The following is a 576716-nucleotide window of genomic DNA, read 5'->3' as shown; positions in this document are numbered from 1 at the left end:
TTATAGCTGTCTTTGGTTCACTTTGCATTCATATTTCAAACAAACAGCACCAGAGTTTGAATGGAAGAGGACTGATTTCAAGGGGTCTCAGGCCACTTGCTGCATACTAGGGTTTGTTTGACAGCATTCTCCCTTGTACTGATAAGCAATCTCACCAGTGTTAATTTTAACTGAACTAAATCTGCCAAGTGTAAATATGTCCTTAAAGTCAACGTGAATCTGAAAACATATACAAATCTTCCCTCCATACTGTGCTGTATTTCTAAGGAGGGTCTCTGAGCTGGCTGAGAGATCTTTCTCAATGAAATGTGGAGGCGGTGGAAGCAGGAAGTGAAAGATGATGTTATTTTCAAAGCCAACAAAAGTGACTGCACTTCTATTAACTCCTTTTCACAGTAGCCATAAAAATGAAATTTCAGACAGTTTTGGAGGGTCTCCATTCAGCCTTGAATTTGAATATTTCTCTATTAAATTAAAAATGTTTAAAATATTTTACTTAAATTTGAATTATATTTGATTCAACTATTTTATTTAATTATATTACTGAAAAAACTGATTTCCATTCTGCCAGTGGAATGGCCACTAGGAGGCCTGCAGAATGGGGTTAAAGATTACTTGAAAATGCACATTTCATTAGATTTCATTAAATTTTGTTATTTTCTCACAGTTTTCTCATTCTCCTTATTAATTAATCATATTTAATATGATAATGAGACATAAACTTATGAGTTAAAAAAGTTTTATTTGGCTTTGAGGGTACTTTTATGGCATCACTCCTAAGAACCCTTTCTGGCACTTATTTTTAAGAGTGTAAGACTTAAGCAGGTTAAGCAGGTATAAACATCATGGCAATCTATTGCATTCCTTTATGCTGTGTGAAAAATTAATGATTAATGGATCAATAGAAATGCTCCAAATTCGCTTGGAAAAAACCTATTTAAAAGAACTTACATTAAATTAAAGGTTTTTTGGCTTCTCGTATAATGTTTCCATTTTGGAGATCGATATGCCAGTAGAATGCATTTCAGGAACCATGAATGCATTTCAGTGGTGCAGTGTATTTTGCAAAAACCCCAAGAATGTGTGAATTGCAGTACCGGAGTCAAGGCTGTGATGGGGCATCATCTGATCTTCAATTCCTGGATGTCTTGTCCAGCCTGACATAAACTCCTGTTTAGAGGAGCCGACCACAATGGTGCCCAGATCAGGGCGGTCACTGTGGAGCAGGTGTAAAAGGGAATTACTGTACTGTTGGTCAGGCACCACCAAACCATCAGCAGACACAGCAGAGGGATACACCATGGGAGGCAGCACCAAGCTGGCACCCTGCCGGGGACCACCAGGCCATATGGTGGACTTCTCTGCAGGAGAAATCGGTGGCAGACGAGGGTTCGTTTGTTGCAGTTCGTGTCTGCCAAGCTGAATCCGTCGTGAGGCAAAAGAAGATTCGATGTGTGGGGTTGAAGACACATCCCAGCTGCTGGAGCTTGGCTGCTCTGTGACACATTGGAGTGAAAATTTATGACAATCTGCATTCAGTCAGCCGATTTAGATTCATTGCAAAAAGCAATCCTAATGTAGACATCATCTGTAACAATTTATTTTGATGGTCCACTGCAGATGTTTTGTAGATGCTCCGTCTGTCTTTAATGAACATTTAACTAAGCATTTATTAGAGGCAAGTGAACATGTTGAGACAAGTTGAGTGTGAAAAACTCTATGAAATGTAACCTTAACCCTAACCTTAAACTTACCTTCAAAACAGAACCGAAACCTACTCCTAATCATAATGTAACCATAATGTTGTTGATAATCAACTGAGTATCTGAAAGTTTGTTAATAATTTAAGGATCTATAAATCATCTATAAAGGACCATTGAAATAAAATGTAATCAGATTTTTGGTTCATACTGCAATTACAATTACACATTTCTACCAGTGAGGTCTCAAAGATATCATCACCTCTTAACTCTTTGAAAATGCTAGTTACCATTTATATTGCCAGTAGATACACTACTGTTCAAAAATTTGTAATCAGTGTTTTCAGCAAAAATAAACCAATTTGGTTTTGGATAAATGACTTAAAAAAATAGATTCTTAAGGATTCTTTAGAAAAAGCAATGATTATATATAGAACTGTGACAATTCAAATAATGGTTGAACCATAAATGATTCTTTGCATGGTTAAATGGTTCCTTTCCTTGTTTATGGTTCTTTACACTATAAAATAAATACATTGTTTGTTATATTATATTAGTAGAAAGTTGTAAACAATCTTAGTTGCAACCAGAATGTTGAACTGAACAGTAGATGATTCTATAGTATAACACTGAGATTGCAGTGTTGATAAATTTAGTATGCAGATTAATATCTCAGATTTAAGTGGTGCTCAAACATTAAAGTAGATAACTTGACAAATATGATTATAAATATATGATAACAGTATAGAACTCAGGAACTATATTAATTCAAAGTATGTGAAATATTAAATAAGACATCTAAAAATAACATTTCTTGACTAGTTTAAAAGATTTAATTCTACATTGCATACGTTTTGATTGTATATAACATAAATTAGTAATATAATGAGTGATTTTGAATGGTAATATATCCAGAATGACTTGACAGAAAATCTTGTTACATTAACTTACATAACAAAATTTTAAAATGTTTTATTTCTTCCAAAACATTTTCATTTTTGGAGATACAAGGTTTTGTTCTTACAGCCACAATATTAGTAATTCAAATGAATTCATTGCATTTCTCAGTGGACATAACCATGATGTTCTTCTTGTTTTGTTCTTATAATTAGAGATAAAGCATCTGAGTTACCGGTTTTGGCAGATCTGCGGGTTCTCTTGTTCTTACTGTTGTCTCCCTTTGGTTTGGTGAGTTTTCTCAGTGCTCGAGAGAAATGTTCATCCACCTTGCTGTTGATGTCTCCCTGAAAGTAGGTGTAGAGCAGAGTTTCTGATTGCTGCTTGGTCTTCAGCTCCACCATACTCTCTGCTTCCTGCTCCATTTTTCAACCAGACCTGTGCAAAAAGCCAGTAAATAATCAGTCATCCATCTTCCCCACAAAGGAGACAACTTTAGCTCTGTGCTAGCTGAACATTTTTTTTCCATTTACAACTATTTCAAATAGCTGATTCCTTTCAGTGCTAATCCGAACATCAGCTATCCTCTAAATCCTCATGCTTTAAGTTGAGGTTGTGTTTGCAAGAAAATGTAAGTCTGCTTTCACTGCATTACTCTTTCAACATCTTAAATAACCAGGGCCCACCAGCAGCAACTTCTAAGAATAACTCAGCCAGTACGCATTGAAATCCCTGTGGTTACTGAATAATAAGCTTTAGTATGTAATAAGCCTGGGAGTTTAAGGTCCTGCAAAGAAACATTGTGTGATGGTTCTACCTCTTATCCAAAAACAAAGGTTTTTTTCATATGAGCTTGGAGATGCAGTAGTGCACGAAAGCTCTGGTCCTTAAGAGCTACCTTCCTGCAGAATCTAGCTCTAACCACAGGCTGTAACACCTGCTCCAGCTAATTAACTTCTTCCGAAGTCCTTGATTGCCTAGATCAGATTCAGTAGTGTTCAGTAAGTGGGAGGCAGCAGGTTACATCTAAACTGAAGATATCCTGGAGGAGGGTTGGTGACCACTGCAATATAATATTAGAATGAACGCCTATAAACATAAATACAGTAAAATTTACAAAAACCTCTTGTTTATAAAAAATGTATGAATAACTTGGTTCTGGACGTCTCCCGATACCCCCCAGCTGATGCATAGCACACCTGATTTAATAGAAGAAGGACTGATTAGCTTGCGTAAGTATTGCATGGTAACTGTAAATATTGCACTTTCTTTAGAAGTTTATACATGCCCAAGCTAAAACTCTCCCACATATTGTTTTTTTATTTGTATTTATTCTAATGTTAGTGTTACTTAACACTCACTTTATGTAGTACACTCACTATACATACTGTCATGTTCTCATTTTGTCATTTAAACAGTGCTGTACATTAAAAAAACAAAAATGAAAGTTGAAAAAAGGTAAAAAAAAAAAAAAATTAGATGTTAACAACACTAGTGAATCAAAGTGAACAAAAATTCACAAATAAAAGCAAAAGCCCAGTCATTTTATATTTTGTTGAATTATATTTTCTAAATGAAAATAAGTTACAAATTTTAATGCACAGTTGTTTTATATATGAAGAATTTAACATAAAACTCAAAAACCTTGCTGTGCAAATGTCATGGCACATTTTACATGGTAACTCAGCAAATAACTAGAAATTGTGCAGAAAAAATGTCATATTTAAGTTTGTTCTGTGTGTTTTCTTTCGTTTGAAAATTAAGACAATGTGTAATTTGGCTGTGAGTATTCAAGCTTGATGCAACATGCAGTGATAGAAGAGAAGCTGGGTGGTCTTTAGGTCTGTGATGATTCATCCTTTGTAAATAACAGAATATAAACAGCAATCTGAACAACAGAACCCTGTAAGACCCAGTATTATGAAATCATATTTCACTTTCTTACAGAGTCAAAATATCACCTGTAGAGCATAATATACGAAGAAGTGGACATCCCAAATTCATTGTATAGCTGGAATTTGTTAAAGATGAATTTAAAACATAAAAGAAAATAATTGAACATAAATGGACGTTTTTATCTTTTTAACAGACAAAAAACTCACTGTTGAAGTAGCAGGGCATGCAAGGCACTGTATAATAGAATATATGCTGCAGCGTTTGCACTTACCTGAAACAGACCAATTAAAAACGCAAGGTTGCTCAAAGTCTTCAGCTGAAAGTTGAAAGCTCAGGCAGGCTGACACATCTTCGGATATAAATCTCAGTGAAAAGTGGCCAAGTTTTCCCTGATGGCTGTGGATCTGGAGTGCGTGGTGGTTAGGACGGTTGTCTTCAGTCTGACACGGCGGGCGTGTTCTATCTGAACCAGTATGATCAGAATGTGCCTCAACTAGTCCGGCCACACTTCTGCCACTTTGATAGTCTCAGTCTCAAACGAACTCCTTTTTGTTGAGAAATCATCGACATGTTCTGCGTGTTTGCAAACTTGACTGCAACTGTCCTGGGGGGGGGGTGTTTCACAGAGCAGGATCAGTTTATCCAAACAACATAAGCCAAAAGTCAAGCCTGTCCAGTAGATAATTCCTATTGGACAGTCCCCATTTTTGGGCTGAAGTTATCTGGCTAACTAATAAATCCTGCTTTGTGAAACACCCCATGGTCATGTACGATTATTTACTATTCTTGTCATTGTTTCTAATTAGCTTGCATTAAAAAAAACTGATTGTTTAATTAAGAATGAGTTAATTATTTAATTATTGTGGATTATTTTAATATATATCAATATATACATCAACTAATAATTATCCACATTCATTAAGTTTTTTATGTACTTTGTGTTCTTATAAACAAATACATGTGTATGTAGTATATACAGTGACCTTCACAAATATTGGCACCCCTAGTAAACATAAACAAAAGAGGCTGTAAAAGGCATTCTTTACTGCTTATTCTTTTAATCATTCATTTACAATATTAACAAAAAATACATTTTTTGAAGTACGATGATTTAAAAAAACTAAATATTATCAGGACATAAATATCTGTGTGTGCCACAATTATTGGCACCCATTTATTTAATACTTTGAGAGGACTCTTCTCTTTAGCTTATACTACAGGTTTTCTATGGGGTTTAGGTCAGGGGACTGGGGTGGCCATGGCAAAATCTTAATTTTGTGGTCAGTGAACCATTTTTGTTTTAATTTTAAAACTTGCTTTGGATCGTTGTCCTGCTGGAAGATCCAAACTATGGCCCAGTTTAAGCTTCCTGGCTGAGACAATCAGGTATTGACTTTATTTCTGCGAGTATGTGATGAACTCTGTGGTGCTGTGTATATGAATACATTGTCCAGGGCCTCCAGAAAAACAGTGCCACCATGTCATAAATCTACCACCATTCTTCCCAGTGGTACTTTTCTGCATGACTATCTTTGCAAAACTCACTTCTAGTGTTTGTTGCCAAAATTTTGGTCTCACCTGACCATAGAAAACAGTCCCTCTGAAAGTTCCAGTAACGCCTGGCAAACTGCAGGAGCTTATTTGTTGGTCTTTGACGGCAGGGGCCTCCTTCTGGCAACCCCCCCATACAACTTGTGGTTATATTGTTTGACTGCAGTTTGGCAGACTTTGTAACCTCAAGACCTAACTAATGTCTGCAATTCCCCATCTGTGATCCTTGGAGATTCCTTGTCCACTCATACCATCCTCCTCACTGTGCGTGGGGTCAGTATGGACATCCATCCTCTTCCCAGCAGATTCTTAACATCTCCAGATGCTTTAAGCTTTTAATTAATGCCCTAATAATGCAAATGAGCATTTTTAACTGTTTAGCTATTTTCTTGTTTCCATTTCCTGATGTGTGCAGCTCAGCAACCTTTTGTCACACAACATTGCTGTTTTCTCTTGTCTTTTTCATAACGATTGATGAGGGAATCTGGCGTGTGTTTCATGTCATGTATATTCCCCAATGGATCAGGGAGTCATGGCTGACCATTCAAGTGTAAAATAAACTATGAATGCAAATGTACTCCAGTTAGAAGATTAAAGATTATAGATTGTAGATTCAAGAATTTCTAAGTGTGCCAATAATTGTAGCACAAATAGATTTCAGAAAAAGATTTATTTCCTAACAAGATTTAGGAGCAGTCCATCCATCCATCCATCCATTTTCTAAGCCTGGGAGCAGTATATTATTTAAATAGGGTTAGGGTTAGGAAAATGTAGGAATAGGTAGGAAAGTAGGAAAATGCCACAATATTCAAAAGTACTGAGGTTTTTTCATCTATATTGGTCTACCTTCACATAACAGCCCTTTCCCAGCTTTTATACATCACTGTCTGGTACATTACCCTAACAGGAGTGGCAACTGATAAATACACAAGTTTGATAACTTTAGTATTTTTACTTTCAAGCAACTAATCACCCCAAAATATATGATCAATGACTGATCCTTAAACTTTGTTTAGTTAGTTCTCTGTTTTGTACAGATGATAATTTAGCTAGCTGGCTACCAAGTTGACTAACTTCAGTGAACATTAATATTAGCCATACTGTTGGGATCATATTCAAAATGGAAATATATTTTTCAAAAATAAATTAGATTTCTCTGTCTCAACATTTGATTTGTTGTCCTTGTACTATTTTCAATGAAATATAGGGTTTAAATGATTTGCACATCATTGCATTTTGTTTTTATTTACACTTTGCACAGCGTCCCAACTTTTTTGGAATCCAAAGGCTCATTTAAGGAGACTTCATAGCCAAGCTTCTAAGCCCTGTAAAAAACTTATTCCCAAGCTTGGACACATGGGTAAAACACAAATTTTGATTGGTTATGCCACACTCATCATCTGGGCTGACTGGGATGCAGAAAGTACCTTATAAGGTTAGTACACCATTTTCAAGAAGAAACAGACTCTACAGTGCTTGATTTAAAAAAATAAAATCACTCCAGCAACAATAAGCAGCACTAAATGGTGAATATATGCATAAAACTCCAATTCAACAAAAATGTCAAATAATACCATGTAATTCTAAGCTCATATTAGATTGTTTAGATCTTTAATGTATCATAGTAATAATAATCACAATTAGTTATGCAGCTGAGCAGTCACATTCACCGTATGAACTAGTGTGTGCGCAGTGTAGTGATTTTTTTCTGGCATTGCTGCTTAATGTGAGACACAAGATATTTTCAAATGCCATTTTGGTTTAGATCAAATTTCTAAAAGATTGTGATTGTTTAAATGGCAGCTGATGCCAGCCCACCATAAATACTGTATTTACTGTTTATGTACTGAAAAATTCTTTATGGCATACATACATCTGTGTTATGTTTTACCGTGACCACTGGAAAGACGTTAACAGCACTGACACACTGACAGTCTTTACTGTACTTATTCTTCATTACCTGGAAGGCACTTAACAAAATGCTAAATGTAAATGACAGCCTGCCCAAATGCTGCATGATGCAGAGTACTGCCTGTAAGTACCAGTTTAGACTAACAAAATAATTTAAAGAGGAAAAGACAAAAGTACATAATGAATCATCCCTTTCTGGAATAATCATAGTTTCCTTTTTGAGCTCATTCCAGTTGTTTTAGGTGAGCAGAGATATTGAGACCAGTTTAAGCAACAGTTCATTCAAAAATCAAATGTACATAATTTCCTCTTCCCTGGATGTAGACAATTAGCCATATTTTGTGTCTGTGTAACTAGTAAGTAACAAAGGCTTATGGTAACCAATTAGCATCACATAAACTGCATGCTTAAATCATCACTCACTTCCTTCAAGCCACATTGTCAATTCATCTCAAATAGACTTGTTTGTGTGGTTTCTAACACTGTGTCAGATAATGTTATCTATGAAGATGTATCAGATGTACAGGAGTATGTCACATAGCTGAAAACAGTGGTAGTGGCCATCTGGAGACTTGAATTCTGTTTGTGCGTTGCTTTTTTGTGTACATTTGATTTTTAACTGGACTATTGCTGCGAGGTAATTCTTATTCATGCAGTGCCCCAAAGTCTTAAAAACTGTTCTCTAGGCCAGTCACCCAGCACCATTGTCTCTTTCCTTTGCTTTGTCTCCTCCATTCCCAGAGGAGTCTGAGATCTTCCGTTCGCTTGTGGTTTCTGACGGCGTGTGAACCAGTTTTCCACTCTTAGCTCTTCCCCCCACTGTTACTGAGCCACTCCAGGCTAGGATTAAAGGTCAGATAGCAATTTTCATTAATTCAACCTGATATGCTTTTAAAGGGTCTGTGCATCATGATCCTGCTTAAGTAATGTGACACATAACTTTTGTATAATTAATATCTCACTGTGCTCTTGACCTCACCTGAGTAGTCAGTGAGTTTGAATTTTCCACAGCAGAGGTGAATCCTCCATTGCTTACGGACGTTGTCTTTCATGAGACAGTGGAACAGGAAGATAAAAAACCCTGAAACAGGAAAACTCTGTAAATCACATACATAACACGCAGAATAATGACTTATATATTTATATATTTCTAGGTGTAAAGGTAGTAATATTCATAGTCATTCCAAGAATCTTTCAAATACACTGAAAAGCTGCAATACTGTACATTTGTATGCAAAAATTTGGTAGCCCCCTGGGCAAATGACATGTTTTATTGTACTAGTATAGGGCTAAGAAGCACAGCTTTTATGGACTCCTGTCAATCTGAATCCTTTGTGCACATGTGTGACCATGAAGAAAGTTTAAGACAAATAAAATAAACTACTACATGCTGCTTAAAAAGCCAGGAAAATAGAACAGTAAAATATATGTTTTTTAGTGTTTCTCCAGAGGGTGTTAATTAAATGCAGGGTTTGAAAGGCACCTGCTTTAAGCAGGCTGAACAGTTATTAGTTTGCAGGATAGCATGCTAATAAACATGTTATGTTTTACTTGCCAGCTCACATTAACAGTATTTTCTCCATAAAATTTCACCTATCTACTCCTTTTTGATTATGTGACCAAGTGGCCTTCATAGTACAGTGCTACAGAGAGTGCAGTCAACGTTCTCTAGCGTTCTAGCTTTTGGAACCCAGTTAATATTTATAAAAGTGTCCAGACACTCTTTTTAACTCATAGATTCAGTATATTTTGCACATTTTGCTGACACAGGTGTTACAGTATTTTTAAGAGAAAAAAGTCATGGTGCTCAATAGGCAGTGTGCAAAACTTGTGTCTTTATTAGTTTCTGAGGTGCAGAAACAAATAAATATATATTATATACTAAATATTAAAGTTTGAAAGATCTGAAGTGCTTCAGGATGTATAAATTTGCTTCAGTGCACACAATGTATATTGATTTCAGCGTTTGGTAGTTAAATACACCCTGGATGTTATGCATTTTATGCAAATTTTAGCCCCAGACAATAAAATATAAGCCTAGTATTTTGCACATTATCTTTTGAAATAATAACATTATTATATGAAAAAAAGCAAATCTGGGATGGGAACATTTTCTCAAATTTTGTTATCCTGAATTTACCCTCAAATTATTTATCATGCACTTTGGAGTGATAAAAGACCATCAAACGCTTTTGGGTTTTGAGTTAGATCATCATTTTTAGGCCTGATCTAAACTGCCAGCATTAGTATTTCAATATATTATGATCTCAACATAGTTACTGTGGCTGAATGGAATCAGCAGCAAATCCCAGCATCAACATCTCAATGTCTAGGGGAAAGCATTCCAAGAAGGTTGCAGTTAAAAGGGGACACACTTCCAATACCCTTCATTTCAGAAGTAACAGGACAAACTGGTGTCTGGATACTTCTGGGCACGTAGTGTATCTCTGACTCAGGATTCTTTGCCTCTGATCTATCTGCAGCAAAGTTGTCTTACCCTGCAGACTGTTGAGGGCAGAGAAGAGGTAGAGGAGGGGCACTTGGGCAGGACCCCAGGCAAAAAAGGCCAGTATCCAGGTGAGGCCCAGCAGGAAAGTGAGGCTGGCCACCACACGCAGGTCATGTAGCATCCCTCTGTTCATGCCCGCCGCTTTACTGAGATGCAAACCACGGATTTGGGCCAACACCAAGCCGAACACACAGATGTTAGAGAGCAAGATCAGAACCACAAACGCCACCACTGTCACAAAAAATGCTGTGTCATTCTGAACCCAGCAACTGCAGAAAACACAAGAAGAGGGGACAGCAATGGTTTAGTGATTCTGTCTGATGCAAGCATTCACTAGGAAGATTGAACTACCTAAAACAGACACTTACAAAGGTGAAGTACTGTTGACTGTCATTACGGACGCAGCACTGCCATAGCAGTCTTTATCTGCAGCAAGAACTATGCTAACAATCATCAGAGGTAAACCTGAAAAAGACATTTCAGACATTAATACCACAAAGCAGTCACCATTTTCAATCACTTTTAACATCAGCTGTACTTTCAGAAATACCCTGCATCCTATTTTGTGTTTTTCAACATTACATGCATTATAGATGAACTGATAATTAGCTGATAAGTTGAATCAGGAATGTTAGAGCAGGGAAAACACCTAACTTCACACTCAGGCCTACATAAGTTTTTTTTTTTCATAAGTTATCAAATCATTCCAAGTAGCTCCCTTATAACAAGCTTGAAGAAGATTAACTGATGGACAAGCCAGGAGTTTAAGGACAAGTTCTGTGAAACAACTTGTGCTCTGTCTTAGATTACAAGTACTGAACTCTAATTAACAACTACAAAATTTGTCCCTCATTTCATTCAGTTACTTTGCAAAAGTAGTTCACCCTTCAGGTATTTCATTTCTGGTCAACATGGCAAGCAAGTTATTTATTTTCTGTATCGGGTTAAACATATATTTAACAGAAAATTACACTAAAGCTTCAACAACCAGCTATTATATCTTTTTCTTTCAGTGTTCAGTGTGTTTAGTTTGCCTTTATTACAGCTTCAATTTTCAAGAGACTTGCTTTCAGTTTTTCCAAGAATTTTTTCCTACATCTTCCAAAGTTCAGAGCTGGTTGCATGCTCCGCTTTTCCAGACTCATTCATTGATGCTGAGATTTGGGCTCTGGGTTGTTCTGAGAACAGCCCCCCCCACACACACACACATTTTCCAAGCTACTTCTGGGGTGCTGGAACCTATCCCAGCCACCACCGGGCGGATCTGAGAACACCAGCAGCTCCTTTTGTCATTTTCTTAATAATAGCTCTAATAATAGCTACACAATCTTTTAAGACTCATAGTGTTGAGTTGTATTCACACAGTGGAAGGATGGACAGAAACATCAGTGTTTTTTTATATCTGAGGCAAGAGTGGAGCTAAATTGAAAGAGCTAAAACCTCAAAGATGAAAGTGCTGTTTATCTGATGGTGGCAGTTTTGGTGGTCTACCAGGTTTTGTACAGTGGTTTCGAGTCTCATTTTCTCTGTATCTTTAATATTTTTTTTAAACCCTGGTTTGGAAAAATTTTTCACTTATTTTTCCTTTGACTTTCTCCATCCCACTGAAGGTGGATTATGTGGATTATGGATTTAATGGCTGTTTTGACTGAAGCTCAGTTAAATAAAGAATAGTCTTAGATTTTTGCCCAGTACCCTTGTTAACTACATATTACATGTCTCACCCCATCCAAGTAGGCAGAATTTAAGGATGTAAGAGGGCACGTAGACATTAAAGACTTTGACAAAGGCCAGGTACATATTTATCGCCTCTAGTCCCATCCAGGTGAATGAGGCCAGTAAGAAGTAGTGGAGAATGGCAGCCACAGCAATGCAGAGGCCATCGTTGTTGAATTCAGCAAGCCATGAGTTTAACAGGAAGCACATATTCAAACCCAACAAAGCCCCAGAGAGGTTCATGAGGATTTTAGATGGGTAATCACCACGCAGCTTTCTATAAAAGGAGAGGACAAAGCAGAAGAGATTGCATGGAATTACGGAGTCTGAACTACGACTGAACCATATGGACAAAACACTAGTACTGCAATTATACTGCAACATATTGAGATTGGGGTATGCCTTGCAATATATTTAAAACACAATAGTGAATCATTAATGTTATATACTCATCTGGAGCTGTGGTTGGTCAAAATGACCACAGCACATAGCATTAAACACTGTGATTGTGTAATGTGGTTTGAGGTCTTTTTTACATACTGCAGCCATCTAGAATATTCCTAACATACTGATAATGATTAACCAATGACATATTGAAAGCCCAATTTGTACATTATCTACTATCTTATACTGCATGGTGATAATTCATGACTGTGAACTCACCCAAAGGCGATGTAAGTCAGCAAAGTGATGCCTAGAAACACAGATGATATGCCACAGCCCAGGTATGTAATGATCGTCAGAATCATGTCATCTTTGGGGTTTATTGGCGTTTTGGAGACATCCTGAAAGATAAGATTGAGGGCTTACGTATTATGTAAGACATTCCAGAAGGCATGATAGGATATTGAACATATTGCTGCCACAACAAAACATTGTATCTCTAATTTGGTCAGTACAAGCTACTTAGTTTCGGGAGAAAGTAGGGCTCTTATCAACATTAAAATGCCTGGTAGACCATCGAACTGTCACTATCAGATAAACAGTACTTGAAGCTTCCATCTTTGAGATATAGAAAATCAAATTTCACTCTTGCTTCAGATATAAAAAAAATCCACCTCCATGGTGAGAAGACAAGTCAGTGGTCTGAAAATGATTTGAAAAGATGTGTAGCTGTTAAGCCATCACTGAGAAAAAGAAATGCAAAAATGGACAAAATTTTCAAATCAAACAAAGAAGCTGCTGGTGTTCTCAGAACAATGGGCTGTCCACCCCAGCGTCCAGAACTCAACATCACTGACTGTGTTTGAGATTATGTGGATCGTAGTTAACACAAAATGCAACAAACTTTAAAGATTGAACTTGAGAAGTGTGGAAAAACACCCCCGCAGTTTTCTGAAAATAATGGAAGCTGTAATAAAGGCAATGGTTGGATACACTAAATACTGAAAATGTTATTTTGGTTTTAATTTTCAGTTAAATAAATGGGTTTTTTTTTTTCAGTTTCTTTCCTGCTGATGGAAAATGAATAACTTGTACTTAGTGGCTGTTTTGAATGAAAATTAAATAAATGAACTGTGGACTTTTGCACGGTACTCTACATTAATGTAATCTCATTTAAATCTAAGTAATGTTGGACAATTCCAAAATTATTGGTCCATTCTTCTAAGAACTATTCACACAATATCAGGAGTTATTATCTTTAATTTGACGCTTTATTACATGTTACAATATGACAATATATTACAGTATTCATACTGTTTACCAGGAGCACTCCAAAATGCGTGAGATGAAAGCAGATGCAGGATGTATGAGTGAAATTGGTATGTTTAACCTGGCATCCGTTATCATCCCATCCACCTTTTCCATCTGTCACAAAGACAAATGCACAAACATTGACACTTACTGAAATGTACTACACACAGATGTCAACCTTGTACAGGACATTATAAAATTAAGCTTACTGTTCTTCTCCAAGTCCCAGTACACACACTGGACCGTGCTGTAGTCCTGAAAGACAGACAATTCAGTAAAGCACTGTTCTTTTACACCTGTGATGACTAGTTAACTGATCTAACTGAAATAACTAACTGATCTATTTGATGCTTTACTGCAAGACAGTATTCAGCTGACAGAAAGCAGAGGCAGTGATGGGGAAAATGCACTGACTTGTTGCTGCCCATACAGTCATTGCTGCCATTCAAAGGGGAATTCCAGAGATTTTTACAGAATGCATGCAGTATGAATTGGTGCATCATACAGAAACATGCTTTTCAATGGTAGTGAAAAGGACTAGGAGTCATGCTGCCAACAACACATTTATAACCATTTTATTTACTATCCAAAGCCACCAGTGAATCTACACTTGTCTTATGATTTGTTACATATAATGTTCATAACGGTACAATAGAGGTAAATCCAGAAAAAGTATTCTTAGTAACCTATTTTCCTTCATGGACCTCTCTGCCACTGATGGATTTGGAAAAATATGGTTTGAAGTAATCTATACTCATAAAACATTATAAAACAATGTCTCATGCATTGAGCAGTGTATTGATTTTGAGCACCATTTTGTGTAATCACTTTAGGAGGCGTTAAACACTTTGGACGTCTGGTTCCTATCACCACCACTGTGAACTTTAAGTGTCTATAGAAGGGACCATTTCACATCAAACCACTCTAAGTTACTTAGTTTACATCTTAATGATTTAATTATATATATATATATATATATATATATATATATATATATATTTTTTTTATTTTTTTTTTTTTTTTTTTTTATTCAGTGGAATTGTCCTTTAAATGAAACCTTATTGAAAGGATCACTACAACCTGCTGGCAATATTAATTATTACACTTTCCCCTGTTTCATGGATGTTCACTTGCTTTGTTTGTTGGGATGCAAATGATAAGACCCAACTGGTTCCTTACCTCTTTGGGCTGAAGATGAAGGAGAGTGACAACGACTGGATCCTTTAAGTCATTTACAGTAGCATTGGTTACACTGGCAGACAGAACATAGGAATTCAGTGCCAGGCTGCTACTAGGGTCCTATAATCAAAATCAGAATCACTTTATTTTGCCAAGTATGTTAAATATATTTCTCTTGGTGAGTGCAGACATGTATGACATGCAATACACTGAACAGACCACACAAGCACACAGACTGCTAACAAGTATTTAACTAAGGGAATAGTACAATATAAAACCATAAATAAGTAAATAATAGTATATATAGAATAAAGAGTAATAAAGAATCATGGAGAGGAGCTATGAATGTGAATATGTGCATATGCAGGTAAGAATGTCTATATGTATGCAGATCTGTGTAGAAATATGCCATACATACTAGAGAATATTACAAAAATATATGAACATTGTAAAAACATAGCATCTGTACATAGTGCAGATAAGCATTATGTTTCAGAGGAGTTACTGTAATATGGTAAGGGAGGTTTGGTGGTTTTGGTTAAATGAAACATTCAAGGCTAATTTACTATAATACAAATAATACACTTAAAAGTATAACAGATATACATTAATACATTTTAAGACCATACTTTGTGTATGAGAGAACAAGCAGATTGAACTTTCACACAACACATGAGCATTCTGGAGGTGGCAGTTACCTCAAAGAGACTTTCTGTGCCATAAAAATGAAACTGAATGCGACTCATGTTTTGATTGTTTTGGGGGAAGAAGCTGTCCAGAGTGTGGGGTAAGGATATAGATGCCACTGAACCCCTGGGAGACGACTCTGCAAAAGCCTGGTTGAGAAATATCTGCAACAGACAGAACATTATGCTTGAGTCCAACACTGGGAGAACGTCCTACTTTGACTACTCATACATTGTATACTGAAATATTATAAACTGGTAGATTAGAGGTATCTATGGCTGTGATGAATATCTTTGGAGAGCAACAAGAATTTTTTTTAATGATAACTAATATACAGTGACTGTCTGTAATGATCTAAAGTAAGTTTTCTACCTTAGATTTGATCATCACTTTCAAATACGAAACACACACACACACAAACACACACACACACACACACACATGTTCTAAGCCACTTCTTCCTCAGGGTCGCGGGGGCAAATACGAAACATTCTGGACTTAATTTATTCCAACTTTATTCTCACCCTTAATGTTAAGTACTGTGTTTTATAGCTTTCTCAGTCATTAAGGAATCAACTCTGTTCATCTTTCTATACACATCTAGTCTTGTAGATTACTAGAATGTAGTAATCTTGTAGATTACTAGAATCTTATGAGAATTATTGTATACATGCATCTGCATCAAATTTGATTTTGGGTTAATCGTATGATGCACATTTGTCATGGTGAAGTTTATTATATCCCTATTAAATAAATTAACAAATACACAATGACTGATATCACATTATCCAGTGTCTACTTTAGGCATTAATGGCTCCCTAGCAATGTCAGGTGGTGCAACATACCAGCTATATATGCAGACTAAGTAAACCATTGAAATGGGTAATTTGGCCATAAAAAATTCAAAATGAAATAGTATAATTTTACATCTGAACATTTTAAAAGATGAGCATGCTGCAAAACCCACTGAAAAACTTTTTTCTTTAAATTCTGATTTCTTCAAATGCATGTAGCACAACAAAAAACAAGACTTTTATTCTGATTTATTTTTAAGAGGAGTGGGCAGTGTATTGCTTCATAGAGAAGACCCCTAAGTGATCTTAATGGTCAGTAGCCCTTTTACACATATTGAAATAATGTGTGTGTGTGTGTGTGTATGTGCGTGTTTGTGTGTGTGTGTGTGTGTGTGTGTGTGTGTGTGTGTGTGTGTGTGTGTGTGTGTGTGTGTGTGTGTGTGTGTGCGCGTATGTGAGACCAGGAACATTTGGGTAGAGGCACCACTGGTAGGTCTGAAAGCCGTTGGAAGTTAAGGTGGTTGTAGAATGTTGTTAAGTATTGATCATGTTTTTTTGTATTCGTGAGATTTGTTTTTGAGAGATGCTGAGACTTTTTCCATTGCTATGTGTTCCATTAGAAGGTTTTTCTATTGATCGATGGTGATCTTTTTTCTTGTTTTCCAGTTTGATAGTCTTTTTAGCGATGGTTAGCGCCACCAAAAGAGTTCTGTTTTCTTCCTTGTTTAGATGGACTGATGATGTGTAAAAAATATAAACTCTATCCTTCACAAAAATATATAGGTGTCCAAGTACAAAAACACTTTTTCAATAGTAGTAAATAGGTTTTAATGAAGTGATGATTCTGTTTTAAAATAAAAATGATAATAAAGCAATTAAGCAAACATCAGTACATTGAATCATTATATCTCAGAAAACTGTAACTAAAAGTAAATAATGTTAAAATTTAAAATGATTTTAGTGTTGCTTTAAATTAACAGTTTAAATGATTTTATAATGTCTCCAGGATAACACTCCACACTTTTCTACCGTTTCAATAGTGTTCTTGATCATTTGCAGTGTTTGGTCAGTGGTGACTTGAGGATGTCTCACCTCAGGAGATAGGCCTGTCTGGAAGGAGGACACTCCAAACGTAAGTCCCTGGAACTCCTCAGTCTCCACGTTGATTAGCTGCAGTGCAAGCGAAGGAACAGTGGTGTTGTGACAAAATCCAGAGAAATCTATCCTGTTTCCCACCCTTTCTGTGATAGAAAGGATTCTGAACCATACAAAAGAAGGGATCAGACAGAGAGAAGAGTTCAGATGCAATGTGATGGCACCACATATTTTTGATACTTTATAATGTATATGTGTCAACTCCAGTAAATCCTTTTCAGGGAGCATTGTAGGCTCTAAAGCTTTTAAATCTTTTAAATTCCCCATAGATACTGTCAATACTGCCATTCAGTTATACTGCTTCCTTACAAAGAATTACACAGAACAGCTTCTGTTATACTCACTTGTTTGTGGTTTGGGCAAGAAAGGATGTGGAATCTAAGACATTTGAAACCACACTAATGATGCTGTCAGCCAGCTGAGAGGTCATGATGCCAACTTCAGTGACCTCAGACAGTTTCTTCAACACAGTGTTCAGCTGGGACAAATTCAAATCTGTCTCGTTACGCAGCAGGTTCTCAATCATGCCCAAAACATCTGCTGAATTGTCTAGAGGAGAAATAGTACAGAGGCATGTTCAGAGTCCTTACATTGGAAAAAGTGAATATAAAAAAGTAGGCAAAGAAGTAAAGAGATGTACGTAACGGCTAAGAGGATAATCCAGTCTGTCGGCACTATTCAACAAAATCAAAGGCTTCTAGCTATGGCTTACAAAAAAAAGATTTCAAATGATAAACAATGTCTTATAGCAATGTTGTGTTAGGTAGCTATGCTAACTTTTCATGTTAGAGTTTTACATAGTTAGTTTGACTTTAAACAAGACTGTAAAATGTTAACATTATGGTTAAAATATTCTATGTATAGATAAATATTAACACTCCCACACATGCCATCATTTGCACTGTTAAGGATAAAGTCTTTGTCTAAAAGATGCTGGGGTTTCCTCAGCATTGAGATGATTAGCTTCAGTGTTAGTTTTAGCATTAGCCCATAGAAGGGGCAGCTTTTTTTTTTTTTTTTTAGCTCAAACCTCTTATTAGATATGAAAACCTATTTCTGACCACAGGACAACTGTTGGCAGATGTTCCTTGGGGAAGGGCCATTCTCAACACTGCAGCAATATTGATATGATATTGATATGGCAGTGTTGATATGGTGCTAGTATGAGTGTAGCAGACATCAGTGTCACTTCTAGATTGGGAGTGGCCCACCACCCAAAACATATCCTGCCAAGAGCAGCTCTGTGGGCAGAAAGCAACACTGATGTAGAGGTGGCGCATGGCTAACTCAGGTTGTGTGTAGTATAACATTTCGTAAGCAATCATTTGAAAATGTTACCACATACGCAATATGATATGAAGCACTTACTTGGCATAACTGTGATCCCTTCCAAATCATCAATATCAATCATGACCTTCTCACATCTTGATATATCTGGGGGATCCCAAATCACTCCATCAGTGCTACCATCCAGCTTACTGAGGAAAACAAGGAAATTAATTCATTTTAACATATAAAAAAACTTTGTCATTAAAACAAGGCTGTATGTAGACACTGAGCATGTTTTTCCTAAAAACAGTTGACAGCTACTTTCCTTCTCAGTAGGTACAGTAGTCCAAGAGCAAAAATAATGAAAGCTGTGGTTAACAGCCAGCATCCTGCAATTTAAAAATGCTGACGCTCCATAAAATAAATTACCTTTATCTTACAGATATTAAATTTGTATTGTCATCTTTATCTGCCTGAGTATTAATAATCAAGTTATTTGAGATAATTCATGCGTTATATTTACAGATAATGGTTCAAGTGGGGGATATTGCTTGCTAAAATCATATAAAAAGGCTTATTAATCAGTCCAGCCAGCTGAAGACTGAGCGTATAGAGTGTGTGCTGTGTGACGCAAAGACAAATGGAAAAAGGGAGTGTTACCCGAGGGGCTTGTCGTTCTCTGGCTTAGCATCTTTTTGGAAACAAAATATATCTACACCATAGAATGTCAATTAAAGTAGTAAAGAAATGACTGGTATTATGTGATATTAGCTATAACTTTATGATAACTTGACAGTCAGTACAATAAAAGTGTAAATGAATTGTATTTTTGAGTTAGGAGCACTGGGCATTGTGTTCACTCATCTGAATAAAAACTAAAGTAAAACCCTGCTGTTAGCTTCAGTGATAGATGTGATGGTATAAATAGCTTACCAGAGTCTTGTGGCACTGTCATGACCCTTCTCACACTTCATTTCATATGTGTCCTGGGCTGGTATGGAGGGCCATGTGTACAGGCCATAAACCGTTTGAGTGGTATCCTCTGGACAAAACCCAGGCTCTGTACAAATAAACAGCAATCTTAAAATCTATATGTTAGCATGGACAGCTGGCTTTTACAACGTCAAATAATTTACTGCTATCTATTTATACTGCAGTCACTAGAAGAGATATATCTTACTATTGCAATATATCAGACCATTTTTTTTACTGAAATACGGTAAAATAGTTTGTTCCTGTATCGTATGTCATATGCAAAATATAAAAGCTTTGTCCCCGGCACGGTACCAGCTCTCAACAAACCACACCACTGAAACAGAGAAAGTAGAATGCTTGTGAAGGGATACAGGATACACAATACAGTCAAGTACAAATACTATACAGAGAACACACTTCTATACGTTTTAAGACACAAGTAGCATTTCTTTATTTAAAATTTGGCCTATACAAAGTTTGTGTTTTTATTTTCCAATATGTTAAACTCCGTAAACTCTATTTATATGCACACACAAGCATACGCACACACACACACACATACACACAAACACACACACACACACACACACACACACACACACACACACACACATCCACCGGCCTCCTTATATCTACTTCTCCTTATATCTACTATACTCCTCCCTATATCTACTCTCTTTGTCCATTTTATGAGTTCCACTAACCATCTAGGTGCACTTTGTAGTTCTACAATTAATACTACATACTGTAGTTCTCTGCATGCTTTTACCCTGTTCTACAATGATCAGGACCCCCCACAAGACCACCACAGAACAGCTGTTATTTGGGTGGTGGATCATTCTTAATACTGCAGTGACACTGACTTGATGGTGATGTGTCAGTGTGTGTTGTGCAAGTGGATCAGACACATCAGTGCTACTGGAGCAACACCACCACATCACTGTTACTGCAGTGCTAAGAATGATCCGTCATCCCAATAATATCTGGTCATCAGTGATCCTGTCACTCGGGTGGAGTGTGACTTTAACCAGTGCACAACAACAAATAGGCTACACTCTGGGTTGGTGGATCTCATAAAGAGGCCATAGTAAGTAAAAGGTAGATGTTTGTAATAATGTGGACAGTGTGTAAATTCTAGCATACATGGGTAATATTTACAGTACATAAGTCATACCTATGTGTAAGATGCTGATTTGATTGGCTGAGACATTAATTGCGATGGAACTGTTGGAAAATCCTTTTGTTAAGAGGTCAAAAATGAGCGTCCTCGTTTCATTAACATTCACTGGAGCAAAGGCCTGGACGTGGAAGGTGCAGCCATATCTGCAACACATGGAAACATCTCTTAGCTTACATTTCACTGATAAGTAAATTGAATTATCTGGACAATAGAGTAGTTCAGGTGTAACACTCCAAAAATAAAGTACCTGGAGTCTAGTGCTGATTTGCTTCTGCCATTTTGACTGGGTTGACATCCCCAAAGAAACACAAACAGAAGAGGTCATACACTATTCGACACTCATAGCAACTGAATGACTTCAAATCTCTTCAATATATGTAGTTCTTTTACATTTAAAACACTAGAATTCATATTCACATTGAATTTGGGGTCAACAAAAATCTCTTTCAACCAAAATAATCTTTATTTAATCTTTATTATAATATTCTTAATCCTTTCACACCTAACACTTTAAATGGCCAGGACCTGCAAACTTTTATTATACAATTTGCACTTTCAGAAAAAAGGAACAAAACTATGACTGGGCAATGCCCCTCTTGTCACTGTGGTGGTACCCTTAAACTTTAGTTAGAAAACATAATTGCATCATAATTCATTGAATCTCTAGGCTTTTTATTGTGTTGTTCTGATTTAAAATATTGGTTATGAAAAGGTGCAAAAGCATAGTTTTCACCTGGGAAAAAAAACATATTTATGGACCACATTTGGACCTTAAATCCAACTTCGTACCTTTGAAGGTATATTTACATTGTTTGTTTTCTTTGTACTCCATGTAGTTACTGAATAATATCCCTTAGGATGTTACAAGCTATAGACTGTAATAGATTGACCTGGTTACAATTTACAGGCCACTTACTTAGGATTTGTTGTAAGCTTAAAATTTAGAACTGTCATCCGGTGGCCTCCGCCTAATGTTTGCTGAAGCTACAGAGCAAGAGAAAGAATGACAGTGAGAAGAGGCGTCCATCTATAACGATTTTTATGTGTATGTGTGAGTGTATTCATTCACCCAGTGTTGAAGAGTCTGTGCTGCGCTCTCCACAGAGCCATTCATAGTAAGGTTCATATAAACTCTGTAAAAAGTGTCTGAAAAATCTGAGAGGGAAAAATTATTATTATGAGTTAAGCAACCATCTTCTAATCCTTTTCCAAAGAATGACACTTTTACATCTATTAATGCAACAATGAGAAAAGTAGTTAAAGGTTGCACTAACCTGTATAGTTTGGATCGTTTTCAGGAATGATTGCTGCAACAGAAAGAAAGAATTTATTTTCCATTTTACCATATTTTACCATGTTTCCATAGTTTAAACCTTCTTTCTTTCTTTCTCTTTTTCTTCCTTCCTTCCTTTTGTTCTTTCTTTCTATCTGCCTTTCTTTCTGTCTTTCTTTCTTTGTTGCTTGCATATAGTGTCCGATGAAAAACAATTATCTCCAAAATAGTAACTTTACAGAAGAAGGCTAAAACATTCTTTATTTTCAGTGTAAGTTAATGGAAAATGTTTTGATTCTAAGCAATTTTGGAGCATAACTGTTGGTCCAATCACACAATGTAAAGGACAGCTGCAGAGCTCAAATGATGCAGAAAAGTAAAAATCACAAAAGAATAGAGATCCGTGGTTTTCATTGGACAGCAATGATACGTGTTAAGTGTGGTCAAGATCCATGTCTGACCACCTACAAATGTGGTTTGAGTGGGTTGATCGTAAACCAAACAGACCGTGTTCTGACTGTGTTTATACATGGCTTTTCATATGGTCAAGTACAATCCAAATGCAATCCGATCACCAAAAACATCGCTGCTGTCTCCAAAATGGTAACTTTACAGGAGAAAGAAAAAAACCTACTTTACTTTCAATGTAAGTCAATGGAACCAGAATTTTTCACAAGTAATTTTTCCTTCATGAAATTTACACACAATATTAAAGCCTAATGTGCATTTTCAAATTATGTCAAAAACAGAAAATCGACAAAAATGGAGATACAAGGTTTTGTTCTGACAACAGCGATATGTTGATTCAAAGTGTAAACAAGCCTTAAGATGTGCTCTACCAGGTCTTACGTGATTATTAGTGCCATTTTCTCTATAACTCCTGTTTTGCAAGTGGATTATCTTCTGTCAATCTCCTAAGAAATATATCCTGAAAAAGCAATAACTTTTGCTTCACTGCAAAGTAAATAAATGAAGGGTGCTCTTTGGCTTTTACACAATACTGTATATAATAAGACATCAGCTTCATCAGATGGTCCTATAACTACTGAATTTGAGGTGCTCTGAGCACATTAATAGTTCAGGTTTCTCACACATTCTTTCTGTTCGTGTTCACACATACCAACTGGAAGGATGTTGAGAGAAGCTGGATCTGTCTGTAGGACAGTGTGGTCACTGTGGTTGTAGGTGTGTATTAACAATGTCCACAGTTCATCCTGAGTCTCATCTATTGTGGCATGAGGGCTCACTGTCACATACACCACGCAGCTGAACCTTTTAACACATCAGTAACACATTCCATTTATGTAAGAAATGAGTATCAATTCAATTCTATTTGCATATTATGGATGTGTATCAACTGAGACATTTACCATTCTTCTTTGGATGACGCATTTCTGGCCTCCTACAAAAAAGCATAACATCTTGAGTTGGTTGTGGCCAAAATTGCTGTATACCTGTATATCTGATTACATATCTATTTAATAATGTGCGCACACCTTCATTTCAGCATTTTCATGATCACACAGAGCACAGTTTGTTTGGTACTTCTGGCTGATTTGAAACATAAATAAACAGAAAGCATGTCAGAGTCTGTTATATCATGTGTGGTTGTTGAACAACTAAATCATGCAGGTATATATGAAAAGTAGAGTCTTTGCACGAAACAGTGTGCATCAATAAGACAAATCAAACCACTCAATTTAATTCAAATATTTCAACATGCATTACCTGAAATGATGCACAAAACATTTAATACATAGGGCTATAATTACCTTAGACTTGACAGGAACAATGAATTCACAAGCGTATTCTGAGGCAAAATGGTCTCCAGCTAAAACATGAGGAAAGGAAAAGGCCATTGTTCACAACACCCCTAATATTGGATATGGTGTTATGAGAAAGTAAATATTGATCCAATATCTCTTACCCATTTCAGCACAATCGCCTTGGACTCATTCCCATTTAAGTCACCACTGGCCTTTTGAGTGATCGATAGCTTCATGTTTATTCGATACTTTGACCATTCTGAAAGAAGATGGAGAACATTTACTGAGAGGCAATAAGCAATTCCGAATGTTTTAGCATAAAGCAATAGTGGAAAACAAAAGTGTTAAAAGTATGTTGAATAGCTAAGAGGTTTAGCAGCTTATTTGAAGTGTCAGTTTTATCTGTACTTTTGTCTAATTATATAAAGAACAATATAGCATACACTCTCAGAAATCACATAAACAGGTCTATCTGAGATTACATAATAAATTGACACCAGGTTTAGTTATGTAGTTTACATGATGCATAATTGGTTACCATAAGCTTTCATTATTTGCTAGTTATATTGCCAGCGTAGCTTCAGTGTAAAATGAAAGAAGCAAACTTCACACACCAGACATGTCCTGTCTGATTGAATATATGTGGTAGTAGAAAATTGTGTAAATTAAGAAAGAAAAATAAAACAGAAGATGGTAGGTTTTTTCATTTTGTCACTTTCCCGAGACATGAGAATAAATGTGAGTTTCGGAAAGCTAGCATTTCTGTACCCATCTGTATTAACTGGCCAGCTAAAGGCAACAGATGTTTAAATGGCTGTGTGTGAAAATGTTTATTCTTTTTTACTGTGTTGTTATTGTAATTTATGTAGCTTGACTCATTTTCTCCTCTCCTGATGCCACCTAATTTTAGATCTCAGATTCATTTAGGATACACTTCTCGAAGAACTTGTGCTTCTATGACAGGGTGTGAGTGAAATATTAATATTTAAATATAATATTGCAGTGGATGGTTCTTTATTAAATAGACATATTTGCAAATGAGACATGTGAATGTGAAGAACCTTTTTAAAGTTTAATAGCCCCATTTAACTCCATTGCCTTTGTGGAATAAAAGAGTTGATGTAGTTTGTAAATATTATCACACTTTCAAAATGTACTTATCAAATCTTGCACGTATATCCGCTTATTCAGTTTACAGAGTTTGCAGCCCGGACTGCTTTTTGATTTAGGCACAATAAGCCGGTCAGAATGCATATTTCAGGCACATTAACAAAAACAGACAGTTTAATTCTGAGAGAAAATGAGAGCTTACAAAATGGTCATGTGAACAGAATTGTGACTGTTTTGGTACATAAAACCACTCAAATCACAGAGGAACAAAGGGGGAAACAATGAAAACACAAAACAGTTGGAAGATATGGGCCATTTAAAGAACCTCCATATAATGTAACGTTTCTATCAATTAAAAGGCCATTCCTAGAACTCTATGTTTAAGCCAAAAAACACTTTAGGAACCTTATTTCTTTAATGGTGTACAGTATATACACACCTAAAAAAGGTGGATCTTCACGAGTTCTATTTGAATGCAAATATGGTTCTTTGCATGGTTAAATAGTTTTCTATGATGGAAAACCTGTTGTGTGTGGTTCTTCACAGAACAGTTTAAAATAGTTCTATATAGTATCTAAAAGTGTTCCATTACTGTGACAAGTCATAGAACCTTTTTTGTTATTAGAACCCTTCTTGTTGAGAATATAGAGGTTTGACTTACCACACTTTAGCCTATTGTCTGTTATAGGTGAGCAGCCTTGGTACTCCCAGTCATTCTTGCTCCAGGTCACAACATTTCCACTCACACACTTCCATTCTGCGAGCTGCTGGGGGTTTAGCTCTTGTTGCCACATACGGAACATTGTTATTTCCCCCATGAAGTTGGTCCCTGTTTCGAAGTTCATAATGCCACCAACAAAGCTGTGGGACACCCCCAGGGTGAGTGTACCATTTGGAGCCAGAGTACTGGGTGCTAAGTCGTTAAGCTTAGAACTTAGGCCAACTGAGCCATTGACAATCAACTGGAAGCGTCTGGTGTGGTTCGACCATGTCAAGCAAACGGTATGCCAGTTTTGAAGAGGCAAGTCATACGCAACTGTCCATTCATTTCCAAAAAGCCAAGCCTTCAAATTGCCACCCTTTCCAGCCAAGCCTAGCTCGATACCAAGCTCTCCAGGTTTCTTGTATATGAAGGCAGTCCAGGCTGAGGTGGTAATCTGTCTCCAGAGGTCAACACACACACTCAGTTCCTCTAAAGGTGGCACTGTGCAGGTCTTGCTCAGCCGCCAGTAACATGAACGGCCTAGAAAGGCCACTTTCTGTCCCCAGAGACTAGGATTGGTGGAAGCTGAGGGTTATGATGTACAAGAATTAAAACATTAGCTCATGAAAACAAGATTTGATCATTAGGATTTTGCTTTTGATCTTGCTTTATCATCTTTAAATGACTGCAGGCTACACAGTATTCAAGCATTTTAAAGTTCAAAGAACAGTATTTAATATATTAAAATATTACATATAATATATTACTGGATCTGTATTGTGTACTTCTGTGACCTTACCTGAACACAAGAGACAGCTCCCAAATATCCATATGTACACAATGACTGATAGGCATGCGCTAATTTTGCCCATAATTGTAGTCTTTTACTTTAATACAACTGGCTGGATATTACTTACTACACTGTAAAAGAACAGATATGTATTTACATGCAGCATGCCATAAACACATCATTTATTGTCTTTTACTATTCATATTACACATCACATTTTATTCAGATTTTAAATGTATAGTTAGATAATTAACAAAAAATACTTATATTTTGTAAACATGACAATTGAATTACTCTTAACTTAGGGTTAGAGCCAATTTGTAGGTTTGTCCATTATTTGCTGTTTAAATCAAAAAAGGTGAACAATTGATATCACTGTTGTCAGATCAAAGCCTTGTATCTTCAAAATGGTAACTTTACAGGAGAAGGAAAAAACATACTTTACCTTTATTATAAGCCAGACCTATTTCCAAGACATTTTGGGCCATTTCTTTTGATCCAATCTTCATGAAATGTACATACAATGTAAAGGGCAACAGGTATTTTCAAAAAGTAAAAAATATAAAAATGGAGACATGAGGTTTTGTTCATACAACAACAATATAATTCTTTTCAACAGGAGATAATACACAGCGATATGGCATTAAGAACACAAAGAAAACATTACTCCACAAGCTATTATCACTCAGTGATATCGTTGCTGTCCAAAGAAAAACATGTATTTCCATTTTTGTGTATTTTGATTCTTCTCCATCATTTGAGCACAGCAGTTGCCCTGTACATTGTGTGAAAATAATTATGATTGGACCAATGAAAATGCTCCAAAGTGACTTGGAATAAAATATCTTTACATTAATATACTTTAAAAGTAAAGGATGTTTCTTTTCTCATTTTAGAGATAAAAGTTTTTTGCCAGACATTAACTATATAATGATAGAATTATTGCAATTACAAATACACAGTAATGTTACTTACTGAGTTACAACATCTTTGTATATTACACATCGACGGAAGCAATATCAACAGAAGAAATCAAATCACATCCATCCAGCACAATCTAGAAATCCATGTTGGCTGAATCCATAAGTCTGGGTCCGTGCTGTGATCTCTGGTATGAGGGCAGTGCATAGGGCAGAGTAAGTGCTGGACCTTTAATTACTGCAGCCAAAAGCCACTCCCACACTCTCCTACACAGTTATTCATTAAACATAGAGAAAAAAATAAGCTTAATAGCCAGTATCAGTGAAGTGATTTATCCTACCTTAACAGAAATCTGCATAGCCTGTAGATACAATGGATGTGTTTGTTGAAGATGGTTCATGTTCTGTAATAGAGTCATTATGATTGTAGTGCAAAATGAAAATGTTTACAGTGTGGACTCGAAATCAGCTACAGCTTGTTAGGCATACTGTGAGATTCCATTTGCATAACTCATGCATGTGAGACAAGACGCACCTTGTCTGAACAAAGGTTATGATAAGCAACAAAAAACCTGTGGTTGTAAAACTGTATACCACACATACAGCACTGCAAAGTCTTAAACAGCCACCATAATGGTTTAAAATGATTTATGTCAGCAGTAAATGTGTTGCAGTCTGTAAAGAAACATTAAGTAACAATATATTTATTTAATATAAACATATAGAGTAAACATAGATATAATAAAGCATAATCATTTCTTGTTTTCTAAAAAGATAATGATATCTTGATCACGAAAAAGCTCTAAGAACATACATTTGGTTCCTGACTGTTCACTGCACTTCAGTCATTGCCCGGATTATTTGAATTTCAGTAACATCACAGCTGATTTATAATAACTATATATAACTAGAAATACGGAGCTGAGTGGTTAAGCTAACACACTGCCACACATCAAATCACAATGTTCTGTTTATTTGTATTGTAGTGTGTTCTAGAATTGTTTTGGTCTGTTAGTTTTAGGTTGTGTGTTCTGCAGCATTAACTGCATTTGATTTATTTTGCTACTTGCCCCAGCAGTGTGTGCAGGAGTGGTGGAGAGAAAGACAGATATGTGAGCTAGGAGAGAATGAGTTGTTAGAGAGAGAAAAGCTTCCCTTGTGCATGGTGTGGCTGTGCACGGTCAACAACAACTGGAAAATAAAGCACCTCCACTTGTGCGAAAGCAGTGCCTTTTTTAATAACGCTGAGAACTACAATATACCAATGTTAGTTTGTTTTGTTTTTTCAAGCAAATGCATGCTTACTGGCCAACGAAACAGCTTTATATACATTTTTGCACAGTGTATATGTTCTGTAGTACGGTGGTCCAGGTTAGAGACTGTATGCATTATAAACTAGAAAGATAACTTACAAAAAAGTAAGAATTCTTCACAGTGGTGGTGATAGGAACCAAACATTTGAAGAGTTTAATGCCTGTAAAGCTCCCTAAAAGAAAATGATATGAACTGGTTATGTATACATTGCCTGATGGATTAAATGTTGTTTTGTGATAGTTTTCAGAAAAGGTTTTGGCCTGAAACCTTCCATTCATGGCGGTCAAAGGTACATGCATAGTGTTGTAGGGCCAATTAGTTCCAAATAAAGCCTTTTTTAAGACTTACCAAAAGTTTAGGTAACACTTTATTTGAAGAGGTCCTTTGTAGATGATTAATAAACTCCTAAAAGATTATCAGTAACACATTAGCACCGTATCAGTGATGTAGCAGTAGTGAAGCATCTGAATACACTGAAGTAAATAAAGTGTAGAAGTACTGTTTATATATCACTTACATTAAGTAGATGTATTGTTAATTTGTTACTACCATTACATAAAACCTAACCTTACCCAACCTCACCCAAAACCTAACCTTAATCCTGGGCCTAATCCTAACCCTAACCTTAACCTCAACCCTGAATCCAATGCTAACCTTCGTATGCATTTGACATGTTACTGAGAGTCTTTTGAGTGTTTGTTTCATCTAAAAGAACCACTCAAAATAGTGTGACGCTAATTTTCCTTTATCAACTTCACATATTAAATCATTTTTACTCACCATTATATACTTACCACTATAACTCTTAACATTACATACACACACACACACACATACACACACACGTATATATATATATATATATATATATATATATATATATATATATATATATATATATATATATATGGTCATTTTGGATAGCAAATATAATAAATAATATAATATAATATATAATAAATATAATGCCTATGTTTGTGCTGCATGGCTCCTGGTACTTATTACCAACACCGTAAAGAAATGCATGTTGGTAATTTTTTTGTAGAATGCATCATTTCACATCAAACCAGTCTGAAAAACTTTTTTAAATTATTTTGAAAAATTATTTTAAAAACATTACACATTTGGACAAATTAAGAGTCTAATGTCAGCAAGAGAGCAATGAACTAAGAACCAAAAAAACTAATCACTGCTTTATCTGAGCTTTGCAGTAAACTTAATATAATAATTAGATAGCTTATCACATGCTAATAAAATCCTATTAGAAAAGCAACGGCTAAAAAAGTGTGAGATCCTGCTGCCAGTTCTGAAGAGAGTGGGTGTTGTTATCAGTTAGATAGCAGTTTATAGCCTCCATAGAATAAGCATTGCAGAATTTATGTGTATGGCTGTACAGCAGGAAGTTTTCTTAGATGTTCTGCAAACAGTGAGGGGACCGTTTGTGTTAAAGTGCCCAGATCAGAGCGAGTGAGCTGGGGATTTCTCAAACAAATCTAATTAGATTTTCCTGTAGCATTGAGCCTAGCCCAGCCTGTGTGTTTGTGCATGATAGTGCAGAAATAATAGGCCCCAGCTTGAGAAAACTCTCAGATTGCCACAGCATGAATTCACGGAGGAATTGGACTGTACAATGTCTTGTAAGCAGCATCTTATAGAATGTAAAAAGTGTAAAACTTTGCCTACATTGAAAGATTTGATTAATTTTCACATATGGAGCTGATTTTTCTTTCAGCCATCCATTTAACCTTCCAACTGATGTGCATATACTATTATTATTGATTGAGGCTGCCTCTATAAGGCTCTGTATCAAGTATCTATCAAATGTAAAGTGATGAAAAGAATAATTAAAATCTTCAAAATACAGAGACAAAGTGAGCTTCCTACAGTTCTACCACTAGAGGGCAGCATGTAGTTTCAGCAGAAGGAGTGTGCCAAGAGGGCCTATAACAGGTAAGCACAGTTGTACATCATTGGCCACTTTATTAGAAATCTCTACCTTGAAGATCCATTTTGTAAGAGACTGTAAAGACAATGGTCCACCACCCAAGTAATATCTGGTCAACAGTAGTCCTGTGTACAGAAATGACATGTTTTGTTGATTTTTTAATTGAAAAGAATAAATACGTACACATTCTCTGTATTGAACACACTTTTGCACATTTTAAGGCAAAATTACTGTTTGTTTGCTAAATTAAACATACTGGGTAAAAAAAGAAAAGAAAACAATGTGTCCTGTGCAAAAGTTAGGGAACATTTTATATGTAAATCATTTCCCTAATAGATTAAACTCAGCAAATAAATAGAAATTTGTCGTGTGACCAGGCACCCCTTCTAGCATTTGTATATGACTGTAGAGGATGGCTGAGAAATTCTGTAGCTACCGTCTGTATTGTAAACCTATATCATGGGCATTTTAGGTAATATGACTGGCATAAAGTGGCCAGTGGGTAGAAAATGGTGAGTATGGTCTTACACGAGCAATTCATTTGTGCTCTGGTTTATGAATCACCCCGCAACATGTATTCAGCGTTGTTAGAAGAGTTGCGGTATGTCTTACGTATTGTTTATGTACCAGTGATACAATGAAACACAGTTTCCTTTATTTACCCCCATAATATAAACCTATTCTGGAGTGGCAACAGGCACAGCCCCTTCTTTTCTGGTGATTCTAATCAGAGGCATGGCACTGATTAATCTGGCTCATCAGCTCAGCATTAGCTCCAGCCCATCTGAAGTGGACGCTGACAGAGTGGCTCTTCAGGTCAGGCCTGCCAGGGCAAATCTGAGCCACATAAGAAGGCACTTCAGACACAGAAAACAGACATGGGGCTTATGTTATGTTTAATACACTGGTTAATTCATTAGAAGACCATTTCTTTTCCATTTTTTCCCAGGAAAAGTGTTTGGCTTATTTTTTGCTACCACAAAAATCCCAAACGATGTGTCTTTCAATAGTTCATTAGACATTCCATTCTAAGGCAGACAATTTGAGTGGATGCCCCACTCTACATTGTTCTGCTGTGGAAGGCGTGTTTCTTTTCTGTATTCCTCTGCGGTTTTGGAATATCCAGTAACTTACTCTCTGACTTTGAGAAGAATTTTGACGATAATGGCAGCAATGATCAGTGAGATCTTTGACAGTCCTACTACAGTAATATTTCTTTTCCTTAGTCACATACATTTAATTGTATACATTTCTTACAACAGCTGTGTTGATGTAAAGAGACTGCTGCCCTACTTGCCAGGTGTCCAGTTGTAATTACAGGTGAAGTTACTCTGCAGCAGGGTGTACAGAGAGCCAGGTTAGAGGAAGAGGACCTCTGTTATCTGATACTGAAGACTTTGTGTCGTGATCTCATTCACTGGATCGTTTAGCTTTATAACAGACAGTCTTATTCTATTTCCATTGATATCACTAAAAATGCACTCATCTGCAAAAGGTAGAGGAAGCAGAAGTGACTGGAAAGGCCATTCTAGATGCCCACAGACCTCAGATATCTGAGAAGGACGGTCTTTATTTTGTAACACTCTGTTGTTCCTTTAGCACACAGGTCAGAGGCTGAATGGAATCTGCACTTTGGCCAGAGGCTGGCTTGCTGTATACATACCAGAGAAAGGCTGGAGCAGAGTTTTGCACTGAGTTAGATGAAATAGATAATGCCTTTGTGTACCTTGCAGAGGAATTGTATTACAATACATTGGATTATGTGTCATTCACAGACTAAAATGGACTTTCTATTTCAATAAAGCCCAAGGTGTTTCTAGCTCTCTTATTTATATGGTGACTACCAGAAAATGCAACCAACTTCTGAGACTGAACTTTGGAGGCTTGGAAAAATATCTCTAAGTTTCTTTGAAAAACTCAAAGTGATTCTGAATACAGCAGAAGCTGTAAAAAGCCCAGTCTTATTGCACACTAAGGCTTATTATTCAACAATTACAGGGGCTTCAGTGCAAACTTGTTTAGCTATTATAAGGTAATAGAAGTGTCTAATAACACCCAGTCCTGCGTGCAGGCCCTGGCCATGTAAAGGGTTAATGTAGTTGTTGAGGCTTCTTCTGTGTAACTAATATGTTATTCTGTAACATGTGTTTTCTGCTTTTTTCCTGAGACAGGTAAATATACTGGACGCATCTATCTATATTTCCCTGTGTGTAATGCATCTGCTACCACTTGCTTGCTTTACCCATCTTGTGTCTTACCCTATGACATTCCATCACTTCCATTGTCACCCACTTTAATGTTAAGCAACACAGATGCCCCTACATTATTCAGAGTCTGTAACTGAGACCAAGCACAGTTCCCACTGAAAAATGAATGAAGGGCCCTGCGGGCTTAAGATTTAGGAGATGGTGGGACAGAGGAAGTGGTGTTGAATGACTGTAAAGAAGTACTTAGTTTGCCAAGGGGATAGGCTGTTTTCTTTAAAGGAGTGGTTGACCACTGAAGCACTACAGTTCCCTCAAATTCGAGCCCCTTCAGCAGGCTCTTTAGGGTAAGTTTTAGGGGAATGTTGTCTAGCTTTACAGCTTTTTAATCAAATTGACAAATATTTCAAGCTCGCCTTTTCTCCAGTAGCGCATGTTGTGTATGGAAAATATTTTGCGAATGTATTTTTTGGGTTTAATCCAGAGGAGACTATGAAGTGTGCAAATTTTCTGTCAGACGCTAGATGGCGCTCCGGTGCTCTGTGCAGCTCTGTGCGCGTGCCCGCGTCCCCGGCTTGTGCGCGCCGCTGCTTTAATGAACGTGTCCGAGAAAAGAGAAGGAAAAAACTTCGGTTAAAAAATGGCGGAGGGGGCAACGACTCTGAAAGGCTTGCGCGCACAAATGGGTAGGAATTAATCTCTTTATAAAAGTTTTTGCGGATTTCGTCGCGTCCACTTGTGAAGCCAGGCTTTCCGCGACGATATGGGGTTGTTTTGAAGCAGTTTGTTTGATGGAGACTAGAATCTGGCACTTTCATTCAGACTAACCCGGCTAGCTGCTGCTGCTGTTTAGCGGGCTTTGCTGCTGCTGATAAATATCGAGCTGCTGGCTTCTAAGAGTTAAGCAAATGAGTTGAACCACAGCGGCAACAAGTTTAAATCTGTTTTTCGTAGCCGGCTCGCTAAGTTAACGACTACATTTGTTGATCTGAAGTGAATTGGTGCTTGTTTCCGTCTTTTGCAGTTACCGTTAATAATGACTGGGAAGCGGGCTAAGATGACTCGGGCTGATTAAACCCAGTGACAGATCTAACCTAGCTAGCTTTAGCTTGGCGCCTCTCAGGGGCGAGGATGCTGCTGTCCTCGGTCAACTGGTGAATAGCTGTTAAGCTAGCCAAATAAACTGTTTCACCTGCATTTTATTGCAGTCGGTGCAGACATGTGTCAGTTTTCTGTACCGAGCGACACTACTTATACACAATATATGCTTTAGCAGTATTTTAACTCATTAGCTCATGATGACCAGTGTAAATAAGTTAGTTGACGCTCGCTAGCTTAGCTTAGCCAGCAGTGCATCACATATCGGAGAGCTTGATGTTGAGCAAGGAAGCTAAATTAACGTTACCAAAGTTATCTGAGATAAGTGATCCTGACCTTAATCTCGTTCCTGCGGTTCAATCTTGCATTCACGTGCAAAATATTCACTTCATCTGGTAAATGAATCGCTGACAGTTATTTAGCTAATTGATTGGCTCAGCTGTCAGTGCCTTCTCACCGGTCTGCTCGTTTCTAGAGGCAAGATTACGTTATTTTGTGTTTCTATAAGCCAACAAGACTGTCTTTATACTTATGCACATGGTGTCAACACGGCCAGAAACTGCCAGAAAACAACAGTACTCCTGCATTTCTGCTTTGAAGCCAAACCTTATTTCAGCTGAAAGAATAGTTACTGTAGTGTCTGTCTAAAGATTGCTACGTGTGGTCACTTGCAATAGCTGATTTCTTAATGTTCCTGAAGTAGGTCTAGTTCTCTTTTTTTTCTTTAATTCTGCAGTCCATCCTGTTCACATTCTACACTGATATACTATCAGTGAAGACTGTTTTTTTTTTTGTTTGTTTGATTGTTTTGTTTTGTTTGCAGTGTTTCCACTGATATAGCTGGGACACATTCGTATCTGCTCAGAGCGTGTGCCTTTTTTGGCTTTTATGATTCCTTTGGTAAATACCACCCGTGCTTATTATATGAATTGCCTTTCAATAAAGTGTGAAAGCCATGATCGTTAGGAAGCTTACCTAGCTCTACACTGTAACACAGCACAAAGGTTAATGTTGAGCTGCTTCGCCCACAGTATGTATAATAATGGGTGGCGCAGTTTGGGCTGAAAACTGTAGATTATATAATGGACATCCACAAGAATGTGTGAGAAGGCTATTCTGTAATTACAGGGTGGACTCGGTATGATACTGCTTTAGAGGTTTAGTTCTTGCCACGCTCATTTTGAAGTATGTAAAGAATCTCTAATGTTTCTCTGTCTAATCAGAGGCATTGTTTTTTGTTTTGGTGAAATACTTTGCTTGATGCAGTAGCAGTTCTGTCTGTTAGTTTATGACTTTGTCTGATTGGTTTAGTCAGTCCTGTTTTGAAATTGATCACAGCCCCTGCACTGTTTGAGGTGTTGGAAGGAAGTGAACTAGATGGGCTGGTCTGATCAAGTGTGTTTCCCACTCATAGAGACAGTATCACAGTATCAGCGATTTGAGAAGCAAATGAACCTTGGATTTAAATTAGTCAGGACCTCTCCTCCCACATCTCAAATCCAGGATGTAGTTCTACAATACAAACTATGATACAGTCATTGTGCACAGCAGCTGTTTTGTATGTCCAGTAGTTTGTAGACACGTGCATCCAATATATTTTCCAAAGTCAAGGGTTTTAACAGCCTCTATTGCACTAACGGCCTCTTCTCTTCTGGGAAAGCTTTACACTATGCTGGAACATTGCTTTAGGGATTGGACTGTGTTCAGCCACGAGAGCATTAGTGAGGTCAGGTACTGATGCTGTATGTTTAGGTCTGGATCAGTCCAAGTCATCAGAGAGTAAAGCTCCACTGCTCCACAGCTTAGTACTGAGGAGCTTCATACCACGCTAGCTGATGCTTTTGGGATGGTATTGGGAATGATGACCTTAGGCTCATGTCTGACAGCTCCAGGGCATCCCCTTCTATTGGAAATGCTCTTCTGTAGAGATTATGCAAGCTGTTTACATGCAATTGAATGCCTGTGTCAGCATTGGGTGCACCTTCAAGAGGGTGTTTTCATTAAATGAGGAGTGGCTGGATGTGCATTATAGAGATCCAGCAGCAAGTGCTAGCAAACTGCATTAGGTTTTGACGTATCTAGAAGTCCAGCATTTTAAGAGTAACAAGTTTGGCCTGCTGTCCACTATGCATTGTTCTGATTTTAGGAATAATTCATTCTTACACAGCCCAGATGTTCCCAGAAACACCAGGCAAGATCATCTGTATGTGTATGGGAGAGGGAGGGAGAGGAGGAGGCGGAGGGGAGGGGGTGTCACAGCTGTGCCCTGTGTGAAGGCCTGCATTATTGGCATCTGCAAAAGAGTACTTCCTGTTGTCCCAGCAACAGTCTGCTACTGCAACACAGAGAGTGAGAGAGAGCGAGAGAGAGAGACTGACTGACTAGAGTAATAGGAGCCCACTGACCCACTAATAGTGACTCCCCCTGCCTGGTGTTTCACCCAGTACATGCAGGGATACAAAGTTGTAGTGTTGTCTTTGTATGACTGTTCCTTGTTGTTGTGGGGTTTTTTTCTCCTCAGTTGGAGTGAATTCGGTTTTGTTTATTGCTCCATCTTGTCCGTCTGACAGGTTGAATGCTGTCACTGTTTTTAAAATGGAGTAAATGATGCAATTCTGAAATGTGCATTTTAGAATTGCATAATTTATATATATTTATACCCCCCCCCCCATATGGCAAAGAATATCATGGCACAGCATGTAATTAAACATGCAGTTGGTCAGTGTTCATGATCAAAACTAGGCATCCACTTGCATCCTGTCGGAGCAAAATGGGTGCAAAGAAGGGAGGGGCTTATGCTGTCCCTGCACCTAAACTCAAATAATGGACCTTTTTTAAGTCACTTAGAAATCTTAAGCTTCACATTTTTTTCTATCAAAAATCATATTAAAATCATCTTGAAAATGTGTGTTATAGCCCCTAATTATAAGATATGAGTGTATGAATGTATAGTGTACCATTTCTCAAAAGAGGAAATGTCAAATTTTTTTAATTTTATTAAATTTGTCATGCCTCCTTCAAATAATGACTAGAAATAAAATGTATGGGTTGTTCTGAAAAGGTCCCTTATATTGCTTCAGTTTAATGATCACTTATGATGAGCATTGTGATTAATTTAATAACAAAAGTAGATCTAGCTTAGAGTTGGCCATTTTGACTTATGTTGGTATTCAGGTATTCATAACGGTTATTTAATGAATATTTGGTGAACATTATGGATGGAAAAAAGCACAGGAAAATACCAAAATTAACAAAGTACTATTATTAGCTTGTAAAAGTCAGTAGCACAAACATTTAGCAGAGATTTGCAGTAAAAGGATACATTTGAACACTTGTTTTATTATTTGAAATGGCCATGGGCATTCAGTAGGTTTTTCATGGTAGAGTAATGGAGGCTGCCTCTTCAGATGAGCTATTAAGCTAACTTTAGAGCTACCTAGTAAAACAATGGATGGTGAAGAGGACTCCTCATCTTCTACGTGAGGTCCTTTCAATTTAGTGGATGATGTGCGAAGGATGCGCATTCTGACAGATTTTGATATTCGAGTATCCATATGAGAATCAGTGGATGTCGTGTTAACCGCAAGGAAGGAAAAAAGAGGGGAAAGGCCTGGACTTCGGCCTAAATTAGCGTAGGGTTATAGGCTTAAATGATAGCACCAGCTGTGAAAATTTTTATTTCAATAATAGCTGAGGGAAACCCATAAATTTTCATCTTGACTGAGTTAAAGAAGCTTCTTCACAGAGTCTGTAACGATTGACTACATGTATTGCACTACTGCGCATGCGTGGAGGAGTTGTAGCCCTCTGTGCAAGATGGTGATCTGCTGTAGCACAGTCTGTTGTATCTATACTCTGAGCTATCTGGACAGTGATGGTGAGGTGAGATGCAATGGTGACTTGTCATTAAACACCTCTTCTACCCCACATGGAGTGTGTTCCTGTCTGCGTGCCTCCAAAGAAACCAGGAATCGCTGCTAGCTTTTCCATCATGCACTCCTTTTTTTACCATTACAAGGCTAATGAGCTAAAAAGCTAACTGGTACAACGTTGGATGCTCATGAGGACCTCTTCAACGCAAGGTATTTTTTCCTCAGTGGACCATGTGCCGACATGTTACTCTGACAGAGGAATATCTTTTCATTAAATACACTAAAGAAGTGCTTAGCAAAAAAAGCTGCACCATAGCAGCTTTCATGCTATTTCTACCTTCTCTCATCCTAATAACATATCCTTGCCGATATATTTTCTCCATCCTCCTGTGTCCCCACTCACATCCCTGGTCCTAACGTCGGTTTGTCAAAAACACGCTCATGTTCAGTATGTAAATGTAATGTTTTACTTACACATGCAAGCAAAACTGTCACACTTTACAATTCTGTTAAGACAAAAACATTAGTTTTTTAAAATTGTTAGCCTGTGTATTTTCTCCATCTTCCCATACACACGTGTAACAAATACCCAATTAATGATTTCTCTATTCAGCTACTGATGCCTCAGACAGTTCTTGAGTACATGTGCACATACACTATGAAACCATTTACACCCAGTCACTTCATGCGACTAGTATCTGTATTGTATCCTGATAAGATTTTAGCCACATGCATTCACACTCTGCAACATGCGTTAGCCAGACTTAAATCCGATTGCTGAGTGGGAGAGAATATGCAAATCCAGGTGTTGCGCAGCCAGTTACTGATAGTTTAAATTGTCTGCAGTTTATATTGCATAGTAGTGGTTGTCCATATTGCTTCAAAGCATTTGGTTTCATCTGGTCCCTGTGATTATCTTCTTCCCAGGCCCAAATCGCATACACTACATGTGGAGGAATTTCAGTTGCACTGAGAGGTGTTTTGCTTGTTGACAGGTGCATTTACAATGCAATAACATGTGGCTCAAGTGCATCTCAGACCACTTCCTAAAGTGGTTTGAGCAATTAAATTTGTATCTGTGTTAAATGTATATTGGGTGCGTATGCGCTTATGTTTTTATGCACTTGGCCTTATCCAGATATAATCATGATGCTGAAGACTGGGGTCTATATGGCCCCATAGTGAAACTGTATTTTTCTTTAGCACAAGTACTGTGCATCGGAAGCTTTACAAAATGGATTTTCATGGCTGAGTATGTGCAGAAAATGCTAAGATCACTATGTTCAATGACAAACGTCAGCTGGGCTGGTGCTGGACTCTGGAGCAATGGAAGTGTGTTGTCTGAAGTGATGAAGCGTGCTTTATTATCTGGTAATCTAATGGACAAATCTTGGTTTGGTGGAGGCCAGGTGATGTCTACCTACTGGCGTGCATAGTGTCAGCAGTAAAGTTTGGTGGAGGAGGAATAATGGTCTGGGGCTATTTTTCAGAGGTTGGGTTAGTCCCCTCAGTTCCAGTGAAGAGTAATGTTAAATGTTTACAACTTTGCAGCAACAGTTTGAAGAACGCCCTTTCCCATTTCAGCATTGCCCCCCGTGTAGGATCCAAAAAGACTTGGTTTGATGAGTTTGCTCAGACTCCTGAGCTTGACCCCATTGAACACTTTTGGGATGAATTGGAAAGTTTATTGCAAGTCAGGTTTATTCATCCATCATCAGTGCCTGAGCAATGAAATGCTCTTTTGTCTAAATGGGCATAAATTCCCAGACATAGTCCATGATCTGGTGGAAAGTTTTCCCCAGAACAGTAGAGGCTGTTACGGCCACAAGGGGAGGGGCAACTATATATTAATGCCCATGGATTTGGAATTAGATGTCCAACAAGCTAATAGGTGTGATGGTCAAATGTCATACTTTTGGCCATGTAGTCTACCTCATATAGCTGTGTGATCAGAAAGAATCTGTCAGTCTTGATAGCATAATTAATTTACTTTTTTTTTTTTTTTTTTTTTTCTTCATTGGCGTTCCTGTGTGGAGAATTAAGTACCTAATGTTGGTGTTTGAAGTGTCTGTTTTCTCCATTGCGGTTGCAGGTGCTTCGTTTCCTCTTTATGTATCCAAAAGCCTGGCCTGAGCTGTGTTTCAAAAATAAAGACGTATATTACCTCTGTAAATAACATTTAGTTTGACTATAAATTAATTTTTTTTATTAAGTGACTCTTTTGGAAGCTAATTGAATGGTCAGTAAGCCATGTACAGTGGTCAGTTTTATGTTGCGATTGCTCAGAATCTGGCCTTGTATTTGCTTTAGTAAAAAAGTCTGGATAGCTTTGTTGTTAGCGTCCATTGTTGAGCTCCTGCGTATTTGCATGTTGCGTGTTGGATGGCCCATGGTTTGAGACGCACAAGATGACTCAGCGACCTTTTGCATATTCAGTAGATCCGGCTGCATTGTGTCAGTGCTTTTAAATAGCTTCTTTCTCCTCACCTAAATACACATAGGTGCTGGTCACTGTTTTGGCTGTAAAAAGTTGTCTAAACAAATGAGATCTTACACATCCTTTAAGGCAGTGTCTATTTTAAAGCTGCCTTGCCTACCCTGCTTACTGTGCTGTGTTTCTGCAGTAGAGGCTGTTTTCACTTCACTATGCTTTACCTGCTAGTTTTATAAGTGTTATTTTAGGCTTTGTTGTGGTCTCTGCTGCAGGTGCTCAAAATATTTTGTTGGCTCACATGGCTGCAAAGTTAGTATTAGTCAAAATCAAAGAAATAAAATGCTAATTCAAGCTGTGGGTCATCGGATTCTCATTTATTCATGCCTAGTAGACACGCCACACTTAATTGGAAATACAGACATTGTGGTTTAGCACACCAGTATTATACTTTTATGAGAACATTGAAAGTGTCTGAACTCTATCCTCCATCAGAGGCCTGTGTAGATCCTGCATTTTAGCAAGAATTTCTAATCTATTTAGTTCAAAGAAGGAAGCATGCTGCTGCTGGCTACAGGCTACCACAAACTGGTAGTGCCAGAAAGGGATCTCTGGAAAAACCACCAGATAGTATAGCACGCAGCTAAATCATCAAGCTCATTTTACTCCCTACTTGTACAGACTTAATGAAATAAACTTTTCAGCATCATTAATTTAATATATCAGGCTTGGTAACAGCTGGCCAACTCTTCAGAAACTTAATGTTTGCAAAATAAAAGTATAGGATGTGGTAGTATGTAATGCAGCTAGGCTAATAACATCAGCTGAGGTGAAAAGGACAAATCTTGAAGCTTAGTGACGACACTGGGTTTGCTAGCCAACATTTCTAGACTTTTTAAAATTAAATTCTTTTATTTTATTTTATCTTTTTTTTATTTCATTTTTTTGGGGGATGAGTGGCATTATTTTAATACTTTTGGAGTAATGCATTTGAATGAGTCAATTTAAAGCTCTCACGTCTTTTTCTGATAGCCTTTCATAATCTTATAATCTTTTGGGGGGGAAAACTGTCATCCAAGGAGGGACAAATAACTGTCACTTTTATTTCTTTTTCTTTTTTTTGTCATCTTCAGCTCTAGTCTAGACTTATCAGTTGATCACTCCACTGGCGTCCTATGAAAGTAGGACACTAAGCTCTGGTTCTTATATTTTAGGCTTCATAGGACTCACTCAGCTCTTCAGTACCTCTGCACCTTGGTCCAGAACTTCACACCTGCACACCAGCTTTGATCTTTGATATCAGTATATTAAAATACTGATATCAGTAAGTAAAAAGCACTGATTAACTGCATGTTTCATTGCAAAGAGAATCATTAGTAATTCCTGTGAACTGGATTTAGTGAATTACAGTATGTGGAATTTGTAATAAAACATTAAAATCGAATTTAAAAATAAAATATCTTGGTGGCAGTTATTTTAAAGTGTGACACTAGCAGTTTGTCTGTGTGTCGAAATATTGTGATGCTTATTGTTTATCATGAAAATGTCTAAGGATTGTGGTATACTATTTTTTTCTATATTACTCACCCTTACTTTCCCATCCGGACTATAGTCACTTGGTTCTTTTTGCCATGGTCTGAAGACTGACCTCTTCAGTACCTAGATGAACACCTGAGAATCATTGACTCTTCATTTCTGAATCAGTGTGTCATTTCTCTTCAATCCATAGCACTTTGTTTTTGTTTTATTACATTATAAAATCCATGCTTAATTTATTCTTCTTAGTGTCTTTTCCTGTTAAACTAGATATAGATATGATCTTGCTCTTGTCTCTTAGGTTGTAGATACTACAATATCTTTAGATAATTTGTATCGCTTTTGCTTCTATGATTTGCATGTTTTGTTCTAGTGGCTGCATTTATTTATTTTTTTTAGTGAGCTGGCATGTAAGGGATTTGAGGACTTTAATTTATATGAGCCAATCTAGTCATCAGTGTATAATTGGAACTCTGTAGAATCAATTTTTTTTTTTTTGGCTAAAACACATTTAACTAAACTAGGATCAGCTTAATCTTCAGCACACAGGAATCACAGAAAAATAGAAATACATTGTGCAAAATGTACTGAAAACAAGTAATGACACCTTTTAGAAAATATGCTCGTAGCACATCTACCTTCAGTATGTGAGTGATTAACAAAGTGCCCAATTGTTAGCTCAGTTGCTGGCTGTAAGCGTGGATGAAGGAGGCTGTGGACAAGTAATAATCAGATTCAGGGGTAGGTAATCTTATTTACACAATGACATACTTAACTTTTGAGATTGTAGAAAAAGGTGAGGAAAAATGGTGATGATAAACAGGTAATTGGAAATGGGTAATTGTCAGCAGAAGGATTTATAATACAGAAGTCTGCTATTGTTTGAAGAACGTTTATGCAGTGACAGACATGTCTCCTAAGGGTTGTTTTTTTTTTGTTTGTTTGTTTTTGTTTTTTAAACTGTATAATCAATGATACTGCATGCCAGGATAGATTTTGGTTAACCCAAGAATTGTCCCATGACATCCTCAAATGGCTGGGGTGGCTACAGGTTTTTATTGCAAACAAACAGGTGTAAACCTGATTCCACTTGTTTAATCAATTGCTCAGTCGTAAAAAAAATTGTGTGCTTCTGTTCCGGTAGAATGAAAATGTGCAGCCACATCAGCCATTTGTGAAGAAGACTGGATATCCTGGGTTTGACCTTCTTGAACCTTCTATAATGGTCATGCCATAACTGACAACCTGTTGATCTATAATTGTTGTCCAAATTTTACTGAAGACATTGAAGGAATTTACTTTCTGAACTACCTGATTGTAAAGTTTAGTATCTGATAGATAAGTTGCTGTTTTGACCAGCAAATGTGTGTTTAGTATTGTGTGTTGAACAGCACATTTTGGGGAAGATATCTATTTTCAGTTTTTCTGACTGGTATTGTGACTGATTTAAATTGCCAACATGTCTTTTAAGTGAAATCATAGGTTGTTTTTTGGCCAAGAAGACCAGCATAGCCACTTTTTCTGGCTTGAGGCATAAACATTGAACTTGGTGCACCTTGCCTGCCAGGTTCATTGGTCTTGTACACAGCACATGGGTGTTTGGTTGCCTCTGATTGGTCTGAGTCAACCTTTGGTGGTTCACCAGCTCCGTATTCTGTTTCATTTCCCCCATTTAAATATTGTTAAGACAGTATTGTTGATGAAGTAGACAAAGTAAAGTTGCATTTTTTTTTTTTTTTTTTTTTTTTGACTGTTCAGATTGCAAAAAACAATGGATCTTTCAGATCTATGCACATTCTAGTTAACGAAACCTCTGCGATTCAGTAGCTGCTAGAAATGGTTCATTGTGAACCTATTAATTTATGGTGCATTCCAAAGAGGCTTGTGGTTTCAGGGTTAATAAAGCAAATTATAAATATTAAATGTAGTTTTTAGCAAGTAACTTTTTGCGAAGGCCAAACTTGTGAGTTTGGTCTTTGCAGTATAATGCATGAACTGTGTAGGTAGCCTTGTTGTGAGGCTTCATCATCTGTTCCACCTGCCCTGAGTTCAGTGTTTTGAATCAGATAGGGCTTTTATTTTTTTTCCTCTCTCCACTGATGAAGCTGTTGAGACATGTTTTACAATCTAAGCACCGCCATCTTAGGATGTTACTTTGCCCCTCCTCTCATCAAACCCGTTAGAGGATGAATGGCTGGCACTCATTTTAAGCGCTCAGACATAACATCCTTCACAAATAGCCTTTACTGCTGCTCATCCCAAGTTTTGCTTTACACAGCAGGGTAAGAAGTCAGTTTCCCTTTTCTTCCATAGTTTGATCTGTGTCTGGTTTGTCAGTGTATGTTTGAGGATGAGCTTCTCAAAGACATTGTAGAATTAAGATGCCTAAACCTGGTCTACTACCATGCACAAGATTCATGGGGAGACTCGCTAGTTTAGTCTGTTTTTGAATTAGTCTTACGTCCATCCATTGGGCTGTCCAGCATGTCATATTGGTAATGGACACGTTATGTTTAGTTGAAGGTTGCTGACCTAAACCTGTCAGCATTCCTGATTTACATGTGTGCTCCCTTTCTGCAGTAATCACTTAACAAAATACTTTCTCATGGTTTTGGTCTTTCCTCACTTACTTTAATGTGTGTCTAGAGTTTTAAAACTCTCTGTGGAAATGCTTCTGTTCCTGGTAGTTTCCACAGCCGATAACCTCCCCTTTGTTTTATTGTTGTCAGTTTTCCGGTGCAGCCTTCCCTTCCACAGTTTTTTCGGCTGTCAGTTTTTTCTGCTGTGCTTGAGCTTTACAGTTTCTCATCTTGCCACTCAGCACAAAAAGTGAGAAACATGCCACACGCCAGCCCCTGACCTCTCCACACTCAGCAACGTCTGCTCTTGACAGTGTTCCCTGGGGATTTGTAAACTTGTAGGGGCCACAAGATAATGCAGATAACAAGATAACTGCAGTTAGAGACCAAATAAGCAGCTACCCTGTTAATTTTTATAGAAACCCTAAATATTTCCAGAAGAATTAGGCATGTAACTCATTCACTGTTCATGTTAGTTATCAAGTTGGGGAACAGTCTCCAAGGACTTAAATACAGGTCTGAATACACCTCTCGCCTGCTCTATATGCAGAAGCAAAAAGCTAGCATGCCATCTGAAGCCATGGTTTTTGAAATGTTCACAAACAGTGCCAAAGTACAAAATATACCTAAAAACAACATTGGATTTTGTTGCCATATACTGTAATAATTATATAAATGTTGTGTTTTATAATGCTGTATCAAACCTGTAGTGGAGTTGTACCCCTTTTTTATACTTAGCATGAACTGTGATTTATAAATCGCTTATCTAAGGTCACACGTGGGAATCGTGAAATGATTTTAGTAGGCCATTTTTACTGTTATTTTGCTGCTATTTTAATCCTTTTAATACCTGTGTGCTGGGAAGCATGAGATTAAAGAGAAGCTGTAGCATTTTCAGTCACTCTTTCAAATTTTTATCAAAAATAAAAGTATTTGAAATGTTAGATCTCTGTAGGCACTGTAATTTTATTCTATGAAAATTTTCAGCTGAAAATTATCAAAAATGGCACTTCCAGTTGCCTGATAAAATTTTGAACACGCACAGGCCTGATAGTTTTCCGGCGCCACGCCGGACGACGCCGACATGTCAGTCAAGCGAACCGAAACTAAATACCGGACGTCTCTGATATTCCGCCCGAACATTTGTTTTAAGTCTCAAAAATAATATACGTTAATTCAATTAATTATTTTCAAAAGCTGAGCAGCATCAGAGGCTCCTGGCCTCGTGATCTGACCATAGGATCTGACGCTTCTCTTGATCTGACATGCGCAGGTTTCACTGTAACCAACACCAAGGCCGAGCCTACTAGCCATTAAGCCAGTCAGACACAGTGCCGGGCGGGACTTGCTTTGACCAAACAAATTGATAGATTCAGTAGGAAATCCCAGGAAATACACGTGCGAATTTTTTTCCACTGTCAATGCGAAACGTATAAACTCAGCCATGGAACACAACTATATTAAGCCTGGGGAATATATATTAATATATTATATTAATATATATTAATATAATATAATATAGAAGCAATAAGGTATGTGACTAGTTAAAAACAGGTATGGATTCCTGAACAGGCCTGCTAGTCCCAAGAGTTCTGGTAATCTGCACAAGCTTCTGAAATATAGGCTTATATTGGGTTTGTTTATCTCATGTCTGAATGTTGTTCATGTATTTCAACAAAATTCAACACAATCTATCATTGAAGGGACTAATTCAAAAGCAAAAACTCTTTGACAGTAATGAAGATCAGGGTTATACATAGACATATATCTGCACCCAGGGGCCAACAAGTTATGTGTCAAGTGTGTCGCATGCATAGCACCCCCACCCTGCTCACCTCCTGAGCAGAGAAAAAAAGTTCAGGCTCAGGAACTTTTCCCACTATCACCCCTGCACGCAGCAGAGTTTTTCAGTACATACAGTGCTGTGTGTTTGTCAAAGTTGAGGTAATTGAAAGCATTCAAGAATCAAATAAAGAGAAATCTACACTCATGGATCAGTCTTCAGGGACTGACTTCCCATATTTAGCAAACAATACAACTGGCAGCTATTAAAACAGCCAACTAATTTTGTTCAATCAAGTCTTTTTAAACACCATCATTGGTGTGTGATTGGTTGGCTTTGTTTCCAGCACAAGAAAGTCGGGTTGACTTGTGGTAAACATGTTTGTTAATTCTGTAGAAATTGTAACTCCTTACCAAAATAACGACTGGCTTGCAGGAGGTGCCATGACCATGTCTGTGTAGTTCAGGCATAGCATAACTACTTGAGAAATTATTATAGTGGATTATGCAAGTTAAATGGATGACGGTGTATATTTTGAGAGTAGTAGGATTAAAAATAGCTGACTTGTCAATGTAGCGCTTTGGTTCGATTAATTTATTTAGATTTTACTAGTGTTTAGCAAGAACGATTGCTATACCTACAGAAATTGTAGGCCAATCCTGCAGATTTACCATAATGCAGAGTTTAGTTCCAAATCTAGCGTACCTGATTCCGTTTAAGTCTTTCAGGAGGATGTGAATACTAAAACCAGGTAGTTTGAAAATAAACTCCCCAGAACTGGATTTGGGCATCACTGCAATAAATATATGTTAACCTGTTGAGGCGCATTCCAAGGAGGATCGTGGTTTGTTCAAGTGAGCAAAGTTTATTAAAAATTGCAGTGTTTACAGTAGCATTTTTGTTAGCACAGTTCAGCTACTACATTTCATTAAGTGAATAATTCTACATGTGAAATATGGCTAAATAACTGACTTTCAGAGAAGTATCCAGTCCTTTGGATCTAATTTACCTCTGTAGTGTGAGTGCAGGTCTTCTCATCCAATGGTCAATAAAATGAGGCCTCATGTCATGCTGGATTTATTGCTGTGATGCTTGAAATGGGAGGCTGTTTATGGTCCCTGGAAGTATTCACCATCTCATTTGTCATGAGTATTACACAACTCTGTCTATCAAGTTGAAGTATTTTCAAGGTTCAGGTTTATTTGTCATTTGCAGAACATATCAGGACAATCACTCTATAGAAAGTAAATAAGTAAAATAAAGAAATTGAAATATATTAAATATGGAGAAAATAAAGATAAAATGTACACAAAATATAGAGAAATATTTACAACATATTGAGATCATATACATTTTAAAGTGAATGTTTTTGTTCTTTAAAATGATTGTGTTAGTGTTATTGTCCTTAGCAGAGATGATATGACATGATGATATTATTATAATAATAATAATAATGCTGGCCAAGTGACTGATTGAAATGATAGTTGGGGAAGGACCCTCAGCTTCACAGTTTGTTCAGAAGCCTGACAGCCTGTGGATAGAAACTGTTCATTAACCGGGTTGTTCTAGCCTGTATGCTGTGAAATCTCCTGCATGATGGCAGGATAGTGAACAGGCCGTGTGCTGGGTGGCTTCTGTCTGACCACATCTTTTTGATCTTCCTGAGGCAGCGAGGCTGGTAGAAGTCCTGTAAGGCTATGAGTTTGTTGCCTATGATGGCTTCTGCCGTCCTCACCACTCCTTTGAGGGTCTTGTGGTCAAAGGCAGTGCAGCTACTGTACCAGACAATGATGCAGCTTGTGAGGATGCTCTCTATGGTGCATTTGTAGAAGTTGGTGAGGATCTGAGGAGGCAGACCAAACTTCCTGAGCCTACGCAGGAAGAAGAGATGCTGACGGGCAGATCTCACAATAGTGTTGGTGTGGAAGGACCAGGTGAGGCCTTCAGTGAGGTGTACGCCGAGAAACTGACTCTCTCCACTTCGGCTCCATTGATGAATAGAGGAGGGTGACCACGCCTCTGCCACATCCTGTAGTCTATGATCATCTCTAGTCACACTAGAGATCGCAGTTATTAATTACCCCCCCCCCCCCCCCATATCCTTGGCCTACCTTTTCTCTGACAAACACATTTGTGTAGATGGAAAAGAGCTGTTAACAGGACATGCAGACTTGTCGATTGTCTTCTCCATTTGCTTGTTTCCTCCACTGCTCTCAAGCCTGCAGCTAGGCATTTCTGCAGCATCTCCTGAGAGGCGCTGGATGTTCCAGCTTTGATACAAGGATGCTATTGCAAGCCATTCAGTTTCTGTTCTCATGTTTAGAGTACTGTATACACCTAGCCTTTTTCACCTAATGCTGCACAAGCCTTAAAGCTGAACAAAATAGGCTGCTTGACCACGCATAGACAAGAATAATAATGACTTTGTACTAGGAGGTAATTCCATATGATTCCAATAAAGCATTCTTTTCATTCTCATACATGAATGCAGTTTACTCCAGGCATGTGAAGCTTGTTTCTCCCAATTTATTTTTATTTTCTCTTGGTTCTACTCATTGCTTAAATTTATGCCTTTTGTCTTTTTCGCATTTTCAGCTGCAGCCGCCCAGGCGCAGGCTGAGGAACGGCGCGGCCTGGCCGGGAACAGCCCAGCATCGGCAACTACAGCTGCTTCTGCGAAGAGCCATTCTAAACCAGGTATTTTCTTCTATGTATAATGTCAGAAAACCATGCGTTGCAGTCATTTTGCCCATGGTAAATGGGTAGAGCAATTTGTCGAAAATATTTCATTGCAGTTTTTTCTAGCCATTGTTGCAATTGCAGTTATTTCCTCTTAGTGAAGCTCCAAGCCTAATTTTGGCCAAGAAAACCAGTGCATCAGTTTTTTTCAGGAGTGATGCTTGAATGCTGAAAGCAGTGTGCCAGACTGCTTGTTCACAAGCTGTGTGTTATTATGTTAAATTTCTACACTCAAATCGTAAGACAACTTTAACATAGCATAGGATGTAATTAAAATTGTAGCTGTATTTTTTGATTAAATATTCACTATTTTAAAATGGGATAGATTAAAAAAAAAAAAATCTATCGTTCAGCCCTTTAAGTCACTAACATAGTCTTGAGTGGCTTATTGCTTTTATGAAACAATGATAAAATATGCCAATGGTGAATAAATAACTTGTTGTTAATAATAATTGAAATAAACAGTCTTCCAGCCGGCTTTTTATAGATGATTTGCAACTTGGTTTTTGCATTTACACAGGATTCATTTAATGAGTGTACATAACAAGAATGGGTTCAAGCTTGGCTCAGCCAATCAGATTTTAGAACTGCTCATTTTATAATTATATGTTCATCTAGTGGTGTGCCTATGGCTCAGTGTGTTTTTGTATTTTGACTTTTGTCTCTGTAGTGACCATATATGTGATACAGTGATGTATAATGTGGTTGAGACCATTCTGCCCACCTTTCTACAGTCATAACACTGGTTGGAACATTAGCATTAGTGTCGCTGTTGTCACATAAAGACATTGACAGTAATGGCATTACTGCACTTTGCTGATGGACCACACACCCAGTGCGATGACTCAGTGCAAATGCTGCATGAGGTTACCTGAGCTCATAATTGAATCTGAAATATCAGCCATATGTGAAACCATGTGAGGGGATTGTGTGTGTAGTGTGGGTCTGATATCCATTGCTGTCAGTGGCAGAGCTCTGCTAAGGGGAAGGCTGAGGATTATATTTAACTGAATGCTGAAGAAATCTGGGATTTTAATTACGTTTTGCATTTTCTTTAGTCATTGATGGAGCAGCGCTTAGGATAGATGACAAACTTCGAGTAGCCAAAGAGAGGAGAGAAGAGCAAGATAAGCAGCAAGGTGAGTTTACTAGAGTAAACATATTAAGCCCCATTTGTACATCAGTCAGTGCACTAAATATGCTGAGTTGCCTGTGGTCACTGATGTTGGATCAGGTGTGTTTCAAGCAGCAGAAACACAAAAGGCAGAAATTTGCAGGGCAGGGAGTACTGTAGTACGATGGTTGGGAACCACAGATGTAGACTGTAATGCTCAGAAACACAGATTTAAACAACCATGCTCTGTGGTTCTTAAAGCGGTGCGCGAGTCTCAGATCCTGGAGCGGGAGCGCAAGGCCAAGTTGCAGGTAGAAAGGCAGATGGAGGAGAGACAGAGAAAACTGGAGGAGCAGCGCAGGAAAGAGGAGCAAAGGAGAGCCGCTGTTGAAGAGAAGAGGAAACAGAAGCAAGAGGAAGAGAAGGTAGTTAGTTCTTTCTCAGTGTCTGTCTTTCTCTGTTTTTCTATCTGTCTCTCACTTTCTCTTGCTGTGTACCCTTCCATGCTATTTTCCAGTTTTATTGCTGTTTAATCAACTCTTCCTGCAGACAAATAATAATAAATAATAAGTAGTGCACTCACTACTAATGAAATTATTTTGGAGCTCTTAAGGGGACAGAGACAGGGATTTTTTACAGAGAGCACTGTACATCAAGCTGAAGCTAAAGATATCTTATTTAAATGCCACAGCACTTAGGCCTATGTGATCCTATACATAAAGAAAACTTTGAACCTATATTTCAGTCTTCAACTTCTTTTAAAATCCTCTGTGGATTGTTCGGACATTGTAATGCTGAATTGTTTGTTTGGTGTAGTTTAGATATGTGACAATATGGTGTTCTGTAATTTGTATTTACTGTTATATGCTGGCCTTGAAGTTTTGGTGGTTGTTGCAGATAAAATCATAAACATTATATGCCTACACAATGTAATAATTTGGGGTGTGTGTGTGTAGGAGCACTATGAGGCAGTGATGCGGCGCACTATGGAGCGCAGTCAGAGACTGGAGCAGAGACAGAAGAGGTGGTCTTGGGGAGGCCTCACTGACTCAGACCAGAAAAATGGTATGTGCAGTATAGCCATGTTTCTTGTGGTTTCTCAAAATGCTTTCATTTTACACTTCCTCCTTCTAATGCTGTCTTTTCACAGATAGCAGTTGTAATCGTATACAGTAGTTGGTTTTAATTAATTTCCAGGTAAAACATTAAGGCCAAGTTATTTATTGTTTAGGCTCATCAGCCCGTAAAACCTTACTTCACATCTCAGATGTCCAGTTTCAGTGTAACAGCTTTTTTGACAGCTGCACATACTTTCACACGCATAGTGCATGAAAGGTTTGATTTTTGATAGATCTGGTATTACTCTTGGCATTTCATGAAATATTTTTTCCTGGCACTGAAAAATGTATATTATATAATACATTATAACTTAAATAAATATAAAACTTATACTTAATGCTTTGACTGGAAATTGAATAAATGGATGTGTGATCTGACTTTTGCACAATACTGTAAAATACATAATGAACCAGCATCATTTTTAATCCCCAGGCTTGAGATATGATGTCTCCTGTAAAGAGCTTTGAATAACCTCAAATCACTTTGGGTTATTTTGTCCATGACGCATATGTTGTCATCCCCCCCCTTTTAATATTGTGATGTGATGTGTTGTTAAGGTCTGAATAGTAAAAAACAGTGATATTTTTTTTTTTTTTTTTTTTTTGTGTGTGTTTGTGTAAGGAGTGGGCAGTATACTGATATACCATTCTCTCATGATGTGAGTTTTGCTGTACTATGGATACAGCAATAAGCCCTGACACAGTCAACCATAAACAGCACTGCCCCTGAGACAAACTAAACATGTACATGAACAGCTTAAACTTTTATAAACTCAACAAAATGGTCTTTTAGACAAAACTGCACCCCGCTCCTACATTACTCAGTATAGACTTATGTGGGCGCAAGCACAAAGCATGTGTTTTCAGGTGCATGCCACGTACATGAAGCATATAAACATTGGTCATTCACACAGCATTTGTGCTGCTGAGCAGAACAAGAAGTTGTACAGATGTACTTTTACAAAACTAATAAACATCTGTCACTTTGCTCAAATAAAAATGTAATTCTTAAAAGTGCACTAGACATTTGTTCACCCCGGGCAGCATTCTGATTGGGCAGTTGTTTCAAGCTTTATGGACCAGGAAACTGTTAAGCACAACAAAGAGTAACGAATTAGTTGGTAAAACCCATCAGGCTATGTGGTAGGCTTAATGTGATGAACATAAGTCCAGAAGAGTGAGCTGTCTTTGCTAGATAAAGTGAACACTGAAACGGTATTTTAGACACCAAATACAAGGTTGAAAATGGAGTTGAGAATAAAAGAAAAGGTCAAATGAAAATGACTAAAAGCCTCTTTCATAATGGCAACAGTGGTAGTGGTAGTACTAGTAATAACAATAATTATTTTTCAGTGTTTTGTTAGTCATTTGTTACTGTTTTTTGGATATTGTGATACATTGTTATTGTCTGAATTATGGAAAATATTCTCTAGAGAGAGAGAGAGAGAGAGTGTATGTGTTTTTTATATATATATATATATATATATATATATATATATATATATATAAAATGAGCCTTATCGTGTTGGTTTAGTTTGACTTCCGTAATGTTGCTGTAGATGAGACACCTCCCTGATGCTTTTCCATCTCTCTTGCTCCCTGCGGAAAGTGTCCATATCCCATAGCAACCTGTCTGTTCCTGCCCCTCCCACAGGCGAAAGTGACAGCGGCCCTGCCTCTTCTCCAATCACTGTAGTAATCTCTCCTGCCTCACCAGTCTCCAAGCCACCCAGGAGCCAGGTGCCACAAGGTGGTCAATATTTGCTTGCTTGCCCATAGTGGCACAGCTTGGTACAAACTGGCACTGTCTCCTCTCCCCCTTTGCTCTTGCACTCACTACTATCTGGCTGGATCTGTGTGCCTTGTGTTCACAAGAGGAAATTCACAGACGGTGTCCCTTTATCTCTCACTCATTCCTTTATTCTCCTGTTACACTCACTGAAGGTAAAGTTTTTTCCATGAAGAGGGGTCACTTGGTCTGTCCCTAGAAGGAAAAAGAAGAAGCACATTTTGCCTGTTTGCATGCTCATGTTGAAAGATGACCATGCCCTTAAATAGTCTTTATTGTTTTTCATCTTTTTTCAGATCTAACAAACTAACTCTTTGCTGAATTGGCTTGGCTTTGGTTTGGCATTTAACATTCTAGTTTCAAGAGCGATGCATCTTTCTGGAGCTCTAATGCTGTGTTTACATCATGACATAAGATGGTCGACAGCAGCCCAGACATGGTCATGTTTTTAATGGAGCAATGACAGAATATTCAGCTGATGGCAACAGCAGCATAATGAAGCGGGCCATGGGATTTCATCAAGAGTTTAGTTTTCCCATGTTTTGTCATTGGCTGCAGCAGTGAAATTTTATTTATTTTTTTTTTTTCTCTCCCATGCCCCATAGGAGCTATAGACATCTAATGTCTCATTGTTGAATTCCAGGCACACCAGTATTATACAACAATTTAAGCGTACAGAATTCTTTTTTTTTTTTTTTCCTTCAACATTTTAAATAAACCAGCAACACCCGTAAACCCTCCTCTGATAAACTTCCATTTTCATCTGTGATGGTGGCAGCGTTTCCATGGCTGCATGCCTTCAATGGGGCAGTCGTGGGCTGGAGGTTAAGGATCCAGCCCTGTGACTGTAAGGTTGCCGGTTCGATCCCCTTGGCTGACAGTCCATGACTGAAGTGCCCTTGAGCAAGGCACCTCACCCCCAATTGCTCCCTGTGCGCTGTGGATAGGGCTGCCCACTGCTCCCGGCAAGTGTGCTCACTGCCCCCTAGTGTGTGTGTTCACTAGTGTGCCTGTATGTGGGTATTTCACTGCACGGATGGGTTAAATGCAGAGGTCTAATTTCACAGTGTGCAAACGGTTGTAAAATTCAATTCAATGGTCGTGTATCGCTATGAGACAATGGAACATTTTTCTGACCGCCAACATGTAAACGCAGCATAAGACCAAAAGTAACACTGACAGTAATGCATTGAATTTTTATTGCTCTTAAAGTTGCTCTGAAGTGTAACGTTCTACAGCTGCAAGGGATGCTTGTGTTTTAAACAAATATCTTCCAGCTCTTCTTTTGTCATGCATTTTGGCTTGCTCTTCAGCTGAAGTCAATTTGTTGTGTTTGGAAATTATATTCTATCTCAGTCAAATCTACTGTGTGCCTCTGGTGTCCTAACCTTTCTTAGATTTTTTATGTTTACAACTATAACTTGGCTCCCTATCCCATCCCACCCGTAAGATCCTGTGTAATGTGTAATCCTCTAACTCCATTACCCCGGTCTGTGTGTATGTCGACATTCCCTGTAGACAAGCGTTCCACTTCCACCACAAACCTGAAGCAGCAGGCCGATTCGGCCATCAGCAAGCGCCTCTCTTCCTCCTCTGCCACCCTCCTGAACTCTCCAGACAAAAGTAAGTGTCCCTCTCTTCATGTTCGTCACTCGCCCTGCCCATATCTCACACACCCTACCCCCACACCCTGTTATTGTTTGTTCACCTCCTCTCTCTCCTTCATCCAGGATGTGTGATGTTCTCTGTATTATTCACTGACAACCAGAAATGCCTGGTAAAGCAACCTTTGCAATTGCCAATCCTGCATATACCTGAATCAGATTGTATTACCTGACTCTTTTAAATGTGATCTGTCTGGAACCTAATCACAGAGGAAAGCCACGTATGGCTCTCTTACAGTGTTATTCTAAACTTAATGATTTTAATCAGGATTTGAGTGGGGTATCAACTGTTTTTTATCCCACCACAGCAGAATGGGTGTGCCAGTGATTTGTGTGCTAGTGCTGTTTTTCTCCACAGCTTAATTTCCTCTAAAGTGATCATTCAACAGTGGCTCAGCTGATTTCACCCACTGTTTGTGTTGGGTTCATCATTTTGTTTCCTTCCTCTCAGAACACTAAAATAATTCTAAAGCAAGCTCTGTATTGAACTTTGGTTTTCAAAAAGCACCACCTAAATCATAATACTTCAGAGAACAAAATTTTTCCCTTTCTTTGGTACTAAAATAAATATGTAATTTATACTCTATGTACTTGTGACTGCCTTCCATTATTAAACTAGTTCTTATTTTAATGGAAAAGCTTGCAAATTTGATTCACTGAAAATGTGTCTTCAACAGATGGTAGTTATAATGCTGGAAAGGTGAAAAAATTCTGTATAAAATTAATTTGTTATACCAGCAGAGGTAAAATACTTTGATCTTTTGGTTGAACAAAGACATTTAAATGCAGTATTTCCTATTTTAAGGTCTCTGTTTCAGGTTGTGAGCTCTCTTTTGTCTCATAGGTGCTAAGCGGAGGAGTTCTTCTTTGAACCGGTTGCCTAGCAATGCCTCTCAGGCCTCTAAGGAAGTGCATAAGCAGACTCAGGTGGAACAGACAGGTGCTGAGCCCCCCTCCCTCACTGGTCCCTATGACAACCTTGCTGCTTCTTTGGCACTCTTATTTACTCAAACTGCTTTAGATTCAAAGTGTTGAAGATGTGCAGTTGTATTCAAGTCGGAACAGGAGCCAGAACACATTACATTTTTCAAATTTTGGTCGAGATTGAACTTGAGATTGAGCTGAAATTAACCTTTTAGAGGTTTAACTGAAAAAAGGCTGGTGTTGATACTCATGTGAACGGCCAGTTGCCGACATTTAGAGCTTTTTTTTTTTTTTTATTGAACTCATCTTGCTAATGTTTATCTGTGTTCTTTGGTAAGCAAATATGCCTAGTGTAAAGCAGATTGTAATTGAATATTTCTAGAAAGGTATCTGTCATTGTTAACAGGGCTCACCACAGGCTAGGCATTAGACGACTCACCACAGCATTAAGCCACATCTCATCAGCAACTGGTTTAATTCCCACATTGAATTTCATAATTCCTATTGATCTCTTTCAACCCTGTGCATGGTAATAAGAAGCTTGAGGAGCTGACGTCCCTAAATTTATCATTCCTGAAACATGCTGTATACTTGTTAACTGATTTTTGCATTCTGGCATAAATTACATTCATATACTTGGAGGACACGAGACAGTGTTCCTTGGTAGGCTGTAACTATGCCCTGTCCGTGTGTCCTTAGGCCCCACCCTGACGAAACGGAGCTCTTCCCTCTCCCGAGTAGGGTGTAGGGTCCCACCTAATGCCAAACCAGAGAAAACCTCACCCAGTGATCCAGGTGGTTTGTCCTGTGGTGGACTTTTTGTATGTGCACGTGTGCCACTCCGTAATAACAATTATGCATCCGCTGCATTAACTTGCCTGCTCTGCTCTGCTCGTGTTTGTTACATTTGAAATGCGATGTCACTGTCACTAACCCCCAAAGCAAACAACACAGCATCTGTGGTTGATGCACTACATGACATGGCTCCATTGGCTCCAGTTGGTTCCATTGCTTTCAGCTTGCAGTGTGCCAAAGAAGGGCATTCCTTTTTTTTTTTTTTTTTCTTCTTTTTTTTTTTTTTTTTTTTTTTTTTAATAAAGTTGATGTTCTTAATACTGATCACATTTCTCTCCTGCATCTGAGCCTTTTCCAGCTAGCAAGTAACAAGCTCTCTCCTCTTATGCTCCTTTTTCTTGAAAGGCCATATGGATCTGTTGCTGTCTTTCCATTTTTCTGTCCAGCCCAGAACCTTACTGTACTGGTCACACAGTGGATACTTACTGCTGATGCCGTAACTCATTTCTTCTTCCTTCTCAAAATATCTCTCCCCGTGTCATTGATGGAGGAATGGAGCTTTTGTCTGCTAATACAATGTTCTGTTTGTTTATGTGAACGCCACGTTGTTTTCTCTTCTCAATGATGTTATCTGCAGTTTGTGCCTGTGTGTGTGAAAGAGTAGGAGAGAGAGATCTTGTGCACCACTGCTTTTCCCTTTAAAGAAGAAGCGACTCCTGTGTGCCTTCAGGGAGAGAAACTCCCAGCTTCTGTAAACCCAGTGAACAAGATATTCTTAGTAATAATCCATTTGCTGTTCTGTGCTTTTGACCAAGTCTGGTTCATGTGATGGATTGGTAGTGTTCCCCACTGAGCATGTTCTCATTGAAAATGGACATCTTCTTATCCTCTTCGGTCACCCTGCAGAGAAAAGCTCCTTATTTAAGAGGGCTATCCTAGAAGTCACATTATTAGAGCCCCACTAATTACCTTCAACCCTGTTCAGTTTCATACCAGCTGATCAGAACTCTGCTACTAAACCACCAAAGCCAGCAAACCACAGTATGCCTGTTATACCAAGCAGCTAGTGGCCCTCTGTTTTCATGTACCAAAGGAAATGGGGAGAAAAACAGACCATTCAAAACAATTGTACTCAGCTTTCACCTTTATTTTTCTGTTTTTTCCTTCCTGGGTAACTGTAGCTCTAAACAGCCCCAAGGGATATGACTCCTTGATCTCATGACTGCAAGAGCTCTTTGTCTCTACTGTAAGATCAATATTCTCTTTTTCATTACAAACAGCTCTGCCACAGATTATCAAGCTGTGTTCTCATCAGCTCACTAACAGCACTTATCCGAGTTGTGCAGTAGAGACCAGACTTAAGTTAAATGTATATGGATATAGTACTACTATCAACAAGAAGGGCTGGGTTATCTTGAGCATGCAAACGGCCTACCGAAAGATCAGTGCTAAGCATTTGACCCATGCCTGGCTCTCAAAGAGCTCTTGCACAGTTGCCATTTGGTTTCTGCCACGAGCGCTTGCCTTCATGTGTATCTTTATTGCCCCTTTCATCCCTCTAGCCAGCTGAAGCTCACTTTGGCTCCATTAGCACCATCCGGTGCTTTAGGACTTCAGCACAATCACTCTTTGTTTCTCATGTTGATTCTTCCTTACTGTTTTGAAATCTATTGGTTGCCCTGTGTCATTCCCTTCCCCTCCACCCCTCCCCTCCATGACCACTCAACTTTTGTGTTTGTCCTTCAAACCCTCTGTCTTTTTTCTTTTTTTTTTCTTTTTGTATGCTCTGTTTTTTGGGCGTTGGCATGCTGTGTGTGCGTGTATAGCACGTCGCTCCTTGACCAGTCCCGTGGACAGCGGTGTCCTCAGCCGTCTCCTCACCCCCACCCAGGCCTCTCTAGCTAGGAGCAAGAGCGCAGCAGCCCTCTCAGCCGAAGGAGCAGATGTCCCAGGTAACATAGAGAAACAGCCCTTGAGACAGAGATAGAAGGGCCTAGTCGAGGCTTTACTGGACCCATCCGCTTGTGTGAAGATCAGTGGGTGTAGTTGGATGTCCTGTGGTGTTCTCTGGGCCATAAAGCAAATTGATGAAATATGCATGGATACTCCATTTTAGATTCCTGTTTATCCCTTAGTGAAAACTTTGTCAAAGTAATATAGCACTAAATCAGCAGTTGGGCAAAAATCAGATGCGTGTGTGTGTGTGTGTGTATGTATGTATGTATGTATATATATATATATATATATATATATATATATATATATATATATATATAAACAATACATTCTGTTCATTTTAATGCACCAGTGAATTTTAATGCACCAGTGATGTCCAAGCTCAACTGTATCTTGGCTTGTCAGCTGCATTTGGATAAGGGTAAAATTGTGTGAATTAGAATATTGTAGAGTATTTGTTTTCATCAGTGCAGTTTTCAAACTAAGTTACAATGTAATGATAATTGGTTTCTTAGAATAATTTGCCTACTTCTATTATCCACTGTCCACTGTGTGGAGTCTCCTGCAACGTGTGTGGTTGTGTGCGTTTTAGTCACACAGCACACACTGAGGGATCTACAGTAAGCTGATTTAGCTGAGCTGTGCGTGTGAGGGACTGTGTGCAGGGAGGGTTAGCTTTGGATAGTGTTGTTACCACTTGCTGCTGTAGTTACGCTAATCCCAACAGGGCTGCTACCTCATTGCCGCCGCACCTCAGGCCGTCACCCCCACCCCCCCCCCCCCCCCCCCCCCCCCCCCAAAAGAAAAACTTCAACATCAGTTGTCAATCACAATTTGTCTTATTTCAGTTTTTTTTACATAGTAATTAAAATTATTTATTTGGAGTGTCTAGTTCTGTTCCTGGAAGGCCAGTGTCCAGCATAGAGTGGTTAATTCCCTGCTCTGACAAACCTACTGAAGTGGACAGCACTAATTACAGGTGTGAACAAGCTATATGGTGTCTCAGAGGCTCGTTGTGATCCAATCTCTCAAACAACCTCCAGATGTGCTTAGAGATGTCTGTGACCACATAACGTTTGCAGTGTAAACACTAGACTATCCCAAAGCTTCCTGACTGCCTTAATCAACAGCGTCATCATAGCGGAAACAAAACCTGCTGGAAAGCTTATGTTTTCATCATGTTTGTTTACAAGTTGCATCAGCAGTCTATGCATTCTCAACAGAGGTAACAGCCTGTACATGCAGCAAAAGCAAAGCGGCTGTATGTCGTCCTGACCGCTTATGATTGGATTACTCTAGATGCATGTTGATAGGGCCTAAGTTCAATGAGATGTGTTGAAGCAGAGAAATCGCCAAACTCTGCTGGACTGAGGCCCATCTTGTTGGAGTCAATCGGTTAATTGCTATAGTGAACGTGAATGAGAGAAAATATGGCTACTATGGCTAACCCACCCTTGGTATTCATAATCATTATTATGTAAGTAGGATTTGAGGGCATTGTCACAGCTGCCTGAAATAGGGAGATGACATGAATCAGCAACATCTTATGGATCAGTTACGTTTGGGTGCTTATCTCTTGTTCATAACAGTCAGAGTTAATTACCAGCAGTGAGGATTAGTTGAGGAATCCCTCCCATCACAGCTTTCCCACATGGATGTGTGCACTGCTCTCTTTACCTCAGCTTACCTCAGCCCTCTCTCTGCCTCTGTGTTGACAAATGTGTTTCCCGCTCTTCACCAAATCAAGCTGTGTGTGCTGGTACTAGTTCAAGCAAATAATCCCTCTGATTTTGATTCCCTGTTCATGCTGAAATGAGGCTTTACCCATTTCACTGAGGCCTGTGGCCAGGAGCAGCAGCAAAAACAGAGGCAGGAGAATTCTGTCTGATGTGATGTCCCCTCAAAAACTACATGCACAGACAGGCTAATCACTAACATCACACACAAGCATTTTATTATAAAGTGTTTGTCCAAAATATGGTGTTCAGGTGTGTATGTGCGTGTGTGTGTGTGTGTGTGTGTGTGTGTGTGTGTGTGTGTGTGTGTGTGTGTGTGTGTGTGCGCTTGACTGCTTGGGGACTGGTGCGACAAGATCAGGATTTAGCTTTGGTGATGTTGCTGTTTGGTGCACTAGGTGTCCAGTGAATGTTTTGTCCAGCAGCTGCTAATTACCTGATTGTGTTGGGATGAGAGTGCATCTTTCTATCTCTTTTTCTCTCTCACTTATCTTCCCCCACCCTTTCCTTTTGCAAATTTGCAAAAAATGCACGTGAAAATACCTAGATGACAAAAGTTTGAAAAAATGCCTAAATATCAAAAGAGAAGGTTTTTATGCTTGAGTGAATTTTTAAAAGCTGTTTTTCAGTTAAGGTGAAATATAAAAAACGTTGATATTTCGAATAAGTGTTTACACTTTACCCATTACCTCTGAACTGCCAAGGCTAGAACCATGTGCAGTTCACGGAAGTCAAAACTGCTATGCTGTAATGTGTTTTTGAAAATTTGCTTAAATTTGCAAAAAGGTTTGAATGGAAATCCTGCATATCTCTCTCTGTCTCTCTCTCTGTCTCTCTCTCTGTCTCTCTCTCTCTGTCTCTCTCTCTCTCTCTGTCTCTCTGTCTCTCTCTCTCTCTCTCTCTCTCTCTCTCTCTCTCTCTCTCTCTCTGTCTCTCTTTATTTATTTATTTATTTATTTATATATATATATATATATATATATATATATATATATATATATATATATATATATAGGGTTTTTTTTTTTCTTCTTCTTCACATCCAGCCTCAGCCTCCCAAGCTCATCATTGCTCGCTCCTGAATCAGCAAACCCTCATCCAGTCAGAAATCTAACATCTTGTGACATGTTTTGTGCTCTTATCATCCCCATCCTTTCTTTCCTTCTTGCCTCTTTTCTACCATACTCTCTGCCTTGCTCACTCCACTGACCCCACTGCTCGTGGCCTCCTCTCCGTGCTCTGCCCGCCCTGTGCTCCGCTGACCATATCCTTTACCAGAGTCTCACCTGTGTCCTCGCTCAGTGTCGGCCAGCCCGCTGCAGCCCATACCCCGCGGACCCTTGCGCAGCCGCAGCACCGACCGCCAGAAAGGCCCCCCGAACTCCGCTTCAGCCGATGCCATCTCAAGCATGACTCAGGTGAGTGAGCAGCAATATGACATCAATGTTTGCTTGTATTGAGTCCTGTTCAAACTGGATTAGTTTTACTTGGGGAAGTGTTGTAATGTTTGTAGATTTTTGCAAGTCTGACAGTAATAAAGCCAGGGTTTCTGCTAAGTGAATAACGAAACCAACTGATAAACAAAATTAAGCATGAATTGTTTATCATCACACCTTTTGCTGACATGAATATCTGGGCTCTCTCTATAGTCAAATCCTTTACAAAATCTCTCTTGGTAAAATTTATCCAGTTTGAACAATGCTTTAGATTTAACCATGGTTGAACCATGGTTGAACCATGGTGGTTGAGCTGAAGGGTAATCTTTTGATTTGTGTTTCCAGTAAGACATTCACACAAACCAAACTCCATGTTTTTGGGTGTTTATGCTCACATGCAAAAATAGCTTTTTCATTGAAAGCATATTAGCCCAGAGAATTTTTTAAATACTCCTCTGACAAAAATAGACAGTAGGTAGGTGTGTCATTATAATACTCCCTGTTTGTGACACAGCCTTTTTTGCAACTCAAATAGTAAGCCTGGTTGTCATGTACCTTCCAGCTCAGTTACTAGGATTGGAGACCTAATGACAGCATGGGCCCCAGGCATTCCATTTACTCTGATGTCTTAAGGCCATACACTTTTATTAATTCTTAGGTCCAGATAAATGAGGATCATATGGGATTGTCTAAGTGTGCTGAACATTGAAGAAGCCGTATGAGGTTATTTCATAAGCCGGATGAGGTTAAAGGAACTTACAGATTAAAGGCAAGAGAGCTATCATTCCCATTCTACCTGGAATTAAATACATTAAAATAATACTCTGATAGCAGAAGTTTATGTGCACACATCCGCTTTGATTTGCTTTGCAAAGCAGCCAGGTCATTCAGCTCTGATGCTAATCGTGGTGCTGGGTGCTGTCCTTTCTGGCTGGCTTTATCTGATAGCAGCTGGAGCATGTTGTGACAGGCAGAGGAAACATTAAGAAGTCTCTCTTTGCTCTCTGATATGTTTGACCTTTATGAATTAACACACACAAGTACTGCCTACCTCAACAGAACAATACGAAGTCCCATTAAACTACAAACTGTTTCAAGAGTATGTTCTTGATTTTCTCAAAATTAAATGTCAGACTTCTAGAATAAAAATTAAATTACATAGGGATGAAAAAGCACATGCACCAAATTAAGCAACTGCATGGATGCAGATGTCATAATGATAGGCTGGGACCACGCTGGTCTGAACGGACAAAGTAGGTCATTGTGCAGATAATAGCCAGACAAGCATCAATGGACAAAGCAGAAACCGCTAGCTGAATGCACAACTGGACAGGTCACACTACTGCTGATGCCATGAATCCCGAACAGAGCAAGATTAATTGTTTGTCAGATTTCCTCTCTGAGTAGTTTCCCACCGTTTATCAGATAATTAACTTTGATTTATTTAAAAGTAGGGTTGAATGATATGGCAAAAGTAGGATATCATGATACAGTCATGACACGTCACAGACACAATGCACTAATAGTGCCACATTTAAGAACGGCAATGAATAAAGTGATTTTAGTGGTTTCTTAGACTGTATTAATTAAATTAAACAGGACTGATTCTGTAATCTATTTAATGAAACATTGTCAGTTTGTGTTCTTTAAGTGACAATATGCTCATAAATGTATTCACATGTATCATAACATTTATTATGGTAGTGATAAAATATTATATTGCTCATCTCTGTTTCAGACCAATATAGTAAAAGGGAAGCACTGTATATATGTGCACTTCCCAGTCAGTTCCCAAATGACAAAGAAAATCTTCTACTCTCTTGAGGCTCTTCTGACCTCATTTGTCCAGCCATCTCATGAGAATCATCAGTCAACTCACTGCCCACTTTCTAAAGTGCTAATGCACAGTTACAGTGAGATGGCCTGTGAGGAACTGGAAGTGAAATTGTGATCACTGTAGCCTTACGAAATGGCTACTTCACTGATTCAGTCTGACACACAGCTAATAGTCCTTGCCTACTTTTAGTAAATGCTGATGCGATATATGCATGTATTTAGGAAGGCCTACAGTAAAGACGTGATGGAGAGTGATCACTTATGCTTGATTTAAAGAATATCCATTTTCATCTTCAGTTATTTTCACTTTGGTATATGTTGAGGGAAAATTATTTAGAATTAAAGTTGTACTTGAGGCAGTTATTTTAACTAACCAAATGCCAATAGCTAGGGAGAAACATTCCTGTTAGAACGTATTAGCGGCTGTAATCTATGTACCTTTGCCCCATTGCCATTTGAGCAACCCTGGCAGTACGTGAGCTATACAATATAAATAGATTGATCTTGGTCAGCCACCTTCAGCTTCTCCGCATTAAACCTCAGCTGAACACTGACAGGAAAAACTGTTTGGTACTACAACAAATTAAGCAGCAGTTGTTTGTTAAATCAACTTGTGTACTGAAAAGTAACACCAGCAGCTTTGGTTTTTCTTTCAAATGCTTAGTGTTTTAACTTACATTGAAGCATTTTGAGAAGCAATGTGTGGCAGTGATGTATTACATGAATATTCTTTATTCCCAAGCTCTTCTAAACAGTCTGTTCTGGTTCTGTCTTATCTCCTTTGTCTCTTTTTATGTGTGTAACTTTGTCTGCATGTGTAAGCAGAAAGCTGAGAAGGACAAGCATTTCGCTTCACCAGGAGGGAAACGTCCTTCTTCACCTTCAACCATCCCCAGTCGCAATCGCTCCCCATCCCCAGGCCTGTCTGCCACCAGCACCGCCAAGAGAACACCCTCCCCTGGAGCAGCAAAGTAAGAGCGAGCCTAGTAACACATTATGTTTATGTTTGTTTATATATATATATGCACTTATCACTTATGTGATCACTAATCCAAACTTTCATTCTAGTGCAGTTATTCAGTGGGGAAAAATCCCACATTAAGATGAAATTCTTTTACATTAAATTATCTGTGCAACAATTATTGGCACCACTGATGTTAATACTTTGTATAACCCCCTTTTGCCAACAAGACAGCACTTAATCTTCTCCCATAACATTTCACAAGTTGGGAGAATACAGAGAGAGGGATCTTCGACCATTCCTCTTTGCACATTCTCTCTAATTCGTCCAGAGTCCTCTCCTGTGCGCTCTCCTCTTCAGCTCACTCCACAGGTTTTTAATTGGGGAAGAGAAACAGGCCCACAGCATCACCGATCCTCCCCCATACTTCACAGTGCGCATGAGGTGCTTTACCATATACTCATCTTTTGTGTTACGCCAGACCCACTTAGAGTATTTGTTGCCAAAAAGCTCTATCTTGGTCTAGTCTGACCAAAGCACATGGTCCCAGTTGAAGTCCCAGTACCACATAGCGAACTCCAGACATTTACCTTTATGCTTGTAAGTGAGAAAAGGCTTTTTCCTTGCAGCCTCCCAGACAGCTTGTTGGCATGTAGATAGCGCCTGATGGTTGTTATGGAGAATTTGACCCCAAGATGCTACTCTTTGATGCAATTCTCTAACAGTGAGCTTTAGAGAACTTTTTACTTACCATCCTCCTCACTGTGTGTGGTGGCAAGATAAACTTGTGTCCTCGCCCAGGCTTGTTTGCCACTGTTCCAGTTGTTTTAAACTTCTTGATGATTCCTCTGTCTATAGATATGGGCAGGTGTAGGCAAGTGGCTATTTTCTTCTAGCCATTGCCTGACTAATGAAGGTCGACACACATCTGCCTTACTTGAATGGTGTGTTCTCTTGTCTTTCCCATGTTGAAGAGTGGATAAGAGAAATAGGCCTCTGTGTCACATCGTATTTATACCCCAGGGAAACAGGAAATGATAAATTACTAATTAAAGGTTCCTAGATACTCTGATCAACTTTATAAACTACAGTAGAAATGACAAAAATGCTTCAATTACATTTATTTTCTAGGAATTGTTAGGGGTGCCAATAATTGTGGAACCGGTGATTTTATGAAACACACACACACACACACACTGCTGTAGCTTTTCTTTCATGTCATGCTTATGCCTTTTCTCTGTACCCTTGTGTGTATCTCATCCAGGTCAAGTCCTCGCAATCGGCCTCCTTCCCCCAGCGGGATGAAACAACGTCCTCCGTCACCTCAGCCCGCAGCTGCCTCTAAACCTCCACCCATACAGAAGCCTGCACTCACACCCACCGGCCCTCCTGTTCTCCGCAAGAGGGAGTCCAAACCAAAAGACATGTCCCCTATGATGCCTCTTACACCCCAACCTCAAGAGACCAGCACTGCCAGCCCTCCCCCCAGCACCAAGCCCAAAGACGGTGAGAACTGAAAGCTCACAGGACATGCATTCTGTGTAATCACTAAATATATTTTACAGTGCTTGTAATTCCAAGCTCTGTAGGCTTTTGTTTTCCCTATTTCAAGACATTCAGCTAATTCAGTTAATTGTGTAGCTGAGTAAGGTGAGTTCCTACAACTAGTATTGAGAATCACTAAAGTTTCGCTAGGGATGAAAGCTTTTGGCAAAATATGTAATTGTGAGTTTTTGTTTTTTTTTTTTTTTGACTGCGATTAGGATTTAAATTACTGTTGTTTATAATTAAGGTATAAATTGAAGTATGGGCATTTTTTTGAGAAAACCAGTGTAATTTTTTTTTTTTTCCCCCCCTGGCATGAGTCTTGAATTGTTAACACTGCGCCAGCCTGCTAGTAATTTGTCATTTTGGTGTCTCATCAGTTCACAAGCTTCATGTTATTAGGTAAATCTCCCTGCTTAAATCTTGCATCGTCTCAATGTTGTTGATACTGACTATAACAAAAATTACAGCCCTTGCCATTTGAAAACTACACTCTTTTAAATTGCGCTTTTGATACAAAAATGATGATTAATCTTTTAGCCCTACTTGTTGTTTGATGTTTATGGTTCTTTAGTGTGCCCTGCAGTTTTTGGGTTGCTGAACTATCAATTTTAAATGTTGTCAGTGACAACTGATCATGTTCACTTTGGGTGGTGAAGCCAGTTTGTTTGTTTTTCAGTTTAAGAAGCAGAGAACATGTTGCAGCTGTTTCTGTATGTGTCCATCCACTCAGCCTGTCCTTTAGTGCCTTTTGTCACTGTTGTGCTGAGCATTTTCAAGCGTTGAGGGAGAAAAGTAGAGAAGCCATATATCATAAACCAACACAAAGACATCTTCAGCACAGCCTTGGTGTATTGTACCAGCAAGGTCAAGCACGGCCAGGAGCAGTGAGTTCAGTTCCACTTCCTGTATAGTCAGAGCAGACATTGGACATCCTACGCCCTCTGCTGGAGCTTTTGTGCTGCCTACTTAGAATCAGCTTCAGCTCAGGCTGTGACTTGTTGTGAAATTGTGGACAGTTGCTCATAAAACTTATCTAATGTCCCCCAAGTTAAGGCCCCATGTTTTCGAGATGATGGAATGGAGGTCTACACATTGCATTCTCTGTTTGCTTCTTAAATAACTTACTCAGTGTATTGGTGCTTTTTTAGATCCCAGTTTGAAAGCTGTGGCAGGCCAAAACTCAGCTGCTGAGGCTGCTAAAATCTTGGCAGAGAACCGGCGTCTGGCCCGCGAACAGAAAGAGAGAGAGGAACAGCTCCGGGTACAGCGAGAGGAAGAGGAGAGGTGAGCATGAAGAGCCACATAAACATTCTTTTAGGCTAGTTCTTAGTTAGTTTCTCCTCAATAAAAGCTCCCCCCTTAATGTCCAACAGTAATCTTCATTAATATAAGGTGAGATCGACTGACCTCCTTAAACTTTATAAATGCAAAAGGGGGGAGAAATTTAATGGACTGCCCCTTCTTTAGTTATTTATTAGGAAATGTGTAAACATGTCTTTTAGTTCAGGATTTTTACAGTGTGAGCTGCAGTTTTGAAGACACTTGTCTTACAGGCTGAAAAAGGAGGAGCAGGAGCGTCTAGCTGAGGAGGAGAGAGTGAGGCGTTTGGAGGAAGAGAAGCTTCTGGCAGAGGAGAAAAAGAGGGAAGAGGAGGAGCAGGCTCTTAAAGCAGAGGAGGAAAGGCAGAGACTGGAGCTGGAGGAGCAGCAGAAACAAGCTGAGCTACAGAAAGAGGTGAGTCAGAATGCATACATGTGGCACTGAGATTGGAAACTTTGATGGACCTAATGATTGGTTGATTAAGTGACTGATTGCCTGCCCAATTACAGCGTGAGAAGGCAGAAGCAAAGGCGCAAGAGGAGGCTGAGAAACAGCGTCAAGAGAGAGAGCGCATCATGCAACAGAACCAGCAGGAGCGCATGGAGAGGAAGAAGGTACATTTGGGAAAGCAGTCTCTGTTCCCAACTGACGTACCATCACACAAGTGCACAAATACCATCAGTCAGCATGCAAAGCACATAGATAAACAGTTGTTGACCAAGTTGTAGACTCTGTAGGCTGTTCAATATGAATGAAATAAAAGTATTGCAATTATTTTACTACTTGTTGTATTTATAAGAAAATGCAGTAGTAAATCAGTGAAGGAGCATTATTAAAGATTGCCCTGAATTATTGTGTCAGTTTTTTTACAGGATTGCAGGAATACCTTGATTAATCTAAATATCGATGGGGAAACTCAGATTCAGATTCCTTTATTGATCTCAGGGGGAAATACATCAATTCATTTCATTCTTATATGCTAATCTGAATGCAGCAGTAGGCTCAAAAATTTTGATCATGACCAACTTTAAATTGATATTTCTTTAATATTGATAGTTTCCTGTTTCTGTATTTTTAATAGCAGTTTTTTTAATGATAACTGAGCATTTAAAATAAGTCAAACTGTAATATCTATCTCTCTCTCTTTCTCTCTCTCTCTCTCTCTCTCTCTCTCTCTCTCTCTCTCTCTCTTTATCCATACCTTTTTGATTTCAGAGAATTGAAGAAATTATGAAGAGAACCAGAAAAACTGACCAAATAAATTTCAAGGCAAGGCTGCCAAGAGTGGTTTGGTTTGTACAGTATCCAAGGGTTGTAGCTATCATGGACTTTGCAATGAGTTGACATTCATTTTCTCTCCTCCTCTTTCCTCTAGAACCATGATGAGAAAAGCATGCCTGATGAGAATGATGAAGAGGTTCCTGACCAGATAGACTGTGAAAATAAGGGTCAGTCTTGATGGTTTATCTGAACCTTAGGATACATTTAATGCATTTTGTGTATTAATCTAATTCACTGAACTTGTCATGCATCTGACTGGACCTCACTTGTCAAATTTCAGGGGAACAGTTTGTCCAGTTGGAGCAAAGTTTTGAGGTAGAAGACCAAATAGATATCCAGGAGCAAGGTTTGTCCTCACAGGAAAGCCCTGTGGAGCAGGAAGACCCGCTTGACAGTGTGAATGGACAGAATGAAGCAGACAACAAGGAGAATAATAATGGCCCAAGTGCAGCCGAGCCCCCTGCTATTAGGTACAAAACAGACTTGTCCCATTTCTTCTACACTACCCATTTTTCTTTAACACCTTTCTCCTGCATAGCTTATGATATTCTTGAATTTAAAATTGTTCTAGCTAGCACACATTTACCACTTATCATTAATAAGACTTGGTGATTTGATTGTCTCCTTTAGTAATTCCTGTCCAAAGACACGACTAGTGGAGGGCTCAGAGTTTGTGAATGAGGACTCTAAGTTGGGACTGAATGGGAAAGCTGGGCCATGGAGCTTTGAGGAGTTTATAGATCTGGGGGTTCATCCTAAAGGCAGACCGCTCAAGGTACCTGAGGGCTGTAACCAGGGCCTAATAGACTGTGATGGGGGACCTGAGGGTCCCAGAGTGGCCTTTGAAGACAAGTCCCTCCATCCACCTCAGCCCGTTGAAGCCCTGTCTGGTGAGGAGTTAGGAGTACCTTAAAGCAGTAGTCTGACAACAGTCTTATTTATACAGTTTTTCCTCTTAGCCTAAAGGCAGTCAGTCAGCCAAAACAAGTTTGCTTTTTAGTTTTGTGCTGGAGTTCCAGAGCTAATGAACCTAAGAAGTAAACTGGTTTGGTCCAGAGTATGTGAGTGGAGTGGAGCAGTAAACATTTCTGTTCCTTGTTCAATGCTTCAGGTTTTGTAATCACACTGCTCGAACTCCACTTCAGTATTGGAGTGATTTCAAAGTAATGGAGAGCGTTCGCTCTGCGCTCCGCTCACGATCATTCTACTCCTACTCTGTACCACTCACATACTCTGGAATGGACAGATGGATGAAAGCATGGCACATAGCTAAAACTATTAAGTAGCTGGCCTCTTGAAGACTAGTATGTACTATTGTCTGTTTTTAATAGGTAAAAGTATAATACTGTCAGAAATTACATAAGCATGAACAAGTCTCTTGCAGATTACTTAACAGCTTGATGTGTTTTGAGGCAAATGATTTAGGTGTGCAGCTTTTCTTATGCTAATTGGTCATGTATTAGCTTCCATTTGGGTAGCATCAACACAAAACTGTAGAAGCAAGCTTTAGACACAGATATGCCTTTATGTTTACTTTTAGCTACCAATTATGTTGTGTAACGGAAAGGATAATGTTTACTGTGTACTGGTTTAGAATTGACTCTGTTCTGCTGATCTTGTTACCCTGCTCTTTCAAACTCTCTCTCCTTTCTGTTTTGCTCTTTCCCTGCAGAGATGTGAGTTGACATCTTTGCCCAGGGCCAGTTGTTAATTGCATTCCATGATGCATGTCCAGTTGAGCTCCGAAGTCTCTTGTACTCAGCCTCATCTCAGCAGCAAGAGAAGCTCAGAGTTGCAGAAAAAGGCCTCAGCCTCCGCACATCCAAGAAAAAGGTGGAACAAAGAAAGAAAGAAAACAGAAAATATGGAACGCTTCAGGGAAAGTGTGTTCTGTCATTGTGCTTATTACTCATATTTTCTGCCTCCCTTCGTGTTGTTTCTGTCTTGTCAGTTTTTTTTTTTTGTTTTGTTTTGTTTTTTTGGTTTTTTTTACAATGTTTTGTTTGGCTCTTTGTCATTAATGTTATTTTTTAATGTAGGGCGATTCTATTGTAATTTATTCTTCATTCATTTTATTACTTTTCACCTCTTTCACCAATAACTTGGGTTATTTTCTGTTTGATTTTGTTAAATTCACAGATTTGCCATTAATGAATTCACTGAAAAAAAGGTCAGTGAATTTATGGATATGAACAAGTTTGCTTTAAAATATAGCAAAATTGTGAATAAGGTCAGTTGATATCATGCAGTAATGAATAATTAATGTGAAGTAAAGTAAGTAAAAGGGATAGATTTAAAATCTACACGTGAATTGTGAGTTGTGCTCAAGAATGTTACCGGAATTGGAATTAATGCTTTAGCTGATAGCAAAAGGCTCTACCTTTTTACAGCTTACAATACAGAAATGTATCCAGCCTCTGCACATAGAACCCTGCCTGTGTTTCCAGCTTCTGTGAAATCTAATGTGATGACCAGGCCAACTGGCTGTTTCTAATTGTCCTTTCTCTTGCTGTGAAGCATTCCTTGTATAAAGTTTGTAGATAGCAAATCTTGGTCAAGATATTTCAGAAAGAATTCTTGTATGACAGGTGAGGGGCTTCTTAAAGCCACAGCTGAATTTCAAACTCAGCTGAAAGATTTGCCAATTCCTTTGGGCTTTAAAGGATGAAGGAGCTCAAGGCAAATAATCTTGTGAGCACTTGTGACTAGTTGAAGTTTCAGTGTTGTGAGTTTCAGGTTTATAATCGTTGCCCTATGTTGTTGACATTTTCTTTTACATGTACATAAGCGTAAAACATGGTTAGTTACTCATATAAAACCTAATTTAAGTGCATCCTGAAACTACAGTACAACTTTGGATGTCAGCATGAATCTATACTACAGCAAATAATTACATGAAAGAATTACTGTAACATCGTTTTAACAATTGTACATTCAGTTGAGTTTTTTTTCCACTAAAAGTTTTAGGCAAAGGAGATTCCATTATCCAAGCTTGAAATAATGGAAGCGTTCTTGAAGGCCCCAAGTTCCCACAAGGTCAGTTTCATTAGGTCCTAATGTGTTTGGAAGAGTACTGTTTAATTTTGGTCTTTGCTGTTCTTCTCCTCTATCCATCCATACGTTGGTCCAGAGCTCACCAGCTACTTAAGTCTTCTTGCAAAATTGTTTTGAATTACTCTGCAACTGTGCTACTAGATTTATATATTTAAAAACAATTCTACATATGTAAGTATTATGTACATAATCAGTATTAGGCTGTTATGCTATGTTGGGTTGGGGAATAGAGGGAAAAGGAAGTGTTTGGATTGTCTTCATCTGCTATATGGATTCGCCTCAGAACACTCAGAAGTTTCCCCACAAGACAACACACTCTACTTGACACAGCAGCCTCTGATCCTTCCCTTTGAGCGACACTTTAACGGAATTTTTTTAACGGAATGAATACAAAACGTATGTTGCTAGAGGGCATATGCAAGTTGTGTTTGGTTAAAGATGCTTTGTTGCTGCTGTAAGGTTGATATGAACAGGATAGGCCTCTTGTAATTAGATAAAATGAAGCATATAGGCCTTGTTTGCAGATACTGGTGGTGACTTTAATTGGGATGTGCATGGAGAGTTTGCTCAGGGCTAGCTTTGTAGATAGGAAATTTGCAGTTTTGAACAGTTCTGTCTGTTTTATAGCACCATTGGCTGTAATCTAGACATTTCAAGCAAAACCCTCGTCTATCCAGTACAGATGGTTAAACATCAAGTTCTTGGTTGTGTATGTATTGAGTTTTTAATCTTATAATAGACCGTTCAGAAAGAAGGCCACTAAGCACAGGCCAATTAGTATCTTTTCTTAGATAACATCTCCATTAGTAAGGGACCACATACTCCAAAGCTTAAAGCATGAAAATCCATCCTATTTGTTTCAAATTGTTGTTTGTTAAGGACAGGAGACACTAGCACTGTAAAGCTTCAGGTTGTGACCGAGAAGTTTAGCGGTACAGCTGACACGCAGGCTAGAAAAAGACTAACCTATACTATGAGAGGAGTGCTTGCACTTAGTGTGTAAAAGAGGTTGTAAATCCTTCATTCTCTTTTTTTTGGGCTTTTCAGCAAACCGTTCTTAACAGCTCATTGCTTGCTTTAAAAAAATAAATAAAAAAATGTAGACTCCCCAAAGTGCTTTGAGTCACACTGTGGCTGCTACAGACCCGCTCAATCAGCTGTTTGTCAGAGTGGTTGGTTGTGTGCACAGACAGGGTCACGTGCTGTTGCTGCTTCCCTTTACACCCTTTGCGTTTTGGGCTTCAGAACTGTTCTCTAGCTTGTAGTACTCACAGTGCTGGTAGAATAGAACGGTGCCTTAGATTCAGAGTAGGCTATATATTTATTTTCATATATTAATAACTAAACATTTTACACATGCTTACTTTGGCCATGACAATCATTTTACTTGACCAAGGCCCTGAACAGGATCTAATGATGATGTTTTTTTTGTTGTTTTTTTTTTTTGTTTGTTGGTTTTTATTTTTATTTCTGGGTTGTTGTTTTTTTTGTTTGTTTTTGTTTTCTTTCTCTTTTTTTTTTTTTTGACATCTTGAATTAGCCCTGACTACAAATTATATTTGTACATGCATCCAAAGTGTACTGGAAAAAAGATACGTACTGTTAAAATAAAGGTTGTTTTTTTTTTTTGCAAGAGAAAAGAAATAAATGCCGTTTGGCGCAGTCGTGATAACCTAGTGTAATGCAGTTGTGTGATTCACGTAAAACATGTAGTCAAAGGTTTGAAACTTATAAGTTTTTACTTCACTCAGAACTCCATAGACAAAGTATATATTGACATGCCAAGGCTCCCATGTTAAATGTAGGCCACACAATGCCATAATGTCAAAGATAATGTTCAGGTGTGTTAATGATGTGAAACAAGCAAAGTACATTTTCACAAAGCAACATGAAATGGTTAAAAAAAAAAATCAGGACAAGAAATTTTCCAGTAAGGCCTGTCTTGGTATGATTTCACACAGTTCAAACTTGAGCTTGTCCTAAATCAAAAAAATGATGATATTATTATTATTATTATTATTATTATTATTATTATTATTGCTGGCCAACAAAGCACCCATCTGCTGCTGTTAAGTTGCTGATAACTGACTATAAAAGTGTAGTTGTTATTCATTCCACACCACTCACTATTTTTCTGCTTACAAAAATACAATTTCAGCCTGTGATTTGAGCTCATAACTAAAAGCAAAGAAATTAACCCTTTCTTAACACTTCCTTTTTTAGCTCACTGATGAATTTGTGTATTTGGCATGTCTACTTAACCATTCTGTAAATCAATGAATCAGAAATACTGATAAACAGCTAACAATGGTACAAAGCTAGTAGTCACCATGATCTAATTTGCATTGTGTTAATGCTGTGGCTATTTGCTCAATTCATTATAAGCACAGTTAGAACTTGGGTTGAAAACATTCTAAAGTGAAATCAATGGGGGACCCCATTTTTCTAGCCCTCACAACTTTTTGGCACAGTCAGTGCAGTAGATGTGCTCTCCATTAATGACGAAGCGCTTGTGGGCCAGGGACAGAGAGCACTTCTTGCAGTTAAAGCAGTATTCATGCCAGGTTTTGTCCTCATAGTTCACCACATTGGTCCCTCTGCCAAACCCTGGAAGATCAGAAGAACAATGAGCTCCTCAGTAAAGTGAAGCATTAGTATGAATTATCTTAAACAGCTAATGTAAAATACAGGTAACATGCCGAAATTCACATATTGACCTGTGATGGGATTTTGACAGCCGGAGCATTTCTTGGCCACAGATGTCTTGTAGCAGTCCACGCAGTAGAACTCATCCTCATGAGCAGTGAAGCGAGCACCAGCCAAGGGCTTCTTGCAGGTGTGGCACACAAAGCATTCAGAGTGCCAAGGCTTGTCCTGATAGTTGATCCCACCAGAGGTGATGGGCTAGAAAGGATTCCGATAATACAAACATTGGAAGAGAAAATGAAATTAACTCATTGTTATTTGGAGAAAAGGGCAGAACTTCAGCTGACCTTCAATATATATCCTAGTTTATGAACTGGGAAAACTGCTCTAGATTACTAGGCAAAAGTTAGAGACCATTTATTTAATTTCCGGGTCAGAACAGCTATCATGTGTAATTCATTTCTCAGGAGGTATTTCTAAACAGGTTAAATATTAGATAATCCACTTGCAGAAGGAAAGAGAAAGTCAATGGAAAATAAGATTTAAATGAGAGAGGATTTGCAAAACGTTGAGTTCAAACAGTTATAAAAAGTTATAGAGAAAATGTAAGTCATAACAGCCATGCAAGTCCTGGCAGAACATTAAAACTGTCATCGTCATATAAACAGTACTTAAAGCTTTCGTCTTCTAGAGAAAATTAACCCCACATTTCCTTCAGGTCTGCAAAAATTCCTACAGTGTTTTTGTCCTTCTGCTGTGAGAAGACAACTCTGCTAAAAAGTCTAAAAGGATGAGTAGCTTTCAAGAAGAGGAAAGAGATGAAAAAAGAAGGAAGAATTCAGTAAAGTATGTACTCATTTTAGATCAAAATAGCTGTATCTGCCTACTTTCAAGCATAAGCCAAATATATAGTTGTCAAAGGCAAGGGGTAAACCGTAAAATGGATCATATTTAGTTGTTGAGGCTTCTGTGTAATTTTTGTTAAATGTTTTCTGCTTTTGTCATTTTGACTAGAAATTAAATAAATGAAGGGTTCAGACTTTGCACATTACTGTGGTATATATCTATATGGTCGTTTTTGATTTATGACAGTCAGAAAAATCTGTCAGTGTGGAATATCCATTATAACATTCAGGTTTCGATTTCTGTCCTATGTGTGTGTGTGTGTGTGTGTGTGTGTGTGTGTGTTTGCCACAGCAGTCACCTCCTTGCAGCGGGCACAGTTCTTGGCAAACTTCTTCTCATGGCATGAGGAGCAGTAGAAATCATCACCCTTGGTCAGGAAGCTCTGAGAGCTGATTGGCTGTTTGCATTCAAAGCAGGTGAAGCACTGCTCATGCCAAGACTTATGCTTATACTCCACACTTTTTTCCCCTGAAGAAAGAAGAGAATCCAGGAGCTGTCATTAAAATAACGATTCCTCCAAAATGTCTAGTGTTGCTAAACAAATCAAGCAGGCACTCATTTTTATTAATAAGCAAACTGCTCCCCACCCGCTTTCAGTTATTCAAGCAACATATTTGTGTTTACTATGTTGTTAAGGGCTAATAAGCTGCATCTGAAACTGCATGCACCTTATTTTAAGTAGAACGGCAAAACAGTACTCCAGTCTCAAATCACGGGATCCATGCAATGGTAAAGTAGAAACGCTTGGATGAGGTCAAAAGGGGAAGTGTGTGAACACTGAACACCATTCACTTCTCCGGGAGTATGGAGGGCTGTGACCTCTGAGGTAGTAAATTTGTAAAGATTGTGGAGAATTCTTCAGTTTAGAATGTTATAATTGAGTACAATAATATTCAGTAGAGTATGCACTAATTTTAGATCAAAATAGCTCTAGCTACCTTCTTTCAAATATAAAAAAACCAAATATATAGTTACCAAAATAATATAATGAAACAATCATGGTTAGAAAGATTTGATAGTTGTCAGAAATGTACAATTCCATAATTGTTCTACTTCATTTGTATCATAAACTTATCACAATGTATACATTCTCAATGTACCCAAGTGTTCACAGTAGGGGCAACTTAACTGTTGTGTCTTTCAGAAAACTTTATACATTCACTTGAATACCAGTTTCAAATTTTGTGTAGAATTAGTGATGCATTATGAATCATATTGGGCAGATATTTGCTTAAAAATGGACAGATGTTTAGATTTGACTGATATTTTTAACTGGTTTGATGATGTATTTAAAGTTGTCCAGATGTTTAGGTGACTGGTCTGCTATACTGGGCTACTGTGCTAAATGTCTCCATTTCATTTATTTCACACCCCTTAGAGGTATTTTTATATTCATATTTAATGCGAATCCAGGTGGATCAAGTCCCAATTTCTACGTTCTGTAAATGTATCTGCGTTATCAGGATCTACCTGGAAAATGTCAGATATCTGCTTCAGCCCACAATTCCATCTGTGCATCCCTACTGAGGAGTGTGTTGTACTTGGTACACTACACAGTGTTATTTAGACCCTGATTGGGATCCCACACCTGGAACAATGACTTTGTAGCAGCCCTGGCAACGGTGAGAGTCCTCACGGGCACCGCACTTCCCACACATGATCTTGCCATCATCTCTAGCCGCAAAGGGTTCATTGGCCAGTGGTTTGTAGCACTTAGCACAGCGAAAGCAGTCCTCATGCCAGTGGCGGTTCTTATGGTTCAGCTCCTGAAAAGAGAGAGGACAGCTTATTCCAATAGTATTGGCTGAATTTACCGTATCATGCAGCTTTAGCTATTACATTAAACTTTGGCTCAAAGGAAAGGTATGGCAAAAATCTGTCTAATGAATATTAGAAATTGAATCACACAACTTTATACTGTGATGTTTGAATGCACCCTGAAATATTAAAACAGTAATTCAATTTTGGCTCAAAGGTAAAGTTTTTAAAGGGGTCTTTAATAAAGGGAATAGTTCTAAATAGAAGCATTTCATGCTTAAATGGTTCTTTGCATGGTGAAATGGTTTTTCACATTGATGGAGAATGTGTTGTGTGTGTGTGGTTCTATATAGCACCAAAAAGGGTTCTGCTAATGCTCCGATGGCAAGCTTACAACAATAGAGGCTTTTTGGTGCAATTTAGAACCATATACAACACATTAGACTAATGCACAAAGAACAATTTCACCATGCAGAAAACTAAGCATGAAATGACTCAATCAATTATTTAAAACTCATGGTTCAAAGTACCATTCCATAAAGCCATAAAGATCTGTTCCGTTTACTAAAGAACCCTTGAAGAACCATCTTTTTTAAGAGTGTTTTTCCTTCAGTGTAATTGAACCTATTAAGGACTTAGAACCTTTAATCATGATCCCCCAATAAAAATAGAACAAATGATGACTACAAAATACCATTCTAATCATTGGGTGTGTGGGTGTTTGTGTGTGTGTGTAAAGCACGAAAGAAAATCATAATGAAATGTAAAAGAACTGAAGTTAGTGCAAGGTAGGAAGGGGAATAATGTCCACCTTGGCATCAGCACCGATTGGTTTACGGCATTCCGCGCAGGTGTTGGCACACAGCTTTTCGAAGCAGCGCACACACACAGGCTTATCATCCTTCTTGACGTACTTCTTGCCCTGCAGGTTGTCTCTGCAGTAGAAGCAGTCAGTGCGGTCTGACATGGTGGAGCTGAGGTAGCTACGTGGACCTGGAGCAGAACCAAACACATCAACATGTTTTAGAAAGTTAAATGCTTAACTGTGTCATTCTGCATTAAATTCTGCAATGCACTCAATCTCTCACTCCATTCTTACTGCGTCCTTTGTTTTAACTTGTCTTTTTATGTTTTAATTCTGCTTAATGTACTTTGTTCTTTTAATTGTGCTTTTAAGATTTTTAGCTTCTATTGCTTTTCTCTCTTAAGCACTTTGCCTTTAAATAACGTTGTTAATGTAGTATATTGTGTGAAGATGACTCTACTTTTCCCCAGTTCCAGTTCAGTTCTTTACAGTTATCGCCAAATGTTTTTTCAGTTAATTTAATTAACAGCAGTGGTATCAGCATCTGTACAGCTGTGCACTTCTCACAAGCCTCAGCATTTTATTTTAGTCCAAAGAGAGAAAAATAGTGCCTAATAATCTGAGAGATGCCAAATGTGCTATGAAGTACACACGCTTAATAGAGAAATCAGTATTTGAGACTTTTGAGAGTTTTCTTTGTGGACAAATTTGCCTCACGACACCCTGAATGTACCTTTCTATCTTGATTGTATTTCTAAAAAATATGTTTTAGGCAAAAACCTTCTCAAAACTAACACGAAACAAAATATTCAAAACTTGAGGGAGCTTTTAGAGGCGTTAAGCGCTTCAGACATGTGGTTCTTATCAACATCTCTGAATAATTCTGATTATTTTGCATCAAACCACTCAACTTTAATTATGCAGATTTTTTTAATCTGCAATATTTTCTTTGTTTTGTAGATACTTTCTTTCTACTTGATTTTTTATTTGAATAAGAAATGTATTGCTTGATCTTTATGATGATTTTAGCCACCTCTGTATATATATCTTAACCATTTGCTATGTTGCCAGCATAAGACTCACCACAAGAGGGCAATCTAGTTTCCAGATAAAAGATATTCTGAATTATGTCTGGTTTTGGGACAAGAGCGCATTAAACGAATTGCATCTTGAGGGAAAATCTCTCACATCATAATATTTAATGAATCACGCTGTGGAAACATCCTGTTGCTCTCATTATATTCTTAACAGCTTAACAGTACAGCACTAAATGTTTCCCAATGTGGGCCCGTTATGCAGCTGCATTTATCCCATGTAAGAAAATACAATGGCTGTGCTGCTGTATATCTGTGATGGTGACTCAGAGGTTAACTTAATGCCATGCCCTTGAGGCTGAAAGACAAAACTGGGATGATGGATGCTTTTGCCCAGTCACAGTCCCTCCGTGGCAGATGTAATCACACACAACCTAGCAACCGCATGCCAAACAACTAAGGAAAGTGTGTGAGGGGCCTAGCACCCAATCTCCCAGAATCACAGCCTCCAACCCAACATTCACACCCACACCTGTTAGTGCCAGAGCCCAGTGCTGCATTCTCTGGCCATTGACAGCAGACTTTTGTATTTTTAGAAGGACAGATTCATTCTGCCCAGTTGACTTCTTGCTCTGTCGACAGCTCACCATCGGCTGCTTTGTAAACAGAGTCTTCCCCCATAATTCCACTCATTAACATTCCGTTGATGATATTGAAACAGACTTGTGCTTTTATGACATCTTAATTTCAGTCTTTTCAATTATCATCTTAATGTCTTGGATGGTTCCTCCAGAGCCTTGAAAGTAGAGCAAATAAGGCCAGCTTCCGCACCCATGAAGCTCATTTACTGGTCACAGGGGTGAATGGAAAGCTGATTCTTGCCAAAGTGTTGAAGCTGTTCAACCTTTTCATTAGAATCTCAGATACTGACCCAGTTTCTACTGTTTTGCAAAAATATCCAAAGTAACCAAGAAGAATGGTGTAAGCTCCAGCAGTCATTCAGTCATTTCTACCTCTTGAGAAATACTTGATATCATTTTACATGATCTCTATTATGTATCTGAGGTATATTAATGCCTGTATTTCACTCCCAATAGTGATGTCTAAGTGAGATACCTGCACTGACTGAGCTTCACATATAGAAAAAAAGAAGACTTATGGTTTTGTAATTTCACCATAATGTTCCTAAGGCTGTTATTGAGAGTGTCAGGCATGCCAACTATAAATGTCATCCCCTAGTTTATATCCCATATCTGAAGTAGACTGGTTTCCTTTCACCTAACAGAAGGCAGCATTTGCATTGAGGAATCTGAATTTGACCATCTCTGTGACCTGGTTAGTATGAGGACACTAAGCTGTCTATAGTAGAGCTGCCCACTGTATAATCCTTTGGTGTGCTCTGCCAGACTCGTTTTTGTCCCAGTGGGGTCAACATAGGAGTCAGGTGAGTCACCACAAAACATTAATCAGTGATTTATTATAAAACAGACAGATCTGGTCTAAAGTCTGATTGTAAAATACTCAGTATGCACATAGATATGAGCCTGTGCATCAATTAAATTCTGTTTAAATGTGGCAAGTATATGCGGACTAAATTTTAGACATTTTTCTTGGCCTACCACTAATGAACTACATTGTTTGATGAGGAACTATTTATTGCAAACATTATTAACCATAAAATCTATTTTTATGGCTTTTTAAAGCAGTGAGCTATGGAAGGCATATGGTACAATTTTTGTGGTCAAGTGGCTCATTGCTTTTAATTTGGTGTGCATCTTGTACTTAACCCCTAATATCAGTTCAAAATTCCTTGGACACATTTTTTTCCTTAACAAGAATGTTAACACTACATAAATGCAGTAAAGCTTGTTCAACATTTGTTTACATCTCAAAACTTTGTTTACATTATTATTAGGTTCTTAAAAGGTTCTTAGATTTGGATGGTTCTAGGGAAACTTTACTTAGTACAGAAGCTTGTGGAGTTTCTTTAAAGAACCACCCATTTACAGATTCTTTAGGAAACGTATTGTTCCAAAGAGCATTTTGATTCTATTTGGCACCTTTATTTTTAAGAGTATAGCTCTTCATCAGCTACATAAAAAAACACCAGACAAAGCAGGGCAGCCTTTTTCCCAAATATGCCCCTACAGCACGACCATAACATGAAAGCTCACCATTAAATGGACTGTGCCCAACATGGTAACCAATTCCACAGTTTTGTGCTGTTCAGTATGAACCGCAGAGTGGGCCAAAAAGAGCAAAACATAAGAAAAATCCTTGGTTTTCCAAAAAAATAAACCATCTCTACTGTCTTTACCTGAGTGCCTGTAGAAAGTCATGTTTGGTTTCTAGGAGAGACGATCCTGAATCAGGAAGAAGGATGCAGGGAGCAAAAGAAAGTATCCACAGAGTTACACAGAGGGTACTTTACCCTTCTGAAAATACATTATATATACACATTCAAAACCACACCCTCCCCTAATTAGCCCCGATATCCCACTCCCTGCCCCTGTAACCCCCAATACCACCCACACTCCAAACGGCCTAGCCTGCACTAGCCTTTTCCATAGCCAAACCACCAACTGCTCAAACCATGTTAGGGTATGCTCTGAAAGAGAGGGGAGTGGAGGGGTATAGAGGGTTAGAGACTGAATTCCTTGGTTGTGACATCAGAGTAAAGAATAGAGGAATTCCAGCAGGTCTGAATTGGGATCCAGATACAGGAAAGCATCTTCTTGACATTTGCAGGTTTGACATTTGTGGGCCAGGCTGAAATGGATGAGAGGGATGAGTGATGCGGTAATTATTGAGGATGAGTCAGAGGCCATTGTCAAAACTACTTAACTTGTGCAAACACTACTACTATTGCTGCTGGGCTGTTTAAAAAATCTTAGGCTCTACAGTTAATAGCATGAATAAACTTAATGCATTGGTGTTTATAATTTATCAAAACTTCTCTTCTAATGTTTGTGATGCTCACATGAATGAGGTATAATTTGGCTATTTATGCTTTTTTGTGTTGGCTGCAGAATCAAAGCATTGCCAGTCCATGTTTCATCCTTTCTTGAATAGAGCTGCACTCACCTTTAGCTTGTGCCATCTGTTTAAGTGAACTGATTTACAACTTTGAATCGCCTCCATCTCGCATTGTTTTAAAGCCCAACCAGAAGTTGCTGAAACAGGATCCATAGCTACAGAGCAGTTCTGAAGTTACTAACAGGGAACATGACAGAAGAACATATTGTACATTTTGGTAGCCTTTTTTGGTAGCCCTTGTTTCAGTGATCAGAATCTTAAGAGCTTTAATGCAGCTCAGAGCTGTACAAGCACAAAGACATGTAGTTTGTGTGGCCACATTTTAAATCTGCAAATGTGGGTTGCCAAAAATGCCTCAGCCAACATTCTTGCTCAAGAATAAGCTTGTGATTAACAGAACAAAAATGAAGACACCTCATTTTTCCATGTCAAACACTCCTCGCAGGCTTTGTTGGTTCTTTGTGGGAATGATTACCTTGAAAGGAGTAAAGCCAGAGACAGGCTGCATCAACAGTATACACAGCTCAATGGACTGCAACTCAACTGAACATTTATTATTTACTTACTGTGAACACTTATGAAAAAAGAACACAGGCATCCATACATTGGTTATGTCCAACTGGATGCATTTAAACAAATCATGAAATGAATTCTCCAGAAACTACATTACAATTGGGAGCGTGACTAGGGTGGGAAAACTACTCAAGCTCTAAACCACACTACAAAACCACTAATTGATGCAAATAGGCATAATCTGTGTTGCATTTTTTCCTACACTAATGAGTTTTCCGTGTGCTCCATTAATTCTGTTGCACTCAAGATCAGACATGGATAACAAAAGACTTTAAGTACATTATAATCCTCATACAGGGCTGTTTATGTTCGAGTCTATCACTGGATTCATCTATGGTGAGTTATTAACTATTGAGCACCACAATAGTGGATTTACATTTATTCTCACTATCTGAGATCAAATCTTGTCCACTGTTATGAGCTCCATAGTAAACCTTCAGATATTATAGCCTGACAGTGTATTATTAGCCTGCTTCTGTGATTGCGATCATATTGTGATTTTGTGTGGAAGTTTGCACAGATTTTTGATGAAGGTGAAAACAGTCATTCAGAGTGGTTTGATGTGAAATGTGCCATTCTACAGAAACCAGATATTAACCAAAGCATATAATGCCTCTAAAAGCTACCTTACAGAAGGTTATTACAAAAAATGGCTACAAATGCCTTTAGTGATGCCTGGGATGTTTTGAGATAAGCTTTTGGCCTGAAATATATCATCGCTGTCAGAACAAAATCTCTTATCTCCAAAATGGCAATTTACAGGGGAAGAAAAAAACATCCAGAACATTCAAAGTAAGTGTAGGGAAAGAGATTTTACTCCAGGCAACTTTAGACCATTTCTAATGGTCCATTTCTCAGTTGGAACCATGCCTTTAACACATGGTAGCTGTATGAGGGGATACTGTGTGATTGAGGGAGGGGAGAGAACTCAAAGCTTATGCTGGAGTTTTGGGCAGCTTAAGCTTGGAGCTAGAAGGCCAGACCCCCCCTTTGGATGGAGGTAGCACTGAGAGATAGAACTGAGGAACAGGGAAGAGATGCGGTGGTGGGAATTGTGTAAACTTTGTAACAGGAATTGGATGGTAAAGATGAAAAATGTACTATATACTTTATTACCATAATCAGTGTTACATAGAAAAACTCAGAAGACATGTGTAGGTTAACTAGCCATTTTGGCTAGTAATTAAAATGTTTATGTTTGCATTGAGGACATTGTGACCCGTTTGCTGTCACTACCACTATAAAGAAATCTGAGCCTGTAAACACCTCTACAATGCCGCTTTTCACATCAAACCACTCTGAATTCATTTCATTTCTACATTGAATCATGCAGACATTTTGAAAAATCTGTGGAATTATCTATTAATAGTGACAGTAACATTTGCAGGCTAAGTATATGTTTGGAAACAGTTTCCACATCCATGTCCATTTGTGCACTGAATGTTGACATTGGTTTGAGTGAGGCATTTGGTGGTCTAATATTGAACCTATCTATCTGTGACTGTGGTAGACAATAGAAGTGGAATGCGCTTTCCAGCCATCCCACCTGTCCTCTGCTGAGACCCTGCCTTTTGAAAGCCTGAAATAGCCCTAATCACTCCCGCTGGAACCGTCCACAAACATCACCCCACTCATGTGTTATCTACCCCTCCTCTACACGGAGAGAGCTGCTGCTCAGGAACTGCCACAACCATCTGCAGCCTGTTCACCAGAGCCACTGACCTTGAAGGTCAGCATACAGTACTTTGTCAGCTACGATTTGTCATTCATAAGGGCAGTAAATACATGTTTTTGCTTGTATATATGAAATACAAAAGTAGAATAAAAGTGACTATTAGCACATAAAAAATTGACAAGACTTTCATATTTTCAACAAAGGTTATAGATATCTTTTGAGATACCACAGGTTTGATTCCTCCTCTGAGGTCCACTTATGAATTTTGTCTTAGACCATTTTTCCACAAATAGTTTCCAACTTCTGATTTAGAATGAAACTGGCTGTTTTTTGTTACTGTTCCTCTAAGACTAATATATGTAATAACCCCTGTTTGGATTGGCTGCCATGTATCGTGCTTCATTTGAAAAGCAATCCAGGCTAAAGCTTCAATGTGAAAGGGTGGGGCTAAACAGATGCAGGCTGAATAGGCAGATATATGTAAATAATTTGGTTTTTCATGCCATCACAAAAGATTCACAATAGGTTGTTTTTACAAATCCTAGGTTTATTAAACCATACTATTAATAAATATACTATACTAAGTTAGTATAAGTTATTCTTAAATTATAAGACTGGAAGCCTGGATTGCTTTATAAATAAAGTAGGTGAGCTAAGAAATTTTGCATAGTACTATATGTGACAGGTAGGAGCATGAAGGGTCCAGTTTAGCCAATTGTGAAAGATCTTAAGGAACAAGTCAATCCAAGATGCATGTAGTGTACAAGGAATAGTGTTACACAAGAACAGACTCTATATCAAGACTCTAAATCAAACTGGAGCTCCACAAAGGCCTACTTTTGAAACAAGCCTCCCTCCAACATTTCAAAAATATTTCTCTCGGAAATCAAACTGCGAGAAGCCTAATTTATTCTCAATCTGTCAATCTAAATAAGGATGTTGTTTCCCAGTGTCTAACATGCATAGCATAGCACTCCAAACTCAGAGCTCAGAACTCATAGATTATAAAAATTGTAAGGAAATCCGTGCCAAAACTCAACGTATTAGCCACACGTACACTATAAAGCCTGTCAATAGTCCAAAATCTCTGTGCCCATGACTTGCAGTGACAGATGGAAAGGAGGTGAAAATGAAGTGGACTTCAGCACTGAATACATCTTTTTTGAATGTCTGAAGATCAGTGGTTTTAGTGTTTGTGATAGCTTCAGTTGGTGTGGTGCTTAAAGAAAATCTTCAAATAGCTGATTGATGGAGAGCTTGGATGAAGGCCTACTGGACAGGCTTTGAGCTCCTCTCTGCTTTGACAACCTGATCAAAGTAATCAGAGATTTAGTTTGGTCTGCCATATGGGGCTGATACAAAACCGGGGCCCATCTGCAAAGGCCTGTGCTGGTAGTGATCTCCTCTCTGAAGAATGTGAGGTAAAAAGGAGCACATACTGACAGAAAGCCTGGGGCAGGCTGGGTTAGCCACGCCATGAAAGCTGTAGCTCTTGCTGAAAGATTGTCAGCCTAGATTAGCAATTTCTTTTATGACCACATAGTCATCTGATAAAAGAATCTAAATAAGCAGAAGTATACAAATGCACATTATCACTGTCATAAGACCTTCATTTTGTTTTTTACTTTTACATTATTATAATGTCAGCTGCACTTTATAAGGCATGAGTATTACATGATGAAAAAAACAATAGAAATACTCTAAAATTACTTGGAATAAAATTACAGTAACATGAAGTTATTAAAAAAACAAGGCAGCCAAAACAGCCATTAAGCATGTTGTTCATGTTACATCATCAGTATTTAGTGTGTCTACCCTTTATCTTTATTACAGCTTCCTATTACATGCTTTCTGTTTTTCAAAAAAAATCTTTATTTTTTCACATCTCCCAAGTTCAGTCTTAGAAGTTGGTTGCAGTTTCTGCCTATCTTGATCCAAGTATTCCCAAACACACCAAGTGATGCTGAGGTCTGGTTTCTGGGGTGGCCAGTGCATTGGTCTTAGCTCCTTTGTTTGAAGTGCAAATAGACTCAGTTTCCTCTTATCATTGAGGGACAGAAACAGCCATAGATTCTTCAGATCTGAAGCAAGATTGGGGCTTGATTTGCTCCTGTCTTTTAAAGATAAAAGCTTTACACACATTAATGATTTTTAAATTAATGTTCTTTTCATTGTGAATGAGAACCACAATTATAGGCATTTCACTTTGAATTTCTCTGACTCTCCTATAGATTCAGCCATACCAGCAACTCTGTGTGCTTTTCCACTTAGTTGAGTCCTCACCAAATCACACCGGCACACGCACTGGAAAATGTGTCCATTGAATGAAGCTGGCTGAAGATCAGAACAGTGCATGATTTCTGACAAGTTGTGTCAGCAAGCGGTCTCACAGACTGTAAAATGATGGACAGGGTCAAAGACGTTTACTTTTTGGTTCATCCTTCATTCCACTGTGCTGAGCTTAATCTGCATGTTACAGAATATAAGAGGAGCTGTTCAATGTTATCACAAATGGACACTTGCATGGCTCTTGTCTAGACAGTTGGAGATAAATGGTACTAATGGAGGAAAGGCTGGAGGCAGGGACTTTGTCCCCAGTGGACAGAATGTTACAACAGAGTCTCTACAACACCACATTGCCTAATTAGGACCTCCAATGCTGAGGGTGGATGCTTGTGTTACAGTCTCAGATGCTCCCTCTAGTGGGACACAGCGGAGCACGATGGTTGACTGAGAAAATCCAGCTGCTTCAGGACCTTTCAGTGACTAATTGTACAAAATGTGATCCAAAAAACTCTCTATCACTTCAGCCAGGAGCACAAACAGTCCTCTTGTTCAAGCCTTATATGGCTGCACCTCTTAACCAGATACAAATATTTCTGCAAGGGTGATTTTGTTCGGATATCTGTTCCACAAGCACAAAGGCCACTAATGTATTAGCTAAAGGTTAATGCAGTGGTAACAAGGAAATGAGTCAGCAAAAACTGAGAGACAAGGTTCTAAGCAAAACAGAGGCAAGCCCACTCCACAGGGAGCAAAAAGAGAAAAGCATTGGTAGGTCTGCCGAGTGGCATGATGCCATTGTATCAGCACAACATTCAGGAGTATAGGGAAGGGAAAAACAAGCTCATGATTTTGGCAGACTTTCCTGAGTTAAAGGAAAGCAATTGCGTAGGATCTATTAAGCACTGAATGATGTGGTCAGTTGCCTTGCACACCTGAGTTACTAATGCACTACAGTATGAACATTCAGTGCACACTGTCTTCAGTTATAAATTTAATACGTATTAGGCCATATACATAAAGCAGATATTGAGGGCCCTTAGGTGTCTCAAGTCGGAAGGAGTTAAATTTAACCCTTTACATTTGAAACAAGGCTCTTTTGGATGTTCCAAAATGCATTAACAATTAAGTATACCACCCCTCAAAACACTGGACTCATATTAACAGTCTTTGCTATGTTATTCATTAATAACTATGTATTAGAAGTGTAAACTCACACGTAGTTCCACACTAAATTCGCCCCGTAAAATTTGATCAGTGCTTTGCCTATGTGAGGCATTGTCGACATTAGTTATATTAAAACTTGATTGATAACAGTCGAACCCTCCTATATAACAATGATATATCCATGTCATATCTGGCATGAGTTGTCATGACAGATTTGGTCAGTAAAATAACAGTGTCATGTTACCACAATTTGATGTTTAGGGGCTATATTGCACTAGGCAAAGGTAGGCAGGCAAGGGCCCCATGAAAATATTAATTGCATACACTGTACATGTTGATGTTCTTTTCTTAAAAAAAAATATATATATATATGTATATATATATATATATATATGTGTGTGTGTGTGTGTGTGTGTGTGTATATATATATATATATGTGTGTGTGTGTGTGTGTATATATATATATGTGTGTGTGTGTGTGTGTATATATATATATATATATATATACATATATTAAAAATAGCTGTTATTTGCTATTGTAATGATTTTCAGCCACTTCAATACAGCTCTGTCCCCCAGTCACAGTTGTAATGGACTGTTGTGATGACACATATGTATGAAGACATATTATTCAGTGATAATCTAGATTATGGAGAGGATTTTCTGGGTATTGAGAGGGGAAAATCAAATAAAATCATCCAGGTGCAGCAGTAAAACAGCCATGGTTAAAGCAGCAGAAAGAGGCCATGGTTAAACTTTTAAAAAGCTAATGATGTGGCTCTCGCAATAATTTTGTATTTCCTCTTAATGAATCTGCATTCCCTGGCAAAAATGTAAAAAATTTGCAAGAGAACACAAAATGTTTGCGAGGTAGTGCAAAAATATTTCAGGGGAACCAAATGTTGCTGCATTTTTTTTCACAGTGGCATTTTAGAGGCTTTGTAGAAGCATAAAAAGTAGGAGAAAACAAAAGGTTTTGCGCTGCACTCACCAAGCTATTTTATTTTCACTCAGAAGAGTGCTGCACAGGCTCAGCAGACTGTGTTATAAATAGCTCCAGTGCTGGGGTAATTATTTAGAAAAGTAATCCATTACAAGCTGCTATTGGCTTCCCTTAAACACTAATGGGATTACATCACTCATTACTTCTGGAAAAAGTCATCTTAGCACTCTCTGCTTTACTTCTTCATTACTATATCTGCCAATATAATGGAACAATTTAATTTAATAAAATGACTAAAAACAAGTATAGAATCTCAGTTTGCAATATTAGATATTGACTAGATTTTAAGACTATTTCAATTATTTTATTCACACATTGATAATTGCTTCACTCAGGAGCCCAGAGCCTTTAGTTTACATGTGTATCCAGGGGCCTCATTCCTGTCTTTTGCTTATAGGATCCCAGAATCACTAAATTAATAATTAATTGTTGCTTATGTGGCACGTTACTTTTGTAAAGTGTCTAGTTAGTCCAGTTAGCCATCATGACATCAAACATTATGACATCTGTCATTACAAATAACAGCAATGGCTTTTGCTGCTATATTATGAGAACTCATGACAGCACATGACATCTGCAGTGTCATGTTTCTGACATGCTTATCTCAGCATTGTCCGGTTGGCTTCCTGTAGCACAGTTCAGGCAAAATATTACCACAACTTATCTGTTGATGTTCTACACATCAGTCAGTTTAGAATCCTTTTCCAAAGGTTCGAAATGATCTGACATCTTTAGACAACTTATTTGAAATCTTATGAATTTGCCTTGGTCTTATCACATTGGAACCATGTGAAATATATGTACTTGCACCTAAGTTAGTTATATATTGACCATTCTACTAAACTAGTACAAACTGCAGGCCCACATACATACATAAATTATTTGTTTATTTGTTTATTTATTTACAAGGATTCTGTTATAATTTGATGCTCTATATGGCATTAATTGAGAGTGAAATAACTATATACAAAATCATCATTTATAGGGTACTTTCTGTTGTCAGCGTCTGTCCCAAACACTAACCCCAAACTTGCAACTTGTGAAACTAATACATTTTTTAAAATAATGCTTTTAATAAGGAAAAAGCGAGAACGTTAAGTCTGAGGAAAGCAGCGGTATAAAACTTACCGAAAAGTAATGCTGTGTAAACGTCGCTGCTGTTGCTGACGTCCCACCCAGCGCGCGCTGAGAGTTTGTGTCTCGAGCGTCGCCACAGCGCTTAAAAAGCCTGAGAGGATGAAAAAAACACAGAGCGGGATGTGATCCAGCTCCACTCCGCTCACATCAACAACCTCCTTAGCCAGGAATTTACTACCTCTGCTTATACAAGGTACGGAAAGGAACAGTTAAGTGAATAACTTCGACATTTTGCCTTAACCGAGGTTTAATTAGAGATTATGCTAGGAAACAAGACTGAGGAGCTGTGTCAGTATGTTTATAGTCCGTTAGCTGTCAGTTAGCTAAGATGTTAATAGTGTCAGTTTATGGTCTATATATAGCATACACTGTCCTTCAGCTTTCTGAACCCTTAGTTTTGTGCTTTTTTGCTAGTTTCACCAAGTGACACAGTTACATTAAGTGGACAGGGTGAGGTTCATTGCAGTTCTTTGGAATGAGGAGCTCAATGCCAGAGATTCAATGATGAGTCTCCACAGCTGCTGAAGTAGATTTCAGACCAGAAAAAGTCAGAGCATACCAAGCGAAGTCCTAGTAGTTCTACAGTCATTTCCACTGTAGAACATTTCTGGCAGGCCTTTTTTTTTACCCGAATACCCTAATCAGCTGAACATGTTAGAACAATGATTTGTGTGTGCATGAATGTTAATGGCCTCATTCTCATCTAGGCTGTCATCTAACTGGTGGTGATCCAGAGAATGGGTACTGGTATCCTGTCAAGGACATGACAGGAGTAGCATGCAAAGTGCATGGCAAGTGGGGCCAGTCTCTTTTGCTGACAGAAGAAAGAAAGACGATATGAAGTCAACCCTGCTACAACCATCCTGTATGAAGTAAGCCAAAGTAAATAAGTACTGTTGTTTAGGTAGAAAGTGGTTCTGCATGCAATTTGTGTTCTAATATCAGGCCATTTTTTCAGAGCGTGTTTTCCCCATCTTTAACAATACAGAACATCTTTCAAATTTTCCCCTGTCTGTTGAAGCGAGAAAACAGACAAAGTGGAGAGAATGCTTGTGAAACAGATGCAGTATGACAAAAGAAAAATGTATGACCTAGCAAGTTTTTAATGGTGTCTGGTTTTCCAGCAACAGATAAATGTGAGGCTAAAGCAGCACTTCATGCCTGAGAGTCAGAGAGAGACTAAGAGAGCCCTTGGAGATAAGAATCTCACTTAAGTAAACAAGCACTAAGTCACAAAGTAAATAACCACGGATGGATGTTGGATTCGTAACTCATCAGGCCTTTAAAAAATGCACCAACACTTCTCCCACAGTGTACGCCTCAGATCAAGATGTTCTATTTGGTGACCACTACATAGATTCACAGAGAGCTGCACGGCAATTAAACGTACTTGCACTCTACAAAACTACAAATGAACATGACATGAGTGACATCAACCCCATTTTTGGCATTTTAACTTTTTCTGTACCATTTGAGCGAAGCATTTGCCTTTTACATTGTCTGAACATTTCATGGTAAAAGGTCCAATAGAAATGATTCAGAATTTCTTGGAATGCAATCTTATGTTTACTAAAATCATCTTTTTGGAGTTACAAATTTTCTGAGGACAGGAACACAACTAAAATAGTAATTTAACCACTACAAACATATTTCACTTTATTTCATTTTACTCAACAAGTGACTGTGATACTATATTTAATAGTCTGCTTAGACCTTTTTTCATCAACTATCTGGATATCTGTATGAATGGCTGCTAAAATGTGTACACCTCTAACACCTGATAATACAGAAAACACACATATTCACAAACTTTTATGGAGCAAATGGCATTTTCGTTTCCATCTGCATTCATATTGTGACACTTTGAATGAATTCCCCTAGTTGAACTAACTTGAGATTTACTTGATTTTTCCAACAGTTTGGAGCATCTGGAATGAGATTATATACATAATCACAATGTAAATCTGAACTGTCGTTAAGTGGCGTAATGTAAACATTAGCAAGTTTTATCTTTCAGGGGTATTATGGGGTCAAGGACCTCTGCACAACTGATTATTATTTGTTGACACTCTGTTGTGTGGGACAATGGAAGAACAATGATATTCAACACTTTCACTTCAGTCTTTCAACTGAAATGTACTGCCTGGCAAATGTTTGGGGACATCTTTTGAATTTTGTCAGTTATTTTTTATTAGATGCTTTGAGAATGATTTGCTTTCATTTTTTTCACTTCACAATTACGTTTTACCTACGTAATAAAGTTAGTCATATTCAAAAGTTTGAAAGCCTCTGGACAAATCAGTTTATTTTCTAAATAAACATAAGTTTAAATTTCTCTACAGTAAACATACTTAAATATGCCCTTGTTCTGCAAATCTTCATGGCAGTTTTTGTTTTCTTAATTTAACATTTTAAAAAATGTGCCACATTTGAACCTGCCACGTTTTATGAGCCAGCAAAACATCATTTGACCAGGAGTTTGCATACTACAGTATTTCATAACTCTTAGACCATGTCTAAAGCTCCTCCACCTTCGTAGCTAACATCCTATAAATTTCCATTTCTATCTTCTTTTTCTTGTGATGAAGATTTCACACCCCACTATCACCTCCCTGTTCCTCAGTCCTCTCCAAGGTCCTACCTCCTAACTTAAACCAGAAGCCAACCAGACCTCTCCCTGACTACAACCATTTGGTCTGGTCTGAACGTGCATACTATACACGTGCAAACTATACTGAAAATTACATATTGAAAATATTTTGCCCCAAAGAAGCCTTGAGCACAAGGTTCGGGTGGTGACATTACCAGGGTAAAAAAAATGTCGGGTGTCATCATCCCCATGCTAGAACTGCAAAAAATATTTCCATGTTCATGTCATTTTTTTTTTTTAAAACCTGATTAGTGCTTATCATGGTATTGCAAACATACTTTTTGTATCAGAAACCTGAAAAGCTTGGAGTCCCCACACCTTTGGTAGGCAGCACAAATTAAATGAACTGACAAAATAAACCAACAAAAAGCCTTCAGAATGCCTTCAATATTACTAATCCAGAAAGTGCTATCCCAATGAAAACGAATTCTTGTGGAGCATTCAGACCATATAAGGACCCCGTTACCTGATCCCTCACTGCTGACTGCTTCTGTTCAGCGCACTCCAGGGTCTGGTCAGCTCCTCTGTGGAGAACACTGTTCCCCAGCTGTGAGGTGAACTCCCTCCACAGACATAAAAGAGTCTGCCCATGAATAAAAAAAATGGTGCATACTTTAAAAACAACGCTCCCACACAACTGCCTTAGTAACACTGGAAAACAAGACTTGTGATAGTCTCTCATTACTGTGGCTGATGATGCTCTCGAAGCTTCATTGATTTTGTCCTAAAAATATTAGAAGGGAGGTGGTTTGGTGAGCGATGTTGCCAAGACATTAATAGCACAATTTTTGGTTCGTGTTGAATGAAGCTGGGCCTGATTCTGCTTCAGTTTAGCTAAAATAGGAGTAGGAGCCTGCTGATGAAATCATGTCTGAACTAGGGCCAGGTAGCTTCTCTGCTTTGTATACCAACCTCGAATGAAAATGAGTTCAGGCAAATCCCAATAAACAAGGAAGCACGTTTAATCGAAAGCACAGACTTCTGTTTATTGACAATTGCACACACATGAACAGATGAGAATATTTACACGGATGTAAACAGTCAGTACCTGCAATATGTAAGAACAGAGGCTGCACATCGTGTGTCTAGGACTCAGCTACATATCAGTTAAAAACAACACATATACGGCATCCGAGGGTCCGTCTGCCTCTTTCTGCTACTTTGGACATGCCAAGGGTACCATGGTATTAAGCTGTCATCAAATTTGTCGGTGGTCATGAACACTGAAGCCAACTGCAAGTTATCCTGTACAAACAGCAAAAGAGTATTAGAGCTGGATGAAGATTAACCGACTGTCTGTAAGTCTGTCCATTATAACATCTAAGCCATCACTCTGGTTCAAACAGGGGGAGCAAAAAAAAAAATGCATTTTTGTTAGTCAATGTAGTCTCGTTCATACACAGGAATCACCATAACATTTCAGTACCTGGTAATATCGTTAGTACAGTTTTTGTACCAAATAAAAATAAAAAAAGAAAAATGAACAAATCAGGAAAAAAGCCATACAAAAAAGATTAGCCCTGAATGTTTTGCATTCTAAGACTTTCATAAATGCAAGGCTCATCAGAAAAGCATAAGCAACCGTTTGCACGCAATATGTTGAAAGATCATATGGGCTTTGCTGCTGCTGGTGTCAGAGCAGCATGTATTAAGAGGTACATGGCAACTGAAATCCTTCTTTTAAAGAACAAATAACTGGAGATGGACCTCAGTCTACCATAAAAACAGGTCTACTCATTCCTTCGTCTGAAAAAAATCCACCATTAATTAAATAAACAATAGTAGATATCTCAAGTTACAACAAATTAACAAGGCAAAAACAAGCAAAAAACAAAAGTGCAAAACTGCAGTCATACTCAGCTCCTTCACCTCACAACCATCCGAATATGAACACCCTGTTCCTTTTATCAACAGGCATGCCTACACGAAATCCCACAATGCCCTCAGTCTAAATGTCCTGCACGGCAGGAGATAACTCCTGTGTGTGGAAGGTCTCGGCTGCTTTCTCTCACTCTTTCTCTCACTCTTTCTCTCACTCTTTCTCTCACTCTTTCTCTCACTCTTTCTCTCTCTCTTTCTCTCCCCCCGCCATCCCCCCACCCCCTCCTCCTGTTCCTTCAACTGCTGAGAACAGCCGGCCTCCGTCCACAGCAACACTGTAATTAGGGCTGTGTCTCATCTGCATGTGCTGCCCCACTCAGCAGCCCCACTACACCCTCAGTTCACACACATTCTGCCTAACCCTGGAACCCCAACAGCAGAGGGCAAATGTTAGAAGACATAAAAATAACAGCAAAAAAAGGTATCCTATATGGGTTTGTTTGCTCCTCTGTGAAGGTTTCAGGGTTTTATACTTTAATAGACAGTGCATTCAATTTACTTACAGCTCACTATATAGATAGTGTAAATATATATATATATCCATATATAGTGTATATATACATATATAGTGTAATATATATATATATATATATATATATATATATATATATATATATATATATATATAGTGTAATATATATATAGTGTAATTACGTACTGCAACAAATTTTCTTCTCTTTTTTTTTTTTTTTTTTAGTCATCAAGATTGTTGTTCATCTTGTCACTGCACCACACCCTGATACCCCTGCTAACAGGAAATGGCCTTTTTCCCCCTAGACATTTTTTTTCATTTTTCCAACCTAAAGTACAAACAGCAAAATACCTAAAAACTGCTCACTCAGCCTTTTTTTAGACCACATCTAAAATCAGACAATTAACTCATACATTTAGACTTACATAACACTTGTGGTGCAGTGACATTCCACATCATCTGACAACAGTTTCTCAATTCGTTATAAAATTCATAGAAACTCCACAAAAAACATATGGGAGAACACACTGCGATGCATCTCCACACAGCACGCATCATGCAAAAGAACATAAAAAAGGTCTAAGAGATCAAGCAAACTGCGTTTTTTCCTTCATTCTGTCCTTTGCATGTCTGCACCATGTGCCTCCAAACCACAGAAAAAAGCACAGGCAAGTTATTAAAAAAAAAAAAAAAAAAAGACTTTTTGTTCTTGTTTGGTCTGAACTATTGATAGAGACAATGGATTATGTTAGGCATTCATATTTAAACATGACTGAGTCATTTCAGTGGTATATGACTGCATGTTGAAATTAATAAGAATATATTGAGGCTGACAGTTTTCTGTTTTTGAATAATGTTAACCAATTAGGGCAAATGGCCTCAGCTTTTGCCCCATGACCATCAATAAAAGAACACTGCTGACAACATGAATATATATAACAAGGTGTAAAACTCCCAGAGAGTCACAGTCAAAGGTCAATATGTGAGATCCAGGCCCTTTAATTACGCAGACTGACAGGCATTCTTCTGTAGCCAATTACAAATTACAGAAAGTACATAATAACGTCCCTCTTGTAGCCAATCACAAGCCCTCAGTTCAGACACGCAGGTAAGCTCAGTACCAAAACACAAGGACTCCCCCTAGTGGACGGCAGACAGTGTTTTACTCTGAGAGAAAATGAAAAACTACATTCAACAGGCACTTGATTGTAACTGCACAGCAAACACAGAGCCATCCAGTTAGCATGCCTCTGTTTCAACTCTCATAAAGAGAAGGCAGTATGAAAGTGTAAAAATCCCAAGAACTTTACCACTGGACCAAATCCTCCTCAAAACAGCTCTCACCACCCAAAGAAAGCACAAAGCTAACACACACGGCAGGTTGTGCCTATTTTACACCTTGCTATAAAGACAACAAAGAACTGCCGCAAACTGCTTTGCTTCTCAAAGTAACCTTTCAGACAGTGAGAAAGCAGAGCAGGCCGACAATGCCACAATGCCGCAAGATGCTGCAGGTTCTGCTCAACAGCCAAGCTGTGAAAAAGAGTTGCAGAACAGTTCACAAAGAGGATGGATGGCAAGAACTGACAAATTACACAGACAACTTTAGAGGAACAAAAAAAAGTGACAAATGAGGTAGAGACATCAAACCAGTCACATCAGAGAGAGGAGAAGGGTGAAGATAAAGAGAGAAAGAGGCAGAGAGGGATCATTCCAGATAGAGGTGGTAGAGGTTAAGGAGAAAGGGACAGATTGGTAGGAATGCCTCAGACTCAGCCGTGTCACACGTGATTTTGTTTTTTGCCATGCAGTTCAAAGCTCCCGGTGGTGGCGGGGGTCCCGAGGCAGGGGTGGCTCTGAGTCATCCATGGGCAGGACCAGGCGTGTGCCCCGAATCACCAGCTCATGGTCACCGAAGGTCAGCTCTCTGTCCAGAGCCTCATCTGAGTTGATTCCACCCACGGGTTGGCCACTGGTGCGTGTGCCTGTGGCGTCTGTACTCACGGTGATGTCACCGTATGTCAGGCTGATGTTGCCATCGTTCAGGATGAGGTCAGAGTCATCATCTTTCAGTTGTCCCTCATTCTGTGTTGAGAGACAAAAATATTTTTTTTCCATTACAGGAGTAGTTCTGGAAAATCAAAATTTCACAATTTTTCCCATTACCCTAAATGTAGTCTATAATCCTAGACAAGTTTGCTTCTTTAGTTTTACAGAGAACAAAAACACATTATATCACTAAAACGAGAGTAGCAACCATCTTAAAGCCTGAATTTTGTCCATACTTCTGGTTCATCTGTGTCCATGTAAGCCAGATAAACAAGTCTGTTAAAAATTACTTAATGATTTTATGCGGTTTGAGACAATGCAGATGCTGGATGCCTTAGACATGAGTTGCACTTCCATTACTACTTAGATAAATTAGCCTATGTATGAACAGAAAGGAAGATATACAATTTTGATATTTTGCTGAGCTATTCTGCTAATAAGGAGGCTATTTTAGTGTACTGTGTCGTGGTGCTGGGTAGGAAGCTGACCTCATAGGCCTGTGGGCTGGTTAGGCATCGGGCCAGGGGGCCACAACAGGCTGGCAGTGTGGCTGTGAGTGGAGGCCCACTGTGAGTCAAAATGGGCTTCAGGTAACTGTAGGACAGCAGGTCAAGGCTTCTGCAACAGCATGAACTTCAAACTGCCAATGTAAAAAAGTACCCTCTGCTCTGTGTGCCGTACAACAGCAAAATCATAATTGAATTCCTCTGAAATAGCCCTTTCCACTGAAAAAGCCATTAAACTGACAATGTAAAGGATACTTGTGGTCAAAGTTGTACCAGAGTCTAAATAACCAGGCGCTTTCCTGTTTGGTGCTCCTCCTCTCTATTCCATCTGGGCCAATCTGCAGAAACACACCCTTAAATAGCATTAGAGTTTATATAAATAATATAATACATTCAATATTTTTTGTCTTCATGCATAATTGAAAATGCACTTACTGAATTGTCCTGGTCTGAGTCTACTCCAACCCTGTTATAACAAAAGAACACCAAAATAATATATATCGAGACATAAAACACCACGAGAGGTTGAGAGATAGATAAATGTAGGATTAGGCCCATCATAATTATTACATAATTATTACGTAATCACCTGATCACAATTATTTGATGTGATCAGAATTTATCTGCCTGCAATTATTTTCTACAGTGGTTAGCTTTTACAGTCATATGTTTTTGTTGCGACAAACATGTATTGGAGGTCTGTGCGGGACTGTTTTGTCAGTGAGGCAGCGCGAGCGCTACAGCTTGAACAAGCTGGCCAGACAGATAAATGGTCACGTCAGTCACTCCCCTCAATAAAAATACAATGTATGAACGTGCATGGTACATCCTTGTCTTGGACAGCATTCCAATCCGTCTGCAGCCCGCAATGTTTAACTAGTATTTTGTCATGAATTACATAAAATATCTTTTTTTAAAGTTTTAATAAAGTCTTCTGTTTAATATTCACAGATTTTGGCTTAATTCAGCGTATGTAGCTGTGTGACGCACCTGGTGCGTGGAACAAATCTGCCCTGGGTCTATTCTCTAAACACCTGGGTGTCTGGGAGTCATCCTGCTGTTCACGTTATTGGCTGTTCAGAAATGACATTTTTTCATTTGAACTGTTTTACTGTTATACTGTTTAGATATAAGATTTAGTGATCATTCTACTTTATTTAGGCTATTCATTGATTTGCATGATTTCTCTTATGTGTGCTTTCGCCTAGTCTGATAACCCGCCTGCTGCCCTGAGCAATAATACTGAAAATTAGTCCTGCAGCACAAGCTATTGTGGCGGGTTTCACGGGTCCCGTGGGAATCCATGGTAGTGCATACCTCTAGCTTTTATAATTAGAAAGCAGGATGCACCTTTACTGAGACACGTTGTCTTATGAAAACAGCAAATGTTCTGACTTCTAACTATGCACCTCTAGAGGGCAGCAGTGAGTAATGTTTGTTTACTTGAGCTAGAGCTGTGCACAGAACACAAGCTCTTCTCCCTCTCCTCTCAGCCTTTAAAAACAGCAAAGAGGGTACAGAGAGAGAAGAGAGTGACAAGCAGCAGCGACAGACTAATGAACTGAAAAGTTTGGTTTTGTGGAAAAGGACTGAAAAGTCTAGTTTTGAAGCCACTAAAAATGACTAGCTTTGGCTTGGGGAGATTTTGTTTGGATTTGGTGTAGAAATTAAGTTAAAATGGATGTTGCCGATGTTTCTCCTCTTGCCATCGCGGGTCTTAGCAGGCACTGCCTTCCCACCCTATCTCACAGCCGTCGTCGGTGCCGGTGGGTTGGGTGACTGTCACAACCCCTATATTCACCTCCCTTTATGATCTTTCTATATGTTTTTTTAAAAGCTGCAGCTGTTACAAAAGCGGTTTTGCATTTGAAAAGACTAGTATCACATTAGCCCTGCAACAGTGGAGCACAGCAGCCACAAAAACAACCTGAATCAACAAGTCCTTGAGCTACAGTCTACAGTTTCACAAAGCAGGATTTCTTAATAAGCTAGGCAATTAAGGATAAAGGTCAGAACTGTCCAGTAGGAGAAGAATCTTGAAGCACATTCCTTTTTCCTATACAATCTTTACCTTAAGCCTCTCCAGCTCATGGAGAAGTTCTGCTTCATTTTGTCTAAATAAAATGAGAGTGTCTCAGACTGACCGGATGTGCTGGCAGGACAGCATCTGAGTGGTGCCTCCTCCACAGATCCACACAGTGAAGAAGACCACCAGTAGTGTGGTGGAGAACATCATCTGTCGTGCATATGTGGCTGTGTCTCTGATTGAGAGGGCAAAGGTCATGGCTCCTCGCAGACCTGAGAAAACAAAAAGACTTGTATGAATTTATGTACTGGAAAAATGAATAATTCATTTTTACATAACCATTTTCCAACCTTTCTCTTTCCAACCTATCCCTTGCTTTTTTGTTACTGTGCCTGTAAGATTGATACACACATCTGTTCTGGTTGGCTTCCCTGTGTTGAGCCACATTTAACCAAAATAAATGAATAAATAAACAGATTGAAATACCTCTTTTAACTTTAGCATGAACATATGGACCTAAACCACTGTAAGTCTAATTACTCAATTAATCATTAAAATAATTGGTAGGTTACTCAATTACTAGTATAATCAATAGTAACAGTCACAGAGTTATAATGGCAAGGTCTACAACAGCATTGTTTAACACTATGTAGAAACAGAATTTCTGATCATATGGAACAGTAGAAAAACAGAAAAATGCTCTTTTCATTTTTTCCTTGCATACCAGTTTTAAATGTGCTAATTCAAAGATTTCCCTTCCACAGAGTTATGTTTTGTTTCAAGGCTAGAAACGCTCCATCAACAAACCTGCAAACATCATCATGTGCTGAAAGTTGGAGCTTATCTTGTTTCTGCGGCCCAAGTTGAGCAGGAAGGAGAGCGGGTAGATATTTGCCGCACGGCCCAGGAACACAGACAGCTAAGAGAGGAAGCTGTCAAGGAACCACTCAAAATATGTGAGTAACTCAACACTGCCAACCTCTACAGGCCCATCCAAAAGCATGACTCTTTGTGATTCCTACCTCCATGGGGAAAATGTTTTCTTTTTTTTTTTAAGAGTATTCTGGCTTAGTTACCCCAGAGGTACACATGGAACTGTCACTGCTGACCATTTACTTAGCAGAAATTGCCAGGTACTGCTTCACTGGAACAAGCAAAAACATATCCAACCTGCCCCAGCGCAGTCACTTGAACTCAATCTCAGACTAAAACTCCTCTATTCCCCTTCATCTAATCAAACAGACATGTTAACTCAAATGTTCACAAAAACAATCCTGGAACCCATAAAAGCTCAAATATATGAGGTATGTTAAATATGTATATTTTGGAGACAATACTAAAAATATTTACTGTTATTTATATTTTGCTAACAAAACCATCTTATTCAGCCAACTAACTGCGTTAACTGGTTAGTAAGTACATATGCTGATGCTTCCAAGAATGTCACTGATGATGTGTCATGCTACTACTGCTAATAATAATTTTTTTTCCCTGTACTTTTGAGACAGACCCTCACTCAGCACAGTGAGAGCATGCAAACTGAACCATAACATTTCATAAATTAAAAAATATATAATAAACATGCAGTTCTGTAAAAGTTATGATTATAGCACACCATCATCATTACTTGGCAAGAAAGTGTAATCATTCTAGTAATAAAGAACGCAATTGTGAATGTCACACAATGCTGTTGTGTCTGTAGCAACTTAGCTTGGCCACATTGTACAAGAGCTGAGACATGTAAAGTGTTTTTCCTGAGACCTGAAAGCTGTTTTGTCAGTCTAAAACCAACTTTTTATACAGGCATGATATCTACAGCAATGAGTTCAACATTCAACCAGCACAGCTCAACATCTGTGTTTCTAAAACAATCTCATCTGAATTCGGAAAAATAAATGTACAACCCCAATTCCAATGAAGTTGGGATGATTTGCAAATCCTTTTCAACCTATATTTAATTGCATATATTCTATAAATTCAACCTATATTTAATCGGATAAACTTTCAAAAACTACTGTTTTTTGCAAATATTCACTCATTCTGAATTTGATGCCTGCAACACATTCCAAAGAAGTTGGGACAGGGGCAAGTTTACCACTGTGTTACATCACCTTTCCTTTTAACAACACTCAATAAGCGTTTGGGAACTGAGGACACTAATAGTTGAAGCTTTGTAGGTGGAATTATTTCCCATTCTTGCTTGTTGTACAACTTAAGTTGCTCAACAGTCTGGGGTCTCCGTTGTCATATTTTGCGCTTCATAATGTGCCACACATTTTCAATGGGAGACAGGTCTGGACTGCAGGCAGGCCAGTCTATTACCCACAATCTTTTACTACGAAGCCACGCTGTTGTAACACATGCAGAATGCGGCTTGGCATTGTCTTGCTGAAGTAAGCAGGGACATCCCTGAAAAAGACGTTGTTTGGATGGCAGCATATGTTGCTCCAAAACCTGTATGTACCTTTCAGCATTAATGATGCTTTCACAGATGTGCAAGTTACCCATGCCATGGGCACTAACACACCCCCATACCATCAGAGATGCTGGCTTTTGAACTTTGCGCTGATAACAATCCGGAAAGTCCTTTTACTCTTTGGCCCGGAGGACACGACGTCCATGATTTCCAAAAACAATTTGAAATGTGGACTCGTCAGACCACAGGACACTTTTCCACTTTTCATCCATTTGAACATTAAATATCTTGTCTTTGTAGTGTATTCAATTGAATATAGGTTGAAAAGGATTTGCAAATCATTGTATTCTGTTTTTATTTATGTTTTACACAATGTCCCAACTTCATTGGAATTGGGATTGTAGTATATCACATCATTCTACACATTTAAAAGTTCAAACCAACAATGAATGAGTTTTTACCATCGATGGTAACAGTCACCGAACACAGGCCTAATTTTTAGCATCATACTTCCTTTACACTGCGCATGTTCAAGAAGTTCAGGATACAAATGCTCCCACTATAAAGATGGGGTTGAAGACATGGTTCTGGAAGGTGAACAAGGTGAGGCCCATGTAGGAAAAGATGAAGTTCTCCGCCAAGAAGTTCAGTAGCTCAAATAACTGGGGGAAAAAAGAACACAGTAAAGCATTTTAAAATCTTCACATCCAATCATGAAGAACCAAGGAAAATCTGACAAGTCAGCAAAGCTTAGGTATTAGTTCTTATAGGCCCCGTTTTCCCAGATAGATTAAGCCTAAAACTAGACTAAACAGGATTTTTAATGATGAAGTACCACTTTCAATGCAATCAAGCAAAAAACACTGTACAAAATACAGAAATTCTCTAGTGACAGAAGAAGGTCTTACTTGCTTGGTCCTGTCCTGTGATTCAGGGGAAAGGTTGTTATATGTGTAATGGGCCTGAGTGATCCCACAGAAAAGAACTGCTACCACACCTATGAATACAATGCACATTCAAAAGCCTGCCCCAGAAATCATGATATGGTCAGAGATCCACAGCACTTTTTTGGGGCTGAATGCTACCTGTGAAGCCACAGGCCTCTGCCAACAAGAACGTGCTCCAGGACATGAGGAAGAACAATGCTGTCTCTAGCAACTGGAAGTCCCGCAGCTTGGTAAATTTGGTGACGTGAGGACAAGTTAAGGAGACTTGTAGCTGGCATAGTTGAAACCATTAGACATTACATTATTATGTGAGAAAATTCTACTTAAAGCCATTAATCTGGGCAGTAAATGTTTATTTGCTCGGATAGCTACTAACATTAAAATAAATACCAAAAAACATTAATACAATAAATTATAATTTAATACAATACAGTAAACTTGATGTTATGTGTCTCAGTATGTTCACCTCTCCTCAAGAGGGCCCAAAACCTGGCAAAGGCTGCATGAAGGAGAACAGGAACCAAACCTGTTGTTTTAAGGTTGTTTTCTCCAACCTGTTTGCAAGTCATCAACTCTTTTTAAAACAAATCCAAAAACATTGTTATTGTATTGATGTTTGAACTAAATGACCTAGGTGACCTAATACATTTGCACAGTACTGTAGATAAACCTTTAAAGTCTTTACAGACTTTTTCAAAATTCATACTCAGTGAAGGATATCAAAGCTGTCATTATGCCAGTTGCCACTCCTAGAGCAAAGGAGCCACTGAAGACGCCCAAAAAGATGCCAAAGGACTTCAGCACTGCCATGGCTTCAAATGTATGACTGTTGTCTCCCTCAGGCTGATAGGCAACAATGGACCTGTTAACAATGTATAGATAAAGACACAAATACACACACAAACCTTTTTCTCTCACAATGTGCTTGGAAGCAATTCAATCAAATATTACTACCCTCAAAAGCCTGATTCGGATTGGATTATTTTAGCAGGGATCATGTATTTACTAAACTTTTTTAATCCAGATGGCATTGCTTTTCTAATGGGCTTTTCTCCTTTCTCCTCCTGGTAATGCTCTCCCAGTGTAGATACAGATAAAGCTTTTACCACCCAGACTGAGAAAATGGTTCAGACCGTTTTAAATTATACACTGTTTTGTGATTTGGGATGTGCTAAGTGAATATGTGCGCAAGAATATTAAATACAACAAGTAGCATCAGTCAAAAACCTTTTGTTTTTCAACATGAGGACACATCTTCCTGGACAAATCACTGCAGCGTGTGCATCTACACAGGACAAACATTATCAGACCACTGCAGAGATTGGTGAAAAACGATAGGTAATTCAGCCTATAATTTTCTCTACAGGAGGTGGGAGAAAAAACACCAATATGGCCAATCCGGACAGAAACAATATCACATAGAAGCACTTGTAAAAGAGGAAATTACCTCAGGACCCCATGTAAATTTAATCCCATCCAAAGTGGGCTCAAAACTATAGGGTGCTAAAAGAAGCAGGAATACTCAAGTAAATTATAAACTTGGTAGGTAGATAGAATCAAACACAAATAACTCTAATATTGTGTTGTCTCAGTGGAAAGCACAAATATCAGGGAATATAAAAGAAAGCACAGCACACCACGCCCTGGTGGCCTAAAACAACAAACCCAACCAGATTCTCCATTATCGTAAACCAGGGCATCTGTTTTTCATGATGCAAAAACTGCACAACAGCTTAACTCCAATCAGGCAAATCAGTGTTTGCTGATGTCTACTGCACGCTGCAAAATATGAAAAGCTGCCATATAAGTGCTGGACTAGGACCTAGCAGAAGCACAGTCACTGCAACCATAAGGATTCTATAGGTGTAACAAGACTGTCTCCTTTTTTTACTGTTTTGGTTATTCATTATTTATTACTAAGAACAAAGTGCTTTAAAATAATGAATTGATTCATCTATTATATATGCAGCAGATTTGATTAATGTTCCTATTTTCTACATTGCCATTGTTTCCCCTGTTTTACAATTACAATGTTCTTATATAAGCAGTACAAATGCAGGTGAGAATACAGTAGATAGAGGGTTCCTGAAGTAAGGAGTCATTCTACAGAAGGGGTCAAACGTTAACCAAACACACACCCAGCACCCAGCAAATGCCCACAGTTTGGCCCCATTATTACACCAATAATATAAGCCACATCCATAATGAAAGTAAGACTTCAATGAAATACAAACTGGCAAACGCTTCTGTAATGAACTTGTCTCTATGCAACAGTGTACAGAAGGAGATGAGTAGGCATGTTTGCAACAGATGTAGCAATGGTTATACTTTTCCTTTTGGATGAAGTGCCTCTTTAACCAGGCACTTTTTTCTATATATATTTAATTCAGGAGTATACAATTCTGAGGGACATTTACAGAGTGTCATTTTGAGGGATCATTTTACAGAGGAAGGTGAAGGTAGTGTTAGGAATTTTGCACAAGGACTCTTATTGGTATAGTGTAGGGTGTTTACCTAGGTGGGTATTGAACCCGAGTCTACAGTATGGAAGGCAGTGATGTTACCCACTACCCTATACCAACCACAGTTGTCCAGGGGTCCAGGACAGTATAGTGATTTCCCTACTCAAAAACCTACTAAAGCTAGCATTTAACAGATGAGATGAATCAGGTGGGTCTGAGCAGGGAAATCAGCAAATTGTGCTGGCCTCCTAAACACAATTTAACACTCTTTATTCAGATCTTTCATTCTGACCACTTTATTACATTAGACTTTTTTTTTGTTTGTTTAGCGTTTGCTCATGCTAGGTATGAAATCTGAAACATGAAATACGATCCTAACTCTGAGGCCTAACTGGGTCATTTGCTCTGCATACTCTGGCTTACACCAGCCAATGCAGACACACTAAATCTCTGATCTTCAGAGCCAAAGCTACTTGTGTAGCACACCCATTGAGGGGTGATCTTTGCGTCTGGTTCCCGCCCTTTATGTACTGAGCCACGCTTCCATGGCTATGAGGGCCCAACCCACTGTGCCTTCCATGATAAAGGAGAATTCTGGAGACGATGATATGGTCCAGCAGGAGAAGAACCAAGCGTTAGGCACATTCCACATGACAGTAAAGCTTTGATTAGTAAAAAGTCACAATATAATCCATGAAACATGCAATGCTAATCTGCTAAAACCAGTGTATGACTAGTAATTGCAGATAGTTATGATAAAAATACAAAAATTTGCTTAATGTAAAAACAAACTTCTCTAGGAATATAAAATGCTTAATACTGGAAACCTCCCTCTAAGAGAGACAGCAAACCTTACAAAGAAAGTCAAAGCCATTGTGAATCAGTTGTTCCAATTTTGCACTTTTAGGGAATTTTCACATCTGAAAGTCTGGACCAAGGTTCATGTTTTTGTTGCATTGTATCTACATGATCCAGTTGGTTTTGATGAATGCACAAATTAATTTTGTTACCACTATAGTACCTTTATACACTGCTGCTGCAGTTTCTTTATCTTCAGGTGGCATTGCTCTGCTATCCTGTCATATCCTCTTGCACTCTCATCTTCTTAGAAAATAAGGTATAAGTTCTGGCAGTGTTTTTTCAAGTTGACATGACTTTTTTGTCAAAGAAAATTATAGTTAAATATTTATTCTCCTCTTCCTTTGTGCTACCATAGCTTACTTTTCCTTCTCTTCTGATTCTTCTTGTTATTCTATTGTTTAACGGGTGATGAAAGCCTGCCTTTACTTCCTGTAATTGGTCTGAAAGCCCGCACCATCTAAAAAAAAGTGTTTTCACAATGCAACAGAACTCAACTATGGCTCAGTTTGATCCGGATTGAGACCACCTCTTTTGGTTGAACAAAATTTTGTCTTTTCACATTTGCTAGTTTGGTTCAGACCAAACTGAAAAGTCCCAAGGTTCATTCCAAATACAGCAGGCGTGAAAGCACTCTTAGTCACGGTATTTAGAAGATTCTTTATGTCCGAATATGAATATGAACTATTATTGGAAAAAGGACTTACGAGGACAGCACCACAGCAACAGCATCATTCAGAACACTCTCTCCAAACAGTAGAGCATAGAGGTCAAAATCCACCTGCAACTCATTGAAGATGGCCAGGACTGTCACTAGAAAACAAGTTTCATAACGCAAGCCTTAATTTTCACATTTATGCCCACTCCTAATTACAACATTTTTCAAGTATAGCCATATCTAAGACATGAGATCAACAAAAAAAGGTTACATTTCACTCTTTATGACTTCTCTATTTCATCAAACCCATGGTCAATATTAAATTTTAGAGCCACCTATAAAGTTCAAACTATCTGATTACTTTAAACACACCTGGGTCAGTGGCTGACACAATGGCACCAAAGAACAGGCAGTCAGTGAAAAAGAAGTCCCCACCCAACTGGCCAATCTGCTTCATCAGCATTACACAGCCATACATCAGTAACCTGCAAAGGCAAAATCAAAATTTTTAACATGGATTGCTGTGCTGAAGCACCCAAAAGACCCACTCCAGAAGTATACTAACCCAATGATGAAGCAGGACACCACTGTTCCGACAAAAGCAAAAGCCAGAATGGAGCCCATGTTCCTGAAGAAATGTCTCTGAAATAAAATGAAAAAGAAAGCTAATGACATTCATTAACAGACTGTTAACTCATGTCAACTTTAAAGAGAAATGTTCAAATTCCTGGCCAGTCTTGTTTTTAAAATCTTGGATTTACTATTCATCCACCAAAGAATGTGATGCACTCACTTTTCAAGTACTCTTAAAATCTAATAATGTGGCTACTTGATGTAATCTAAGCTGTCCCATGATGTACAAAAGCAGAGTTCATACCCGCTTTAGGCTGTACCCAGCATGAAATATGATCGGAGGCAGAAGAATATTGAAGAACACTTCAGGGTCAAAGGTTACCTGAAACAGCATGACATGTTACACACTGATAAACCTGAACTAAAATTAGTTCAGTATAAACACTTCAACTTCGCCATGTGATGCATTACCTCAGCTTTGTCATATGACAACATCTGCATTCAGAGTTTGTGGTTTTATGTATTTGTAGTGAAATCAAACCTAACAACATTAAAGTCTACAAGAACTGTTCACTAAGCATCAGAAGGACGCATAGAAAAAAAAATACATAAACAGAGAACCACCTTCACATAATACAAAGGAAAAGCGCATAAAATATTGTGAGGAAAATAGATAAAATCTCAATTTGAGCACACATAAGCAATCAATTTACCTTACGAAGCATCTCGTTGTCCTGAACGTCACTAACTTCATTGGCACTGATCTCACCCTTCAGCGTGTACTCATAGAACTTGCCACTGACATTTACCAGCAGTGTGGCCGGACTAGAATTGACATGGCAACTCAGTGTGACATTGTTAATGTCTCTGGGAACATGGATCCCATAGCGTAGCACAACCCCAACAAGCAATCCTAGTGGCAGAGGAAAAATAAATAAATCAGTCAATGGTGAAACACTCCACTTGGGTTTTTTTTCCCCATAAGTAGACCAGATGAGAGCAGACACTGTTCATCAGGCAATAACACAGCAATTATAAACTTACACTGACCAAATTGGCCCAAGCCATGTCTTAAAGCCTAAACCTATGTTATTTATGTATTCTGTAATGCAGCATTGCAACCCTCAGTGTCACTGGTTTAACAGAATGCACAATTTATCATTTTAATTTTTCATCCATCATTTTCTCACTATGAAGAAGCATTACACAGTCAGTATCTACCGCACTCAAGAAATCCTAGCCAGTGATTTAAAAAGACTATTTTGTAAAGTTGTTTTTTCTTTGTTAAAGGAATAAATGTGATTCAGCCCACTAGTAAAAACAAAACCAAACAGCCCAACTACAGTAACCACAGCAAAACATGTAGGCTCTTTCACAATGTACCTCTACCTCCAAAATACATTATTAGAACGGGGTTTTCTGTCTTTACACCTGGACATCTCATTTTACACCACTGCAGACTGCTGTAAGAGGTGAGTGGGCATAAAACATGTAGCAATGGTTAAAATTTTCATTTTTGTGTCAGTTCATAAAAAGGGTATGATCTTAATGATAAACGTAAAAAAGGCACAATTTATATGTCCACAACAATTTCTGTTCTGTATTCTAACATGAGAATTCACAATGAAACTGATCAAGGCTGGAATTCCCCAAAGTATTATAGTATAAAGATGTTAGAGTGAGCATCACACTGAACACTCTCTCTACCATTTAAGATCTTTACACTAGGATGCCTTTGGAAAACTGGACTCAGGCTAGTTATTGTTTATGTTGCTCTTCATAAGCCTCCCTATGCAGAGTCTGTAATATAACCTATAACGGAGAAGGAAGGCAAGATTTAGGAGAACTGACTAACTTGTGCTATTGCTGTTATGGAGACGCCTCTTGCAAGAATTAGTCAGTATAGCTACTGATTGTCTTATATGGCCCAGGACAGGCTTTTACAGTCCAGCGTGATATTACAGCTTCTACGGTCTTACTGTGAAAGGACAGAAAATTATTAACTAAACTTGCACTGGTAAACACGCTCAAGCTGAGGTCATGTTCTTATTCACCAGCTTCTCGCTGGAATTTTCCCGTTCTACCTTAAGTGGTTCAGCATGTAACTACTGCACCATTTAAGGTGGAACGGGAAAAATCGAAAGAGAAGCTGGACGATAGAAAGCCGACTTCAGCCTCGCCTAACTAGTCAGTTAAATTAACTTACAAAACACAGAGCGCTAAGTTAGTAACGCTGACAGAGTAGATAGCACAAGCAATCAAACAAGCAGATTAACTTAGCGTTAACCCCCTCACAAGACACAGCTAGCCAGCCAGCTAGCTAACGCTAGCTAACTACATTTTGCGGGCCTGATGACGACCCCGCTTCCTTAACACTGTCACGATTTGAGATCTGCACATATAAACCGTACTGTTGTGTTGCATTTACCGTAGGTTTAGCTTAGCTAGCGCGTCAGCTCGCCCAAAATGAATGTAAACATCCCACAAGCAACCCAATGGCATCAGTGACATGATGCATGATGATGCTGCTGCTGCTCGTTCTCACCATAGATCATAGCCAGGCCCGTTTCATGTAAAAACCTGAAGCGACGATGTTTGAACAGCCATATGGTTAAGATGGTGAGTGTGAGGAGCAAAATGAAGATGAGTAAGTCGGCGCTGTCCTGTCGGTGGCTTTCTTCAGCCTTCTTCTCTGTCACGATGTTCTCCATCGCACTGTCTTCAGCTCCGCAAACGCAGAAGCAAACGGACAGGCTGGCTAAAAGACACAAAGACAACTTTCTCCGAGCTCCCTCTGCGGTGCTGAACTTCCACTTAGAGCCCATGTTGGCATTTCTTATAGGTCTAAACGTCAGAGGTTTGAAGCCTGTTCAGAAAATCATCACAACATCCCGAAGGTGAATTTCAGCTTCTGGAGAGAAAAGGCTGTTAGGATTGTTCCTGATTCAGAGCGGCCCCGCCCACTTCGCTCTGCGTCACCGCGCTGGAAAATCCTTTCATGTTCGTTCACGTTACTGCAGCGCAAGTAATGCGCAAAGGGCCTAATTCGTACATTTGTTATATTTTTACTTTCCCCCTAAGGCCCACTGTGGCTTTATATACCAAAAATAATATTTTCTGACCATTTTCGTCTATTATTCCTAAACAGGCTGCTTTTGTTGCCGTGCCTCTTAGTCATCTGACTGAGAACGAGCTCTGCTCTGATTGGTGGCTTTACTGAGCTCATCCAAAACTAGTCTGGGCTGAAATACACAATAAAACTTTAACATGGACGGGAATAACCTGCTTTAGATTGCATATGTACATGTATGTAAATCACAAAACCACTGAATTAAGAAATATAATCTGATGGATTGGTAAACGTTTATGTTTTATGGCGATGGTATTTGCCCAACCAGAGAACTCAGACTACATAATCTCAGCTGTGCTGAGATGCACAAGGCCTATTTGGACAACTGTACACCCCATGATTTTTTTAGTCTGGGTGGAATAACCTCAGCAGGAATGGGCCAACCTGCCTTATGCTGAGCCAATATATGTAAATCACATAACAAAACAACTAATGTTTGTAGCTTAAGGAGCAGAGGAGTGTGTTCAGTGGCATACTGTTGTCACAGAGCTGCACAACGGACAGACTCAGAAGATCATTCATTCCGAGAGCCATCAGACTCTTCAATTCCTCCCATCGGGGACGGGATGCTGCTGCTGACTGAGTTTAACCCAGTCGCACTACATGGACATTATTCAACTACTCAACCGCTTAATTATTTATTCACAATTACACTTCCCCAACCTCTCTTACACTCAAGCACATTTACTCAGGGTGTGGTATTCATATATTCATATATTCACTTTACAGAACTATATTTTTTACATGTACATATTAATAATTCTATGGCACATCATTCACTTTTATAACTTTTATAACCAATGTCGTTTGCACCTTGCACTTTGATCTGTGAATTTATTTATTGGCTGTTAGAAAAATCTACTGCACTGCTCCATCTACAGATAGTTCTTTACCTTGTACAGAAAGTTTCTATACCCTTATATATTTTCTATTGTTCTGTGTTTGATAGATGTTGAATATGTTTCCTACTGTATTGTGTTGTTGCTGCTGGATGCCTAAATTTCCTTCGGGATCAATAAAGTATCTATCTATCTATCTATCTATCTATCTATCTATCTATCTATCTATCTATCTATCTATCTATCTATCTATCTATCTAATTTCCATAAATGGACTGTATGGAGTATGGAGTGCTAAGTGAATTGTGCAATTACTCTTTAACACTTTAACAACAGCAACATCATCTACACATATTTGTTTGGGATATTATATGAAATACTATACCTATGTGCAGTGTTTTAGGATTTTAATATTTATCAATGTGTCAAGAGATTTTGAAGATTGCACATCACTACAGTTAATAGGAAAAATCGAATAATTTGGGATTTGTTTTCGTTTGGTATTTATGACTGAATCTTCTGTTGCGGGGGGTGCTGGAGCCTATCCCAGTGGTCATCGGGCAGAAAGCAGGATAAACCCTGGACAGGTCGCCACTCCATCGCAGGGCAGACAGACAGACACATTCACTCACACACTCACACCTAGGGGCAATTTACCATGTCCAGCTGTCCTGACTGCATGTCTTTGGACTGTGGCGGCCAATGTGCTGCCCCTTTATGACTGAATCAAAAGTAAAATTAAACTTTCATTGTCACTATTAGGCTGGATTCTTTACATTCACTGGGAAGAACATGTGCTAATCCTTGATGAGCTCTTGCTGTACATTTTATTATATTTTTTACAATATGGGCTCCAAAACCTGCCTGCTGGTGACATCCCATATAAATAAAAATGTGTGAGGCCATGACTTAGTAAGGCATGGGAACTAGATCATGCCTTATTACGCTGTGGTCAAGGCTTAATTATCTCATTCTTATGCCTTGTTATGCCTTGCTAAGTCGTGGCAATATATATTAGGATCTCATTCCCATGCCTGCTAAATTCTGGCCACAACTTAATTATCTTATTCCCATGTCTTACTATAGAATATATTTATACAGGATGTCAGCAGCAGGGCTCTGTACAAAACTAATCCTAAATCAGCATTCTTATTTCCACAGCATTAACAAATGTCAGATGTAAGACCAGCCCTCTCTGAGACACTTTCTGAGGACATGTTTAGCATGACATATCAGTAGTCTTAATTTATGAAAATGCTCAGCTTTACTGGCTTCATTTTCACTGTTAAATTGCAATCATTGTTGGTTCCCATTAAAGAAAGAAAAGTTTGAATGACAGCAGCACTGCATATTTGGTTACCAGTGACTACCTGAGCTAGGTAGTCATGCAACACCTGTAACAACATTACTTAATCAGGATAGCGTAAAAAGTTATCTTGCTGGAATTAGTTATCTCTCATCTTTATTTAATTATTTGACTTTAGAAAGACAAGAGTAAAAGTAAAGGAGAGTAATCGTATGTTTTTGATATAGAAATCCTTTGGATTAAGTTATTAATGTTTGTTTATAGTAACCCTCTCAACCCTGGTGACTACAACAGGTACGACCAGTACAAGCACTGCTATTAGCAAATGGCTTGACTGGGAAATATACAAAATTGATGTGCTTTGTTAATTCTGAAGTAGATTATGATGTTTGCATGGACGTGCCTTTCCTCTGATCTTTGACGAGATAATACCTCTGGAAACTGAGACTGACATTTCAGTAACCATGAGTCATTTGAGCTCGACTTCATGTTATATTGCTCCATGTAAACTGTCATGTCCAGGGGCAGATATAGGAACTCTGGGGCAAAGCAAAACACAGAAATGGGACCCTGTGGATACACATTTTAAAGTAATTGTGGGTCTGGACACCAGAGTGATGCAAATATTGCTCTATGATAGTGGATGAAAAGAAGGAAAATATTTGCTCACTGTATTTGTAGATAGACACTTCATTGTTAAACCGTCAAACCCTAGCAGAAGATGAAGAAATCTAAGCTTCCCGCTACTTATAACTGGACCTCATTCCCATTAAAAAAAATTTAAAAATCTAATGACAGCAACAGCAGTTTATGGTTAGACTACATAACCCCAGCTGCACTGAAAGACATAAGACATGATCTATCAGATTTATTTGACAACAGAACATGGATTTTCTCTAGAGGAAGTGGTAAGGGGAAATGAGTAATGTCATTTATTCAGGTCAGACAGTATTTATTAATTCCACACTGACTGTTGCTGAACTACAGCAGAGCTGCCTGTGAGAGAGTCTGGCACTCACACAGAAATTACAGAGAAAAGACGGTTTTAAATCAATCTTTCTTGTACTTCTTGCTCATATCTTATACTTCAGACAATAAATTGAGGCCACAGACTAAAGAGAGGTAAGTGTAGTCACAAAGGGCCACACCACACATGATGACATGTTTCTCCTCTCAACTCATTATAAAGCTGAGTGATAATGAATGGCATGTCAGAATATGTTGAACGCTAAACTTTTTATAATATATCTGGTGTATTTTTGCAGTAAAGAGTAATTCAATTGATTAAAAATATCTACATGATTCAAATGTAGTCAGCAAAGTTATTCAGAATGCTTTGATGTCAAATGACGCATTTTAATTCAACTTAGCTTTTTGTTTTCTTTACAGTGGTGGTGTCAAAACAACCAGTGAACTTACACATCTTCTAGTTTTTATATGTAATTTTGATAAAATTATAAAATAGTGAGAAATCTTCAATAAGTTTTCTTTGGGGACTTTCCACAAATATGGCTTTTAAAAATACACTTCAGGTTAAAATCTTATCTGAAAAGTATTATAAAACAATGCTGTAGGTAGCAGACTAAATATTTTGTTATTTTATGTAGTAATTTTTGTTGAGGATGTTTTTAGAGACGTTAAACACTTCAGAAGTCTGGTTCCTATCACCACCATCGTGAACAGTTCTGACCGTGTGTTTTTATTTTTTAGAATAGAACATTTCACATTAAACCAATCTGAATGTAGTTGATGTTGTTTATCTCTTAATCATTTAATCATGCAGAAATTTGCAAAGAATTTGAAGAAAAAAAATCTGTGTAATTCCCTTTTAATCATGAAGTAACAACAGAAAATACACTTTGTCAATTTCATTATTTCATTATTTTAAAATCTTATTTTATTTTTTAATGCTGTAATACTGTATTTTAAAAGGCATGAAATATGATAGCAAATGAATATGACAAAAATATGATAACAATAAAAAACAGCAGCAGAGAACGTCACTTTACAAAGAACATCATAACCTTTTTTATTAAACTCCTTCCTTACAATATCAACATTCTCATCAAAAATACTGCATGTGTGAAACACGTTCCCAACCAAAACTTCCTCAGAAAGCATCACTGAGAATGGCTTCAAAAACAACTGAATATTCCTCTGGCTGGCATCCTAAATATTTCATGGAATTATCTATATACAGTGACATTTGCATTAAACAACTGCCCCACTCTTTAAAAGGTGAACATTAAAACTTTACACAGCCACGACTTGGTAATGTTGATGGATTCATTCATTTATGTCATCCAAAATAATTACAACATTAATAAACAAACCCTTTATCATTCGCTATCATTCCCGGCATTACATATTTTATCTGGGAGTTCAGCAGGACTTTATCCAAAATAATGCTGAGTGTGTACGTGTGTAAAAAGATGATCCACTGTTTCAGTGTCATTTTTACAGAATACACAAATTGCTGAAAATCGAATCTGCCGTACTAATTAGAATATCAGAAACAAGGACCATTCACTAGTGCAGGAGAGAAGGTGGTCTTCAACGAAGCTTCTGCCTCAACAGTTCGCTCGAATTATGAATATTACAGATAAAATCTGTGGTGAACTTCTCGCATTCCGGTGGTCTCGGGGAGAAACTCGAAACTGTTTCTCCAGGACCAGAAAATGCCCGTCCAGGGCATCAACGATGGGTGCCATTTTTAAACCGTTGATATTTTTCAAAATAAAAGACGGGGAGCTGAAGGCGGGTGTTTGGCTCGGATTTCCACTCGGCTCCGGGACTCTGATATTGACATCCCGCCTGCTGAGGTCGGCCTGCCGTCGCTCGGTCGCTCGCTTCAGACCTGCGCTCACTTGAAAATGGCTTCGTCCTTTTGGAAAGGCGTCGTTGGTCTGGGCCTTTTTGCGTTGGCCCACGCAGCTTTCTCCGCCGCACAGCGTGAGTACGGCGAGAGCCTGAGGAGAAGTAGTGTGCGAATTAAAAGACAGTCATGTTTCTTCTTAAAATAATGTAAACGGACTGTGCAGCCTGTGAAGCTAGGTGGTTAGCTTAGCTCGGCTAACGTTTGAGTGGGACTGCGCCTCCTTCTTCTGAACGCTCTTAACGTTAGCGGGCTCAGCCAACCGCTTCATTTACACACGAACAGATGGGGCTCAGTGTGCACACGGGTAGCTTTGTATAATTATGACCCTATATACCATCCACAGAGGAACGAGTGTGTGTCTTCAGACTAGTTTCTCGTTATTCGTATGCGCAGAATTTGTTATAGCAGTGTAGCTAGCTAGGTTAGCTAAGCTATCTAACCTCCATAAGCGCCTAGATTGACTGGCTAATATGATTTGCTGGTTATTTTGCCCTGAAATGGTTTCTATAGTTAGTGTGTTGATATTCGTCTTCTGTTAGTCACATATTCCTTCGGTGGAATAATATATCTTAGTTATCTAATTTAAGATTCTTACTGTCATTTGCAATTTAATATCCTCAAATCTCATGCAACGGCTGCTTATTTGCGTGCAGTACGATGAGCCAAGTCATTTCGTGTTATCACGGTAGCTAATCTTACTGACCGTAACAGGTTACATTTGTCAGGTAAAATCAGCGTCATCAGTGATGAATAAGTGATCCAGTGGCTTTATAGGGCTGGATATTCTGTCAAGACACACGAGCTTTAGTAAACATTGTGTCTTCATTAAATCTGTTTACTCATGCATATGTTTACGGTTTTCTAATTTTCCTGTAGAAGACAGTATACATTAGACAATTCTGCCTGTAAGTTAACTTAAGTCTAGCTCTAGTCTAGTCCTCTGGTCTAGTCTGCACAATCAAATCACCATTAACTTGAATATGACTTCAGGGAATGTATCTACCGCCTTTGCATTTGGGAGTTTTGTATTTATTTATTTATTTTTGGTGAAAGCAGGACATTTTCCCCAGTCATAGAGGGAAGTGAAAGATAAGTGCAATAATGACAAATAAGTTATTGATGGACTTTGTTTTGGGCTTATACGTAGTGGGTACATTTTTAACAACTGATCCTTTTTTCTTCTCTCTTGTTTTTCAGATCGATCATACATGCGACTCACAGAAAAAGAGAATGAAACTCTTCCAATAGATGTAAGTTTTTGCACTGAGTTTTCTGTATTAATTTGTGAGTTAAATGTTTATTTGGAAGAAATATGTGGTATGACTTTAAGGGTGAGCTTGTTTGGGGAAAAAAAAATGTCTTTTGTTTGCAGATAGTCTTACAGACGTTATTAGCATTTGTGATTACATGTTGTGGAATAGTCCACATCTCGGGCGAATTTAAAGACATGGACGCATCTTCAGAGCTCAAACACAAGTAAGTCCAAGCAAAAGTGCCTCCTGAAATGTAAATATGTCGATTGCGGTGGTAAAGGCCTCTAACATTTTTTCATTGAATATTTTTTGAAGATGAGTATTTGTGAGTACAGATGATAGCAAGAAGCTGCAACGCTTGCTCGATTCGTATCTGGCTTTTTGTGCTGTATTTAAAGAATAAATATCTTCTTGCTTGACTTTTTAAATCTGTGTAACCCTTTAACATACTTTTTTTTTTTTTTTTTTTTTTTTTACATTTAACCAGGACGTTTGACACGTTGAGGAACCACCCCTCTTTCTATCTGTTTAACCACCGAGGCAGGGTCCTCTTCAGCTCACCTGAACAAGAGCCTGCAACTGCAACTCCTCAGGCCTTGCCCTCCAATCCCCTGCGGTTACGCAAGCTGGAGAACTTTCACTGAGACTAGCCTTGAAAGGGCTGCCTTGCCCATTTTGCCCTTTTTTCTCTGCATCAGTAAGCTCCTCAGTTGGAAAGGGAAGAGAAACCTATTTTCCCTTAACTCCTCTTTGTGCATATGTGAATATGCTGTACAAATCTGCATCTCTTCATCAACGTGGTTACTACTTTGAAGTCTAATGACTGTGCCAACTCCTTATTTTTTTTCCAACTGATACATTTGTAAATATGTGTTATTGCTTGGGAGTCTTAAGGGTCTGAAATATACATCTGTACCCCTTCAGATGGCACACAGAGAAAAGTGATGTCATACTGCTGTTGCACAAAGGGGCACAAATCCCATTACCCATATGGTTTGGTTTGCCACAATTCCTGCTGTGTTGCCATGTTTTCCTCTGTGACCTGCTCAAAGGAGGTTAATGCTATGGACCATTAATTGGATGTGTGTTCACATATGGTATTCCTGACTGACGGACTTCAGAATAGAGTTTGGTATGCAAATAATATTTAAGGTTAGAGAAATCACTAACAGGATGTCTAGTCAGGAAAAAGAAAAGTAAAAAGGTTTAACACCATTAACAATACTGTGAACGCACAAATAATGGTACACCTGTCTTTCGTGGGTGGGAGCATAGTTTTTCCGTTTTGTTATGATGCATCTGACTTATTTTTAACTTAATGAAATAAAAACTGAGATTTTATTGATGAATTTGTGTTTATAGCGATTTGCTTATCACCAACCCAGTCTCTCACTCACTCACTCACTGTCCTCTCCCCCTCTCTCCCCCTCGGCTTATTTTACCACAGCGTAAGCTCAAGCAGCCTTTTTTTTTTGCCTGAGAGCAAGGCCTCGTGTGTAGAGAAGCTCTGAATGTCTAATATGTATGCTTGAGTAAAACACAGGGACTGTAAAGGTGTACTGTTTTGACTGGATAAAAAACAGTGCAATCCCTGGGGGAAAAAAAAGACTTCTTTGGGGACTGTATTGTCTTACAACATCCTACATTACATCTTCACCACGAATGGATCTAAAAGAAATACATTTAATACCAAAACCTTGTCTCAAAACTCTGGCTCAGAAGATATCAGGGAATGTATTTATACACACTTTGTGCAATAATTTGATGCAAAGCAGCTTTAAGAGGCATTAAATGGTCTTGATGTCTGGTTCTTGTCGCAGTCACTGCAAAGAATTCAGAATATTAACTATAAGAAATTTTGGCAAATTGGTGGATTCCTCCCTTAAGTTTCACACTCATTGCTTTCATTAGCTTGATAATGGTGATAGAATAATAAATCTTAATAAATCTAGGGTTCAGTCAGTTTGAACAAAGTAGGAAAAAAAATGAGAAGCTGAGTGTGGCAAACATCCATAAGGTATAAAAACAAGAATGCTGAAGGGAAATTCCACTGATTTGTCTGCATAATTCAGTGGTCAAGTTGTAAACAATGTCATTCAGAGTGTTTTGTTGTGATGGTTTGTTTTAAGGAAGAATCAAGTTTTCTTAGGGTTTTCTTTCTTATTCTGCCTTACAACTCCCTGCAACTTTCTACCATGAATGGATGTTTTGAGGCCAAAATGGGCTCTTACAACTATCTAATGTCTCTGACATCAGGCAGCATTTTCACAACCATTTATATGAGGTGAGGTAGTTTTTAGACATAGAACTCTTCAGACATCTGGTCTGTCTGGTTTTCATTCACCATCAGAGCAATTCTGACATGGTTTCTCTAAAACTGAGCATTTCACATCAAAGCATTCTAAATGATTTTAACTGCAAATAAATTGCAAATAAATGATTCTGCTTAATGTGAACATCAGTTTTGGTCAACTTTATACTGCTGAGACAAACATGACAGCAACAGTAATCTGTTGTTTTATAGACTTTGATGGATCAAGATGTGGTTCATGTGTGTTGATGTTTCACAAGATTTGTTGCTTTTTTTTTAAGAATTTGGACTTAAATCATTTTTACTAAGAATTCTGGAACTGAGAAGAAACAGCTTTACAAGTTGGCTGAACATAATAGAACTTAGCTTTGAAAACCTGCTGGATCAAGTAGCAGGTTATTTAGAGCAGTCTTAGAGAGAAAAGAGGTTTCAGGAAGCATTTGTTTCATGCAGCTTCTGAAGGTTATTCACTGTGTAAATACATCAGCAAACAGTCGTTCACGGCTGTGTAAGTATAACCTTCCAGCAGAGGCAAATTTCTGCCCTGCAGTGTGGAATCATGACACTAACCCAACGATTTACCAAGTCAATGAAATTACACATAATGGGTAGAATGAGCAGGCCAATGATGTGGCAGGCCTCCTGCCCAATCAAAGGAGCTGACTTTCAGTCTTAGGTGCTTTACCACTTGCTAAGTAAACGAAGTATGAAACAGTCTACACGACTACCAGACCTCTCTCAATGAAAAACTGTTATTCCCCAAGCATTATTTAATGCTTATTTTGTTTATATTGTTTATTTCATTTTTCATTGTGTTTTCATAAAAAATCATAAAACTTTCCATTTCATATATAATAACAAAGTTAAAAAATGTTTTATACAATTCTTAAAATATTTTTATGTTCTGGCAAGAATACCATCCAAAAATAATCTATATTATTTATGAACATCAAAAAGTTGTATACATCTGCTTTTAAAAATAAACAAAATGAACAACAATGTGGTCACTAAGGTAGCTTTTGCATGTGAAGAGAAGCCAATGACAGTCTAGCAACTGCTCTGGGGGGGAACAGGTGGAGTCTGAGTGGGTGTAGACCTTCCGAACAACTACATACTTTTCTTGCAGTTTGAATAAAAGTGGCATTGTGTGGCCGGCTGATGGACCAACAGGCCGAGTTCAATAGCTGGACTGACCAACGTTTCCCAGTGTTCATCGGATCCTATTGCTTAAAAGATATGTTGCATGTTGATTTGAACGGCCTGGTGAAGCTCTTCATATCAAACGGACTGGTCCTGTTGTGTTGCTAGACATTGCAAGTTACCATAAACACAGAAACAAACCACCTACACAGATCTCATACCAACACATTCTGGTTTGGATGGCAACAAACGAGCATTAGCTTGCATCAAGAACACTTGAGTAACACCTACAGTTGTGTTATTCCCAAGAACGCATGTAGGAAAACTGATCTTGGCGGACCGACAGCATCAAGATTATTGCTCTTAAGTGGCCTATAATAGGATAGTGGCTTGACGATGGTTTGAAGTAGTTTAAAATATTCGTGAACCTAATGAGCTGTTGGTATTTCCTTGCATACACATACCCACCAGAGACCCCTTATGCTGTCCTCTACTCATAACTATGTACGGATGTCTACAACAGTGGACAGACATAATTGCTTCATATGGCCTCAGCTATTCTTTCACAACACAGTGACCTTGCCTTTGCTTGAGAGTGCATATTCATGGACTGCCTGGTGCGGTCAAATGATGAGGGACAGGTGTGTTCCACTTAAAACTTCTTATGCTGTAAAATCTGTAACTTCTTTAATGTGAAAACTATCTGAGACATGAAAGAAGAACTGAGCTAGATTTTGCTTCCTCAAGCTTCTCTTTAAATGCTTCCACTCTGCCACCTCTCTAGAGGGCAAGGACATTTCACTATCTGCCATGGACATTGTTCACTTGTGCTGGCAGCATCTGCCTCTCCTCAATCTCCTCCAGAGCAGACTCCAACTGCTGGATCAGTACACGCTTCTTAAACCTGTCAGTGATGGGCAGAAACAGACAGATCATTTGTGTTATGTAAGAAAACAGTGTGCTCAGTTTGCCAAAAAATTGAACAGTCAATGCAGGTTGTTTCTTTGGTTTAGAACTGGAACTACAAGGCTAACATTACCACTAAAAAGTCAACTGTCACCCAAACTGTTTCTGTATAACTTATCCTAACCCCCCTCCACCTGCATCTAGACCTTCATGAAGGTTGTATAGACATGCTGATGTGGTTTATAGCACAGTTGTACTAACTGTGAGCTATCAAATGAAGGAAATTTTACCACACAGCTGAATTCAGGCCTTAATGGGCTCTGGATGAAGGTCTTGAGAAGGCTGAAAGAAGTTCTGAGAATGTATTTACAGAAAAGATTTAGGTGACTGGTGTCTAGTTTGTTACATACAGTTTGTTTGTAACATCAGAATCACAGCTTAAATGCTCCATAACTCCAGTCTTAACCGATTACATTAGATTTATCACAGAACAATTCCTTTACAAGCCTCTGGTAGCCAACAACTGAAAACCAATTGTAAGTGTAAGTTTTTTTAAGCAAACAGTGTTTTCAGGCGCTCAGGAATCAGTAATAATACAGCACATAAGTCGAAGAGTCACTTTAACTACAAAAACTGTGAGTGAGTTATAGCCTGGTGTGACATTGGTGGACACTAACCTGGCTGCTTCTTTGATGGCATGATAAATGAAGTACCTCTGCACAGCCACTGGCCCTTTCACCTCCCCTAGCAGCCTGAATACTGCCTTATAATCTGCAAAGCATTGGGAAAATAAGGTAAAAACTCTTTTTGTAATGAAATATTAATGTACAAAACTTCACATAATGTTGTGGATGCTCTGTTATTTCCAGAAAAAACAATTCACATTTAATAGTATTTCAGCACAGACACAATGGGTAGATACTCACTGCGGCCAGGCTTTCGGACCTCTTTGATGACCCGCGTACGTAACTCTGCATTGCTTCCCTCCAGGGGTATCATGATGATAGTGGCCTGTGTAGAGGAATCTGCTCCGTTTCCATCCATCACTGTCTCTTGGTCTGGAGGACTTAAACTCTCACAGTTTGGTGGCCGGTCGGAGGGCCTGTCATCTACACAGTCCTCCCCCAAACTGTTCTCCAGTGGTGCTTTGTCCTCTCCGCCATCAGTGACACCTGCTCCTGCTCTCTCTTCCAGGGACAGTGTTGTAGTACCTCCACCCACTCCATCCACACCTTCAGACCAGCCATCTCCAGGATCTGCACTCAACACTCTCTCACCATTGCTCTCGGTACCACCTACTACGCTGTTCCCCTCCACTCCTATAGAAGGAGACATCAGACCACATGTCACTCTTTCAAACGTACACTCTAATGATTGCCAGGTGATCAAAAATATGTAAATACAGTAATCTGATATGTTCATGACTCAGCCAAACCCCAAATATATCCATTATAAGTCCATTCCAATAGTTTTATAACAATTTTACAACAGTCATTTCTGTAGAGATTTTTACATTTTTATCATTTTTTTTTTCATTACACACAAGCTGTAGCACACCTGATTCTACTGGTTTATCATATATAACCTCATGACCTGGAAAAAAAATGACTGTCTTGTTTTCTAATTTTTCAAGGTTTAGCCCCACTTGGAGAGTTCATTAAGCAGAACTCCCAAAGTGATAAGGCTACTAGATCTGTCTAACAAGTTGACTGTGTTATTCCCTTCAGCAAATACAATACATTCACAACAGTTAAACCTATAGTATATTCAGGTGTAGTTTAAGGGATTGACTTGTCCATCAGTAGTGTTTACAATCATTTTAAGTTTTTAAGTTTCAGGTGTTGAGACACCTTTTTCTACCAGGGTTTATTCTGTACATTTGCTTGAATTTAAGTTCTCACTATATATCATGTTTTGAACTAAGATTATTAATACTGGTTTTCCTTTTCTTTAGTGTAAATTGTCCATTATGTCTGTGCTAAAAACATCAGATCTTAGGGACAACAGCTGAAAACTGCGCCAAGCTGGCAACTGGCCAACACTTTGTGTTGATTAATCTGCATTGTCCCTGATAAATGAATAAACCAATAAACCAGTCACTCTCAGTCAAGCAAGCCACTCCTTTGCAGTTAAGATTGGACACCCCTGCATTAAAGTGATCATACTCATCACATTGTCTCCACAGTTTTGACATCAGGTTAACTTGAAATTGAGCTGCGTTTAGTCTCACAAGGCAAACTTTTGACGCTTCGTATTTCTATGGGTGGTCGGTCAGCTGCGTTTAACCTGTTCTAATGAACTGCGCTACGTTGTTAAATTCTCCAACTGTAGAGCAAATCTATAGGTATCGCTATACATAAACCCTAGGCATAATATTAACCTAGATCACCGGGTCAAAAAATGCTACCAGCACTGAAATGCATATACAGAATATAGAGATAGCCTAAATCTTCTTATCAGAAATCACTTTAAAATCAATAATGAGTTTTATAGTTGACTGTATTGGCTTGCATGATAATTAAAACATGCTTGATAACTCTGGCTCAGGGTCCTTGGGAAGTGAAATCAGAGACTCTGGCCACTTCCTATTTTTTCTCTCTACACATACACAGGTGAAATCAGGATGGGGAGAGGTACCAGAGTTGACCGCACCAAGATGGTGATGTTGACAAACATGACTGAATAAAATGCAAGAATTAGATATGTTTATACGTTATATTTTTGGGAAAAATGACCCATCTGTAACGTTTGACAGGGGAGAGACGAACGTGGATGAAGCTAAAATATACCAGGGAATGACAGAATTCGAAATCTACAAAACCAGTTCCAAGCCAAACACAAAAACACCAAAAACCGCCAGCCAAAGTACAAAAGGGGTAAACCAAAAGACGAAGTTGTTAGGAACAAGAGAAAGAGCTCATGACGTAATCATAGGAGATATAGAGATCACTCAGTATGTTCTTACGGTGGAGAAGCAATACCTCACACCGAACCCTACTTTGGACCAGTCTTAAATAGTGCCAAAGTAGGACAACCTGTACAGGTGCGTCAGATCAATAATCAGGAGACTGTGCGCTCGTCCCGAGTCATGTGATCTCCCGATGCTGTCTGGGAGATGGAGTCCGAGATGACATCCGAGTCCGCCTGAGGCGTGACACCATCACAGACCTGGCAACCAATAATTGTGTGACACCTCTTGGTAACCTTCTAGGTAACATTATTTCTGTGGAATGTGCACTTGATTTTTTACATCCTGCGAAGATCTGCGCTTCTCATTATGTTTAAGGGTTTGGCTGCAATAATAATTATGAATACAGTACTGTGAAAAGTGACGTTTAACAATCTTACGGCACACAGACAACATAACTTAATGTCACTTTGCTAACTTAAACACCTGGTGAACAAGCAAGCTAGCCTGCAAATTACACATGGCTAATGATATTAACAATAAATATTTAGAGGCTACACGCTGCTACCTCTTGCTGTTAGACTCAAGTACTGCATGTGCTCAACTGAACTTAAAAACATCACCAGCTTTTGTGTAGTTTATAGTGACAAATTGTACCAACATACTTTGATGTCAAAATGCTTACAGGTCTACAGCTCTGAATCTGATCAGATCTAGGGTGGCCAATCAAATTTCACCTTCAGATCTGCCCCTGCCCCTGAGATTCATGCTACTCACCTTTGTGCAGCGGGATGGGTTTAATGAGGCCATGTTGGTTGGAAACTACCGTTGGCCCCTTGCCTAACACATGGTTGGTGATGATGGGTGGAGTCTGGGGTCGGCGTAGCAGAGGGGACATGCTCCTCCGCCTTTTTGGAGCTGAACCTGAGCTGGGTTCTCCGGGGTTTGCTCTTTTCTTGTTTTGAGGGCCTGTAACGAACTCATCTGCTTCATCGATCATCATTCCCTGTGACCATAAGGAAAAAAAATGCTGACTAAAAAATGTTCCACTTCACATCGATCTAATCCGCTGTTCTACTTTATGATGTCATATGTTGCCACTGTAGACTCACAGAGATGCATCATTTAATTATTATGATGTCATTAAACAATTAATAGTTGAGATGGTATGTATTCTGGGAGTACCTTCTTGTCCTGTTTGAATGGGTTTCCAAACGTGTGCAAGCGTTTGGGCTGATCAGGGTCAATCTCACGCAGAGGAGATGGCATCATCTTCAAATATTCCTGATAGTTCCCCATCTGACCCACAGGAATACTATGCAGGTAATCTATAAAATCAAAAGTTTTGTCATTAAACAACTGTCACTTCTTCACAATTGTTGTGTTAAATGCAAATCTTATCAAGAATAACTGCAAATTTTTTGTCAACATTCATCTCTTTGTCCTTAGTTGTTCCTTTTTGCATTTAATTTAAAAAGCCCTGGCTGTGGCTATAGTGCTGATATATAATCAGCTAAATAGAAGACAATTCAGATATTTTGGATGTCTTCAGTGTTCACCTTCATCTTGGCCTCTGATGAGCTTCTGTGTAGTCTTCAAAAGGTTGGAGCGCATCCGTGTGACCTGATCCAGAAGGTTTTGCCGTGGAATATCATAAGCATTCCGATAGGCCTGGGGCTTTACGTCCTTTCCAGGAAAGGCAGGAAAAGATGTTAATGCAAAGTAATAGCTCACTTTTATGTGATCAAGTATCAGGAGCGCTGCAAAATGAAACTTTCATAGCATTATGTTAATTCAAATCAATACTGTGACTTTTACATAATGGTAACTTCATTCTTGAAGCAGGAGCATCTCTCTGATGTCAAAACAAACATTAGCAATCTACACTTTTCACAAGTCAATAATCAGCTTCGTGGTGAATAAAAAGTTACTGTCACACTGTGTGGACATTTATGTAGTAAAGATGTCATGCCTTGTCTTCCTAAAGCTAGTTACACCCTGACCCGAAAAACATGATCCGAGACATAAATGATTTATAGGAGTGAGGCGCTGGGCCGGCTCAGCGCCGCTGCTACAGGTCATACCTTGTTGAGAAGAGCGATCTGGAAGCCAGCGAACTCTTTGAAGTTGACGTCATTGAGTCGGAGGGGCACCTCGCCAGTGATGCCCTGCAGTAGCTGTTTGAAGTCGCGACGGTGTGCCAAAGACAGCGTGCTTGAGTGATTCTTCACCTTGATGCCTGTCTCCTGAGGGGGCTTCTTACCAACTGACACGATCATCCGGTCCGACTCTATTTTAGCCTACAAGGACAAATATGGTCACTTATTTAGAAATGTGCCCTAAAATCAGAAAATATATGAAAAAGCTGAAGGGTTAATAATCAAGCTAACACAGTCATAGGAAATAAGCAACTTCACTCCAATGTCTCAACATACAGTCGTGTGCAAAAGTTTGGCAACCCTGGTCAAATTACAGATTTTTGTGTGTTCTGCTAAAGTTATGGCACATTTTATATTTTATATTCAATTTTTCCAATATGTTAAACTTACCAAATTAAACTAAATTGCTCTAAAAAGTGCCATATTTATTTGGTTGGTTCACGGTACAAGATCTATACTCATTTTCAATCAGAAAATCAAAAAAACATGTAATTTGATTTGGGTGCAAGTCTGTCATTTTTTGGTTGAACTAAAACCATTTAACTCTGTTACAAAGCATTAAAATCTGTAATGATTAAAATCTATAAGGATACTCTTCACTAAGTCAGGCTGCACACTCAAATTTCCAATGACCAGGAAGGAAGGCTTAAAAGGAACAGTATTTTCCCACTCAATATCTTAAAGTTAACACAAAATGGAAATCATAATGCATCTTCCTTCCATACTGTGATGTATTTCTGAGTAAAACATTGTATCAGGTCTTTCAACTAGCTGAGTGTTTTGCTGAGTGACTGGTGGGGGTGGTGGAAGGGTGAGGTGAAACACGATATTACTGGTTAACCCTCTTGGGTCCATGAACCTGCTGCATGTCAAATTTGATGTTTCTATATATGGTACTTTATCTTAGTGTACATTTGAATTACAGTTCAAATGTTAACTGAATCTACAGAGTCGCCCTTTTCATTCCATCTCATCAGGAGATCATACATGACTCTGTGTGTACATGACTCATTTGCTGTAAATGGTGAACCATGTTTTATATGTCAGTACCTAAGATCAATTTAAATTTTATGTAAATGTAATGAACAATAAAGCATTCAAAGGCAAATGCAATGAAAGCTGACCTGCTGGCTGAGCTTCTTTAGGTAGGAAATGACACTGTAACTGAGGCCACAGTCCATGTTGTCGGAGATGAGATTTGGAGCTCCCATCATCCTTAGTGCCTTCTTTAAGGGCTGTAGATGGAGAGAGAGGGGGAGAGAGAGCGAGAGAGAGAGAGAGAGGGGGGTGAACAAAAGAAACTGAAGCAGACAAAATGAGGCCATTTTCTTTAAAGCACAGGATCCTAATCTCATTACAGTCTTGAAGGTTTACATGATAAAAGCACAGCCCTAATTGGGGTCAGTTTACAGGATGATCCCTGTGAATTTCAAGAAGCTCACAGACCCAACACAACACAGATTTATCAGTACACTTCCAATCATATGCAAAAGTTTAAACACTCCTAGGCAAATTACATGCTTTGATTTTCTAAGTGAAAATAAGTTAAAATATCCTCTGTAAAGCTGCACTATATAAGATTTTTTGTTATACTAAAATTGAAAGAAAAAGAAAAAAACATGCTACATTATGGTGGCCATTAGTGAGTAATTAGTGAAGTAACAGTTTAAAGGTCAGAGGCGTCAGGTCAGATTTTACAGGACTTTTTTAGGCCACATCAAACAAACTCAATTCCTAAAAGTTGGGACTTTAGTTAAATGAGAATAAAAACAGAAAGCAGTGATTTATAAATCTCCTTTGCCCTTTGTTTTATCAAAAACAGTACAAATACTAGGCATGTGATGTTTTATGTTAACTTCATTGCATAATTTCATTGCATTTTTGTAAACATATTAATTCTGAAACGGATAACAGATCTGATACATTCCACAAGTTGAGACATGGATAATTTAAGACTAGGAACACTGTAAAACATTCAAAAACATATTAAAAAGACGATACAATCATTCTTCAATATAAAAGGATCATCCAGGAAAGACTAAGTCTAGGATGGATTGAGACTCATGCATCATCAAAAATGTAGTCAAAAAAAACTTTCCTTAATCATCAAATTTATGTGCTCAGGGAGGGGGTATGGAGCACAAAAAATGTTACAAAATGTTCTTCCACACATTGTGTTCAACTACACTTTTCCACCAGAGAGGTCCCCAAATCTTTCAAAGTGTAGCTATAAATAAGATACTTTTTCAGAAAGTTTTAGTACACAGTTTCTATTTATTTGCTTAGTTTAACATGTTGGAAAAGAACACACAAAATCTAACCTTTGCACAGGCCACAATTTTATGTTTTCTTTCCCCCAATATGTTGAATGTAGCAAATAAACAGTAACTGGGCATTAAAATGGTCAGTTATGTATGTTCTCTGTTGTGATGTGTATTTAATTTTGCTCAGAATTTTAACAAAGCATGTAATTTGACCGGGGCACCTAAACTTTTGCATACGACTGTACTGAGCAAAATCGAAACTGAACCTAATGACCAGAAAACGCCACCTAAACAACCCTGAGTAGGACTGCAAACCTTACCGGCAGAAAGTAAGGAGGCATAGATTTCAGATAGATCTCGAAGGCCTGTCGCCACTTAAGGTTTGGCTTCAGCTTGTGCACTTTAAACAAGTCATCTGTTAAGACAAGAATGTTAGGACATAAAGCTTCAACTGTTTTCATTTCTCACTTCAGCCTCTGAAAATGGCACAGATAATGTGAGGATTAAATGTAAGTACAGCATTTAAGTTGACTATTCCTATTTGATTTTTGTATTTCTACTTCGTTTTATTAAAATGTTATATGTACTATAGGTATCAGCATACATACAAATACTTACCAAGTAGTGGCAACAGGACTGGGTAGTTGTAAGGCATGACAAATAGGTTAACGCAGGTGAGAGTGGTGCTGGCTTTCAGGTAGCCAAACGGCTGGGCCACGTCACTGTGTTTGCCGCTGCAGTTCACAAACACCTGGCAGCAGGGGAGGGCAGTTAGCACAGCTTGACCTCTCCTGAGAGCAGTCTCCTTCGGCTCTTACATGGTGCCACTCCTCTGAGACAAAACAACTTCATCTACAGTGCCTCGTTACATGGAGTGCCTCTCAGAGGAAAGCTAAAAATGGCTCTAAACAAATTATCTCAGAACTCCACTTTATTCTCAGAAGAAAATGCCTGCAATTGAGTTTTTTCAAATTAATAAATCCTCAGATAATCTACCTGCCAAAGTGCTAGAAACTGCAGTCAAAAATGTACTTAGCTTTTAAGCATTCCTTTGAGGAGACCTTTTTAGTGGTCCATCTAATGGCACTTGAGCGCCCTTTAACATCAACATTAGTCCTAAATAAGCACATACTTCATCCTAGTGCTATTCTTGTACTTCAGGAATTAGTCTTCATAACCTACTGCCATTGTCTATAGAGCTAATCGATTGTCAAGCTAAGGATTTAACCCTTAGAAGTTGCATTTTTCACTGTTAATAACAAAAGCAAAAGATATTTTTGTTGTAATTGAAAAAAGACATTTTATATACAATGTAAATCAAATATAAATGTAATTATTTGAGTAACTATGCAATGAATTATGCTTTCATATTTTAAAAATATGTAATGTGTTTCAAAGTTGTAGAAACAACACTAATAACTAAAGATGCACTAAAATGATGCACTAAAATGTCCAAAACTATTTTTTTCGGCTTTCAGCTGAAAGAGAAAAATGACTAAGGATGTTAATGGGAAATCACAAAGATTAAACAGACCAAATTAAAGTGTTATGTCTCAGAAAATGACTTTTTTACAATTACTTTTAATGGTAATAAAAATGACATATAGTGATTAAAAATGCTGTCTGTTCAAGCCGTGTGAGCAGCAGCAGACCATTAGTGAAAATGCTGGAGCTATTTCACGGTTTCTATGAGAGACATTAAACAAGTGTTTAATCTCTATTCATGCCAAGTATCAAGAAGGGGAACATTTTCATACCACTTGTAAACACAACATCCCACTCAATAAAGAATATTGCAAAACAAGAAAACCAGAAAGGAAAGTTCCTGCTAGCACGCCAACACCATCCGTTGCCTCAGTTCTCGAAACGACAAATTGACAAATAACAGAGCCAAAGAACACATAAAAAATAATGAAATTCATTGCCTTGGATCACCAACAGTTGGTGGGACGTTGGATTTTGTGGCACATAATATAGTCTATATACTGTAACAGTTTCATTAATTATTTAATGTTAACTTATTTATTGCCAGTGTTTCCGTTTTTCGGCCGAGTGTGTCCGAAATTTCAGTTTCAGTTTCGGCCAAATGTTTTCATTTCAGTGCCTCATTAATAATAACTACACTTTAAGGATTAGGAAGGGTTAGACGAGGATGGAAAAGAAACTGAATTCATGCAAAGCAGAAATAATGTAGTAATGTAGGAATAAAAATCAGCAGTGAAGGAGTGAGCAGGTGGTGTGTGGTGCCCCACCTGCCAGCACATGTGAGGTGATTTCCTCTCCAGGATGTACTGGGTGAGAGGTGAGGGTTCCAGCTCGTACTTATCGAAGGGCAGCTTGTCTATCACCATGGGTTCACAGTCGACACAGGAGAAGCGTACCACTGGGTGGGCAGAGCGTGGAGGCTAAAAGAGAGCAGACAGGGAGAGAGGTGAAAAGAAAGAGAATTTTATTTAAGAAAAACAATGTCAGACTGACAGTACAGTGCAGTGAGCCAGTTCTTGACATATTACAGGACCGGTGGGTAACAACCCATGTGTTGCAGGCACATGACACTACAAGCTGCTCATTCCCCAAGCAGGTCATGTCAATCCTGCCCTGTACCAAGCAGTATGGTTAAAAAGAGGAACAAGAGATTTTTGTAAAAGCATAATGCAATCAGAGACATACTGCCAAGCTGGGGCCAAGTGGCTGCTGTAAAACCTTAGCCAACTGGAAAATGAAAATGCCAAGGACAGATAGCTTTTAAAGCCAGTTTAATTGAAATCAAATGCAAATTTCCGCTTCTGCTGCACACAGCCGCCAGTGCACCCAACACCCACGGCCCATTGTGCTGTTTCATATGCACGTCACAAGTACTGCAGCCATGACAGGGGAGAATAAGGGAAGGAAGGGGGAGGAGGAAATGACCTCATGGCAAGAGGCGAGCAATAAAGGACTAAAGCCGTTGAGTGAGAAGGCGAGGTCGGGGCACTGTCGCTGGCTCACGCAGCTGGCATTCGCGCTGTCAGGGCCCACACAGCCAGGAGAAGCATGGCACCGAGCACTGCCTCTACAGCACAGTAAGAGAGGGCACACTCAAAGAACTGGCTTCAAACTTCTAGCTCCTATTATTTCCAATAAGTTTCAGAAATAATCAAGGGCAAAGGATAAAAATGCTGTGATATTTTGCCCCTTAATACATGCAACAAAAATGCAGGACCTAAAGTGCATGTTGTAATGCATGTTCGTAATGCATTACATATATTAACAGGTAACAAATCAACATGAATTCAATTAAAAATTCAATATGTTGGGATGCACTGATATGGGAATTATGGGCCAATGCTGATAGTCAATATTCTTCATGAGCAGATCTGTCAAAACATAAACATTTATAAAATGTAGAAATTAGGACTAAATTCACCTGGATGAGCATTACTGAGATATAAAGCATGTAATTCTACAGGGCAAATGGAGATAAAATACATATAATTTAGCACAGTGGCCCAGCGTCACCTAACATTTTGCTCTTCTGGAGTACAATAAGTTCATCATCAAATAACGGGTTTGAAATAGCGATCCAAAATGACTGTGCATTCCTATCTATGAATAAATGTGAATGAATGTTACTATAGCACTAATAAAACAGCTGACAGTTTATACATTACTTCAACCCCTGAAAGCGTTATTCTGAATGTTTCTCCAGTTTGTGTATAAAATGTCCCAAATTTTCAGTTAGTGTGGATAAAAACTGCAATAAAGCATTATTTCACACAACACTAGAAAGAACACGTTACTTCTCAAAGAAGATCCAGACTTTTAGGAGCATTACAAAGGTTATTTTGGAAATCCAGTGTTTTTTTACCTTACAGTTTTAGTATATACTGTGCTTCCTTATGAAACACCTCATAAAAAAATTCTGGGTGGCGGGGGGAGCTGGAGCCTATCCCAGCAGTCATTGGGTGGAAGGCAGGATACACCCTGGACAGGTCGCCAGTCCATCGCAGGGCAGACAGACAGACACAGACAGTCACTCACACATTCACACCTAGGGGCAATTTAGCATGTCCAGTCGACCTGACTGCATGTCTTTGGACTGTGGGAGGAAACTGGAGAACCCGGAGGAAACCCACGCAGACACAGGGAGAACATGCAAACTCCACACAGAGAGGACCCCGGTGACCCACCTGGGGTATGACCCTTATGTTTGCAAATATAATATGTAAAAACACTGACAACGATTGCAGGCCAATAAGGAAATACTACATAAATAATAATTATATAGATAAAATTTGTAATAGCTAATATTATAGCTGACATAAAAATGATACTGTCTGATCAATTAACCTGTTGTGGGCAGTTGTTGGCATCCAACTAGCTGATTTAAAGTAAAATATTTGTACCCAGCTAATATTTCAGCTTAGTTCAACTTAATATTTACGATTAATTTTAGAGTCCAATAGGTCAAACTTTAATACAGTACAGCCAGAAAAGCAATAGGAGCACAGCTTTCAAATGTCTGATTGCATGAACTAAATTGAAGATTCTGCTTATTTCCGTATGACGTGACCAGACAGGACATAAGTGAGCTACTGTGGAAAACTGCTATGACAGTATAAAACTAACAATTTATTATATTTTGATACTTTTTGTGTGTCAATTAAAACAAATGGTGGCGTGCTAACAATTACAGAAATTCATTTACGGATTAATTTGACAGAGATCATAGTCTACTCTGAGCTCCATGATCTACTGAACTTCCCCCATGACTTCAACTACAATGAGCAAATATTTAGTTTCAGTCTAGGGTCATATGTTATGTCCAACTTAGATGACCATGTGGTTAATGTTTTTCTCTGAGAAGCTGTCCTGTTTATGCCAAGAACTATTTGTCAAAGAAATTTGTCGCTCTCCTGTAGTAAATGAATTAGAAATTAACTGATCGTTGCTGTCATGGTATTTGGCTGGCATGAATTGAAAAAATACATCCTGTTATAAACAAACCAGCTCCAAACCCATAACAGCATTGATAGCTAGTGTTAATGCTACATGAAAATTGCAAATCAACCGTATGGAATTATGATGGCTCTTACAACTCACCAGGGTGGGAGAGTTCTGGTCAGGCCAGAAGGACTCAGGGATGGGCCAGTGGCCCACAGGGACACCGGTCTTGGGGTTTGGCCGCACGTAGATGAGCTTGTGGCAGCTGTGCCAAGGCTGAGGGCTGAAGGACGACAGCGGCCGTGCTGGATCCACCAAACCATCTGCATAGACAAGAAACCATTAAAAGAATAGTTTGACAAAAATTCTAATTTACCCAGTTTACCCCTGACCCAAGATGTAGCCAGGGAGTCAAAACATGTTTCTTGTCAGAAGTTTGATTTAGATGTGAACTGTGTGAAGTTGTTAAAAGGGCATTCCAACTAAAAATTAGGTAATTATGTTATAGTGCAGTCTGATGCATTAGCAGACAAAATGTATGTGGTAGTGTCTTTTGTCCATCAATGTTCTCTCACTACAGCAGCCAGCAAGCATTACGAATTACATCAACCAATATTTGGAAATCTCTACAATGCACAAATAGTGTCTCATAGCCACCAGTGTAGAAGTTGATAAATGTGCCTGTGGTGCTAGTCTGCATTTCTGATAAAGCCATAACCTCAATAACCTCAAGTTTTTAATAAAAGGAATAATTCAGCCAGCTAGCAAAACAAATTCAGACAACACTTGTAGTCTTTCCAAATTTACTTTACCATCTTCAAGATACATCATCAGCAGGAGGTCTTGCAAGTTTTTAAACCAGGAAATATCACTCTAGAGACCAGTTCAGCACCGGCATAAGAGGCAAATAGACACATTGCAATAGTCTGTATTGAGGGTTTCATTCTTCATTTTAGTCAAAGGTGTCTATTTAAAAATGTCCAATACACTTGTTTATGCGGTCTCTGGCACTGATGTGTAAATATAGACAGAAGGACACACATATTTAAAGATTCAGCATGGCTGCTATTACTGTTTCTAGCTATGCATATGCACTTCGTTTTACACTTTTACACTCACTCTGGATGCCTACCTTCACCTACAGGAGGTGGATCTGGACCGGTTTTCTCAAAATTAATAACAACTCCACTCAGGACCTTCTGCACAAGAGACTCCAGACACTGGTTGAGCATCCTTTGTGTTCTAACACAATACGACCGACCTTGAAGAACAACAAGCAGAATATATATAGTTCATTATTGGTACCCAACATTAAATGTGTGTAAGGGGACCTAAAACAAATGTTGATCAAAACAGCCTTTTCACACAATTGTGACACTGTGAAAATGACTTTCTCTGCTGCCAGTGTAGTCCACCATTCTCATATCAAATAATAAGAAATACTGTTAGCAGACATCTGTTACAGGTTACAGGTGAATGGGCCTGAACTGATCTGAGGTCATGTGGAATCCCACAACACAGTGACCAGAGAAACAGCAACTCAAGAACTTTTATTGAAAAAAAAAGTGCTTCTGAAAAACAATCCTTTCAATAAAAAAGTACATGACAACATATCCCTTTATTTACTTCATGATGTAGAGCATTGGCAGCAAAGATGCGCACTAGGGGTGGGTGAATTAATGCTAAGGTATCATATTTCATTTTGAGGTTCAATCGTTTAATAAAAAATATTAATGGCAAGTGTTTTTAAGCAATAAACTAAATTTCTATCTTTTTTAGTAAACATGTTGTGGCTTTGCTCAGAAAGTGAAAAAAAAAACTTTTCCTTCCACCCTCTCACACGGGCAAAGCCTGTCATAAGAGACAGAGTGAATGCTCTATAATAGGATATCATATGGAGTCAAAGTATTTCACTCCACTAAACAGTCAATTTTCACTGGAAAATGACAAAAACTGATTTTTTTCATGCGGAACAACACCTGCTATCCGTATATTCACATTACTATTACTTGGTTCCAAAACACAATGCACGTCCCTTTCTTTAAACAAGGCTATTGTAGTGAAAAGTAAAGTAACTCATAGTTATGGATGCCAAGGAGAACAAAAATACAATACAGTGCAGATGTCAAAGATCACCCTTTATTCATTTAATTTCTAATCAAAATAGCCATTAAGTACATCAATTCATTTTTCAGAGGATATTTCTAGACTAGACATAGGATAACACACATAAAGTCACATAAACTAAATGAAAAACCAGGTGTCTCCAGCAAAAATGTCACTTCTAACAACTGTGCAAGACCTTGTAGACCACCATCCGATAAACAGCACTTTAGCTTTCATATTTGAGAGATAGAAGAAAATCAAACTCCACTTTTCTTTCAGATCTGAAAAAAATCCATAGGCATTTCTCTCCATCCTTCCACTGTGAGAAGACAACTCAAGATCATGAGTCTGAAAGGATGTGTAGCTGTCAAGAAGCTGTGACTGAGAAAAAGAAACAAAAATGTCCTGAACTAACAAAGAAGCTGCTGGTGTTCTCGGAACAATGGACTGACCACAACTGAACGTTTGTGGAATTATTTGGATCATGAGGAGCAGAAAATGCAATTTACTTCTAAGACTGAACTTTGGAGGAGTGGAAAAATATCCATGTAGTTTTCTTAGAAAAACTGAAAGCCATTTATCCAAATATAAAAGAAGCTGTAAAAAAGGCGAAGGGTGGACACACTATATGCTGACAAAAGAATATTTTATTTAGTTGTTGAGGCTTCTTGTAATTTTCTGTTGTTTTTTTCCTTGTACTTGTACTTAATGGACATTCTGAGTGGAATTTAAATGGATAACAGTTGAACTTTTGCACTGTATTGTGATATGGATCCTACTTAAATCTTAGGACAGAATAACACAGAAAATCAACACACTTTACTTAAAGAGGAATGTCGATGAGAAATAGGAGCTAAATAACTGAAATTAGTAGGACCATTGGGAATGCTGGAATGCTACAATATCCAACATAAGCTAACCTTTCTAGGAAACTTGTCTCAGTGATTGAATACTGACTGGGCTGTCGAGGGCAGTGCCCAGGGGACTCTGCCATAGGCCCGGGGGGGGGGGCTCACACCACAAGTCCTGGGGTGGTGCAGATGTAAACATTAGATGAATAAGTAGCTTTTGCATGAATAGAAATGAAGAAATGCTATCTATTTTCAGGCCAGTTTGTATGTTTTCCATTATTATGGGCCCATGGGGTTATTTTTGTTGCCATTCCAATGACATGTTAATGTTTACCCTTTCATGTGTGTATGATTTCTTCTGTTTTGCATTATGACTCAGTTTGGCTTGAAAGAAAAGGAGAAAATACTAAAATCTCCAACTCAAAAAGAAAACACAAAAGCTGTTGTGTTGAACAATGGGGTACTAGTGTATTAATGTGTCTCATTTTGTTCACAAAAACATATTTTCAGTGTTGTCTAAAAATGGGTATAAACAAGAACATGAAGCACTGTTTAATCTCATTTTTATTCTTTATTATGTATCACTGTTAGTGCGAGGGCCTCTTACCTCCAGTGACCTCGCACATCTGGGTGATGGCGGACTCATCGCTGGGCACGCTGCCGAGCTGCTCGCTGTCGGGCACGGCGGCCCCGGGCAGCCGCAGCACCAGAGCGAAGAGCCGCTGGTCCCAGCGGAACGGCTCCTTGGTCAGCTCACTGCCTGGCAGCGGAGAGTTGAGCGGCAGGTGGAGCTGAAAGTGAAGGAAACGGGAGCAGGAGAAGTGAGAAAGAGGCGCCTGAGGCAAGGGTAACTGTTTTTCAGAGTGAAGTCTGAAGGCAGAGAGCCCGAGTAAGAACCACGCTGTTCCTCACCTCGTCCGGCACTCCAGAGCTGTGCGTTAACTTGTTCCCGTCAGTTATGGTGATGATGACTGACGGCTCCAGGAAAAAAGGGTTCCGACCCTGCAGAGGAAGAAAAACGCTCTCTTGCTGTGCTTTCCTGGAACTTAACAATCACCCTTTTAGTACAAGGGTTCAATCTTATATATATATAATTTATTTATTGACTGTGTTGTATTTTCTCCATCCATACTGTAGGGGTCAGCACTTAGTCTCGGACTTACTCAAAAGCCAGGGTGCGGGGATTAGTATGTCGTTTGAGCTTTACATTATTTTTATGTTCTATCTGCATTTAGAAGAGGATACGACTAGGTAAAAAAAGAGTTATAAAGTATTTCAAATGCTTATATTTCAGGAAAAAATAACATACACTAAGGTGAATGAACAAATGCATATTCTCTAAGGTAATCAGGTAATTAAAGGGCGCAGATCTTCTTGTATGCCAACCACCCCCCGCCACATGTCTGCATATGACATGTGTTTTTATGTCCTATTTAATTTAAGCAGGACTATTTTACAAGCTTTCTTAATCCTTAGAATTAAATAGGCTGTTATGTTACTGTGCCTTTAAGACTGACATATGTACGCTCTCCATTCTAACTCATTGTCCTGCTTTGTGCTTCGTTGAAAAAGCAGCCCAGGCTGAAACCCTCTATAACTTCAGCGTGAATGGGCGAGCTAAGTTGCTGTACACTGAATAAGTCAGTATTTGTAAATGTGTTGGTGTTTGTGACATCACAAAAGCAGCTTAGTTTCCATACGCACTGCATAGACTGAAGAATTAAAGGTACATTTTTGTCTTTAATAATGTTGACATACTACTTCAAGCCATGATTATAAGCCCTTTAAACTTTTTGTTTTTTATTGTGTTGAGCACTTTCGCTCGGTCACTTATTTTCTGACTCTGTAGATTAATAAGGGTGTCGTTAATACCTGGCCATAGTTGTCGATGCCTGAGACCAATCTGTTGAGATTGAGCAGGTCGAAGGCTGCTCGGAGAGCGTTACCCAGAGTGGTCAGTCCGGACGCCTGCAGGTTCTTCAGTTCACTCATGAATGTGGCATGGTTTTCTTTCCAGCCAGCCTAGGATTCAAATATACACATACAAGGTGAAAAAAGGTGTCACACGACACTACAAGCATTGCATGAGCAGACAGCGAGAGCAATAGGTCACGCTGCAGTGCGGTGAAGACATAAACATATGCAGCCTTGCACACAATATCAGATGGCATTTGCTACAAAACACGATCAAAGCTTACACAGAGCAGCCCAGACTAATGAAGCCAGCTGCCTGTGGAGAGAAGTTTTGCATATGGACAAATCCACTGAATTCTCATTCCTGCAAATCAACAGTGGCTGCTCTTGGTGTTTCCTCCAGTGAGGTCAAGTGTCTCAGTGTTACAGCATTATGCTTAATCTACAGACAACCTGCAGGCTTAGCAAGCGCATGGTAAGCACTACTATGCAGCTTGAATGTGTGTGAGAGAACGAGCGAGCGAGGGAGAGAAAGGGAGGGGAGGAACAGAGAGTGAACAGGATCCGGTGAGACAGACAGGATAAGCTGTGCTCTGTGTGTGTGTGTATGTGTGTGTGTGTGTGTGTGTGTGTGTGTGTGTGTGTGTGTGTGTGTGTGTGTAGCACATCTGTATGTAAGCATGTGCAGGCAGCCTAGAGTTCAGTGATGGAGTGTGGAAATACAGGCCATGATCTGATTTGTTCTTCTTTTCTCCGAAATCATTTTGGGGTTGCTGAGTGTCTGTCCCTGACCCACATTAGTGCTTGTAACAGCACAATGCAGCCATTACTGTACTGTTCACTCAAAAGGACAAAACGGATATCATACATTATTTTGGCAAAAAAAGACAAGTGGTTAATGGCTCATAAGATCAATATCTTATTCTCTCACAAAAACTGAAAAACTGAATTATTCATTCAGAGGAAATCAGCACATTATATGTAAATATGCGGGTATAGTAAGTTCTCCCAAGGCAGGCCAATTTAACAGGTCAGATCCTAAAGTGGTTCAGCTTGAGACTCAGCACTATCACACTGTGCATGTGGGTGGCTCCTACAAGAACACACACTTGACATTTTGGGGCTCAAGGCCTCCCCTGTTTCTATGTCTCAAATCAAATAAAACAAAACGGAAAAGCTGTATATCTTTTCAGTGGTACTGGAGTCACTGGAGTAACAAACAACTTTAAAAGATTTTGCACAGTAAGCAAAATGCTAATAAAAACAGAAAGCACTGATTAGTAAGTTCTGTTTGACCTCTGTTAAATTGAAAAAGTACAAAAACATGATATTTGATGATTACATAATGAACTTTTGTAAATACACACTCATTTCAAACTTGATGCCTGGAGCAAATTCCAAAAAAAGGTTGGACAGGAGCATGTTTGCCACTGTGTTACATTATCTATCCTTTAAATAACACTTAACAATCAAGCTGAAAAAAATGGACATCTCTGAAAAAGACATTGTGTTGAAAGCAGTGCATTTTGCTCCAAAATGTTTATGAATGTTTTAGCATTAATGGTGTCTTCACAGATGTGCAAGTTACCTATGCCATGGGCCCTAATACCCCAATGCCCTCACCCCCAAACCATGACCAACCCTGACTTTAAAACTTTACTCTGGTAACAATGTTTTTGTCTTATTTGTCACAGAGAACACAATGTCCATTATTTCCATAAACAATGGGAAAGATTGGCTTGTTAGGCCACAAGATATGGCTCCACTGTGCATCAGTCCATTTCAGATGAGCTTGAACTTAGAGAAGTGTGGACGTTGTTAACATATGGTATCTGCTGTGCTTAGTACAGTACTAACTTGTATTTGCGGATACAGAGATAAACACAAGTTTGTCAGATTATTGACGAGCCCAGTGGTGGTGTTAATCACAGAAGCATGCCAAGGGCATTCAGCTGTGTTTTTTTTTTGGATTCCCTGAATCTTTTAATAATATGATGCACAACAAAGAGTGAAATACCTTGAATCCTTGCAATCGCTTGTTGAGGAACATTCCTTTTAAACTGTTGGAATATTCGCTGACACATTTTTGACAAAGTAGCCAGTCTTGACACACCCAAGCTCTTAAAGGACAAGGCCTTTCCTGGGTGGTCATTTTAGATCCATCAGCATGACCCTATCAAATTTTTTAAGATGTTTTTGAACATTTTACAACATATAAATTGCCCAAGTCCCAACATTTTTGGAATTTGTTGCAGGCATCAATTTTGAAATGAGCATATATTTACAAAGAATATTTAAATTGATAAAGTATCCTTTTTGTAGCTTTTTTGTACAAATACACATTAAAGTGGATACACTAATCACTGCCTTCAGTTTTTTTGCCTTCCACATTGCATTTTATCCATCCTTACTCATTTTCCTCCACATTAACAGCTTATCACTTCTGTAGAAGTATGACTGCAATCAGAATCTATTCTTTAATGATTGCTGTCTCCACTGAGAAAGAAGAGAAATGGGGAGCTGAAAAGACTCACAAACAAAGGAGTCAAGAGAAGGTTACAAAGTACTGCAGTGACAATTAGTCTTTGACTTTACAGCACCTGCAGTTATTGATTCAATGTTTTGCAATGTGTTTTATGCCAAATACATTACAGTAAAAACAGGCAGGGCTGCTACTCTCAGAAAGCCCTAAAATAACCTAAATGTTCATTCACAGGAATATGGTATATAATTGTGTACAAGACCTGTATGGATCAAGAAATAAAAGAAAAAAATATCAGACCATGGATGTATTTTATGATGGAGCAAAGCAAAGCTCAATTTGATTTCCCCCGATCAATAGCAAAAACAGAGCTCTGCCTGCAGTTAGTTCATATAACAATTATAATAGTTTTCTTTCAGAGAGAAACAGGTAGAGATGCAGTGCCAGTAAAACCCAATCTAAGTGCGACTCTGTCTTCCTTATCCAAACGCAGGACAGGTGGCCAGAACAAACGAGCTGCACCACATAAACTGACAGATAAGGACTTGTTCCCTGTAAAGCTACAGTTATGAGGAAGCCTCCCAGACGTATAAATACAACTTTGCCAATGGAGGAGCAGGAATTGTCCTGGCAGATCAGGGCACGTGACGGCCCGGAGTGGACTCACATGGCTGAGGCACACGGGTTAAGCACTCCTGAGAGAAACCGTCCGTATGGCAGCATCGCTTCAGGATCAGGTTACTTTGGCCTTTCCTTAATCTCTACTGTAACATCCAAAGAGGCCGAACTGGTCACAGATCAGCAGTTTGGTTCAGCAGAGTGGAGGGATTAACACACAGCTTGACGGCTGTACTAAATGTGAATTTTAGATTAACAACATACACACATATTGTTGCTGTCATAAAAAAACCTTACATCTCCTGAATGGAAATCATAGCCTAGTCACTCCAAACACCCAGCATACTGAACAATTTTTCCCAGGTATTCCAGCACTATAGAAGCAGTTACATCTCCACACTCACTTTTACAGAACTCAGTCTTTGTATTGGTCGATTAATAGAATATTTTCTTTTTTTTATCTTAAAATAAACAACAACAAATATGACAGCAGGTGATAGAGACATTGACTTAACGATCAAATTTTTTTTTATTTTAATTTGGACATTTGAACTTAAAGTAAAGTAAGTAAATTATGTTTTGGTTAGTATCACAATTATACATTACAAAAGACATAATTCAACATAATTCACATAAGTCAAATCTTCTGTTTATTCAGGAGTGACAGTAGTAATAATAATGTTCTATCAATTTGGGGGTAATATTATTTTTTTTTAATGATTTCAGTAGGTTTCAATGTCCAATATGCTGGACAGTACAATGAGGCAGATAAAATCAAGGGCAGATGCATGCTTTATGAGAAAGTGCTGAATCGGTTTTTGGGTTTATGCAATGACTAATTTCCAGGGCCGTTTATATAAACCTGTGAACTCATTAATGTATACAGAATCTTACTATAGTTTTGTCTTTAAAGAAAAGCACTGCATTTATAGTGGTGACATGCCCAACATGTAACTGATGTCATAAAGTCCCTGATCACCCAAAAAATGTAGCAAGGTGGGAACCAAACCAAATATTTGTGCACAAGGGCCGATGACTTGATGAGCGGGCCTGCATAAACACATGCACATATAGTAATGAGAAATGCGGTAAAGTAGTAATTTAATGTAATTTATAGTAGACATTTACAATCAGCATAATACACATTTACATATGTATTGTAATAAATTAATAAATAATAATGAAAAGAGTAATGTAGGCATGTAAAAACATTTTAGTAGAAACTTTTTAAGAAGACGTTTTTTATCTAACATATCTACATTTAAGTCACACCGCTACGTTATTGCTAACGTTTGTTAGCATTTTAAAGAATGTTTACTGTTATGTGAAAGCCAAGCTAGCACTGCTGTACTTACCCAGTCTTGACTTTCCCAGACAGGTTTTAATACTAGTTCTAACTGTACAAGCCAATATGCGGACATTGTAAACGTGTAACAGACATTTATGTAACATATTTTTTACGTTGTATGTTGCCGTTTGTATGTTTTGTAGGTAAACCTTCAGTAAATTTCTGAATATTACTGAATTGGCCTGTTAGCTACAGAGGCAGTGGTTAAACAAAACCGCCCTCTTACATAGGATCATGTTTCCTGTGGCTTTGGACTAGTTAGTGTATGTAGACGCATGTGCATAATGAGATCATGCTTATTTCCTAGAAATAAACGATAGGGTGTGCAAAAGTATAATTTTATTATGTAACATGAGGAGAAATGTACAGCCTATCCATCAGACTATGATGTTTAATCAACTGATTTAGAATCTTTCAAGAGAGAATCGTAATGCAATTAAGAACTGATTCTTTTTTCACCCCAGTATATATAAAAAGTTTTTTAATTTTTTGTAAATATAGCAGCTGCCATGTACATTGTGTGAAACTTTTATGATGATAGGACCTACAGAAATGATTCAAAATTGGAAAAAATATCTTTACATTAACTTATTTACACAAGTTAAGTTTTTGCCTTCTCCTCTAAAGTTACCATTTTAGAGATACATGTTTTTTTTGACAGTATGCAAAATGTGAACAAAATACAACAAAGAGAAACACTGGGAGCACATTATATCATACCAATATCATTATATTATATCATATACATTATAACACATTAATAAGCAGTTCACACATCTGCATTTCTGGAAATTCAAGAGAAACATGTCAGCAGCCTGCGGGGCGGGGCTTGTCTTGTGCTGAGAGATAAAGATGAGGCAAGAGTTAAAGCTGTGACGTAATAAGGACTCGCTGACCGGGCAAAGAGCCAATCACCTGCAGGGTCGGCTCTCACGATAAGTTAGAGCACCTCTGCATCTGGGGCTCTTCACATGAGAATAAGGTTGTGACCTCTCAACATAACAAGACTTTTCCCAGCATTCCCTGCCCCTCCTCACTGATCAGCTGCTGCTTGGATGGCGACCATTTGGAGAAACCAGATGACAAGTGCTGAGAATGTGTCCCAACTTAGAATTACAATTCGCAGGAATTACCCCAGAATTAAGTCAGAGGAGCAGCGCTATTAATACGGATCAGTGCTCAGTTCTTTGGCCTACCTGTCTGACATTCTGAAAACAAAAAACCAGCGGCTTGATTCAGAGCAAGATGAGACACAAGGCAGTGTGGATGGTAAACATCCCGGGCGATAACGCCACTTTGGTTACGTGCTGAATACTTGGGAGCACTTGAAAAAAAACCTGTAGATGTCTTTGACCTACAGAGGTCTGGTCACCTGATGGAGCTGATAAAAAGAAATATCACTTCAAGGTCAAGGGCTTTCTCTCATCCATTTTTCACGGTGTCACACACTAAAACAGCAGATCTTCTGCATACATGTGAAACGTCCATGTACCAGTGCACAGCCGAAGCCCAACATAAGCCTGCAAAGGTCTGACTCACTGCTAAGTACTGAAGTTACCTCTACAAACATAAACTGATCACCAAGGCGCATGCCAAGAAAAGAGCTCTATGGCAGAATATTGTATGATAAAAAAAGAAAAAAAAAAGTCAGAAAGTGGGCAGGGCTAAAAATAATGTTGTGCTTGTCCAGGAATGAAACTACAAGTGAGCACACAAGCAGGAAAAGAGAGCTTTGTCAGAGCCGGAGGCTTACTGGAACTCTTCACTGATTAGCTGCTGAAAATCTCATGAATAATTGACAGGAAATAAAAAAGCCAGTCTTTCAGACACAGTAGCCAGATTCTATCTTGCTCCGCTGGCTCTTGCACAGTGTATTGTTGTTGAGAACTGGGTTAGCGTGGTGGCTAATTCAGACAGGGTAAAGCTTGGTTGAGAAGAGTGTTTTTAAACAGGTGGGAGGGACAAGCTGGCCATGAATAGCACACACAGAGCTTAGTGCTTATGTAAGGGAGCTGTTGCATCTTATAACGTGTAGTAGTAATCTGAAACGAAGAACAGCTTTGAAGAATACAAACAATGCACAGTAATTGCTGGTGGCAAATGTCTGTTCTCAAACTGAAAGGGTGCATAAGAGAATGCAGAGATCTTTATATGGAGGTAGGTATGAAAGGGGATACAGTTCTGCCATAATAGGGGCCTGGCCTAAATATTGCAGTACAGTACTCTATAAGGTCGAGGGGCACTTAAAAGGCAGTTTCAGACTTTCTAAGATAAGCCAGGAAAGGACTGCATGAGGAGTACGGGTAGAAAAGCCCCCAAGAGAGTGTCTGGCCAACTGCCAGATAGAAAACACTAATGAACTGCCTGGGAATGAAGCCACTCTCACTGTCACTGTCAAACAGCAAATAAAGAACACAATCACACATGCAGCAGCATGTCACAGCAACAGGTCTTAACAACAGTCCAGCTTTCAAGGACATGGCAAAGCAGAAAGTTTGGTTACTTTGAAATAGTAAACGAAAAACATGCTTCCACAGTGAGCATATATCATAAGTTTCAGACAGCAATAGATCTTCTTAACCAGGTGATGCAATAGCAGTAAAACGGGAAGCAGACAAACACAGCAGGCTCTGTGCTTATGTCTCACTAGCATCCAGTGCAATGCAGAGGTCATGGCTCTGACCTAATTATTTAATATATATGTTTTGTATTATTTATATATATATATGTATACACCACAAATGACAAATGGCGGGATACTAGGGGATATGGACACACCAATGCATAAAAGTAACTGTCCATACTTTTTGCATTGGTATTACCTGTTAGGGTATGTATGATTACTTGTGCTTACCCTCACCTTGCCCTTGTTACTGTTTCTATACCAGCAAGATCTTTGTTCACCAAGCTGGATCTCAAGCTATATATTTAATTCATGTTAGAGCTTTGCTTGGCCAAATGCCAATAGACTTCAGCTTCAGGAGTAAACAAAGAGGGCATAAGGGAAAATGATCATCTGTCAGCATCTCGTTATTGTGCAGGTATACTGCAGTGTGAACTTTTCCTGCTCCCTCAGGCTGTCTGTGTAAGCAACGTAAATCATGTCACTTCAGTTGAAGCCAATTTTGTCGTCTGCTTTCAAGGGATTATACACTGGGAAACTCTTAAAAATGGGAGGGTGGTTCATGTACTGAAATGGTGGAGAGGGCGGGAAACTGATGGTTATTAAAAATAGGGCATCGACTGTGACAGTTTTTCATAAAGGAATGTGTGAAAAAATAAAGAAAAATCAACTCATGAGAATAAAAACAATGTCCTAAGTGCAAATGCACTCGCATTTTCTTACTGATGGCTTTTCACAAATCAAATCAGTTTGATTTGTTTTATCTTTATTGACCAATGAGAGCGCGCAGAGGTCAACCCCAGCGCGCTGCAGGAGGAGGGGCTTGTCGGAGCTGACAGGCCGCTTGTCCAATCAGAGCCGAGCTGGCCCTTCGCCGCGTCACGCGCTACGTCACGGTAGATAATAAATCTCTCCGCCTCCATCTCAGCGCCCGAGAGCTCCCAACACAAAAGCAAAATGTCCGCCATGTTCAGAGGCTGCGCTGCTCCGGGTCTGCGGATATTTTAACAAAAATGAGCCGTTTTTCCGTCACCGGGAAGCCGACTGACCCGATGCTACGAGACCAAAGGGACAGTAGAGTCTCACTGTCAGAAAAAAACATCTACGCTCGAGCCACATACAAAGCATTTGTAGCAGTATTTATTTACCTTTACTCCGTATGGTGGATCATCAAATGTAACTAGCATGTACCTGTCGCCTCTACTAGCCGGGTCTCGGGCACGCAGCTGTTAAAGAAAACGAAACAATACACGTTAGTTTCGACCGATCCTGTCACAGGGATCCTCAACTCCCAACAAGGCACAACAGTAAGCGGTAAAAGTCGGGGTTAAAATTGTGCTTTACCTTCATAAAGATCTCAACCGCGCCTTTAGCAATGTCCAGATACGTCGTACCCAAATAAGTGCGCTGATTCATAGAAGCGGACGTGTCTATCAGGAAAAGTAAAATAGGCATTTTGAGATGTGTAGATATATAGCTAGATGGTTACTAAAATACCTAGGTTCGGCATATGACCGGCCTGGGCATGCATATGTGTGTTATATTTTTTTTTTTTTTTGTTATAGTCGGACCCCCCCCTCCCCTCCCCTCAAAAGAGGGTCGTACTGCCACCCTTGGCCGCCGCCGCCTGCCTGCCTCTCTCTAGCTGTCTTTTCTGAGCTCTGCTGGCGCTCCCGCTGCTGGAACTTCTCTTCCGAACGGAGCGAAACGCCTTCGCCCCGCCCCCTCCTCTCCACTGGCCGAGCCTGCCCCGCGAGGACACGCCCACCCAAGCGTATGAATATGCGATGAGGTCGCCGCGCGCTTCTCGCCCGCCCCGGACTCTCCTCGGGTCTCGGCGTGAACGGGCCGGGCAGTTCGGGATTAAAAGCGCTCGTTCTCGCACTACGACGCCGCTCGAACACGCGTTAGTTCATGTTTGTCGCACATGCGCGTGTTTGGGTCGTTTCGTAGCTGATTTATGAGCGCGTTTCTGATAAGTGTTTTTTTTTATCTTACCAACGACCCCTCCTCCTCCTCCTCCTCCTTCTCCTCAGTGCTTGTCTGGGTGTCTTGATGGGGGTGGGGAATCGGTTCTCTGTGCGATTTTTATAATAATTGCGCCGACCCCCTGAACCTTTCCTTCTTGTTTATCTCCTCAACGCGATCATAGTGAAGCGCCATGTTCATGTAACGAACAGCGGTGTGTGTGATCGAACTAAGAAGGAGGGGGGGGGGTTTACGGCTCGTCTCGAATATATGGGGGTCGTGCGGGCACATGCATTTAGGGTCTGTGAATGTCACAAAGATGGTGAGGGGGGCCAAGCACGTTTCTACAACACTGAAATGATCCGGTCTCGTATAGCTTCGCATAGCCATAATAATTTGGCTTCTTAGCAGATCAGTTCCTGTGGGTGTTGTTTTACACGGTAGCCCGTGTTATTTAAAAGCCCGACAACAGTAGCTACTAATACCTGCTTTATGGGCTGTCATGTAGACTCTATGGATAACTTTTAAACTGTTTTCTGGCCTAGGATTGTTCCTCAAAACATTCACTAAAAACCACGCCCTAGGCCAGACCCCATGTGGGCCGAAATGTCAACTGAGTCATTTTTGCTTATCTTTGAAACTTCGTTTGAATTTTATATTCAAACTTAACCAATGATCACCGCTAGAGTTATCCCATGTGCCCATTCATTCACTAAAAACAGTGCACAATAAGTTAATGTTTAAGTAGTTACACACTCTGTACGTGCTTATACTTATTACAGTTTATATTACTGTCTCACTCTTGAATAAATGTAAAACAAATGTGATGCACTATATGTGTCCAAGCGCTTGTAGACACCTGTTCATTTTCCCTCCAAAATCTTAGGAAGTTCATCACCCCCACACACACACTCACACACACACACACACACACACTCACCAGCTTCTGCTATTCTGGGAACGCTTTCATGGCTGTGAGGGTGAGGTGGCATTCAGCCTGAAGAGCATTAGTGAGGTTAGATATTTATGTTGGTTGATTAGTTCTGAATCACAAAGGCCACTCCAGCTCAATCCCAAAGGTTACTGGATGGAGCTCCACCGCTCCAGAGAACACAGTTTCACTGCTTTGTAGTTCAGTCCTGGAGAGTTTTATACTTCTCTAACTAACTGGCATCAGTCATGGTGTTCCTAGGCTTATGTATGGCTGCTCCAGGTCTTATTCTGATGGTCAGTGCTTTTCTATGAACGTTATACAAGCTATGTGTGTGAAACTGAACACCAGTCTCCAGCAATGGAAACAGCTTAAAGTAGCTGATGACAAAACAATAGTAAGATTACACACACATTAATGATAACACTGGTTAACATAAACCCAACAACCAATGCAGCACTTCATTATAAAGCTTGCATCCACTCTTGACAAGCAACATTTACCCAGTAAGGATAACAAAAAATTGGACAGCTGAGAGATACATAAAGACAGGAAAAAGCAGCAAACTTAAAAACCCAAACCATCAAGCAACTTAGCTATAGTGTACTGCCTTGGCTGACATGGATTTCTTTTATTTATATCTTACCTCTGATGGCAGTTTGTAGATCACTGCGAATCTCAGAGTTACTAAATTCCTTTGAGGAATGATGGCATGCATTTTGTGTCACATTACATGCATGTCATTAACTGAATTCATGTAGCTACCTGCTTTGTAGTCACATTTGCAAGATTTTGTTACTAGAATAAAGCAAAATGTTTGCTTGGTTCATAACATAGCAGTAGGATTATGGGAGTAGCAGTGGACTGTGGCAGGCCATGAGAGCCAAAATAATGCTGAGAATCTTGTTCGATTTTAAATAATAAAAATAATAAGTTAAATAAGTGAATTTTTCATTAAATGAATTACATGAAGAAAACTGCCAACCAGTAACAGCGTAAATAAAAAGTACAACAGTACAAGAGTTTTTTTAACATGTCTTATGCATATATGTATTCTAAATGTATTCATAATGTTTTTTTATGTATTGTAACAGAATACATTTAGGACAGTGTGTTCAGTATACAGCTGTCACTACTTTTTCAAAATATTCTTCTTAACCCTGTAAATATCCTAGCACTTTGTTCATGACACCAGTAAAATAAAAATCTAAAGAGTTTTATTATTTTTTTATTATTACACATTATCTTTGTAGGGGGAAGTGACCTCTTGTTATTTGAAGTCTGTCTGAGTGATATGTTGACTCTAGCGTGGCCCCGCGACCCAGAAGGAGAAGCGGCTTAGAAGATGTGTATGTGTATTTAGCGTGGAAGGAAATTGCCATCAAAGGAGGAAGCAGCACTGTACATTTTTATATTTCCGTCTGTTTAACTGTGTATTCTTGTTTCTCTGTGTGCAAATATTTCACGCTGATCTAAGCTGATCTATGCTGGTTTACACTGGTTTATGCTGGTCAGTGCTGGTCACCACAGCATTGTCATGCTTGTTGACCAGCACACCAGCATCCAAAACAGAACATGCACTAGTTTTGCTGGTGACCAACCATGCTGGTCTATGCTGGTTTCTCTAGCAGGGCAGAAGTGTATACATAACCATTTCTTTTATAGCAGAGGTGCCCATTCCTGGTTTTGGAGATCTACCACTCTGGAGAGTTAAACTGTGCAGGGTGGTAGTTCTCCAGGACCAGGGCTGGGCACCCCGGTTTTCGATGCAATGAACTCTTCAGACGTTTGGTTCCTACCAGAACTACTGTGAACATTTCTGACTCGTCAAGTTTCTCCACAACAAAGCGTATCGCACCAAACTACTCTGGATGACTCTGTTCACAAATCAACGACTGACTTACGCAAAGGTTTTGAAAAATCGGTGAAATTCCCGTTTAATGTATTAGTTTACGCCCTCTTTCACTGTAGGTCTAAAAAGTGAGACTTGCCTCACAAATTAGTCTTAGTAGCTCTTCTAGCGTTGCCTTTAGTCGGGCTGCCTGGTGGCAAACTACACGTGGCCACACCAAAGTTCGGTGTAATACACTTGTTAATTATACTTTGGGTGTTTTACAGCCCGAGTAAACGGCGGTAAACAGTGAAGTAAAGTACTGCATGTTCACTCTCGCTGAACCCAGGGCCATTACGTCATCGCCCGACTCCGGCGGAGTCCTCCAGTATCCCATCATTCCCCGAGCGCCCTGCAGCGTATTGACAAAGAAAAAAGGGAAAACAGGGTGGGATTTGCACAAAACATCGCCTCAAAGATCGCAGTTGAGAGGAAGGTAAACGTTTACTCTGGCTGATTTATGGTGTGAATAAGGCGACTGCGCAGTGGCTCGGACTGAGAGAGCTGTGTTTATCCGGGATGATCAAGTGAGCGGTGTTTTGCCATCATCATCATTATCATTTAGTCATCAGCCTGGCCGGGAACAGCTGACAAATCCAACAGCGGACACGATCTGAAATCATTTGTTTCAGGGTCTTCAGGGTATCACGTCACTTGTTTTACACTAACGGGCCAAAGGGAAGAAATTGCTGTTACACAGCTGGCTAACGTTAGCCAAGAAGTGTCCGTGTCGCGCAGGCTGGTTGCTGCGTTAACGTTAGCTAGCTGTCTTAACTGGCACGGTCAGGTAACGTTACCCAGAATTAATTGGCCTCTAATAACCGTTTTCTTGTAACAGATGTTTGATAAAAGGCCAAATAACAGCGTGTCAAAGACCCCCGGAAACGAGCCAGCCTGGAGTTCACGGTGCCCTCGGTAGATTTGTTATTCCAGCGGGACCATTTGTCCAGGGAGTATTTCAGAGGTTAGATACCTGAAGTCAAACGTCTGTCCCAAAGAACGTGATAAGGGATATTCCTCCCTGCCGTTTTTCACTCTTGTGTTGGCTTTCACTCTTATGTTATACAGCTTATTGAGATCTTGCTTTGACAATTACCCCAGGATCAGTGTCTGTGTAAGTAAGTTCGATAACGTTTCTGACTCTTCCTGGCGAAGTTCAGTGCCTTAATAATATAATAATAACTGGACTCGTTGGAGTCATGAACTGTTAGCTAACCTACCTATATGGCTCCTTTGTGGCTGGTAGACTTAGTAGTTTGGCTCAGTATGAACATTTGTGGTGTATCTGCATAATAATCTACTGTATATTAAGTGTAATATTGAATCCACACCTCTAACATGTCACTTTGCACACTATTATTGTGTTAAAGCGAATCTGGAAAATCTTGCGAAACAGCCCCTCGATGAGCGTTTCAGTAAACACGGTCACATGACCCGGCCACATGGAGCTGCCCCAGCACTCCGTTACCTTTCATTGTCAATCTTATTGCTTGTCTGACGCCATTTGAAAAATGTTCAGTCATTTTACAGGTGTTTTCTCTCAGATTAAGGGCCAGATTCAATTTAAAAAAAGAATGAAAAATGAATACTTTCAGCATATGTGCAGGAAATGGTGAATAATAAATCTATTCACAAATGATCGTACAGTCATTTGATTCTTGAATGTGGGTGCATTTTTCAACAATAACTGTTAAGAAAGCATTGTTAAATAAGAAAATAAGTATTACTAAATAATATTATATTGCTACTATATTGTAGCACTCTGTGGGTCACAGTACAGCCCGGTTCTGTTAATATGAAGGTACATGAACAATTCCTTTGCTTTTAAGGGCTGATCATCATGCTGCATAGGAGCTGAGAGAGCAAGGCTGGCTGAAGTTTGAGGGAGCTTTTGCACCCTTGGAGCCCAGAGAGAGAGCGAGAGACAGAGTGGAATAAGCTAAGGGAGGGCTAAATGCGCTCAGTGTGTGCCAATGCAGCAACAGAGCCGGCAGCCTGACCTAGTGGAAGGAAGACTTCCAGTGTTTGTGTTCCCTACTGAGCTGGTTTTCTATGCAGACGAGCAGGCCTCACACAAGCAGGTGCTCACGCTCTACAACCCATATGAATTTGCACTCAAGTTCAAAGGTGAGTGGTGGCTCGACAGGAATCATTTGCTTTGCAAGCAATACAACATAGATTGTGGATTTATGAATTTTCAAATTAATTTTGCTCTCTCAGTTCTGTGTACAGCGCCAAATAAGTATGCAGTAGTGGACGCCACCGGTGCCGTTAAGCCACAATGCTGCGTAGACATGTAAGCCATACTTCACTTCCATAGAACTAGTTCTTCTTTAAAGGGACCTTCTGGCCTTAAACTAGCATTTAACATGTTACTTTATTTGTCATGTTATGTCCTGTTTTGCAATGCAGAATTGTCCAGCCTCATCAGTTTGGTAGAATTCTCTGTTTTGTTGTTGTCTACAAGTGTTATCTCACAACAGTACCCAGCATGCATTATACAAATACATCAACTAGTCATTGGATACACGAATACATCAACCAGTCATTGGGAACACAAATACATCAACCAGTCATTGGGAATCGCTACAGTGCTCAACAAATCCTCACTCCTAGCCACTGACTGAGACACTAATAAATGCTTCTGTAGTGCTAGCTAGTATTAGTGATCTAGTACTAACCTCAGTTGGTTGTAATTTTTTTCTTTGTTAAAGCTACACTATGTAAGATTTTGGGGATTTGGAGACCTCTCTGGTGGAAATGTGTAAGTGCGCAAAATATTTTGTAACGTCGGTTACAAGATAAATCTGATGATGAGAGTGCATTGAAAGTATTCAAACGAACTCCATCAAAACTTGTTAAAACACATTTCTTCTGAAGATGTAAGTGAATTATCTGCTGTTGTCACTGTATTTTCATTGGTGTAATGCTGATTTTTGCATTTGAGAAATGTTAAATATTCTTTTTGTGCCTGTGACTATGGCATTAATAAGCCTGACACCTCTGACTTTTAAATGCTTATTTCAGGCTTTGAAGGGTGTTTAGCAGCAGTGCAACAAAAAAATCTTATATGGTGCAGCTTTAAAGGAATTATTCAGCCAGCTGGTTAAAATAATTTTGAGATACATTGTCAAAAAGGGTTTTTCCAAGACTTCAAACCAGAACATCTCATTTTAGAGACTGCTGCAGCACTGCACATTTACTGATTCACTTATGATGAATTTTTTTTAGGCCAGAGTGTCCCTTTAATTTCTTAAAATAACATTGTAGTGCAGGGGTGTCCAATCTTATCCTCAGAGAGCCAGAGTGGCTGCAGGTTTTCAATCCAACAAAGCAGCAGGTCACCTAATAAAACATTTGAAGACTAGGATTAAACAAGTGGAATCAGGTGTACTTTAGCTTGTTTCGAGGGAAAACCTGCAGCCACACTTACCCTTTGCGGATAAGATTGGACACCCCAGTGTAGTGAAAAATCTAATTAATTTCTCTTTACCCCACATGTAAGCAGTCAGACAAGGAATGTTTGGCATCCAAAGTTTGCATCTTTAGTTTTGCTCTGGAGCTTTGGACCCTGTAGCTATCAATTAAATGAAGTGTATACATCAGGAATTGTGCAGGCTGCATCATCACATATTAGCTTCCCACATGACATACCACATCGAATTGTGAAGTAATCTCACAAAGACTTGTTTGTGTAGTTTCTGACACGGTGTGATGTACTGTTATCTATAAAAATAGACAAAAGTACAGAAATAATGCAGGCTTCAGCGTGGCTGCTACTACTGGTTTTAAACTTGGTGACGTACCTTCGTCCATTTTTTTTGATGACAATGTCAAACGGTGTCAAACCACAAAGCACGTCTGAGATTACTTATAAATTCACTGTGGTTTGAGGGATGATTTAGGCTTGCAGTTTGAACAGTGCTAATTGGTTGCTCTAAACTCTATTATTTGTTAACTACATTAGCCTTGTAGCTTCAGTGCAAAACTAAAGAAGGAAGCATCAGACACCAAACATGTTTTTGCTGACCGATTACACTCGGGGGGGAAAAAGGGAAAATTGTGTGAATGTTTTTTGCCAAACAAATTCTTTTCCTCTTTCTTGGTCTCCACCCTTGTAAAGAGCCTTTCGTAAGTAACCTCATTTTCTGTCCTTGTTTTGTTCTTGGCTCTTCTTCCTCTGTGTAGCGTGATCCGCCACAGAGATGTGCGGGCCTGCCACTACGGCGTGATAGATAAGTTCCGGCTGCAGGTGTCTGAGCAGAGTCAGAGGAAGGCTCTAGGCAGGAAGGAGGTGATGGCCACCCTGTTGCCCTCAGCAGCCCAGGAGCAACCTCAAGCCCGGCCCCAAGAGGAGGAGCGGAGGATGAAGGAACAGCTGGCTGACAGTGTGTTCTTTGAGCAGACCGCATTCCAGACAGGTAGTCAGAAGCGACTTTATTACTTGCCGGGAATGCTGACTAGTCACATGAATAGTGGTATATTTTCATGAACAGTGTAATGGGAAAAACAATGGGTTGTTTTTCATGTAAACCTTTATATATCATCACTGTTGGGCCAAACCCTGTACAGTTGCAAAATGGTAATATTAGAGGAGAAGGAAAAAACATTCCTTGCTTTGAAAGGAAGTTAATGGGAAAAAATAATTTCAAGTAAATTTGGACCATTTCTTTGGTCCTTTCATCATGAAATTTCAACACAATATAAAAAGAGACTCAAATTGAGATACCAAGGTTTTGACCTCACAGTGAGAATACAATAGTGCTACACAAAATGGACAATATGCTAGAATTGCTAGTATGTTGCTGCGAATTACCATAACATACCAAAAATGCATTGATGAATTAGTAATGAGACATGTTTTAAGGCTGGCCTGAGTTATTTTCACCCAAATGATGTACTTACAGAGTACATGAGTACTGCAATTCATTAAAACAGCCACAGAACAGTCACATGGAACTTTTTGTGATATTTTTTTTCCCCATGCTGACTTACATATTGTGCATTGAATTATAATAAGCTACACATCAAGGTATTTTAAATATTTTAATCCATATTTCATATTTCATGTAAACAAGAAGAAGCTATCAAATGTTGATTAATATACTGTGATCATCTATTTCTGGTAACTTCTTCCTTAAGATTTGTTTGCTTCTTTCCAAATCAAATCAGAATCCTTTATTGATCCCAGAGGGAAATTGCAGTTGTTACAGTTGCAACCATTTATGTAAAATAATAAACACTTTAATCATTTAAAACAAAGATAAAGAGAAAATTGCAATATGTACAATGTAAATGTGAGACATTATGGATGTTAATTACCTAATAACTATCATGTACAGTTCTGTTCATCTTTCTGCACACCTCTAACATTTCTTTTTCTTTTACAGCTTCCCACGAATTAGTTGAAAACGAATTTGAAATTTTAGAGCTGTAACGTCGCATTAAAAACGGTCCTCTGTAGCGGATTTGTTAACTCGCTGAACAAAACTTACTTTTACTAGGGGTGTCATACTTTTACACAGGACTGCGACAAATTTGTTTTTATATTAATAAAAACAACATATTCCAAATGAAATATTGGGTGAAATGCATTAAACTTCTGATACTGCAGTTCTGTTTTAAGTCACTAGGCAGCACTAGAGAGCTGTGTTCATTACAGACTACAGGGCTTCAGTGTTCACAAAAAAAAGTCCTTTGTAAATGTGTGTGGTTCACAGAGAATCGTGCAGCATCCGGCGGCCCAAGCCTGCTCACTGTCCTATTGGGCCTGGTGTGTATGGCCGCCCTCATGCTCCCAACTCTGGGAGAGCAGGAATCCACAGTGCCTGTCTACCTCCACTTAAGTGTTAACAAGAAACTTGTAGCTGCTTATGTTTTAGGTGAGTTGTACTATGATTCCTTAAAAAAAAAAATATCATTACTGGAAATGAAAAACTGCACATGAACATTAGGCATGTGGCAATTATTTGATTACACTTGTTTGCTCCGTTTAACAATTCTTGATAAACACATTTTCAGTCAACCAACAATGGTAAGCTGGCAGTTTCCAGAATGATAATACATATCGTCGTTGCTGAAACAAAACCTACAGAAGGAAAAAACGTATTATTATACGTTTATTATTATACACCTATTTATATGCAGTTTTTTATGTTTGAATTATATTTAAATTTTCTATTTTGATTACATTTTTAAAAGGCTTCTGTAATCATCTTTCTCAGTGTATTTGTATCACTGTGTATTGTTTGTCATTGCCCTTTGAGTCATACACTACCTTTCAAAAGTTTGGAATCACTTGCCACATTCATATTTGTCATTTTATGTACAATGACTTGTACAATGTGGATTTAATATTATGATCTATTTACTAAAATGTATTTTTAGTTATTTCAGAAAATTTGGTTAACAAGACGTGAATAAAATGATAGATTCTGTTTTGTAACTATCTGTCTTCTAATATGAATTGTGGATATTACATTCAACATAGTTATTACAAAATTAATTCTGTAGAGCTTTCTCTCTCATTCAGGTCTCTAATAGCTTCGTTCATCTTTCTGGACACATCAGTTTTTTTTTTTTTAAACAGCTCCCTTCTGTCCTACCAATAAAAGTTTTGAGAATGAACAGGACTGACAAAGTTGAATCATTTTATAAATGTGCCTGCAACCAAATTGCTAGTGTACATCATCACAACCTTTCAGCCACTGTTCAACATGTTCTTTGTTGCTTTTCACATACAGGTCTTCTTACAATGGTTATCCTTCGCACATGAAGTGCTGCTGGTTGACATCTTTGTACAGAGGAACTGAGAAGAAGAGGGGAAATACAGACATTTGCACAACAAGAAGAGTTGAGGGGTGAGCCTACAGAAAAAAAAAACAAAAAAACAAGCTACCCTCTTAACAGGAACTAACTGCTTCAACGTCAGTGCAAACTTGTAGACACAAAGAAGATGCAATGATCCTGGGGCAAAGGGAGGGAGGTGCTCTAAGTGTACAAGCAGAAACACTTACTGAGCTGGCAACTGAGCCAAGCTGACTATCAGGGGAGGTGGGTTTGTGTGTAGAACCACAAGGATACGTTAAATTAAATGTGTTGTTTTACTTTATATCCCGTGTGCCTGTGCCGTTTTGTTTGCCATCTCAAAAGGAACAATGAACACTGTAATGAGCATGCATGTAGTTTGTTGCAACGAGAGTCCTCACACTTTCACCGAACATGTTTTTTTCTGTCGCTCGTGTTTGCTTTTCATTCACCTATCTAGTCCTGCAAGTAAGAAAAAGCTCTATTAGATGTTCCTTAGAATAAACAAAGCTGATTTTTAAAAAGCCTTTCTGAATATGTGCAGTGTGATGATGGGATGTTTTAGGAGAGCAAGTGCAAATAGCCAGCACTGATTTGAGACTGTTAGTTGTTGAGGACTTTGGTCTTAACAGTTTTAATGCACCTTAATGGTGCTAAAATTTTAGATCCAACATGTCCATGAGTTTCTTATGGCATACTCAAAGTATGAATTACCACCATATGTTCAAGGTTGCTCTGAGTTCAATTCTGCTACATCCTTCAAGGGGCATTTTGGTCTAAATGAAGAAAGCATCACTATATCTGTTGTAAACATGCCTACTTGCCTCTTACAGCAGTGCTACAGAAGTCTCAAGAGCACGATTTTCTATTTAAACACTGGGAAACCCCCCTTCTTATGATGTCTTGAAATTTTGAAAGACTGCAAATGCTTTGGGGTGGATATTTGGGGTTAGCCGTTAGATTTTTTTTTCTTCCACAAACCGGCTAAATTATTCCTTTAAAGAGCCCCCAGTCCACATGAAAACTAAGCTGTCGAATTCTGTCTGAAACTAATGTACACTATATTTCCAAAAGTATTCACTCGTCTGACTTCACACGCATATGAAATTGAGTGAGATCCCATTCTTAATCCATAGGGTTTAATATGATGTCGGCCCACCTTTTGCAGCTATAACAGCTTCAACTATTCTGGGAAGGCTTTCCACAAGGGACCGTTCTTCCAGAAGCGCATTTGGTCAGACACTGATGTTGGACAAGGTCTGGCTCACAGTCTCTGCTCTAATTCCTCCCAAAGGTGTTCTATTGGGTTGAAGACTCTTTGCAGGCCAGTCAAGTTCTTCCACACCAAACTTACTCATCCATGTCTTTATGGACCTTGCTTTGTGCACTGGTGCACAGTCATTTTGGAACAGGAAGGGGCCATCCCCAAAGTTGGGAGCATGAAATTATCCAAAATCTCTTGGTCTGCTGAAGCATTAAGAGTTCCTTTCACAGGAACTAAGAGGCTGAGCCCAACACCTGAAAAACAACCCCACACCATAATCCCCCCTCCTCCAAACTTTACACTTGGCACAATGCAGTCAACAAGTACCATTCTCCTGGCAACTGCCAACCACAGAGTCATCCATCAGATTACCAGACGGAGAAGTGTGATTCGTCACTTCAGAGAACACGTCTCCACTGCTCTAGAGTCCAGTGGCGACACTTCGCATTGTGCTTGGTGATGTAAGGCTTGGATACAGCTACTCAGCCTTGGAAACTCATTTAATGAAGCTCTCTACGCACTGTTCTTGAGCTAATGTGAAGGCCACATCATTTCATGTGCTGTCGTTCCCAATTGCTTCCACGTTGTTATAATACCACTGACAGTTGACTGTGGAATATTTAGTAGTGAGGAAATTTTACAACTGGACTCCCAGTACCATGCCGGAATCCACTGAGCTCCTGAGAGCAAACCGTTCTTTTACAAATGTTTGTAGAGGCAGTCTGCATGCCTAGGTGCTTGGTTCTATACACGTGGCCATGGAAGTGATTGGAACACCTGAATTCAATGATTTAAGATGGGTGAGTGAATACTTTTGGAAATGGTGTGTCGCCCATGTCCACCTATTTAACCTAAAAACTGTTTAGCCCCACCTTTTCATGCTTAAGTTATAAGTAGTGTAACATTCTAAATGCACAGGTCATTCAATCAAAAGAGAGGTCATTTACACATATCAGTCTTAAAGGCTCAGTAACAGGAAGAGGCTGTTTAGCTATAATGGATAAGTACAGTGCTGCACTATAGAATACTACATAACATTAAATGCTAGTTTTAGGCTGGAGTGCTCTGACCAAGCAATACTTTCAGCAGTAACTAAAAGTACAGTAGTGTGTCTGGAGAAAACTGACTTATTTTAAAAGAATAAATGCAAGTTACATCTTCATTCAACAAAAACTGAATCAGTCTTCTCATATTTGGATCACGTGCAGTGGTAGAACCTGCCTGGTAAAACAGCAGTGTTAAGTGGTAAAACATCTCCTTCCAGCAAATTTCCCTTCAGGTCTTGAAAGTAAAAGCATCTCATTCTCATTTGAATAGAACAATCCAGAGTGAGTCAGACTGCTGTGGCTTTTACGCATTTATACTCCTACATTAAAAAGCACAATGGGAGAAAGCATGAAATCCTGTACCTATTGAGGTCTCACTCCTCAAAAAAAAAAACAGCAACAGCAATAATTGTAGGACAAATAATTTATTTTGTAATCTGAAGATCACTGATATGAAGGGGACAAGAATTTTTTTTTTTGTCCATTTAGAGCCGAGCACAACAAAGATCATGTAAGCTCTCAACTCACTCTTCAAAACTTCAAAACACACAAACTAAAGTTCACGCTTTTAAAAGTACTCTGTTCATTGAGTCTAGGAGACAGCGTAAATTAAATAAAATATCAGACAAGTCCACAGGACAAAAACAAATATGTAAAGCAAACCACAAACAGTTCAACCATCTATGCAGTACAGGAAGGGGACTTACAAGACCCACTTACTGCTTTGTTTGTTAGCAAAGAAAGACATTCAGAAAAAGGATACATGTCAAAAGTTGTGTGTCTTGTCATGGAGGGGAAGTCACACTCTTAAGTTCACTTAAAAAAAATAGATATTTATATAGGATTTACAATCACTTCCTTGTTTGCAAATAAAACTGAATGAGACATACCATACTCTGATAAACTCATTTCTTTGTTTTTCCAAATGAAACTTTTATAAAACCATTTACAAAAAAAAAATAAAAATGACTAAAATAACTAAAGCCTAAATTAATAACAACTTACACAAATACAATTTACATCTCTTATATACAGATCATTAATGGCACACTAATTTTAGGAATCAGTAGACCTTTCCCCCCAAAGAAACATCTTCTCTTTAAGATGAGATTTAATTAACGTCGTCTGTCACACTTGTTTAATCGTCTAACAGCACTTTATTCCAATCTTCCACTGATCTAAACTGCTTCTTCATCTTGGCGCAGACGTTGCTTTCGCAGTGACTTGCAGTAGTCCATCCCATCAAAAAAAAAAAAAAAAAAAAAAAAAAAAGCATAGAACAAAGAAAAATCCCTTTAATTCATACAGGGGTGTCACCGTCACACAGTGCAATATTCTAAAGGCGAATGAAACAAGGTGTAGGTACTGCGCGCTTAAAGGGTAGTAAAATGCACTGCAGTCACATTTCTCTAAAGCTATGATGAGTGTAAACCACATTGTAGGATAGTATACCTGAAGAAAAATTGCAACACAGGCTAAAAAAAAAAAATTGTGCTGTAGTGTTCAAATCCTGGATTTAGTGGTGACCACCCCTCTTAATATTGCATTCTACCAACATTCATTTCATATCTAAACAGCTGACGACAACCGTTAACTCCATTAGAAAAATGTAATGAAGCACTGTGATAAATAACTTCTCATACACGTTGTTCCCCACTCCTGCCATCTACATGAATGTCCTCTATTGACGATCTTTACAGTTGATCACTATTAAGCAGAAATAACTCCGGTCGCAAATGTATGCAAGTGCAATTGCACCTCTAATAAAACTCCACAAGGGGCGACTGTCAGTTAACTGGTCGAACACTGCACACATTCACTTCCACACAAAATTATAAATGAGAGGCTAATAAACAATCACATTATATGTACATACTTACAACAACAACAAAACAAAACAAAAAGAACAGGAACAAAAATAAGTTATTCTTTCATACAATACCTGTTGGCAATCTGCTTATGCAAATTAAAGACCAATTACAATAGTCATGGATACAGCCCACAGGCAAGCTAATGGTGCTGTCACGAGAGGGAACACTTCACTCTCTAAGAGCCATACTCTTATGATGGCATTCCTCTAATACAAGAGAACTACAGTAACAAAGCCAAATACAACGGCAGGGCTCTGGAAGGCTGTGGGCTTCATTTTGGAGCTACACCCCATCTATTACATCCTTATATAGCAGCTGGTGCAAACAGCATCCACAGTCTTCATCCCCGCCCATCACCCTGATGGTACTGTCCACACAAAGATTATCTGCAGGGCTTTGGTTTCCTTTAATACAAACACCCTACTCAGCTTCCCCGCACTGTCCCACTGGAAAGCAAACCCCAGAATTCGAAGACCAGATCAAAAGCAAGGTTGGGAAGGCATAGGAACAGAAGCTCATGTGTGTGCAGAGGGCCCTAATGGACGGTCTTATTCTCTAACCTCAGCATAACGGCTCTCTGGTACATGCTCACTTGGGGGAAAGGTCCTGGAGAGGGGTGAAGGGAGAGTTGCTGGAGGAGGGTGACACTCCTTCCATCTTAGCAGGAGAGCCTGAGGAGGAGCCAACACTGCTGAGGCTCCCATCAAGCAGATCTGGAGAAATACTAGTAGGAGAGAGAATCCAATTAAGGTTTATAAAAGACCACAGTAACAACATACCATACATAAGACCTCAATGATACCAGGGTCAGAGAGCTATTAGGTACAAATAAAAGGTCTACGTTTACAAGCTTTTAATCAGGAAACTTGCACTTCTAAGGATGTGCATAAGTGCTCATGCTCAAGTACCACTAAACGTTAGAAGTGCCAGTATTCTACACTTGAAATCACTATTTGGATATTCGGCACATATAGTCACAGGAAGATGGAGAAAATAGAGGCCAAAGAGGCAAAAAAAACAAACAAACTGATTTTATGTTTTAACATAACTGTAAAATGTGAGTTTTGCTCATATTTGTGAGTATATTATACTTTGCTACTCCAGAACAGAGCCTCAAAGTATGGAGAATGCCAGGGACGCATTTTCAGGGACATGCGGGGCCAGAGATAGCATGGCCAATACTGCTACAGATTTGAGACTTTGAAATTAATGAGAATCCATAATTATGATAACAAACTCCCTGGTCACTTTATTAGGCACAACTGCTTTGTACCTACACTCTTTGTCCATTTTATCAGGTCCACTTAGAATATAGGTACACTTTGTAGTTCTGCAATTACAGACCACAGTCCATGCGTTTCTAACAAATTATGCAAACAGATGGACTACAACCTGTAACTGTAGTTGTAAAACCACAAAGTGCTCCTATATAGTAAGTGGACCAACGTCAATGTTTCAGGAGACTTTCACAATATAGATCAATCTTGAATTTTGGCCCACTCAACTTTGTAGAATTGTTTTAATTCAGCCACACTGGAGGGTTTCCGAGCATGAACCGCCTTTTTAAGGTCATGCAACAGCATCTCAATCGGATTCAGGTCAAGACTTTGACTAGGCCACTCCAAAGTCTTAATTTTGTTTTTCTTAAGCCATTCAGAGATGAACTAGCTGGTGTGTTTTGGATCACTGTCCTGCTGCAGAATCCAAGTGCACTTCAGCTTGAGTAGTGCTCCAATTTACCACAATAAATAAGACATAGTTCCCCACAAAAAGCAGTATACTTGCTACAAAAAAACAGCCCATTTATCAATTTAAACGCATATCAAGTACACCTACAAATCCTAATGTTTTCTTTAGATATTATAATGGATCATGGAACTGTACAAATGTTACTTTTTTTTGGACAGAAACAATATACAGCTGCTAGCATTAACTCACCAGGAGCTGAGTTCTGGTAGGTGGGATGTCTCTGTGGACAGCATGGTGGTGGTACCTTGGAAGAGTCTCTTGGGCTGGCTCTCTGGTTCCATCTCACCTGAAACTTCCAACAAACACACCAAAGGTCATTTCACACCCTTGTGTACATAATCATCTGTGAGACTTAATACATCATCATCTACAACTTTTATCCCTCAATGGTGGTACTATGCGGTGCTTTTTTTTTTTTTTTTTTTTTTTTTTTTTAATATGGGGGTGGGGTGTTTTGTCCATGATCCCTTACCTTTACGTTTGATAGGGCCCAAGATGCTGGGCCTGATGCAGTTAATAGGACTCTGACTTCTCCTGCTGAGGAAATGTAGAAATAGCTGAAATTCATTGAGCACTTCCAAATCACACCAAAACAGTTTTTAGTAGCAAATAAGATCACAGGATCTCACCTAAAGCGACGTGTTGGACTGGGGATAGGGCTAGGATTTAGACCATTACTGCTCACCAAGATTTGCAGAGATGGAGAGAAGCACTGCTGCTCAGTGAGCAAAAAGAAAGAATATTAACATTTTATCCTAAACCTACTGCATTCAAAATGTTGGAATGCAGGAAAATGTGTGCTTGGCTCCGGTGAATAAAACAAAATATACAAACCTTCTTCCCAATTCCTCTAGTGGGAGATGGAGCTGGAGACACAGGCACAAAATCTATACGTTTTGGGGATGACGATGAGGACTTCTCAAAGTCATTGTCACTCTGGTAGAGAAAAAACACACCAATTTACCAGCGTTATCCCTTGAAATATAACTAGTTTAATGTTGGAGTACTATACTACCAACACAGTCTGTTCTTGGAAGACTGGTGGCCCTGTTAACTCCATGACATTTACTTTAGCATGCTGTATCTTGTATGTCCACAATCTCATCAGTGGCGAGAGGTGGAAGTCTTGTGGCTGTAAAGCCACCACATGCAAAGTCTTCAATCAGTCAATAATACCTTGCATAGTATTATACAGCTCAACAAGCAAATTAACATGTGGGTGTCGGTCCCTGAAGAATGTCAAAAGTACATTTCTTTTGTGAGGCATGAATACATATGAAAAGCCTTACCAGACTAAGACTCTCTTCCCATGACTGGCTCATTTGCATGGCCGCCTGTACTTCCCTAGTTGTAAAAGAAGGTCAAAAGACAAACACAGGTTGTCGATTTTAAGTTCAAGTGAGAGCAAGCAAAAGATACACCTAAAATGTTTGCTATTCAGCATAAACAGAATATCAACATTTGGGCTTTGAAAACAGAAGAGGAAACTTATAGTCTAAAGATCAATGGTCAAAGCACAGTTTGTCTTGCTTTGTTTGCTTTATTGTGTGCATGTTGCATTAAGCAAGTATGAAAACTGTTAATCACTTTACAATAACAAAAGGATCTGTAGAGCCACTTATTTACCGCTCATGAGCCGTTTCCCTGTTCATCACATCAACCCCCTCCTCCTACAAAGAAACAAAGCATTCCTACCGTTGCTTAAGCAGAACAATTAAAAGGACACCACTCAACTGAAACTCCTGTATTATACAATATTCTGCATAAGCAAGACTAATTACGTTACTGCACTTATGCAATTATGAATAAAGAGTTTGAATTCAAAGTATAAGAATGACTTGACGTTCATGTTTGTACTTATTTTTCCACAATGATAGGCATTTTACCTGTTTGATCCTTTGAAGTCTTGTGCTAGGAACTCGAACCGGGGAGGATGGGACCTGAATCAAATGTTACACAATTAAGAAGCAAAACCAGGCTGCATTTCACAGTAATTTAATGTTTTTTGCAACAATCGAATTCCAGCAACCACTGCACAGCATGCTATGTACCATATTGGGTCGATTAACAAGTGTTGTGCTGTTTCTCCTGCTGCGTAGAACCTCTCTTTGGAAAACCTGAGAGCCGTCACTGAAAAAGAGGAGTATGCGCACATTATTATCACACAATAGAAGTTAATGCAACTGCATTCGGCATGTCTTTACTTTATCAATGTATGAGTTTTATACTACCAACACAGTCTGTGCTTCAAAGACTGGTGGCCCTGTTGACTAAGTTTTTTCTAGCATGACTGTGAACCCATATTCCAGCATGCAGAATATAGCTGTAACAGTCATGCATGCACAAGGTATCCTGTGTGTGCTCTAGAGAAAGCGCCCAAAACAAAAGTCGTTATACTAGCAAGGCATTTAAAATAAAGTCATGCAAGGAACTTAAGACTAGTAATAAACCTTAAGCCATTTATCATAGGCTCGCTGTTGGATCTCCTCAGGTGTCCGTCGCTCTGAACAAGAGCGGAGGGGATGTCGAGGTCCAGCTCCATCTTCTCCTGTGACATTATTCCTTGATTGTTCATTGTAGCTACCGTCGTCCTATCACGATTCATCTACCAGAACGCTACATCTTTGGACGTCGTGTGGAGGCCAAACCAGGTCGATGGTCGACGTCGGGCTTAGGAGCTCATCTCGTAGCACTCAGTGAGAGAAGACCGCTTGTGCGCTTTTGACGTTCAGAACCGAAAGAAACTTTTAGCTACATGCATGGCTAACACATCAATCAGAGCAGGCTAAAGCAAGACTTCGCGTCCGCACACTAAGGCACGCAGGTTACCCATCCTTAAACTCCGAGACTAAACGCGTCTGCGCCACCCCTAACTCGCTGGCTAAACGCTAGCTGGCTAGCTGTGTGCCTCGTTAGCTTAGCTCGACACCCCGCCGTCAGACTAACAACAAGCCCGGTCAACACAGAATGGCTGGAAATCTCCAACAAGTCTCCATGCAGGAGTTGTTGTGGGTAGCACTCGAACAGAATACAACCTCCGAGAACTAAACCCCGAACCCGTTTTCTCTCAAGACGCCACAGCCAATACTAATTAAGCGACGAAATAACGATATCTCGCCTATGAGGCGCAGCAACGCTCAGCTGGCCATCACCGCGAAGGGAAACTAGCCTTCTAGCTAATTAGCCTGCTAGATGCGCTATCCGTGATGCGCTGCTGCTGATGCGCTAACCTGAGAAAAGCTAAACCGCCGAATGAGGTGTAAACCGAGCCGACGGCCAGCTGCCGTCCGACGGCTCCTATTTCCCCGGTTCCCTGCGTGGACTCTAAGTTAACTGAGCGGATAATTTAGACTCGGCAACCATTTCACTCAAAGTTGTGTTTATCAATCCTTGAACGCTGCAGTGAACCTCCAGCCTCAACCAAGCTTTCCCGCCCCTTCTGCTTCTAACCGGTGACTGACAGCGGCGAGAGCCAATCAGATCACCTCGTACTTTTTTCAAACGGAGACCAAGGAGGGAGTGGCCAATGAAAACGCACCGTGTTTTCAGCTTCCTGGAGACGTTAGGGTTCGACGTCACGTTGTACCGCCCCCCTCGGCCCGAAGAGACACACATGCGTGTGTTGAGTTCTTTGTTGGTGGAGTTACCATGCAACTCATTTACCGAAACACACGAAATGAGAGAAATACAAACTTCATCGAAATATTTTCACCGAAACGGGGAGATACGTCGAAAACGCTGCTGTGTTCTCGTTGATCTTTAGACAGTCCCGGGCGTGGACAGAACTCGTTTAGCTCCTGTTCTGTACAGGCCTGCCTGTATTCAGCACAGTAAACCCAGCTGCTAGGCTACATGAAGTTACAGCAAAGATACCCTACGACTAGGAACATACGAAAGCACTTTCTGATGTCACTGTTGTTGTTATGCTTTACATTGCATGCTCATAATGTTTTAAAGCTAAAGAAACACCACACTGAAAAAGACATGTTCCAGGCTGGGTTCTGAGGCCTTACCTTTCCTGCAGTACACACCCTCCCTTTCCAGCCTCTCCTCTGCTACTGGCTTAGTTCTCACACTCCTGTAACTTCAAGGCTAGAACCACCAAACAATTTTCACAATATGCTTGCATTTCTGTGTTTATTTCATTATTTTTCATGAACCTGTATTTCCAATCGCAAAAAAACTGGAACAAAACTATTTTGTTTTTGTTCTTAGTCCTCCTGTTCTTTTAACACCCCCAATTCTCATTTGACTGCCATTTATTCTTGAAGCTGAAGAGGTTTATGCTATGACTGCTCAAAGGCCCTAATCCTGTTTTTAGCCCACTTTCTTCCCCAGTATTTACCTTTGCTGCCATTTTAAACTGCTGATTCATCGATTTATATGCAGTTCTTTCCCTTGTAACAATGAAATAAGCTAATATGCTAGCAACAGTCAATAATCAAGCAGTCTTTTCATCCCAGTACAGGAGCAGTTATTTTTAAATGTCTTCTCATTGTCTGCACTTGTAGTTTTCAAAGAGATGTTTAAGTATTTGTTTGTTTATAATATGTTCAGGGTCTTCTAAAAGTGTTCCTTGTTTTTTCTGTTTACACAGTGCAATTCTAATTTCTCTCCCTTTATTTACTACTATGTAAAGCTATATAAAAAGAACCTCAACTAAATTTAGTTTGAGGCTGATGGCTTCAGATGAACCTCAGTGAGGTCAATTATTAAAGGCTTTTGGCTCAGTGAAGCTTAACACCCTTTTGTCAAACACATTTTGCACATTTGTCCTTCTTAGGAATATTCATCACCCTAAGTAAATCAAAATGACCTACTATGGCTAAAAAAGGGCACAAGGAACAGAATTGACTTTATATCCATTGAACCTGATCTATTGGTCCTCTAGGCCTGGTCTAGCTAAAATAAAAACAAACATTTTTATGTCCTGTGGTAGAATTCAGTAACTGTACAATAAATGTAAGGTAGGGATGGGCAACAACTTTAAGATACTTTCAAAATACACTGTCTGCCTCATTTTGTATTTATTGCTTGTTTCAAAAACTATGAAAACAATGTTTATATTAAATGTTTCACATATTACATAAAATAAATCCAATTAACCAGGCATAATTAAGCTATCTTAATAATGCAACATGCAGTAGGTAGTAATAACAGTAATAGTAATAACAATGTCTGCAATATGCTCAGAATAACTTTACATATCTCAGAGTAACTTTATATAGCTGTTATGGCCTGACATGTGGTGGGGTCATAACAGTCCACCCCCACTAAAATCAGCCTTACTTCACAAAGACAAACATGCTATGCAGATGTAATATCACATTGCACCAGTTGTAATTCATAAGTTATTAGCTGCTGAATTTATATATCCTTCTGAATTTCGAGTACATAATACACAGTTGAGAAGATCTTGTCCGTGTGTTGCCTTTACCTTTTTCCATCCCTGTATCTCACAAAAAACCTTACACAACACCCTGTCTCTCCCACATTAGCCCAGCTTTGCATAATATAACCCCTACACAGAGCTCACAGGCTTATGCGTAATGGAAGAGTCACATGTTTATGCACAGCTCGCTTCACGGCCTGCTGTCTGGCAGCAGACAAAGTTTCTTTTCTGTGCTCCTAATGAGAGACACAAGTTATTGAGCCCGGAGATTGTGAGGTCGTTACTCAGGTCAGGCGATGCTAATGCAGGCTTGTGCCCCAGCGAAGGGAATTCACTGGGCAAGGGGAATCCCCTAAAAGATGGCACACTTTATTTCTCTGATCATTGTACTTGGATAAAAGCATGGAAAACATATCCCTAAAAGCTGTCCAACTGATATTTTACTACTGGGCTGATTTGAATATACACCTTTACTTCTTTGGATGTCTCCAGCAACTCATAGTGATTGTTTTCTTTGTGACTGAGCAATTTTGCATCAGGGCCCTTTGCAGAAAGCAGCCCATAGTAACACTGCAAAGGCAGAAATGTGGTGTGTCAGACATGCATACAGAAGAGAAAGGGGGAAATTGCAGTGTGTAAGTCTAGCAAGTCAAGAAAATTCCATTAATATGAATTATTTTTGTATTAATTACAAAAAGATCCAGAGTATTACTACAGGGCTTTCTACAAGAATTTTGTTCAGGCAATTGCTATAGTTGCTATATTTATAATTATAGATTACAGCACTATGCCAGGATTATACATGGGTATATATATGTGTGTGTGTGCGTGTGTGTGTGTATGTGAGTGCGTGTGTGTGTATGTGTGTGTGTGTGTGTGTGTGCAATAACTAGCAATGGTCGGAAAGTGTGTATATTAAAAATTGGGGGAAAACCAGCTTGTAAGATTAGACTAAAAAGTGTAATCACATTACGAACAAAAGGTCCATCCACCACCACATCTCCCAGCCTCGTCTGTGAAGCGCTGTCCTCTGTGAAGCTGATCGTGCCACGCCGCTGCTGCACTCCTCCTCCTTCAGCGCTCCCACAAAGCTTTGCAGGAGACCGTACAATGAAATTTCGTACTTTTTTTCACGTTTCGGCGCCATTTTCGATTGGACTGGAGGTAAGTTCTGGGATTTTCGAGGCAATATTTTTCGTGATTTTTTCCCTCAGTCTCACGCTGTCAGTTTACTTTCGTTCAACAGCTTCTGCCGCCTCTGCCCGCCCGAATAAACCGGGTTTAAGTTTTGCTACAGCGTGTCAGAGAGCATTAGCCTGTCAGCTCAGCTTTTTACGCTTCGGACACTTTAACTTTGCTTGAAAACGGGAGCCGGAGCGAAAAAACTAAACTTCTTAAAAGCTTTCTTTTAGCACGACTTGTAAGTGAGGACACACAAATCCGCGACTTTATACAGCAAAACAGTATTTATCTTATGTTTTACGTCGTTTCCCGTAACGCGTCTTCCCATGAAAGTTGTTTTTTTCTGTCACTGTAGGCTAACGCCAGTCAGCGGAGCTGTAGCCTATAGGGGCCATATTAGGGACCATCTTGATGAGTTCGGTTACTAATCGGTGTCCAGCGTTTGTCTCTCACTAATCTGTGAAAACAGGTCTGTTTGCGTCCAGTCTGAACATTTATTCAGTAAATAACTGGAGACATCCTGCTGAGTTTACAGTAATGTTCATTGATTTGTCAGCCCCGGCATGTACAGGCATGTTGGACATGTTAAGTCTGCGGGTGGTTCATGGCCATTTTCATGGAAATGCCACCGAGATAGGAAAAGAAATAAATTACAGTGTTAATCATACAGTTTGTGGACGATAGATACTTTTTCCACACTCGTTGCTAAAAACCGGCCCTTGTTAAATGTGTCTTTGAACGCACATCAGGCGTGTGAGGTAAGTCCAGTTTAGTTCCTTGTCTGTTTATTGCACAATGTGGTTATATTGTTTGGTAAGATGTTGCAGGAACAGCAGCACCACAGCTCGCTTTGACGTTTAGAAACGAGGATATGTTTGGTCATGTCCCACTTCAGACTTCTCCTGCGTCGTCAGTCCTTCACTCGTTTCTGCTTACGCACGTATAACTGCGTTTATTTCAGCCGCCATGAGCGATTAAAATAATTCAAACTAAATTAATCTGAGTAAAAATAACAGTAATTCAAGTACATGTACTTGTACGTGAAAGTACACATACACACAAGTGTACCTAATAATAGTGTTAAATACCAACTAGTATGGATGTATTTACACTGTCATTGAAATTATTACTATTATTGCTAACAGATTTTTGTATTTATTTTCAAGGAACCTTTTTACATCGACCAAAAAGTCTAAGGGCTGTCTCAGCCAGTCCGAGGCCTGTCTCAAAGGTAAAGCCTCTCAGTTGCCCTCTGCTGCTCCTTCAGCCCCCTATAGGGGGCGCTCAAACTTCACTCAAGTTTTTAAGGTTCGCTGATTTCCTGCATTTCTAATTATACAGGGTTCAGTGTTTTTAGTTAGCGTAATTAAAGAGAAATTCCACCGATTTTTCTGAATGTGTGCATATTTAAATGGTTAAGATGTAAACAAGTTTATTCAAAATGATTGGAAATGCGTCCTCGTAGTGAAACCTGCTGAGTCAGTTGTTCAGAGTGGGGGTGATGGGAACCAGACATATCAACTGTTCAGTACAGTCATCAGGTCCCTCACAAAAAGGTGCTTCATGAAATGTTTATTTTCATGATTCATGAATATGCCTGATTCCTGGTTTACAATAGTTCTGATATCAGATTTAGGCCTTAAAACTTTCCTCCCCCATTCATGGTAAAGAGATACATGCAGGGTGTTGTAAGGCAAAATAATACACAAAGAAAACTTTTTGTACCACTTTTTTGTTAATGTACCATGATTTGACTTTGATCAACATTACATATAAATACCCGACACTTGTCGGTTCACTGGCTAGTAAATAAATAGGCTACATTTGTACTGTCCATACACATTTGTGACCCCTGGTTCCAATCACTACCAGAGAATCTACTACAGTCAAAATGTCTCCATATATGGTTTGTCCACCAGAATCATTCCAACTCTGTTTCAGAGCAGTGCAGATGTTGAGATTAAAAAAATGGACCATTTGTTCCACAAATATTCTCAAGTTTAAGACCTACTGTTTTGTGAAATAAATATTTCTCAAACAGCTTAAAACAGTTTGTTTTGCTTTTAAGTAATTTATTCTTGAATACTGAATGTCAACTGATGTGTATAAAGAATTAAAACTGGTTTTAGTAGCATCGTCACCCTTTTTGACTTTGCTGCATTTAGACAGCGTTAAATGAGTTCTGCACGGAAGATTGGAGTTTGTCTAAGGAATGAGGAGCCTGAATGTGTGCATGTTAGAGTCTTTGTGCATGTTGGATGTTTTTTTTTTGCTGGTAGCTTTACTAGCAGCACGTCATGATTTGTAGTGGTAATGGAGATGCAGATCATGAAGAGCTGCTGGTACAACTCTAGCATCCTCCTTCATCTGACCAGCTTGGCACCATTTTGGTAATGTGCACCGTGGAGGATGCATCTGTGAGCCATGTTATAGCAGCACGTCAATACTGGAGTTGACAGTTTTGGTATCCAGTGTTTCTGTTCTGCTCTAGTAAGGCCTGTCAGCACATACTGTTTTGAACCCAGGGCTCAACAAGTTTTCAGTGCTGTTTTAGTTTCAAGAGGACAAAGAAAATATTATGTGTTCTATTCAGTATGCTGAACAGTGATAAACCTAAATAAAAGTCATTAAACAAATGTTTTCAGATCACGGTAGTGTGAAATACATTTATATGTCATGCTTTTTTTTTAAGTGAAGAGTAAACACTCAAACTATACACTGACATACTGTAACTTTTATACAGTCATATACATAAATATAGCCACCCCTGGTCACGTTATAGGTTATGCTAATACTCAAAGTGAGACAAAGTACACCACCTCCACAGAGAACATACTGCTACACATTCTAATCCACAGTTACAGATTATTTGCTAAATTGACAATGGATAAAAATTTTAAAAAGTGTCCTGTGTAAAAGTTGTGGTACATTTAATATTTTTCCAAATAATTAAAGTCACCAAATAAAGAGAAATCTTCCACTGAAATGGGCAGAAAATGCTATATTCAAGTTTGTTCCCTGCAGAGGATGTAATCTTAATTTCATGTAGAAGATCAACAGAATGTAATTTGACCAGGGGTTCTCAAACGTCTACACATGACTGATCAGGACCCATCAAAATGGGGCACTAGTGTTTGTGATAGACATCAAGTGTTCATGTGTCAGATGCATCAATAAGAGTAGTAGACTCACAAAAGAGATCCAGAAAGGGAATCAGGGTTGACTGCATTTCAGCACCACCATGTACCATCTGTGCACCATATGACCTGGTCAGCAATACTACAGCTGTGAGTCAGTTACAAGTGCTTTACTTTTAAGATAAACTGAGTGTTGAAAAACACATGCTCCTTGTAATCCATCTGAAATCCAATTTAAGACAAATACCAGAAATTACATTCAATGCAGTACATTTTTAATGTGATATCTTAAAGTCACTCTTATACAGTGGTCCACTTCATGATGAAATAACCTACCCCATATGTTGCGTCAGAATTGGGACGGCTGTTTGAAAACAGCATTAAAGATCTACACTTTAATTTAAAAAACCCCAGGGGGGGGGGGGGGGGGCAACTTTCGTCCTGGAAGGCCAAAGTCCAGCAGTTTCTTGATTTCTTTGCTCAAATGCACCTTTGATTCTGCTGATCAGTTAAGTAACAGGTTTAGTAGACACTGGAGCAAACTGGTGGACTCCAGCACACTAGAGCCAAAGCTCATCCCCCTTCACAAGAAAAGGTTTTAAATAATCAATTTTAGGACCTAGATATGCACTCCGTGCCTAGCATACTGACCTATAAGGCTAATTTACAAGCGGTAAATGTGTAGAATAAGTTGCCTTCAGTTAATCCGTTCTTGTGTTAGAGCAAGTGTATGGGTATGATTGTTATTGTGGCTATATGACTTGGCATATAAGGCACCATAACATCCACCCCCCTTCATGTAAAATTGTCAAAAACACAGAAGCAGCAGGAATGCTCCTAAATGGCAATAAACAGACATCATAAAAGCAGGTAAAATGATTGGATTTACAGTTACTGAAACAAAATTCTGTTCATTAGTTGGACAACTGAGATGTTCTGTATCAACTACTTAAATAAATGTTAAGTACTTTTGCATATATCTCAGAATCCTACTGGTAAAAGATGCATGTTCATTAAATTCAGTTGTGCAAATCATGATGTACTATAAAATCTTTTACTCAGTAACTGATTTTGCTCGCTGTGCAAATACATGGGATTGATCCTATTAAGCAGGATATAATTCCAATTTTTTTGGTTAGATTCCACCTAATTTTGCTGAATTAAATATTTAACATGGCATCTGGCAATATTTTCAGCAAATACAAATGTAATAAATTAAACATTTATCAGCCCTCACGCTAACATTTACAATCAGTGATATTTAATCCAAATGCATGCATTTTTGATTCAGCTGTGAAATGTGTGTTAGCCAGTGGGCTAAAGGAAGGATGAGCAAATCTGAGGTATTCTATGAGCACACACTCTCTGCACCTCACCAGATACCCTGAGAGGAGGACCTGTATCTGTGGTGAGCTGCACTCGTGAAAATTACAAACCAGATATAAAATGAACATCAATAAAAATGATACACAGCTAAAAGGGGGAGGCGCAGGCCACCTCACGCTTTGTACTTCTCTTTTCCCGTTTCGCTGATGACGCAGATGTGCTGCAAGACGAAGCATGAGAGACTGTTAGCATGCTAGTCAGCAGGTGAAGTGAATTTTACATTTCCTTATCAAATGGATACTTACATTTAAATCTCTAAAGTACTCGTTGTAATCTAGCGCATATCCCACCACAAATTTGTCCGGTACCTCAAATCCTACAACTAGAAAAAAGGAACAAGTTAGAGAAAAGCATCAGGTCAAATAATGACTATCAGTGGTCCAGTTGGGTTTGATACATGACTTTGAATGCAACCAGGTGTCTACGTACCATTTCAACAAATTAGAACAAAACATTGGGTACCAGTTTATCTAATAAAAGGCTCTGTCCTAATGTTGCTGAGCACCAGTTTATCTTTTTGAGCACCAGTTTATTACTACCAGAGTTAATATTTTAGCTCATGTTTTGGCAGAAATCCTCTGTCTAAAATCACAGTAGAACTGCTGTTGGGACGAAACCTTGCATCTTTTTATTTTTTTGGGACATAATTTAAAAATGCCAGCTGACCTTTTTAATTGTATAAAACTTTATGATGGGTAGAGCAATGGAAACAGTCCAAAATTTCTTGCAATAAAATGTTTTTACGTTAACTTACAGTAAAAGTTGCAAATGTTTATATGTTCTCCTGTAAAATTATTTTAGAGATCAAGTATTGTCCCAACACTGCAGATACGTGTATTAGGGACTTTATATACACGCACAATAACTTCATGCATAAAACAAGCGAATTTGCATACATCTGATTCTTTACACCTCTTATTAGTGTTATATTTATGTGGAGCACAAATTAGGCACAATTTATAACACCTTTAAAAATTTCAATTGGTAAAAAAAAGAATTTAAAGAATTGGTTAACTCACAGTCTGGCCTGTAGCCAACACTCCTTGGTGTCCTCTTCACAAGCAAACTTTAAGAACAACAAAATACCAAATTAATAGATAGATTAACGGTCATGGTAATCTATTAATGTCAAGTAGTTATTCAAGGAGTTATTCAACAGCAACCATTGGCCTTCTCTTATTGCAACTATTTAATCACAAACTACATGTGTAAGTATTTAAGGCAGAATTGTGACCAGTTTATTATTTACAAACAGCATTGGTCAGAAAATGGCAGCTCAATCTCATATATTCCCCACTGAATATTCTTCAAACTCGAACATACACTACAGTCCAAAAGTTTGGAATCGCACAGATATAATAAATCACAGATATGACATAACAGATGTCTATGTTAGAATGTTTATTCAATAGGTTTTTCAGGAGAAGTTAATAAATTCTTAATAAATGTACTGTAATTATGTTTAGTAACTCATTTACCTATTTATTATCTTCCTTACATTATACCTTTATACAGCTTTGTCAATTTAGAGACATCTACAGCTCTGTTAATCATGCGTCTTCCAACAAAATGTCAAATTATTGAGACCAGTGAATCCAAACTTTTGAACATTAGTCTATATAAAAAAATAATACTAATAAATTAATAAAGCTGTCCTAAGAAGGCATAAGATGATCAAAAATGTAACCTCAAAGTAAATGCAGTACACAAACAGGCTTTTCATGTTCCCTTTATCTCTCCGTACCTGGCTACCTTGACCATTTTTGGATTGTACTGCTTGAGGAGCTCCAACAGCGTCTTCATTGTCTTTCCGGTATCAATGATGTCCTTAAACACAAAATGAATGCTATTAAGGACAAATACATTTTGAAAATTTAAGACATCTTAAGCTAATTTGAGTATTTTAGGAAGAAAAAAATTCAAAATCATACCTCCACAATCAAGACATTCTGCAATAAAACATGGAAAAGAAAATGGAAAAACCAACATGAGCACTTTTGGCTGTTTTTCACCATTTCTTGATCGTAATTTGCTCTTGTGAACTGATTCTCTTTGACGCTGGAAAAAGATTACTGAATTCAATGCATTAACTTGCCCAGTAAAGGACAAATATTTTTTAAAAATGCAGCACAATTTTTTTTTTCTCCAAGTTGGATACTTGCCTTCCCTGTGAGTGTGGACAGATCATCTCCACCAATCACCTTAATCTCACCCGTAGACTGGTCATTCTGTAATCCCAAATTTAAAAATTTTTTTAAAAATAGAGCAATCACATTTGTGTTTGTGTTGATGTCAATTCAGTAACTGCAACCAACACAGATGAATCTCAATTAAAAACAAACAAACAAAAAAAAGTGAAAGAGTTCTTTTACTTGGTAGCTCTTGAGGCGTATGAAGTCCACAGTCATTGGAATGGAGCGGTCACTATTGCGGTTAAGGGCTTTGATGTAGTCTAGCAGGTCTGCGAAGAACTTGTAACCTCCTTTGAGTACACAGAGGGCCACAATATGGTGGCCACCCATGTCCTTCATGATCTCCCTGGCCAGCCGCTCAGTCCTGCAGAGATTAGGTCAGAAAGGGGCTACTTATCAGTTTCCACTGCTCTACAGACAACACATTTTACATAAGCAAAGGTCATTTAATCTCATATCTGAAAACCCTCTTCGAGCCCTCCATGCCTGAGATAAGAGGTTTGGCAAGGTTCAAGAGGAGGGAATACACGGTTAAGAGAAGGGGTTTGCCTCATACCTGTCCAAGATGAGCCCATGAGGAATATAGACACGTTCCAGGTCAGCAGCATAGTGCTTTGGTATGCAGAAGAGATCCAGGTCATAACCTTGCTCCTCATCACTGATCTGAAATGCACAATTTATATCTAGTTAATAACAGTAATAGTAGACTGATTGCAAATGGTGCACAGAAGGATTAACATGGATATAACATGGTAAAAGTCGCTTGTAGACTAATTAAAAACAGCTGAAAGGGGGCATTTTTCCCCAATGGGCAGAGCGGTAGTTATAAATCCGCGATTAAGCATTTCATCATTTCCCTTGCCAAGTCAACCGCACCATGCCCGAGTACACATAGGGAATTTGGTTACCCTTATTGCTGGGTTACCAAGCTTGTTGAAATGTATGGGTGGAACAAGGACAAACCACTGCCAGTATGGCTGTATGTTACTTCACACATGAAACAAAAACATCAATAAAAAGGTAAGTCAGAGCTTGAAGCACGTCCATCATTGCTCCTGTTAGTGTTTACTTTTAGTACTAGATTTGCATGAAATCATTTGACCACATAAGCTCAAATAAGAAGTCTGCCTACTTTCACAGATCTGTTATGTGATGGGAAAGGGACACAGGTACTCGACCAGGTATGGCTAGTTTTGGGTTCGGATAACTCTACCGTCATGCTCAGCGGGAGAACACCACTAGTGTCACTCAAGTCTTTTTTCATTTAAGCTATACATTAGTCTCTTCGACAGTAATCTGAACTTGAGCTTATGCAGCCCCTTCCTACTAAAGAATAACTGGGAATAAGGTTGTAATAAGTTATTCCATTAACTGTTAACCGTTGACCATTAAATAATTTGTTTAACCAATGCTTTTGGTTAAGAAGAACATTCATTTTTATTGTACATCATTTCCAGTTAACAGGTCCTATTTGAATAGGTCGGTGTTTCGTTTAAATTGAAGATTTTTTAAACCCTTAAATGGCCAGCTGACAAGCCCAAAGTTTTATTATGCACTACCATTACCTGAGAATACAACCAGTTTACTTTGAAGTCCCTGTAGTTACTGAATAATAAGCCTGGGATTTTAATGGGTTAAACTGTATATATGAGGCATCTGGTTCCATTAGATAGGCCAACTAAAAAACAACAACAAAAAAAACTGCCACTAAAAATAGTGGTGTTAAGAAGCATTATTCAGGAAGACATTTGTCTACAATGATATCTAAAACAAAAGAATTTTTTAACATGTTCAACAGAAAACGTGATGCATGATGATGAGTAAGTCGGTCAGAGAAAGACAAGGTAGGCAGTGACTGCTTTCAAGGGCTGCTGTGGTACACTGCACTAATGTTTTAACTTGAGCTACTGAAAACTTTACAACTTTAAAATATAGACCTTTCAGTATCCCATAATTGTAAACTGCAGTCACATTGTCTACTTATTAGTTTTTGGTCATATAATTATGAGTGTATTATAGTCTCAGCCTCTTGGTTTAAACAAAACAACTTGCTCTTTTCAGACAGTTTCAGAAAGCTACTTCACACTCACAATTTTGTATACTTCACACTGATTGTATATAATTGGACACCATGGCTCCATCAGCTGTCGGTGTGGCATTCTGAAGCTAAAAGTTGGCCAAAATGCAAGTCCTCATCTTCTGCTGTAGATGAAAACCGGGGCCAGCAGAGGCAGCATGCACACCTATGGTGATTGAACTTGACTTCCATGTCGTCATTGAACACATCAGACAATGACAGCCCAAACAACTCTGAGCCTGAGAACTCACGATAACTCTACTGGTTAGATTCTTGGAATCTACATGTTGTATTATTTTATGCATTTTCAAAACTTGAGTCATGCCACTTCAGTCAGCCAACATTACTGTATGTACTTACTAATAAAAAGTAAGTACATACAAGTATACTCGTACATAAGGTTAACAGTACGTGATGTATTTTACAATAGCTTTCAGCCAATCGGATTTCATAGCCAGGACTACCAGTATTATAACTGAGTTTGAAAGGTCACATCCTTGATTTTAGGCTTGCCAGTTAACAGTTAACTGATAACTAATGAACTAACGGTTTAAAAAATTCACATCCTTAACTGGGACTTACAGCATGTTTGAAGGACGTGAAGTAGAGCGACACATTTTAAAGCTTCAGTCCAGTTACTGTGCTTTGAAGGAATATTTTTTTTTTGTCCAAACTAGTCCCTGTCTGTCGCATCTGCAGCATATGGTTGATTACCAGATGATTTCAGCACGTTTCCTTGTACTTAGCAAAATAAAATAAAAAACGTTGACCCAAAAACATGTGCTTATTGGCTTCTGTTATAAACTGCTGGAGTCAGCGTTTTCTTTTTTTCCTGTTCTTTTCAAAGCATGGGGAAATTACTGTCCAACATAATCAAACCATATGCTACAGATGCAGCAGAGATTAGGCTGTGAAACTGTATTCCTTAAAAAAAAATTAAAATATATTTGGAGACAGATATTGTAACAGATAAAATGTTTTTTTATAACGTCTTGTGTCTTAGTTATCTATTTTTCGGAGAACCATCAACACCGGGAATGTAAAAGACTTCCAGGGCCTAACCATTATTTGAAAAGTGAAGTATCTGGTACCTGGTTATTTCCCTTTGTCGATGTCCATCTGAACCATACAAACTTGTGTAAATACTTTGCTAGACAGCATTCTGAATGACAGCTTATGGATCATGTTGAATATAGGCTAGGCTCTCTCTCGTCTTGTGAGGTGTGTGGTTATATCTGTTCATAGTCTACTGATCATGTCTTATGGATTCCTCCTCTTCTAATATTTGACTTGGCTGCACGAAAAGCAGTGTTGAAATGAAAGAGACCAAAGGTAACAAAACAATCAATCACAGCAGTAATGGCTGGTTCCCCCAAGGGTATTTTCATGCTGTCAAGAGATGTTTCAGCAAAACAAGACGTGCTTATGGAGGCACAAGACCTTGAGAGAGATCTCAGCCTTTCTGCTGTGCAGGTGCCACTGAGACAATCTAAAAACTGAGGTTTGAAGAATGCTGTGTACTACAAACTCACTCTCCAAAGAACAAGCAAAATAAATCTAAGTGAATCTGAAGCAGCTTCAGGCCAGCACCGCAGCATGACAGCTACTGTTTTTCATTGTTTACTGTAGGGGTTGAGGAGGGGGTCCTCTTGCCTTTTAGGCCTCTGGAGTTCCCATTACACACCTCTCTTGATGTAGTATTTAACCTGGAATATAACTGACAGCTTGGGGGGAGAAAATAAGTTCTGCTTTAGCTCACATGGTTGTCACATGTTTCTACCTATAAGCTTTGTGGGAATTTTCATTTTTCCTGGTTTTATCATGTTTTACGTTTTGCCAACTGTAATTTGCTACTGTGGTCCGAAGTCCTCAAATCTAAACAGAACATTGGCATTTGTCTACAGGAAGGTCACAGTGTGACTAAGTGCAAAAACTGGGCAATGCTTGATGTCACGTTTCGTCTACTGTAAATAGTTAAACAGCAGCAACTCTGATTAGATAAAAGGGGGGAAAATATTCCAACAGCAAAGACTAAATTGTTGATGGAAACCGATGTCATTAAAAGCACATCATATCCCAAAAAAATAACACAATCCACTTCTTCTAATGTATCAACTTATGAAAATCGTATTTAACTTGTGAATACAACACTATCGAGCCCTCTTAACAGGTTCGCCACTATAAGAACAAAATATGGCAGAAAAAAGCATTTTCACTCCTTCAGACTCAAGATATTGAAGCCAAGAACTCACCACGTTCAAAGTTGAGAAACGAATCTGCACCTAAACACGTGCATTCACTAACTTGCTGTCCACATTACACCAGCTAACCTACAGCAGGCGTGACTGTACATAACCTCTAGTGAGCCCAGCAGACTGACGCTTACACAGAACTAATAGATCACCTACAGGTTGACACAATGGAGTGGAGTGGATCTATATGTGCGTGTAAGGGAAGAAATGAGGGTCCTGCTCATTCAGCGATTGAGTTAGTTTTAACCATTACAGCGGACACAGGCCCGTTATGCAGGCTGAAAATACTACAGCAGCGGCAGCGGCGGCGCGGTCTGTGTGGCACGCGTTCAAACCCTCGTGCGCTTCCCCAGGCCCTCGCGCTGTTGCTGCTACGTGCTAATTAGCTACGTCGCACCACAACACAACACAACAGACAGAAAACGTAAAGTTAGCGTCTGAACTGTTACTCCAACCTCAGAACCGCTACGGGTTTTCTATCTCTTCAGTCCCGTTTCAGACTTCCCTATAGCTCAACCAAGCCCAGAGGTGAAGCAGGTCCGCTGGGGAGCTCAGCTCAGAGTGGAGGCTCCGCGCTGCTTCACCCTGTGCTGTGAAAAACAATACATACCACAACGCAGGGGCTGGTGGTCGCCATGTCGCCGGTATCGCTTGTTTAAGAAAAACACGGCTGTCCGCTCCTCTTTCCCCGGGGGGGGATCTTTTCACCTCACGTCGATCGGCTGGACGCACTGCGCGGCTTCCGCACGTTGCTGTGGGCGTGTTTTATTGTTGCTGGAGACCCGAGACAGACCAATCAGAGCCTCACAAACCACGAAACCACGCCCACTTCAACGACGCGCCTGCGTCAGAGAACGTAGAGTGGGGCGACAGCGCCATAGAGTAGACGTGGTGGCCCACTAAAAAAACACAGCAACATCTACATGTAAATATACCTAGACTAGACCCTTTATTAGGTACACTTATCATGTATCTACACTCATGCCCATTTTATCCAGTCTACTTACCATACAGGTCCACTGTATCTCTAATTTGTTAACCTTTCCTTGCACCAGCCTTCAAGTCAAGACCACCACTGAGCAACTATTACATGGGTAGTGAATCATTCTAGGCACTGCAGCCACACTGCTAAATGAGGCTCACACACAGCAGCGTTTTGGTATTCCCAAACACTGTCCACTTTGGTGGTCCACCTGGCTCATCAGTGGCTGCATAGTTTGTGTTGGTCGTCCTCTGTAGTCATTTACTGGCCACAGGATGCTGGTTATTTTGGCAGGTGGACTATTCTCAGTTCAGCACTGAAAATGAGCGGTTTAAAAACTCCAGCAGCACTGCTGTGTCTGATCCACTCATACCAGCGCAACACATACTAACACGCCACTACCACATCAGTGTAATTGCAGTGCTGAGAATGATCCACCATCAAAATAGTACCAGCTCTGTTGCAGCCCTGACCACTGACAAAGCAGCAAGGCTAACAAATCACACAGAAAACCAGACATAAAATATGCAAGGAGTAAAAAATAAGACTGAAATTGAAACCTTATTAAACAAATCCAGGCTGTCCATTTAGGCTTCAGCTTAATCAGAGGAAATCTGTGTGATTATGATGGCACTATGGTGTCAATGTTATAAATTAAAAAAATTTAACTAAAGTTTCATTCATATTTACTTAAGATCGTAAGCTTAAAGAGAATAAGTACCTTCCTATATAAAAAGCCTCTTGGCCTGTTATATATTAAAGGCTGAACTTATTACTTGCCAGAATCTGTCAACATCCTGCAGTTTTACATTTTACTTAATCCTCTTAAATTATAAGCTCTATACTGGGTAAGTAGGATAAGTATTCTTGATTAAAAGATTACTGAAATATATTAACCATTTTGGATATGAAGTCAAAAAAATGAAAAAATGACATATATCCTGATCCATCTGATTATAAAGGCACTCTTAATAAGGTTGCATTTTTCCATATGACTTCAGTATGGGGTATTACGCACATCTATGCATCTCTGTATTGTGATCATTTCAAAGTTACACTAAACAATGCTGCATAAATCAAGTGTAAAAAAAAAAATACAATTTACACTATAACCTAATAAAACCAAATGATGAGTTGAAGTGATGTCTTAACATTTTCAGTGTGAGGCACCAGCGTTTAAAGATTAAAAGATGTGCAGCGGATGAAGGAATGAATACCACATGAGAACGGGTTAAAGAAAAGTGCATGCTAGCCAATGATCTTTAATCCTGACTCAAGACTATAAAGGAAGCCACAGATATTCAACATTACTCATGAATATAATACAGTAGTAAAATATAATACATGATACAAGAGAAAGTAAGAGGTAAAGAGAATGTCAATCCTTTGACAGAAAATTACAGCGATAGGCTTATTAAACTTCAGAATTTGGAAGAGACAGTAAAAACAATCAGAAGGCAGTCTCCAAAAATGGGTCCGGTGAAAGAGCAGTTTGTCAAGAAAGAAACTGGGAAGAAAGCATCCATTGGTCCAGTCACGTGAGCTTCAGATATACAGCAACTCACGTATTATCCCACACTGACTGAAGCAGGTTGTTTGACACTGAATGAGCCTTGTCTTGAACTGACATACACTGTTAACGAGGATCTTCCTTTCAAAAGTCACTGCGTAGGACTGTTCTGAAAAGCACCTCATTGAGTTCAGTGGGATTTTGGAACAAACTGGACTCTCCAGTCTTATTTGTGATGTCCTTGAATTATTCAGAAAAAGGCATAGAAATGTATGGCCAGTTGTCAATGGTTAAAGGACTTCTGGCGATGAGAGGGAAAATTAAAACGGTCGATGTTGTAAGCTGGCTCCTATGTTCTAATTGAGCACAATACAAAAATAACTTGTCCTTTCCCCCCTCATCGGCCTTCATAATCTGCAAGAGACAAACATCAGTATTTTTAAAACACAAGTTCTTCAATATTTTCCTATTGTGGTATAACAGCAGTTGTACTAGCTGTAGAATTCAAACTAGCTTTCCACAAACATTTTGCAACATTTTTGTATGGGTTAACGGGTGAAAATGTAAATGAACAGTCATTCAGAGTGGTTTGATGTGAAATGGTTTATTGTAGAGAAACATATCAGCTTACACATCTTTACTGTAGTGGTGATAGGAACGAGGGGTAGCAATGTATAAAAGGCAAATTTTATTTACTATCCAAAACCATCACTAGTGTGTGTGTGTGTGTGTGTGTGTGTGTGTGTGTGTGTGTGTGTGTGTGTGTGTGTGTGTGTGTGTGTGTGTACGTACATACATACATACATACATACATACATACATACATACATACATACATACATACATACATACACACACACACACCTCTGTGTGGCCAAAACCAATATTTCAGAACTACTGTAATACAATGTCTGACACCAGGCAGCATACTTCTAACCACTTCGTGTAATGTTTTTGTAAAGGAGCTTTTAAAAAGGTATTAAATGCTTAAGATCTGTGGTTACTATCACCACCACTGTAAGTCTAATTCAGAAAGATTCTCTACAACGCACCATTTTGAGCACATTTTTCTTTTACATTTCATTTTACAGAAAAATTGAGAAATCTTTCGAATTCCCCCATTTGAAATCTTCACTTAATATACAAATACTATTTTGCAGAATCATCTCTAGATGCTCACCTAGTTGCCATTGACTTGAGGCAGAGGAGGGGTTCTCCCCTGGTTGTTGGCAGCCTTTTCTCTACTGCGACTCTCCCGCTCCTCATCCTCTTCATCCCGCTCCTCATTTCCACTGTGATTCTTACAGTACAGTCTATTAATTGGTTAAAAAAAAAAAAAAAAAAAAAAAAAAAAAAAGTCAGAATTGGTCAGAAAAGATGAACAACCGATGTTATGCTTATGTGAAAGAAAAAAAAACTATATGAAGTGCTTTAGGAAGGTGTTTGGCCAAAATGAGCCAACAGCTTAGAACTGGTTCACCTTAGAATAGATTGTGCAATTCTGTGTGACTGTACTGGAAGGATGGATCAACATTCTTTCAAATGATGTTCCCTGATTTAGAGTTTTGATAATGGTAGTGGAGAGCATGGTCATCTGAAGTCTCCTATAAGAGCTCTGGGTTGAGTTCTGGGGATTGAAGGCCATGGCATGATTTTCATACTCATGAATCCATTCACTCATGTGCTCTTAATCATCCCGGAAGTGACCAGTCACAATATCCCATCAGCACAGGAAGGTTTCATTATAGATCAGTCAAAATAACTTCATGTTGATTTGCAGTGAACCTTCCCTTTACAAGTCATCATTGCAATCATCCACTGTTTGTGAATACTTCAGTTTTCCGGTTGAGTACAGAAACAATGAACGATGGTAGACTGAATAGTGACAGTGGGCTGACACTGAGCTAGTATCAGATCCTGTGCCAATATCTCAGCTAAGCTATTTCATTTGTGAAGATATCAGCCAAATTCCTGCGTCACCAAAGCAAGGAAAAAACACGAGTCGCAGCAGCTGCTCCAGACACAGGATTCAAACAGCTGCTAAGTGCTGAAACAAATAACTCCATACGGATGTGTATAGATTCTAATTTGCACCTCTACTCGGCAATGGAGTCCCCTGGATTCCACGGTTTGTTGAGGGTGATAGATCCACATTGGAAAATGCACCTCAGTCATTTCACCCAGAAGGTAAATGATACACTTTACATACAAACAAGATCAGAAATAAGAAATTTACTTGTAAAATGACTTGTCTCTGAAAAATTACAGAACTAAGTAAATGTGAAAATTGTTAACATGTCTTTGTACTGTATCATGATACAAAAATAGCAATATATAATAACTATCAGACCACATGCCTGTAGAGCAGTGCCAATGGTTTTTACGTCACTCAACTCTCAAATGCGCATTCATCTTTGTAATTATGGTTTTATGTAAGGGTTGGAGTGCATATCACAACCCCTGCCCCAAAAATTTTGTGGATCACTGAATCTCTATTGACGACATGTCACTTTTTACAAAAAGGTCAACACTGTCTGTAGTTGTGGACAGACTATTCTTGAGAGTTTGATCACATTCTGCATTAACATTCTCAGTCACCTGAGGAATCATTGCTCATTTTCCCCTTACATATCACACTAGCATATGAGCATCATGCTCACTAAAGGACTAAACTTTACGACCTCCTCTTTAATGAATTCTTTCTATAGATCTAAAACCAATTATACAAGAGAAGAAAGGAGGTAAAGATAATGTCAATAAACATCATAACGTGGGAGAGACAGCAAAAAGAAATCAGAATGCAGTCACCAAAAAAAAAAAAAAAAAAAAAAAAAAAAAAAAGCCAGTTTGTCAAGAAAGAAAACTGGGAAGAAAGCATGCATTGGTACAGTTATGTGAGCTCCAGCTATACAGTTCGCTCACATTTAACCAACACTGACTGAAGCAGGTTGTTGGGTCTCTGAATCTTTATTGAGGACGTGTCACTTTTCACTAAAGGTCAACAATGTAGGACTTACTTGTAAATGCCTCTGGCCATGTTCTCTATGTATTTGGCCTTGTCTTGAAGGCCACAGTGGTAGTGGTAAGTTTTCACGCAGGCTTTTATCTCGCATCCAATGGTAGCTCCAAGCTGGCCACACAGGGTACATTTCTGAAACCCACCACAATTACACTGTAATGAATTCAACATTTAAAAAAGCTCTTCAGATGACAAACATGTTTTAATTAAATAACCACCAAGTACAGCTACACACAAAAGCTTCCTTCATGAATCTTCTTCTTTCGGCTGCTCCCTTTAGGGGTCGCCACAGCGGATCATCTGCCTCCATCTTGCCCTATCCACTGCCTCCTCTACTTTAACACCAACCACCTCCATGTCCACCTTCACTACATCCATAAACCTTCTGAGGTCTACCTCTTCTCCTTCTGCCCGGCAGCTCCATCTCCAACATTCTTTGACCAATATATCCACTATTCCTCCTCAACACATGTCCAAACCATCTCAACCTGGCCTCTCTGGCTTTATCTCCAAACTGCTCCACCTTCACTGTCCCTCTGATCTGCTCATTTCTAATCTTGTCCAGCCTTGTCACTCCCAACGAAAATCTCTGCATCTTCATCTCCGCCACCTCCAGCTCAGCCTCCTGTCTTTTAGACAGAGCCACACTCTCCAAACCATACATCATAGCAGGACGCACTACTGTCTTGTAAACCTTCCCTTTAACTCTTGCTGCTATCCTTCTGTCACACATCAGCCCTGACACCCCTCTCCAACATGGTTGACCCAAGATATTTGAAGTCATCCACTTTTACAACCTCTACTCCTTGCATCTTCACCTTTCCACCTGCCTCCCTCTCATTCACACACATGTATTCCATCTTGTCTCTACTGACCTTCATTCCTCTCCTATCCAGTGCAAACCTCCACCTCTCCAGATTCTCTTTCACCTGCTCTCTACTCTCACCACAGATTACAATGTCATCTGCAAACATCATGGTCCATGGAGCCTCCTGCCTGACCTCATCTGTCAACCTTTCCATCACCTTTGCAAACAAGAAGGGGCTCAAAGCTGATCCCTGATGTAACCCTACCTTCACTTTGAAACCATTTGTCACACCAACTGCACACCTCACCACTGTCTCACTATCCTCATACATGTCCTGCACCACCCTAACATACTTTTCAGCTACACCTGACTTTATACCTCAGTAGTTACTGCAGCTCTGCACATCACCCTTGTTCTTAAAAATGGGGACCAATACACTGCTTCTCCACTCATCAGGCATCCTCTCACTCTCCAGGGTTTTGTTAAACAACCTGGTTAAAAAGTCCACTGCCTTCTCTCCTAAACATCTCCATACCTCCACAGGTATGTCATCTGGACCAACTGCCTTTCCATTCTTCACCTTTTTTAAAGCTGCACTCACTTCCACCTTACTAATTCTCTGCACTTCCTGCTCCACTATCTCTCCCTCCGTTGTCCTCCTCTCTCTCGTTTTCCTCGTTCATTAGTTCTTCAAAGTACTCCTTCCATCTACTCAACACTCTCTGTTCACTCACTAGTACATTTCCCTCTCTAGCCTTTATCAGCCTAACCTGCTGTACATCCTTTCCATCTCTCTGTTTAGCCAAGTCCTTTACTACTTCTTTACTGTCCAGCCTCTCATACAGCTCATCATAGGCCTGAGCCTTTGCCACCATTCTTTTCGCTATGCGACTAGCCTCACGGTACTCCTGCCTACTTCCTTCATTTCTCTGGTTATCCCACTTTTTCTTAGCTGCCTTCTTCTTCTGAATACTCTCCTGGACTTCCTCATTCCACCATCAACTTTCCTTGTCTTCTTTCCTCTGACCAGGCGAAACACCCAACACATTTTTGCCAGTTTCTCTCACCACCTTAGCTGTAGTTTCTCAGTCCTCAGGTAGCTCCTCACTGCCCCCAAGGGCCTGTTGCAATTTTTCCCTGAACTGCCTGCAACCATCCTCCTCCTTCAGCTTCCACCATCTAAACTTTGGCTCTGTCTTCACTCTCTTCCTCTTCTTTGTTTCTAATTTCATTCTACAGACAACCACCCTATGCTGCCTTGCTACACTTTCCCCTGGGACCACTTTATAATCTCCAATCTCCTTTAGGTGGCATCTCCTGCTAAGGATATAATCCACCTGTGTCCACCTCCCTCTACTCTTGTATGTCACCCTGTGTTCTTCCCTCTTCTGAAAATACGTGTTCACCACAGCCATTTCCATTCTCTTTGCAAAATCTACAACCATCTGATCTTCTGCATTTCTGTCTTTCACACCATACATACCCAGCACCTCTTCATCCCCTCTGTTCCCTTCACCGACATGTCCATGGAAGTCTGCACCAATCACTAATCTCTCCTCTCTAGGGACACAACCTACCACTTCATCCACCTTACTCCAAAATTCCTCTTTCTCCTCTAACTGACAACCAACCTGTGGTGCATATGAACTGACCACATTCAAAATTACACCATCAACCTCCAACTTCAGGCTCATGATCCTGTCTGACACTCTCTTTACATCCAGAACACTTTTCCCAAACTGTTCCTTTAGGATTATCCCTACTCCATTTCCCTTCCTCTCTACACCATGATAGAACAGTTTGAATCCACCTCCAATGTTCCTGGCCTTGCTTCCTTTCTATCTGGTCTCCTGGACACACAGAATATCTACCTTCCTTCTCTCCATCATGTCTGCAAGCTCTCTGCCTTTACCAGTCATTGTCCCTATGTTCAGATCCCTACTCTAACCTCCACACTCCTGCCTTTCCTTCTCTCTCGCTGCCTTCTAACCTGCCTTCCTCCTCTCCTCTTTGATGGTCTTCGACCTACAGTAGTCCAATTTCCACCGGCACCCTGCTGGTCAACAGCACCGGAGGCGGTCGCTGTTAACCCGGGCCTCGACTGATCCGGTATGGCAATCATATTTGTGATCCGCATGATAGTTTTGGCTCAAGTTTTACGCCGGATGCCCTTCCTGACGCAACCATCACCATTTATCCAGGCTTGGGACCGGCACCAGAAGTACACAAAGTACATTCCTTCATGAATACAGATGCATAAACTGACTGTGTGAGCCGATCATCATAATCACAGAGGTTGTGATTAAAGCTGAACTCACCATTCTTTTTCCTCTCTTTATTTCTTGTATGACTGTTTTGATGTCAAAGTTGCCAAATTCTGCTCGTGAGGTGGTAGTGAGCTGTACAGTTCCCGAAGAGAAAAGCTGACACAGAAAAAGGAAAAAAAAGTTTCAGCAGACTTACAGGCTAATACATAGTGGGTTATTCTTCATTAATACTGTGAAATGATTTTACTACGGGTATTACACACTTTACTGAACCTCTTGTATCATTTCTGTACACTATATGGACAGATGTATTGGGACACCCCTCTTAATCATTGAATTCAAGCATTTCATTCACAGGTCCATTCCCAAAGCTGTATGAAATCAAGCACCTAGCAATACAGTCTGCCTTTACAAACATTTGTGAAAGAATGGGTCATTCTAGAGAGCTCACTGAATTTGAGCGTGGTACTGTCATAGGATGCCACCATAGTAACAGGTCAGTTCACTACATTTTTTCCCCTCCTAGATACTCCATCATGCAATGAGGGTCCACACCAACTGAACCCACAAAGTAATAGACCACAAAGTTACACAATGGGGTCACAGAGTGCTGAGGCGCATAGTGCATAAAAGTCACTAACACTATGCTGACCAAATAACTGCAGAGCTGCAAACCTGTACTGGCACTCCATGGCCCAGCAGCTGCATGCAAGCTTTACATTACCAAGCACAATGTCAAGTATCAGATGGAGTGGTGTAAAGCACACTGCCACTGGTCTCTGGAGCAGTAGAAACACATCCTGCTTCTCTATCTGACAGTCTGATGGACATGTCTAGGTTTGGTGAAGGCCAGGAGAACATTACCTGTCTGACTGCACTGTGCCAACTGTACAGCTTGGTGGAGGAGGGAAAATGCTATGGGGTTGTTTTCCATAGTTGGCCTAGGCCCATTAATTTCAGTGAGGGGATCTTAATACTTCAGCACACCAAGACATTTTGAACAACTGTATACTTCCAACTTTGTAGGAACAGTTTGGGGAAGAACCTTTTCTGTTCCATTATGACTGTGTTCCAGTGCACAAAGCAAGGTTCATAAAGGCATAGTTGAGTGAGTCTGGTGTGGAAGAAATTGACTGGCCCTCACACAGCCCTGACCTCAACCTCATCAGACACATTTGGGATGAATTAAAACAGACATTGTGAGCCAGGCCCCCACATCCAACAGAGCACAAAAGCTCTTCTGGAGGAATGGGTGAAAATTCCCACAGACACTCAAATTTTTTAGACAGCTTCCCAGAAGAGTGGAAGCTGTTATAGCTGCAAAGAGAGGATACACATTAATGCCTATGGATTTAGAATGGGAGACCATAATAGCTCCTGTAGGTGAAACGTGTAGGTGTCCCAATACAGTACATATATATATATATATATATATATATATATATATATATATATATATATATATATATATATATATATATATATATATATATATATATACATACATACATATATACACACACACACACACACACACACACACACGTAAGTATGTATGTATACACACACTCCATCATGGCCATCACAAATTAGTTACCAACCAAATTACCAACACACATTCCATATTGTCCTGCTGTTAGAGTATCTATTTGGATCATGACTTGCACCCTTGGCTTATTAGTCAGTTATTAATCTTAAAACTTAATTTTTGGTAACTTCTATGAAACTAACATCATTCAATAGAAGAATTATCTTTCCTCTCAGAACTACATCATTTACAAATTAGTTGCATAGCATTTACTGAATAGGTAAATTTAAGGTGATTTTAGGTAAACTTAAAATGAACAACTGAATAACAAGTATATCGAAGCCTGCATACAGCATGTTCACATTAGGAGGTGACAAGTCACTAATGTCTTCTCAAGTTGGTCTCTTGTGGGTGTGCTCACTGCTTGTTAAAATTATGATGCATACTATATATGCATTGCCCTTTTGTTTAATTTATGTACTGCACTTCTAAGTTTACAGAACTCCATTTTCCATTTTTGTACAATACTAATAAAATGCTGCTAGAAACAAAACATTTAGAGAGCAGAGGGCAGGGACATCAGACCTTTGAGTGTAGACTTTTTTGAGCCAAATCTCATTCATATTCATATTCACATTTTATATATATATATATATATATATATATATATATATATATATATATATTTTTTTTTTTTTTTAATCATAGTTCATTTACATAAACATGAGAAATGTGTAGAGCTGGCAAAAGAGGTGCACTGCAGGCTGTGCTAGTAGACACACTAGCACGACTAATGGGTTACTATGCTAAAGGCTAAACCAAGCCTAAAGGTTATGGTTGTCCAGAGAGACCAGCAGTTACTTCCACATGTTTCTCTAACACTTGCTCTCTCAATAACAGCCTGGGATTACGTTGATTCAGACTGTAACTGACTACACAGTGAGAGATTAGTGATTACTGAAAGAAGGCTGATTTATCCATTCAGATAAGGGGCCCCGGTTAGCATGGTTTATACAGTTTGTACACTTGATTGGTTTAATTGTTATGTACTGGTGAAACTAATACCGTAGTAAGATTTCCAACTAGTAGTTCACCAATAAAATTGCCTTTGCATCGCAGACGCGTTAAGTTCCCTCTAAAACAGTGATCATTTTATGCTGCAGTATATTGTTAAAACAGTGCCCCATCCATACTACACTGTCAGTCTAACTTAACACACACACACAAAAAAAATAAATAAATAAAACACACACAACACACCACTTAAATTTCAAACTTCAAAAAAGATCACATCATATCACAAAGAAGCCCAATGATCTTGCTAGCACTGGGCTTGTGTGACTCACCATGCATTTGTAGTGGGCGGCAACTTTTTTCCCATTGTCAGAATGAAGAACGCCACGAGTCTCATTCTCTTCATCACCAGCATGGCAGAAACCACAGCGAAGGCCTGACTCACTGGGGCTTCCCCTCAGTGGGGACCGATCTCGCTACATTAAAACAAATTACCACGTAAAACACTGCTAAAAAAGTCAAAATCACAAGATCTACTTCTTGTGTCAAAAGAATAACAGTGAACAAACAAGCAATATTTATATTTCACCGTTTTCCTCTGAGATATCAAGCTTATTGCACAGTAAGTCAATGGGGATTAGTGAGGGTCTTACATTTGAAGAGCTCTCCATTTCATCAATGCCTTGCGAAGAGGTTGAGCGGGTGTCATCTGACTGGCCGCGTGGTACTCCTCTGATTTTGCTCTTCTCAAATCTCCCTCTCCCTCTGCTTCGTGGGGGAGATGAATCTGAATCGTTGACTGCAACTCCTTGCTCCTCTAACAGAATGCACACAATCAATACATTTAGCAGACAATGCTAATAACTATAGTTATTTTTTGTGTATTACTCTATACAAATAAATCAGTAAGCACTTATTACCATCACTAGCGTCTTGGGAGGCTTCTCGATGTTTGCGACAGTAAACACTGCATTTCAAAAGCACAGATACAGAAGTGTAATAAAAGTACTATAAATCAGGCTTAACAGTTTTGGAAATCAGAACACAAGAAGTAATATCACCTACAGGTATATGCCCTGCGAGGGGTTCTCCTTGGTCTGTGCCTTGTCCCAGAGGGCACAGTAGTAGTGGTACGTCCGCCGGCACGTCTTAACGTCACAGCCTATGGTAGCCCCAGGCCGATGGCAAGATGAGCACATCTATACAAAAGATCAGCAAAGATATGGAAAAGCAGTTAAACCATTGCTTATTTTGCTAAAAGATATTATATAATATATATATATATATATATATATATACACAAGCAATTACAAAGACAAAGCTATTCACTAGATCTGCAAGACGTTTGCAAAGCAGTTGCTTGACACTTACCAATTTGTTTCCTCTTTTGATTTCTTTCTTCACATCCTCAATAGAAAATCCCCCAATGTTTTCACTGTCTGAGTGAGATGTCACCAGCGCAGAGGAGAAGAGCTGTAAAATAAATCATTACATTAATTTGTAATAAAGACGAAAATGTTAAAGAATTATGCAAATAAACAGTGATGACACATTGTGCAAATAAAGATTTGCAATCTCACTCAGTTTACGTTCCTAAGCGTCTCTTATTCGTAGGTCATCTGCCTATGACCAGCTTTACAAACACAACTGTAATTAGCTGTTAACACCTTTTCTGAAAGAGGGCTTTTTTCTGTCCCATTGAACACATCTGATTGCAACTAGGCCAGCAGATGGTCCACTCACCATGCATTTATGGTGGGCTGCCACCCTCTGGTTGTCTGATACTAGTAGCTGGCCACACTCCTTGTCTCGGTTAGTTCTACAGAAGGCACATTTTCGCAAACGCGCTGAAACTCCTTTCTTTTGCCCAGACATGGCTGGTTTTTTCCACACTGTGACAAGGGAACGATGTTGCCAGAGAACAGTTCTGTAAAGAAATGGAGAATGAGATTATAATCTTGTTTACAGAGGAGACTCAATTATACTTTGATATAGAAACCACTAAGTCCTGTGATTTAACACTTAATGTGCCACCATGAAATACTTTAGTTTTACAGCATCAATAAAACTTACAGAGCCAAAATAAATTGAATGTTGAATAAAATCTTCTTTTGTACATGCATTTGTATGCTGTGTTTAAAGCCCTTGAAAAAATTGTTGTTTTGCTTCTATATTTTAAAAAAAATGGAGAGGCCTACAACATAAACAGAAGTTTGCCTGAAAGAACTCCGCTTGCACATCCCTCTCACTTTACTGCAACAATATACATCACTTTATACGCAAGAATATTGGCTCTCACCTATAAAAACTGTTCTCTCATAGCAACACATATACCATGTATAATATATATTATCTTTATTATAATTCTCAGAAAGAGAAACACCAGTACGACCCAAAACGGACATAAGCAGCTTTTAAAACTTGTATATGTAGCTAAACTCAAAGCACAGACTGTAGAATCTGTAACAAAATTGGTCATTTTGTTTTATTATAAACTACTGTTTAAGGAAAAAAAAAAAAAAAAAAAAAAAAAAAAAAAAACTACATTTCACAGAAAGTGATCAGCAGTACAACAGCAGCTGCATGACCAAACTGTACATAAGCAGTCAATTTCCACATTAACTCAAAGCATACTGTAGAATTTGTAAGGAAATGTGTCACTTTTTTCAATATCTTTTTTTTTTTATTCAAAGATGCCACTCTGCCAAGTCTACACAGGCCTACCAGTGTTGATTGTGTTTAAACAGGCCTGTAGGAGACTTAAAGTACAAGCTTGTGACAGAGGGCAGGTTAACGTTACTTAAACGTATTAAAATATGTTTGTAATGTATGGAAGTACATAAGCATGTACGAATTTAGACGGAGAGGAGCAAGTTAGGGTTGAGCAGTAGGCCCCGTATAAACTGCACACCCATTACAGCCCCATAGACATTCAGACATTCACGTTAATCTGACAACATTTCGCAGACGTTTCAGAAACAAGACCAAGTTAATCGATAGCGAAAACACGAAGTCTTTATTAAACCAACTCCGAGCCAAAAACGCGCGAAAGTGAAACCGAGGTCGCCACACGGGATGTAAACGATTAAAACGATTAAATGAGGTTAACCTAGATTAGTAAACAGAAAATAAGGATAGCAAGTCTTCTAAAGAATAAACAAGACAAGAGAAAAAGCGTGGCGTAGCTAGGTTAGCTCGGTTTCAAACCCAGTGTCCAAAGCCACAGCCGAGCCCGCTAACAGTGAGGAAAATTCTGTCGCCTAGTCGAGGTAGACCTGGTGAAACCTTTTCCCTTTCCTGTGGTCACTGAGCATCTATTTGTTGTTCAGATTAACGACATGGGTTGTTCTCGTAACTGCTTCTTCGGCACTGGTTTGGCGCTAACAGGCCTGGTGCCACGATAGCTCAGAAACGCTACGGAGCGGCGGCAGCAACATAAATAGCCACGAAACCCAGCGTGCAGGCGCTGGACAGCCAAGTAAACAGGCAAGAACATGAGCTGAAAAGTCTGAATGAAACTAAAGCAGAGAGCTCTTACGGTGTGTTGTGGCTAAAAATGGTGGAAGCGAGGGCCCGAAACCTCAGAAACTATTACGACTTTATGGGATTAAAACCACTTTCGCTTTCCTGTATTCTGTAACTTAGCCTGGTTACTCCAGTGCCAATTTCTAAAAGGTGTCCCGAAATTGCAGAAAGAGGGGATCAGATCTCTCCCCGAGAACGCGCTTCTAAGGCCCACGCTGAGAACATGAGCACAAACGGTCCTTCAAAACATTCGGGTAAAGTCGCTCTCGGTAACGTTACAGACAGCGGGTTATGGATCAAGATCATCGTATTTCACATTGTTTAGCAGGCGATTATTTCACCCGCTCCGAGTGTGGAGACCGCCATACCCATTACATCAATCCACATACGGAGGGACTCGCAGCACCACAGCACACACACATCATCGCAGCATAATTCCTGCTCTTAAAATGTCACGTTACAAGTCCTTACCGCTGAGGTGTGTTTGTACCACGTTATCCCGTTGAACAGGGCAAACAGGAGGTTGGTGGTGCGCGTCCTTCCTTCTACTGAGCGCTGAACGGCTGCAGATTGATTGTAGCCATTGCGGAGCATTCAAGTTACGTTGCATAGGCTTGGCTTACTGCAAAAAGCACGTTTGTTCGCCACTCATGAGCACGCCACGCCCCTTTAGGCTAACCGGGGTGCGTCTCATTTTGACTGCGTGTGCTCCCTTCACTCTGTCGAGTTCTGCTTCTGTCTCCTGGTCTAGGGCTCTAGTTTGTTTTCTATTGTATGCTGCTGCTTTAAAGATTGTGTTAGTATAAGATAAATGTAGACTTCTTGTGTTTGAAATAAGATGAAGTTGTCTGTTGTGTGACTGTTTTCCATAATGTGAATATGTACATCCTTACATGATCTACGAGCTCCTGGGGACCCACTGTTCTGAACAGTTTTATCTATTCCCTGTCTCCTTCACAACTTACCCAGCTCATCAACTGATTATCAAGCCCCTCATGAGTTGGACTGGATGGGTTGGAGCAGACAATCATTGAAACTGTGCAGGGCAGTGTGTCCCCAGGAGATTAAATGGGGAATTCCACGGATTTAAAAATTCATAGTGGTTTGGTGTAAAATTGTTAATTGTAAAGAAACTCCACCACCTCAGGTTTATTTACAGTGTAGGTAATAGAAAGCATGGGCTGCAATTTCTACAAGTCATTTTATTTACTATCCAAAACAACCAGTAAACCTCCACACATCTTCTGAATTCTTAAGTGTAAAACCGATAGTGGTAAATCAAAAATTTGTGTTATCTTTGGGCTCTACTTTACCTCAGAATGAACTGCATGTACCAACCCAATTGAAATACTTGAAACAGAAAGCAGTGCTAGAATTCTATTTGGCCTGTATTAAATTGAAAATGGTACAACACAATATTTGATCATTTATTTTTATGAACTTCATTACTTCATAGTTTTTGGGAAATATGTGCTGAATCCAAAAAAACAACAACAAAACAGGAACATGTTTGCCACTGTGTTACATTACCTTTCCTAATAACAGCACTTACTAACTGTTGGGGGACTGAAGGCACCGACTGATCCCATGTATCTCCCAAGTTACGCCCATGTATCTGGGACAATCCCTTTGTTCCCACAGTAGCTGGCAGTGTAGGCTGTGATGGTTAATATAGCAAACCAGCAATGCTAAACCAGTTGGAGCTGGAGAAATCTTGGTTTAGTGTATCAGACGTTTATCCAGTGAAAACCTCGTTAGGCTGAATGGGATTTTTACCAGAGCCCACATCAAACCTCTCTAAATGACTTTGTTTGCATGAATTAAAACAAAAAGTTGTCACAATTCCCCTTTTAAGAAACACTGTTCTATGGTGATAGAATAATACGCTACATTTCTATATTGCTTTACAATACTTTATAATAATCTATAATATTTCTGCCTTCATATATGAATATAATAATAATATATAACACAGTATTCTCTAGTAAAGTATAGTAATTGTCTGAATTTACTGTAAGACTCCTATAGGAATCATGTAGAAATGCCATTAGTATTGATATATATCTTTTTTGTAAGGGAATTATACTCAAAAACCTCATTTTAAAAGGTGTTGTAAAAGGTGATGTAGAATATGGCACCAAGCATGCAGAGCATGGAAAGAAAGTTGTTCATTTTTATCCTAATTTAAACTGGCATTCCAGAAACCTGCTTTGCTGACAATATGATCATAAACATGTGCTCAACTTTCTAATCCAGCCATGATACACTTTTCAGCTCCATGAAAGTGCCTGGATATTGCCATTCAGATAAAGAAATGATGACAGGAGCAACATAATCTCACAACCCAAAATTACTTTCATTTGTTCCACTGAGCCTACTTCAGTTGTACCACTGAAAGATGGTAGTTTGAACACTGCAAGGTGTGTCACGCAAAATTTCATGGCATGGCTCCAGGAGGTTGTGATAGCAAGCTGAACACACCTCTGTAACTCCACTCATAACTTCTCCGAAACTCTAAAAGCATTTGCATGTCCATGTCAGTGAAGTGACCTGTATTGCCAAATGTGTGCTGATGTCTGCAATGTGATTTCTTTTTTCAAATTAGAACATTTAAAAATATTAGAAATGTTATTTAGGAACCTTCATTGACGTTATACCACTGCCTGCAATAAAACTTCCTCTCTCAGAGACCATATATGGTCATGCATCCTCTCTCAGCTAGCATGACACTTTGTTTTCTGAGGAACGGGGTTATCTGTGTAGGCCTCCTACCATGTGTGATTAGAGTGCTACAGAAAACAAAGTCACATGACAAGTGCGCATGGCGCAAAAAGAAAACACATTAGTAAAGGTGTAAAATTGTAATATTATATTATTAATAGTCAGTTTTAAGAGATTTTTTATTATTTGGATGTTCATATAAAAGTATTGTTAGACTCCTTTCAAGTAGATAAACTTTTTTTCCATGCTAAAGGTTCTCTTACTGACACATCACCGTAACACAATAATCAAACAATTGCATAGAAATGAAGAGCATTTCTTTAAACTACAACACAGATTTTTCATGAGGTTGCGTTTCAGAATGGTCCATAACTGGGAATTTATGGAAAGACCTAAAAAAGTTCAGGGGAAGAAGCTCAGACCAATGATCCAATTCAAGTGTAGTCACCTGAAGGGAAAATCCACCAATTTTTGAAAATAGCTGCATGATTCAGCATTAAAATGAAATAATTGAGAATGGTTTGAGTGGAAATTACTGATTTTAGATAAGCTTACTGACTAATATCATTACAGGTGGGGAGATAGGAAACAAGAGTTGCAATGACTACAACACAAATATAGCCATTTTACTTACCATCCAAAACCACCAGTGAACCTACATGTGTCTTATGATTTTTATATGCAATGTTGTTAATGGTAAAATAATGTTAAATCTGAAACAGTTCATTTTCTTTAGGAACTATTTTGCCTTACAACACCCTGCATGCTCTTTTCTCCCATGAATGCAATAACATATAAAATATATAAGTTTTAGGCCAAAACTTTATCTCAGAATTAACGTAAAGGAACGTCTCAAGCATCAAGCAGTATATTCGTAACCATTTGATGTAACAACCGTCTGTGAGGGCATTAAACTCTTCAGACGTCATCACCACTGTGAATAATTCTGACTTGACCTTGATCTTAAAAAGTTTCATGAGAGCAGAGCCTTTCACATCAAACCACTTTGTTGACATACCATTTAATTATGCAGACCTTTTTCAAAACTTGCTGAAATTGCCCTTTAATAAATGGATGTGTATAGACTTTTTAATGAGTCTTGGAGTAAGATGTCTAATGCAATTGAGTTTTGAAAGTGAGAGAATAAACAAGTGAAACAACAGGCCCCTTGCGCACCCAAACAAAATAAATGGCCTAAATGTAAACTGATGTAATTTGATTATGAATTTAAATTCCACTGATAACTTTTTTTGTGTCACTTTTCATAATTTTTGAAAAATTGTAAAAGAAGGACATTTCCACTTCAAGCAGAGATCTAAGGGAACATGATATTAAGTGGAATGAGGTACGGCCCAAAGAACTTAGAAGGGAAAAAAAACCCTAGTGGACAAATTTCCCACTCTTTTTTCCAGTATTTTCCTAGTGTACTTCCCAGTATTTCTAATTCACTTCAAACATGGATGATCAAACAAAAGCTTTGCAAATGCCTCATACAATTCATACAGTTGATAAACCATTTTTATAATTATTTGATCTACTAATAGTATGTATTTTTTATTTGTTTGCAAACATACCTGACCAAAATCTTGCATTTTGTAATACAGTACCACTTCAACCAGTATATACATATTTTGAAATATTTCAAAATACTTTTAATCTATCTCTGTGTGACCTGCTTTCAAACAAAAAGACTGCACCAGATTTTGGGCAGCCAGCAAAATGCAATCACCAACACCACCACAGCACCTCCTCCCTTAAAAAATAAGTCATTTTAATCTAAAAAATGATGCCCATTCTAAGAAAATAACTTCTGTACTTTATAATTAAGGGCTTATGTGTGCTTCTGATGGAACAACACAAGGGGCTGGCTGAATTTAGACCCCCCAGAAAAGTGACTTACTGATTGACAAATTGATATACAGGCTGAAGTGGTAATTGTTAGTGGATAAGACTACATAAGGCTATGGCTGAGTCCAAAACAGAATACTACAGTACTATACTTACTGCACTACTGAAGTACACTACTGAATGCACTACTATTGGTGGTGCCCTGTTGATGTACTAGTAAGTGCGAGAGTATGTGTTTTCTTTCATTTATTGTGGGACTAAACGCTGTCAGTTGCTACAAAATAAACTGTGGCGTATTTGTTATTCTGCACAGTCTATAAACCTGTTATATCTTGTTATTAGGTTATTGCTGTTGCTCTGCAGCCGCGCTCCCTTGGTATCAGTTTTTCAGCGTGTCAGTTTGAATAGAAACCGAGCCGTGGTCGCTGACTGAGGAGGGCGTTGGCGTCCCTGTAGCGAGCGCTGCTATTGGTCAGCTGTGATGTCAGTGACGAGAGAGGGCGGCTTCCTAAACACTCCCCAACTTCCCTGATATAGCGTTAGTTGGTCGCCACTGAAGGACTGTTGTTAGTTAGAAAGAGAAGGCAAAACAGGTAACTGCAAAAACGTTATCCCCCCCACAGCAAACGACTAAGAACTTTTTGAGGGCGGATAGTATGTATATCCTAATCTGAACGGTGTTTTCATCTGTTTTGTTGTGCTACTTATACATATTATATTCGCCCGATTCTAACTTGCCTTAAGTGCTTTTCAAAGTCGACGTCTGCTCAGTGAATGCGGTGAGTAACTTACTTCAGCTTTACTCTCAGTTACCGAAGGTCGTGGCTCCAGCTTGTCGTGCTGCCTGCCATTTTCTCTCATTCTTCCCAAATCCCCCTTGTCAGTGAAAACTTAGCTAGGCGCTACGAGTTTAGTTGCTGCAACTTGATATTAACTAACGTTGACGTTACATCTGTGTTCCTGTTTGTCTGTGTAGCTGCCTCGGCGGTTAAACTTCAGCTTGCCCCAGAGTTCAGCTTCGTTAGCTACCCTAACCTAACCTAACCTAGCTGTCTCTCATTGGAAAAGTTCGGCGCCGTGTTGGGGCTTTGCTGCCAGTTAAGCAGCATCGTTCATGTCTTTAAAAAGAGAAAACCTCCCGTCACCGGGGACTTAAGTAGCTGTGCTGCGTAGCGTGTTGCTTAAAACATCTGAATAGCGAATTCATTCTTCTCCACCAAACCTAGCTCGCTGATATGTAGCCTTTTATAGCTAGGTTAGCCACCTAGCGACTCGTCTTGGTGAGCAAGACAGGAAATCGACTTGTCTAAATGTGTTAGTTGGGTTAGCTGGTTAGCTAGCGTCACACAAGCTCGCTAAATGTGAACGCGACGCTCTTTTAGCTTGTGTTAGGCGGCTTATGGGCACTTTCAAAAGACAGTCTGGGTGCCATCTAAAATCTATACTTTCCTAAGAAGTGATGATCGATGCTTCCTGGCTTTGTCGGTCACTTTGAATCTGACTGGGTGGTGGCAAATCGATATCGTCACCGTCAGGCATCAGCCTGCTTCCCCAGCAGCTCGGCCAAACGAGCCGACTAACCTTGGTGGATTACTGTGTTACCACTCACATTACAAGATCATCATTTCTTATGCTTCCCTGGCTTGTCATGCATGTTTTAAAGTACTTTTTGCAAAGCTACTGATAGCATTACACATTATCAGTATGGCACGGTTTAAGGGGGACTTCTTTATAAATGTATTTAAATGCTTTATAATTAAATGATGAATGTCAACAGAATCATTCAGACTGGTTTGTTGGTTTGATGTGAAATGCTTTGTTCTAGAGGAACCGAGGCAGAATTGTCCACAGTGGTGGTGATGGGGAAACAAATGTCTGAGGAGTTTAATGGCTCTAAAAGCTCCCTCGACAATGTAATTACATGAAATGGTGATGAAAACACTGCCTGATGTCTAAGACATTATTTTACAGTAGTTTTGTGATGAAGTTTTTGTCAGTCAAATTTTAATCACTTTATTTGAATCCATTCATGGTAATGAGATACCTGAAGGGTGTTCTAAGGGAAAACAAAGATTTTTGCTTCATGATATTGACCATTATTTTACAACCTCGTTTTGAAAATGCTTTTTTTGAAGAAAAAAAAAAATATATATTTAATTTCATGTCAGAAACACATTTCAAAAAAAGCTAGGTCGGGGCAACAAAAGACTGGTAAAGTTATGTAACTGGGCTGAGTTTTTCATAGGTAAATATGTAGAGTCTTTCACCACTGTGTAAAAGACTGCACAGGCAAATAGTGCAATAATTCAGGATTAATGTTTCTAAACATAAAATAGCAACGGACTTGTGGACTGTCATCATCTACAGTAAATAATATTATTAAAAATTCAGACAATCCAGAGAAATAACTGCATGCTAGGGATTAGGTCGAAAACTAGTATTGGCTGGCTGTGATCTTCAGTCTCTGAGGTGACTGCATTGAAAATGCACACAATTCTGCAGTGAAAATCCATGCATGGGCTCAGGAACACATCTGAAAACCACTGTCTGTAAAACAGTTTATTGTTGCGTCCACAAGTGTTAAATCTCTATCATGCAGAGAGAAAAAACATATATTAATAGGATCTTGAAATACTGCCACCTTCTCTGGGCCCAAGCTCATTTAAGATGGACAAACGCAACGTGGAACTTGTTATTAGTGTGCAGTTCGAAAGCCAGCATCTACAATGGTATGGGGGGGCATTAGTGCACATGGCATGGGTGGAAGGCACCATTAATCCTGAACGATATATACAGGTTTTGGAGCAACATATGCTGCCACCCACATGACCTCTTTTTTAGGGAAGGCCTTGCTTATTTCAACGAGATGACACTTTGTAGCTCCGTAGTAAAAAAAGTTAGGGTGCTAAACTGGCCTGCTTGCAGAATGGGAAAACATTCCACTACAACAGGTCTCCTCAGTTCCCAAACACTTACAGATTGTAGATAAATGAAGAGGTGATGCAACTCTGTGGTAAACATACCTCTCTTCCAGCTTTTTTTTTTTTGCAATATTTTCAATTAAATATAGGGTTTACATGATTTGTAAATCATTGCATACTATGTTTTTTAAACATTTTGCACATGTCCAAACGTGTCCAAACTTTTTTGGAAGTGGGGTTGTGCTATCATTAACATTAAAAAAAAAAAAACCTCAGCAGGCACCTGTAGGCTCACTGATGTGATACAAAATGGGTATATGAGCTATTCAGAAATTTTGGAAGAATTATGGAATTTCCATTTGATGACATACATTTGATAATGTAGAAATACAAGAAAGCGTAGAGTTCATTAATATTCTTAGTCAAATTTCTCCCTGTGTTATGATAGCTGGGATAGGAGTCATGCAGGCTCAAAGCTCGCAAGATTTGAAAATTATAATATTAACAATGCCAAACTTTATACATTAATGTGGAAATCTTAAGTAAGACATGTTTTAAAAGGACACATTCAAATCAGAATTAACATTTCCAGGAAGCTTTACAATGATGATGATGACATAAAATATTTCAGTTCATTTATAGAAGCCACTGAAAAGGTATTATTACTAGTAATTTGACCTGTAGTTAAATTAGTATTAACTGTAGCTCAGTCTTATTTTCTCTAATGTTAAGAATAGGGGTGCAGGATGATTGTTTTTAAAAACTGTATCTGCATTTGACCAATATTTTAAATCAATATTTGAGAATGTATTTATTGTATTCCAGAATAGCAGAACATCTAGGCAATGCTCAGTTACTGTGCCAAAGCATTTTATTCATTTTACTGTATTTGTAACACTATAAATAAGTTACCTTTCTCCATAATTCTATTCTAGGTAGATTTATACATTTGTAAGATATTTAAATTGGGACTTTATGTACCCAGTTTATACAACCCCATTTCCAAAAAAGTTTTGTTGCTGTGCAGAATGTAAATAAAAATAGAATACAATGATATGCAAATCATGTAAACCATATTTTTAATGGAAAATACTACAAAGACAACAAATCAAATGTTTAAACTCAGAAGTTTTATTGTTTTTTGAAAAATACATTTTGAATTTGATGCCAACAACATGTTCCAAAGAAGTTGGGACAGGGGCATGTTTACCACTGTTTTTCAGCACTTCTTCTTTTAACAACAGTCTAAGCATTTGGGAACTGAGGAGACTTATTGTTTTGAAAGTGAAATGTTTTCCCATTCGGGTTTATATAAAAGTATTAAAATGGACTCTTATTTTAATATGAAGCAATGCTGTTTTAATACATGCAGAATAACCCTGAAAAAGATGTCATTTGGATGGCAGCATGTGTTGCTAAAACGTGTATGTATTGTTCAGCATTAATGCTGCCTTGACAGGTGTGCACGGCACCTCTACCCTGTGCACTAATGCACAGCTATACCATCATGAACACTGGCTTTTGAATTGTGCACTGATAAAAAGCTGAGTGGTCTTCAGTCAGTCATGGATGATAATCCATGATTTCCAAAAAGAATTTCAAATGTTGATTAGTCGAACCACAGGACGCTTTTCTCACTTCCCCTCAGTCCGTTTTAAATGAGCTTGGGCCCAGAGAAGGCGACGGTGTTTTTGGATTCTGTGCATGTTTGGTTTCTTCTTTGCGTTTTACAGTTTTAACTTGCGTTTGTGCATGCAGAGATGAACTCGTTTTCATAGACGTTTTCAGACGTGATTCCCAGTAGAGAATCATGTCTGTTTTTAATGCAGTGCTGCCTGAGGGCTCAAAGATCACAGCCAGCAATTACTGTATTTTGGCCTTGTCCCTTGCATACAGACATTTCTCCAGATTCTCTGAATCTTTTAATGTTGTTATGTGCTGTAGATGATGAAAGCAAACACTCTTTGCTAATTTATGTTGAGAAATGTTATTCTTGATTTATTGCACTATTTGATCATGCAGTCTTTCACAGAGTGGTGAACCGCTCCTCATCTTTACTTCTGAAAGATTCGGCCTCTCTGAGATGCTCTTTTTATACCCAGTCATGACTTTTTGCCATGACTTTTTTTTAAGCATTACACAACTTTACCAGCTTTTGGTTGCCCTCATCCCAACTGTTTTGGAACATTTACAACAGCATAGCTTCATAGTACAAAAGTTAGGGTGCTAAACTGGCCTGCCTGCAGAATGGGAAAACATTCCACTACAGCAATTGGTCTCCTCAGTTACTGAATGCTTACAGATTGTTGATAGAGGAAGAAGAGATGCAACACGGTGGTAAACTGTTGCTAGCATCAAATTCAAAATGGGCAAATATTTTAAAAATAAATAAATAACTACAATTTCTCAGTTTCAACGTTTGATATGTCTTTATACTGTTCTCAATTAAATGTAGTGTGTAAATGATTAGCAGATCATTGCATTTTGTTTTTATTTACATTTTGTACAGCGTCCCAACTTTTTTGGAAGTGGGGTTGTACTTTATGCATTGTTTATTTCAGACACACAGATGAGATTCAATTAATCCTGACTAGTGAGGCATCGAGGCTCCTTTGTGTGACTGAAATAATGTAAATTAAGAAAGAGGTAAATACCACCACATCAGTTTAATGTGCACATCTTTGACCTCATTATTGCATTACATTTTCCGTTTTGTGTTTAGAGACAAACCTAGATATGTTTTACCAGAAAATGATTTTGTGATTCTTTCTTTGCTTTCTTACTTAGAAATGCACCATGCAGTTTACCTAAAGCCTGCAGACAACCGTAGCATATAGCAGGATATTCAGGCTATAGCATGAGGATTTTGATATTACTTTGTCCTCTTTAAAGCAATAATCAGAACAGTCTTGGAGTAAGACACAGTCAAAGTAAAACTAAGATTATCAAAGTAAATTGTAAGGAAGCACTGATATGGGACTTTTAGCCCGATTGTCTGATAGTCTTCTTGTACATACCTGCTGCAGCGGATTCATTATCATTTATAAGAAATCTGGACTACATCTGTCTGGATTAGCATCATGGTGATTTTTTTTTTTGTAGAGGTTTACAGAGGGTAGAGGATTACAGATGCAGTAAAATTAATGAGATGCAGACATTTGAATGCAGTAGACTTGCCTAGAAGTTCAGCTCTTCCAGTGAAACAATAAATAGATCATCAGATATCACTTTGAAATATTGGTTAAACTGAATTGTATCTGTCTGATGCCTATAATTTTTATTTTATTCAGTTAACATTGTGCATCCCTAGTAAATTAATTTCAGAAGCTTAAAAATGGTTAGAAAATTAATCAAATAAATGAGAACCAGGCATAAAACTTTGTTGAACCGTTCAGATAACTAACAGATTCTAAACTGAATAAAAACAAAGCAGTTATCAAAAGAAAGTTTTTAATAATGACTGTGTTGTTGTGATTACTCTTTAACTAGCCTGTAATGAAGTCAGTTTCATTTGATTTGCTTCTGAATGATGGAAACACGCCGCTCACTTTAGATTGCTTTTGGTGGCTTGCAAGCATTTGTGAAATAAAATGACTACAGAAAAACTTACTTTTTTAATAGTACATGCAAAGAATACCTGTCAGCTGGCATTGTGTCAGAGATACAAAATGAGAAGTCACAGAGTTTGAATGGCAAATTGCAGAAGTATTTGTTAGCAAGAAATTGGTCATAAGCAACATGGTTTACAGTAGAGGTAGAAGATTCCGCTATCTTGTTGTTTCTCCATTTTCTAAATTAATTTTAACACTTTCTTTTAATGTTCCTGTATGTTTACATTTAATGGGATGTGAAAGTTGAAATCTGATCAGCAGTAGACTTTTAATGACTTAATTATTGGATTAAATAGATTCATTATTTAGCATTTTATATTCAGTTTACAAATTTGAGTTTCTTTGTGTTTATTGTTCAAAGGTAAAGGACTTTGTTCATTTAAAACCAATCACACCATCTTAAGCACCATGCCATTCCCATTTGGGAAGTCTCAGAAGAACCCAGCAGAGATTGTGAAGAATCTCAAGGAGAACGTGGCATGCTTAGAGAAGCTGGAAGCGTCTGACAACAAGAAATGTGAAAAGGTAAGAATCCGAATAAAAAAAGTTCTAGGATCTGTGTATCTAACCAAGCAGTTGTACTGTAATAGCTGTATTCAGAAAAATGAAAGCAATGAACTTCTTTTTAAATGTTTTTCCTGTTTAAATGTCATGTTGGTGCATGTTGAGGCAATAAGGTTGCCTGGAAATACTGATTGATTTCTCTAAAAGGTTGCTGAGGAGGTGTCAAAGAACCTAGCTTCCCTAAAAGAGATTCTTTGTGGTACTGGAGACAAGGAGCCTCAGACTGAAGCCGTTGCCCAGCTGGCACAGGAGCTTTACAATACCAACCTCTTCATCTCCCTCATAGCCAACCTGCAAAGGATTGATTTTGAGGTGACCGTCATTTAGGGTTCATCCACATATGTTTAGCCCAATTTAGGTGTTTGGGTGTAGTTTATTATGGCATTATATTCAAAAATATTTTGATAGAGGTGATAGTTGTAGGCTGGCTTGTGATGGATAGTGATAAGTGCACACTTTTATTATTCTATTGGCTTTATGTAGAGTGGCTGTGAATCTTATTTTATTAATCTGTTCAAGGATTCGATTGATTATTCTAGCATATTGACCATTTCTAAGAGAGACTGCATGTCATGGCATGAAATCAGATATGCTAGCCAAGTTGAGAAATTTGTGAAATTCTTCTTGATGGCTAAACATGAGCTCCAGTGAAACCCACTTCAAGTGGCTATTTATTATCTGTGGTTCATTGTTGCTTGTGCCTAAGTTTTTGTCTTTTTCAAGTTGCATTTTTGTTGCACTCAAACTAGATGTGTCTTACTTTGCTCTCCAAAGGGAAAGAAGGACGTGGTACATCTGTTCAGCAACATAGTCCGTCGTCAGATTGGCACCCGCACCCCCACCGTAGAGTACATTTCCTCCCACTCACAGATCTTGTTCATGCTGCTGAAAGGGTGAGTTTTCCAGGCTTCAGGGCACAGCCATAGATCAGCACTTTCCAAAAAGCATTGATTAGCCTGTCAGTTCAATTTGACATTACTGATATGCTGTCGCTGTTCAACAGTTGTAGAGCTACAGGGTCCCTGAGTTCTCTCCTGTTGCTTTTAATGCAAAAGGGCATGAAGAATTGACATTAGTTGCCCGATTATGATTAAGGCTTAATTGTCAGGTTCAGGTGGTGCGTGCGTGCATGGTAACTTCATTATGTACACCTCCTTGTATCCTTGTCCATTTTATGAGCTCCATTTGCCATATAGGTGCACTCTGTAGTTCTGCATAGGGATGCATTGATATAGATACTGGTAACGGGCATTGGCCCCATACAGCGCTTATTTACTTATCCTTGTACTCCTTGATAGCAACATCCCTCCAGACCCACGCTATGTGATTTTAGCCTTTTTTAATCACACAGTCACAACAGCTTCTCCTGTATGGGGGACACATATAGGTCAGCTAAATGGAGATTTAAAAAGTCCTACCAAAGTCTATATATGATGACTTTATGACATAATGTTTTTCTTAATAGAATAGCAAGCTATAAACCTTAATATTAATGTTTTGTAAAATGGGCTGTAGAGAGACCGTATTGTCATACTATGTACATCACTGCCTGCTTTTAGCTTCAATACATAGCGTTAGCAGCGCTGCTCAATTTCTCTGAGTGTTTGTTCAGTACTCAGTGTGCAGTCTGTTACTTTGAATGAAATAGCTTTATTTGAAATTGTCCATAGACAGAACTGTCTGTAATGGCTGCATTTCACATAGCATAGACTTGTAGTTTTTGTACATTGTTAGTATATAAACCCTAGGCTTTGTTTGTACACATAGATCATGGATGGTTTATTCAAACTTGGAGTGCATGTCAGAACAGAATTTCTAAAATCGCAGTGCATGTATGGCTTTAGAAGAAACTGAACTACAGCTCAACCAGCCAAACAAAAGACTCGGAGAAGACATAAACTCCACCTGTGCGCTCTTGGGATGCATTAGCTTCAGATGTGATTCCTGCTGACACTGTGCTACTAAGTCTGGTGTTGAAAGAGACAGGTGAGGGGCAAAGCTACAAAAGCCTGCTGTTTTCCACAGCAGCGCTACTCAATCCAAGGTAGCATTAAATAATATAGCACAGCTAGCTAAGGCACTTCATTTAGAATTAGCTAAATTTTTAATGATTTAACTGTTAAGTTACATTGCACTCATTTACACAAACAACTTTATTCTGAGGAGGTTACTCAGTATGGTATCAGGCTCTGTATTGATGAATATTAAAAAGTATGTACTCCTACTCGTACTAAAAAATGGTATTGATGCATCCCTAGTTCTGCAATTACAGACAGTAGTCCATCTGTTTCTTAACTTAAATAGCTCTTGATGATGTAATAGTCAGGGACATTTGTCAGAAAAATTGTGCTCAAAACAGGCACAAAAACGTGAAATTAAAAAATTTATACAAATATATTTACTCACTTTTATATAAAACGGACACTTAGAGTTGCTGGGGCAGAGCCCTTTTCAGTATGTTGATGCAAATTAGAAAAACAGACTAAGAACTTTTATTTCAGAAACTGCTGATCTACTGGGATTTTCACACACAACCATCTCTAGGGTTTACTGAGAATGGTCAGAAAAAGAGAAAATATCCAGTGAGCGGTCAGTTGTGTGGACAAAAATGCATTGTTGATGTGAGAGGTCAGAGGAGAATGGGCAGACTGGTTCGAGATGATAGAAAGGCAACAGTAACTCAAACAACCAACCAAAATCTCTGAGGAATGTTTCCAACACCTTGTTGAAAGTCTGCCATGAAGAATTAAGGCAGTTCTGAAGGCAAAAGGGGGTCCAACTTTTTACTAGCAAGGTGTACCTAATAATGTGATGTGATGTGTGTGTGTGTGTGTGTGTGTGTGTGTGAGTGTGTGTGTGTTTCTGTCTATCATAATATTGTGGTACCTATTGTGAAGATGTCCAAGTGTTGTTGTTGTCCTTCACTGGTATGATGACTTCCAATTGTGACTGTTTTCTGTTAACTGCAGCTATGAGACTCCAGAGGTGGCTCTGAACTGTGGCATGATGCTGAGAGAGTGCCTCCGTCATGAACCTCTGGCCCGCACTGTCCTCTTTTCTGAGGATTTCTACTGCTTCTTCCGCTATGTGGAACTGTCCACTTTTGATATTGCCTCTGATGCCTTTGCTTCATTTAAGGTGGGTAAAGTAATGAGGTATTGTGCATTAGGACCACTTTATGATACTATACAGTAGATCATTTCAGTGGCATCTGTTCAGCTTTTTGGCAGCAGGTTTTCTCTTGTCTCTTTCTATGCTGCTTGTTAATTCACCTAAGATTTTTTACTAGGCAGTGTTATTTATGAGATGATGTGTCTCTCTAAATATTTATTTGTGTTTAGGATCTTTTAACAAGACACAAGATAATGTGTGCAGATTTCTTGGAGACAAATTATGACAGAGTAAGTGTAAATTGTATTTTTATGCTTAAAATAATTAATCTAATAGTAATTCTAATATTGCTTCTAACCAACTGAGGAAAATTAAACCATCCTTGATCATTTTCTAGGTGTTTACAGAGTATGAAAAACTGCTGCATTCAGATAATTATGTCACCAAAAGGCAGTCCCTAAAGGTTAGTTTCTTTGCTTTTTGTCCAAATGGGGTGTGTGTATGTGTCTGATTATTTTTATATATATATATATATATATATATATATATATATATATATATATATATATATATATATATATATAAATATATATATAATGCAGATGAAGTAGTATGCAAATTAAGACACAGCCATCAACAATACATCTGGACTGACATACCCAGGGTTTGGTGGGTGATGAAGTGAGATGGCAAATTTAACCCTCATAAAAGGGCCACTACCTGCTCCATCTCGTATCTCTGAAGTGTTAGGGTTATAGCTATGTACAGTTGATGGAGAGTAAAAACTGCTCTACCGAGAAGTAATAAGTTTGAATCCCTACATGCTTAATGATGAAAATGACACTTTTTCAAAGTTGTGATTTTGATGTATAATTCATCCCTAATAGAAACACTGATTTAATTTACATTTTCATTTTTGCATTTGAAAAACATTTGAACGGAAACCCAACAAATAACTCACAAAATGTATGATGGTGCAATGCGTAAATAGGGTCCATGCGTTAGTGTGTAACTTGGTTGTTTCCATTAAGTTGCACCTTCAAAGATCTCTTCTGTTGTAATATCGGCTGGTCTTGTGTGCAGCTTTTAGGAGAACTTCTGCTGGATCGACACAACTACACCGTTATGACCAAATACATCAGTCGAGCTGAGAACTTGAAACTGATGATGAACATGTTGAGAGATAACAGCCGCAACATCCAATTTGAAGCCTTTCATGTCTTCAAGGTATGTGTCTGAGCGTGTGTGTGTGCAGTACAAGTCCTGTAATTTAATTCAGCAGACTAGTAGAGCTTGTTTCTCCTGTCTACTGTCTTCCCCTCTCTGCCCCTGTGGCTTTGCACACTTAACAGATGTTTACTGTTCCAGTTGTGACCTCGCCCATTAAGAGAGTACAATAGCTGTACCTAAATGTGCTGTTCTCCATGTGACTAGGTGTTTGTGGCAAACCCAAATAAGACACAGCCGGTGTTGGACATCCTCCTAAAGAACCAGTCCAAGTTGGTGGAATTCTTGAGTCACTTCCAGACAGACCGCTCTGAAGACGAGCAGTTCTGTGACGAAAAGAACTATCTCATCAAGCAGATACGTGACCTCAAGAGACCTGCACCTCCAGAGGAGGCATAAAGGGAGCAAGAAAAGGAAGCACAGGACGAAAGTGTCGGGCGGTGATGTGCTATTTGTGGAGGAGGGAGGGAACTAGAGGGAAAAACCAGGAAAGAAAGACATGCCTCACTAGATCCCATTTTTGAGCTCTAAAATGGGTAAATGTTATAGTCAACATTTGCAAATCCACCTTTGTAGAGACGAGGGTGATTTTGCAATGCGAAGAGGAAGTGGGACCCGAGCACTATTTATACCCTGGTCTTTTTTTTTCTCCAGTGAAAATGTTACAAATGGATTCTTTTGAGCCTTCTGTTATTTTGAGGCCCTTGTCTGTCTGTGTAACTTCTTACTACCTGAGACCGTCTGAGTTAACCCTAGCTAGGTTTTTCCCATTTTGGATGAAAACATCAATTGAAACAATTACCCAAGGCCTTTTTAGGGATCTTCAAAGGTGTGTTTTCACTTTAATTGTTTGGACAAAGAAAATGTTTCTGTTGCACATCTGCATTTAGTGCAGGGTCTTTGGTGGGGCTTTAATAACCAACCCTGGCTTAGATGTACATTTGAGGTTGAAAGCAACACATTGGAAAGTGACTGTATAGAAAAGATATGTCATAACTTTAGAAAATGTTTGAAGTCTGCGCTCTAGTAAAACAGCTCAATTTCTCAAACTGGGTGTTTCATATATCAAGTTTTTTTTTATATAAACAAATTCAAAGGGGAATGTCTTTTTAAACTGCCACATAGTAAAATAGGTCTCTGAGAAAACTGGACTCTCATTTCTGATGTTGCACTCACTTTCCAATCTAACTGGTTGCATTATTTAAAAACCATAATGGGTTGTTCTTAATACTCTCACCTAACATTGTATTTATAGTAGTATTCTAATTTCTCTTTGGTCATCATTTAAAGCAGTGGGAGAGGCTCTTTAAAAATATATCTTCAGATTTTTGTTTCCCATTTATTAGCTGTGCAACTAATTCTGAGTTTGTATACGTCACTGATTTAAAAATAGACGGTACGCATGGAACATTAATCTCTACCCACATACTGTAATGTTGTAAGAATGATGAGTGCAGGTCCAAATACAAGTTCTGATGCTCCTCAGATGCTGCATTTTGAATTACAGCTTTACACATCAACATGCAAACCGATGAAGCCATTAACTGATAGGAAAGAACGTTTAACAGCGTGTTTGTCAACATCTGCACTGTCAAACTTGAATGAGCCAAAACTGTGGTAACACTCGTTACACCTAAAGATTGTATTTTGCGCTTCAAGTCTGATTTGCACTTTTCAGTCATTGAAAGGTCCTTTTGAATGAAAGTGCAGAACAGGATTCAACTGAAAAAAAAAAACCCATTTGAATTAGTCAGTTTACCTTACGCTGAACTTATTTTATGTACTCTGTTTGCACAAGTTCTTCTCCTATATACCTCATAGGTTCTGAGTTGCTTAAGTGCTGTTTTTTTTCTTCTAGACAAGTTTTCTGTTGTATTACTGCGGATATAAGGCAGTAGTTTGAATTACGCAAACGTAAGATGTTAAAAGAAGACAGCCTTCGGTTGCTGAATGGGATCCGCAAGAGAAAATAATAAACTGTTTGCTCATGCGTGTTGAATTCCATGAGCATGATGAGATTTCTGTGTATTTGTGTGAATGTGCCACAGCTTCTCTCCTATGGGTTTAAGTGAGAGATTTGAAATGTCTGTGAGTCACATGTGTAGTGTAGTATGATCGTACTGAATCCAGCAGCTATAAATCGCAGGTAGAATGCAGTGTTTAATTAGTACAGGGGGACGTGTGTTAAAACAGGGCTGTTACATCTTTCTGAAAATGTGATACCTTTATGCAGAAGTGATTGTTTTCAAAATAAGTCTTGAGTACAATATGCATAAATATGTATCGAATACCTTCCTTTAAAAAAAAAAAAAAGTCACCAGGTGTGAATGTAAACCGCCTTCACGGCTTAAGTTGTTGCTCTTACTGGCCTGAGAGTTAGAACAGGCTTACTTCAGGATATCCCAAAAGCCTGAAAGATACTCAAATGTAACCGTTATGAACAGTTGAGTGCTGCAGCAGTGGGGGAAAGGCCGATTTAACTCTCCAACTAAACGGCTTTCTCCAACAGGTGGTGATGTTTCTGAATGAGTTGTATATGCCAGCATTTAGCACCTAGTTCTTTTAATAAATTATGAAGTTGGTGTGGACAAAAGTGATAAATTACACAACAAATCTTTACTAAATTATTGGGTGTGAGCTTCACTTCGGCATTCGGCTGCAAATGAATGCTTTGATTTTTTTTTTTTTTTCCTTTTTTTTTTTTAAACCTTTCCTTCATTTTCCTGTAAGCTTTCTGTTAATTTTTTCACCATGGGAGAGGATTCTATATGTACATAAAAATATTTTGAAAAATAAAAGTGTGGAGGTGTACTGGACATAAATTGCTGCATGATTTGTCGGTTTATATCTTGAGAATATTCTGCAAAATGCTGGTGCGTTTAATGATGCCATCTAATTTGATGTGGCATAAATGTAAACCCCAAAATTGGTGGATTGTCAACTTTGAAGAAACCTCCATTAACATATTTTAATGGTACATCAGAAATGTACACAGCCGGTGTCAGTTGTTGGACCGATGTCTAGGTGTTCACTCCCTCTCCTGCAGGACCGAAAACTTCCACACTTTACCTGTTTCCATGTTCCTAAAGATCTGACGTAGATTTCCAACTTTGCTCGAGCAGAGAAAACATCAGGGCTCATCATTATATCCTGATAAATATTTTACAAACTACTTAGGGATCTCTTGAAGACCAGCCTGTCCAACTGAACTGCAGGAGTGTAACAACAGTTTGATACGGATTATTCTGCATTAAATATAATCATTTTAAAAAGCACACTTCAGGTGTATTTTGGCTTGGGGGTACTGTATTATTATAAAACGTACTGTTATGCTGCTGAATGCTCTGATAAACTGAAAATGGAAATGTTAACATCAGACAATTTTAGTCACTCCTGATTTTTGCTGTATTGAAAAGTGTATTCAAGTAAGACACTACCATATCACATTGAATCGAATACATTTAATGAATAGGTGAGGGATGTTCCAAGTAGTCCTCATTGTTGCCTTAAAGTGATGGTTTGGACAAAAATCAAACCTACATAATTTTCCCTTTATCCCAAACAAAGTTGATCAGTCTAGGCATGCTTGGTGTCTGAAGTTTGTTGCAGCACTGGGCTTATGAGGCTAAAATCCCCTAAAATTGAGAAGCTTATAGTCAGAAGCTTTTAGTCACCAAAGTGCTTGATTCAAATCACATTAAGTTATTAAATAAGACCAAATAGATTGGCTTATGTGGTTTATCACACTGTCATCACTGTAAGTCTTGGCTGTTTACATTTGTGGTAAATTTTGTAATTTTGCCTTTTGACTGAACCAATGCTTTGTTATCCAACTTATTGAGAAATCCCACCCTGCACAATACTCCCCCTGGAATATTCCACAAAGACGTTTTTCCCTGTTGGACAGATTAATTATACGGAGAGTCAAGCTGCCAGTTGGGGACATTCCTGTTGCACAATCGTCTCTTTTGGCTAAAGTCAGTGGCTTACAAAGTCAGTCGTGGGGATCCCATGTTCTGCACATTTTTGTGTTTTTCCTACTCTAACCTGACCCAGCACATGAGGAGCTTACTAAGTTCAAACAGAACAAAACAGAGCGGGGTCCCCAGGACAGACTTTGGGAATTGCTGGCTTAAGTTATCCAGTTTCACTGAGAAATCCAGCTCTAGGGAGAAGAGTTCAGCACAGTTTGATGATCTCCCTCTTTAGACACATCTAATATGCCTCAACAGTTATTTACAAGGTATGTTTGGCATGTTGGAGCACGGAAATCACCAAACCTTGCTTGGCTCTGACCCTCCATGGCCTACAGGACCCCTGCATTAACTTCTGCAATTATGAGGCTCAAAATAAAGAACACTGGACCTTAATGTCCCTCACTCTGTCACTGGTGATTATAGTGGCGGCGCAGGAGCTCCAAGGCTGTCAGGCTTCGGCCATGTCTCTCTTTTTCTGCTCTCAATTCAGCACGGGCCTCCTCCACCCCCTTCTGCAGCCTCTCTATTGAGGCCTGGTACTCCAGTCTTGCCTCCTCCACTCGTCTTGCCTCCTCCATCTTCTGCTGTGCCTTTACTTTCTCCAGCTCCCAGGCCAAGTCTGAGTGTTCCTGTTTAATCTGCCGATACCCGTCGCTGGTTCTTCTCAGCTTGGCCCTCAGCCCATCCGCCTCCTCAGCCTTTTCCTCGCTCTGCTTGGCAAGCTTCTGTAACTGAGCGTCCTTTTGATAAACCTCCATCTTCAGAGCTTTAACCACTAGGGCATGGCGTGCTGCCTCTTTTCTAGAGCAGCCCAGCAGCTCCTTATGTTCCTCCAGAAGCTCCTCAAGCCTCCTTCTCTCCTCACGTTCACTCTTAAATTGTTCATCTGAGCTCCTGAGCCTCTGTTGAAGCCTCCACCTGTCCCTCTCTAGCTCAGTCAAAGCTGCTCGTAGTGTGGAAATGTCCTGCTCATTCCAAATGCATTTCTCTCCACTATGAATCTGCCCTGGACAATGTGGCTTCAGCATTTCACATGAATCTTTATCCTCTACATCAACTGCCATGGGCTGTTCATCCCTGCTGATTCTCTTGGCCAGGCTGCTCCTCCTTATCTTCTCCTCTTTCTCTTGTACTTCTCTTAAAACATCAATGTAGATCTGCCTCCTGGACTCAGTCCTGCTCTTCAGTCTTTAATTTGCCCTCAAGCAGGTCTTGAAAAGTGAAGTGAGGAGAAAACAACTTCTCTACCCAGTGATGGTCTAGTTCTTCAGACTGTTTCACACCGCTGTTCGTGGTGGCCATGTTTTTGGTCTGCAGAAGTGGTGAAAATAACCCTGAAAAGAAGTTGAACCTTACAGAATCAACCGGCTCTGCGGAGAAGAAACGTTCCTTACTTTCTTTCTGTTTACATTAGCAACCATGGCTGGCTAAATTACCCCGTGCAGCTAGCTACTCGTAGGGCATTTTGCGAAAGATGGGTTACAACGCAACTGTAGAAATTTATCTGACCACCGCCGACACCATTTCTAAACGGAAAAGCAGTATTTTGTACCTTACACCGACAGTGTTGTGACCGCTGAAGCCGTATGGAAAAGGAATCTGAAGCGTTAAGAGCTCCCTCTAGTGGTGAAACCAGAAACTACGCGGCGATGCTGGCTCGCTCGCCTTCCTGTCTCTCAAAAAGATCTTTTTTCGTAACTACTTTTTACCTAGTATCATTTTTTATGAAGTCTTATAACAATTTAGGAAATAAACTGCACTTGCACTGCATTTCATCTGCAACAAGAATCACAGGACGGCGCTTGTGCAGTGGTCACATTTCTCAATGGCAGTAGCGCCCCCTCTAGGCATGTTTTGGGAATGACGCAATTCGAAATAATACATTAAAGAGCCCATGCCTGACATTGTTCAGGGCGTTTTCGTTACTGTGCCTTTAAACCTGATATATGGATTTGACCTCTGTTCTAATTAGATCTTGACAGTAAACTGCTGTAGGTTGCGCACCCCTGTTCAAATTCCATGTTTTGTTGACTTTTCAAATTAAAAATATGCATATTCTCTATACAGCACACACGTCTGCACATTTTTATGCACCGTTACTGTTTATTTGCTGAATTTGACATATTTGGGACATACAAAAACAATGTGGTCTGTGCAAAAGTTAAGGTACATTTTATATTCTGGGTTCCCCCCCCCCCAATCTGTAACACTCAGCAAATACATACACTTTTGCATGCAACTCTATGCAAATGTATTCGTTTTTGTGATATCACAAAAACAATGAAATTAAAGTGGGCTGTTTTGCAGCTTTGTTTCCAAGCATAGACACTGTATGGACTGAACAGCAAACAGTATCTTTTGAAAATGTAACAATGTTAACATGATACATAAAAATCCTACTTCAAAATATTGAGGAGAAAATGGGTTTCCATGGTACGAGCCCTTCAAGTAATGTAATAAAGTTCAGTCTCGGCCATTAAAACCATGTATTCCATATATTGTTTCTGTAATATTACTGATTCAGATTATGAAAGGCTTGATAATTATCTGACAAGAAGAATCAGATGTGTTAGAACTGGGAAACAACAACAAAGTGAAGTGAAGAGTCATGAAGAATGGGATTTAGAGCCAATGATAAACAATACTTTTGTGCATGCAAAATCATTCGCACAGTGGCGACAGGGGAAAGAAATATCTCCCTTTCTATTTTTATCTTTACCTGTTAGACATAAAGTGTTTCAACTACACAGCCCTGGATGTGCTGAATGCGCACGCAAAGACTTGAAAGTACTGCATTAAAACAAACAACATGACAACAGTCTGTTCATTCACATTCACTAAATATTACATTGCTAGATGATGAGAAAAATGAGTTTTTAATGCAGCCTTTTAGAAGAAATCTCATGAAAGGTGGGTAATGCTCGTTACATTCGTTCAGTTTTGTGTACATTACCCTGTTGAGACCCTCAATTGCAAAACTGCAACAATTATGTAAAGCAGTGTCACTAAATCTACAAAATCCCACAGTCATCACTCTAGACTGTATCAGAGCAACATTTGTGGAAAAAAATAAAAAATTAATAAAGTTATTTTCTGAATTTCACAACACACCAAAGTCAACCAGCATGTCAGCTTCTTATTACCGTCACTGCTCTGTAAATATCCAAGTAAATATTTGAGCTGTGTTTTTTTCCCCAGTATATTCCTGGCGTGTTTAGTAAAAACAAAAATACAACAAATAAATAAAAGATTTATGTAAACACAATCTGGAGTCTATTTTTAGGATTCTTGCAAAAATGCAACCAAGGCTCTCAGTTTCCACCACTTTCAGCGTTATTCACACCACAGCCCCTTTCCCTCCATTAAAATCAACAGGTCCATCTCTGGTCTTGTGGACCCCCAACCATGTACAATTTTAACTATTTCCCACCCCCAACTCCTCTAATCCAGCTCATCAGGAAATGTTCAAGCCCTTTATTAGCTCGTTCAGGAGTGTTGGAGAAGGAAATTTCAAATATTCAATCAATTTACTGTTCATATGCACTCCTTTGCGAAGGTTTCTGCCTCCCTAGTCAAACTGCATGATTTGTTGATTTTCTAAGTGAGAATAAGTTACACATCCACTACAGAGAGCACACTTCTGCACAATTCAATACACAGTTGCTGTTAATCTGCTGAATTTGACATATTGGGGAGAAACAAAAACATTTTAAATACAAATACAAATAGTGCAGAGAAAATGCGATATTTAAGTCTGTTCTCTGTAGAGGAGTCAGGGTTCAATTATTTTCATTCTCACAAAGAATCAACAAAATGTGTCTTTTGACCAGGGGTGTTCAAACTTTTGCATACAACTGTATAAGATATATAAAATTAATTAATATAAGATAAATTCTATTTTAAAAAAAAAACTTTTAAAAACTGTAAAATCAAGTGTATGCACATCTTTGTGTGTTATAGACTCACTGAAATGTAAAGAATTGTTTCTGACCTTTAAAGCGCAGTTTTTGCAACACTTTCCCAAAGTCCTCATAATTTTTATGTGCTGTGGCTTCTTAAAACCTGTTTGCAAAGGAAAAATTAAAATACACCAATTATATTCAGTGCTCCAGTCTCTGAAGTTTAAGTAAAATTTTGGTAAATGTGTGCCTTTTTTCACAAATCATAATGCTATAACTTTTATACTTAATATATCTGTGAAAGGAATCTACTTTTAAGTCCTTTGCATTTTAGCTCCAAGTACTTTTTGAGGATTTAATATTAATGGTGTCTTGTTGGCTCAGAATCTGTACTGCTTTGTTGCTCACACCACCAACTTTGGAGCTTTAGTATTTTATTTTATACCAGAATGATCCCAAAAACAGAAGAACAGAGTCTAATGAACTTCATTTCTCAGGCTGACAGATATTATATGCCCTTCCACTGCAGTTCGGTTATTTTATAGTGTCTATTTGTCCATTTACTTGAGTCTTTATTTCAGTGAAATAAGCGTGTTTAGGCTCCTCAGTATCTCGTGCACAAACTGAGGCAACGTCATGCTTGATTTGCTACTTCACACTTTCTTGATCATTAAGGAAATAAAGCTGTTTTTAAAGCCCAGACTGTTGTAAACAGGATAATGCAGTTATAGTTATAACAATGAAGCCTCTCAAGGGGCAAGAAGAGCCAATAATCTAGGTTAAAATACATATTGCTCACTGAGTCTATGAAACTGTTAAAAACAGGTAAATCAGAAAGTATGCTGAATAATCTGGTAAAACTGTTAGTCAGATAAATAAGACATCAAAACAGGGACAGTTACAATTATTTAAAAGAAATCTTACATTATTTTCACTTTGCAAAGAGTGCTGTTACATAGGAAGACAATAGAAGAAAAAAAATGAAGATAAAAAAACAACTGGCAAATGGTTCTTCTCATAAGAATAGGGTTCTTTCCAGTTTCCATCTTTTCAAAGTATGTGGAGAACCCTATTCTAATGAGAAGAACCATTTGTCTGTTTCGTTTCTTTTCCCAAATACTTTCAGTTATCAGCTATCTTCCTATGGAACCCAACGCACTTTGCAAAGTGAAAATGATGTAATATTTCTTGTAAGTAATTGTAAGTAGTTCTCACAAGAACAGGGTTCTCCACATACTGTGAAAAGATGGAAACTGGAAAGAAATCTAATTTTCTTCATTTCTTTCTTGGTAAAATCTGATGCCTTTAATTCCTCCAGGAATCAGAAAACTACAGTATTAAAAGTACAAAATGAACTCAAAGCAAATTATCACCAAGGCAGAAAGTCTGCAGCAGGCAGACAAGCCCACATGCAGATAAATGCAGTCAGGCTGATGGTCTAGTGGGGAAACGCAGCTTTAGTGGGGAATGTCGAGGGAAACTCCTGTCTTTGATGCAAGGCACAATGGTGCTATAGAGTTGTGGGGGTAGGGTTTACAGGGGTTAGGGGTCACTTCAGCCTTCTCGCTCTTTCTGGCCGCACGATAAGACAGCTAAACCGAGCCGAGAGCACACTTACACACACTGATTGTGCCACCTTTATCGCTACACGTCGTTTCATTCGCGGGATTCGTAGGTTTTCCACAGCACATGATGATCCCGGGTGGGTGTGGATCGGCGTTAGAAGTTCAAATTTGCAGAACAACTGTTGCGGTGGGCTACGTGAGTCTCCTCTCCCTCACCCCACCCCCAGAAAGAAAAACAACAAAAGGATGCTCTTCAATTACATGCATGACATAACTTTTTGTTGTCTTTCTAGACTGGCGACATGGGTGGAACATGAAACATCTGCGCAGTAGCCCAAGGTAGCGAAGAGCCGCTTTAGGGCTTCAGAGGAGCAGGAGGGCGTCTGTGCTGCTCACTTTCGTTTACCACGGCTTTTTTTCTGAGGCAGATCATTTTCACTAACCATATTTCTCAGTTTCTCGGCCACTCGGCCGCCTAAACTTACTGAGAAGCAGAACTTACCACTCATTAAAAAGGCTGTGGTTATATTCGCTTAAAGTAGGTGCTTCCTTCAGTGGACCCGCTTTATCTGTGTAGCAACTGATTTTTGGCTCATGTGTAGTTCGTGGTTTTTTTTTTTTTTTCAAGGCTGGATAACTGACACATTTCTCAAGCTTCAGAATCTTTATACTGTGGTAAGATTAGTCACTTATTCTTTCTATCTTTCCTATATGGTACATTATAATGTGTGATTATTATGAATGTCTGTCTTTTTTTTCCTTTACTACCTTTGTGGTGTTTCAAGGCTGCATAATTAGCTGGACTTTTCTCAGGCTTCCTAACCTGGCACAACGGGTAACTCCCACGGCTTTCTCTCTTTTTTTCTTCCTCTTCTAAGTTTCAAGACTGGATAAATGACTGCTTCTCAATATTACTAACATATGCTAGTATAATGTAATTATTTGGACCTTCTGTGTTTTTTCTTTCCTTAATTTCTGCTGTTTGAGACGAGGCTAAATCTGGCACATTCCTCCAGCTATGAAAGCACTTTAAGCCTGCTTTAAAGCTAATTTAGTGTAATGAGTGTAGAAATGAGGGAATAGACGATGCGGCATGGTTAAAAACACGTGGTGGGGGTGCTGGGGTGAGTTTGGTTAGTTGTTCTGGGTGTGGATGAGAGAATATGGGCTCAGTGTGATTATGCTAATGTGTCAGTAGCGGATGTTGTTCTGAGCTGAGGGGGGTTGGTGGACACACACCATCACATGACCCACACGTTCGCGCCTCTTTCGGAAACCTCCTGCAGCCTCAACACTCACAACACTTTCGAGGTAATGCTCATATTTAACTTACATAACCCGCCCGTCCTAACTAACCCGTAAAACGAAATGAGTTTCTGTGCTGGGCGCCGTGTTCTGCTCTGTGATCCGCTCTCAGGATCTCGCCGATAAACTTTTACTGTGTGCGCCTGTGTTTTCGTTGGAAAGGCTTTTGTGTGATAGAGCTGGGAAGCTACGCGGTGTAACGCTGTAACGTTACTAAGCTTTGTTTTTCTGCGTTTTTCCTTTTCTTTCGTTCTTTCTCGGTGTGAATACACTCTGCTAATGTGTAAGTTACATGTACGTTTTCTTAATTTAGGAGAAATGCACCCATTTTGAGCCATATTAGCAATTTGTGCTAACTAACTACTGCTGGACTAATGAATCTTTAAGCCACAGCTAAACACCACCTGTTTGATTTACTAACAGTGCCGGGAGTTAGCTGCCATATACTGGGACAGAGAAATCATCATTTGTGGATTAACGTAATCTTTTCACGATATGTGCCAGAAACTCATTTGTACTAGCGCTGTTTGTTTTATGTGGAGTTATTTTAAATGCTGCTCACAGTCGTGGCTCCAGCTCTGTTGTTATTCACCCAATAAGTTGAAACCGTTGGCCCTGAACGGCTCATCTCGGTCCTACGTGTCCTCACTCGGTAGGTTTGATTATTTCTGACCCAAAGTCCTCAGACTCAAGGCTCACATGGCGCCCACACTGCCTTTAAACCGAGGACAGGTAGAGCCTACATGGGGGGGTGGGGGGTGAGTCGGTTACTCTCCAGAACCTTTACGAACCCGAAACAGAGCCGCCTAACACGCGTTATGAATCAGTTGTGTTCCCGCTATCACACCTTTAAATCCTGAAAACTGGAGGAGCTCTGTTAGTGTAGGCCGTGACCCGCGGGTGGTGAACACACAGCCTCTGTGGGATTTCTAAGTTTGCAAATTTAGCATAATTAGCTTCGTGATTCAGCTGCTCACCGTTTCCCCCGTTTTAGACGCGCGTTTCCCTCGTTTGTAAGCGTTGTTAATTGGGACTGCTTGGCCTCACACGAGGCCACACTGCTCTTCATTTGTGTTGAAGGCCCGCCGTGCAACTGCAGGTTTACCTGCCGTAATGTTACGTTATTTAAATATGTGAACGAACTAGGAGGAAAGCCCTCTAATTCTGATCCTCATGGTATCTGGAAGTCCTCAGAGGACGTGTTTTCCTCACCACGCTCATTGTTCCTCCACGATAATCCAGACCCGAAGGAGAGAGACCTTCTGATCTGCTCGCGCCGAGGTCTCTCAGACGATGGGCCTGTGTGTCTAGAGAACAACTGAGAATAATCTTTCCATTTTTAAAATTTGGTTTGAGTTTTTGTGCCATGTGTAGATCAACAGACGTATGCTGTGGATTTGGTCCCACCCATTTGCTCATTGGAGATCCTCCATTTTGAGCGCCAAAGGATGGTACGAGGCCCCCAGTGACTCAGAGTAATGGAGCTGAATTGAGCTTCATAATTAGGAAAACTTGTTCACACACTTTTTCTTTTTAACGAACCTGAGAGGTTCCAGCATGTTTACTTCATTAAAAAATCAATCACATGGATAAATTGTCGTTAGAAGTGTTTAATGACGCCTATAATGACTGGAAAAAATAGCAGTGCTTTAATTAACTTGAGCAGATTTCCAGGTTGTTTAAATTAGCACACTTTTTCTGAGGCAAATAACCTACAAATAAGAACCTTTAAGAAATATCTAATACTACATGCTTAGCAACATGGGTTTAACAATGGCAGAATCCTTTTAGTAACTTATATATATATATATATATAACCATTATATTTAGAGAACGAAGGGTCCTCTAAAGAACCTTATACAACAAGAGGAAAAAATGTAACCATGCAAAGAACCATAAATATGTTCAACACTATATATAAACCATGTTGCCTTTACTGAAGGACCATTTTTAGGAGCTGTAATATATTAAAACACCCACAACCTGTAGTAGTCTTATGGTAATCTACAACACTTGTCCTTTAACAAACTGTATGGCTGTAATGTCCTTAAACAAGCTGCATTGCTGTAGTAGTCTTATGGTAATCTGTAACACTTATGTCCTTTAACAGATGATATTATGTCCTTTAACAGACTGTTTTAAGATGTTAATGTAAGATTCTTATAGGATTTCTGTACAACTACCTTCCTTTTTCATAATAAAGACTTTGTCTCCTTTTTAGCTTCTTTTAACATCTCTCTTTAGTCTTGTTTACTGTTTTTACTTAGTAATTTTGGAATTTGTATTGATGGCTTGCTGTTTTTGTCCTATAGGTTGTATGAAGATGACTATGGATTCTGTTCCTTCTGAGGGTTTTCTGATTGGAGTCTATGCCTGTAAGCAACATTATCTTATGTTATGCTTTTCCTGCTAAGGTGCATCTTGTGTAGTCAGTGAATTAGTCTAGTATCTACTGCGCTAGGTGCTCCTTTTGGCAGGAGAAACTATACACTCATCAAATGGAAGCAGAGGAAATGACTTTGTTCTGGTGTGGAGGCTGTACTTGTTCTACACTTGCTCAGACTGTTGTTTTCTTTACATGCTCAATTTCTTTACACGCTGTTCACATAGTGTGTGTATTGAAACTGTCCTGGCAGTTCCAAAGTGCTCACAGTGCAGGTAGTGCATGTAGATCTACTGCAGTGTGTGCACTTCACGTATTGCCGGTCATCTACTTCAGGACAGTTGGACCCATCGCTGCAGGATGGCCCTGTTGTATAGTTTGACGGCGAGTTTTGCAGGTTTGCATCCAGCTTTAATATAAAATGCTGTGCAAATCCATGCAAAACTGGCTGCTACAGGGTACAGACTACGTTAAAGAATCTAATGTTAAAATGTCTTTTTTATTTGAATTACAATACAATAGTCTTGTATACGTCTTCACTATTTACATGTTGCGGATTGCATGGGTGCACAGTTAGTTTTAACAGCTGAGGAGCACAAGCAGGCCTGGCCTGTTGCTCAGCTTTTGTTTTGCGATCTTGTTCTAGTGGAAATTGCATGCAAATATTTGTCTTGCTGTTTTCGGGTGGATGACTTTGCAATTTTAACGGTAATTAAATGTTAAATTAAAAATTGCACGGTATCCATCTGTAATCCGCCAGATCCTATGACCTGCAAGGTAACATGGTTTGTTGTAAAAATAGGGACATTGCTTACTTTTATTGAATTGTTTTCTAAGTAACTTAATCACCCAACTTTTTATCTATATATTGATCACTGAAAATGCCCTTGAGCTTGGTGCTAAATGTCGTGTAGAAACCAGCATTAAGAACACCAGATGGCAGTAAAAGTTCACGGTAGCATTCAGTGGTTCTCACAATGGTTTGGGAATGATCAGAGTTGTAAAATGTTTTTTTTTTTTCTGTTGAATATTAATGAGCTGTCATTGTATTTAATGTTGGTATTATAATAAAATATTCATTACATGATATTCAGCTTCTCAATGTTTTTCAAAACGTTTGAGGCACAAATGAAAGCTTCCCTTAGAAAATGTAGGAAGTTGAATAGAGCTTTACTTTAGTAGACTACATCAGTAAGGCTCTGTTTATCTACAAAAGTGTATTAGTCTTCAGAAAACAGTGCAGTGGTTGTGTGTGTGTGTGTGTGTGTGTGTGTGTGTGATGTCCTACAAATGTGGGTGGGGTGGGGGTTAGGGTTGGGGGGAGGGGATAAAGTGCGGTGGCTTTATACCAAGAATCAGATTCGTGTGGTATTGAATGAAATCAACATAATTTAGCTATAACCAAAGATCAGTAGAGTAACTTGAACCCTTATATACCCAAGTTACTTTGGTGAATGAATGACTTGAATAAACATACCTTCCAAAAAAAAAAAAAAAGAAATCTAAACAAAGGTTGCAGGGGGTATTTCACAAAGCAGGATTTCTCAGTTTAGCCAGATAACCTAAAGTCAAGCCTGTCCAAAGGGAAAACAGCAGAGCTACATTCGTAATGGACAGAACTTGGTTTTGGGCTCAGGTTGTTGGGCTAACTGAGAACATCCTCAGGAAACGCCGAGAAACGTAAAGAACAGTGGAACTTGTTAGTGCATCCAGCGAAAGCATAGGAACTGAAGTTTGTTAGACTAGACTGGTCTCTTTTAGGGGTTCCTTTAGTCCAAAATAACACGATAAATCTCAAAAGTGATCAATGACAAACCAGTACAGACGGTGTCGGCAACGTAACATGAAATGAAAGCCCAAAAAGTATTTAAAAACTAAAATGAGAAACTTTCCTTTCCTTGGAAGTAAAACTTGGCTCTTTGAAAATACTCGGCGAACGCTGAGAAGTACATAAAATCCGTAAAAATGTATTTGAGTATATTTAACTGAGCGGCACAAAATAAAATAGAGGCCTTTGCTGGTCGGCTGCGTCCAGATAGTTGGATTTCCTTGCTTCTGCTTGATCTGCTGCAGCTCGTGGCTTCGCTAAATATACTGGTAGAGCCGACTAGCATGTGGATCCCCATGGCTACCAGATCGGGCGCAATCACAGCAAGCGGAAAGGAAGTCTGTCATCTATTCAGACGCGGCCTCTGAGTTACAGAAACCTCGAAAGAAGGATGAAAAGCCGTCTTCTCACGCTTTTTTCCAGATTCACTGCTGCTGCGTGTAACAATTAAGCTGATTTTGAGTGCGGACGCTAGGGGGCGACAACAGCAGGCAGGTCTGCGCGCGTCTCTTACAGTATCTGGCAACCCATTAGTAGCGACTAATGTGAATGAGAGGGGAGTTTTAAAACGAGCAAAGCGGCGCGTGGAGGCTGCTTCTTCACGCCAAGCAGCCACTTCTATCTGCTGTTTGAGTAGTTAGAGAGCAGTACGGGGGCCGCGGAGAGCCGCAGGAAGAGCATGCAGCTACACGGCTGCCGTGTCCTAGCAGAGGAGGAGAAGCGAGGGAGCTTTACCAGCGGAGTGGATCTGGAGGCGGAATCAGGACGGAGCTCCTGCTGAATGACTGAAACATCTACTTTTCTTCCGAAAGTGTCTTCATTTGTCTGCGATACGTGTCCAGCTCGGCGGCTATGGCAGTCAGCATGAGTGGAGCAAACTTGGCGCTCGGTGTGGTTTTGTGCGCTCTGCTCGTGTCCTCCTCTCAGCCAAGCAGCAGCCAGGTGCTGCACTGCCACGAAGTGCGTTCATCCTTCCAGTTTCTCTACCCTGGTATGAAGTGGGCTCCAGAAACACCAGTCTCAGGTAAACAGTGCTCCAGGTGTCCTTTTGTGTCTTCACACCACTTGCGTTCAGACGCACAGGTAGAACCTGTGTTTTATTCTGTTGTTTACCTGGTTCGTTTTTTTCTTAAAATAAAGGGGCTTAAAATAACGAATTTCTACTCAAATATATGAAAAACGAAGTGGGGCAAAGTGAAGATATCCATGTAAAAATAGCATTTATTTATATTTCCCATCTGTTAATTAGAAGCATGTCATTTTCCTTAGAAATAACATCTGTAGTCACAATAAAAGAAACTATGAAACTTAGTGCTCTATAACACGTATGTAGTATTTGAATTTGCTTGTAAAATTTTAGTACAGTCTTATAGTTCTGTAGTAAACTAAACTATCCACATTTGCCCTAAGACTCTTATAAAAATTCCTGTTGTATCACTATGGATTTTCCCTAATGGTTCGTACTCAGTTTAGATAAATTAATTCCTGGTTCTGCTGTCAGTTGCAGAAAAGCAATCACTTTGCAGTGTCCTCTAAAAGACTGAAATGAGAAGTAATTTTCAGCTTGTTTAACAGTTGTGTTTCTCAGGTTTGCACAAGCTAATGGAGTGCTGTAAAAAGCTTTTGCAGCTGTAATAAGGCTACCTACTGTACTCCTCCCCTGGCACATCAAATCATATTCATGTCATCTGTAGGGGTGCAGGGATTGGCAGAGTCACCAGGGGAAAAGTAAATGTATTTCTCATCTTGTAAGCAGTGTGAATTACCCATCAAGCTGGAGAAAGGAGCTGTGATAGTGGGAATTGTGTTAGTGAGTTTACTGGAGCAGCCACATTTCCCAGTGGAGAAAGTTGAGAAGATGGTTTAGATGAATTGATGGACAGGCTGGTTTACTCACACTCTGTTTGACGTCTCCCTTCTCACTTCAGATACCGTTAATCCTGCCTCAGCTGCACACAGGAGAGGGAAGAGTGAAGATTGGCCCACATAACTAGCCATAGTGCTCCACACTTCACTGTGGAAAATTTGAAAGTGTAGCGGTTTCTGTACAGTTTTCAAAAGCAAAGGTGTATCGAAATGTAAAACTGAAGCAGTGATACACCCCTCTGACTTTTCTAGGGCTCTCATTTTCCACCTTTTGTGGAAACCACAACGAACTGTCACAGTTCATTATTGGGTTAATTCAGGTGTGGAACATCTTAAAAACACATTTTAACTTTGAGGAGTTGAAATTGGAGACATGCTGTGGCAGTTCAGGTTTGTACCGTTTACAGCTCGGCTGCACAGCTTTTTGAGATCACTGCTTTGCATAAGCACATCTTTTGTTTAAAAATAAAATGTCTTTCTTTCTGAGCCAAACTAATCTGTGTGGTTTGTAACAAAAACAAAGCATCAAGACTTTTTAACATTGAAAAAGTGAATTGAATATTAATCTTTGAATTGAAAATCATATTAAACTTAGAAAAGTACATCATTACACCCCTATTAAAAACTAGCAGTTGCCATTAGGTATGCACAATGATATCAGAACCAGATGAGTATCCAAAAATAAGTTTAAAGTAATTGTCATCTGACAGGATTAACTGATATTTTAAACTGATATTTGATGATGTGTATATTGTACTCTGAAAGAGTGGAAGTTCTAGATGACACTGGCTTGCTTTGATAAAACATCTAGATTTGATTAATTTTACTACATTTGTTTCCCTTTAAATTAAAGTCCCAGTTTCTACATTTCAGAAATGTTTAGGTATCAGCATCAGTACCGGTATCAGAAGGGCTGGGCAATGTGCTTTGGAAAAGTAGTGATGGCTGAATACTAAATGCACATTCTGAAATGTATTTAGTGATGTATTTCACTACAATACATGAAAAAGTAACAGATTCAGGATACATTTATAACACATGGCAACCGTCCATGGGAAAATGTTAATGTCCCATGAAGAATTTAGTTACTCTCTGTTATTTTGGTTCTCATCACCTGCTTCAGTATACTGCTGCTCCCATAATCCCACTGTCCTTTCAATAATTCATCATATCCCAATAACTCAATAAAATCTTGCAAAGATGACTGTAAAATCAGTAGCTGTATGATTTTCAGTTAATGTTGTGTATGTAACTTGCCATGGAACACATGCCCATGTCTAGCACAATGCCAAGGATAATCTTATTACTAATCTTATTACTCAAGAATATGTCTAGAGTATGTCCTACTCAAAATAGTTTGAACACTTGGATTAATTACTGGCTCCTCACAGTGATTTATCAGTCTGTTCAGGCTTTAGAAGGAACTTCAGTGTTTTTAAGGAAGTTATTTTTTTTTTCTTTATGGTAAGTCTTTACATGCTGTGTGCTGATTTTAAATGTTACTGAACAAACGCTGATGGTGTTTATTTGAAACATGTTATATACTTTTTATATTTAGTGGGTAAGTATTACCATGTAAATGTAAAAGGAATCCTGCCTTTACCAAATGAAATTTTGACCTTCCGAATATGTATTCCCAGTACTTGTTCTGTTACATCCAAACCCTGGGCATCAGCAAATATTGACAAGAAAAGTTTCACAAATCAGCATTGGCCTACAATTTGCATACTGGTACATCCTTAGTTGGCACAACTATACAGCATAGATCTCAGCAAACCCATTTAAATTTGATGATGAATTGCATCATGTCACACAATTCTTGTTTCCTGGAACTCATTTAGGCTTCAGCTTTATATGTTGGTCTGCACTCGTGAGGAATCCTGTTTCACTGAAAAACACAAATGCAATTTTACTTAGTAAACCAACAGAGGAACTCATGTTCAGGTCAGCTAACAGAGTCTGAATGGTTTTCCCAGAGTGACATTCAGAGGTAATGTTCTTCTTTTTAATTCTTTATATTTGCAATTTAAATTGGGACAAAAGCAGTTGCACAGCCTTGCGTACGCCATTTCATGTCCTCAGAGGGAGAAATATTAACATATAACCCTCGCTGGGGTTAGAGAGGAATGAAATGGGATAACTTACAGGAACAGGAAACGAGTATCAAAGTAATCCTACATGCTTTTCTTAAAAGGCTTGCCATGTATTATGCATCGACTTGTTGGACCGAATCCATCAAATATAAAACCGCATGTCTCTGTGCACCTGCAGTGTAGACTAATGTCCGGCAACCTTCAGTTGTTAGTTCAAGGGATGGCGTAATCATGATGTAATTTATATCGCTTTATAGTTATCATTTCCTTCTGTTAGTCATTTTTAAAGTGTTGTATTTGTCTGTGTGGCAGTTATTGTATTCTCAATTGTTGCTTTTATGTCCTTTTAGTACGTTATCCATCATTGTTCACTGGTAAAGTGCATTAACAGCATTGTCATTTAAGCACTTCCCAATTACAGCATTAAAGCTAATGTCCTTCTGGGTGCAATCTTGTAATTGCAAATTACACTAGCTTCTAGCATTAGCCAAACAAAACCTCACTGTTCTTTAGAGAGCGCTAACTGCCCCAACTGAATGCGTGCTTTGTAGAGTAGCACGCCACAGGCAGTGTAAAGTCAACCTAATCCTTTACACAGTCCCGGATTTTATGTACGGAAGCTGTAATTGCGGCTCACCATTAACCTGCATTTTGATTCGTTACGTAAACTGATAGATGCAGTTCCACATGTTGCATGAAATGTTAATGGAGAGTACTTGTACTGTGTCATGCCATTGAAGATTTTAAAGCTAATTGCACCACCCACTTCAATTTATGTGCTAACTGCTGGAATGAGGGTGCAGCAGAGGGAAAACTGCATTATGAACCACAAAATGCAAATGCTACAGAGCGGATGTGAAGAAACTGAAGAAACCAATGCATTTCTGCTAAGCCTGAGATGTAGCGCTTTTTACTGCATTAAGGTGAAGCCAATCATTACTCACGCTAACAGGTTTGTAAATCAATAATGGTAGTGTAGTTTCTGATGGTTTTGTGAAACATTCGCTGCCTCCTACGCTCAGCCAAGAAACACGGGTCAGAGAGAACCGTGCCAATTTAACAGGCTGCCCGATCTGAACTCTATCCACGTATCTGGCCTTGGAGTGGTAAATGAATGCAGACAACCTTAATGTTAATTGGAAATGGGAGTGCTTGCAGGCCCTGTAGTGCAGCTGACACCTTCTTGTGATTGAACTCATTCCTCTGAGGGTTCAACACATATTGGGCGTTAGTAAGGATTTAAAGCCTTGGTTTGTTTTCTCTCCTACAATTCCTCACTTGTGTGCCTGTTTTAATCGGCTCATATCTGGGGAAAAAATCACATCTTTTCTCTATTAAAATAAGTTTTTGACATAGAATGTAAGCATTGTTTTAGTTTTAAAATGTGCCATTCCCTCCTTGGTTAACACAATCCAAATACAGAAACTAAACTGTAAAAATGTTTCTGTGATGTCACAAAACATACACTGTTTCTGTGATGTCACAAAAGTCAACAGATTTGCATAACATCACCTTTTCAGTCTGTGGCAGTTTGGCTCTACCCATTCATGATCTTATAAGGAGTGTTTTAACCCAGACTGCTTTTTTAGATGAGGCACAATGCAGGGCAGCCAGTCAGAACAGAGGTCAGCTACAGAGATATACATTGTATGCCCAAAGGTATGTGGACACACCTCTTTATAATTATTTATAATAGTTCAGGTGTTTCTGCCGCATTCATTTTCAACAGGTGTATAAAATCAAGCACATAGCCGTGCAGTCTCTACAGACAGACATTACAGTATAGTGAGTTGTGCTGAAGAGCTCAGTGGCTTTAAGACCCTATCCAGAAACCCTGAAAGTTATGTTTTTTTTTTTTATTTTCTGTGACCCGAAAACTGATTTTGTAATGGCATCTTATCAGCTGTCTGAATACCGGATGAGATTAGAGAAGCTGTTTCAAACACCCGCCGAAGCGGCTTCAAGCAGAGAATACACCAGTGTATCCCTACAGATACAACCAGAGAGGACAGACAAACATAGAGCAATCCAACTATATTTATATATATTTTGTGATTTCCATACAATTATATATGTATTTTTGTAATTGATGTATAATAAAATAAAAAACTATGGAAATCCACACAAACATAAATAGGTGGGCTCTGTGTTAGGGCATGCTTTGAAGTTAAAGTTGTGATGGGCTCATTTCATTAATAGCTGTCATCAAATTTCATGATGAAAAGAAACAGCTGTCCCATTTGCCCAGTTTCTGCCTTTTCTCACCGTTCCTTCTGCTCCTTGATTCCTCTATGCTTTTGTGCACTAGGAAGGAAAAAAAGGAGGACAGTAGCAGTAGCAAATGTTTGTGGACACAGCCCAAATGTGGCACTGCCATATTTTGTCACCTTTAAGTGATTTGGTGAAATTACTGTCCTGCTAAATCTGCCCTGGTCAACTGTAGGTGCTGTTATTGTGAAATGGAAGCACATAGCACTTACATATTGCCTATCCTCACTACATTCACTACAGAGTTCTAAACTGCCTCTGGAAGCAACATCAGCACAAGAGCTGTTTGTTGGGAGCTTCATGAAATGGATTTCCATGGCAGAACAGCTATATGGAAACCTATGATCACTATGTGCACTGCAAAGCATCAGCTGGAGTGATCATGCCTGATCATGCTCTCTGCCTGTGGACTCTGGAGCAGTGGAGACATGTTCTCTGTAGTCACAAATTATGTTTTACTATCTGGCAGTCTGATGGATAAATCTGGGTTTAGTGAATGCCAAGAGAATGCTACCAACCAGAATGCATAGTGCCAACATTAAAGTTTGGTAGAGGAGGGATAAGAAGCTGGGGATGTTTTTCTGAGTTTGGGCTTGGATCCTAAGTTCCCGTGAAGGGGCATGTTAGTGCAACATCATGCAAATTTTTTTAGACAATGATATACTTCCAGCTGGTAACAGTTTGGGAAAGACCCTTTCTTTTTCCAGAATGACACAGGGCGAGGTCCACTGAACACTATTGGCGTGAATTGAAACATCGATTGTAAGCCAGACCTTCTCGTCCAACATCAGTGTCTGACCTCACTGATGCTTTTTTTGACTGAATGGGCGTGAATTACCACACACAGACTGCAAAATCTTGTGGAAAGCTTTACCAGAAGAGTGGAGGCTGTTGTGACCAAAAGGCAGGGGGCAACTTCATGTTATTTCCCATGGTTTTGGATGTCCTACAAGGTGTGTCATATAGGTGTGATGATCAGGTACACATGACCTTTGGTCATATACAGTATCAGTCTCAAAGACACAGTAACAAAAATAACCTGTTTTCTTCTAAAGGGGAAAAAAAAGAAGTCGGGAAATGGTTGTGTAAAAACAAATTATGGCTGTTTTTGGTACATAAAACCACACAAAATAAATAAAGGATATGGGTCACTTTAAGCTTCCAGTTACCCTTTAGCTATGTTCACACATACTCATGTTTGACTTTGTTAACTTTGGTTGGTTCACGGTTCAGCGTTTAAACGCTGAGTGGGAGCTGTGTAATCATGCTTGTTTGCAACAGCGCATCTCTCTGAAGTGCAGTCCAACTAGCTGCATTGAGAACACTGTAACTTTAGTAATCTCATACAGCTTTCTACGTACTGCCTATGTGGGATGGTTAGTCATAGATATTGAGTCATTATTTCATCAGTTCTTTTGCCAGCTGCTACCTCCAGTGGTGCTTGTGAGTGGGATGGGGAAAAAGCAGTTCACCAGTATGGGCATTGGACTTTTTTTCCCACAAATCAAGAGCGAGAATTCTTTGTGCTTACGCTAGAAAGTATGATGCTTAGTGTTCACTTTGTGATGGAAAAGGAGGGAGTTGTTGCGGAGACAAGGGGCCTGCAAGATTGAGCTGAATTCTAATCATACTGCATGTGGTGCCAAGGGGCAAGGAACCAAAAAGCCGGTGTTTTTTTTTTTTCTCTCTCTCTCTCTCTCTCTCTCTCTCCTTTCCACTGCGGAAGCCTTGCTCATCCCAGTCTCCCTGCCCAAGAGGAGAAGGTGGAACATGTTAATGAGAGCTGGAGGTCAGAGCATAAAGGACAACTCCATGTCCTTAAGGACAAACTGTGGACTGACGCTCAGAAAACTTGGACAATAGCTACATTTTTGTCCTCCGCTCGCTGTCTGTCCTTGAGGTACTGCCATTCTCCTAAAAACAGTCACTCTGACTGCCAAACCAGCATCTCTCAGACTTGGCCAAACTCATCATTTGTAGGAATTTGTCAGAATAGTGACGGCTGTTTGTGTAGTTTCTAAAGGAAGGTCACCATATTAAAGGTGGCAGATTTGTATGGCAGAATGTAGCAACTTTAGCACTTGTGACAAACTGTAAAAATACGAACCTGATGCCCATTAAAACTGATCTGGAACCAGATTGTCCACACTTGATCAGTTAGGCTGATTAGGCTGTTTTTGGTGCATAAACATGGCACACTGTGTTCAAGTGTGGACAAATGCTTTCTAAAGGGCACCTGCAGATAAAAACTGTAGTGAAAACAGTATAGCACCAAAAAGGGTTCTTCTACTGTTATCTTTTTGATGCTGTATAGAACCATTTTCAAAAGTGTTTTATATAGAACCATATGCACACATTCTCCATCAGTCATCAATTTCACCATGAAAAGAACCATGTAAGCATGATTTTTTTTTCTATATAGAACTCATGCTTGAAATGCTTGAAAAAACAATTCCCTTTACTGAAAAACCTTTGAAGAACCATCATTTTAAGTATGTAGAAGATTGTGAAAAGCCACCGAATGTTGCTTGGCCTTTGTCTTTATTCATATTATACCAGAAACTAGGAGGAGCTATGTCCTTGGTTGGAAAGTGAATGGAAAAGCTTATAATGCTCTGTATATGGAGAAAATCCTGACGTTCACTAATGTTGCTGGAAAACATATGGATGGCTTTTTAAAGAACTAGAAGTGGTTCTATTATGACGTTGCTGCAAAGGACCCTTTTTGGCACCTTTATTTTTAATGTGAGCTTGACGGCCAGTGTAGGCCTGCTGTTAAAATATCCCCCATATCTTGAACCTTGATCCTTTTTTTTCTTGAATAAAAGCCTTATGTAGTTTCTGTAAATGGAAACTAAACTGCCTTGAAAACAAAAAGCCTATTTTACATTCACTGTTTTTGTGATGTTGCAAAAAACAACATATTTGCATATTCAGCTTTTTAGCTCCACCTAGTTACACTGAAGTTAAAGGGCCCATACCCAACATTTTTCTTGTACTTTTTCTCTTGTTTTCTCACTGATGCCAATGTAAGATATTTCTGCATAAAAACACAGTCATTAATAATCTTTATGACAACTTATCTCAGTCTTTTTTTAAACAGGCTGTTGTTGTTACTGTCCCTTTAAAACAGATATATGGATAATACCTATGTTCTGATTTATTGACCTGTGTTGGGCCTCATTCCAAAAGTAATACAAGGAGAAACACCCCTTATACCTTTAACATGAATGGGTGGTGCTAAACTGCTGTGGGATGAATAGGTGGATATATGTAAATGCGTTGGTTTTTGTGATGTCAGAAAAACTGTGAATTCAAAACTGGCTCTTTTGAAAACTCTGTGCTTTTAAATGGACTAGAAAGTGAAAAATATGTTTTGAAACTTTGGATGTCACATCAAACTATTTTGTCTTAAAGTGAGGAGAATTCATTTTTTTTATCTATAGATAAAAGCGTGTTTTTATAAGTGGACCTCAGAGGGGAAAAATAAAAACAAAAAGATGCCCTTAACCTTACTTAATGTTATCACCAAAGTTGAAAGCAGATTTCTTAGACAGCCACAGCTAGATTTACCATAACAAATAGAATTTTTTTTAAAGCTTTGTTTCTTTTTTTTTTTTTTAAATGACACCACTGCACCATCTAAGACTAAAAGGAGCCCTAGCTCGTTGTATTTGAATTGACTGTAACAAGGCCTCTCTCAGGCCTCTAAAGCTGGAGTAATTAGTAGCAGAGGAGAGGAGGTCAGCTCCTGCTGGAGACAGAATGTCCTGGGATTCATGTGGAGTGAAGCTGAGATGAAGCAGCATCCCTCTCTCAGCTGCCTGTCTCATGCAAATGAGATAGAAAAGAACTACGTTATTGCCCATCTATGCGCATGGATCATGGGGAACTGATAGAACAAGGCCGACCTCCTTCAAGAGCTGGCTTTATATGCAGTTAAGCATTTGTGGGACGCTTGTTTTGCTTTAATGGCTTTAATTGTAGACAGCATTACTAGAGCTCTTGTGCCCCCGGAACAAAGACAGCATTCAGCATGTGCTGAGCTGCAGTGTTGTTTGAAGGACATCGTAATGGCAGAGATGAGGCTTCAGTATGTTCCATGTGTGTGTTGGATAATTAATTCCCTGTTGAGTTTAATATCACAGAAAAAGGCAGAAACAAAAAACCTTCATGTCTTTGGCTAAAAAAAGAAAGGAAATAACAAACAGTGAAGCGACTTGTCATTCTCATGTCAGCGAGCACTAGACATCCCCTCAGGTAGTGCAGCACCCTCAGATCTTGGTAAGTGTCCCTGTAGCTTCTGTAATTATGCGGTAATGATTTGGGTCAAGCTCCTGGTGAAGTCATTTTTAAGTCGTTCATGTGAAGGTGATAGATCATGAGCCCCTCTAGCAATGGAATTTTCTTGTAATGATTGAGGCCAGGCTTTCAATTAAACTATTCCACTTAGATTTGCAGGGCTTAATGTGAAGTAGGAGCGTTCATTTCGGCCTGTTATTCTACCAATCTGTCATGTCCCGAATTTTACGCATGGCACGGTGTTTAACCTATCAAAAAGAAGCAGGAAAGAGTGAGCATTCCCAGTAGGGACTCAAGAAGACAGTAGAGCAAACATAAAATCTTTTACTGTTCGAGCTCCTGCAGGACCTTGGGTCATAATCACATTGTTCTTTCACTTGGCCTCTGACATTAATATGATTTAATCATGTTCATTTTTCTTTAATGCATGATCTTGCTTTAGCAATCTGAGATGGTGTGAGACTTTGGAGAAACTGTCAAGAGCTCCCTTGCTTCCTAATGGTGTTAATTTATTATTTATACCCCTAATGATGTCCTTTTAGCACATTCTATATTTTAACACAGCCTGTTATTTGCCCTCGCAGCTTTAAAGTTGCATGCTGATATCTTCGTAATTGGTTCCTAGGAACTTGGTTATGCATGCAGTTTGGTTGTGCTCCATGTCTCTAGGCTTGCTGGAGAGGAGTAGGTGGATGAGAAGTGTAGCATCTCTCTCTCTCACTGTGTGTGGCAATGTTTTCCGGCCTCAGGCCTGCCATCATACTGCAGGAGAGAGTGGTGAACTCAAGGAAGGTTGTGAACAGTTTGAGAGGTGCTGTGAGGAAAGGTAGAGGGAAGGAAGAGGGTTTTGTTTTAATAGGTTGAAGTGAAAAGTGATACCAAAGTGGTTATAAGTGCTGTGCACAGTACACTAGTGTTTTTCCTGCACTGATGCAAAGTTGTACACTCAGACAATCTGTTACGACCTGTAGACTTTGAGTCGTTACTGTGGCATATATGATGGTACATCAGCAAAAAATACAGTTCCTCAAGGGTCTTTAGTAAAGAAAGTGGTTCTATCTATCTATCTATCTATCTATCTATCTATCTATCTATCTATCTATCTATCTATCTATCTATCTATCTATCTATCTATCTATCTATCTATCTATCTATCTATCCTGCTCAAAAAAATAAAGGGAACACTTAAACAACACAATATAACTCCAAGAAAATGAAACTTCTGTGAAATCAAACTGTCCACTTAGGAAGCAACACTGACTGACAATCAATTTCACATGCTGTTGTGCAAATGGAATAGACAACAGGTGGAAATTATTGGCAATTAGCAAGACACACTCAATAAAGGAGTGGTTCTGCAGGTGGGGACCACAGACCACTTCTCAGTACCTATGCTTTCTGGCTGAGGTTCTGGTCATTTTTGAATGTTGGTGGTGCTTTCACACTCGTGGTAGCATGAGACGGACTCTACAACCCACACAAGTGGCTCAGGTAGTGCAGCTAATCCAGGATGGCACATCAGTGCGAGCTGTGGCAAGAAGGTTTGCTGTGTCCAGAGGCTGGAGGCGCTACCAGGAGACAGGCCAGTACACCAGGAGACGTAGAGGAGGGCAACAACCCAGCAGCAGGACCGCTACCTCTGCCTTTGTGCAAGGAGGAACAGGAGGAGCACTGCCAGAGCCCTGCAAAATTACCTCCAACAGGCCACAAATGTGCATGTGTCTGCACAAACGGTTAGAAACCGACTCCATGAGGATGGTATGAGGGCCCGACGTCCACAGATGGGGATTGTGCTCACAGCCCAACACCATGCAGGATGCTTGGCATTTGCCAGAGAACACCAGGATTGGCAAATTCACCACTGGCGCCCTGTGCTCTTCACAGATGAAAGCTGGTTCACACTGAGCACATGTGACAGACGTGACAGAGTCTGGAGACGCCATGGAGAGCGATCTGCTGCCTGCAACATCCTTCAGCATGACCGTTTTGGCAGTGGGTCAGTAATGCTGTGGGGTGGCATTTCTTTGGAGGGCTGCACAGCCCTCCATGTGCCTGCCAGAGGTAGCCTGACTGCCATTAGGTACCGAGATGAGATCCTCAGACCCCTTGTGAGGCCATATGCTGGTGCGGTTGGCCCTGGGTTCCTCCTAATGCAGGACAATGCTAGACCTCGTGGCTGGAGTGTGTCAGCAGTTCCTGTAAGATGAAGGCATTGAAGCTATGGACTGGCCCGCCCGTTCCCCAGACCTGAATCCAATTGAGCACATCTGGGACATCATGTCTCGCTCCATCCACCAACGCCACGTTGCACCACAGACTGTCCAGGAGTTGGCAGATGCTTTGGTCCAGGTCTGGGAGGAGATCCCTCAGGAGACCATCCGCCACCTCATCAGGAGCATGCCCAGGTGTTGTAGGGAGGTCATACAGGCACGTGGAGGCCACACACAATACTGAGCCTCATTTTGACTTGTTTTAAGGACATTACATCAAAGTTGGATCAGCCTGTAGTGTGTTTTTCCACTTTAATTTTGTGTGTGACTCCAAATCCAGGCCTCCATTGGTGAATAAATTTGATTTCTATTGATGATTTTTGTGTGATTTTGTTGTCAGCACATTCAGCTTTGTACAGAACAAAGTATTCAATGAGAATATTTCATTCATTCAGATCTAGGATGCGTTATTTGAGTGTTCCCTTTATTTTTTGAGTGCTGTGTGTGTGTGTGTGTGTCTGTATGTATGTATGTATATATATATATATATATATATATATATATATATATATATATATATATATATATATATATATATATATATATATATATATAGGAGCTTTTTGAATGGGCTTCTTCTATTTTGATAATATCAAGTTTGTAACAGTAGAAGAACACTTCTTTTATATGCCCTTTTGATCATACAAAGGGTTCTTTCAATGTTCATGGTTCCATATAGAACCATTCTCTTTACTAAAAAACCTTCAACTAAAAACTTGAAGAACCATCTTTTTAGGTGTGAGTCTCGCAGGGCCAGACGTGTTCTCGTAATGAGAATATCTGGGACAAACAGTTCTGGGCTAAATGTGGGTGGAAACATGACATTTTTTAATCAGTCTTATTCTCCATTAAGGTGGTTCAAATTAGGGAGTGATGTTGCACCTGTCAACTTTGTCCAACCCAGACAACAAGACTGTCGTTAGCACATGAATTTAACAGAAGTTAGTTTGGCTGAAAAGTCCCCAGAAAGCTCCAGTTAAACATAGATGTGTGTCACATGTGTGAACACATTATGTGCAGTAAAAATAAACATTACCTCTTTTGAAGGAAAACAGTTCCATTAGTTAACAATAGCATTTTGCTAGCTAGCTTGTTTTGCTTGTGTTATTACTTGTGTTATTGGTTGCACTCTGGGCTTTAAAAGAAAACTGACTAGAGGGCTATGGGATGGGTTCTGGAGGAGGTGTAAACCTTGTTAGCAGTGGATTTTGCCACAGTCACCAAAAGGTTAACAAGTTGTCCCCAGATATGTGTTCTTGTTACAGAATCATGTCTGGCCCTGTGAAACTAGTTTTCTGGCAACCAAATAAGTTAGCTGTCAGAGACTTTGGACCTAAATCTCAGATTGTGATTGCTGCCAAGTTAAAAAACAGACTGACTAATATGAATTCTTTACTTATTGGTTTTCTGTTTTATTACATCTTTATTTATCATTTCTTTTGGAAATGAACATCATCTTTCTTGTGATATAGGCTGGTGATCACAGAATCTTTATCGCATAATCTGGCAGCAAGTGTGGCCATAAATTTTATGGCATAGTCTGCCACAGTGTTTGGCCAAGATTTTATTGGCATCCTGTCATACAGGGTGGCATGCAATAAACTTATATTGCACAGTTTTCAGCAGAGTTAACACACCCACTTCAACCCAGGAAGGGCTTGTTAATTAGCTGATTAGTAATATCAGAGGGCAGTTCACAAAGCAGATTTTTTCAATAAGCAGTGCAAAAAGAGGATTGTCCTGTTTTTCTTTGTGTAAATGCACAGTTACATTACATACATGAGGAGGAAACCTTACTTACACAATCTCCTCCCAAACATCAATGTCTGAGGCATGCAGAACATGTTGATAAGCCAGAGGCTTTTTGGAAACAAGTGCTGTGGACTGATGAAGTGAACATTTTAATTCTCACCAAAGCTATATTTTGAGTAAAAATGTGCAGCATTTGATGAGAAGAACATCGGTTATGCTTTGGGGTTGTGTGGCAGTCAGTTGCACAGGAAACATTGTAGGGGTACATAGAAGAAGAGGCTTGACTAAATCACTGTAAATTCTGGGAACAAATATAAAACAGTCAGTCATGAAAAGGGCAGAAAACAGGGAAGCACAATGATGTAAAACATACCTCAAAATCCCCCCTGAACTACTTCAAGAAATACAGAATGAAGCCTTTGGAATGATCCTCGCAATCTACCGACATAAACACCATTGAATATATGTGGGTACGTGTTGTGTATGCAAGGCAGTCCAAGAAAATCACAGAGTCAGAAGCATTCTGCAAGGAACAGGGTGTAATTTTAAGAAGGGACAGCTAAAAATGTACTGAATTAGTATGGTGTTTGTGCATGCCACAGCTACTATTTCATTTAGTTATCTAAATGAATTAACTTAGACATTTCATATCTAAGTTAATCAAATGTAGGATAATGGTAGTTTTTGAAATAGTGTGCTGCAAAGGTTGTGTTTGCTCCTTTTCACGTCAAGATCAACAAAGTATATGAATTGGCCAGGAGTTCCCAAACTTTTCCAGTGTCGTTTGCTGCTATTGGACATGCTTGACTTTGGGTTTGAGTTATCTGTGGACTCTTTCCTTCACATGTGTTAAGAGCAGGGGTTGCACCAAAAATAGGCAGGATAGGGGTACCAGGACCAGAGGTGGGCTACATCAGAGGGAAGGAGGAGGGGAGTGTGAAACAAACTTTGCCAATTAACTCTTGCAGGCATGATGCTGCTTTGCCAAGTTGCCTTTCCTCCGTGTTGCATCCAGATGTGCGTCAAGCTGTTTTTATGCAGTGAGGAGACGGGGGACAGGACGCTTGCTGTGAAGAAACAGAAGGTGGAATTTATGTTGGAGTTTGAGACTAAAATGAAGGGAAGGGGGAGACTATACTGGATGCACTTGGAACGCTGCAGGATAGTGTTGGTGTCCATGGACAGAAAGACAACTGGAGGTGGGGGAGGTGAGCTGTTGTATAAAGAAGTCATAACTGCTTGTATAACGTTGTACATTGTGAACAATGAGGTAGAATGATTGACCTATAAGGCTTTAATTCTAAGGCTTTCTCCTTCCAATCTCTGTAGAACCAGCTTCACCTGTTCATGTCAGTCTCTATGAGCAGTCTTTATTTAGACAGTATGATATAGTCTTTGTTTGTGTGTCTCTGGGGAGAAGCCTTTTCCCGCAGGCCTTCACTTTTCCTCTCGGCTCCAAACTTTTCTAATGAAATACATTTATCATCTGCAAACGACAGGCAGGCAGATGAAATTGTCTGTTTCGCTGCAGATAATTACCAAATCCACCTGCTTTCTCCCTCCTTTCATACCTGTGCTCTCCCTCCGCTTGGCGTGCCATTGACTGCTTAATAAATTTGCCCTGCAATCTGAAATTAGCTTGATCGTATCTGTCGCTGGTCCTTTGCAAGTATTGATTTAGGATATTAAGCCTGTCAGTGTGCATACAAAATTTGCTGGCTGACTGATTTGGCACTTCCTTCCTTGTTATTTTTCTTTCATATTGTGGTGCTGTATGTGAGTGTGCTAGAATATGTTGCAGTTCATTTTCAGGTCTGAGGTTATGAAAGGTTTTAAGGTAAATAAATGTATTTACTCAGCCTTGGCAGATATTCTGGGCTTACTAGATCAATGATTTTTCATTTAATTTTATATATATTATTTATGTTTCAGCATACTGTTTTTTACAAAGGTCTATTCTGTGAATCCAAAGAACAATTTGGGAGCATCTCATCTAATCAGTACTAGTATTTAAACGCAGTAAGACAAAGAAGGGCAAGAAGGATGAAGTTAAAGTCTTCTGCTGTCTTTTACACCTTCTGACTTACCTAATGTACTTTGTATCCATTAAACTTATGGAGGGCTACAGCCATAACGTGCCTGGAGCATGTAGGTTCATGTAGCTTACTTAAGGTCACATTGATGGCCGCTTGATGGTGGGACAGAATTATATGGCTTGATAATTTGTTTTGCCATGCACAAATTTATGCCTACCAGCAGTTATAGATTCTGGCCTGCTCTAGTGATCATTGCTGAGGTTCAGAATTCTGAATCTTCTCAGTGTTTGTCTAGAGCCTAGGGCTACATTTGCTCTGCTAAACCCCCCCAATCAATAACGAAATTAGCCCTGCAAAGTTAAGTACACTTGCCTGATAGACTGTTCTTATTTCAGTATCTGCTCTGTGAAATGTACGGCCAGAAATGTTCCATTTAGTGAGATTTCAGCTTTACAGAAGTTAGAAATCAAATGAGATTAAATGAAACCAAAAATATGCCTTTATTGCCACATTGACCAGATGGGTGTTAAAAATGTACTGTTTTGAGTGAATCTGGATTTTGATTGTGCTCAAAAGATAACACAAGAATTTAAATGTTCCCATAAGCTGAAACAAGGACAATACAGTTGGACAATAAAAGCAGTGGTAAACTAAAGAAGCACTAGTCAATATAAAGAGTGAAAGTCAAAATCATAGGTGAAAATAAAAGTCATAAATATTTTTGCTCTTAAGTAGCTTAATCTCACTTGTAAGAAATTTAGTTCAAAAAAGAAAAGTTTAAGAAGAACACATGTACCAAGTCCAATGTCCACATGGGTTTTTTGGAAGCAGTCATCCATGACTTTGTGACTGTATACATATGAGGCAATACAGAGTTGTTTAGTTGTTCATAAACATGGAGAAAATTAAAAAATACACAGATATTAGCATTGGTATTGACCTTGAATCTAACAACAGCTTAAAAAATCTTTCCATGCCTGAAATTGCCCTTTTCCATTGTTACAATAACATAACATTTAAGTCGTTTAAAACAACTAGAGCTGTAGTGAACCTGCCTGGAAAAGGACATGTGTCTTTTACTACCATGCACAGTTAGGAGTAAGGTTTGAAGAAAGAAAACTCTCCAAAAACCCCACAAATCTTGGTTTGGAGTCACTAAGTCTCCAAAATTACAACGAAGACGCCATCTTCATGCCAATAATGTATTCTGAAGGTGTGCCAGAAATAAGCTCTTTTTTTCATCTAACAAGAAATGTAAGTGCCAAGAGTTAGATGCTACTAGAGTTAGAGTGCCTGGAGTTGGACTCCAGACACTGCTGGAACTTTGACTCGAACCAGGTTCTGTGGTCATATGAGGCAAAAAGCAAAGCACAAAAGAAGGATCATTATGCAGAACAGAACATCCTGGCAACTGTTAAGCATGATACACGATCTGTGATATTTTGGGGTTCTTTTTCCTCCAAAGGCTCTGTGAACCTTTTTAGGATAAATAGCATAATGGGCTCCATGAAGTACCAAGAGATTTTAAATGAAATTCTGGCTGCCTCTGCCTAAAAGCTAAAACTGGGTTGTGGTTGGATCTTCTAGCAGGATAATAATCCAAAACGTGTCCAAATCTGCAGACTACAGAATCAAGCTTTTGCCATGACCCGGTCCCTTGATCTAAACCTCACTGAAAACCTGTGGCATAAGCTGAAGAGGAACACCCAAAAGAGAGGACCCTGGAGGAGATATTGAGGAGTGGTCTCAGATTGCTTGTTCTCCAATCTCATCAAACAGTTTAGGGAAAAGTGTTGTTGCTGTAATGTTGGTACAAATTGCTTAATGCAGAGGTGCCAAGAATTATGACACACATGATTTTGTTTCATTTGCTGCTAAGGGTTTTTGTTTTCCTACTTCAATGAAAGGTTCCATTTTTCTCAGATTTTCAAAGTGAGATTTAGCTGATTAACTAGTTTTCACATTTCAAATCGATACAGTGGGTGCCAATAATTATTGCACTGTATAATTAATGTGCCAGATGCTTTAAAAACTGGTACGAACTAAAATGTTGTGACTCCTTCATAAGGATACAATGTGAAGTTAAGTAGGTGCATTTTCTAGGAGTCACAAAATGCTTCCAAGCAAATGTCAGTCACTCAGTCAGGCATGCATTTTGCAACTATTCATCGAATAACCTATTTTCATCAGTCAGACTTCTTCATTCTTTGCCTGCGGTTGATACATATGCCTGGCGTCTGTCAGTATCAGGCACTTATCCTGATGATCTTGTATCACTGCGGCCCCATGTGGCTTCTGTGATCTAATGCCTAACTATAAGCAGCTATGATGTTTTTTCTAAAGTGCTGCAAACAGCCAGCCGAATACGAAGCACCTTTTTGTCTCTCCCCAAATTGTGCCATGCCCTGCTCACCTCCCCCTGCGCCCCTCGCCCCATCTTTATATCACCATTCTCTTCCCCCTCTATGTGCGAGCTGAAGAAGTGTGACACCTCTGATGGTTGTTTACAGCGCTATCAATCAAGCCAGTTCCACCCCCTCCGGCAGCCCATACACAAACAGCTCACCTGCCTCCAGTTTAGCAGCTATGTTCTGGAAAGAGGTGCTGTTTGCACACACAGAAGATTGTTGAGATAGAGAAGCAGTTTGTCACAGCACATTAGAGTTTTAGTGAGCCAGATGCATTTTTTCTCTTTTTTTCTTGTTTCTCATATAGAGATTTAGTCCCTCCATGTAGTCTTCTAGATAGTGCTATCGAAACATCACTCCTTGTTTCCTTCTGATATTTACGAACCCATTAATTTTGGGGACACCATGAATTATTGCCATTTATGAAATAGGATATTGTATGAATAAATGAAAACAAGCTTTTTGATTAAATTTAGGTCGCAGAGAAGAGGTTTTCTTTCTGCGTTAATTGCTTCACTGCCTTTTATTTCATACACAGACCTTGGCTTTTGATTTGATTTGTTTGCACAGCCTTGATTTTTTGCACGGAAGCCAGATGATATCCTTCTCTAGCAGCCTCTCGATTCACACTTTTAGATTAAAATTCGTCAGACAGGGTCACTGTCTGATTGAGTGTATATGCAGTATATGAACTGAAGCTCATACTTAATGAGAACTTTCAGTTGCCGGCCCCAGTTTGTCTCTTTCAATAGAACCTAGCGAATCCAATCATGTTTCTTTTGTCAAATAACCTTCACAAGCCATGGCTAGTGCAGGCGCTGCCAACAAATCACCTGTCATTTGGGAGATTCATTTTGCAAGATGTTCCTCTTAATGTGCTTGTTTTCTGTTGCCACTCTCTCTTTTGCCAAGTTAAAATTTCCATGGAACTTCAGTTCAGATTTGGCCTGTCAGGTTCAGTTGCTTTTTGCAAGTATTAGAAGCTGATACCTTTGCAACTCATGCTGGTGTAAATGACACGTAGACTGTGTTAGCCTTCTCTGCACTGCCATTTACAGCTTTCGTGTCATATTTCCGTCCTGGAGGGCGCAACATTGCACGTTTTTTTCCTGGACTAACACACCTGATTCAGCACAGGAAGCACTTGATAATTAGTGCAGAGCTTGTTAAAACAGGGAAGGCAGAAAGCTGAGCAGGGCCATGGTCCTCCAGGACTGCAATGTGACACCCCTGGTCTACTTCGTTGTATAGTGGGAGGGCCAAAATACATCATGAAATTGGTTTACTTTTCAAAATGAGTACAAGGCTCTTCAATCGGATAAAGATATGACGTACAAGAAACAAAGAAACTTCTGTAATAAGTTCTGTTAATAATTCTGTGGAGGCAGTGTTCAAATCACAGGGAACTTTTTTTGGCTTCTTTAACAAGATGTTTGAGCTTCCTTGAAAGCAGTAAAATCTGAATTTAGGCTGTCAGAGATACATCCTAAAGTGTTAGGATGGTCAAACATGTTAATGCACCACAAATTAGTTTAATGTTGTTAATGCAAACCACCCATAGTAGTCCAGACCAAAGCCCAGCTGCTCGGATGCTGTATGTTGCAATGATGGAATTGACAATTGCAGACTTCCATTACAAATACAGTTTTAAATGGCTTTTAAAGCAATATTTTAAGCACTTTTGGCAGGCTAAGCTGGATCATTTTTGTGGGAGACCTAGCAAGAGCATCACATAGTGGAAAGCTACAGTTCCCCTCAAGAGCCTCCATTGTAACAAGAAGCCACAAGCTGAAGAAAGAAGAGAGAGAAGCTATGATCACAGGGGAACGGTGCTGTTGACTGCATATATGCCATTTAAGATATGCACTTTTATTGGTTAGAACAATAGGTACATTCATATAAATGCACATAGTAATTCAGTAACATTTTCATTGCATGAACCTATAGTTAGGGGAGGCTATTATAGCTACAAAGGTAGGGAAGGGGTGGGTAATGGTTATGGTGGCCACATACTTTTGGCCAAACAGTGTAAGCTACACAAAATAATGTATTTCACTCATTCATTATCCTTAATAACTACATATTTCAAACCATCCCGCATCTCTCTTTTCTGTTCTTACTCAGAAGTGTTAATTAAGTGTTAATGATGTATGAGTTTCAGCTAGATGGTTTACCACACTACAAACTGTAATCATGGCATACCTCAAACCCTAATTGCCTGTATGATTTGCCATTGCTTGATACCTAAGTGTATGAATTTTTACCATGTCATTATTCCTGAGGACTGTAATCCATCACCTAATTAATGATACCTTGTCTATAATTCATTATTTTGTGCTCAAGAAATGTCAGACAGCAAGGTGCACAATACAGAGGGTCCTAATTAACCTTTTGGACCCCATGGACATCTCAATCAAAAACCCTGAAAGTAAATGTACTATAAAGTTATGCTGTTTGTTAGGTTAAAATAGATGCTCAAATACAAATTTGGGGAAAGGTCAATGTTTATCCCACATTGTTTAGTGTCAAGTTCCAGTCCTAACGGGCCAAAAGACTGCAGACTTCAGCACGCTGCCTCATTAGACACACCTGATTCACCTCATCGACTAATTACAAAGGCCTTCTGAACTGAATTCAGAGCATTAGTTGAGGGTAAACGCTAATCTCCCCAGTAAAACTTTACAATATGCCATTTCATATTTTTAAATCTGAAAATAAGAGCTTGGTTCAAAGAGTGACTTGTTACTCATTTCTCAAACCAAAGACAAAAGAGGAGACGAGGGAGATCTCAATTAAAAGTGTGGAAGAGTGTGCTACCAAACTACAAAGAAGATTGTAAAATCAAACATTTTGTTGCCATTGAAGCAGCACAGCTATGGTGAGTGAGATAGCAGCCAGCCAATGCTGGAGTAGCCAGCATAGGACCCCTCAAATACTAGCAGGTATTTTGAACACAGGGCACAAGCAACAGCTCCAATAAAAGCAAATGGGCAATACGCTCAAAGAAACTGCGCCGTTAATGTGATTGCTGATTAATGCTCTTTTTTTCATGCAATGCATCATCTATGAATGAAGAATATGGAGCCAAGGGTCGACACAGAGTGAGGGGCTTTTGAGATCCACAAGTCGACATGCAAACGTTTATGAGCTGTGGTTCAAATGACTGTTTTAAACTGTGTAATGATAGATTTGCACATTTGGGTGCAAAATGGATAATGCACTCAGTCACCCTGTTATGATGTCATCGTTTTTACATAGCATTCCATTGCTGTCTAAAAAAAGTATCTTAATGTTTGTTGATGTTTTTATTTTTTTTTTGTTACACCATTTTTTTGTACTTCCTTAACTTACATTTAAAGAATGTTTCTGCCTTCTCCAGAAAAATTGCCATTTCAGAGATACTTGTTTTATGGACAGCAGCCATACATACAGTCTTTGTATACGGGGCCTAAAATTTTTCTAAAACCTAAGGGCCACAAAATTTCATAATCCAGCCCTAGCTTTACAGTTGGACGTTAGACTTGGTCTACCACTGCTCTTCACATGTAGTTTGAGGAATTACTTGTGCTTTTGAGAAAATAACAACCAACCCTGATCTTGGTTAAATCATTTTGACACACCCATTATTTTTCTGCAGTTTGAATGCTGTTTCCGAGCTGGAATGGATTTAAATGCTAAAAGCTCATTGGCAGCATCAAATGGACAAATTTAATACATTTAGCCGCAGCTATGGAACTGATCCACCTCATTTTAGGACAGCAGAGCATGCTTTAAATGCACACTAGCTATTTTCTTCAAATCAAATAACCACAGAATCATGACAAGGCATGACTTGCTGTCTTGTTTTTTTTTTTTTTTCTTTGCAAGGACTGTTCAGCCTTTGTGTTTGTCTTCTCTATTCCCCAGTGAAGTCCAGAGATCATTATAGAACTTACAATCTGGAACTGGGTGAGACTCCCTGCCAACCCGTGCATGTTTTTGATTCACAATTAGACCCCTGTGTGTTGATGCAAATGGTGCACAGTCTCAGCTTTTAGAAGTCGCAAATGGGGTTCAGCAAGTATCTATACTTGGGCCTTTGTGTATTAATGAGGCTGATGAATTAATTGAAAAAGTAGAGTGCATTTTTATTCTGATGACACAGTGATTTATTCTTGCATCTCTCTGAGACTCTTGTGCCAGAGAAAAAAATCAGAAAGGCTTTAACTTAATGCAGAAATCCTCTTGGGTCCTCAGACTTCTGCTTAATGAAAGAAGGACATGCTACTCTGGATTCTTTCAAATTCTCTTGGCATAATATGTGTACCATGAAGCTGTAATGAATATGTTGCCTACAAATATTTGGATATTTAGACTGATGAGAAGTTGCAATTTAAAGCATCCTCCTACACTAATACAATTACAGATAATAGGTTCCTGGCATGGGAGTATATTAATATAATGGAATATAACTTCACACTCGCACATCTCATTTACATCATGTTATAAATAACTGACAACTCTTTAGATGTTACATAAAGCTTGGTAAGATCAAATGATACTTGATTACTAGGTTACAGGCCTCCTCCATCTTTCTATCTCTTAAAAGAACTGTACACTAAACAGCCACTTTATTAGTTACACATATCTTGTATCCACACACTGTCCATTTTATCAGGTTCACTTACCATATACAATGCTGCTCATAAGTTTACACACCCCGATCTTTTATTTAGTAATAGTGCTCAGCTATTTACCATCACATTTGCTTGTATTATATTAATTATAATAATAAGTGAAATAACTCAGTCAAAAGTTTCTTTACCTTCATATTTTGGGCCTGTTAATATGCAATCAGGTACACTAAGATCACTGTGAAGTTGAAGAGAAAAGTTGATGACTTAACAACTTTAACCATTCTTTTGTTTTCCAAGAAAGCACCTAGTAACAAATCTCATGACATTTTAGGAAAACCTTAGCTGCTTTGCATAGAAGAGAGTTGCCAGTAGTGCCCCATGGGTAAAAGACACACCTCAGTTGCTCTGATCAGCGAGTTGGCAGAGAGGCGGTGCAGCACATTCAGTCTGCATGGCAGCTGTGACAGAAGAGTGTTGCCAACGATCAGTGACTAATCTGTACTGTTTGCTCCTCCTTGGTTTTAACCTAAACAATTTAATTTGATCATTCTGACTGTTATCGATGTGTTATCACTCATTTATCACACTGAAAATGGAGCATCCTTCTTGTGGTTTGTTCCTCAGATGGGGGATGTGTGCTGTGAGGGGGGAGAAATAAAAAAGGTATTTTGTCACTCTGAATGACATGTAAATATAGATGAAACCACAGCACAGCTGTTGTCTTTAAATTATGTCTTTGGTGAATTGGATTTGCCAGGAAACATTGCAGTTATACCTACACTTTTTAAGCCACTTATCCTGCTGGTTTGGAAACACCCTAGACAGGTTGCCAGTCCATTACAGGGCAGACACTGACATACACTATATTGCCAAAGGTATTCGCTTGCCTGATTGACACCCCATTCTTAATCCATAGAGTTTAATATGATGTCGGTCCATCCTTTGCAGTTACATCAGCTTCAACTCTTCTGGGAAGGCTTTCCACAAGGTTTAGGAGTGTGTTTATGGGAATTTTTGACCGTTCTTCCAGAAGTGAGGTCAAACACTGATGTTCAACAAGAACGCTTGGCTCACAGTCTCTGCTCTAATTCATCCCAAAGGTGTTCTATTGGGTTAAGGTCAGGAGGCCAGTCAGGTTCTTCCACACCAAGCTCGCTCATCCATATCTTTATGGACTTTGCTTTGTGCACTGGTGCGCAGTAATGTTGGAACAGGAAGGGGCTGTCCCCAAACTGTTCCCACAAAGTCCAAAATCTCTTGATTATACTGAAGAATTAAGAGTTCCTTTCACTGGAACTGAGGGGCCGAGCCCAACTCCAGAAGAACAGCCACACATCATAATTCCTTTTAACTTAATTTCTAATTAACTTAACACTTGGCACAATGCAGTAAGACAAGTACCGTTCACCAAACCCAGACTCGTCCATCGAATTACCAGATGGAGAAGCGTGATTCGGTACTCCAGAGAATGTCTCCACTGCTCTAGAGTCCAGTGGTGGTGCTTTACATCACTGCATTCGATGCTTTACATTACGCTTGGTGATGTAAGGCTTGGGTGCAGCTGCTCAGCCATGGAAACCCATTCCATGAAGCTCTCTACGCTGTTCCTGAGCTAATCTGAAGGCCACAAAGTTTAGAGGTCTGTAGTGACTCTGCAGAAAGTTGGCAACCTCTGCATGCGCCTCAGTATCCGCTGACCCTGCTCTGTCATTTTACATGGCCAACCACTTCTTGGCTGAGTTGCTGTCATTCCCAATCGCTTCCACTTTGTTATAATGCCACTGACAGTTGACTCTGGAATATTTAGTAGCGAAGAAATTTCATGACTGGACTTGTTGCATAGGTGGCATCCTATCACGGTACCATGCTGGAATTCACTGAGCTCCTGAGAGCGACCCATTTTTTCACAAATGTTTGTAGAAGCAGTCTGCATGCTTAGGCGCTTGGTTTTATACACCTGTGGCTATGAAAGTGATTGGAACACCTGAATTCAATTACTTGGATAGGTGAGTGAATACATTTGGCAATATAATGCATATATTTATACATCAAAAACGCATGCAGACTTCGCACAGAAAGGACCTTGGTCACATGGCTGGGGAATTGAACCCAGGTGACTGCTAGTTAGTAGTCTTAATTGGCCCCGTTTCAGCCACTGTTTCACACTCTTCCCACTATCTGACAACAGAAAAATATGTAAATGAGGACAACTTTACATGTTTAAAATACAGTATATGTGAGCACAAAGAGCAGGAGAGAAGCAACCAGATGTAACGGGCTAATGCCATCTGACTCTACGCAGAGTGCAAAGATGATGTGATTGTGTCACAAATATGTTAATTGGCACACAACATCATCTAGCAACATATACTGACTTTTTGAGCAGGCTTTAGCTACTTTCCATCGAAAGTAGTTGGCATCACTGGTAAAGAGTCTGCGTCTGTGTCTTGTTTGATTGTAATCAATGTATGTGTTTAAAAAGTGTTTTGTATATTTGAGGGAAATTTGTTTGGTATAATTGGTCCAGGACTGCTCTGCACTTACTGGACACTAAAGTTTGGAGCGAGTAAACTTACCATAAATGTACTGGAATCCATACTTACAATAAATTAGGAGAACATTATAAGAAGATCTGAAAATGCAGATCAGCACTATTCAAAGTCTAATGATAAAGCAGAATAGGTGTGGTTCTATGGATACCAATCCAAGATCAGGTAGAGTCATAAAACCCACTTGCAGCTTCTACTCAAATACAGCTTTCTCTGAAACCAAGTGGTGTGGCTGTTTCAGAAAATACAGTAAGGAGATACATAAACAGAAATAGGCTGCATGGTAGAGCCAGAAAAAAAGCTATTTTTGTACTCACACCACAAAACAATCATCTTGTAGTATAGTAAACAGCATCTAGACTTCTGGAACAAAGTAATTTGGAGTCATAAGACAAATATTGAACTTTACGGTCACCATCTAATAAGTTAGATTTGGAAAGGAGTCAACAAGGCTTATGAAGATAAATTTATCTTCTCTACCATGTCAGTGTCACTGCTGTGCTGAGACCACCTGCTCGGTGCTCCTGACCACTGGTTAATGGAGGCTGACAAATTGTGCAGAGAAACAGATGGGCAATCTGTAGTAGAACCACAAAATGCACCTAAATGGTAAGCAGAGTTGATCAAACGCACAATGACTGTAGATAGAAGGCAGGTGAAACATTGACGTGGCCAGCATGTGTATAAGAATTCTCTGTTGGTTTCAGGGCTAATATATATAACAAAACAGTACACAAAGACACTTTTCTTATTTCCTTAATTCATCACCTCCCATGATGACATAGGGTGTTATTAAATTTTATGTATGTGTGTGTGTGTGTGTGTGTGTGTGTGTATTACTGTTACCTGGCTTTTACATGCAAGTTAACATTGTGCATATGTTAAGTTACACAGCAGCTACCCAACATCTCATAAGGCTTTGGGCTTAAAAGACAATAAAATGGAATTTGGTCATTGTTTAGTCTGGTTACTCCTGTTTTTCCTTTGACATTTAAGTTTGAGATTTAATAACAAACCTATTAAAGAACCTTCACCTTGGAAGAACCACTGTAAGTTCCTTTAAGAATCATTTTAAAGTTATTTGGTTCCAGTTGGTATAAATGGAACATTTATTTTGAAGAGTGTACACTTTCTTTACAAAATTGTGAATCATACTGAAAGGGAGGAAACTTACATGACTTTTACCGACTGGTGGTTAGTTAGAGAGTATGGGACTATTCATAGTCTGTGACTAGGACTTTATCTGAAATGTGTGTGTTTCTTCTGTACTTAAATGTGTAATTGGTGACCCAATTTAAGCCTTCATTTTTTTAACTTTTTCATCTTTATGCTATGCATAAGGTTTTTATTTCAGTGTTTGTTAGCCTTATTCAAATAACCCTGTGTGTTTAAGATATCCAACTCCATTTTAAAACTTCAATCTCAGTTGAAACATGCTGCATAAAGGGTTTTATTGGAATTAAGCATGGGCTTCATGACTTTTTTCTCTGAATATATATTGACTGGAACATAGTTATGAATTTCTCTATTATTTGTTGCTTTTTGACACTCAGTCTCTCTTGGGGGGAAAAGAGATAAAATGCCTGTTTGTGTAGGATTTAAATGTCTCTTTTCAATTAAGTCCCAGATATTTATTTTTGTTGTGTTGTAAAGCACACCTTTCTCTGTGATTTGATGTCATGTCCTCTTAGGTTATATCAGCAATTGGTTCTGTAAAAACAAGCTATTTGCTGCTGATACTCTTCTGTTATCCTAACTCATTAAGCAAACATTGTCCCGGGGGATTCAGCGGAATACTACAGCAGCGGTGTCTATTTACTTTGTTGTTTGCTGTGTGATTGTATTCAAATATCTCTCTCGCTCTCTCTCTCGCTCTCTCTCAGGCTCAGACCTACAAGTTTGCCAGCCGAAGGGCCTCACCTGCTGCTCCCGCAAAATGGAGGAGCGCTACCTTCTCACCGCTAAGCAGAACATGGAGTCCGGTCTGCAGGCCAGCAGTGCCAAGCTCAAGCTCCTCATTATCCAGAACGCAGCACTCTTTCAAGGTCAGTCCCTGTGGAGCATAGCACCAGCAGCCAGGGACCATGCATTTAAGGAGAATTCCACCAATGTTTAATAATTCTTTATAATTCTGTGGTTGTGATGTAAGCAAACTCATTCAGCATGGTATGTTGTAAAATAGTTAAATGTGGAGAAACTTATCAACCCAAATTTCTTTACAGTGGTAGTGATAATAATCAGGTGTTGCAATGTCTACAACACATATATAGCTATTTTGCCAAAACCACCAGAGAGTCTACATGTCTTCAGTTTTATGTGCAATGTTGATAATGGTAATGATAATGGTCTTACAAAACACTACATGGACACCTCTGCTGTTAAAAAATGTTTCTCAAAACTATCACAAAAACAAATGACTTGGCAAATTTCTCAAGAAAGGAGAAACCACTCTCAATGACTGTTTACATCTTAGCCATTTAATTATACAGAAAATTTCAAAGGTTGGTGGAATTCCCCTCTAGGTTACCCACCGTGTAGCCGAGTACAGGTTCTAACTGTGTTAAGCAGCCAAAGGAGAAATAACAGCTTACCAACAGGCATAGGAAGGCCTTTGATTGATAAATGGATCTGTCTGAGTTGTCAGTTAAACGAATTGCATTATTTGGCCTGAGTGGGTTGCCTCTGCTAATTGCTTTATGCTAACAGTGTTAGAGGCAGCAGCGGTGACTGGGCCCCCGTCTCCTTGGGATGGTGGTTCAATGCTAATTGCTTCAGCGTAGAGGCCCTGCAAGAACTCCCCAAGCAGGCCGCTAGAACCTCTAAAACATCCTGCTCTTGTCTCGTCGTTTTTTTCTCTCCGGCACCATCCCGTGGGGAATAGAGCTTGAGCCTTGTTTGCAATCTTTTGCGCTCCTCTCCCCCCATCACTTTTTATCCTTTTGTACTTTTTGCTAGTGCCACAGATCAAAGGGCTCCCCCTTCTCCACTCCAGTGTCTCTCTCTTTCTCGTACCAAGCTCCCATCAGCCCCTGCTGCCCCTCCCTGAGCCAACCTGGCTTTCTCACGCCGCCTCCGAACTGCACTGAAGCTTCATTCCCTTTGAAGTCAACTTTGTCAAACTATCACAAAAGTTAAGAGGCTGTGTCACCGGGACTTTTTGTCGGATCCGGTGACAAGTCGCTTGCATCATGGCGCGCTCTCGAGCATGCTGCTTGCTTTTTCGACTCACTAGATTAGATTTAGCTATGCCATGTTCTCTTTTCTTCACACTGGTTGCTCGTGCGCTGACCTCACGCCAAACAAGCTTGATTGATTGAGGCCTGCGTGCAGGAGGCGTTGCCGAAAGCATTTCTTTTTTCCTCATAATTGCTAATCACAGACATTTTTCAAACCTGATGAATGGTTAATCGTACCTCATTCACAGTAAATGAAACCCCCTTCACTAATTCCACAGAGGTGTTCATATCCAATGTTTAGGTGTTTATAATCAGACATGAGCGCTGATAACAGTCTTTGATGGCCCACACTTTCACAGTGGCCTCAAGCAACGTTTATGCCTGCAATTGACCTAGTTAATTAGGAGCACCTGGAAAAATGAGCCGCACGCTCTGAGCTTGCAGAAGCTCAACGAGGACACGCTTTCACAGGATTTGTACCCCAGTTTTCTGCACTTTATTTTCTTGGGCATATTTAGAACGAGGGAATCACTGTGGCTGTGTTAAGTATGAAGAAAGGGTGCGACCTGTCACAGACGCTCACTGTTATGTTTGTTGTATATTAAAATAACCGTTAGCAGCTTTTTTCTGACAAAGGAACATTAAGGTATTTTAAGCTATGCCGATAGTGTGAGTGACACCATGCAGGATGTTTTAAAGTATAAAGGCTTATTTTTCTTATTTTTATTTATTCACTCATGATTATTGACTGACTGAATAATCTATGACTAAATTTAAAGCAATCAATACAGTGAAGCACACCACTATTTTTTATATCAATGTACTAATCGTCAATGCTCAAAAATGTATTTTTTTTAAAAGAAAGTTTTATGTGAATCACATTACTGAATGAGCAGGCTGTGCAATATGAGCACATCTCCAGGGCTCTCATTCACTGGCTTTAATTGATAATCACTGGAATGCTGGGACATTCAGCAGTGAAGTTCGTAATCCTAATCAGCAAGGTTTTATTGGACTTCATACATCATTCAGGTTGACAGACAGTTTAATTCCTGAGGCTGGGACAGGGGAGATTTAGGGTGCTGCTCTGGGCTGTATATGGCTGCTTAGGGACAGCGCTCTGTGGCTAATTCACACCCTCTCTTTTTCATTAAAAAACAAATTAACATGTAATCCCCATATCAAAGACAGCAACATAAAAGGAGAGTTGTGTTGGATTTTTCCATTTTCTCTCCCTGTAAATCCACTCCCAAAAGAGTTTGTCAGGGATCTGTGTGTGTGTGTGTGTGTGTGTGTGTGTGTGTGTGTGTGTGTGTGTGTGTGTGTGTGTCTGTATGTGTATGTATATGTGTGCGTGTGTGTGTAGATGTGTGTGTGTATGCTTGTGTCTGTCTGTGTGACAGTGTTTGTGTCTTTCCAAACACAGCAGGGCAACTACAGTGTCTTAACGTAACATAGTGACCATACGGAGTATAGTGGAAGTCGAAAAACAGAGACTGGTTTTACATTTACCAAAGGAAATATAGTGCTTGCAAGGCAAGTATATGCAAAAAGATACAAAGAAAAGAAGAAAGTTTGGTGTAGTGGTACAAGTGTTAAAGGTTACACAAGTATTCTCATTTAAACTGTTTTGTGCTGTCTAGTGTAGATAATTCCTCTAAAAACAACATTTCTCAACAATGAGTCATAGAATGTATTAGAATCAAATGTAATGTAAAGAAAAAGAAAGAAAGTAGACGGATGGAAGGAAAGGAAGGAGGTAAGAAGCAGAGAAAGTGAAAGAGAAAAAGCGAAGGAAGGAAAAAAGGAAAGCGATTAAGAAAGGGAAAGAAAGAAAGAAAGAAAGAAAGAAAGAAAGAAAGAAAGAAAGAGGGAAAAAAGGAAAGGCATACCAAGAAAAGGGAAAACAAAACAGTGCTCACATTGCAAGCAGTGTAATTATGGGGAACGAGCATCTCATCATGTTGCCTTTTTTAACTAACAATACTTCTGATGATGGTGTTTGATGAGTGTACTGTTCAGAAAGAAGCACTTCACAGAATTTATTTAATATCATTCAGTCTTGTCAAGTGTACAGAGCCCAGAGCGGAACTTAAACACAAGACACAAGAATGAAATGTAATTGTGAAGTTATTAGTTAGGTGCTGTGAAATCAGACGGGATATCATGAGATTAGATTACATTTAGATATCATGGCAAAATGTTTTTGCCAATTTTAATGCACAATTTCTGTTTATTTGCTGAATTTCACATGTTGGAAAAAATAAAACATAAAACACAAATAATAATCCTGCATTAAAATGTGCAGAACTGTGTTTTCTGTAGAGGACGTGTATTCAGTTTCACTTAGATCAACAAAACATGTATTTTGCATACACAGTAATTTGAGATGATAGTAGGAATCTGGCACCTTTGGAAGGGTGAGCAGATATACAGTATTGTATGTATATACTGTACTGCATGTATCATGTTTGGGTAAGCTTCTCTGTCAGTCCACCATAAGAAAAAGGGGAAAAGAAGAAAGAAAAAAGACATAAAACAACACATGCAATAGGTCAGCATTACTTTCGGTGCCTAGCTGCTGACAACAAACATTTCTATCACATAAAAAGAAGTTGGACCCTTCTGAAACCCCCCCAAACAATTGTGAGTATAATGACCCAGTGGAACACACACACACACACACACACACACACACACAACCACAACCACACTACCATTGCATTCTGTGGTCAGCAGTCATCTTGCTGGGAGCAGCTTGGTCAAGAAAGCTGTCCATTTTCACACTCCGTAGGATTTTAAAGCTGAAGCCGTCAGTAAACATTAAGTTAAGCAGAGATTTAGTGGGCTTGGCAACTGAGTTCACTTTATATTTAAGTACTGTCAGCCATAAAATGTTATTACTGTTGTGTTCTTTGTGTGAACACTTAAGAGGACATATTTACTAAGAGCCTCTATTCTTCCCCGCTCCATCTAATTTGATAATGACAGCTGCACCCTTTCACAATCAAGAGCAGTGCTGTGTTGACTCACAAACAGATTCTGGTAATTTGTCCTTATCTTGTACTGCAGTAGGCAGCGTTGAAGATCTAGTACCTTTTGATGAGCAACGGAACTTAGAATATTGGTGAAGCAGCTTCTTATTTTTATGTACCAAAGATCTGTAATGCACACACATGTTTTCTAAGCCCCTTAATCTTGTGGGTTTTGGGGGGTGAGCTGGAGACTATCCCAGCGGTCATTGGGCAGAAGGCAAGACACACCCTGGACAGGTCACCAGTCCATCTCAGAGATCTGAAACACTCTACCAAAAAATATCTGACACCATCTTTAAATTGTTGATTAAAAACAACTAAATATATTTTTCACTTTGGCAAGCTTTGTTCTATTTTATGTTAATGTTTAATATTTGATCATTGGATTTTATGTTGCCATTGTTTTATTGGATGCTTTTTTGTTATATATTACATTTTACATATTATTGTTGTTATTTTGGCCTTCTCTTTCTATTTTACCAGTAGTTTTCTAAATTTCTATTGAATTGAATTGAGAATTGTTATTCAGAGTAATCCTAATGTAATGCTAGACAAATAAAGTTTACTCTTATTCTTGAAGTGCATGTTATATGTATATTGGAACAAAATCTCATATCTCCAGAATGGTAACTTTTCAAGAGAAGGCCTTGACCTGTTGGATTAGGCATGTTGATTCTGGGCTGGAGCTGAACTCTGCAGGAAGGTAGATCTCCTGAAGGAGAGTTAATGACTACTGCCGTAGAGCCCATCTGTTGCAATGCACAATTTGTCAACCACCCTCCACCTCATTTATCATTAGTCAGTTTCTGACCAGAGAGATGCTGTTGAACTCTAAACCCTGATTCATTCACTGTGATAATGGAGTGCTTTATTGTGATATGAAGGCTGGTGGAAATTATAAAAGAGAACAATTTAGGAAAAGATGAACAATGAGTTGAACAGACATGATTTGTGCATGCTGCAGAGTCTTTGTGTGTTTATTTTCTTTGTCTTTTTCTTTCTTTTTTCCATGCAACCATGTGTATTAGCTTCTAAAAGACTTGACTGAGTGATGTACTCATTTAATTCAGTTGAATCGCACAGAAGTGATTCATTATTTTAATGTATTATTGCCACATTGCGCATAATATGGTTACATTTAACTAATGAAAGGAGGAGGAGCAAGAAGCAAGATACAGATTTAAGTTACATATATGTATATTTAGTTATGGTTGACTTTCATGTTCAAATCAGGGGACTGTGAGGACCACAAGCTTCATCTTGTGTTTCTTGAAGTGTGTAACATGTCAAACAGATTCAGACGCTCGCAGATGTAAAAGACAAAGGAGGCTTTATTGATAGAATCACAGTCCAAGGTCATTGTCACAAAACAGGCAGGGGTCAGTTCGGGAAAGCAGAAGAAATACAGAATCACATTCATACCACCAGGCGAACCGTCCAAAAAGGGAAAGGCAAAAACGTAGTGAAAATACAGACAGAAGTCAAAAGTCCGAAAACAGCAACCAGGCAAAAAAATCCGAAGGGCAGGGCAAAAAGGGCAAAGCCAAAGAACAAAGGCAAAGGTCATACATGAGAAACATACGTCAGAATAAACGCTCAGTAGTTCACAGAATTGATACAGTGTCCTGTGCCACTGGCTGCCACCCAAGCCCAAAGCATATTATTTCCCCCAGTGTTTAACAGCTGGCAAGGTGTTCTTTTCATCAAATGCTGCTCCTTTTTTGCTCCAGTCACACGTTTAGTAATTATGAGTTCCATTTCTATTTGATCAGTTCACAGCACTTGTTGCTAAAATGCCTCTGGCTTAACTACATACTTCACATGTTGACTTTTGTGATTAGGTCACAGACAAGGTCTCTTCAGATGACTCTCCCATGTGGATTATATTTATGCAAATAATGCTGCACAGCAGACCAGTGTGTGTAATTGGATTAAACACTCCAAGTTAACCTTCCTGTATACAGGGGTTTACACTGATGTGTACAAAGTCATGGGATATTTCAAAGTTGATTATGAAGTGGGATTACCTCAGGGGACGTCTTGGGAATGCCAACACCTGTTCAAGTTGTGAGGTGTTATCTTAAGAGTGAGATTGAACACTGGCCATCATGCTCATGGCATGTGCCAGACGGATGGGACATTCCATTTCCAAGGGTCATGTTTGTACCAGGAATACATCATACAAGGCCTTACCACCTTACCACATTACTGGGGTGGTGAACCGTTCTCAACAAAGCAGCAGCAATTAAAAATATCCAGTCCTGGCAGTTGTGAGGTTAGAAACTGACCACTGATGTGGGGCAAGTAGATGGCTAATGTGAATTGTGCATCAACATACAGTTGTGTGCAAAGGTTTGTGCAGTGTACTCTTATTATCTTATTATTCTGTTGATTAATTTGCTTTTAATGTAACAGACTGGGGAAAAATAACAAAACATAAAATTTAGCCTGTGCAAAAGTTATGGCACTTTTTGCATTTTCAGTTTTGGGTCACACCTTTTAATTATTGATTTCAGGTGTTTCATTGCAGCCACACCCATTGGTAACAGGTGGATAAAATTAAGCACATAGCCTTGCAGTCTGGATAGACAAACACTGGCAGTAGAATGGGTCATACTAAAGAGCTCAGTGACTTTGAACGTTCCACAAGTCATAGAATGCCACCTCCACCACAAGTCAGTGTGTGAAATTTCTATCCTGCTGTATCTGCCCCTGTCAACTGTAAGTGCTATAATTGTGAAATGGAATCATCTAGCAAAAACAGTAAAAACAGCTTGGCCACAAAACGGTAGACCACCAAACTTACAGAGTGGGGCTGGGGAATGCTGAAGTGCACAGAGCCAATCCTCTGTTGTGCCTATGGGGCTGTTTTTCAGGGGTTGCCCTAGGCCCCTTAGTTCCAGTGACGGGAAATCTTAATGCCTCAGCATTCCAAGACATTTTGGACAGTTCTGTTTTTTGTCTTTGGGGGAACAGCTTAGGGATGGCCCTTTTCTGTTTCAGCATGACTGTGCACTACTGCACAATGCAAAATCCATATTGTGATTATAATGTGTAAGTGTCACAATACCTTTGTCCATATAGTGTGGATTACAATCAGCAAATAAATAGAGAATATGCACAAATGCATGCCATAGGTAAGTTTGTTCCCTGTAGAGGATGTGTTAACCTATTTTCACTTAGAAAAATGATAAAACATGGAATTTTGTAATGTGGAGCGAGAAGGCGGGCAAATCCAAAATTAGGGTCAAGGTAGTTCAGGGTCATAGTCAATATGGATAGATCGGGTAGCAGACATGACAAATCAGAATCAAACAAAAAGTACAAACAGAACATCCAACATAGCATACAACACCAACAAAGCAAACAAAAATTCAAACAAAGACCAGCACTAGACTAATGAAAACGCAGGGTTTAAATACAAGAGGGCTAACGAGGGACAGATGAAAACAATCAGGGGCGGAGTCATGAAACAAAGGGCAGGTCTACAGATACCAAAACAAAGAAGCACATGGAAGATCAAAACATAGGGGCACATTGAGTAGTGGGAGGAGCCAATCGTGACAAAATTAAGTGCGTATGTTCAAACTTTTGCATACAACTGTCTCTAGCTGTACACAGGCAAGGTACACTTTGATGGCCAGTAATTGTTGAAATAGCTGTTAAACTTTAGGGAGGTGAAGGTGAACCATAAAGGCTGGCCCATATTTGTTTAGTTCATTCAGTTCGTGAACTCCACAAGTCAGGCATCACCTTTAGCAATTATACTCTAGCAATTAGAGATGTTCTCTTGCCCCGCAAGATTTAATGACTTGAACTTTAACCCTAACCCTTATCTACTGCGTGGTCTTCTTTTCTCACACTCTCATTAGTGTATGACTCGCCTCTACTCTGGTCTTAGCTTCGTTTTTGGATGTTTTTTTGTTCTCCTTTTTAGGCTCTCCTGTTTAATAGTTCCTCCCTCACAATCTCAGTGGAGCAATTTAGTTCTCTGCCGAAGTTTTGCCATAACCCAATAATGACCTGTATGGTGCAGAGCCGAAGCAGCCACGAAAGCTGTCTGAAGTTGTTTACTCCCCGCCTGGGGCAAATTTAATAACCTAATGACGGTAGAGGCGGTTGCGTCATCTCGCAAACAAGCCCTTTGTGCGTCTTTTTCCTGATGAACGTGAATAAACCGGCCATTATGGCATCTTTTTCAATCAACTCATAATTAGCTTTCTAACTCAATCACTTGATGGTTATTTTTGTAGCTGCAGTGTGTTCTGCAGATTGCCACTGCAGGGTCTTCAGCGCTCTCCTGAGTGTGTAAAGTCTCAGCAGAGATGGTCTACGCAGTGTAAGCCTCAAAGCGATCTCTCTCTCTTCAGGTTTTGTGCTGTGGAAAGGTTTAAAGAGCTGCTACAAAGGCTGTGCATTCAGTAAAATGGGGAAGCCTAACTGGCTCTGTTCCTGGACATATGTCCCCATGCAGAGTTTAGTTCTAAACCTAATCTAACTCGCCTGATCCAGCTACTCAAAGTCCTTAGAGACATCTGAATGTTAGAGCCAGGTTTGTTAGCCTGATTATGGAAGGCACTTCTTGAACAAAGCCCATTCAACCCTGGTTTGTTAACCCTCCTTATTCCCTTATGGCATGCTCTGCTTACATTTGACTCAGAAGAGTTTGATGTAGTATGTAATCATTGTTAGGTTTCAAAACACACAGTTCACTCTTCGGTCCATGCGGACTATACTTTAAAGTAAAAGGGGGTAAATTTCTTTTTCTGATGTCACGAAACAATAAATACTCACCTATTCACGCTCATGTTACAAGGTGTGTTTCAGCCTGCACTGCTTTTTGAAAAAGGCCCAATACAGAGCAGCTAATCAGAACATAACAGAACAGAATCATTTACATATATCACTCTTACAGTAAAAAAAAAGCAGTGTGTTTAATGATAGAGATAAAGAAGGGTTGGAAATGGTCATGAAAAAAATCATTATTCTATTTTTTGGTGCAAGAAACTATTTAAGTGTCAAATGAGCCTCAGAGAGAACAAAATAAAAATATGTAGTATTTGGGTTCTTTACAGCATGAGCAGAATTCTGTTAAAAGTGTGGAAATGTTCAACTGATACACATTTTAGTTCATTAGAAGAAGAAAAATGTGTTTTATTATTGTTTTTGATGCAGCTCTTGTCATATGTAGACTTTTGTTTTGCTTAAAGTAAACTAGAAGTGGCCCTTCTCTTTTCTGATACCAGTATTGAAACCTTGTGTATCGTATACTGACATAATTAATTTTTTGTTCCCAAAAAATAAAAACGCTGTTTAAATAGCTAATTTTAGTTTAAGCGCTTTATGTAAGATGAGCTACTAAACCAGCAGTGCTGAAACTTTTTGCCTTGAGGATGCTAGTGTGTGATACTTATGATGGATCTAGGGCCACTTTTACGTTTCTGCATGCATCATTGCTGTTGGAAGAAAACCATTTGGTTTACACAATTTGAAAATGCCTGCAGCTGTTTACAGTGTCAAAATGTCATGATAAACTGACCGCTTGAAGTGGTCCAAATGACTCCGTATAGAATCCTCTTAAAATATCTCACAATGAAAGATTCATACAATGACACGTCACTTTTTCATGGCAGTCAGTGACAGTTGTATATTTTGGCATTGAAACAAACATTGAAATTAGACTAAAAAGAAAGACTCTAGAATTAATACAGATAGGGACAGAAGGTAAATTGAATGTACACATACTTTGTTATAACAAAGTCTTATTATTATTATGTAATTATATTTACATAGTAAATTGGCAGTAATAACTGGTCTAAGCACTTTGCAGTTGGTCGAAGCTACTGAGCTTCGTGATATACTTAGAGCTGTAATGTAGTAGGACCTTATTTTAGGCCCAGCACCACACTGTTATTATCAGCAGGAGAGACCTGCAGGGAGTACCATAGAGGATTTCCCTTGAGCAGATGAAGTGACACTGATGCTGCTGGGGAGAACAGACATTCAATCATGTTGTTAATTAATTAAAGCTTCTATATTTCAGAATAGAGCAAGAAAAAAAATCAAATTCGCACAGTTTTCTACATTTTCTGGTTTGCCTCTTCAGTTAAGTGCTGAAGTTGCAAATCTTTTCAGTAAATACATCCCCAAAACATCACTTAACCCACTCAGACTGCATACAAGTCTTCATTAAGATCAGAAACAACAGAAATCATGAAAGCAATCTGTAGCGTTCATATGTTCAGCACAACACCTGTTGTGTAAAATGGCTGCCCCAAGCGTTCAGCTACACAGTGGGGTTTTGTTCATTTTTGTAGTTCACAGTAAGTCGCTGAGCTCATTTGCACCTTATGGTAACTTGTGTTATCTGACTGGATCGTACGAGGATGTACTTTGTCTGGATTTCATTTGCACATTTCACTATAACGTATCTCCTTAGGGCCTTGGGTTGTGAGGAAAAAATGTCACTGTAGGTCTTCTGGAAGTCCTAGATACCTCACTGACTGTGAGTATGAGTGGAAGCCTCATCAATGAGTTTCAGTCAGCTGTTACAAATGGAAAACAGCATTAGCTCTTTGTCAGGGCTCTGAGGTAGCCAATGTAAAACCGCTAGAAGGTAAAATAGAAGTTAATATGTCCTTTACATGCTTCAAACAAAGCTTGAAATGTCTACTGCAAGCTTAAATGTCTATAATAAACCCAGTACAGACAAAACTGTAGCAGCCGCTGAGGTCAGCATGGTCGCAGAAGTGTTTTTTCTCTTTGTCAATCGATGATTGACATTTGTACCCCAGAAATGAAAGCCTAGCTCTAACAGTCACGGTCCACCACTGATCCCCACTTCCCTGTGAAAAAATCACATCAACACATAATTTGTTTTCCTTTTTCTTCTACTTACTTTCCCCCGTGTTACTAAACAAATCATCAAGTTTGGCTTGGATGCTTTTATCAAAACAGAGTGCAAGAAGGAACTTGATTTGGGGATAACTCCAGCTTTACGCGTCCTTCATGTGCATTCCCTTTTTCATCCTTTCAGCTGCAACTCCGCGCTGGGCAGACACGTTTCTGCTCATGTAATTTGACGTGAATGTAGAAAAAGTATTTACCCGTGTGTTGAATGTGTTAAAGATCCACCTCTGATGACCTCTGAATGTGGTTTGGGTGATCCGAATGTAATCCGATCACAACGCATCATGGGTATGTTTATACCCGGTTTATACCTTTTCTGAAATCAACACCAAGAATACATGTGGATACAAGTTGTAAACAGCTTGATACTGTGCTCTACACCACATCAGCAAGTCTGCAAGATCTTAATGAACATGTAAAAGTTGTGTGAGCGAGTTGAGAGAAGTTTTTGAGATGTATTTATGGAAAAGATTTCGGTGACTATTTGCATTGCTAAACTCAAGAAGCAAAAAAAGCATGTTGATCAACTTCATCTGGGATAAGTGGAAAATTGTGTAAATGAGATTTCTTTCAATTCTTTTAAAGCCTTATACAGTTAAAGCCTGCATAAATCCTGAATCCTGAATCAAATGCACTCGTGTTCATCTTCAGTCAGACCAGGTGCTTCTCTGGCTATTAAGAAATCCATGAGGAATGTTGCATTAATTGTGGTGCAGCAATTATTCTGTGAGGTAGCAGCCTCACAGTTTGGATGGTGGTGGTTTGTGAATGAGAGCGAGGCAGTCGAGCAGGAGATTGGAGCTCTGGTCCTGAGGAAGCAGATGGTGTGTGTGAGAAAGAGAAAGAGAAAGAGCCCCAGAGATAAAGTTGAGAGAACACTTAGAGGCTGAGGGCAAATATCACATATTACGGGACAAGCGCTCATCACCTCTTCGTTTATGCAGATCAGCTCTAATACCCACCTACGCTTGTATGTCTGCACCCGAAATCTCCACATCAGAAGTGTTCCACCATGTTCCTTTCACATTATGTCCCAGTTCTGTCACCGGCGCGTGTAGCGGTGGCCGTGTTACAAATCCTCCAGCAACACTTGTAAATCCTCCATTTACGCTGTCTGCTCCCCCTTTCTCGGCTTATTGCTCCCAGTCATCCTCACGTTTTCTCCAGCTTAATATTGCCATTTGCTTTTCTTTGAGGCCAAGTTTTATTCTTTACTTCTCCACTGCAAATGCCCACTGTCCTGCATGCTTCGGGCGTTCGTGTGTCTAATCGTCCGGCTGCCGTTTGATTTGGCCCATTCTCCTCAAATTCAGCGTCTGCCTCTCTGTTGATAGTGCGGCAGCCATTTGGCGCTGCATGGGGTGCATTTGCATTTTTGTTTCAACCACAGCTCTGGAAGACTTCAATAGGGGCCGCATTATCAGCGCAGAAAGAAAAGAGACCAACTCTGAGAGTTTAATTTGGGCGTGCGTCAGGCTCCTGGCTGTGTCTGGCAGTTCTGGAGGCAGAGGCTGATTTCTTCACTGTGATAATGAAGTGCTTTATTGTGACATTCAGGCTGGTGGAGAACATTCCCAAAAAACCAATAGAGCACGCAGCAAAAGATAAACAGGGGGCTTAATGGTCCCGACTTCCTGCATGACGCAGCCTTTCTCTCTTTCTTTCCTTCCACTTTTCGTCCTGTTTTTCTTTCTTTCTTTCTTTCTTTCTTTCTTTCTTTCTTTCTTTCTTTCTTTCTTTCTTTCTTTCTTTCTTTCTTTCTTTCTTTCTTTCCACTCTAAACATTCTGTGATTTTCTCTTTTTCTTTTACTTCTCTTTCTTGCTTTTTTCTTTATTTCTATCTTTCTTTCTTTTCTTTCTTTCTTTCCTTCTACTTCTTGTCGTGTTTTACTCTTTTTCTTTCTTTCTTTTTCTTTTTTCCTTCCACTTCTCATCCTATGTTTTTCTCTTTTTCTTTTTTTCTTTCTTTCTTTCTTTTGTTATTTTTCTTTCTTTCTTTTCTTTCTTTCCTTCTGCTTCTTGTCCTATGTTTTTCTCTTTTTCTTTCTTTCTTTTTCTTTCTTTCTCTCTTTTCTTTCTTTCTTTCTTTCTTTCTTTCTTTTTCTTTTTTTTCTTCCACTTCTTATCCTGTTTTTCTCTTTTTCTTTCTTTTTCTTTCTTTCTTTCTTTTGTTCTTTTTCTTCTCTTTTTCTTTCTTTTCTTCCACTTCTCATCCTGTTTTTCTCTTTTTCTTTCTTTCTTTCTTTTGTTCTTTTTCTTCTCTTTTTCTTTCTTTCCTTCCACTTCTTTCTTTCTTTCTTTTTCTTTTTTCTTTATTTCTATCTTTCTTGCTTTCTTTTTTCTTTCCACTTCTCATCCTGTTTTTCTGTTTCTCTTTTTTCTTTCTTTCCTTCCACTTCTTGTCCTGTGTTTTTCTTTCTTTCTTTCTTTCTTTCTTTCTTTCTTTCTTTCTACTTGTCCTGTGTTTTTCTCTTTTTCTTTCTTTCTTTGTCTCTTTTTCTTTCTTTCTTTCCTTCCACTTCTCATCCTGTTTTTCTTTCTTTCTTTTTCTTTTTTCTTTATTTCTATCTTTCTTGCTTTCTTTCTTTCCTTCCACTTCTTGTCCTGTTTTTCTCTTTCTTTCTTTCGTTCTTTCTTTCTTTCTTTCTTTCTTTCTTTCTTTCTTTCTTTCTTTCTTTCTTTCTTTCTTTCTTCCACTTCTCATCCTGTTTTTCTTTCTTTCTTTCTTTCTTTATTTCTATCTTTCTTGCTTTCTTTCTTTCCTTCCACTTCTTGTCCTGTTTTTCTCTTTATTTTTTTCAGTTATTTCTTTCTTTCAGTTGATTCTTTCTTTCTTCTTTCTTTCAGTTGATTTTCTTCTTTTTTTCATTCTGTCTCTCTTTTATTTCTTTGTCTTATTCACCCTGATGACATCTTTCTTTCTTTAAGTCATTTTCTTTCTTGCTTTACTTCTTTTTGTTTTATTCATTTTTTTGTGTCCTTAGTCTTCTTTTTCTTTTTAGTCTCCTTTTTTATTTCCTTTCCTTTTTTTCTCTTTCAGTAGTTTCTTTATTTTTTTTCTTTCCTTATGTTTTTCTGACTTTTTTCTTTCTTTCTCTAGATGCTCTGAATGTTCTGATGTTATGCGCTGTAGGTGGTCCCTGAGTGAGGAATGTTATTCTAAAGCTGGTGGATTTTTTACTGATACATTTTGGCAAACCTCAACCTGAGGCTGAAAGATGAATTGTTTTTATATCAAAAATGCAATTTGAAGAGAACAATTTCCACACGAGCGGCAGTTTTAATTATATCCAGTATAATCAACAAAAAAAAAAACCTTCACAGAGTTAAGGAGCAGCAAGCGGAAACAACAGTGCTGCACACACAACAGCCATGACTAACTGATTTACTGTTTTTTCAGCCTCAAGTCAGAAATAGTGGATATGCTTGGATCTACTTGGCCAGAAAAGGCCAGGCCTGTGACCACTTGCATAAAGTCTTAAGTATTCATCTTAAGTTAAATACATAATAACAATGTTCAATAGTAATGTTAAAGCAGTAAATTTAAATGTAAACTTAGCAACTATCGAAAACTGAAGTGTTAAAACTTTAATGTAGGGTCTCAAACTCAAATTTAAAATTATGCATTTTTTATTTCATTTCACATGTAAAGATTTCCCTGAAACACTGTGATCAACTTACTAAATTTGAAGGGAAAACCTGTGACTGAAATTCACTTAACGTCTTTTATGCAAGTGGCCAATGGACCTTAAATTTTAGTTAAAAATGGCTATTTAAATCACAGTCGCAATATTGGTCTAAACAATTGCAATGAGAATTTTTCCCTAAATTGTTCAGCCCTACCTCATCCTATCCTTGCTCAGAAAGAATTAGGCCTTTTCTGGATGTTTTTCCTATCCAGTCACAATTGCATCACCTGTTTCAGGTGTTTTTGAACACTTCTCGATGTTCCTAGTCTTAAATTTCTCCTGTCCCAACTTTTTGGAGTTTGTGACTGCCCTGTCACTTATCATAGAACTGACAACAAGAACCATTTTGAAGTGATGCTAAATTATTACTCACACGCTCTCGACCTGCCTTCATGACTGGAACAGCTTGTATAGTAATTAGGCTTCATGGGGCGGATGTTTATATCGTAGCGTAGTTTAGTAGATGTGCAGAACTGAAGACTTTGAAAACATTCTGCTCCTTTTTGGAAGAAGCTTTATATCTGAGCGCTGTCCTATGTCGGAGCACTGACATGTGTTAAGACTCTTGGCACATCTTTTTAGAATCTCACCAAAGTAAACAAACAGAAAACGGAGCACAGAGTTTGGATCAAAGCGCTTTTTGAAATGCTTTTTGAAATCATCAAACCTTAGCCATCGAGTGCTACTGTCATCGCCACCTCCTTCATGCTGCTCCACTTATTACAGCCCACCTCTCCACTAAAACTGAAATAGCAAGGGTGTTTATACTCAGTGAATCTAAAACTTCATTTCTTTCAACAACACACTTGTGTATAATGGGATGAGATTTTTTTGTTTTTCCTTTGTTCTTTTTTTCTGAGCTCTGTGTGTGTGTTTACTCTCAGTGATCACTTTTATTAGGAATACCTACCTTTTAGGCTCACCCTGCAGGTGCAGAGTTAAAGACTGTGGACCACCCGTTAATGTACAGTTTGTGTTAGCCATGTTGTAATCCTTCATTAATGATTAGTTTTTCACCATTGAACCTGTCTTGACTGATTGTTTTGGCTAGCAGACTGCGCTCAACCTAGCAGTAATGCTCTTTATTTATTTAATTTCAAGTCAAAATTACCATTAAAGACAAGGCTTTCATTTGTTTGTACATTTCTGAGAGGGGTAGATATAAATTAATGCACTTGCACAAGGAAGGGAAAAGTCAAAGGAAAGTAGTGGAGAAAAGGGCTTCCTAATGTTGGAGTTCAAACAATGATTAAAAGTTATCGAGAAAATGGGATTCCTAATAAACAAAAGCTTAAAGCTTTCATCTTTGGTAGAGATGTGTTTCTGTCCATCCTTCCACTGTGAGAGGATGACTCAATATTATGAGTATAAAAGGCTGCTGGTCTTCTCCAAACAAAAGACTGATCACTCAATGATCAATATCACGTAACTGAATGTGTTTGGGATTACTCAGACCATGAGCAGCAAAAAATACATCCAACTTCAACGACTAAACTTTATATGTGTGGAAAAATCTCTAAAATACTGAAAGTCTCCTGAAAAGTTTGGAATCTGTAATAAAGGCAGCTAATGGACACTAAGCACTGAAAAAAGGAATTATATTTAGTTCTTGAGGTTTCTGTGTAATGTTCGCTTAAATAAATGTTTTCAACTTTTTCTGGCCTTGAAAATAAACACCTTGTTAATTTTGACTGGAAATGAAACAGATCATGATTGATTACTGTCTTTTTACTAGTACTGTAATGTCTGGTGAACAATGGTCCTGTGGTCAGAAACTGACCAGTGATGAAAGGGATAAAGGGTGGATGTGTACGGCAACAGATGGTCCAATTTGAGCAATTGTACACCAATGAGGTAAGTGGACCAAATAAAAATTCATCAGTTCAGTTGTGGTGAAAAAATGTTTTATAGTGGACTGTATGTCCATTTTGTGGACTTTTTTCAAAACTAAATCAAAGTAAGCTCTGTCTTTAAAAATTCCAAGCGTACTTGCATTGATTTTTATATTCTGTACACTATGCCATACGTTTTTAGAGTTCCAGGCTAGTATGTTATCACTATTAACTCTGTTGCTGAAGATCAGGACCTCATAGCTGAGTGTGCGTGGGCTTAGACTGTACTACATATTCACATTTAATGGTGGGACATTTTCACTATCTGCAGCTGCTTGCTCTTTGGCACCGAGGGCATTGCTGTTCTCCTTGTTCACCTCTTGGCACCCTCCGTGGTGGGCGTTTGTGTTCGTTGTCCTGACCTCAGCCCTGTATGGCCTCCCCTGGCCCTGCTGCTGCTCATGTATTTAAAGTCCAGTCAATGTATTTTTTATACAGCAACTTACATTATTGAATAGCTTATGCAACACATGATGTCAGCCACCCAAATGCAGCTAAGTCAAAGGCCTGAGGACAGAGGGGAGGAATGTTTCCACCTATCTCTCTTTTTTTTTTCTCTCTTTTTCTCCTGCCTGTAGAAGTGCATGAAACACAAGTCATGCCAACTCTCACATTGAATCACTCTCCATTAGAGCTGAATCAAATGGTTATTTCTGAAATCAGATAATCTATTGACTGTTATTGCTTTAATTGACTGATCTTACCAGTATACTGCAGCCTTTTGCTGTTTCATTATACTGCTCCCCATTGCATCACTGCCAGCATTCGAAGATCTGTCTGTACAGGTGATTTTTGTTTTAAAGGTGCAATTAAACAAAAGAAGCCATATAGCTGTAGTGTCTTAGTAAGGTTATGGGCCACCACAAGCCACCAGACCACCAAAATTTTCAGAAAAAAGGTACCGGTCAGGTCAATAATTAATTCATCAAGGTACAAACAATTTGAAAATACCTTCAAAGGTACAACAATGGTTTTAAGGTCCAACTGTGTATGTTAGACATTTGTTCTGTGAAAAGGTATGTAAGCTCTACAGACAAAAATTTGTCACCTTGCGTGTTTAAGATATTAATAACTTCAGGTACCTGCACATTGCACAAGGATGATCGGGCTATGGATACCTGTGGGGCATGCAACAGGATTTATAGATTGAGAAGAGCTGGTAAAGTGCAGTAAATATCTTGTTCAATGTGTGGAAAATGGGTTGCAAGGCAGATGTTAATGATGGGCAAATAAAGAGTGATTGCAATTGGGCATGCCAAATGCCATATTTGAGAGAAGTAACTAATTTTGCAGATGTATGCGTATGGTCATACAGACCAACCAGTAGTGGTAACAAATGCAGTCCACAGGAAATTCTTGTCAGAATAGTGACTGAAAGATGTAACTGATGGACAGGGACCACCGGCATGTTTCACGGCTTGTGAATAAAACGCTTCAGGTCCTGAATTTCTGAACCAATTTCTGAAAGAACACTCCACAGGAAACTGTACCATGGATATATGGAGCAGAGTGGCATGCAAGAGGCCTTTGCTCACTTCTGCTACAAAGTTGGTTGTTTAAGTGGGCAAAGAGACACAAAAATTGGACTGTTCATGACTGGAAATGTCTTATCTGGTCAAAAGAATCTAATTTCTGCCCATATGGGAGGCTGAATACAAGACAAGGTATTTGAAGTCAATACAACTTAAAAACAAATAATTACAATGGAATATGGTACAATTATGTTCCCTAACTAAAAGTACTGAATATGTACCCTTGAAGGTAAAACCCCAGGTTCAAGAGGGGTATTGACCCAGAGACAGTATGTTACCTTTTTCTGTGAGTGATTTGGCCACCCCTAAGATCAGAACTCAACATCAATGAATGTATATGAGATCATGGTAATTGAATAATGAGAGGCTGGATGTCAGCTTGACATTGAACACTGCTGCAACTTGTGCCAGGCAATGAGTCAGTCATCGCTGTCAAACCCTGAATGTGTTGACTCTTTTTCAAAATTAACATGGATAACAACTAACTGCCTTTGTTGATAAATCCTTGCATATTTCACATTTAATGTACCAGAGCATGTGAGCATTCATATCTGAGGCACATTGCTTCAGGTACCACCAAGAATGTGGTGAAGAGGCCACAGAGGCCAAAGAGGCAGCACTGGTGACATGGGTGCTGATACTTTGGGCAGATGGCCCTGTCAGACCCCCACTGTGTAAAACAGTAGCAATATCCCATCTATATGGCCATGTATGCGAATTCCTTCTGTGTTGGATGACCCTGTGAATAATTCACGGCAGGGAGCGTGTGGTGGACCTGTGTTTTAACCCAGCAGGAGGGTGTGAGGAGACAGGCGGGACGCTTCAAAGGGGCAGGGCAGCAGGAGGAGAGACGCCCTGGAGCAGGAGGGCAGGAGAGAAGCATTCTGCTTGGATGGGCTGATGTGAGGAGAAATGTTTGGGTGGGCAGGACTGAGAGCCTGGCCTTTTAATAGACTCTCTACAGAGCCCCCACCCACCCCAGAGCGCGGGCTCAGAGCACCAACCTGGAGCTAAGTGGCGTGATGAAGGGAGCGCTCTGCCACGCTCAATCACCCTCCAACCCCTTATGCTGCTGTCCTCCTGACAGCAGCAGCCACCCTTACTGATAGATGGATTGCTAGATTGGAAGGGGAGGAGCGTTCTGCTGCTTTTCTGTCCTCGTTTGTGAGTGCTGGTACTGTGGGGGCGAGATTTAGCCTATGCTGAAATCACCCCTCGTTATAAGTGCTGAAAGAGCGGGATAAGTGCCTGCTTTTGCATGCTGAGGGAGTGAGGGGTCTAAGTTGCAGACGAGTATGTATTTGTGTACGTGGCGCAGCGAGGAGGCAGACAGAGAGAGCGCAGTGTGCTGGAACAGTTAACTTGGAACTTGTTAGTATTGATTTTCCCCAGATTGAGCACCCTTTCATTTATAATGCATTCCCCCCTCTTGAATAAGCCAGATGGAGCTTGAGAGGGGGTGTGGAACAGAGGATGAAGAGAATTTTCATTAAATATGTGTGTGTGTGTGTGTGTGTGTGTGTGTGTGTGTGTGTGTGTGTATGTATATATATATATATATATATAGAGAGAGAGAGAGAGAGAGTACATACATTTGGCTCAATAGTCTGCTTTGCAGTCATTTCTGCAGGGGGTGGTTGGGAAAGAAAAAAAATCTAACCAAAAATAAAGCAAAATTACATTTTCATGCTTTTCTCCTATTTCACACAGGCCTTTTGAGGCAAGAGAGAGAATTATGAGGCATTTTTTGTAGGTAAAATTTTGACAGGCCGCAGCCATGCCCCTTTTGACATTTAACCCATTTAATCCAGATCGACTTTGCGACTCAATGTATTGGACAAATTTCAAGTGTGGTGACTATCGAATGGAAGTTACTTTGGATTCGTTTTTGACAAACAAAATGACAGCATTACCCTCTTCAGCGGTCCGACAGAGTGGAAATTCATTCTGCATCGGAACAATTGGAGCAGTTTCAACAAACATTGCGTTGAATTATACTCTTCCATTATGTACATATATACAAAGTTTGAAGCTAATTACAAGATACTCATAGTACCCTGGAGACCTTCAGGGCATCTATTTTTACACAAATTAAAAGCATAGAAAAACTTAAAATTAAGCTGTATGATTATTTTGAAACGTTGATGTGGACATCAGCATACATGTTTGTACGATCATGAAGACTGCTATGTACACAACAATGCTAAAAGACTGTGCTCAAAACTGTATAAACCTTGGTTAAAATACACCTTAGCCAGAGCTCATCCATACCGTCTCTGGAAAAAAGCCAAGCCCTTGCTGAAACGATCGTGTGTGATTTGCGAGATGAAATTCACATCAAGGAGGCTCTGAAAGAGATCAAAGACAAAACTGCACAGGTTTACTGCGAACAAGTGAACAAAGATATTGTCGACTACTGGAATTTTCACAGCTTTCTGGATCCGACTGACCCATCATGGGTGACATCAGCACCACCGTCTCTAACCTCTCCAAGAAGCATCTGATGGTGCAGATTACATCTCTGCTCTGCGAAGTAATTGCCGTGAGAGTTAATGATGAAAATAGTTTTTCAAGTCAGTTATGCATAGACCTACATACTGCTTTAAAACTAGAAGAGAAAATGGAGTTTGTACGACGTTCAAACGTCAGTTGGAACAATCTGCTCTCTGCCGCTGTAAATAGTTCATATCTATTACATGAATATATGCATTATGTTTTTTATCACATGTTTGAATTATTATGTAAATTCAGTCATTTTTTGTGCATCTTAACCTATTTAACCAATGTGTGTGCGTTTTAAAATCATGAACAAGGAAAATGTCAATGTTGGAAAAATGATTGACTGTTTACTTTTTTATCAGACAAAAATGTAAATCTATTTAACGTTATGAGATTTCTGAGTTTGGAACATTAAAATGTTGACTCCACACTTGTTTTCATACATTATTACAGAGGTGCGGCAAAATGACTGAGTGGTTGTTGAAAAATATATATTTTACCTCTCTGTAAGACCCGTTGAGAGTTTGCAAAGAGCTATTGTTGAGAAAATAGGTAAAAGGGTAAATGAGAATGACCTCAAAAGCTGGTTAGCTCTGTGAATTTTTCTGTGAGATTTGTGAAAAACATGGATGAACAAGGGCAAGATGGCAAGATTTCTTTCACCTCTTTCAAAGTCACCATTAGATAAATGAGGAGAAAGGTCATTCAGTTCATCCTCTCATTCAGCATTAGGGATTACTGATTTCATTAACAGCCATAAGAGTTCACCATCATGAACAGGACTTTTTGACGAGTTCTGACTTAAATTCACCAGATTATCTTTTAATCTCAAAAGACTTTGGTTCAGTTCAAAGAAAAAATCCTGAGGTGGCACATTTTCTGGGATTCTGTGAGGCGGCGATACAGACTCTATATTAGAGTTGTGCTCTTGAGGCACTGACAAACTGTCATTAAGTTCGTTCACTGCATCTCTTAGAAAAGGGTTCAACTTGTAATTGCAGATTGTTTTGTAACCTTGACAGACTTTGGTTTAGTTGAAAGAAAGCATCATGCAGAGTTTCTGGTGTGATTTCTATGGTATTATTAGGAGATGCTACAGATTCCAAGTCTGAGCTGCACTCATGAGTTAATGATAAACTTTCATTAAGTTGATTCACTGCATTTAATAAAATGGATTCACAGTTGTGTATGTGTTGTGTTCGATTAGAGTATTTTGTAATCTTGACAAATTTTGATCCAGTACAGACAATAACTGATTTAGGGTTCTTGAAAAAAAGCTTCTTAGCATCATCGTTAAAAAGATCACTGCTGGGGCATTTCTGAGCCATTTGATTCATATAGACTATTACAATGATTAATAAACAGATTTACGCATTCTTTAAACATGGAAACAAGAACAAGCGTCTTGCCTTGATCCATATGCAGTCACGTGTTTCAATTTTTTTTATTAACAATTCGACGGCCCGTGACAGATACTGTATATCATAAAAGGCATCGACTTCTTCCTGCCAGAATGGTTCCCGGTAGGAGGTGTGACTGAAAACTAAAGAAGAACAAACATACAACTAGGAGTTTGTAGAATAAGTAGAATAGTATAAAAAATCATTTAATTTTACTTAATCAAAGGTCTAAGATCTTGGATCACTGTCGAAATTTGCACCCTCGTCTTGATCTATTTTGCGTCCTAATAAATGAATAAATATAAATAAACTAAAAATAAAGAAAATAATAATAATAATGACAATAATTATCTTGAAGTAAAGATGCTCATGTGGAGAGGTCAGTTGATAAAGTTGATAGGAATCCTGACTGAAACCTAAAAAGGAACAAACATACAACTAGGACTCTGTAGATAGACGTAGAAAAGTATAAAAACTCATTTAATTTTACTTACTCAAAAAACTTATTACAGGGTTGAAACTGACCTCTTCATCCTCATCTTCACTGTCCAAAACTATAATCTCTTCCGTGTTTTTCCACAAAAATTAAGTTGTTATTGATTGGTTCATATCCTTAAAAAAAAAAAAAAAAAAAAAAAAAAAAAATATATATATATATATATATATATATATATATATATATATATATATATATATATATACACATATATAATTATAAAGATATAAAATGCCTATGTATCACATAAAATCATAGGACATATTTTATAGAAAAACACTTACTCAATTGTTGTGTTTCATGGTTGTCAAAACAGCTTGAAGATCTATTACTGAAAATAACACAAGTTGAGCATTGGTTCATTTTACCTCATTTTCTTGTTAATCAAAAAACATTGTCATCAACCTTGAAGTCATCAAATCTTTGGTAGCTTTTTTTTTAGACTTGAATTCTGAATTTACTGTTTCACCTAAAATGGTGCATTGGTACTCTAAGGGAATGCTTATAGCTTCTGATTTGCATCTCTACTCAGTTGTAGAGAGTCCAGAATTCCACACGTTGCTGGAAGTGATTGAGCTAGGTTACAGAATGCACTCTCACTAGATCCAGTTGTAAGTGAACTAAAGCTCAGAGTTATACAGAGCCAAACACAGATGTGCAACCCGCAATATACATATTCACATTTCTATAATATTTTAAAATTTTATGATGTTTAAGAAAATGACTTGTTATCTACAGCAAGCACTGTTGTTTTTTTTAAGAAAAAAATACATGAAAAAGTAAATCAATGTGAAAGTTATGTTAGCTATTCTTGCGTAGTCCTGTATCGAAAATGTATTTTATCATGAAACCAATATGGCAAACCTTATTGTATCATGAAATGTATGTATTATTACAGTAGTTACTGTAGTTATAGCATATACTGTAGTTATAGTAGTTAGCCAACAATTTATTGAATATTAAGCCTTAGGACGGGGTGCCCAAAACATCTATGAGTCTATCAAATTTCAACACTGTCTTACTGCTTCTGGCGGCCTGCAGATCAATGTGATTGACATAAAATGTGACCACTGTCTCTTTGATTTTCTGATTGTTACCATAGTGATGCCTAAACCACTACTGTGAGTTTGCCTCTCTAGAAATCTAGAACGTTTTCATTTATTGGTAACCAGTTCATGTTGCGCATTTTGAAAATTTACCTCTGTTGTGCAGAGTGGGAGGAGGACAATTTTTTTTTGTGTCAAATTCCAAATGCATTTGCTTGATTTGCCAAGTGGCCATTGCACTTCCAAAGAAGGGGAACGTTGGAAAGAATTTTTGAACTATACACAGAAACTACAAACTATGAATTCCCAGTGAAAAATGAACTCCAGACTACATAAACCTGACTGACATTAAGGTTAATGAGTGTGATTTTTCAGTCGCTTGCCTTGTAGTGCCTGCCAGCCTTTCATGATGACCTGGTCATCAAAAAAGTAGATCCCAAGCCAGTATGGGCAGCCCTGCCTTAGGATATAATAAACTTGGTCTTTAAGGTGTTAAAATACACTGAATACCCACATTTGACTGTTGAACTCTTTACAGTTATTTTTGAATTTACTATTCCACTTAAAATGGTGCAGTAGTACTCCACATGGATGCCTATAGCATCTGGTTTGCACCTCTGCTCAGTCGTAGAGAATTCTGGATTCCACAGTTGTGATTGAACCACTAACCCCTGCCTTAGGATATAATAGACCTTTGGCTTTAAGGGGTTAAAATACACTGAATACCCAAATGTGACTGTAGGAACTCTTTACACAGTAATGCCACTGAGACAGGAAAAGCTGTACACTAAGCTCTTTTCCATCTTTTTCCAAGGTTTCCAAAAATGTGCACATAGCTTATTGAATTTCATTACAACTAATTACATTAAACTCCAGTATTCCAAAACTGATGCAGCTGAATCATGCAGTTGTACACCCCTAATGATGGACTACCACTCCATATGCTTCAGTTCTTGTTTCAGTTCTTGCTGGCCAGTCGTTGCTGAGGCCTGATTGCAGTAAGGGCAGTCTGAGTGAGGTGTTGAGGCACGGGCTGAGGGAATTGTCCTCCATCAATAATTGACGAGTTCTTGCCACTTCGGCTGTTTACTGAAGCTGAACATGCTCCCCTGAAGAGCAGTGCATGCTGGAGCTGAGAGGATCGCCCTGTCACTCACACACACACTCGCTCTCACACCAGGGAGAAGAAGGTAACTGTGTCAGTCTTCGGGTCAACTGGAGTCACGTGCTCTGTGTTCTTAAAGAAAATCGCAAACTCTTAACCATTCTGTGCTGCTTATCTCACACTGGATTTAATTTTAGCCTTCTCTGGTTGTAATAATACTTCACAAGGCAACACTAATGCAATTAATGTGAATTACTGAGGATCAGATTACATGATTCCTTTGCATAAATCTAACTGTAACCCCCCAGCTCCTAGATATTAGCAGTGTTTGCATTTTTGGGAAGTTCTCCTTTAACCTTAGCTTGCCTTACGTATATAGAATGATTGGCACAGCTCCAGGCCTTGCTGAGGTCACTACTGAATTTTGCCTTTGTTGGCTGTGCGTGAGTTTGCTAGGTCAACCCAATTTTCTAGCCATGCCCCATGTCACTGCGCACTGCTCCACTCATGTCTGTGTACTGTTACATCCTGAGGAGTCATACAGAGTTCACAGGTTCATGAAGTTTTAATGCCAAGAGGTCAATTTGTGGGAGATTTTTATGTCTCTGTGGTTCTGCACACGCTATGGAGACTGTATGTCAGCGTGTAGAGAGAGAGACAGAGAGAGTGCTACCTTCCACAGATGCGTTCTCTCTTAAACTGTTGGGTAAATTATTCAGCACCACGTTGGGGGAATGAATGAGCCTCTGTGCATTTAACCCTGCCGTGACCTAGTACTCTTTATTTTCTGTCTATTTTCTCTCTCTCTCTCTCTCTCTCTCTCTCTCTCTCTCTCTCTCGCTTTCTCTTTCACATTCACATTACAAGCCTTGTTACTCACTTCCGAATGTTTGCTCACACGCAATCTATCTGCCTTGACCTGTTCCCTGATAGGTCATGCATACATAGGTTTTACTAAATAAACTGCCATCACTGGTGTAATGGTAGCTGGGAAATGGGGAAAATGTAATTTTCAACATAATATTCAAAATATTGGAATAGAGTGTGGTCATTACTGCTTCTATTCCTTTTGGCTCACTCAAATAGGTAGCATAGTGGATAACTTTGCTATACCATTGGGTTAGACTCCTAACACTGCATTTGCCTGTCATTGTAAATTATACTATGCAACTGCTAAATGATGAAAAATATTTACATTAAAAGAATGTAAATGTTTAGGATAATTTGACATTTTGTGGTTGTATAACATTAATCAGTTCATCTTTAACTGTCATCTTTAAATGTCTCATGCTGCATGAAATTTAGGTTGAATTAGGGGTGGGCAGTATGATAATATCTCATCATTATAGTAATAAATTATGTTCCAGTACATTTTTCTAAGCATATTATGGCTATCCGTACTTACACAACAGTAACTGCAGATGATTAACTGCAGATTTCATTACAAAGAGAGTATAATTAATCCTGTTTAATTGGATTTGTTGAAGAACATCATCTGAACGATTAAATTAAAATGCATTGTTCAAATTATGTCAAAAACTGAAAAACGGCAAATATTGAGATGCGAGGTTTTATTCTGACAGCAGCAATATAAATGCTGTATCGTGAACCAAGTTCTAAGGTATATCTTTGCCTTATTGCTTTCCTATAGCTTCAACTTGTTATTCAGTTTGTAAGTCCACAACAATCTGTTAATGTATCGGACCAAACATATGTGCATGTTCTAAATAAAGTGAAGTAGCCATGTTTTCAGAGGTGATTTATGTCACTCCTGGTCCCAAACCATATATATATATATATATATATATATATATATATGGTTTGGGACCAGGAGTGACATAAATCACCTCTGAAAAGATCAGCTTCTTGTTTTCACACGGCTCAGAAAAAATCAAATCCGTCTCACATTTTGGCCTAAAAACAGAATTTGTGCCTCTTCAGTCTCATATCTGGTTGTAGTCTCTGTCTCTGTCCTACCTTTCCTCTTTGTTCCTCTTTTACCCCCTCTTTCTTCTTCATTTTCTGCTCTGCTCTCCCTTAGACTCATCTCCTGTAGAGAGGAGGTCTGTTATAAGGCTGTTCCACTCACCCTCCTCACTCCAACCCTTCCTCCTCTCTCTCTCTCCGGCTCTGTGATTGGTTGAGAGTGGCCTTGGTTAGCGTGACTGGAAGGAGGAGAAACTCTGTTTCCTGCGGAGCGGCTTCTGCTCTGCTCCGGCCTTCCTGCTTCCCCTCGCTCTGCTCCACTCTGTCTCGCTCTGCACCTCACCATCTGTCACCTGCACCATTTCCACATACCTCACACACACACACACACACACACACACACACACACACTCTCTCTCTCCACTCACTCACCTGTACTGTAGGAGGAGATGAGACTGAAGGCAGGTTCACTACTGTTCCAAAAATGTTGAATAACAGTCGTTTGCAAAAGTTTTAATACCCCCAGCCAAATTACGTGTTGTGTTTTCTAATTGAAAATAAGTGCATATCCTCTACAGAGAGCACACCTAAATGTGGTATTTCCTACAGATTTTAGTGCACAACCTACATTTATTTGCTGAGTTTAACATATTGAAAAAATGATAAAATCTGCCACATTTTAGGCATATGCTACATTATTTTTTTATCCTTTGCAATATGTTAAATTCAGAAAAAGACATTTGTTTATTAAAATATGTAAAGTTATATTCTCTACAGAGGATGTGTTAAATTATTTTCTCTTAGGAAATTAACAAACATCATATGACCATGGGCACCCACACTTAGGAATGTGCTTTGATCCACTTATCAGAATCTTTTGCAAGCTTTAGTGTGTTGTTATGAAAGCAAAAGGCGGAGATACTAAATCAATCACCATGAAAAAAAATCTAAAATTCATGTAAATATTTCAGAAGATTTTACCATTCACTTATGTTATTATGCTGGTCATGTTACTGAGCTTATCAGAAAACACTGCAAAATAAGCGTTTTCCCTAGTGGCATTACAAATTGGATACCAAACTTTTTTTTTTTCAATGTTCTATTCAATATTTCAACAACAAAAAAGTGAAATAGTTTACTGTAATTATCTATTTACTGTCAAATTATCTGCCTCAAGATTTGATTACTGCTGCTGAAATGCAGGGCCCTGGATATTACTTTTATTATAACTGCATTGCTGATGCTATACAGCTTTCTTAGGCACTTTAGACTCACTCAGAGCTCTGCTCGTCATTCTGGACACATCTAAAACTTCATGTTATTTATTTATTATATCTTCTTGCTAATTGAAACTCGCAACATTGCACAGGACTAGCATATTAGAATCATTTTATGTATTTTCTTGCAAACTTATTGCTTTTGTGTTATTGAAAATACTGATTTCCAAACTTTTGAATAGTGATCCCAGTCTTGAGAGAAAACAATATCGTAATTCCTGATAAGCAGGAAATTTTCAGAAATGAGGAATACTGCACATAAGAATTAAATTCAATTAAATTTGATGCTGCTTTACAAGAGTCCAAGACGCAGCCTTGTACAACTTAAATAAAGTAAAATTCTCTGATATACATCACTACACTTGTTACTCTTACTACACATATCGCTGCTGTCGGAAGAAAACCTTGTATCTCCATTTTTGATGTTTTTCAGTTTTTAATATAAATTGAAAATGCCTGCTGTTCTTTACATTGTTTGTAAGTTTCATAATGAATCGACCAAAAGAAACGACCCAAAATTGCTTGGAAATACGTCTGCTTCCATTAAAAGTAAAGCAGGTTTTTTCCTTCTCCTGTAAAGTTACCAGTTTGAAGATACAAGGTTTTCTTCTGACAACAGCGATATGCTTAATTCTAACTTGGGTGATTTCAGATGAACTTTTCTATAGAGGAGGTAGCATACCCTGTGTTCACATATAGAGTCTTAAAAAAAGTTTTTTAATTTGTTTTGGCTTTGATCTACAGTATAGAAAAAATGTATTTGTGTAAAGGTTCTTCACACTCTCAAATCTCATTTACAGTAATGTTTTTTTTAGAACTATCCACTTACATCATCTCTGGGGAACCAAAATTGATTCTTCTGTAGAATCACTTCACAAAAACATTTTTTAGGACTTTTATTTTAGGGTGTAAGTCATCTTCGTCCAGTCCTAGACCTAAAATGGTATTGACAGCCTATCCCAGACCATCACCTTATCCCTGTCTGTTTCTGTTTGAGCAGTTAAAAACTGCTAATGTGTCCCTATTTCTTTAGATACAAGTATTTAATTGATTATCTATACAGATTTTGCCTTCCTCCAAACTGTTAATCATTTTGAGAAATAATAAATGCAAGTCTTGTTTTATACACCCAAAACTACACTGAATTATTTTAACAAGCAATGCGCTATGGATTATAAGAAAAAGAGTCTCATTAGAAATCTTTTTTTTCCATCTTGACCCAGTTTTGTTTTTACACCTATTGAATGGGCTCTTATGCGAGCACACTTCTCTAAAATGAACCAGACTTGCAAAAACAAAGCACATTGTAGATTTGTACTGAATTACTTTGTACTTAAATTATAGCATCTCCCAAGTTCAAAGAAGGTTTAAAGCCCAGTTTGAGCTGGATTAGTTTTACCAGAGACTGACTGGACTGCTATTACAGAAGGAGCTCTGAGTTCGGTGAATTATAGAAGGTAATTTGCTCTGGAATTCTGGACGTTGCAGATCCATACAGGATTAAAATCACAGATTTCATCGATAATCACTCAGATTACAGCACCTCCCCTGAGAAGACTAATCCAACTTAAATGGGGCTTAAGATGCCAAAAATGTTATTTGTTTTGTCTGTGCTTTACACGCATAAACACCACTTAAAACGTGTTATGTTAACCATTAATTAAAATAATTTTAAACATGTCAAACATTTTTTGAAGCAAACCTTTTTGATGCCCCTGTGCTTTGGGTACCCCAGGGCAGTCATCTAAGTCACTCGATCTAGCTGTCACATGGATCTTGCTGTAATGGTAACAGAGACCCAAGTTGCATAAAGCAACACGGTTCTGACCTTCTCAAACCTTTTAAAATGTGTGTGTGTCCTCTGCATGTCTCTTTGTCTCCATGTGCACATGAAAGCAGTGAGAAACATTTTCAGCACATCTTTGCTTGACACAGTTGCTGCACACACTGCTCTGCGCAGATTATATGGGTGTGTGAGCAGTTGTGCTTTATGTTATGTCGTCTCAAATAAGAACTCCAGCATAACACCGTACCGCCTTCTCTCTGCGGATCTCTTCCCAGGCACACTCACCCCCTTTTCTCTCTCCTTTTCATTGTTTCATTGTTTCTCTCCCCGATTCTCTCTCCCAGGCTTAAAGCTCCATCCTTTGCCTAATTGGCCATTGTTTGTAAAACAAAACGGCTGCAGGGTGAACTGGGTATGAAAGCATGATTCTCCTTTGCAGTGGTCTGAAGAGAAAGCGAATATTAACATTTTGGTTGTATAAACACAGATAAAGATGGACCTCTGGTTATAAACAAACCTCGTAATAGCCTGTCTGTGATTTCCTTTTGGCACCAAGTGTAGTCGATCAGTCAAGACAAGTTTGGAGTCTGAAGTTTGCACTGAAGCTACAAAGCCAATGTCACTAACAGACAATGGAAGCTTATTCCCCCTCTAAACTGCATGTCTAAACTTTGTACACTTGCCTCAAATGGCGTTGAGTTGCTATGTAATCTCCAATATTTCTGATACTGTATGGCCATAAAAGTATCTATATAGAAGTATGTATGTTGCATAGCTGAACAGTAGTAGCAGTATTGACACCTGAATTTTGTCCTGGTTTTGTCCATTTTTGGTAGAGCATAAAACACACACACACACACATTTTCTAAGCTGCTTCTCCCTCAGGGTCGCGGGGGGGCGGTTCTGGAGCCTATCCCAGCGGTCATTGAGCTGAAGGCAGTATACACCCTAGACAGGTCAGTAGAGCATAAGTCATTTCTTTTTAGCTAACATGTTACTACACTACATGTCCAAAAGTATCTGGATATCTCTCCTCATTATTGAGATTCAGGTGTGTCAACCACACCTATTGCTAAAAATAAGCAAATTAAGACTCTATACACAAACATTGGACTATAGGAACGATAACAGCTCAGCTGTGAAGCCACACAAACTCAGAGTGGGGCAGCCAAGAGCTGATGTATGTAAAAATCTCCTTTCCTCTTTTGTACCACTCACTACAGAGTTCCAAACTGCCTCTGGAAGCAACATCAGCACAAGAACTGTGCATTGGGAGCTTCCTGAATTGGGTGTGTATGGCTGAGCAGCTGAACACAAGCCTAAGCAATGCCAAGTGTCAGCTGGAGTGGTGTAAAGCATGCCGCTACTGGGCTATGGAGCAGTGGAATCGTTCTAAGGAGTGATGAATGATGCTTCACTATCTGATGGATGAATCTTGGTTTGGTGGATGCCAAGAGAATGCCACATAATGAATGCATAGTTTGGTGAAGGAAGGATAATGGTCTGGGGCTGTTTGATGGTTTCAGAACTTCATTGGCCGAAATGAGCCCTGACTTTAACCCCACTGAACACCTTTGCGATGAACTGGAACTTTGATTATGAGGTAGGCCTTCTTGTCCAATATCAGAGTCTGCTCTTTTGGCTAAATGGCCTCACTCAAAATCTTGTAGAAAGCCTTCCCAGAAGAGAGAGGCTATTACAGCCACAAAGTGGGGGCAACTCAATATTAATGACCATGGTTTTGGAATGGAATGTCCAACAAGCACATATAGGTGTGATGGTCAAGTGTCTACATACTTTTGGCCACGTTGTGTGTCTTGGCTGGTTGATTACATCTGGGACGAGGGGAGAATTGCATGAAATACATTTTTGTTCATTCAAGAGAACATTCATCACCACAGGTCCAAACAATTGAAGCCCTGTAGGCACCCTTTCCACCATTGTCCAGTGCCTCATTATGGTAGTCTATGCCACCCCTGAGTGCCCACTATAGAAGAAACAGCCCTAGTCAAGCTGAATTACCTGGAGAGGAATGATAATATGAGTAAGTCAGCACTACAATTACAGTACCTTCCCAAGTAAAACTAGTCTGTGAGATGATTTTAATGTAGTTCAAATACCCAGTGTGCATTTTTACAGATCGAACAGAAATAATTCCAGAGGTAATTTGCTGAAACCAAAACTCCTTTAATATTATTATCATCATCGTTGTTAACCGCTTAGTCCAGATACGGTCGCAGTAGCTGTTGGGAGAGCAGAGAATCCCAGATGACCCTGTCCCCCGCAACTTCCTCCAGCTCATTCCCAGGGACCCCAAGCCGCTCCCTGGCCAACTTGGAGATGTAATCCCTTCAGCGGGTCCTAGGACAACCCCGGGGCCTTACCTGGTACACTCCCACCGGGAGGCATCCAGGGGGCATCCGAAGTCTCGGTCGAATTGGTCGAAGTCTCCTTTCCAGCACCTTGGCATAGACTTTCCCAGGGAGGCTGAGCAGTGTGATACCGCCATAGTTGGCACACACCCTCCCGTCCCCTTTTTTAAAAATGGGGACCACCACCCCCCTCTGCCAGTCCAAGGGTACTGTTTCTGAGGTCCATGCAATATTGCAGAGGTGCATCAGCCATGACAGCCCCACAATATCCAGAGCCTTAAGCATCTCCAGACGAATCTCATCCACCCCCAGTGCCTTGCCACTGAAGAGCTTGCCAACTAGCCCAGTGACCTCCACCAGGGAAATGGAGCTTGACACGCCAGCGGCCTCCAGCCCCGACTCCCGTGAGGGAGGCATGTCTCCCGGATTAAGGAGTTCTTCAAATTGCTCCTTCCACCGACTGACAATATCCTCACTTGAAGTCAGAGTTTCTCCTCCCTTGCCGAATACAGCTTGGGCGAAGCAACCCCGACCACTCCTGAGTCGCCAGACAGTTGTCCAGAACCTCCTTCAAGCTGACAAAGTCTTTTTCCATGGCTTCATTAAACTCCTCCCATGCCCTGGATTTTGCTTCTGTCACCGTTGCGGCTGCCACCTTTTTCACCTGTCGGTACCTGTCTGCTGAGTCGGGAGTCCTTCGGGTCCCCATCCAGTCCCTAAAGGCCTCTTTCTTCAGCTTGACAGCCTCGCTCACCACTGGTGTCCACCATGGGGTTCTTGGGTTACCGCCCCGACAGGCACCCACAAGCTTTTGGCCACAGCTATGCTTGGCAGCTTCCACAATGGAAGTTTTGAAAGGGTTCATTCAGACTACATGTTCCCTACCTCCCCTGGGACATGGGAAAAACTCTCCTGGAGGTGGGAGTTAAAATCATTCCAAACAGGGGCCTCCAACAGTCGTTCCCAGCACACCCTCACTATTCACTTGGGCATACTGGGTCTGACCATCAGTCTTCCCTGCCATCTGATCCAACTCACCACTAGATGGTGTTCAGAACATCACCACCTAAGTGTCCAGAACATATGGTCCCAAGTTAGATAAAAAGACAACAAAGTCGATCATTGACCTCTGACTCAAGGACCTCTGTCCCCAGTAGGACTATGGAGTATGTACTCGCTCCAAGAAGTCCAAATACATTTTGGTGCATAAGCACACACAACAGTCAGAGTTTTCCTCTCTGCGATTTTAATTCACATTGTGGCGACCCTCTCGTCCACCGGGACAAACTCCAACTGCGGGTGGTGGGCCCAAATGATCTCCCCACGTTGCGTCTTTGGGCTGAGCCCGGCCGGGTTACGTGGGCTGCCCGGCCACAGGCACTCGCTGGGGGACACTACCCCCAGGCCTGGCTCCAGGGGTAGGTCCCGGTGACCCTCTCCCAGGGTACACGATTTTCTGTGCCCGATTTTCATGGTGGGTTTTTGGATTGCATTAGTCTGGGTCTTCACTCCAGACTTGTTCAACCTGGGAGAGCCTACCCAGGAGCATATTATTCCCAACGACTTAGTTCTGAAGATTCCTAGACCACACAAGCCCTTCCGCCACAACAAGGCCCCGATCCATTATTAGTCCTGTTCATTTAATGTAATAACAAATCCTGGTAGCAGACACAGCTGTGTGCTGAGTAAAAATTAGGTGTCTATCAGATAATGCTGACATTTACACCCCGGCTATCTGTGGTAATTTGGCAGAATTACACAGCTGTTTTATGCTGTATGAATCAGCGAGTCAAATCTCTTACAAGCTACATTACAGAACCTCCCCTGCTAAAACTAATACAGCTCTGATAGTGCTTAGCGTGCAACACCTTCAGAGCCAGGAGGTGACTGTGTTTTTGGGAGTCCACGGCTGAGTTCATTTACTGCCAGACGCCATGCTGAGCTCTGTTTATGGCCTCCAGGACTCACTGTGACTACATAAGCACTGGGGACGTCTGTAAGAGAGTCTGGCTCAGTGTATGAAGTTTTTGTAGTGAGGAGGACATAAGGAGGACATAGTATCGGGCTGTGCGCAGTGCATTGTTAATGAAAACAAAAATGCCTCCTGGGACTTGTTTTTAATTCTCTCTTAGCCTCTGATTGGGCTTCAGGATTGAGTTTGTTTTGTGAAAATGCATTAGAATGTGTGATGTCCACATATATACACACTCACACACATATACATTATATATATATATATATATATATATATATATGTGTGTGTGTGTGTGTGAGTGTGTGTGTGTGTGTATGTATATGTATATATATATATATATATATATATATATATATACACACATACACACATATATGTGTGTGTATATATGTAATGTGATGGTAAAAACAGTTTGAGTTTGTCCTGTAACCCTTTGTTTCCAGTTTCCAGTTGTCTTTACCACACAGAAGAAGACAGATTCAGTGTCAGACTCACAGTTGGTTTCCAAGAATTCCAAAGAGGGTATTTGATGCAAAATATCACCTGAAATTTATTATGAATAAACAGAAATACAAAAATGAAAATTTGCAGTAATAGCCTGAAGTCCATAAACATCACAGGAACCCAGGATAGAGCAAGGTTGTTTGGCTGACAGGCCCCAATGGCGGCTGGGTATCCAGGTGCTAACTGAGGCGCCAACTGAGGTCAATGACGGTATTGCTGCTCTGCCTTCCTTTCCGTCAGGCATCTCAGTTACAGATTTATAGGGTGGCACCAATCACCTATAGGGGGCGCACACTCAAAGCCAACATAAGAGAACATGTAAGCAAACCATCAAAACCCTTAAATATGGCTCATACATACATATATATATATTTATTTATACATGCACACATATATGTGTATATATATGTATATATCCTGTCCGGGAGAGGGTCACCGGGACCTACCCCACCACCCACAGTTGGAGTTTGTCCCAGTGGACAAGAGGGTTCACCACAAGGCGAATTAAATGCGAATTAAAATATGGGATATATATGAATGGACAAACAGCAATGGCTAAAAACGACTTGCAAAAAATTCTGGTTCCATTGACTTACATTACAAGTAAAGTAGCTTTTTCCCTTCTCCTGTATCTATCATTGTATTAATAGTGGAAGGATACTCTTTTGTATACTTGCCGGCAGTGTTGGGTAGTAATGGATTTGCAATGCATGTAATTGCAGTGGGATGCCTTTGAAAATGCATGCTACCAGATTAGAGTTACCTTTTAGGGAGTAGGCCCTAATAAACCCTCTTAAATCTAACCCAGCAACATGAACAATAAAAGTTTGGGCTATTAATAACTATAATAATATATAATAATCATTTTAATTGATAAGCTTCTGAACATCAGAAACATTCTTTCAAAAGGCCTAGCATTAAACATTTCAGTCTGAACTATGTCTAAGTTTTTTGAACCATGTCACACATCTTTATGCAAAATTAACATTATGATGAGAATAGTTGATACTTCACTAATATCTTCAGAAACATTTCCTTCACAAAGTGTCGACAGAGATCGCTTGACTAATCTTTCAGTGCACTCACAATCCTCAGATATGTTCATTTGGGAGGGGTTTTATGCATTCACTTTGTTTATGTTTACAAAGCTGTATATATTTCTGTAAAGGGAATTTTGGGCCATGTAGCTAGTGAGTTCTTGTGCATGTGTTTTAACTCAGTATTGTGAGAAAGCACGCTGAGTTATACAAAAAGACTGTGTGTTTGCATTGTGTTGACTGAACGTTATCAGTTGTGATCGCATTGTTGTGTTGAATATGTTTTCAAATTCAAGAATGTAGGGCCATTTGGGTGTTGTGGGTGTTCAGGCTTTATCTGTGTCTCCGTAGCTGTTCCATCAAATGTGTTTAAAATTGGAGTTCATACTGATGCTTCTCAGTCCTGAGTGAGCACCAGCTTTTAATAGCCCAGGCATGTTATGTGTGAGTGGATGGAGAGATGAAAAGAGGAGAGCATTGCCACAGGGTGCTACTGGTTCCCTCTTCATCATTGCAGCTGCTGGCTGGCTGTGTGTCCGTGGGCTGTTTCCTCCACTCAGACTCTGCAGGCTGCAGGCTGTGTTCAGTTCTGTTCTGTTCTGACTGTACACGCTGCTGTCAGACACGTTCAGCCTGTACTTATCTCACCGTCCAGCAGCTCTCATTTCTCCGAGCCTGTTGCTGTCTTAATGAACCTCCATCTCTCTGAACTGCTCTCCCTCTTTCTCTCTCTCTGTCCTCTTTCTCTCTTGTCCTTGTTTTTCTTACTCTTTGAACTCTCTCACCTGCTTTTTCTTTCTTTATCTAACCTTCTCTTTCTTTCTACCTATTTCTCACTCTCTTTGCTCTCTTTTCTCTGTCCTCTGTTTCTTGCTCTTTCTTATTTCTGTGTTTACCTGTCCCCTGTCCTTCCTTTGACTATCTTTCGTTTCTGTTTCTCTCTGTTGTTCTGTCTCTCTCAGTCTGTATTTCTCTCCTACTGTCTTTCTCACTTTTTTCTTTCACTCTTTTTACTCTACTTTGCTCAGTCCCTCTTGCTCTCTGTCCCCTCTCTCTCTTTCTTACTCTCTCCCTCACTCTTTCTTACTCTTTCACTCTTTTTACTCTATCTCTCTCTTGCTTACTCTCTTTCTTTTTACTCCATCAGTCTCTCTCTGCCTTACTTTCTTTCTGTCTGTCTGTTGTGGTTTGAGGGTGAATCTGAGTCTCTTGGTCGGCAGATTGCTGGTTAAGTCGTTGATAGTGGAAACTCTGAGTCTGCTGTAAATCTCTCTAATGTGCCCTCCTTCAAGGACATGTTTGATCTTTGTGTGTGTGTTCTTGGCCTGTGAAGGAGTGTGTGTGTGTGCTTATATTGTGTGAGTGGGTTTTTTGACTTTGTTTCAGAGATAAAGGTTCCAATTTCTTCACAAAATTTGGCTTTATGTATTGCTTTAAAAGAATCTGTACAATTATATGAGGTGTGTGTGTGTGTGTGTGTGTGTGTGTGTGTGAGAGAGAGAGAAAGAAGAGTCACTGGCCGCCTCGCTGAATGGCAGGTCCAACCCTCAATAGACGCCTGTGACAGTGACAGTGTGTACAAGGTCAGCAAAATCAGTCATGTTCACACATAGCTTGACCTGTAGTTTTCCTGTTTTCAGCAGTTCCAGTTGTTTTGAAGTATGTCCTAAAGTCTGAAAATCAGTGTGCAACACTAATGAAATGTATTTTAGCAATCTTAACCAAAAATGTTGCTTTAACCCTCCTGTCCTCTTCACCTCCCACCCCTTACTTTAGTGTTTCCTGTCAAAATTGACCGGTCTGTTTTAACTGCTCTTAAATTAGCACAAAAAACATTTTTCACCACCATATTTTTATTCAACATTCTTTAGCTGTGAACAACGTCTCAAAGTAGTGTTTAACCTGAATTTATAGAATTAGACCTAAAATAACCAGTGAAAATACAAATAGAGTGAGTGAGTTGGGGGGGGTGTATGAGGATGTTTTCTGTCTGATGGATGAATATAGTCTGGATACCCATTCATTTCCTATGGCGGTCATTTTTGACCAGGCACACCACGGGTGTAACATTTGATTGATTAAACACTCAAAATTCAATGAAAGAGGTGATCATCACTTTTATATGTTCAAGTGCATAGTGTGGAGGATATCATAAGGCCTTGAGGCAATCAGATGTAAAACACAATATTTATTAGTGTTTTAAGTTGTGAATCGGTCAGATTTGACCTGAACACGACAGGAAAGTTAAGTAAACTTTTTGAGTTTTATTGAAAAATATTATGATTAAAGCTGCCTTTACTAGTCATGTACTGGCTAGTGTTTTTTAATTCTGCTGAAAGTTGGTGAAAATAGTCACTACCGAAACATTTGGTAAAGTTTTGGTAGTGTTAAGATTGTTTTGGTAGAGACAGTCCTATTTGCTTTAATAAAATAAACATAATTAATGTATAAGGTCACTCAAAGCAAAATTTTAATCTGAAATGGATTTCCATATATGAAAAATAACTACCACTGGCTCACAGCTCCCATATCAGTGAATCCTTTGTATTATTAGTGTTATCATATCCTTCTTAACCAACCACTGAGACAGTTTACAACAAATAAATGATAACCATGAAACCATTTAGAGATGTAATTATGAGAATAATGCAGTGAAGTGTGAGCCAACATACAGACCCTTAATGGGTAAGGGATGCTTCATCTCAGCATGTGGAAGTGTGTTCTGGTGAGTGGATTTGTCAGTGGATGGGCAGGACTGTTTGTGTAGCTGTGTGTTTTGTGTGCAGGTGACTGGGCCTGACACTGTGTGTTTGTGTGTGTGTTTTCTATCTGCCCTCCTCAGCCGTAGCTGCTCCAGCTTGTCTAATTAACCTGCCTCAGACAGCTCTGTATGCCAACAGGTGGTCGGATCAGGGGGGCCTGACTGACTGGATCACAGCCAGCCAGCCGGTCTAATTACACCAGCCACTCTTCTGCTCTTCTCCCACTGCCTTACATAACCATCCATCTCCGCACACTGCTCGCACCGCACAACCTGCTGGCTCTTATGGTCGGGAGCCTTCACACAACAGCAACTCTAATAAACCCACTCAGTTCTCTAGCACATAATTGATGCTCTGAAGAAACCATGGCTCGCCGTCGAGTAAACTGAGTGAATGTAGGGAATGAGGTGTAACATTACATTAGGAAGGAGTATTGATCTGTTTCTCCAACATGTTGCTATCCCGTCTGCTGTATCTCTTTGTCTGTGCGTTGTTTTTCCTGCAGTTTTTTTCCTGCTATTTCCTGCCATAGTAGGAAAAACAGAGATTGTTTTATGAAACACTTTTGACAGAAGTTAAAGCTAATTTAGAACTATGAATATATAACTGTGAGTATAAATAATATGGAAAATTACCAGAAAATAAAAGAATAAAATAGGATAATGATATAATGGCTGACATCCAAAAGTGATCTGTTACTATACTGTTCTTAAATCTTCTTTACATTGGTTGTTGTTGTTATTGACTAAATGTTAAACCATTTATCTTTTTATCATGCCTTTGTTTGTTTTGAGTTTTCAGGTCTTACAGATAATCCCTGATACAGGCAAAAAAGGGTATTTTCTTTTTTTTTTTCTTGGGTAACAGTCACAACAATACCTAGGAACATGAGGACACAGTAAAAAAGAACAATTTGCTGGGAGGAGAAAGAGAGTTACATATATGCATTGATTACAAAATCACTGTATGTATTGCAGATAGAAATAGTTTTTATAGCCTTTTTGTTTTTCAGATTCTTAATTGCCAAAAAATATTCTTTGGATTCCATGATGTAGACTGAAAAAAGGCCATTGGTTAAACAAAAAAAAAAGATTTTCTGTCATTTATATGGCAACAATAACTCATCATGATATATATGAATCTCTTCTCTATCAAAGGTTTTCCAGTGAGTATTGCATGTTGTATTAAAGTTTGTGCTTCTCAGCATAATTCCTTCAATCAAACTCCAGATGTTATATAGCCATGAAATTGCACTGATTTCCTACCATGCATGACTGATTGTTGTGGACATAGTTTAAGGGTCTACAGTTAATTTGACAACAGACACTGTCTTCTGAATCATCTATCCAGAAAAAACTTTACTCCACATCTCCTTGATGGTCTGCTGCAAGTGTTCCTCTATTTTTGTCTCTATTTCTATTTGTTCCTCTATTTCTTTTTCTCGGTAACAGTTTCTTCATAGCTACACATCCTTTCAGACATGTAGCTCTGAGGCTTCTTCTCACAGTGCAAGGATGGACAGAAACTGAGCTTTTCAGATAAGAAACAAGTGTGCAGCTTCATTTTTTTCTCAAAGATGGAAGCTTCTGATGATGACAGTTTTGGAGGTTTTCCAGGTCTCCTCTATGTATATAATACAGGGACATGCCATCACTGTCTAAACAAAACCTCTCCATTTGTGTCATATTTAATTGATTTATTCTTTACATTATTTGGAAATGTGAAACACTTTACATTGTGTGAAAATTTCATGATTAAATGGACCAACAGAATCGTCCATATTTCTTTTAATAATTCTTATTACATTCACACACTTTAAAAGATAAGAACACTTTGTTGTTCTCCTACCATTTTTGAGATGCATGGTTTTGTTCCGGTGGTATGTATGATTTCAAGGTATATAAGCCTGTATGAGTGTGACTGTGTCAGGGAAATGTCCACTGGTAGGAAGCTGGGAGAGTTTGTGCTCAGTCACGTTGTATCTGGGCTCAGAGCTGCTTGCTGGGTTTAACATTTCACTGCCCTCATTAGTGCTCAGCTGGGCAGGAGGCACATCTTTTGAAGGAGGGACAAATAAACTGAAGCCCTACGGAGAGCTGTTCCTCACAATGACCATGTATGAAATCTGCTCACGTGGGAACCCAAGTCTTTTGATACCCGATAGAGGTTGGGCACTGTGTTGCTCATCTCTGTGTTGTCTCGTTCCTCGGGGAGCTCCATTTTAACTGGCTGAAACGGAACACTACAGTAGTCAATACTGCTGTTAATTTTAGCATGATTGTACATCATGTTGTGACACACAGATGGGATGATCTGCTTTCACAGAGGGCGCCACATCCAGAGACCCGCAGAGTCTTTGTCTCTTATCTTCTACATCGGCCGTGTAGATATACGTGCTCTGACTTTATGCAGCGGAAAAGATTGGCTTTAAACAGCAAAGTAGGACCATTTGCACCTGAGTGCAGGATAAACTGCTCTGTCAGGGATCAAAGAGAGAGAGATAGAGAGAAAGAGACAAAAAAAAAAGAAAGTGAGAGCCTTTCTAGATTTCTGTTTGGAATTGGAGACAAATGTCCTGCCAGGCACTGCTGGAGGTTGCCATCAGCATTTCAGAATTCATCCATTACCCAGAAATGAGTTCTCCACTGTTCTCGACACTCAGCTCTTTCACCACTGCTCTTCGCGCAGCCCTCCTCTTCCTCATGCAGCTCTGATCGAGACCTACTGCTGCAGACCTGCTCTCTGCCATCTGTCAGCATCAGCCTCATATCGATTTTAATCTTCCAGTTCATGGACAGGGGCTCCCTTAAGATGGGGTTGATGGCCTGCTGAGAGTCAAGGAATGGATTGATCTTAGCTATTTTGTTGCTACCTATACACAGTGCTGTGTATCAGTCTGGCTTGAAAAATGTATTCTGTTTTTTGTTGAATTTGTGCCCAGTTATCTTCCCAATGTTGTTGCCAATTCCAACCTTCTGCCTGAAACTCTTCTACCAGCCAATCTTGGAGTGTCCGGGCAAAGACTTGCATCCTCTAAGACACACCAAGCCAGGAACTGCATCTTTTTGATGTACTGCTCATGCAGTCACGTAGGGCAGAGTGGAAAAGAGTGCTTAGTTCCTGTTTGTGTGTATGGTTGATGGTGGATATCCAGGGTGAAGAGGCGAAACAGGCGAAAGACTATGGCTGATGATGGGCATCAAAATTGTTTTTTGCAAGCAAAGCCATTATTTTCCTATGGATAAAGTCGTTGGTTACACACCTAGAAGATACAAACAATGTAAACGTACAGCAAATAACACCCAATTGGGTACCTGAGATGACTTAAATAGTCTTTATGGTTTCACTAGAGAAGGGGCGTGTGGGTACACTGTCAAAAAAAAGGTATTGTTCAGGAACATTGTCATTCATCAATGATTTTAAGTAAAAAGTAAAAGTCTAAAGCTAAGACAGAGTGTATGCACTCAGTGTAGCTTAATAAAATAAAATGGAAACAGAATATGGTACAATTATATTCCCTAACTAATGGTGCTGAAGACCTACTGTAGTCCAGGGGTCAGCAACCCAAATGTTAAAAAGAGCTTTGTCCTTTCGACAAAAATCCTACCATTTTATGTCCATTTTATGTCAATTTTTCCATCTTGGCTGTAAATATGTCTCAGTATGTGCTAATGCATTAATATACACCAACAAATAATGTGCTAATAGGCTAGAAATATAATATAAATGATAACACAGAACTACTTTGCTCTGCTTTAAGCTTCAGCTCAGATAGCTGTGGCCACTTTTCTCACATATCCAGCAAGAAACGTTAACTCAGAAGTGGAATATTTTCTTGTAAAATATCTCTCAATGTTTAGACTATTTACGAGGCTGAATTCAGCTTCTCATTCGCCAGCTTCTCTGTTCCACCTCAAATGATGCCTGAGGCACCAGAATGTAACGTCTGCACCATTTATGGTGGAATGGGAGAATTTGAACGAAAAGCTGGCAAATGAGAAGCTGACTTCAGCTTCATGACTATTTAGTGTTTGACAATTTCTCACTGCAGATTAAACGTATCTGGAAACCAGCTTCACTGCTAATAAATGCGAATAAGTCCATTTATTTCTGAATCATCAATGTCCATCTTAAGTCTTTTTGTTTGCCTTTTGTTGGCTACTAGCTAGTCTTGATTACTGTCATTGCTATGGTGACCAGCAGTCTGTACACCAGTCTCCAGGGTCAAAGGTTGCTGAATTTGCAGATGTAGGCTACATTAATTCTACCGTTTAGGACTATTTGTCATTAAAACTGTTATAACGATCAGCAGAGATTTATGTTACTGCAAATGAGGATTATTTTTACCTAAAAATTTAATTCTGCCATGGAGCTGTAACAGTACAGTAAAAGAGCTGCATGTTGCAGGCCCCTACCCTAGAGGGTATTACCCCGGTGACGTGAGGGGTACCACCCCAGTGACAGTTTATTTCCCTTTTTTTCCTGAGTGTTTTTTTCTGGCATTTGTTGACACCTACATAAGCCTTTTTTGACAAGTGCCTTAAACCTTCATTAATATAATAATATTAAGGTGTATTCTAACAAATGTCATTTGTCATAGAGGCTGCTTCAGTCAGTTTCACCTTGGAAGGTGATTTGACAGCTGGGCCTTGTTGGAATAAGCTTTTATATAGTTTTATGTCAGTTATCATAAATGGCTTATGCATATGTAATGTTATACAGTTTTTCTTATGTTTGGGATCAATGCAACTAAATAAAATAAAAATTATAGTACAATAATGTTCCCTAGCTGAAGGTGCTGAAGACGTCACATTGAGGGTTCCACCCCAATGATTGCATTTGTACCCCGAAGGGGGCATCTTTTTTCTGAGAGTGTTTGTCTTGACATACACTTTTTCAACCTTGGGAGCAAAACCACAAATAGCTAACCATCTATACTGTATGCCTAACATTGCAGTGAGCCAGGCAAAAGAGCTTATCATCTGTAGGCAGCCTAAGCCATCCTTCCAACCCAAAGAGCATGGCCAATTATGCTCTCTTGGACTTTTAGGCACAGTTGGCTCTGGCACCATCGGGATTTGAACTCAGGTTACAGAGATAGCCTGTTAGTCAGCAGTGCCACTCTGGGGCCTGAAAACTATTTATGCCAACTGTACAGGGTTGTTTTATGCTCCACTTCCTTGCCTGATAGCAAAAAAAACCCTTGAAGCTTACCCCCACAGGATCAGCCTCTTGGCCTTCTGCATTTGAGAGCACTATCTGTTTCTGGCCACATAACCCCATGCAGCTACAGCAAACCGCCCCTTCCCACCACCACCCCCATCCCCTTAGGGGTAGTATCCGGCAAGAGGAGCCCGTTAGCTTAGCCTGAACATCTTCGACCTCTCTTTCTGGGATTCCCACAGCAGCAGGCTAATGGTGCACTGTGACAGACTGCAGTTCTCTGTGAGGGCAAGAGTGTGCAGGGACGTGTTAGTGTCAGTACGAGGCTCACGGCTGGAAAGCAAGGCATAGAGAATATAGTGCAGTCAGTCCATGTGTGGGGGTATAGCGTAAGACAGAGCTTGACCTCCTGCTGAGCGCTGAACCTTTGGCACCTCACTTGCTTGCGGCACACATGCAGGGCTTTTAGCTAGCGCTCTCTTCTACCTGGGGCCTGTCACTCACTCTGGATGATGCGCTCTGCCTGCAGCGCTGGCTACACCTTCAGATGAGGCGTCCCAGTGTCCTTGGGGTCTTCAGTTTCACTTCACTGCTATCCACTGTGTGTGAGTGACAGGGGAGACAGTGAGAGTGCTCTGATTGTCAGGTTGTTGCCACCCCTCTCCAACCCTGACATGCGTTCACATACAAACAAAGCTCCGAGGGACCTCTGCTCCCAGCGCTGATGGTTTATCTGTCAAAGGTTTCAGCACCATGGACACTTCCAGTAGTTCTAGTGATGCTGTGTACATTCTTCTGTTCTTCTATTTACATTCTATCTCTCTCTCTTGGTCTCTCACTCTCTCCTTCCCTCGTTCCCTTTCATATTTGAACCTCTGCTTTATTTAATCTTTAAACTTTCTCTCTCTCCCTCTTTTCATCTGCAGATATAAGATAAGATGCCTTTATTGTCATTGCACAGTGTACAACGAAATTGAGAAGCAGTCCAACGGCACTTTCTACATACAAAACAATTAAACATATAATAAAACATCTAAACATAAATATGTATAGTTTATAGATCTTCTTGACTTCCCACTTCATGTCTCCAGCTTCTTTTCTTCACTCACCTTGAGCCCCGATCCATCCCCCACCACTCAGCATCATCACTGCAGTGATACACGTCACTCTTCCTATTTTCTCTCTTTTCATCTCCTTCCTCCTCCTCTTCCTGAGCTTTTAATGTCAGCCACGTATTCATCTTGACACGAACAGTTGCCTGGCGCGATAAATATTTTATTAGCCTCCTTCTTTTCCAAAGGATAAATACAAAGAAGAAGTGAAGGTAAAAGTTTCTCTCTCCCTTTGTGCCTCCACTTATGCTGGCTAATCTGCATTCAACTGATTCGTCTGGCCTGATTGCAGGCCAGTGGAGTTGACTAACAGTTGACCTATAGGGGGCTCTACTTTTAGCAGTGCCCGCCTGAAGCAGCTGCTTTTATAATTTTTTTATATATATATATTTATGGTTATTTTACTTAGTGTTTCCATACTTTGCCTTCATTAGAGCTTCCGTTGTTTTCAGGAGAGTTGCTTTCAGTTTTTAAAGAAATCTGCAGAGATTTTTATCCACATTTTCTGCTTCTCATGATCCAAATAATCCCAAACACATTGATTGATGTTGAGGTCTGGACTCTGAGGTGGTCAATCCTTTGTTCTGACAAAGCCAGCAGTTTTGTTTGTATGTTTACTTTTCTTCTTTCCTTTTCTCAGTAACAGCTTCTTGGCAGCTACTCATCCTTTCAGACCCATGGTATTGAATGGGGCTTTTTCTTAGTGCTTTTTAAGCACTGTTTATCTGATGTTGATAGTGTTGGTAGTGTCTCAGGTCCAGCACAGTTGTTAGGAATTCAGTTTTCTTTATATCTTTCTAATCACTTTTGACTTTAAAACTCTGTTTTTTTCAGTTATTTTTGTTTACTTGGCCCCTTGCTTATGTGGTTGATCTCCTCAGAACTGTCTCTCAAAACTTGTATAACTTGTGCTTAATCACTATTTTTACTGGAAGTAAAATAAATAAAGGCTGCACTCTGACATTGTGCATCTGACTGCACAATGCTGTATATGACTCTTAACACTCGTAACAAAACAACCTGTTCAGTTCCAAAAGACAGAGACTCAAAAGTAGAGCAAAGAAAAAAAGTAAAAAAAAAAAAAAAGCCACACAAATGTGATGTAAGGGATATGGGCTCTAACATTTTGCTTGTTGGTTTAAGACTGGCAGTTTGTGGATGACCTGGATGTCAGACTTTATTACAGGCCTTTATTGTGTGGAAAAAGTGTGAAAGGCCTTGAACACTTGAGGTTGAGGTTGTGTATTTCTCAACAGCAGCTTGCAGTATTTAGGCTACATGTTCGAGTAATTAGCACTATGGGGAATTTTGTAGATGGAGTCATCAGAGCCACTGACAATGACATTCAGTAAGTGACCAGACGCTGATACTGAGAGAGCGATAGAGCATTAAGTCAGTGAGAAAGAGCTAAAGTAACCCACAGGGCCTTTGGGCGAGCTCATTCCAACTCTGCCCAGTGTAGTTTAGCTCTATATTTAGCCAGTGGAAATGATTGTATTTCCTAGGCTGCAATAGGCAGGAGAACCCGTGGGACGGCTTTGTGCGTTCTGTTTCTGACAGTCTTCAAGCGGGTTACTCAGGTTCTGCTGTAGTTCTTTGTAGAAATGGGTCAGGCTGCTCGATGTGGGCTGCAGCTTTCTTCTCTGTTGGAACACAGAAGACTAGCAGACCTCACCTCGCTGTGTTTTTATTTCAGCAGGATGGATTTGTTGTACTTTTTCATGTGGTTAGCTAAGCAGCGTAGCAGATCTAAATCAGGTCTCAGTCGAGAGGGATAAATCACTAAGGGCATTGTAGTCTGGCGCTGTAGCGTGGCTTAAAGGAAATTGAGGTTCTGCTCTGTAAATATATCTGAGAGGCCACAGTGTGCGATATATGAACAGCTATCACAGATAGCGCGATACTGGGTTTAAAGAAAACGTAAAAGCAAATCCCTAGCAATGAATTGTAGTGCAACACCCTGCCCTTTTCATCATTGCATCTCTGATAACTCTATCCGCCCCTGTATCAGTAAGCTCATAATATACACTTTATTGTGTATGTTTTGCATGATCACCTTAGAAGATAGGGCTTATAGTTGATAAGACACTTTGGATGCTTACATGTCAGGTCTTTGAAGCCTATGAAAATATCCTTCTCTCTTTGTTGTTGGTGCCAGGAAGCTTCTTTATGAAAGTGCATTTGTTACACTATAAAGAGAGAGGAATATTGGTCTGGCTCTCCCTTAGAAGGACACAATGACCTTTCTCTTCTTTTCTCCTCTCATCGTAATATTCTCTGCTTTTATATGGCTTGGGATGCTGTTCAGTGCAAGCCCACCAAAGGACAGGAGGGATATGAATGCAGAGAAAGAAAATCCACTGTGAAAGGAAAGTGAAAATCCAATCATTCACTGGCCCATTCAGTGCAATGTGTTTTTCTCTCTCTGATGTTTTAAACCTAAGGTGTCATTTGTGTTTTTTTTCTATCAAGGCTACAGATTTTTTGCATAACATTTGGCATGAAAGGCTTTCTCTGATCATGCTCCAAAGAAATCCATTTTACAAGCTATTCCGTGTGTTTTTTTGTCATATTTTTGTGCCAAGTCGAGCCTGAGCCATCCCAGTGTTTGAATATTTCTATATTCAGCTCTAATCAGGTTGCACGCTCAAATCTGGAGGTTGTTGGCTAGTTTGTGAGTCTGGTGATTAGACTCACATTTGGATAAAGCCAAAATCTCTACTGATTAGACCTTATTGTGACTCCACAATACAGTCCCATGCAAATGTGTGGACACCCTTGGTCAAGTTACATGTTTTGTTGATTTTCTAGTCTAACTGATTTTCATTTTAATGCATGATTATTTTTTATTTGCTGAATTTAATACATTAAGGAATAAACATAAAATACTTACAAAAAAGTTTGTTTTTACAATATGTTAGACGTAGAAATTGTTGGAGTTTGTTCCCTCTAAAGGATTTGTTATTAATCAACAGCATGTAATTTGACCAGGATTGTTCAAAATCTTTTATACAATTGTATGCCCATAAATGTCCAGACACCCCTTCTAATTAGTGAATTCCAAAGGGATGCTTAATCAAGAATGGAATCTGCAGATTCTGCAATTATTATTATTTTTTGGCCAATGTGACATAAATAATGTGAGCCAGCATGAATGCTGCATGAATATATTATATGAAAAGTTTGTGCAATACATATAAATATGCACAGCTCACTGTGCTAAATTGTTAATTGCTGCTTTACCTTCGATTATATAGTTTATCTGATTCATGTTAATTCAATAGACAACTTATTTTTCATTTAAGTATTGAAAATGCTAGTTTGGACCATTAAAGAGCAGATAACATTATTTATATTGCAACTTTCACTGATAGAATGTACTGGAATTGTGTGTGTGTGTGTGTGTGTGTGTGTGTGTGTGTGTGTGTTTGACATGTTCATTTACCCTGACCAAAAATAGTTGCTATAGCCTAAGTGAGAAAGTGCATGAAATGTTAAAATGAGCCCATATTGCAGCCTCATCACCACATATTTTGAGCTGGGTCTTCTTACACATGAACATTTGATGCTGAGTGCTGAGATAATGTTATTCTGTTGATCAGTATTCTTTCAGCATGTGCCTGAGGCTCATGCCTCCATCTAAATGCTATAGCTGCTGCCACTGTTAAAGGCTCTCAGCATTGTGCCATTTGAGACCATAACACAAATTTATGCCTGGGTTTAAAAGGAAAAGAAAAATTGTCACAAATCCGGCCATTACTACACTCCCAGAAAAAAATTGTAATAAACTGGAACCTCTCACATCACTAGGGTCTATCATCTGCTCCCTTAGTTAGGGAACATAATTGTGACATATTCCATTGCATTTATAATACTGAAGTTGTATTGACTACATACAGTCAGCCTTGACGCCAGGCTTTTTATTTTATGTTTCTATTTTATAACATTAGGTTATGATATAGCGCAAATATACATCTTTTGTTTGAGAAAATGTATTTGTGGTGCACAATTCAATCAATTTTGTACCATTGTTTATCTCTTAATGAACAAAAATGTACGGTATCACTTTTTTATAACAGTGTTGAATACTGCGTTTAGGCTCAAAAGAGCGATTAGGCTGGCGTTTAGGCACAAAAGTCCTGTAGTGTACAAGTTGTTCACAGACACAGCCAGTTGATGCGGTTAGTAATAAGCCCTGCTAGTCCAGACTGTATTTCTTCCTTCTCTGCCCTCAGGCATTTTCTCTTCCTTACCATGTCTCCAGACATGATAGACACTGTATGTGGGATATACCCAGGAGAGAAACTATGGAAAAGGAAAAACTTCACTCAACCACCCCTTTCTCTCTGACTCACTCCTTCTTCGCTCTGTTCTTCTTCCACCCTGTTGCTATTCCTGTCTGCTTTATGTGGGTCACTGCACTCATCCGTTGGGGTGGGAGACAGATGGGAATATCCCTCCGTCCTTTATTTCATTTTCCTCCGGTTTCCTGCTTCCACTGTGTTGACTCTTTTCTGTCCCCAGAGATGTCTCCATCCCTGCGCTTGACATTGGGGTCCAGTGGGTGATGGTGGTTACTTTGTGGTGTTTGTATGCGTGAATGTGTGTTGTAGTACCATGCAAATTTGTCCTCTGGGGCTAGTTAATCTAATGGTGTTTGATCAGCATGTAAATCTGAACAGCATGTATAACCATCTCAGGGTTATTTCACAAAGCAGGATTTCTCAGTAAAGCTTGAAAACTTGAAAAAAAGTGAGGATTGTTCAGTAGAATCCCCTTTTATGGTCAGGAAAAAGGTACTGTGACAGTGCATTTCTTGTTTGTCAAGGTGCAAACAATGTAAACGTGCCCTCAAAGGCACAACAGTTTCAAGGTCCAGCTTTCATAGTCTAATGTTTTAAAATAAAATTAAAACACACTTAAAAAGGGCTGTGTAGTAAAGGCACAATGGTTCTATTTAGAACCATGAGTTCTGTTCCATACTTAAATGGTGCTTTGCATGATTAAATGTTCTTTAGTTTGATGTAGAATGTGTTGTTTATGGTTCTATATCGAACCTTTTTCAAAATGGTTCTATTTAGCATCAAAAAGGGTTTTTCTATTGTGACAATGTCATGCTTGTAATGGTGCTATATAGAACCATTTTCAAAACGGTTCCTCATAGAACTATATACAACACATTCCCCATCAATCTGATTTGAAAAATTATTTCATCATGCAAAGCACTACACTGTAAAAAATGAGAGGTCAGTTCAACTTAAAATGATTTAGTAACTGATTACATGGCTTTTCTTGAGTTGAGTCAACTTGAGGACACCAGAGTTCGCACAACTCAAAGATCTTAGTTGAGTCAAAAATTCTCCAAGCTACTGTTTCTAGATCTGCATCTCGGTTAGATAAACTGAATGTATTTCTTTTTTACTCAGTTTCCCCGCTAGCTGGCGCTCCTTCAGTCCTTCACTCCTACAGTCCCATCTGGCATATTCTCCTCTTGGGTTTCTGGATAATGGACCGCTGTGGTATTGCTGGGATACAAACTCACAACTTCCTGATGTTGGAATGAATTATTACACAGCTGCACCACATGAGATGATGCCACGCTTCAAAGTCAAAACAACAAATATTTTCTCCAGTGTATTAAACATTTGTAGACACAAAATCTGAGTTGCTTCATGTGTTCCTGAGTGGTGCAGTGGCCTGACCCGTCTACCCAAAAAGGAGGTTGTGAGTTTGAGTCCCTACGATGCCATAGCCATCCATGAGTGTGTACTCAGTGTCTCGCAGGATGATGTGATGGAGAGAGTCTTGGCTGGTGAGGATAAAAAGCAAGTTCATTTTATTTACATGACTGAGATGCAGTACTAAAAGCATTAAGAGAACTTATGACTCAACTAGGAAAATTGAGTTGTGAGTCTTCAGGTTGAGTCAACTCAAGAAAAGCCATGTAATCAGTTACTATATCATTTTGACTTGAGCTGCCCTCTCATTTTTTACAGTGTATTTAAGCATGAATTAGAATTCGTGGTTCTAAATAGAAACATTGCCTTCACTAAAGAACCCTTCAACCCTTTTAAGTGTACTGTAGATGTTCCCTTGAGGGTACCACTCCAGTGACATTTCTGTACCTTTGTTTCTGAGAGTGAAGTTCTCCTTTTTGGCCTGATTGATATATCAGTTGGCCAGTGATATGTGATATCCTGGAGATTTGGTGAAAATGCTGATGTAAGTCTTTTGGAGACCTGTGTAGGGTTGCTGCAGTTCGTCTTCATTGATTCCATAAATATGACAGTTGCTATATTTATAATCTATTCAGATCTTTTTTTGATCTACCAGCGTGCTATCTGAGTTCCTTTTCAAAATACATAGAATAAAAGAGGCTGCTCCTAACCCTAATCGACAGACTGAGAATCTACAGAGTTCCCAATCAATATTTGTGGCATCTTCCTCCAATAACTTGCTTCAGCATGCCAAGTCAGTCACTTGCAGTTTACTTTTGTTGTTTGTATGGTTTTGTAATCTGTGGTTTTAATAAATCACACATTAACAGCCAATAAATTCTTGTCAGAATAATTGTACAGGGAAATGTTTACCATGTTACATGTTTATAATGTGTTACCATGTTATCTACTAGCTACTGTTATTAACTTATTTGTTATTATTAGTCTATTAATCGCAGCTTCACAATCAATTAAGCCCATGTTAATGTTTCACATTGGAAATTTTTAGCACAGTTGGTGGAACCAAGTTAAAATACGTATTTCTTTATTAGAACAAGTAACATTTGTGCAAAATTTGTATTGTCTTATAGCCCTTTTTGTTATGAAAATGATTTTTTTTATTAATTAGTGCATCAATACTAACATACATGTGTATTTGATTAATAGACAACCATTAGTAGCAGTACTGTGTCAGGTGAGAACTGACAATCATGTTTGACACACTGACAGTCACATCAATCAGTAAAGTACTGCTTTACTAAAAATAACAGGGCCTGTTTAATTTTTGACCATATTAATGTAATTCTATCACCTGTGTCATAGATTGGGATGTAACAGTACAGCATTGTATCATATTGAATCATTGTGTCATAGCTAGCATGATAACTTGTGATTAATGTGTTAGCTTAAGGCTAAGGTGTTAGATTGGGACACCATAAAGCACAACTTTTGTTTCAACATTTGTACTTACCTAATGCTGAATGCCAACCATAACTATAAAGGAAAACAGTAACATGTTAATGTAAAGTATATTTTTAGCCAATTCTTATTATTACATTTGGAATGTGAGTCAAATTGAGATGCCATTATTATATCAAATCCTGCTTTTTTGTGCATTATGAAATCCCCAGTTGGATGTTATCAGGGTTTTTAGCTTATGAAAACTGGCTTAGGTATTAGTCAGAAAATGTTCATTTTGGTCGGCCCTTATTTTGAACAGGCCGGAATTTTGGTGCAGGTTATCTGGATGATAGCTGATAGTCCTCAGGAGATCTTATGCCAGGTGAGGTACTAGCCTTACTTGAAACCACACCTTTCATCTTTCCATATTTATAGCTGACAGGTTCATTTGTTTCCTGTAGCTGTCATATTCAAACCAATGACTCATGATGACTCAAGCTAATAAAAAAGGATGAATGTAAAACCAGGGTAGCAAAACTTTTTTGGGCAGGGCAGCTATGGATAGATGATTTTATTCGATCCCTAGAGTTACTCATAGCAGGAGCTGGCTGACAAGGGCATGTTCAGCTGGTCTGAAGGACAGCGTGGTGGTCACGGCAGATGGATCATTTACCTCTCTGCTACGCTATCGGATGCTGTGATGATGACTGGGAGTAGCACCGCTCCATGTGTTTAAGAATAGATCTGTACACATTACCCTCCCCCTCAAGTCTGGCGGATAGTGGGATTTGTCTGAGGTAGGTGGGTGAGTGTGTGTGTGCACAGAGAGGTCAAGGACAGTCTCGTATGCTTTGCCTCTGGCTACTCTTGTGTGTACCCTTGTGGCGTTTATTTAAAGAGCTCATCAACCTCGTTCCACCACCCTCCCCTCCTTCCCCAACCCACACATAGACACAGCTCTATACCCAGTGTGTCCTGCCTCCCAGCCTGCTGGATTAATTAATCTGCTTTCCCCTCCTGATCCAGGAGAGCTGTTGAAAAGGGCCTTCGCCTCTCGCCGGTGGGCATCGAGATGCCAGCCTGCGCCCATTCATCACCTTGACTTTGGGGAGTGAGAAACAGAGAGAGAGAGAAAGGGAGAGAAAATGAGAAGGAAAAAAATGCAAGATGGAGTAAGAAGTAGGAAAGGTGAGGGAGGCCCTTTCCCACAAGAATGCTGCTATGATTAAAAGGAGTGATGTTGCTGTTGTTTGGCTCAGAGGACCACATAATAATGTATATAGTGCTGAGGTGAGCACATGGGGCTGGGCTGTATAGGGACTATAATGAGGGGCACTGGGTATTTAAGGCACGTAGGAGAAACAGAAGCTACTGCACATTAATAACTACTGTTAGCGATCCCTCTGTTGCTTGCAGACACAACTGTGCCTTTTTGTTGGGCTGATCCATACAGCATTTCACAGGCTTTGAACACTCGTTGTTTCCAAATGAGTACTTGCATACTCATTTCTCGGTCCTACCCTTAAATGGTAACATGGCTACATGAGCTTGTTAGATATCACATTTCAAAAACATTGCCATTAATATGGACTTTACAGCTATAACAGCCACCACTCTTCTGGGAAGGCTTTCCAGATTTTGGAGCATGAGAAGGCCTGGCTTGCAAGTGACATTCTAATTCCTACTAAAGGCATTCAGTTGGTTTGAGGTTGTGGTTCTGTGCAGGCCGCTGGAGATCTTCCACACCAAACTTGTCAATCATGTCTTTTTGGACTTCGCTTTGTGCACAGGAGTGATGTCATGCTGGAACAGGAAGGGTCTTCCCCAGACTGTTGCCACAAAGTTGGAAGCATATAATTGTCTAAAATGTATTTGTATGCTGAGCATTAACACTGGAACAAAGGGGTCCAAACCCAAACCCTGAAAACCAGCCCCAGACAGTTATCTCTCCCCCAACAAACTTCACTGTTGGTGCTATGCATTCTGGTAGATAGCATTCTCCTGGCATCTGCCAAACCCACATTTGTCTATCAGACTGACCGATATTGAAGTGTAACTTATCACTCCTGATAATATATTTCCACTGCTCTAGAGTCTAGTGGCAGCATACTTTACACCAGCCAACACTTGGCATTGTGCATGGTGACCTGACCTTAGGTTTCTGTGCAGCTGCCCAGCCATGGGAACTTATTTCATGAAGCTCCTGACACAAAGTTCTTGTGCTTCCTGAGGCAGTTTGGAACTCTGTACAGAATGATGTAACAAAGTATAGATATTTTATGAGCTATACTCTTGAGCACTGGACAGCCCTGCTTTGTAGGTTTGTGTGGCTTCCATTTCACTGTAATAGCGCTTACAGTTGACCAGTCCAGAATTGTGGAAAAGACATCTTCTGACAGTGCCACATTTAGTCACTGAGCTCTTCAGTGTAACCCACTTTACTGCCATTGTTTGTCTATGGAGATTTCATGGTTATGTGCTTGATTTTATACACCTGTTAGCAATGGGTGTGGCTGAAGCACCTGAACCTGAATAATCAAGAGGTGTATCTACATGCTTTTGGCCATACAGTGTATGTGCATTCAATTTGTAATCAGAATATTCCAGTATTTGATTTATAATAAAAAGTTTTAGACATATATACATCTCTTTTTTATGATACCCCAAAGATGCTGAGAGACAGAAGAGCTGTAACACTCACAGATAAGTGGAGTAGTCTGACTGGATTTTTGTTTATCTAGGTAGCAATGATGATACAAAAGAAAGTTTCATGAAATCTTTCAAAAGTTATTGTGCTTTCATAGTCAGTTTAACTGGTTAACCAAAGTCAAGTACATATTATTAACTTAGAAGTGCAATTTAAGGTCCGTCGTGAGTGAAATAATTTTGGTAGGTGAGCATAAATCAATTTATCCTAAATTTGTATAGAAGTACAGGCATTCATGTTTTATAAGAATCAGCTAGCCTTATATCTCTGTTTATCTCCATCTATCTGGTCTGTGGTGTAAAGGCAGTCAGCTTCCTCACCTGAATGTCACTCAGTAGGCAGAATTAGAGGCAAACAAATTACTCTTTGTTTAAATATCATCTTATTTTAATATTTTCCTTTAATATCTCTTTAAAATGGCATGGCGGGGTGCAGCCTTTAGCTAATGTTACCCAGGCATGACATACTTTATAGTGCATTATGTTCATCACTAAGTAATTGCCATTTTTCCTGTTTTTCTGATAAAAATGTTTAAACTCTTAAAGATATCAGGACACCAAAAGAATGTTCTAGATGTCTAGGATAGTCTAAAGGGTTAAGAAAGGACAAAGCTTTCGATTGTCAACATAACCAACAAATTCTATTTGAGTCATTTCAGCCCCGTTTCACTAGGAAGGCAATATAGTGTTCATCTATTAAAAGAGACACAACCTTCACACAAGTCATGGTGCTTTATTAACCAGCTGTTGTTGGCCACAGCCACACTGTACATAAGCTCAGCTTTCCAGTTCATCCACTACTCACCTCACATCTTACTCTCTCAGCAATAAGCTTTTGGCTTACTCTCAGTTCTTCCTGCTCTACAGACATATGCTGCATTCGGGTGCTCAGGAAGGTTGCATATCCTGGATTCATAAATGTGCTCACCACACAGGAAAAGAAAGCATCGAGATCTGGAGAATACAATTCAAGCATTTTTCACTCATGTAAGAAGTGATGTTATATGTAACATCTCATAAACTCGTGTCTATCATCTAGAATCCCCAGTTTACATGGGGAAACGAGTTGCCATTCGTATGCAATAATATCATCCTTTTGGAAACTAGCTCCACCTTCACAATAAGAAAAACCCTGTGAATAAATGATGTAGGACAGTTAACGTAGAATTAACATGCCAGCAACATTTCTCCAACACGCTACAGTGAATTCAATGTAATATAACACAGGACACAGGATGAGAAGAAGTGCTGTAGGGGAAATGGCATGCCCCTAATTAATGGACAGAGAAGAAAGGAGCAGTAAAGAAAGTGTAGTGAAGTGAAAGAGCAGGGCGGAGAAGAGCGCTATGTGAAGCTTGTTCTTTGATCAGGGTGACACCTGAAGAAGCAGAGGCTCCAGGGTGCTGCGGTTCATGGCACATCTACGCTAACGTCAGAGCTCACAAGCTAACGAGAGGAAAAGAAACCAACTTGCAGAGAGGTCCGTTACTGTAATGACTAAGCAGCTGTGTGGGTGGTACGATTTTTCCACATTCCCTTGTCTCTCTCTCTCTCTCTCTCTCTCTCTCTCTCTCTCTCTCTCAGTGTAGAAGACTACACCTCTCATAACAGTTAAAACTTTTCCTTTGGATAATTCACCCCACTGCAAACTCACATGACTTGCAAAGGCCTGCGCAGCTTGAGCATTTTTAATCAGACTTGGTGGAAATGGCAGCGCCCTCCAATCGCCTAGTGGGATACGGGCAATATTACTGTAAACAGTTCTCCAGTTGTGCCTGTAAATAAGTGTGACTCAAAGGGGGAATATTTTACGACTGTGAATAGCTCGCCAGCCGCTAGGTGAAAATTATTCTCTGCTTCTGCAGACCCGTTGGTATGCTTCTTGATAAGAATGCACAGTAGGCATAGAAGTGGGCAAAGTTGGGCTAAAAATAAGCATTTTGGAGAAACTGCTTTAGTAAAGAAATAGGATTTAAAGCAAGAGTGACATGACTGAAGTAGGTACAAGTTGGTCATTTGAAATATACAGCAAAAAATGGATCAAGCTCAAAATATAATGTTTTTTATTGATTGTTTTCGGCCTAGTCAGAGTCTAGATTTAAACCCTATAGAGAATATTTGTTTTCTCATTAAACACAAACTAGCTCAGCAAAGTTTTCCAACTGTTTGAAGCCATCATTGCTGAATGGAAAAATACTGAAACTTTAAAAAGTAGCTACACAAAAGTTACTTTATCTATTTGTTTAATGATAGGAAGCAGATGTCTGAAGCAACCTCAGAGAAAGCTATTACATGAAATTGTTATTAATACGCCGCCTGGTGCCTGAGGCGTCGTTTTATGATGAAACATTTTGACCTAAATGTGTACTATCACTATCTTATTATTGTCAACATTACATAAATCTGAAAAAAAGTGTAGGTTCACACATCATTTTGAAGAGAAGTTAAAATTGTTGTGTTTGCTGTAGACATCATGACCCTGGGTTCCTGTCACCACCATTGTAAAGATATAATAGATTGCCAGTTTCTTTGGAGTGCGCAGTTTCATATCAGACCACTCTGAATTACCTTAACATCTCAACAAATGAACTGACAAATTGATGACATTTCCTTTAGAGCTGCAAAAAACTGGTAAAGTAGAAGTGTTCAGCTCTGGTCTGTTCCAAGCTTTGTGATTTCAGTTTTAGCTAAAATTGAGTTATGATTGTGTAATGAACTCTGAAAATCAGCATTATCTGGTGACAAAAGTAGAAGCATGGTTACTTTTAAAGAAAGTGGATTGTGAAAATAAAATAGCATCATACTTGGCAGAACAACAACAACAGTTGAAGATATCCCAATTTCACTGTCATCTGTACTGTTCTTTGCCTTTGCTTACTTGCCAGGTTTAGTTGTTTTTAACAAGAAAAATCACCAAACTGTTCTGGGTTGAACATCCCTGCTTCTGCAGTTCTTTATCACTCTTATTCAGCTCTGTCTGCACAGTGCTCTCCAAGAACATAATAATAAGAAGCAAACTAATTTAGCTAGAAACAAAAATGAAACTTAACTGTTTCAGAACAGAAACGTTGACTCAATATCTCTGTTACCTGTGAATATTACTTTTTTGTGTATCCCACAAATGACTAAGAATTTGAATTGGCTTATTTTTTATGTCATAACTCAAATGTCTGTGGATCAAGAGCATGTCTTTCATGGTTTCATTCAGTAAATAATTTCACATGCCGTGCTGCATCTCAAGTTACCTACATTATAGTGTCTTGGCTTTTTTGACCTCCATCATGACACAATTCATGGAGGAACCAAGATAAAATGAGCTTACTCTGAATGTTTTCTCAACATAAACCTCATCGTGTTAAAGTATGCGTAAGTTCCATATATTCCACAGGGGCATGTTCTTGTCATTATGATCTTGTTAGTGTAACAGTTTTTCTACTTATATTCATTCTATTCATTCTACTGTCATTCTATTAGTAGTGCATTTCTATTGAGATTATACAAGCTGTGATTGCACAATGGGTGCACAGTAAAATAGATGAATTCAGTAATTAGAAAGGATGTTTGGGTACATTTGGACTTACAGTGTAACAAGGCCTGTTTGTTGTTTCTAGACTCAGAGTGGAACTTTGGCTTCAGTTTTGCTGCAAAAAGTAATTTTTACTGAAGCAGAAAATTCAAGGGCTTTTGATCTAGCCCTGTACCTTCAGCAGCTTCAGTGTGTGCTGCATTTCTCACAGCTTGCAAAGAGAGGTGTGCCGAGGCAGCACTGAGGGTTAGAACTTGCCTGTGTGAGTGGTCGAACTTGAGCACTGCTCTACACTGCGGAACTAATGTCAGGCCTGGCCATGGGATTGGCTCCCTCTGGAGTGGAGGAGCTGGAGGGGCCGTGGATCAGTGCTGATAACTGCAACGCTGCCTTCTAACTGAACAGGAGATTTGAAAACTGCTGCCTGCTTCACTTGCTGAGAGAGAGTGAGATAGAAAGAGTTTACAGTGTGTTTTAAGCATGAACTCTCCAGCAGTTTTGAAATGTGTGCATTTGATTTATATTTCTCATGCAGCTTGCCTCCAGTTTGTAAGGTAATGAATATGTCATTTGCAGATCTGATTCAGTAAGAAAGGCTCTGCTTTGCTGTGCCAGGTCTGATGGTGGTTCAGGCTGTGTGAACGTGGAAAACAATGATGAAACCAATCATGTAATTGTGGAGGTGGCAGCATGACGATCCGTTCAAAGCCTATCTAGACATCGTGTCAATCCAATATCACACCAGTCATGCATGCAGCAGCACCTTAGCACTGGATGCCATATAATTAGAAAGATAACAGCATGAGGAACAGAACCTCTAATTTTGGCTTTGGTCTGTTGTAGGTGGGGAATCTTCCTGCATTTCAATGCTACATACCTTTCAATGACTGTAATATTGTTTGACAAGGCCTTCCCTTTTTGCTGTACATGTTATTACACATATATTTACCATGAATATATTTTTGTCATTATAGTCTTGTTAAAAACTATGGCATTTGACTTTCCCTACTAAAAATGTTGAATGGGAATACCACTGATTTTTCCAATTCTGAATTGTTCACAACCAGATGTCTGAAGAGTTTACAGTAAGACAGTACATGAAATTGTTATGAATACACTGCCTGATGCCTGAGACATTGTTTTATAGTAGTTAAAATATATCATTATAATCCTTTGGCTGAGAGGTATGTGCCAGGCATTGCAAAGAAAAAACAGTGATAGAGATGTACCACTATTTATCCAGTATCAGCATTACATATAAAAACTGCGGACAAACGTTGGTGCTGTCATCTCAGATGTTCACTTTATCCCTTGCCAAAAAGGGGCAGGTGATTCATTTGAGCCCTATATATTTTCTGGTGTTTCTTTCACAATTTATTCTCAAATGATCACAGAAGTGATTTTCTAATTGGCTGTTTGAATCATTCAAAATTGGCACACAGTGACAAGCAGTTCTCCAGTTTGTGGTCTGATGATACAGCTTTGTGCAGGATTAGCGCTCAGTAAAATACTGGAGAGGTAAAAATTAGGTAAAAAAGAGATTTACTTTTCTAATTAAATTTACCTGTAATGTGTTTGTAACCTACTCCATCAGTCTGTTTCATTAGTAGCTTATAATCGGTTCATAGTTTTATAAGCAGCTGATAACATAATTCCAATCTTTGAGTTAGCTGTATCTACATATGCATCCAGTAACTCGAGCATGTTTTTCTCCAGTTTGTAAATTTTGCAATTAATAAATGTCACTGTGAAAAATGTTTAAAACATTTCTTCCTCTGTAGCTCCTCCACACCATATTCACTGTAGCACTGCTATTTATGTGCTAAAGACTTTTGCATTTTATGACGTGACATGAACCTTCCCCGAATTTTGATCATTATTATTTACAGCTTTCAGGATACTATTAGCAATTCAAATACCCTACAAGACATTGTTTGCTTCAACTGTGTGCTATTGGTGGTAAAAAATCAAATTAACCAAAAAATAAGCTTTAGTTTTAAGTAAATATTCACGTATTAGGCTTCTGAACCTGAACTTGAACAGACGGTAGTGTCTACTAATGAAACGGATGCCCCTGTTAAACAGCAGCAGTCCAGAGGGCTGTAGCAGGACCCTACTAGAAGAACCAGCAAAGCCCACATGGCTGGTCACCATCAATATGATCATATGATGTGTTTTGGTTGCTTGTATGTTGCTCAGTGGCAAAGGAAGCTGATGCGCTGATCACCACCAAAACCAGCATAAGTTGTGTTTTGGAAGCTGGTATGCTGGTCAACAAGCTTGATCTTGCTGGGTGAATAGATAAACTGGCACCAGGCTAGCACTAGACCAGCCTGAACCAGCATCACTAGGGAGGGAGGCACCACAGTAATAGATTTATATATTTCTCCATATAGCCTGCTTAATATATTCTTCTTTCACTTAATGGTTTGTTCACTTATTCTTCCAAACCAGTCTGTGGTTTAAACTAATAACATTTATTTTACGCTTTGGTACCTTCCAATAAATTGATAAATTTTTCATCTTATATTTCATTTACTTAAATTGAAAGTATGAGTTTTTTATCCTGTCAAGGCTTATTTAAAGTTATTCTCCCTTATACATGGCAGACCCATTTTATTTATTTCTTTAAAGGCCAGAATATCCACACAGGACTTATACTTTTATATTCTGACTATCTAAAGACATGCCCAATACATTTCATTTCCCATCTACTCAAAGCAGTCTTGAGGCTGGGCTCATCCTGGCCTTTTAAGGAGTTAAAATCTGAGCGTATAAGAACGTAATGTAAATGGCATCAGATGTGACTTTAAGATGCTAGTTTTACTGCTTTCTTCTTGATCGGTCTCACCTATCAAGCAAAGCCACTCTGTCTTGCTTCACTTAATTTGGTTGTCACTGCAGAACTCATGTCACCAGAAATGAAGTATAGTTATGTAAAGTGCTATGTACTGTAGCACACTGAAATTGAATTGAAACACTGACTGTGAAGTACAAGTACAGACGGATGGCTTTAACTCAAAGGTCTTCACATGTACACAGGAATCAGAATCAGGAATCTGGGCACATCTGTGCACAAACAAGCTAATAAAAGTTCTTGATGTGATGTTGATTCTTGGTGTGGGTTTACATCTAGAGTTCTCTCAACATCAGGACCAGAGGAACTGTCAGTAAGGCAGACCATCATAAGGCTGAATAAGCTGAATAAATTTATGAGAAGCACATCTGTATTTAAAGTGTGGCTGAGTCAAGCATTTGGTACATTGCTGAGGTGAAAGAACACACTGTCGAGTTTAGCTCTAGCAAATGATTTGGCAGATCAGAGCCAACAAGATAACAACCGGAGGCAACCAAAGAATACTTTAAACTTTGAAGAAAAGCTGTTGAATAGATCAAAATTAGTCTGATGTAGGCAGAGATTTGACAAAGCCCTTTAAGAGAAGAAAACACAAGCATGACCTCAAATGGTTTTCTACAAGTTACATACAGGGACCACTCTTATTAATGATATTCACATCTTAACAGTTCTGAAAACAATTGATGGAATTCTCCTCTAGGTCTGTAGAGAAGATATTCCAGGTTACACTTTGCTAAAAAGTACTTAAATAGCCAATAGAGTTTAAAGCACGTCACCCCATGTGTGATGGCGGCGTGGGCCTGTACTTTGTGTCTTAGATCATTTACTTTATAAGTTGACCTATAATGGCACAAAATGGCCACGGCATGACTTAACCAAGTCATGATCCGTATGGGTGTGTGTTATGGTTTCCCCTTGTTCCTGTTTCTTGCTCTGTTTTGTAACCATGTGCTTTCTGCCATGTGTTTGTGATTTTTGTTTTGGTTCTTGTGCCCCGCCCTTTCCCCCACCTTCCCTGTTAGTATCCTCACCCGTCTGTAGTCTCTGTCTCCTGCCTCTCCCAGGTGTTGCCCATGTGTTGTAGCCTTTATCAAGCCCTTTGTTTCAGTCAGGGTTGGTCTGGTCTACTTGTCGCTTTATCTGATGTAGTGGTTTGTTCCCTACCTCATGTTTTGTTCTTTGTGTTTCTTTGTTTAAGCTTTGTAGTTAGTTACTTTGTAATTTATATTTAGCTAATTTGTTTCGGTTATTAAAGTCTGCTCTCACTTATATCCAGCCTCCCTGCTCAATCCATGCATGGCGAAGTGTTAAAAATAGTGCATGTGCATTTTGACTAATTTTTATGTTTGTAAGATTTATTGAACAGATAATTGATTAAACATGGGAAGGAAAAAAAACTGGGCAAATTCAATCATTTTGAACAAATTTAATGAGGGGCTGTGGGCTTACTTTTCAGATGACCACAATGGTGTTGCACAAACATCAAGCAGCACGCAGAGGAAACATTTAAAGACATGTTTGATTACTCAAAAGTAGCTGAGAAAACTTTAAGTTTTTGTGTTAGATAAGTAATGTTAGCAGAGGCTTCAGAAGAGCTAATGAGCTAGCAGAGATAATCATTGCAGCATTGGATGCTGATGGAGACTCATCATCCTCTTAGAAGTGGTCTTTTCCATTCAGTGGATAATGTACTAGCAGTAAGGTTGTCAAAGAAATGTATTTTTACTGCTAGCTAACTGCTAGACTTATATTAGGTAACGAAAAGGCCGCACCAAAGGCAGTCATGCAATCTCTGCCTTCTCAGTGATATACTTGTCCTTGCAGCACACATGCAAGTATTTCACTATTTCATTTAGTCCTATTACAACATAAAATCAGGTTTGCCTGAACTGTTAGTCTATAAACTTTCTATATCTTCTGGTGATGGAATGTAACAAATACCTGAATAGTGATTTCAATATTTAAATACTGTTACCTTAAAGAATTACCCGATCACCTACCCATGCACATCTCTAGTTAAAATGAAACTCTAAAATGTGTCTGCTGGGTTATAGTATATGGTTGATTACCATGAAGAGACGGCCCATTGGCTTCTACTATAACTGTTTTGATTGAACAGGTTTTCTGTTCTTTTCTAAATACAAGGAAACTAAATAAGTCTAAATAATTGTCCATGGCATTCAACTGTAAGCTACAGAAGTAGCTGATAAAGATGATGTAAAAAATGCGTGAATATTCCTTGAAGTGTGAGGACAGTAGGGCTGAATGTTAGATGTGCTCTCTAACAGGCCCATAATGATGAGCTCCGTCATTAAGGGAATACTTCAGAGGAGCAGCAGAAGCTTAGATGAAGATGAAGAACATGGACAAAGATACTGAACTCTCTGTGTCCACATTCACTTTTGATGGATTGAGCACATCTCTCTCTCACTGTTTGTCTCACTCTCTCATCTTTAGGTCTCCCTCTCGCTCTCTCTCTCTCTCCTCCTCACTCACTCTTAAGCTAGTGCTTGCTCAGTGTGCTTCACATCTGGTGCGAGGACTTCAAAACCTGAATCCCCTCGCTGCTCTGCTTTTAAATTCAGTGCTGCACTCTTTTATCTGCCTTTAGAGAGCCAGTTAAAAAGGAAGGAAGTTTTCATTCATTATCACTTAATTACTAGTGTTACAGCCTTCTATTAATATGTGCTCAGCAGCTAATATGTGTCTATGTTCCTAAATAAGAAATAAAATCTGAAAAGAATGGCAGGGAGAATAATTGGAAGGAGGGGTGTGATCTTCAGGAATGGCAGAGCCAGGCAGGCAGAAAGATAAAAAGGGTCTGGGAGAGGTGGGCTTCTTTCTCTGTTTATTTTAAGCCACATGGCATCCTTAGAGAGATGGGCCAAAGTGGCAGAGAGCGAATCTGGATTGAGAGTGGGTGTCTGCGTCAGAATGTCTTATGGCTTCCTCTTTCTGTCATTTGCCCGTTTCCTTTTCAGCGATTGCTCTGTTCCCTGGACATGCACAGCTCTGGCTTGGGCTCATATGTTTCTTTTTTTTTTTTTTGACTCTGTGCTGTATATGTGCTCCTTTCAGAGCCGCAATACTACTCTGTATTGAAACATGCATGCAGTTGAATGCCACTCAAATGCAGGGGAGTCATGTATTCATCTGTGCCTTCAGTGTGCAATGTGGGATGCATTCATGGGAAATTATTTTATGCACAGGAGAGGATCTTTAGTGAAAAATATTCCTCACCCTTTTGATTCAGTGGGTGTCATGCAGTATGGTTATCTGTGGTGTGTGCGAGGGTGTGGGTTTGTTTTTCGTAGATTAAAGAAGTTCAGACTTTGTAGAAAAACCATAGAAAAGTAGTCCTTTGTAGTTCTGATGTTTTCTATTATTAACTTCTATTATATTTTTTAACTAAAAAGGAAAAAAATAACATTACATTTTTGTTAATGAGGTTAAGAGCATACACTTAGAATAAATATTATGAATGGGTACTTGAATATTGATCAGTTCAATTCAGTTCAGTTCAAAATGTACTGATGTAGCAGTTTTTGTCACAAAGCAGCTTTACAGAAAATTCAAGTCCCTAATGAGCAAACCAATTATGACAGCAGCATAGAATAACTCCACATGAGCAAAACGAAGAAACCTTGACAAGAACCAAGGCGGGAACCCTCTGGTCGATACTGGGTAGCAAAATAATATAACACAGGGACTCAGGAAGGTGGGGGTGCTGGAATTTTAAGCAGTGGATATGTGCTAATTTACATGAAACAAAACGTGTCATATAGTGCTATAATGCGGCAAGAGATGACAGTATATGCATCTAACTTCACATCATACCACTGGCGTACACCACTCTGCCCTCACATTCTCAATGATTTTTTTTTTTCTTTTCTTTTTTTTTTTTTTTATTGAACAACCAATCAGTTATTATGTGCCATGGTAACTGGTTGTATCACACCCACAGCCACAGGATGAGATTTAACACTGAAATGTACACCAAATGGGAGATAAAAATGAGGATATACTTCATTAGTATGTTAGATGATCCTTGTTAAGTTAAAAAAAAACAAAAAAACAACAATATTAGATACACAATATGCCCTAAATTATATCTGCTCTATGGCTAATTAAAAGTTATATTTTAGTATAGTGTCAGATAGATATGTATTCTGCTGGTTTATTTTGGAAAAAAATAAATAGAATTGTACCTCTCTGGACTTTTCCTTGGGTCCCATTTCTGACTCTATGGTTCTCTCAAATAATGTTTTTACTTCCTCTTAAGAAGTTAACTTTTGATTTACACCGAAAGACAGAAATTATAATTGGATTTTATATATATATTATGGAATTGTATTGATCATTTTATCAATATCTTTATATGGATTTTATTGTACTTATTCATTTGTCTCTTTTCTCTGTGGTGTTTTGGAAGTCTATAGATATCGACTGTGCGTTTATTTTTTTCCATTATACTTTATGGCTGTATAATCATTCCTAGATTGGTTTACTCATATAGCCCTTCCCCAACTCCTTACTTGGAAGTGGCTAGTTGAAAATATGCTGTGCCTCACAGCTTGACATCACTGTGTGATTTTTGTGAGTATTAAACAATCATATCATGTTTCAGGTCGGCTTCTCACCACCATCCACAAGGAAATGCTCAGAGACCCTCAAAAAACTCTCCCTAATACTGTATCATCTCAAACAGTGGTGCTGTAGTAATTGATAGAGTGAGATTCTTCAATTTAAAGACTAGGAAACCTGTTCTGTAATGATATATCTTGAAAGTTGATGAAGATTTAAAAGCTGTAAGCGATTTGGAGCAGATGCTTGAGGCAGATACTTGAGTTGGAAATGTTTTCCACCATCTGCCTCACGCAGAAGGAAGCCAGATAGGTAATGCTAATGCTAGCAGGCCAGATATAATGTCTGTGTTTGTTAGCCTCTACATAAGTGGCTGTGCTAGCAGTCAGGAATTTCTTTTTTATCATGTGGAACCAATGCATGACATATTTGTGTAATGCATGCAGGGTATTGTAGTGAGAGAACACTGATAAACTCAAAATGTACACAAAATCGTGAATTCTGTCAAACCTATGAGGCTGAGTATTACATAACATGACAAATAACATACTGAATACTAGTTTTCGGCTAAAATGCCCCACTTAATGTAAATTTGAATGATTTCTATTCATCTATTACTTTTGAAATTTTCACACAGTGTTAAAGGGGCAGCCTTTTTAAAATGTTTAGTTAGAAATGGATTTAGGCAGCTTGTGATTTGTCAGCGATGCTATATATGACATAAATAGGACACATGTATGACCTGAGATTGTGTAAACACAAGCCTGTGTGTGTGTTGATTGTGGAGACTTTTGGAGACTGTGTGAAGCAATGTGAGGGGCTTCATGGCTGTGACTCTGGTGAGTTTAGTGTGTGTTTCATGTGGCTGGTAGGCTGCCATCACTTGACTCTGGCTGCCTTTGATTAGGGGTTCAAAGGCCCGTCTGAGAGCGAGGCTCTCTCTGAGAGTTCTGGCACGTTTTCTGAATTGCCGTGATGTCTCCACTCCCCCACCTCCAGCTCTCACTGCCCTCCCTCACCTGCCTGTGTGTGTCCTCTCACCTCTGCACCCAGCCATGTGGTGTTAGAGAGAAAAAAATGGATGTACTTTTACACACCCACACACTATCATACACACATACTAAGAAAAACTCTGTAGTTGAATCTTCATATGGACTATATGCACTGACCTTGAGCACTCAAAATTAATATTAATCCTTAGAAATTCTGCCTCCAGATTATTATGCTATTTTATAGTAAAATCTATGCCTCCTCCCAACCCTAGGCTGGCTGCTTGATCCCCACAGAGCTCGAGTCTTATAGCCCTGGGCTTGACCTTGGCCGTAATAGGCTCCAGATAAGGAAATCAATGAAATCTATGCTGAGTCGCTGGGGCCGTTGTGATGTTAATTTTAATGCTTTTATATATATCATCACTGTCATTACAAAATCTCCCATTTTTTGCTTTGTACTTTTTTCATGTAATTAAAAAAAGAAATAACAGTTGCCCTTTACATTGTGTCATGGACAGATCAATAGAAATAGTTTAAAATGACTTTGAATAAAATCTCACTCTCTCTATCCACTCTAATAGACACACCTTGTTGGTTGACCTTGTAGGTGTCAAAAACAATAGTTCATCTGTTGTGGGACAGTTTGTGTTATTCATCCTCAGTCTTTCATCAGTGGTCACAGCAAGCTGCTAACAATGCTTTTTGGACTATTCTCAGTTCTGCAGCAGCACTCCTGTGACTGATCCACTCACATCAGCGCAACACACACTAATGCACCACCACCATGTCATCATTATTGCAGCTCAGAGAATAATCCATTCTTGAAGCTGTTTCTCAATTATTTTCCCCACCTTATGCAAGTGGATTACAATTTTGTCTGATCTCAGAAATACTTCTTTTAGCCAATCAGATGCATGAGGTGTGTTTGGGTAAACATTTGTGAGAATGTTGGTGTCTCTTTGAAGGGGAATATAATGTCAGTCAGAGCTTGGGGAACAGTTTTTGTGAGGTAACCACAGCTGTAACTGGTTGGTTTTAAGATTGAAGGGATGGAAGAGTGACAGTAGACTGCACAAAAGTAAAGAGTGGGCAAATTAAATACTGATAGATTTGATTTTATACTTAGTGCATTTCCTGTTGTTGATTATGATTACACTTAGTTACTCTTGGTCAGATCTATGGCTGCATGGTATATTGTTTGTTTATCATTGTTGTGATATTGGCCTTTGCAATACTGGTATCTCAAAACAAACAAAGAAACCCAATGTAATTGTTAAGAAGGCTCATTTGCATATTGCATGAGCCCTCTAAACAGTCACATTGGGTTTTTGTGTTCCAAATGAGTGTTCGTCCATGTTTTGCAGCCATAGTCAAATCACAGATAGCAGGATCTGCTGGGTTCAGATCAGGTATCCGTCTGCCTGTAGTAGCCCATTTGTCTGGGACTGATGGAGACCAGTGGAGATGAGCGATGGCCTGAGTAAGTGAGTAACTTAATGCCTTCGTCTGATGCTCTACCACTCCGCCCCGTCTGTGGCCTGAACGATGCTATCGCGTCCTTACCAGAACTCTGCCTCGTTCTTTACTGGAAACACCATCCCCCCCTTTAGCTTCCACACCCACCTATAGTGTGAGACTTGCTTCCCGCATGTTGCTTTATGACACCCAGGAGGCCGGACCCAGTTTGGCCCACCCGCAACCCGCAGACAGCCCTCCACAGGTGCGCCTGAATGGCTCTTGGGTTACATGCTGGCTCTTAAATGATCATAAAAACCCTCATCCCTTTACCCTGCATAAGCTCATCTGTACTAATTGGAGATGGGCATTTAATCATTTTTAATGTTTGAATATGTAAAATTTTAAATGAATAGTTTTGGAATGAACAAATTTTATATCATTATGAAAAATAACCTACAACACAGAGGCTTTAGCCAACAAATGAGTTTGTGCAGTAATTGTTTGGGTTTATTTAGTCACCTTTGAGCTTTAGACGTATGTGATTTAATATAGCACCATTTGACCTGCACAATGACCCACACAGCTGTACAAGTTTATTAGGTTATTGTTTGAAATATTTCCATATATATCTTTATTGTCCATTTTATTAGGTGCTTCTACCTTCTACAGTATGTATACTGTTACCCTTATCAGGTCAACATGGGTCATTCTGTTATTGCAGTGGCAAAATAGTTCACCAACTTTAAACCATTTTATGGTTTACAATGTTTGTTTATTTGTACTCTTCTGTCTATTTCAAAATTAACCAACAAAAATCATGGTAATTATTCTTTTTGAATTATTATTTTAAAGATCATGTTGTGCATGGGACAGCAGTGATTTCACAGATGTGTATTATTTTAATGTGAACCAACAATTTTCATACTTGTTTTTCAGTTTAAATTAAATAATCCATGATTAATGTAATCACTTTATACATTTCTAGTAAATTTGGTGGAAATAGTGATTCATGCATTGCAAAAAAGATTGTGTGAGTGGTGTGAGTCATAAAACATTAAGCATTTTTAAAATCAAACTAATAACATTTAAAATAAAAAAATAAGAATTCTAAAAAAGTTGGGACGTTGTGCAAAACATAAATAAAAACGATGCAATAATGTGCAGATCATTTCAACCTTTTATTTAATTGTACATGTTATTTGTACATGTTATTTGACCGGCGGTGTTCAAACTTTTGCATTCGACTGTAGCTGTGTCCAGTAGAGTGCAAGTGTGCATAGTGTTTAAAAACTCCAGCAGCACTGCTGTGTCTGATCCACTTGTACCAGTGCATCACACCCTTAACATACCACATACCACTAACCACCGAGAATGATCTTCCATGCAAACAGAAGCTGCTCAGTGGTGGTCCTGTAGGGGTCCTGAACATTGATGAATGACAGAAAGAAAGACTGACAAATTATGCAGAAAATCAGAAGGACTACAGTCTGTAGTTGCAGAACTGCAAAATGCACCTATATGGTAAATCAATGTAATAAAACTAATAAGTGTAGTTTTAATGAGTGGATCTTTGTCATGCCCATTCAAAACTTATATGTTAATAAATTATTTATTTCTCTTTTTCAATCCAAACTTCACGCATACTTAAAATACCTGATAAAGCAAATAGTACGATGAACTTGGATTGTCATATTCAAACGGTCGCACAATGCCTAGTCCTAATCAAAGAAAGTATTCGGAATGCGAATATCTTACAGGTGATGTATGAAGCTCGGCTTTTGTTTGGCAGGTAGTGACTGTATTAGTAGAGACGGGCCAGCGCTGGCCATGGTTCCAGCAGCAGGCAGGGCCAGGTGGCGCCGCTTCTCCCCATTGCTCTCCCTGGCGGCTAGAGGTGACACTCCATCAGGGAAATTGATTGGGCTTGTTGCATGGCTAATTTATTGATGATCCGCCTAGTGGGGATAATGAGTGTACGGGCTGCTGATTGATGTCCAAGCAACTGTGCAGAAGCGCTGGGATTACTGCATTGCCTCTGTGTAGGCTGAGACAAGCAACTGGTTTAGAGCAAGCAGCTAGGGCATGGATATATTGATTAAAGCCTAATCTGAATTAATACACCCACTCAGGTGTTTATCTTTCAAGCTACTCTGCTTTGATAAGCATGCCTCAGAGTATCATCAGAAAATCCAATCATGCACACTCTTTGCTTAGGTTCTTCCAAGATACACCCATATCCCGGGGTATGGTGTCTACTATTTGTAACAAACTCATTTCTAATACTCAAAAAACTTTGGACCCGTGACCTTGCCATAGATGACTCAGATCTGGATTTGGATTTAATTTGGACATTTTTTTTTTTTTAATCTAAAAAATTTACTTTAAATTTGCAAACAGATTTAATACAACCTTACCAGGCATTCCAAATGAAACTTTCTATTGATAAAAGCTCTAAAGTGCTCTCCAGTGAAGCGTCTCTGGGAAGCAACAGCTTCTTTGCTCCTCTTAGAAGTAAACCTGCCCTTATATCCAACTTTATTTCAGTACTTAACTTGAAACCCATTCAAAGGAAGTAAGTGTATGCTAATGATCTACATTCTTGCTGAGTTTTATGGATGTCATGGTACTGAAGCGGCCACTGCCAGAATTGGTCAAAGGCTGATACTCTGGATGCCTGGTCTGCACCAGTTGAGTGTTAAAAAGTTTGGGGCAGGACCTCGTCTACTTCTTTACTTTACTACATCTTTACTTCAATTGTGTCTTAGTGCTGTTAGTTTTTTGGTTGTCTGTTTTTGTGCTGATATTGCTTAATACATTTTTTTGTTTGTTGTTTACAAAACGAAAAAATTCCAATTATGGAATAAAATAAAACCAAAGCAACACAAGGTTTGAGTTCCAGAGAGGTCAGTGAGTTGTGCTGTAATTTAAATGGCATATACATGATATTATGTGACAATATTCCAAATTCTTTCCATAAAGACTGTCACATCTCTAGTCAAACATTGTCTTGAGATTCAATGATTGAACAGGGACTGAGTAAGTGATACAGTCATAAGCAAAAGTTTGAACACCCCTGGGCGAAATGACATTCTGTTCATTTTTAAGTGAAAATAATTTGACATATCATCTACAATGGATTTGCACTGTTTCATTTCCTCAGAGTTTAACATATTGGAAAAAAACACACAAAATATGGCAGAACTTTTGCACAGGCCACATTTTATGTATTCTTTATTGCTAAAAGTAAAATTCTGTGAAATAAACTGTAATAGTGCAGAAGTGTGTTCACTGTAGAGTTAAAACATTTGCATACAGTGGTATAACAGTTAAAAAAAGGCTTGTGTACAAAATGTGGGACTTTATAATGTTGATGATTGTTTTTAAGTTTAGGAAACAATATTAACAGTCCTGAAATCTAAGGGGTCTACAGCCCCCTCACCTCCCCTACTTACCAGGTCCGTGGGTGGCTGTAAAATAAATTTTAAAAAGGGCAAATTTATTTCAGGATTCATGAGATATGTGCCAAACAAGGGAAAAGAATAACAGTGGCAGAGTTGCAGCTTGGACATTGACTATATTCAAGGCCAGTGCATGTATAACCTGTGTAAGGAGTTCAGTCTTGGCCCCTCAGCAACCCAAAAAGAGCTGCAGTCTGATGAGTTGCGCTTCTCCTACAGCTGAACGTGTTTACGTTTTAAAAAGCCAAAGGACATCATCAATCCGCAATGTCTCCAGTCTACTGTTAAACTTGGTGGGAGTCATTAGGTGCAATAATTGCTCTGCATGGTCATATAATGGTCAAGGAAAATGAGGGCATTTTGCAGGACAATTGTACCCTATGGTACAAACACTGTTCCATCTTAATGTTCTCATATTCCAAGATGATAGTGCTTCTGCACAGCCTGCTAAACATAGTCAAGAGTAGTTTTCATTAAAAATAAGATGAATGTGGTGAAATGCCTTTAGTCTCAAGATCTAAACATCAGTGAACCTTTTGTGGGAGGTTTTGGAGCACAGAGTGCAAAAACCCTCAAAGTCCTTCCTTCATCCTTCAAAGAACTGAAGGCTTTTCATCTTGGGGAATGGACTAATATCCCACTACACAGTTTGTATTTCAGCACTACAAGAAGCATTGATATACTGTAACCAGAGGACAGTTCCCTACCTTATCATGTCTTTACAAGTGAAAAGTTTGGGCACCTTCTGATTTTATGTTTTTCAATGTACTGAAAGACATTTTGATCAAAAGACTTGTGCTTAAGGCTGGCTTTCCACTGTGAAACGTTCATTCAGGTAGTTGCAAGAATTGTGGCAGCATAATTGCCATGTTACTTGACAGTAACATGAAAGAATTCAAGTTACATATGGCAATCTAAGTTTCATGTGTTTTTTAACTCACCATATGGTTTCCTCTATCTATCTATCTATCTATCTATCTATCTATCTATCTATCTATCTATCTATCTATCTATCTATCGTTCTATCGTTCTATCGTTCTATCTGTCACTCTATCTTTTTATCTCTTGATCATTCTGTTGTTCTGTTGTTCTATCTATCTGTTGCTCTGTCTTTCTATTGATCCATCTATTGCTGTTGTTCTTTTCTGTATGTCTGAAGTCTTTAATTTGCTCTGCATGTTAAGTATTTAAAAACAAACCTACATTGTCCATTACAGTTGTACTCAGTACAACAGATGTCTCGCTCATCCTGTCCTAGAAACACAGCAAGTTCATTGAGAACACATTTCGGTCTAATTTGAGAAACTCCCATTTGTTTATTGTCATGATTCAGGGAACTAACAAAATGAAAAACATCCAACCTTGCATATAGTTGATCAGGAGGATCTCATTCAATCCAATAATCAGTCCGCTGTTTCACTATCTCGGCCATTGAACTGGTGAAAATAATTGTTAGGAATAAGAATGTTCATGTGTTTACATGGTGCATTTTTGGCATCTTGATTGCCAGTTTCATGAAACTTATTTGCAGCTGTTGCGGACAAGTTTCAAATGAGTTGTGGGAAATTTTAGCAGAATACAACTTAGGTAAAATTTTGCTAATGCAACTTTCAAAGTTGCTTCTAAGACAAATGTAATTATTTTAATTGATGTATGTTTCTAAACAACATCAACAACAAGTTTCGTTTAAGTTTATAAACACTGGAAAGTGTAGACTTGATAGTGCATTCACTGAAAGCACAGGATTCTATCACTATCTATTTACCATGTGTTTCTCATTAAAAGATAACTAGTGAAATGTCTTTCCACATCAGTGAATTTCAGTCAATTAGCTGTGCTGTGATAAGGGCAGGTAGGGTCTAAATAGCTGTGTGTGGAAGTCAATATTTTCATAAGTATGATCACATTGTTTTTGTGAATTCAAAACAAATTAAGTAATTGTTCAAATTATTGAACGATATGGAAAGATGGAAAAAATAAAACTAATGACTAAATGTTTGATACTTCATGTGATCATATTTACTCAAAAATAACTTAGTAGTTCTTTATATCATTGCTGGGTCTTGAATTTAGTGTTCTGTCTATGCATTCAATATAAAAATATGCCTTCTTCACTAGTTTAGACAGTTAATTACAATTAATTGAATGATTAATACGTGGAAATATTGAGCTTAAGCACCTATAATGAAGTGTCTTCCATATTTATAAGGTTTTTAAGTAGTCTATAGCCATAATTTTGCCTTACTCTTAATGCTCCTCATCATTTTCCTCTTCATGATGCATTACTTCTGCAATGTCAATGAATGGTCGTAGCTAGCACTCATCTGTTTTTTTTTTTCATGAATACGGTATATCAGTGCTCCTTGGTTACACGCTCATTGGCATTAGTGATAAATGACCTGGCTGAGTAGAAATCAGATATTCTCCATCTGCAGAACGTCCTAGAGCCATACATCTCTTAGCTGATAGCAGAGTGATTGAACAAGTATTCATTACCTAGCCTTTAATGGATACATCAGCTGACTTGTGCTGTGCTACATGGCATGTGGCTGAATGTATGTAGGTATAGTGAAACAGAGAGTATGAGGTGTAATCTGCGTGTGTCCTTCAGTGCGGCAGATGTTATGTGATCCTCATGTGCTTTTAAGTGAAAAGTGCTTTCTTATCAGCATAAATACTTCCCATGAAATCCATACAGCAGAGGGGAGGGCGGTGGGGGGTGGGGGTTCTGTTCAGTGAGGTCAGTACCCCATCAAAGGGAATTTGTAATCCATTAGAAAGTATGAGAGTTCTCTGTACAGTACATGTATATGCTGTGTAAGGAAGCTTTGTTTGCTCCATTAGAGGACACCTGATACAGGACCTGCCCACAGTCCAGGAACCCTGACCAGGAGAGCACCACACAGTGCTGTGATCTGTATGACCCTTTTACTAAAATGAACTCCTATGAATTGAATAAAATGTAGCATTGAGAGATTTACCTTCTCTCTGTCTGCTTTATTAGATTCATCTATAGAACCTATACGTGCTCCAAAAGAATTTATCTTCACATGATCTGCCTTAAAGAAATACTCCAGCCTTTTTTCAGCCTGATCTCTATCTTCCATGTCTGTATTTTACCATTGATTTGCACAGACCACAATTTCAGCATGTTTCCCTGTAAGAATCTTTGACATAATATTCACTTATAATGGAATCCAATGGAAAGCTGCTCAACTCTGTAAATCATTTGAAGTATGTTGAGTTTGTAATGTGAATTCAAAACTACAAGTTTTGCACACGTAATGACAAATATGAGATAATGTCTTTCTAAAGCTGCGTCATCAAGCCGGACCACCATAACTACACTTTGCCTTGAATTATAATCATTAAGGGTGAGGGGGGTAATAAATAATAGCAGATTTCAGAGTTTTTTACATGCATAGATGTAATAATAATGATAATAACAATAAAACAAAAACACAAATAATACTACTGATAAAAAGCATAATAATAGCAACACTTTTCATTTCATTTTTCAAATGTTTATATAAATACTTAGCTTAATCTTTGTGAAGGAACAGAACATAAAGTGCAGTTGTGATTGCAGTACATTATTATCTTTAATTTAGACATTAAATTGTAATTAATCTGGTTAGTGAAAGTCACACCAATGTTACTGTCTGAGGCCACTTAGCTTAGCCTGAGGCTATATTTACACAGCAGAACATCTTTTGGCAAACCTTTATAGTAGCAATGTAAAGAGTGGGGCATATGCTAGTGTAAGTAGTTTTGATATGAAAACTGTCCTACTGAACAGCCCTGTGTGTGTGTGTGTGTGTGTGTGTGTGTGTGTGTTTGCTTGCTCTCTGGTTTCATTTGATTGGTCATCCCATCAAAAGTAGCACATGATGAACGGAGTAGCTTATTTGCTATGGTTGAACATTTTTCCATCTGCAGTGAAAAAATATGTAACATGGCAGAAAAAAACAGTTTGTGGTGGAACAAATGCAGCTTGCAGAATCCATGTCCTGCTGTAGGATACAAAAAGCTGTTTAGAGCAGAAAATGCTCCTCCATCTGACGCAGCCTGCCACAACCTCTGATGTACGATAGCTGAGACATGATTTTTCTCATAGCTGTTTCGTCTAATGGCTGAAATCTGACACTGTGGTCTGGGGATGTCCTAAAATGTACACCACTCCATAGATGGCTTTTTTAAGATGCAATGAGTGTGTTCAACCAGCACAGCTCAACAGCTGAATTTCTGCTAGGTACAACAAATATGCTATTAGTGATTAGAATATCACCCATGAAGTTTAAAAGTCTACTTACACTAGCCAGTAAAGGTGTGGGCACCCCAGTCAGAATTTTTGTTACTGTGAATAGAAGATGAACTGATCTCTAAAAGAAGGCATAAAGTTGAAACATACTTTTCAACATTTTAAGCAAGATTAGCATATTTTTTGTTTTGTTTTTGTGAAAAAAGGAAAGGAGCAATTTTGGGCACCTGAGATATTTGAGCTCTCAGCTTTTACCAAGATGTCAGACCTTAATTAGCTTTTTAGGTTAGGCTTGTTCACAATCGTTCAGACCTCTTTCACCAATATCTTCCTAAATTTCTTAAATTTTTTAGCTTTATAAATGCTCTGATTCCTCAAACCTTTGTCCCAACAATCAGCAGCCATGGGCTCCTCTACACAGCTGCCTATCACTATGAAAATTATAATAATTGATGCCCACTAAGCAAAGGAGAGTGCAATAAGACGATTTTTAGGTAGTTGTTTCTACAGTTTGTATTATAATTAACAAAGGGCAGTTAAGGGTAACGGTGGAGGTCAAATTGAGGTCTGAAAGGCAAAGACAAATCAAAACCCCCATCTGACTGCAAAAACTAGGAACATCTAAACAAGCCTGATGTATTTTGGAAACAATGAAGTCAAAATTTTTGAGGTATATTTGAGGAAAAAAGGAATAGAATTTCATAAATATAATCCCTCTCCAACTGTTAAGCATGGGGGTGGATTGGTAATGTTTTAGGCTTGTGTTGTAGCCTGTGGCATGGGGAGCATTTCACTGTTAGAGGAAAGAATTGTTTCAATTAAATACCAGCAAATTTTGGAAGCAAACATCACACTATCTGTAAAAAGCTGAAGATGAAAAAAGATGGCTTCTACAACAGGATAAAGATCCTAAACACACCTCACAATCCACAATGGACTAGCTCAAGAGGCTCAAGCTGAAGTTTTGCCATGGTCCTCAAAGTCCCCCAACCTAAACATCATTGAAAATCTGTGGATAGACTTTAAACATCTTTTGCAAGAAGGAATGGGGGGAAAATCTCCCAAACAAGAAGTGAAAGATTCTTAACTCTCTACAAAGCAAGCTGCGATATTTGCCAAAGGGGCAGTTACAAAGTACCAACCATGCACTGTACCTAAACTTTTGCTTTGGGTCACTTTCCTTTTTTAGGCATGAAAAGTGATCTTGCTAAAAATGTTAAAGAAATGTGTCATCTTTAAATTTATACCTTTTGGAAATCAGGTCACCTTTTACTCACTTAGCTATTCAGTGTAACAGAATTTCTGACCAGGGATGCCAACAGTTTTGAAAAACACCTTTACAGAGAAGTCACATGACTATCCCATGTGAATAAACGTGTGGTTTTGGTACTCTTGACATGTTATAAATGTGTTATTACTTGTGAAAAGGTGTGATCATATGTGTTCACACTATAATGCTTCTTACCCAGAGTAGAGTGAGGAATAGGTGCTTTGAGGTAGGCATGATGAGTGGATAGCAGCACGGACACTGGTGAGGGTACTCTGAATGGATTAGTTATTTATTATAGAGACCATATCAAGCCAAGTCTCATGGCTATTATATAAATTATACATAAATGAGACACTGTGTGAAGCACTGTGGTAGCATTAATCTAGAGGTTGAGAAGGATAGAACATTAAGGGGCAGAGTGGTTTTACAACTAGAATTTGCTCTGTCTTCCCAACTCCGCTCCTTCTACAGCGAGTGATGTCACACTTGGCATATGAACATGTAAATGAAATAACTGTGTCATTGAACTTTGACTGTTACAACATGTGAGAAATGTGTGGTTACTTGTAAACATGTTTTTTGCATGCTTCATATGTGATTTCTCTGTAAGGGTATATTTTTAAACATTGAAAACATTTTTCATATCAGTAGGTGCTGTTACTGCAGTAACTCTCTTAATTGTAACTGGATCCAGGCCTGCACCTCATGCTTGATGCATCCTTTTCATGAGTCATCCATCATATCTTATGAACACTGTACATTATGGTTGTCCCACAACATTGTCATCCCTGTTGCCTGAACAGATTCATGGGTTATATGGAATCTCCATTGTGGAATCACCCTGAAATCTCGACACTGCTATGCGCACATTCACCAAACCTACTCTTGAAAGAGTTAATTAAACAGATTTACAGCTCATTTCGCAAATACTTACAACTAATGAATTCCACTAAGTACTAAAATACACATTGAATGGTGCAATTCAACAACTGCCCATTGGTGCCCATTATAGGTGTGTTCTAAGTTAATATATTTCTTGTACAGGACAAGACATTAAAATTGTTACACAGTAATCAGCTGTATGCTACTGATGCAGCTGGAGAGCAGGAAAGTACATGTAGGATTGTGCATTTGAAAATGTTTTAAATTTTTTGAAACATTTAAAGAAATGTTCAAGATCCTGCATAATTTCTGACCATGTCTTTGCACAAAAAGGTTTTTTCAGTCTTATCTCTGCCACTGAAGCTTGTGTTTGGATCACTCTTTAGTGGATTTGATCTGTTCATCAGAGGCTTTTGCACAAATGTTTGGAGTTGCCAGCTTGAATCCAAGTTGTCATTTGATGAAAATGGAGGACATAATAATACCAAAATAAAAAAAATGTGAAATTCTTGTTGAAATATAATGTTAAAATTCTTGCAGATTATTTGTTGTATTTGTATTTGTTCTGCTGATAATATAGTGTGTCATGAAAAAGCCTGTATTGAATTAGAAAAGGAATGAAAGTAAAAACTTTTTTAGTAGTCTCAGACCTTTGAACCCTGCTGGATATGCTTGAGTAGTGGAATAGATGTATCTTGGAGTAGAATAGGGTTTATGTCAGCATTACACTGAAATGAAAGTGTGTGACAGGGCAGTGACATTCTGCTTTTGTATCCTGCTCTTATTGTCTGTGCACTCTCTTTTGTTTTTGCATTGTGTATGGACAGGCGTGTTTGCATGAGCCGACCTGCATAGTAATGCAATGAGCTTCTTTTATATGGACGTATTGAATTTTGATTTGATTTATACTCACCATGTACTCGATTGTTAATGTTTGTTTGTCTGTGCATAAATTTGAATGCATAAAAAATGCTTCTGTTTGATTTGGTGTGTTTGACATATGAAGTGTGTGCACGAACATGTAATATTGATGTTCGTCCTTTTCAAACACAGTGTGTTTGTGAATGATAATAAATGTGTTTGCCTGTGAGTGGATGTGTTTAACATTCTGTGAGTGCTCTTGATTGTGTGCTTCTGTGTGTGTGTTTGCATATACATGTTTGTGTGTCTTCTTTAATGTATTGAGGGGCTTTGTCCCTCTTTTCTCTTTACTCTTGAAGTCCTTTTTTTAATCATTCAGTGCTTCTGTGAGTTGACTGATCATGCAGACAAATATGTGAAGTTCCATGACTGAGCTGTGAGTGAAAGTTTGGAGTGTCCAAAACTGTTCAAAAATGAATAAAAGGTATAGAAAAATGGGTCTGCAAGCAACCATGCAAGTCCTGGTAGACCACCAAAACTGTTACCATCAGATAAATGGTAAATCCACAACTGAATGCCCATGATTTTGGATCCCTCAGATGGCACTGCTTTAAAAACTGGCGTGCTTCTTTGAATATGCCATGTGGTATCACCATATGGACTTAGGAATGTTCTGACAAACCTTTGTTGATGAACAGTGTTCATCACTGTATGCACTAATGCAAGTTAAGACTGTACTACACACAGCAGAAGCCATATGTCAACAATGTCTCTGTACAATGGAAATGTGTGTTGTGCTCTGAGTCACGTTTTCAGGTTATTTATGAAAATAATGGTTGTTGTGTTCTGTGGGCCAAATAATAAAAGGGTCATCCAGATTGTTACCAGCATAAGGTTCAAATTGCAGGGTCTGTCATGCTATGGGGATGTATTACTGTTGACATAGGTAGCATAATGGTGAAGACATTATTTACACTATATACACATTTTGGATCTACATATGATGCCTTCTAGATGACATCTTTTTCAGGGAAATCCATGCTTATTTCAACATGACAACTGCAAGAAACATTCTACACGTATGAAAACAGCAAGAATGTGTAATTAGACAGAGCAGGTGCTAGACTGACCTACCTGCAGTCCAGACCTGTCTCCCATTGAAAATGTGTCAAGCACAAAATTTTACAATGAAGGCCTTATACGGTTGCACAGCAACTGTATCATAGATCATTTACTTCGTCCCATGTCTTTCCACCAATTTATCAAAATTTCTATATAATTAAATAATTGGGATGTAAATGGTCATTCAGAGTGGTTTAATGTGAAATGTTTCATTGTAGAAAATTTACTGACTCTTTAAAGTGGTAGAGATAGGAACCAGGGGTCATGATGTCTACAGCTATAACTAACAATATATATCTTATTTACCAAGATCATCAGTAAATCTACACAAGTTTTCTGAGTTTTTCTGAGTGTTATGTTGATTATGTTAAAATAGTGGTACATCTTCCAAAAAAAAAAAACATTTTAAGTCAAATTACCTCTCTCAGTACAGAAATCAATGTCTTGGGCATAGTTATGTAATGATTTTATTTGAGCTTTTAGAAGCATTTAACTCCTGGTCCCCATCTCCACCGCTGTGGACAGTTCTGACCAAATGATTCTGAATGATCTTGTTTACATCTTAGACATTGAATTATGCAGATGTTTTAAAAAAAAAAACTGGTGGAATTCCCCGTTAAGGACAATTTGAATATATGTGTCATTTCAAATGTTAATATTTAACTTGACGATAGTAATTTTACACTACAATACTGTGTTAAAGTCTTGGATAGTTAGAGAAACTATTAGTCTTAGCAGTGAGTCTGTTTCTGTCACTAAAAATGCTAAATAACATTACAATCATCACAAACAAGCTTAAATACAGTAAACTGCAACATGATTTTTTTGTTAAATAAACTGTCTGCTTAGTAAACATTAAAGGCATTGTTTAGTGTGTGTAGTTGTTGATGAGACGGTGGTCTGTTCTCAGGCCAGTAGCCAATACTTGAGTAATATTCATGGCCAGTACTTGATAACTGTCTACTTTTTTATTTTCTCGATGTTTCTGACTCTTCTCTAGTTGTATCTCTAAGCTCCAGTTGGAAAGGGCACAATCTTTTGTCTGACACTAAAATAAATAAATAATTGAAGTTGTAGGCACTGGCCTCAGGCTTCGGCACTGCTTTGTTTTTGTATTTCTGATGGGACCTTTCCAATACCAAGAAGTTTCATGTGATCTGAATGCTACTCTCCCAAACTTGAACCAGCCTGTTTAATAACAGCAGTAGGAATTTGTAGTACTTTCTCTTTTTGTAATTGTGCCAGGAAGTTCAATTTGCTGAACTTGAAAATTTTACACACAAGTATCTCCAACATCTGTGCTAGGTGATCTGTATGAAGAAGCTGTTCTGATTATGAGAGTATCTGTTGGCCACCTTAAACCTTTTAACTACTCAGTGACATTGCCTAAAGCTAAGTGATTTCTATCTAGACAGCGTCAGTGAAAGTCATATATTCATGCAGCATGTGTTGATGTAGCAGCAGCTCGGGCCCCTGAGAGCGGGCCTCACCGGGTAAGATGGATGGGGCGGTTAATGAGTGTGGCTGCAGACAGTCTGCTTAGCAGCATGCTGATGTCACAGCGCTCCAGCAGCATGGCCTAATTAAAGTCTCTGCTCCTCTGGATCACCTTCAGCCTCTCTGGCCAGCGCAGCTAATGAACCAGACAGGAGTTTTCATTGTGTGCCACCACTGGATTTTCTCTGTTTCTAACACTAATTTAGTCACTTAAGCATCTACTGATTCACTCACTCATTTTCCCTCCTGGTGTTGATTCGCTTACCACCCTGTTTCCAGGGTTGTAAATAAATTAAATTACAAATATTTTAAGTTCCACAATTAATTGAAAATAGTACAAAGACAACATATCAGATGTTTAAGAAATTTTATTGGTTTTGGAAATATATATGTGCATTTTGAATTTGATGCCAGAATCACATTTAAAAAAAATTGGGAAATGTACATGCGTACACACACACACACACACACACACACACAAACACACACACACACACACACACACACACACACACACACACACACACACACACACACAAAATGCCAGTGCTTACAGTACTGTGCAAAAATTATTTATGGATTTGAAACAGGCATTTAGTACAAGTTATTTGTTTTTCATTGTCAGGAAGAAAGCCAAAAACATAAATACAAGTTGGGGGGTATCAGCGGCACTCTAGCTGACTCTGTGCAGCTGGGGAGCATTGGTTGGGTCCTGGGGGACCTTGTGCTGGGGGAACGCACTTGACTCATAGTCTGCAGTAGCAGCCAATCTTCCTGGACAGTTTCCGAAGCACAGAAGTAAAGAGTAGACGATTACTGATAGATTTGATATTATACTTAGTGTTGGAGGAGCTTGTAAACCACCTGTAGATGAGTTAGAACAGTGAAAAGCAAACAAACACCCATGTGTTGTGTAGATGACAACAGAACCACATATAAATGGCAGTCAGTGCACATGTTTCAAGCCAGAAAAGTGGATATGCTTGTTTCCTGGCCAAAGAAACACACCTGGATCTTAATTTAAGATTGCAGGTGCGATATTAATAAAAAAAAAAAGAGCGTGATGCTGATTATTTTCCTTATATACAACCCCAATTCCAATGAAGTTGGGACGTTGTGTAAAACATAAATAAAAACAGAATACACACATTTTCAAAGGGAAACAGGTCTGGACTGCAGGCAGGCCAGTCTAGCCACTCTTTTACTATGAAGCCACGCTGTTGTAACACGTGCAGAATGTGGCTTGGCATTGTCTTGCTGAAATAAGCAGGGAAAGTCCCTCAAAAAGACGTGGCTTGGATGGCAGCATATGTTGCTCCAAAACCTGTATGTACCTATCAGCAATAATGGTGCCTTTACAGATGCGCAAGTTACCCATGCCATGGGCACTAACACACCCCCATACCATCAGTGAACTTTGCGCTGATAACAATCCGGGCAGTCCTTTTCCTCTTTCGTCCGAAGGACACGACGTCCATGATTTCCAAAAACAATTTGAAATGTGGACTCGTCAGACCATAGGACACTTTTCCACTTTGCGTCAGTCCATCTCAGATGAGCTTGAGCCCAGAGAAGCCGGCAGCGTTTCTGGGTGTTGTTGATATGTGGCTTTCGCCTTGCATGGCAGAGTTTTAACTTGCACTTGTAGATGGAGCGACGAACTGTGTTCACTGACAGTGGTTTTCTGAAGTGTTCCTGAGCCCATGTGATAATATCCATTACAGAATAATGTTGGTTTTTAATGCAGTGCGGTCTGAGGGATCGAAGGTGACGGGCATTCAATGTTGGTTTTCTGCCTTGCCGCTTACTTGCAGAGATTTCTCCAGATTCTCTGAATCTTTTGATGATATTATGGACTGTAGATGATGAAATCCCTAAATTCCTTGCACATTGAGAAACGTTGTTCTTAAACTGTTTGACTATTTGCTCATACAGTTGTTCACAAAGTGGTGAACCTCACCCCATCTTTACTTGTGAATGACTGAGCCTTTCAGGGACGCTCTCTTTATACCCAATCATGACACTCACCTGTTTCCAATTAACCTGTTCACCTGTTGAATGTTCCAAACAAGTGTTTTTGAGCGTTCCTCAACTTTCCCAGTCTTTTGTTGCCCCTGTCCCAACTTTTTTGGAACGTGTTGCAGGCATAAAATTAAAAATGAGTGAATATTTGCAAAAAACAATAAAGTTTATCTGTTTGAACATTTAAATATCTTGTCTTTGTAGTGTATTCAATTGAATATAGGTTGAAAATTCTGTTTTCTGTATTCTGTTTTTATTTGTTTTACACAACGTCCCAACTTCATTGGAATTGGGCTTGTAGTTCAGTCCTATCCCCTTCCCATAAAGAGAAACTTGAAGAAATTTTACATTATTTTTGCTATTTCTTTGTAGGAAATCTTTCTTTTATCTTGATATTTCTCATGGTGAAAATCTAGCTTCACTCGTCTTAGTGTTACTGCATTTGTGTCTTTTTTATTTCTGATTTTTTTTTTCTGAGATCACTGAGACTGTGCTTGACTAAGATTGGTGTCTGCTCACTTACTCACCACTCAGTAACTAAGTAACTGTCTGACTCTCTCTCACTCAGTGGCGATGATATGCCTCGACTCTTCTCTCTCCCCTCCCTTATTCCCTCTCCCCATGTTCCTAATTCTCCTCTGCCTCTCCTCTTGGCTCCCCCCAGTAGCTTGTGTGGATTTGGGAAGCGGCCCCTCTATGCCTTTGCGCTGATAAGACTTCACTGAGAGCTTTCAAATGCATCTGATTATTTCTCAGCTCTGGCTTACGCTTTGTGCACTTTTCTTTTCTCGGCATCTCTGAGGCTCTGCGTCTCAAACAGCCTCCGGTCTGGATGAATGCGCCCCTTTTAAATCTTTTAAGACTCTTGAAAAGCGGCCTTTTGTTGTTCTAAAAGGTCACTGTGAAGTCCATGGTTTCCATCTGATGTGGGAAGCTTTACTTTCTTTATTTTTCAGCCTGTCATCAGTCACAGGAGTACAGAGATCTGTGTAGCTGATGCTGCTCCAGAGTGAGAGATTCTATTATCAGAACCACTTATTAGATGTTTCATGGAAAAATCCATTGTCCTAACTCGCTTAAACATTGGGAAGAGGAAGATTGTAATGTTTCTTGTGCCTTCAACTAAAGTATCAAAATTAAATTGATTGAACACAAACAGTACCAATTTGGAAGCATAAATTCAATACGAGTTTTTACATAGTATTTTAACAATATGTGGATATTTCATTGTTGTTGATGAATTTTGCAACAATACACTATTTTATATATATATATATATATATATATATATATATATATATATATATATATATATATATATATATATATATATATATATATATAATAGTGTATTGTTGCAAAATTCATCAAAATTCATATTGTGTATATATATATATATATATATATATATTGTAGATATCACCAGTGTTATGCCAGTGCTCCTGCATGTTGTCATTGGTGTTATGTTGGCTCCAGCTTACACTGTCTGTTAGGGGAGGAAAGCAAATTCAGGGAAAGGTCATTGTTTAGCTATAGATGCAGCGCTAGTCTGCCCCAGGGTGGCATTGTAGCAAACTGGTTTACCCACTTGGTCCTTCATAGCCTAGCAACTGTAACTAGGCCCAGGATACAGTATGCTGTAGTGTATTTGTAAAACTTTGCCAGTTTGGTGAAAAGAATGAATTGTTACTGTTTTTCAAAGGAACATGGAAGAGGAGATGTGTAAGATCTCAGTTAACTTGTGGAATAGCACGTTACCAAACTGGCAAAGATCATTTCCTGAAGAAGAATTGCTAAACCAAACATTTTGCTGCCATTGAAACTAGCAGTGTTGCTATGGAAATTGAGTTAGCAGCCAGCCAATATTCCTCGAATACCAGGGGGTATTTACACACTGGGCTCATGGAGTTGACCAAGTCAGTTTGTCTACCGACGGGAAATAGACATTTGATTGCTGTGAGATTAAATTAGGTGTTGATAAATTTCCTCAAATGTGCTGATGCTGTTACTCTTCTTGATGATTATTTATGAATGAGTTTATATAACTAGTCTCACATGGCCAGACACAATCTAGTAATGAGGACATGTTGTTAAACTTTTGGTGCTGGATTGCGCTGCAAACAAGGGTACATCTCCTCTAAAAATCCACCCTCAAAGTCTGTGCTTTTTAAACATTCAGAGTACAATCAATAACACAAGCAAAACAAGATAGCTAGTGAAATACTATTGCTAATTAACTGAATTATTTAAGGCAGTGTTTTAATTTTACTGCATTGAATGTGTTCTCTGGACACGTGACACAGATCTACATGTGAAATTGGAGTTTTTTGGGTGGACATTTTAGCCATGTTAACTTGCATATCATATATGGACTATTGGATTGGCTTGTTCTCTATCAAGGGACTAAATAACAACAGACTGGCTAATGTTAGCTAAATTGTTAGCTATATATCTAGGATGAGTAGCCAACTAAACCAGGTTGGCTGCTGCATCATGACTAAATAACTCTGCCATTTTATGGTCATTTTGACCAGTCAGTCCACCTTTTACCATTATAGTTTTTGTCCGATTCCAGTACCAAACTGACTAATCTAATTAGAATTATGTAGTTGTTAATGTACAACTCCAATTCCAAAAAAGTTTGGATGCTGTTTAAAATGTAAATAAGTGTAAATAAAAACAGAATGCAATGATTTGCAAATCTTATAGAACCATATTTTATTCACAGTAGAACATAGAACACATATCAGATGTTGAAAGTGAGAGATTTTAGCATTTCATGAAGAACATTAACTCATTTATTAACTTGATGGCAGCAATGCATCTCAAAAAACATTGGGATGAGGGCAACAAAAGGCTGGAAAAGTTGTTTAATGCTAAAAAACACACCTGGTGGTTAATCGGCAACAGGTCAGTAGCATGATTGGGTATAGAAAGAGCATAGCAGAGAGGCTGAGACTTTCAAAAGTAAAGATTGGGAGGGGTTCACCACTGAAAGACTGAACAATAAAATGGTGCAAGAATTTGAGAATAATGTTTCTCAACGTAAAATAGAAAATAACTTTTGTATGGAAGGAACAAAGCCTATAACTAATATTGGCTGGCTGTGATCTTTGGGCCCTCAGGCGGCACTGCATTAAAAACAGACATGATTCTCTAGTGGAAATCACTTCATGGACTCAGGAGCACTTTCAGAAATCATTGTCTGTGAAAACAGTTTGCTGTACAATCCACAAATACAAGTTGAAGCTGTATGATGCGAAGAGGATGCCATGTGTCGACACAGTCCAGAAACTCTGGGCCAAAGCTCCTTTAAAATGTACTGAGGGTAAGTGGAAAAGGGTCCTGTGTGATGATGAATCAAAATTTTTAATTATTTTTGGAAATCATGGACACTGTGTCCTCCAGGCTAAAGACCCCTCAGATTATTATTAGCACACAGTTCAAAAGGCGATGATGGTATAGGGGTGCATTAGTGCACGTGGTATGGGTTTCTTGCACATCTGTGAAGGAAACATTTATACTGAATGAAATACACAGGCTTTGGCAACATATTCTGCCATCCAGACAGCATCTCTTTCAGGGAAGGTGTTGCATATTTCGGCAAGACAATTCTAAACAACACACTACATCCATCACAATAGCATGGCTTCACAGAAAAAGAGTCCAGGTGCTGAAGTGGCAGTCCAGACCCTTCACCAACAGAAAACTTTTGGCACATCTTGAAATGAAAAATCAGGCAAAGAAGACCCAGGACTATTGAGCAGCAAGAATCCTACATTAGACAAGAATGGGATAACATTACTCTCCCAAAACTCAAGCAATTGCTCTCCTCACTTCCCACATGTTTACAGAATATTGTTTACAGAAGAAGGGATGGTACACAATGGTAGACATGGCCCTGTACCAAATTTTTTGAGATGCGTTGCTGCCACCAAGTTCTAAATGAGTTAATGTTTGTCATGAAATTAGAAAATGTCTCACTTTCAACATTAGGTATGTTTTCTATGTTGTATTGTGAATAAAATATGGGTCTATGAGATTTGTACATCATTGCATTCGGTTTTATTTATATTTATTTACATTTTACAAAGCATAGCAACTTTTTTGGAATTGGGGTTGTAAATAAGTGCAATATAATGTAATAATACATTTAAATAAAATTTAGATCATATCAAATGAAATGCATCAGCTAGCTATGCTACATTATTTACTTTAGTTGCCTTGGTTAGTTACATTAGGTAGAGTATCACTGCACTGGAGAAGAGTGAGTTTTGTTCCATGTCAGAAAAGCACTTCTGTACAGCTGTAAGTAAAGTATGTTTAATAGTTTTGATCCTCGTTCCTCGTCTGTCTCTTTCATCAATAGTCTCTGTAGCACAATGACCTTGGGAATCACATCTGAAGAGCTTACATTTCGAGTTTTGCATCATATGCTGTGCTATTTTAGAAATCATTCTTTGGTGACTCACACTGTGTGTTTAAAGTTAGTGTATGGATAAAGCCTACGATTTATAAAGTCACACTGTTTGGAAACACGCTATGTGAAAACAAAGTGTATGTAGAAATATGCCATGGCAGAATGTTTAAAGTGACCAACAACTTTGTATCTAAACTGCTTGGTGTCAAGAACGCTTGTGTTAGCAGTCCCTCGTACACTGCCACTTGAGTCATTTATTCATTAGTACAGCAGCATGTACTAGCCAGCTTTACGTCACAGGGTATTAGGTGGTTTGGATAATGGTATCTGTAAATTTTTACAAGTTTGAGTAAATTGAGTGTCTGGCCGATATTTGAGACCATCGATGGTATCAGTGCATCCCTAATAATAGTAATAACTGCTCTGTTCTGGGTTCTGTGGATAATTGTCCTATTGATTCTCTTTCTGACTTCCTGTTTTTTCTTCCTCTCTATTTTAGAGGCCTTCGACATGGTATTACGTCTGGGCCGTAACTCCACCCTTGCAATGCTGAGGGAGGAGTTCCCTGCCTTGGGAGGTGGGGCTAATGGAGCTGTCACTCAACTCTTCCTGGACATGTCCCTCTACATCCTGGGCTCGGATGCAAATGTGGATGACATGGTGACCTCCTTCTTCTCTCGCCTCTTCTCCCTGGCCTACCGCCGTCTTCTGGGCAACGGGGCAACACCAGGCACCTCAGAGGACTGCCTAAGGGGTGCATGGCGTGAGGCCTCGGCATTTAGCTCGTACCCCAAACTGATGATGACACGCCTGTCCCGCTCACTGCCGGCCACTCGTGTCTTCCTGCAGGCACTGAATCTGGGCATTGAGGTGGTGAATACAACACAACACCTGAGAGCTGGCCGGGACTGTGGGCGGGCGCTGCTCAGGCTGTGGTACTGTCCACACTGCCAGGGGCTACTAGAGGCGCGACCATGCAGGCCTCTGTGCCTCAGCACCATGGGGGCCTGCCTTGGAGGTGCGGTTGAGGTACAGCCTCACTGGAGGAGCTACGTGGAAGGGCTGGGTACCTTGGACAGCGCCATGAGGGGAGAGCAGGATATGGAGGCAGTGGTGCTCAGACTACATGTGATCATCAAACTGGCTCTCAAACATGCTGTAGGGGCCAAGAGTAGAGTCAACACACAGGTGAGTAACTCACACACAAACATAAAAAAATGAAAACAAGCTGAGGCAAACATTTCCATTTATGACCAAAAGCATGTAGACACCCGAATATCACATCCATATTGGCTTGTTGAACATCTCATCCCAGAACCGTGGGCATTAATATGGAGGTGGCCATATTTTGTTGCTTTATAAGCTTCCTCTGTTCTGCTCCTCTGGGATGGCTTTCCACTAGACTTTGAAACATGGCTGCTGGGATTAGCTTCCATTCTGCCACAACAGCATTAGGGCGGTTGGACACTGATGTTGGATGATGAGGCATGGCTAACAGTCTGCATTTCATCCCAAGGGTTGAAATTAAGGTTGAAGTCAAAGCTCAGTGAAAGTGAGTCAAGTTCTTGTACACCAGACTTGGAAAACCATGTTTTTATGGAGCTTCTTTCACTGGACCTAAGCAGTAAATTATTCCTCCTCCACCAAACGTTTGACATTATTTGACAGTAGGCCTATGCCCTGTGATGGTTGACAGAGTTACCACAGTTATAGCCCCAGTTAAAAAAAAACAAAAAAACATTTATGCACATTTTTTGCTTTTTTTATCATTTATATTGTTAATTTTGTGAACAGCTCATGTGAAAGATAGAGTTTATATTTTTACCTTATATTTTTTGTCTTTAGTATATATTGTCTATATAGTAACAAATAATAAACTTGAGTGCCTTGCTATCCCTTTGCTGCTGTAGCACTATAAATTTCTCCATTGTGGGACTAATGAAGGATTATCTTATGTTATGCAAGACATAGCAAGACATAGCTGTTGGTTAATGACCTCACTGATTTAGCAAAACGATCATTATGTAAAGGAAGAGAGGGGCAAGATTGCTGATAGTAAAAGTAAAATAGTAAAAGATTAGTACGAGAACTTTAAAATCAATTCTAAACTTACCAATTATGGTTTTAAGGTTCCCATATGTGCCTCTACTAAATATTGAACATGGTTGAGGCAGGCTGATATTATGCCTGGCCAAAAAAACTGCCTGTGGGTGTGTATTTCAGCACACCCAAGACCATGATGTTAAATTTCAGACATCAGACAAAACAGCTCTGTGTCTTAATAAAGCACTGTCATGTCTCTTGTACAACTGGGCTTCAGGCCAAATGGCCTTGGACAAAAAGGCACAAGATGGTACAGTTTTGTGTAATATTTGCAATTCCCTTAATGAAAGGTAAAACCAAAGAAAAAAAGCAAACCCCTCACCCACAACGCCAACCCCAAACCGGAAGAACAAAGCAAAACACTTTGCATTGGTTGTTTTCCACATGGCAACCTGAATAAGAGGATACTCTTCTCAGCACAGGCCTAGTTGGATGAATTGAGGCAGGTAACATTCTCCAGGCCAAACCCAGATTCATCCTCCAGACTGCCAGCTGATGAAGTGTGATTCATATTTATAAATGAATTTGAATATTGGCAACTTGCATTGGTAATTATTGGGTAACTTACAGAGCTTGAGGTCATCAACTCCCTACCCTTCAGCTGAATGACCAGCAAACTGTTGTTTGATGACCTGTAACATAATGATCATTTTGTTAATGAAGAGAGGGCCAAGACTATGAAAAAGAAAAAAAAAAAAAGAATTGAAAGAATCTTAAAATTGATTTAAAAATATACTGAAGGGCCCAACTCTGATTTTAAGGAATCGTGGATTTTTTTAGTGCACCTCTCTGGCAGCAACTACATATCTGAAGCACTGGAGTGCCAGAAGTGCTTCCAGCGCTTTCCAGGAAGTGCTTCCTGACTCCAGAGTACAACTTCTCCCTCCTTCTCAGCGGTGACCCTTTCAGTGGAGCGCAAAGAGTTTAAACAGCAATAACACACTCCAGTTGCTTGCGCGTGTGTGAGGGCAAGTGCTCATGAAATATTGAAAAAATGCTGCCGCAAAAGCTTGTTCTGCATCCTGCTCCTGCATGGTGGGACCATTCTGAACTTTTCACTTTCACACCCAGTTTCCCATCATCCACACACACACTCATACTTGCACAGCGCATTATTCATCAAATCTTCACTTATGCTCTGCTCTGTGTCTATAATGCTGCTGTGATTCCGCTGTACTTGATTTCCAGTTTGGTGTGTGTGGTGAGTGAACTGGGAGGTTGTTTACAAGCATGTTTGTGCCTTTTTATACAAGCAGTATGATTTGTCAAGCTAAGAGCGGATTTGGATAAGAGGAAAATGTCTCACTGCACTTCAGCATGTTCGGCTGGGGAAATACACTCTCACTTCACGCTCTCACGCAGTACCAAATGAAGCCTCTGCATCCAGTATATTTGACTTTAATTTAGCCCCATGTTGTGCATTAAGAGAGAGATGTCAGCTGGCAACCCGCTTGAAGTAACAGCGTTTGATGTCAAACTTCTGTATGTGTGTTAGACAAGTGTGGGAACTAAACTCCAGCAGCAGCTTTAGTCACCCAGACATTATGTTTACCCAACATCAGAGCCGTTCCCAGTCCCCACGCTGTGTATTTTTGCATGTTCTCTGCTATAACTCACCTGATTCAGTTCAAAAAGGGCTGGATCATTAGCTGATGAAGTATTTTCTATTTATTGTCTTTTGACTTTCACCCTGCCTTATGCAGGTGGATTATTGTATATCTAATCTTGTCAGAAATATCTCTAATAAAATTGATTAACTTGTATTTAATGGCCTGTTTGACTGTAAATGCAGCAAAGGAAAGGTGGACACTACTGTGTAATCTTGTGAACAGCATCATTCATCAGTTTTAAACAGGCTTATACTGTTCTCTCCTAGGCAGCTTTTTTCTGTAGCTCGCAGGTCTCTAGACTTGAGTCTTTCTTCCACTGAAGGGTCACGAAATGAAGGGTCACCAAATGACCTTCACTTGACAAAATATCAGAATCTGTTTGTGTGTGAGATTGTGATGATGCTCAGCCTAAAATCGATCTTCCATTCTCTGGCTTAGTGACCATTGCAGACACTGTTGCATGTTCTCCTCTCTCTCTCTCTCTCTCTCTCTCACACACTCACACACACACACACACACACACACACACACACACACACACACACACACACTCACACACTTCTTGTTCTGCTACAGTTCATTAGCTGTCAAAACAGATATGAGTGAAATGTCATGAGTAGCCAATTAGAGAGAAAAGAATCTGTGTGCGTTTATGTTCCTGTGGCTGAGCGACAGTGAGAGAAAGTTTTGGGAATGATTCAGTGCGCTGCTCTGTATTGATTATGATGTGAAACGAGAGGAGAGATCTGTGCTATACATTTACAAGGTGCTAGACTAAGTGATGCTGTCCAAGCTGAAAACTGACACTTTGTCAGACTGAAGCCTGAGGTGTTGGTCTTAATGGCTCTAAGAGAATGAATCGTTCTCTCCCGCTTGTGGGCAAAAAAGAACTAAGCAGAATTTCCCCTTTACTTGTAACTCGTCCTACTTGAGCACCATCATCTCAGCATGGCAGCCGGAGGAGCCCTTTAGCCAAGTTCCCCTTCACCGCCATGACAACCCCACTCATCAAATCTTCCACAGTGTGTGCTTATTCTTTCTATCATTTCTCTTGTTCTCTGTCCTGTCTGTGTGTGTGTGTGTGTGTGTGTGTGTGTGTGTGTGTGTGTGTGTGTGTGTGTGTGTGTGAGAGAGAGAGAGAGAGAGAGAGAGAGATGCATGATTTATGAAGCACTATTTTTACCAGTTACCGAGCAGAAGTGGAAAAGAAATGACGATGAGCAAGTGAGAGAGACACAGAGAAAAGGAAAGCAAACGAGAGAGAGATATAGAGAGAGGCCCAGAGCGAAAGAAAGACGTATATGGGAGGAAGCACACTGTAAGGGATTGTGCAAAGTGAGGGTGAGAGCAAAACTGGCCGCTGAGGAGTTTGAAGTGTTGATGCCTAAGGAATAGGCAGGCACACACACACACACACACACACACACACACACACACACACACACACAGGCACGTTCGTTTTTGTGTCTTGTTGGGACATGTAGTCATGCATAGTACCCTACACCCCTACACACACACACACACACATTTTCTAAGCCGCTTCTCCCTCAGGGTCGCGGGGGGGTGCTGGAGCCTGTCCCAGTGGTCATTGGGCGGAAGGCAGGATACACCCTGGACAGGTCCAGTACCCTATATAGTTAAATGCAAATGTTTCAACACCCCTGGTCAAATTACATGTTTTTTGGCATTTGTCTGCATATTTTAATGCTCAATTTTATTCATTGGTTAATTTTAACATGTTGGAAAAAATAAAACAAAAATTTGTGCTATACCTTTTGCACAGGGCACATTTTATGTTTTTCTTTCTTCAGCATGTAATTGTAAATGTAAGCTGTAATTTTTATTGAAGCATCCATTGTGCATCATGTTTGGAACTTAATACGCTCATCAAGCATAAAACAATAGAAGTGAGTATATCGTCAAAAATATCAAGACATATTGCTTTGGTAATCACTGAGAAATTTTTCATGGTGCACAGTATGCTACATTTCATTTAACACTGTTTACAATAAAATATATGTACCATTTTGCGTGCAAGAAACATTCCACATTGGGAAGCTTAGGGGGCTGTTCATGTGCCATTAAACCATTAATTAAAGAAAACTGTAGGCAGCCTCTGAGGGTTTATCTGACTGTCTGGGCAGAATGAGCAATTACAGGAAACTATTGAGACTATTTTGCAGTTGCTTTCTCCATTAAATATAGGCATTTGCCCCTCTTCAGCTACTGGCTTATGATTGGTGGCTGTGGTTTCCCATACAAGACAACAAAAAGTCATTTGGCCAGGGGAGCCCAAACTTTTGCATACGACTGTAGGGACTGTATATTGTTGCTATCAGAAAAAAAACATGAAAATTTCATAGGAGAAGTAAAAAAACATCCTTAACTTGTAATTAAAGTTATTGTAATGATTTTTTAAGTCATCATGCAGTTTTAACACAGGTCAACTCTAGTTTTCAAATAATGCAAAAAAGGAAAAATGACAAAAATTGGAATAAGTCTTTTGCATGACTGTGACAATATATATAACAAGAATTTTCAGTGTAATTCTAAACTGAATTCTATCTTTAGCCTCTAAAAATTTAAGCTTCAAAGTGCTCATATCATAGAAACCCACCTTTCCTCCAGTTTGATGTACTGTATAAAGTATGGCCATGATGTTGAAGATTTTAAGATAAAGTCCAAATATTAGAAAATTAAAAAGCCCATTTCAAATTCCATTGAATTCCAGAAACTTAAAAACATACATGTGGCTGCCCATTCAGGATATAACAGTTTTACCTCCCATTCCTTTTGAAGTGATTAGGAGTGGGATTACTGTAGAAAGTCTGTAGATGAGTTATTGTAGTTGAAAATGTTGGGAAAATGACTCAACGTTGTGCTGCTCCTGGCTGTCAGGAAGTAAATCATCAGCGTCAGAACAAAGTCTTGTGTACTTCCTAACTTCCTAATCTCCCCAAGTAATTTTATTCTAAATCTATTTTCTAAATGAAAAATTTACACATTTTTTTGCAGAAAACGCACTTCTGCTTATTTTGACTGTTTTATGATTATTGTTTTTGTATTAATTTGCTAAATTATACATATGGGACAGTATATATATATATATATATATATATATATATATATATATATATATATATATTTTTTTTTTTTTTTTTTTTTTTTTTTAGAAAATCAACAATACATGTAATTATGTAATTAAAATGTGTTCTAACTTTTGCATACTACTGCATGAGTTAGTAACCAAAATATCCTGGTTATTTCTGTGGTCATATGCTAGTGAATTAGGACTGTTTTGTTACATAAAACTGCCTAAGCGTGAAATTCAGGGATAAAAATGCAAAATATGCAAAAAGCTAAAATATGAACTCTTTAAAAATCAAACCAGAAAAAGCACTTTACCCACTCATGATCACTTTATTAGTCTTGACAAGCAAGCTTATGCCTGTTTTTCTGTGTTTCTGAATTTCCTACATAGCAAAGATACTTTTGTCCTGAAAACACACACATACACACACACACACACACACACACACACACACACACACACAAACAGTGAACCTTCGAGGAGGTGAATGTGGCTGGATGCGGTTGGATGCTGCAGCAGTGCTGTAGGGATGATGCCTGCTCTCCTGCTGGTCCTCTTGGCGCCAAGAACAGTAGGGCCGATGCACTTGAGCACAAAGAGCTCTCAGCTCTCTTTTCTGCTTCAAACCCCCAGCCAGACGTCTCTGTCAGCCACACTCTCTGAGAATCCGCTATTACTTGCTCCTCAGCGGACCAATTCCGCAGACATCTCCTACATCAAAAGATATCAGAAAAGTTTTCTGTGTATGCTTGAGGGGAACATTTAGTCAGTTGCATCATTTTGCCATTTGTCTCCATAATAGCCCACTTTTCCTCTCTCAAATGAATATAATGCCCTTGATTACAATAAAGTACGTTTGTGTAATACAAACCTAGTTTTTATATGCCTATCATGTTCAGGGTTTTTCAGGAAAAAATTATTTGAAAAAAGGTGGTTCTTAAAATCTGTTTGATGTAATGTGAATTCAAAGTTAACTCATATGTAACATAAAAGAGTATGCAAGATTGGATTTATTGGTCGCATTTTTATAGGTTAAATTCTAGCTCACAAACGAAGCAGAAATTTAATGTGAGTTAATTGTACACATTTAAACTGACTGTAGCATTACCATTTATTGTATTTGTAGTTATTTGATTAATTTATGCTTGTTTACAGTTTTTTTTTTTTTATCCGTCTTGATGAAAATAGTATTGATGTCACTTTTAATTGTACCTGATTTTGTCTGACATTGAAGGTTGTTCATGTGTTGCTAACTGGCAGAATACAAGTTTTTTTTTCTGATAAAACCGGGATTTTAAAAACCGGGATCTGATTAAAGCAGGATTTTATACAACAAAGCACTTGTTTACATATTAAACATATTCAGTGCAGAATTATGGCCTATTCAGACTACAGCAGTTTTGTTTTCCACTGTTGGCACTGAAGTAATGAGAAATGTTGTTACTGCAGTCTGTAGCAGTTACTGTAGTGGAAGATAAAGGAGAAAATTATGAAGTATTGTGCTGTTCCTGGCTGTCAGAAAGGAAATGCATCACCGCAGCTTTCCAAAGGATACAGATATACAAAAGCAGTGCCTGGAGTTTATTTTTCTGATGTCCCTGAGAATTTCAGTCCAAAATTGACTGGATATTACACATTTCAGTGTGCACTGTTTTTTCCCCTAATTGAAGTGGTACTTTAAGAAATTCATCCATGCCTTTATCCCCATCTGGTTGGACTACTGCAACGGTCTGCTTACTGTCCATTATTCAGAATGCAGCACTCACCAGTACAAATTAACTACAAATGAAAGCTTATTACCCCAATATTAAAATCTCTACACTCAATGTCAATTAATTAAATAATTTATTTGAACTAGTTGGGGCCTAGATTGTTATTTGTCTCAAAATACTACAATAAAGTTAAAAATATGTGAAAAAAAATAATAAGAAAAAAAGTTTCTTCTTTATGAAATCAATTATAAAGACTTTTGTTGAGTAATTTCTGTAATATTATTTAATAACTTAAGTCATATATATATATATATATATATATATACATATATATATATATATATATATATATAGTTATGTAGTGATGTAGTATGTGGTGTTGGGTCCCAACATGTGGACCCTTAAGGTTTAAGGGATTAAAGTATAAGTCACTCTTAGCTTAGGCCCAAAATGCTCTGATCTACTTAAACACAAATCTAATGGGCCTCTCAGATCACTAGGGACTGGTCACCTGGCAGTGACTAGAATTAGAACAAAGCACAGTGAGGCAGCATTTACCTCTTATGCTCCCTAAAGCTGGAAGCAGCTGCCAGAGGATCTCAGATATGCCCTAAATTTAGTCATGTTCAAGACTACACTAAAGCCTTTGATAATTAAGCACTGCCTAGACCGTGCACTTATTTTCAATTATATGCCCTGGCCAAATGACATCTTTTGTTGATGAAAAGACATAAACACAGCCTAAACTATTAAAGGATCAGCAGATGTTAATGCATAGTTTGTCTATATTTGATTAACTTAAAAAAAACAGAAAATCTAATAGTAATTGTGGTGTGTACAAAGTTTGGATTGCAAAGATGTAAAGCCTCATAACTTGTTTGGCCTTAGCTAGCTCATTTGAACTGGTTAGGTAGGTCAAAAATTATGATTAGGAGTTATAATTTTGATGACAGCTCCAGAATGTAATAATTCTTTGACAAATCTTTTTTAATACTTAACAACCAAGGACTTCTCTAAGCAGCTGGCTGAGGAAGGCTATAAAAATATCACTATGCTTCCAGCTCGCAATTTACAAAATTCAAAATGTGAAGAAATGACAGATAAGGAGAATGGTGGAAGTCAAAGTAAGATCAACGAGACTCAAAATCCACCATGAACTACTTCAAAAACTCTAGCTGAAGCTTTTAAAATGGACTTCACACTCTCCTGAGCCACTGAAAATCTGTGGGTAGATCTTAAATATGCTGTTTATGCAAGTCAGCCCAAGATTATTGCAGAACTAGAAGCGTTCTGCAAGCAAGAATGGCTGAAAATTCCAAAAACAAGACTAGAGAGACTCTTTGTGTATGATGTGTGCTACACTATATATTATATTTCCAAAAGTATTCTCTCACTCATATAAATCACTGAATTCAAGTGTTCCAATCACTTCAATGGCCACATGTGTATAAAACCCAGCTCCTAGGCATGCAGACTGCTTCTACAAACATTTGTGAAAGAATGGGTCACTCTCAGGAGCTCTGTGAATTCCAGCGTGGTACCAGATGCCACGTGTGCAACAAGTCCAGCCATGAAATTTCCTCACTACTAAATATTCCACAGTCAACTGTCAGTAATATTATAACAAAGTGGAACTGATTGAGAATGACAGCAACTCAGCCACAAAGTGGTAGGCCACGTAAAATGACAGCGCTGGATCAACAGATGCTGAGGTGCATAGTGTGCAGAGGTTGCCGACTTTCTGCAGAGTCTATCACTACTGACCTCCAAATTTCATGTGGCCTTCAGATTAGCTCAAGAACAGTGCATAGAGAGCTTCTTGGAATGGATTTCCATGGCTGAGCAGCTGCATCCAAGCCTTACATCACCAAGCATAATGCAAAGTGTTGACTGCAGTGGTGTAAAGCGTCAGCACTGAACACTGGCGACGTGTTCTTTGGAGTAACGAATCACGCTGAGTCTGGGTTTGGTGGTTGCCAGGAGAACAGTACTTGTCTGACTGCATTGTGTCAAGTGTAAAGTTTGGTGGAGGGGGGGATTATGGTTTAGCGATGTTTTTCAGGAGTTGGGCCCGGCCCCTTAGTTCCAGTTAAAAGGAACTCTTAATGCTTCAGCAGACCAAGAGATTTTGGACAATTTCATGCCTCCAGTTTGGGATGGCCCCTTCCTGTTCCAACATGACTGTGCACCAGTGCACAAAGCAGGTCCATTAAGACATGGATGAGCGAGTTTGGTGTAGAAGAATTTGACTGGCCAGCACAAAGTCCTGACCTCAACCTGATAGAACACCTTTGGGATGAATTGGAGCATACACTATGAGCCAGGCCTTCTCGTCTCTTCTTGTCTGACCTCACAGATGCACTTCTTGAAGAACGGTCAAAAATTCCCATAAACACGCACCTAACCCTTGTGGAAAGCCTTCCCAGAAGAGTTGAAGCTTTTATAGCTGCAACGGCTGGGTCAACATCTTTTGAAACCCTATGGATTAATAATGGGATGCCACTCATTTCATATGTGTGTGAAGCTCAGACAAGCGAATACTTTTGGCAATATAGTGTAAGTAAACTTGTCTTACCTTAAATTTTGAATGAGTCACAGAATAGAGCTCCCAATCAGAACAGAGATCATTTACATATACGTAAATACACTGTAGAATTTGGGAGCCATAAATACCTGTAATGGGGAAAAATTTCATTTTGATGCAGTGATAGTGTATTCATTTTAAGTATTGTAGAATAATGTGATATGTAGTTCTTGAATTATTTAACAAGAAAATTATTTGGAAACAAAAAATTCTTGTGATTGACCCATCTACATGTTGAAGTCACAGTTAAAACAATAGACTTTATAGAAATAAGGAAAAGTGGTCACCATTGACTGTTTTTGGTACATACAACCAGATAAACATTATAAGTGGGCTGCAGGTAGGAGGGAAAGGATGATAGTCAAGTCAAGATTTATTTACATTTTTTTACCATAGGCATTATCATAATATATTATTACAAAAATCTGGTCTAAGCCCCATATAAGCAAGCGAAGTCCAACACCGCCTAGGAAAAACTCCCTAGGAGCAAGAAAAACAAACTTGGGGAGAAATTAAGACTCAAAATGGGGGGCCCAGTCCTTGTCTGGTCAGCACCGGATAGCAAAATGATAATACAGCAAGAGCAATATGAATAATGGATAACATTTGACAGTTAATACACAGTAGTGAATACAGAAAGAAACCAGCCTATCATTTAACATTTGAGATGTTTAAGTAAACCACCAAAAGCTGATGACTAATGATTGTTAGGCCTATCTGAGAAATAGCTCCATACAAACCAGTGATAGTGTGATTGTTGCTGTCAGTATGTGAAATGCCTTCTGGTATTTGGGGGTCCATGTTGGCTGGGTAACACAGAGTTGGTTGTCTACTAACTCACTCACCATAGCAGTGCTGATGCTAGCTTCAGTAGCAACAGAATATTCAGCTTAATTCTTTTCTAGTTTGGTGAAGAGGTCTTGCACACAATAGCTGAGATCTTACATGTCTCCTCTTTTGTCTTTGGTTTGACAGATGAGAAACAATTCACTCTTTCCACCAAACTCTTTGAAAAGCGGACAAGTTACTCACTACATCGCGCTGCAAAGTTTTTCAGAATTACACCAGGAATCTTTACATTTGCTAGGCTATGAAGGACCAGCTGGGTGAACTACTTTGCTACAGTGCCACTCTGAGGCAGGCCATCGTTGCATTTGTAGATAGTTAAGAATACCATAGATGGAAGCTCATTGTTTTGTGGGTGAAGCAGCTTAACAGTGACCCTTCCCTGAGTTAGTATTTGAGCCTCTGTTTTACATTACAGGAAGTTTATTTTCAAAGACCCTCCAGAATTGTGATTTTGGCACATTTATTGGTTTCAAGAGGTTAATTAGGGTGTCCTGGCACTGACAACTGTTACAGGTCTAATAGAGTAACAAATGACAAATAGATCTGTAAAAAACAGTTAATCCTGTTAAAAGTGTATCACAGTGAAATCCATGAACATAAGTGACTGCTGTTAGGCCTCAGTCACATTTACACTCAAACATGTGTCCTGGGTGATCCAATCATAATTGCAGCGCTACGTACAGGTGTGAACAGGGTACAAGGCATCTTTTAGGACACATTGTGACTCAATCACTTTGGAGGCACTTGGGAACGCATATAACCACATAACATCTTCATGCAATTTCATGCAATTTAAGCACCTTACTCAGCTGCGTCATCATAGCAAAGACAAAAGCAGCTGTGTAGCTTCATTTTTTGCCTCTACTGTTTGTTTACAATTTGGTTACATTAGCAGCTCATGTGGTTTCAACGTTTATAATAGCCCTTTCATTCAGATGAACATGGATTCACAGTACAGTCTTAAAACAAACACAGCAAGAGATTGACAGGTGTGGTACCCTTCTGATTCTAATCACTGGTAATGCATTCAAGACAAAGACCACATATAAATGGCTCCACATCTCGCTGTCCACTTATGATCAGATCCCTCGAGATGCATGTTAATGCCAAGTTTGAACAGTGCCTGCTGTTAATGACGAACCTTAAGTATTAGAGTTAGGCTTTAGATTGGCTCATAAATGTTAATATTTGGTCGAAACCCACCTCAATGATAATGCTAACTTTTGCTAATGTCCTTACAGGATTCTAGTAGTTTGTTAGCATTAAGAATGTAACTGCTGCAGTATTTAAGGTGGAATGGTTGGATGGACATTTCATAGAAGGCAATTCCAGATTAAACACAGGCAGTGGCTGGTATTGAGGTGCACTGCAGGTCTTAAAGTTGTAATCATTAGAGGAGTTCGCTTAACTATATCTGCCTAGCTAACAAAGACAAAAATAATTACCTGATTTGCCAATTTTCCACTGGGTGGTTTAAGAATTTAACAGTTTGGTTTCCATCCGACTTTACAATGAAACAATAATAGTACTATAATACTTGCAGTTTAAAACCTAGCATGATTCTTTTCAATAAAAGTTTATTTAAAATTACAGACATGTACTTATAGTTTCCATAAATTAGGACTTTTTTGAAGGCCCTGAGAGTTCCCTTAACCTTACAGGCCTCTCAGAGTAACAAATGACAAATAGATCATGGAAACACATGACTAATGTTAGAAACACATCACAGTTCAAATGAGAGTTAAATCCGTGAACATCAGTGACTACTTTTAAAAGCCTATCATGACAACGTGTTAGTTTGAATGTGTGATGTTTATTCCTATCTTCTGCCATTTGCAGTGTATGAGCTTTACTAAACATGCTGTATTCATAATGTTTCTGGGCAGCTGGGCTGTGTGTGGTTCTGTCAACGCATGTCTCTGTGTGTTTGTTGGTAAAAGTGAAAATGTGTGAATGTATGTCTGGCCTCGCTCTCTCTGTCTCTCTCTCTCTCTCTGCTGTCGCGGGGTGTGCAAGGTGCAGATAAAAGGCAGTGGATATTTCAGGGCCCTCTCGCTGATATGGCTCTTATCTCCTCGTGTGTTATCTAGCAGCACGGGCGCTGCCTCTCCAGTTACTGATGCTCTGCTAATGAGAGAAACAATCACACTTACTCTCCCCTGCGCCACGGCTCCCCAGAGCCCTCCCCGCACACGGCCCGCAAACACAGAGGAGAAATACACGCCCCAGCTGCATTAATCAAGGCCAGGGGCGTGCGGCAAAATTACACAGAGAGAGGCCAGCCACTAATGATTTCCCCAGAGCAAGGCAAGAGAGAGAGCATTAGAGGGAGAGTGTGTACATGGTGGGTGTGGGAGTGTGTTTGGGACGATTGTGAGTATTGAAGAGTCTGGCCTTGCACTGAAATACAGTGTGTTGCATCAGGACTGCGTTTGTGTTATAAATGTGTGATCACCAGGTTCTCTCTCGCTTTCTATCTCTGCCTCTCTCTCTCGGTCTCTGTCTGTCTTTACGTGTATTTCGGTTCCCGCTGGAGTCTGCCTGCTAGAAAGAGGTCTCATTGATCTACACTGATGATTATATCACTGAGCTCAACAGCAGTATCAGACTGGTTCTATGTGTATGATTGCACAATAGTTTGCGGATGCAGATGTGCAATTGGGGTGGGTAATATAATGATATTCGTCACTATTATGATAATTTATGTCATGTTACAACATTCGGCATGAGCATTTCAGGGATATTGTCAGTACTTAAAGGCCCATATACTACATCCAACCCCTCTCGACTTCCACTTATAACATGTATAATGTGTGGTTTTACATAGAAAAATGGTAAATAATTCTTTTTACATTACTATTTTCCATCTTTATTCCTTAAATTAAACAGACTGTTTTTATTACTGTGCCTCTAAGATTGATAGGAGATAAATAATAATATAAATGTAAAGTAACAAAATACGCAATCAGCAATACGTAAAGAAAAGCATAACATACAGACGCACACTTGCTGCATCTGGGTGGCCAGAGGCAGTGTCACTTAGGCAGCAGAAAGTCTCTAGCCACAGGGGAAGATCTCTATCTGCCTGGATGGCCCAGAAACTACAGTGTAACATCACACAGGCAGATGCCTGAGGAAGCCTCGTAGGCCAGAAAGTCCTTAGCACGAAGGGGTAACATTGCAGATGCAGCCAAACTCAAGGCAGGCTCATAGCTGCATTGCAACATCACCCAAGCATCCCAGGCAGCCACATAGCTACTACATAGCGCTGAATGAGCATTCAGCCCAGGCAGCCACAAAGCTGCAATAATTGTAGAACTACAGAGTAAACCTACATGGTAAGTGGAGCTGATAACATGACCCATGAGTGTAAACCACCATCAACTGACTTGCGTAGACTCAGAGTTTATCATAATATTCTGATTATATGCATGTAACCGCATTGATCGGATCTATGACAAAATCTGATTTTCCGCAGGTATCGGATTACTAAGCACATGTAAACGGCTCATTGTTTTGTGATGTTAGAAAAAAAATCACATTTCTATATATAATCGCCTTTTCAGCCTACACCCATTTAGGCCAACCCATTTACTTTGAAGCTCTAAGGAGTATTTCAGCACAGACTACTTTCTGAATGAGGCACAGCACAGGGCAGCCAATCAGTCATTTACAGATATCAATCTTATAGGTGCGCTAGGGATACAGAGAGGTTGCAAAAGAGTCATGTAAAAATAAATTATGACTGTTTTTAGTTCATAAAAACTCAGGGAAAACACTCAAAAACAAGAAAAATCTAGAATGTGGGTGCTAGAATTTGGGAATGATTCACTTCCACCTAGAAAAATTCCAACACACGCAACACACAGAAGTGAACGTTTCAATTGTTGGTTCAGTTTATATGGCTTGTACAGTGGTTTGTGTACAGCAGTGGTGCTCGGTCATGTCTCCGACAGGTATGTTAGTGCTCTTCATTCGTCCACATGCTGTGGATTTTCAGAGCTTTTATATTTGGGTGTGAGTTTGTCGTGGCCCGACCTCCCTCTCATCAAGATGTCCGCATTCGTTTTGGTCCCATCAGTATTCTGGAGCCCGTGTACCCGGCCTTGTATATTCACTTACGGCCAGCCGGGCACAATTAGCTGCTAACATTACACGGCAGAATTAAGCCCGAGACCCAGTCCCCTTGGGAAATTAAACCAGCGGCAATTCATTAAACCACAAGCCAAACATTAACAGGCATTTGCATTTTTATTGCTCCTGAAAACAATGGAAGCCTTCCATTATCTTCCCGCCACAGAGAGCCTCCTTGTTTATTATTATGATGTCGTCGCGTATAAAAACAATGGCGTTTATCAGGGAGAACAGAGGAACAAGAGGCTGTTTTAATCGCGGCAGGTCTGCGGAGGGTTATGATTATTGAAAGAACACAGTGCAAGTAGCTGACGAGCCCGACAATTGAGCCGTTTTGTTATGTAAATCCCATTGTCACCCTGTCCCTGAAATAAACAAACCGGAGGAGAAGACTGTGGCGTAAAGCTGAGCGATTAAGCTGAATAAGGGGAAAAGTTTCAGGGACGTTCTGTCACATTAATTGGTTTCCCTCTTGGAATTCTGCCAGTCTCATGTCTAGGAATGAAAGATTTAAACACTCTCCTCCTCCTCTCTTATTTTCCCAGGTGAGTGGCGTGTGTGCGCACACACCCCAACGCGTGGCACGTGCTGTAGCATCGTCAGCAGAACACACACTCGCCTCCCCGGTGGCCCGCAACCCACAGTCCGGCAACCCTGACCCTGACCAGACTCTGGTCGGGCGACGCAGGTAATGGATGAATCAATGGGGGGGATGGAAATCGTAACAGACTATTTGGCACAGAAATGACACAGAAATCACATGGCACATTGGCACCGTGTGGCACATACCACCTGTTATGTAAAAGCTTAGTTCATTACCGCACCCCAGCCCTCTCTGTCCCTTATAGATGGAAAGCGCCTTAGCACTAGGGTTTGGTGGCATAGCGGTAATAAGATATCCCACAGTATTTAAAAATGATGCTAGTATTTAAAACGATTTTAAAATTATGATGTGTCAAATATTAGAGACTCTCCAAAGAAAAGACATATTAACCTTTGCATGTTCAGTTATTATTTTGTTTTCTGTTTTACTTTGTACAGCCTTTTACATATGCCAAATATGTTTTATTTATGTTTTAGTGACTCTTTATTTTAAACAAAGGGCATCAAAAATGCAATACCATGCTTACATTATTATTTTTTATTTTATCTGTATTAATTTTTCCACACCCATTCCTAACCTTTAAGAACCTTGCAGAAAATAAAGAGAGGAGAGATGGTACTTAGGAAACTTATAAACCATGCCCAGGTTTTATGAAAAATATACTTTTCTTTTTGATTGTGGATGTAAGTCTCTCAACTGCCAAACAGGAGGACAGTTTCCCTGCAGGTTACATTCTTCCAATGCATGGCAATGCTTTGTATTTTTAAGTTTGGATTTGTGGTTTCTAATTACAATGTTTTTGGGCTAAGACCCAAAATACAAAGCTTGAGGCATACTGGAACTGCCTTACCAATAATTTTGGAAACAGTGCTCATTACATCATTCCAAAATCTTTGCATAAATTCACACTCCCAAATATAATGCAGTAGGGTCCCCTTTTATCTATTATGTTTTGTGCAAATGTTTTGAACATTGAGATTAAACTTGTTCAGGATTCTAGGTGTTAAATAAGTGTATATATTGTGTACTAACTGACAAGGTTTGTGCCTGAGTGCAAATAGCGCTCCACTCATAATATCTACCTAGAGATCTTGCTGCATGATTTACTGCTGTTTCTTCAATAGTACTTAAAGGTAGCCATTATGTGGAGTGTGATTTTAGAACTTACAAAACTACACACTTGCAAATATCTGAAAAGGTCAGTCTTTGAAATGCATTTTTTTTTCTCTAAGACCTTCAAAAGATATCAGTGTTCTATCAACTTAGAGGTCTGACACTTTTCATAAACCCATCTGTGCCCACATTTTGAATCCAGAATCAGATTTACCAGAAGTAAATATTGCATTTCTCTGAACTAGGGAAAACTAGGATATCGCAGGCATCTCTCCAAGCATAATGTGAAATTCCTGCCAGACCTTAACAGTGTTTATAACAAATGGGTTGGATGTCTTTTACTTTAGTGCCTTTAAGGAGTCAGAGTACATATAAGTGCTGAGATCCAGTTCTCCACTAGCACTCACCTCCATCTGAACACATGATAGAGTGAAGTGCAGAATCAAAAGAAAGCTGACCTCAGTTGGGCTGCCTAGAAATAGTATAGAAGTTTTAGGCCACCTCTATTGTATGGAAGATAATGCAATGACAAACAAAGCCTTGGCTGTCAATTGTTCCAAATAAATGTGTTAAAGAGCTTTTCCATATAAGAAAAAATTGAAGGGGTGCAAGTATAGACTGAGATAAGTAATGTGTATATCTAATAATGATGTCTTGCATCTGAGTAATTACTAGTTTGGTGTTGGTGGGAAGCGGTTTTTCAAATATACTAATTCCCACAATATTTGAATATTTGAAAAAAAAACACTACAAGGTTTCGAGATTTAATTATTTGTGACAACCTCAGCTTTTGGTTCACAATACAGTAGCTCAACCCACTGACAAGTCACTACTCAAAACAAGACAGTTCATCAAACTTGTAACTGTCAAATGTTTTATCTGCATCCAGAGATAAGATACAAGTACCTATGACTCACTCCTTTTCATAAATAATATTCAAGACTCATCTAATATTACAGAACACATGTCTATTGTGTACCAAACCATTTTGGTCAACTTTAATAAGAGACTGAAGACGTACTTCTAGTCTTGATACAAAAATTCGATCAATAATTTTTACATTTGTTTTAAGCAAAAATGTTTTACATTTATTAGGAGGTTTTCCTAGTTTTGGAATAATATCATGTGATCAGGGAGGAAGGACGTAGTATGTTTTTACGGGCACTATATACATTTCTTTTAAGGGACCAGCTAACTTATCTTTGAAAGAAAAATTGTTTGAATTGTCCTTTTTATCTAAAGATGAATTTCATAAATTTTGGCTTAATCTAAAAGACAGGAAGGCTGCCTAAAAATGTACTTTGCTTCTCCAAGACCCTCAAGATTCTGATTTATACGAAGATTAAAAAATACTGCAAAAGGTTCATTTATCTCTCTAGTTAATATTTTCCCAAAATCTGCTTGAGTATTATTGATTGCTCTGCCTGATTCAAGGTTTTTAACCTGCCAATCTAGCAGTTTGACTGACTTATTGTCTTGCTCATAAAATGTCTGTTTAAGATGTATAAGACTATTTTCAGCCTTCAAAAGAGAAATTGTATTGAGCCCAAAGAGAGAGCAGTTCTTGATGACGATGATTGATTTGTCTTTATGCATGTCTTATTAAAACTCGTTAATTTTATTTTCTAAAGAACGCAGTTTCAATCTAAGTTTTGTTAGTTTGTGAACTAGTGTAACTAATGATTTGCCCTCTTTTATTGACCTTGAACGGTACCCACCTTATAACTTTCTTTCAGATGGGTGGAAAAGAATTAAATTGGTGTTAGTTCCAGTAAGCATCATGAACTCTAAACTGTGAAGCCATTTTTAGTGTAATCACTATCTATAAGTTCATTTAATCATTTTTAAAACTGGGCTATTGTCATAAATTACAATTCAAAATCAAGTCTTGATGTCAGAATTCAAAAAGACAGTCATGAATTAGAGAAAAGAAATGGTTTAAAACCTAGAAATAGTCTGCTGAGGAATAAGACTTTGCTGATGATGAGTAGTGAGAGTAGTGAGTTCTATCAGTGTATGTTCTCCTCCAAGGATCACATAGATTTAGCTCTTCCGAGAAGTCCTGTAATCTTTTCCTACTCTGTGCGTGAGCAGAATTGATACTTGTTGATCTGCCCAATTGAGAAATGAGTGTACAGTCATAATTGTACAGAAATGCTCTAGGTTGGTCTTCCAATGAGGAGCCACTCTACCGCTAACCTTCACTCATAAAATCGTCTCACACACAAAAAGCTTTAAGAAAGGCAACAAAGTATCATGTAAACTAAAAAGCTCATTAGTGATGTAGAAAATTGAAATCAATAAAACACAGCATCTTAACCATATTCATAACTTAAATGTGTTTTCCAAGCGTGAATTGCTCAAAGTTCTAGCTGCAATTGAACAAGATACTTAGAAATATGTTACTCATCTGCTGCTCTTCTGAGTCACTTCTCTATTCCAGTGATATGTTCCTCAACTTCTGATGAAGTGTTGAAGGTTTTGAAATCTTCATGAGTGATGCACAGCTTGTAGGTTCTCCGCTTATGCTATCAAGGTGTTGTGATCCTCCCAGGCTGCCGGCATTAAGCAGATTCTAAACCTGTTGAGGAGTGTTGGCAGCATTCTGGTGACTGGGGAGCACTGGTTGGGCCCTGGGGGCATCAATTTAGAGGGCTCTGAGGATTAGGGAGCTCATCCTGATCCTCCAGATACACAGCCAGATGGTCCTGGTTCAACACTATGTAACACTGGGTTATGGTGCACACCCGATACACCATGTTTGGGAGCTTTCCACCTTGATGAATTGACTTATCCATTCACTGTCCAACTTGGGAGTGTGGAATAATCACCCAGGCTTTCTCCCCTGGCTAAACTCCATGCCCTTGACCCACAGGACATAGTTTGACTTTTGCCAGAACCTCATCTGGACCAGGTGCTAATTGCCAATTGATGGACCGCTTCCATCCTCTGCTTACTAGTGGAAAGTTTTCCATACCTATGTATCTGCCCTGTCATCAGCGTTGACGTGACCATATCAAATGGAACCTGTCCACCAACAGCCCAGGGCCCAGTAGTTATTTTGACGTAATCAGGGCTGCTACGAAATCAAACCCCATAATGCAAACATCACCCACCTCAGCTATATGGTGGGGCAACGTCTACACTCAGTCTTGAGTGTCACACATTGCTTACCATCCATGTGGGCAGTTTGCACCTTTTATTGTTTGTAGTCTCACTTTTGTTGGCTACCAGGACCACTTGCATAGCAGAACTGGGGCAGTCATGGGCTGGAGGTTAGGGAACCAGCCTCATGACCGGAAGGTTGTCGGTTCGATCCCCAGAGCTGACAGCACATGACTGAGGTGTCCTGTTGGGTATGCTCCAGTCACCTGAGTTGTCTGGTAGTGGGAGAAGCCACGGCGGCTGTACCCTCTTCGACTCCTGCCTGCTGCTGTTTTACCAAGGCATGACTATAGGCCTTCAAGTGCTCCAGCTGCCCTGGAAACTGACCTGATGGCCTCTTCTTCCTTGTTGTCGCTACTGTCTGCCCACCGCTGTACTAACCTGGCTGCAACTAGCAAACTCTCACAATATTGCCTCCATTTCTTCTGCCCACTGTAAAGCCTCCTCCAGTCAAATTGGCATGGCCAGCCACGACTGAAGTCTTACTGGCCTTACCACCTTTAGGAACACATCCAAAGCCAAGATATCACGGGCCACTGCTACCAATGCTCATCAGTAAGCACCACCATTTCTTCTATATCAGCACCAAGTGCCTCCCCAAGCAGGTTGTAAGGTTGTGCCAAATTACAGTAACATCAGCAGTAATGTTTCACTACTTGTACTGTCACTTCTGAAGAAGTTGAAGAACTGATAAGACATAGGCAACTCGAGTTCATGTCCATAACAGCTGTGTTTAGAACGGCCTCAGCAGCCGGAACTGAAGAGAGGGAAATCGCTTTAACTTCCAGAGAGAGGAGATATACTCCTTAACCATCTAGCATGTCTGCATCCTGCAACATAATTCTGGGGGTTAAGAGTCAGGACCCCAACCTGGATGATGGTAGCTAATACTCCCAAACACAGTACTTACCCAAACTTCTCCAGCATTCACATAACATAATGAAAATATTAATACTTGAAAATGCAACTGAAAATCTTTACTTACAGTTTTAAGAAATAAATGCCGTCCAACTAAGCGTGGTGCCACAATATTTTACAAGAGCTCACAGATTGGTGGTGTGAGAGCTCACCAGTAGATGTCACTGATAGAAAGAGGGGCAAATCAGGTGTCAGTTTAGCATCAGTTAGCTGGGACCAAGCCTGTATTATGATGTTTGGTACATTTGGCCTGCTAACTAAGCTCTCTTTAGATTAGCTAAATGCTACAGTCTCAAACACCACAGATGGGGTAGCTAACATGTTACTAAGCTATTGTATCATTTTATTGCTACGGTTAAAATGGCCCGCTAGTTATTTATCTTCTCTTTCGTAAATGATAAATAATCTTATTGTAGGATCCTGCAACAGGTGGCTAATACACTTAGGAAGCAGCATCTAGCTACATTACAAGCAACGGAGTAGTAATAAGCACTGTTAAAAATTTCAAATAGGCTTAAATAAACTTCTAGCTGCGAGTTTTGGCTGGGACTGAGGGCAGCAGGAGAGGAATCACTTCATGTGAGGGAGAGGAAAGTGAGTAGTTGGTGCATACATACTGATAACTCTGACTGGTACTTTGGCTAATCTACACCCAATTTAGTCTGGCAGAAAAAAAGTAATTTTAAAAACCTCTCAACAAAAAAAGCAAGATAATTTTTTTCAATGCCAGTTTATAGCAAATCATCATTAAATCTATAGATAACAGTTGGCGGAAAATCATGAAAATGTGTTAACACTGTAAACTGTAAACTTCACATCACATCACAGTCTTCACATCACTTAACACGGTCAGAGTTCAGACCATACGTAGAAAGGGTCTTATGTTTGTAAGTGTCTTAGGCATAAAGTCCCTGCCTTGATGTACAGTGCTGTGCAAAAGTCCAAGTCTGCCCTTTATTTATTCATTTCCAGGCAAAATGACCATTGAAAACAAGTCATTCATTTTTTAGAAGATGTTTCTCAGGCAGGTAGATAATCAGCTTTCATAAGCAAGGAGAAAATAAGTGAAGCTGACATTTTTTTTAAAGATACACAGAAACTAACAGTACTTAAAGCTTTCATCTTTGAGAGAATATTAAGTTCCACTTTTGCTTCAGATCTGAAAAAAATCCACGTGTTTCTGGCTGTTCTTCCACTAGGAGAAGACAATTCAGCACTATTCACAAGACAATTTCACAGTCTGAAAGGATGTGTAGCTGTTAAGAAGCCGTTATTGAGAAAAAGATTGGACAAAAAAGAAGATATTACAGGCAAAGGATAGACACTCTCAGTACAGTAAATGTGACATTTGTTGATAGTTGTGATAGTTGTTGAGGCTTCTGGATAATTGTCTGTTAAATACATTTTCTGCTTTTTTCTGACACTGATGAATAAATAACTTGTATTTAATGGCCATGTTGGCTGGAAATTAAATTACTGAAACAAGATCTCTGACTTTTGCTGTACCCTTCAAAAATCAGATTACCTGTCCAGAAGGATTTCACACACACTACAATTCTCAACGCTTGGCTACTTCAGATACAAATGCTTCAAGTATACATAATGCTGCTACAGTTTATGCTGGTGGAGCCCTCTTTTGTTCCCCAGCCATGTTCTACTCCACTTGTGGAGGGAAAAATGACAGTAAGTCAATATAGCATCTAATGACTGAATAATGATTGGACCCACTCACAGTGCATTTGTGCCATTTGTACAACTCAAACAATCTGCTGCTGTCTGTTAGGAGGGCAGCCTTGAGAGCTGACTGTCATGCTGTAATAGATGACTCTCCAGTGCAGCACTCCAGAAACTCTCGGCGCTCTCTAACCAGCTTTACTGTCAGCCCTGTCCTCTGCTTCTGCCCTTAACCTTCATTGACCTTTCCATAGGGCTTGCTTTCAGCTCACACAGGGCTGTCCACTTAATGATGGCATGAGTGATGCTCCCCGGACTAGACCAGCTGAGTGGGTGTGGGTGGGAGTGTTTGTGTATGTGTGATTGTGTTATTACTTCTCTGGTTGTGGGGGCCAAATAACCACAAGGAAAACATGAACATTCTGATGTTGCAAAGACATTTTTATGGTATTCATATGGATATTTCTTTTGCACAAGAATGCAGCATTCATAAGAAAGATGTAAATAGATTAAAGGTATTATTTATTTTAGTTCGTAAGATTACAGTTAGAGCAGAACAATATTTTGCCGAAGATGTGGTTGTTTTAAAAGCGCAGTAAAGATAGGAAAAAGTATGGTGGCCACCATTTCATGTATTTATTTTTATGCTCTAAGTATTCCCAAACACATTCAGTGATGTTGAGGACTGAGCTCTGAGGTGGTCAGTCCACTGTTAAAAACACCAGCATCTCCTCATCTCCTGTGCTTAGGGACATTATCTTGCTTTAGATTGAATTTCACCCCAATCAAACATTGTCTAAAGTGTGTTGCATGAAGTATTGAGATTTGTTTGTACTTTTCAGTATTAATTATGTCTTCAATCAAAAAACAAATCACCAATTCTGGATGCTGTTATATATAACCAAGCTTACACTGATCCTCCAGCATGCTTTACTGGTGGTTTTAGACATGGTTCATGGTCTTTCATTGGTTCACTGGCATACATAGTGCCTTCTGTCCTTTCCAAAGATCTCAACTCATCTGTCCAGTTTGCTTGTTCTAGAGCAAATTGTCTTCTTATGGTCTCTTTGCTTTTCCCAGCAGTGGCTTCTTTTCAGCTATACATCCTTTAGAGCCATAGAGTTATATAGTTTTAACCTATTTGGATGCTCATGAGAAAGAAAGGGCAGCTGAGGTGTGTTTGGGTGTTTGCTTGTGTGAGTGTTGGTGTCTCTCTGAAGGGGAATGAAATTAAAGTGACTCCTCAAAGTGGCAGCAGAGTGCAGAGTAGAGTGGTCAAATTAAACACTGATAGATTTTAAATTATACCCGTGTTGGAGGTTTTTGTGAAGTATCGTTAAAATGTTTCCTGATATTCTTTAATACCTAAAAATTAATAACTTTTTTTGTATGATGTTTTGAAATGAAATAACTGAAAGATTATCTGTGATTTATGAATATGTAGTGTTTGAGTGTGTGGGTATGTCAGTTTCCATATGTATGTACCCATACATGTGTGAGTGTATATATTACGGATGCATAAACTTTTTGTTCCAAACATGCAATCAGCAGTTTATTATTTCGATTTGGTCTGATCTGTGTTGCAATGTTGTGGCATAAATAATGTGAGCCAGATAAGCACCAGTGCTATATTTGAATGCTGCTGCTACACCTGTACCAAAATACTATTGCATAATCATACATGGCTCATTTTGTTAAATAGCTGATTCCCTCTTACTTTTGATTAAAAAAGCAAGGAAGTTATTTGATTTGTGTTACTTAAATAGGCAGCTCATTTTTCATTCAAGTTAAAAAGGCCAGTCTGACCTATTAAAGAGAAAATAGGATAATTTTTACTCAGACCTTGGCTAATAGAAAGTACTGAAAATGTGATAATGTGTTCCTTGTGTTCATTTAGCTCATACAGTGGGAACTTTGGGTATTTTTAGAAGGCAAATAAAAATCAGCCAAAAATTGTCCATCAGTCACGCTTGAAATCTGAATTGGAGTTGGTGGCCTTAGAAATTCATATTCAGTGAATCCCTAATGTTTTATGTCAGTTTCTGTATGTGTGCACACACTGTGTGTGTGTGTGTGTGTGTGTGTGTGTGTGTGTGTGTGTGTGTGTGTGTGTGTGCGCGTGTTTATGTATGGGTCAATGGTGACAGAGAGGGACTCATTAACACTGGCTTTGTCTCCTGCCATGACAGTGACATTGAGCCGCCTGCTGCACCCCTCCATCCTGTGTGTTTCCAATCTCCCTCTTGCTGATGAACAGATGAGTGAGGCTGGGCTGGCGCAGCAGGCTGTGCAGTCTGAGCCTCAATGTCAATTAGCCATCAAAACACCACAAATCAACTTACTCTGAAAGGAAATGAGATGAAACAGAGTTGATCTGATTTCACAGGCTTTTCCCTCCTCTTGAGCTCCTTTGCTCAGTTGTTTGCCTTTTTTATTCTCTGCTTTTACTTTCTTCCTTTTCTCTCCTGGCATTTTGCTAATTTGCATGGGTTTTGATAATTTTGCTTATATATATATATATATATATATATATATATATATATATTACACCATCACTCCAGACAGCGTTTTTGACTTTTCTGTATGTCTTATTTTATTATTTTCAGAGAGTTTATCCAGAGTCTGAAGAGCTTCAGTCTTTTTTACGGTGGGCTTGGAGAGGCTCTGTGCAACCGAGAACCAGCAGCACTCAACAGCTCCCTCTGCTGGAATGGGCAAGAGATGACAGACAAGTGAGTAAACAAGAGCGATGTTATGATCAATAAAGTTTTCATCCCAGCTTGGTTTTACGTTCATTTCTTCAAGGCATATTAACGTATCGCTGCTGTCGGAAGAGAACCTCGTATCTCCATTTTTGTCATTGTTCAGTTTCAATTTCAAACGACCTGTTGTTCTTTACATTGTATGTAAATTTCATGATGAATGGACCAAAAGAATCGGCCCAAAATGACTTGGAAAGACGTCTGGTTCCATTGACTTCCATTAAAACTACAGTAGGTGTTTTCCTTCTCCTGTAAAGTTACCATTTTGGACATATCAGGTTTTCTCCCAACAGCAGCGATATGGTGCATACATTCATGCATTGCGTATTCACCATGACTCATGCAGGGATGGATTAATAAATCCTGGGCCACCTGGGCACGAACCTCCTCAGGGCCCCTGCTCACAAGTGTGTGAGTTTCACACCGACTGCAATGTTGGGCACTTATGCCATGGCAGCATGAGTTCATGTTTCTGGTTGTTTATTTTTTTGTCCACATTTTTTTGTTATTTTTAGAAATAAGCACATGGAATACTAGCTGCATGTATTATTACCTGAGAACAACTCCATAGTGTGGGAACTCAGCTGTGGGAAGTGAGGACTGAGCTATATTTTCATTCCAGCGAAGCTGCTGCCCTCGATAACCGTTCATTCTGAGGTTGCTAAAAACTGTCCAGAGTTAAATTAAAGGTAGATTTGAAGGCCATTTTTGAGTCCTAGTGAAATGAAGTTGTTGTATGTATATCAGCAAGATATTGTATATTTTTTATCTGTTTTATAATTTGTTTGTTAAGGGGGTTATGATAAACAGATTACAGTATTTCTAAGGTAATATAAGATATAAGGTATTTCTTCTTTTTACCATTTTTCAAAACCTACCAAACAACACATGATCATAACAACATTATAAATAGTTTTTTGTAAGAAGCAAAAAGCTCACATGGAGACAGCCCCTTGCAAACCCCCTCCCTGCCAAGGGACCTCCACCTAAGTCAATTCACAGTCGTGATACAGGGCAATGCCATCTGTTAATTTAATGTTTAGCAACTTTTCTTAAAGTCTAAGAGCCAGTTATTTCATTAAGCCACACGTTTACAGATGGGGAATTTGTCGTCCAGGATCTTAGCATAAGTTTTTTTGCTATGATAATCATATCAGATAGCAATTATTACTGGGATCTCTTAAGATTGGACAGCTCTTCCAAGCACTATCAACAGTCATGGTGCAGTACTTTAGCCAAGATTTCTGAGAAAGTCTTGCAAACATCCACCCAAAATTGTGTTCATTTGGTTCAGAGGATGTAGCTATCAAAAAGTATTGCCACCTCAGCTTGACATTTGTCATGTGTGGGAGACAGCTGGGGTAAGATTTTGTGCAGCTTAGATATTGCATGGTGTAGCCTATACAACAATTTAAACTATATTAGATGGTGCCTTAAATTTGCTGAGCACATGTGTATACCCTCTAGTGTATCCTCCCAGAATGAGAAATGAATCTGTATCCCTAATTCTTGCTCCTAGTATGCTGTAATATTCTCAGTGGATAGAGTATTGTGATCTAGTAAAGAGTCAAAAAGTGTGGGTAGAGGTTGTGCTGACCCGGCATCTAAAATAAAATGCCTTTCAAACCAGTTTGTGTCAACTCTCTTAAACATGGACGGACTTACTTACAGCAGCCCCTGACATGTAGGTATCTAAAAAGTGTAAGAAATTCAACCAATATAACAATCTCATACTGAATGTTCATATATATATATATATATATATATATATATATACATTCATTAAACTCAAAAATTCATTAAATGGCCAGGGCCTAAAGTTTTATTGCACAATTCTATAACTTAAGAATAACTTAGCCAGTTTACATTGAGGTCTGCATTGTTACTGAATAACAGCCCTCAGTAATAAGGAATCCCTCAGGATTTTAATGGGTTAAATGTATTTTTCCCAAAGAAACCCAAATGTAAGTACCTCCCATTTGATGTATGGTTAAGTACTGGATCTTCCCCCTTTTGATTTCAGCATGTATTTTCACTATGTGCAAGACGCATGGCAAAAAATCTTTATTAGCAATAAACTAGCAAAATGACCAATCTATTATAAATCAAGAAAATCTGGAGGTCTAGGGCCCCCTAGTGGTCCCCCTAGGGGCCTCTGGGCTTCTGCCCAGTATCCATCCCTGGTCTCAAGTTGAAATACTATTTGTTAAGTAGGGCAGAATGTTATATATTTATCCTACCACATTGCTGCCAAGAATATTTGCCATGCCATAAAGTCCTGAAGAAAGAGATTATATAGATATGTTTGTAATCCAGTACTGAGGTAGTGTTTATATTAGAAGCAGCTGAATGAAGCTGTGGCATGCTTGCCTGAGGCAGAGAGAGTGTAGCTAGGTGAGCTGAAGGTTGTGTTTGTTGAGAAGTGATGAGCTCGGCACACTCCAGCCCACACCTGACAGGCGTCGGGGCGTAAATCTGGGCTTGGGCTGCGTGAAGGGTTATTAATGTCAGTGGCGCTGTTGCTTCCCTCCACTCGCTTAATTGCTCCTTCGATCGCGTTCACGCCTCTGCCTGGCTCTCCACGCACACCGTGGAACCCAATTTGAAGTTTGCTATATTTCACTTTGCCCCGTGTCCCTGTGCCTCGTTGTACCATAACTTTGTCCTGCTTTCAATCTGAGCCAGGGTAATGCAGGCCATTCCAGCATCAGTGCATTATTATATAAGCTTTAAGTAGAACAGGATCTCATCTCATCTTAATATTTGCACATTGCATGGACAGGCCATGAGGATCCTGCTGTTGTTATGTGTATGTTTGTTCCATGTAGCTAGGGATTCAGTGTCTTCTGTCATTAGTAACAACTTTAAAGCTTTGCCTGGAGTGTATTTGTCTACATTTGTATGCATCCTCATTGGGTCCTTGAATGTGTCCTCATTCTGATATACCTGGCAGTCCAGCACAGTCTGTATGACACTATTGTGCTTGACTGTTTGTTTGTATGTGTCAGCATTATTTGGTTGAGCTGCTCATTCAGGTGTTCTATATTCTCAGTGTGGAGGTATGGAGCAGACACCAGCCCAGTCACAGCAGCCTGATAAGCCGTTAGCCTCAGGGGACAGTCAGAGCAGTGGCAGAGGCCACTCAAACCCTCTGGAGGTAATTAGGACAAGAAATAGGAGAGGGAGAAACGGGCCATATCACAACTAGCATATGCTGCTTATGGACCACTCTACTGAATTAACAAACTGTGGTCCCACAGTAAAACTATTTTGAAAACAATAATTTGCTCCAATTTGGATTTACAATGAGTTTAGTTTTTAAATAAAAAAATTAAATGTTTCAAGCTGTGTTGAATGTGTAGTAGCTATTTTTAAGGCTGAAAACATGATAGCTTAATGACTGCAGGTAAGATACAGAAACAAAACTAAAAAAGGTTTGTGAACCACATCCTGTATTTAAAAGATGTAAAAGTTATTCAAGAGTTTGTACCCTGTATATCCATAACTTATATAGATATTAACTCCCTACATATCAAGCAGCTTGTTGACACCTGCTCATCCAGCATTTCTTCTAAAAATTAATGTATTAATAGGGAGTTTCCCTGTCTGTGTTGTAATCACAGTCTGCTCTGCTGGGAATGCCTTACAAAAGATGTTGGAACATTGCTGTGAGATTGATTGCATTTAGCCTGCATGGTATTAGTGTGACTCTGCATCACAAACAGCACTTCAACTCATCCCAAAGGTATAGTATGGTATTCCATCACTCCCAAGAGCACAGTTCAACCAGTGTTTTTAAAATATACATTTCTATTCATATTTTTATATATAATAAGTACACACACAAGCACGCGTTTTCTAAGCTGCTTATCCTTCTGGGTCACGGGAGGGCACTGGAGCCTATTGTAGTGGTCACTGGGCAGAAGGCAGGAGATACACAGAAGCAGGTCGGTAGTCCATTGCAGGGCAGTGAATAATAAGCATTCAAATCTTATTGGTTTGTCCTTTATTATTTTTCTGATCTGTAACTCATGTTAAAAATAGAGATGAGTACATGAGAGATGTAAACTTCCCTCCACTATAGGGAGGAAAGGCTGTTAGAAAAAGGTCTGGTGTTTCCTGAACATCATTACTGATTAATAATAGACAATTAAGTAGCCTCTACTTTCACTATGGCAGGTGGAAAAAGAAAACTTGTAATGTAAAAACACTACAAACATGACATTGGATTCTACCTGAATCATTTAGTGCATCAAACTATGTACACATTTGCATCACCTGACATTCTTTAAGTCTCACTACACTGTGGTTGATTGGGCTCCTGCATGGCCAGGGTTCCTACTGCTGATAGAGAGGCTGATCATCTAAAAAAAACAACATATATAAACAACAGCACAGTCCTCTCCAATTAACATAACAATTGGGTTATCAAAAATAGCTAAAGACTGTAAAGAAAACATGTAACCTGTTATAGCTGTTAACCCAGTTGTTTAACTGGAAACGCACTTACAGCCCCCTGAGTCCTAGATATTAACCAGGTTGGTTAGGTGCAAAGTGCGTACAAAAAGTTGCTACGTTAATATCTAGAACCTGTTTGGCATTTCAGTGTAATTTAGGTAAACTATCTTAGAACTTACCATCATGGTGGCCAAAATAATAATCTAGAACTTTGGAGTTTGTATTTCACACTTACCTGGTAATATCTAGAACTTATCTAGATTCCATCCTTTTTCGAAGCCGCTTCTCCGTCAGGGTTGCGCGGGGGTGCTGGAGCCTATCCCCAGCGGTCATCGGGTGGAAGGCAGGATACACCCTGGACAGGTCGCCAGTCCATCGCAGGGCAGACAGACAGACAGACACAGACAGTCACTCACACACTCACACCCAGGGGAAATGTTCATTGTCATGTCCAATCAGCCTGACTTTGGGAGGAAACCGGAGAACCTGGAAGAAACCCACACATACACGAGAACATGCAAAGCCCCATTCAGTCACACAAGATGGAAAAACCAAATCCTACACCACTACATATCCTACATTACTACATGTACCAAAAACTGCCCTAATTCATTTTTACATGACTATTTTCAACTTTTCTCTACCCCTTAGAATTAAACACTGTTTACTATGCCTTTAAGATTAATATATGCAAATTAACTTTGTTCTGATTGGCTGCTATGTATTGTGCCTCATTCAAAATGCAGTCCAGGATAAAACACTCCTTTAGTCTGAATGGGCAGAGATAAACTGCTACAGGCTGAATAGGTGGCTATATATAAATCAGTGAGAATGGAGAAGTGAAGTCATTTCAGATGTAGTTACAGGAATTTCTTAAACCTTTGTGAAATATAAGTTGCTGCTTTTCCAAAATTGTCTTGCACTTGTGCTGGATTTTGTGTATTATTAGAGGACACATATACCAGAATTTTAAGTGCTTTAATTTAAAAAAAATCAGACAAACAAGACTAGGCAAGTGTAGTTTTGCAGGACTGCCATCAGCTAAATGATTAACTTCAGTATTATTGTTACTTCAGACAAAAATACTACTGATAATAATAATAATAATGGTAAGACAGTTTGTAAATAGTCTGTTCAAACAGGACTTTAGGGAGTTCTTATTGTGGAAACTTATTGTGGTCTCATTCCTATATATGTTTTCCCTATGAAAATAGTCGCCTAGGTTTTTGGGATCTAAGCTTGAACTTATGAATGGGGTTCTGGGGCATTCTGGTCCATTTTCACCCCAATAATACAAACGAGAGGCCTTCATAGGGCAGGGCTAGCAACAACCCAACATTATCAGCAGTGACCTAGCTTTTGGAATGCAGATTCTGTCTCAGGCAACAATCAGTCAGAAACATGGTAAGTCAGTGATACAGTAAGAGACAGACACTCTTGGTGGCTGGTCTGCCGGACAGTTATACAAAATTTTTTTTTTTTTTAAACTTTGTTTTGCATAGTTTACTGATTCAGTCTGAGAACTACAATTAGGTACCTCTGCCTCAGTGAGCACACTGCAGGTTTGTCTCATCTCTTCTGCCTAAATTTTCACATCACCTCCTTTTCTAATAGAGTATGTGCCTGTATTATTAATGTGATAATTAAGAACGGAAGGTGGGCTTCCATCAGGACTAATAAGGAGAAAAAATAAGCATGGGAATGTAATTTGGCTTAATGAAGAAGCAGGGCAAAGAAGCAATGAGGCAATGAAAGATGACTCAATGGGAAGTGTTCAGGGTTATGTCATTGCCAAGAATGGACTATGATCTCATATTTCTGCCTCGCTCCCTGATCAGCTCTATTTTCAACTTATTAACTTCTGTACATGTGTTTAATCTTATTGATCTATATTACTTAGTTTGATGCTGATTAATGTTTCTTGTCTGTGGCTTATGATCACAGCTAATGGGTTCTGCCATAGTCACATTTGTTAATAAGAAACTTTACATTCATACTAATAAAACAGTTAAAAACAATCATTGTCTGATTTTGAGCAGATACTTGATTATTTACGTGGGCAGATAAACAGCATATTACAATATCTTCTAAGGGATTAAAGCTGTTATCTGATGTCAAGTACCTCTTTTCCACTGTAGAGCCAAATGGTTCTCAGCGTCATACCATTGCTGTTCTGTGCTGGTGCAGACATTTATGGGTTCTGTTTCCATCTGCAGTGCTGCTAAGTCAGAACCGGGAAATACTAAAGAAAACTACACAAAAGAGTGGCTCAGCAGAGGATAACAGGCTAATTGCTAAATATTTGATTGCTTGTTGCTACAGAACATGTTTGATTCTGGCTGTCGCTCATTTTCGGTTGTTCACCTTATTGTGTTCCAAAACATCAGGCACCTGATATTGTGCTCTCTGAGTCTCTGTCTTCTAAATACCTGTTATTTGAGCATCAGTTAGCTTAAACATTTATCCTCTTTTGCTTAGCCCAGGAGGCTACAGTTCTACAGCTCAAACACTACAGAATGGTTCAATTTCAACTTTCTGTCACTCCATCAACACTCTTTTGACTTTGCTTTCTCAGAAATGAAGATGAGTTTTTATCATCTACATTTGAAACAGCAGAGTAGACAAAAATATTCAGTGATGTTGATATCTGAACTCTGTCTATTATGCAGATTATTTGCAAATGTTCCTTTTTTTGTTTCCTCATGTCAGTAATGGCATCTTGACAGCTACACATCCTTTCAGGCTCATAGTGTTGACATGTCTTTTCACAGTGGAAGAAGGAAAGAATCTTGATCTGATGCAGCTGTTGAGCTTGATTTTCTCCTCTCTCTCAAAGATGAAAGCTTGAAGTACTTTGATGGTTTTGGTGGTTTACCAGGTCTTGCACTGTTGTTAGTTAGAGTTCCACTTTTTTATTGGAAAAAAAGGTTTTGAAGTGAAATCCAAAATTCAAAATGTACCATTTACTATGCAGTCCATACAGTCCATATGTGGAAACTAAGCTGCAAAAAGGCCAGCTTTGAACTCACTGTTTCACATAAGATGAATTAATACTTATGTATAAATCCACCTATTCAGCGTGCAGCAGTTTAGCTCCACCCATTCTATGAACATAGAATTGACATTTTAGGGAGTGTTATACTTTTTTCTTTTTGAATGTATACAGGACAGCCAATCAGAAATGATCTCATCTATCTTAAATGCATTATGAAGGCTCAGTAACAAAAACAGCATGTTTAAATCGATAGGATAAAGAGGTTGGAAAAAAATAATTATGACTACATTTGATACATAAAACCACCCTGACATTATAAGTGGATCCCAAGGAAAATATTCAAATTGAAAATGTAGGACATGAGCTTTTCATAATATTTTAACCCTCTGAGATACACAAACTCACCTGCGCATCAAATTTGTTGTTTATGTGTTTCTTTATCTTTGTGATAATGCACCACAGAAATGCGGTTCAAATATTTCCCGGATCTGTAGTGCCACACTTTCCATTCCATTGCATCACAAGATCATATGTAATCCACATCTGGATTTATGTGGCTATGAAGAGGGGTTGAGATTGTCTGCCTCTCACCCTATATAATTGGTAGATTCATTTGTCCATCTACATTGTGTGTGAAACTCACCAATGGACACTCAGGAAATCATTAAAGACTGATACATCACACTGGAAACCCTTCATGCTTTATTCAGTTGACTTTGGAGACACATATTATGAAACGGCATTCAAAAAGTTTACAGCCACTGAAGTTACTGCAGCAGTCTTGGAAAGTAGGGACCAAGATAACAGAGCATTTTGATATGAAACATATGGGTATCATGTTAAATGTAAGTGCTTTTAAAGGTGACTTTGAAAAGATATGCAAATGTTGAGAATGCCCTGAGACCCCAGAGAGTTAAACTCCAGTTTTGGAAACTTGACTTTCCCCTTGCTTATGCAAATGTATTATCTTATCTTCAGAAATATCTCCTGAAATATCACTTGTGCTTGAAGGTGGTTTTAACTGGAGACTTAATAAATTAGAAGGTCTGTTTTTTGCATAGTCCTTTACCATGTGCATGTGTGTGTTTGGTTTGTGTGGCAGTGTCACTCTCACTGCTTCTGCCTCCCTCAGTGCTTGTCCTACCGTGCCTCTGCACATCAGCACTAATTACATTTTAATAGGGAGTAATCTACTGGAACATGAGCGCAATTGGTCCTGTGGGAGAGAGGAAAGCCTGGTGCATGTCTTAAATACACACACACACACACACACACACACACACACACACACACACACACACCTCGAGTCGGAGACCGTGAGCGTATCATATGTAACTGATTTCCAGAGACGTTAAGATATTCCTGTATATATCTGACCCAGTTTGACTGCTTTTATGTCTAGATAGACATGTTGGAAGGAAGGCATTTAGAGTCATTATCCCTAGTGCTCTGCCTGTGTGGTGGTTTGATGTGCCTGATCTAGAAATCACTTCAGAAAACAGAGATCATCTGGGAAAGTAAAGAAGTCTAATTTCCTTTCTAATCCAGAGTGTTTCTGTGTTTCATTACTTTATTTATTCATGCTGAAGCGCTGTCATGTGTTTCAGCATATTTATGAACTGGAGATTTTGACTGTGCAGTATTACTGGGGACGTTATTGAATCATAACATTTCTTCGGCTCGTATCAGTTTATAAGATTCCTGAGGCCATATTTGTTTCAACTCTAGGTGGCAATATAGTCCCTGTTTACAACTCATAACTTACATGCAGGCCACAGTCAGACTTTAAAGCAGACTTTGCTTACATTTTCTTGAATGTGTGTAGAACTGGGTTCTATGATGTATAAGTGTGTGCATGGCTTGATGTCTTTGATGTGTTTGAACAGGTTTCCTGGTCCAGGACTGCGGAGGGCCCACCCTCATGCTTCAGAGACCAAACAAAAGCCCCCAGAGCCTGTCATCAGCCAGATCATTGACAAACTTAAGCACATCAACCAGGTAAGTTATGACTAGGAGAGTGTGATTCTGTACATACAAATATTTTGACAGTTAATCAAGTTATCTGGGTGTCTATAAAAGTCAAACAATTTAAATGGACAAAACTGTCACTCATGAAATAGCCGTTCAAAGATTCCAACATACTGTACTGGATGAAACCTTTAAAAAGACAATTAATGAGTGCTGAACTTTACAAAGGCATTCTAAAATGTCTATGTAATTCAGTCATTGAGATGTAAACAAACTCGCTCAGAATAGTTAGATGTGAAATAGTATGTCATATAGAGAGACTGCCCCAATTAGATTTCTTTACAGTGGTGGTGATAGGAACCAGGCGTTGCACTGTCTAAAATCTATTTTGCTTGCTATCTAAAACAAGCAGTAAACCTAAAAGTGTCTAACACTATGCTTGTACGTCTATGTCATGAAGGCTTTAAAAAAAGAATTTTAGGCCAAAACTTTTGAAAATCAGTGTCTCAGACATCACCTTGTATTATTTTCAGTATTTTGAGTAACAGCTTTCTGAGAGGTAGATTTTAGAACACTTTGGATGTGTGATTCCTGTCATAACTGTTGTGAACTATTCTAATTCAGCACATTTCTCTAGAATATATCAAACTACTGCAACAACTTTCTTTACATCTTTATGGTTTGACAATACCAACTTTTGGATAAATCAAACGAATTCCCCCTTAAAGTGTTTTTTTAATGAAGTATTTGAATTTGATTGCATAATCATGACAGCCTTAGTCAATAATATGCCTAATCATGTACTGACATTATCACAAAGCTCACAAACAGCCACACATACCTGCACACAAGGCTGTGTCGGAAGGTTCCTTCTGGAGGAACGCAGTAATGGGGGATGCAGGTACCTTCACAGATGTGTGCTATAGACAAAGCAAAAGGCATAAGGTCTCTTCACAATACAACAGCTGGTTGACACATCACTTTTAATGTGTGTGAGTGAATGATTACTGGGATGGTTAGGCACTGCCCAGCAAACGTTGGAGGTTTTCAAAATGTTTAAATACAAATGAGCATGATTTCTTTGTAGTTTCTGTTAAAGCAATACTGCAAAAAAATAAAGACGCACATATCCCATAGTATTTGTGACAGTCCTACATTGAGAATAATGTCCTGTCCTGCACATTTTAACATGCTCAATATGTGCTTTAAATAAAAGTGAAAATAATACTTCTTAGACACAGCCTTCACTTCATGTCAAGAATAAACGGACCATTTTATGTTAACAAAACATCACGTATTTTGTCTTACTTGAAAAGTAACAGCAAGAAGACTAAAATTTCAAAGAAGACAAGATCCCTGAACTTTTGTCAGGCAGTATGTCCTCTCTCTCTGGGTGTGTCTGCTTGTGTTTCTGATCCGGACTGTTTTCCTTGCCGAAATACGGAACTGTCATTGATATTTGACCTTTTAGGCTTTCATGTATTCCTTTCCTAATTTTGAAATAACATTACATTCTGCTGATTTGAAGAACATTTGTATTTACTTTGCCATATCGTTTTTAATAATCATGCTTTTTTTATATTTATTCTTAAAGATAAAAACTCTCTCACCTTCTAATTTTATGTAAGTCACACTGCTTTTCAGTCATGAAAGCCTCAACTTCAAAAAACTTGGGAGAGTATGTGATATTCACTTTGACCTGTAAGTAAATAAAAATAGTACAAAGACAAGATATTTAATGTTTTACCTCATCAACATCAATGTTTTTTGTAAATATACTGTCATTCTGATATCGATACCTTCCCAAAATTTGGGACAGGAGTAATTGAGGACTATTAATGTTGTGAAATATTCTAAAAATATCTTAAACAGGTCATAGCTATCATGCTTGGATATAAAAGTAGCATCAAAGAAAAGTCTAGTTCTTTATGAGTGAGGATGGGCTGTGGCTCACCATGTCAGCAAATAATCCAACAGTTTAAGAACAGCAAGCAGTTACAAGGATTTTAGATATTTCATCTTCTACAGTGCATAACATGATAAAAAGATTTAGGGAATCCAGAAAAATCTCTCTGCATAAAGAACAAAGCAGAAAAACACAACTGAAGGCCCTTGAATGGCATACTGTGATGTATATCAAAGCATGGGCTCAGGAATAATTTGTCAATAAACATTGTTCATTGCTGCATCCACAAATACATGGCATGGGTGACTTGCTCAACTGTGAAGGCTGAAATATATATACAGCTTTTGGAAAACCATACAATGCCTTCAAGATGATGTCTTTTTCAGGGACCTCTGTGCTTATTTGAGCATGACAATGTCAAGCCACATTCTATATGTGTTTCAACAGCATGACTTCATGCTCAGAGGAGTGGGTGCTACCCTGACCCATCTGCAATCCAGGCTCCAATTGAAAGTAAAAAAATATGACAAAATATGACAATGAAGACTCCGGTTCTGGAGCTAAAGACTTTCATAACAGATGAATTGTCAAAAAATTCCACTTTCAATACTGAATCAGTTGGTGTCTTCCCTAAGTGTTTATTAAGTGCTGTGAAATGGAACGAAACATAGTGATAAACATGCTTTTGTTGCGAAGTGTTGTAGGAATCAAATTTGGAATAAGTTCTTAAGTTAAAAATTTACAAATGGTATGATATAAAAGTTATGGTTTGCCATGTATATTGCTACATATGTGATTATTATTATCACTTCTACTGCTTCTACTACTTCTACTACTACTACTACTACTAATAATAATAATAATAATTATTATTATTATTATTATTATTATTATTAAATGAATAATAACAATATGTGAATTACATGTGAATTATCAGCTTGTCCTGAGGAAACTGTGAGGAATGTGCTGGAGTCAGCTGGACTGGCTCACTGCATGTTTGGTCAGAGCTAAAGTTATGTGCTGCTGAAAGTCTGTGTACAGAGCCATAGGTCAGGATTAGACCTGTTTCCCTTTGTGTCTCTGAATTATTGCGTGTATGTGTGTGTGTGTGTAAGTGAGAGGGTGTGAGTCTGTGTGTGTGTGATGAAAGTGAACGAAAAGCTTACAATGTTTAAACATTTTTACTGCTTGTGATCAGAGCGTATACAGTGTGTGGCTGTGTAAGTCTAACTATGTGTGCATGCAAACGTGTGTGTGTGTGTGTGTGTGTGTGTGTGTGCGTGCGCGCGTTTGTTTTAGTGTGCAAGGACATGTATGTTTGTGTGCAGTGGTGGTATATTCAAATATAAATGTGTGTGGGAGGATGGGGGTTATAAAAGTTTTGGTACTCCAAAATTCCATGTTTTGTTGATTTTATAAGTGAAAATAAGTACATCTTACACAAAGAGCAGACTTCTCCACATTTTAATGCACAATGGAAATATGGCCTGTCCAAAAGTTATGGCATATTTTATGTTTTATTTGTTGTCCAATATGTTAAAGTCAGCAAATGTATATTGCAACATAATTTGAAGAAAAATGACATACTTCAGTTTGTTCCCTCTAGAGGACGTGGTGATTTATTTTGTGTTTGAATTTTGGCATACAGCTATATATGTGTGTGTGTGTGAGAGAAAGAGAGAGAGAGAGAGAGAGAGAGAGAGTCCACTGTGGCCTGTAGCTCTTCTGGGTTGTCTGAGTGGATTAGCGTGGTGCTCTTGTTTGAACAGGGCAAAGAGGGAGATCAGAGAGGCAGGCTTGGCCGGCCCAGGCCCCGGGCTGTGGGGGAGGTCCAAGGGTCCGGGGGGGTCACTCCTACCATGGGACGAGCCGTCATTTTCTCAATTATTGTGCTGCATTACCTCATTTGAGCAAGTTTCCTCTGTCTGTTTCCCAGCTCTCTCAAAGCTGGTCTAAGAACATTGTCTCCTCTAGAGCGGATCATGTCTGTAGTCATAGTTGGCCATGTTATTTCAAGAGCTAAGAATCAGCGCTAAATCACTGTAGGTGGACAATCCAACACGCATATCATCACTGTCATAAGAAAACCTTACATTCCAAAATAGTAACATCATAGAACAAATCAACAGCAAAGAACTTACAGCTAGGTGGATAACGGTGATAACGCTGCATTAGTAAATCAGGACATGGTACTAATACTAAGAGTTATTTGAGAGTAGGGCTACAATTAATATTTTACTATATTTGATGAATTTGATCATTAAAATGTTGAAATAACAATAAAGTAATTTGAAAAAACTACACCTTTATCCTTTTATCCATTCATATCATATAAGCATTGTTGGCAAAGCTCCTTTCACAACTATTTAATTTGAAGCAGATAGCAAGCACATTCTCCATTATGTTAATTTCCGAGACCAGATAAGAGTATGCAGGCTTGCAAGCTTTCCAAAACAGAAGAAAACTTGGACTGCAACAGGCATTACAAATGAGAAATAACTTAACCCTACTTCAGGGATTATTTTTGGACATGCTAAAAGTAGAGAAATGAATCCTGTACAAATGCAGAAAGAACAAAAGATGTGCAAAAGAACATGTGTGAATATGTATTTTCTCCATTCAGATATTTTGTGAAGTCCTAATACTCATGGAAGTCGTAGTCAGTCATATAATTCAAAGAAATTGTTCTTTATACTCTGCCATATCAAACATTACATTACCTAAGCTATCCTCTTGTGATTATGGTAGTTGTAGTCCATTCTTTTCAAAATTACAGAACAGATTTAACAGTTGTACTATATTCTTTGTAGAAGACCCTAACTGAAAAATACATATTAAATAAGATTGAACCTCATTTTTACATAATAAACCCTTTCATTTCTTGGATTGCCATTTAACTTCAAACATTTACAATCTTAAGGTGCTGTTTGCTAGGATTTCTTCTTTCTACTAGTGCTATTTGCACCCCCTTATGAAGAGTCTTATTTTGGAGAAAATTAATTGCCTGAATATTTCATGAACTACATGTATGTTTTTTATTTTATTTGTGGTAATCAACACTTTTTAGAACTGTTACTATGCACTTTTTGTGAGTGCTACAATGTCTCATGCTACAACACTTGAACCTTTTCTAGTGTCCCTGCTCAAATGTACAGCCGTGCCCTAATCCATTGTGTTGTTTGTTGAATTAGTACATTATGGATTTTTATCATTATTGCCAATTGTCTTTGTTCACTCTGTACTGGTTTTATTCACTGCCACTTAAAATGTGCAGCTTTCATACTGACTGGATGTCAGTTATCCACCTAGAAATATAGGCAGTCTTTATGTTCAGAAACATTCGGATTTGGTCATTAGGAAAATGGTTTTTTTTTCTTTCACTTTCCATCTGTTAATGTAACTTTTCAAAGGTGTTACTGATTCATTAATCATGACAGGTTCAAAATATAAATGCTGGCATTTTTAGGCATAATATAAATAAAAAAAAACAAGATAAAGTTTACTTCTGAAGTTTTCTTATGAAAGTGATGACCACAGACTGACACACACACATACATACTTACAGCATCACATGATCATGGCTCAGCTGTATAGAGCGCTGGAGAAGAGTGAGTTCTCTGTACGCAGCAGACATACACATCCGCCGCCCCTATAAACACACACTCGCATAGTCATCAGGACCCAGAGAGACTCCGTCTGTGTAAAGCACAATGATGCAGGTCAGGAGCTGAGCATTGTCTGTGGATGGGTATCGGTGTATGAGTCGTTTTCTGTGGTTTTCTACCATAAACATCAACAAGCACATAAGAGCAAATCAGCAATCAGTGTGATTGAATGAGCGAGAACCGCGAGCCTCACATAATGCTCCAAATGAGTCAGAACCAAACAAGTTACAACACGGCTCAACCACACAAACGCATACCTCAGACTTACAATAGAGCTAAATGACCTGCTGCCATTTAAATGATGTTGGAGCCTTGATTCTGATTTTGTTTTCTTAAAGAAGCTAAGATTGATTCTGAAGTGCGGGGCTCAAACATCGTGCTGAATTTATATCCAGTTGGGGTATTGCTTAGTGATTCTGAGATACCTTTCATCTGGGACAATCTGGCTCTGCTGGGTTATGTTGGAAGAGTAATGTACCATATTTCTCAATTTTGTTGCTCTTTTAAGAAGTCTCAAAAAATTTTTAGGAAAAAGAATTGTTCTCAGATTAACGTCTGTTCATGTACCTTACTTTTTTGGGGGTATTTCTGTTCATCAAATGCTCACACAATGCAAGGTGCAGCTTGTTTCCTGCTTCACAATCAAATTTTCAGTTTTTTCTTAATTTATTGTAGAACATTTTGAGACATCCACTGAGAAGTATCTGACTAAGAGACTAGATTTTCTGAAGAAATTGAAATGTATAATTGTGGGTCATCAGCATAGATATGAAAATTGATCTCGTTTCCTGACAGCATTACCAAGAAGTATAGGAGAAAAGCCGAAAGGCCTTAAAACCGAACCTTGCAGCACACTGAAAATGTTAAATTATTTTGATGAATTATTTTCTACTGACACCAAAATCTGCCTGTTCATTAAATATGATTGTGATAATTCTAAAACTATGCCTGAAAGCCTACCTCAGTTTTCAAGAATTTGGTTAAGAATCTTGTTGTTGACTGTACTGAAAGATGCACTAAGATCCAATAAGACCAACACAGAAGGATTTTGTGTATCTGCACTAAGCCTGCGGTAATACACAGCACAATAAAAACCAGAAGTAATTATTTACAAGACTTTCTCATGCAACAGTTTGTTTCCTACGGTTGGGAGCTTTGCTAAGACTTCAGTAGAGATGGACAGCAAACCCTAAGTGAGATTCTCTCAGAGGAGTATTATTAATATCAGTTCTGAGGAAGATCTCCCTCAGCTTCTCAAGCTTGATCTGTTCAGTGCTCTTAACTCCTCCATCTGCGGGTTGCCATGCTACGTCTCTTAAGCATTTTCCATCATTTTGGGTCCGCTACTATAAAGCATTTTTGGGTGTGGACTAAACTAGTTTTATGGAATGTTAAAGTTTTGTTTTACGATATTTGAGATGTGCTTTTTAAGATCTAGCGTGACTTGCCTCTCTCCCATGGCTGGCGTCTGGAGCTCTGTGGCGGAGAGGTGCTGAACCGTTGGCTTTGGATTAGGGCCTCTCTTGACACCATGACAGCAGGGACCATACTAACACTGAAAAAGAGAAAACTTTAGCCTCCCTCGGCTCTTTGGAATCTGCTTTCTCACGCTCAAAATGGCTGATGTAATGCCTGAGCCAGGCCAAGTTTAAATTGAACTCTCGTCTGTCCATAAACAGAGGAAATATAATGACTGTTCCAACACTGTTCCACATCAGTGAGTGCGCAAAGGACTTATTTGTTCTTATCTACATGCTGAAATTTGACTTCTCTCCATACTTCGGTATGGACTGTTGGTGCTAAAAATATCCATGGGATTTAGGGTTGGAAAGTTGAGTAGATACTTCATATGAAAGTAATTATCAGCCATGTAAGAATGGCCAAGAACTAGAGCGAAACATTCATAGTCATAATCCTCTATGGCCCGTATTCAGTGTGTGTCTGTCTGAATTTTTGTACAGGTGTTATGAGGGTGAGCTGTCAGCCATTATGTTGAACTTCAAAGGCTAATTCATATGCTTGTTATTCAAAGACTGCTCACTTTCTTTTGCTAGTGCTGAGGTAAGCTGGTGTATTTTCTTATGTCTGGCCCACACTAACCGATTTTGAAAATGTGAGACACTCATTTACTGACATTTGTCCACTGATCTTTTTCTGTCCTCGACTGTTGTTAGTCCCTACATTACACAGTCTGCCCTGAATGAAACAACACACACATTCAAATCATGCACACAAACAAGAGTCCTGACCAATTATTCCAATTCTAAAAACCTTGTTTGGGTTTCTTGTGAAACCCAAAGTACAGGATTCTCACATGACTTTCGATTTAAACATGGTGGATGACAGCAAGGCTGTTACTATGCTGGTGGTGTGTGCATTCTGCACAGAAAAAGCCAAGTGGAACAAAAAATGAAATGGCAACTCCTTTCTTTATCACTTCTGTTGTGGTACGCTTTACATCATATGTTATATAGACTTTTATGCTGTTGCCAGAAGTCAACAAATTTATCCTCCTTTTGCGTAGTCCACTAGTTCCCGTCATCTCAGCTCTCAGTGGTTAACAGTCCTTGAGGCATGATGTGAACATTGAGCTTCACACTAGAGAATTGGCGTTCACCCCACACTAAAGGAGTCGTAAATATTGAACATGTTTAATATTTGCGATTCACACTCAGGGAAGCCCAGACACCGAGTAGAGATTGGATTATAGACACCCCACACCACAGGACAGTCTGGCAAGATCATTGTTTAAGATGACCCTGATATCAGGAGACCTTTTGTGATTGATGGGTTGAGCGAATCAGCCTCAAAGTTGGCCCAGTTATCCTGTAGTTTGAGCCAGGCATTACTCACATATTACCCCAGGTTTCAGGTTTCAGTCAGGAGTCAAACCAACAATCAGCAACAACTGAATTTGAGAACTTATTCAGAATTTTCCATCGACAAATAGGTCATCACATGGTAACAGGGTTCAGAATTCTGTTTGAGAGGGCGTCCTGTTGCGTAGAGGCTTGTCAGCTGACCTTTCAGGATCTGGGTCAAAAGTCATCTGATCTTTCTAATGCACAGCAGTGGCTTGGCTGTAATTGTGTCTAATTTGGTGTAGAGGGAAAATATGCAAATGTCCTTTTTATCAGTGAGGAAGCCTCAGGGCCTTCAGAGAAGGCTGCATTATTACTGTGATGTAAAAATACATGTGTGTAGTTTTAATTCATTCCTATTTAATAGAATAATCATGTTTTTTTTGTATTTAAATTCTGCAAGTACTATAGTACCTTTATTTCATTTTCAAGTTTTGGTTGGAAACAACAGTGGTAAGTTCTTGAAAGACCAATAGAAAACTGTCCATGCTGGATTTTTCCCTAGATGCAGCCAGGATAACTCTTTCATTGGTTTGGACTTCAGGAGCTGGTCATATTAACATAAATAGAAACAGTAGAATCATCCCATCACAATTTGATTTTCAATAGGTGGGACCAATTTAGGCCATACAGAAATCCTAGATACATCACTGACTGTGAATACAAGCCCTAATCTAACTAGGTTTCAGTTGGTTGCTAGGAACGGCAGCAGCAGCTCTATGCCCGCCTCTTTACTGAAGAGTGACTGTACAGCTGGTGGGTGCATGTTACTCTGTTTCTTGACATTAAACATGAAATGTTTTCTACAAGCTTCAGGTGTCCTCATTTAATCTAGAACAACCAAAAAAATGGTAAAGGGGATTGCCGTTGTCTTAGCTTCAGCATACTACTCGATACATACTGTCGTAGAGTTGATTTCTTTTTCCTCAAGTTTTATTGACATTTATTTTGACATTTATTTTGACATTTATTTCAAACTGAAGGCCTAGAACTCAAAGCACAGTTCACCTGCTTTTCATAGCATCAGGCCATAATGTCAATCAGGTATTGAATTCAGACATATTCTGTAACTAAGTGATGACATGCTGAAGTTAATGGCCATTAGGTGTTCCAGCTGTACTATACATACATGATTGTTTCTTTTTTCTTACAGCAAAATTCAAATAATTAGTTTTAGAAAATGTTTCTCCTACGGCATTACATACACTGTGTGCATATACACTTGTGCTGCTTGCAGGCATTCTAGGAACGAAAGGGAGAAGGACTGTGTGTTGTGTGGTTATGCACGTATGTGATCCGTCTCCTATTGCATTAGTATATAGTTTCATTTACATTAATTGCTAAATTAGATTTTAATATTTGGCTAACATGTTTTGCCATCTCTGCCGTCATCGAGGCCATCCTCGGATTCCCAGAGTATAGAGTTACTGCAAGGAACAGGCTCGCTCACACTGAGCACCACAGGTAGTGTCGAAATACTGCAAATAACTTGATCAGCCTTTGATTCCACAGCTTTACCGTGGAAGCATGAGACGTGTCTACTATATGCAGGGCTGGAGAGGAAGTATTAAGTGCTTGTGTTAGGTGTGTCATAGTTTGATGGAATGCCCTGCAGATATTAAATGGATCTTATTCATTTGAGATAAAACATGTGCACTGAAAATACAGTTAGAAACATTATTCATTTCACAAATGCAAGGTTACAGCAGTAACAAAAACAGCTGTACAAAAATACACACATGTATTAAGAGAAGCTATAAAATGTACAGAATTTACAAAAAGCTAACATGAGAACTAAACAACAATAGAGGTTTATGAATATCTGCTTGTTTACAAGTATTTACATACAATAAGAATTGAAGTAATAATTAAAGAGCCTATTTCCTGCATTTTTATCCCTGATTTAAAGTACCAAACCACTCCTGATTCCATCCTGCATGACCATTTTCTGAGCTCTCTGTTATGACTGACTGTCCTAAATTGTGTATCATTCAGTACATGATGATAGTCCCCTTATAATTTTAGTGTGAATGGGTAGGCCTTTGTATTTATAGTGTAGTGTTTGATGTGGCAGTGCCAAAGAAAACGATCTGTTTTATGTATATTTTGAATGCCAAAAATTCTGATATAAGTGCCTTTTTTATTACATCACAAAAACAGTTCATTTGTAACGGGCCATTTATGCAGCTTTATTTCCTTATATGGACTGTGTGAATTGAGGAGTGAATGTTGTGAAATTTTATCAATGTTTACATACCATGTCAAACTCTTATGTTTAAAAAAATGCAGGGAAAATGGGGTTTTCAGTGATATAGGCCTTTTAATGGAATGTGCAGGTGAAAGTTGAATGTTATGCACTTTCCTGTATAGATTCAGATTAGATGAAGGGTAGAGTGTTTAACTGTAGTTGGTTGTAGGACTGCAGACTAATATCAGCTAATAAAGTGTTCATGCTACACGGCTCAAAACCATTCTGTCTATAGGGCTACATCTGTCCCTTATTCTCTACGTCTTCATGGTCTTTTTTCTCCGTCCTGTCCTTTCTCCTCCCTGACTGTTTCTTTTTACTCTCTCTTTTTATCTTTACCTTATGACTTCTTAAGCTGTCCTCTGCTGCCACTCTTTCTTACTTACTGTCTCTTTCTATATCCCCCTCTTGCTTTCTCTCTCTCTTCCCCTGTGAACCTCTTTCCTTCTTTTCTCTCCTCCTTCGCTTTCTGTCTCCGGCTGTGCTGAGCTGTATGTGACACACTCCAGCCCTATCCCTCCCTCTATCTCTCCCTCCCTCTCTCTTTTTCCTTCTCCCCTAATTAGATCCAGGAACAGAGCACTAGCTGCAGGTAAGGCAGGCAAACATGCTGCAAAACAAACCAGATTTGACTGCACCGCATTCCAGCGCACAGTTTCACATCCTGCTGCTGCAGCACGACCACATTCACAGCTGCATACACGTTCACATATACATTAACATGTACATTCATTACCACAGCATTGCTCCATCCCCAGACCTTTAGTTAGGCCCTCTGTCTGTTCAACCACGCAATCTGAACTGCCCACATTTTTCTTTCCTGGTTATGATCCCTTCGGCTTATCTGGGCTGGACCATGTTGTTTCAGTAGTCGAACTGAGTTGAATATTGTTCATACAATTGTTCATTCGAGACTGGAAAACATAATGCTTATGTGAAGATACTTTTATTGTTTGTGACTGTTTTAGAGCCCTGCATATGGCTGCAGTCTGCTGTCTCTCAGTCACACTTTCTGCTTTCAGCTCATGTCAAGGAAAACTCCATGACAAGGAAAACTCTCAAATGACAGTTTAATGCAGGATGCAGGCATTGTTAGTTTTACCTACCACTTCATACAGCCCGTATATGGAAACTAGGCTGCATTTTGAATTCATTATTTTTGTGATGCCACAAAAAGCAGCACATTTTCATATATCTGCTGACTCAGAGCACAGCAGTTTAGCTCTGCCCACTGCAGTTATAAGGAGTGTTTCAGCCTGGACTGCTTCTGAAAGAACCACAAAACAAGGTGGTTCATGAGAACAGGGGTCATTTCTATACATCAGAATTCCTTAACAACTGGAATGAGTATAGAGGTCGTTTTTATAGCTTAGATTTTAAGAAGTGCACAACAGAAAATAATTGAAAATAGAATCATTTTATGTCGAGATATATCAGAATGATTAAGTTTTGTTTATTATTTCTTAATTTTTATTTTACAAAAATGCTGTACTATAAAGTTGACATGTTATACAGTTAAATTAACAGTGAAGGATTTTACATGAATTACTTTCAAATGTATATATTTGCAGTGACGCAAAACTTTATAACAAATTGGTTGTTTTTTTGCCATAGCCTGTATTGTCTAACATCTCCCGTTCTGTTGAAATTTTTTTTTTTGCTCTATGTTATAAACCATTTTCCACTTCTTTCCAGATATTTCAGGGTAAATGAGATTAGGCTACTGAATAACCTCTGCAATAACGTTTGATTCACTGAAGCAGCAAGAAATAAATAGCCCAAGCAGACAAAAAACACAGCACAATGTATACTGTCAAAATGAGCACTATGTCCTTTCAAGGTAAAAATACTCAGATAAGATGAGGAGACTGATTGTCCACTGCAAAAGGTCCACAGAGATGAAATGCAGTGTAATGCATATAGTGAAAATGACCAATAATGGCTTTTATTGTGTGTGTGTGTGTGTATTGATCTCATAACAGTGTCAAAATTAAATATGCACTAATTTAGTTAAACCTGGGAACAGTACATGGGGTGGTTCATTATCACATCTTAGATATTTAAACTGGTAAAAATGACCATTGGACTTAAGTGTTAAGTCATAGTGTTAAAGACAGAATACTGCACAACCTGTTTAACACTGAGGTGTAAAGAGGTTGGAAAATGGTCATGTAAAACTGGACTGTTTATGCTACATAAAACTAAACAAACATCATAAAAGGACCTCAGGGGAAAGTATAGGACATATGCCCTGCATATCCTACAAAAAAGGAAAATGCTGTTCTGCTACTTTGAGAGCTTGTATATATTAACTTATGAGAGAGCCAGAGGTTTAGCAGAGTCGTATTTAAGGTTAAGTTGTGTTTAATGAACCAGTGGCTTAAAGGAACCATGTTTAGAGAACATGCATGCCAAAAACAAATGCACCCTTAGATGGCAGTCTAGCCTCTTTTCTGATGGGTGGCTGGCTTGTTGAATGGGGCACAACCATGAGGGTTCGTCAAATGAAGTGTGACACCTGATATAAAAGCAGAGCTGCAGACCTTCCATAAAACCAGAGGTGCGCCATGGGGCGCCTCTTCCCAACCCCTGCCCCCGTCCTCCACCTCCTTCTTTTTCATTCTTTCATGTTCCCCATCACCTCTTTGTATAGGTGCCTGCTTATGTTCATGTGGGGGAACTCCAAATACCCTTCCCCCTAGCTGGATATTTATTTTCTCCAGCTAATTTAACTCTCATTTGGTCCTTCTTTGGCTCTCCACCATTTTTCTTCGGTCTCTTGTTCATTCTCTCTCTATGTTCTCTATTATCTCTCTGTTTCTTACTGTAAATTCTAAAGTGTTTCCCCTAAATTGTTTTTCAGGCTGGGTGGTAGACCCCTGAAAACTACCAGAATTGTTGTGCCTACATGGTGTAATCAAACACAGTTTTACATTCCTTATACATTTTCTATACATTTATACATTAATGAGTTCAACTGCGTGATTAGAAGTTAGTCATGTGTGACTGAATGCTTTACTGTTCAAACTAGGCCAAAGAATAATTTGCATACATGGTGCTGTGCAAAGGTTTTAGGCAGCTTTTGAAATTTTAATCTCTTTGTGGACACGCAGCAATATTTGTGAACATCTTTCAATATTTAATGCCTGTATCTAATCAGTACATTTATTATATTATATCAGGTGTGCTGGTAATGATGGTTGGGGGTAGGAACAGGCAGTATGACATTTATCATTACCATGATATATTGTCACAGTGTGCTTTATTAACTATATTGTGGATATAATCAATGCTTAAGAACAGGTCCCAGCTATTTGATCAGAAAGAGAACATAATTAGTCCTGTTTTTAGTGCAAGGCAGTATGTGAAATGTTGAAGACAAATCATAGTATGTGTAGTTTTTGATAGTGTTTTTAAATGTGACACTAATTTGTCTTTTACAACTTATCAGATATCAGAAAAAAAATTAATTGTGACATATTATGTATTATGAAAACCTACAAAGGTATAATGACATTTTATTTTTGCCATATTGCCCATGATGTGGGCGCAGTAATGTATTACTACAGAAATGTATAAGAATAGTGTTAATAGTTTGTTGAACCAGCACTAAATATCATTGGATTTAGTCTGTAATAAAACCCAAATAGATCTGCTAGATTATGGGGCCTTGAAGAATGCCATAGGTAGTTGATTGCTGATATCATGTGAATTTATTTTAGGCTCTACGGCTGGAAAAATGTCTAGTCTGTGATAAGATTTTAATCTATTCTTCACCTTCTGCAGTTGTCACACTTGTATTGATATGAAAAAAAAGTGATCTAACAAAGCAAAAATGCCCTAATTTTTATTATGTTCATCACAAATGTTTTGAGCAAGCAAATTATATTAAATTGGAATATGTTTAGCATATTCAGTATCAACAACTCACTCATAAACTATAACACACCTAAAAATACACCAAAATAAGAGTAGATCAATTTCACTTAGATAAGTGTAAAACAATTTCAATACAGTTGTAGAAATCTATGATAAAATAACATTTGCGCATCAAAATTTAAAAATATGTTGCTGATAATTCCCTCTTTGGAGGGCTTTTCATTTGACATCTTTTGTGGACCCCCACGTCTCTTCTTCACCTTAACTACATGACTTACGTGTTAGGATCGTAGCTGAAGTTGGTGGATAATTGAGAGTAATTAGTTATTAAAAAGTGTTAACTTTAATAATTGAACAATGAGCCTAGATTTTAAGGCCAAATGACCTTACTTTTTGACCCCTGCATCTTCTGCTCTTGTGGTCTTCTCTCTCTCCTCCATACCTCTGCGATTCCCTTTTTTCTACCCGTACTCACATTCTTGCTCTCCTTATCCTCCATCCCCCTCTCAGACTTCTTCTATCTGTCCCTCTCTCCCCTGCTGGCTAGGAGGTCAGACAGAGCATGTGAGAGGTCTTTTCCTTCCAATTAGTTGGCTGCTAATGAGGCTGAACCCCTCATGCCCTCCTCCTTCTCAGTCCACTCCTAGCCCCCCAGCCTGGGGGCCTAAGACTGCCCCCCTCACATCTTCACCTTCTACGTCCTGACTCCCACCTTACCCCCCCAACAGGCAGCAATTACCACACAGTAGGCCAAAACAGCCCTCCAGCCAGAGTGCAGTGCACTTGGGGGTGCACACTTTGCTTCACTTGTGTGTTGTGATTGATAATACATTTGCAGTGTCAAGGACAGAGCAGCTTCCTTATTCTCAATGGAACCATACTGTTAAGCTCATCACAGCTGTTAGAGAAAGTATTTAAACTAGCATCACCTTACGATGATCTTCCTGTCGCAGTACTTTCTAATTCACAATTCCAGATTTCCAAAGAAAACACTTACAAAGAATCTTAAGATTTGCAGTTCTTGAAGATCTTTAAGTCTTAATTTCATCTCATTGACAACAAAGTAGGGTAATGGCAGCACAACATGTCCATAATGTCATTTTGGGCCCAAAAACCCATATCCAGACAGGTTTTCCAAGTTTCCACTGTTTGGCTTTGCTTTCATGTGGACATTTGCTTTCTACAGTGTGTCCTGTGCCACCATCCTGACCACAGCATCCTCTTTTTTTTAAAAACCAAAATATGCTTACCCTACAATGAAGTCATTGTAGTCATGTTACTTCATTTCAGAAGTACCAAAGGCAGAACTTGCGAAAAGTTTTTTTAGTTGTCTGCATAACGGAACACATTTGCTTCCGTTGTAATCAGTGTTTCAGTACACACGGGCTGTAGTAGAAGTCCAACTTCGGCCATCTCAGTGCGAGCCCTTTTTTATATACAGAGACATAAAGACTCAAAGGGTGAGGCTGTCATGAAAAGTTAAAAAATACTGAATAGCACTTGTTCTTATAATTATTCTAAAATTGGTATAAAGTTTCCATAAACGTTTCCATTAGAATATGAGCTGTAATGGAATGGAAGGTTTTGACAGTTGTAGATTGCTAATGTGAGAGTAATGGGTCTTATATTTTTTGAAAACTGCAGTTAACTTTTACATTGTGTAAATTTTTCTTTTTTTTATGATAAATGGTGCAAAATCACTTGGAAAAAAATACATTAACTTCCATTACAAGTTGAGTGTCCCCCCCCGCCCCCCTTTGCAGAAATAACAGCTTCCACTCTTCTGGGAAGCTTTCTACAAGATTTTGGAGTGTGTCTGAGTGAATTGTTGCCCATTCATCCAGAAAAGACATCGATAGTGTACGAGAGGGCCTGGCTCGCAATCTCTGTTCTAGTGCATCCTAAAGATGTTCGATTGGGTTGAGGTCAGGGCTCTGTGCAGGCCAGTCAAGTTCTTGCACACCAAACTCACCCAGCCATGCCTTTATGAAGCTTGCTCTGTGGACTGGGGCTCAGTCATGGTGGAACAGAAAAGGGCCTTCCTCAAATTGTTCTATCCCAAAAGTAGAAAGTGTAGAATTGTCCATGTATTTTTCAAGAAAAGCACTCTTAGTTCTTAGAATTGTTAAAAGTTAAAGATAAAAGATAAAGATAAGAAAAAGGAACATCTCATTTCACTGTGTGAGTGTGATCTTTAACACTCTGTGTGTCAAACATGAAAGCTCAGTTTAGTTTTGGGTATAGAATAAATGTCACAGTAGCCCAAATTTACGAGTCAGAAAATGAACTAAGGACAAGCGTAGTTATTCGCATATGTGGACATCTGTACTCTGAAGTAAAGAGCTTGAAACCCTACAGACAAACCCTACATAAGAACAGGATTGGCAGATAGCGAGCCGGCTACCAGGCTTTCATGAGTTATTTTCAAGTTTATAGGAGAATTCCACCGATTTCTCGAAATAGCTGTATCATTAAGTCGCTAAGCAGTAAAAACATCATCATTCAGAGTTATTTGACATGAAATGCATCATTCTAGTTAAATTTACCACATCAGAATTGTTCACAGTGGTGGTAACAGTAATCAGTTATCTAGTACATTTAAAGCCTGAGATATTGTTTTAAGATGGTTTTGAGATAGTTTACACTCCATTCAGGGTGGAGAGGTACATGCAGGGCAAAATAGCACCCACAGAAAAACGTTTTTTAGATATCCCACTATTTTACCATCATCAACATTATACACGAAAACACATGAAATGTTCCAGAGAAACTTGCAGTGCCAGAATTGGTGGTGATAAGAACCAGATGTCCTAACCACTTACCTTTTGAGTTTAACCCCACTAAGAGGTAAGTGGTTATGAATTCACTGCCTGATACCTGAATAATTGTTTTTTTTGATAGTAGAGATTAAGTTTTGGCCTACATGTATTTTGTAAAAGCCAGTCTTGGTGAAGTCCAAAAATTTTTTTTTTTTTCTGATTTTTAATTAATTAAAAATTCATTAAAAATTAATATCATTACATGTAAATGCTCTGAAGACACATGCAGGTTCACCGGTTGTTTTGAAGAGTAAACAAAATCATTATGTTTGCTATCACCACCTCTGTAAAGCAGTCTGACTCACTAAGTTTTGTTTCATATGAACCTCACATCAAACCACCCGAAATAACTTTGTTTCCATTTCAACAGTTGAGTTCTGCAAAAATGTGGAACGATCAGCAGAATTACCCTTCAAGGTAGTGATGTGTTTGTTCCTCTTGTCTGAGTGAAGGTCTTTAAATATGTTTTCTGAAGCCTGATGAATCATGTGCAGTGTTCCTCAGGCAACAGTTGTTTAGCATAGATTTAGCTTTCGCTGCTTCTGCTTCCCGTGGTAGCAAGGCCTGAGAGAGGAAGAGGCCTACAGGTGGCAGCGTTCTTTTCTCAGGCTGCAGTGTAACCAGAGCCTTCCCCTGGGGTGCCTATGAGATTTGCCTATGCTGGCTCTTTCTCATGGCTCGTCTGCGTCTCTCACACGGCCCTCCGTCAGCGGGTCTCGCCGGGAAGCGCAGCAGGAGCCTCTCGGCGAGGTCAGAGGCCGCACTTCCTGTTTCCTGTCTGTGCAGGGTCATCAGCGGGTCTACTCGCGAGGGTCGCTCACCCCTCCGCCTCTCCTTCCTTTTGTTATGGGGGCCTCTCGACCCAACCTGACACCCCACAGAGAGAGAGAGAGAGAGGGAGAAGGGTAGGGGGAGCTCACACATAGTAATGACACTTCTTTGTGTCAGTGTCTCACAGTGATAAGGGAGACAGGAGGAGTTAAAATACGCACCTCTCTTACTGACAAATGGTTCCATCATGAATAAACAGCTCACTTTATGCTGCCCATCAAAGCTTGGGACATCTTTCCTTTTATTGACCTTTGAATTTTCTCAGTTCATTAAGCTTTTTGAAGGTTCTGTTAGTGTAAAACAGCTCTCAGAGTTTGGATGTAACAGAACACAAGGATTCAGAATATGTATATACATCAGAAAAAAGTGCTGTACAGGTACATTTTTTGTTTCTCAAAGTACAAACAATGTAGCCTATATGTACCTTCAAAGATGCAACAATGGTTTTAAGGTCCAACTGTGTACATGTGTACATATTTGTGCCTTTACATGACCTACTGCTTTAAAAACGAACAATAAAATTGATTTCTTTGGATTATTGTATAATTATGTTCCATAATTAAAAGCATTATAGACATACTAATGAGCACACCACCCTAGTGGCAAGAGGGACACCAAGCCCACTTCAGTACATTCTTTTTCTTGAAGTGTAAAATGGAAAGGGGATTTCCGTGGATTTTATCTCAAATTTCTGCATAATTCAATCAATGAGATGTAAACAAAGTCATGCAGAGTGGTTTCTTGTAGAATGTTCATTATAGAGAAACATGTAACTTTTTTATTTTCTGGTAACACTTTATTTGTAGATTACCTACATAGGGACTATATAACACATGCATAAGCACTGAATAACATATTTCTGAAGCAATATTTGAGTATTTACGGCTAGCTCAGGCTAGTAACCACAATATAACATAAGATGCTCTATGAAGTAAATGACATTGCAATAACATAAAGAATCTTAAACTACAGGGCATTTATTCCATCTATAACACTGTTATGAAGCCTCATTAAAAGTAATGGAACTTAGAAGGAAGATGTAGTTTAGAAGTTGGCTAGTTATATCACTTCTACACATGCCCACATGTTAAAGTACAAAACTCTTATGTTAATAAAATGCCATTTACTTCAGTTTATGGTATCTTGCAATTATTCACATAAGCTTTTGTGTTATTCAATACTAATGCATGTGTTATAATGTCCTTATGTGGGAAGCCTTCGAATAAAGTGTTACCGATTTTCTTTACAGCGGTGGCGGTAGCAACCGGAGGCCACAATGTGTGCAACACATTTATAGCCATTTTAGTTACTATACAAAACCAGTGAACCTACACGTGCCTTCTGAGTTTTTATATGTCATGTTAATATAGAAAATAACGGGAAATCTTTGTGGATGATGCTTTGCATGTGCCTCTCTGCCACAAATAGTTTTGAGAAAAAAAAAACTTATTGGGCAAAAATCTTTATTGCATTTATTTTAATAACTTTCTGTGGTGTAGCTTTTAGAGGCATTCGTTACTTCAGATATCTGGTTCCGGTCACTCCCACTGTGAATAAGTCTATCTTGGCTAATTTCTCTAGAAACCTCCAGACGATCTCAGATGTGCCCTGGATGTAGCATATTTTAAATCCAGGTTAAAAATATTTCTTTTTTGTGTGCCTACAGTTGTGCTCTAAGACTTGCACTTTATACTTACTGCACTTTGTTTTGAGTAGTACCCCTTCCAATAAGCCCATTTTAATGACACTTAAGCCCCTTTGTCTTTAATTTCCTTTTCCTGTTTCTGTATTTTGCTTTAATGTGCTTCCTTTTAGTGAATTGTTTTATGTTTTTAAATTATTACGCTTTGTATTGCACTTTCAGGGCCTTATGTTTTTCTTTTAATGTTTGCTTTTATTTACTTAAAGCACACAGAATCGCTATTGTGTATGAGATGCGCTATTTAGATAAACTTTTCTTGCCTAGACTAGAATGGCATGTCACATCAAACTACTCTCAACGACCAATGTTAAGATGGTTACATCTTAACGTTAAATTGTAAAGAAATTTTTAAACGTTGGTGGAATTCCTCTTTAAGTCCAGGCTACATTTTGAAAAAGCAACATAAAGAATACAGTTCTTTTTAATGTTTAGGAGAATACTTAATCTTTCAAATCTGTGCTTATTTATTATTTCTTTTAAAATCAAAGCAGCAAACATGCTTGTTAGACAGACTCTGAAATCCATGGGCGAGAGAATTCCTGTTATTTCATTTTTGAAAAACTTCTTGCTATAACCCCAAAACCCCAACCTTGCTTTTGTTTGTTCAAAATGCACTAAAACATCAACAGCAAAACAAGGCCCTTGTAGTTTATTATATATTTAGATTGTTGCTGTCAAAACAAGCATGTAGTAAAAAGAAAATCAAATATCTTCAAAATTTACAGGAGAGGGCAAAAACGTTATTTACTTTTGATGCAAGTTAATGCAAAGAGAGTTTATTTAAAGCATTTTTGGAGCATTTCTCCTGGTCAAACCATCATGAAATTGTCATGCATTTTTTATACATTAGCTACAACAATTACATTGTTGGGGGGGGGGGCACATTGTGTTGCAGGGTATACTGGGTGTTGTAGTGCAGTGCATTGTGAAACAGGTTAATATAAATAGAACATCAAAATTATTTTGCAGGACGGACAGGATTGTGCCACGTCAGATCTGGCCCACAGGCCTTGTGTTTGACATATTGATTTTCGATTATAAGCAAATATTTTTCATGAAGCCAACCAGTAAATGTGAGAGGAAATGTGAGAACAGCATGTGCTGCATCATTGTTTTCTAAATCTATCCAGAATATGTTCATGTGTTTATGTATTGTAATGAAATGTTACTGAATACATTTAGGACAATATTCAGATGCCACTACTCATCAGTACCAAAGCTTACTAATGCCTTTATGCCTTTACAGCCATGTTCATCTTTATGAAAGTGTCATCCAATTGGCCATTCCAATCTAAAAGCTCAAGAATGTCATTTGGCTCAAAGGTGTGTTAAATAGCTGTAAGGCTTGCCTGCTGACATCATGAGGTAGTTCATTATTACTAGGGATAGAAAATATTAAGGTACTTGAATCTCATTACTATACTTAAGTATTATTTTTGGAAGATTTGTAGAATACTCAGAGTATTCATACTTAACTCAACTTGTGCTCAGTTACATTTCCAAGAGAAAAAACACATTTCACTCCTTACAGTTTTAGATCTTCAAAGAACATGTTAAATGTCCAACAGCAGATTTTCTCTTTTTTTCTCATAGATCAGTGGAGTTTTTACACATCCAATCCACATAGTCAATATAATATAAAATTTTGCCAAACTATATTTTATTTGTCTTCATGCAATCAACTGTACCACCCTGTAATTTTTCTTATTACAGGTATGATTTCTGTTTATGTGTATTTGAATTCCATCGATCAGCTCATAATTAACATTACTTGCTACTTAATGGCTCCAGACTTCCACTTTTAATTGAGCAAGATTTTACACAGTATGTATACTTACACTCAGGTACTGTTGCTCTGTACTTTTTCCATCCCTGCCTGTTGCCAAGTTAGAACTGTCACATATTGTCACAATTATGTACACATTAAATTGTTTTCCACAAAAATAAACATGGTTAGTCATTAAAATGTTATCACAAACCAGCACAGAAAACATGCTCATTTATATCAAAAACAATCTGGCACCCTAGACCTAAACTCTTGAAAGGCAGTGTATATATAGAGAGAAAACCATAAAAAATGCAGGCTTTAGAAATGACAGTGATCCTGTAACATACCACTTGATGAGATCATGAGGTGATTCAGTGCAAGCTGGGGTTGCAGCGGACAGTCTGGTGATGTCGGATGGACTGCACCGGACCGCATGACTCTGGGAATTGCAGTGATAACGTGTTGAGGCCTGGAGCAAGAGACAAGCAGCGTCTGTTTTCAGATACTAATCAGATTTAGCCACCAGCACTCACATCAGTGAAGTGAAACTTTTTTAGCTCATTCAAAACAAATGCCTGCATTTACTGCCAACATGGCAACATTTACATTTGGGCAGATCAGAGGTTTGTGAGTTGTTTTTCAAGCTGGCTGGACGAGTAATAGTAAAACAAGAGTTCCACCCACATAATATTAAAAGCTGCTCATTTTCTGTAAAAGTAAAAGACATTAGTTGGACATTAGACTGTAAAAGACATTAGTTAAGTAGGTTAAATACTGAAGTGTGACTTTCTCTAGAGATGTGATAAAATTCCTTTGTTGAGAATGTATCTCCAGTCTAGGCAGCAGCGTTAACAAAGAGAAATGTTAGGATCCTCAAAATGCATTTTAGATTTTAATCTGACCCAGAAATATGTGGAGAGTATGTAATAATTCACTGTAGGAGGAGCACACACCCAGTTTAACATGCCCAGTGGAGCACACTGACTCTGTCGGTCTCTCTCTCTCATTCTTTCTCTCTCTCTCTCTCTCTATCTGTGTATCACCATCATCAATACATATATCAGTCATAAATATATATGTATTATTAGTCATATATATAGTATATATATAGTCATATATAAAATATGTTATTAAAGTATATATATATATATATATATATATATATATATATATATATATATATATATATATACATATATATATTTTAATAACTTTTTAAAAGTTTTTCTTCTCTCTCTGTCTCTCTGTCTTTCACGCGGATACTCTCACTCTCTCCGACTCTCTTTTTCTTTCTCTTTCTTTCTCTACCTCTCTCACATACACTCACTTTCTCTCACCATTGCTCTCTCTTTCTCTCACTCTCTTTTTTCTTACTGTCTTTATTTTTCTCTCTCTCACATGTACACACACACTCGCACTCTCTCCATCACTCTCCCACTCTTTGTCCTTCTTTCTTTCTTTGTTTTTGTCTCTCTCACACTCTGTCACTTTGTCCATCTATCTCTTTCTTGTACTCTGCATTCATTTTCTCTCACTCTGTCTCTAACACTGTCCCCTCTCTCTCTCTCTCTCTCTCTCTCTCTGTTTCTCTCTTTTTCCATGTATCTCGGTTTTTCTTTCTCTCTCTTTCTTCTCTCTTCCTCTTCTTCCCCATGTCATTCCATCTCTGTTCCTCTCTTTCTCTCTCTCTCTCTTTCTTTCTCTCATTCTCTATCAATCTCTCTACCTCCCTCTCTCTTCTCTCACTCCTCTCTCTATATAACTCTGTTTCTTTCTCGTTCTCTTTCTTTGTCTCTTTCTTCCACTCTTTCTTTCCCTGTCACTCTCTTTTCCTTTCTCTCTCTCTCTTCCGCTGTCTTTCTTTCCCTATCACTCTCTCTCCCCAACTCTCCATCTCTCCCCAACTCTCCATCTCTTCCTTTCATGCTCTCTCTGTCTGTCTCTCTCTCTCTGTGGTGCTGCTCTGCCTGTTTTTCATGACTGCTGTGTCTGCAGCCAGAGGAGTGAGGGACATGTGTGGAGGGAGAGAGAGAATGGCGATAGAGAAATGAAGGAGGGAAGGTGCACAGACGGCCCTTTCCTGTCACACTTGAAATTTAATAAAGGTTAAGTAACATATAAAGGGAGTGTGTCTGTTTGAGAGACCTGGTCTGCTGTAGAGCTTTCCATGACTCAGACAATGAAAATGTGCCTCATTTTTCCCGACCTCTCTCAGCTATGTTCCATAATCAGCCCAGATCTGAGCCCCGTCTACATACACCAGACACTATGAATGTGAAGGTGCATGTATCATATTAGCGTGCAAAGGACTGTAGATTAGAGTTCATAACCTAACGACCTGAAGAATGCAGGAAATTGTGATTCAAACAAAATTACATGAGGAGTTAAGCACAGAGATTATTTGATTATTCAGCTCGTGTAATAAAGTATGGCAGGTTTGCACTGATGTGCCCTGAACAGATCTGAAAGCGCTCATGCCGCTGCTAATTAAAGCACAGAATAGTACAGTATGTAAGTTGTTTAGTTGTGGACCTTGGCTGTGGTGGCTCTAGTATATCTGGGCTGCAGTCCGCAGGCCATAAGAGGCTTTAGAGGCTCTCCACATGTCTGGACACGTCCACTCTCTAAAGGGAATCTGTGCATGGTCTGATGCTAATCGCAGAGAGAGGCAGAGGAAACTCAATTCAGACACTACACACTATAATATCACACTGTTCACTCTGTATTTGGTTGTGTTTGTACAGCAGTCTGTGCAATATTTTCACAATAGGAACACCATCGACCTTGTCCTTGCCTTGTGTATAAAGGGCTTTCCAGTAATTGCTCTAGTCTTTTACTGCCTATGATCTATTCATTTTATCTGACATCACATTTTGAATGTTTAAAGTGTTCTGTATGCTTTTGCCAGGCATTTTCATACATATGCATTGAACAGAGTTTGTTTCTGCTAGCCCGCCTATAGGGTTCTATTAGTATGTTAGCACAAAGCTTAGAATGATCAACATGAACAATTTTTGTAGGTATACACAGATAAAAGACATCCCGTGTGTTTTTAACACACATGTTAACATATATTTCACTTTTAGGTGTTTTACATGGACTCCTTCAGTAAAGAGCTGACACTGTTTTCCATAAATTTGCCTCCTCCTCCTGCTAACAATAGGCTGTTTCACACTCATTTTTCCAGCAGTTGTAGTACATTATTTGGAGTTTGAAGGAATATTTGGTGAAAAATCTAATTTAGCCATGTTTAGTGTTCGCTAGAGACATGTTCAGATTTTTTTTATTTCTTTACTTTAATTCTGGAACTATGAGGCTAACATTGCTACAAGCAGTAGATCTCAGTACACCGTCTTCCACAAATACACCCCGAAAACGTCTCTCAACTTGTCCAAACCACATCCAGGTCTTCATGAAGACAGCACAGATTTGTCAACATGGTTTAGGACTATAGAAATACTCTATTTGAGACACAGCTTCACTTTCCGCAGTTAACTTGCTGTCCTGGTCTCATGTAGAGAAGGCTTGTCCACATTCTGACCCTGTTTGGGTTTAATTTCAGCAGGGAACACACAGTCAAACACACACATGGACTAACATGCTGTTGGATGATGCATGGGACCAAACCACAGGCCTTATCAGAGCCCCCTCAGGGGCTGTTCACCCATGGCCCTCCACAGCCTTCTGCTGCTCATCTGCCGCCTCCACACTGTGTGTTGTGGTTACCAGAGAGGGGGAAACAAAAAGGAAAAAAACATGTCTGCTCATGTCAGAGAACAGGGAGCTGTGCTAGGCTCTCGCTCAGATGTTACTGTAAACAGGGTTTTTGTTTGAGGTGGAGACTCTGTGATTATTAGCTGGAGAGGGAAAAGCAGGGGGTAGGGGTGGGATCATGGGAGTGGTTAAAGTTCAGCCCAAAAAAATAATTTACACAAAACGTCCCTCATCCTGAAGGGAGTCAGTCAGCCAAGATATGTTTGGTGTCTGAAGTTTGCTTCTTTAGTTGTGCTGAAGCTATGAGGCTAATATAGCTAATAGGCAAGTAGTTAATGCAGCTGGTTACAGAAACATTAGCCTTGAGAAACTCATGTTTGTTGAGGGGGGTCTCCTTTTCAACTGCCCAATAAACCATCCTCTTTTTTATTTTGTCGATAGCCACTTTTCTGCTACTGCTTTACGATGATTATTACTGTCAGAGACACTGGCATTCTTATCACTTCAGCTCATCATGGCAAGGTGTGTCATTTCATCTTTGTCATTGTTGCCAAGATTGAAATCGGGCATGTTTCCAGAATCATTGGAGAACACCAAACACGATATAAAGTCTTTGTGGACGAATTCCTTCACAGCGATCAGAGTACAGTAATGTCAGCTAACATCTACAAAATGATGGATATCTGAAAATAACTACAACCAAAAAGGTAGATTAGTCATATTAGCTGGGGGATGTTGAAAAAGCTTGCTAACAGTAAACTAGTAGGCAAAAAGGTAAACACACACATTCTGGAATGGGGGCGCGCTGCATTGTCGTGCTCAGTGGTACTACTGTAGACATTTTCCAGTAAACAACTTGCTCTCTCAAATGAAACCAGCTTTTGAGGAGCAATGAAAAGTATTCCACTGAAAGCGGCTGGAAACAGCACCGACTTTGAAGAGCAGTCAATTAAAGTCAAAAGGCTTTTATAGTCATTCCAACTGTGTACAAGTACACGGTGGAACAAAATTACATTACTCCAGGACCATGGTGCAACATGGAACAAAATAATACACTATTTTGTGTAATAAGACTGCTGTAAGTGTAAGGTTAGTCAGCAGTAGTGAAATGCTAACACAAGTACTTCCTCTTCTGTATGACAGAAATTTTATCCTGTGTTTCTGCTATTTGCACAAACCCACTTTCCCTGTTCCTTGCCAGCTGAGAAGCCATTAAAATTGATGTAAAGTTGCTTTGAGCTCGAACACTTGGGTACGCAGCAAAAGCGCTTATTCTTGGACTCTGCATTGTTGTTGTTGCTTTAGCAGAAGTGGCTTAACCTAGCAACGACTACTTCCAGTAGGAAAAAAAATTAAATGTGAAAAGGGCTTATTGATCCAGTGAAATTAATCATTTGGAAGTATGTTTTGATGTGTTTTGATTGGCTGTTTCATGAAACGTGTTCCATTAAGTTGTTGTGGCTGAGTTTTTAAATGAGTTGCTTTACATTATGCAGTTCAAGTATGATTTAGTTTTATGTTACTAAAGTTACATGAAAGTTTTACTATGTAAACCAAGGCATAGAAGGAGTGAAGCAGAAAAGAGGAGTTGTATTGTCATTTCTTACTCTTTTACTCAGTCACTTACCTCTTGGTAACGAATCAGACTCAAAGCAATGATCAACATTCACCTGCTGGTATTTTTGTGCCACTACGTTTATAAGACTGGAAAGTGTGTTTCTTGACTGCTCTGATAATTGGCAGGACTCTGTGGGGCTTGAGGCTACAGTAAGCCTGCGGTCACTCCGTCTGGCCAACATTGAGCAATCCACCACATGCTGGCCTTTGAGTAGGACCTCTCGCTCTGTTTTGCTTTGTGACTTGCTGCTGTGGGAGGGGAGGACGCTGCGGCTAGGCAGACGCACTGATTGCATGTTTTGTGTTCTTCAACGTCGCTGCATTCCACAGGATCCATGTGGCTCATGGCTGCAGACCGCAAAGAGAAAGGAGGGGTAGTAGGGGGTGATTTTTTATTTATTTTTTCCCCCTCGCATTTGTATTGCGTTCTTGATTTTTCTCAGGCATGTTTTCATTTACGTGCTTCCTTCACTCTTCCTCTTGCTTTGTTACCCTGTGTGTGTGTGTGTGTGTGTGTAAGAGCATGCTTTATGAGACATGAATCCAGAGTAAGGGAGATTTTTCCTCTTGTGGTGACTCTGAGGCTCCAACTTGCAGAGGACTGCCTGGAGCACCATGTCACTTTCTGCCCAAGCATCCAGTGCCACCACACTGTGAGTGTGCACACGTGTGCTAGTGTGAATGTAAGCACACATGTCAGCGTGTTGATTGGCTCCATCAGCTTATCCTCCTTGTCAAAACAGGCCACCAGGCAAGGGAAGCTTTTCTTGCCGTCTACGCCTCTGCCTTCTTTTTAGGGGAGTTTGTTGCGAAATATCCAACACCACAACTCTCGCTCCCGCTTCATGACTGTTTGCCTCAAAGTTTCATCTGTTTTGCAGTAGAACATGGCTGCAAACAGCTTCAGGAATCTTGGTAAATGCACTGAGGCCTCCAGGACATGCAGGACACACAAACCCAAACTAAAACATGAGAAATGTTGGGTGAAAAATGTCTTTTTCATATTTTTTGCAAACGTAGTCAATCAGCCAAGACACATTTATATTTTGATCTTTGCTTCTTTAGCTTTGCACTGGAGCTACGTGGCTAAGGTGCAGTACACGTCAGAGAATCCCATTTTTTGTTTAATATTCGATCAAAATAGCTACTAAGTTCCAGTCCTCAGCCTCGCTAAATGTGAATGGTGAAAAGCAGAAAATACAACTTAAGTCTGAACTTTGGAGGTCTGGACAAATATTTCTGCAGATTTCTGAAAGCAAGTCTCTTGAACTTGCTGAACAAGTTTTTTTTCTGATTATGTAAATTAAAGAACGTACTGGCTGTTTTGGAAATTAAATGCTACCAGCTAAATGCTACCAGCAAGCACTGTGCAAACTACATGCCTAAACCATCACACATTAGTCTCCTAATCAATCTACAGGAGACTTATGTGTCTTCTGACACTGTGTGATACAATGTTAATGTATACAAGCAGACAAAACTGTGTTAGAGAAACAGCAGGAACTGCCTAAAAACTTGAATCTTGTCTCTTGCCATTTTTTTATGATAACAATCTCTCATATAAACCAATGTTAGTTACATTAGCCATGTAGCTCCAATGGAAAACAAAAGAAGCTGCTTCAAGCACCAGACATGTCTTGGCAAAGCGGCTAAATTTGGCGTAAGGGGAAAAACGTGTAAATTAGATTTTTCTAAAGCTGTGTTCCTCCTTCCTTTCATGACCCATTCCTTCTTGTAAAACAAGATCAGGGAAAAAATGTTTGCCTTTTATTCTCTTGCACAAAGAGGAGCGGTGCAGCACTCTACCAAGCAGAGTGGAGCTTCACTAGGTGGCACCTCTGAAGGCCTGCAGCTGCTGGGCTCGGCTCTGTTTATGTCTTCTTTCCTCGTTTCGAAGCTGTTTCAGTGTCAGTGAGTGCTGGTGAGCAGCCCGCTTAAAAGAATCAGTGTTTTTCATTAGTTTCTCTCAACAGCCTGGTTGAAGTGCTTTCGGGGAGAGAGTGAGCGAGAGAGAGAGAGCTGTGTATGGCTCCAGTATCTTGGGCCTGAATGGAGGCCTGTGTGGGACTTCTGGTGGAACATGCCGTACGTCTGTCCCCGCTGACCTCTGGAAAATGAACCGCTGTTAAAACCGTCCAGAATCGAACGGATGGTTTGCAGGATGAAGTTGTTTGCGTCCTCATCGACGTAATTTGATGATTATCGCTCTTTGGGTTTCGCTCTATTGCGGTCTCTGTCCGGGTCATGGGCCACAGCTTCCAGAGTTTGTTTCTGACGAAAGCCATCCAAAGCACGACCCATCTGATCTTAATTTTGTCCTGTAGACAAAAACAACACACAAAAAAACAACCCAACAACAAGCACATGCTCGCGTCCACACATCGGAAGGAAATCAATAAAAGAGGGAGAGGGTGGAAGACAGAATGGATAGATGAAAGGAACAGCAGAAGGCTTGGAATTTTGAGCAATTTACTTTGGCAAGCCATAGAATTTGTTTGTTACAGAAAACTCATTGAATACCCCCCACCCCCCTTCACTTTCCCATGTTAGCATTTCCCAGTACAAAGAAATGGACTCTCTTTCATTTCACCCTGGCATGACTTAAAAGAATATTATCTGAATCATCAAGCGGTAAATGAATACTGCATGTATTACACTTTCCATAACAGACAGCTATTCATCTTGCCATACTGTGCTGTTGGAATTATCGGAATCGCAGCAGGGAATATTCATATGAACAGTCTTTTAAGTTATTAGTTTCTGAGTGGCGGCATTAAGCAGCTGAATTCAAGAGCCATTCAATACTTAGATATATTTTAAATATAGCAAATATATTCAGTATTCGGAAGCAGTTAGATGTGTGGATGGATTTACAGTTACTTATGCATTTTTTATTTTTTAGAATAATGAAGTTATCATAACGATCACAGCTACGAAATCACACGTGGAACTGTGCATTGACAAGACATGTAAACAATATGAAAAATGTCTTTAAATTCATACATAGATATCAGGTTGGCAGCTTATAGTAGTCTTAGAAACAAATTAGGCATTTAAGCATGTGCCTTTAGACCAGAGGTCTTCAACTGTTGGACCGCAGCCCAGATGTGAACCCAGTAAAGTAGTTTAGCGGACCGAACCAAGAGCTTGAAAAACAAAATGATGAATTCAAAGCAGATTACAGTTTTTTTTTTTGCTGAGTTCTCTTTTTCAAAACTCTTCACACAGTTAGCAGTTAGCATACATGTATAAGCAAGAGAGGATATCAAGTCTGATGCAGATGAGAACAGCTAAAAGGACTAAGCATTTCTATTTCCACTCCTTTGCTAGATAATGGAAAGTACTGGATTGTTTAGTTTATTTTACTTTATTTTTTATGTTTGTACTTTGTAATGTCACGTGAATGAAACGCATGCGTCATATGCATAATCAGCAAACAGACTAACAGTCAGAAAGAGTTTTTCTGTGAATGAACTTATATCTTATAATCCAAAGACCAAAAATGCCGGTACAGTTTTAAAATGCTCATTTATTGTTATGGAATACTTTCAGAATAAATCAATTTAAGAATTTATTAGATTTTGCCTATTTTATTTAATTGTTTGCCTGAATGAAGACATTTGATGTAACTGGACTGTACTGCAAAATAGGAATTCCATCTGTTTTTCACCGTTTCTGCATAGGTAAATGGTTAAGATGTAAATAAAGGCATTCCGAGTGATCCAATGTGACATTCACCATTCTAGAAAAACTAGTCCGGAGTGTTCACAGTGATGATGATAGGAATAAATCGTCTGAAGAGATTAATGCCAATAAAAGCCACATCACAGACAGTGGTAGACAAAGTACATAAACTATGTACTTGAGTTAAAGTAGAAATACCCAAGGTAAAATATTACTCCAGTAAAAGTAGAAGTTCCTCCCTTTAGACCTCCATTTGAGTAAAAGTACAAAAGTATTTGCCTTCAAATGTACTTAAGTCTAGAAAGTAAAAGTACTAAAAGAGTAATTCACTTAATGCAACTTTTAAAGTTTAAGTTTAATAAAAACTTTAAATACAGGTTCATAAATGAGTTTTCCTTTACTATATTGCATCTATAGGTCTCTGTTCATAAACATAAAATAGGCTAAACAAATCTACTATAAAATGAAATGGTGTTTGAATAATTCAGAAAAAAAGTCACATCAGTCACAACTGCATGTGTGTACATATCTCTATATTGTGGTTTATTTACACAGAGTTGGGTTAGTTCATCATTTATGTTGAGACACTCCTAAAATTTTACACAGCTGCACTGATGTTGAACCTTGTGCTTGTACTGTACGTGTGCAGAGTAAAAAGTAAGATATTTGACTTTGAAATGCAGTGGAGTGAAAATAAAAGTCACCCAAAATGGAAATGCTTCCGTAAAGTACAGATACACAAAAAACTACTTAAGTACAGTAACCAATTACATTTAATTAGTTACTGTCCACCACTGATCACAGAAAGTTATTTGCTGGTTCTTTACCATAGTAAATAAATGTAGACATTGCGACTCTTGGTTCTAATCTCCACTACTGTAAAGAAATCCAAGTTTGCATGTTCCTCTGCAGTCACCATTTAACATCAAACCACTCTGAATGACTTAAATTGACTTTTGGAATTTTGAGAAACTTGTGGAATTCTGATGTAAGAAGAAAAATATACTGTAGAGTTGGCACAGAAGATGATGGAGAAAACATTGAGCATATGGGCAGTTGCTCTTTAACCAAACAGGCACTTCAACAGGACCAAAAAAAATGCCCAGTCCAGTGCTAACCCAAAACCAAATATGGGGGAGGGTGGGTAATGCAGGAGGACACAACTTTCAAGGAGGGTAAACGCTTTTAACCACTGGTTAAGTATAAAGCCAACCCTCCTCGGACACAATTTACACCAAGCAACACACTGATAATATCAACATCAGCAACAACAGTAACAGTGATGTCTAAGCTCCTCACAGCAATGTGGCCCGTAGTAAAGGCCACCATGTCCAATCAGGTGCATCCAAACTTTTAACAGGTACTGTAATTATAAGTATTTAACGCTACAAGCAACTGCAATGTAAGTCAAACAACTTTATCAGTGAACATCTAACTGTGTATTTGTGAATTTAGACTATGCCCTTGAGCTTGAGAAGGTGAACTCTGAGAAACTCGGGGAGAAGTTCTGAGCAGCATTGCTGTGGGCAAGGAAGCCTGAACTCCCAAAAGAACTTCAGATTGGATTGATACTAGGTTCTCATGAGCTTGTCTGAGATCTTGGATTCGAGTGCGGATGTAGCTGTGGTGTGCAACGTTTGCATCACAGGAAATTGAAAAGAGAGGGGAGAATTTTTAGAATGTATGATGCCGGAGGAGGAGTTTTCAGGTGTGGTCCCTTTCCCAAACTTATTTCATAACTTAATTTACAGAAAATCTAACAAATTTATAATTTATAACAAATTAAATAACTTTTTAAAAAATTACTTTTATGAAATGACTTTTTGGAAATGATGTTTCTGCCTTCAATGCAGAAATTCTCTTTGCAAGTGGGGAAATGAGACCTTATAAAGAGCATGTGAAGGCAGTGTAAATAACACAAAAATATGTTTCATTTAATTTTGAACAGGATGCAGGTGGCCCGTTTCTACCATAATGAAATCTAAACTCATAACCAAATTCAATAATGATCTCACAGCATGCAAGCCGTTTTGTGTTGTCTTACTCATGTTTTCAGATCGCACAGATATAACCAATCCAAAAAGCCCTGTGTGCCAACAACAACATCAACAGCATGCTTGGAAGAGTTGGACCCAGTCAACAAATTACACATCCCTGCCTAACCGCAGCCAAATAACTGTTATTTCTCACCAGCAAGTATAGATTAGAGAAATAAATAACAGCATTATGGCACTTTAATTATTAAGTTTTATTTTGCAAAGAAGACCCTTTTTGAGAGCTCAGTTTGTCCAATATGTGTCTAAATGGGTTCATAAACATGTCTACTGTGTAATACATATATTTCAGTAGCAGTGATGTTGTGTAAGGGTGTAGACACAATAAGTAATAAGCAGATTACAGTTAAAGCCATTATTTCAAATATTTAAAATATTTTCTGTTTGGTCACTGAGGCTCTTTTACATGCCCATCCATTTGTTGTCTTCAAAGCTGTTACGGATGGTGACTTCGCCAGAGAAGCGATGGAAGGCTCGTCCAGGGGGGGGAGCTGCGAGAAGAGATCCGAACCGGCAGAACCAAGGGGCAGTGGATGAGGAGGGTCTGGAGAGTGGTGACTGTGATGATGAAGATGAGTGTACTGGAGTTTCAGGACTTGGGCCACCCCCACGCCGCAAACGTTTACGTATCTTTGCAGGTCAGTAATATTGTTCACTTATTGTTGGTAGGGAGTCACTGCACTATGTAACATTGAAAAAGGCATCATTATTGAGTCAGGAGAAAAAACATGCAGAGATATTGTGTGTGTGTGTGTGTGTGTGTGTGTGTGTGTGTGTGTGTGTGTGTGTGTGTTTGTGTGCGCGCTGCTGCGAGTTACCCTGTAAAGCCTGAAATAATAACCTAAAAGTCAGAGGTGTCAGGTCGGGTTTAACAGTTTTTCGGACCATATCATATCATTGTCACATCATCATGTGTATTAATGTCACATGCAGAGGTTCAGAAAGAAGATCCGGCTTGTTTGGTCTCAAATGCAAAACCAACATTGTGCTGATAAAGATACAATGACAATGATTCATCTTATATATAAGACATGTCCTTCTCCAAGTTTTGACTGCGTTCTCTTTGAATGCTGTTTCAGCATGCACTACTTTTTAAGTAGCCAACAGTCATCAGTATACAAAGTCAATCACTGTACCCTCAAGAATTCAAAGTTTCAGCATTTAATCATGGCAAATGTTACATGTCTAGGTTCATTTCACCTATAGCAACCCCAACTCCACAGGTAATAGGTGTTTCTCCTTTATCAGTGACCTCCCAACCTCTTTTTTGTCAGAGAGCACAAAACAATGGAGCTCACTTTGATGCAACACAAAGCGTGAAAGAACCAACAAACCGTACGAATGCAAAGAAACCAAACAAGAAGAAGAATAACAGTAGAGGGGCAGGAACAAGGAGTTTGATACTGACTGACAAAGCCAGCCCAGCTGAACAAACATGGCCGAGGGAGTTGTCCTCCCAGCCATGTTGTTGTGGCAGGAGTTTGAGGCCCTATGGGCAGCACCGCCAGAAGCCCCCCGGGGGTGAGGCCAGGAATCTGCTCTGTCCACTGCATATGGAATGGCTGGATAAAGTGGATAATCAGTGCTTGGACTGAGGAAGCAGGCAGTAATACCAATCAAACTCGAGTTACAGTTGAGCGCTCTCTGAAACTTGAGGCAGTCCACAGCCGTCGGTGGTGTGTTATAGTTCGTGCACATGTCCGCCCACCCCATTTGAGTAGATTTAATGCTTCAATTATTAAGAATGAAGGGAATGCGTTTCACTTGTTGGAGATATGACATTCCTTGGATGAATCTTTGTAAGACACACCAGCATTGCATGTGTGCATGTGTATGTAAGTGCACATATGGCATCACTGTCATTGTTTACCAATTGCCTTATACACTGAAGGGACATTCCATGACCAATGGACCAACTAAAGTGACCCATAATTATTTGAAATAAAAATTGGTAGATTAACTGATGTTTAAAGGGGAATCCACCAATTTTTTAAAATTTTTAAAATAATAAAATAATTCGCTCATTGAGATAGCATTCAGAGAGATTTGGCATGATGTCTCAAGAGTAAGGCAGTATATTTATAACCATTTTATGCAATAATTTTCTGTGAGGGAGGTTTTAGAGGCATTAAACTCTTCAGATGTCTAAAAACTATCACACCCACTGTATAGAGAGGAGCATTTCACATCAGACCACTCTAAATACATTAGCGTAAATCCTAGCAGTTTATATACAAAAGATTTGAAAAATCAGTGGATTTACCTGTTATGTCAGTGACTCAGTCTTGTTGACTAAATTGAATCATGACAGAAGTTGGACTTAAGACCTGTGAAATTTCAGCCGGAGAAATAAAAACATAAACAAAACTGATTAACGCCAACCTTAAAGCCATAAATGAATAAATCCTATGATTTCCAATTTTTAATATATGATATGTGCATCATTGTAACTGGTTAGAGAGTTTTGTCCCTTAATGTGGCCATTATTATACTTTAACAGCATTCAACTGACATGCAACATAACCACAGATCGATGTTGTAGTGTGAAGTATAAGAGTAGACAATTTTCAAAACTACACTACAAGAAATACAAAATGAAATTTGGTCCATTCATCATGACATTTACATGCTTCAGTGTTTCAAAACACATTATTTTCTAATACTGTACTGTGTTTATCCTTTGTATGAAATGCCCTGTTAGAGCTCTTGTGTCTTTAAGCCCCCCTCAATCAGTTTACCCACTCTGCTCTGATTGGTCAACAGCCAGAGCAGCATCCTGCTAAGTTCTGCCTTTACACTGCTGTGGCTATTCTTACAGTGGCGTCATATCTGTTTTATCACATGGAGCCAGTGTCCCATCCTGAAAGTCAGGTGGAACAAGTTGGTAGACCTGATCTCCTCCTTTGCAAGCTAGAAAATAGTCCTCTGCAGGACATTTCAGAGTGGTATATTTTTTACTCTGTAGTTCTCTTGTGAGAGGGCATGTCAAACTTGCCAGTAGGCAGGCAATAAGTATTGTTTTATGAGATAGCCTCATCCCTGCGATGGTCTGGTGACCTATCCAGGGTGTGTCCTGCCTTCGATGACCGCTGGGATAGGCTCCAGCACCCCCCGTGACCCAGAAGGAGAAGCGGGTTAGAAGATGTGTGTGTGAGAGTGCATAATTTTGTAACAAAAGAAAATGCCTGGAGTTCCAACGAGGCATTTAGGCAGCTGAGAAAAGTGCTTTTACAAATTGCAACAGGCCCTTGGGGGCAGTGAGGAGCTACCTGAGGACTGAGAAACTACAGCTAAGGTGGTGAGAGAAACTGGCAAAAATGTGTTGGGTGTTTCGTCTGGTCAGAGGAAAGAAGACAAGGAAGGTTGGTGGTGGAATGAGGAAGTCCAGGAGAGTATTCAGAAGAAGAAGGCAGCTAAGAAAAAGTGGGATAACCAGAGAGATGAAGGAAGTAGGCAGGAGTACTGTGAGGCTAGTCGCATAGCGAAAAGAATGGTGGCAAAGGCAAAGGCTCAGGCCTGTGATGAGCTGTATGAGAGGCTGGATAGTAAAGAAGGAATAAAGGACTTGTATCGTTTGGCTAAACAGAGAGATAGAGCTGGAAAGGATGTACAGCAGGTTAGGCTGATAAAGGATAGAGAGGGAAATGTACTAGTTAGTGAACAGAGAGTGTTGAGTAGATGGAAGGAGTACTTTGAAGAACTAATGAATGAGGAAAACGAGAGAGAGAGGAGGACAACGGGGGGAGAGATAGTGGATCAGGAAGTGCAGAGAATTAGTAAGGTGGAAGTGAGTGCAGCTTTAAAAAGGATGAAGAATGGAAAAGCAGTTGGTCCAGATGACATACCTGTGGAGGTATGGAGATGTTTAGGAGAGAAGGTAGTGGACTTTTTAACCAGGTTATTTAACAAAATCCTGGAGAGTGAGAGGATGCCTGATGAGTGGAGAAGCAGTGTACTGGTCCCCATTTTTAAGAACAAGGGTGATGTGCAGAGCTGCAGTAACTACAGAGGTATAAAGTTGATGAGCCACACCATGAAGGTATGGGAAAGAGTTGTTGAAGCAAGGCTAAGGCGAGAGCTCCAGATTGGAGTGACAAATGGTTTCAAGGTGAAGGTAGGGTTACATCAGGGATCAGCTTTGAGCCCCTTCTTGTTTGCAATGGTGATGGAAAGGTTGACAGATGAGGTCAGGCAGGAGGCTCCATGGACCATGATGTTTGCGAGTCACATGATCACCTAACACAGGTGCAGAGAGTGAGTAATCTGGTGATTGTGATCGTCACCTCACCTGTTGTAATTTGTGGTGAGAGTAGAGAGCAGGTGGAAGAGAATCTGGAGAGGTGGAGGTTTGCACTGGAGAGGAGAAGAATGAAGGTCAGTAGAGACAAGACGGAATACATGTGTGTGAATGAGAGGGAGGCAGGTGGAAAGGTGAAGATGCAAGGAGTAGAGGTCGTAAAGGTGGATGACTTCAAATATCTTGGGTCAACCATCCAGAGCAATGGACAGTGTAGAAAAGAGGTGAAGAAGAACGTGCAGGCAGGATGGAGTGGGTGGAGACGGGTGTCAGGGCTGATGTGTGACAGAAGGATAGCAGCAAGAGTGAAAGGGAAGGTTTACAAGACAGTAGTGCGTCCTGCTATAATGTATGGTTTGGAGACTGTGGCTCTGTCTAAAAGACAGGAGGCTGAGCTGGAGATGGCGGAGATGAAGATGCTGAGATTTTCGTTGGGAGGGACAAGGATGGACAAGATTAGAAATGAGCAGATCAGAGGGACAGTGAAGGTGGAGCAGTTTGGTGATAAAGTCAGAGAGGCCAGGTTGAGATGGTTTGGTTATGTGTTGAGGAGGAATAATGGATATATTGGTCAAAGAATGTTGGAGATGGAGCTGCCGGGTAGAAGGAGAAGAGGTAGACCTCAGAGAAGATTTATGGATGTAGTGAAGGTGGACATGGAGATGGTTGGTGTAAAAGTAGAGGAGGCAGATGATCCGCTGTGGCGACCCCCCAACGGAGCAGCCGAAAGAAGAAGAAGAAAGTGCTTTTTGTGGGGGACAGTTTCTCTCTGTAACATGTACTGTGGGTTTGTGATTTTGCAGACGATTTGCATGCACAAAAAGCTACGTAACCTTTTTGGGAAAAAACCCAAAAAGGATAATAGCAGTCCCCTTTAAGTGTTTGAGGTGCCAAATTATTATTTTAATATTAATTATATTTAATCACAGGGACACAGAGAAATTATGGAGGTTAACGGTTTAGTAAACGCAATAGTTTTGCTCAGATATGTTATAGTTTGTAACTTTACATTAGTGCCTCACCACTAGCATGTTGCCAAGGATGTGTTGCTAAGGAAGTGGCTGAGAAAGCAGAAATATCACTTAGTGGGCTAACCACTACTCTAACCACTCTAGATGATGTTATAGGTCCTGAAATAATTAATCTAATCTGAAGAGACATGTAATACAAACACCTACAGATTTCCCTTGGCTGGTTTTGAATAATTAAATATGTTTTCAAATTATTTCTCTGTGTGATGCTACATTTTTGTGCAACACCCGTGCTATCACCTAAAACAAAGCTCTGTCACACTGCAGACAGATCCTCTGAGTGTTGTGAACTCCATCTCCCAAGATACTTTGGGAGAACACGTGACCTCAGACTTTCTGAGAGCTTCGGAGTCCAGAGCAGACTCCATTTCCCAGGAGACTCTGGGTGAGGTGACGATCACAATCACCAGATTACTCACTCTCCGCACCTGTGTTAGGTGATCATGTGACTCGCAAGTATAGTACTTAAGCCCGAGCTTTAGCCAGCTCTCATTATGAGGTATTGTTTCATTTATGAACTTGCTGAGTGGTTTCCTGATTAACCTGTTCTTGTTTTTGTGCCTGACTCTTTGCCTGTTCATTTCGACCTTGATTTTTGCCTTGCCCCTTTGGTTTTGTTTGCATGTTTTTGGATTCCTGGTTTTGACCTTTTTGCTTGTTTTGATTACCTTGCGTATTGGATTATCCATTTGCTTTTGTCTGCCTGGTGTCATGATCACTCTGGTGATCATATGTGCTGTATGAGTTTCGACCCACACCTGCCTTTGGACTTCCCCACTTTCTCATGTAAATAAATCCAGTGTTTTCACTAATATCTGCATTCATCTGACTGATACTGAATTCTTACAAGCCCACAGCCCTACATTATTTTTATCTTTTTTTGGCATTGTTTTTTCTCCTCTGCAGCTAGCATCTGTTGTGAAGAAGAACCAGTGAATACCATTTTTTTCTGTCCAAGGAAATGCTGTTTAATTGAACAAAATGGAAAAAGACACTGAAAAACAGCCTAAATAACAGCGGAGGTCACTTCTAACCATACAACTTCTCTCTATAATAGACAAACATTTTTTTCCCCCACACTCACTAACCTACAGCCCGGCACAATAAAACACAGTCAGCTGAATAAACCGTTACTGTACATTAAAGTAAAGAAGCAAAACAACTTGGTTGCTAGCATGGTTTTAATAGCTAATATGCTTGTTTGCGCAGTAACTAATAAGTTTTTAGCTAGTCTAGTTACATTCCTTTAAAACTCAGCTGGATTAGCTCTTACACTAACTGCCTAGCATACTTGCTGTACAAACTACAGACTAGCCAACAGTTTCAAGTTGTAACACTGTGTGCAGTGTTTTACTTCTGTCCTCATCATTTGAAACCATGTCAGGGCTCACAGGATTATATTAAGGGTTTACTTTTGCATAACTCAATGCCTGTAGCTAATAACAAACTAAAACACTCCACTAAAAACTTTAAAGCTCAACTCAGATTTGCCTCAAGTGATGCAAGGATTTCTTATAAAAATATGAGCCTGTGGCCGTTCCTGATGAGGTAGGTACCGAGATAGCAGATACCGATTGGTCAGTAGCTGCTGATGACCCAGTAGAATATGGATGACCCCTGTGTTTTTTCATCCCCATTTGGACAAGCAGGGAGGGGGAGCCAGGGGTCATTGTGCCAAAGGTCATCCGCTGGCAGATTCTCTAATGGGAGGCCTGTCTGTGCCTGGTGCCAGGAGATGGACGATGGGGATCTGGTTTCACAAAGCTCTGCTGAGGGAAGAATGCCCCTGCGCTGCCAGCACTGGGGTCTGGGAGAGGTGACTGGCAAGTCAGCAACAAGGTGCAGACAGCCTGTGGCCTGGACTCAGACCCCCCTAAGTCAAAGCTGTCAGCCAGCAGACCACATCAGGGATGTTCCAAATGATCTAGAGTGATTGATCGATCGCAAGTCACTCTGCTGTATCTCCCCCCAGGCCTCCCACCCAGTGCCCCACTATTCCCTCTCTGGGCATGGAATTCTGCCTCCATGCATTCTCAGGAGCATTCCAGGCCAGTAGAGCTATTTCCAGGCCAGGCTGTGTGTGTCCTGTCCAGACACCCAGTCATACATGCAGTCACCACTAGCATCCTGTCTGTCTACCCCTTAACACATTTAACCCAATAACAGTCGCTCAGTTTGGCCAGTGCAGTGCAGCTCAAATCTATGCCATGATTTAATGATCAAGTTTTTCAGCCTAGTTGCTGAGGCATGTGCCCATTGGCTTCTACTATAAGTGTGTTTTGAGTGAATGTCTTTTCTTTTACTAAATGCAAGAAATTGTGTTGAAGTTATTATTATCTGTGGTAAGTGAAATTATGTGTGCCTGTCACAATTTTTACATAATCCCCTGTGATCAGGTTTTTTCCACTGTTGTTAGGTTTCACATGGTTTTACATGGCATGTGAATTGGGTGTGTTTTCATCAGTGGGGTCAAGGCAAATGCATGTAAATGTAAAAAAGAAAGCAAAAAAAACAGCAGAAGTCCTGAGATCTTACTGGTGCTGTAACAAAGAAGCCTGGATTTAGTAATATTTGTTTGTTTGAACTCCAACTGTATTTGTCCTCAGTATTGAACACTAGAAAACAAGATAGATTGACCACTTTAGGGTTGTACTTTAATGGTTGCAATGAACAAAAAAGAACAATTAAATAATTAATTCCATTGGTTTATGTGACAATTAATTGTCAGCTGAAATTTTATGATTGGGACAGGCCAACTGAATGCTGCAGATACAGATTAGGCTGGTAAACACTGGAATATTCATTTAAGATATAGGAACACAGGTATTAGCCTTTTGGTCCATTTTCCATTCTCTCTTTTTATCGCAGCGATAAAACTGTTAAAATTAAGTGACTGTTTAATTTTAAGCCTCACTATCAGATTTTTATGGCCAATGTTTAAAACTGTTAAACACTGCATGTAATCAGTACTTTTTTTTAAGAAAGGTCAAGAAAATATGTATAGTTTATATTATGAAATGATTGTCATAACTGAATTCATGCTTTCAGAGGTAAAAATATTAATGAGTTTAATTCTAAAATGCTGTATATGCATTTTCAACAATTTTAGATAAAGCAAGTTTTTAAAAAAAGAATAACTTTTTTTGTTTAATTTCTGTAAAAAAGGCAATAATGATAATACAATAGCATGGATATTTCTTGTACATGCAAGTCCCACTCCCACCAATGTACACCATGAAAAAACATCTTTATAAAATTTTATAATTTAATTAAGAAAATGTGTTTCAGTAGTGACCATTCTTAAAGTTTGCCCAGTGATTTTCAGATTTTTGACACTGCTCACCATGTGGCCATGAGGGACAGGGATGCAGTCTCTTCCTGCTCTAAAATGCAGGGGTGTGGCTAAAATAAAATATGAAAACATGGGGCAGTATTTTTAACTAGTATTTGAATTGTTTATTATTTAGATTCATATTAGTTTTATTATTTAAAAATTAGACTGAAAAAAAATAAAGAAGTAAATATTATTTTCACAAGTTGAAATGTATGTGTTACGGTTTAGGACAGCCACCTCCCAACAAGAAGTACCCTATAAGTGATGATTTTGTATGTATTTAGCTTATTACTTTCTCTGTTAATGTCTTGGGTTTAAATATAACATAATCCATGGAAATGTGTAAGGTTTGACTACTTAATTGTTTTTTACATTGTTATTTTTTATTGTGGGAGTTTGACCTAGTTCGGTGTATATGTACAGATGTGAGTGTGTGTGTGTGTGTGTTCGCATGCATATGTGCACCTTTCAAGTTGAGAGGGGCTCTTGTTTTTCTTAAACCCCAGGGACTGTATATGTAAGCCACTTCTAGTATACACAAAAGTGAAAAAGGATTTCTCACATCAGTACCTAAGCTTATTATAGGATCACTCTCATCATCTGAAATGAATGTCTGAGCTGTGCTTTTACAGTTCTGTCACTGTCTGGCTTGTAAACCTGATCTGATATGTTTATTCAAGCCTTGGGCTTATGAACATGTGCTGAAAAACACACAGATGAAGTCCAGTGTTTTAAAAGCTCCACATATTGAGACTTGATAGAAAAGATCATGTGTGTACTGAAAATGTGGGTAAGGAAAAATCTCATTTACTGCTTCCTCAGTCTAACCATAGAGGGTATAATACGGCTGCACGGAACTGGTCTCCAAACCTGGTGGGCATTTGCCATCAAAGGGCTCAGTCCTTATCCCCTTACTGCACCTCTCTCTCTCTTAGTGTGGATCCTTTTAACTCTACAGTCTTCAGCACTCTCTCCAGGGGTGTATTTATGAAAGAGGATTTCTCAGTCAGCTGGATAATGTATGAGACTTTCCCAATAGGACCATTCCCAACCTCTCATCATGCCTTTTCAGTGCCTGCTGTACCAGCCCTCTAACAAAACCAAAACCCCTCGAATATATAAGCTCCTCAGAAAAATGGCCCAGTCATAAGGCCTACCCCCTTCCTGCCCACCTGCTCCTCTGATCAGTGACAGGAGTAGTGGGTGGTATGTCCAAAAATATATGTATCTCAGCATAATTAAGGTTACTGACAGTTTTTGTATGCACTTTAGATGCTTAACATGCTTAAGTGAGTAAATCTATTTGATAGATTGGTAGATTAACAGTGATGTATTATCCTGGGATGTCCCTTCATTTTAATAAGAACCATAGCAACTGAAGTAGATAGAATTTTTTATTGGGTGAAATAGAAATGAACAATATAAAGACAAGTGTCAGTCTTGCTGCGGATAACCAGGATAACAGTAATGACATAATTAATACCTTAAGAAGAATTTGAACCAGTACACCAGACAAACCAGTGTTTCAGCCATTACTAACGGACAGAAGTTTCCACAAAAGACACCAAATGAAAAATGTTCAGAAGAGAGAAAGGTGATTACTGATTGAATGTAAAATTTCAATACACTTTTTAAATTTGATTGTTAGATACTGTACATTACCACATTATTATCTATGATAATTGATCTCTGTGCAGCAGATTATGCTGACAAACACTGAAATATTCTTTTACATCCTAAAGCCAGAAAAATTAAGGTTTGAAGCAAAACAATGTCTTTTTGGTCATAAAGTGGTGGTAGCTTGAGCTCTTATCAGCACTGTTTGCTGAACAAAGCTCCTAATCACTGCATCATTGATTCTGAGACCACCCCTTGGCTGTGATTGGTCCTTATCACCATATCATTGATTCTGAGACCCTCCCCCTCACTGTGATTAGTCCTGATTACTGCATCATTGATTCTGAAACCTCCTGACTGTAATTGGTCCTAATCACCACATCATTAATTCTGAGACCTCTTCCTGACTGTGATTGGTCCTTATCACCACATGATTGATTCTGAGACTTCCCTCTGACTGTGATTGGTTCTAATCACTGCATTATTGATTCTGAGACCTCCCCTGACTGTGATTGGTTCTAATCACTGCATCATTGATTCTGAGACCTCCCCCTCACTGTGATTGGTTCTAATCACCACATCATTAATTCTGAGACCTCCTCCTGACTGTTATTGGTCCTTATCACCACATCATTGATTCTGAAACCTCCTCCAGACTGTGATTAGTCCAAATCACCACATCATTACATCTGAGACCTCCCCCTGATCGTGATTGGTCCTGATTACTGTATCATTACCTCTAAGACCTACCCCTACCTGTGATTGGTCTAAATCACTGCATCACTGATATTGGAAAGAATGATGTAATGATGATAAAGTATAATTATAGAATTTTATTACAGGAAGTTGCAAACTTTCAGGGCTTATTTGGTGTAAGATTGACGTACCAAACATTTTGGCATGAGAGATGAATTTATTTCTTTGCATGTAACAAAGGACTGAAACAGGACTGAGGTTAGAAGAGCCTTGGCATCCAGAAAAACTACAAAACTCTGTGGGACAGGAATGACACAGATAAGGTTATAGCCTATGTTGCAAGAGACATTGTATTGTGTTTTAGCTCTCACCAATAAGTAAAAGCCAGTCCAGGATTTACTCTCTTTTTCGCTTCCTTGTTTTCTCGGACAGCATCGTTTGGTCCCTTTTACCATGATGGCCTTATTCGGGATTACCTAGCTAGTTTCTTTATAAAGCTGGCTGAAGAGCCATAGTTGTTGATGTGTGACATGGTGCTGTAAAACATTACACAGTTCTTGCATGAGATTTTTGCCCACTCCTCCAAAGTTACACTACACTATACTACTATAGCAAGACTTCTGTGGCAATGAAAAGAGATACCGTTCTCTCTCTTATGTGTACCATCAAAATGATGAGCCTACAGTTCAATTCCTCATACTTATAAGTAGACAGTTTGAATATTACTTTTCATAGTCATTACCAAATCGTTCATAGTATTTACTGAAAAATAAAAGAAGTCTTAAGATTAATAACTGAATGTTAAATGTGCAGTGGAAGAGGTTTGTTCTCTGGCTAACTGAGAAATCCTCCCTTTTTCTTTTCTTCATTCTGCACTGGTATTCTTATTGTTTTTACTATAGCCCATCCTTGGAAAATCTTCACCATCTTCTTTGTAAAGTAGGGTAAGGCGTTCCATACTCAGCTGCATCTATTTTAAAGAGTTGCCTCTTCTCCACTCACTTCATCAAAGCATGAACGGAGGAAATGTTGACAAATGTAGCTGTCACTAGAGGCTCAAACCCACGTAAGCAGAGGCTTTTCTGTAGGACTGGATGCTCTCCCTTCAGGATTGGTCTAGCTCCTGACCACCACATTATACAGTGTGGCCTCTGTCAGATGAGCTCTTGTTATTTTCCAGTTGCTCAGCAGACATTCGGTCACTGTAAGTGTGGAGGAGTCCCCCCCTACTTTGAGGCTCTTTGGCCCTTTATCAGCAGGCAGAGGTTAGCAAAACACAGTGTGGAAGTATGCCTGCAATGTGAAACATGCACAGGGCCTGGGCCTTGCCCGAACCTCAGGCCTGCTACAAATTTACTCAGATACGGAGAGACAGAGGAAGATGGATGGGGCGAGAAAAACTGAGACATGAAAGATAGGGATGGACACCAGGAGTATGTCTCACACATGTAAAAAAGTGAGGCTCGCCCAGTAACACCTTCTCTGATAAAAAGAAATACTTCAATATAATCACTGTTTGCACATCTGTTACCACAGATAATATCTTTGTAAGAACCTTATTAAAGATCAGAAAAAACATGCTGAATTCAACTAAATGTATGGAGGATTTATGGATTTTGAAAGAACAAGTCTATTAGAATGAGCCTCATAACCTTGGAATAGGAATGGTCCAATAGAAATAGGCAAAATTAAACCAGAAATGCTGCAAAAAGCTAATTACTCAATGCAGTAACTGCCAGCAGCCAACAGCTGATTTGCAACAAAGTACTAATGTTATTAATTTATGGTGTCTGAATACTTTTTCCATATAAATTTAGTTTGTTTTCAAAAAAGCCTATCTTGGTTTATGCTTATGAATACATACTTGTTTGAACAAGGTCAAAAACAGTGTGTACATTTGATTTAAAAGCATTCATTCATTAATTTTCCAAGCCGCTTCTCCGTCAGGGATTAAAAACAGAAATTTTATTTTTTTTTATTAATTTTTTTTCCCTGATAAGACAATGTGAAAAAAACACCTGTATGAATCATCTGAATAATCAATCACATCAACATTTTGCTGTCAGTAGGCATTTTTAGTTCATGCTCTTACTGGTGGTGTATACTGCTATCTAGCTGTATAGAGTGACATTCCTGAGAGTTATCAAGTGCATCTGGCATTTTTATTCACTGCCCTCGAAAAGCATTTGTAGTATGTCAGCACCCATCTTGAAGAAAATCCTGTTTTTCGGAAATCTTTTGTTTTCAAAAGTCATGCTGGAACTTGTAGTTGCCTTGGAACCTAATGCTATGTTGGCAGTCAGGTTTTCAAAACGAAACCACAGCAGTGTGGGAGGGCCTCTGAAACTAAATCCCTGTGATTGGTACATTTAAATTCTTGCTGAATGGTGTGTTTACTCTTTGTTTGGCCACCAAGTGATGACAAAAGCAACACCAAAATTAAATTTAAAGAATTATGTGCTGAATTATGTGCTATGCATGCTGTAGTGTAATGGGCCTTGGATCTCAGAGGAATCTATAACACTTATGGTATGCTGCGAAAACTCAGCTTCTCTAGACTAATGTGGAATTTGAGGTTTTTGAGATCTAAAATGGCTGCAAGGCTATATAAGTTTAAGCACAATGTCTTTTGAACATGTGGGCGGCGACACATTCAGTCTTACAAGGTTAAGAACGTTCAAAGATGACTTAATCTGTTTCTGTACATTTGTGAAACTGTACAGTTGTCCAATGAAATGTTCTTTCTGCTTTGGCAGATCATTCTGCTATTTTAAGGAAATAGTGTGTGCTGGTGGTTCAGTAAGATTGTTTCAGTTGATAAGCTTACTTTATTAAATGACTGGAAATAGACTAAATAATCTCATAATATACTTACAACAATGCTACTATGATAAATAGTAGATATTGCCTACATGTTAACTGTCACAAGATATTCATTTCCATGTAAACAAGTGCTCATTATTCAGGGTCACAACATTCCATAGCCCCATTAACACGCTGAACTTAAAGCATCGATCCAGTTATGATATAATAATAATCACTTTATTTTGATCAGTATCTCACACATGCAAAGAATTTGTCTTAGTGAGTGCACACATGTATGGCATGTGGCATACTAAACAGACCAGACAAGCACACATAGATACACAGATATATCTATACATATACAGGTCTGAGTAGACACATAATTTACTCTTATATACAGAATATTACAGAATGACAGTGCGTCTTATGATGTCATCCTGTGATGCAGTAAGGAAGTTTGTTAGGTTCAGTTTAAATTAAAAGTACGAGGTGTCTCCTGTGGTTAATGAGCACTACAGCTCTGTGGAAAAAGCTGTTAGTGTGTCTAGTTGTGCTCCTTTTGGTGGCCCTAAATCTTCTACCAGAGGGAAATGCCTGAAAGAGGTGATGTGCAGGATGAGAGGGGTGAGCTGTAAATTTGCGAGCATGCTTCATTACCCTGCTACGTAATGAATCATGTCATAACACAAACTGTACATTTTTTTCCATGCTTTTCCTGAGAGAAGACTGATTACACACAGCATTCCCTCCTTTTGAATCACACAGACTTTGTCCCAGCCTTCTTCCATTTTGGAGGCTGGAATGCTAATATGCTCCATGTGGCACCTCTGACCCGCAGCACCTGATGGGTGAGGAGCGTGGCGCCCGGTTTCTATTACAGTGCAGACTTGCATCAGCCCATGCCTAGCAAAGCCGTAAACAAGCCGCATATGAGGCCAAGCTGCCCCATGGCATGTAGTATTTGTGTGTGTGTTGGACAGTGTTTGGTGTGCAGATGTTAGAAGCGCAGTAGGCCAGGTGCCGATAGTTACAGACAAACACGTGTCTAATATATTTAAAATTACCATCATCCCGAAACATATGGAAGTAGAGAGAGATGAGTCAGTCAGGAAATGAGCAACAGTATGTCCTTATTTAGTTTCTTTAACTGGACTGTAGATGTTTTCACCCAATCACAACATAACCCAGAAAACAAGATTAAGTAGTTTGCTGCAAAGTACTTATAATAGAACTATCTAGAATGCAATCTGTCATCATATAATGGAAATATAATGAAAATGAACAATTCTCTGAGATGTGCTTACATTGCAGTGGCAGTTTTCTAAGCTATTAGTTACCTTTATTTACTTACTTCTGTTTTGCTCCATGAATAAGTGCCTTATGTTTGAAGGTGAATCTTTTAAGGAATCTAAGACTTGGAGAAATTGTTAATTTTTCTAGAGCAATGCTTTGATATCCTCTATCCAAATCTGTCACTTTTTTTTACAGGTTTCATGTATTTGCAGCTATTATACTCAAACCTTTTTCTGGTAATGCCTGTTGCACTTAATGTGTGTTTTCATTTGGTGCCATTCGGGGTGGAGTAGACTGACTGATATTGAATGTTGAAGGCAGTTTTCATTGGCCAAAGCAAAACGTAAATTAAGCTGAATGAAAAATTGCATAGTGGAGAGTGGTTTGTTATGGTAACTTCAGAAAAGGCAATGATTTTACATAAAAAGGCAAAAGCCCAGAACAGTGAAATTGAGTCAGTTTACAGCAGTGCTGGTCTGAAATAGTGAGTGTATTGTTTTATTATCAGTAGCTGCTAGATAAACTAGTTTGGCAAGTACACATCATAGCTACAACACATAGCTATATAAATACTTATACTATGAACAAAAATGTATTAATTCCACAAGTTTTTTAGTATTTTTCTACCTTTTCTAATGTTTCTTGTTTTCCGTTGATATTCATAATTGGGAAAGTTTTGTTACAGCTAGGTAACTAAGTCAAATGTTTGAGAAAATAAGTCATTATTTTGAAATGATAATTCAAGATCTGTAACTGCTATAATTATACCCCCACCAGCCACTTCATCAGGTACACCTCCTTGTATCTAGAATCTTTGTCCATTTTATCAGCTCCACTTACCATATAGGTGCACTTTGTAGTTCTACAGGTGCAGACTGTAGTCCATCTGATTGTCTGCATAGTTTGTTTGCCTCCTTTTACCAACTGGTGAGGGAGCTTTCAGAGGCTTTAAACTCTTCAGGCGTCTGGTTCCTATCACCACCACTGTGAACAATTCTGACTCTGTAAGTTACTCTAGAATGGAGTATTTCACATCAAACTACTCTGAATGACATCTCAACCATTTAAATATGTAGATTTTTTTTTTAATTGGTGGAGTGCCTCTTTAAGTAACAAAAATCGGTAGCTGAAAAAGTAGTTGATACCGTGTGAGCTGGTTTGAAGAACATTTAATTTGTCCCGGAAACCCCCAAAAATTACATGGATTTGTTACTTTCAGCAGCACATGTGATTTAACATAATGCATTGATTAAAGTGTTGATTAGCCAAACAAGTTTTGAATGATAACTACAGATGATACTGTGCTGTAATGAGGAGAAGCTTTATAAATGGTTAAACAAACACATTGACAAACATAATATTGACATTATGTATATTTTTTTTAGCATTTGTGTTTATTTGAGCAAACAAATGCTCAAGAAAATAGCTTTTAAATTCAAATTTTCTCAAGTGGCTACACCTTTTGCACAATATCTGTGCTGAGACATGAAGCATTTTTTACATGAAAAATGTCATTAATACACTTTGAAAAAATGTATATTTGTTTATTAAAATATCCTGGGTACATAGTTTGTGAGAGACTAGTGCGGTGGCAGTGGCACAGTGCGGTGTACCTGCAGTAGCGTCACATTTGAGCTGGTTTACAGCCTCAGTTGAAAGTGAGATCATTAAACAGAAATGAAGCAGATGGGTTGTTTTCCCCACGGGAGGAAGCCGCGGAGGCAGCACCATCTCATCTGCAAATCATCCTGATCGCAGCGAGAGGAAGTTTGCCTTGATCCGGACCATTCTACAGCATTCCCCTCAATTCTCCCTCAGCTTTTAAACATCGGTCCCTCCCCGCACTCGCAAAAGCCACACACACACACACAAACTTGCTGGAATAATGAGACTTAACCACCATCTGTGTAAACAGCGTCTGGCTTGATGTGCACAGGCATGAGATGGATGGCCTCTATAGATGCTTTTAGGGTCTTCATTGCTTCTCACTGTAACACATACAAGATGATTTCCCAGAGTTTAACCCCATAATCTGACATTGTTTCATATAATAGAGCTCTTTGAGAGACTGAAAGTGATGGTGGGAAAGCAGGCTAAAATCGGACTATGAAAAAAAAACACAAAGGCCTAAACAAAACTGAACGATATTTCCCATAATCTACAGAGAGCCTGCTCTGCTTATGAGAGCTCTGCGCTTCTCCCCAAAAAATGCGTTTGTTTGTTTAAGAGTTTTATTTACATGAGCGAGAGCTTTTGACGTAGCAAATTGACTCCAGGCGGCTTCCTGCGTCATGTCTGTCAGCATGGCTACAGTCCTCAGAGACAGGACCTGGGGGTGGGGAAGGAGCTGCTGCTCACCTACTGTGCCTGTGGAAAGGGTAGGCAGAGAACGGATGCTGATGCTTAGTGCCTTTAAAGAGATGGCTCAGTTAAAAATCATGCACAGTACATAGCGGTCTCTCTTACATGAAGTGTACACAATTAGACACGACATGATTGGTGTCTGTTGTTTGCTTCTTTAGTTTTGCACTGGAGCTGTGTGAGATTAATGTAGCTAACAAGTAATAGAAGCTTAAAGTCAGCAATTAGCATCAGCATTCCTAACAATCATGTACTTCCCTTCATACCTATTGTTTTAAATAAGCTTGCTTATGTGGTTTCTTCAATGTTATAGACAGTAATAGCAACCACCTTAAAACTTGCATTTTTATAGATAACATTAGATCATGCAGTGTCAGAAACCACATAAGCAGGTCTGGGCATGCATTTAGAATAACGCATTAATAAGGCATGTCAAATTAATAAGGCCTATAGAGTAAGGCGTGCATTTTGCACAGTATTTAACTGGTGGCTATAATCATCCATTACGGGTTAGCTACAGTATATTGGCCTTGTAATCTCAGTGCTTCAGACACCAAACATGTCTTGGCTGATCAAATTGTATACATTTGTTTTTTGGCTTTACCAGTTTACTGGTCCCCAATCACATTCTAAACTTTCTATCAAAGCATCATTGGGCGTCCTCAGCCCCTTTTGTCTCCAATTTTAAAGTGCTCCCTTTGAAGAGCTCTAAATGCTTAATAAGCTGCTGTGCAAAACCTTTAAAACTTAAACCTCTCTTTGGAGGGCAGGTTATGTCTGTAAATGTATAAAAGAACTTTAAAATGCCAGCCTCATTTCACAGGCCTTTCGCCTGTTGCTTTCGTTGTATGTCATATGACAGCACCAGTGCATCTGTCCGATTTTAAGGCTGCGTCCTAATAGTTGATGGAAACGCTCTATCCCTGGCTCCTAGCTTTTGCCTGACCTGTAGCCCATGGCCTTACTAACTATGTTGGCGAAGCTGACTAGCATATGAATCCCCATGGTTGCCAGATCAGTCAAAATCAAGGCAAGCAGATGGGAGAGGATGTCTTAATATATTCTATACATTATACAGCTATATCACACCTACTATCATGGCAGTCACCCCTACTGTAATGAATGTGTACCTCTGTAATCCAACATTTTGTTTTCAATTTAAAGCCTGACCCCTGCCAGAAAATAAAAGCTTAAAAAAGAAATGAAAAAACAAGAAAGCTTGCAGAAAATGGAGTTATTTACATTGCCATGTAATAGTTACTGTGCGTTGAATTGCACACACAGTCCTGATCAGAAGTTTTTTTATAGTTTTTACCTCCATTTGATTGTTTTTCTCAAATCTGGCTTCACAAACTCACATACCTTTAGGAATTTTGAGATGTTGATATTTACAGTTGCACCTTTTACAAGCTAGCTGCAAAAAACAGATGTAGAATAATAATAATAATAATAAAACAACAACAATAATAATAATGATGATGATGAAGATAATAATAATAATTTGCTGATAAGCTAAGAGTTTAATAATAATTACACATAAATATAATTGTTTAATAGGATGTTTATCAGGTTCAGGTCTGTTCTTGTTTCTTTCAACAAGAAAATTGACTTGTATATGTAACATTTGTATAAATAAAATCAGATCTGCATACAGGATACCACAATATTAGAAAAAATTTCTAATTCTAATATGAACCAGCAGTGTTCCCACAAAATGCCCATTTGAAACGCCTCAGCCACTGTGATGCAACATTTATGTTTGTTAGTGAAACAGGAGGCATTTTATAATTAATTGGACAAAAAAAGGTATTGTCATGCAGGCAGTCCTGTACAATCTTGTGTAAAGAAAATATTATATAATACATTTTTACCATGTTTTCATCATTTTTTTCACATCAAAACAAACAGAAGAAAGTTGATACAGCAGAACCTGCTGAGACAGAAATTAATTTGAATACAAATTTCATTCATTATGTAATTACATAATGATAATAATAAATATGAGTTATAATGAACTTTTCACCCCTTAAAATTATATGGCTTACTATTCAGTCATTTTAAGGACTACAATGTAAACTTATTCTTAGATGGCAGAGAGTCCTGCAATTTAAAAGTGAAATTACAGGATGATTAAACATGAACATAATGCAGAAGGTTTGTAAAGTTTAGTGAAACACAAAGAGAGAAAATAAATGACACTATAGAATAGTGTTATAATGGAAATTGAATGTGTAGCAAAATGAAATAATAACTAAAGGTTAATCACTAATTGTGTACTAAGAATAGTACAAGTCATGACAGTGATCTGTAGGTAGGAGAAAGCATAGAGGAGAGGTGAGTCATGTGTCCTCTCAGGCTGCTCCTAAACGACTGCATTCACCCTGAATGCGCTTCTATTCTTCTCTTTCTACTACACTCACTGCACTGACTCCCAGGTGACCTCACTCAACTGCTTCCTCTGCCTGCTACTTCCCTGAGTGTTTGATTTGTTATGTTGTTCGTTTGTTGTGATGTATTTTTATTGTTTAGGCAGCAGCTTGACTGATTGCCTGATTTACAGTCGGCCTATATTCCTCAAGCATTTCTCTCTCTCTCTCTTTCTTTTGTTCTGTCTTTCTTTGTCTCTCTCTCTCTTTCTTTTGTTCTGTCTTTCTCTGTCTCTCTTCCATATATTCTGTTTCTATGTCCTCTCTTCCTCTCTCACATTCCCTTTCATCTCTCTCTCTCTCTCACACACACACTCTCTCTCTCTCTCCCTCTCTCCCTTTCTCTCTCTTGCTCTCACTCTCTCTTTCTCTTTGTCTCACTTTTTCCCTCTCCTCCCTCATTTTCTGTCTTTCTTCATATATTCTTTCTCTCTGTTTGCATCTCTCGCTCACTCTCGCCCTTTCCTCTTTGCCTCTTTCCTTCTCCTCTTTATCTCTCTCCCCTTTCTTTTTTGTATATTCTCTCTATCTCTCCTCCTCTCTTTTTCCTATTTTCTCTCTTTATCTCTGCCACCCTGTCTCTCTTCTACCCTCTCTCACTCTGTCACTCTATTCTACCCTTTCTCTATTCTTTCTCGCACCTCACACTCTCCTACCCCCCCTTCTCCCTACTGTCTTTCTTTTTTTCCTCACTATCTTCTCTCTCTCTCTCTTTCTCTCTCTCTCTCTCTCAGTATCCTCATGTGTTCAATGTCTACATTTGTTCATCTATTTCTCTATTTTTTTCTGCTTCCTCTCTGCATCTAATTTGACTTGATCTGAAGTTATGGGGATATAAATAGATGCGGGTGAATCTAATTGAGTCAGTATTTAGTGAGAGCAGCGTTATGACTGCAGTGTACTGGTTGGTCATCTTGTTGTGGACACCAGCGGCCCTTGCTCAAACTGAGCCGTGCTAATTAATAGCTGTTGACTTGCATTTGACTCACAAAGGGGCCCATTGAGCAGGCTTTGGGGAATGTTGGCATGAGGCCCTGGTGGTCCAGCTTTAAGGGAAAAGAATCAATTATCCTGAAACGCATAGTCATACCTACTGTGTTAGAGTGCTGGAGTCATTAGGAGAGACACACAGGCTTTCCTCAGCACATCTCCAGTCAGACTGCATCCCTCTCTTTTCTCTCTCTTCTTACGTCTCCACCACTCACACTGTTCCAGAACAGTTCCAGAATGTAAGTAAATTAAACATAATAAAATGAGATAAAAACCATGAAGTCGATTTGTTCTTTTATAGTCTATATAACAGGTGGGTTCATTGATGATAACAAGTTATTTTCAAAATACATGATATGCATCATTATATTTTATTTTCAGAGGGTTTTAAAAAGCCTAACCAGTGCTACATTTATTATATACTATTAAAACAATGAGTACAATCATTTTTATTCAACTTTTTACATACTGACCAACACTAAATCCAATTAAATAAGACTAATTATGCTCTCTTAATAATGAATTATGTAGTTAATTAGTGCTCTTTAAGCATTGATGATATCCACAATATACTCAGAAAAACGTATTTTGACCTAATGTAACAATTTATCTCAATAACAATAAGTATTGACAAATTGCCCAGCCCTAGTGGGTATTGCTATAGTGTTTGTGGCTTTTAGACCCTACAAGTCAAGTCTCTTGATGTAGAAGTACAGCACTAGCAACAATGTAGTACTTGACATAGACAGACAGACAGACAGATAGATGGATACTTTATTGATCCCAAAGGAAATTTAGCATACTCTTCAGCTGTACATACTTTTTAGCTGTAAAAAAAATCCATCACTTTGTAGATATAGAGGAAGGTACTGTGTGTTCACAGTAGTTATTGTGATTTTAATGTTATAACTACAGTAACGTTGCTGTAAAATATTTTACAGTCCAATACTGTATATTTACAGAAACCTACTGGCAACTAAGCAACTAAATTTCACAACAGTTGTTTTTATAGTGTTTTTTTTAGTCATCTGCAGCTTCATTCATCATTCTTGACACATCTACTTTTTCACAGATTCCTGCAAATTATTTGAAACCATAGTACTACCATCATAAAGTCATGTCTACACCAATTTTGAATTTATGTTATTGAAAGCATTAGTTCCAAACATTCAACTGGTGATTCCTATTCATAATCCTGCCTGGCTCCAGTGAATGCCCCCTTTTTCCTCACTTTTCCAAACCAGGTCTCCCTCTCTTCCTCTCTCCTTATGTACCTACTCCTACATAACGGCACTTTTGCCCTTCTTTTTCCAAGCCCGCCCCAGTCTCTCTGGGAGGCCTGCAGCAGGAGAGCAGTGAGTGTGTGTAGAGCTCGGGGAGGCCACGGGTCCATGCTGGAGCTGTGGCTTGGCCTCCTCATGGCAGGCAGGTTTTTCTTGGCAGGACGCTGGTAGCCTGTTGGAGTGGCCCTGTGGTCAGGAGTATGGGTGTGGAGGCAGACGCCCGCATTCCCTTCCCCACTCATCCACAGTCAGGCCTGGTACACTCACTGCACAGTCCTTACAGCCACCTCTCAGCACACTAAAGCATATCATCACTGTCATTTCAAAAACCTCTTAACTCCATTTTTTATTTTCTTTGCCCCATGTGAACGCCCCAGCTGCCCTGTACATTGTGGGAACACTACATGATAAACAAACCAGACTTACTTTTTGTTACATAAAGGAGCTTTTTTTTCTCCATTTTGGATATACAGGATTTTGTTATGACAGTGACAATATGTACAGTTGTTGGTATTGCTTCCTACAGTACATACAGTACTTTACAAAAGTCAGGCATTACCTTTCCTTTATTCCATTTCCAGTCAAAGCAGCCATTAAATATGAATTACTCTTTTTTCACTGTCAGGAAAAAATGCAGAAAACATATATTTAACAGAAAATTAAACAGAAGCCCTAATAACTAATTAGAATATCTCAGTATTTATTGTGTCTGACCTTTGTGTCTGAAGCTACTATTCTTTTCAGGAGACGTGCTTTCAGTTTTGCAAACAAATTTGCAGGGAGCTTTTTCTACACCTCCAAAATTCAGTTTTAGAAGTTGGTTCCTGCTTCTCGCGATCCAAATAGTGCTAAATAAGATAAGAAACTCCAATTTGGAAAATTTGGAAAGCCCTGTTCCTGGTTTTTTTTTAACGTTTGACTTCCCCCCTTCCTTAGCAGATTATATTATATCTAATCTCCTCAGAAATATCTCCTGAAAATGAATAACTTGTACTGAACTGCCATTGTGACTGGAAATTAAATAAATGAAATGTGGTTTTTGATTTTTGTATAGTACCGTTTATTATTCTGGTTTTATATGTTGTGCATTTAGCTGGTAATCCCTAAAATAGGCCACTTGTTAGCGCACGCTACGGACTTATCTCATATTTGCTGTTTGTTATAGGAAGGCCATCCATGGTAGGCTGAAAAAGACTTTGAGCTAAACCCTTTTGAAGCTAAAAATGTACTTACTGACGTCAGCACTCTGGCTCTGCCCTGGAGTCCAGAATTTGATTTCTGCAAAAGCAGTGCAGGCACATATAAGTCTGCCCTGTATCTCTAATAATACACACTCCAGTCCATAAGTTTGCCTTGAAGATTGTACTTCAGCTACTTGTTTGCATGCCTTTCTCACTAATCTGAATATAAAATAAGCTAAGAAGATTAACTGGCAAATGCTGTGCTTTAGCGATCATATCAAAAGAACAGCTAAGCTGATGGGATTCTCTATCAAATTCCTGCACTCCCGTGTGTTTTCATAAGCGCGGGCCTGGTGAACGCAGCTGCAATCCAAACCATTTCCCCGCTTTCATAAGAAGCACCTGTGTTTGGAAACTCACATTCCATATTGTTATCTGGTCGTGAGGAGCACCTGTACAGAGCTCAGGGCTCCAGGATAAACACAGCCAGCGGATGGCCAGGTGGACCTTCGTCTCGTGGTCGGGACCAGCTGAAAAATTTTAGTTTGAGTCCGATCTCCTTGGTGAGCTGTTATAACTTGATGAATGAGCTGTGATGAAGTCACACACACCGTTTACGGCAGAGGCTGGTGGGAGGAAAGTAATGCTTTGCCCTCATCAAATTTTAGGCCCTGCTGGCAAAAATAATTGTGCTATTCTAATTGTGCCGCACACTTTATGCTAGCTCTGTAGAAAGTGAATATAGGCCATAGAAACCCATTCCATGAAGCTCTCTACGCTGTTCTTGAGCTAATCTGAAGGCCTCATGAAGTTTGGAGGTCTGTAGCGATTGACTCTACAGAAAGTTGGTGACCTCTGTGCACTATGCGCCTCAGTCATTTTACATGCCCTACCACTTTGTGGCTGAGTTGCTGTTGTTCCCAATCGTTCCACTTTGTTATAATACTGCTGACAGTTGACTCTGGAATATTTAGTAGTGAGGAAATTTAACAACTGGACTTGTTGCACAGGTAGCATCCTATCACAGTACCATGCTGGAATTCACTGAGCTCCTGAGAGTGGCCCATTCTTTCACAGATGTTTGTAGAAGCAGTCTGCATGCGTAGGTGCTTGGCTTTATACACTTATGGCCATGGAAGAGATTGGAACATCTGAATTCAATGATTTGGATGGGTGAGTGAATACTTTTGGAAATATAGTGTATTTGTTTATGTGTATGTTTAACAATGACTCTTATTTTCATTTTCCGTGTTTAACTATTGACAGCAAGTAGATTAGACCATGGCTTGTGTTGTCAGTCAGTGACATATCTAGGACTTTCAGAAGCCCTAGAGTGATTTCTCATGCAGAATTGGTCCCACTAATTGGAAATCAAAACATGATTAGTTGACTCCTCTGCCAGTTCCTAAATATGTTAGTGGTTAATTTGACAGATTAGGCCTTCAGTTCAGTTCTAAAAGCCTAACCAGAGGGAGAGCTTGACTATATCTACTGAGATACCACAGAGAAAAAACCTGACTGGATATTTTTTGATTAGGCTGCACAAGAATTTAACACTTTTGTTTCCAACCAAAACTTAACAATGAAATAAGAGTGCTGCTGAAATACTTACAGAGTACGTTATGAGTCTGCTCTTTTGTGTTGTGTGTTTTACACAGAACAGCTCAAACACTTTCATTGACTCTGCTAACACAAAGAGCATATAAATCACCCTTAGCTTAGGCTTCCAAAGTTACGAGCAAACAAAACAGTCCACTTCTCCACTCTGATCGTCATCTAGTGTCCTATTCTCCACTCTGAAGGTACAATAAACCTGAAGAATGTGTGTTTGTTGTGTTTTTGTGTTCTGTGTTGGTGTTCTGTGTGATAGTGCCTTATAGCATTCAGGCAGTTCTGTCTCACCATTAGCAATCAATGGCTGCTTTTTGACCTTTGGCCCCATGCGGTAACTGGAGCTCTTAACTCTGTGATAACGCCGGCCAGACCACGCTGGCATGGTGGTGACCCCTGGGGAGCGATCCTCTCGAAAATTGATAGGCTTGGGAAGGGGGGGTCTAGGAGCCAGGAAGACCCTGCTATACTGTGTGTCAAATTGTACCATGTTGGTCACATTCATCACCAAGTGGGGTTGACTGGTGATCTATTTTTAATGTTACAGCAACTATACATCCAACCTGCTAATTATTCAAGCTATGTTAGTGTAAACAGTCTTCCCATAGCAGTCTCAGGAGAGAGAAGGAAAGCTTAGGCCTCTTCCTTTTGTCTCACACACACACACACACACACACACACACACACACACACACACACACACAGAGAGAGAGAACGACCAATAAGTACTACTTATTCATTATACAGCATCAGAAAAAAGGCAGGAAACTTACTAAGTTTACAAATCTAAGTATGATATTAAATCTATCAGTATTAAATTTGTCCTCTTTTTACTTTTGTCTTTTTTGTTTTGTTTACTACTGTCACTTTAACTCCTCAATCCTTTCAATCCTAAAGGGCAATTCTGCATAACTAAGTGGTTAACATGTAAAAGCAGTCATTCAGAGTGGTTTGATTCTAAAGAAATTTACCAACTCAAAATTGTTCACAGTGGTGGTGATAGGAACCAGACATTGAATAATGTCTCTAAAAGCTAATTTAGTATGATGTGTGAGACATTGTTTTGCAACAGTTTTGTCGAATCCATTCATGGTGGAGTGGTAAATGCGGGGGGTTATAAGGCAAGAGAGTACCTTAAGAATACTGTCATCAACACTGCATATAACTCAGAAGACGTGTAGGTTCACTGGTGGTTTTGGATAGTAAATAAAAGCTATATTTGTGTTGTAGACATTATAGCTCCTGATTCCTGTTACCATCACCGTGAACAAGTCTGTAGAATTGAGCATTTCACACCAAACCACTCTAAATTACTTTGCTTACATCTTAGTGAAAAATTGTTGGAATTCCCCTTTAATACCAACAGCTGTATCTTTAAGTTACAGCTGTATCCTTGCAACAAAAGCTGTTGCCAAAGGTGTCACATTCAATATATTCTCCTGCAAAGAGACACTATGTCACACATGTAAGTCCGCATTTGGACTCGGACTCCAACTCCCAGAATATGCTGGGAGATCAGGTGACCTTGGACGTCAACATGCGCTCCTATCAGCACTCACAATCACCTGACTTTTAAAATATCTTCACCTGTGAATCGTAATAGCTGAGAGTACAAAAGCCCAGGCTTTAGACTTAGTCTTTGCACGGTATTGTTTCTCTGACATTACTAAGCGGTCTCTCTTGTATGTTTATTGGATTGACCACGTTTATGACCTTCTGTGCTTCTGTATTTGACTACGTCTTTTTGCCTTCCGTTTTTGTACCATTGCTGTTTTTTGGATATTGGTTTTGACCCCTTGCATGGCCTTGATTACTCTTCTATCCGCAAGTGTCTGGAATTCTGTCATCGTTCGGCACTACACACTAACATTTACACAAGCAACCACCCAAACACACCTCAGCTGCCCTGCAGATTTCTTTCCTATACATATTTAAAGTGGCTTAAGGAGATGTATGTGAGGAGGTTAGATACAAGATAAGTCAATTTCATAAATAAGCTGTAAATCAAAGGAAAATAAGTGCAAAAATAAAAACTATTAAAAATGGGGCTTCTAACAGTTGTGTAAGCTGCGTTGGACCACCAAAACCATCACCATTAAATAAACAGTATTTAAAGCTCTCATCTTTGAGAGAGAGGAGAACATCAAGCTGCACTCTTGCTTCAGATCTGAAAAAATCTTTCTATTGATCCTTTCACTGTAAAAAGACGGCTCAACATTATGGGTGTGAAAGGATGTGTCGCTGTCAAGAAGCCATTACTGAGAAAAGGAAAAAGAAAATAAGACAAGCTAGAACACCAAAACTGACATCTGAGATGTGGTGGAATATTTATAGAATGATGAGTATACATTTTAATGCAAACAACTACTAAGACTGAACTTTGGAGGCCTGAGATTTCTTTGAAAAAACTGAAAGGAAGTCTCCTGAAAAGCAAGGAAGCAGTAATAAAGGGAAAGGTTGGACACACCAAATACTGAAAAACTTGAAATTTTATGTGGTTGTTGAGGCTTCTGGTGTATTTTTCTGTTAAATTGTGTATTTTTGCTTTTTTCCAGATGCTGAAAAATATACCAAAAGAATTTGTACTTAATGGTTGTTTTGACTAAAAATGAAATAAGCAAAAGTGTTCCCTCTGAGTTTTAGACAGCACTGTACACACCCCCACACAGGTGTTCATGGCTGATTATAACAGGATATTATTAGTCCCAGTGTTGAGGAACAGGGAAGTGGACCCCTTCTTTCCATAGTATTGTCCCTCTTGGCCTTTTTTTCTTTAAAACCATGAAGTACAAGGCCTTTTTTCAAGCAGCATTTGTATGGAGTGTTCACCTTTGCCAGCCAGCCAGCCAGTCCCCCTCATTTTCCTATTTTTTTCCCTCTGGTGTGTTACTGAATCACTGTGACCGCCAAGATTTTTGCTAAATGATTCACACCCTCTCGCAGCACGCCATGCTTTCTCCCTTACGCACCTAACAATTCTCTCACACACTTGCGCACACGACTTGCCGGTTTCTTCACATGGGCGTGCCTCTTGTGGGCCAGGGTGTAGTGTATATAAAAGCTGTATCGAATTGCACCCATGCTTTAATTGGACCAGCGGTACAGTGCACCGCTGTCACAATGACAAATCAGCCTTTCAGGGCCGGAGGAATGCCCTAATCGGCGGCCTGTCAGTGGACGCTGGGGAAGAAAAAGTTAATTGTGCGCTGGCCCACATTCAAGCAGTGTCGTAATTGCGTAGAAATTTCAAGGAGTGTTCAGTACCGAAGCTTTATTTGTTCACCTCCTTCCCCTGTTTTAAAGGCAGTTGAATCAGGCCCACGGGTATCCAAAGACCCCCCTGAGACCAGGCCTCTCTACACTCCTACCTCAGACTGTTTATAAAATTCAGGCTTCAAAAAGGCTGCTACTAATTTTTTAAGCCATGCAACAGGCTTGTGTCCATTTTTCTGGAGGCATTTTATAGATATAGTGTCAGAAATCACAAATCTTTTTGACATCAATTATCAACTCCACACATGATAATTCAGCTTTGCAGTTTGGGCAATGCTAAGTGGTTGGGTAAAATCTTCTATTATGTGTTAGCTACATTAGCCTTGCAGCTGCAGTGCAAAGCAAAAGAAGCAACTCAAATGATTTTTTTTTTCCAAAAAAATAATTTAAGTTATTTAAGTGTCAGGCTTTCCTTGCTGACACCACCACAGAAGAAGCCAGTGGTGGAAATGAAATCACCCCAGAATGAAGTCAGTGGCAGCAGAATGAAGTACCGTGTGGGCTTGGTATATGTTGGTGCAGGGATTCCCAAGCTTTTTCATGCCAGAACCCACATGTAGAGGTAGTTTTTGTCCTGAGACCCACCAAATGTTTTATGAAGTGAATTAAGACATAAATTGTCTGTAAGTTCAAAAGCTTTCAGTTCACTTGTACTCAGTATACTGATCTTTCCATTAACAAGCACAGCAGTATACCATGAAAAAAGAATGGAACATGAGGCCTACACTGTAACATGCTTTAACATGGGAAAAAGCAAAAAGTGTACTTAAGTGTTTGAGTGTGGCACTCCTGTGTGCATTTCCTTCCACATGCTAAATGTAAAAGGTAAACAGGCCACATTGATATCACTTTGGTGTGCTTTGGAGATGGTGCAGAGTAGAAACAGAGTGGTTTCTGCCTCTGATCTAAAATGTGCTTCACTGTGCTCTTTTTTTGTGGAAAAACAAACTAGATTCCCTGATACAACTTCTGTGTGACTTCTCCATGATGTTCAGGTTAAGAGGCTCAGTGCAGCAAGGGGGTATGTTTAATTCCTATAAAGAGTGATACGATACGAGGCATTGTCTGTAGTATGTGTTTCTGTTATTATAAATTTAATTGAAAAGCTGTTGCAGTGATTCCGCTGATGTTAGGGATTCTGATTCACAAGTAGTAAGCTGTCTGGGCCTTGGTACTGGGACTGACCCTTGGTATTTGTGTCCATATGTTTGTATGTTTATATGTATACAGTTTTGTCTGTTTTGTAGTTGTCATGTCTAGCACACAGTGGGTCTCTGGAGTGTGCATACTGCTTTAGTGCATACTGCTTACTTTAGGACAGAGGAAAGCTATGTGAGAAATTCGGGGATGGGGGTATCTCTGTGTGTGTGTGCGTGCATGTGTGTGTGTGTGCGTGCATGCTATTGTATGTACAGTCTATGTCTGTGCACATGCATTTGTGTGTGTGTTTAGTCTCTGAGAGAAAGAGACTCTCTACAGCTGGCTTGACAGGAGACACTTCCACACATAGCTGGAGTGCCTCTCTTTAGTGGTCTTTTATTACTGATATCCTCCTGCCCTTTCTCATAACTCACTGTTCATATTTGCGTCTCGCTCACGTCCCATTTTCCAGACCTCAGCATGAGCAGCTAAATGAAAAGTTGTTTTAGCCCTTTTTTGAAAAGATGAGCCTAGATGAAGTGCCTGGGGTGCACTCTTAAAAATAAAGGTGCCAAAAAAGAGTTCTTTTGAGACTTTGAATGGATGGAACTATTTTTATAAATGATATGTGCAAGCATCTTAGTGAAAAAGATATTCTCATACAGATATTCTCATAAAGTCCCTATAACATTTTTAACAAAGTTACCAATCCTTTCACCACGATTTTTCCTAGAACCATAAAAATCCTGGCCAAGAACTGTTTAAGAACCTTTGTTTTAAAGAGTGTGGGAGTTGCTATGGTCAGTGCACATTAGGTTCCAATCTTCATAATGACACATAAATCCAAATAGGTGAGCAATAATGTGAGACAAAGATCGAGAGCTTACAATCAGTAGCCTTGATTGGTCTTGGATCACATGTTGCCCTTTTATTTTGCGGAATTTCCCGGAATATTAAAGTTGTCGAGTCATTTTGGGACACATGATAGTGTATGTTTTGGCTGGGCTTTTTCAAAATACTGTAAGTCAGAACCAGTAATGTCAGAAATTCAAAACAGGGTGGGAATCTGATCTGACTAATAGTGAGATTCTGTACTTATGAGGTACTACATGATATTCAAATGACCATGGAGAAACATTTGCCAGCATCAAAGTACTATATAAAAACATCAGTGGGTCATATGCCTATATTTGGCAAAAGTAATAGAGAAATAATGAACTGAAATATTGAACCGAAAGTAAATGCTTTAGTGAATGTGAGTACATTACATTATTTCTCCCTGTATATATGTGTACATTTTCACCAATTGTCAATAATGCAACATAATGAATACTAGAACTGGGAGTCAGAATTTAGCATTCAAATTAGTGGTCCTTGGCTGACTCTTTAGTGGTTGTGTATGGAACCATGACAACCCAAAGGACTATTTAAATGCTTGTTGTGTACACATAGTATGGAGCTGAGATGAAGTTGATTCTATGTGTGATTCTTTTATGTGTGCCATTCTAGTTATGCTACAGTTGCCTCCAGAAAGATACGGAGGTCAGTTATTATATATATATCCTATTGCAGTGCTCTGTTCAGATTCCCTAGACAGTCCACACTTTTGCTTTATGTGTTGGAAGCTAGGATACAGCAGAACAGCCATCTGGGGAGCCCTGTGGATGGAATTGAGAACCACTGCTGTGTTGCATTGATTATTATGATTGTAATTACTTGGAAATAATGTTGTTCCATTAACTTCCATTCAAAGTTAAGAATATTTTTGTTCTCCTGTAGTGTTACCACTTTGGAGATTTTGACCTAACATTGATTATACATTCTGATTCTTCTTGGGTTCTTCTTTTTAGTCTCAGTTCATCTTAGCTCTTTCATGTAGGCTTGTTCATTTTGTGCCTCTTCCCAAATTTCCCTCTTCCCAAAGTGCTATATAATTAAAAGTTCATTGAATTGTATACTCACCTTCCCCTGTTTCTCTCTCTTCCAGACCTGGCAGATAATTTGGCGGTGGACGACCTCACTTTTCACGAGTTGCTCCTGACTCCCAGACTGGCCACGGACACACATGCCGGGGCATCCATTCCTGGAGCAGCGCAGGCCGCAAGCGTCCTCTCTCATGTCTTCTTGCTAACAGTCATCATTTTCCTCTTCTTTGGACTTCATTGAACCTTCCAACTGTTTTTTTTACCCACAGTTCCCCTCCAGAATTCCTCCCCTTCTGCTCTCAACTGTCCTTCAAAAACTGAAAAACTGGTTAGACCGGTGATTTAAAAGGACACTGCAGCTGCTCCTTTGTACATACAGTTTCTTGAAAGATGATCTAGAGTGAGGACAGAGAACCCTTTCTCTCCCAGCGTGCGCAACCTCCAGTGTTACTTAATGAACTCTCTCTTTTTTTGCTACAACTACAAGGATCTGTTGGTTGCCAAACCCTTAAATCGTATTTTCGCCAGAGCATGACAAATACTACACATATCCTAACTGTATCCCCCTTGTGCTTGTGTTCCACTCTACAGTCACGTGTTTTACATGGGACATTATTTCCTCTCTGCTGTTCACACATGGTTTTACACAAAAGCCAGAGACTCCTGTAGGTAAAGGACCTAACCCTCTTTTTTTCTTGTAGAGGCACTGCTTTTTGATTTAATGGACTTTCATGAGGACTAGGAACTGTGACTAATGGGGTCTGGTGAAATGTAGTGCTTCTCTGGTGGGCCTGGACTCTGATTTCTCAAACAAACATATATACACACACACACTCACACACACACACACACACACACACACTGCATTGCCGCCCACTCCTGCCACTCATTTCCTGTGCAGTAAATGACCCTTGGAAGAGATCAAGGGATTGGTGTGTCGTTGTGAAGCCTTCTCACTGCAGGGTGACACCCAGCTGCATTTCATTTGGAAAAATAATGTTTTATTAGGATGGTAACTTTCCTTTTCACAACTGTGCTATCTCTCTTTTACCTTCTCATCCCCTTTTTGCTTTTTTTATCTTTCATTGGAGACATCTCTCGTATTTCTCCCTCAGTCTTTCTTTGAGTGCCAGGTCATGCCCTAATGAAGTCTGTATTATAGCAGGGTGATTAAAGGTTTGTACTGTGCTGAGACCCCTAAACATCCTGCTCTTGTCTTTGCTTCTGCTCGTAGGTTACCATGGCAACGGCATCTAAGAAAGGAAGAGCTCTGTTGATGGCTAGATGGATCTGTATGTTTCAAGTGATTGACCATTGTGTGTTTTGTTCCCCTTAACACGTCATTTAAAGGGCTAATCCTGTTATTTATATAATTTATGAGTGTTATTCAGATACTTTCTTGAAGAATATATTGCTTAATTTAAAGATACCTTTTTGAGTTCTATTTAAATCTATTGTTCAAATCATATTACTCCTTCTTTGGCCTGTGGTGTTCTAAACAGGGTGGAAAAACAAGTGTGGAAACTGTGTTGTTCCTTTCTTTTCAAGAGCTGACTTGAGTTTGAGTTTCGTGCCAACAAATTTTAGTGTGCTTTCTCTTTAAAGAGTTTAACTTTTGTAGGTGTTTAGGGGAAGGTGAGAGGTGTTTGAAGGGACAAGATAATATTTACTGTGTTATTCTGTATTTATGCCAGGGTCGGAAGCCCTGAAGCGAGAAGATTCTCCTTCCGTCCTCCTTTGAAAGCAATAGGCAAATAAGGTCAAGTAAACAACCTAGGATTCAAGAATGACATCATAAAAAAGTTCAGCCTAAGTCATCAGTTCCTATCCAGTGTGTATTACCTTGCTTATTTCACGTCAGCCAGTAGTGGATTGTGTTGAGAAGTCCTGTAAATAAACACTGCATTCCCCGTTAGTGTTTATACCATGGCTGATTGTGTAGTGGGGGAGCAGTCTTTGGCCATTTGGCAGCTTTGAGTTCTGGATACAGCTCAGCTCAATAACCAGAGAGCTGCTGGAGGACTTTAAAACTGGGCCTTACATTCATGGCATGTTACGCTACCCAAGTTCAGGACTCAGCAATGGGTTGGTTTTCGAAGTATGCGTGAACCTCGCATCACATACAAAGCAGAATGTTGTTTTCTGGCTTTGTTGCTGCGCACACACACTCTGATTTAAGAGTATCCATGTAAATTAAAGTAAATAAATATGTTTCAAGTTTTTGGCTGTGAATTCTTTGCGTGTTTTTTCAGAGTTGTTTTCTCACGTTTGTGTGCTTTCATGTTTGTTTATAAGACACAAGGGGTCTTTATGAAGTTGGAATGTGGGTCTTTGGATTAAAGATTATGGCTGACATTTGTTCTTCTGACTTTCAAACAGAGAGGGCTGTTTTTGATATCTACAATTTTTTTGAGATTTTTGATATATCGATGTTTACAACTGCATTTAAAACACAGTTAAAGGGAAATTTCATAGATTTTCCAGAATTTCAGCATTTTTCAATGGATGTAAACAAAGTCATTCAAAATGGTTTGAGGTGAAATTATGCAGAGAAACTTACTAGCTCAGATTTCTTTACAGTGGTGGTGATAGGAACCTGGGATTGTGATGTGTGTACAGCACAAATATAGTCATTTCATTCAAATCATCAGTGAACCTGCATGTGTCTTAATAGTGTCAAACCATCAGAAAATAAACAAAATTTAAAGACATTTTATGACAAGGAAACCAATAGAGATGGTCCAAAATGACTTAAATCTTGTTACATCAACTTGCATTTAAAGTTAAGAAACTTTTTTATTTAACCTGTAAAAATAATTTTTTGGAGATTTTGTGTATTATTTTGCCTTATAACATCCTGCATGTCCATCTGCTATGAGATTAATTAAAAAAAAAAAAAAAAAAAAATATATATATATATATATATATATATCCTCTCCTTGGATCACCACCTTATCGTGGTGGAGGGGTTTGCGTGCTTGAATGATCTTAGGAGCTATGTTGTCTGGAGCAAAAGCTCCTGGTAGGGTCTCCCATGGCAAACTGGTCCTAGGTGACAGGTCAGACAAAGTGTGATCCATAATAACCCCTATGAAGACAGAAAAACAGGACTTGTGTACCCTGCCCGGAACAGGGTTACCGGGGCCCCACCCTGGAGCCAGGCCTGGGGGAGGGGCTCGCCAGCGAGCGTCTGGTGGCCGGGCATTTACTCATGGTGCCCGGCCGGGCCCAGCCCGAAGGAGTTACATGAGTCCCCCCTCCCATCGACCCACCACCAATGGGAGGGGCAGTAGTAGGGGTTCGGTGTGTTGTGGATCGGGCAGTGTCCGAAGGCGTGGGCCTTGGCGTTCTGATCCTCGGTTGCTGAAACTGGCTTTTGGAACTTGGAACGTTACCTCACTGGCGGGGAAGGAGCCTGAGTTGGTGCGCGAGGTTGAGAGATACCGGCTAGATATAGTCGGGCTCACCTCAACACACAGCTTGGGCTCTGGGTCCAATCTCATTGAGAGGGGCTGGACTTTTGCCCATGGTGAGAGGCGGCGGGCAGGTGTGGGCTTTCTCATAGCCCCTCGACTCGGTGCCTGTATGTTGGGGTTTTCTCCGGTGGACGAGAGGGTAGCTTCCCTACGCCTTCGGGTTGGGGAACGGGTCCTGACTGTTGTCTGTGCTTATGCACCGAACAGCAGTTCAGAGTACCCAGCCTTCTTAGAGTCCTTGGGAAGGGTGCTTGAAAGTGCTCCTCCTGGAGACTCTATTGTCCTACTGGGGGACTTCAACGCTCACGTGGGCAATGACAGTGAGACCTGGAGGGGTGTGATTGGGAGGAATGGCCTCTCTGATCTGAACCCGAGTGGTGTTCAGTTTTTGGACTTCTGCGCAAACCACAGTTTGTCCATCACGAACACCATGTTTGAACACAAGGATGTCCATAAGTGCACATGGCACCAGGACACCCTAGGCCGCAGTTCAATGATTGACTTTGTAGTCGTGTCATCGGACTTGCGGCCATGTGTTTTGGACACTCGGGTAAAGAGAGGAGCTGAGCTGTCAACTGATCACCACCTGGTGGTGAGTTGGATCAGGTGGTGGGGGAAGATGCCGGTCAGACCAGGCAAGCCCAAACACATAGTGAGGGTTTGCTGGGAACGTCTAGCAGAAGAACCTGTCAGATTGATCTTCAACTCACACCTCCGTCAGAACTTTGACCAGATATCGGGGGAGGTGGGGGACATTGACTCAGAATGGGCCATGTTCCGTTCCTCCATTGCTGAAGCGGCTGACTGTAGCTGTGGCCGTAAGGTAGTTGGTGCCTGTCGGGGCGGTAATCCTCGAACCCGGTGGTGGACACCCCAGGTGAGAGATGCCGTCAAGCTGAAGAAGGAGTCCTACCGGGCATGGTTGGCCTGTGGGACACCAGAGGCAGCTGGCAGGTATCGACAGGCCAAGCGATCTGCGGCTTCAGTTGTTGCCAAGGCAAAAACCCGTGTATGGGAGGAGTTTGGTGAGGCCTTGGAAACTGACTTTAAGTCGGCTCCGAAAAGATTCTGGCAAACCGTCAGGCGACTCAGAAGGGGAAAGCAGTGTGCCACTAGCACTGTATATAGTGGAGATGGTGTGCTGCTGACTTCGACTGAAGACGTCATTGGGCGGTGGAAGGAATACTTTGAGGACCTTCTCAATCCCACCGACACGTTCTCCAGTGAGGAGGCTGAGTCTGGGGACATGGGAATAGGCTTGTTCATTACTGAGGCCGAAGTCGCTAAGGTAGTTAAGAAGCTCCTTGGTGGCAAGGCTCCAGGGGTGGATGAGATCCGCCCTGAGTTCCTCAAGGCTCTGGATGTTGTGGGGCTGTCTTGGCTAACACGCCTTTTCAACATTGCGTGGACATCGGGGGCGGTGCCACTGGATTGGCAGACTGGGGTGGTGGTGCCTCTTTTTAAAAAAGGGGACCGGAGGGTGTGTTCCAACTACAGGGGAATCACACTCCTCAGCCTCCCTGGCAAGGTCTATGCAGGGGTACTGGAGAAGAGAGTCCGGCTTATAGTCGAACCTCGGATCCAGGAGGAACAGTGCGGGTTCCGCCCTGGTCGTGGAACACTGGACCAACTCTTCACCCTCTCCAGGATTCTGGAGGGTTCATGGGAGTTTGCCCAACCAGTCCACATGTGCTTTGTGGATCTGGAGAAGGCATTCGACTGTGTTCCCCGGGGTATTCTGTGGGAGGTGCTTCGGGAGTACGGGGTACATGGCTCTTTGCTATGAGCCATTCAGGCCCTGTACAAACAAAGCTGGAGTTTGGTTCGCATAGCCGGCAGTAAGTCAGACTCGTTCCCAGTGAGAGTTGGACTCCGTCAGGGCTGCCCTTTGTCACCGATTCTATTCATAATTTTTATGGATAGAATTTCTAGGCGCAGTCAAGGGATGGAGGGTGTCCGGTTTGGTGACCTCAGGGTCACATCACTGCTGTTTGCAGATGATGTGGTCCTATTGGGGACATCAGGCCGCGAACTTCAGCTTTCGCTGGATCGGTTTGCAGCCGAGTGTGAAGCGGCTGGGATGAGAATCAGTACCTCTAAATCCGAGACCATGGTTCTCAGGCGGAAAAGGGTGGAGAGCCCTCTCTGGGTCGGGGATAGGCTCTTGCCTCAAGTGGAGGAGTTCAAGTATCTCGGGGTCTTGTTCACGAGTGATGGTACAAGGGAGCAGGAGATTGACAGGCGGATTGGTGCTGGGTCAGCAGTGATGCGGGCTCTTTACCGGTCTGTTGTGGTAAAGAAAGAGCTGAGCCATAAGGCAAGGCTCTCGATTTACCGGTCGATCTACGTTCCCACCCTCACCTATGGTCATGAGCTTTGGGTAATGACCGAAAGAATAAGATCGCGAATACAAGCGGCCGAAATGAGTTTCCTCCGCAGGGTGTCTGGACTCTCCCTTAGAGATAGGGTGAGAAGTTCAGTCATCCGGGAAGGACTCGGAGTAGAGCCGTTGCTTCTTCACGTCGAGAGGAGCCAGCTGAGGTGGTTCGGGCATCTGGTTAGGATGCCTCCTGGACGCCTCCCTCGGGAGGTGTCACAGGCGAGTCCACCTGGGAGGAGACCCCGGGGAAGACCCAGGACACGCTGGCGCGACTATATCGCCCAGCTGGCCTGGGAGCGCCTCGGAATCCCCCTTGGAGAGCTAGTGGAAGTGGCTGGGGAAAGGGAGGTCTGGGCTTCATTGCTTAGGATGCTGCCCCCGCGACCCGAACCCCGGACAAGCGGAAGATAATGGATGGATGGATGGATGGATGGATGGATATATATATATATATATATATATATATATATATATATATATATATATATGTTTCAGACAATCTATTCAAAACTATAGTAAAACAATGCCAGACATGAGGTGGCACAGTTGTTACCATTTCATGTAATACCTTTCTGTGAGGTAACTGCTGGGGCATTAAGCTCTTCAGTCGTCTGGTTCCTGTCACCACTGCTGTAAACAATTCCCACTTGGTAAGTTTCTCTCAGCGCATTTCACATCTACCCACTCTAGATGGCTTTGCTTACATCTTTACTATTTAGTTTTACAGAATTTTGAAAATTCCCCTTTAAGGCATGAGGAGCCACATGAGACTTACAAAAAGAAAATACAATCTCCTTCATCAACACCTTTGATCTGGGCAAAGTGTCAGACACGCCTATAGAGCAGCAAACAAACCTCATTTTGCTTAAATATTTACCTTTAAACCCCCCGACCAATGTATTTAGCAGGCTTTAATTTATTTCCCATTACCCACATAATCTGGCCACCTAAGTGACCGTGTGGCCACACACCCTGAGCCAGTGTCTTTGCATTTTCACACTTGCTCTTCTCTCCCTCAGAGCCAGATAAAACTCGCCCATCTCCAGCTGTGTCTTTCTCTTAGGTTTGCGCAGCACTTTTAGAGTGGTAAAGAAAGCCTGGTTATCAGGCCTGGGCAAATGGGGGGCTGCAGAGAGGGACACAGCAACTGAGCTGACCCCAACTCCTGCCTACACTCTGAATGTTAATGGGGACAGGAGAATGGGCAAACAGGCCCATTGAAATGCGCAGGTTGAATGTTTTCTTAGGGTAATAAAGTGGCCATAGAAGGACAACCCAATTTTAGGGTCAACTGGTCCACATTATGTGGGGGTGAATGGGGGCCATTGGGGGCTCAGTGTAGACTGATTTATCTATTATTGAGAACATCAATTAGGCTAATGTTAACAGATATGATCAGTTCATTGTTATCAACTGTGAAATCCTACTTTAACTGTGTGCCTGATACATGTAAACATACATAGATCAGATAGTAATGTCAGAGCAGCTTGCCACGTGATGTCCAACTGTAACAAAATGTTTCACAAAGGCTAGATCCTATTGAAATGTTAATAGTAGTGATGTTGCTCCAATTGGCCCTTCTAAAACAAAAATAATTCCCTTTTACACCACAAACCATTCCTTTATCTGCTGCTGTAAGCCAGAGCCACAAATTTGTCCATTACTGAATGTTCTGAGGCAAAGAGTGCGCACCTATTGTTGTCCGTTGAAAGTAACACCAGTCCACTCTCACATCCAGTCAATGGATCCCCAGAATTCTTCAGTGGCTTCCCATTGGATGCTGGCTTTCCAAGCCACAGTCGCTCAGAATGAATGGGGTCGGCTGAGGAATGTGGGGACACAATAGTTGGAATGTGATTTTGCTGGGAGCCTCCCCCCCAGACCAAGCACACAGCCGCAATGAAACATACACATGCTTTCACAAATCCAGACATGCTGAGGCCCTCAAGTTCTACATGAACTTTAAAGGAAACAATGGATAAAATCACTACCAATATTTACTAAGTGATAAATTATGTTTATAAGTTACAGAGGCAATAAATACCATCTTTAGGTTATTGGTGTCAGTCATATGTTATTGGCTCACTGCTGGAAGCCCAAATGGCTTGTCACAACATAGGAAGTCATATGCACATCTGACCTGCCCACTTTAGAAACATCACTCAAACAGTATTGTAAACCTAATCTAACATTAAGTGACGTTTAGATCTAAGACTGAATAACCTTTTTACAGAATATAGTGCATGTGAACTTTAAGCACAGCAAGACATATTCAATTTTACATTTCTACATTTTAGAGGACCTAGCCTACATTTTTCTTGTATTTTATATTTTTTGTGAGGTGTACTTTAGATCATTACAGAGGGTATTTTTTAATGTGCCTTTAAGACAACTGTATATAAAAGGCCTTGGTTCTGATTGGCTGACATGTGTTGCATCTCATTCAAAAAGCAATACAGGTTGAAACATAACTTGAACATAAACGGGCAGGGCTACACTGCTATAAGCAGATATACATAAATAGGTTGGTTTTTGTGACCTCACTTTTCCATATGTGGACTGTATTTATGGGAGTGAATAGTTTTGAAACTTGTTTGAAAAATGTTCACATACTACACTGAAAACACAAACACAAATTTATTCCAATATATGTGGTTTACTTTTTTTTTTACTTTTTTATACTTTACATGCACTAAAATACACTAATAATTATGATAAAAAACATTTATACCTTTACAAACATTATTAAGAATATTTTTTTGCACTCAGTGTTTTTAAAAGTCATCATACAGTACTTAAAAATGATCTACATGACACCAAAAAAATGTAATAAGGAAAATTAATGAAATTCTGGTTAACACTTTGGATGGTTGATAAAAAACATTGAAATGACTTGGCTGTCCCTTAGATTCTTGTATATTCTTTATTTTCTTGAGGAACAGCAAATAAGAAAATTGCTAAATGTCAGGTCTACTTATACTTTATTCCATACAGAATAGGCTCAGCAAATAATGTATATGAATTGAACACTGTACTGTCTGTTTCTCTTCCTCACTTGCCAAGTCAGCCTAATCTTAGGAACCGCACAACAACCGCACATACTTGTGATACTTGTCACAAGATTTTGTGTGAGATTTATGGTCCACCACTCCTCTCGAGTCACATTTTACCTCTGCGAATGGCTGTGTTGTCACCGTGAGCCGCCACGCTCTGAGTGAGATGTTTTGCGTTGTCAGTCGTGAAGCATGGCTTGGATTCCACCGCCTCCCTTCTCTCTCTGGAACTGTCAGTGGGCTGCTATCCAGCGCCCAGACTTTACAGCACTCCGTCACATTTCATGACATGCAGGCACATCAGAAGGTTGCATGTGTTTGCTGCTCTTTTGATGAGCTGAGGCCAGCCAAGGCCATTTAAACAGAACTCGGAGCCTTTTACTTGGGCATGCTTTCACCATTTATTCATGTATAGCATGTAACAACCTTGTTATAGGTCTATAAAGTGATCCAGTTGCTTGAGCTCAAGTATATTTGGTCTAATTATATGCTGCAAGAGTATTTCTCAGCCCTGTACTTGGTTCGCCCTGCATTGCACACTTTAGTGGTTTCATTGCTTTCAACACACCTCATTGAACTAATCAGCTAAAGAACAACCAAACATGAGTATAAAATTTGTGTTAGAGCACTTCGAGTACTTGTATATTGTGCACACTTTGAACAGCATGCTGTCATGTCCCATTTTGCATTTATTGGTATTATGGTAGATTATGTGCAAAATACAAATTCATCCATTAATCTATTCTTCAATATTGTAGCATGTTCATGAAATGGTGTGTTATGTGTTCTTGAGCATTTATTGCACTTCATTTTCCTATTGACTCTGATTGGCGAAGGAGGGACTAGGAATTGCTCCAATGGTGGGCGTGTGTGTTTGTGTAGTGGAAAAAGAGAGAAAAGACTGGATATAAGGAGCTGTCAGAGAAAAACTGGGCTGAGGCCAACAACAGCTGGAAAATAAAGCAATGTGCCTCTTTTACTAGTGGTGAGCCCTACAAAACAATCCTGGCATATTTGCACCCGTTCCAGTCATACCCCACCAAATCTGTATTGCTGTTATGGCACATTAGATGCAGGCTGTAAAGAAACTACTCAAATGATAATGATCTGTTTTTTTTCTTCAAAATGTACATTTCCAAAAAGAAATGGCCTGTCTGGGATAAATACCACTTAGTTTGACAATCTGTCTTATAATGAACTTTATAATGTGTTCAAGCATAGCACAAAAGGCCATAACGTATGCATAATGTAGAAGGCTTTGTGGTTGTGTATTGTATTTGTTACCCATTGTTTGTTTACTAATTGTTATCATGTAATGTCCATTTGGGTGAGAACCAGTTTAGCCAAGGCTAATAAACTGACTCTGGTGTAGTCAGACATTTCTATATGTTAAGTAGTGAAGCAAGCCTCTGGCCTGCGTGGTGAGATAAGGTGGTCACTGAAGAATCCTCTCCAGAGTTAACGCTTTATCCACCTGAAGCTCCTCCGCCATGCTCCTCACGCCCCTCCCCGCCTCTTTGTCCAGCCCTCTGCTCCGGTGATCGCGCGAGTGTCTCCGCCGAGACTCCGTAGCGCGAGCAAGCAGCAGCGAGGCAACGCGGCCACTCCAGTCTGCTGCTGTCCAGCCGTAAAACCTGCAGCGCTGAGGAGAAAAAAAAACTTCTTACAAACTTTGTGTTCTCCAAGACTTTTCTCACGCGGAGCCCGGCCGGACTGAACGGTTTTCCAACGAAAGCGGTACCACAAGTAACTTTTACGGCGAGTTAGTCTTTTTTAACATACGTGAGGTGCTAGCGCTGCTCTCGGACGACTGGTTTTTCCTTTTTAACCAATTTGAACTGATTTTTTTATTGTACCGCGAGGAGCGACCGTTAAACTGAATCTCTGGCTTTTCTCGAATGGTCGCCCTCACTGTGTGGTCGGTAAAGAGTTTTACTCTTAAATCTTAAAGGGCCGAAGGCGGACTGTCGTCGGACAGTAACATACACAACTCGACCTGAACGGCTTTACGAAAGAGAACTAACTTCAGCAGAGAAAGAGAGAGAGGCACGGCGCATCTCTCCATGAGGAGCTCCAGCGCGGGAGCAGAAGTTTTCTCAGGCTGACTTTTCTCGTGTTTTTTCGGTTTTTGTTCGAGAGGGTGCTCCGTTATTTCTTCACAGCGATGAAGACAGCTGTTGCCTTTGCCGTTTGTGCGTGTGTCGTGATTTTGGTCTGCGCCGCGGTTGAGCAGAAGTCGAAAAACTGCAATGAAGTCAGAACCGCTTACAGCTCGAAAGGCTTCAACATCAACGACGTCCCCAACAAAGGAGTGCACGGTAAGCTGGAGCCTCTCTGAGTGACTCACCGACTGCTGTAGTTTTACGAGTGTTGTAAAGTCCTCGACCATAGAGCGGCCTGAGCTGCAGTCAGACATGGTGTTAAAAGCTTTTGCTTCTTTTAACCAGCAGTGAACGATTTAAGAGCAGTTGGTAGTTTTACACTGTAGGGCGCATCAAGTGGCTGCTTTTTATTTTCTCCGATTAGGTGCTGCTGTTCTTGTACGGCTGCCTCTTTATATTACTTCCTGCTGCACTAAGGAGAAAAGCTGAATATGCTGTTGCTTCAGCCACAAGAGCTCAGCGCCTTTTACGGAGAGGAGCTTCAGGCTCTTTTTCTAATAAGAACCAAACCAGAGCTCCAGATTTGCTGAAGACTTCCAAGTTTACCCTCCCACCCCTGGTATCAGTGTTCTTTATATCCCTCCTTTGTGCCGGTATATTATTCGAGTCTGCCATTAGAAGCGAGAGTCAGGCGTTACACTCCTCATTTTAAACCCAAACCTTATCAGGCCAGGCCATAATGGTAATGTAAATGGGCTGATTTTTATCTTGATGCCAGCCGGCCGTGGAGGCGGGGAGGAACCAAGTTTCCAAGCTCTAGCTTTTCAGCATGGTCTGGGATGAGAAAGGCTCGCCCCAGGACACGCTTTGTTTTTATTGTCTGTCTTATTTCCCTGGAGTAAAAGGAAAGATCTTGCGACTTAGCAGAGCTGAATATCCCCTTGATCCTCCTTCAGAGTGGAGTGGCAGGTCGGAGTAGAGGAGGGGAAGAGTCTTCTCCCAGTTCTCAAACTTTTAAAACTACCTTTCTCGAAACCCCCGTGAATACCATAAAAGCAGTTAATTCTGATTTTTTGGGGAAAAGCAGCCCCAACATTATAGTACTAGAAATGGTTTGAATGATTTGGGGAAAATGTCCAGTTGCTGTTTTTCTGAGAAATTTTGTGACTTCACTTTAAATTGAGATTTCATTTTCTAATTTAAGGTTGGGGACTGGTTTTTATTTTTTGACCAGAAGGCCAGAATGTCCACTTTTTCTGGCTTGACGCTTGACCTCTGAATGTAGTGTGCCAGACTGGCAGTAAGTTGTGGTTGTGATGTCACAACACGCACAGGTTTGGTTGGATCTGATTGGTGTAATTTGGACGTTCATATTTCTGTTATTAGGTTAAATATTCCCACCTAAAACTTAAGACATTGTTTTTAATAATGTCAGTTATAATTATAAAAAAAAGCTCTTGCGGTTTGAAAACTGCACCCTCTTTGTTTGACATTGTAATATAAAAGCGATTAATCTTTCAGCCTTCCACATTATGAAAAAGCACTAACAGTAATGTACTTTAGTATTACAATTTCCCGCTATGAATCAGACTTTGTTGGCTGTCTTTGTTTTTTCACTAGTAATGTGAAAGCAGACCTTCTTCCATTGACTTACAGTCATTCAGCAAGTTTCTAAAGTGTTGCAGTGTAATGCAGTTTTACTTCAGGTTTAGCTTGTTTGGGTTTCATTATTTTAATTGACAACTATTCCCTTGATCAAGACTTCTTTTTTCTCTGTCAGACAGAATCCTCTTATTTTAAGTAGTGCTAAGTTGCGTTTCATGTGGGAATTAGAACAGCTGCCTCATTCAGCGAAACCATTGGCTCTTAATTCTCCTTGTACTTTACACCAGGGAAACGGTTCATTGTTTTTCCTGGTGTATCATTGTGATGTAAAACCTCATTGACTGCATGCTAACTTTTCTGGATTTGTCAAGTTGTATTGTAGCAGGCCTCCTGTTTTGTTGTGATGGTTATAAAACAAGGTATTATAAAGGCTTATTAAGAGGTTTTGGGTACTAGACGCGTGTGCTTCTCACTAAAGCGCCCAAAATGTACTGGACTCTGTGCAAGGCCAACCATAGCAAACATGTCTTTGTCAATAATGGAGCCTGAGATAATTGATCCAGAGAGAGTAACAAGGTCTACTGTCGCTGAGGGGTGGAGGCTTCTTAGAAAGCAGAAAGGAAACACAAAAGCTCTGCTTTTGGATAACAATGTCTCCTGTTGCTAGGGAAAAAATGGTCCACAGGAGAACCTAATTGAACTGGCAGTGTACCCTCTTGGTTTTGGCTTTCAGAGCTAGCCCTTTTCACCTGGTAGTCAAAACATCTATTCTCCATACTTCTGTAGTCTTGAATCCAAATTCCATCCACAATTGGACCGAGGACATGCAGCACATAGTGCTGAGCAGACGTATGGTCAAAATTATATTCTTTGCAGGCCAATTTTTCCGCTTTTCTGCGATTAATCAAAAAGGGTATTATTACTTACCAACGCTAGATTTCCCCCCCAGATGGGGCATTCCTGCCAAGAAGACCATATGACCCTTGTGTGTCATCAAAACAACCCCATTAATTTAGATTATGTTGTAAATCAGACAAATACAGTGCTACTCGCTGCAGACACAAACTCTAAAATGACGAGTGCTCGTCCAACCACAAGCATCTTTTGTTTTCAGCTTGTGGCAGAGAGATGACAGTATTTGTCCACTAAATCTCTTGCCTCCGAATTAAGACCTAGTACTTGTGGTGTTTTGCACATGATTCAGGGAAAGATTTCTAAGAAGCAATAAAACAGTGCTTATGCAGATGCCTTAACCAAATGCAGTGTTATGTTACTTTTGGAAAAAGTTATTTTCAGAGTTTTTCAACTTAAGGCTGGCACACCTAATGCTTTTTTGATGTATTTTAATGTATTTTTGAGATTTTATTCATTTCCTGTATGCCTCATTATTAGTGTTATTCTTGACACAAGCAATAGCAGAAATCTCATTCTTTTTGTATTTTACTTTAAGTAAATAGGTCTGTTGTTAGTAAAGTAGGAACATTGAGAGTTGAAATCCTGGCTGAGAAAAGTTGTGAGGTTTCTTTTGCTAAATGTTGTAATAGAGCTCATTTGTTGAAGAAAGAGGTTTTCTTTGCCAGATGGGGCAAAAGGTGTTTATTCACTGGCTAGAGGGTCTCCACAGATCCTTTCTGTTTGAGAGATACCAGGGATTATAACATTTTAGAACACCTCATAGCTCTTTAAGCCCTGAAGTACACAGTTCCCTGCTGAGCTTTCACATCCTCCAACCCCATAACCAAACCAAAGATGGGTCTGTCCTTTTAGAGGAAAGGCTTACTGTTTATGATAGTTAGGATTGGCCTAGATCTTGTAAAATGTGTGCTACGAGTGACTCCTGCACGGTGGCGGGTATAGACTCTTCAAAAGATGCAGAAAAGGGGCGGTTAACACCAACCAGATTGGTCTCCCTGTGTCAACAGTTTCTCCTTGGGAGACAGCACACTTCCCTGCAATAGAGCAGTCTGTTTTGTTTTATGTTGGCAGCTGAGTCTTATGTCATGCCTCAGGTATGGACAATGGTGAAGATCAAAGATGCTTCCTGCCTTGGAGGATCACCCAGTTATAATTACTTTAGTACATTATGTCTGAAACTCTTGAGAATCAGTAACTATCACATTACCTGCCTATTGTGACCCAGATCTGAATAGAATTATAAACATGTTAATTTATACACATATAAATTACTTGAAATCTGTGGCCATTACCGGATGTTTTGTGTGTCTGTCTGGCCTCATGGTTTAGTAAATAATTGATGGATACTGCCATATCAGTGAGACATGAATCCAATCTGGACCTGCGCAAATGATTATGTCCAGCAACTTGTTTTCTGTACGCCTTGTGTTTTGCTTTGCCAATAACGGGGAGCATTTTTTGATTTAGTGTATCGTCTATATTGTATTTCCTAATTTCTCTGTATGACAATATGGTTTTGTTTTCAATAGAGATGCCTTAGGCCATATGGAGCCTAAGAGTTATATTACACTTTGTCAGTGACCAAGAATTAAGTCTTTTGTCAGGAAACGGGCCACTAGGATATCAATAGTATCAATGAGGGAAATTGATCCTGGCTTAATGGAAACTCATTTTTTTCTGTTGTAAAAAGGATTAAAAGGCCATGAATATTTGGGTAAAAATATTTTACTTCTTACTGTTTACCCCCCTGATCTCAAAAGCAGGCCTCTGAAATATGCACTGAGAATTTTTTTACTGTGCTGAAGAGCGAGGAAGAGTCCATCTGCCTGTTTGCCGGTTCTGGCTGTGCTCCCTGCTGTTTTCTGCTAAACAGAGAATAATTGCTGAAGCACAATAATTAAAGAACAGGTCACATGTTTGTTTTCATTGTTGCCAGCTGCGTGTACCATTGTCAGCAGAGATATCACCAGGAGTCAACGTGGATTAAAACGATCCAGGACCCTGTGAGAGAATGAAACCCCCGACCTCCCCACCTCCCCTTTTGCTAATACAGTTTTGCTCAACATTTGAAGAGGTTAAAATCCAAAGTTTACCATACCTTTTAGATTTGTGTATATTTAAAGGACTGCCAGATTATATCCTTTAGCAGCTAAATACTTTTTGCCTGCCAGCATTACCATGTATTTCACAGTGAGTATGACCTTGCTAGTAACCTCTCATCAATCTACTTGAAGTCACCCCATTCATTTAGATATAAAAACTAACCTCTATTTTAGGGGATCAGCAGAGTTTTGAGCTACTGTTAAGGAGGACAAAAGTGAGAATAATCAGCCTCTAGCCATGTGGGAGGCTAAACTGATTTTAGCTTGAGCTTGTTCTTCAGACTTGTCATGGCCAGGCTCTGTAGCCGGCTGCCTATAATTGAGTTTGGCTTTGAGACGGAAGTTGTCTTGTGAAATTGGCACACAATTGGTAATGTATGGGTGGGTGGTGGAGAAGGCGGCAGTGGTAGTGTGTTTTCCAGATCTTGTGACAGGGTCCTTATCAGTTTCCTGTTTCAGACAGGGAATTAGGGCTGAGATCTGACAACATTCTGGCTAGAGACCACAAGATGCCCAGGGTTTATCACACAGGCTGTGTAATGCCATGCGTGGGATGCAATTTTAAGTAGTTAAATAAAGGAAGTTGTTAGACCAGCCTAGTCATCTCCAGCCTTACTTACAGGGGGTCTGTTTAAGCCCAACATGCCTGACTGAACTGATCAAGCAATAATTATTAAGCAGTAGTTTGTCAACTCAGTACTGTTACAGGTTGCTTGAAACAAAAACAAAATGCACGATCAGTGGGTTCTTTGTCGATAAGTTAGCAGACTTCTGGTCTAACCCAAGTCCAGTCCTGTTTTGTTCGGTTACTGCTCTGTATATAAACAGCTATATTGTCCTCTTAGCTTTTTGCTACAAATTACAGTCTGATATATTTGAGTATATGTGTCTGAAGTTTATTTGATTTGCAAAGTTTTAGCATTAGCTTTGCGCTCGTCTTTCCATATCATTCCCCCTCCACACCCTCTGAGTGCCGACCCAGCAGGGGGTAATGCTGTGTGTGGGAACAATGGGGCACCCCTTTTAGCCCCTCCCAATCCCCACCTCCCCCCAGCACATTCCACAGGGGACCACCAAGACCCACACACAGGGAGCTCAGAGCCTGGAGCAGTAACAAAGCCACAGCCAGCTAAGGATTGACTGAGCAAGTGAAAGAGAACAGGGGGATTTTGACTGGTGGTAGACGAGGAGCATAGTGATAGGATGAGGGAACGGGAGAGACAGAGATGGAGAAAGTAAAAAAAGTTGCAAGTTACCAGAAGGAGTTGCCACAGTATGATTTAAGGGAGATCGCATGATCCACTTGTGGGGAATGTGAAGATGTCTTTGTAGCGTGGCCCAGGGCTTGATGCATTTGCTCTTACTCATACTGTCTCTCTGAACATGACGTGCGTATATTGGCCCTTTTCATACGTTGCCACTTAAACATCTCTGAAGCTCGTGTCTGTGGTGACATTGTTTGTGCACTCCCTGTGCTCCTCTGAGTTTAAATCTCTTGTGTGTTTAAATCTCTGTGCTGTACAGTGGAGCCGCTTCCTGAAAGATGCTGCATTTATTAAAAAAAAAAAAAGCAGATAGAGGCTGCGACTGAAGGTCCTTGTTAACACTTTCAATTTGCATGCTGGTAAAATCGGCACTCCCCGGGCCCCCTTCGCTTGGCTCGTCCACCCTGGCTTCTCTCAGAGAATTCTTTGTAGGAAGTGTTTGTGCAGAACATTCCTTTTTTTTCATCCAGCCTTAACATCTAGAAGAAGCTTTTTATCCTTTTCTTCTCATTCTGTTTGGCCATTTCAGCCATTCTGGCTTGCAGTAAGGCCTCATTTAAGTTCTCTTCCTCTCTTTTACTACACTTCTTTATCTATTCTTTAGAGGTTCTGTGCATGGGAAGAGTTCCAGGTGATTTTAATAGCAAAACAGACCACCACTGCTACAGCAGCTGTTTGCTCAAAACATTTTCTTCCATTTTCTTCAAGTCTAATTTGACAGAGAGTTCATGCTTTCTCTAACTCTTTGGATGCTTTTCTCAATTCAGTCTTCCCTATGATTTCCTCAGCAGGAGTTGGAGTTTGTGAGGGAGATATTTGAGATGCCATGTGTCTTTTGTCCTGGTATCAGTCAACACTATTGTCAGTTCAACAGCTGTGAACTTGGAAAGGTCTCTTACAGGGTGTGTTCCATGCAGCCTTCCACGACCTCAGATCTACATGAACAATCTTGGTGGAGGAGCATCACGAATGAAGCCCCAAGGCAGTTATCGCCCTAGTATTAATGATGCTGTTGAAGGTGGTAGTTCTGATGATGCCAATAGTCGTGGTGTTTTTGTAGTCCCCTAGAACCACTTTGTGGCTGTGGAGAGAGTGGAGGGACTTGGGCCAGGGACTCGCCTGGGTTTTGGGCAGACGTCCTGGGTCTGGTAGTGTTCCAGAACCACTGTAATCCCTGCTAATTACTCCCATGGCCTACATCAAGACTGCCCCTGATGAGCCCAGACTAGCTCTCGGCTCAGCCTGCTTATGTACACTTACTTCCACACGGCTTATGCACTTACCTAATCCCCCTCTTGCAGCCTTTCTGAACATGTCATAAAGTCTTTGAAGAAGATGAAAAGGCAGTGTTAATTTGATGTGTGCTCTGGCAGATGGGTGGGGAGCTAAAAGAGGTCCCCTTGGCTCTTGCACAGACCCCTTTTAATTTGACTGACGAGGTGATGGTAACTTTTAAAACTGACCATCAAAACTGAATCCCTGAAATGAGCAAAGTATCACATAGGTTCCTTTGCTGACTTTACGGTTTCAAGTGACTCACTTAGTCATGGTTCAGATGTAGGTTTTAGGTAGTAAGGAGTCTAAGTCCTTAGATTCATAGACAGAAAATGGTGGATTTGACAAAGAAACAAGAGAGAGTCATGTTTGATCTCTGCTGAAAGCTTTTGCATATGTGAACTCTACTCATTGGCCTCATTGATTTATTGGCGTGTTCGTATCTCATTTGGGAGAAGGTACACTGTGAATGTCCATGACTAAAGTATAGTAAGTGTGCATCAGTGTAGGTTTACCTTTTTGTGATTGGATAATAGCACTGCTCTTCCCACCAACTTCACTGCTATCCAGTTTCCTAAGCCCAACAGCTATATCAGAATCATTGTTGCTGTGTTGTAGCTTTGAGGACTTGGAAACATGATCATGGGACTGACCTCATCTTGCCCGTGGGGCCCTCTCGCTCTGTTACTTATATACACACTTGCATACACTCACACACACAGACTCGGTGCTTGTCCGTCAGGTTCGACATCTGGCAGATTTCAGCAGCTCTTAGATGTCCATTATAAACATTGTCAAAGAGCGGCTAAGTCTTCCGCTGGTTTGTTTTAGCCAGTGAGGGTGAGATATAGCACTCGTGTGTTTTAAATACTTTCAAAGCCCTTCAGATACTGAAGTTTTAGTGGATTTTCAGAAATGGTGCAAGTGTGTGTGATGAAAGCTTTTGGGTAGGCTGATATTGATATCCTCTATTTTTCATGTACAGAGCACAAAATGCTGATGCATAAACATTTAAAAAATATAGAAACTGGGACTAAATCCACCTGTCTTAGCACTGCTGAAACATGTAACATTTATTTATACTTGCTTACAAATGCAGCAACTAAATAAAATGCAGACATTTTTGTGCAGTAGCTCAGCTTCACCTAACCCCACGTTCACACTGGCAGAATTGTGACAATACAAACAGCCAAATTTATTTTCGATGAGAACTAGTGGTTCACAGGGACTGGAGGCATCATGAACGTTGGCAACGCGGTGAAGTTAGCAGTTGCCATTGACAATTAAGCAGGATGGTACATGCTTTATCTCTGCCACTGTGAAACTTGATGTGCCTTTTTTGTTTCATAGGTATTTGTTCCTAGTCGAGATGGAGCAATAGTGGCAGTGCTATCGCCGCAAGTAAATAGCAATCACAAAGTCTTAACAATGTTTTCTATGCTCATAGACAGTGATGCACTATGCAGGGATTAACATTTATTGACAAGCTATTTCTCTTGGATTTTTATTTTTTAGTGTGACTCGTCTGATTTGTGCTTGGTGTCAGTAAAACCATGGCAACCAATGGTCACCTTCAGTTCAGAAACGGTGATGCGCAACCAGTTTTTTTGTGTGGCCAAAAAGTTCCTGGCAGTGTGAACGCAGGGTAAAATTTGTGCTATTGTGGAGTACAATAAATACATCAAATATTAATTGAAATATCTGTAAAAAGCTGGATGTTAATGTTGATGATGATGTTGATGATATTAGTAATAGTAGTTGATGGAAACAGAGAAGTTCTGGAAGCAGCATTGATTCGGATCTGTGTGATATTTTACCAAATTGTTTGTGATGTCTAAAACACTAAACCGGTTTGCAGGAAGGACAATAGGTGATTCTTGGACTGAAGGTCTTTCCCTGTAATCTCTTCTCCTTTAACTACAATAAAGCAGAGGATAAGGCTTTAGGGATGAGAGATGAGCCAGTCCTGTCTTTGTGCCCAGGCTTTTCCTCCACTATTTCCTTTTGATACAGAGTAGTGCTGTAACATGTCTTCCATTTGTCTGGAGAATCTCAAGCCACATTTCAAGCCAGCAAATGTGTGAGGTCATGCACACCCATTCTCTCTCTGTCTCTTCAGGGAAGGTGTCTATGCATTTCTGTACAGCTTGTTTTGCAATAAACTGAAAAACAGTTTTGCATCATTAAACATGCACATTCACAGTAAACGACCTTCGTTTATAGGTGAAGTCAAGATGGCCCTGAGGTGTTGAGTTTGATTTGTTGACATTTCTAACCTTCAAGATAAGGCCAAGGGTTGTCTGGAAATATAAGTTACATTGATTAGTGTGCTGATGCTTGTTCATTCCTGTAAAGGTAACTCAAGCCTTAACTTTGTCTTATTCACAGTATTTTTGAGTGGCTGGGTAGTCATGACCAGAAGCGTGATTTGTTTCTGTTAGCGTATGTATCTTTATGGGCTAATGAATAGGAATATAAGAAATGTCTTGTCATATATTTTCTGTCACATCAGCATTTTTGTCATTCATGGAAAAAATAAGTTACTCCATGACTGCGATAAAACCAGGTTTATTGTGTCTTAAAGTTTGCACTGGGATACAGTTTGATCATTATGTGCGTGCTAGTGAATGATGTTTCAGACATTGTTTTGCAGGTCAGGGAGTAATCTGGGTTTTCCTGTGGTCATTTAAGACTCTCTAAGAGTTTGACTGGGATTGCGCATGACACTGGCTGATTTTAGGTGATGTATGTATTGTTGTTGCTCAGCCAGCCCTGCATTTTCTCATGTTAGCTTTCCCTGCCCGTGAGTGTGTGAGTGAGAATGAACAGCTGTGCATCTGTGGTTTCTGTAGAGATACAGGATTCACCATTTATGCCATTGATCATAACTGGCGTCATCAGCTCAATCTTCCTTTTCTGTGTGTGTTTTTCTCCCATTTCTTGTCCCCCCCCCTCCCCTTTCCTGGCTTACCCATCATGTCCCTTTTTTCCACATGGGTAAATAAACGATGCATTCCAAGCTGTCAATGTCTCCGCTTACCTACCAGCCTACCAGTGCATTGTAATTAGGCTCTTATTCATTCTCTCTCTCTTTCTCTCTCTCTCCCTCTCTCTTTGAGTGGTCGTATGCTTGGAGAGGGGTGTAATTGCTTCCACCTGAACCTTGCTGTATTCACTTGAGCTAGCATGTCCACCCCTTCTCCAGGGCCCATGGCTCTGCTTGGTTAGGCTGGCTCAAAGGCCTACACATTGGCTGAAATTTCAGCGATCACGTCAAAGTCTGCTGGCTAACTCAAGAACTGATTCTTTTTATGTTGCTGGAATAACAGCTCGACACTCTGACGCTGCTACGTTGTCTAAATCACTAATGCACAACAGAAAGGCCTTGGTTTCTCCAAGTAAACCCTCTGATTTTGGCTCCTGACTTTGAATGTTGCTGTGAAAATGCTGGAGCAAGTTAAATGGTTCACAATGAGCTGACCTGGGAAGTGGTGTAGGCAGGGAGCTTTTGTGTGTGGAGACAAAGCTGGAGACAGCACACTGGGGAGGGCGAGGGAGACAGACAGAGAATGAGAGGCCAGATCCATGTTGTGGAATCTCCCTAGGGGCTTCTGGGTAAATGTTCATGGATGACAGCCTTTTGGAATGCTCACCACTGGGGAGTTTTAATTGGCCAGAGGCACTGCCTGGTTTAGTAATCAGAGGGGAGCTGCTAGAAGTGTTTTTGTGTGCGCACATGCTCAGTTCTGTTTTTTGAAGGGTTTCCCAAATGCCATCCTCTCCCTCTCGCATATCTGTCTTACCTGTCCTTTGAATGATGAAGGCTGAAGTTGTGGTCCTGCAGAAAGACATGAGGAAACTTGGTAGTGTCACCATCACCCTGGTTAATGATTACTCAGTTGTCTAGACTTATAAGCCTGAGATCAAGAGCATGCTGTTTCAGCTGAATAGAATGTATACTTAGAGAACTTTCTCTTTCCAAAAGAGGCAGATATTGTTTCTGATGAAGTCTGCCTCTGTACTTTCATTTCTTTTATCAGCCGTATGCCATCTGAAAAGGAAGCTTTGGTAGTTCAGCGTTTTGACAGCAGTGTTTGGCAGGAGATTTTAATCCGTGATTTATTTAAGGAAACATCATTTTACACACATGCTTTCCAAGGACTTGTGGCTGGCTGCCCAACTGTAAAACATCTCTTTCCAAATTGAAGTGTCTGCAAGTGTAATTCCTGATCCCTGAACCATTTCTAAGTGGATGCTAAATGTTTCTCTAGATGGATTTAATCACGGAAAGACTTCAGTGAGCTGTGAATTTAAACATTTCTGTTAGACCAATTCTTTTAAGTAATGATTTAATGTAATTCTAGCACAAACAGATGTATACACCACTGTCTATTTTATGGCTCTGTGGTCTTTTCATTGGCATAAGGAGATTTTACCTAGAAATGCTTAAATATGAAAATCCTGTTAATTCTATTAATTGATTTTGTTTTTTTTTTTTTTTGGTCTGCCCTGGTGGGCCCAAAGTTTGGGGTAACCACTGAAAGCTTGTTTCTGTGGTTAGTGAACCATTTGTGTGTGCATTTGGACTGCACTGGCTCACTGCCTTGCAGGAAGATCCAGTCACAGATGCAGCTAGATTGTGATATAAAATCTCTCCTTTGGGTGGGTCATGGATCCTAGCAAGAAAAAAGAAAGAACTAGTCACTCAAAAGTTGCAGTCATTCAAAATTCTTTCCAAGGCCTTTGGAATTAGCCTTACATCACAGGTTTAGCACCATACTTCAGACTTGGGATGAGAATGGATACTTGGGATGAAAATGTTTTTGCTAATATATTCTATTTTGGTCTAACCTGAGTGTAGAGCATTGTTCATAATACATTTTGAATGATGTTAAATAAACTTTTGGCATTTGTTGTCTTGAAAGAGCAGTCTGATTTTCTTCAAGCAAGTCTTTCAGATAGTGTCCAATAACTTAGTCTGATACGCTTCTCATCCAAACAGGTTAATCACAGTTTCAGTTGTTTGAAACTTAATTAATGCCCTAGTGATGGAGATGGCTATTTAAATGCATTTACTTGTTATTTATGAAGGTTTACTACCTGTTGATCAGTTAATTTGTCTGTTCTTTGTTTTAACCGGTGTTGTTACATGATAAAGGATGGTTGGATAGTGCATCACCTCATTTAAACACATGTGAAACAGGAAGTTATGGATAAACATTCTATATGAATGGAAATATGTTCATTTGTTTTTTCATCAGAAGATCTAGGGGATATCAATGGTAATGTTTTCCCCTTATTTGAATGTCATTTTTTAAAAATTGTTTTATCTCACTGAATTGCCATAGACTCTTTTGTGCATCTTTACCAAGGGTGTCAATTATGCAGGGCACTGAATACGTGGAAAAGAATATATCGTTCTCTCAGGATTAAAAGGTATGCAACCAAGTGTAAAGATCCAGAACAGGGCTTAAGTAATGCACTATAACACAACAAATGGGAAAAAAAATTAACTTTTGATTGCTATTTTATTGCATCCGTAACACCCTTCAGGCTCTACATTATCATTTTTAATCTATGCTTCTATCATTGTTGAAATGTAATTAGTCGTGGCTCCAGTCCCAGAGTGGTGTTTCCTTTATTGTCTTGTTTGAGATTTATGGATGTATGTGGAAACATGCATTGTGTCCTAGATTTGCTAAGCTGCACCTTCCTTTATGTTGGCTTTCTGGCCTATGCGAGTGTCAGCAGGGATGCTTGGCAAGGGATATCCTGCTCATTAATTCATTTCCTCATTGACACAACAACTGCCCCATGAGGTTGCAACTGCACGCCCATCCAATCTTACAGCCATTGTGGTAGAATATTGGTAATAACACAAGATTGCATGGTGAAAAGGATTAAAGTGACTTTCATCCCAACATAAGTGGAAGGAAAGGCCAGAGGGAACAAGTAAACACCACCAGTGGAAAAGGATTCTAGGTATCTGCAGTGTGACCCATGAACATGTGCTTAGCGGATAAGTGAAGTGTTGTGTATGGAGGGCAAGTTATATCGGAATGGAAAGGGGAGCTAGGAGCAGAATAACATTGCTCTTATTGTAGGTTAAGTGCTGAAGCCTCCCAAGTGAATTCATCATTATTTCTCTTTCACGGTGTCAGATTCTAGGAATGTGTCCTTGAGGCTGATGCCACAGCTGTTTCCGTTGAGGATACTGATGTCTTTTCAGCTAGAGCTGTTTGTATTGCAGAACATTACATGTTCTTGTGTGCACTGGCTTGTTCTTAGGATGGAGGATGAGGCGATGCATCATTGCCATATGGTGTTGTCTGCCGAAGTAGAAAAAGTCTTAAATTGAAGGTACAAAATGCTACTTCCTTAAGGTGGAAATACTTGTCTTCAGAGTTCTTCCATGTTCCATGATGAAACGGCTTACTTGACATCATCCACCATTTTGGATAGTGTTTGCATAAGTCAGGCTTTTGTCATTCTGATTTAACCGTTCTCTTTTTATTGCAAGTCCTGAAAGGCATTATTGTCTTGGCAAAAGTGCTGTAAACTTGTCATGCCAGTATTTGGGAGATGCTGGAAGGGACTTGGAGTTAGAGTGAAAGTAATATGCCTGCTGATCACCTCCATATGAGCGTTGGACTCTAATAATGGTTTCCTGTTACAGTCATCCCTTTTGAAAATGCTTCCACTGAGGTGGAAACTGCGGTGAAAATCTGTGCACTTGTACCTTTACGTTGTGTAGGACCATATGTTTCCTGAAAAGCATGACTGACTTCAGTAAAGCTTCAGACACTTAAAGCAGAACTGCTTAAAACTGTTACACATACTTTAGTCCAACAATTTAGTACATAGTTGGTGCAAATCAGGTTCCATGATTCGAGTCTGGGAGGTATACTAGATACACAAAGACATTAACATGTACTGCAGTAAGCTCAGTTTTGTTGCAAGTATTTTGGAGAGGTAAAGATTAACAACCGTACACTACATTGCTCAGAAAGAAATGTCTCTCATAAAGACTTGTTGGAGTATTATCTCTGTCTGGCTACCTGAGTCAAGGGTGGGAAGAAATGGTTTGTCTAGAACTCATGGAGGAGTCCTTTTTTAGCAGTTCAGGAGATGGACAATCTCAACATGGCCTTGGGCCACACAGAGTGGAGGGATGAAGAGCAGATAGAAAATATTGCTCTGGCAGCTGGAATGGAGAGGGAGGAGTGCTGAAAGCAGCCACTGGTGGCTTGCCCTAACATGAAAGCCAGATTTGGGAAGAGACGACTGCAGAGCATAATAGCTATGATTTACAAATCAAATATCTAGTGCTTATCTGTCCTTAATGTTCCTGCTCAGTTTCACTCTGAGCTAGTCCCTTTAATCTTGTTGCTTTAGTCTGCATCTAAGGTAACATGAATGCATGTGTAGGGTTTTTCTGCAGAAGGATGTGCTTGTCATTATTTTTCAATGCAACTACTGAGACAACTACTACACCTTCTAGCAGGGCTGCACGGTATATCATTTATCATCATGACATTGAATTTTGCAGTACTGAAGGTTTTTATATAACCTGAGTAACAAATTGTTTTGATCAGTCTTTAACTATGTCAAATTATTGATTCATCAGTGTTTTCAATGTATTTTAAGACACTTTGCAACTGAAATGCCACAGTGTGACCACAGTAGTGACTAAAATAAATAAAGTGACTGCACTTTATTGTGCAGCCTCAGTCTGGTCGATTTTGTGCATGTTGTTCACAACTCTTGTTATCATGCTGAGATCTTCAGAGATATTTTCTTTGCTCTGAGAAGATTAGGCTACCTTGCTGTATCATAGTCTCCTAGTGTCTGTTTAGCTGTGTAGAGAGGGGGTAGGGTGCCAGAGGGAGAAAAAGAAGTTCCTTGATAAATGGAAGACCCCCTCCCAGAGTGGTAATTGCAGCCTATGTTAAAGTTAAACCTATGTTAAATATCAGCAGAGCTTTATCACTGTAGGGTGGGTGGATTTGCACTTGTCTGTTTTGTAGTCATAGGAACGAAAGCAGTCTTGGTGGGTTTTTCACAAACACGCTGTTGACCTCATTTTGAATGTCTTACAGTCTTTTTATTCTTTGGATGGAATCTGAACGTTTCAGCATACCCAGAATTAAAGTTTATCGTTCGTGATTAGAAGAACATTGAGCTGGCCAAGCGTTCATTTTTTTTTTGTTGCAGTTTCTCTGAGAATTTCTTGTGGCTGGAAGCTTTGATGATTGCTAACCCAGAAAATATTGCTTTGACATTCATTTGTTATTAATTATTCTCTGAAACTTAGTTGTGGGAAACGAATGTTTGCTTGAGTTGTAGACACGTTTAAATTTTGGAGCAGATAAAAATAATTTTTGTGTTTGCTAATTTTTGCTAATGATAGAGCATATGATCATAGTGCGTATTAGCCCAGTGGTGGCCAAGTTTTGATGTCCCGTGTGTTGGCATATGGAAACTGCTACATGCGTCTAGATAGACGCACCAAGGGGGAGCCTATTACTCTTTCTTTTTGGCAACAGCATGTTGATGTGGCGACTGGAGCGATTTATAGTGGCGGACGGCCTGAAATAATCCCCTTGGGAATTTACAACTTCTGACTCGGAGGACCCAGGGCTTGGTCGAGCCATGTGTTGGGGTGTGTGTGTGTGTGTGTGTGTGTGTGTGTGTGTGTGTGTGTGTGTGCTAGTGGTGGGTCTGCTGGCCAGTACCCAGTAGGGTCAGAGTGCATGGCCTCTCTCAGAGGAGTGGCTGTTAACCTCTGACCCCGATGGTTAAGCTCGGAGGCTGGTGGTGCGGAGCTAGGAGGACTCGAGTCTGTCTGGGGCTGGGATAAAGGGTGGCGGGGGCACATCATGGCAAAAGGTGGAGTAGGGGTATGAGGGCAGGAGAGCTAATTTTGGTTTGCTCCACATTCTTCTTTCCACCAAAATGAGTTGTTGCTGGAAATGTAGGACGTCAACAGGAAGTGACTCTTTTTGTTAATGGAGAAATAACCCAGGCTCATTAAGATTTATAGGAAAGTCGCTGACCACTAAACATATGGGGGAAGTAGATAAAAATCCTCCATTACATTCACATGTTTATACACATTTACTTGAAGAAAAAACCTCATATTATTACACACACACGTATGTATCTATGTATGTGTGTGTGTGTATATGTGTGTGTGTGTGTATGTGTGTGTGTGTGTGTGTATATATATATATATATATATATATATATATATATATATATATATATATATATATATATATATATATATATATATATATATATTGTGTGTGTGTGTATGTATGTATGTGTATATATATATATATATATATATATATATGTATGTATGTATGTATGTATGTATGTATGTATGTATGTATGTATGTGTGTGTGTGTGTGTATATTGTGTATGTGCATGCTTGCATGTAGAACTGATGTTTAGATCTGTTTAGAAACAGAACATTGGAGCAGCACTGGACTACTGTGCTAAAATGACAGCATTTTAGGTATTTTACTGTGTTCATAATTCTCTACAAATAATTGTTACGTTTATCTGTAGTGTTAGTCTAGGTGGATCTTATTTCAGTTTCTAAATTTTATAAAATGTCTGTCAGCATTAGTACTGGCAGATATGTATTTATAAAAATATTGGAAATCTTCATTGGCCCACTTCCCATATTGGTGAGCCTCTACTTATACGGTTGTAGGGGAGGTTGCCTATTGACATTGCAGAATCAGTAATGGAGTATGGGACAGAGCCAGAATTATTTGACCTTTGTTCCATCTCTGCATGATAACAGCCAGCGACCATGGGCTATAAAATTTAGATGTGGTGTTCCTGTTAGACATCGTAAGTTGATTAGGTAACATTAGTCAGTATTTTGAGAATTAATTTGTTTTATGTGAATAAACCAGTCAAGTGTTAAAGTATTTTCATTGTGATTTAGCAGGTCAGAAATGACCCGTATGTCAAAATCTGAGAATTTACAAAACAAAGTTGGTGACCATCAGAGTTTTTGCTATGTTCTGCAATGCTGCAATATTTGTGCATGCGTTCTTAGGAAATTTTGACTTTGCCCTGCTTTATTTACATGATCTGGTAAACCAGTTTAAAAGTAGGCAAAAGTCCAGAGTTGTTCTTCGGACATGTGGGCAGCAAGGAAGTCCAGCACTGTACCAGTCTTGATGTTCTGTTCCACTCAAATGTTTTCATATTTCAGTCTGTGTTTTACTTGCTTCAGCTAGATTCTACCCTCATTCACCTCTGTACAAAGACCTATGTGTTGGGCAGAAGTGTGTGTGTGTGTGTGTGTGTGTGTGTGTGTGTGTGTGTGTGTGTGTGTGTCCATGTGTAGGCAACATGCTATTGAGCCTGGATGGGATCTCAGAAGAGTGAGGGGTGCAGCTGGGTTGGGGCCACTGCAGGGTGGAGTCAGGTGTTTGGTGTACTGAGTGTATGTACTGATATTACTGAAATGAGAGCACCAGATTTCAGCCTGCTGTGATATCTTCCAACTGCCATTTTAGATCAATTATAAATTGAGAACCTACATTCTCATTTATGTTTATTTAGCTGTGTGACACTACATGGATCATGATTGTGGTCCCATCAGTGTGGTGTCAAGAAGCAGTCTAAGCACAAATGTTTGTAAATAAGCTTGGCACTTTTCTGCACAGGGTGGCGTCCCTTCCACATTAACACTCAATCACTGTGTCGAAGGAACCCTGGCATTAAGCACTGTGACAATTCCTGCTGGATATTTTGTGGTGATGGTGATTATTTCCAAGCTCTCAGCAGCTACTCACTTTACAGTCACGCTTAATCATTTACTAGACACCCTGGATTCTTACCATATCTCACACATTTGACTAGACAGTGGCATGTGAATTAAGAAATATATAGAAATATAGAAAACGGTTTCAAAATATATTTAATATTTCATCCACAATATCTCCAAAACATGCTCATCAAAGGGTTACATCTTCAGGCACATCCACTGTACTTGCTTGTCTGTGCTGTTTGAGCCACCAATCACTCAAGCTGAGTTGTAAAAACGGCCTGTTTGGCTCATAGCAGCAGTAGCTGTGAATGAGTAGATGTGTCTGTCTGCAGGCTGCAGTGTGTAGACTTGAGTGGCTACAGTTCCAGTAGGCTGGCAGGGGAAGCCAAACAGGCTGTTGGAGTCGGGTCCACTGAAAGGCCCCTTGTGTTCTCTGTGAATTCCAGCAACCGCATTAAAAAGAAAGAAAAACAAAACATTATTGCAGCTGTGACTACGCATTCAGGCCCCTCATCCTAATGCAATAGCCAGCTCGTTTTGCCCACTCTCTTTGCCTTACTCTGCCCCTCTCTTTTAAAGATCATGGATCAGTGGTGTGTTTGGGTCAGGAATATCGAAGAATGAGCTGAAACGTTACTTGGAAGCATTGGCTCATGTCTGATTTTTAGTTGTTTCTTTGGTTTCATGCATTTGAATTTTTTTCCATATGATTGCTGTGATTTGTTTTACATAAAATTTCTTATGACTGCTGACCACACACTTATAATCTCATGCGTTTTTATTTGCAGTGCTTCTAAGAACCCATTTTGCTAGTTGTCCATAACTTCATAAACATTTAGTTTGTGAGGTTATCTGATAGTGTTAGAGATTTTGGCTAAAATTAGTGTTTCAAAACACGTTTTCCCTTTTTCTGTATTAAGTTGTGATGTTTCAAGATTGATGTTCCAAAATAACTTTCTCTTGCTTTTCTGTGCGCCAGGAGCCCACCTGAAAGTATGCCCTGAAGGCTTCTCCTGCTGCACTCTGGAGATGGAGGAGAAGCTGAGTCAGCAAAGCCGCTCAGACTTGAAGGCTCCTGTCTCTCAGCTGAGCTCCAACCTGCAGAACACCTTCACACAGAGACACCAACATTTTGATCGTGAGTACACCTGCTGCACGTACACACACAGTGCATTTCTAAGTCAGGTGGTTTGCTGTCTGTCAGTATATGTGTAAGGCCATACCACTAGCTCTTTTGTGAATAATCCATTACATTGTTACATAGCAAATTTGGGAACTTAAATACTTTTCAGATTTTTTTTGTTTTGTTCTGTTGTGAACCACCCTCGGACTGCAATAACCTTGACAGACACCTCCGACTGCCAGAAACACGCAGGCTGTCTCTCCGTTCATCTCTCCACCTGTTCCCCAGGATCCCACAGTCATCTGTCCCACACATGCACACATGCGCACACAAGAAAATTTCAGACAGACCACACACACATCCAGAGCCAGGCTTCCTCCCTCTAGTGCATGTGGCTGTATATATCAGTCAGAGGGAGGGGGATCAGGTTTATCCTGTGCAAAGGGTGAGGGGGTGCATGGGAACATGCGACAGCACTGCTGACTCACCGACAAAGGGAAAACCCCACATATACACACTGCTGGTCAGCGCACACACACACTCAGTGAGATTGAGTACTTCTCAGCACATTCATATAATTAAATGGCATTCATCTCGTTGTAGGTGTAGCTCAGCAGTCTATAAAGCAGTGCAAGAAACAGTAGTTTAGAGCTAAGTGAGGCTTTGCCACAAGCTGTTGGTCTAGGATAACTTCCAGTATAAGGTCCTTAACGGATAATGGTTGGGGAGAGCTGCTCTCTGGACTGGGGTGGAAATCTCTAAACTGTTGACTTAAACTTAATAATTATTCTTTTAAAAACAGTTATTGCATCATACAGTCTCAAATGTCACCACTGAGTTAGTTTCCAAAATACACTAAATAGTAGTGATGCACGAAAAGAAAATGTTAGCGGTACATAAGCTGTCAATAAATGGAGTTTACCTAGAAATGTTACACAATGTCAGCCACCAGTATGTGCCACAAAATCAAATATTCTCGACAACAGAGAACAGTTCGTCAGCCAAGGCAATGAATTCACTTATTTTATCTTATGGAACACTCAGTGTTTGTGAATTCTTTTCATCATTTCTAAAGTGGAGGTGTCTGTCTGCTGCCGGGGACTTTCCTCTGTGCTGCTGTGTGGCTGTATTCTGGATTTCAAGCAGGCTTTTGTGTTTTCAATTACCAAACGTGTGGTGGAATAGTCCATATGTTCCCTCTTGATCATGTTCTCTATTGATCAACTGTTGTTCAAACTGTTTGAACACGCCTGAGTAGAGGGAACCTCATTTTTAGTCACCATTTCTCATTTTCATTAAAATTTAAATTATTTATTTATTTGACAGTTTGCTGTAGGTCTCTTTTTTTTGTTTCTTTTTAGTTTTTTAATACAAATTTTCAGCCTTTTTATCTTCTGGCTGAAAATTTCAATGGCCAAATTTCAGTGCATTCCTATTGAATGCAAAACATTGACTGAGGAGCTCTTTACACAGTAGTATAGACAGTATAGAATATAGACCCAAAAAAATGTTACAACAAGCTCTCTTTACCTGCTGAATTATAGCAAATCTTCAGAGATTTTAGACTCATTACCTGTTTCCACAGGGCTTGGAGAGAACAGGCATGATTCTTGCCTTACCACAGATGTTAGCTGCACACTAGGAACGAAGGACAATGAGATGGGATGACGCATCTCCCTTCCAGACATACACATCATGTTGTAATCCACTGGTGTGCTTACAGTCATTTAAAACAAGAGCATCATTTGTGACAGTCAAACTGGAGGGTCTTTGGCAGGGGAGCATGGAACTTTTGAAATGGGTTTAACCATGGCTGCCTCTGTGGCACGCATGTTAAGAGACTGAGGGAGGTTTATGGAGGATATGGCTATTTGATTTACGTGCTCGCTGGCATATGACACTTTTTGACAATGCGTTTGTGTGTTAAGAAGAGAAGGAGCAGTTGCATGTCATGTGACCCTAAGGGTCAGAAAGAGTGATAAGTAGAGAGAGAATGGGTCAAAGATGAAAAGATACTCACACCAGCATTCGCTCACACACGCACATGGATACCAGTCTTACATTTATGAAAATGGATGTTGGTGATTGATAAATAGTTTTGAAGGGAGGGTGTGTGTCAGTGTTAAAATATAAAAAGAAAGAAAGGCTTAGGGAGTGATGGTGAATAAGAATGTGTGTATTGCAGCCAGATGTGAGCAGGAATGTGACGTGTCGGAATGCGGTGGTAGCCCGATTCCTCCCCCTCTCCTTCGCCTTGCTCCCTTTCTCTTTGCCTTTTGTTCCTTTTCTCTTCCTTTCTCTCTGCCATCACTCTGTTCTGCCTTTCATTTCTTCTCCAGCTCCAGGTTCTCAGCTCTTTTGAACTGTTAGCGTGGGAATAAGCTTAGAAGTGCTGGTCTGTGCACACTGTGAAAAAGGCTCAGGCACTTGGTTTAATGAGCTAAAAGGCCCTAAGACGTCAGTAACGTGCTATGTGCTCTTAGTGCAACAATGGAGTCTGCCCTCAATACAGAAGTGTAAGTATTATCTTGACCTTCGAAATGCCTGTAAATGTAACAAATGAGCTAGTGGGGTTCCAGAGAGGATGGAGTGCTGGAGTAGGTGAGTTTCTCACCAGCAGTAAGTGTCATGGATTACTCTGTTTACATTGAAACATCCAAAAACGAGTGCTTCCTCTTGATGAAACAGATCCACAGGAAATAGCAGAACGTGTTTACAGAGGATGTAAGATATAAGATGAAACGAGCAAACAAAGCTAGTCAACTGGGAATGCAGCAGAATGTCTTCAAATATACTAAGGCTAAATGGTCATCAAGGCAAAATGAACATAGGCATGCCCTCATAGGGAAGTTTAGTGTGTGGGTGTATTTTTGTGTGGCGGAGAGCAGTTTCGGCTTGGACAGCCTCAAGGTTTTGGTCATGGCCAATTAAGTCCCTGGCCAGAAATAGTTTTCTTCTGGTGCTCGGTGTGTTTGTTCCCTCCCTGTGTGTCCAGTCTGGGTAACCCTGTCCAGAACACCGTTGTCTGAGGTCTTAGCTGCAAGATTAACCCCCTACCCATACTCCCATCTCCTGCACCACCGCCACGCAGCAGGGTGCCCGCAATCCCACAAAAAAAGAAAGGAGCTCACCAACTAATTGGCACAAATGGGGAGCAATTACTGGCTGGGACAAGAAAGCGCAAAGGAGATGGATTGAGGAGGGGGGTGGATGGATGGATAGATGAAGAAAAGACGGATCACAGTTTGCCGGAAGCTTCTCCTTTTTACGTTCACAGTGTTATGCACAGTGTGGACACATGTTAAAATGTTAGCCATGTTTTCCCTGGAAGGGGTACAAGTGTGCAGATCACTGCAGGAAAGCGGAGAGAAAGAGTGAATGTCTTGCAGAAAGACGGAGTGGTCTACTTGGAATGCTCAGCCTTTGAAAAGTGAGAAATTGTGCATGTGGACCGAGCGCCACTGACGGTACATGGTACTACCCCCAATGATCACCATTGCATATAACCTTTCACACACTTTTCTGAACCAATGGCAGGCCTTAAAGCTCGCTTTAATGGAAAAATCAGAAAGGCATGCAAAACTTGGCCACTTGTTGGCAGACTCGTACATGGCATAAACTTGCATTTAATGATGAGAGCAAAGACACACATTTAAGCCTCTAAACTAAGCAAATTTTGGCATGTTCTATTTAACTTTAACCAACCGTAATTAGTCTGCAATTGATTGTTAATGGACAAGCCAAAAACGAGGGACCTGATCCATAAAATGATCAATAAGAAAACAAACTTCCAGATATAAAAGTTGGCTGAGCTACATTTTAAACTATTGTAAAATATTCAATATGCACACTTATGACCTGTACACATTCACTAAATTTTATATTACAATTAGACATTAAAAATGTTTCTTGTATGGACTTGTACTTGTACTCTTGTATGGGAGTGTTATACTGATGCTCCGTCTGAAGTAAAAGGGCTGAAACCACATTAAACATACATGGGGGAGAAAAAACTGATGGTGTTTAAACCAAGCAGCTGACAACTAAATGTTCATTATGTCCAATGGATAATAGACTGACAAAATGACTGAAATATGACAATGACTGACAAAATGACATAAATAATGATGAAACTGAAAGTTCTATCTTAAGTTCTAAAGTTCTGTTTACCACTCTTTACTAGTCCAAATTACACCCCTACTTCAAATTCTAAACCTTACTGTGTGCTCTTTGGTCTTTTAAGTCACCAAGTCCTCTGAGCTTATGAGGTGCAGTCATGAAAATCTGCCTGTTGATAACAGTGGAAAATTGCTTTAATATAAATTTTTTGTACCTTTTCCTTTTTTCTAATTATTTATGGGATTTGATTTGCATTTTACAGCACTTTCTCTGCTTGGTTTGTTTGTTGGTGACTAACCCTTGAGGTCTCAGTCTGTGATTCATGGAGGTTTAATGTTCTCAGCTAGATCTGTCAGCTATCTTTATAGAAACAGGCTTATGTTTAAGCCGGTTGACATTTGTGAACTAGGGACAGAAACAGCTCTTCACTGCCCTTCCTTTACCCCTATTTTCCCAATCTCGGCTGTGTTGCCTGACTTTAAACTTGTGGAAGTTTTGGCATTCCTCCATGAGTTGGGGAGGGGTGCTGTGGCCTTTTCGTTATAATCTCTGTCAATGGACCGTGGAGCTGGGTGCCCTCTCCCTCTCCCTGTATAGGTCAGGGGCTGAAGGAGCAGGGCTCAACACGGGCTGCGGTGTTTCCGGTATCCGTGGTTACACAGTAGGTTTGGGAGGAGGAGGGGAGCTAGAAAAAGGCCTTGGCTTCATCCCCACCTCCTGATATACACACAGGCACACACCTCCTACCATTTTGCTGAGTGTATGCCAGTGTGAGGTGGAAGTGATCATGCCAGGCTGACTTGGTGTCAGTGTGTTTCTCCAGCAGAGGCTTTCTTCCTGTGTTGGTATTGGCCTGATGTACGAGGAACATCTAGCAACAAATATGGACACTTAACACATCAAAGCTACATTGAAACCCATCTTTCCCGGTAGTGGTGTTTTTTTTGTTTTTTTTTTTTAAGCAATAAGAGGGCAAAGGTGGTACAGAGGTCTGTGTGTACATGAGAAATGGGTGAAACATTTTCTGTGGAATTCTCATTTTGTTCAGATTAAGAAAGCAAGGGTTGCGGGGAAAGAGTTTCATGGGAGAGAGGGGCTGGATTATTTGGGGGTAGGGGGCTGTTGGGGGAGTTGACATTCCACAGGATGAAGTAGGTCATTGTTCCCTGTCTTCACTGAAGAGGGCCTTCTGAAGGAACTGATGAACTAAAAGCAAGGGAGAGGGAAAGAGAGAGAGGGGCTTGAGGCGGGGTACAGGTCCCTTTTCATGGAGGGGGGTCCACATTATTCAGTAATCCTATTGAAAGCTCCTCTCTGAAGGACGAAGCAGAAGCAGCGCGGGGTGGGGGGTGGGGGGGGTGGGGTGGAATGTGACAACAGAAAAATGCCATTGATAGCGGTCAGTCTCAACTGGCTTGATGGGTGAGACTTTACCATTTGAACAGCAAGGAGCACTTCATTCTTTCTTCAGCTTCATTTATTTATTTTTTTTTACTCTCTCAGCACATTTCTTCTGCGATAAAATATTTTCCTAGACCTTTAAGAGACTGCAAGAGAATTTTGTTTGAGAACAACGTTGGGTCAAATGGAATACGCATTAATGTGTTTAGATAATAACCCTGTGCTTTTTCGGCCTTGCTGGCAGCCTTAGTGGTTTTTCCAGAGGCAAAGAGCAAGCTGAACTCTGGGCTTTGTGGAGCACTAAATCTCACTCTCTTGAGTGTCATTCTAATGACAAAGTAATGTAGATTTGGCCAACACAAGTTCCTGAGTACTGAGAGCAGCTTACTTTTATCCTCTGAGAAATGCCCCAATTTACATTCTGTCAGTTGTGTTTAAAGTAATCAAGTATTTTAACATGTGTGTTTCTGTGTATGATGAGTGCTGGCTGCAGAACGTGTGTTACTTAGAGAAACGGCAACTAGGCACACTTAATGGGTGCAAATTCCCTTCTGTCCAAGCTGATGATCCCAATTTGTCTCAACACAGAGTGGAATGCTTCAGATTTATGTTCTGCCACAGGAAATAACACACACATGGAATAATCATTTATCAAGGTCTGGTATGTTTAGAGCTTACGGTTATCTTTTTTTTTTCTTCTTCTTCCTCTCTCATTCCGTCCTTCTCTCCTCCCTTCCCATTCCCCCCTTCCGCTTAGAGTTCTTCAAAGAGCTGCTTAACAATGCAGAGAAGTCACTGCATGACATGTTCGTGCGCACCTATGGTGTGATGTACGTGAAGAACGCGGAGCTATTCAAGCATTTCTTCCACGAGCTGCGGCGCTACTATGCCTCCGGGGGTGCCGCTGTGCACCTGGACACCATGCTGGCAGACTTCTGGGCTGAGCTGCTGGAACGCATGTTCCGGCTGGTCAACGTGCAGTATGAGTTCACAGACCCCTACATGGAGTGTGTGAGCCGGCACACGGAGCAGCTAAAGCCCTTCGGCGACGTTCCGCGCAAACTGAGGCTTCAGCTGACCCGCGCCTTTGTGGCAGCTCGCACCTTCACCCTCGGCCTGGCACTCGTCCCTGACGTGGTCAACAAAGTCTCCACAGTGAGTGGTTGGGGTGTGATTAGTCATTATGATGGGGTGGGGGGGTCAGTTTGCCAAGGTACTGTAAATCATACCAGTACTGCATGACAATAGTACAGACTGGGCTAAAGGTCTGTAAATAACTTGTCTTGAATTATATTGTCAGGGGGAATCATTTTTTAACATACTTTTAGATCCTTTTTAGATAGTTTTAGGGTATGATCTGTGTCTTGAAATCCAGTCTACTGTGTGATCATCGTTTATCAATTAATACATTTGCTTAGGTTAGCTTTAGCACTATTGGTTTGAATTACCAGGCCAACGATGGCAGCTCATCTCTCTCCAGTAAAGCTAACCAGCATCCCCCCACAAATGATTAAACATTTACACTTTAAAGTAAAAGCAGAGCAAATAAAGGTAAAGTATGGTTAACCTTACAAAATCCTCGGAAACAAGGAACTGTCCACTGATCCATTTATTTTCTCAGAGATTATGAGCTCCATCACACTCGTGCATTAGGCTTGGTTACTAATCAACTTCTGCTTCAAGTCCTTCATCTTTTTAGCTCACTTTTTAACAATAGCCCCGTTTCCTCCCGCACTTTCTCACAGGTGAGTGCCTCTCCGAGTTGTGTGCGTGCAGCCATGAAAATGTTGTACTGCCCATACTGCACAGGCCAGGTGGCTCTGAAGCCCTGCAAGAACTACTGCCTCAACGTGATGCGCGGCTGTCTGGCCAACCAGGCTGACTTGGACACTGAATGGAACAACTTCCTGGGTAAGTCACGAATGTGAGGGCAAATGAATTCCTTACTGAACTGAGGCGAAAGAGCATAATTTTCACACTAATTGAATGATTAGACTGTATCAGATCATACCAATAAATGTCATGGTCTCTGTAAGGAACTGTGGTTTGCCAGACTTCAGTCCTTCTCAGTTCTACCATGTTGCAAGAAATATTTATATAAATGGAAAAGTGGGGTATTTTCTTAATGAACATTCTTCAACTTAATGTCTGTTGGAATTAGCTGTATTCATGATAGAAATGTTCTATCTAAAGATAATCGGTCATTGACATTATTATGCCCAAATATATGTAGAGTGGGCTTATCTCTACAGTACATGCTTTCTGGCAGCCTGTGTTGAAATATGGGTATTAAGCATCTGAAAGAAAGCTTATATTTCTTTGTCTGTTGTTCATGTAGTTTGGTGTGTCTCTTGTGAATGTGTAGGTAGTATGGTCCCAGCTCCTGACAAACACATGCTCTCATATACCCATGTGTGTTTCTGGCTAGAAAGACATTAGGACTGGCTTTGTTCACCCAGCATGTCAGCTTTGTGGCGCCTTAATTGGGGCGCCTAGTTAAGACCCCTGACGGTTTTACAAGCTGTGACCATGGCAGCCTACTAAGCCTCATCAGCTAGTTTTGTGCTGCCCCCCAGTGGTAGAGATCAGTTACAACGCCTATCAGTGATTGATGGATGAACTCTGGCAGTATTTCTTACTGCTTGTTTTAAAGGTCCAGAGTATTTTCAGTGCGCCACCACATCTGATTAACTGCTGAAGCACTGTGCAGTTAGTTGGGAACACTTGCTATAGTTTCACAAAGTTCTGCTTATAATGTACATTTCTTACCTTCAGTCGCTTTTTTTAATCGATGCTTGGGTTTGACTCTTAGATGCCATGTTGAGTCTGGCTGAGAGACTAGAGGGTCCATTCAACTTTGAGTCTGTAATGGACCCCATTGATGTGAAGATCTCAGATGCTATCATGAACATGCAAGAAAACAGCATGCAAGTCTCACAGAAGGTCAGTGACTGCTTCAGTTTCTCATTTCTTTAATGTGTTGTGGCAATATGTGAAATACTAATAAAAACGGGAAGCAGTGGTTAGTAAATTCTGTTTGACCTGTATTAAATTGAAAACTGTACAAAATCAAAACATTTGATGTTTCATTTCTGATTTTTGACCTTTTTCCTTGGCACATAGGTCAAAATAGATTTATAAATCACTACTTCCTATTTTTAGTTATTTTACCAACCATTCCAACTTTTTTTTGAGATGGTATTGAAAAAGAAGGTGCCAAATGTCTACTGTTATGCTCACCTTGATTTGGTCTGTCAGGTGTTCCAGGGTTGTGGACAGCCAAAACCTACGTTCCGCTCTCGACGTTCTACAAAAGACTCAAGCTTTCCTGGCCGTTTCCGTCCCTACAGCCCTGATGCCAGACCCACCACTGCAGCTGGCACCAATATGGACCGACTGGTAAAAGTTCACTCACTAACCAGTTTTAAGTAACAAAATATTCTTAACAAAAAAGCTTAAACTTACATTGTCAGCATTGTGGAACTACATAATGTGTTCACTACATATTGGTATTTATGAGAAATTTCAGATGTGTGAATATGAAGAATTGTAACTGATTTCCCTGAACTCATCACTAAGGTGACTGATGTGAAGAAGAAGCTGAAGCATGCTAAGAAGTTCTGGTCCACGCTGCCAGAGACAGTTTGTGTTGGAGAAAGGGTTGCCCAGGGGGATGAGTGCTGGAACGGCACAGCCAAGAGCAGGTGAGAAAGAGATCCTTCTAAATGCTGTCAGTCTTTTTTTTTATTTTTTAAATGTTCATACCAACCCTATGAGTGGCATCGCCAGATGACACATCATTCTTCTGTTTTCTTCTATCTCAGGTATGAATCTGTAGTCATGGGCAATGGCTTGGCGAACCAGGTATCCAATCCCCATGTTGAAGTAGACATCACCAAGCCAGACGTTGTGATTCGCCGACAAATCGCTGTGCTGAAAGAAATGACCAGCTGGCTGAAGGCTGCTCACAGTGGAAATGACATCACTTTTGACAACGGTGAGTTGTCAAACTCAAGTTTATCTAGAGAGTGTAACCTCACCTATAACATCTTATCCCTAGAGCAGTCCTAGTGTACATAATCAGCTTTTTAAGAAGCCCTTCTTACTTATAGAATGGGGGTGTTTCACACCTGATCCACCTCTTTAGCTAATTATCAAGCCTCTTGTGAGCTGAATCAGGTGTAGGGGCATGGAATAGCTGAAACTGCCCATGGCAGGCCATGGTGACCAGAAGTGAAATCTCTGCCCTGGATAATGCAAGATCATTAGTTAATCTAACATAATTTACAATGTCAGCCTCTGAATGGTCCTTTGGAACTGCATTGGGTGCCCTGGACAGTGCAACAAGATTAGTCATTATCAAACGTCAATATGCATTTTTCTCCTTTTGAGCTCATTGTCTTTTTGTATGTGTGCAGAAGAAGATGGCAGTGGAGAGGAAAGTGGCAGTGGCTGCGATTCGCCCTCTTGCGACAATGATGACATGTACTTCTCCACCCCTCTGCCTGTGAAGCCCAGCATGGTTTCCCCAGAGAAGACTTCCTCCAGCGGTGTGCGGTTGACCTCCTGTAGCTTGGTTCTGGCCCTGGCAGGCCTCACTCTGGCTCTCCTGGCACCCCACACCAGATAAGAGTATCCTAGAAAACAGAGATGTTGAGCATTACTGAGGAAAACCGAAAACTGTCAAAGGACATTTTAATGAAAAAGGAAACAAAAGACAGCCTTCAGGACTATGGTCTGCCTGCCATCTAGGGAAGACTCTAGTTATTAATATTGTAACTTCACCTTAATTTTTTTATATATATATATATATATATATATATATAGAAATGGACGGTCATGTACAGCAGTGAGATTCACAACAGCAATATGCCTCCCTTTGGTCCATTTTCTCACTGGACGTTGCTCCCTCCAGCCATTATCAGTGTTCAATGGTACACAATGTTGTTTTTTCTTTTTTTTCTTTTTTTCTTGGTCTCTTCCCAAAATGAGCCTTAGTGTTTTTTTTTTGTTTGTTTGTTTGTTTATTTTTTTTTAATTGAGGTGCGTCTGTCTGTGTGTGTATGTGTGTCTGTCTGCGTGTGTGTGTGTGTGTGTGTGTGTGTGTGTGTGTGTGTGTGTGAGAACTGGTATAAATGACTGAGAGATCTTTTCCTAAGCTAAGCTAGCTCATAAATCAATACCTGTACCACATGTTCAGTTGGAGTGAAGCAAAAATGTAGCAGGTACAAAGTCACTATAGTAGACACACAAAATATGCACGCTTATTTTGTATGTGTACTTTGGTCTGTCCACGTGCCATCAGTGTGTTGACAGAACCACAGTGGCAAGTTCTGTGATATAATGAAAGCTGGTGAGAGCCAAGCCACAAAAAATGACTTGGTAGATGGATGGGTAGAAGTGGTTCGCATTGATTTTTTTTTTTTTTTTTTTTTTTTTTTTTTGGTGCATGCATACTGCTGTCAGTTCTGACACAGCTCCCGTCTCAATGGATCCCAAACACAGTTTCTGCAGGGAGTTCATTATTTTAGAAGGCAGTCTCTTATCATATGAACCGAATCTGTTTATTGGTGCTGGAAAATTTGGAATAGTCTTTGTTGATCTGAATGCTGATTTGTTGATGAAAGGCCCATCATTGCAAAAGGCAAATCTGTCAGTGACCTTTGCCTGAAGTAGACTGTGCACAGATGTGACCTGATCATTCAACTTTAATCGTCTAGGTATGTCTGCATGCAGAATACGAACGAAACGACCTGACAAAGTGGATGCTTGGGTGCTTCAGGAAAGATGAAATGAAAACCAATTGTACAGTATGAATCAGTTAGATTTGAGGTATAGTAAAATAATGAAAATAACACAGGGTTTTTATGTGGAGTTTTATTTTATTTTAAGGTGTAAATCTATATATTAGGTACTACAGCAAATTTTCTTTGGCCAGAATTACTGATGGAGCTGACTGGAGTGATATAGAGTGGTTTCTGTATGTGTGTGTAAATGTTAATTTAAGGGTTAACGCCAAACCTTTAAACTTTTGGGTCTAAGATTGACCTCAGAGATCACCCTCTTTAAATCCACTCTCACCATCTGCTAGTTTTGTTTGTGTTAAAACAGATGTTTATTTCAATCTGAACTACAACCTTTGGTACGTTTTTTTACTCTGTTTCCACACACTGGAAAAAAGGGGCAGTGATGTGTATAACCTCTCAGAAATTGATTGTATCTTACATTTTATGGCTTCTGGACTGTTCTTTTGTTTTAAAAGCCACATGCCTGTACATGTGGGTTTTCATCTCGATGACTGACAAGTACAGTATTACTATAAAAAAAAAATAGCGCTCCTCGTCACAACTCCCCAAAGTATTCCATCCATCTCTCAATGAACTGCTTTTGTACAGTAAGTTATTTAACTGCATGTCTCTCTTAAATGCTTCTACAAACATGATCTCAGATATTGCTTTCATTGATATCTAAAATACAGTATTCCAAAATATATTTATATCTGTAGATGCATTTTTAACAGTTTCATAAATTACCTGATTTTATATTGGTTTCAAATGTTATGTAAGGCTTAGATTTTGTAAACCATTTTACCATTGTCATTCCTGTCACCACCACCCCCCCCTCCCCCCATTAGCGTCAGGTATGGTGGTTGTAAAAGAGTCTGCAGAGTGAAGGACAGGGTTGGCCACAAATTCTTGCGTGTCCTAATGTTGTTATGCACTTTTGATTGCCATTCAAACACTCACCACATGGCATGCTAGCCAGATGCTTTGATCTGCAGTTCATTAGACAAATACATAAGCTCTCAATACCCATGGATGGAAAGCTAGGCCTGCTTTAGGAGGTCTAAACAAACATTTTAGAAAAATTAAGCGTTGCAGCTCTGCGGTTTTGCTTTCCTCCCCTCATCTACTACATATCTTTCCAGGTTGTTTTGTTTGTATATGCTCCATGAATAGAAAACAATGCGTTATCTATCTCCTGGCATTACAGCAGACTTTTCCCTCTGTTGCACACAAAGAAGGAACCAGTGTCTCCAGGAATGGCAGTGTCTTATCTTTAACAGTGTGGCTATTAAGTTACTCCAAGTCGTTCAGTGCTGAGGTGATATGGACACTTGAACCAAGGGGATTGCTTTTCCGATCCAGCGGTCTTTAGTGGGAATACTGAACTACAGAATGAAGATTGCATTCGCCCTCTCTCTACAGTCTGGACAATGGAGCCAAGATATCTTTAATAAGATGTAAGAGAGACTTGACTATGAAGAGGAACAAAAGTGTAAATATTAAACATCCATTTTAGAGGTCTCTGAGAGGTCATAACAGTCCACATTTTACTCTTTCAGAGGATCAGCCTAACGCGGGGTGAAACAATGAGATAGATGCTAAAATGTAAGAGAAAAGGTATATTAAACATGTCCGAGTCTTGTGGAAATAAAGACTGCAGATATTTACATTTGCTCCTTTGTGTTATTTCTGCTCCCAATCTTACATTTACATTACATTTACAGCATTTAGCAGACGCTCTTATCCAGAGCGACTTACAAGAAGTGATGCAATCTTCAGACGTCTGATCAAGTCTTGCTGCTGCTTGGTGGAAATAAATCTAGTTTGACTTTTTTATATTCTAGTTATACAATTTTCACTTCTGCAACTAAAGTTGCAAAGCCCTGAATTTGTTTGATGACTTAAGATCTTCTTTCAGCAGCTAGACATCCTTCTTCAGATTGAGGAGGGGGTTTGTGCTTCATTAATATGTAAACTGCACCTATATAGAAATTGATATCATTATATGGATTTGCCTAATTTGCCCAAAAGTGACACGTGACCTATATGCTTAACTAACTGGATATTGGCCATTTTCAAATATGAGATACATTTCAGTTTGTATATCAACTTATAAAAACATGAATGTGTAACAATATATGATAAGTAAATATTAATATATGCATCACATCAGTAATATACAAAACGTTGATGGAAACAAATAGTGGTGCGTCTATGGTTTATGAGGAGCCTGGCCTCTTTCTGTTTCCCCCGTTATATCAAAAACAGGACTGCAAAACGCCAGAGGGCGCCCGTGAGTGAGTCCTCAATGAATGGAGGTAAGTGGAGCGAAACAGCTAAAAACGAAAATTTACAAGAATCACTTGCTGAGAACTTTACCTTATTTTTAAAGAAAATATATATTTCACTAAAAAGCAAAAAGACTTGTATTTTTTCGTTTTTCCACTGCAAGTGGGTTTTGTATTGATTGGTTGATGAATGGAGCAGCTGATTGGCTGTTTGAGCTGACTGACGTCATGAACGCATATGAAGGGCCGTTTTAAACTCGAGTTCAGAAGCTCAATATAACAGTTGGGTTAATGTTTTATATTTTCTGTGTTTATGAAATTAAGGTATTCTTTTATATTGAAAAGGATTCCGCATTAGTAAACTACTAGAGCCGGTTTATGAGGATCCTGACCACAGGACTGCTAAACAGCAGAGAGCACCCGTGAGCAAGTCCATAATGAATGGGAGTAGATGGAGCTCAACGGCCAAAAAAAAAACTAACTAAAAGTTAAAATAAGTTCTAAGTGATTAGAAATTTCCTTTAACTTTAAAAAAGTAGAAGGATGTATTTCACAAAAAAAGCAAAGAAAACTTACCTATATATTTCCTACAACGAGTTTTGGGCAGCAGCACGCTGGCATTACTGCTAGTGAGTGCAGACTGGTTGGCTGCTCCTGCTCACAGACCTCATGGATGTACATGAGGTGCTGTTTCAGACTTACATAACTCGAGTTTAAAAGCTCTTAAAATATAATGGCAGTGTTTAAATGTTTTATGCTATGGAAATAAATGTATTATTTAACATTACAAATGTTTAAGCATTTATAAACTATGATTTTGCTCAAATGCTTTAACGCTTTGATTTTGGACTCGCTCAGGAGTGCCCTCTAGCGTTTGAGAAACCCAGAAGACATTAACTACAGATGGGTAATTCTCTCTCAAGTTCTCTGGCAGAGCTTGTTTTATATATTTATATATTTTATATATTTATAAATATAAGTTGTTCATGTCCTTGAATTCGTCTTTATGTCCTTAAGTGTAAAATGACTGACTAATTAAAGCATTCGACCATATATCGTATTTTAATCAGACGTATTTGCAGTTATGTGCTTTATTGTACTACATACGCTTGTTGGCGTATTAGTTACCATAGCAACAAACACAGTGAAAGGGCCACATTTTCTCGCACCAGTTCCCTCGCACGTCTCGCGCCGCAATTGCAGGAGGCAGGACCTTTATGGTGACGTCACCACGCAGCCTCGTTAGGTCTGTTCCATTTGTGTGACCAATAAGCTACTAAGGAGGAGTCTTCATAGGACAGTCCTACCAGGACCTGCACTACGTCGGCTGCAGCCTAGCTTTCGGAATGCCGCTAAAGGCTTTGCTCACTCATGGCATAACCAACCAGTGACCGTCTCCTCCTTTATAACATCTCGGATGAGAAAGCAAAAACGTTGTCCGTATAATTGTGCCATGTTCATTATGTTTAAGTAGATGGTTAGGTTCTGTCCCGGTGGACCTGCTGTCCTAATTTGCCTGTGCACACGAGGTCGGAGGGTGTCTCAATTCAAAGAAGCTCTCCTCTGCGCCCTGTATGTGCACTTAATAGTGACTCAGACTCAGCAGTGGCCTCTTACCCAAAACGTCTTGAGATACAGCAGAGTTAAAATGCCTTTATTAATTTACGTTGTCACTGTGCTGCAATATACTGCTAGGCTTCATGTAGCCACTGTAGACAAGCAGTGTAGCTCATGAAATGTACAACCGATGATGTAGCCTGTGCAATGCAGGAGTCTGTCTCAAATACACGTTTTTAAAACTAGCACTGCTGAGGCCTGCTGCTCTGTGTCCACTTGATGTAGATGTTACAAAGAGCAAACTTTGAGAACGATGGCAGGGCAGAAACTGGCTGTGCACAGCAAACGTCACGAAGGGGAACCTGAGTTGGTGCTGCCATTCTTCTTTTAGTGTCTTGACTTTATGTGTATCATCAGAACAAATCAATAGCTGATGGCTTGCAGCAATTCACAAAAAAGGTGGCCTGAAAAGGTCAAAGATGAGTTCTCCCCCCACCTTTTTAAGTAAGTAAGTACGTAATACTTTTTAATCCCTCAAAAGGGGAAATTCCACCTCCATATTTAACCCATCTGTGAAGGGAAACACCACATTCACACTAGTGAACACACACACTAGGGGGCAGTGAGCACCACTTGCCCGGAGCGGTGGGCAGCCCTATCCAAGACGCCCGAGGAGCAATTGGGGATTAGGTGTCTTGCTCAAGGACACCTCAGTCATGTGCTGTCAGCACTGGGGATTGAACCGGGGCCAGTTCCCTAACCTCCAGCCCACCACTGCCCCCCAAAAATTACAAAATTTTACTCAAATATCAGGAAATGTGTAGTGAGTGGAATTTTTAGCTTTTTGACGTATCTGCATTTATGCAAACATCCATCCATCCATTTTCTAAGCCACTTCTACGTCAGGGTCGCGGGTATGCAAACATAAAATGTAAATATAAATCATGTCCATAGACAGTCATTCATCAAAATCCAGCAGCACGTTCTAAAAGAAAACAGAGAGCTCACATCACTCCCTTAGTGAAAGAACTGCACTGGCTACTTGTGTCTTTCAGGATATATTTTAAAGCTCTGTTACTGGTTTTTGAGGCTCTAAATGACCTTAATCACCTGCTTTCATCACAGAATGTCTGTCTGTCAAGTTCCAACACATGAACTTAGATCTGCAGATACTGGCCTTCTGCAACCTGTTCTATGAAATGTAGAAAAGTAATGGTAGACCACACAAACTAAGGGGAAAAAATCACATATCCTCTGTTTCATCACTCCCTGCAGAGTTCTTGACTGCCTCTGGAAACATCAGCAGTGGAGTGATGAATCACTCTTCACTATCTTGCAGACAGATGGGCAAATTTTGGTGGATGCCAGGAGAACGCTACCTACCAGAATGCCTAGTGGCAAGAGTAAAGTTTGGTGGACGATTAATAATGTGTACTCCATATTAATGCCCATTGTTTTGGAATGTTGATGTCAGACGAGTTCATTTATGTGTGGTGGCGAGGTGTCCATATAGTTTGGGCCATATGGTGTATCTAGTTCTCCAATATGTACAGTTGCAATCGTGGGGAACCACTGCCTTGCATAGTTTTCCAACACCTGGTCCAGCTCGTGGAGGGCTTACTAATGAACTGATTAGCTGGATCGACTGTGTTGGTGTAGGGAATACATAACACCGTGCAGTCAGTAGGTCCTTGTGATTGGAGCTGAGAACTGCTGCTATATTCAGGATTTAGAAGGACCTAGTTATGATTAGATCTTTGATTAGAGGTTCATTCCTGAATATGTGATGAAACACTGTCCAACTCTTCAGTCAGACAGAACTGACCCTGCAGCTGAAATTCATTGTTTGGTGAAAGTGCTTAATATAATTTGTCTGTGTCAGTTGGCTAATTCTATTCTAAAAGAATTACATCTTTTTTATAAAGCAATTTTAAAGATTATTGCCTGCACATATGCACTAATGAAATATATGGAGAGTCACAGAAAGAACTCTAAAAAAATCTCTATCAGCAAAAATGCTATTAAATGTTGTGCTTACTTTGACTTTAGACTGAAATAAACTTTCAGAACAAACAGGAGCCAAAATAGGATTTTCGGACTGGACCGTTACATTTCCATTGTGGAATCAGCTTTCCCATTTTGGGGACCTTTTCAGTAACTTCACTCTTCTAAGTCAGGTAAGAGCTTAGACGTGTTAAGAGGGGTCTGATGAGTGAGTTGAGTCTTCTTTTGCAGAACGCAATGGACATATTTGCAAGATTGCATATTTTAATAAGTCAATGTGTAGAAAAGTAGTGAAGCGGGGGTATTTTTTTTATTTGGTGGGTATTATGATGGATATACAGCTCCTAGTTGTTTTTAGTCATTATTCCCTTTTAGGTCATTATATTCTGCCAGAAGCTAAAATTAAGCATAATTCTTTGCACCTACAAGCTCTGATTTCTGTGCTATGCTTGTTTTGTAGTTCACACCATAGCCATCTGCTTGGCAAAAGTAATGATGTTAAATGTAGGATAAAAGGCAGGACTTCACATATTTCAACACTCAGCACCACCCCTGCTCCAGTCTGACCTTCACAATGGCCCAGGTGAGAAATGAGCTCAGGAAGATCAAGGCGAGGAAGGGCCGGATGGCATCAGTGCCAGGCTCCTCAAGTCCTGTGCAGATCAGCTGTGTGGTATAGTGGTGCACATTTTCAACACAAGCCTGAAGCTGGGGAGAGTACCACAACTGTGGAAAACATCTTGTGTGGTGCCATTGCCAAAAACACAGCACCCAAAGGACCTTAGCAGCTACAGTCCGGTGGCACTGACGTCACACCTGATGAAGACACTGGAGAGGCTGGTCCTTAGACAACTCCGCCCTGTGGTGAGCTCATCTATGGACCCACTTCAGTTTGCCTACCAACCTGGCATCGGGGTGGATGACACCATCATCTACCTGCTGCATGGAGCTCGTTCTCACCTGGAGAAGCCTGGGGGCACTGTGAGAATCATGTTCTTTGATTTCTCCAGTGCTTTCAAAACCATACAGCCTTGGCTCCTGAAGGACAAGCTGGAACAGGCAGGGGTGGGCCATCACCTAACACACTGGATCCTGGACTCCCTCACCAACCGTCCACAGAATGTGAGGATAAGGGACTGTGTGTCCGACATGGTGGTCTGTAACACAGGGGACGGTGTTAGCACCATTCCTCTTCACCCTGTACACTGCAGACTTCATGTACAACTCACCAAACTGCCACCTACAGAAGTTCTCTGATGACTCAGCGATCGTCGGCCGCATCACAAATGAGGACGACAGAGAATACAGAGAACTGATTCAGGACTTTGTGGACTGGTGTCTGCAGAATCACCTACAGATCAATGCAGGAAACACCAAAGAACTGATGGTGGATTTCCGCAGGCGCACACATCCCCCTCCAGTTATGAACATCCAGGGAACGGACATTGAAAGAGTGGACTCTTATAAGTACCTGGGTGTGCACCTTAACTGTAAACTGGACTGGTCAGACAACACAGCTGCACTTTACAGGAAAGGACAGAGCAGACTCTACCTGCTCAGGAGACTGAGGTCATTTGGAGTGCAGGGGCCACTCCTGAGGACCTTTTTCGACACAGTGGTGGCATCAGCCATCCTCTATGGAGTGTTCTGCTGGGGCGGCAGCATCTCCACTGCAGACAGGAAGAAACTGGACAAACTGATCAGGAGGACTGGCTGGGTCCTAGGGACTCCTCTAGACCCAGTGCAGGCGGTGGGAGAAAGGAGGATGCTGAACAAGCTAGCATCCATGCTGGAGAACTACTCCCACCCCATGCATGAGACTCTGGCAGCACTGGGCAGTTCCTTCAGTGACCGGCTCCTTCACTCCAAGTGTGTGAAGGAGCGCTATTGCAGGTCCTTCCTTCCTGCTGCTGTGAGACTGTACAACCAGCACTGCTCCCAGTAGACCACACACACACAATATACACTTACATTCAGAATGCGAACATTCTTCATTGTGCAATATGCTAAGTGCAATACAGACTCCTATGCAACTCTTATTTTATTTTATTATTATCCTTATTTTCCTGTAAATAGTCTAGAGATTTAGCTTTAATTTTTATTATTTATAGTGTTGATAAGGTTTATACTGTTTCCCATTTCTATTACTGAGTGCCTTACTCCTGTTTCTCTGCTGCTGTAATACTGTGAATTTCCCTGCTGTGGGACTAATAAAGGATTATCTTATCTTATCTTGTAGGAACAAAGGTGAAGAGAACTAAAACTTTTTCTTTTGTACCATGTTTTCTGTACCTGACATATCAAGGAGGGTGTAGGAGTGTTAGACAGCTGAGTGTTTTTGCTTGGTGATTAGCTGGTGATAGGTATAGTTTAAAAAAGTGTATATGTCTTTTAAATTATATGATATGCTGAATCGTGCTTAATTTGGAGAGGGATATAAACTGATATTAAATTAATAGAAAATAAATTTTAGATTTCAATGTAAAAATTCGAACGACAAAATATTAGCGGGGGGTATATTCTCACTACCTTCTACAGAGGCACCGCAGAGAGCACACTGACCAGTTGCAGGACGCTGCAGCGCCTCTGACTGGAAGTCCCCGCAGAGGGTGATAAGGACAGCGGAGAGAATTACTGAGATTTCACTTCCTCCCTTACAGGACATTGCGACAAGTAACATTGCGCTGCTGGCCTCTGGTAGGAGGTTCGGAACTCTTCGAAGCAGAACAGCCACGTTCAAAAACGGCTTCTTCCCACATGCCATAAGGCTGCTGAACTCTAAATAAAACGGGATACCTGGGAACTCCAGTGCAATACACTCTCTTGTATACATACTTATTTAAAATGTATTTATCTGTTGATTTTTCTCCCCGATCTACTCTGAGCCAACGCAACATGATTTCGTTCTAATGTGCCCTGTACGGTGTAAATTTGAATGACAAAGTCTATGTCTGTATAATATCTGGAAGGGAGTGAATTATTTTACTTTACAATTTAATTAATTAAATAATATGATAATATGTTTACAGTCTTCCTGTAACAGTATTTTAATAGGGCCGTTTTGCTAGCCTGTACTGGTTTTGGGGATGTGAATATCCAGTGAGTGGAAGAGCGAGAAAAGCAGGACTCCTACGCTTTTCTGCTCGAACTTTTATTTTGGAAAATGGGTGGAAAACAAAGGGGAGTCCTTCAGGGTTTGTTTTACGCAGGGACTGCTGGGAAACAGGGTCAGAGGAGAGTCCGAGACCGTAATGTCCGTGTAGGGGCTTGAGCACTTCGCTCGAGCGGTGCTGCCTTTACCGCTCCGCTTTAAACCGCTCGCTCCTCGCTGAAAGGCCACACATGCGTTGAGGATCCGCGACTAAGGCGTCCGCAGCCAACAGACCGCCGCCATCTTCCTCTTCGCGTCGAAGCTGAACGCCGCTATCTCTCCGTCCGCGGCATCAGAGGGTCGCGATCCTCCCCCCGGCCGCGGCGGGCAGGGGGGCGGCGTGACTGAGTAATGCTGCCGATCCTCCAGCGAGAACATGGATGAGAGGTCCAGCTCCAGCCGCCTGCTCGTCGCGCTCGTCACGGTGCTGCTGTTCGGCGCCATCGTGCTCCAGTACGTCTGTCCGGGCTCCGACTGCCAGCTGCTCCGCCTGGGCTCCTCCGCTCAGGGAGATGGAGGAGGATCGCCCACCTCCCGAGCTGCCGGCGCGGGGGATCCGTACGTGGCGGAGGACGGCGCTCTGGCGCGCTTCGTGCCGCGCTTTCACTTCGACGCCTCGGACCTGGACAGGGTGGTGGACTTCAACATCAAGGGCGACGACGTGATCGTCTTCCTCCACATCCAGAAGACCGGCGGCACGACGTTTGGCCGCCACCTCGTGCGCAACATCCAGCTCGAGCGGCCGTGCGAGTGTCGCGCGGGCCAGAAGAAGTGCACGTGCTACCGACCGGGCAAGCGCGAGACATGGCTCTTCTCGCGCTTCTCCACCGGCTGGAGCTGCGGGCTGCACGCCGACTGGACGGAGCTGACCAACTGCGTGCCCTCCGTGATGGGCACCCGAGAGCCATCCGAGACGCGCGCAGTGCCGAGGTGAGTCTCAGCGTCTTGGGAAGAATCACCGAACGGGTCCCTGTTGAACGCGTTCTTCGCAGTTTGGTGTTAGTTTGTGCCCCAATTCGTGTAGTGCATTATAAATCGAGTAAGAAGCCGTTGGAGATTCAGCCTTAGCTTCTTGTCTCTCAGTTCAGGAACCTGTAAATGTGTTGAACACTAACAAAAAAGTACAGCTTAGTTTCTTTGGGGGTCTCTGTGTTTGGTTGTAAAGGGCATTATTTCATGTAGGGCACTATATAGACAGTATGGAACTATCTCATTGGAGGCCACTGTTTTTGTCACTACATCACACTTCTTCTAGGAACACATACCTGGAAGAGTAACACAGACCCAGCCTCGTTTCTTCGGGTCTGTGTCTCTTCAGCTCTATTGTTTAGGTACTAATCTTGATGGCATTTAACGCTCCCCCTCCCCCTGCATTGTTTTCTACCTGCATTATTCAATGAGAAAACCAACCCCAGTGGCAAGCCAGTTGTATTGAGACAAAAGGCCACCTATCGGCTCAACTCTTAGATAACTCAGACCACAGGGGTCCTATTATAATAACCATTCACTCTTTAGACCCCAGCCTTCTGGCCCTAGAACATCTGCCACACTCACCCATATTCGCATTCAGCGTGTTCAGGCCATGACTAACCATGTGGCAACACAGGAATATTTAATTCAGTTTCATTTATTCTGCTAAGAAGATTAATGACATTGTTGGTTAACTTGCTTTACATTTTAAATAGCCTTTCTTTGCCTACCCCTTAGTCATCATAGGGGTTGGGCTGCTTTGCACCATGTGCTTTACTAGTAGGGCTGGGCAATATGGCCATCATTATTGTAATAAATTATTTCACAGTATGTCACAGCAAGCTTTTCTGAGCATGTTGTGGATATCGTTTGTACTTTAAAGAAAAGAAAAAACTCTTCCAGCTGCATGGTTATTATAAAGCGAGTATAATTAGTCATGTTTAACTGTATTTAGTACAGTGCAGTATGTGAAATGTTAAGTAAAAATAATGTATGCTAACTGTTTTTGACAGTATGTATGAGGCATTACTTTTTTTTCCTGCTTCAATATATCAGATACCAGAAAAAATAAATATCCAGGCTTTTTTTTTTAATTAAAAAAAGTCTTGAACTAAGGACTTACTTCCATTTAAGGATAGTAAACTTTATTTTGAGCACTGTGAAACATGCCAGGGCAACTGGAACATGCAAAAAGGCATCTCACATTCTGCTGAAAGTTATTACATGTTCGAGATAATGAATAGAGACTAAGGACCCAGTTCTGAAAAATGTAAACCTGCTTCTATGATATTACAGTAATAAGAGGTGAAGGTTCCATAAAGAGGTAACATTAAGTTAATCATGATTCATTATTTGTACCCAGAGCTCAGGTTTTTAAACATTAAAATCCTGTTGTGCCCATTTGGTTTATAAGGGATGAACCTGAGTAGTGAAACAATGATATTTATGATATCAGTGCTTAGTCTTTAAAGCCGAAGAGCACTTTTTCCACTGGTTGTAAAATTCTATTAAATTCACACCCTTTTACATTTAATTTGTATTCACCTTATGGTGTGTGAATGAGAGGGAGGCAGGTACAAAGGTGAAGATGCAAGGAGTAGAGGTCGTAAAGGTGGATGACTTCAAATATCTTGGGTCAACCATCCAGAGCAATGGACAGTATAGAAAAGAGGTGAAGAAGAGGGTGCAGGCAGGATGGAGTGGTTGGAGACGGGTGTCAGGGCTGATGTGTGACAGAAGGATAGCAGCAAGAGTGAAAGGGAAGGTTTACAAGACAGTAGTGCGTCCTGCTATGATGTATGGTTTGGAGACTGTGGCTCTGTCTAAAAGACAGGAGGCTGAGCTGGAGGCGGTGGAGATGAAGATGCTGAGATTTTCGTTGGGAGTGACAAGGATGGACAAGATTAGAAATGAGCAGATTAGAGGGAGAGTGAAGGTGGAGCAGTTTGGAGATAAAGTCAGAGAGGCCAGGTTGAGATGGTTTGGACATGTGTTGAGGAGGAATAGTGGATATATTGGTCAAAGAATGTTGGAGATGGAGCTGCCGGGTAGAAGGAGAAGAGGTAGACCTCAGAGAAGGTTTATGGATGTAGTGAAGGTGGACATGGAGATGGTTGGTGTAAAAGTAGAGGAGGCAATGGATAGGGCAAGATGGAGGTAGATGATCCACTGTGGCGACCCCTAAAGGGAGCAGCCGAACGAAGAAGGGGTGCATTTATTTATGTTTTACGTTCTGAATTCAGAGATGGGAGCTTTAACTAGGTCTAGGTTTTGTTAGTAACAAACAAGTGAGTGATACCTTTTTATAAACTTTTATGGGGCCTTGCTAGCTAATCAATATCAGTGCTGATCCGCCTTCAAGTGGGACACTGCCCTACCAGTTACATTATAGCCAGTCACTCACATTCTTTTAACATTGTATTTGCTCTGATGATGCCAAATTGTTTGTAAATAGTAAATAAATTGTTGCCATATATTACCCAGACATAAATGAACTACAGGTATTACTGCAGTCATAAGTTCAAGTTACATTGTTTTGAAATCGCTGTTATGGCAGTAATAAGAATCATAACATTAGTTAAATTAATCATCGTGATTATCTTACTTAAATTGTTCGGGCTTGAACTGAACCTACAGTCAAAATGTTTTGTCTGGCAAAGACCCACTGATAGAACTCCTACAGATTAGATAATGTGTGGCATGTTGTGCAGTGAATCAAGATAAGGGAACTAAGCTGTTGAAAAATTCAAATAAGAACCAAAGGTCACAGTAATGTGAAAAAATCTGTCATCTCAGTTGTTAGATGAATTGTAGGGCATTACACATATAAACATAACACAAAAAAGATTAATATGGGGCACATGCAGAGGTTTGTTTTAGGTTTTCTGTGCAGCAGTAAAACAGCTTTGTCTTGGTAGCATTAACTTATACTGTATAGACGGCCTATAACAACCCTTAGGTCATGAGACCATACATGTTCTCATTTTTTGTTACTTTTATTTGTATTATATATCAGTTCTTTATTTATTGTCAGTGGAATGTCCCTTTAAAAAATTCTGTATAATTGAGTGGTTAAGATGTATACAAAGTCAGTGCTTTGATGTAAAATGGTTCATTGTAGAGAAACCGAATTAGATTTCTTAACAGTGGTGGTGGTGGTGATGGGAACCAGGGGTTACAATGTCTATGGTGCAAATATAGCCATTTTATTTACTATCCAAAACCACCAGTGATCCGACATGAGTGCGCTTAAAAAAAAAAGTTTTAGTTCAACAGTTTTTTCCGCAAAACTATCTTAAAACAATGGCTCAGGTATCAGACAAAACCATTTAATGTACTAACTTTTAGTGCAACTTGATGTCTGGTTCTTATCACAACCCCTGGTAACAGTTCTGACTTGGTAAGTTTCTCTAGAATCGAGCATTTTACACCTTATTTTTGTATTTTGAATGTTTGATTTTGGTACATATTAACTATTTAATTGTGCAGAAATTTTGTATAATCAGTGGAATTCCCCTTTAATAATGTTAATTTCAGAAAAGACCGTTTAATTTTTTGATACTTCATAGAAACGTTACATGAGGCAGAGAAATGGGGCCCTGTGATGCTGTACATGATATTTTTTATGGCATGTCTGATGGCAACATGAGTAAAATTATTGTAAAGTGATATTGAAGAGCAGGAGCTTGAACAGTAACACCAACACACTTCCTCTCTCCCCTAGCCCTTACAGTCCTGGGTTTGCCTTGACCTAATCTTGAACGTCAAATATGGAGAGACATTTTCAGAGCTGTCATGTTAACCAGGCTAGCAGCACTTATGTTAACTACAGTTTTTAGAAAAGGGGGGAAGAAAAAAAAACACTGGCACCTAACCAACATTAACTAAATTGCTAATGTGAGTGTATTTTAATGAAACATGGTAGCTGTTTTAAGGTCTGCTTAAATGCTAATTTATGCTGTTATCATGGCATGCGACTTAAATCCAACACTCCTCCAAACCCTTTCTTGGACAAAGAGATTAAGACAGCACCTTTCTACACTCATAATCAATCAGAGGAACATGTGTTAAAGTACCTGATCATGTTTTTGTTACATTTTCTGTGATTGTTTTGTTTGTTTTTTTTTTTTTTTCAGTTTTAAATATTCTGTTTTTCAAACTTTCTGCATGAATTAAAATTGAGATGTAAACAAAATAGTTCAGAGTGGCCTGAAATGCTGCTTTGTAGAGAAGACTGTCAGCTGTGATTTTCTCTACAGTGCTAGTAAGAACCAGGCATCACGATGTCTACAATGCCGTTTTAATTTGCTGTCCAAAACAACCAGTGAAAGTACATGACTTCTCAGTTTTATATGTAATGATGAAAATGGTAAAATAGTGATAAATCCAAACAAAACCTTTTTGGGGACTGTTTATCCTTGGAGTGCCCTGCATGTGCCTCTCTGCCGTGGATGGCTTTTATATGTTTTAGGCCAAAAGTATTCAAAACTATTGTGAAACATTATCTTCTGCATCAGGCAAGAGATTTGTACCTATTTTGCTTCTACAGGTATTAAATTCTGTAAATATGTGGATCCTGTCACCACCATTGTATCTTGGCACGTTTGTCTGGAATGTTTTATTTCACATTAAACAACTTTTTCTTACATCATATTTGATTTATTTCTATCTAACAAAATTCAATGGTTGAATTCACATTGAATTCACACTTGCAACAGTAGATCTGTTTAGCACATTCATTCTCCTGAAGGCTGGACTACAGCCAATTAAAAATCTGTATTTTATTTTTTTCTCTCTCAGCAGGAACTACTACTATATAACCATCCTAAGGGACCCAGTGTGGCGCTACCTGAGTGAGTGGCGGCATGTTCAGCGTGGTGCTACCTGGAAAGCATCCCTCCACATGTGCGATGGGCGGGCACCCACCCTGGCTGAGCTGCCCAGCTGCTACCCAGGTGATGACTGGTCAGGCTGCTCACTCGAAGAGTTCATGGCTTGCCCGCACAACCTGGCCAACAACAGGCAGACACGCATGCTGGCTGACCTCAGCCTGGTTGGCTGCTATAACTTGTCAGCCATGAGCGAGAACCAGCGTGGTGCTGTGCTGCTGGAGAGCGCCAAGCGCAACCTGCGACGCATGGCCTTCTTCGGCCTTACCGAGTACCAACGCAAGACGCAGTACTTGTTTGAGCGCACCTTCCGCCTGGCCTTTATTGCACCTTTCACACAGCTGAATGGCACCCGGGCTGCCAGCGTGGATGTGGCGCCCGAGACACAGCAGCGCATCCGCGAGCTCAACCGCTGGGATGTGGAGCTGTACGAGTATGCGAGGGACCTTTTCTTGCAGCGCTTCCAGTATGCGCGGCAACAGGAACGGCGTGAGGCCCGCCAGCGTCGCCAGCAGGAGAGGCGCAGGTTGCGTGCCAAAGTGCTGCCCTGGTGGGGTGGGCCAGGGAAGGGACTTAAGCCCACCAAAACGCCACAAATAAAACAGTCTTCAGCCACCAGGCCTACTGAGCCAAAACAGGTTGAGGTGGGGAAGAACCAAGAGAACAAGGTGGAGGGAGAGTTAGAAGATTCCTGGTGGGAGGAGGAAGAGGAGGAGGAGGAGGAGGAGACTGGCACCATTGAGGACTATATAGACAATGTAGAACAATGGTGATGATCTATGGACATTTTAGATGAAACAGGTGGAGCTGCTGAACTTGCTGCACAAATAAAAATGCCAACACCCAGCCAAGGAGTGCTTTTTCTTCTCCTTCAAAGCCCCAAACACTACTATGTTCTACATTAGCACATATGTGAAACCGTCTTTGTGTCTGTTTTATAACAGACGCTACTATGAACTGAACGAACCTTGCTGACGTGTCCTGAGTTGTTGGGTGCGCGCTACAGTCACCCATATGTGTCGGTGTCTCTTAAGGTCTTTGACTGAATCTGTGATTATAAAAAAAATGCTATTGAATCGAAGAGCTTTTTGTTTTTTCACTTTTTTATTTGGATTTTCTCTACAATACTGATTGTGATTGACGTTATATTTTTTAGCATTCTTACTGCACTGATGTGTGCCCTCTGGCTTCAATATAAAATGCCATAGCAAATCGCATTATTTGTAATACCTGACATAAGCTATAATGTAAATTGTATGAACAAGTACACATGGTTCTGCTGGGAAAAAAATGGAATTTGTCGCTACTCAAATAAATTTTTATATTAATTGTACTCACATTGTGGGGACTGAAATTTGAGAGTAGTTATACTGGATTATGATTGTTTTATTTATTGTTTCTTTATTGCTTTGTTAACCTACATCCTTTTAAAGAAGAATTTATTTGAGGTTTCTTTAGTAAAGGCAATGGTTTTATATTAACTGTGACGGTCATAGAACCCCTCAGCTGTCTCAGTGGTTTTTCCATGGTTTAATGGTTCTTCTCAATTATGGAAAACATGCATTGTTCTTTAAAGCAGCATTTCCCAACCCTGGTCTTGGAGTTCACTTCAAATCAGGTAAGGGGTTGTTAAAGAAAGATTAGTTGGTTCAGGTGTGTTTAGAGCAGGGAACTCACTATGCGCTGGGCAGAGGGTACTCCAGGACCTGGGAAGCACTGTTTTAAAGAACCTTTTTAAAAATTGTGTAGAACACCAAAGTTGTTCTGCTGTTATCAGTAATAGAACATATTTCAGTGTTACAAAAAACCCTTTTACTATTACTCTTAAAAAAGGTGGTTCTTCAAGGTGTCTTTAGTAAAGGGAAAGGTTTTATTTAGAACTAGGAACTCTGTATAGAACCATTTTATGCTTCAGTGGTACTTTGCATGGTGAAATCGTTCTTCACATTGATGGAAAATGTGTTGTACATGAAAATTGTGTGTGTGTATGTATACACTCACCAAAACGTGATCTGCTATTGTTATGATGTCAAGCATGTCACCATGTAGCAACCCTTTTTGGTGCCATATAGAACCATTTTCAAAAGGGTTCCATGTAGAACCACACACAACACACTCTCCAGCAGTCTCAAGGACATTTTCACCATGCAAATAACCATTTAAGAATGAAATGGTTCTGTATAGAACTATTACTTTTACTGAAGGACATTTGTTAAGAGTATACTTTTACCGTGAGCAGATGAGGTTTAAGGAGCCCAGTGAAAAATTCAAAGGGCTGCTATTCTCCATTTGGACCGCAGGTGGCGCCAAAATATCGTTTTAAGTTTTACGCGTTGCGCACGATTTTAAACGCTTGAACGATATCAGTTTCAAACGGTAAACGACAACCATTTTGCTGTATTTATGTGCATTTGAGGTCTGTCTCATTTAACATGAGTGAGAAACATCTAGAACATCTGAGAGGAAACGGGTGTAAACGCGGTACTTTCTCCGGTTAAAGAAGTGAACAGAAGTTGGGTTACGTGCGATTTATCGCCAATAGCGTTGCTGCAGTGGCTTTCGTCTTCATCCTGACCGGCTCCACCCTTTTCAACTGGGCTTACAATCAACTCGAGTGGGATTCCCCTAAAATGGAGGAGCTGGGTGCGTTGGACCCACCCAGAAGGCGCAGACAGGCACTTTCCCCTCCTGCTCCACTCCTCCCTCTGTCCCTCCCTCGTTTTCTCCACCTCGCCTCGTCTCCCCGCCTGGTAGCTGCTAGCGACTTCGCCTCACGCTCCCCTCGCTCGCTTCGTCCCCTGTCGCTAAAAACACCACCCTCTCCTTGCGCGCAGCTCTTGGACATTTCGCAGCTGATTTAGCGCGTTGAGACCTTCTGCACCTGAAAAAGTTCAACTCCGTGAAGCCAGGCCAGCGCTGGAGGAAGCGCTCATATAAACCAATGAGCGTGACGTAGCCAGCTACAAAAAATGACTCGCTTTCCTCAGTTGATTTAAAACGAGCCCCCGGATCAGCGGCGAGGAGTGAACCAGCGGTCCGTCTGCGCAGGTAAGCGGGGCTCGTTCTCTGCTCGCACTTTGCTATCGTTCACAGTCTGAGTAGCGCTCATTAGACCAAATCTGTGCTCATTAGACCAAACCCAGCTGTTACAGTTCATCTTTTGCTGGTCAGGAATAAATGCGCCATAAGTAAAAGCTTCCAGGCGTTTGACAGTAGCTAGCAGTGCGCTAGCACCCCAGGCTAACCTGGCTTTGCACATGGCCTTGAACCATGACTCATGTTATAATCAGTTATTCTCCTAATGGAGGACTTGCTTGCTTTTTGGAGTGTTTTTACACTCGCCTGGTACTCAGACACGTCCCTCTGAGCCGTGAAATGTGGAGTGAGTGGGGTCTTGCTCCCTCGCTGTGTGTGTGGCACTGAATGGCAGCTGTTGATCCTGTCAGTAATGACATTGAGTGGCGGTGAATCAGGGAAAAAGGTAAAAGTTCTTGAAGCGGTTATCTTACATGTGAGGGCTTTTTGTGGAAGCACTTTAAAAGAAATAAATGAGCACAAACGTAATAGAAAAAAAAAACTGAAATGGGTTTCAGGTCTCTAAGTAAAAAAGCCTGTGTAGCAGACACAGAGCTATTTATGTGGCCGTTTTCATGGACAGAGCCGTGCACGTTTCCAGCCATAAGGTACTATAGAAATAGAATTAGTCTCTGGCTTCTTGGAACTGCCATGTGTTGGAAAAAAGTATTTTAAGAAGTTGTTTTTTTTTTCTTCAAAGAAAGTAAATTTACCCTGGCCCAGGTTTAGTGTGAAGTCTCAAAATAGACATCACGCAGGATTTATGGAGTTTAGTCATCTATCTTAAAGGGCCTGTATAAGGGAAAAATGACTTTGATGTAGTATGTAAACATGGTTAAAGTTTCAAACCATCGATTTCTAGTCCATACACTGCATATATAGAAGCTAAGCTGCAAAAAACAACGTGTTTATAATGAATTGTTTTTTGTGATGTCACATATGTTCACCTATTAGGCCTGCAGCTGTTTAGCCCTGCCCAGTCATGAAGTTATGAGGAGTGTTTTAGCTCTGACTGCTTTTTGAATAAGTCACAGTACAGGGTGAACAATCAGAAGAAGTTTTTATTACTTATCAGTCTTAAATTCACAGTAGCAGCCTGTTTGATTCTGTGGAATAAAGAGATGTTAGAAAATGGTCCTTTAAAATCATTTGTGACTGTCTTTGATACCTAAACCCACTCAAATGTCATAAGTGAATAGAATGCAAGAAAAATGTGGGATATGGGCCGTTTAATGTAAGTCTGACAGAAATCTCTTCAAGTCTGAAGCTACTTTAGCTTGTTTCCTCTGCTTTCCAGTTGCCTTACTTCCGACTCATGGCGCATGTTGCTGCTTGCAGGCCAACAGGAAATGCATGCCCTGATTGACCATGCTGGACCTTTTGCTCTTGGGCACATTCAACATGGCTGCATGACTTCTCCCTTCATGTCCTTTCATCTGTGCTGTCGCACATGCACATTCGGTGCATATTGAATGTTTATTACATGTTTATACCAGTCAGCACACACTGCTACTTGCTGACAGGTTAAATGGGGCAAGCCAGAGTTATAGAGGTGGGTGGGGCAGCTCTGTGTGTGTGTGTGTGTGTGTGTGTGTGTGAGAGAGGCAGTTAATTCTGTTTGATTTCACACCCTGTGATGTGGACTGCCACCCTGTCAGAGCTGTGTGCCAGATCATGCCAGGAGTGTGTGGTTTGAGTGCTTCTGTCCCTTGCCCTTTGTTCAAGTGCACTGGCTCTGAATTTGGTTATAAGCCATGTGTCAAATACAGTGTTATTATTTAGCATGAGCCTGTGTAATTGCAATGTCATCCACACCCTTGCACATTTACATTATTTTTAGGTGGACCGTCTCATTCGGAGTGCTCGCTTTGTTATGTACTTCCTTTTCATAGACCATACTGATGCAATCGGTCAAAGTGAGTGTGTCACTTACGGACGTGACAGAGGACTACAAGAGCTGTAATAAGTCCATAATGCTCCGCATTCAGTTCATAAACAGGATAACAAACAACAAAAACCTTCTCCAAGTTAGATGCAATGATTAATAAAGCTGTTGGATTTTACGGTGGTATGTGAAATGATCAATTAAGGCTAAAATAGTGAACCTCTCACTGGATGTGTCATGAGTACATTTTAATTATTTGCTTATTTATTTATTGCATCAGATGAAATCTCCTTTAAGCAAATACATGAAATGCAAAATAATAAAATGCTAATAGCTACTTAAATCATGCACATTTGAAACTACCAAAGCCTACAAAGACTAATAAATTAATCGGTCATTCAAGTCACAATTCAAAAAACATTTCAAACTTTAACACACTTGAAATTAAGTAGACAATAAAATCATTTTTGCTTTGAGTGACCCAATACCTTAATTTTGTTTATTTTATTAAAATAATTGACTGGACATTACATTTTGTCACAGAAAAATAATAATGCTTTGGGGAAACTTTGCCAACTGTTTCAGTAGTGACTGTTTCAGTAGCGACTGTTTCAGTAGCGACTGTTTCGGTAGTGACGATTTTAGCCCATTTTGAGCACTGAGCATAACTCAACACTGGCCAGCACATAACTACCAAACACAGCTTTGAACAGGTGTACACACATAAAATCATAATATTCTTAATTAAAGCACAAAAAATCAGTTTCATTTTCAGACACAATTATTTCAAAACCGTGGGATCAAGCTGCTCAAAAGTGATGGTCTTACTTCCTGCTTTAAAAGGCACAGAGGTGGCTCAAATAAGGCTGCACCCATGGACTAAACCATTGTGTTTTGGTAGTTACATAAAAAAAAGTGGATCAGCATTTTTTGAAAGAAGTCCTGACCAGTGTGTTCATTGTGGAAGCTCAGACAGCGATAATGATAACAATATGATTTATTGTGCAGCCCTCCTGCAAGCTGTAACAGGATTAAGCTAGGTTACAGCAGCCTGGGCAGATGCAGGAATGGAGGAGAAATTCCTTCTTACTGAAGAGACCATGCACAAATATAAGGAAACAACTCGCCATCTTACAGTCTGGGGCAGAGTATATACAAACATGCACAGTAGCCCACAGCTGTGGTATCGCAATGCCTCATTTACAGTAACCCCGCTGCAGGCCTGGACTCGTCACCGTGCATCTCTGAGGCGGTGGACTTTGCACTCGCCTAGCTCGCTCTCCCTCACGCTGTGGAAACACTGATAATAGTGTAGAGCGACGTTAACTGTACACACACAACATGTCCTCATTTCCCCTTTCCCCTACAGGCCAGCTTTGACCAGTTCTGCCATGTGGGGAAAACGAACGGTCTGGAAAAGGTCCTGCAATCTACTGACCAGTAAAACGTAGCCAGATATTCATAAACATGTCGGTTCTCTCATTTTCACAAGGAGAATAAGCTACACTGAAGCGTTTATCAACCGTGATCTTGAATATTTTATGATGTGCATCATGGGCAGTGAGTATTGTATATTACTGAAGGCCCCTCTGAAAAGCTTGAATGCTCTGGTGAATCCACGTCTATTTTAAAGCACATTGCCGTGACGGATTAGGCGACGTCTGTAAGCATGTAATCTCACGGTTATCTTACTTTATTAGCATGTAATCTCACGGATAGCTTATTTAGCAGTAATTACCATCTGTGGTGCCTCTCTTGCAGATCTCAAGCTGTTTGTTTGTTTGTTTATTTATTTATTTGTCTGTTTGTTAGTTTTTTCATTTTTATTTTATCAGATATGTCGTAAAGAATTTTAGAAGGTCTTTGTGTCCGTGCTCTAATGATTTTCCTATTGCTCAAGGGAACATAGAAGATTTTCATGGGCAGCAATAATCATTAGGCTACAAATCCTCATATCCATTAACGGAGGATTAGTTAAATAACACATGAGAAATGTGGTCTCACTTGGTTTGATTAGATTGTTGAACTGAACAGGTTTGCGCAGAGACCAGGATGGTGCTCAGTTCGCTTCACACTGTCATGGAGTCTAGCCCGGGTTCTTAAGACGCTCTGTAAACCAGCATATCTCCTGTCATACCTGCATGTTCCTAAGTGGATGTAGCCTGTTGTAGGTTTTTGTGAATGGAGACAGTAGCACTGGAGTAGGCTGAGGGGATTATAGATACTTAACCTAATTATTTTTCTCTCAGGCTGTGGGCTTTCACTCTCTCTCACTCTTTCTCTCTCTCAGGCTGACTCGTGCAGCTGCCAGCACTAGTCTCTTAACCACTCCTCTTACTCACCTCAACTGTCTGGCGTCCATTTTATGCTCTGCCTTTGCCCGTTCCCACCGCAACACTCCTCGACTGGTGTTTTCTCTATTTTTACTGAATGACTGAGAAATGCATGACTACTTGGAACATTTTAAATCTCGCTTCCTGCAGTGTCACTGTGGCAGTGTCACTGTGGCAGTGTCAGGCGAGGCCTCTTAATAATAAAAAAATAAATCAGTTCCGAGCTATTCAGAATTGGTTTACACCTCCTCACCTTCACTGTAAAGCAGTTAGATTAAAATCAGTATGAATCAAGAATAATCTCTGAAGCTTTTCTGAGTGAATAACTGAATTAGGGACAGTTCATGAGTTGCTCGATGGTATGTGGAGGTGGTGGGGAGGTAAAACATGATATTATTGGTTATTATCATTGCTACCATGCCATACCATCATTAAAGCTCAGATGTTTTTGAGGCAATTTGGTCAAAAGGTATGAGAAAACAACAACTTTAGTTTTTATTTCAGGTCGATTTTATTTTATTTGTGTCATACAAACTGCATTTTGTAAAAGACTTTAATTTGCGTGACGTGTTATGAGTTGGAATGCCTCTTGTACACATATTGTACATATATTTTTTGTAGTACTTTCTTTTTTTTTGATGACTTTTGTATGCACTGTGAAAAATGCGACCAGTGGTTACTTATGGCAACAAGTGACATGTAATATAATTGAATAGATTTTACTTACCTAAACTTTGATTAAAATGCATTAAATAAGTGAACTAAATTTAAGCAAACAAATTAAGTACATATATATATATAATGTATGTATAAATAATATGTATGTTAAAGGGTGATCAAGAATATTTGAGTCACTGAGTCTAGACTTGACCGAAGATGGTGCTTAACATAGGATAGAGTCCCACGTCGACATGATGCTGAATGATTACTGGAATTTAGTGTGCACTGCCACCAGTTCTGCTTCAGAACTCGCATATTGTCCATCAGGTGTTCACTAGGGACCTGCACGTATCCTCTCTGTAAGCCAGAAAACAAAAACAAAGTAGAAGGTAAATTGAGGCTTTGCTTGAGCATGATGCTCACACAAAGATGAATGCAAGGCCTTCTGCTGTTAAGCTGAGCTCCAATGTAGTAAATAAGCTCAAGCAATGAGGAGTAGTACAACACAGATGAACACAGCTGATCAATCAATAATCTGCCACTGTTCTAAGAAAGTTATATATACATGATCATATATTAAGACACTACATACTGCATCATGTCTTGAAAAATGAACAATTCTTAAAGCTCGTGTTCACAGGCAAGCATAAATGAACTGATTACACCAGAAATCTTTTAAAAACGATTGCATTAACTGCCTAAGCAAAATATGGATTTAAGCATAGCAGGTGATGTGTATCTGTGTAATGAGGGAGGGTGTGGCCTAAGGAGGTTAACACCCTATATCAAGGTGTGCATAATTATTAGGCAGCTTTTTTCTTTAGGCAAAATGGGCCAAAAAAGAGATTGAACTGACTCTGAAAAGTTAAAAATTACCAAAAGTCTCACAGAGGGATGCAGCACTCTTGAAATTGCTAAGATATTGTGGAGTGATTACAGAACCATCAAATGTTTTGTTGGAAATAGTCAACAGGTCGCAAGAAATGTGTTGAGAAAATAAGACGCTAATTAACTGCCAAGGATTTGAGAAGAATCAAGCGTAAAGCTACCAGGAACCCATTATCTTCCAGTTCTGTCATATTCCAGAACTGCAGCCTAGCTGGAGTAGCAAGAAGTACAAGATGTTCAGTGCTCAGAGACATGGCCAAGGTAAGGAAGGCTGAAACCCAACCACCACTGAACAAGACACATAAGCTGAAGTGTCTAGACTGGTCCAAGAAGAATCTGAAGACAGATTTTTCGATTTTTCAAAGGTTTAATGGACTGATGAAATGAGAGTGATTCTTGACTTACCAGATGGATGGGCCCGTGGCTGGATCAGTAACGGACGGGACAGAGCTCCACTTCGAGTCAGACGCCAGCAAGGTGGAGGTGGGGTATTATTAGGTGGGGTATGGGTTGGTATTATTAAAGATGAGCTGGTTGGACCTTTTTGGGTTGAAGATGGGCTCAAAATCAACTCCCAAGCCTGCTGACAGTTTTTAGAAGACAGCTTGTTTAAGCAGTGGTCCAGGAAGAATCTGCATCTTTCAAAAAGACAATGATTTTTATGCAGGACAATGCTCCATCACATACATCCAAGTACTCCTCTGCATGGCTCGCCAGTAAAGGCATTAAAGATGAAAAACTTATGACATGGCCCCCTACTTCACCTGACCTGAACCCAACTGAGAACTTGTGGGCAATTCTTAAACGGGAGATTTACAGTGAAGGAAAACAGGAGAGCTCTCTGAACAGGGCTGTGGTTGCTGCTGCACAAAAAAGTTGATCGTCAACAGATCAAGAAACTGACAGACTCCGTGAATGGAAGGCTTATCACTGTTATTGAAAAGAAGGGTGGCTATATTGGTCACTGATTTATTTATTTTTTTTAATATGTCAAATGTTAATTGGAAAGTTTTGAGTTGTTTGTTTATAATTATCACTTGAACAGATGAAAATAAAAAACGTGAGATGGGAAAATGTGTGTTTTTCATTTAGCTGCGTAATAATTCTGCACAATAATAGTTGCCCAATAATTGTGCACATATAGATATTTTCCTAAGAAAGCCAAAACCTCACTTTTACTTTCTTAAACATTCATGTTTGAAGTTTATTAACATTTTGGATTAAACGAGAGCACTGTAGTTGGTGATTAATAAAAATAAACCTCAAAAATAAGACTTGCCTAATAATTGTGCACACAGTCTAATATATATGTGCACTTCAGCAATTGCAAACTGTAGCTGATGTTTTTCTCTGCATTTTAGCCCCCTTTCACATCATTCAGCAATGATCAGGACCCGCCCAGATAACCACAAAGCAGGTATTATTGGTTAATTCTCAGCACTGCAGAGACACTGACAGTGTGGTACTAGTGTATCAGATCACTACTATCAGATACAGCAATGCTTTAATCACCTCAGTGTCACTGCTAGACCAAGAATAGTCCACTGATGAAGGACTAGATCATGACTAGCTCATCTGCTGCTGCACAATTTGTGTTAATGTCTCTGACTTTACATCTACAAGGTAGGAGTGTCTAATAGAGTGGACAGTGTTTAAAAACTAAAACAGCACTGCTGTGTCTGATCCACTTATACTAGCACAACACACACTAACACACCAACACCACGTCAGTGTCGCCTCATTGCTGAGAAAGTTTCATGAATAATACCTGCTCTGTGGTGGCCCTGTAAAAAGAAAGAGGTGGGGCACTGTATACAAAGAAACAGATAAACCCCAGTTTGTAAGTCAGGAGTACTGTAAAAATAGCCAGTGAGCATTACTCACCATACAAAACATAGGGATATAAAAACCTGAACAAACAGTAAACAGTATCAAAATACATATAAAAAGTAACAAGAAAAACAAAGACCAGGTTACTGTGAAAAACATTGTACTGTTTTACAAGAGCACAATCTTTTAAGTTCTATTGTTTTCATACAGCATTTTTGCAAAGTAAAGAAGGTGAGTCAAATACGTGTTAAAATAAGTAATGTTGGTAATATCTTGTGCTAAAAGACGTAATAAAATGTTTAGCGTAATATGCAATAATATTACAAAGGGCAGTACCATAAAGATGTTATGAATTAAAGTAGCTGGGACAATTCCTGAACAATTGAGAACCAGAAGCAGCAGTGGAAGGATGGCTGTAAAAGATAAAACATTTGGTAAAGGTTTAAAAGACTAGCTTCAACATCTGAAACAGACACAGGCACATTCATGTTGGCTAACTGCTTTTGTATAAGCATTCAAGCCTCTCGAATCCAGTAAACATGCTGCTTTTATAGCTCAGAGATATTTTTCTGGCTTATTCTGGAGTTCATAATCAGCGAGAAGCAGGGTGGACAAAATACACAGCTTCTTGGTTTGTGTGTAAGACCGGTGCTAGTAATTTGAGTAAAAGCAGAAATACTCTTGGTTAAATATTACCTGTGAAAAGGTATTCAGTCAACATTTGTACTTCAGTCAACATGCACCCTCTATGAGACATTTAAAAACGTCACAAAACTTCTTTCCCAAAGGTTATTACAGTCAGTCAGGAGAAACACAGACATACTAATAACTATTACATTTAAAACACCGACTTCAATTAAAGACACTCATCTTAGACGATTTCAAATGTAGAAAAACGAGCGTAGAAAAACCAGCAACATGCCAGAGAAAGAAAGACAGGTAAATAAAAGCTGCTTCAATACCTGAGAAATCCTGGTGGTAGATGGAGAAACCGTGTACGTAACTGCAAGAAGAAAAGATATGATTAAACCTGAAAATGGCAACATGAGGAGACGAAAGAACAGATTTCACAAACTTCAGTGTGACATAGGATTTTTAGCATGTAAAATCACTTGGCAGCTAGTTACCAAATAAAAGCTCAGTTGTCCTTATTAAAATAATGCTTCCAGTCATTCCAGTCATGCTTCACCAGTCACTCGACTCCTCTCCGTCAGATTTCTGTTTTTATCCTCTAAACTCCTGTGAGAGAAGCATAGAACAAGCTCTGTGGGGTGTGAGCCCGTTAGCATGCTGGCCACCAAGCTAACAGCCCCACACATCACAGACCGTAGTTAGGTTGACTAGCTAGCTAACTAGGTAAACTGGCTTAGCTAGTTTCTCCTTTTCTGTCATTTAAACACCAGTCAGTCGTTCAACATCAGATTTGAGCCCATCATGGTTAGCACAGGTTAGCCGGAGTGAACTGGTCATCCAGCAGAGATATTAACTTAAGCTAAGCATACGTAGCTAAGCTAGCTAGGTTATTTAGCTAACTAGCAACTCTAACAAGTAACGTTATACACACTGGTTTAATATACCATAAATACGACATCATCTCACTTTAAAATTGTGATTTTAGCTAAAAAGGTGCTTCTCATATTTTGTGAGAGCAGTCATCTAAAAGAGGTGAATTGCTAGCAAGCTAGTTGGTTAACCTAGCTAGCTAGTGTTAGCTAACTTAACTGTTAGCAAGTGATGCTTATTTTCGTTTTAACATATGAAGAGTTCAGCATTCACAAATTACAGAATTAGGTTAGAATAAATATCTGATGGAAAAGCTGCTGCTATGTCAAATAAACCACTACATTTTTCACCAAACACATTTTGAATCCTTTCGAACTTTCCAGAAGCGGCTCTAGGCGCACAGTTATCGCCTCCGCGGTGAAACGTTGGTGATGGCTCGGAGCTCAGTATGGGTGTAATATGCTCTCCTCAGTACGGGTGGAATCATCCAGTATCTGCAGCGAGTGATCGTTGTGGGCACACATCAGAGAGTCTCGCCTCTGTCCGTACCTCAACAGCAAAATCTGTAGTTTAAGTCCAGGGCAGGCTTCTTTGCTAATCAAAACTAAAGTGCATTAGCTAGCTGCTGGCCTAAATTTGATGTATAGCACAGGAAATTCAACATGTTTGGTGGCTGCAGTAACTTAAATAATGGACAACTGCAACATACTTGGAAATTGTTTGTTTTCTAGCAACAATGAAATGCATAAAGAAACTTTTAAAGCTACATAGTGCAGCTTTAACAATGTTTAGTCTGCATCAAACGCCTTAATTTAAAAAAGCAGGGAAAAGTCAGTGTATTGTGTCAAAGACCCTTTAAGCAAACATGGGAAAATAAAGCTTCTGTGAGTTGATCAGTCATTTAGTGAGTAGTGTAAATGAGGTTCATTTGTTTCAGTTCACTTCTAATTGGCAGCAGTGGACAAAAAGAGTGAAAGTAGATTGGAATGAATGGTGAAAACAAGACCTTGTCTAATTCTGTTCCACAGATGTGTGCTTCTTCTTTTTGATCTTGCTGCCTGCAGTTTCAGTTCCGCTGAGTAAACGGCCAAGAAAAGCTGCAAGTTAAGTCCTCTGTTGCTCGCTAGGATTTCTGTTTACATGCCCGAGCAGTTTCCTCAGATGTGCGGATGGGCAGTATACTATAGGAGAAGTGATTGGGGGTCACTCTTGCTATCATGTCTGAAATCTCTTTTTGAGGTGGAGTGTAGAGATATCTCCCTTTCATGTTTCACTCTCAAGTTATTCACTAGCATGTTTTATATACTTTGACAAAAATATGTGACCACCCAAAGTCAATGGGATGACAGCACTGCAGCGTAGCTGTCATACAGTAAAATAAGCGCATGCTATATGCCTGTGATTATCGCACGTACTGAGTGGGGCCACAGTAGCCATGTGGTAGAGGCTACACGGGTAGAAGCCCGTCTGCGGCTTGGCGGTGTGATGAAGGTCACACTGATGAGCTGCACTGCTGCTGAAGGGGCACAGTGCGCTGGAGTCCACACAACACTGGCTCTCCTGCCCTGACCTCTGCCTGCTGAATTCTGAGCTTTTTTCCCTTCCTCTGCGGACAAGCTCAGCCGCGTAAAACACAGCTCTACGTCCACCATATGTAGTCTGAGAAAATAATCTCACATGTATCTGGCACTAATCTGCCACATCCTTTCATAGCCCTCATGAGCATCTGTGCAGTTTCATTTTATGCCATATGCAATAACTTATCTTTACTCTGGTGTATTTGCATATTTTACAGCCGGTTTGTATTCAGACTACCTTCTGGACTGTATCTGTTAGGAAAGTGCCACACCCTTTCTAGACAGCTTAACATTGTATTCTTAGTCTTAGTATGCACCACTACAACAGTTTGATCTGATCAGGTTTTGAATAGGGATGGACAATATGATGATATTGTTATAGTGATAAATTACAATACGCTTTTCTGAGTATATCCAGGAAACTACTTCTCAATGGCATGTGTGATTACAAAGAGAGCATATTCATTTAATTAAGTTTCAAGTGCAGTACAGTATGTGTAATGTTGAATACAAATCACTGGATTGATTGTATATTGAAATGTAACACTACTATTTCTGTTCCATCTTTATCAGATGTCAAAAAAAAATCTAAATATTGTGAGTTGTTGTACATCATGAAAACTTATTGAATGGTTGTGATATCACATTTTTGCCGTATCACCCAGCTCTCTTCAAAAGCTCAAAATAACATCCTTATGATTCTAGTAATGCCATAGATTGTGATGAATTTGGCAATGAACTTACATAAAGCATTTCTTTATTAATGTAGCTTGCAAATAAAAGGCTCCATGGCCTGCAGTGTCATTAATATTACTGTTAGCCATTGAAACATTCTGATTAGCAGGTTTGTTTAAGCCAATGAGCTATTGAAGGACTTATCTCAAACTTGCACTGTCGGGTTACATGGTAATGCTAAGCTCACTCTGGTCCGAAGATATGCAGGGGCATATGTTTTAGATGCGTAATAGGGAAATGTTTAACTAATTATTAACCTGGTGTACTGTAACCTATTCTTATGTTTTGAAGGGCAGCGAGGAAGCAGAGGAAAGTGTCACAGTAATTATTATTACATCTGGAACAACTAAGTAACTTCACATGGATCTGATTGATCGATAGCCTGGGGCTCTGCGATTAGCTTGTGCAGTGAGGGTTTTGTTGTGTGTGCACTGCCTGCATGAGTCTGCATTATTCTTCCTGTGGTTACAGCCTTTACATACACATATCAGGAGGTTTTATCAAAGCTGATGTTTATATAAGGACAGATGTGTGTACATCAAATATCAGGAAATGGATAGCTGGCATTTCAGCAAGCGAGTCTATATTTTGCATACTGAGTGAGACAGACTTGGAATCATTTTGTGTATTTGGTGAATTATTGTTAGGTGTTTTGTCTTGCGTAGTGTTAGTGCATGTGCAGTACTGTGCAAACATCACAGGCCGTCCTTCATTTGTTTAAATTCCAGTCAGAGGCGCCGTTAATTAAGTCAAGTTATTCATTTTTCAATGTCAAGGGAAGAGGTGGAAAACATATTTAAAAGAAAATTATGTTATGTCTTTGTTTTTTTTAAAATCTATTTTAAGCTATTTTTATTTACTCTATCCACTTTTTTGCCTTTATTACAGCTTCTGTTTTTTTTTTTATCGGGAGACTTGCAATGATCCAAGTAAACCAACCACATTGAATGATGGTCTCTGCTCTGGACAGTCCATTGTTTAGAAAAGACCAGCAGGTTCTTTGTTTGACTTGAAACTTTTCTTATTTTCTCAGTAGCAGCTTCTTGTCAGCTATACATCCTTCCGACCCATAGTGTTGCTGTCTTCTCTCAGTGGAAGAGAGAACTGTCTTGCACAGTTGTTACAAGTCCTTTTCTCTGTTTCTTATATAAAGTGGATCGTCTTGTATCTAATCTCCTCAGAAATGTCTGCTGAAACATGAATAGCTTGTACTTCATGATGTTTTGACTGGAAATTGAATGAATGAAAGATGCGCTATGATTTTTGCACACAACTGTGTTCGGCTAATTTAAACTCCTCAGCAGCTTGCTAAGGGTCAGTCATCACAGTATAGCTCTTGAATCCTAAACACAGTCTGTTTCTTACGCACAAGTCATCCCTAACGCTGATTGTGCATACACATTCATTCTGCTGCATTCCTGAAGGTCACTGCAATGTGAAGTGTGTATGTGCGTGTGTGTGTTTCATTGCTACTGGCTCAGTGACCTTGTAGAGTCAATACACTCTTGCTGTTTCCAGACTCTTGATATTTACAGTCCTCCTCACGGAACTGCAGCAGTAACATGCACATCCTTTGCATAGCCATCTCCGAGATGTAGAACATCACAGTAAAACAACTTCACATAGCTGCTAGTGCATACACTGCCTGCCTGACGACTGCCCTGTGAATTGATAATATTATTAGCATCAAACAGAAGATCATTTGTCTGCTGTCTTTGCTCAGGCAGAGGAAAGGGTTTCTGCTCAAAATAATAACATTGTTAGTCATTATGACATATCAAAATGTATTTACATATTCCTCCTCTTAATGCTCGGAAAGAGCCTTGCTGTCTTGTCGAAAGGTTTTAATGCTTGTCTTTTAATGTTATAGCCTGTATATATGTTATGATATCCATATGGTGTGGTGCGTAGCTGGTTGTAGTGATGAGCCTCCTGGCGCGACGTGCCTTTTCAAGGGCGCTCTTGATGAGAGGGCTGGGCCGAGCCTACATCATAACCGTCTCGACCTCTTCTTCCGGTTTGCATTGCATCATTAATTATTCAGCCTACTTATTCACATCGTGACACAAGCTGTCTATTTATAATTGTTCCCTTTGCTTCACGGGTGCCTGTGGCTGTTAGCGTTGCGTGCTGTGAAGGTTTAGGTCTGAACCTCATGCTCGGATGGAAAGGATGCTGACATTTGTTGTGAGGAGAGGAGCGCCTGTTCTCCAAATGAGTGCAAGGGCAGGGGCTGTTCAGGTGGCACTACGAACGTCACAGCCACGCACACCATTCACAGTTCACTGCTCAGTTCAACTGCTGTACATAGAAATGAGATAATTGGCCTTTTAGAAACGGTGTGTGTGTTTGTGCAGAGACAGATGTGTGTGTTGTAACAGGGCCTCTGAGTGCTTGAGCTGTTGGAGTTACTGCAAGGCAGTAGATTGTGTATACCAGTGTACCTGTATTGTTGTCATACAGTGTAGATTAGGATTGGGTTTAACTGTAATAAATTATGGCTTGGTATTTAAAAATGATTGCGGTATTTAAAATTATGATGTAAAATTTAACAATCTGAACAGTCAGATAAACATATTCCACCCATTTATGTTTTTGAGGGCTTCTCTGATTGCTGGTGTGGAAGCTGACTGATCACTGATGAAGATAGAAAGAGGGTAAAAATCAGAGTCAAGGAAAATCTCAGAAATACTGAGGTGTCATAGTGACTCAACGACGACTAAGAGCTGCACACACCAGAGAACACATCTGATTTCAACTTTCTGCCCCTCCAACACTGGTCACTTGAGTTTGTTTTCAGATATCCTCTCATTGGTTAGCTGGACGCGAGTCTGTACTATGATGTTTGGTATGTTTGGCTTTTTGATTAAGCTCTCATTAGCTTGGATAAAATGCTACGCTCCCAAACACTACAGATCAATAGATTTCTCACTCCAGCACCAGCTACTGCCTTTCACTGTCTCAGACTTTAGTTTTTTATAATCTAAACTTGTGTCAGCAGAGCACCAGTATTGTGTGGTGTGTGGAACTGTTTGAGTCTGTAGCCTTACTGATCTTAGCCTTCTGACTTGACTCCCTCAAATTTGAATTATTATCGTCTAAATTTGTATCTGTGCTTTGTTTAGCCAGAATTGAATAGCTAACTAACTGTTCTCTCTTAGTTTGCAGCACTGCTGAACATTTAGCAATTGTTAGTTAGATGGTTTGACTTTGACATTTTTTTTGACAGTTGTGCACTGTGTTCATCTATTTGGTAACCATGTAAGCGAATTACTCTTTCTCATGTTTTCCATTAACTGAGGACAAGATGGCAAAAAAGTGTCATAAAAAATGCCATAAATGCTTTATCACTTTCACAACTTCCAGAATACCACTGGAATAATTGGACATGGTTTAAAGTATTATGGGATATTCCTTGATCCTAATATATATTTTAATTTCAGTTGTATTGATAAAGAACACAAGCTTAATTAACCGGGATGAAAAAGTCTAAATACATTAAAAACTAATGAAAATAGAAAATAGTATGAACAATCAAAATAGAACAAACAGTCCACTCAGGAAAACATTGGCAGGTTTATAAGACATTCTTATAGCACAGAGAACTAGACTAAAGGATGCAAAGGTTTTTCAGTTTCAGAACATTTTGTAATTTCTGTTTTGCTTCAGACCACTTACCTAAGGAGATGAATCTAATGACTGCAAGTGTGTTGAAAGAATATTCACAGAGACCTCAGTCAAAAGAACATGTTCTTGAAGAACATCTTCCAGGGATGTAAGTGACTTATCTACTGTGGTCATCTTATCTTCATTAGTGTAAAGTTGATTTTGCAGACCTAAACATCAAGCCAGACTATCTTTTTGTGCCTGTGCTTTTGGGATTAATACGTAAAGATGTGTAGGTGGTCCGAAATACTCTTTTAAAACCTGAGCGCTTTAAAATGATTGATTCAGGCTTCACAGCAGTACATTGACACCATGTTTAGTGCAGCTTTAAAGATGCCATATTCTATATTCTTCTTGTATTTGACTTTTCCTTGGATTTCATTTATTTTGTCATGGCTAAATTATTTTGTCATCCAGACTTTTATCTCTCAGTTAAACAGACTGTTTTTGTTCATTTTCCTTTATATATGTAAAAATGACCTCTGTTCTGATTGGCTGCCCTGTATTGTGCCCCATTCAGTAAGCAGTCCAGGATGAAACCCTCCTTCAGTGGAAATGGGCAGTGTTAAACTGCTTTTATGACCTCACAAAAACAACAAACTCAAAACAGGCCGTTTTTCCAGCTTAATTGCCTAAACGGACTGCATAGTTGGACATCTGGAAACATTAGCGATGCTTATATACTACATAAAACCCATTTCAAAAATGGAAGGAAAATTTCTTTAATGCAAACCTATATCAGAAGATAGCTTGATACCATGATATGTTTGGAAAATGCTGCTGTGTTGAATTTTATCAATATTGTCATGCTGTAGTTGGTAGTGACTGTGCAGCTGAGGTGCAGAGGCCTCTGCAGAATGGGGGTGTTTTCTCCCGAGCAAACACGAATCGATCTTACTCTAGGCCAGGTACTGTAAAGAGGAAAAAGAGAGCCGCATGCACAATTGAGCAAAAAAAAAAAGCTTCTCTCTTCTGCTTTTTCTCTTGATGTGGATGTGCCTTTGTTCTGGAGTCTGAAAGTGGGAGTTATACATTCATTTTCCCACCCCCACCTCATTTTTCTCTCTCGTTTTCTCTCTCTTTCTCTCTGTGTCATATACAGGCACGCACATGCACACACCATCCCTCACACCCTCTCCCACTTCACTGCAGTGCTCTCCTTCTGGGCTGTCTGTCTACGCAGTCACACACACGCACCCCCGCCGCCTCTTCCGTCTGTGTCTGTCTCTGGGAGACTTGGGGACAGATCCTATCTGCCCTTCTATCTCCCGCCCTCTCTCTCTCTCTCTCTCTCTCTCTCTCTCTCTCTCTTTCTTCCCTCATTCACTGCAGTCTTATTTGTTGTGGCTTTCCCATACCCCTTTATTCATTCAACCCTTTGTCCTACATCAAGTCATCAAGTCATTGTTTAGCCCTGCTGTGCTCTGTCATCTGCATTAAGTTTATCATTATTTATTATTGCAAATATTATGATTATTATTACCACATTTAATCCATTTAAATTAAGTCAAAATGGCCATTAAGTACAAGTTAATATTTATCAGGAGATATTTCTGAGGAAAAGAAGTATACTTGCATAAAGAAGAGCAAAGTGAAAAGCAGAAATTTTAAAAACTAGAGTTCAAAAACCTGGGGTGTGATATGAAAACCATAAAATACGATATTATACTTGGATATTGAGGCTGCTTTCTAATTTCTTGTAAAATATGTGATTATATTTAATTAAATTGTTTTAACTGATAATTAAATAAAAGAGGGTTGGTGTCTGACTTTTAAACATTACAAGTTGTAACTACTATAAAACAAATATGTTCACAATGTGATGTATGTAATATGTAGTAGTGGAGGTAAGGGGTTAAAATATGAATGCAGTGAAAACCAGTCATCATTCTTCACTCAAATGACAGAAGTAATATGTACCTACTTTCCAGAAATCATTAGGTTTGATCAAAAAATTTCATGTATGTGTATGAGTTCTGGTCAGGGGCCATCATTTTTAAATCAAACCAACTGAGTGTTTAAACCTGCTGAGTGCATAATTATTCCTGCTTTCAGCGTGCTGATTTTTGTTTTGGTAACAGACCGCCCAGGCTCTTACCACACGCTGCGTTATAGCAGGTGATCTTGTGACTTTTTAACGTCACACAAACAAAACCTACAGAAAATTGGAAAGTTCAATTATGTATGCAGTGAAAGCACATAGTCATTATACTGTCACTCCATTCAAGCCAATGAGCGCTATTTGTCTGCCTATCTAAAATCAAATAGCTAAGGGACTTGTCATTTATTGTCAAGAAATCATTTTCATTACCATATAGATTTTGCTTGTTAGCATAGAGCTGTTCAAAAGTCAGAGATCAGTACAAATAATCAGTATCTAAGGCTTTCATCTTTGAGAGCTTGAAGAAAATCTCATTTCTTGCTTCAGATCTACAGGTGTTTTAGTCCATCCTTCCACAGTTCAGTGCTATAGATCTAAAAGGATATGTAGCCGTCAAGAACCTGAGAAAAGGAAATTTTGCACTAGAACTCAGAAACTGGACTTGTGTGATTTGTGGAGTAAGGTTTAGTGGACTGCCAATTACTACATGGGATTGCTTGGATTGTGAAAAGCAGAAATTGCAGCCAATCAACTGTCCTTTTGAGGTGTGAGAAATATTATTGCGGATTTCTTTAAAAACACTCAATGCAAGTCTCCTAAAAAGAATGGAAGCTGTAATTAAGGCAGTAATTTATTAGTTGTAATTAAGCTGAGCACACAAAATACTGAAAAAAAAATTTAGCTAATGGAATTATTTTTTTCCATTATAATTTGTACATAAAGGTAATTTGGATTGAAAATTAAATAAATAAAAGGGTGGTCTTTCTTTTGGTGGACGGGCGCTCATTACTTTTTTGTGAAACCCTAAAAGCTGTCCACTAACATAGATTTGCAGCAGTGTGTTAGCTGTACCGTATATCTCCCATCCTAATCTGCATCACATCACCAATTATTCCTGACTACTGTCCCTCCCTGGAGACCGAATATCAGCTGTCAGACCCACCCAACATACACACATACACAACGACTGCAAACATACTCCTGCTGTTGTAGGCTCTTTGCAGTCTTCTGTTGATCTGATGTTTTTTTTTGTTGTTGTTTTGTTTTTTGTTTTTTAGCACCCCCCCATACTACTCTATCCATCTCAGTCTGAAGGAATATCTCAAAGAGGACTAAGGCTGAGAAAAAAAATCCCCTTTTTCCATATGGTTTCTCCTCTTGTCCTTTTATCTGCCTCACCTGTGCGTGTTGTGTGCTAGTCCCAGGCTGAGCGGTGATTGCATATCTGGCTAATGTACCAGTACAGAAACTCTCCTGATAAAGCTTGTTGGAAAAAAGAGGCAGGCGTGCTTCATTCTCTTTAGAATTCAGCCAAGGAGCCAATGCAATAACAGCTTCTACCAGAAGAGGCAGGAGGGAATAAAGACTGAGATTGAGGTGTAACGCTGCTCCTCATTGGCCGCCACAGCACTCAGCCTGTTTGCAAAGTGTCCACTTATTGGCTGTCGCCACGCTGAGTGCTGAGCAGCTGCCGTCGCTAGGACCTGCCCTCCCTCCCCCTCACTCTCTCCCTTCCTTGCTACCTTTTCTTTTTCTTTGAAATGTGTGCAAAATTCTGCACAGAGTTCACTTCAGCTTATTTTAGGGCTTCCTGAAGCTCTGTTGTATTTGACATCAACTTTAACCTGTCTCTGCTGATCATGTAAAGTGACGTAGCACTCTCTCTCTTTCTCTCTCCCCCACTCTCTTCCCTCTCCTTCCCTCCCTCTCTCCCTCCCTCTATCTCTTAATCAAGACACAGCCTGCCCTTTCCTGTGCATTGCTGCCTGCCTCCTGTCTGCGCTCCTCCTCTACCTCTCTTTCACTCTTTCCCCCCTCATGCTCTCTTTCTCACGTACTCTCTGCCATGCGCCTTCATTCTCTTGCTCTGTTTGCCTCTCACCCTCTGTATCCCTGTCTCACAGGTTCGTAGTGTAGTGTAAATAGTTGAGCCTGTAAGTCATTTTTTTCCAGCCATTTCATCCAGAACTTCATATTTTGTCATGGTTGCCACTTTGGCCTTTTTTGTTTATGTTGTTTTTTAAACGGGCTTTTCTAACCCTTTTTTCATGTTTTTTTCTTGTTGAAGGACAGATTTTCGCTTTGAAGTAACCAAGGAAGACGGCAGAGGGCTACGATGAGAAGAAGGGACGAAGGGAAAGCAGGACGGACGAGAATGCGACTCAAATAGAAGGAAGAGGACACACATCACCACAAAGTGCCTGGGCTGGATGCTGCAGCAGCCTCTCACCGCGCACGCTTTCTCCCACGCTGCCGCCCCCACATCCGCTGTCTCCCGCTGCCCTCTGTGTGTGTGTGTCTGTGAGTGTGCTTGGCCTTGACTGAGGCTATATTTCACCCTGACAGGCAAACAGTCAATCGGCCCATTTGCTGTTCGTCGATACCCCCCTCCCAGCTCAACCCCCCCTCGCTGGCCGTATTGCCCTGTTAATACAAGGACAGTCGATTACTTTCCTCTTTTGGACTGAACGGCTTTATAGTGCCTCTCGAGTCGTCCAGACATGCGAGCATCTTCAGAAAGCACTCTGACTGCGGCAGTTGGAGAGGGGCATTTAGGAGCCTGAAGGTGGAGAAAGTGTGAGGTACTTTTGTGTGGATGAAGGGGGGTTTGTTTTAGGACACTCAGCACCCTTGTGGGAGAGTCTAGACAGAAAAACATCCACCGCAGCCCAGGAGAACGTGCCAGTCTGCTCTTTTAGTGCCTCAGTCTGTCACGCACGGTCAAGGATCCACTGCAGCATGGCACAGTGACCTGCCCCAACCTCAGCATCCTTTTACTGGACACACCTGCCCTCTGCTCCAAGCAGCCCCGGAATTAACCACACAAGAACAAATAGAACATAGAGAGTGACATTCTTTTTCCTTGATTTTTGTTAACTGTTCTTGAGCATGTCTTTTTTCTTTTGCCTGAAAGCAAGTGCTGTGGCACAGTGATTTTAACAAGTCACACCCGTCCCTTTCACCACAGTGATTTTTGCCTCCATATACTCGTCGCTTCTTCGACCTTCTCTGTCTCAGACAGACCCGTTCCCAGGCCTTGTCCCGTCTTGTCACTGAGGCACCGCCATGGCCATCAACGTGGCCATGGGCCGCGACACCAAGTGGCTAACCCTGGAGGTGTGCCGTGAGTTCCAGAGAGGCGCCTGCTCACGTTCAGACACAGAGTGCAAGTTCGCTCACCCTTCACGCACCTGCCACGTGGAGAACGGCCGCGTCATTGCATGCTTCGACTCCCTCAAGGTAACCCAGATGCATGCACTAGCACAAATGCTCGGTAACTTTCACACACAATCACACTCGATTTAGCTATGCTGTAGAATGTAGAGCAGTTGGACTGCAGATCCATTTTATGTACTCACACGCATACATGCTGGATTTTTCTTCTAGCAATGCTAACACCTTCAGGCTCTTTTGCTGAGTTGCTATCCCTCTCCTGCTGATGTCCTGAAAAGCAGTTTGTGTTTGTGTCAGCCTTAAAACCCTGCACCCTCCTGTGGTCTGCTGCAGGCCTGGGTCAACTGCATCTGCAAAGAGCCTGATTAAGCACTTTATTCACAGTGTACAATCCAGCCTAATAACCACACTGTTTTTTTTTTTTTTTTACTGAAAGTGGAACGTTTCTTGTTATTATATTGACTACAACATTTAAAACATGTTTTATATAATGTTTTAAGATAATGTTTTGAGATTCTAGTTTGAATGCCAGCTGTGCCATGTGCTCACTGTTGCCGGAGAATACCAAAAAATGCAACCATATCCATTTTCTCATTGGGTATAAAGTCTGCAGAGGCTTTCTCTGCTCAGTGCTGAACAGCATCCTAACCAGTCAATCATCTGGATGCTTATTTGGCAAATCTAACGCTTCCCCTCCTTCTACAAGCATCTTGAGGTGTTCGGTGCTGCTGATCATTAATGTTGCATGATCAGCAGAATGCTGTGTCAACTGTGTCAAGTTTCATACACAAAACAGAAAATGCATGCCAGTAGGTGGGCAAAAATAAAGCATCATGATTCACAATAAGAAAAATCATAGTTTATACAGACTGAGACCACATCAAAAATCTTTTTTTTCATTTAAACCTGGAAATAACAAAGTTTTAGAATTTTGAAAACAAAAGTTATTACACTTGAAATAAAGTAGAAATACTAGAAATGCCCTATTTCTTGGTTACTATTTAGATTGAATCAAATCTATAAAACTGAAAATTTCAAGGCCTTTGTACAGAATTTTTTTTTTGTCTTAATCATTCCACTGAAACACATTCAGATGGCTCTCAGGTGGATTAGGTCTATTCAGAGGCTTTTGCACCAACATCAAGTCCTGAGCTCACATTGTCATTAAAGCAAAAGGGGGGCATACCAGACACATACACACATATACATATGCTGAACTCTGGTTATTAACCAGACCTAATTATGCTGTCTTAGTAATGCACTATGCAGTTTGCAGTTGTTCAGTGTTTAAGTGCTGCTGTTACTGACCATATTCTCAGAAAAGTGTATTGTGTTGTAATTGTTCACAATATATTGTCACATTATCCACCTCTACGTGCTAGCCTGATATATGGCGGGCAAAAAAGAAACAATTGCTTAGCAAAAAAGACAGAATAGCATTACTCTGCTACCAGGGCACGCTAGCTATGTGTATTTGTTCCTTCACTGCGGAGAACCCAAGACAAGGCCGTCTCTGTCTGAGTGCACTAGCTGTCTCCAGTCTTATTGAGTTAGAATTTATTATTCAGCCATTTTTCTGCCTTTTGCGGCCTATGCCAGATCTCGGGAGGTAGAGAGACAGAGTGTGTTGAGGACTAACGGCAGCTAGAGCTCAGCAAACGCTAATCCCACCCGCTGCCCCACCACCCCCCAAAACAGCATTACTGCTGTTAGCCCAGTGTGATAGTCTGGGCAGCGCCTGGATTACCAAGTGAAATGGGATTGTTTTTTGAAGGTGGAAAAGCAGTCAGCCTCACCGGCTGCAGCCTCAGGGTCACACAGCCAAGGGAGGGGAGGGAGGCAGATGAAGGTCAGGCTACATTTCTGTTTATCAAGCCTAACTGCAAAGTTCCCACACAAGCAATTGGTGTCACGCCAGCAACGTTCCTTCAGTCGCAGTTAATCAGAATCACAATTCTTACATTAAATTTTTTGACAGTATTCTATAACCTTTTTGAACCACTAGCTTAAAACCGCTTGCCTTAATTACCTATGAACATGTTAAAGGCTGCCTGGCGGTTTGGGTTTTAATCATACTGTTCTATTCATATTAATAGTGCCCATTCATTTCTCTGCAGACAGGAGCCCCCCTTCCCCCTCCACAATCTCCTCCTTCTCTCTTGCTCTCTGCTAATTTATCGACATCCCTTAATGGCTGCCCCAATGTCCTTTCTCCTAACTAGCGTCTTCTGCAGGAGACCCTTCTTTATCCATTAGTCCTGACTGGCCTGCCTGCAAACTCATAGGCGAGCATGAATTATGCAGCCGACTACTCTCTGTAAATGTGCTGGCGTCATTTAAAATGCTGTATCCCACTAACAGATTTCCCTGTTCTCACACAGATTTAAACAGCTACCTCTACTAGCAGGGGTCACTTGGCATACTTTGAGCAAGATGCTGCATGAGTTGGACCGCAGTGCTTGAGTCTCTGATGTTGCATTAGTGCTAGTATTAAACAACTCTTCACCGAAGTATCTACCTTATAACAAAGCCTCAAGTAGCAGTCATGGCCGAGAAGGATTTTGGTTCATTATAGTGTGATTCTCTATTTTTTACATTCCCTCTTCCCCTTTCTCTCGCTCTGCAACCAATGAGCAGTGAGGAGCCAGTATGAGGCAAAACTTCCTCCCGGTTGCCGGGCGCGTTACCATGGCTACGCAGAGGAGATCCCTGACCCAGTGCATCCTGCTTGACATGACTTACAGCTTTTCATTTCTCTCTCTTTCTGCGTCAGGAGGAAAACACAGCACTCAGTGGAAGCCTGTTCTGCTAACTGTGTAGAATAGTGTTTTTCCTTTCTTCTGAGTATTTATGTAGTACAGGGGATGATGTATTTCTGGTAGCGTAGCCATGCAGCGTGGGCATTAATAATGCAGTTTGGCACTGTCACTGGGTGCTGCTTTTGACTGCAGCGCTGCCTTCTCCTCTGTGTTTTGGGTAGTTCACCTGTCTGCTCTTCAGGGACTGTTGCTCATTACTAAACAGTCCCTGAACACACTCTTTACTCCTGATGCAAACATTGCTGTAGCTATACATATACATGTATGTATGTGTGTGTGTCTATCCCTGTTTGTATGAGGCTGCCTTCATATGATACAATACAGTGAAAAGAACAAAGTGGATTAGCTGTTGACTGTTATGGGAAAAAAAACAGTGCAATGTTAAATGCTACAGTACTCTGTAAAGCTAAGCTCTGTAATATTTATACAATACATGTAGGCATTATTATTATTGTGTTGCGTGATGGCCATCTTGGCAATGACAAGTTATTTTCAGTCGTACCAGACATCTGTCTTTCTCAAAGGGGAGAGGCCTATAATACTGAAACTGAAAGCCAAGCCAACATTTTAAAAAATGCGTTCAAAACATTAAATCACTTAGTAAAACAAATTATTGTGTACATAAATGGTCTTTGGTTAAATGAACACAAAACTGTATTTCTTAAGTTGTTCCATCTACTACACATGCATGTATTTTTACAAGTGGATAGCCCTGTCACAAGTATTACATACAACTCGGTTTCTAAAAAAGTTGGGATGCTGTGCAAAATGTAAATAGAAACAGAATGCAACGATGTGCAAATCATTTACCAATATTTAATTAAATTTGTATTGTTTCTTGGAAAATATATGCCCATTTAGAATTTGATGCCGGCAACATATTTAAAAAAAAAAGTTGGAATAGGGGTATGTTTACTGTTGTGTTGCATCACCTCTTCTTTTAACATCACTCTATAAGTGTTTGGTAATTGAGGAGACCAGTGGCTGTAGTTTTAAATGTTTTGAATGTTTAAATGTTTGAATGTTTTCCCATTATTGCTTGATATAGGATTTTACCTGTACTTCAGGGTCTCGTTTGTCCTGTTTTTTTTTTTTTCTTCATAATGTGCTACGTGTTTTCCGTGGGTGACAGGCCAGTTTAGCACCCAGACTCTTATACTACAGAGCCATACTGTTATAATAAGTGCAGAATGTGGTTTGTCGTTGTCTTGCTGACATAGGCAGGGCCTTCCCTGAAAATGACGTTGTCTGGATGGAAACATATGTTGCTCCAAATCCTGTATTTATCATGTAGCATAAATGATATCATCACAGATTTGCAAGTCACCCATGCTATGTGCACTAATGCCCATCATACCATCACAGATGCTGGGCTTTGAACTGTATGCTGATAACAAACTGGATGGTTCATCTCCTCTTTAGCCCAGTAGATGCGGTATCAATGATTTCCAAAAAGAATTTCAAATTTTGGTTTGTTGGACCACAGAACACTTTCCACTTTTCCTTAGTCCATTTAAAATGAGCTAGGGCCCAGAGAAGGCAGCAGTGTTTCTAAATCCTGTTTATATATAGTTTCCTCTCTGCTTGGTATCAGCTTGGATTGGTGGATGTGTTACTGAGCCCATGCAGTGATGTCAACTACAGAATTCCACTCTGCCTTGTCTCTTGCTTACAATATATTTCTCTGGATTCTCTGACTGTTTTAAAGATATACCTTAGATGATGAAATCCTTTGCTATTGTACATTGAGAAATTTGAGAAAATGATTTGCATGTGCAGTCTTTCACAGAGTGGTGAACCCCTCCACATCTTTACTTCCGAAAGACTCATCCTATCTATAAGATGTTCCACCAAGTGTTCCACCCAATTTTTTGCAAAATGAGTTGCTGACATCAAATTCAAAAAGGGCATATATTTTTCAAAGAACAATAGACATTCTCAGTTTCAATGTTTTGATATGTTGTATCTGTACTTTTTTGATTAAATATAGAGTTGAAATGATTGGCACATCATGTTTTATTATTGTTTACATTTTACACAGCATCCCAACAGCATTCCATTTTTTGGAAATGATGATTTAATTGTCTTTTTGCTATTATTTTAAATGATCACAATTATTTAGGACTACAGTAATTTTTCAGTCATTAGATTTCTCTAATAGGCAGAATGTGAATTGGGTGGGCTGGATTGAGGCAAACAAATATAAATAAAAGAAAGCAGTAAATGCTTTCATTAAGACATCATGGGGCTTATGAAAACAAAAAAGTTTTAACTTCCCGCTTGGTGCTCTAACACATTTATCAGGGCTAAGTAATGTTGGTGTATTTGTCAGCTATGTAGCTGTATATAGCATGTAGACTGGCAGAATGAATGTTTTTGCTTGTATCTTCACTCCTGTGTAGCTGTGCTTTACTCTACACGTGATTCTGTTGAACTGTAGACATGTGTGAGTATTTAGGCTCACACAAGAGTGTAGTTTATCATTTCAGCAAACAGATACTCCTCCACCATAGGTGGTAGGAAAAGTGGGCAATCATCCAGTTTGGCCAATTCAGGCTTGTACTTTACTAAAATACACTCAGATCATGAATCTGCAGGACTTTCTGTTATATGACTGCCATATTGAGCCTTATAAGTTAGCAGAGAATAAGGAGCTATACTGATATAACACTGAATACCAGTATTATAGTCCAAAAACATTCAAACAGAAGCAGCCCTGCCCATGAGACAAGTAAAACATCAGCTCAGGCAACTTAAATAAATCTTATGAACACAACAAAAGAACATTTTTCATGTTGCTCCTGCATTAACGACTATAGGCATTTAGACGGCTGTTCGCAGCGTCACAGCAGAGGGTGGGTGCATGGAGATAGTGTGTTGTTTACATTCCATTTTGCTGGCCGTGTCGCACAGTGTGTTGCAGATTTTTTTTTTTGCAGTGATTTCCATTTTAACTCATTTGTTGTGCTGTTGTATAGCATGGATTTAACATAACTGTTAAGCAAAAGAAAGAAGGACAAATCAGCTCATAGAACTCATCCAGCAGATGAGGGGTACATTTTTATTTTTGTTAATTTATTAATCATTTTGGAGGACTGAAATGTGCAAAATAAAATTGATAATGAATGGGGTGGTAAAACAACCAGGAGATGTTTCAAGGCAATTAAAAACTGGTTCCATTAAAGGAACTGAAGAAGCTTCATATTTGTATCTGCACAGCAAGGTAAGCTGTTCAGTAGTTTTTTTTTTTTTTTACATTTTAACTGACAGGTGTGTTATTACTACTACTGTTACTGCTGTTACTACTAGTACTACTATTATTACTTAATGCTATTATTACTTTTGCTATTGTTATAGTAATAGTAATAATGGTAATAATAATACTGTCAGAGGTGTACAGTTTTACCTCATTAAAGGCTTGGTCATCATTTTTTTGGCCTCAGGCTTGTATCATAGTCCAGCATGAAAAAATGTAACTTTGAACCTTATATTTTTCATGCAAGATGCATTAAAAAGTGCAAAAACAAGTAAAATAAAAGGAAATGCAACAGTAAAAACATCTAGAATAAAAAATGTAAACATCAAGAAATAGAGCAATTGTACCAACTAGTGAGTATAGCAAGATGTAAGCAGCATGCAAATTTAATGTAAACATCAAGTGAAATACATCTAACTATTGCTTGATTTTTTAGGTTTTACTTTTATCAAGAGACTGGCTAATGGAGCAGCTCACTTATTGTTGTTGTGCTGATATTATTCTTAGTATTAAGTTTTATATATTGTGACTTCATATCTTTATTATAGTGTAAAATACTGTAACAAGTTCTCCCAGCCATACCAGATTTCCACCTCCTATTATAATGTCTCTGACGAGAATAAATCACTGGTTGGGCCGATGAAAATTTCAATGACGACGGTGCTGTGAGAGGAACATACAGACGGCATAACAGTTCAGTTTGATTGATTAATAATATAATAGTCAATAAATTAATCAGCTTTACTGTATTTGAAGGGTCTTTATCATATTAAACCATATTTTCCCCACTTTTTTGAGAAGGCTTTGAGAGAATGTAAATATTGGTAGTTTCAAAACATCCAATTCATTCTCAAGTCCATATGGCCCATGTAGGGAAAGTAAGCTGCAAAACCAGCCCTTTTTAAAAAATTTGCATTGTGATGAAAGTCAAGTGCATTTACATTTTATCTGCAACAATTTTAGCACTGCCCACTAATTTAATAATTAATTAAAATGAGTAATAAGCATGTTTCAGCCTGTCCTTCTTTTTGAATCAGACTCAAATACAGAACAGACACTCAGAACAGTACTCATTTACATGCATCAGTCTTAAATGCACCGTATCAAAGATTTTTGTGAATGGGCGGAGCTAAACAGCTAAAGGTTGATTTGGCATAAACAAATGTTTTTCATGACATCACAAAAAAACTGAAGTCAAAATGACTTGTTTTTGCAGCTTAGTTTTTATATATGGACATTATGGATTTTGGAGTGAATGATATATTGGGAGACTATAACAATATTTTTCACTATATTGCCAAAAGTATTCACTCATCTGCCTTCACACCCATATGAAATTGAGTGACATCTCACTCTTAATCCATAGGGCTTAATATGATGTCGGCTAACCCTTTGCAGCTATAACAGCTTCAACTGTTCTGGGAAGGCTTTCCACAAGGTTTAGGAGTGTGTTTATGGGAATGTTGACCATTCATCCAGAAGTGCGTTTATGAGGTCAAACACTGATGTTGGACATAGAAAGCCTGGCTTTCAGTCTCTGGTCTAATTCATCCCAAAGGTGTTCTATCAGGTTGAAGTCCGGACTCTGTGCAGGCTGGTCAAGTTCTTCCACAACAACTTGCTCATCCATGTCTTTATGGACCTTGCTTTGTGCACTGGTGTGCAGTCATGTTGGAATAGGAAGGGGCCGTCCCCAAACTGTTCCCCCAAAGTTTGGAGCATGAAATTGTCTAAAATCTCTTGGTCTGCTGAAGCATTAAGAGTTCCTTTCACTGGAACTAAGGGGCTGAGCCCGACACCCCAAAACAACCCCACACCATAATCCCCCCTCCACCAAACTTTAAACTTGGCACAATGTAGTCAGACAAGTACCATTCTCCTGGCAACTGCCAAACCTAGACTCGTCCATCGGATTGCCAGATGGAGAAACGTGATTCATCACTACAAAGAACTCTTCTGCACTACTTTAGAGTTCAGTGGCAGCACTTTACACCACTGCATTCAACTTTTTGCGTTGTGCTTGGTGATGTGAGACTTGGATGCAGCTGCTCGGCCATGGAAACCCATTCCATGAAGCTCTCTACACTGTTCTTGAGCTAATCTGAAGGCCACATGAAGTTTGGAGGTCTGTAGTGATTGACTCTGCAGAAAGTTGGTGACCTTATGTGCCTCAGAATCTGCTGACCCTGCTCTGTCATTTTACATGGCCTACCACTTTGTGGCTGAGTTGCTGTCATTCCCAATCGCTACCACTTTGTTTAATACCACTGACAGTTAACTCTGGAATATTTAGTAGCGAGAAAATTTTATGACTGGACTTGTTGCACACATGGCATCCTATCATGGCACCATGCTGGAATTCACTGAGCTCCTGAGAGTGACCCATTCTTTCACAAACATTTGTAGAAGCAGTCTGCATGCCTAGGTGCTTGGTTTTATAGACTTGTGGCCATGGAAGTGATTGGAACACCTGAGTTCAATGATTTGGATGGGTGAGTGAATAATTTTTGCAGTATAGTGTATATTACAGCAAACTTTTGGATTTAAAAATAACAAATAGGAAAATGTTGTTTTTTCATTTTTCATTGTATTTCTAGAAGATACCTGTTTCTTCAGGTGAAGCTAAATCAATTACAAGAAAAATACAGGCCAGAGGTCATCATTAGTAAATAATGTATCACAATTTTATATGTGAATTCTGGAACTGCATGGTGCTAGATGCTGCTGCGTTCATTTGTGTCCATAGTACTTGTGTGTGTGTGTGTGTGTGTGTGTGTGTGTGTGTGTGTGTGTGTGTGTGCGCGCGCACTTGTGTGTACGGGTGGGGGTAGCCCACCATGCTGCAACAGGGACACGGAGACAGGCTTCTTCTCAGCCTCCTCCATCCATCACCCCCCACCTCCATTACCTGCAGGTAATCAGGGCTTGCTGCAAAGGCACCTCCATTCTCTCTTTAACTTCCAATCCTGCAAGAGCTGCATCCCGGGTTACAGCCTAAGCAGAGGTTGCATGAGGACGAAGGGACAGAGACAACTTTTTAAATGGCCTCATGTAGCAGACATTTAAACGTCTCATTCATAAGGAAAGGCAGCAGGAGAGCTGAACAAACAGTTTGAACCGTCATGGCTGGGATGTTTAAAGGGGCATTTGAGTTAAGTTTGGGTTCGGCTCTCTGTGATAAACAGCTCAACTGATGCTGTAAACCCCACCAGCCCAAAAGAAGTGCTGAAATTAATAAGATAAAGTGAGGGACATAGAGAGCTCCAGAAAAGAGAATTAAAGTATTTGAAAGCGACTTAAAGATTTATTTCTTTTACACGGCTGCTGATGGGTCAAATCTCTTCGAGCTTAGAGGTGGATGACAACCCAGAGACTGCTGTAGAGAACCCGGGCTCTGTTTGATCCGTCTCCTCCTTCCATCCTCCTTAATTCGCAACATAAGAGCGAATCCTAACATACACCCCAAATGACGATTTCATTACTTGTTGAACAGAAATGTGCTGTGCACTTGTCTTTTTTTCAGAGAGATCTTCTTAAGCAGAAGCATAAAGCTCTTAATGAACTTAGACCTCTTTTTTTCAGTTTAGCATAATGTGGCCTTGCATGTGTGACAGTGTGACAAATTGGCATGGAATGGGCAGTATGTGGATTTTTTGCTAAGCAGATCATTGATTTGCATTTTTATCTTCAGTAAAGTATGCATGTGAGTGTGACTGTGTGAATGAGCAAAGGGGTTTGTGCTTGTTGATCTTCACAGGGTTAATAGAGTGCAATTTATTCTGAAGGGCTAATGAAGTTACCATGAGTTCACAGAATTTCTCCCTCGGCTAATCCAGCCTCTTCATAATGCACATGCTCTTGTACTGTAGGGCTCATGAGGCTCGAAGGTTTGTGTTCTGTAACATTTTAAAAGCTGGGTGCATGGGAAGTCAGTCATTATGGCAATCACTTAATGGGAAAACCCCATATGGGGGAGGTTGAGTGTGAAATAGTAACATGTGGTTCCATAATTTATCAGTGTTTCACAAAACAGAGCTTGGCAAATAGCCAAACAAGGACTCAACACTGTAAAGCAGTCACGGTATTGTAGATATCATATGAAGGCATATGCAGTGCGTTCTAGTAGGCACTAGAAATGCAACCGTTCCTGGTTACAATTTAAAACTGAGATGCAGGGAATTGGTAATAATTGGCGCTGCAAAAACAAATCCATGTTATCAATAACGTCGAAAATAAGAAATCGATTGTTATTAAATAGTTGCCTGATGAAGTTTGTGCTCGTCACTTACTTGACTTAACAGAGGGAAAACACAGTTGGTGGACGCTGCAGTACAAGTTTATGCATAACTAAAAGTCAAATATATAGAGCTCATGTAAAATAATTATGTAAAAAGACACTTTTTAAATAAATTTATAGATTTATAAAACTGAGCCCACCTTTGATGGCAGTGTGACTGATAAACACATTTGTGACAGAAAATGACAAAGCTCATCATGGTGTATAAACCACATTAAAACTGTAGTCAAAACTTAAAAACCTTATTCATTGCTTGTGCACTAATGCACGCAGACTTGTGCTCATCCGTATGGCCATGGATATTTTTGGAAAACATACTTTCTTTTTCTGTGTTTTCTTTCACCTCCCACCCACATGAAAATTATGTCTTAGTTACCTGAAAAATAAGCTTTTGTAAAATGCTCTCTAGGTTAGACATTCCTGTGTTACATGATGTTGCAGACCATAAAAAATAATTAATGTTTTTTGCTTTATCCTTAGCAGAGAAGTATTTTGAATAGCAGTGCAAAGTTCTTGTAGAATCAGATTGCCTCCTTAATAGTACTTGGACTGCTTTGTAAGACTTACTCATGTGTTGTTCCATTATTGTTTCTACACCTTTCTTGCCCAGTAAAATAGTGTGTTTGAGGGCAGTGCAGAAGATCTTGTGGCATTGTTGATCTTGATAAAAGAATGACTTAGAAGATAGGCGTTTTAATTTTGTGCAAAAGGATGAATAATTCTTGTATTTTTAATTTGTTGAAAGAAACTTTGTTTTCTTGTAAAGTTTAGTTATTAACAGACCACTGGCTGCACTTTTCCTTTTCCTAAATGAATAAAAGCCATTAATCACTTGTGAAAATCATTGTTATTTGCAGCCCTAGTAAATAGAAGTTAAAAAGTTATAAGATGTTTCAGCATGGACTGCTTTTTGAATCAGGCAGAGGAGAGTTAATCAGAAAAGAGTACATTTACAAATGTCAGTCTTAAAGGCAACAAAAGAGCCTGTTTAATTCTAAGGGGTAAAGAGAAGTTGAAAACAGTCAGGTAAAAATTAATCAACACTGTTTGTTCAGTATTAGCATTTTATCCATATTTATACTTTAATGTAATACATTTAAAATATCTGTATTGGGGGTCTAGAGGTGGTGATACTTGATATTAGCCCAGCTCTTTTCATATCAATGCGTGTTGAATTTCTAATACTTCTGGGTGTTATTTAGTTGTATTTTTTTGCAGTCCTTCCTAGTATTATGTTGGTGGCAGTGGATCCCATACATCCAGGGAAGCTCATTTTAATTTCGTCCTCTCAATCATGTGAGCCTTATCTCTCTGTCACCCAGCCGCAGCTCCTTTTGAATCTGAAAGCTGAGAGCCAGCGCCATTCATCATTCAACTCGGTCCTCTCTGAACCCTCTCTTTTCTTCTTTCTCCCTCTCTCTTTTCTCCGCTCTCCTCCTAGGGCCGCTGCACTCGCGATAACTGCAAGTACCTTCACCCCCCACCACACCTGAAGACCCAGCTGGAGATCAACGGCCGGAACAACCTAATACAGCAGAAGACCGCCGCCGCCATGCTGGCCCAGCAGATGCAGTTCATGCTGCCCGGAGCTCAGCTACAGCCCATAGTGAGTCCGCCTTTTCACATGTAATATCTACTACCTTACAGTATAACTAATGTCTTAAAAGTAGCATCCACTCTCCTTTCCCTCTCTTCTTTGCTTCTTCTTTCTGCTTGTCCACGTCAGACCTCGTTCCCAGTATCTCCCTCATTGGCTGCCAGCCAGAGTGTGGCGTTCAGTCCCTACATGGGTCACGTGAGCCCTGGCATCGGCCTCATGCCCGAGCTGCTGCCCAGTGCCCCCGTGCTGGTCCCGGGGAGCCCCACTGGCATCACCATGGGCAACGGAAACTCCACGCAGAAGCACGTTCGCACAGACAAGCTTGAGGTAGTGCTCTGGGCGTAGATCTCTGTCTCATCAGTGTGTTGTGTAAGATCAGATCCATGTGTCAGCATTACATAATAGTAAGAGATTGGCAAGTCATTGGTTGAAATAATGAAATAGTAGTGGTGTATAGCAGCAATTCAGTTGCATTGATTTTGTGGGTTATAATCGAATTGATTGTAATAATACTCAGTAATGTCTGCCAAAAATTTCTGAGCCTATTTTCAAATGTAAATCCTAAAATAATAGCTTGGTGTATTGTTTTTATTGTTTATATTCCACTACTATGCAAATTGCTACTACAGTCACATGTGTATATTTTTAAAATTGTATATTTAAAATGGTTCTGAATCTTACACAGAGGTAGACAGACAATGTGTACTCACCATTCAGACCAACAAGCCAATGAATCTTGTGGCCAGAATTATTGAAACATGGTTTTATATATATTTGTATATATTGTATTTACAATTTACAAACATGCTTCAGTACCAGCAAACACTATATCCACCTACCTCTGTATCCACAATTTTTTTTTCATAATACCAATCAAACCAAAGAATTATCTTTTTCATGATGCATTCAGCCATGGAGTCCCAACTCCACCTTCATCAGACTTTGATCAGTTGGCCTTGTTACTCTGTTTTCCTGTTTGTGTTGTGGAAGATTTTAGTGCTATAACAGCGTTTATTTTACAAGCCATAACAATGCTTCTGTATATTTTATTTTCTAATTGAGTTAATCCAAGTAAAAATGAACTTGTATTGTCAACCTGTTTGGCAAAAGATGACATATTTCTTAAAACCATACCATAGTCATAGCAGCAGGCTATCAAGAAATGCTCATAGTTCTAGAAAGAATGAAACTAATCAAATCATCATGATATGTGAGCTTTCATGATACATTAAATTGTTTCCTGAAGAGCCATACCTGAACTGAATCTCTGATCTAAAACATGTTTGAAGTATGAACCCTATGTAATTTAAATGTTGAGAAACAAAGTAATTCAGAGCATTTTTAATGAGATACAGTGCATTGCAGAGAAAATGACTGACTCTTTAAAATGTCCAATTTCTTTACAATTGATCTGACCCAGAGGTTGCAATATTTGCGGTTCAAATATAGCCATTTTAAAACGACCTGTGATCCTACATCTGTTTCCAGATTTTTTGTATGCAGTGTTAATAATTTTAAAAGTATGATAAATTTTACTAATGTGAATATATTTTAAAAATAGCATTTTAGGCCAAAACCTTGTCGCAAAGCTGCAATAAAACGGTGTTGCAGACATGAGGCACTTGTAATCATTTCTTATAATAACTTTGTGCAATATAATTTTTAGTGGCTTTAAACGCTTCACATTTCTGGTTCCTATCACCACCACTGTGAGCAATTCTGTGTTGTTTACAAATATAACAATTGAATTACGTGGAAAAAATGGAATTCCTATGTAAGGGGTATTACACAGCAACTACTGTGAATTATACAGTTATTGTTATGTAGCTAGCATGACGTATGTAGATGGGAGAGGAGTAGATGTCTGGATGGCTTCTTAGAGTTTAAGGGGTTGTCAATGTGTCAAATTGTCTTTGCAATACCATGAAATATGTGTCTGTGCTTTCTCTTACCTGCCTGATCCACTTCCTAGGTGTGTCGAGAGTTTCAGCGCGGAAACTGCACACGGGGCGAGAACGACTGCCGTTATGCCCACCCGATGGAGGCAGCCATGGTGGATGGCAGTGAGAATTCGGTCATCGTCTGCATGGACTATATCAAAGGCCGCTGCAGTCGCGACAAGTGCAAATACTTCCACCCGCCAGCGCACCTGCAGGCCAGGATCAAGGCAGCCCAGCATCAGGCCAGCCAGACCGCCGCTGCAGCAGCCATGGTGAGACGGAGACAGCATCACCTACTGTACTTCACCTCTCAGACCTGCAGCGTTTGGCATAAGGATCAAAATGGGAGAAAAATTATACATCAGTAGAAAATGTGGTATTTCAAACATCAGTTCTAGTATTATTTAAAACCAGTTCTTTCCTACCAAATGTCAAACAAATTGAGTTGTCGTTAGCATCAATATGTGTGTTACACATTGTGAATGTGAAGTCACAACCCCTTTCTTAATTCATTAGGTAATCATATGTGATTGCTTCAAGGAGCACAAACCACATCAGTATGTGCATTAGCTAATTCAGTAATTACAGAGTGATATCCAACAGACGAGAGCGATTTATATGAGCAATCTTGCTGGAAAGCTGTATCTTCTTGATGGTTCAAGAGGTGCTTTCCACATACTAATACAGAAATGAAAGTGCTTGTCAATAGTTTCTAATCAAAGACCAATTTATCCCTTGAGAACACGTCAAATTTCTCATAGCTGCTACAGTTAGATATTTAGACGCATCACATGAAGATACACATATGTATTTATAACTCTGCTTTAACAGACCCTGTGTATGTGAGTATGAGGGGAATGTTTAATAATTCAGAGACCCTGCAAGGCTGTATGCTGTGTGAGAGCGAGAGAGAGAGAGAGAGAGCGAGAGAGAGAGAGAGAGAGAGAGAAGTAAGGATGAAGGAGGAATGGCTGGCCCTTTATCTTCTCAGTGATGTGTAGAAACTTCTGGCTCAGTGATCAGTTATACACACCAACTCTGCAGTGCAGGTGCAGGCATAAAGGAGGGAAGAAGAGAGTGAAAGAAAGATAAAGCATAGAAAAGGAAATGGTGCAACAATAGCTAACTGCCTCCCCCCATCTGCATGCAGCTGTTTCGCTGCAGTGTGCTCTCTCTCGCATGACATGAGTGCTTCTTCTGTGTCCTCTGCAGCGCTTGCAGCATTTCAGTATCACAACAGCCAATATTTTGCGTCTTTCTCATGCTAGTCTTCTTTTATTTATTTTTTTTAACAGGTTTAAAATGTTGTGTCATGCTACAACCTTTGAGCTTGCTCATCAGCTTGCCGTAGTATGGTTTTGTGTTTATTCCATTTTGCTTTCATTTAGGCTGTGCTATCTTTTCTCATACTGCCCATTGTGTCAGCCATTCGTTGATCGACTGATGTTTGTGCCCTGTGTTGCCCTTAACACCCCTTCTCTCTTTTTTTCATCCTGTTTCTACATTATTCACAAATATTTCATCACAGCTGACACCATCCCCACATTGGTTACAGTGTTGTGTGCCTTGTGTGTGTATGTGTGTGTTTTGTTTGTCTATCTTCATTGATTGGTTTGCTGTCGTCATGCGCTCACTGCCTGCTAACCCAGCCGCAGCCTACAGCACGTCCTCTGAAGCGCAACCTGCAGCCAGCCCCTGACCTGGTACTTTTGACCTCTCTCCCTTTTTTTTAATCTTTATTTTTACCTCATTTCCTGTTGACTTTTTCCACTGCTAAACACTTGCTCGTGTATGCTCCATGCTCATTTAAGCATGACTTTCAATGGCATAATTATCCTTCAGAATGATATAACCAGCTTGGCTCAGCCTTATATACAGCGCTAGAGCTGCACAATTAATTATTTATATTGCAGACTCGGCGTGTGCACAGTTTCCTAATTGCAAAATGATTTAGTTTTGTTTTTTTTCTTTTACATCTCAATAAAACTCATCATGGAGTAGAAAGCTGTTTAGCGTTAGGGCATTATGACATCCAGAAACACTCGTGAATGTAATAGACTTCTGTAGACCTATGCTTGGTAACGGCTAACTCAGTTGTGGTATATTTTTTTTATTCATCTCGTGCAAACCATTGCAAGACACCAGTATTTCCATACGTAAACGTAACGCATTGGGTAATGTGATGTCCTACATTAATACCTTATTTATTGTACCAAACACACATGAAGTTATTCTAGAAACACAGCGGTTGAGCTTGAGCATGATGTGGAAAGAAGCCAATACATGGGGCTGTGAATATTTTAGGACATCCTCATACTAGGCATCGGCACGAGATCCGTTTTTTTTTTTTTTTTTTTTTTTTTTTAGTCCTGCTCTCGCAATATTTTATCCTGCTCCCTCAGAATCTCATCTGGCTTCCCCCTGCACCCTAAACGTTTTGTCCTGCTCCTGCCCACATTCACATGTAGCTGGTTTCCATCTGCATTAATCAGTATTGAAAATGACTACTGTATCTTAGACGTGCCTTTAGTTGGCTGTTTTTTCGTGTATTCACCTTTATTAAGAGCACTTTCCACAGCTGTATCAGCCTGACTGTCTGAAGGCTCTGCCTTGCTTCATGACTATTTACAATGAGTTTATTAATTTTTTTTATTTTGTTGCTATATGTAGTGATTATCCTTTTATTTATTTATATTTAGGCTATTTGTCTTGTACAGTCATAACCAGATAAATCAGTGGTCTCCAACCCTGGTCCTGGAGAGGTAACGTCCTATAGAATCTAGTTTCAACCACAATTTGCCAAACTTGCTCAAGGTAATCAACCTCTTCTCAAGTCCCTGATTGGCTAGATCAGATGTTTTAGAGTTAAGTAACAGCTTATTACACAGCTTATTGGTTATACGCTGGAACTAAACTCTGCAGTAAGGTTCACCAGAGTTGAAGACCACTGTGCTAAGCTAGGCGGCTACAGACACCATGGAATTGGATGGTTTGTGGGACATTAGCAATTTTGTTCTTTCCTTGTTCATTAGTACTTAGTATGTTAATTAGATTTGTTAAAGAGAACAGTAGTCTACAAACACAAGTTTATAGTATTAATTGACAAAGTTAATGGCTCACATGCTATCACTGTATGTCTGATATCTGCTTCAGTGTTAGAGCCCATCTCAAAATTACAAGAAGTCACATCATCAATGATGTTCCAGAAGCTATCAGTAGATATTCTTACAGAGATGACAATAATGGCTATTGGGGGAATAGGGCCCTTTTTCTTCCAGTAGTTTTGACATGGTTCCTAAGTGGATGTAGGAGCAAACACAGTGATAATGTGAACTTAATTGTCAAATAAAGGGTAAAGCACATGTTTAAATAAACCCAGAATCCATTTAATAGTTTACCGCAGTTATTTTCCACACATTTATGCAAACAAGAGGGTTCTGTTGCCAGCACAGACCTAGACCTATACATTGTTTGCAGTGTAATTGCACAGTGATTTATTTGCCCATATGGTGCAGCCCTAAACAGCTCATATATTGCAGCTTGTTTGAAAGTTTGTTTGTCATGCTATAGTACCATGCTGCTTGAGTGTAATGTCTTTAGCATGCAGATTACTATTGTGCAAATTAAATGACATAGCCACGTACTTCTATTATGAGCTAAATATAACATTGTCTTTGAGCGTAGTACACAGGGCACAGATGCCAGTAACAGCCGAGTAAGCATTAAATTATTCAGATGACAGTATTTCACTTTTAATTATTGCTGAACTCATGTTCTTGTCATAACCTGTTGATATCTCTCTCACTCTCTACCTCATGCTCATTCTTTTTCCCTCGTCCCACCCACCCCCCCTTCTCTGCCTTAAGGCCCTGCCCCCGGGGACCATGCAGCAGCTACCAAAGAGGCCCACCCTGGAGAAGAATAACGGGGCAGCAGCCGTCTTCAACCCCAGCATGTTCCATTACCAGCAGGCCCTGGCCAGCATGCAGCTGCAGCAGCCAGCCTTCATCCCCACAGGTGAGCCGCTGCAAGAGCGCTGTCATCTACTCAGCCTGGGGCAGACTCCATCCACATTCAGTTCACTGCTTAACATTTTTTACACTGCATAGCTCAGCTGCAAGGGCAACTTACATTGGGGAAAAATAGGCCCAGCTCTCCCTTTGCTTGTCCTCTTTCTCCCTTTTAGCTCATGCAGTCTCTATGTCTCTTGGTATCCCCTGTAAAATTCTTGGTCCCCTGTAACATGCGCACTGAGCCTTGCCATCTTGGTGCTCCATTGCATTACATACTTACAATCAGATACTACAGTGCCTCTTTTGACTATAAACTCAAGCTGTCAAAGGTGAATACTCTCTCTGACCCAGTGGTAAATTAAGGTATTTCAAACAGAACTATTTCTCTACAAGTCTTAATTAGTATATAAGATAATATTAGTCTACAAGATGTTTGTCTATATAAGTAGGATAATATTTTAATAGTGCTTTTTTTCTATAATCAGACCAAAAACTGTCCTTTTATTCTTAGTCCAGCAGAAAAAAGCAGTACTACAAGTGATCCGTATTTCCAGCCCTCTCCTCATGTTTTTTTCTGGCCCTCAGCTGGAGTGACCCACGCTTTGCACCATGTCTGTGCTCTATGTCTGTGTTGTCTGTGCAGCCTCCTGTTGTCAGTATGGCCCTTGGTGGCACACTAACCTTGTTGTTTTGTCTTGTCCTCATGTCGCTTCCTCTGTCCCGTACATTCCCTTCTTCCTCTTTTGCTTCTCCACCCCTCCTCTTCCTCCTCCTTGCCCTGGGCTCTGTGTGCATGGCGTGCCAGGCTCCGTCCTCTGCATGGCTGAATCTGGAGGTATTGGTAGGTTCTTCATGAGTCCCTCCACTCCATAAGTTGTGTTAGAGGAGTGCTGAAGCTCTGTGCCAGGCAGCAGAGACAAAAAAGCTCTCATATCCCTGATTTAAGAAGAAGGAACTTGGAATGATAATGGTGTACAAACCAAGGGGCAAGTGCATTTGTTTAGCTGTCCAAATGAAATAAGGCAGAAAACATTTAATGAAAAACATTTCTTATAAAATGGATATTTCTTATTCTAAATTCCAAACAAGCCACTTTCAGACATATTGTGAAATATATGATATAAGCAGACATGTGACTGCACATATCAGTTGAGATTGGTACTAATGCACCAAGATAAAAGCTTTATGATCATCATTGAGTAAACAATTACAGCAGGAATGTTATGTTGCCTAGCTACACTTTTTCTTGGCGAAAGAATTGACTGTTTACAAACTTGATGTTCGAGAAACTTCTCAACTAGTCACAGCTATCCCTAAGCACTACTTCCCCAATCAAGCAAAACTGAGAACAGACCTGGAATGGTCATAACAGAGACCGTAGATTTGTCAGATTTATTAGGCAAATTACAAAAGGGTCTTTGAGGAAAACTGAATTCAGAAACACTCACCTGGTCATCTGGAGGGTGATCCTGTTTTTTATTTCATTCCTAAAGTTGAAAAGGATTTGTTGGATTTACGTTGTGTTAGGTGGAAGACCATGTTCAGAGTTCAGTGGCAAAATTATTAACAAGCAGCCCTATGCTGGCTCTCAGATAAGCTAAGCTTGATCTGGTCTGTAAATATCAAGATCAGTTAGCTAAGTGTATTAAGTCAGATTACTGACTGCACAGTGCTCGAATTTGTGTGAAGAAAAACAATGTGCTCGCAAACATCATAGTTTCTATTGGTTCATTAACGTTTGCTGTGAACCTCTTGTATACAACGACGAGTGCTCCTCAACACATATCGTTGCTTCAGTGACTAGCTTTAGTGAAGTGGTGGGTAGTATCCCAAATTCTTCCTCAGGTACGAGTGTCATCATAACCTTCTAACAGTAAGCCACAAATAAGCACAGATAACACATAACACGTGTAGTGTACAAACAGTGAAAACAATGCTAACATTAGCATGTTTTGATAAGTGTCTGAGTCATGAATTTTTCAGTCACATTTCAAATGAAAATGCAGGAGTCCCTCAGTCATCTCCCGTTGTCTCATCCATTGTATCCAAAGTAGTCCACTTTTATGAGGCAGCATATGTAAAGAAATGGCTGGTTTCTTGGGGTTGGCCTTCGACTAACTTTCTTTTTCCTCTTATGCTGCCAGAGAAGTCTCGTAACTCAGCAATGGTTCGGCCAGCTGGTGCTGAAGCATGAATGACCATTCCGATGCAGGGACACACATGAGAAATAACTTGAGAAATTTGACAAAGCTGAAATTGGCTACCTAATTGAATCGCCCATTCCACCTTAAATGGTGTGGCGCATACATTCAGGTGCTCCATAACTTCTGCTCCATTTAATTAGGAAACAAGAATATGAACAATTAGCTGCTGAATAAGAAGCCAACTTCTTTAGACAGGGAACAAGGTGTATTATCGTGTTTTGCTGTGCCAGAGCAGCTAATGTTACAAAGTAATATTAACATAGGTTTCTCTATGCATTGTTCAGTATGTATACATATACAGTTAGGCCCAGATATATTTGGACAGTGACACAAGTTTTGGCATTTTAGTTGTGTACTAAAACATATTCAAGATACAGTTGTATAATCAACATGGGCTTAAAGTGCAGATTCTCAGCTTTAATTAGAGGGTATTGACATCCTAATTGGAGGGTTAAGGAATTACAGCTCTATTTAATCTTTAGTATGTAGCTTCTTCTTTTTCAAGGGACCAAAGGTAATCGGACAATTAGCTCACAAGCTATTTCATGGGCTGCATGAGCTATTCCCTTGTTAATCCATCATCAGTTAAGCAGGTAAAAGGTCTGGAGTTGATTACATGTGTGGCATTTGCATTTGGAACCTGTTGCTGTCAACCCACATCATGCGGTCAAAGGAGCTCTCAGTGGAAGTGAAACAGATCATTAGTCTGAAAAAAAAGAAGAAATAGATCAGAATGATGGCAGAAATGTTAAGAATGGCCAAATCAACAGTTGGGTACATTCTGAGGGAAAAAAGAGCACACTGGTGAGCTTGGGAACTCAAAAAGGCCTGGATGTCTAAGGAACACAACAGTGGTAGATGATTGCAGAAGAAGCCAGCCCAGTTCTAGAACAGCATTCTTTGGACAGATGAAACTAAAATCAACCTGTACCAGAATGACAGGAAGAAGAAACTATGGAGAAGGCTTGGAATGGCTCATGATACAAAGCACACCACATCCTCTGTAAAACATGGTGGAGGCAGTGTGATGGCATGGGCATGCATGGCTTCCAATGGCACTGGGTCAGTAGTGTTTATTGATGATGTGACAGAAGACAGAAGCAGCCGGATGAATTCTGAAGTGTACAGGGGCATACTTTCTGCTCAGATTCAGGCAAATGCAGTAAACTTGATTGGACGTTGCTTCACAGTACAGATGGACAATGACCCAAAACATACTGCGAAAGCAACCCAGGAGTTTTTTAAGGCCAACAAGTGGAATATTCTGCAATGGCCGAGGCAGTCACCAGATCTCAACTCGATCGAACATGCATTTCACTTGAGACAAAACTTAAGGCAGAAAGACCCACAAACAAGCAACAACTGAAGATGGCTGCAGTAAAGGCCTGGCAAAGCATCACAACGGAGCAAACCCAGTGTTTGGTGATGTACATGGGTTCCAGACTTCAGGCAGTCATTGCCTGCAAAGGATTCTCAACAAAGTATTAAAAATGAGCATTTTATTTATGGTAAAGCTAATATGTCCAATTATTTTTGAGCCCCTGAAATGGGTAGGCTTTGTAGAAAAATGGTTGCAATTCCTAAACGTTTCATAGGATATTTTTGTTCAACCCATTGAATTAAACCTGAAAGTCTACACTTCAATTGCATCTCAGTTGTTTCATTTCAAATCCAATTTGGTGGCATGCAGAGCACAAATGATGAAGATTGTGTCACTGTCCAAACATTTCTGGGCCTAACTGTATTTGTGTGTGTGTGTGTGTGTACTATAATAGATATATGGAAACCACCGCTGTTTTAGCATTTAACATTCGCTTATCTGAAGGGGCTCAAACCGCCCTGGCTTCATAAATGTGGACGTGGTTTCCAGCAACCACTTTAAATTAGCCTTAGATACCTTCACTTTATCAATTCCCAAAAAACATGTATGCCTCCAGTGAACACCCTGCAAAGCCAGATTATTTTTAATAGTAAAATGTTTTCAGATTGGTTCCTGTGTGTGCTTTGAAAATTTATTTTGTGCTACTTAGCTTTTGGTCTGTTAGCACAAGTGTTGAGGACCTTAGCAGATAGCTGTACTGAAGGTTTGATGGACGTGGCAGCAGTAACTAAGTGAGGCAGAATTTTACAAATGGTCAATTGTTGATTGCAGTTGGTATATTTTATCATATTTTGTGGACGTTTTATAAAATTTTGCATTGTGTCTAACAATACCCCTTAATCACTCTAACACAGCCTCTTTTGGCTTATTGCTTTATTAACATTTTAAAAGCATTTTTTTGGCATTTTATTTATTGGCATGTATTTTTAATCTATATGGGGGAGGGGTATGAGTGAATGGTACAGAGTTTTGAATAAAATAATGATTAACTGGCCATTTCATCTAGACAGCAGAGCTTTAATCCTGTCCTGTCTGTCACATTATTTGTCACCCAGCTATCTGCTTGCTCTGCTTCTCCTCATTTCTCATTATTTTTGCTTCCTGCACAGCTTTTGAGTTTGGTCATGTATGTGTGCTTGAGTATGAAAGTGATGGCACAGTCTGGGTGCTAGCTAGGCTAAAGTTAGGCCTCATTCCTAATCCATTAAGACTCGTTCCTGTTTGTTTCTTTGTGCTTCTTTTCCTCCCTCACTCCCCTCAAATCTGTTGTAGGGCTTTTCAAACCCCCCGGCTCATTGGCAGAGGGCCGCTGGGAGAGGCGGGACTGGAGCAGCTGCAGGCCCCCCCACAGCCGCTACCTAACAGGGCACGGACACACTGGTGAGGGTAGAGCTCAGGCCCCCCCACCCCCCTCCTACACACACACACACACCCCACTCACACACACCCCACGCACACCTTAACAATACATCAAGGTCCCCACCAATTAAATCAAACCCGCTCCTCAGTTTTTGGTGCCCACAGATACACTGTATTCCCTGCCAGTGGCTCTGGGAGTGGAGTTCACTATAAAGTCTAAATAACCCTAATATACAATTAGCTGTGTAATGAAAAGTCAATTGCCCCCTCCAAAATAAGAATTAGATTTTAATCAGTGAGAGTGCCTGTATGTGTGTCTGTATGTGAGGGGAACTGTGTGTCTGTATTTTTTGCATTTTGGAGCATTTAGCATCTTTGATGCTGTTGCTGTTCGTGCATCATGCTATATAAGTTTGCTGTCTGTTATTCGATATAACTCTACACTTATATGAAGAAAAGTAGGTTGAACAAACTATTCCGAAAGTCACAGCATTGAATTTACTCAGTTTTACTATGTATGTTTTGAAATTAAGCAAATTAATTGCCATCTTATTTACAAAGCTAGGTCTTTGCTGAACTGCACTGTATGTCTGCCCTACATTGCGTGCTGTTCTATGAGTTCTATTTTCTTTTCGCTTCCTCCAGCACATGGTCCAGCTCCATCAAAATACAATTATCAGATGTGCCTGTCTGATTAGATTGTATGACTTTGATGACTTGTCATATTTTTAGTATAATTATAAGCAGTTTTAGCTTAAATAACTTTTTCTTATTTAGTCCTGCTTTACGATATATTAGTTGTTTCAAGCTGGTAACACTTTATAATAAGTTATTTAAGAGCCATGTATAAACATGCCTTTTTGTAAAAAATGTTAGTTGTGAAGAGTAACAAAAGTAATGAAGTTGAATATAGGACTAATATACTACCAAATGCAGTGTGAAGCACAGTAGATACTCCTCATGGCCTTATAGTTGTGTGAAGATCTTAACACCAGTAAAGTCACATAGTGGTTGGTGTGGCATAGTGGGTACTGCTGCCTTCTGTACAGCAGGCTTGCACACCAGGGCCAGCATACCGTGCTACACTAGTAAGAGTCTTTTGGCAGATGCCTAATGTTACATTCATATATCTCTTCTAAGGGTAAATATAATGAGATCAGCCAGCAATACAAATACCTTGCTCACATGGAAGACGTTCTCTAGGAATTTTTGGGTGACTGACCACTCTGCCGGTCATGAAGCAAATAAATAAATGGTCTATCTGACACTTTCACCGATTAAGTCCACATAATGCCTCAGAGATGGAACTGAACATAACAGAGAATGCTGGGTAGCCTGCTCGTCAGCGAATGAAGGAGTCTGAACAGCAAGGCCTTCATGATGGACAAATAATACCACAATGAATTTTTAAAGGAGTGCATAAGACTTTTTACATGCCATGTGGCCTTAGTGTAGGTTTTACTCAAAGGCTGTGGACTCACATGCTTGTGATATGAGAAACAGCAGCCGTCTAAACCTTCACCTGTGGATGGGGAGTGGGGAGCTTTATAGAAGACATACCACAACAGGCTGAACATCAGGTAGCATTAATTATCTGGACCTAAATCAGAAAACATTTTCCAGTGACAGGCGTACATGGCCTGCATCAATGAGCCTCTCACATGCCATCTGAAATGGGAGGCCCTTCCTCAGCTGCCATGACAAGCACTTTAGCAAGGACTCCTGCAGTGGAGGTGCTAGCGTACACCATTTCGGTGCCTGCTAAGGGATGGGATTGAGCAATTACTTCCCAGGTTAAACCCCTCAGAATGCCCCTACAGCTGATCTGGGGTCTGATGGTCATAGAGCCTTGAGCCAGAGAGACTAAGTTCCAATCACATTTCTTCTTTTTACGGAGGGCTAAGGGCTAAGTGGTAGGAGTGAAATGAGATTGGGTCTAAATATTTGCCACAGTCTCAGGGAATGTAGCCCAATGTCTGAACTGAAGGCAGATTGTCAAGATGCAGATTGGAGCTAAGATTTCAATTCAGCTAGCAATGAGAAAATGTTCTTTATATTTTGTTACAGTCCAAAATTGCAGTGAACTGAATTAAACATGAAGTTTTGAATCCAGCAGCCAGTATGGGCAACTTACCAGAAAAAAATGTTAGCTCTTGCTGAAGCCAACAGTACCGGATAGTTAGACGCCAGTCACACATAGAGCTAAGAAGAGAGTGATAGTGCCATTTCTGTCGGCCAAGAGGTAACATTCAGCTTCCAGGTTAGAACAAAACTATAGTTTGCTTTGCAAAGCATTCTCTTAGCATGTGGTAGAGGCATGTAGCCTTGGCTGTAGCCTGCCTTAAAAGTCCATCATGGTTATAGATCTCTGTTGGGGAGCATCATCCTGCTGAGGTAAAGTAACTTGGAGGACACTGAAGGATTATAATCCATTTGTAGCTTAATGTGTCAAATTTGAATGTCTGTTGTCTTTGATGTCCACTTGATTGTCTGCCTAAAATGCCAAGGCTGAGGACAAAGATTTCTGAGCCTGGTTCCAGACCACCAAGGCTCATCTGCTTGTAGAATATCAACTTCTTGCTGCAATTAATGCCTTGTTGGGGCATCGCTTGTGGCTTGTGGTTGGCTGATAACAGCTTTTAGCAGTGGGCTGAGCCAATGGTTGGAAGTTACTTCCGTGATAAGTGAACTAGCAGGTAGCTTCACAGTCGTAGCCTCAGTAAAATAATTTCCTCAATATTCCAGTGGTGGTGGTTTATCCTTGTTAGGAGCAGCTTCATTAAGGACAAAGTTCCACTTGAACAGAGGTACTAATTTAAGAACCAGAAAGAGGAGCCCAAGCTAGAAGTGAACAAAAGTAATCTAAGCAGAGTCATTGATCTTACATGATGTGGATGTCATGGTAGAATTCTGATGCTCATACAGAGTTGCCAGGCTGTACGGAGCAATCCGAAATGACCTGCTGATTTGTTGTCAGAAGGCAAATCTTGTCTGTGGGCAGGGTATTTATATTAATGGTTGTGACACACATCAAAATGCTATGGCTTTAGTACTGTAAGATCTTGACTCATGCTCTACTGTGCTGCACACTGCAGACATTAGTCGATGTAGCAGTCAAGTAGCCTTTTCTTTTTCTCATCACTTATACATGATCAGTAACTTTTCATAGTCATTTGCTAGTGATTTCCTAATCTTTTTGAACTCTTAGTTACATCAAATAATTATCTGTAAATTATCTGTAAAGTCTTTGGCTGTCTAGAATACAATTCAGTAGATTTCTTTATCCATTTACTATAAAAGATACACAATATGGCCAAAGGTATATGGACACCTCAGCACCACACCTGAATGAGCTTGTTGGGCATTCCCATTCTAAAATCATGAGCATTTGGAGTTGGCCCTTTTTTACATATATAACAGCCTTTTTACAACATTTTAGAGTGTGTGGGTGGGAATTGTGCTGATTCGGTCAAAAGAGCATTTGTGAGCTCAGGTATTAATGTTGGACCAGAAGGCCTAGCTTGCAATTTATAAAGGTCAGGGCTCTGTGCAGGCCACTGGAGCTACTCCACATCAGACTCACCAAATGATTTTATGGACCCTGATTTGTGCACAGCGATCATGCTGGAACAGGAAGGTCCTTCTCCAAACTATTGCAAGAAAGTTGGAAGCATATTAATTCCCTAAAGTGTCTTTTTATGTTGTAGCATTATCATCACCCTATGCTGGAGCTAAGGGCTTAGCCCAAACCCTGACAAAGAGCCCCAGACCATTATCCTTCCTCCACCAAACGTTTTACTGTTGGCAAGATGCATTCTAGTAAGTAGTGTTCTCTTGGCATCTGCTAAACCCAAATAACATCCATTAGAATGCCTGAAAGTGAAGCATGATTCCTCACTCCTGAGAATACGTTTCTACTACTCCAGAGCCAAGTGGCAGTCCAGCTCGTGTTTGGCATTTCACATGGTGATCTTAGACTTGTATGCAGCTGCTCAGCCATGAAAATGCATTTCATGAAGTTCCTGACACACAGTTCTTGTGCTGATGTTGATTTTATACACCTGTTAGTAATTGGCATGATGGAAACACTTGACCTTAATAATTGGGTGTGTCCACATACTTTTGGTCATATTATGGAGCACAATATACTAGACTATAGCATTCTTAAAAAAAAAAAAACAGTTGCAAGTTAGGCTAAATTTATGAACATCATAAACATCAGTTTAGGAAGAGTTATTGATTTGCTTGGAGTTATATAACTAAACTAACTGAACCATCTAAAATAAATTGCACTTTTGTATACAACTGAAACATAGACAAATGCAAAAATATGTAGATAAATGATTTCAGTCTTAGGTTTGTTGTTACAGATGACTTAAGTGATCATTGTTATAAAGTGTTACCTTTAAGTTTTATTTGCATGTGTTTGTTCTTGGGTGAATACATCATCTTGGCAGAACATAAATGCTAGTTGCCATGACTGTTCCGCCTGTTCCTCTGGCATATTATGTCATGGTACTCATAACATTCCTCCTCCCCTCCACCTCCCCTTCTCCCTTGTTTCTTGTCTGACTCGCCTGAAAAAAGTTCCCATGATGCACGGTGCCACCACTTCCACTGTTTCGTCGGCAACGACCCCAGTCACCAATGTTCCTTTTGCCGAATCAGCTGCCTCCAATCAGGTTTGCCCCTTCATTTTGGCCTCTTCTCTTTTCAGCTGTAGGGCACCCAGCTCTGGTCCACAGACACTATGCTCAGTACCTTTTGAAAGATATCTTACAGAACACTTTATCAGGCTTATATTGCACTCATATTTATTAAATAATGATCCTGATAACATTGGACTGAACGGCAGAGGGAAGACATTCTTTATTTATTTGTCCTGTGTATATGCAGACAAAGTGCTGTTGAGATTTTAATCACTTTTACAAGGGAGCTCTGGCCCTAGGCAACCCACCTGAGCTAGCTGTTTGTGCTAGTTAATCCCGTCTGAATTTTTACTCTCTGTGGACCAGAGAGGAGCCTCTGTCACCCTGTCTTTGTGTGTATTCACCTCTATTGTGTCTATTCAGATGTCTCCACTGTATGTTGTTCCTGTGCACAGCTACATGCTTTATGTAGTTAAAATATCATAGTAGTCATAGTCATTCTTTCCCTTCCTTCTTAGTTTTTAAAGCAAACTGTCATTTTTGCAAAGAGTTTACACATTGGCACTTTTTAGTTTCATTCATTTTTGTTTGAGACACTCTGTTCCGTAAGTGTAGGCAAATTTTATTTATTTTTTTTGTAGAGGCGCACCCTCCAATGAGGATTCAGGTTTGAGTCCCAGATGGGAAATTTGCTGTCCATAATGGGGTTATCCCTAAGGATGCAATCGGTTGTGTTCTCACTTAGAGGGAAACACTTGAGGGTTTTCCTGCATCATTGTAGGGCCTGGCACCAGCCTGGGAGGCTTCTGCGCAGCTGCATTGCAGGACTGAACTCTCGACCATTTCTGAGTAATATGGAGTGCTAGCTGTTATGTTGCGTATTCAGAAGTTCTAAGCAAGGGTCTCCCCGGAAGCACAACTGTCTTAAATTTGGCCCTTTAGTAGGGAGATTATGTGGCCAGGAGTCCTAGAGGGCATAATTGGCCTTGCTCTTTCTGGGTGGGTATGATCACTCAGTGTGGTGCTGGCCAGCATCTATTAGCTGACATAATAGAATTGGCAGTCAGCGTATTTCTCTAAGCACGTTGAGCTGTCCATTGATGTTGTATTAGTTGCAGTTTGAAAAGTTGGGGTGGCTGGCTTCACATGACTCAGAGGAAGCACACCTTCACCATCTTAGCTTTGTAGCATCATGTTACGAGCACTTCCGGAGAACTTCCGAACAGTTTGGAAATGTCCATGTTCCTCTCCAAGGTTGTTTTCTTGTTATGTGATAGGGAAGAGACAATAATTATGATCAAATTATAATTTAATATAAAAAATTATCGAGCTCTCAGAAATTGCAATATTTAAATAAGTGCCGATATTATTATTTGTCAGTCATTCATTCTTTTTTGTTATACATTTTTTTTTATTGCATTGCCTTTTTAAAATCATTCCCTTTATACAACCATTCTAATTCTAGTTTGTTCCAAAATGTATTTAATAGAAAAAGATTGCACTATATAAACATCACCAACCAATGAACTATGCATACAGACTTTGAACGCCACTTGGAAAGCTTATTTTCAGTCTGGCAAAGAATGCTTAGGAGCTTGCAAATGAAACAAAGAATGAGATCCATTGAGAGTAAAATGGATAAGCTTGTCCAGAAGAAGGGTGCCAGCTTGTTAATTTTTCCAGGCAGTTGCTTTAACAGACCCTCTCCTCCACAACAGACCAGATCCAGTTAGCATACTGAGTGGGATAATGTATCCTGAGATATGCTTGCAAATTGTAAGTATTAGCGCCCTTGCTAATAATCTGTTTTCTACACAGACAACATGTAACCCTTAACATCCAGAGACACTGTGTATTCCATTGATTAGAAACCAAAATATTGACACATCATAAAGTATTAAGTTTATTAGAAGCTTGAACAGATGGGAATTGTATGGTATTTGTTTTCAAATTAGGGAAAAATAAGGTATACGGTGAGGCATGTGTGGTACTTTGTAACTGAATTTGGATACCGATCAAATTTTTCGTAATAACTCTGCAGATAGTTATCATTCTAAACTTTTTGTTGTGCAAGACACCTATATTGCATTTGAGAATTACCTAAGAGTTGGCTACAACAAAGTGAAAAAGAGAAAATATAATTCCAAAATTTCCCCTTTGTTTTTTTCCCCACCTAATCACAATTCTGTGATGTGCCTGAACGTTCCTGTGGAGTGCAGAGGAGACAGCAATAATTTACTGTCTTTTTTTTCTTCTTTGGTCATGTAATATCTCAGAAGTCACAAAATGTAGCTTGAATTTGAAGTCTCTGTCTTCTCTCTCAAGATAATTGATGTATTACATCAGGATGTTGCCACTTTCTCATGTTTTTCCTGTTGTTGGATACAACAGATACCGTTGTTCCTTGACAAGAGCATTTCGAATACAGTTTTTATGCAAAACTAGCTTTGCCTGCAACATTTGTTTGCTTTTGCATTTCTTGTTATACCTGTCCTAAAACAAGTTCACGTCTCAACCCTCTTCTGTCTTTTTTTTTCTTTTCCTCTTTGTATCTTGTTTGTCCTTGTCTTCCAGTAGACCCCGCCGAGGTACTGACCTCTGACCCTGTCGACCTCCACTGCATTCCTGTGGAATCCCAGTTCTGTCCGGTACCGAAACTTCTAGTGGCAGCCCCCATGACTCTGAACTCAGTAAGCCTCGCGCACAACCTCGGTTAAGACACCACCACCATCATCACCCTAAGAGTCCCACCACACCGCAGAGACGTGAATGCAACAAATGTGTGCCTAATCAGTACGCCCTCCCAGGGCAAACCCTTTCATCCTCACAGTTGACATGGACATGTCATGGGAAAAAAGTCAACAAAAGGTTTGTTGATGCTAAAACAGGCAATACTTAAGCTTGGACCTACAACTGTTTTAGGAAGCATGCCATCTCGATGCAAGGAGACTTAAGGAGCGTGTGGATGCTGAATCTGAGCGCTCTTTGAATTCACAGCCATACAAGTTACACAGAGATTTGTAGAGACACATGCACGCACGCACACACACATGCACGCACACACACACACACACTGTTGAGAACAGTGCATCCTCCTGAAGTGACAGTGAGGTCTCAGACCCTGCTTAAATGATCCACCATGAGTAAGTGGAACTGAGGCACATCACCTGACAGCACACATGACTCTGCAGGCACTTTAACAGCTTGCATGGAGAACACAAGAATGTGATTGCTGTGCGTGTCTATGCACAAGGCTTACTGCAGAGAGAGGAGTATATGTGAGCTCAGATCGCTCTTGATATTTTTAGATAGCGCTGGTGGTTCTTTTTTTTGTTTTGTTTTATTTCAATTTCTGATAAATTCACGTGTTTTTGTTTTACGCTCGTAAATATATTGTCAGTGGAGAAGTATTCATATCACTAAGATCAAATGATTAGTTAAAAGGTCGTCATTGTTTGTGCCTTTCATGTTACGAGTGTGTGAAAGTCTTTTCCTTATACTTAAGCAACTGGCCTAGATCTCATGATAGACTTAAAAGAAAATAAGCATACACTTGTAGCCTTTAAGAGTCAGCGTGCTATTCCTCAGTCTATCTACAAATCCACTTTTCCTATCATTAGGGATTGTCGTCTGTTCTCTGTTGTTGATGTGGTGGAGTATTATTTATTTAACGTATACCTGATGAGCTGAAATTGGTTTTCTGAAGTGTTATTTTCCATGCTTGGACATAGGGGTGGGCAATATGTTAAAAATACAATTTCTAAATTTTTTTTTTTGTGATATTTAGTTTTTCTGAGATTTTATTCATTGCAGCAAACCGAACGCACCAGTAGTGCCACATTTAAAAAATACTATCAAGAACTATGAATACAATTATTTTTATTCAGTGTTTCACTCACTGAACTGCACTATACAGTCCTAATTGATTCCTCTTTATGAGGAAACATGCAGTTGGTTAGTGGTGTTAAAATACTGGCAATATCCAGCAAATCATTGCAGTCCCAAAAAAAAAAAGAAAAGACTCTTTTTCAGATTTTTATTTTTCTACTTCATGGAGCAAAGCAGCAGTCCTTTACATTGTGTGACACTTTCATGATGAATAGACCAATAGAAATTGCCCAAAATTACATGGAATAAAATACATTAACTTACATTAGAAGTAAAGTTAGCATTCTACTATAAAGTTCTGTAAACTTAGCATTTTTATACTTTTTTTTGGATAGCATAATTTTTAATGATATGATAAAATCTTCTCGTATTGCCCACTCCTACTTGGACATACCCCAGCTTTCGTCTGAACTACGCGTTCAGTGGAATCAGAGGGACCGTGGCTAGGTAGATTCACATGCTCATACCTCCATTTTCTAAATTCAAAATGCCTTAAGCAGAAGCGACAGCATACCAGCACGTTGTATTCGTATTGTGCAGTGCGGTCTGCAGGGTCTGATTGCAGCCCTATTGCTGGTGCTGCATAGGAGGTCTGATAAATGACTGTAGCTCAGGATGAGTCTGATCAACATGCTGTGAAACGGAGTGCCAGCGCAGCAGCTGCGGTCGTTGATTGGAGTAGCGCCATTTCTAAGCCCAACTGTTCATCTCTAGTCAGCCATGTCGCAGCACGTCGCTCATCTCTCTAAACCTACTGCATTATTTTCTGTGATTTGCATATAAAGCGATCAGTAAGGTTGACTTGGTTTATCAGAAACATTGTGATATGATAGCTAGAGTCTGCGACCATATCTGTCCCTGTTGTTTCTCATTGCAGAGACGATCTCTGCCAAAATCCATGCCCCTACCCTCCTACTGTGTGACAGTCTGTTTGTCTCTGCTTATTGCTTGGCCCTGTTTGCTACATCTCACAGTAACATGATATCTTGGAACTGGCCATACTGTAGATAATTCTCAGCATGATAGCAGCCAAAATGCATCTTATGGAGTTTTATAGAATTTGCTCTCTCTTTGGACAGGTTGTGCATATCTAAAAATTAGAGATGGCACTTGTCTTCTGATATCAATACCAATATCAATATTGAAACCTTCAGTATCAGGCGATACCATTCTGATTTTCCTTTAAAAATAGCTAAGCTTTAAAATGAGTTATTTTTTTATTGAAGCTATTAACGAGGAATAACACTGATTTGAATAAATGAGAAATGTATAGGTTTTCTATACAGTGGTGGTGATAGTAACCAGCGGTCTCAATGTCTTCAACACAAATGTAGCTATTTTATTTACTACAAAAGTTTTAGTGGTAATAATTGTAGTGGTTGATAGGAGAGTAGTAGTAGTAGTAGTAGTAGTAGTAGTAGTAGTAGTAGTCGTAGATAGTAGTGAATCAATGGAAATAGTGAACAATAAATTTTCTCTGGGCACTATTTTGTCTAACAGCACCCTGCATGTATCTCTTTATCAAGAATTAAAAAGGCCAAAAATCACACAGCAGCATCTTCCTCACCATTTCATGTCATAACCTTCTGTGAAGAGGCTTTCAGGGGCATTAAACTCATCAGATGTCTGGTTCCTGTCACCACCACTGGGAACAATCTTGACCCAGTATATTACCCAAGAATGTCACTTTTCACATCAGATCTCTTTGTTACACAACTAAATTACACCGAAAATTAGAAAAATCTATGGAATTCTCTTTTAAGATTAGCATCTGAATGGAGGCCATCATGCTCAAACTATTCAAACATTCTACTAATCTAGAGGAAGAAATGTGTGCATGTGCTATTTCAGAATATATTTGTTAAATGATCGGATTAATCCTGTTTATTTACTTCTGATGTCTAAAATTCAGCATTTGCTGCTCATATTTGCCCAATACAAATCAATGAAATGAAAGATAACTAGTACTGGACACTAATGTCCAGACTTTAACTGTAATCCTGTTGTCCTCTTAAAATGCTGAATGCTGCACACATTTCATGTGCCAATTACTTCCAGACCTGGGTCATCTGTGCCAATCACTGGTGAATGGAAGGAGCATAAAAGAGCAAAACTATATACTAAGGCCAGAAGCAGACTGATTTGATTAAAAATGTTATTTCCACTATTCTCCGACTAATGCGATCATTCATGTTACACATATTAGTGTTCTCTCTAGATACTCTGTGGGCATTTGCAAAGTGCAAAGACTGTCCTGGGCCTGAAGACATTTTAAGCCATTTTACGTTGCGTTAGCGTTATCAGATTGCTTAGAAAAGATGAACACAGTGATGTGGAGTATAAAAGGCCAACTGAGGCTTACTAAGTTTGGAGTAGTAGTGGAGAGCATGTTCACCCCCCTGATTGTTTAACCTCCAGATTGCCTATTAACACCACCTGGATTTCAAAGGTAACTTGCTTTGTGTTTTGCTCATGAAAATTTGCGACTGTTTGAAAGTTTCAAAGATTCTCATTACATACTGTGTCCTTATTTTCAAAGGTTGACAGGCTCTGAACGTCTTGATTACAGTTGACTGTCAGCCATTTGAGCAGTTTATTGATATTTGCAAGTAGTGCTATAAGCAGCGATTCTAACAGAAAAATATAACATCAGCGAGTAGAGAATTCTGGAGCTGGTGGATCAGCCATAGCTGGGGTGCTGAAGAACGACCTCACTTATAAACGTTGCCATGAAAGGGCCTTACATACATTTGAATGTGACCATTTAGGACAAGGAGAATGTCATTAAAGTCTGAGGATGCCTGTCTCACCCTTCTCTTCTCCTGAATCAAACCACGTTTCAACATATCAAGGGAGTTCAAAACCTCTCGATGCCATCCACTGTTGATTTACTATACAAACAAGAGTCAAAGGAAACTCGAGAGTTACGGAGACTCATCAAGGACTTTTCGAATTGTTGACCTTACATGGAAGAAAAACAGCTGTGCTGTTTGTTTTGTAAAGACAGCATAGCCTCACAGAGTGGTCATTTTAGATGGACAAACACTGCTTGAGAATTTGTTAAGAGGTGAAAATCTCCCTGAAAAGCATGTGTTGTGCTCTGTTTAGAGTAGACTGTCACTCTCTCCAGGCCAAACTTTAAGGGCACATTTTCTAGGCATAGATTAAGGCTCATTCAAGACTAAAACTGATTGTCAATTTTAATAGGGCTGGCCCGAATAATTTAAATATTTTTAATATTTTTTAATAGAACAGTTATTGAAAAAATAAAACATAATACATTATATTGAAATTTGATGTATTATATGGGGTTTAGTTAAATGCATCATAAATTTAAAGACATAACTCATGAAAGCTGTATCTGAACAAGAAGGCTAAAATCGTAAATTCATGGCTATATCAGCTCACTATTACATTGAGTTGTACATTGTTGACTTAATACATTGTTCTTGCTTATTATTGTCTTTAAGGGTGATTTAGAGAATAAGTACTTGTTTGTAAATTGCAACGAGTATTCAAAACCTGTAAAATGTTATTTGGGCCAGCCTTACAATTTAAATAAAGATTCTCATTGACAGTTTAATTTAGTCTTAAGGCTCAATCTCTCTTTGGAAAACTGGCCCAAAGTATGTTATGCTTTACCACGGTGATATAATAAGCATGGCGCACTTAAAATCAATAGAGTAAACTGAGGTCAAATGCAAAATCACAGCAAGACAATATACTGTGTTATTGAAATACTAAATCTCTGTGTTGTATACATTTTATAAAATGTTAATGTGTGTTTGGGGAAGTGGGTGTGTTTAAATGTTGGCAGTTTAGGAGAGTACTCAGCTGTTGATTTGTGTAATGGATTATTTCTTGTAGTTGAATGAGTCTCATTGCCTAGCCAAGGTATAGATCCCTCTCTCTCTTTCTCTCTCTCTCTCTCTCTCTCTCTCTCTCTCTCTCTCTCTCTCTCTCTCTCTCTCTCTCTCTCTCTCGCTCTTGCTCTCGCTCTCTCTCTCTTTCTCTCTCCCTCTCTCTCTCTCTCTCTCTCTCTCTCTCTCTCTCACACTCATATCAAGAGTTATGCCTTCTCCAACTGCTATCCAGCTGGAATCAACAAAATACTTGATTAAGAAAACAAAATATGCCTCATTTGGGGCTTTAGCATTTTAAGAACACTCACTTTTTAAGAAGTGCGTATTCATGTATAATGTAGTTAGATGATAATCTTACTTGTACATATTAATAGTGCATCGTCATTCTAGTTTTATCACCATTGTAGTTTTTATCACTTGACCTTAATGTCATTTTTTAATGGTACTTATATTTTAGCTGTTTCTTCACAAATAACTTCATGTTTTGGTGAGGATGAACTGTTGGTTTTTAGTTTGTCTGATCATTAATGAGTTCATATCAGTTACTTGTTCTACAGCATAAAATCTCATCGCATGAAATGAAAAATAATCGAAATAATCTGATTCATAGTTTGTGCAGTTAGTGGTTTAAGATAAAATACATAAAGAAATATCTATCTCTCTCTCTCTCTTTCGATATATATATATATATATATATATATATATATATATATATATATATATATACATACATACATATATATAAATATATCTCTATATTAATCTACACATTTATATGTATTACAATGATAGATTCATTGTTACTTGATAGTAAGTTGTTTGTTGCTATGGCAACAAAACTACAACATGGCTACCTTTGTGAAACTTAATTGTGAATTTTTTCACACTTAAATTGAAATAATGTACAAGGTTAACTTATTCTGAAAGGGAATGTGTAGTTAGCTTATCTTGGATTAAGAGATGATTGCCTATTTTGTACAAAAAAATGAGAAAAAAATTAAAGGTGAGATACCTTGAGTCCAAAGGCCATTTGGAGACATCATGTGTTTTTTCTGTTGTTATGATTTCTTATTTTTCTAATGGGGTTTGTTGTTGTTGTTCTGCTTGATGAGTAAAAAGAAATTAAGGCAGATTTTGAGCTTTAGGCTTTAGGACAGATCTGTCGTATCAGGTCAAGATGAACCTTCGATTTGATACTGGAGAGAAATATCCTAGTGCAAAGTGGACTCACAGAAAGGGCTGTCTAGACTGATAGATTCCACAAAGGATCTTTAAAGGAAGACTAATTTTGATTATCTATGCGTAAATCTTTAATTCGATGATGTCAAGAGCAGAGCGTGTTATAGGGCATGGTGAGCTATACCTGACCCCCTCTTGGTAAAGTCTCATTTCTCCTCCCCCACTGGTCTACCCAGGCTGTAGCCCAGCTGTGCTGGGAACTGCTAAATCCTGCTGTTCCCCCATCAGTGTACGAATGTGTGTTCTTCACCTTGTTTGCACTTATGTACATAACTGAGTCAAAATATTCAGAATTTATTTTGAATATACATAGAAGAATGAATATATAGAAATATAGAAATATATATATATATATATATATATATATATATATATATAAGAACTGGTTCAAATCAGATGACTGTATTGCTCGGAATACAGGTAAACAGCTATCCTTTTAATAGGTTGTCAGAGAAATGCTGTTTTTGAGGGATTTGTCGTATGTTCTGTTTGCTAATGCCCTTGTTCTCACCATGAGCATGATACTGCTTGCCGATAAAATGGGGAAAAAAGTTTGTTGAAAGATGCTTTGTAGTTTGTCATAGTTTACACAAGCTTACAATACTGAGCACTGTGGCTGTCTATATCTGATCCTGAAGAACTGGTAGTGTTTGAACAACCACTGAAATGTATGCAGGTAATATATTGCTGTATCTAGAAACCAAAGAAAGAATACCCTGCTTCTGTCTTTCTTTTTTTTCTTTGCAAACTGTGAACTGCTTGTTCAATTTCACGTTCCACCATGCTTATTGGCATATAATGAGCTATATTCAGATTTTGTACGTGAGAATCTAAGAGCTGAATATGAAATAAAGATTCAAAATGGATCTGTTTAGGATTTGCCTCCTGTGAAACATGCCCTGGTGGTGCTCTGCCCCCTGCGGGTGGCAGAGAGCATAGGAGAGGCCGTGACGAGGGCCAACCCCCTCCCAAATATCGGACACGCCGGCAACTTCAGGGTCAGATTATAGTAGGAAAGCATTGCAGCCGGTTTTGCAAAACGTTTTGGTTATGCTTCGTTGGATTTTTTTTTTCCCCAAATTGCTCACACATTCCCCAAAAAATTACAATAATCTGAAATATCTCACTTGCATTTCCTCAAACAAAATCAAGGTGTTTCACAGTCAAACAGTGACTCGCTGGACAAAAGCCGCTGTCTGAGAAATCTTGTACATTCTGTGCTCTACAATTGCTTTGGAAGCCAATAATTTTGTTGCCATGGCACTTGTCCTAGTAGTGAGGGAGAGACAGAGTCTTTGTAGGTTACTACATATCGACGCACCTTTGGGCCACCTTAAGATGGTCCCAAGCCTTCGGACTGTAAAGTGAAAGGTAGCACTTAGGACTTTAATGCAGACTTTGAATTTTCAAGTCCCAATTTGTGGAACATGCTGAAAACTGAATGCAATCAAAGGACACTTTTTACCACTGTGCTTGATAGAGGAAAAACATCTCAGACTCTTCTGCTGTCCATCCTCCTGTGCCTAGACATTCTGTGATGTGAAGACAGTGCTTTTTCTGTTTTTTTGTTTTTGTTTCTTTGTTTAAGCCATTGAAACCAATGAGACCATGACTCTATTGTGACCCATATCTAATCATATTCATATTTAAGTCTGTGTGAAAATTAAACTAATGTTGGACTGTATTGGTGTTCAGAAAGTGTAGATGGATATATAGAAACAATAAGGATTTCTAAGTTCATATTTGTTGTACAAATGTTATAGATGTTGTACATGAAGTCTCTCGTCAAAATTGAGGTTTTGTCCCTTTAAGGGCATCAGTTGAGTACAGATTTAAATGCTGATGCCAGTGCATATAAGTGCTATCTTGTGACCTGGAGCAGTTAAAAGAATGTCCACTTTGTTTCAAAGCCATATGTACTAGATTCCTCTTTCCCCCACTGTAGGACAAGATATAATTGAATGCTTTGACTCTTTATATGAAATGCTTCTCTTTCTATTTAGTGTGTTGTGCTTGTATGTGCTGAAAAATTGTGCTTCTTGCCAATCCCTTTTACAGTTATATTAATGTATAGAAAATATACATACTTATATGATCTCTGTTCTTTTTGTTTGACATTTTAATAAAGCACTTCAAAACAGTCCCAAGCTGTGTTTGCTTTTTGATGAAGACAAACGGGTGAGGTTTAAAGGGTCCGGTGTCATGGAAAAACACATTTTCATCGTTTTTGTTTTATATATGCATTTAATATCTGAACATAGTTTGAAAACATGCAGTTCACTCAGTTCCTATATAGAAAATAAGCTGCAAAAACAGCCTGTTGTTTTTGTGATTATATGTAAATGCATTGGCTTTCATGATATCTTTCTATTCAGCCTATAGTAGTTTAGCCCATCCCATTCATGTTATGTGGTAAGTAATAAGGAGTGTTTTTGGCTGCTTTTTGAATGAGGCGCAACGCAGGGCAGCCAATCAGAACAGAGGTTATTTACATATGCGAGTCCTAAAGGCGCTGTAACAACCTGTTTAATCCTAAGAGCATTAAAGAGAAGTTGGGAAATGTGTAAAAATTAATTGTGGCTGTTTTGGCCTATAAAACCATAAATGTCAAAAAGTGGGAAAATTCAAAATGCAAGGAGAATGTAACATATGGGTCTTTAAGCCAGACTGATTACAAACAGCAGTTCTCAGGAGGAGATACTGTTTGTTTTGGTAATAGCCTAATAGTTGCTCCCTTAAAGCAGGAATGGTGTTTGTCTGTTCTGTGATGGTTGATACTTGTATAGACTTGGACCCTTATGAGTTTTCTCTCATGATCATCCAGCAATCTAGACCAACAATGTTTATATAATCTCACTAATAAATAAACAATCAAGCTGAGCTGTAATTCATTATATAGGTGTTGATTATACAGCATAGCTACATAATTTCCAAAAACAGCAGACTAACTTCAGTACGTTTCAGTGAATTCCTCGTTTTGTTCCTTAGGTCCCGCCTTCCTATTGATTTAGCCAATCAGCAACGCCTCTCTCCGAAGAGCCAATCACAGGTTTCGATAAGCTCTCAACACATTTTTACAAAAGAAAAGTAGCAGCCATGTCTTAACAGCGGGCTGCATCGCTGACTCTCGATTTTACACTATTCTGATTTCGCGTTATACATGAAAACCTGATTGAAGTTAAAACTGGATCAAATGGGCTTTCCGCCCGACATCCGCTGGTCAGTGTGAGGTGATATAGCGAGCTGGCCAGCTGCTTGAGGCGCTCAGAGAGGGAGAGGCCGGCCGGTCGGGCGGGCAGGCAGGCAGGCAGGCAGGCAGGCAGGCAGGCAGGCAGGCAGGAGCAGAAGAAGAAGAGGAGAAGAAGAAGGGAGTGTGCAGGTTTTGTGTCCGTTACTAACAGCGGAGGCTCGCTTCAAATCCAAACCTGTTGATTAAAACGAGAACCAGTGTGAAGAAAGGCCACAGTCGGCCTCCAGATAAGTGCAAACGGAGGTTTTTGTTCTTAACCGTTTCCCTTGACGCGCCGGAACTAGCGAGTCCGTCGGGCAGCAGAGCTGGGAATGATTTGTAGCAGGTTTGTTTAGCTTAGCTTAGCCTAGCCGCTAGCGTTATTAACTAATTCACATGGACGCCACAATGGCAGCAACACAGACTTCGCTTTCCAGCTTGCGACCTTAGCTGGCGTACGGGGCCCTGCTGGAGCTTATGACCGGTCTGTTAACGAGCAATTTCACACCCGTTTGCAGCGTCCTTTACCATGAGCCTTTACCGTGGAGGCACCGCGCTGAGCCTATATCGATCCAGACCGAGTGTAGATGGAGCAGGGGCGTTTCGGGTTTAGCTAGCCGGCCTGGCAGCTATATCAGAGCACAATATTCAAGAGGAAAAAACAAACAAGTAGTTTGGCCACCTTTTGTGTCTGGTTTTGTTCTTTGAGGTGACGCTTGTGTGGGGATTTATTTTAGTAGTCAGCTGCCTGCTTTATGTCTGGGAGCAGATAAAGTTCGCTTGCTAGTTAGCCGAGGTTGGGGTCAGTGTTTAGAGTCTGCACCCAAATGAAGGAGTATAAAGTGGTGGTGTTGGGCAGCGGTGGCGTCGGCAAGTCCGCGCTGACTGTGCAGTTCGTCACCGGGACCTTCATCGAAAAATATGACCCAACGATTGAGGACTTCTACCGGAAAGAGATCGAAGTGGACTCGTCGCCATCGGTGCTGGAGATCCTGGACACCGCCGGGACTGAGCAGTTTGCGTCCATGCGAGATCTCTACATCAAGAACGGCCAAGGCTTCATCTTAGTTTATAGTCTCGTCAATCAGCAGTCCTTTCAGGTGAGGTCCTGAGGTCGATGCTGTAGTCGATGCGTTTGGTTTACGTTCAAATTCAACAATTTGGGAAGTAGCTAGCTAGTTGATTTTTATGCTTGTGCCACGCCTAGCAGAATACTGTCAAATGATAGTGAATACGGAGAGGGGGACTGTCATTTTAATGTCGCCCTCCAGTTACTTATATAACAATATCCCACAGCACGTTGTAATTTTCAGAGTGGCAGGCCTGAAAGTAACTTTTATGACAGTCAACAGGTTGGTGAAGTCAAATGTCTTGGAGATTTCATTGACGTTGCCCTCTGACTTTCTTGGGTCCCACTAGGACATCAGACCAATGCGAGACCAGATAGTACGAGTGAAGCGCTTTGAGAAGGTTCCTCTGATTTTGGTTGGCAACAAGGTGGACCTGGAGTCAGAGAGGGAGGTTGCAGGATCTGATGGCAGAGCCCTTGCACAAGAGTGGGGTTGCCCATTCATTGAGACCTCAGCTAAGAGTAAGACCATGGTGGACGAGCTCTTCGCTGAGATTGTGAGGCAGATGAACTATGCCACTTTGCCCGAGAAGCAGGAGCAGTGCTGCACTGCCTGTGTGGTGCAGTGAGGTCTTTGGCCTTTCCACAGTCTCCCCAGGTATGTGGAAATCACTTTAACAATCCCACAGTGGGCATTTGGGACGGACACAATCTGGACATGTATACAGTTTTTATATCAAAATATATGCATGTAATACATTGTCAGTGCTCTGTGCATTGAGGAACCACCCCAGAAGATTATTTGTGATTAATGGTGAGGTTTTAAAAAATAAGCATTCATTGATGTTCAGTACAAAGTGAGAGATTCATATAAACCCTGTATATATATGTTCTTATCAAGATTGCACAGTCGCTCAGGACAAGAGCACGAGCTGAGGACAGCCAGCTACTCTAGACTGGCTTGGTTCTGTTATCATTAGATTACCCAAAGAATGTGGCATGAAGAACAAAACTGCCTAAGCACAGCATCTGACTGGTGAAGCGTGAAGAGGTAGCGCGGTCTAGACAAGTGTCAGGCACATGAGAACGGGGAGATTCCCAGTAAAGAAAGAGGAAAACCCAACGTCCTGAATGACAATCGATGTTCCAGAACAACAGGAAATAGTGGTCTACAGAAGTTCTCTATTGATGCACTGTCATGCATTCTGTTGTAATCAATGCAAGTTTACTAGTTTATTTATTATTACCTTTTTGTTTTCAGAAATTGAAGAATCTGCTGATTTTTGAATAAGTGTAACCTTTTCAAAAATATTCTTTAAATGGAAATTCCCCCAAGCACTTGGTTCTGCCTTAATTAATGCTTGTGCCTTTTCATTTTCTCTAGCTATACCACCTGGTAGGATGCCCTTTTGAACCAGTGTCTGCTTCAATGATGTTTTGACCCCATGAGCCACACCAGTGCCACTGAGCCACCTGAACTCTGAGACTGATGATGTCATCTGACAAAGCTTGGTTTTGCTGCAACAGAAGCAGGGACTTCGAAATCTCTGACTTTCATCTGTGTCTGTATTGTAGAGCACATATAATAGTACAGTATATGTACAGTATACTGGGCTTTTTGGGAATCACATGATGAGCATCAGTGGGAGGGCAGAGGACTTTGGAAATGGGGGCATCTGTGACAGGGCTATTAATATCTATTTTCTTAGAGGGGGAAATGGGTTATATATGAGCAGGACTTCTCAAGGCTGTAAAACCACTGAAGGTGCTCAGTTGTACATCCCCAGGTTTTCTTTTTAACATTTTAAGTTTGATATCTAATTTTAAAGTGATAATAGCCATTACAGGTTTGAGACCTGGACCATCTAACGTTTTCTTTCTTCTTTTTTTTTTTCTTTTTTTTTAAACTACAGTATGTATGCTTTTTCTCATAATAGTCTATTTATTAAAATCTTTAATTACAGAGATGGATACATATTGCATTTTTATGTTCCTTTGGCTGTTTTGCTTTTTTGTGACAACAGTATGCATTGTTTCTGAAATGGAGCATTAATGACGCCTTAAATGATTACAGTCTCAAATTTGCGTGGAGTCATTGCTTCCTGCCTCCTGTATTTTCACTTGCGTGCACACATACAAAGTTACTTTGGGACCCAGAGACTGTTGTGACTTGGCAGAAAAAAGCTAAACAGAATATTCCTAACTGCTGCTCTAGTGATGGGAATTTTTCTGTAAACAAATTTCATTATGTTCAGCTATCCTAATGTGACCCTTGTGTTTGAATCTTAAACTGTCACAAACAAGTGTTGAATGTGAAGGCTGAGTTTAGACTCATTATCACAAAGAATACGTAAAAAGTTTATCAAAATCCGAAATTGTATTCAATAGGTTCCACATATTGGGATATCTTTTGTGCAGTATTTCACTAAACTGTTGAATAATAAAGCTTGGGTTGGGTCGTTGACCTCTAAACTAGACATTGTCTAACTGAACGCATTAGTTTGTAGTTTAGACAAAGAATTTGATTGTTAATGGTTTTATGTGGAAATGAGTTTCACTTCTCAATTACTGTTGCATGTAGACATTTGTTGGGATGGATCTGTAAGAGAAGACTGAAATCATACGCTATCTGACTGCTCTTTATTCCTCAATCCAATAGATGGCACTGTTGAACAGTCTATATGTCTTCAGTTTATTTAAACTCAGTTTATTTCTCACGGAAACTTTGAGTTAATATTACTATTTTTACAAAGTGAATAGAAATGCAAATGATGGCCCATATTTAGCTAAACACTTAGCTCAGATTAATAATGCTGATCTCATGTCAGCTTATGCCTTTTACATCGCATTGGACAGGACTAGTGTTCTCACACTAGGACACTAGTCACAGAGTATGACCACTAAAACAAATTAAAATGCACCACAAAGATTTTTACTAGGAAGAAAATTGATTCGTGTGAATTTTATTTTCGCTGGGTACTTTTATTTTGAAGAGGACTTTTGTAAAGAGCCGCGGCCATATTTGTACGTGTTCGGTTTATCTGAGCTGCTGTTTTATGAATACCAGCACCATGAATTCCGTGTTTGTAACAGTTGGATCGACCTGTTTCGATGATTTGATAGCAAGTATGACTTCAGATGAAGTCGTAAAGGTAATGCATTTTGGGTTAATAGCATTCAAGGTGCAGTGGCTGTACATTATGGTTACAGTGTAAATCTCAGCCAGCTAACAGGCTAAATACAGTTAACAGCTGACTTCTGGTTAGCCAGGGTCAGTCAGAGGCTTGGCTAGATGGACCGCGCATAGTTTACCTCACACTATTTTGTGTCTGTCATCTTTCTAAAATTTCAAGGCATTAGTAGACCGAGGATACACAGACGTGGTGCTTCAGGTTGGCCGAGGCTCGTTTGTCCCGGATCCACAGAGCTGTCCTGGACTGAGGCTCGAAGCTTTCCGTTTTAAAGAGTCCATAGCAGAAAACATTCAGTTGGCTGATCTGATCATCAGTCATGCTGGTGGGTAACTGACGTTAGCCAGCTTTGTCTTTTCACAAAGGATGGGCTGATATTTTCATTTTTGAATACCATTTAATATCAGTACTAACATCAAAACTGATAATGATATTGAATGATAATGATAATGATAATGAAGCATTACTAATCACTAAAAAACTGCCACATAAACCTGTTGTTTAATAGAGTGAAATAACTACATATGACCTGCCGGCATAGGGCTTTCACTCAGTCTGAAATTCAATCAGTGATCAAAGTGTAGTGGTTTTGCCCACCTCTTCTGATATTTTTTTTATTGTATCACTATGCACCAGCCAGGGTGAGGAAAATATCATTGACCACTGATGTCATGTTCACCTCCACCTCCTCTTGCCGTAACATAGAACAACCATTTTAGAAGTAGCTTGTAACATTTGGCTCAAAAACCATGTTTTTTTTCAGGTTGTTCTGGCTACTGTATGTGCTCCATCTCCTCAGTGAGGGGACTTTTTCTGCTTGCAGCTTTACCTGCAAGTTGATTGGCTCTTTGTTGAAGAGCGGGACTTTCCCCATCGATGGATGCCATATTGAGCATTGCAAGCTTTTCCATTCATGTTTGACAGTGGACTGTCTCCCCCTCCTTTATAATATCTCTGGAACAAGCCAGCTACTCAGCTACCCTACCTGATACTTACTTTCGCTCAGAAACCTTTCATGGTATGGGATAGAAAATTGAGATTGGCATTGTTTTTAAAGAAAGCACTAAAGAATTGATCTGCAAAATTCAAGAGCCTTTTTAGTGAACTACTTTAATTCTGTTCAGTTGGAATGAAGCTATCATTCTCACTCCAGGGGCAGGAAGCTGTTTGGAGGCTCTTGGAGCAGGAAAGCCTCTGCTAGTAGTGGTCAATGACAAGTTAATGGACAACCATCAAGTTGAGCTTGCCAAGCAGCTGCAGGCGGATTCACATCTCCTCTACTGCACCTGCAGGTCTGTGGCACATATCTTTTATAGAGCTTCAAGTAAGAACGGTGCTACATTTAACACAGAATAGCAGCAGACAATTACAGATGGATTATCAATAAATATAGACAAATTATACAAACACTATACAATACATTCATCTCTCAATATGCAATGAGCACAGGACAGTAGACAAAATAGACCAGCTATTGGTCCACAGTGGCACATATATTTGTCTATAAATTGTTCATCAATGCACTTTTAGTTAACAATAATTTTATTAATGCAAATACAAAGAGTAATATAACCACAGACTTTTTACAGATTAAAGTAACTGCATATAAAGTGAGTGAGGTTAAAGTTTCACAGTAAAGTGACAGAGTCTGGAAGTTAGGAAGAATATGTATTAGATAAAGTGAGTAGTAAGGCTGAGGTAGTACTTCAGTGAGAATGTTTAAAGGTCCTTCAGGTAGATCCATTCAGCAGTCTGCGAGCCTGTGGGAAGGAAATGTCCATGAGTCTGGAGAATTTGTCCCTGATAGTGTTCTTTCAGTTGGGAGTCTAGGTGATAGATGAGAGGGATCCTTCCTGATGCTGCATGCTTTCCTTCTACACCGTTTATTGTAGATGTCCTTCATAACATAGAAGCTTGGACCCAGTAGGCAGTCTTTACTACCGACTGCAGTGCTTTCCTGTTTGAGAGGGAGCAGTTTCCATACAAGACAGTGATGCTGCAGGTCAGGATGCCCTCTGTGCTTTTGTAGAAGCAGTATAGAATAGTTTTGCGCAGGCCAGTGTCAGTGATGTACATTCCTAGGAACTTGAAGCTGAGCACTGTCTCCACCATTGTTGAGTGATGGAGTGGGATAGTCTGTTCTGAATCCTGACTGTTCTGAATCCTAAGATCTGCTATTTAAGAAGTCTAGAACTCAGTTACAGAGAGATGAGCTTAGTCCAAGTGAGTGGAGTTTGCTGACTAGCTTTTTGGTTCTGTTGGCGTTGAGTGCTGAGAGAAGTCAATAAAGAATATTCTAACATAAGTGTCCACTTGTGTGTTGTGCAAGTGTGATAAGGCCAGTGGTTATGATGTCCTCAGTGGAGCAGTTTTGCCTGAAGGCATGTGCCATAACCAGCCGCTCAAAGCATTTCGTGACATGGGTTTGTGCAACTGGGTTGTAGTCAAAAAGGATGGTTGCAGAGGACTTCTTTGAGCTGGGATGATGGTGGCTGATTTGAAGCATGATGGGACAGTCTCCACCAGGGAGATGCTGAAGATGTCTGTGAAGACAGCTGCTAGCTATTTGGCACACTGCTTCAGCACACACACAAGAATGTCAGGGCCTTCAGCTTTACATGGGTTCACCCTCAGCAGGGTTCTCCTCCCCAGCTGCATTCACAGACAGCACCTGTTCACTGAAGAAGGCAAGATCCTCACTACTGTCTCAGGGTTGGATGCTTCAAAAAGAGCATCGAATCTATTTATAGCACTCGGGAGGGCACTGTGGTGGTGGTGGTTCTTCCACCTGCAGGCAGTTTGATTGCCCTGCCATATACTTCATAGGTCATTGGTTGTGAAGTGTTTGTGTGTTTTCAGAGCATATGAAGCCTTAGCTCTCTTAATGTCAGTGGTGAGGCTGTTTGTGGCTGCCCTGAGCTCCGCTCTGTGACCCAATCTGAATGCAGTGTCACGGGCCTTGAGAGAACCAGGGCTTCTGGCTTGGTCGTTTGGTGACCTTTCTGTGATCGCTACATCGTCCACTTGCTTATATATCCAATCATAGATGATGCTTATTCATCCATGTCGGTGTGATCCCCACATGTAGTGCATGCTCCAGCAAGGGCAGCTGAAACAGTCGTGTAGCACTGAAACTGCATTGTCTGGCCACACTTTTGATGGTTTTTGTGACTTTTGCTGAGATGCTACTATAATTGTAAATTCACCCACTTTTATCGGCACAATTAAAACTGAATGCACCAATGAATATGCATTTTATGCACAATTCAAATTCATGAATTTGATATGACTTGTTCATTTGATCAAGAAACCATCAATTATTGCGAAATGTTCCTGTTTCATTTCCTGTGACTGACTTTCCAAGTGTTGTGCATTTGGGAGCTTAATGGCCAGATTGAAAAATTAAACCATCGCTTAATGTGTAAATATGGCTACACGCTTCATACAGTGGTGCAGTAGTGGTCCCCAAACTGTGATTGACACTAGGGGTACATCAGAAAATGCTTTTAATAATCTTCATTTGATTGGATACCTTCACCTGGCCACACAATTATGCAGGCACCTCCCTGATACGAACAACCACAAAGAAGCTTCTAGCACAGGGCAAACTCATACTCTAATTGGGGCGGTCTTTGCACTAGGAAAACTTAGGCAGCTGTCAAGGGCCCCATCAGCCTCAGGAAAATACAAATGAGATATATTGTGCGTTTTGATGTTCAATAATCAACTCAACATCTATATACATTTTAAAAATAGCTGTTATTTGCAATAGTAGTTTGTATATTTGCAACTTCATCTATTGCCTAACATTTGTATTATTTTATACATGTATTATTGTGGTTGTATATTATTATAACATTATATTACTTATGTTTTCATCAGAAGATATCTTTCCCTTCCAGCACTTTATCTCAGACTCTCAGGGACATGGACCTGTCAACTCTGCGGCCATTTCTGCGTGGTCAGCCTCAGAAGTTTGCCAGCTTTATGGACAAAGCTGTTGGGCTTGTGTGACTTTCTACATCTGTCATCATAAGCATCAGAATGGAGGCAGACTGCATGCAGAACTATGCTCTCTCAGGAAAACCTGACTTAAGGAATCTGCTGTCTTTGGTTCATTGACTGCTATAAATTAACCAAAAATACTTAGGGAAATGGCTGCATGTAGGATTGTGTCTGTTGCATCTGCTGCACCTTTGAAATTTATCTGGATAGCCCTGGTATATATAAGTCCATTCAATTTTTTGTAGGATTAATAAATTATTTTTATATCAGTTTTGTTGTACTCGCCTTTTTTCTCTGTACGTGACATAGATTATCACGTGGAAGGAAGCTGTGAAATACGGAAGCATTGCTTGGCTTACATCCTGTTAGTTGGCAGAATACAAGCATGTTGTGTCTGAGCTCTAGAGGGGCTAGCTATGTACCATGGTTTATATAAAAGCATCAGGAATTCTTTTTGGGTGTATTTTATACATCTTTTTTCAAGGTTGCTTGTCCAGAATCCATTCTCATTCTAGTAAGTATTTTATGCTTTTTACTTGTTTGTTTTTGTGATAATTGAACTTGATTTGTGAGTTGAATAGAAAAAGTTTCATTTTTCTTACTGTACGTGATCTTGAGTCTTTAAAATGGCATAAATATCAACAAATAAAGAAATAGATAGCTAGAGATATTACATATGTTTTAGATGAATTCTTTACTGCCTTTACATCTACCAAAGAATGGGTCTGGAAATTTTGAGGGGAATTTCCCATGAGTCATTTGTGCTATGATGTGAATGATGGGGTGCTAAGATTACTTATTAAGAGCAGTTCCAACTAAAGACCTTTTAGCTGGGTTTGCGTTTATTTATTCTTTTAATTCCATGTATTTTGTACAAATACAAATTCAAAAAACATTGAGACAATATGCGAAATTCTAGTACAAACAGAAGGCAGAGACTAGTCAGTTCTGTTTGAGCAGGATCAAATTGAAAACAAGATATTTGATATTTTACCTTATGACCATTTTTTGTAAATAGACACTTGTTACAGTACTTGCAAAGCAACGTGCAGTATTGTTAACCACTGCCTCCAGAGGCAACTTTTTTTCAACTATTCAGTGAGTGATTCAACAGAGGATCAGCACTTGGCGGCCCCACACTATGTGTTAGTCTACTGCTTCATGGCTAAGCTGTTGTTGTTCCTTAGGTGCTTCCATTTCACGAGAATAGCACTTACAGTTGACAGGAGCAGATCTAGCTGGACAGAAATTTTACTAGCTGACTTGTGGCAAAGGTGACATCGTATGACATGTTTAAAGTCACTGAGCACATCAGCATGACCCATTCTACTGACACTGTCTATCGAGATTGCAAAGCTGTGGGCTTAATTTAATCCCCCTGTTAGCAATGGGTGTGACAAACACCTGAACTCAACAATTATGAGGGGTGTCCCGATACTTTTGTCCATATAATCAATCAGTCTATCAATATATCTTTCTATCTAATCTATCCTTTCTCTTCTCTTTCTTTTGTGAACTATTTTTACTGTGATTGTGCAGCAGTTAAACTATTGTTTATGTCCATAGCCAGTAAATCTTTAACCAAAAGTTTTCATGCATTGCTCTTATATGATCTTACATCTGTCTTAGTATCTTAAATATTTTTATCTTTTTATATCTCATTTCAAATTTGATGCCTACAAGACGCTCAGAAAAGGTTGCAACAGGCACGTGCTTATGATTGTGTTATATCACCTTTCCTTGTTATAACATTTAATATATAGAAAAATTATTAGAAGATTATAGAAGAATTATTATATAATTAAAACAGTCTGAAACATCAGATCACAATACAGATTTCCACTGTGCATTAGTCCATTTCAGATGAGCCCAAACCCAGACAAATCGACAGCTTTTCTGGACGTTGTTGACACGCAACTTCCAATTTATGAAATACAGTCTTCTCGTGTTTGTGGATCCAGTGATAAATAGTGTTTACTGACAATGGTTTGTTGACTTATTCCAAAGCCTGTGGTAATTTCCATCCAACTGTAACAGTTTTTAATGCAATCTGAAGGAACAAAGGTCATGGGCATTCCGTTGTGGTTTTCGTCTTGCACAGAGATTCTCAAAACCTTTGTATTGTGTTATGCACTGCAGAGGGTGAAATACCTAAAATACTTGCAATCGCTTCCAAAGGAATATTGGGCCTTGTCACCAATATCTTCCTACAGTTTTTTTCCCCCCATTTGTTCTTAAAAAAGAACAAATGTCAGTTCATGACGTGCTCTTAAACCTTGGAATTGTTCCCATCTGTGTGCTCTTGTGCTTATTCTCTTCTTACCCAAGAACAAATCGCAAATAAGAAAACATCGCTTAATGTCCAATCTTTGTGAAAACTGCGTAAGTCAGTTTTAAGAAGAAATTTAATCTTAAGAACAGTTGGTAAATTATCTTAAATTGTTTGATTCTTTGCTGAAGTGAACAGTCATGGCAAACCTTGATACATCCTTGCCCATAAAGAACTAGGCCTTTGCTGGATGCTTATTGTATACACAAGCCTGGCTGCAAACTTGTTTAAGATGATTTTTTTCACAACGTTCCTAGTTTAAATTACCCCTCTCTCTACGCTTTTGGAACATCTTGCAGGCATCAGTGATATATTTTCAAAAACAATGAAGTTAATACAAACATGTACCAAGTCAAAGTGGACTTACAAATCACTGCCTTCTGGTTTTGTTTGTACATTTTTCCCCTGCCTAAATTTTAATTTGATATTTATTTGCTTGCACAGGTAAGATATGTACCAGTCAAGATTGTACGGTTGACATCAATTGTATGGTCATCAATCTGGAATATGTGCACTGCAGTTGGACCAGATCACAGATGCAAAACATGAGCTATAACTTCAGCAGCGCGTAAGTCTCTGTGCACCTCAGTTTTCACTGCCTCAGTACAATCAATGCCGGTGTTGTTGTATTTCTGTGACTTGTGACTGACTTGTGGTTGATAATGACACAAAGTGATTTTTTTTCTATATCAGATTTAAGCATCCAGATTCATATCAAGAGTGTCCACAGTACCTACAGGAAAACGGTCAGAACGTGGCCTGCAGGATCCCCTTACATAAAAATGGCCAGTTTGATGCATTTTATACAAAACTGTCCATGGGTGGAAATCTGACAGTCAAAAAAGATTATAAACATCTTAAAGAAAGAGGTAAGATATAGATATAAAGATATAAGGTATATATATATATATATATATATATATATATATATATATATATATATATATATATATATATATACATTAGGGTCAAGAGGTTCAATCAATTGGATGTTATTCAGGTGTGAGTGTGGTTGACTGTACCCTATTTAAAAACATCAACCTCAGTCTTCACCGTCAAGATCTGGTCTTTACCATACATTTGTTAGTGCATGCCATGCCACATCTCAGTCAAAGTTAATTAAAAAAAAAAAAAAACATTTGCCAATGCTCATTAGGCTGGAAGAGGTTCAAGAACTATTTCTGATGAGTTTGGATGTCACCAATCCACTGTAAGTCATTCTTATCTTTTCTTGTCCTCCATGTCCAGTGAAGATAAACCCTCCTTTTAACCTTTCTGTGAACTGGTCTGCTAACGGTGAATTGTGCCTTTACTGGGTGAACAATGTCAGCAAGCCATCTTGTGTAGAGGTTATGATACGCTATCGGAGAGCTTCTAACCAATGGCAGGTAAGAAAAAGAGTCTTTTAATAGAGTAAAAATACCCAAACTTTATAAAACTTAATTGTATAATATGGTCACTATCACAGTATTCACTGAACCTCCAAACAGTGTCAAGTTCATATTCATCTCTCATACAGGTCTCCGCTGAATATCAGTCTACATCATATTGCATACCTCTTGTCCCCATGGGAGTTAATTTTACATTCCAAGTAAAGAGCAGGATAGGAAACCTCTGTGGTCCTGGTTTTTGGAGTGAATGGAGTGCTCCTCTACAGTGGGGTAACTACACAGGTATGCTTCTCTAGAGTGATGCTCAGTACACCAGTTTGTTTTGTCTTTCCCATAGGTTCTGTTGTTCTTTCAGTCTTCCTCTTTCTAACCTTGTTTGCCTTCTCTTCTGACTTTCTAGGAAGCATCAGTGCACCAGTACCTCAGTCTTGGTGGTACTTGTGGCTCTTGGGAGTCATTGTCCTGATTGCCCTTGCTGTGCTGTTATGCTATATTGAAAGGTAAAGTCTGTAAGGCTGTATTATGTATGGGTCTCTTATATCTCTAATATATCCATTATGTTTTTTTTTATGTCTTTATATGTCATTAATGTACTCTGATGCAAAAGTCATGGATCACCTTTTTGTTTATTTAATTTAAACAGCCAGGTTTCATTGTCTGAATCAAGCAGGAAACATTTATATCACCAGAAATTACACAAAAACCTCCAACACTAAGTTTTATATCACATCAGTCAGTACTCAATTTGTCTGTTCTTCACTATTGTGCACCTACTGCAACCTTAGCTCTTTCATCGTTCCAATCTTAAAATCATTGATTTACTGCTGGGTCCTCCTAACAAAAGCTGTTCCTAAAGAACTGACTGTCATTATGTTCCCCTTTAAAGAAATAGACATTCACACAAGCATCTACCCAAACACGCCTCAGCTGCCTTTCAAAATTCTTTCTCATGTGCATCCAAAATGTCTGAGGAGATTAGATAAAATATAATCTACTTGCATAAAGAAAGTCAGTGTTTCCAAAACTGGGATTAAAAAATAATTAAAAGTCCTCCAAAACTGCATCTTACAGATAAACAGTACTTATGTCTTTCATTCTGCCCATCCATCCACTGAGAGAAGGCGACTCAACACTGTGTGTCTGATTTTTAGTCATTGCATGGCTCTGAGAAGCAAAAAATACAACCAGCTTCTAAGTCTGAACTTTGAAGGTGTGAAAAATTGTCCCTGCTGATTTATTTGATAAACTGAAGCATGTCTATTGAAAAGAATGGAAACTGTAATAAAGTCAAAGGGTGGACCCACCAAATACTTAACACATTGATATTATATTTGATTCTTGAGGCTTCTTATGCTTCTTGCAAATTTATAGTTAATTGTCATTTTGAGAAATTAAATGAGAGAGTGACCTCTGCACAGTAATGTGTCATACTAGACTGACTAGTGGGGAGAAAAAAGACTGAAAATGGAAGCAAATCTGTGGGTGTCAAGGTTTGTGTAATGCTGCCTTTGGGTGCACTGAGAACTCATTTACTAAATGTCTTGCCTCTCTGCTCACAGGGTAAAGGTACTTATACTTCCTGTGGTCCCTGACCCAAGCAAGAACCTGCAGGATTTGTTCTATAAACATAATGGAAATGTTGAGGTATGTTGGGCACCTTTGTGCATGCAAACTATATTTCTCTAAATCACTTTTTGTTCTATGGCTTAACCTTCACCACATTTCCAAATCTTTGTCTTTTCTTCTCCACAGAGCTGGGTTCATGTCTCCAGAGAACTGCAGGAAGCTTTCCATACAGACTACGCAGAGTCCCCCTGTGTTGTGTGTGAGCCCAGTCCCACTCTTAAGTCAAAAGAGTGCGAAAAACCTGTGCAGCAACATTCTGCTTAAGCTGCTGTGTACTGCTGCTCCACCATCATTTGACTGCACCAACAGCAGTCAACTTCTGTATAATCAGGAACCTAACATACAATCAGATGGACAGAGTGAGAGTAACAGTTTTGTTTTCATGGGTTTCGTCATTTATGGTCTTTTTAAATATACTTTAAGGGCAAATCCACAAATTTTTCAAGATGTCTATAAATAAATGGGTAAGGAAAGTTATTCAGAGTGGTTTGGTGTGAAATGCTCCATTCTAGAGAAACTTGCTGAGTCAGAAGTGTTCACAGTGGTGGTGAAAGGAACCAGACATCTAAAGTGTTAAATGCCTCTAAAAGCTGCCTCACAGAAAGTTGCCACAAATTTGCTGCCTGATCTCCAAGACATTATAAATTGTATTATACCACAGTTTTGAAAAATTGTTGTAATTCACCTTTTATGTATTATTGAGGTACTGACATATAACTAAACTGACTACACATGAAAAGAATAAATACATCAAAATGTTTCGATGGATTTAAATGTTTTTGCAGGGCAGCCTGGACTATGACCAGAGCATTGTAGCGTGAAAACTTTTACATTGTCTTCTTCCGTAATTATTCCGTAAATACTGGATCCAGTCCTTCACTGCAATGATTCACCAAACCATAAAGGCAAAAACTTTTTGTTGGCAGTCTTGCCTATTTGTGTTCTCTGTCGTGCATCACTAATTTCCTTATAATTCCATTAAAATTTTTTTTTTTTTTTTTACCAAATTTCCTCCCCAATTTAGTCATTTCCAATTCCACCCACTAGTTAGGACTCCCCCAAACAATGGTAGGAGGGTGAAGGCTAGCACAGGCTTCCTCCAAGACCTGAAACCAGACACCACTTCTTTACAAACTGCCGTTCACGCAACGTCATTGGACAGCCGAACGGGCTTGGAGGAAAGCGCCAACCGCCAGATCTGTTACGTCAGACTAGTATCGCGTTGAGTGATGGGGGGGAGAAGGATGGGCCACTCTATCCACCCAGAGAGAGGAGGCCAGTTGTATTCTGTTGGACTCCCAGCTACAGATGGCTGTAGCATTACCAGGGACCGAACTCGCGATCTCCTGACGAGAGGGCCAACACTTTGACAGTTGCGCCACTCGGGAGCCATAATTCCATTTTTTCTGTATTTCTGTGTTTGTCATGGTGGCGTCATGAACACTGAACTTAGGCAAAAAATGTAGGATACACTTATGACAGCTGCAAAAAACACTACAAACCACTCAGGTTCAGTGCAAAAGATTGTTAAAACGAAAACCAATGCTCAACCTGCCATTTTGGAGGAAATAAAAAAGCGAGGGAGCTCACCTACAGCAACCATTAGCAGTTTGATCTTCACTTGACCTTCATTTAGTAATATTACACCAAGCTGACAAAGACAAAAAAGTTTGTTTATTGTATTTATAATAATGTAGTTGTTATAATAGAGTAGCTACCTTTGCTTCATTTTTAAGCACAGTGCCTTATTTCACTGTCATTATGACATCACAGACATGATTACATCACTCAGTTCTCTGTGGTGGCATCTGTGTCACAATCGCACCACTACAACACACGTTCCAAAAACTGACCTGCAGGCGAGGTGGACTTGGCTTTCACAGGCTGCAGCTGTCATGTTAATTTACATTAAACATGCAGGTAAGAGTCACGTTTGTCACATGATGTTTTATTATGAGTGTGCTTGAATTTACGCAGTTGAGTTCATGTGTTCTGCAAGATTATCAATTTCCTGGTATCATTTTCCTGATAGCAGTGCATTTCTTTTTGTTTTTTGTTTTTTCTTTTGGGTTGATTGTGAGAAAGCATGCAGTTCA

The 576716-nt window shown here is 39.5% G+C and overlaps 20 protein-coding genes, 1 long non-coding RNA gene and 2 other non-coding genes across 57 annotated transcripts in view; 12 read left to right on the top strand and 11 right to left on the bottom strand.

The window, feature by feature from the left end:
• vgll1 (vestigial like family member 1) overlaps positions 1-4900 on the bottom strand; it is a 6904-nt gene extending 2004 nt beyond the window's left edge. The window contains exons 1-3 of the mRNA XM_017707025.1: positions 4765-4900; positions 2833-3035; positions 1098-1496 (exon numbers count right to left, since the gene is read on the bottom strand). Of these exons, the coding sequence (XP_017562514.1) occupies positions 1098-1496; positions 2833-3022 (589 nt within the window). The 5' untranslated portion in view covers positions 3023-3035; positions 4765-4900. The remainder of the gene's footprint in view (positions 1-1097; positions 1497-2832; positions 3036-4764) is intronic.
• Positions 4901-6124: 1224 nt separating this feature from the next.
• On the bottom strand, positions 6125-27864 carry adgrg4a (adhesion G protein-coupled receptor G4a). 3 transcript variants are annotated; one of them, XM_037540315.1, is made up of 28 exons: positions 27732-27864; positions 27202-27259; positions 26766-26887; positions 25925-26551; positions 24315-24412; positions 24160-24218; positions 23884-23938; positions 23758-23789; positions 23508-23659; positions 22389-22421; positions 22184-22269; positions 22031-22098; positions 21362-21397; positions 21109-21257; positions 19893-20019; positions 19059-19168; positions 18035-18239; positions 17628-17793; positions 15753-15905; positions 15055-15174; positions 14085-14130; positions 13886-13989; positions 12844-12965; positions 12189-12457; positions 10833-10929; positions 10453-10733; positions 8935-9036; positions 6126-8795 (listed from the first exon to the last, which is right to left on the bottom strand). In XM_037540315.1, exons 3-28 carry the CDS (start codon positions 26836-26838, stop codon positions 8647-8649), a joined length of 3519 nt encoding a protein of 1172 aa, XP_037396212.1. In that variant the 5' UTR covers positions 26839-26887; positions 27202-27259; positions 27732-27864; the 3' UTR covers positions 6126-8646. The 3 variants fall into 3 exon arrangements, with proteins under 3 accessions (XP_037396213.1, XP_037396212.1, XP_037396211.1); XM_037540316.1 differs by lacking the exon at positions 27202-27259 and having other exon boundaries at positions 6125-8795; positions 13955-13989; XM_037540314.1 differs by lacking the exon at positions 27202-27259.
• Positions 27865-33736: 5872 nt separating this feature from the next.
• On the top strand, positions 33737-73381 carry map7d3 (MAP7 domain containing 3). Of its 13 annotated transcripts, none has more exons than XM_017707084.1 (21): positions 33737-33825; positions 49034-49135; positions 50236-50316; positions 50553-50716; positions 51248-51356; positions 53064-53159; positions 54717-54821; positions 55707-55802; positions 56486-56581; positions 58408-58533; positions 61576-61691; positions 64371-64516; positions 65771-66012; positions 67203-67338; positions 67608-67788; positions 67884-67988; positions 68590-68643; positions 68750-68822; positions 68936-69125; positions 69286-69545; positions 70328-73381. In XM_017707084.1, exons 1-21 carry the CDS (start codon positions 33780-33782, stop codon positions 70333-70335), a joined length of 2532 nt encoding a protein of 843 aa, XP_017562573.1. In that variant the 5' UTR covers positions 33737-33779; the 3' UTR covers positions 70336-73381. The 13 variants fall into 13 exon arrangements, with proteins under 13 accessions (XP_017562573.1, XP_017562572.1, XP_017562575.1 ...); XM_017707083.1 differs by having other exon boundaries at positions 61552-61691; XM_017707086.1 differs by lacking the exon at positions 53064-53159 and having other exon boundaries at positions 61552-61691.
• A 48-nt stretch (positions 73382-73429) lies between these two features.
• fhl1a (four and a half LIM domains 1a) lies at positions 73430-89824 on the bottom strand. Of its 2 annotated transcripts, none has more exons than XM_017707096.2 (6): positions 89724-89824; positions 77831-78012; positions 76850-77027; positions 75560-75729; positions 74427-74613; positions 73430-74316 (listed from the first exon to the last, which is right to left on the bottom strand). In XM_017707096.2, exons 2-6 carry the CDS (start codon positions 77984-77986, stop codon positions 74162-74164), a joined length of 846 nt encoding a protein of 281 aa, XP_017562585.1. In that variant the 5' UTR covers positions 77987-78012; positions 89724-89824; the 3' UTR covers positions 73430-74161. The 2 variants fall into 2 exon arrangements, with proteins under 2 accessions (XP_017562585.1, XP_017562584.1); XM_017707095.2 differs by lacking the exon at positions 89724-89824 and adding an exon at positions 81176-81278.
• Positions 89825-89838: 14 nt separating this feature from the next.
• LOC108432938 lies at positions 89839-96674 on the top strand. The gene is made up of 3 exons (XR_001858257.2): positions 89839-89925; positions 90440-90604; positions 96547-96674. It is a non-coding gene; the product is annotated as an uncharacterized LOC108432938 (long non-coding RNA).
• On the bottom strand, positions 94929-110348 carry slc9a6a (solute carrier family 9 member A6a). Of its 2 annotated transcripts, none has more exons than XM_017707093.2 (16): positions 109776-110348; positions 107944-108143; positions 107535-107612; positions 107223-107299; positions 107030-107142; positions 106707-106812; positions 103400-103541; positions 102818-102923; positions 102641-102729; positions 102281-102394; positions 100124-100235; positions 99435-99588; positions 97726-97756; positions 97546-97643; positions 97273-97378; positions 94929-96820 (listed from the first exon to the last, which is right to left on the bottom strand). In XM_017707093.2, the coding sequence occupies exons 1-16, from the start codon at positions 110053-110055 to the stop codon at positions 96548-96550; spliced, it is 2079 nt and encodes a 692-aa protein (XP_017562582.1). In that variant the 5' UTR covers positions 110056-110348; the 3' UTR covers positions 94929-96547. The 2 variants fall into 2 exon arrangements, with proteins under 2 accessions (XP_017562582.1, XP_017562583.1); XM_017707094.2 differs by having other exon boundaries at positions 97546-97628; positions 109776-110346.
• A 4950-nt stretch (positions 110349-115298) lies between these two features.
• Positions 115299-117985, top strand: mmgt1 (membrane magnesium transporter 1). The gene is made up of 4 exons (XM_017707082.2): positions 115299-115457; positions 116581-116633; positions 116756-116859; positions 117124-117985. Exons 1-4 carry the CDS (start codon positions 115379-115381, stop codon positions 117278-117280), a joined length of 393 nt encoding a protein of 130 aa, XP_017562571.1. The 5' UTR covers positions 115299-115378; the 3' UTR covers positions 117281-117985.
• A 1889-nt stretch (positions 117986-119874) lies between these two features.
• Positions 119875-146777, bottom strand: ints6l (integrator complex subunit 6 like). Its single transcript, XM_017707081.2, has 18 exons — positions 146534-146777; positions 146338-146415; positions 138077-138226; positions 137117-137206; positions 136812-136995; positions 134380-134508; positions 133407-133570; positions 130577-130729; positions 128943-129075; positions 128645-128739; positions 127185-127295; positions 125986-126201; positions 125461-125587; positions 125087-125229; positions 124679-124907; positions 121920-122312; positions 121671-121764; positions 119875-120991 (listed from the first exon to the last, which is right to left on the bottom strand). Exons 1-18 carry the CDS (start codon positions 146642-146644, stop codon positions 120889-120891), a joined length of 2703 nt encoding a protein of 900 aa, XP_017562570.1. The 5' UTR covers positions 146645-146777; the 3' UTR covers positions 119875-120888.
• Positions 146778-150265: 3488 nt separating this feature from the next.
• On the top strand, positions 150266-157090 carry mospd1 (motile sperm domain containing 1). 2 transcript variants are annotated; one of them, XM_017707078.2, is made up of 6 exons: positions 150266-150415; positions 151809-152106; positions 152200-152275; positions 154168-154400; positions 155700-155861; positions 156723-157090. In XM_017707078.2, the coding sequence occupies exons 2-6, from the start codon at positions 151953-151955 to the stop codon at positions 156752-156754; spliced, it is 657 nt and encodes a 218-aa protein (XP_017562567.1). In that variant the 5' UTR covers positions 150266-150415; positions 151809-151952; the 3' UTR covers positions 156755-157090. The 2 variants fall into 2 exon arrangements, with proteins under 2 accessions (XP_017562567.1, XP_017562568.1); XM_017707079.2 differs by having other exon boundaries at positions 150295-150506.
• A 2415-nt stretch (positions 157091-159505) lies between these two features.
• Positions 159506-166210, bottom strand: pabir2 (PABIR family member 2). 4 transcript variants are annotated; one of them, XM_017707077.2, is made up of 10 exons: positions 165167-166210; positions 164768-164846; positions 164603-164656; positions 164343-164386; positions 164006-164060; positions 163551-163652; positions 163346-163431; positions 163189-163250; positions 162906-163002; positions 159506-161691 (listed from the first exon to the last, which is right to left on the bottom strand). In XM_017707077.2, the coding sequence occupies exons 1-10, from the start codon at positions 165319-165321 to the stop codon at positions 161556-161558; spliced, it is 870 nt and encodes a 289-aa protein (XP_017562566.1). In that variant the 5' UTR covers positions 165322-166210; the 3' UTR covers positions 159506-161555. The 4 variants fall into 4 exon arrangements, with proteins under 4 accessions (XP_017562566.1, XP_017562565.1, XP_017562564.1 ...); XM_017707076.2 differs by having other exon boundaries at positions 163189-163253; positions 165167-166206; XM_017707075.2 differs by having other exon boundaries at positions 162906-163008; positions 165167-166195.
• Positions 163710-163869, bottom strand: LOC119263951. The gene has a single exon (XR_005130664.1). It is a non-coding gene; the product is annotated as a small nucleolar RNA U109 (small nucleolar RNA).
• Positions 164926-165060, bottom strand: LOC119263952. Its single transcript, XR_005130665.1, has one exon. It is a non-coding gene; the product is annotated as a small nucleolar RNA U109 (small nucleolar RNA).
• Positions 166211-172680: 6470 nt separating the features above from the next.
• Positions 172681-181089, bottom strand: hprt1 (hypoxanthine phosphoribosyltransferase 1). The gene is made up of 9 exons (XM_017707024.2): positions 180945-181089; positions 176562-176668; positions 176186-176369; positions 175976-176041; positions 175745-175762; positions 175558-175640; positions 174833-174879; positions 174059-174135; positions 172681-173973 (listed from the first exon to the last, which is right to left on the bottom strand). Exons 1-9 carry the CDS (start codon positions 180969-180971, stop codon positions 173926-173928), a joined length of 657 nt encoding a protein of 218 aa, XP_017562513.1. The 5' UTR covers positions 180972-181089; the 3' UTR covers positions 172681-173925.
• Positions 181090-182547: 1458 nt separating this feature from the next.
• Positions 182548-195617, bottom strand: phf6 (PHD finger protein 6). Its single transcript, XM_017707073.2, has 11 exons — positions 195459-195617; positions 193206-193389; positions 192834-192935; positions 192528-192661; positions 192383-192429; positions 192116-192279; positions 191795-191938; positions 188972-189076; positions 185844-185977; positions 184007-184139; positions 182548-183240 (listed from the first exon to the last, which is right to left on the bottom strand). Exons 2-10 carry the CDS (start codon positions 193335-193337, stop codon positions 184007-184009), a joined length of 1095 nt encoding a protein of 364 aa, XP_017562562.1. The 5' UTR covers positions 193338-193389; positions 195459-195617; the 3' UTR covers positions 182548-183240.
• A 4465-nt stretch (positions 195618-200082) lies between these two features.
• On the top strand, positions 200083-213812 carry cab39l1 (calcium binding protein 39, like 1). Of its 2 annotated transcripts, none has more exons than XM_017707071.1 (9): positions 200083-200149; positions 206450-206613; positions 206800-206964; positions 207427-207545; positions 209622-209790; positions 209994-210053; positions 210161-210226; positions 210847-210990; positions 211198-213812. In XM_017707071.1, exons 2-9 carry the CDS (start codon positions 206497-206499, stop codon positions 211387-211389), a joined length of 1032 nt encoding a protein of 343 aa, XP_017562560.1. In that variant the 5' UTR covers positions 200083-200149; positions 206450-206496; the 3' UTR covers positions 211390-213812. The 2 variants fall into 2 exon arrangements, with proteins under 2 accessions (XP_017562560.1, XP_017562559.1); XM_017707070.1 differs by having other exon boundaries at positions 200086-200335.
• Positions 213813-214431: 619 nt separating this feature from the next.
• On the bottom strand, positions 214432-219017 carry ccdc160 (coiled-coil domain containing 160). The gene is given in 3 exon segments (XM_017707069.2): positions 214432-216146; positions 216148-216301; positions 218959-219017. Coding segments are annotated over 2 exon segments (894 nt in total). The 5' UTR covers positions 216270-216301; positions 218959-219017; the 3' UTR covers positions 214432-215374.
• Positions 219018-226471: 7454 nt separating this feature from the next.
• gpc3 (glypican 3) lies at positions 226472-443808 on the top strand. The gene is made up of 8 exons (XM_017707063.2): positions 226472-226971; positions 253991-254152; positions 342335-343023; positions 358464-358606; positions 367999-368124; positions 377494-377605; positions 410757-410961; positions 441649-443808. Exons 1-8 carry the CDS (start codon positions 226800-226802, stop codon positions 441825-441827), a joined length of 1788 nt encoding a protein of 595 aa, XP_017562552.1. The 5' UTR covers positions 226472-226799; the 3' UTR covers positions 441828-443808.
• Positions 443809-452047: 8239 nt separating this feature from the next.
• gpc4 (glypican 4) lies at positions 452048-484654 on the top strand. Its single transcript, XM_017725676.2, has 9 exons — positions 452048-452813; positions 471538-471696; positions 477959-478356; positions 478947-479112; positions 480014-480144; positions 480460-480600; positions 480781-480905; positions 481026-481198; positions 481620-484654. Exons 1-9 carry the CDS (start codon positions 452660-452662, stop codon positions 481829-481831), a joined length of 1659 nt encoding a protein of 552 aa, XP_017581165.1. The 5' UTR covers positions 452048-452659; the 3' UTR covers positions 481832-484654.
• Positions 484655-491982: 7328 nt separating this feature from the next.
• Positions 491983-499178, top strand: hs6st2 (heparan sulfate 6-O-sulfotransferase 2). Of its 2 annotated transcripts, none has more exons than XM_017725682.2 (2): positions 491983-492917; positions 497760-499178. In XM_017725682.2, exons 1-2 carry the CDS (start codon positions 492364-492366, stop codon positions 498616-498618), a joined length of 1413 nt encoding a protein of 470 aa, XP_017581171.1. In that variant the 5' UTR covers positions 491983-492363; the 3' UTR covers positions 498619-499178. The 2 variants fall into 2 exon arrangements, with proteins under 2 accessions (XP_017581171.1, XP_017581170.1); XM_017725681.2 differs by having other exon boundaries at positions 491984-492917; positions 497757-499178.
• A 1052-nt stretch (positions 499179-500230) lies between these two features.
• mbnl3 (muscleblind-like splicing regulator 3) lies at positions 500231-556469 on the top strand. Of its 13 annotated transcripts, none has more exons than XM_017725672.2 (9): positions 500231-500893; positions 520167-521338; positions 533086-533250; positions 533371-533571; positions 535217-535456; positions 539051-539201; positions 544055-544162; positions 548729-548823; positions 551365-551499. In XM_017725672.2, exons 2-9 carry the CDS (start codon positions 521165-521167, stop codon positions 551365-551367), a joined length of 1137 nt encoding a protein of 378 aa, XP_017581161.1. In that variant the 5' UTR covers positions 500231-500893; positions 520167-521164; the 3' UTR covers positions 551368-551499. The 13 variants fall into 13 exon arrangements, with proteins under 13 accessions (XP_017581161.1, XP_017581159.1, XP_037396519.1 ...); XM_017725670.2 differs by having other exon boundaries at positions 500232-500893; positions 551368-556469; XM_037540622.1 differs by lacking the exon at positions 548729-548823 and having other exon boundaries at positions 500233-500893; positions 520172-521338; positions 551365-556469.
• A 4377-nt stretch (positions 556470-560846) lies between these two features.
• Positions 560847-564169, top strand: rap2c (RAP2C, member of RAS oncogene family). Its single transcript, XM_017725669.2, has 3 exons — positions 560847-562109; positions 562429-562736; positions 563463-564169. The coding sequence occupies exons 1-2, from the start codon at positions 561837-561839 to the stop codon at positions 562705-562707; spliced, it is 552 nt and encodes a 183-aa protein (XP_017581158.1). The 5' UTR covers positions 560847-561836; the 3' UTR covers positions 562708-562736; positions 563463-564169.
• A 928-nt stretch (positions 564170-565097) lies between these two features.
• On the top strand, positions 565098-569543 carry zgc:92907 (uncharacterized protein LOC436733 homolog). Its single transcript, XM_017725668.2, has 4 exons — positions 565098-565230; positions 565432-565594; positions 566423-566561; positions 569172-569543. The coding sequence occupies exons 1-4, from the start codon at positions 565135-565137 to the stop codon at positions 569281-569283; spliced, it is 510 nt and encodes a 169-aa protein (XP_017581157.1). The 5' UTR covers positions 565098-565134; the 3' UTR covers positions 569284-569543.
• Positions 569544-569549: 6 nt separating this feature from the next.
• On the top strand, positions 569550-575380 carry il2rgb (interleukin 2 receptor, gamma b). Its single transcript, XM_017725667.2, has 8 exons — positions 569550-569788; positions 572048-572171; positions 572297-572472; positions 572852-572991; positions 573123-573276; positions 573395-573494; positions 574554-574638; positions 574747-575380. Exons 1-8 carry the CDS (start codon positions 569698-569700, stop codon positions 574882-574884), a joined length of 1008 nt encoding a protein of 335 aa, XP_017581156.1. The 5' UTR covers positions 569550-569697; the 3' UTR covers positions 574885-575380.
• The last annotated feature ends 1336 nt before the right edge of the window (positions 575381-576716 follow it).

Source organism: Pygocentrus nattereri, chromosome 8 (assembly GCF_015220715.1).
Source record: "Pygocentrus nattereri isolate fPygNat1 chromosome 8, fPygNat1.pri, whole genome shotgun sequence".
Lineage (NCBI taxonomy): Eukaryota > Metazoa > Chordata > Actinopteri > Characiformes > Serrasalmidae > Pygocentrus > Pygocentrus nattereri.
This window is presented reverse-complemented; position numbering and strand designations above follow the sequence as displayed.

Bases quoted from the DNA above. Each gene is read 5' to 3' on its own strand.
- adgrg4a (XM_037540315.1), bottom strand. From the start codon at position 26,838: ATGGGCAAAATTAGCGCATGCCTATCAGTCATTGTGTACATATGGATA. The intron at 22,099-22,183 runs GTGAATGAATAC...CTTGCTCTGTAG, and splicing joins CACAGACTCTTCAACACTGG to CTTCAGCAAACATTAGGCGG. The intron at 9,037-10,452 runs GTAAGACAACTT...TTCCTGTTTCAG, and splicing joins TGCCCTCAACAGTCTGCAGG to GGTTTTTTATCTTCCTGTTC.
- map7d3 (XM_017707083.1), top strand. From the start codon at position 33,780: ATGGCGGAGGGGGCAACGACTCTGAAAGGCTTGCGCGCACAAATGG. The intron at 50,317-50,552 runs GTGAGTTTACTA...TGGTTCTTAAAG, and splicing joins AGAGCAAGATAAGCAGCAAG to CGGTGCGCGAGTCTCAGATC. The intron at 53,160-54,716 runs GTGGTCAATATT...CATTCCCTGTAG, and splicing joins CAGGAGCCAGGTGCCACAAG to ACAAGCGTTCCACTTCCACC.
- fhl1a (XM_017707095.2), bottom strand. From the start codon at position 81,197: ATGACTTTCTACAGGCACTCAG. The intron at 77,028-77,830 runs GTGGACATTATT...CTCTCTTTTCAG, and splicing joins CAATCGGTGCTGATGCCAAG to GAGCTGAACCATAAGAACCG. The intron at 74,317-74,426 runs GTCAATATGTGA...CTGATCTTCCAG, and splicing joins CTGTCAAAATCCCATCACAG to GGTTTGGCAGAGGGACCAAT.
- slc9a6a (XM_017707093.2), bottom strand. From the start codon at position 110,055: ATGGGCTCTAAGTGGAAGTTCAGCACCGCAGAGGGAGCTCGGAGAAAG. The intron at 108,144-109,775 runs GTGAGAACGAGC...CTCTGCCACTAG, and splicing joins GGGCCTGGCTATGATCTATG to GATTGCTTGTTGGGGTTGTG. The intron at 107,613-107,943 runs GTAAATTGATTG...ATGCTGTTTCAG, and splicing joins ACAACGAGATGCTTCGTAAG to GTAACCTTTGACCCTGAAGT.
- mmgt1 (XM_017707082.2), top strand. From the start codon at position 115,379: ATGGCTTCGTCCTTTTGGAAAGGCGTCGTTGGTCTGGGCCTTTTTGCG. The intron at 116,634-116,755 runs GTAAGTTTTTGC...TTTTGTTTGCAG, and splicing joins ATGAAACTCTTCCAATAGAT to ATAGTCTTACAGACGTTATT. The intron at 116,860-117,123 runs GTAAGTCCAAGC...ACATTTAACCAG, and splicing joins TCTTCAGAGCTCAAACACAA to GACGTTTGACACGTTGAGGA.
- ints6l (XM_017707081.2), bottom strand. From the start codon at position 146,644: ATGCCTATTTTACTTTTCCTGATAGACACGTCCGCTTCTATGAATCAG. The intron at 136,996-137,116 runs GTGAGGAACAGC...CTTCACTTTCAG, and splicing joins GCTCTGGAGTGCCGGACGAG to CTCCACCTGCCGCTCAACTC. The intron at 125,588-125,985 runs GTATGACCTGTA...TTTCCTGGAAAG, and splicing joins AGATCGCTCTTCTCAACAAG to GACGTAAAGCCCCAGGCCTA.
- mospd1 (XM_017707078.2), top strand. From the start codon at position 151,953: ATGCAGCAACAGAGCCGGCAGCCTGACCTAGTGGAAGGAAGACTTCCA. The intron at 152,276-154,167 runs GTAAGCCATACT...TCCTCTGTGTAG, and splicing joins CCACAATGCTGCGTAGACAT to CGTGATCCGCCACAGAGATG. The intron at 154,401-155,699 runs GTAGTCAGAAGC...TGTGGTTCACAG, and splicing joins GCAGACCGCATTCCAGACAG to AGAATCGTGCAGCATCCGGC.
- pabir2 (XM_017707074.2), bottom strand. From the start codon at position 165,321: ATGAATCGTGATAGGACGACGGTAGCTACAATGAACAATCAAGGAATA. The intron at 164,387-164,602 runs GTAAAATGCCTA...GTTTCTTTGTAG, and splicing joins GACTTCAAAGGATCAAACAG to GAGGAGGGGGTTGATGTGAT. The intron at 163,432-163,550 runs GTTTGTATATTT...CTCACTGAGCAG, and splicing joins CTAGAGGAATTGGGAAGAAG to CAGTGCTTCTCTCCATCTCT.
- hprt1 (XM_017707024.2), bottom strand. From the start codon at position 180,971: ATGGCGACCACCAGCCCCTGCGTTGTG. The intron at 176,669-180,944 runs GTATGTATTGTT...TGTGCATTTCAG, and splicing joins CCACCAGCCCCTGCGTTGTG to ATCAGTGATGAGGAGCAAGG. The intron at 173,974-174,058 runs GTAAGTATCCAT...TTCGTCTTGCAG, and splicing joins AGTACTTTAGAGATTTAAAT to CACATCTGCGTCATCAGCGA.
- phf6 (XM_017707073.2), bottom strand. From the start codon at position 193,337: ATGTCTGGGCAAAAGAAAGGAGTTTCAGCGCGTTTGCGAAAATGTGCC. The intron at 192,936-193,205 runs GTGAGTGGACCA...TTTATTTTACAG, and splicing joins CAGCCCACCATAAATGCATG to CTCTTCTCCTCTGCGCTGGT. The intron at 192,430-192,527 runs GTAGGTGATATT...TTTGAAATGCAG, and splicing joins CCCTCGCAGGGCATATACCT to TGTTTACTGTCGCAAACATC.
- cab39l1 (XM_017707071.1), top strand. From the start codon at position 206,497: ATGCCATTCCCATTTGGGAAGTCTCAGAAGAACCCAGCAGAGATTGTG. The intron at 206,614-206,799 runs GTAAGAATCCGA...TTTCTCTAAAAG, and splicing joins ACAACAAGAAATGTGAAAAG to GTTGCTGAGGAGGTGTCAAA. The intron at 207,546-209,621 runs GTGAGTTTTCCA...TGTTAACTGCAG, and splicing joins TTGTTCATGCTGCTGAAAGG to CTATGAGACTCCAGAGGTGG.
- gpc3 (XM_017707063.2), top strand. From the start codon at position 226,800: ATGGCAGTCAGCATGAGTGGAGCAAACTTGGCGCTCGGTGTGGTTTTG. The intron at 226,972-253,990 runs GTAAACAGTGCT...GCTCTCTCTCAG, and splicing joins TCCAGAAACACCAGTCTCAG to GCTCAGACCTACAAGTTTGC. The intron at 410,962-441,648 runs GTCAGTAATATT...TCTCTCTTCCAG, and splicing joins ACGTTTACGTATCTTTGCAG to ACCTGGCAGATAATTTGGCG.
- gpc4 (XM_017725676.2), top strand. From the start codon at position 452,660: ATGAAGACAGCTGTTGCCTTTGCCGTTTGTGCGTGTGTCGTGATTTTG. The intron at 471,697-477,958 runs GTGAGTACACCT...CCTTCCGCTTAG, and splicing joins GAGACACCAACATTTTGATC to AGTTCTTCAAAGAGCTGCTT. The intron at 479,113-480,013 runs GTAAGTCACGAA...TTTGACTCTTAG, and splicing joins TGAATGGAACAACTTCCTGG to ATGCCATGTTGAGTCTGGCT.
- hs6st2 (XM_017725681.2), top strand. From the start codon at position 492,364: ATGGATGAGAGGTCCAGCTCCAGCCGCCTGCTCGTCGCGCTCGTCACG. The intron at 492,918-497,756 runs GTGAGTCTCAGC...TTTCTCTCTCAG, and splicing joins GAGACGCGCGCAGTGCCGAG to CAGGAACTACTACTATATAA.
- mbnl3 (XM_037540622.1), top strand. From the start codon at position 521,165: ATGGCCATCAACGTGGCCATGGGCCGCGACACCAAGTGGCTAACCCTG. The intron at 535,457-539,050 runs GTGAGACGGAGA...CTCTGCCTTAAG, and splicing joins CCGCCGCTGCAGCAGCCATG to GCCCTGCCCCCGGGGACCAT. The intron at 539,202-544,054 runs GTGAGCCGCTGC...AATCTGTTGTAG, and splicing joins GCCAGCCTTCATCCCCACAG to GGCTTTTCAAACCCCCCGGC.
- rap2c (XM_017725669.2), top strand. From the start codon at position 561,837: ATGAAGGAGTATAAAGTGGTGGTGTTGGGCAGCGGTGGCGTCGGCAAG. The intron at 562,110-562,428 runs GTGAGGTCCTGA...GGGTCCCACTAG, and splicing joins TCAATCAGCAGTCCTTTCAG to GACATCAGACCAATGCGAGA.
- zgc:92907 (XM_017725668.2), top strand. From the start codon at position 565,135: ATGAATACCAGCACCATGAATTCCGTGTTTGTAACAGTTGGATCGACC. The intron at 565,231-565,431 runs GTAATGCATTTT...TAAAATTTCAAG, and splicing joins CTTCAGATGAAGTCGTAAAG to GCATTAGTAGACCGAGGATA. The intron at 566,562-569,171 runs GTCTGTGGCACA...TTTCCCTTCCAG, and splicing joins CTCCTCTACTGCACCTGCAG to CACTTTATCTCAGACTCTCA.
- il2rgb (XM_017725667.2), top strand. From the start codon at position 569,698: ATGGTTTATATAAAAGCATCAGGAATTCTTTTTGGGTGTATTTTATAC. The intron at 569,789-572,047 runs GTAAGTATTTTA...TTGCTTGCACAG, and splicing joins CAGAATCCATTCTCATTCTA to GTAAGATATGTACCAGTCAA. The intron at 572,992-573,122 runs GTAAGAAAAAGA...TCTCTCATACAG, and splicing joins GAGCTTCTAACCAATGGCAG to GTCTCCGCTGAATATCAGTC.